The sequence below is a fragment of the Tenrec ecaudatus genome, chromosome 5 (assembly GCF_050624435.1).
Source record: "Tenrec ecaudatus isolate mTenEca1 chromosome 5, mTenEca1.hap1, whole genome shotgun sequence".
NCBI classification, from domain to species: domain Eukaryota; kingdom Metazoa; phylum Chordata; class Mammalia; order Afrosoricida; family Tenrecidae; genus Tenrec; species Tenrec ecaudatus.
Window position 1 is genome coordinate 76,669,608 of NC_134534.1, and position 487,893 is coordinate 77,157,500.

The 487,893-nt window shown below is 40.2% G+C and overlaps 1 protein-coding gene and 3 pseudogenes across 1 annotated transcript; all 4 read right to left on the bottom strand.

The window, feature by feature from the left end:
- Window positions 1–78,461: 78,461 nt before the first annotated feature.
- LOC142448798 (ADP-ribosylation factor-like protein 5A pseudogene) lies at window positions 78,462–78,932 on the bottom strand (annotated as a pseudogene).
- A 2,756-nt stretch (window positions 78,933–81,688) lies between these two features.
- Window positions 81,689–466,041, bottom strand: NKAIN3 (sodium/potassium transporting ATPase interacting 3). Its single transcript, XM_075550845.1, has 7 exons — window positions 465,976–466,041; window positions 465,056–465,193; window positions 448,142–448,222; window positions 276,935–277,132; window positions 132,182–132,242; window positions 82,887–82,957; window positions 81,689–81,751 (listed from the first exon to the last, which is right to left on the bottom strand). The coding sequence occupies exons 1-7, from the start codon at window positions 466,039–466,041 to the stop codon at window positions 81,689–81,691; spliced, it is 678 nt and encodes a 225-aa protein (XP_075406960.1).
- On the bottom strand, window positions 197,895–198,018 carry LOC142449444 (U4 spliceosomal RNA; annotated as a pseudogene).
- LOC142448799 (proteasome subunit beta type-6 pseudogene) lies at window positions 427,047–427,768 on the bottom strand (annotated as a pseudogene).
- Window positions 466,042–487,893: the final 21,852 nt, after the last annotated feature.

Sequence of the window (487,893 nt, forward strand, 5' to 3'; positions counted from 1 at the left end):
CGGACCCCTCTCAATGTACCCATCATGCATTTGACCTCCTCCCTGTGTCGTCTCCGCTTCTTTTCTAATCCTTCTGAACTTTGTCCTTTGGTAAATGCTGCCCCCTGGAATGCAAATGGCTGAGTATACCGAGGTATGCCCACATCAATAGTATCACCATTCCTCTGAATAGGCCTGTGTATTATTTGGCTAAATATTGAGTCCTGGTGAGAGCAGTTCCAGACCTGAAGGATGGCCAAAGACCAGTCTCAGACATTCTACCAATCTACCCATCACTCTGACCATCACTCTGACCTGGTCTTCGTCATGATTTTGAGGTTTGTCCCACAAGTCTTCCACATCTTATTCATGGCTTTCCAATGTGAATCCTACTGAGAAGTTGGTAGTGGTGGCTAGGCACCTCGAGTTCTTCTGGTCTCAAGGTCATGGAAACTGATATTTGCATGGACCATTGGACCATTGAACTAATGGTTATGCCTTTCCAGTTTCATCAATGCTCTATCCTCTGGACAAGTAGACACTACTAGTCTCACCTAAGATGGCTGCTCAGAAATTTTTAAAAACCCCACCCAGTCACTACTCACCTAAGTAAGATGTAGACTTTGTAGACCATGTAATGCCAGATATCCTTGGTACCCCCACCCCCGAGACAATGGTCTTAAGGCCCCAGGCCAGGAACTCATTCCCTAAAGGTACCTGCTTATAGTCAAGAAATTTGCATAATTTTACTCCATGTAAGGAGCCCTGGTGGCATAGTGGGTTACCTGTAGGGCTGCTACCCCCAAATTGAGCAATTCAATGCCACCAACAGCTCTGTGGGAGAATGTTGAGGCTTTCTACTTTCTTAAACAGTTGTAGCCTCAGACACCCACAGGGCAGCTCTACTCTGTCCTATAGGGTTGCTATGAATCAGAATTGACTCCATGGCAGTGCATGTGCTCCACCACATCCACACACAGCATTTCAGCAAGGGTAAATACTCATGCACAAGTGTCCTCTTTCAGACAACCTCTGTCAAACACGAGATGGGATCATGAACTGGCACTTCCAGCCAGCTCCCAGGTGATACTGCTGCTAATAGTCAGCGGAACATATTCTGAATCTCAAGGGTCCAGATTTCCTCAGTAGGAGAGAAGCAGAGACTAAAAGACAAAGTGTAAGTGCTGAAATATGGTGGGTATGATAATTTTTTTTATCAAGTTGGCTTGGCCAGGATTATCCGTCGCTTGGGCTAGTAATCTCTCATGATAGACCTAACATGTAAACAATCCATGATGGATGGAGTGCACCCTCTTACTCTGGTCACATCCCTGAAGGGTGGTCCACTCACTAACTACGTGGACTCTGTGGAGAGCTTATTTGCTTTTTGATGGATTTGATCCTGCAATTGGTTCATCAACCTCCAATTATTTGGACTGGAGGCAACAGCCTGCCATCTGATCTGCTGACCTTGGAGTCATTGGTCTATATACCTGACTTGTTGACCTTGGATTCATCTCCCGCTGCATTCACCAACATGTGATCTTCTTCCCTCCTGGTTCATCTTACTGCTCCCTGGTTGGTAGTCTTACTCCCTGGCTCACTGGGACCTTCATCTATGCAAGTAAGGGGAAACTCCCAGCTTAAGAATTGACACACAGACTTGAACCATACTGGACTTAGTACTTCTATAATTATGTGATCCATTTTCTTGATAAAAATAAGTCTCTCTCTCTCTCTCTGTATGCATACATACATGTATATATACATGGTATATATATGTGTATGTGGGTACATATATCATGTATATATACATATACATTCCTGGTATGTGCGTGTACATGCACGCATGCATGTGCCAGTAATGGTTCTATAAAAACAAAATCATAAGGATAAATTTTCTAAATTGGTTCTCAAGTGAGACAGTTTATTGTGCCAGCCTGCCTGGCTGATAAACAGAAGTGGGATTAATTGAAGGGCGGAGAGATAAATGACTCAGTGAGCCTCGCCTTTCTTGTCTCTCGCTTTTTCATCATACGACCAGTGTGAGGCTGCCTTGCTTGTTCTATGCCTCAATTTACAGGCTACACTACCTGTGGACTGCATCCGTGTAAGTTGAGGTCCCCTTAAGCCCACATGATTGGAATTTACATCTCTTGAGCTGGGGACTGACAGTTCGTGACCTGGCTGACAGTTAGTGACCTGCCTTGCTGTTTGCTGCCTGTACTGAGATAGCTTACCTCTCTCTACAGAGGACTGCCTGGAAGCCCTCAACTTGAAGGACTGTTAGTGTCTCACAACTCATTCACGGGAGTGAATTACACTGAGCCATTTGTACTGCTTTATAATTTAACTGTTCATTTCTTGTATTGTGTATCTATCTGTATATAAGTTAACAGTTCATTTCTTGTGTCATATATCTACCTATCTCTATCTATCTATCTATCTATCTATCTATCTATCTATCTATCTATCTATACAATTATCAGAAATCTGGTTTTACCTCTCTAGAGAACCCTGTCTAATACATCAAGTTTATTTTTCAAGGCATTGGTAACTCTGCTCCCCCTTTATCTGCAGTTGGCAGATGAGTATACCACTATTAGTAAACAGGGCACTGTTAATCCATGTCATGAAGGGTTGGTGAGAAGTGAGTCCTAGCATCTCTGGTTGATTGTGTGCTTGATATTTTTCAGAAATTTTTCAGGATGAGAAGTGTAAGGAGACTAGTCAGTTGGTACTATGTGCAATAGATCAAGTGGTAAAGGAAGGATGTGAGCTCAGAACTTTGGAAGCACAGCTCAAGCATGGCATAAAAAACTGCAACATCTTCAATGTGTCCCAACCTGCATGATCACGAGGTGCCAAAGGGATCAGTTATCAGGCATCAAAGAACAAAATCTCATATCATTATGTGCTCACCTCCCTGATATGATCACTGAAGACAAATGGGTGCATGAGCGAATGTGATGAAGAAAGTTGATGGTGAGTGGCTATCAAAAGATGTATATGGGGTCTTAAAGGCTTGAAGGTAAACAAGCAGCCATATAGCTCAAAAGCAAATTAGCCAACATGGAAGAAGCACACCAGTCTGTGTGATCATGATATGTCAAAGGGATCAGGTATCAGGCATCATCAGAACAAAAAAAATCATATCACTGTGAATGAGTAGAGAGTGGGGAGTGGAGACTCATAGCACATTTGTAGGCAAATGGATATCCCCCTACAGAAGGGTCTCGGGGAGGAGACAAGCCAGTCAGGGTGTGATATAGCAATGATGAAGCATACAACATTCCTCTAGTATCTAAATGTTTCCTCACCCCCTCAAACCCCAACTATCATGATCCCAATTCTACCTTACAAATCTGGCTAGACCAGAGGATGTACACTGGTACAGATAGGAACTGGAAACACAGGGAATCCAGGGCTTATAATTCCTTCAGGACTAGTGGTGTGAGTGGCGATACTGGGAGGGTGGAGGGAGGGTCAGTTGGAAAGGGGGAACTTGTTACAAGGACCTACATATAACATCCCCGGGGGACAGACAACAGAAAAGTGGGTGAAAGGATACATCGGACAGTGCAAGATATGGCAAAATAATAATTTATAAATTATCAAGGGTTAATGAGAGAGGGGGAGTGGGGAGGGAGGGGAAAATGAGGAGCTGATGCCAGGGGCTTAGGTGGAGAGCACATGTTTTGAGACTGATGAGGGAAATGAATGTACAGATGTGCTTTACACAATTGATGTATGTATGGGTTATGATAAGAGTTGTATGAGCCCCTAATAAAATGATTTAAAAATTTTTCAATTATGTCATGAAAGGAAGTCCATGCTCTGTAGTCACAGAGCTGTTACTGCTGTAAACCAAATCAGAGTCTTATCATAAGTGTGGTTGATTATGCCAGCTGAATGTACAGCCTCACATGGTGTTGTTGGATGTTGTGAAGGTATCGAGTGGGAAAAATTGGAACTCTGAAATTTTAGATGGTGACATATGTACAAATAATGGAGGTATAGATATCTAAATTCCATTGAATCAATTCAACCAGCAGTAACACCTCTTCTATATGAACGGTTATTTCACTTTTACCATTACTATTATTATTTCATGAGCTATGAATTTTACTTATTCATTATCAGTAAAACTATTATCTCCTGCACCCACATTTGAGGAAATTCCCCCAAATGTCCGTGGGCTATGACTCCTGGAACTGAGGCAGATACCCTGTAAGAAAGACTCTGCTAAGTTTCCCAGCTCATGGCCAAAACTAGACTTAGGTCCCAGTGACTTCCAAAAGGTAAAATGTAAGTAACACTAACCTAGGATGATGTGCACTATACTTCTACAGAACTGCTAGAAATCTCTAATATGTACAGATAGACACCTGGAAAAATGCGTGGGCATGACTATTGAGAGTGTGGGGCAATGGTGCCAGGAACACAGGTTATATCAGTGCAAGTTTGTTGCTATGGGCCCACTAAATATAATCTCTATATTCTATGTCTCACCTGAAGAGGTTAGGAGAGAATCTCATAACTTATTTTGTTGGCTCCTTGAAGCATGGGTTGTGCAATGGCTACAAAAAGTCAAGTTGAAGTACCAGGCTTACAGTCAAACACTGTAGAAAATATCCAAATAATTAAGGCCATTGGCATGTGAGAATGGTTTAACCACACACGGAGTGTCCCAGGGATGCACCTTTTACCACAAGGGTGAGGAACAAAAATATGTGATGGAAGTCCTAGCATCTCTGAAGACTACCGTAATTGCTATTTTATATATGATGGGGTTGACAGTGGAAACTGCCCTAATTGATTTAAGACAGTTAACTACAATGGGGCGGGTTGGGCCCCTTGATGGTAGAGGCCAAATGGCAGCACTTAACCAACAGAGACAAAATGGGCATGCTTACCAAATGGACAGCAGAATCAAAGCAATAATCATAATTGCCTGATTTGCATGGACATGATATTGGCTATGTAGGCTAGGGATCCCTTGGAATGAAATAGATGTGAAATTCACTAAATATTTACTTGTTATGTGCAAGCAGAAGAATTCTAGGCTTGATGAATAACAGTCCAATCAAATTGTCCATGTTAGAGAATCAGACACCTCAATTGATCTCCAAATGTGAGAAGTTTACAGACCCACAACTGTTGGAATTCAGTAGAGGCATTTGAGGAAGTATCCTAGCACACTGCTAACATTTTCTACTGTTAGCCTTCCTCAAAGCCTTGAATATTCTGCTTCTTACAAAGAGTGACAGTTCATTGGAAGAAAGGAAGTTATCAGACTTTGGAGGGAATTACTGGACATAGGCTTTGAATTGACAGTCATTCTAGGAGACTCCAAATTATTTGAGTCTCACCAGAGTAGAGACATGGAGTTCAAGTTATTAATAGAGTTTGAGCTCAGATTAATCTCACAGTGGCCCCAGCGGGTCTGCAAACCCATCCTGTAGTTATTTCACCAGTTTCAGAATGCATCGTATTCAGCAACTGGCAGAGTTTCCATATTGGAACCTTCACATGTAGAAAAAGTCTTACTGGGATAGGAAAAGCTAAGTGAATGACGTAAGAATTTCCTCAACCTAGAAAAATGTAAATAGAAATCCATATCACATTTCTGAAGGGAGTTCAGAGATGAGTGCCACCATCAAGTCTTGAAGGATGAGGGTCATGATTCCCATCACATCCTCATTTCACTTACTTATTGGGCTTGTGCAAAAACCGACCAAACGACCAACCAAACAAACAAAAACTATGGGTCTTAGAGAATTACAGTAGATTACCATAAACTTAACCAAGTAGTGATTAATTGTAGCTTTTGTTACAGATGTGGTTTCATTGAGTGAGAACATGAATACTTGTCTTGGCTGCCAATATGTAGCTTGATCTGACCAATGAGTTTTTCTCAATTCTGTTTGTCTGATTTCAAAGGATCTCCAAAAGCAGTTTGCTTTTAGTAGTCGAGAGTCAACAATATATTTCCACAGTCCTTCCTTAGAGTTATATAAATTTTTCAGCACTGTGTCATGATTTAGTCCACAGGACCTTGATTGCCTGCCTCTTCCATCTACAAAATAACACACTGGTCCATCACCTTGATGACATTCTGCTGAAAGGACCTAGTAAGGAAGAAGTATAGATAGCTCTAGAACTACCTTATAAAGGGTGGGAAATTAACAGGACAGAAATACAGGTGATTTCCACATCAGTGAAATTTCTAGGAGTCTAGTGGTGTGAGGCTTGTCAAGATATACCTATGAATGCCAAGATAATGTGTTGCATCTTCCTTCTCTTACAACTGAAAATAAGGCACAGAATCTGTTGGGTCTCTGGGTTTTGGAGGCAGCATCCACTTCATTTGGATGTGTTCCTCAAGCCTATTTATCAAGTGATATGAAAAGTGGCTACCTTTGAATGGAGCCCAGAACAAGGGGAGGTTCTGAAATATGTCCAGGCTGCCATGCAAGCCATTCTGCCATGCAAGCCATTCTGCCATTTAGACTTATAATCCAGCTGATCTAATGATGCTCCAAGTGTCAATGACAGGTAAAGATGCAGTTTGGAGTTTTTGGTAGGCCATTATTAGTGAATCACAGTGCAGCCCACTAGGATTTCGAGCCAAGTCTTCCCATCCTCTGCCAATAACTCCTCCTTTTTTTGAGAAACAGCTTTAGGCTGGCATCTATTGTTTGCAGATTAAAGTCACAATAATCTCTCTCTCTCTCTCTCTGAGGGTGTATCTTAGAGCCCAGGTAGAGTGGATGCTGTCCAAGAGAAAGGGGGAATGTCACCTGCTGTTGGTGCAAGATGGGCATTCCTCTGGTCACCAGGAGGATGTGGGGAGCAAGAGCAAATCTCACCTTTCTCATTGCAGTCACCAGTGTGTGTGTGTGCCGTCAAGATGCTTGTCTAGATGGAATGCTGCTTATAAATATCAAAAGGGCTATACCACATTAGGCCAGCAGACAATCCACCTGTCGGCGTAATCTCTCGTAGCTTTTGTTCAGTTTCTTCTAGTTGGTATTAAATTCACTTCACTGTTTGTCCCTCTGAAGTTAGGTGTTCCCGAATTACCATTCATTAGTTTTCATTTGGTCTCTTGTACTTTTGTGGCAGAGGATCTCTGTAGTGTGTCTGTCTAGTCGGCCATCCTGTTTGAAGTTTTGGAACCCACTTTTCTTTTTTCTTTTATCGTTTTTGATCATATAAATAAATATTTGTTTTGACTTCCGGGAAGATGGCGACCGAGTGACACATACCAGAGGGACTCGGCAGAATTCAGCCCAGGAGAGTTGCTTAGAGGGAAATTCAATGTGGCTGGAATGCAGGAGGAGCTTCATAAAGATAAGTAGGCACATACCCATGGGGTTTTGAGGGGCTGGGGGCTTTTGGCTTACCTCAGTGGAGGCTGGCTGAGGCTTGACATTGGCCCCACCAGTGTCTCTGCTGGAGCTGCGACTATTTGGAGTCTTTAGGGGGCTTGGTTTCAACACAGCCACAGCTTGCCACCACCTGCCTTGGGACAGGGACTGGGCCCTTGTGGCTCCATGGGCAGGGATTGGGGTTCAGCAACATTGTTACTTTTATTTCCCATCTCTTCTCTCTATCCTCCCACAGTCTTGGAGGGCTGTGTAGGGACTTTTTCTCAACACAGCCACAGTCTGCTACTGCCTTCTCCGGCGAGGAGGAGACCCTTGCAGTTTCACAGGCAGGGACCAGGGTTCAGCTACATGGTTGCTTTTGTTTCTATCTCTTCTTTCTATCCACCCAGAGGCTTGGAGGGCTGCGCAGGGCCTTTTACTTAACACAAGCACAGCTGGCCGCCACTGCTGCCACCTCAGGGTGGGGACTGGACCCTTGCAGTTCCAGTGGCAGGGATCGGGACTCAGATACATTGTTGCTTTTGTTTCCCTCTCCTCACTGTATCCCTGCACAGGCTCAACAGGCATACTTTAAAATTTTTATATTCTTCTCTTTGCCTCTTTCCTGTTCTCTCACACTCCACTGCTGACCTCCAGGCCACTCCCCTTAGGGTAGGGCATTTACGCCTGTGCCACACCCAGCTAGGTGAGCTCACCCTGTGTAGATACCCGAGGCTGGGGAAAGCCCTGTTGACCTCCACTAGGGGATACTCTGTCCAACTTCTTACAAAGGAATTCCTGCCTGTGTGCCTGGGGCCCTAAGGTAGCTTGGCCAACACTCGGCAACAGTCCAAGCTGCTGCATGAACCTCTGCCCAACCTCAGTAAAACCAAAGCAGGCAACCCACCAGCCTTCTGGGGGCACTCCCCTGAGAGGGAAGCCACAGCAGGATAAAGTGGTAGGTTAATTCCATAGTGAAATTAGCTGCAGGCAGTTCGAAGAAGCATTCCTACAAGTCTCCCAGAGAGAGCCAGTGTTCTTTGACTCCCTAGAAAATGGCACCTAGCTCCTCTAAAACAAAGCAACATCAACAGCCATCAGCCCAATTACTCCAAGGAAAAAGTAGGAGGAAAAAAAGGCAATTGAAGAAGATGTCCCAAACATAACGACATGCATAGAAGAAGCAGACACTGAGATTCCACAGAAAGAAATTTTCAGAATGCTGCTTGGAGTCATACAGGATATGAGGGAAATAATACAAAAAAAGGATGAAATGATAGAGGAGATAAAGGCCATACACACCAAAGGGAAATACAGGAGCTTCATGAGGAGATAACAAAAACCTGTAGCAGATACATGGACCTTGAGAATCGACTGGAGGAAGCATAGAATTGCATCCGTGACTCGGAGGACAGGCAAGCAGACTTTAACAAATGTGAACAAAAATTTAATATGATCATCAGAGAGGCAGAAGAAAACTTAAGAGCTATGTCTGATGCTATGAAGCAGAATAACATTAGAATTATTGGCCTACTGGAGGAAGACACAACAAATAAGTCATCTGCAACAATAGTGAGAGAATTCTTGGAGGAAAATTTCCCCAACTTAATGAATGGAAACCAGACAACCATTCAGGAGGCTGAAAGAACACCAGCTAGACTAAATCAAAAGAAGAAGTCACCAAGGCACATAATACTTAAACTATCCAAATTTGAGGCTAAGGAGAAAATCATGAGAGCAGCTAGGGAAAAACAAACAATACATATAAAGGATCCCAAATAAGAATATGCCCTGACCTATCAGCAGAAACTATGAAGAAGAGAAGAGAGTGGAGTAGCATATTCCAAAAATTGAAGGAAAACAACGCAAACCCAAGAATACCCTACCCAGCCAAATTATTGATCAAGATAAATGGAGAAGTAAGAGTCTTCCCAGACAAGGAAAATCTCAAAGAACACATTAGAAGCAACTCAACCCTACAAAAGATCCTTGCCAACCCAGTATGGGAAGAAGAACAACACTCACCAAGCATGAATAAGAGACCACCACATAGAACAACCTCATCCAGAGGGCAACAAAGAGAAAACAAACCCCAAAATAGCATTGGTTTACAGATGGAAAGAAGTCAAGAAAGATACACACACACACACACACACACACACACACACACACACACACACGCACAACACACTAATGAGAAAGGAAAGTAGGAAAACACCCAACACGAAAGGTATAAGAACATCACAGAGTCTGCAGATGGAGATAATAACCCCAAATATCAATGGCCTGAACTCAGGAATTAAAAGACTGAGACTAGAAGACTGGCTTAGAAGAAAAAAAAACCCATCAATCTGCTGCCTACCAGGAGACACATCTCAAGGCTACAGACAAAAACAGGCTGAGAATCAAAGGTTGGAGAGGGATATATCAAGCAAATAACATTCAAACAAAAAAGCAGGGGTTGCAATCCTAATCTTGGATAAAATTGACTTCAAAATGCAAACCATAAAAAGAGATAAGGAGCGATATTAATAATGCTCAAGGGAATGGTAGACAAAGAACCACTAAACATTGTAAACATATATTCCCTGAATGAGAGACACGCTGAATACATCAACCTTATACTCCAAAAGATGAAAAAAGAAATCACAGCCTCAACCTTTATAGTGGGTGACTTCAATACACCACTCTCTGAGAAAGATAGATCACTGGAAAAGAAACTCATCAAGGAGGCTAGAGATCTAAACACTACAATTAGAAAAAATTTTAAAACGTTTTATTAGACAATTTGACTCGATAGATATTTACAGAGCTTTTCATCCAATTACTATAAATTCACATTCTTCTTAAGCCCATATGGCACATATTCAAAGATGAACCACATGCTTGGGCATAAGGCGAATCTACAAAAATTTAAGCACATTGATACCATACAGAACTCTCTCTCTGATCACTGTGCCATAAAGATGGAAATCAAAAAAAGGATGATGAAGAAACCAAGAGCAAACAATTGGTGGATGAATAACTCTCTACTGCAAAAGGAGTGCATACTGGCCCAGATCAGAGATGAAATTAGGAAATTTCTAGAAACCAATGAGAATAAGCACACGATGTACCAAAACATATGGGACACAGCAAAGGCACTTAGAGGAAGTTTCATAGCAATACATGCACACCTGAGAAAGGAAGAGAGACTCGAGTGATACGGTGGCACAAAATTTACAACTAGAGCAGAGTCAGCAGGACAGTCCTACTAATAGCAAAAGAAAAGAAATTATAAAAATCAGGGCTGAGATTCAGGAGAGGGAAAATAAGAACACTATGGAAAAAATCAATGCTGCTAAAAGTTGGTTCTTTGAAAGGATAAACAGAATCGACAGACCACTGGCAAATGCAACCAAAGAAAGGAGGGAACAAATTTAAATAGCAAGAATAAGGGATGAAAGGGGGACATTACAACAGACCCTAATGAAATCAAAAGGATTATTACACAGTACTACAAAGGATTGTACGCCAATGAATTCAACAATTTGGAAGACATGGACAAATCCTTGGAAAAACAATCCCTCTCTAGACTATCTTCGATGGAGGTCAAGAATCTCAACAAACCCATAGCAATAGAAGAAATAGACAAGGCTATCAAGGGATTACCAACAAAAAATCCCCTGACCCAGATGCTTATTCTATGAAGCATTTAGGGAAGAACTAACACCAATACTACACAAACTATTCCAGAACGTAGAAAAAGACAGCAAGCTCGTGAACTCTTTCTGTGAAGTTACTGTCACTCTGATACCAAAACCGGGAAAGGATACCACAAGAATCGAGAAATACAGACCAATATCCCTAATGAACATCGGTGTAAAAATCCTTAACAAAATATTAGCCAACAGAATACAAAGGTATATAAAGCAAATAATTCACTGTGACCAAGTGGGATTCATACCAGGGATGCAGGGATGGTCCAGCATATGAAAGACCATTAGTATTATTCCTCACATTTGCATGAAAAACTTTAAGAACCACATGACAATATCTATAGATGCAGAAAAAGCATTCGACAATATCCAACACCAATTCCTGTTTAAGACACTTGAGAAGATAGAAATGGAAGGAAAATGCATCAAGACAATACAAACTATATATGAAAAATCAACAGCCAACGTTGTAGTCAATGGAGAAAAAAACTAACACAATCCCACTGAAAAAGGGGACCAGATAAGGCTGCCCATTGCCCCCACGCTTATTTAACATTGTGCTGGAAGTTTTAGCTAACAGCATAAGGCAAAGAAAGGACATCAAAAGTATTTGGGGAAGGAAGAGGTGAAACTATCATTATTTGCAGATGATATGATTTTATATATGGAAAATCCCAAAGCTCCACAAGGGGAGTATTGTAAGCAATAGAGGAGTTTGGCAGAGTGGCAGGATACAAGATCAACAAACCGAAGTCTATCGGACTGTTATACACATTGGATAAGACCACAGAAGAGGAGATCAAAAAGGTGGTACCCTTCACAATAGCCAAACACAAATTGAAATATCTAGGGATATACCTGACTAAAAAAACAAAAGATCTACATGGGTAAACTACTAAACACTATTACAAGAAACCAACAGTGACCTCAACAAATGGAAGGATATCTCATGCTTGTGGATTGGAAGACTCAACATAGTCAAGATGTCAGTTCTGCCAAAGGCACTGTACAAATTTAATGCAATCCCGATACAATTACCCTCCTTTCTTCTAGGAAATGGAAAAACTGATTACCAACTTCATATGGAGAGGGAAGAAGCCCAGAATTAGCAGAGAACTCCTCAAGAAGAAGGACACAGTGGAAAGGCTTGCTTTACCTGACTTTAGCACATACTATACAGCCACAGTTGTCAAAACCACATGGTATTGGTACAATAACAGATAGTCAGACCAATGGAAAATAACTGAAAACCCAGAAATAAAATCATCAGCATACAGACAATTGATCTTCTATAAGGGCCCAAAAAATATCCAATGGGAAGCAGATCCTCTCTTTAACAAGTGGTGCTGGAAAAAAAAAAGATATTTACCTGCAGAAAATGAAGGAAGACCCTTATCTCACTCCATGCACAAGAATAAACTCAAGGTGGATCACAGACATTGAAGTTAAACCCCAAACTATTAGGGCCATCAATGAGGGAATTGGGACCAACTTGAGATCTTTGGTACAGTGAATACATAAGCTATCAGAAATAGGGAAGGACACAGACACAGAGGAGGCACAAATTGACAAATGGGATATACTGAAGATAAAACACCTGTGTACATCGAAAGAATTCACCAAGAGAGTAATATGAGAGTCCACAGACTGGGAAAATATCGTTAGCAATGATACATCAGTCCTTATTACTAAAATCTACAATACTCTGCTAGCTTCCAAAGAGAAACAAACTAGTTGCCCATTCAGGAGGTGGGCAAATGACCTGAACAGAAGTTTTACAGGAGCAGAAATCTGAATGGTCAACAAATATATGAGAAAATGTTCCCGGTCTTTAGCCATAAGAGAAATGCAAATTAAAACAACAATGAGGTACCACCTAACACCCTTAAAGATAACTCAATTCAAAGAATCAGAAAGTAACAAGTGTTGGAGGGGCTATTGGAGACAGGAACTCTGATCCCCTGCTGGTGTACTTGTAAGTATGTACAGCCACTATGGAAATCAATCTGGCAATATCTAAAACAGATGGAGTTACCATACGACCCAGCAATCCCCCTACTGGGAATATACCCAAAAGAGGCAAAAAACAAACCAAGGCCAGACATCTGTCCTCCAATGTTCATTGCAGCACAGTTCACAATTGCAAGGAGTTGGAAACAACCTAAATTTCCTTCAAAAGTCTAGTGGATTAAAAGCTATGCCACATACATGCAAAGGAGTACTACCCATCGCTAAAAGCAGTGATAGACGTATGAAGTACATCGCTGAATGAGAAGGACTGAAGGAAATCATGCTAAGTGAAGTAAGCCAAGCCCAAAAGGACAAGTACAACACGAGTCCACTGAGGTGAGCTTTTAAAAATGCAAAATGGGAATAGAGAAAAAGCTACTCTATACAAACATTCCTGGGCTGGGGGGCAGGTAATATGGCAGGGACCAGACCAAATACAGGGTTTCACATGGTAGATATCTAAAAAAGAGGTGGGGAAAGGAAAAATAATAAATAAGAAATGGGTATCAGGGGCACAGGGCACTAACCCACCCAAGGGGAGGTTACTGTTTATATCGCCACAGGGAAAGAGGGATCAGACTACAATCCAGTGCTCCAAGATGTGGATGTAACATGCCGGCATGGAGTATGGAACCAGTGGAGAGGTCTGTGGGACTGGTCCCAATCCAAAATAGTATGTGGACACCTGCCCCACCCCCCCCACCCCGAAGAATTTATTTCAAAGGACGGCATTGAATCTGTAGCTCCAGGAGAGGGACATATCTGATCAGAGCACACGGGAGCAGATGAAGGGGGAGGAGGAGAGAGTGGAGCACATCCTGGCCCACCAGACCTTGAGGACAATGTTCCCAATTAGAGCAGCCAGTGCACACAGAGGACCACATGCCTGGCTCCACTATGAGATATGATGCCCCTCACTGACCCATAGCCCTGTAGTGGACAACACCAGGGACAGAGTGTGGGAATTGCATCCGATCTGATCCTGCCACACCGAGGCAAAACACTAAGGGGGTGCAACAGAACAGTAAGGGAATGGAGCAGCGAGGTCCCCAGGGAATGCTGAAGGTGGACTTTGGAGGCAGGGGATAGTGCCCCAACAGACTGGACAGGAAAACACTCCTAAAGGCCAACAAACAATCCTTGAACTAACTACAAGCTTTTCTTTCTTGTTATGTTTTTTTGTCATTAGTTTATTGTTGTTGTTGTTATTTTGTTGTATATTGTTGCTTGGTTTTGCTCTGTCTTGTTTTTGTGCATGTTATTATCTCCGCAGGTCTGTCTAAATAAGATAGGCTCGATGAACAATCTGGAGGAGAAAACAATAGGACTGACAGTTCTGGGGAGACATGGGAGAGGGGGAGATGGGGAGAAAGGTAGTGGTGTTAACAAATCCAGGAACAAGGGAACAATAAGTGACCCAATTCGGTGTTGTGGGAGGCCTGGTAGGGCATGATCAAGGGTAATGTAACCAATAGGAATTGCTGAAGCCCTGGTGGGGACTGAGCATGTTAGTGGGACAGGAGGAAAGTCAAAGGAAATAGAGGGAAAAGATAGGAGGCAAAGGGCATTTATAGAGGTCTAGATAAAGACATGTACACATGTAAATATATTTATATATTAGGATGGAGAAATAGATCTATGCACATATATTTATAGGTTTAGTATTAAGGTAGCACAAGGACATTGGGCCTCCACTCAAGTACTCCCTCAATGCAAGAATATTTTCTTCTATTAAATTGGTATTCTATGATGCTCACCTTCCCAACACAACTGCTGAAGACAAAGCAGGTGAATAAGCAAATGTGATAAAGAAAGGAGATGGTTTCCGGCCATCAAAAGATATAGCATCTGGTGTCTTAAAGGCTTGAAGGTAAACAAACGGCCATCTAGCTCAGAAGCAATAAAGACCACATGGAAGAAGCACACAAACCTGTGCGATCACAAGGTGTCGAAGGGATAAGGTATCGGGCATCATCAGAACAAAAATCTTATCATAGTGAATGAGGGGAGGAATGTGGAGTGGAGACCCAAATCCCATTTGTAGGTCACTGGAGATCCCCTTACAGAAATGTCTCTGGGAGGAGATGAGCCAGTCAGGGTGCAATGTAGCAACGATGAAAAATACAACTTTTCTCTAGTTCCTAAATGCTTCCTCCCCCCTGCCCAACTATCATGATCCCAATTCTACCTTGCATGTCTAGAGGAGCTGGGACTGCAGGGAGTCTGGGGCAGATCATCTCTTCAGGACCAGTGGTGTGAGTGGCGATACTGGGAGGGTGGGTTGGTAAGGGGGAACTGATTACAAGGATCTACATGTGACCTCCTCCCTGTCAGACGGAAAACAGGGAAGTGGGTGAAGGGAGAGGTCGGACAGGGTAAGGTATGATAAAATAATAATTTATAAGTTATCAAGGGTTCATAAGGGAGGGGGAGTGGGGAGGGAGTGGAAAAAATGAGGACCTGATTCCAGGGTCTTAAGTGAAGAATAAATGTTTTGAGAATGACGAGGGCAATTAATGTACAAATGTGCTTTACACAATCGATGTATGTATGGATTGTGATAAGAACTGTAGGAGGCCCTAATAAAAATGATTTTAAAAAAAGAAAACCACTCAAAAACATATTTGTTTCATGCATTTTATATCATTAAAAGCACAGTATCATAGTTTTTCAATGCTGCAATTAGAATAGGAATTTTGCTTTGCTGATAGTTAAAACTTTCATTTATCTTTCTATTGTGGAAGTGAAATTTAAGTGAGGAGGTATATTTATATAGTTTCTTATTTAGGATTGAAATTACTTGGTGATTCTTTATTTCTATCTACCTAGGGACAAAGGAATAAAAGCAAATATCATAGTCAGCAATAAACAAACAAAAAAAGCATAATGCTTTTTCGGTTTCAGTTCATAATGGACAGATTTATTCCAAATCAAATGTGTTTAAAATGTCTTTGCAACCAATGGGTGGCTGTAGACAAATTTTGTCAGTAATCCACCCATTGGGGTGCTTTCAAAAAAGGTCCAATGCAAACAGTGGCGTCTGAGGGATCTGCAGAGATAGCAAATTCAAGGCAGCGAGGTCACTAAAGGACTCACTGTGATAGATTTTTTAAAGGACACAGAATGTTCTCAAGGGTTTATTATGAAGAAGCTGATCAATGTATAAACCGCCCCCACCACCACCCCCACCTTGAGGGGGATGAACAGAAATGTGGGTGAAGGTAGACAGCAGATGGTGTAAGATATGAAAATATTAACAATTTAAAATTTATTAAGGGTTCACAGGGGCAGAAGGGCAGGGGAGGGAGGGAAAAAAAGAGGAGCTGATACAAAGGGCTCAAGTCCAAAGAAAATGTTTTGAAAATGATGCTGGCAACATGTGGATGTTGATACAATGGATGTATGGATTGTTATAAGAGCTCCTAGAGCCCTTAATAAAATGATTTATTAAAAAAGAAAATTCTAAATTGTGTTGGTGAAAAAATTTGTACCAAGTGCTTCTTCTCCATTATGACTATGCACCTGCTCATTCTTTGACGGTAACGAGGGCTGTTCTATAAAACCTTCACTGGGAAATGTTAGCCCATCTATCTTACAATCTTTTTTTTTTTAAATCACTTTATTGGGGGCTTGTACAACTCTTGTCAAAATCCACACATACATCCATTATGTCAAGCACTTTTCTACATTTGTTTCCCTCATCATCCTCAAAACATTTGCTTTCTACTTGAGCCCCTGGTATCAGCTTCTCATTTTTCCTGCTACCTTCCCTTCCTACTCCACCATCCCTCATGAGCCCATTGATAATTTATAAATTATTATTATTTTGTCATATCTTACACCATCCGACATCTCCCTTCACCCACTTCTCCACTGTCTGTCCCCCTCCAGGGAGGAGGTTATATGTAGATCTTTGTAATCTGTTCTCCCTTTCTCCCTCACCTTCCCTCCACCCTCCCAGTATGGCCACTCTCACCACTGGTCCTGAAGTGTTCATCTGTCCTGGATTCCCTGTGTGTCCAGTTCCTGTCTGCACCAGTGTCCATCCTCTGGTCCAGCCGGATTTGTAAGGTAGAATTGGGATCATCTGGCCTCTTCTGATTATTGTTGCTGTTGTCCTCAAACTCAAAAAACACTTCAAAGGAACATGTCTGAGTTCCCTGAGGTTGGTCACACTGCTGTCTTGAAGCTGTGTCTATCAAAGAGCGCAGAATTCTTTGAGGAATGTTTAGAAGACAGAAACACTACCTTCAGAGAAATTGAGAATAACGTTGGGTACTGATTCACTTGGTCTGCCTCTTATAGCTACAGTGTCTGTAACTCCTACCATGGAGATTGCTGATGGGCCTGAGTAAGAGAAGTTGGGGCAAGAGACTGCTAGGATTATATGGATCCATTTGAGTGAATGTTAATGGGGTTAACTGTGATTGTAAAAGCTTGGAACTCTGATGTGGGGATGGACCAATTTTGTCATCTCCTGGGTATAAAATGAATCATCTCAGAAACGGGAATGGTGATATTTCACTACCATCAAGAGAAAAGAGCTAAGTCCTTCGGACCCTGAGATCCTGGCACAATGAAGCTCCTGGACCCAGTAGGCAGAGTGGTGACAGCAGAGGACTGGCAGAGGAGTGGCAACAGCAGGGGTAGCAGAACCAATAGCATAAGATAGAGCAGTGGGCCAAGCTAAGTGTCTTTGGGCAGGAGGCGTGCTTGCTAATGTAGGGTGCCTTCAGGCACTTACTTATATGGGAGAGTAGTTCCAATGGAGCTAGAGCCAAGAGCCTTCAGGCTTGCTAATTGAGTAAGGTGCTTCTGGGCACTTAATGGGGCTTAGGGACCTTTGACACATTACCCAAACAAGACATAGGCCAATAGGCTGCATGGCTGGCCCAGATAGTGGCCTGCTGTCATGGCCAAGAAGAGTTTCTTCTCTCCTGACCAAACAGTTATACGCGGAGAATTTTTGAGCCTGAATTAAAACCTGCTAACTTCCCTATAATAGGAGTTTCGTGTGGCTAGCACAATGAATTATTGAACCCCACAGGGAAGTAAAGGGTTTTGTGGACGAGACCACTGGTGTCAGATTTAGTAAGACAGGTTGGAGGACGGAGGCATGGCGCATCTCAAAGGAATCAGCCTTGAGCTGATGTGGACGTTTACTCCTCCTTCCCTTTTGTGAAGCCCGACAAAGTCAGATGGGGCCTGCACACCATTCTTACATAATAACTTCACATTTTAATATGTTTGTTTAGTGAAGGTTTCTATGATTCTGTAGCAACACTTCTTGACTTATCCTTGGTTTCAATTATTTATGCATTCTAACTTTGGGGTATATAAATCTTGCGTTATTTTTAATTGAGTCATTTTCTATTCATTCTAGCAACCTTTCAATGGACTCCTATGGGATTATTAGCATTATTGATCGATATTTCTTTTTTGGGTATGTGTGCATTTTATTTTTGGTATTCTTTGTCAGAAATTAAGAATTGATTTCACGCATCAAAGTAATGAAGGTGGCATCATGTTGATATTGAAATGGGACGATTAAACTAATGTAGGCAAGGTTTACAGACTTCTGCTTTACATGAATAAAAGTGCTCCAAGAGGTGCTAAAGCAATCACAACATGCACTTTTCTGAGAGACATTATCCCAAACTAGCTATTTCCAGGGTGTGGATTGGTGCTGCTTTGCTACTACAATTATGTTCTTTTTATCTTTCTTTGTCTTCAAGCTGAACGGTCTGACAAGTGACATCATGCCTTCCTGGCCCGCTGAAACCATGCAAACGGGGCCCTTCGGAAGAATGGCCGGTGAGCTCATGAAAATGTGTCAAGAGGTAACCAGTTCTGGTCTCCTCACTTCTAATTAGGATCTCCACAATTCTATGAACCATGCCAAACCTCTGGTTTGGGTCATTTTTCACATGTTTCCACTCCAAATTCTAGCTCTGAATTTTGATGATTTCCTCCTATAATTTTAAAAATGGTACAAGGAATCCCTGTTTACTCTTCATCCCCATTCCACAAATGTTGATATTTTCCTCTTCAGCACCGTCATTTTCTCTGTCTTTGCTGTGCTGTATTTTTTGAATGCATAGACACATCTCCTCTTCACAGATAGAATTATTTTTTTCTGAGCCCCTTGGGGTTAAATTGCCAATGTGTTTCTTCTTAGCCCCTAAATAATCTCATGTATGTGCCCTAAAAATAAAAACGTTTTCTTACAAAACTAGTATATAGATATTGACATCAGCAAATTTTAATTCTTTTTAAAATGTTGCCAATTGACCCACTATTTGGAACAATTTTTTGTGTGAGAAATAAAATGTGTCTAGGGTGAGTAATCAAGTTTAGAAACACATGTCCGTTTAGCAGTTCTTTGTTGTTGTTCTTGCTAGGTGCTGTCGCATCGATGCTGATTCATAACGATCCTCTATACAACAGAAGGAAACACCACCCAGTCCCGCACCACCCTCACAATTGTTGTGATGCTTGAGCCCATTGTTGCCACCATGATGTCAATCCATCTCATTGAGGGTCTTCCTCGTCTTTGCTGCCCTTCTACTTTACCATGCACCACGGCCTGTTCTAGGAACTCGTCTCTCCTGATACAGGCCCAAAGTATATGAGATGAGGTCTGCCTGGCTTTGCTTCTATTAAGGAGCATATTGGCTGTACTTCTTCCAAGACAGATGTGTTGCTGTTCTTTTGGCAGTCTATGGTACTTTCAATATTCTTCACCAATATCAAAATTCAAAGCATCGACTCTTCTTCAGGTTCTCTTCTTCAGTGTTCAACTTTCATGGTCACATGAGGCAATTGAAAATACCATGGCTTGCATTAGGAGCACCTTGACTTGCAAAGTGACATCTTTGCTATTCAACACTTCCAAGAGATCTTGTGCAGCAAGACTGAAGCAATGTTCTGTTTGACTTCTTGACTGCTGCTTCCACGAGCATTGACTGTGCATGCAAACAAGACAAAATCCTTGACAACTTCTATATTTTCTCTGTTTATCATGATGTTACCCATTGACCCAGTTGCGAGGATTTTGATTTTCTTTACAATGAGTTGAAATCCAAATTGAAAGCTGCAATTCTTCTTCTTCATCAGCAAGAGCTTCAAGTTCTGCTTACTTTTAGCAAGCAAGTCCGTGTCATCTGCATATCACAGATCCTTAATAGGCCTTCCTCAATTCCTGATACTGCATTCTCCTCTGGTTTATATAGTCCAGCTTTTAAAGTTTTTGCTCACCATACAGATTGAATGAGTATGGTGAGAGGATACAACACTGACACACACCTTTCCTGATGTTAAACCACAAAATATTCCCTTGTTCTGTTTGCATGACTACTTTGTGATCCACATTTAGGTTCTGCAGAAGCACGATATCTCCTGTAATTGCTTCTTGGTCTTTGTTTTTTGCAAGATATCAGAATTTGTGAAGCATACAGGACATTTAATGTTTTCCAAAAAATCCTCTCAATCCCAAATCCCCATCAAATTCAGAATTTATGGTTGCTACCTTATCCCTTGCTGTCTTAATGTTTCCAAGTATAAATAATAAGTGAGGTCCGTGGGTGGCTAAAATGATTAAGGATATTTCTTAAAATAATTGAAACCTTTTTTTGTAAATTAATTTTTGTTGTTCTTTTTGAGCATACATATAGCAGGATTTACAGCAATTCAAAGTTTTCTGTGTGTTCAATTCAGTGATACTGATTGTGTCTTTCAGCTTGTACAACACTTCCAATGCTTCTTCCTGAGTTGTTTTTCCTCCATCCACATAAACTCACAACCTCTTAAAGCATCTATTCAATCTGCCAAGTCGGTGGTGTCAATTTGATCACTAATAGACAGTTGTTAAAAGAGCACAATACGCAAGATAGGAAATCTTTACTAATAAGCTCAACTATACTTTTGGTTTAAAAGTTAAGCTATCAAGATTATTTCAGGGCAATGGTTTTGGGGCTATTAAGCACCATTGGCTTCAGAAGGTCTTCATTTCATGAGAACCTGAAATCTTTTCTGTATTTCTCCCTTTTAATCGGGATTTTTATATAGGATCTTTGATAAAACATTCAGTAATTGTATGTAGGTACTATCAGTTCTTCTGGTCTCATAGCAAAAAACCAAAAAACTTATCGAGGCAAATAAAACAGGACAAAGTGCACCTACAAATACCCATAGCACGGAAGACTTTCAGACAGACCGTTATATGGTTATATGCTTTCTCATGCAGTTATTTCCTGCCTCTTTCGTAGAATGAATGTACACAGGGGTGGGGAATCTATATTGTCTGCTGATTGATGCTGGTGCCCCTTCATTAACCAAAGAATAGCTGTGTGCTCAATGTCTAAGACACTCTTGGCCTGGCTAAACTTGAATGAATTATTCACTAGGAGCACTTAACTTGAGTTATGGCTTATGCGTTTTAAAAAAGCTGCTCTGACTCGGTTTAATTTTGTTTTAGGAACTTACTTTATAATTTAGACCTCTGATATGATTGAACTATTGAGTAATATGATATGCAAATAGGGGCAATTGGATATCCAAAAGTACAACAGGGTTTCTAAACACTTTCTCTGGGTGTTTTTCCTTCTTAAAATTCCTTTGCCCTCTTCCTACCCATCTGCTCCATGCCCCCATCTCCTTTTCCCTGTGTATCTCCATAACATTTCTCACACCAGTTGAGGAAATGGGATGGGGACCTTGTCTGACCCCTCTGGCCACAGAAGGGAGGAGGAGACTCTAACTCTGCAGCAGTCAGGCTAGTTCCCAAAAGGCAGAGGTCAGTCATGCCTTGCCCGCTTCAAGCTTCTTTACACTATTCCGACACCGACCATTCCTCCCACTGCACTGTACCTCTCTGGGTTTGATAGTCCATTAGAATGGTTATCCAGAACTCACATTGATACGCATGATTATGGGAGTTTATTAGGGAAGTTAACAGATTACAAATGAAAAATCAGAAATGCTAAGGATACTATTCTTCTCTCAGCAATGCTCTTAGGGCAGTATCGCGTTAGCCTCTTAGCCATGTGATTCCTTAGCTTCCGTCCTTTTCTGGCAAGTGCTACAAAGCAACCTCAGCTCTGATAAATGCCCAAAAGGAATCCATTCTGCAAGTCAGTCCCCAGCTCCACTCTTTCTGCAGGCCCAAACTCCCCCCACTTGGCCTCACGGTCTCTGCTAACACAACTCTTCTTTTTTTAATTGTTTTTTTGTGGGCTCATACAACTCTTATCACAACCCACACATACATCCTCTGTACGTCAAGCACATTTGTACATTTGTTGGACTCATCATTCTCAGAACATTTGCTCTCCACTTGAGCCCTTGGTATCAGCTCCTCATTTTTACCCTTCCATCCCCACTTCCCACTCCCTCATGAATCCTTGATAATTTATAAATTATTATTATTTTGGGATATCTTACACTGTCTGATGTCTCCCTTCACCCACTTTTCTGTTGTCCGTCCCCCAGGGAGGAGGTTATATGTAGATCCTTGTAATCGGTTCCCCCTTTCAACCCCACCTTTCCTCCACCCTCCAGGTATCACCACTCTCACCACTGGTCCTGAAGGGATCATCTGTCCTGGAATTCCCTGCTTCCAGTTCCTATCTGTACCAGTGTACATGCTCTGGTTTAGCCAGATTTGTAAGGTAGAGTTGGGATCTTGATAGTTGGGGGAGGGAAGCATTCAAGAACTAGAAGAGAGTTGTATGTTTCATTATTGCTACAACGGCACCCTGACTGGCTTGTCTCCTCAGGGCATGCCCAATTTCCCACAGATGGACCCTGGGTCCCCACTCCGCACTCCCCTCATTTACAATGCTATGTTTTTTTGTTTTTTGTTCTTTGATGCCTGATACCTGATCCCTTCGACACCTAGTGGTCACACAGGCTGTTGTGCTTCTTCTGTGTAGGCTTTGTTGCTTCTCAGCTAGATGACTGCTTGTTTACCTTCAAGTCTTTAAGACCCCAGCCGCTATATCTTTTGATAGCTGGGCACCATCAGCTTTCTTCACCACATTTGCTTATGCACACATTTGTCTTCAGTGATCATGTCGGGAAGGTGAGCACCATGGAATGCCAGTTTAATAGAATAAAGTGTTCTTGCATTGAGGGAGTACTTGAATGGAGGCTCTTATCCACACAAGGCTCTTGAACATGCGCCACTCCTGGCTCTTCTTCTTGCTGGGCACGAGATTCTCTGTTCTTGCTTATAAAATAGCTCACTCTGCACCAAATGACTCGGTAAATGGATGAATGTTCATTAAACTCCTTGACATCTTATTTGCATATGTTCACCTAGCCATTTGGTGGAAATTACAGAGGCTATGGACAGAAGATCACACTAAGTGAGAAAATGTCCTGGAGTCCATATCTGATCTCTGCGGGCTACACCAGGGAGGAGAACCCATCTCCATGCAAATCCAAGGTCAATTGTCATAAGACAGAGGCCAGTCATGCGACCAACCTTGCTTGATTCTCCTTTCACCCACTCTGGCACCAGCCAGTCCTCCCACCACACTCTAGTTCACTTCACTGCATAGGCCAATTTAGCTTACCTTAGCTTTTGGTTCATCAGAAAAATCACTTCCGCATGCAGCACAATTCCACCTTAGTGGAGCAAATGGAGGTCCCCATTGCCCTCTCATTCAACTACTGTGTCATACTCTTTTTCATTTTATAGATTTGTTTAATTCCCCATCCATTGCCTTATAATCAACACCATTTCATTTCATAGATTTGTTTAATTCCCCATCCATTGCCTTATAATCAACACCATTTTAAGCAAGCTCCTATAGAGTATCAAGGGTAACCATTTAGGAAACCCACTTCCCCAAATTAAGCATGCAAAAGGATATGCTTATACTTAGATACTCCCATCTAATTATGGTTTATTTGTTTAATATTAAAAGACTCTCAGATATACATAAGCCATCTGCTTTTCCTCAGATTCACTGAGGCCTGATACATTAAGCATCTGCGAAGCTATTCCACTTTCTATCGTTAGGGTAGGAATGCGATAGCATAAATACCAGTTGGAATGCCTGAGTGGTTTTTCAAATTCTTCAATCATGCTTTTTGCTATATTATTATTTCAGATTAGTCTACCATAAATACAGTCCCATAGTATCATGAATAGCCTATTCTGGTATTTATGTTCCAAATGACAAATTTAATGGTCTTAGTTAGCACTCCAATGATGTAAGCTTAATTTTATGGTTCACCTAGTTTTATTGCTTACCTTCCTTAGATTTTGTCTTGTTGAAGAAATTGTGAAAAAATAGACTTCAGTGGTTCCTCAAAATAAAAACAAAACAACACAGCAAAGAGAAAAATAAAAACTAACAAAACCCCTTCCAGAATAAAATAGAACCTAAGTTTCCTACAGTAGCAATTGAAAGAGGCCCTTTTTAGAGAAATTGGAAGGGAACGTATACTTCTTAGTTCCTAAACTTCTCTCCAAATAATACTTTAGTCACACTACCTTTGAGAACATGTTTCTGCAATCACCTGTGTCTCTGCTGGATGGTGTAAGATATGAAAATAAGAATAATATAAAGGGGCTCATGAGAAGAGAAGGTTGGAGGGCGGAGGGTACAAAGAGGAGCTGATACCAACGGATCAACTAGGAAAATATGTTTTAAAAATGATGATGGCAACATATGTTCAAGCGAGCTTGATACAATTGATGTATGGATTATTATAAGAGCCCCAATCAAATGATTAAAAAGAAAAGATTAAACCCAGTTGCTATTACGTCCACACACCGTGAGTCAGAGAACAGCGATCCAGAGGATTTTCAATGTCTGATTGTTCAGAAGTAGGTCACCAGGCCATTTTCCTTAGGTGCCTCTGGGTAGACTTGAACTTTCAGCCAAATGCATCAATAGCTTAGAGCACACAGGGATTTTAGGGTTAACACTATGTTATTTTATTTGTTTACTTAATTAGCTACACTGTAAGTGGGCAACGACTATGGGAAATTTTTTCGGTCTTGAGATGAGCAATGAGGAGAAAGGGGAAAGTTGAAAGGAGTGACATTTTTGAGGGAAACTAATGTTAATGGTGACATCATTATGTTTCACTTCTCATCTGACAGTTTGTTATATTGTGGCGGCTCACCTGTTGCTATGGAGGCAGTGTCAATGATAGTTCAAACACCAGCAGGGTAATTCAAGTGGGCAGATTTTCGCAGAGCTTCCAGGTGAAGACAGGTTGGGGGGAAAATCAACTCATGATAACCCTATGGGTCCCAACAGAAAGTTGTGCAACTCACCTGCATCGGACACAGCACCAGAAAGGACCAATTGCTGAAGAGAGCATTATGCTTGATGAAATACAGGACCAATTAGGATAGGAGAGGCCATTGGTGAGATGAATTGGCATAGTAGCCACGATGATACACACAAATAAGGTGGGCATTGTGAGGATGGGACAGGACTAGGAAACGCACTGTTCTGTTGTAGAGGAAGTTGCCTTTCTAGTCAGCAATCAATATGTCAGGGACTGTATTATCTGTTTACATCACTGAGTTAGTTAATTGTGCCAACCTGGCCAATAAACACATGTGGGATTAATTGAAGGGCAAAGGGATACATGACTCAGTGAGCCTTGTCTTTCTAGTTCTCAGGTCTCTTGCTTTGTGATGGTCGCACCAGGGTGCAGCTGCCTTAGCCAGTTCCCTGCTTCAGCTGGCAAGGCTGACTTCCTGCAAAATATCCCCAAGGAAAGCTACATGGACCTACTCCGATGCAGTCCTGGGTGCTAGAGCAGCCGTGTGGAGGCCCCTGTTAGCGCTGAGATGTTTACACATTCACTGACAGTGCAGTCGACATATTTGTATCTGTTTTGTGAGATGGAGGAGGACTTTGTAGACTGGTGTTGGACATATGGGTTAATGGGTTAATGTTGGACTTGTGGGCTTGGGCAGCACTGGGTTGGGATGTTTTCTTCACGCACACTTAACCTTTATATAAAGCTCTCTCTTGTACCTGAATTTCAGTGAATTTGTTTCTCTAAAGTACCCAAACTAACACATTATGGTACCGGGAGTGTGGTACTGGAGAAACAACTCATAAGATAGAGAGTAGATGTTTATTTGACCTCTCTCTCATGGTAGTTTTTCTTGTCTAGCCAGAGGTCATATAAAACCATACTGTTTACTCAGTCACTTTCTGGGGAAAATATGGGAATTAGGAAAATAGAAATATTGCAAGCCTGCTTTCTTTCAGTCATTAAAATTTGATCTTTAGATGGGTTTAGGCCACATTTGCAAAGAAAGCTATGCAAAGAAAGACATGCCCCACCCAGTGCTTTGGAGTCCTCAGGAACCAGTAGTCTTTGTCACAGCTAGAGGCAACCTGGAACCATGAAGAAATCTCCCCTCTAGGACTGAATGCTAAAGGGAGCCTGAGAGCAAGCTAAAATGCTTGCTAGGTGACCACCTGGATCTACTTGTTGAGTGGAAGTGGGAGAATGCAGCAATAAAGAGACAGGTTGAATTTGACCATGACACCTGTGAACCTGGTTTATAGGAAAAAAAAGAGGAGAACGGGTTGACTCGTCTAAGGTTCATGACCTAGCATGAGCGGGGTAAGCCTGTTGAGTACTGGTGAGAGCCCATGGTCTAAAGGCAAGGCAACCAATGGGCACACTGTGAGGCAGCCCACATTGAGTTGACCAGAACCCGATCAGATGGAGATATTTTAGCCTGTTAATTGGTGCATATTGTTGCTGATTTCATGGATGGTCTGTCTGGATTTGACTTTGCTTATGGATGCAGACTTTATAAAGTTGCAACTGGAATGAAGTCTCTTCATGTTGAAAAATATGATTGTCTTCTCAGAGAACTGGGTTGATGTAAGTGGGCAGTATATAAATTGGGTACCCAAAATTGGGGGAGATAAAGGCATGAAGTGTTGACTTACACACTTTCATAGGTTGGGGGAAAAATTCACAGTATTAGAGGGTTAAGGTGTACATGTTACATAATTGCAATTGTGAAGCTAAAGAATTATGTACAGGTGCCAGTTTGGCAAGAGGTGGATTGAGTTAGTTTATTGTGCCAACCTGGCCAATAAACACATGTGGGATTAATTGAAGGGCAGAGGGAAAAATGGCCCCAATGAGCCTTGCCTTTCTAGTTCTCAGGTCTTGCTTTGTGATGGGCACACCAGGTTGCAGCTGCCTTAGCCAGTTCCCTTCTTCAAGTTGCAAGGTTGTCTTCCTGCAAGACATCTCCAAGGAGAAGCCACATGAACCTACCCCGATGCAGCCCTGGGTGCTGGAGCAGCTGTGTGGAGACCCTGCCAGCACTGAGATGTTACACATCAATTGACTCAGGTTTCCTCTTGCAATCGACATCATTGTGTCTGTTTTGTGAGATGAAGGAGGACTTTGTGGACTGACGTTGGGCATATGGGTTAATGGGTTAATGTTGGACTTGTGGGCTTGGGCAGCACTGGGTTGGGCTGTTTTCTTGATGTGCACTTAATGTTTACATAAAACTCTCTCTCATACCTGAATTTCAGTGGATTTGTTTCTCTAAAGTACCAAGACTAACACAATTACTTAATCTTTATTCCAATCTTTTATAATCTTTAAAACAACCCAGTGGAGAAGGTGTCATTCTCCTTTGTAGATAGGAAATTCAGGCTCTGAGAAACATCGCTTACTCAGACATATGGGGGAATGAGTCATGAAGATTCAGGGACTGAATACCATGGAGGAAGGGAACGCAAGTAGAAATGCAGACAGGTTAGAGGTTGAAGGAAGGAAATGCAGGAAAGAAAAGGAAGCGAATTGTGTTGGGGTATGGTACCACCATAACTGGCATCTCTTTCTAGCTACTTACTCTGATTTCTTCTAAAGATATTGGCTCTCTTACTGTGTTTGTCTGGGACAAATAGAGAAACAAACTCATAGACTCTCATTGGTGTATAGGAAAGAGCTTTATATCAAAGAGTAATTGTATATTAAGAAAACATCCCAGCCCAGTCCAGATCAAGCCCATAAGTCTGATATTAGCCAATATATCCAATACCAATCTATAAATTCTTCAGACACAAAACATGCAATGACGCTGAATGCAGGAAGGTCACAGGTCAGTAGGTGGAAAGTCCTATGGATCCAGTGGTGGTGAAAGTGTCTCAGCACTGGCATGTGTCTCCATGCGAGTCCTCCAGCTCCAGGGCCCTGGCTCTGTCAGCGTAGCTCTATATGGATTGTCAACAGGAATATCTCACAGGGAGAGTATGTCCTGCCTCCAAGGAGGAACACAGGAGTTCCCAGAATCGTCAGGAGCATGCCATGCCCACACCGAGACCTCATTGGCTATGATCTGATTGACAGGCAAGACCACCCCTTCCCTCAAGTTGACAGTAGATTATGCAACTGCCACATACACCAAAGAAGTTGTTTTCATCTAATTTATTCCCTGGAACATTTTGTCCCTTGAGAAATGGTTCAGTTAATGCTCTGTCAGGATTGCATTAACTGAATGCTTCCATGCTTCTTTTATTTCTAATCACTGAAGTGACAAAGACGGGCACCTCAGTGCCCTTGTTTCAATCTCTAGAGGTCTTCATTAGAGTTCTTCAATACAAGCACATAGGGTGACATCAGCTTTGGGGGAATTACTTTTAGAAAGGAAATGCAATGAAGTTATTTCTACGTAATCTGGAAGCAGAAGTGTCATTTAAGATAGGATTTCCATTTCCAACATATTGGCTAATGTCAGGGATTACACTGTGTCATGGTGAGCTAAACAATCACATAGCTTGCTCTGTGTTGGTATAGTATTGTCAAAGGACTGAGATGGCAAAGGCAGGGAGGGATAAAATTGAGATGAATTTCTGCTTAAGTAAGAGGAATAGTGCACTACCTTCATTGTCAACAATTTAGAATTTTATTTTATTATTTATTTAAAATCATTTTTGGGGGGCTCAATCCATACACCCATCCATTGTGTCAAGCACATTTGTACATATGTTGCCATCATCATTCTCAAAACATTTGTTTTTTCTTCTTGAGCCCTTGGTATCAGCTGCTCATTTTCCCCTTCTTCCCCTCTCCCCTCCTCTATGAACCCTTGACAATTTATAAATTATTATTATTTTGTCATATCTTGCACCATCTGACCTCTCCCTTTATCCACTTCTTTGCTGTCCATCCCCTAGGGAGGAGGTTATATGTAGATCCTTGTAATCTGTTCCCCCTTTCTCCCTCACCTTCCCTCCACCCTCCAGGTATCATCACTCTCATCACTGGTCCTGAGGGGTTCATCTGTCCTGGATTCCCTGTGTTTCCAGTTCCTATCTGTACTAGTGTACATCCTCCAGTCCAGCAGGATTTGTAAGGTAGAATTGGGATCATGATAGTTGGGGGGTGGGAGGGGGTGGAAGCATTCAAGAACTAGAGGAAAATTGTGTGTTTCATCATTGCTACACTGTACCCTGACTGGCTCATCTCCTCCCAGCAGCCCTTCTGCAAGGGAATGCCCAATTGTCCGCAGATGGACCCTGGGTCCCCACTCTGCACTCCCCCACATTCACAAAGCTATGATTTTTTTTTTTTTGATGCCTGATACCTGATCCCTTCGATGCCTTGTGATCTCACAGGCTTGTGTGCTTCTTCCATGCGGGCTTTGTTGTTTCTCAGTTAGATGGCCCTTTTTTTATCTTCCAGCCTATAGGACCCCAGATTCTATATCTTTTGATAGCCAGGCACCATCAGCTTTTTTCACTGCATTTTTTTATGCACCTGCTTTGTCTTCAGTGATCGTGTTGGGGTAGGCTGGTGTGTTTCTTCCATGTGGGCTTTGTTTCTTAGCTAGATGGTCACCTGTTTATCTTCAAGCCTTTAAGACCCCAGACACTATATCTTTTGATAGCTGGGCACCATTGGCTTTCTTCACCATTTTTGCTTGTGCACCAATTTTCTTCAGCAATTGTGCCAGGAAGGTGAGCATCTCAGACTGCCAATTTTTAGACAAAGTGTTCTTGTGTTGAAGGGAGTACGTGAGCAGGGGCCCACTGTCCATCTGTTTCCTTAATACTAAACCTATAAATATATGTACATAGATCTATTTTCCCCTCATCATATATAAATATAATTACATCTATGTACACCTGTAGTTAGATATCTATGAATACCCTCTGCCTTGTACTTCTTTCCTCTATTTCTTTGTACTTTCCTTGTGTCACACTATCATGTTCAGCTTTCATTTGGGTTTCAGTAATTGCCCTTGATCCAGCCATGCCAGACTTCTTACTCCTTCCTTGCCACTGATTTTGGATCACTTGTTCCCTTGCCCCTGGGTTTGTTAACACCCACTTCCTTTCCCCCACTTCCCCTTCTCCCATGTCCCCCTGGAACTTTCATCCCATTATTCTCTCTTCCAGCTTGTTTATCCAGCCTATCCCTTCCAGGTAGACATGCTATCTACCATCACAAGACTGAGTACAACGAAGCAACAATAGAAAGTAAAACAATAGCTACAACAACAACACACACAAAAAACCCTATAAATAGTTCAGGGTTTATTTGTTGTCCTTCAAAAGTACTTTTCAGTCGAGTCTGGTGGGGTACAATGTCCTGGCCCCACATCTATCCCGGGGGACTTCATTGCTCTGCTCCCCCTGCTGCTCAGCATAGTGAGCTCAAGGCAGGCACAATTCCTGCCGTGTGTCTCTAGTGTTGTCCCCAGTGGTGCTATGGGTCAGTGAGGAGCACCGTGTCCCGTGGTGAGGCCGGCCCTATGGTTGTCTTTGTGCATTGCTGCTCTGAGCAGGAACATTGTCCTCAGGGCTTGGTGAGCCACGATGTGCTTCACTCTCCGCCCCCCTCCCCCCGCCCTTCCCCCCCCTCGTTGGCTCCTGTGTGCTATGATCAGACAATTCCCTCTTCTGGAGCAGTAGCTTCAGTGCTGTCCTTTGAAGTGAATTCTTCGTTGGGGTTGGTGGTGGTTTTGTCCACTTAGTTGGTAATGGGGCCAGCCCCTCAGGCCTCTCTATAGGTCCCCTGTTTCATGTCAGTGTGTTGTGTTCTTGTCTTGGAGCTCCGGGTTGAAGTCTGGTCCCTCTTTCCTTGTGGAGACACAATCAACACCCTCTCCCTGTGTGGGTTAGTGCCCCGATCCCCTGGCTGTCCATAGTTCCCCTCCTCCTTTTTAGTGGGCTACCATATGTATCCCATATGTATCCATGAGTTTAGTCTGGTCCCTGCCATATTACCTGGACCTCACCCCAGGGATGTATATGTACAGCATCTTCTTCCCTATGCCCGTTTTAATATTTTTTTCACCTTACCTCAGTGGACTCATGTAGTACTTGTCCTTTTGTGCTTGCCTTACTTCACTTAGCATAATTTCCTCCAGTTCTTCCCATGCAGTGATGTGCTTCATGTGTTCACCACTGCACTTTAGGGATGTGTAATACTCCATTGTATATGTACCAGAGATTTTTAATCCATTCATCTGTTGATGGAAATTTGGGCTGTTTCCAACTCCTTGCAATTATGAACTGTGCCACGATGAACATTGGAGCACAGTTGTCTGGCCGTGGTTTGTTTTTTGTCTCTTGCTGGATCATATGGTAGCTCAATTTCCAATTGTTTTAGATATCACCAAATCGATTTCTATACTGGCTGTACATACCTACAGGTCTACCAGCAGTGGACAAGAGTTCCTATCTCTCCGCATCCCCTCCTACACTTGTTACTTTCTGATTTCTTGAATTGGGTTATCTTTGAGGGTGTTAGGTGGTATCTTACAGTTGTTTTAATTTGCATTTCTCTTATGACTAGAGATCTGGAACATTTTCTCATATATTTATTGGTCATTTGGATTTCTGCCCTTGAGAAACTCCTGCTCAGATTCTTTGCCTACCTACCGAGTGGACAATTGTTTTTTTCCTTCTTGTAGGTTAGCAGAGTAATGTAGGCCTTTGTCTGATGTTTCACTGCTAAAATGTTTCCCCACACTGTAGTCTCTCTTATTACTCTCTTGGCAAATTCTTTCAATGTTCATAAGTGTTTTATCTTTAGTATATCCCATTGGTCAATTTGTGCCTCCTCTGTGTTTGTATCCTTTCTGATGTCTGATAGCCTATGTAATCCCTGTGCCAAGGTTCTAAGGTTTGTCCCAATTCTCTCAGTAATGGCCCTAATATTTTTGGGTTTTACCTCAAGGTCTGTGATCCAACTTGAGTTTATTCTTGGATATGGAGTGAAGCTTCATTTATGTGCAGCTACATATCCATTTTTTTCCAGCACCATGAATTGAAGAGGGCCTCTGCTTCCCATTTGATATTTTGGTGCCCTTATCAAAGATCAGTTGTCTGTATGCTGATGATTTTATTTCTGGGTCTTCAATCCTTTTCCATTGCTCTGAATATCTCTCATTATACCAATACCATGCTCTTTTGACCACTGTGGCTGTGTAGATGTTAAAGTCGGCTAAAGCAAGCTCTCCATTTTTGTCCTTCTTCTTGAGGAGTTATCTGCTAATTCTCAGTTTCTTCCCTTTCCATGTGAAGCTGGTAATCTGTTTTTACAACTCTTTTAACAAAGATGCTGGAATTTGGATCGGGATAGCATTAAACTTATATAGTGCCTTGGGTAGAATTGACATCATTACAATATTGAGTCTACCTATCATGAGCATGGGATCTCCTTCCATTTGTTGAGGTCACCCTTGGCTTCTTTTAATAGTGTTTTTGTAGTTTTCCTCATACAGATCTTTTGTTTTTTTGAGTCAGGTATATCCCTAGATATTTCAATTTGTGTTTGGCTGTTGTGAAGGGTATCCCCTTTTTGATCCCTTCTTCTGTGTCCTTGTCCTATGTGTACAGTAGAGCGATAGACTTCTGTTTGTTGATCTTGTAACCTGCTACTCTGCCACATCCCTCTATTGCTTCCAGTACTCCTCCCGTGGAACTTTTAGGATTTTCCACATATAATACCATATCATCTGCGAATAATGATAGTTTCACTTCTCCCTTCCCCAGACGAATACCTTTGATGTCCTTTCTTTGCCTTATATTGTTAGCTAGAACCTCCAGTACGATGTCAAATAGGAGTGGGGACAAAGGACATGCTTGTCTAGTCGTCTTTTTCATAAGAATTTATCTTGTCCTTTCTCCTTTGACTACCACATTGGCTGTTGGTTTTTCTTACATAGCTTGTATTATATTTTAGAATTTTCCTTCCATTCCTATCTTCTTGAGTGTTTTAAACATGAATTAGTGTTGGATGTTGTTGAATGCATTTTCTGCATCTATTGATAGTATCATGTGGTTCTTAGCCTTTTACTGTCAATGTGACGAATAAAACTAATGGTCTTTCGTATGTTGAACCATCCCTGCATCCCTGGTATGAATCCCACTTGGTCATGGTGAATTATTTGTTTTATAAACTTTTGTATTCTGTTTGCTAGTATTTTGTTTAGGATTTTTGCATTGATATTTATTAAGGAAATTGGTCTGTAGTTCTCAATTCTTGTGGGATCTTTTCCTGGTTTAGGTATGAGAGTTGTATTAGCTTCATAGAAGGAATTTGGGAGTATGCCATCTTTTTCTATGTTCTGGAAGAGTTTGTGTAGGATTGGTGGCAGTTCTTCCCTGTTTGATAGAATTCTCCTGTGAAGCCATCTGGTCCAGGTGTTTTTTTGTTGGTAATCCCTTGATAACCTTGTCTATTTCTTCTATTGTAATGGGTCTGTTGAGGTTCTTGATGGCCATTAGGGATAATCTAGGTAGGGATTATTTTTCCAATAACTTGTCTATGTCTTCTAAGTTTTCGAATTCATTGGAGTAGAGTCCTTAATAGTACTGTGTAATTATCCTTTTGATTTCACTATGGTCCGTTGTCACATCTCCTCTTTCATCCCTCATCCTTGCTATTGAAATCTGTTCCTTCCTTTCTTTGGTCAAATTTGTGAGAGATTTATCGATTTGATTTATCCATTCAAAGAACCAACTTTTATCGGCACGAATTTTCCCCATAGTTTTCTTATTTTCTCTCTCCTGAATCTCATATCTAATTTTATTTTTCCTTTTCTTTTGCTGTTAGTTGGATTGTCTTGCTGACTCCCCTCTAGTTGCTATAAATGTTGTGCCAGTGTATCAACCATAAGCCTCTCCTCCTTCTCTGTGTGTGCATGTATAGCTATGACAATTCCTCTGATGACTGCCTTTGCTGTGTCCCAAAAGTTTTGGTATATCGTGTTTTCATTCTCGTTGGTTTCTAGACATTTCCTAATTTCTTCTCTGATTTGAGCCAGTATGCACTCCTTTTGAAATAGAGAGCTATTCATTATTCAGTTGTTTGTCCTTGATTTCTTTATGTTCCTTTTGTTGATTTCCAATCTTATGTCACAGTGGTCAGAGAGAGAGGTCTGTATGATATCAATGTGCTTGAATTTATGTAGGTTTGACTTATGCCCCCGCATGTGGTCTATTTTCCTATATGTGCCACGTGGGCTTGAAAAGAATGTGAATTGTTTTGTGTTTGGGTGGAGAGCTCTGTAGATATTTATCAGGTCAAATTGTCTAATTGTAGTGTTTAGATATTTAGCCTCCTGTTGAGCTTCTTTCCAAGTGATCTATCTTTCTCAGAGAGTGATGTATTAAAGTCACCTATTATAATTGTTGAGGCTGTGATTTCTTTTTTATCTTTTGGAGTGTTTGCTTGACATAATCCGCTGGACACTTTTCAGAGAGTAAATGTTTATATTGCTTAGTGGTTCTTTATGTAATGTTCCCTTCATCATTATATAGTGTCCATCCTTATCTCTTTTTATGGTTTGCACTTTGAGGTCAATTTCATCTGGGATTAGGATTGCAACCCCTGTTTGTTTGTTTTTTAATTGCTGCTTTCTTGGTATGTTTTTCTCCAGCCTTTGATTCTCAGCCTATTTTTGTCTGTAATGTTGAGACGTGCCTCGTGTAGGGAGCAGATCGAGGGGTGGTGTTTTCCAAGCCAGTCTATTAGTCTCTGTCTCTTAAAGCCTGAGTTCAAACCATTACTATTCAGGGTTATTACATCTATCTGTGGATCCTGTGATGTCATTTTCTCCCTCTTGTGTTGGGTGTTTTCCTAGCTCCATTTCTTTTCCGTGGTTTATGCATATGTGTATTTGTTGTTCACTTTTGCCTTCTTTCCATTGTTGAATCCATGTTATCTTGGGAGCTATTTTCCCTTTGGTGGTCTCTGGGTTGAGTTGTTCTGTGTGGCAGTCTCTTGTATGTGCTTGGTGAGTGTTGTTCTGACCATACTTGGTCAGCGAGGATCTTCTGTAATGCTGGGTTCCTTTTAGAATATTCTTTGAGACTTTCCTTGTCTGGGAAGACTCTCAGTTGTCCATTAATTTTGATAGATAATTTGGCTGGATAGAGTATTCTTGGGTTTGCATTATTTTTCCTGCAATTTTCAGAACATGCTGCTCCACTGTCTGCTCTTCTTCATAGTGTCTGCTGACAGGTCTGAGCATATTCTTATCTGCTTGCCTTTATAGGTAGTTGCCAGATTTTCCATAGTTATTTTCATAATTTTCTTTTTCCTCATAGTTGGATAGTTTCACAGCTATATGTCTTGGTGACTTCTTGGGATTCGGTCTAGCTGGCATTCTTTCGGCCTCATGAATAGTTGCCTGGTTTTTGTTCATTAAGTTGGGGAAGTTTTCCCAAGCATTCCATCACTATTTTGGATGATGGTTTCCTTGATGTGCATTCCTCCGGCAGGCCAATAATTCTGATGTTGTTCCTTCTCATAGTGTCAGACATAGCTCTGAGGTTTTCTTCAGCTTCTCTGATGGACTTGTTAGACTTTTGCTCACGTTTATTAATTTCTGCTTGTGAATCTAGGTCATTGGTGTAGTTCTCTGCCTCCTCCATTCTCTGGGCGCAGTCCATGAGTTTGCTATTCGTTTTCGCTATCTCGCCCCTTAACTCCTGTATTTCCCTTTGGTGCATGGTCTTTACTTCCTCTATCACTTCATCCTTTTTCTGTAATGCTTCCCTCATGTTCTGTATGGCTCCAAGCAGCATTCCGAAGGTTTCTTTCTGTGGGAGGTCAACCTCTACCTTTTCTATGACTGCTGTTAGGTCCAGGTGGTCCTCTGACATTATATTTAGTTTCTCTTTTGTTGAAACTGTGGAAGCAGTATGCTGTTTTTTTGTCTATTTATTGGAAGTAAGTGCCATTTTCCCGGGTACCTCAGAGTCCTGGGCTCTCTCTTTGGGAGGTTGGTGTTGGCATTTCTGCAGGCTGCTTTTAGCCAACTGATTTGAGGGGTTATGTCTCACCTTTGTCCTGCTGGGGTTTCCCTCTCACCTTGGCCTATGGTTTGTGCTCCAGCCACCTTCAGGTCTCCTTAGGGGCTGTTCGCAGCTGTGGTCTGATAGAAAGTGTTGACCCTAGTGCAGGGGAGCATATTTAGGGGATGGGTTGGGGACTGGGTGATCTGTTTCTGGCTAGGGGCACTTGGAGCACAAAGGGTGAGGAGTGAGCAGGGAGAAGGGAGAATGGAGTAGGCAAGCCCCCAAAGGCTTGGTTCCTATGCCACAGCGGCAGAAACTTCTGCCAGACTTGTGTCTGCTGCCTGGCAGGCCTGAAGCAATGTGGTAGGATAGGGACCTGCGCGCGCGCGCGCGCGCGCGCGTGTGTGTGTGTGTGTGTGTGTGTGTGTATGGCAGGGTGGGGAGGTTCAGGGAGGGGACTGGCTGCCGGATCTGCGAGGAGTTCAGAGATGGGGCAGGAACCTCTTGGCTGAGACCCCTGAGTGTGGGGGAAGATCTGGTTGGCAGTTTGCAAGAGCACAAAGGCAGGGCTGCAGCCTCTCCCATCTTCTTGGTTGTGCTGTGGTGCCAGGCACGTCTCCCAGGAGAAGGAGGGCTGGCTGGTCCACAAGGTGCACCCAGATGGGGCACAAATATGCCGGGGGGGGGCCGGGTATGCTGGCAGGAGCACCCACACGGACCCTGGTTACCCTGAGGCAGGGTGGGGTGTACTGGCTGGCGATTCCACGTGGGCCACCGAGGCAGGGCATAGCCTCCACCATAAACCTGGCTGCCCTGTGGCGCTGGTCCAGGTAGAGCCAGAGCCCTGAGCACTACACAAGAGATGTTGGGCGTCTGCAGGGAGCGCTGGGAATGGGGTGGGTGTCCGCTTCTGATTCAGAGAAGTGCTCTGAGTGGTCTTGGCATCGACAGACAGACTTGATACCACTACTAGGTCCTCAGTTTTCCCCACTCACTGTTCTCCTCAGAGTTACGGGTGTGAGCTACCTATCTGGAAGCCATCTCCCCCCGACTCTTCTGATTTTGATTTTTAAACCTAATCCTTCTCTGTCAACAATTTTGATTTTTAAAGATGAATACAATTCTTGGTATTAGTTGATATTTTCTACCTGTGGAAGTAGATGCAATTGATGTACTTGTGGCCAATCTGGGCCTAATATCCTGTAAATGTTTCTCATTAAATGAAGATCTCAATTCCTTGTTCAGCTCCCCCAAACTTTGAATGATCTGGCTCTTACCTTCTACCTCTCATATCTCTTCTCATGACTACTTTCCCCTGAACTCACTATACAACAATCACAGAGGGCTATGATGTACTCCTTACACATGACCACCTACTTCCCATCTTACCACTTGTGGTAGTTAAATAATCTGTTGTCAACTTGAGATTTAGAGTGAACTCGTGGAATTTAGTCTGTCAATCGGGTCTTAGCTTGATGACCTCATTTGGAGACACTAAGGAAATAAATAGCTCACTGGAGGCGAGACACACACTCATTCCCTGCGAGACATGACTGAGATGAGCCTGCTAGAGCTACACAGATACAGCCAGAGCTCTGGAGCACAAGGAGCCATGTGGAGACCCCTGCCAGCGCTGAGATGCTTCCATTGCCACGGGATACACAAGCTTTCCACCTACCGGCCTGTGATCTTCCTGCATTTGGTGTCATTGCATGTGTTGCATGAGTCTGAAGACGAATTTATAGATTGGTATCAGACATTTGGGCTACTATTGATCAGATTTATGGATTTGATCTGGACTTGGCTGGGATGTGTTCTCAATATTCAGGTACTCTTGCATATAAAACTTTCTTATACGCATATGAGTGTCTATGAATTTGTTTCTCTAGTCCACCCAGACTAACACACCACTTTTAACTTGCTCTTCTCACAGTTTGTAAGGTATTTCCTAAGGTTCTTTGAATCATTCCACATGCTCCTGGTCTTTTCTCAGAGGCTGCTCCTCTGAAGACGCAGTGGCCTTCTGGACACTCTGTCTATGGTAGGTAACCATCTCATTTCCATTTCCTTTTTATTTTCTTCATTTAAAATTTTCATTGTGGTAAAATATGTGTAACTAATATTGGCTATTTTAATAATTTTAAATATACACTTGAGTGACTTAATTATATTTGTGTTATAAAATCATCACCACTATTCCTAAATATTTTTATCACCTTAAACAGAAATTCAATATGCCTTAAGGAAAACTTCTTTTTCTCCTTTTCTTAGTCCCTGCTAACTGCTAATAAGTCTTCTTTCTATGCATTTCACTATTCTACATATTTCATATAAGTGGGATCATACAATTTTAATCCTTCCTTATATGACCTATTTCACTTCACATACTGTTTTCAAGGTTTATCCATTTTGTACCATGTATCAGAACTTCATTTCTCTGTATGGCTGAGTAATAGTTGTGTGGCTATTGAATAGATATACTGTATTTTACCCCATTGTCTGTTAACAGGCAGTTGGTTGTTCTTGCCTTTTGGTTATTGTGAATTATGGTACAATGAACATTGATGTATATATACCTGCTTCAGTCCCCACTGTAGTTCCAATTATTCATTTTAATAGATTTGTTCAATTAATTTTTGATAGCATTTATTATGATTTGAACTTTTAAAATTACTTATTTGTACCAGAATATATAGTCTAGCCAGAACTGAAAGGCAGGAATGGAGTCATGACGGTGAGGGTTGGGTTGGGACCTTAATGCTTAACATATATGTATATGTACATAGACTATTGCCCTATCATTATATATAAATATATTTAACATATGTACATGATTGTATTTAGACCTCTATAAATGTTCTTTGCCTCCTAGTTCTTTCCTCTGTTTCCTTTCACCTTCCTCTTGTCCAACTATCATGTTTGACCTTCATTTGGGTTTCTGTAATTCCTCCTGGCTACATTGCCCTTGATCAATCCCCACCAGGCATCCTCTGCCTTCCTCATCAATTTTGGATCACTTGTTTCCTTTTCCTTGGATTTGTTGACAACTCCCCTTTCTTTCCCCTGCCTCCCCCTATCCGGTGTCCCCACAGAACCATCGGTCCCATTGTTTTTTCCTCTAGATTGTCTATCCCTACACCCTTAGTTCTTGATCATTTTTAGCTCTTGGAATGTTTGAACATTGATCAATTCTTTTAGTACAGTGACTCTGTATTCCTTCCATCTTCTTCTGGGTGGGGTTTCCACATTGTGCTAAATGTTGTTCAGAGTAGTTCAATATTGTAATTTAAGGCTTGAATATTTTCAATTACTTCAGCTTGAGAAATGTAGAGTGTGCTCTTTCTTTGGTTTTCTACTTCCAGGTCTTTGCACATTTTATAATCACATTTATATAAAAGAGATAAAATTAAGTGCATGTAAGTTGGATTCATTAAGAACTTCACATGGAGACATTGGGTGCCATGATCAATTACCTAGTGTAATGTTTTACAAAATGGAATTTAAATGTCCCAAGAAGTGATCAAGCTTATTCATTCAAATTCAAGAGGAAAATAACAGAGCTTTAAGTGTTCTTACTCTTAAATTCTTCATTTTATAATACGTATTTTGTGTTTTATTGTATATGTTGTAAGGTAGGTTCCATCCAGTTGGTTCTGACTCATAACAACCCTATCTATAACAAAACAAAACACTGCAACACCCTCACAATTTTTCTCATGCAACCATGAGGGCCACGGTCTATGAAGTCATCTACTGAAAACATAATGTGGTTTAACGTCTATAGTTGAAGTGGGCCAAAATGTTTTGAATTTGTAGAAATAGAAACTTTGTAACTTTGAAAGGAAAAAGAAAACCTATTTCCAAGTTCTGACACAAAGCTTCTACAAAGAGGAGGCAGCAAATCCCATCTCCAGAAGGTCACTTCTCTACCTAGACCAAACGGAGCGCCAAGGCAAGAGTGGACAGAGGGGCCAAGGATGGGAGGACCGAGGAACAGAATCTGATGGCCATGCTAGAGCCTGTTCTTTCCTTTCTGTGTGGTCTCCTGCCAAGCTCACGTTGCCTCAGTGTGAGATTATCCTTCTGTTCCTTGAGGTGCCCATTGTCGTAGCTCATTGTTGTGTCAATCCATCTTGTCAGGGCCTTCTTTTTTGCTGCTTCTCTACTTAAACCAACATGAAGAACTATTCCAGGGACTAGTCTCACCTGATAACATTGTCCAAACTATAGGAGATGAAGGTTCACAGGAAGAGCACTCTGACTATACTTCTTACAAGATGGATTGTTCACTTCTTTTGAAAGTCCGTGGTACTTTAAATATTCTTCACCAGCATTGTAATTCAATTATTCTTAGGTCTTCCTTATTCAACATCCAACTGTCACATGCATATGAAGCAAGGGAAAATAGTATGGCTTGGGTCAGTTGCACCTTAAGTCTCAAAGTAACATCTTTGCTTTTCAACATTTCAAAGAGGTCTTATGCAGCAGAGTCACCCAGTACAACATGTCTTTAGATCTCTTGATTGCTGCTTCCCTGAGCATTCATTGTGGATCAACTTTAATCTTTCTTTTTTATTTTCCTTCCCCTTTATCCTTGTAAGGATTTTTGTCTTCTTTTTATTGCGTTGTAACACATAATGAAGGCTGCGATCCTTGATCTTCATCAGCAAGGGCTTCAAGTCCTCCTCACTTTCAGCAAGCAAGGTTGTGTCAGCTGCATATGGTAGGTTGTTAATAAGCCTTCCTCCAGTGCTGATGCTGCTTTCTTCTTCATATAATACAGCTTCTCTAATTATTTGTTCAGCATACAGATTGAATAGTGTATACTAAAAAAATAATGTATATTAGCTCAAAAGCAATTTCATCCACCCCATTCCTTCCTTTATTTATTATATAAAGATTGGAAAGAAACTGAAAAGTTCATCTCCCCAACATCGTCTGATGCAGTTGTACTGTGCTGTGGACTATTGGTGGGATTCAGTCAGTTCACAAGGCTGCAGCCCAACCAATACCTGCTTTTGTTGAGTGGGCAAACTGGTTATTCAAAGGGTACTTATAATCAAGGTGCTCTCTAAGGTGGGTGACTGCGAAGCCACCCAATGTAGAAATCACATATTTATGTTCCTTACTGTTTTTTAAAGTTTATCTGTGCAACAGCGTATTCTAAGCACCCACAGTAATGTTTATTCTGTTCATAACTATAAAAACCTAGATGAAGTTATGCTTGTAACATTTATTCCTTTGACAAAACACAGTATACTTTTGAGGAAATACTACATTTTTTATTCACCTGTATTTGTTGCTTCTGTAAACAAACATAGATCATAAAGAGAAAATGTGCCAACTGACCTGAGTGTGACACATTGTAATTTATTTTAGCTTTGTTTTACTTTACAAATTCCCACAAAATATTATGAGTGGATTATGGAATTCCTGAAGGTGCTCAAAGAGCTAAAACTCATGTCATAAATATGGCTGTAAGTTCAGCAGAAGTGGAAAGGGGTTAGTTTTTTAAGCTTCCGGTGATTTCTCTCCATAATAGAGGACGGGAAGAGAGTGGTTAGTGAAGAGTGTGCACTGGAGAGATGACTACTGAAGATCAAAGGGAGAAACCTGACTGGAACAGTTAAAACCCTGTCAGTTGATCCCTGCTTTGATGCATGTTAGGCCTTATCTGGTTTTCAACAGTTTCTGTATTTAAAAACAAATCATGTTGGGGTCTATCTCAGATATCTTATGTCATTGGGGGTCACCCTCTTAGATTTCTGTTACACGTTTTTCTGTTTTTCAGTATAAGAAACCCAGCATTGATGAGCCTCCAGGGACAGCAAGTAGAATAAGGGTTTCTGGGGGTGGGGGAGGGTACAGTACTGGTGGTGAGGGGAATAAAAGGAAGCAGATGTCAAGGAGTTCAAGAAGGAAGAGAACATTTAAAAAATATGCTAGTAATAATTAATAGCAACAATAGTAATAATTGAAACTTAGAGTTTGGGTTAAACATGTATGGAACAAAAGATTCATGCACCCAACAAAGAATAGTTAGAATCTACGTGTTAAACTGAAATTTATTTTAAATTTAATCAGGTATTCCATATTTTTAATAATCTGAGTTATTTATTAAGATATTGTTTTTAATTTTATTTATGGTATTTAAAAGTAAAAGAACTATGATACCATGCAAAATACAGTGTTAATGAAAGTATGTAAATGTGTGTTCATCAATATATGCTTTTTTAAATTTGAAACTATATTTACTATATTGGCAGACAATGTCAACCTTGATCCTCAAAGCTTACCTACAGATATTTAAGTCATGTGACACAGGGGTAACATGGAAGAAAAACAATATTTAACAACATAACCCTTGACCAAAGAAAGAATATATAAGGGCAAGTAAAAATGTGTTGCCGGGGGTGGTGAGGGAGGGGGAAAATGAGGAGCCGATATTAAGGGCTCAAGCAGAGGGCAAATGTTTTGAGAATGATGATGGTAACAAGTGTACAAATGTGCCTGACACAATGGATATATGTATGGATTGTGATAAGAATTGGATGAGCTCCTAATAAAATGATTTTAAAAAATATATATTGCCATAAGAAACAAAGCTCATTGCCACCAAGTTGATGCGGACTCACAGGGGCTCCATAATAGGACAATGCAGAACTGTCCCTGTGAATTTCCACGAGTGTAACCCGTGGTTGTTTACAGGAGTAGAAAACCCTGTCAAAATGTGAAGCTACTGTCTCTCAACATATCCTCCATCTAGGTCTCTACTCCTCAGAAGGTGGTATTTCAATCACGCCAACACTTCCCTGAAGTATTCTATGCTCTTTGATTGATACCATGTCCAGAAAACAGTTTGGACATTCTCAGAGGACTCCAATCATGTTCCTTTTGAATGATCTTTGAGTTTGGGGAGAATAAAGGAACCTGACGGGGTAAGATCAGACTTATAGATTAGACGGGGTAAGGTTTCAAAAAAAAAATCCTCCTAGGTCAGTTCTTGCTATCCTTGAGGAATAAGCTGGTGCATTATCATGATGGGAAACTTTCCTTGGCCCAACTTTCTTTTATTTTTATGGTCCGACTTTCATGACCTTTTACTAACCATTGTAATTTTCAATTTTCTTAAAACTTGTTGATATGCTTCCTGTTATTGCTTTAAATGATAAAGAGAAAATCTATCAAGAGTATCCATTTGGGGTCAGATATCAAGCATCATCAGAACAAATAATCTTATCATAGCGAATGTGGGTGTGGAGTGCAGAGTGGAGACCCAAAGCCCATTTGGAGGTCACTGGACATCCCCTTACAGAAGGGTCTCGGGAGGAGATGAGCCAATCAGGGTACAATGTAGCAATGATGAAACATACAACCTTCCTCTAGTTCCTAAATGCTTCCTCCCTCCCCCCATCCACCCCCACAATCATGATCCCAATTCTACCTTGCAAGTCTGGCTAGACCAGAGGATGTACACTGGTACAGATAGGAACCAGAAACATAGGGAATCCAGGGTGGATGATCCCTTCAGGATCAGTGGTGTGAGTGGTGATACTGGGAGGGTGGAGGGAGGGTGGGTTGGAAAGGGGAACTGATAACAAGGATCTACATGCGACCTCCTCCCTGGGGGACGGACAATAGAAAAGTGGGTGAAAGGAGACGTCAGACAGGGAAAGATATGACAAAATAATTTATAAATTATCAAGGGTTCATGAGGGAGGAGAGAGCGGGGAGGGAGGGGAAAATGAGCTGATGCCAGGGGCTTAAGTGGAGAGTGGATGTTTTGAGAATGATGAGGGCAATGAATGTACAAATGTGTTTGACACAATGGATGGATGGATGGATTGTGATAAGAGTTGAATGAGCCCCTAATAAAATGATTTAAAAAAGAAAAAAAAAGAATATCCCTTTGGGATTCCCCCCAAATTGTCAGCTTAGTCTTCTGATCGGACTGAAACGCTCTGCCTTGCATTTCATGGGCCAGCCGAGTGTCACAGAAACACTGTTTTGATAGAACCTTTATTTTATTTTTATGACAAGTGTATTATCAAGAGAACTTGTCTGAAGCCATACATGTATAGAGGAAGCATGTTCAAAGACATTTTGTGTAAAATAAATCCACGTATATATGAGTTAACTGGAACTCTAGGAGTGCTACTTTTAAAATGTACCCTCATGTATTAGTTCATTTGGATTTAATTTCTAATTGTTCAGTGAAACCTAAGAATTCTATTGCCTACCTGAGGGAGAGGGTCATTCATATTATGTTTGTCTTTATTTTGCTTGGAAGGAGATGGGTGCATGAAGATTAGACTATACTTGGCTCCTTGATAATTGGAAATCACTACATATAATTCATAAGTTTTTTATTTGCTGTTATGTTTCCAAGGTTTCTCTTTAGAATATGGTACTGCAAAGCATATCCGGCCTCTTTATTTGAATAAACTTTTAATTTTGTAACACTGTGAGATGTAGAGAACCCTTGAAAGCTTAGTAGGGAGAGTTCCCATTTAACTCTGTCTTCCTTCCTGCCCCCACGTGTGTGGGATGAGTCCCGATTGAAGCATTAGTCAAGGTTCAAGAGGCGTAATCCATCAATGTTGTTGGAGCAGAGTTTCTTGGTGGTGCCAATGGCTAAGACACGAGGCTGCTCACTGAAATGTCGGGGCTTCAAGTTCCTTGCGCGGCCCTTTGAAAGATAGATCTGATAATCGATGTCTGGAACATCAGCCATCGAAAATGTTCTGGAGCACAGTTCTACTCTGACACACATGATGTAACCATGTGCAGGAATCAGCTTGACGGCACCTAGTTATTCCGGAGGCAGCTGGGTCTGGGGTTGGATTCCGGTGCTGGTGCTCAGGTCAAGGGAGTGAGCCTGTTAAATGACACAACTAGAACACTATTCCCTCAAGTGATCTCAATGGGGTTACATTTGACATGAAAGGAATTTTGCATCCTGGGTAGCATAATGTTCTGGACCAAGAAGCAATGAAGAAACCCAAAGTGCCCACCTCTGCCAGCATAGAGTAGCAGCAACGCCTTCTTTGAAAAGAACTGATTCTTTGATAGGATTTCAAAAAAAGTGAAAATGTTCTGATTAGTGAAGCAAGTCCAAGTAATTCTGCACTTCACTTCTTTATTGTATGTTCTGCTTTTGGGACTCCTAAAATTCCCTTTTTCTGGAAGGCAACTACCTATGTGCCATCAAACTTTGGTAGAAGTTAATTAGTTATGAAAATTTAATTTAGTTTTGTTGAGAAATGAAAGAATGGCATGGGGCAGTGTCTGACCTTCTTTGACTTCATAAGAGGAAAGAAGAGCCAACATCAGTTCAAGGCCAATTCCTAGGAGGCTGAGATCAGATACACCTCCCACCCCCAAACTTCTTTACGAAATCTGACCCCAACTGTACCTCCCAGAGCACCCTCTACTCCTCTGCTAGCTTCAACAATTCATCACAATAGTCACACAGAACTCTGGAAATCCTCATGTTTATAGGGCTTATTAGGGATTTGAATATGTTACAAGATTTGAGATTAGAAATGCTGAAGGCACTGGTCAGCTTCTTTCCAGGAATGCCCCTTGGCCTATGTCCAGTTCAGGCAAGGTTACAAAGATGTTTTAGCATTGCCCATAAATGCCCAAAGGTCATTCATTCCACCAAAGGCCTCATCCAGACCGTGCTTAACTCTTGCTCTCCAGATGAAGCACCTATAGGCGCTCCACTCCACAAGCAGGGCTCCACATAGGCACCGTTTTTGCCTTCTGATCTGACAATTGCTTCTGCTGTTGCCACTCCTTTGCCTCTCAATTGTGTCACAGCATTTTAATTCCCTCTTCTGAGGAAGTTCAGTGTGCAGGGATCTTGGCAGACCAAGGGCACACATCACTCTTGGCTCTTCTTTCTTGATGGTCGCAAGATTCCCCCTTTTCTGATTCTGAGGTGGTTCATTTTATACCCAGTGGGACAGAAAAATGGATCAAGCTCTACGTTAGAGTTCCAAGTTTTTACAATCACACTTAACCCTGATACCAACATCTCACAATTGAATCACATAATTCCATCAATATCTTCTCCTACCTTCTCTTACTCAGATCCACCAGGAAAATACACTCAATCGGAATGATCCCACCCAGCCATTTAATGGGCGTTACAGCGACCCTGGCTAGAATAGCCATACCACACAGGTCACTGTTCCACAAGGAATACAAGGGATTCTGAGTTCATGCTTTGAGAAGAGACAGTGAGAAGTCACAGTGGCAAGAAAGCCGAGAATCATTGGCAGAGTAGCCGAGCCGCTGTCTGCAGTGACTAAGGACAACCTGTGTGCATCTGCAGAACAGCTTCACTCTCCCTGCGGATGCCCAGACATTCTGGGGGAAGGGGATGCTCTCCTTAGAGTCGCATCACATTACTGGAGGTGTAACCTTCATGTGCATATGGAATAGTGAGGGGATCTAAAGTCTGAAGAGTGTGGGACCATTACTGTTACATGTACTTTACAAGTTTACTGTAACAAATACATAGTACAATGGAGAAACTCAGTAACAACAGTAGTCATCATCAACTTCAATGTACATTTTTTATCCGTAATTAAAAAGAACAGTCCATTACTGCTAGCTGAATGTAAATTTACCCAGAATCAGAGGTTCCATACAGACATTAAAAAATGCATGTGACTTCTATTACATAACACATGTAGGTCATTTTAGAATGTGAGTATAATATACAGGTATTATACACACAAAATTATTAATAGCAAGTGTGCAAACAAGTCTGATTACTATTTTACATAACAAAAAATTACAACTGTCATATAGGATAGTTCCTAATTGGATCCAAGCTTTTCAAGTAATGGATATCTGGTAGTTCTATAATTGATAGAAAAAGGAATTTATTAATATACACTGAAGTCGCCACAGAATGTTATGGACAAATAGAAATTCATACTGGTAGAAAATATCATCAAAATTTTTACACTGAGCTCCAATGCCAAGGTGAGACATACTTTGATTGTTAAGCAAAAAGAGAGTTGCTCAAGAGTCAAAGAGTTTTTATTTAATGACTCTGTGGGCAAAAACATTCCAGGTAAGAGCATGTAGAAACAGTCAAGCAGTACAATGATTTCTATGCTCTCAGCAACATACACATGCCTTTGAGACACAATGAAACTCCATAGGTACTTCTAACAGTTTCCATAAGATGGCATCGTTGGTGTTCCAAATGTGAGCACACACTGTCTTTCCCTTGGTTACAGGAACAAAAGAAGTTGAGAGTCATTCTCACCATGTAAACGGTGCTGTCATGCTTTTGAGAATAAGAATAATATCAATACCCAGCTTGTCAGATGCCACACTAAACAATTATATGTTGATTGGTCTCTGTAATGATATCAGAATGCATGGGGACTGCACTGAGCAGGGCTTTGAGCCCCGTTACTTTTATTTGTCTGTTGTGTGTTTTATTTGGACATTGAGTGATCAAACTAGGCTACCCAGAGCTCTTTGAAGATATATCAAGACCATGTTTATTGGTATCACTGAAACAAGTACTGGCCACGATTGCCTTTAATCTTTAAAAGCTGTAGCTTTGTTATCTTTAATACAGACTCAGAGGATCTTTGAACTTGCTTTGGTTTACTTGGCATAAACCAAAACACCAAAAACACAACTGACTCACTGGCACGGAGTCAATTTGGATTCTTAATGACGCTCTAAAATAGAGTAGAACTGTCTCTGTTGGTTTCTGAAACTGCACCTCTTGGCAAGAGTAGAAGTCTTTCTCCCCTGGATCAGCTGGTGGTTCAAGCTGCTAACTTTCCGGTTAGGACCCCGACGCATAACCCACTACACCACCAGAGCTCCTTTGATTGACATATGTGACAGCAGTTCTGGGATCTGAGAATCATGTCCTGAGTGGCCCATACAAACTTACAACAACAAAGTGACACACCACTGTCCAGGGGAACAGGGCCGTGTAGGGCCTTGTGAGACCTTACTAGGTGGCCTTGCCAGAGCAGAACGAGAAAAGTAGCTCCTGGGACATTTTGAAAGCTTCTAGGATTTCTCCTGTAAACTGTCCCAAGAAAAAATATGTGTGTGGGCAAGATACGACCAAATAATAATTTATAAATTATCAAGAGTTCATGAGGGAGGGGAGAGTGGAGAGGGAGGGGAAAAATGAGGAGCTGATGCCAGGGGCTTAGGTGGAGAGCAAATGCTTTGAAAATGATGAGGGCAATGAATGTACAAGGGTGCTTTACACAATGGATATATGTATGTATGGATTGTGATAAGAGTTATAGGAGGCCCTAATAAAATGATAGAAAAAATGAAGAAAAAAGATGTGTGTACTTGATGTTTTTATCATCCTCCCCCCTTCCCCTCAGCTCCATGGGCACTCCCTAGTTATAGGGCGACAGACAGAGGGTGTGGAAGGGAGCTTTCATCCTGGTTTTGCTGAAGCACAGACTGTGGAGGAAGGAAGCTCTGGCTGTGCTCCTCAGGTCCCGAAATCCACAGAGCACTAGCAGGCACTTATTCAGGGGCGTACAGTTAATGCACCCACTCATGGCTGGATGGCCAGCACCTGCGGCCAGACATTCCCTTATAATTTCACTTTGTGTCTCAGTGCTTGCACAACATGCGACTCACAGTAGTGGTTCAGGCGGGGTGGGTTTTTGCTTTTTTAAGATGCAGTAGCACGACTTGTGATCAGTGGATATTAGCACATGGTGTGGCCTGAACAGGTCATCCAATCCTGATTCCTTCATGAAGCTGCTTACCACATACAAAGACGCTAAGTGCCGGCAGTGAACTTCCTGACAAGTAGCATTTTCAGAGTGTTATGTATTTTACACAGTAAAGGGCACCTTATCCTCCTTCATGAATGAGGAAGGAACAACATGATCCAGTCTGAAACAAGCTGCTCCCACTGACACACCCGCCTGCCAGTCTGTTGTACTGTGCTAGCTTACTCGTTGCTATGATACAAGGCGCTGCATCCCCAGCTGAGTCACCCAGGATGAAGAAATTTCAGCAGAGTTTGTGGACAAAGACATTTTAGGAAGAAAGAACTGGCTATTTATTTTGAGCCAATGAGACCCCTACAAATCCCAACAAAATTATGCCCAGTATGTTACTGGAAGACGAGGCCCAGAATCCCCCAACATGGGCCCGAACATACCAACAACAGTGGAAATGGTGTAAGGCAAGGCAGTGCTTTTATTGGATTATACTTGCGGCCACATGCGTCAGAACCAACTTGGGAGCAACTAACAACAATAATGGCCATCAACGTGGAATGACTTTCTTTTTCAGGGGGCTGCCAGGTGAAGAATATAGTTACAAGAATCATTTTTTGGCCAGATAACAGTTTAAAAAATCAAACCAGTGTCATCGCGCCAGTTTGTCTCATAGAGGCACTGTGTAGTGTTTCCGAGGCTGTACGTCTTTAGACTGAGTACTGGCTCGTGAGTTTGAGTCACTGACTTCGTGGTTTGTAGTCTGACATCCAACATGCCATAAGGGCTTCATATGACAGTGGAGGATCTTATTTTAATAAGCATAAAGAATTATAAAATTTCCAGGATAAATGAAAGAAAAGACCCTTGAGTAAGAATACCTGTTCCTAACTCATAGAAATAAACTTAAAAAATAATAATATGGATTGGTCATAACATCAAGCAGTATAATGTCACCTGTAGGCTCTGTTAAGCAATTTCTTTCTGATCTTAAGTGGTCCACATGATTGTGGTTAAGAATTTTGTATTTGTTTTCCATCTCTGTGCTTTTAGACATAAGACAAAGATATTTCAAAAAGTATCTTTTAATTCCATTTTTGAAACCTCCTCATATGTTTATTTACTTCCAATATTTCTGCTAATTTAAATCCTGTCCCACTTTCTAATTTTCTTTTTTTCATTTGGTGGGCAGGACCCCTGGTGCCGCAGCTTGCTAGGCACTGGCCTGTTACCTGGAAAATCAGTAGTTCAATGCCCCGGCAGCTTTGTGGGAAATATTTGAGGCCTTCTGCTTCCATATAGATTGACAACCTCTGGCGAGCAGTTCTGCTCTCTCCTACAGGGTTGCTGTGTGTCGGAACTGACTCAGTAACAGTGGAGTTTTGCTTTCGTGTGTAGTCTGATAGGTGCTGGAAAATGATTTCATTATGCTACTTAAGCATAGGAAAACATTAACTGTAAATGGAATTGAAATAAAGAGATTTTTTTAAGAATAAAGCTCAGAAATTTCATTCATGGATTCCATAAAATCTACTGGGCTGTCAGAGACATATTTTTGTTGGATTTTTGGTTCTTAACTCCTTTGTTGCTTGATAAGGTTGCCTGCTAACAGAGTTCTTGTCCTCTATAGGAAACCTCAGAAACGGAAAAGTAAGCACAGCTAAGCAGATTATTTTTCCTTTTTGTTTTTTTAACCTAAAATGGAAGAAATTCCTTAATATTTTCAGATGGGAAGATCTCAGAGGGAGTTTTCACCTCTCCATTTCTACCCCAGGATGAGAATAGCTTTCTTATTTTGTCAAACATTTCACTTCAGGAACTGATGTAGATATTAATACTTTCCCATTAAGATTTTTCCCCGAGGACTTAAAAAGTATTTTGAAGTATTAACATCCAATGGAGTTGCTGTGTCTTTGAGAGGACAGGAGACCATTCTTATTATAATGATCACAGATGCTAGTAATACACTGGGCTGCTGGCATCTAGTCCGTGATATCTCAGATTTGCAGGAAAGCTTAATGAAAACTCATCAGTTTCTTAAGAGGTTGTGATTATTACGTGGTCCCTTATTTATAGATACAAATATGGGGTGCTCAGGAAGAATAGCATCAACGAAGGTTGATGGACACATATCCTGAAGCAATTGAGGAAAAAATAAGGTAGGACCAGCAGTTCATCTTTGCACATGTTACCTGAAGTTAGTACCTAAATCCCCCTCTTGGCAAATATTAAAGAGACTGAAGTGACTGAGCTCAGAACCTGTGGAGCAAAGCCTCTACAGCGCATTCAAGACGAAGGACCAGTTTACAGAGGGTCTAAATGGCGGGCCAATCAGTATGATTTTACATGTACACATATGAGTGTCCATGAATGGTTCTCTAGTCTACCCGGACTCACACAATGACCATTTATTATGGTGATAACCCCGGACAGTGTGAAGAGAATTCTGCCCAACACAAAGCAAGCACTGCTCAAGAAAACAGAAAGCTAATTAACACTGACCCACATCATATGAATTTGTATTATTATCAAAATGTCTCTGAATAGTTACAAGGATTAGGTTATTGGTTTCATAACAGATAAGCAATTCTAGTAAACTAGTCTAAAATATTGCATTTCATAGCACTTCGTTGGAGTCATGAAGAAAGAGAGGAAGTGGGATACCCCCTTTGGAAAAAGAGGTTTGGAAGAAATGAAACTAGATGTGGTGGTTAAAAATTGACTTTCAACAAAGCCCACATGGAAACAGCACACCAACATGTGTGATCATGAAGGGCCTAGGGGACCAGGTTTCAAGCAACAAAGGCAAGGAGGGGGGGATCATATCATCGTGAATGAGGGGAGTACGTGATGGGGAACCAATGCCCATCTGTGGACAGCTGGACATCCCTTGCAGAGGGGTAGTGGAAAGGAGATGAGTCACTCAGGGTTCATTGTAGCAACAATAAAACTCACAACCTTCCTCTAGTTCTTGAACGCTTCCTCCCCTCCCAATTATCATGATCCCAATTCTACTTTGCGGACCTGGTTAGACCAGAGGATGCACCGCAGTGCAGTTGGGATCTGGAAACACAGGTAATCTAGGATGGATGAACCCCTCAGGACCAGAGGTGAGAGTGGCGACACCAGGAGGGAAGGGCGTGTAGAAAGGGGGAACCGATCTTGGGGATCTACATGTAACCTCCTCTCTGTGGGATGGGCAACAGGAAAGTGGGTGAGGGGAGATGCTGGGCAGTGTAAGATAGGATAGAGTAATAATTTATAAGTTATTAAGAGTTCATGAGAGAGGGGGGAACGGGGAGGGAGGGAAAAGAGGAAAATGAGCTGATTCCAGGAATCCAAGCGGAAGGCGAATTTTGAGAATGATGCGGGCAACGAATGTATAAGGGTGCTTTACTCAATTGATGTTTGTATGGATCATGTTAAGAGTTGTATGAGGCCCAATAAAATGATTTATAAAAAATTGGCTTTCAAATGAAGAACTGATATTAAGGACTCAGGTAGAAAGCAAATGTTTTAAGAATGATGATGGCAACAAATATACAAATGTTATTGACAAAATGGAAGTATGTATGGATTGTGATAAGAATTGTACGAGCAAACCAAACAGCAATAAAATGATTTTTAAAAATGGTTTTCAGTAGTTATTTACATCACTTTCAGTAGTCATTTACAACATCACTTCCTCAGGAACCCAAATGATAAGTGGTCATAAAGTCAATTCCTGCTCAGCATGAGCCTAGATAGAGTTTCTGAAGGCATGAATCTTTGCTGGAGCAGTTAACCTCATCTTTCTCCCAAGGAGAAGCTGGTAGTTTTGAACCACTGACCTTGTGATTAGCACTCCAACACTTACCCAAGAGCACCACCAGGGCACCTTCTGCAAGAACTCAGAACAGTTCAGAGAAACTAACAACCACAAGTTTAAAGGAACTATCTCCATGTTGGTTAGGGAAAACCCACCAGGTATTAACCAGGAGTAACGAAAAAAAGTAGCGAGGATTGAACCCATCAATCTTTGTTTTAGAAGAACAGTTTTATGAAGCCTGAAATTTCTTATTTGCCTTGAGAAGACAAAATGGTGAGGAGAAAGCCCAAAGGAAGAGAAACCAAGCAGCAGTGTCTCCCTGGCACTGCGGCCAGTCTCGATGACAATTGTTGAAATGGTCCAGGCGACAAAGGACTGCAAGCAATAAGCAAAGGTCTGCTTCAGTGGGGTCTAGCAGCAGCTGACAGCCACCCAATGTAAAGGAAAGAAAGATGGACAAGACAGCCCTAATGGGACAGAGAGCAAGACCCCACAACCGCCCGCCTCAGTCTTCTCATTTTTAACCTGAGCAAATGGATTGTGGAGGTTATTTTCAGAGCTAATATTTTGGCTTGCAGTGGTGAAAAGACAGCGTCCTAGCCTTCTCATTTCTTTTACCCTCCGTCCCTAAAATAATCATATGTGCTATATAGTACATCTTAACCATGTGATTATTTAGAAAAGGGTGCGCTCAAGTATAGTAGTACATAGAGGTGTTTGTATAACATGCGTATGTCAATCAAGCTTATTAAACACACCAACGACAGCTGTCAGGTTTGCAGGTACAAAATGTAAGAACAAAGCCAATATTTTTCAGTGAAAGAAATAACTTTATGGGTTATTGTTTAATAAATAGCAAAGTCAGAGGAGTGTAATCGTTCTCTTTTTTATACACATAACACACTTCAGTGTCTACATAACACACACACACTCAACAAACCTAGCTGGAATGGAAACAATAAAATCTAATTTTATTGTTTTCTTCTGCTGTATTTTTCCTAAAAGAAACAGAGTATTAAGTAATTTAAAACACTCATTCCACTCAGGCCAGTGTTCTAGAAGAAAAATAGTAGAACACACTTTTATTGATTGTGAACTTTTACTGAGAAGAAATAACAGAAAAAAGGACTATCTTATATTCACTTATATATTCTGCCCCATTTTCCTAAGCATTGATGTCCATTGTGTTTCCGCTGAGTTGAATAGCAATGCCACAACAAATCAGTTTAAGAAGTTTCTGTCAAGATAAGACGGTGAAAGTGTTATGATCATAGACTAATTAATCATTTTTTGTAACAAGATAGTGAGGACCAAAAATTTGGCTCTTGTATGTTATACTCAAGGGAAAGAGCTGGAAAATATTTTGCAGAATCATGAAAAATGCAGAAGGACCTGGCACCATAGTCTCTTTGTGCCTCCGTCCCCACCCCCTATAACCACAAAGACTGGATAAGGAACAAGGCTGGCATTCTTGTTTCACAGAATCGATGCCCAACGTTCTCACAGTACTGAAGAAGATAGGCGTTTTTTCTATAATTTATTATAATGAAAATAAATAAGAACATTCTAGGATATCCTGCCAATAGTTAGAACTAGGTTCCAACTGAACGAGCATTACCCCCTGCTTGTTCAGAAGCAAAGCCCTTCGTTTTCCGATGGGTTGGAAACCACCCAGAATAAAGAGAACAATTCCTACATTTCTTTTTTAGCCATGTTTGGGAGAGCCCAAGTTTTCACCGATGGGATGTAAGAGGGGCAGAAATGAAAGGGAGGGGAACTTCAAAAAATTCCTGAAAAAATCCCATTATCCTTCAATTTTATTATTCCAGGTACTGTTTGAAGTTCCGGCATTGTGTGTGAAATTTCTGGGACAAGTGCCGAAAAGAATAAGTACCCTTCTTGGCCACCTTATCCTCCTTCACGGCTAAAACACAAAAGCAATGGCTAGAATTTAGGCCACCCTCTTAAGTCATGTCATGGTCTTAAGCATGGCAGTCACAAAAAAGAAAAAACAATTTAGAATGAACTCAAGTCTCTGTCCCTGGTGAACCCAAGTCTGGCTCTTGACTGACAGTCTCGGAGTCCTCAAACATAAGCAGAATAAAACCTCTCTTTTAGTAAACCTCTGTCACTTTTCTTTTCTTTTTTAAAAAAAATTGTCATTTTCAATAAACCTAATTCTCACTAATAAGGATTAAGAAGGTGGCTTATTAAAGTAAGCTGTATGAGAAGAGCTATTGGGGAATTATGAAACCAATTATGAAAAGATTATATTAAGAGAATAATCTGAAGATTATTGGTTGTAGCAAATTATTTTGAAAATCGTAGCATCTCAGATGAGAAAGGAAAAGTGTGATAAATGGAAAACTTTTTCCATATTTTCATTCAATAAATTAAAAAAACTAAAAATCTGAGAAGAAAATCTCTAAGGATTGGCTGTCCAAATTCAAATTAAGTAAACTTTCAATTTTGGATTATTTCTTATTTCTTTTAGTCCTCCATTTTGTTTCTTTTTCCCCTCTAACCCAGCTTAATTTCTCTCCCTCTTTCCTCTCTACTGCCTCTCTTCTTTTCTTATTCCATTCCTTGTTACATCCACATGAAAACTGTATCATATTCTTAGAATATCTAATACAAAACACACAATTCTTGCTTTTTATGTACATTCAAGTTTAAAGAAACAATTGCTTTTTGCTTGATACCAAATTATTCTACAAATATCAGGATCTGACATTTCTATACTGTCCAAAAGTGCTATATCAAATATTCATTTAGTTATTAGTTAAGAAATTCAGCCTAATAGGAGGACAGAAGAGACACTACCCACAAATGCTGACTCTTTGAAGGAGTCTATTTTTAGATAATTGTGTATCAATAAAGACATTATGCTCATAATTTAAATATTTCCCTCTTCTTTACATTGCATACCATAAACTTACACAAACAGGACTTTTCTTGGTAAGTTCTCCTTTTGGATTTGTCATCCTTAAATTGTGGGTCAACTTATCACAGATCTTTGAAAAGATTTCTTAAATATGTCAATAGACCTATCAAGTGTAAAAAGTACAAAACTATCATTACTGTGTAGTCGATGACAAGCCCTAGAGACCGCGTAGAGTGGGTAGAACTACGTACCCACGTGCGTTTCTGAGACTGCTCACTCTTTAGGGAGGACACGCACTGTGTTTGTCGTGCCGACAACTGGTGGTTTCAGATTGCTCACCACGCGGCCAGCAGCCCAACATGTAACCACGATGCCACCAGGACTCTGCTAAAAGGTATCGGCGACTCTCAGATAAGAAGGAAACAAGAGAAACAAAAGTTCAGGTTCTCTTCATTTAAAAAAGTGATCAAGTGTTTGCCTCCTTCCTACTTAGTTCCCTACCACTTGAATGAAGATATTGATTTGGGTTAAAATATCAACTTAGAACATTTGAATTCTGACGAACTAAAACACTTCTCTTAGTTACACACTAAAAGAACTTAGAAACGACAGGAGAGCATTTCTTTTAAACAATAATAAGCCAGAATGTTCACTCTGTCTTGTGTCCATGTTTCTAGGGCACTGTATTTTTAAATTAAGCCTAAAATGAAGATCTGTTTGTTCTTGGCAAGATTCATTTCTAATTTGCAAAGATTGAGAAGAGCAATTGTGTTTTTTATTTCCTTCTCAATTTAAACAAAGAACCATGATGGTTTTCCTCAGCTCTGCAACTGGGTTGTAGTTGGTTCTAACGAAGACAAATTCCTCTCAGTCAAAAGTGGCCCATCCAGGGAGTGAGACAGATGGCAGTCTTGCCATATTATTGTAGGTCTAGCTTCTGAAACTGGATTTCTCCCTCATTTAGATCCATAGGAAACACTAAGGCCCATTTTTTTCCCCTGATGCTAAAAACAAAGAACTCAATATTTTTTGAGGTAAGGGTCTTTTTTTTCTCCCCTCCTCAAAACAAATGAGACGGCTGCTTCCTAGACTGTGAGCAGAATGGGCCTGTGCTTCAGCTTCATGACTTTTCTAGTTGCTGTCAACTTGATTCAAACTCACAGTGACCTCGTATATGCCTGAATTCCACAGAATTTTCAATGACAGAAGAAGAGTCCGTCTGCCCTTTTAACTGAGGTGCCGCAAACATCCAAGCTTTCAGTTGATAGCTTAGTGTGAACCTTACGTTAGATGGCAGCTGGAAGGCAAAGATACTGGAGATAGTACTAATTTAGAATTTTTCTTTAAAAGATAATAAGCAAAATCTGAGCTGCTTTCAGATATATATATTTGGATGTAGATCTTCCAAATCCTATGAAAATATAAGTCCCTTGGTCATTTGCTACTCTTTCCTGTCACTTTTCGGATCATTGCTGCCTTTAATTTTTATGGTCTTGAAATATGACTGGAAGTGGAAATAAATAAAAGGTAAACTCAAAAGCATCCTGGTGTTTTATGGCTCCAAACAGTAGCAATGCAAATCATTTCAAAAGGGATGAATCCTTGCGGTGAGTAGAAGGCATGGCCTGGGGATGGACGGGAGAATGTTTACAAGCCCCATTTGGTCGCAGAACACAAAGCAGCAGCCCTGCAGATTCACGTTCACCTCTTCCAGTCCACTTCCAGTTCAGTAGGAGAGGCTAATGTGGTATAGTCTAGGGGCTCTCTCTCCAGCTTTCCAGGACCACTTGGACGAGGGAACTTAACTTTGGAGCTACAATATCTCAGGGGTGCAAATGAGCACCAGTTCAGAGATGTGTTTACTTTCCCTTCCTCTGACCAGACACAGAGTTGAACATTGGAAAACCAAGTTCATATTCGGAGAGTGAACATATCTTTATAGAAAACAATGCTAGATGAAACACAGGGCAGACTAGAGTCCCGAAAACCAAGAACTCAAGACAACAACCAAACTCACTGCCATCAAGTTGAAGCAAACTCAGAGCAAACCTGTAGGACAGAATAGAACCACCGCTGTGAGTTTCTGACACTATAACTCTTTGAGGGCATTGAAAGCCCTGTGGTTTCGAACTGCTGACCTTGCTGTTAATGCTAGGCAGTTCACTTTAGGTACTGAGGTGTCTATTACGCATGCGCAGAGGTCCCAGATACTGGCCATGAAGGAATGGTACACTGCGCATGCTCAGAAGTTCAGGTTTCCGACCAGGAAGGGGAGGTACACCTGGGTGGGTGCTGTACCTGAATTGGCCCACTCAGGCCAGGCAAATTCAATTCAGCCAATGGGGTCAACCAGGTTCATCCACCACGCCTCCCATGGAATAATTGAAAAAGGCAGAAGCCCAGAGTCGCCCTAGTGACGTTCTGAGTAGCTTCTAGGGAGGGTGCACAGGGTGAAGGACGATGCAGGTGCCTGTGTAAACCTGAAACTTCTAACTCATAAAACTCACTTGGACCACAAACCAGGCTTCAGTGTGAATTCTTCCTCGTATGGAGCCAAGGACTGAGGTATATCCCTCCCCTGAGAGATCTAACATTAGCAGCCCAATTCATAACCACTATGCCACCAGGGCTCCACTGACTCCCCAAAATAAGAGGCAAAAGCTACAGAAAGGATAAATGCTTGCTCCTGAAGACATTGTTTTGTTGGAATGATCTAGATTAGTGGCTAACTGCGGAGTGCTATGGCCCAACAACACTTCATTGGAACTCTTGGGTTTCAGTCCAGAGTCTCTGAAGAGAAGTTGCAGGGGAAAGGGGGGAGGGGGATAGAATCAAGAAAGAGGTGATTCTCCAACTTATTCTTACTGACTGGTGAATTTTTCAGAATTTCACAACAACTATGATGGATTACTGAGATTGAGGATTAAAACAGTTGTAACGCCATTATTTTTAATTTTTAAAAGGTTTTAAAAGCTTTTGCTCAAGCTGCTAGCTAAATTCTTAGCGATGGGTATAATTTATGAAGCTTCTTAACCAATCAACCTATCCTAAAAAAAGTCTATGTCTTGAAATAACTCCATTATTTAATAGCAATTAAAAACAAAACACACACTCCATATGAAGTAGCTGTCTATGTTGAATCTTCACAGAAACATCACTAGAGTAAGGATTTTCCACTCAAATTTTTCTACAGCAAGAAAAGATCTAAGACTGTCATGCATGTTAGAGGAAGTACAAATTCACACGGAGAGGAAATAGTACAGCTGTCTTTTCTATAACATTAACCTTTATTTCCTTCACAAAGTGATGATAGTTTGCAATGTCTGTTTTATTCTTTTGTCTTCGTATTTTCTATATTTTTAATGTTTTATTAGATTTTTACATAAGAATATGTATTTACTTTAAAGTCTGAGGTTAAACTTATTTTTTAACAGAAAAGAATCATTTATTTCATCTGATTATATGAAATCTTTAAAATTGAGAAGCTTTCTGCAAACTGCTTTTCAGAAGATGGAAGACTTATTGCTCCCATCATCTTGTCCCAGCACTGAGTGTGCATCAAGCACTTCAGGCAAGGCATTCCTGCTGCTCTGAAAGCACCCAAGAAGCCCTGCCTCTAACTGTGAAGATGGCTTCACAGTTTACAGCAGTTTCATTTTTTACTCAATCCTCACCTCCCCCGTGAGGTAGATATTGTAATTCCACTTTATAGGTGAGGAAAATTTGCAGTGCTGGAATGTGAACTACTGTTCAAGGCCACAGTTAAGGAGGCCAAGTTTGTAGGTTCTTTGTACAAAGGCCGGACACTTAGACATGTTTACTATGTTGCTTAGGCTTGGTCTACCCACACCTGTGGAATGGGCAGCTTAGATTTGATGATCTCTATGGTCCTTGCCAGCTCCTTTTCATTTTGAAATTGGGTCTATTCAGTAGGACAAAAATGATATGTACCTTGTGGGGATGCAAGCTCACCCAAGGAGCATTAGGAATAAAAAACAAACAAAGCAAAAGGAAACAAAAAATTAAAAAGCCAGTTGCTATGGAGTTGACTCCAAGTCATGGCACACGATGAGTGGCAGAATAGAAATGTGCTTCCCAGGGTTTTCAGTGGCTGATTCTGAGAAGTAAACTGCCAGATATTTCTCTCAAAAACTCTCCGGGTGGTTGCAAGGAGCCGAGTTTTGGGTTAGTAACCTAGTGGGTAAGAAATTGCACCACTTAGAGATGCTCGTGAGTAAAAGAGGCTGCCTGTAACACCAGAAGAGATGATCTGGGAGCTAACAGGACCAATTTCATTACATTAATCTCCTTACCAGAGATTGATGAAATCTCTGAACTAAATAAAGAACACAGAACTCTACAAGCATACATATATTTTTTGCCTATCAATTTAGGTGCTTGATGACTGTCTACTTAGAGATCCATGGGCTAACTATGGGCCTCTGTACTAAGGCAGAAGCATGTGCACAATTTGAAGGTCTGTGGGAGGCTTCGCTGTAGTTGCTATCCAAAGTGAGCAAAACTTAATTTCATGAGGAAATCGTTTTGGAGATGCAGGATCTTGGGGATGGTTGGGGGACTGCCACAAAACTATGCCATATTTTCTACACAGGTTTTTTTCCACAGAGAATTATTTCCCCTATCATTTTCTTAGTTGCTGGGAAGCAGTAGGGAAAAGAAAAGTTAATGTGACACAATTATAAGTATCTTCTTTAGAAGTACTTATAGAGAGTTTCACATTATTTCAATGCCCTGTGTGAGTATCAAGAGGAACGCTTCTGACCGCAGAGTTCTGGTGGTGACTCCTGCCCCTCAAGCCCACACACTGTATGTTTTGCTTTGGCACGGGGGCCAGGAGTGGGATTAAGAACAGAAATATGAACCCAGCAGCCATTCATATTCCAGCCAAAGGGGGAAAGGCGTTCTACTAATCATTGCCTCTCCCTTATGCCCATTATATATATATATATATATATATATATATTCTGAACATGGGAAGAAAAAGATACCATGCATAAATCTGAAGGTTGGGATTGTCATAATATTATTCTGGGTTCCAGAGAATCAAGAACAAAGGAGAATTTCCTGTTTTGTCTTGTGACATTGAAAACAAAATGACCCACATTCAGTCTGACAGCCCAATCCATTTCTACTGCATGTATCCCTGGTTACATATCTGCCTTCATATCTAGTATCACAGGTCATATCTGCTCACACAAACACCATTAGGTCAACTTCCCAACAACACATACTAACATTTCTCTTAGATTTGTCTATAGAAGGGGGCCACGTGTTTCTTTTTGAAAATTTGCATGCCTTGTGTTAAATAGTTAAAAAAATTAGTAACCATTTTGAAAATTTTTACAATTTACAAGTATTCATTTAAGAAGAAAATGATTTAAAAAAACCCACCCAAGCACCTACAACTCATCTAGTGACAATGCTAATAACACGTAAGTTGTGACCGGACAGCTCCGTGATCCGTGGACACGCGGGAGGAACGGTCCTTCCTCTGGACAGAGAGTGAGATGCGTCAGATCCGCTGCGGGCCTGATGCTGCTGCCTTGTTCCTAACTCAAGTTCAGCAGCCGCAGTTCACAGTCAATAGCTTTACTTATTTCGACCTAAAACAGAAAATATGAATTACTTTAAATAACTGTAAAGTTAACAAGAAGTCAATTGCCTTTCTAGTCATCCAGGCTCTTCAATATGCAAAACAGCCCTGGGCTGGGTCTAGGGAAGCCTGTGTTTATAATGGTCACAGTAATCTTCCTGATTTCTGATTGGAGCTCTGACAATCAGGTACACTGTCACATTTCTGTCAGTTTGTCAGTACTCGGGGTAGTTTCTGTGTTGCTGTAAAGCTGGAAGCTATGTCACTGGTATTTCACGTGGTCAGGTTTTAGTGGAACCTCTGGTCTAAGGGAGACAAGAGAGAAGGGCTTGGTGAACTAAACCTCCAAATCAGCCAGCGAAAACTGAATAGGTTGGAAAGCATCCATGTCAGCGATCATGCGGATGGAATGGGACTGAGCAGTGCTTCATTCTGTTATAAGTGGGGTTGCCATGAATCAGGTCATACTTGCTAGCAACTAACAACAACAACAACAACAACAACAACCAGGTATAAGCATTGTAGTTTGGAACAGATGTCCTTGGAGAGATATTACCACCCAGCAGTTGAAGCGTGATCTAATCTTTAGTATTATTGGCTGCGATGGGCATATGGCTCCTAGCATAGTACTGTGTGTGCCACCCAAATCCCGAGCCATGCCTCTGGTCTAATCATGATAAGGAGTTCTGTTGGTTCCTTGAGAGCTGTCAAGGTTTATCTTTGTGTTCCAGTAGTTAAAGGCCTCGTCTCCAAGCCAAAAGTTTAGTGGCTTCAACTCACCAGCATCTCCTTGGGAGAAAGATGTGGCAGTATGCTTCCATAAAGATTGATGGCCTTGCAAACCCTAGGGGGCAGTTCCGCATTCTCCTACAGGGTTGCTATGACGGAGAATTTTATTTTAAAACATTGACTTTTGTGTTTTGCTCACATTGCACTCACTCTTGTATCCAAATGTTTGATGAAAAAAAGAAAGAACAACCACACACATTCATGACTCTATAGTGAGCAGTAAGTCTTTGAAAAGGTGAGGCTCCGGCTAATGCATTTTTGCATAATCAACTCCCACACAGATCTTGCTCCATAACCAATCATTTCAAAGTCACTTCTAACTCATGGTGACACCACAGTGGGACTGTACTTCAGAGGGGTTTCAAGGACTGGTTTTTCAGTAGTAGATTGGCAGGCCTTTCTTCTGAGGGGCCTCTGGATGGATCTGAACTAACAACGTTGGGTTAGCAGCCAAATATACTCCCCACTCTCTTCCTGTCACATTCTCTGTCTTCTCTTTCTATTTCTTTGAGTTCTGCAAGCATTTGGACGACCCTTTGCACATTTCCATTTTAACAGAGATTTAATCTGAATGAGAAAAATGAGTTATGAATGGTGGAGTTTTAAAGTTTTACACAGTCTTCTGGTTGCCAGGTGGCTTCAATGTTGTAAATGTCAGCCATGCACCTAGCACTCTTCTAGATACGCGTCTGGAATGGGGACGAGGCAAGAAGGAAACATACTTTGTTTGGTGGTGGTGGTGGGGGGGGGGTGTATGGGGCAACATCCTGGTGTCAAGCACATTTATCTTTGATGTCAGTTTTACTGATAGAGCTTTGGAGACGCGGATCAGTGAACGAGGCTCGGTCAGGTAGGATTTCTGGTGTGTTACTTCAGGCTTGATTGGGAACTAGCTCTTCGAGGTGTGAGGCTATTCCAATTATGGTCTCTTTGCAAGCAGTAGGGAGATAGACAAGTGGTATTTTTCCACAGTGAAGCTTCCTGTGTGGTGGGTTACTAACCAAAAGATCAACGGTTCAAACCCACCCCGAGGTGCCTGAGAAGAAGGCTTTGCAGATCTGCCTTTGAGCGCTAACAATGGCCAAGGAAATGCTTGGAACAGTTCTACTCTCACACACAAGGGGTTGTGATGGGTAAGAATCAACTCCAGGGGAAACTACTGTATACACTCGAATATAAGCCGACCCGAGTATAAGCCGAGGTACCTAATTATTACCTGGGAAACCAGAAAAACTGATTGACTCGAGTATAAGCCTAGAGTGGAAAATGCAGAAGCTACTGGTGAGTTTCAATAATCAAAACAAATGAAAATAAAATTACTAAAAATTGAGACATCAGTGGGGTAATGTATTTAAATATTTATTTTAGATAAAAACATAAATAAAAGGACAAGTCATTTAACATTAGTAAACCAGCACAGTAAGTGGAAAATAGGTTCAACAAAACCAATAAGGTATCAACAATGATACCTTAAGAGTACTATTCCCTGAGCTCAATCAGAAACCAAGCTAAAATATAAAGAGTTAAAATCCTTCAAAACTGGATTCCTCATCATCATCCATATCCCAATGCAGAGCTTCAGCTGTCCTCACTGAGATCGCCGTCATCACCATCACTGCTGTCATTTTCATACAAAGCGCAGTCTTCACTGCCATCCATAGCATTACTAATACTACATTTCTGGAAGGCACGTCGCACCATGTCTTCTGGAATGTCTTTTCATGCATCTCGAACCCACTTTGCTATTAACTCTATGTCAGGCTTCATGAGACATTCTCCTTTTGTTAGTCGGGCTTGACCAGATGACATCCATTCATGCCACATCCTTTAAAAGTCTTATTCAAAGATACACATCATAGGACAACTCTGATTGGTTAGATGTGAGTAAACAAACATCCAAAGCCCTGCAGTGTCAGTGGGGCTTTGAATGAAGAGTGGAGAAATGGCAATCACTGTGAGATAATGGGTGCTCGTCCCATTACCTGGGGGGGGGGCAGTGAGATATTACACCTCACTGGGGTACCACTGACCCGTTTATAAGCCAAACCCCAGTTTTTCAGCTGAAAAACTCGACTTATACACGAGTATATAGGGTAGTTTGGGTTTTTCTACTCGGTAGAGTGTTTGACCTGATTCCTTTTGGATTGCCCTACTATTGGCAAAGAAGAAACTAAACCAACTTTGAGAGAGCCATTGAGAAGAAAACTTGCTGGCAACATTTCTTTAGGCTTTACCAACAGGCTGGTTTTAAAAAAATAAAGCATGCACAAAAGTAGAGAATATAGTATTATGAACCCCCACCACACAGTTTTAATTATAATACAAAGTATGCAGATCAAATTTCATCTACCCAACTTCTTTTTTTAGCTGGCTAGAATATGTTTAATCAAATCTTCTATCATTCATTCATTCATCCACATGTCTTTCTGAATCTCTAATGGAGTGATTCTCAACCAAAGAATATTTGGCATCTCATTTAGTCACACTGTCTGGTTGGCCCCGACAGACCAGTGGATTGAGTTGGGGATATTTGCAATGATATCATTTCTCTTGCAGATGTTTGTAGATACATGAATGAGAGCCTAGTTTCAAGTCATAAGATAATGGTGCTATTTTATTTTATTTTTTTATTTTTAAACGTTTTATTTGGGGCTCATACAACTCTTATCACAGTCCATACATATACATACATCAATTGTATAAAGCACATCTGTACATTCTTTGCCCTAATCATTTTCTTTTCTTTCTTTTTTTTTCTTTTCTTTTTTTACATTTTATTAGGGACTCATACAACTCTTATCACAATCCATGCATATATGTACATCAATTGTATAAAGCACATCCATACATTCCCCGCCCCAATCATTCTCAAAGCATTTGCTCTCCACTTAAGCCCTTTGCATCAGGTCCTCTTTTTTTCCCCCTTCCTCCCCTTTCCCCCCTCCCTCATGTGCACTTTGTAATTTATACATCGTTATTTTGTCATATCTTGCTCTATCCGGAGTCTCCCTTCCCCCCCCCCTTCTCTGCCGTCCCTCTCCCAGGGAGGAGGTCACATGTGGATCCCTGTAATCAGTTCCCCCTTTCCAACCCACTCACCCTACACTCTCCCAGCATCGCCCCTCACACCCTTGGTCCTGAAGGTATCATCCACCCTGGATTCCCTGTGCCTCCAGCCCTCATATGTACCAGTGCACAAACTCTGCCCTATCCAGCCCTGCAAGGTAGAATTCGGATCATGGTAGTTGGGGGGAGGAAGCATCCAGGATCTGGGGGAAAGCTGTGCTCTTCATTGGTACTACCTCGCACCCTGACTGACCCATCTCCTCTCCTAAACCCCTCTATGAGGGGATCTCCAGTGGCCGACACTTGGGCCTTGGGTCTCCACTCTGCACTTCCCCCTTCATTCAATATGGTATATATACATACACATATTCTTTTTTTTTTTTTTTTGCATGATGCCTTATACCTGGTCCCGTGGGCACCTCGTGATCGCACTGGCTGGTGTGCTTCTTCCATGTGGGCTTTTTTGCTTCTGAGCTAGATGGCCGCTTGTTTATCTTCAAGCCTTTAAGACCCCAGACACTATCTCTTTTGGTAGCCGGGCACCACCAGCTTTCTTCGCCACATTTGCTTATGCAATGGTGCTATTTTAAAGTGTATCTTCCAATAGGTCTGGAACTGTTTCTCCCCCTCATGTTGAATATCCACACAGAACAGACACAATACAGATGTTTACATGGAATTACAACCCCCTAGATAAATATGTAAGTGTGTAAATAATCAAATACAATAAAAATCATGAAAAAGATACAATGATAATTCTATGTCTGTATCATTTTTGGTCTGTGTGTGTGTGTTTACCTTCCTCTGTGGATTGCGTGCTTTTCAATATCTTCTTACCAGATTGTGTTATAGCAAGGGGGTTATAACTGTTTTGGGATGCAAATATGCAAAATGAAAACTGTGGTTGGCCTAAAATGTGATTTATGCTCTTTGCCTTCAAGTTTATAATATAAGAGGATACTTACTAGCTCTAGGGAAAAAAAGAGCCCAATGTATTCATTTTTACTTATGTTGCTTTTGATTAATTCTTTTTAAGCACGATGCATTGTATTACCACACCACCGCATAAGTGTATTTTCTTGCCATTGACATCAATGACAGGTGTTGAGAAAAGCCCTGGGAATTCTGGGAAAGATATGATGGACAGCTTCCTTGGAAGGGACCATTAAGACACAGTTGGCATGGTCTCCTGCGTTTCAGGAGACAGCATAATAACTTGACTCCACCAGGCTGTGGGGGCAGTGAGACGGTAAGCTAGAAGAAAGGGTCTGCATGTCCCCAGAGAGGCAGAAGGCAGACGTCTGATGATCGGTCACTGCAGACAAGCTTGCGTGTGGCCAGCTGTCCTGTTGGTTCTAGCAAGGACAATGGTACATGAACTCACTAGTATAGTAATAATTCTGAATCACATGAGCTATAGCAACATAACCCTTTCGTGGCGACATCGTCAAACGGCTACACATTAGGCTGTGCTCTTACTGTAGTCCCTGACATGGTGTGACACTGTCTTATGAATGGGTCCTACAGTTGTTAATGGCAGTGACAAAGGGAAAGAGCTGCACAGCAAGGGAAAGAGATGTATCCTAAGTGCTGACAGCATTGTGCTAAGTATGTCGGAAATAGAGGGAAGGAAGCACATCTCTCCTTGGAGACAAGTAAGAAGCCACCGAATGCATTACAGCTCCACACTGCACTCTTGAGACACTCCGAGAGCTAATGCCGCTGTAAGTGCCTGCCATTTCCAGGGACTGATGGAGGCCCCGGGGGATGAAACCCCGTGCTCAGTAATGAAAACGGTGTACCCATCACTACCAAGAGCAGATTAAAGTTACCTTCCTGGGTGCCCATAGGAGACAGACAAAATGCAGAACTTTACAAAGCATGGCACTCTCTCTCTATGGATGCGTGAAGGCCAATCAAAGACAAATGAAACTCGGATAAAGACAGAGTTTGTTTTTATTTTATTAGTCATTAGGTGCTTGGTCAAGAAAATGTGATGGGATGGGGTAAATGAAGTTTGTGGCCTCCGGGCTACTCCCGCAGCTTCAGTTAACTAATGCATTGCTAGTGGGTGACTGTGGGTGTTTGTCAGGGCTTGAAAATGTTTTACTTTCTCCTGTCTCCCTTGCACAGCATGTAGACTTTTGTTTAAATGCACACACGCACATACACAACTAATATGTTCTTTTGTCTGGTGTTTTATTCTAGCCCTATAAATGTAAACTGGCCTGTCACCGCTTCATAGACTACATATGAGGACAGCTGGTCTCAGGAGAGTGCAAGTGGACTCTCCCATCTCAGCCTCTAGCCTCTGAGAGTGACCTCAGAGGTCTGAGAAAGAGGGAGCCAGCAAACAGGAGAGAGAGAGCTGCCTGCAGCGACAGGAGGGAACCAGTTGGCAACTGGGCTCATCTTTGTCTTTGAGTTCTTTGTTGCAATCTCAGCTTTCTTCAACAGTGTCCACAAACCAAGCAGCCCTTTTTGACAGAAAAAGAAGAGAAATCTCCAGCAAAGGCAATCAGGTAAATCAAGATACCAGACAAGAGTCAAGTTCTCATTTCACAATCGTGAAAATGCTTGGCTAAAAATGAGGAGCCAAGTTCAGCTGAGTGTTGTCCACAAAATCTCACAGCGTTGCCGCCGTGCAGGGTCTTCACCAAGGACTTTTCTAACAGAATCAGCTTTCTTTACCTTTGTTGAAAATCTTGGTTCTGGAATTTTGCTGCTGTCTTTCTTTGATGAATGGCCTTGGTCTAATTATTTGTAGCTGAAGAATTTGAGCTTCTTGGAGCTTAAGTGTCCCATTGACCCATTGCTAGCTGTTTTCATGGAAATACATCACTCATGGCTTTGACAAACCTTAAAAAATTGGAAGTGTTCATTACGATGTCTTCTGAAATTCCTCATCTCTGTCGTAGCTGCATGGGATTGTGCCAAGCTACTTTTCTTCCTGAAGGGTAAATCTGATCTCTTAAAATACATCATTTATTTTACTTTTTGCTGTAGAAAATACACACAGCAGCACTTACACGAAGTCAACAATTTTTACTTGTGCAATTCAGTGCTGTTGACCACATTCTTCAAGTGTTGTAACCATTCTGACCCTTTCCCAAACTGTTCCTCCACCATTAAGATCAGCTCACTGTCCCCCAAGTTTCTCAGCTAAGCCTCCCAGTTGCTGCTTTCAGTTGGAGCCCACATCGGTGTTGAAAGAGCACCGTGCTCACGGCAGGTATTCTGTGCTACTGAAGCTAAACTGTTGTTTGGTTCTCAGCACACTCTAGGGGCTATTTCTGGTTTAAAATCGAAAGTGTATCTCAGGGCAGTAGTTTCAGGAGTTCATCCAGCCTCTAAAGGCCTAGAGAGCCTGGAATCCTTGAGAATTAGAAATCGTGTTCTGGATTTGCCCCCTTTTGATCAGAAGTCTTCTATAGACTCTTTATTCAACATGCTCAGTAATGGTAGTCAAGCACCGCTCAGTTCTGATCTCAAGACAAAGAAAGCAGTTGTTCATGGAAGCAATTAACCACACGCCCCATATCCTCCTCCTATTCCTATTCTATTCTGCCTCTGATTCTCCAGACAAGTAGAGACCAATTGCGGTGTCCTGCATGGCTGCTTGCAAGCTTTGAGAGCCCAGGTACCACACAGCAAACTAACAGAAACACTAAAGGCTAAACTCAGTGTCTATAAGCAATTGTCCTCCTCCCCACCCCTCTCTTTTAAAAAATCATTTTATTAGGGGTTCATACAACTCTTATCACAATCCATACATACCTCAATTGTATAAAGCACATTTGTGCATTCATTACCCTCGTCATTCTCAAAACATTTGCTCTCTATGTAAGCCCCTGACATCAGCTCCTCATTTCCCTCTCCCTCTCTGCTCTCCCTCCCTCATGAACCCTTGATAATTCATAAATTATTATTTTGTCATATCTTACACTGTCCGACATCTCCCTTCACTCACTTTTCTGTTGTCTGTCCCCCAGGGAGGAGGTTATATGTAGATCCTTGTAATCAGTTCTCCCTCTCTACCCCACCCTCCGTCCACCCACCCAGTATCGCCACTCTCACCACTGGATCATCCATCCTGGATTCCCTGTGTTTCCAGTTCCTATCTGTACCGGTGTACATCTCCCTTCCCTCTCTTTACCACTCCTGGTAACCATTAATAAACTTTGGTTTCTATACACTTGCTTATACTTGCCTTTTGATATTGTATATTTTATATACAATATCTGTCCTTTTGTGATTGTCTTATTTCCCTCAGAATGATGTCTTCAAACTCAGTCCATGTTGGAGCATGTATCAAAATTTCATTTCCTCTTCTGAATGCATCCTAGTCCATGCTTTGTTTACTCATTCATCTGTTGGTGGGCATTTAGCTTGTTTCTATTTTGGGGGTATTATGAATGGCTGTACAGTGAACCTTAGGGTATATGGATCTCTTTGCATCATTTGTTTCAAGTCCCTTTCAATTCCAGCAGTGGAATTGCCTGGTCGTGTGGCAGTTCTAATTGTAGTAATTTGAGGGACTACCATACCATCTTTCACAATGGCAATGCCATTTTTCATCCCCACAAGCAATAGACAAGGGTTCGAATTTACTCACAATTTGATCAACGTTTGATATTTTTTATTTTTAAAATGTTAACTATTCTAGTGGGAATGAAATGGTATCTCATTTTGCTTTTGATTTACATCTTTCTGATAGCTATTGATGTTTAATATCTTTCCATGTGTTTATTGACCATGTAAATGTCATATTTTGGTGATATGCCCATTCAATTCTGTGGCCCAGTTTTTGATTGGGATTCTGTCTTGTAGTTGATAAACTGTCAAATTTAAAATATATATTTTGGTTATTAGAGTCCTATCAAATACAGTTTCTGAATGTATTGTTCAAGTTGGCATTTTGTATTTTCACTTTCTAGGTAAAGTCTTTCCATTTTAAAAAAAATTGTCAAGGTCTTTTGAGACTCAACAGTTTTTAATATTTAAAACATCCATTTACATATCTTGAATTTTCCTATTTGTGATTTTCTTATTTTATTAGATAATTTATTTAGAAAACCAGGTCAGTCGTGGCCTTGCTTTTTCTTCTTAGAATTTCTGGCTTTAATTGTTCAGATTTTGATCCTACTCCATGAATTAACACACCATACAATTCAGTGGTTGAAATATATTAAAAGACTTATGCACTCATCGCCACAGTCAATTGCAGAAACTTTTCATATACTCATTATTATTAGCTCCTCATGATCCTGAAGCCTCCCCTGCCACAACCCTAAGGAACGTTTAATCTAGCTACTGTCTATATGGATTCTCTACCCTGGATTTCATGTAAAGAAAAGCATACGATAATATGTTAAATTGTAACCTAAAAATATTGCAGTAATACATTTTCCTATGCCCTCTGTCTGATGGCAAGACTATATCCCTACACAATGTTCTGAGGGGTTCAATGTTGACTTAATCTGCATGTGTATGCTGCATGTGTGTGCTGAAGACTTTGGGTCTTCACTATCATCCATAGCCACGTGCTCAGAATTTAAGCTCTAACACAATTCCCTTCTGTGATCTTGGATTTTTATTATTTACAGTCCTTGGATCACATAGGTTGTTGTGCTCCTTTCATGTGGACTTAGCTGATACCTTACTTCTATAACAACTAGTTTTTAGGCAATCCTTGAGGATACCCAGGCACTATCCTTTCTAGCAGGGCACCATCTGATTTCTTCAGCTCACTTTGGTGTAGCACCAATATCTTTAGTGATCTATTCATGAAGGCAAGGTCACATAGTAAGAACTTATTACCTCTGAGTTCAAACTCCATTTGTATATGGAATGTCTATATAGATCCCTGGCTTACTTTAGAGGCAATATTATCAGTTTTTTGAGAAATAATTTAAATAACCTCCAGGAGACATTTGATAATTCTAATAATAGCATCATTAATATACCCAATGGTATAGATTAAAGTACCATTGAGAAAAGGAAATATTATGCCTAGATAAGCTTTTAAAACTAAAATTCATGTTTACTTAAAAATCATTTTATTGGGGGAATCATACAACTCTTATCACAATCCATATATACATCCATTGTGTCAAGCATATTTGTATATTTGTTTCCCTCATCATTTGCTTTCTACTTGAGCCCTTAGTGTCAGCTCCTCATTTTTCCCCTCCCTCCCCACTCACCCCTCTCTCATCAACCCTTGATAATTTATAAATTATTATAAGTTTGTCATATCTTACACTGCCCAATGTCTCCCTTTACCCACTTTTCTGTTGTCCATCTCCCAGGGAGGAGGTTATATGTAGATCCTTCTAATTGGTTCCCCCTTTCTAACCCACCTTTCCTCCATTCTTCCAGTATCACCGCTCTCACTACTGCTCCTGAAGGGATCATCTGTCCTTGATTCCCTGTGTTTCCTGTCTGTACCAGTGTCCATCCTCTGGTCTAGCTGGATTTGTAAGGTAGAATTGGGACCATAATAGTGGGGAGGGAGGAAGCATTTAAGAACTAGAGGAAAGTTATATGTTTCATCATTGCTTCACTGCACCCTGACTGGCTCATCTCCTCCCCTCAACCCTTCTGTAAGGGGATGTCCAGTTGCCTACAGATGGGTCCCCACTCTGCACTCCCTCTCATACACAATGATATGATTTTTTTTGTTCTTTGATGTCTGATATCTGATTCCTTCAACACCTTGTGATCACACAGGCTGGTGTGCTTCTTCCATGTGGGCTTTGTTGCTTTGGGGCTAGATGGTCACTTGTTTATCTTCAAGCCTTTAAGACCCCAGATGCACATTCACTTTTACAGGTGAAAATTTAATTAACTGAATACTATTTAAGAAAGCAATGGGGCTTTGATTCAAGGCAAAAATTTCAACCACTCATTCACTAAAGCTACATTATGCCTGTAGGACTAAGATGTCACAGAAAGCAAGAAAGCGTGAAAAGGGTGAGTATATGGTAGTCTTGAATTGCTAGTCATTGGGAAGCCCCAGAAGCAACAGATTTGAACCAAAGTTCATTGACTTCCAAATCGGAGACCTTGGGATAGCTATCTTTCAATTATTCTCACATGAAGGTGTTTCACCTTTAAGTCCAAAGTACCACTTCGATTCCTTTAATCTACAACTTGCGTGTTTAAGATAGTCTGGTTCCCTTGGTGGGGGTTACAAATATTATAATTCTGATGTGGTTTATGAAGAATACTATACACCTCAAAAATACAAAATCTAGAATCCATGCACTCTACATGTGTCTTATTTTTAGTAGATCCCAATAATCTGTTTGTCTTCAATATGTCTTTACTTTGTTATATTTGATAGTGTGTGTATGCCTCACAATAGGACCCTTAAGTTTATCCTAATTTCCTCATTGATGACGTTTGCAGCTCTGGGGTTTACATTCTGGTATTCAATCCATTGTGAGTCCATTTTTGCACAAGGGGTGAGCTGTGAGTCCGGTTTCATTCTTCTGCAGATAGAGATCCAATTTTGCCAGAACCATTTGCCGAAGACCCTGTCTCTTTCTCAGCTAATGTTTCTTGGCCCTCTGTTGAAGATTAGTTTGCTGTAGGTGGAAGCTTTATTTCTATTCTGTTCCATTCATTGATGCGCCTATTCTTGTAGTAGTACCAGGCCGTTTTGACTACTGTGGTCCTGGAATAATTTTGAGAGCAGGTAATATGAGGCCTCCTTATTGGTTTTTTCTTTTGAAGGAGGTCTTTGCTTTTCCTGGTCTCTTCCATTGTTTAAAGGAATGAAGTTGGAATTTGGATTGGAAATGTGTTGTATTTATAGATTGATTTGGGTAGCACTGACATTATCACAGTATTATGTCTGGTTGCACAGTTTTACATGATGGGCTGCTAACTGCAAGGTCAGCAGTTCAAAACCATCAGCTGATTCATGGGAGAAAGACAGGGCTTTCTTTCTACAGTCTACCATGTCCTATAAGGTTGCTAGGAATAGATGGCAGTGAGGTTTTGTTTGTTTGTTTGTTTGTTTTTGTATTCATGAGCATGGGGTATTTTTCCACTTGTGTAGATCTCTTTGGGTTTCTGTAATAGTGTTCTGTGGTTTTCTTTGTCAAGGTCTTTTGTTCCTTTGGTTAGTTTTACTCCTAAGTGTTTTATGTTTTATGGGGCAATTGGAAATGTTATTGTTTTGTTGATGTCTTTTTCAGAGCTCTCTTACTATACTGGAATCAGATTGATTTCTGCTTGTTAATCTCATATCCTGCCATATTGGAAAATCTTTTAATTATTTCAAACAACCTTTTTGTCAGTTCTTTGGAGATTTCTACATATTAAATTATATCATCTGCAAATTGTGTGGTTTCACTTCTTTTTCATCCATTTCTTTTTTGTTGTATAATATTTCTGGCTATTACCAGAATAACAGTGACTATAGGGGACATCTTTGTCTGATTATCGCTCACAGGGGAATGCTTTCAGGTTTTCCCTGTTGAGTGAGATATTGACCATTGTTTTATCATATATGATATTTATTATGTTGAGAAATGGCCCTTCTATATATGTTTTGTTGAATATTTTAATCAGGAATATGATTTTATGTGATTAATAATGTTTTATTAGGGTGTTGGATATCATCAAATGTCTATTCTGTGTCAATTGATATGATCACAAGGTTCTTATTTTTGTTTATGTGGTGAAGTACATCAATTGTTTTTCTATTGTTGAAACATCCTTGCATACCTGGTATGACCCTACTTGCTCACAGGGCATTATTTTTCTGATAACTTGCTCAATTCTATTGGACAGGGCTTCATGGAGAATTTTTTCCAGCTACGTTCCTATTGGTCTGCAGTTTTCTATCCTTGTGGTGTCTTTACCTTGTTTTGGTATCAGGGTTATGCTGGAGCCATACAATGAATTCAGGAGTTTTCTTTCCCTTTCTAATCTCTAGAATTTTCTGGGTAGAAATGGTGAGAACTCTTCTCTGAATCCTTGGTAGAATTCCCCTTCTGAAACCATCTGATCCTGGATTTTTCTTGGTTGAAAGTTTTCATGACTTGCTCTATTTCTTATTTTATTAGAGGACTGCTGAAGTTTTCTAAAGTAGTCTGCATTGATTTAGATGGGGTGTCTCTAGAAATGTGTTCATGTCTTCTAGGTTTTCAAACTCGTTTGAGTACAGTTATTTTCCTAACGCCGTGTTATTATTCTTCTTATTTAATTGGTTCTGTTCTGATGTCACTTTTATTGATAATTCTAGATATTTGCATTTCCTCTTTCTTTTCCTTTGTTAAGTTTGCCAATTTGTTAACTCTTTCCAAGAACCTACTTGTTTTCTTTATTTGTTTCCATGGCTACCAGTACACTTCTTTCTGCTCTAACCTTTATGATGTTTTCCTATTGGCTGTGGGCTTATTTTGTTGCTTAAACTCTAGTTGAAGATGGTGAGTTAAGACATTGACTTTGATGTTCTTATCTTTTATCACACATGCACTGATTGCTGTAAACTGCCCTCTGGAAACTGCTTTTACTGTGTCTCAAAGCTCTTACCATGTTGCATTCTCATTATCATTTGGTTTAAGGATTTTTTTCTTTTACTCATTAATACACCTATTAACCAGTTGTTTTTCAGTAGTATGTTGTTCAGTTTCCACACCATTGGTTCCCCCTCTTGTTCTATTGTTGATTTCTGGTTTTATAGGGTTATTGTCTGAGAAAGTGAGTTGTGGAATCTCAATGTTTTAAAAGTTATTAAAGCTTCTTTGTGACATAACCTATGGTCTGCTTTGGAAAATAAACTACATACACTGGAGAAGGATGTATATTGTACTGTTGATGGGGGTAGTTATCTGTATCTGTCTAGGAGATTGAGTTGGTTGACAATGTTATTTAGTTCTTTTGTTCATTTATTTTTGTTTTCATTATTGATTTTTATTTTTCAATAATTTTATTGGCATATAATTTACATATAAAACAATTCAATAAGTCAGTCACATCAAGAAGAGTTGTACAATCATCACTACAATCTGTTTTAGAACATTTTCTTCATTCTTGGGCTCACTGTTATCAGATCCTCATTTCCCCCTAACCTCTCCTGCTATAACCCCAAGGAACCATCAGTCCAGGTAGTCACTGTCTCCATACATTTACCTATCCTGGATTTCATATACAGGAAAACAGGTCAGAACAAAGTAACAAAAATAGCAAAGCAAAACAGAGAAAAACTTCAACAGAAACGAAAGCAGAAAGTATTAAAAACTAGAACAAATGTAAATGGATCATAAGGGAGATCGAATGATGGAGTGCTGAATATTACCCTAATTGCATCTGCAACCATCCCCTTGACAATGCATTCTGCATGTTAGCACGGCTCTTCCCATGCCTGGTCCATGGTCAAAAGGGACTCATCGGGGGCTTTATCCACATGTATTTCCCCTTCATTTTTTCTTTTTAAACCCAAAGAGCTTTAGGAGGGATCAGAATGAGATCGATGATAAATAAGTTATTGCATTTTGACTTAACGACATCTGCCCTCATCAGTTTTACAGTGAACTCTGTCCAATAACAGGTCTGTTCACATCCCTCAAATATGACTGGAGGGCATTCACCAGAGGCTTAATCCGTGACGGACCCTGCCAATGGAGTTTGAGCTACCACTGCCATCCATGACACAAGGAGTTCCCAATTTAAGCGCTTATGCCATTCCCTTCTTGATATTTGGATTATAGTATTTACAATCCTTGGATCACACAGGCTGGTGTGCTTCTTCCATGCAGACTTAGTTGATGCCTCTTTTAGATGCTTTATATTTCTGTATCCTGAAACACAATTGTATCCTCCTTTTTTTGGTCATTTGAATCTACTCTAAGCAGCCTCTCTCCTCTTGGTGTTACTGCTGCCTCCAGTATAAGCCATTATGTATGTGTCCTCTTCAAAGCCACTGTAGAACACTTGCTCTATAGTCTAATGATAGGGATAACCCTTGACCATACCCTCTCAGGAATGATAGTATCAATATATAGTGGCATCAGAGACAGAGAATACCCAGTAAGGATTCCACCTAGAGGAAGGTGAGGGGCTCTGATGAGGTGCTAGTTGGGAGTCACCTGTATCTTACTTTCAGCCATGGCCAGATGATGGACCCCAGCAAAGCTGTCACTTTCCTGTGGGTAACATATCTTCAGATCCAGAGGACAGTCACTGGAGTCACTTCCACAGCTTTTAGTGTAACTTACTACCATTGAGTCAATGTCAACTTATAGGGACCCTATAGGATAGGGTAGAACTACCGCTGTGGGTGTCAAGCCTGACTCTTCTAAGGAGTAGAAAGCTCGGTATTTCTCTTGAGGAGTAGTTGGTGGTTTTGAACTGCTGATCAGCAGCCTAATGTGTAACCACTATACCAGCAGGGCTCCTCTTTAGTGTAAAGATGATGCTACTCAGAACACAGAGCAATGACTACTGAGAATTTCTCATCATCCCCATCAGGAACTGACAAGACTCAGCTCCGTTTGAAATTTGTTTCCTTATAGGTTTGCTTACTTTTGGCAAACAGTATGGTAAACATAAGATTGGATGGTCATACATTCCAACTGTGTTCTCAGTAAAATGATCAAGCAAAGGAACCTCCTTACCAGGGATCTCAGTAATATGCTTTTGACGAGCGCTACGTCCTCTCTCCAAAGGAAACTCAGACACCACCTCCCCACTGCAGCTTTACATCCACAGGTGACAGCACTCCTTCTATGAAGATTGCTTTGGGAACATTGCTCTGTGTCTTCTTATCAATCTATAAGGAAGCCTGGTGGCAAAGTGGGTTATGTGTTGGGCTGCCAAGTGCAGGTTTTAGAAGTTTGAAACCATGAGCTGTTCTGTGGGAGAAAGATGAGGCTTTCTGTTCCTGTAAAGATTTATAGTCTTGGAAATCTACAGGGGCAGTTTTATTCTGATCTATATAGTGACCTAGGTGACTATGAGTTGCAGTGAGTGAGTATTTACATAGGTCTCTCCTTCTAGTCCATTAAGTCATGAAGGTTGAAGTTCACGAACACTGTTGCCAGTACTCAACAGAGAGCCTGGGACACACCTTGTAGGCAATTGATATATGGTTGTCAATTGAACTAAACCAATTTATTTAATCACTCGGCTCTGCTACTTTGATATTTTACTTTAAAAAGGAAAAGGAAAACAAGGACGATTAAAAGCAAAGGTGGCCTGGCTCATGCGCATCGTGACAGCATTGCTGGTGTGCGCACTTGCACACTTGACTGTGGACACACGAAAGCTATGTTTCCTGGTTCCAAGAAGTAACACAATCAAAACAAGGCTTTTTGTACCTTTCTGCAGAGTCCCTGGTGGTACACCTGGTTAATCTGATAAGTTGCTATAACATGGTGATGTAGTCCCTGAACCCCGTGATTGAAAACCTACGGAGCACAGTTCCACTTTGACACATTGGAGACACCAGGAGTCAGCACTGCCTCTTGATTGGTCATTTTCTTTTTTTTAAATCATCTGATTGGGGACTCATACAGCTCTTATCGTAATACACAGATGCCTCCATTGTGTCAAGCACATTTGTACATTTGTTGCCCTCATCATTTTCTTTTTTTTTCAACACTCATGTTATTATGGTTATAATTAAAGATGTTATCATTTTGTGTGTTATTCACAAAATTTATTTAGAACATAAGTCAATGCTATTAACTTGAACTTGGGGTATATACACAAAACATACACAACCTTATGTAAAATACTTTTCAATAGCAACTTCACATTTTAAAATAGCGGAAACAGTATCTGTGCTGATTTTTACTTTAACTTCATGGAATAAGAAGGGAACAGCATTCACCTAGGGAAGGTGATATTGAAAACAACATTCTCAATTTTAACAACATCTTCCTCTGCCTTTGTACTTACTAGAGGCTACCCAAGGTCCTGTGAGGATTGATTTGAAGGGGAAGAAAAAAGCCAACCACAGCTTTAAGACCTTACTTTGGAAGAATGAATGAAAAATCAAATTTGAAAGGTGAGACTTTCTTCTTTTCTCCTCCTCCTCCTTCTTCTTTCTTCCCCAAATAAGTGGTCTTAGTTTTTCTTCTTATAGAAAAACTTTGAATCCATTTATTATAAATATATCTAAACCATTAATTTTTGCAGCTTGCAGGTAAAGTCCAGCACTTCGTTTCTACACAGTCTATGGAATGAGGTCCGTAGAGATCATCTAATCTTAAATCGTGACATCATCCATTCAAGTCTTGGCACAATCCCTCACCAGTAAGAGCACAGCACGCCTGGATATGCCCCTGGTGAGCTTTCATAGAAGTGAGCCTCAAAAACTGGGAGATTTCTGCTACAATTATGCATTTGTTAACATCTTATTTATTAGCAAAAATTAGTAAGCCAGCTTTCCTGAGGTCCTCATGTGCTACCATTTTATAGAGTTCTCTCCTTACAGAAATCCTTTCTGTGTTTGTACTGTCCATGACAACTATTACAAACTCAGGGTTAGTAAGGGTTCCAGGAAGAACGAAGAGATTCTTGGCCACCGATATTCCCCATTAGGAAATACGTATTATTAACCACTATCTCTTCAACATTACTTCCTATTGTAGGAGATGCACGCATAACTTCATTCATAGAAAGTTGAGAGAAAACCGTTTCACCTGCATGATTTAGCTCAACAATGATAACTTGGCGCCCATCCTCTGGAAGCAGATCCCACTCTAGCCCTCTCTCACCCCTCCCCTCCCCGAGGGAGGCCCAAGCCCAGGCCTCCCGGGCCACAGTCCACCCCCAACTTCTCTTGGGTGGTCAACATCCTCATTCTCAAGACATTTTCTTTCTACTTGAGCCCTTGGTGTCAGCTCCTTATTTTGTCCCCTCCCTCCCTCACCCCTGATAATTTATATGTCATTATTTTGTCATGTCTTATACTGACTGATGTCTCCCTTCACCCACGTTTCTGTTGTCAGTCCCCCAGGGAGGGGGTTATAGGTAGATCATTGCAATTGCCTTTCCCTCCCTGCCCTGCCCCACCCCAACTTCCCCTGGTATTGCTACTCTCAATATTGGTGCTGATGGATTAACCTATCCTGGATTTCATGCTCTTCTAGCAGTGTACATGCTCTGGTGCAGCCAGATTTGTAAAGTAGAATTGGGGGCAGGCTAGTTGGGTGAGCATTAAAGAACTAGAGGAAAGTTGTATGTTTTATAGGTGCTATACTGCACCCTAACTGGCTGGTCTCTTCCTGTGACCCTTCTCTAAGGGGATGTCCAATTGTCTACAGTTGGGCTTAGGTTTTGGGTCTCCACTCTGCACTCCCCCTCATTCACATTGACATGCTTTTTTGTTCTGGGTCTTAGATGCCTGATACCTAATCCCATGGACACCTCATGATCAAACAGGGTGGTGTGCTTCTTCCATATGGGCTTTGTTGCTTCTCAGCTTCTCAAGCCTTTAAGACCCCAGGATTGGTCATTTCTTTCTGGTATGGTTTAGCAAGGAGCCCGGGTGGCACTGTGGATTATGCAGTGGGTTGCTCACTTCCAAGTCAGATTTGAACCCACCAGCTCTTCCTCAGGAGAAACCCGAGCCATTTAACGCCCATAAAGATTTACAGCCTGAGAAACTCAAAAGGGGAAGTTCGGCTCTATAGAGTCTCTTTGTGGTCAAATTGACTTGACAGTAAGTTTGGTTTTGATGTGAGTTTATACTTTCTTCTCTTTTTAAAATGAGACTGTCTACTTCTAAAGAGTAGATAACTACCTCCCTGTACACATACGTTTGAGATTATGCCAAGGATTCTCCAGACGTTATTAACATTGCTTCCTCATAAAATCTGGCTTTGCACACCAGGAAGGTTAAAGAGACTTAATGCAAGTTAAAAACAAGCATTCATTCCCTTCTCTAATGATGCACACACGGTTGGCTTTTTCTCTTAGCTGTTGCTGGGTGGTGCTATGATATCATCGAGGAGGAAAAGATGAAATCCAATACAAAGACCTTTTTAAAGAAATTTAGTAGAAGGGCTAATGCCTACTATGCAGATGATAGTGATTTACATACCATTGGGAGCCCAGACACTGCCCTTTTGGATTGCTTTATATACCCTAATTTTAATTCATGTTTAGTTCGATATTTTAGATTCTTGCTTCCTTTGTGTTTGAAAGGCATTCCACAGCCATCTATAACATGTATACTGTGTCCAAACAGAAACTTGCTCTATTTCTTCCTGCAGCTTGTCGTTTATGCTACATTTAGCAAATTTTGTGTTGTGAAAATTCAATAGAAAACAGGGTTGTTGAATAAACCTTTGAGAAGACAGCAAAGTGGATCAAAGCTTTTTAGGCTCTCAAGTGGATCTTTCATGTATCCTTGATTCACAGATCTGAAAGGATCTGCAGAGAACATAAATTGAAGTCACTTGCCTCTAGCCCGTGCCACAAAGGACTTGCTGAAATACAAAGGGAGGCATATGTCTATTCTTTCAAGTCATTTAAAGAATTGTTTTCTATCATTAACATTCATTAATTGCTGCTTTCAACAACCTTTCCTAACAGAAAGCTCTATCTTGAATCTGACCTATGCTTTTCAATTGTCTTTTCTTCTAAGTTATTTGCTCCCCCACAGGGGAGATGACAAAAGACCATTCTCATCCTATTATCACATAACACATACATGAAGTCTCTTCATGTCTCCACTTTCAATGCTCGGATCATCTGTGCCACTGTCACAAGTATTCCCAAGTTTCCCAAATCCATCTCCCCTGTGGGGGCACATTATTTCCCAAGCGCCGAAGCATGAGTAACGAGGTGATGTTGGGTCCCGGAGTGTGAGAGAGGGTGGACGTTCCTCCAAATAGGATTTGCTTTGAGAAACCAGAGTTTATTTAACCACATGTCACATGACAGGCAGAGTGCTGATGAGCTGTGCTTCCTGTAGGTCATTCTGCCAGAGTAAACTTAATCCAACGTTTCTCCAATTAATATGTATTTTTTTCTCCTAGTACATGTTCCCAATGAATTTCACTCATTTTGTCTTTTCCTCCAGAGGTAAAAGAGCTTGCGTGTCTCCGTATACACCCAGCTTCCCTCATACACAGTGTTTTCCTTCTGGAAAAGGCAGATGAGCTAGTGTGGGCTTTTTAAGGTTTCCTGCCCTGGTGGCATAGTGGTCAGATGGCTTCCTGGGCTGCTCACCACAAGGTCAGCAGTCCAAACCACCTACCACTCCGCCGGAGCCAGAATAGGCTTTCTCCTGCCCTAAAGAGTTACAGTGGAGAACCACAGTGGAGAGTCTACCCTGCCACACAGGTCACTCTGAGCTGCCAGCAGTGAGTGGATGTCCCTAAAGATAGGCTGGGGGCAGATCCAGACTTGGGCAGGGTCCGTCATGGCAGAGGCAGCAAAGGGTGTCTTTGGTAAATGTTTACTACATCAGTCACTTAAATAAATGGGTTGGGGCTGTGTATGAAATAGTTATCACCATGGAATTTCAGAATATTGCGCTAAAAGAATGGGGATACTTATGAAGAATTTCACAATATCAGGCGAGGTGGTAATTTATCATCAAGGGAAGATCCCATGACCACTACTTACCAAGAGTGGGATTCTGGGACAGTTGCTGAAAACTTGATGAGTCACACATCACTTATTTATAAGGTAAGGTGAGTAATTATAAATTTAAAATACTTTATGTGAATTAAGTGGGGGAAAATATGTAAAGTGCTCAGCACATGATAGCCAAAAATACACCCCCACGGAGGCAAATCCTACTAAACGATCGCACACAGGGTTTCCAAGGTAATACGTTTTTATAGCAGCAGATGGTCTCACCTTTCTCTCCAGGAGTGGCTGGTGGGTCTGAGGGCTCAACTTACCGTGAACACTCCCAGACTCCCCTCACAGCTCTCCCAGGGCTCCTGTAGCCACCGTTAATTTATACAGGAATCTAGTTCCTTCTTAGTTTTCTAGTAATAGCGTCAGTGTATCTGTTTTCTTATACTTTTCCCATCAGATGATCAAGATTTTTTCCTGATACTCAGTTAAAACCTGTCCAGTTTTATATGTATTTTTTGTTGTTGGCTTTTTCTATGTTCTTGAACTTGCTACTTAAATATGTGAATATAACACCACCAAGTAGCTGGCATTCAGCCTTTTCCAGGCACAGTAAAAGGCCACTTGGTTTATACTAAACGTACATTCTTCCCACTCCCACACGCAGGGAACTGTTTTATTTGTGATGGAGCCATGTCTTAGGAAGACACCTGGGACCACACGTGAAAAGTGCACATTCTAACATAGGTTCTCACAGCTTTCAGGCCCATCCGCTACTCTCAAGGCACACGTTTAGTCTCCTATTCCAGAGACTAAACAATTCTTTTTTTTCCTCTAATTTGTGAATTAACTACTGACAAGAGAAACACCATAGCAATATCATTTTATAAATATAACTCATGCTACTTACTTCAAATCCTTTTGGAATAAATATTAACGATGATGTTACATGTGCCAAGCGTGTTTAAAATGAGTGGGGTATTAAATCATTGATTAGTAGTAGCAGGTTCAAATTATTTGATGATGGGTTAGTGTTGGCCAAGTTAGAAGGATTAATATTTGCCACATTGTCACACCTTTACTTACAGGTTTAACAGGCCTTAAGTCAACATGATCCTGGTAGTAGGAGTGTGTATCAAGTCCACCTATAAAATCAACTGAAAATATAACATAGCCCAATATAAATCAACGTGTGAGTGAAAAATACAGAAAAGACCATGTTTAAATCGACTCCATAAAATAAAAGTAACAGAAGATATGTTTGTTCTAAAAAATGAGAAAAAGTATGTTCATTGTAAACACCAATAGCAAACGTCATCTGCTGTCAGAATGCTCTGGAGAAGAACCACTCCACAGGGCTTTCTTGGCTCAATAATAATTTCGGGGCAGATCACCAGACTTCCCATCCTGCCTCTGGGTGGGTTTCAACCGCCAAACATTAGGAAAGCAACTGATCACGAATTGCTTGCTTTCTTTGGGGACATTTTAGTCTACATAACAGACTACTGAAAATATTGCTAATGACTAAATATAAAAAAAATTTCAAGAAACCTGCAAAAATAGTGAGATCTTAAGAAGTAAACAAATAAAACCTCCAAGCCTACTGCTGAGTTAATTTTGATTCATATGACAGATCCATTTTAGGGACTGAAAAATCAGAGTTGTTATTGGTTTCCGTGAGAAAGGAAGTAACATTAAATAACATTAGACTTTAAGTTATGTGTTTGCCTTTAGGCATGTAGACATATTCTTTCTGTATATATCTTCTTGCTATATTTTTCTTCTTATTGCCAGAATCTTTCTCCCCCTTTAAAACATTTATTGCTTCCTTAGAAAGGACTTTCAGAAGCCACATAATCTATCTCGACACCTGCTGTCTTCAAATCCTTTCTTGAGAAATAGGTGTCTGCCTTTTGCAACGAAGGCTTGACCTCCTCTCTGGTAGAATGGGCAAGGTGCACAGTGACTATAAACTCACTATCATTTGCAATACTGTTCCCAATTTCTTTCTATTTAATAAAAATATCTTTCTTTTTTATATTCCTAATGTCCATGGCTAATCTCACTTTGCCTTATTTGATTTTTGTATTATGGCATATTGAAAATGTTCTGTACTTCAAACCAAGTCCTGGTTGTGTTATAGAAGAATAGACACACAGGAACACTGCACCTTGAGAAGTGCATGCACAAGCGTATGTGTGTATGTGGACTCAGGTAAACTGTATGAAAAACTGATTGTACCTTATTCTCAAATAAGGAATGGTAAGGAATGATTTTAGTAAGCTGATGCAGAGGTATGGTGTAGTGGTCATACTCCTATGTTGGACTGCTAACTGCAAGATCAAGAGTTTGAAACCACCAACTGCTCCTTGGGTAGAAGATGGGGCTCTCTACTTCAGTAAAAAGTTACAGTCTCAGAAACCGAGGAAAGATCTACCCTGTCTTAGTGGGTCACTATGATTTGGAATTGCCTCGATGGGAGTGATTGTTGTTGTTGTTTGCATTTTGTAGAGAGAGATGAGTGAGTCAGACATTCTATTGAGGCCTTGACCAACTCTAGCTTTAGCCAAACTCATCAATCCCCCATCCGCTCCATTGTTTCCAATTCTTTGGAGGAGCTGAGGTAAGGCTGGGTAAGTCAAAGTCTCACCTATTCATCCGATGCACATCTGAGCTTTGGAATTAAATTGAGTGTCCAGCTGCAGTAGCAAGAGATTCTAGGAGAGCCTGGAGACCATTTCCCCACCCTTAATACGCCACCTAAGTTATCTGCACACACACCTGTCACCTTAAGGACCAAATCAGTGGAAGGGGAGCCAATTTGAGACACAGAAAATATTTCCCCAGAGAAAGTAAGCACTGTCTAAAACGGAATCAAAATTGTCAGATGGGAATGTTTGTATCAGGTTTTCTATTTAGTAAAAATTAGACTCTTCTGCTCTGTTAACCAATGGGTGTGATGTAGAAGGATGGTCAGATTAATTAAAAAATGAACCATCACATAATTCATGGGGCACCTTTGGAAGTTAAAGAGAATTTCTAAAACAAATTTTAAAAATTCTAAATATATACTAATATATATGTATAAATGAATAAAATGGTTCAATTCAAAATAATTTCTAAAAATAATGATAGTATGTGTATATTTTCCTATATATTTTAAAGCAAAATAGAATTCCTTTATATTAATCAGCTTAACATTAATATATAACATTTAAAGAATCATTATTTTTGGTATGTATGTACTTGAATCTGCTTCATAGTCCACTCTGTGTCTAATATACTGAATCACTGTTTTTTTTTAAAACACCGTATGTATGAACAAACATATATATACATACATTCTTCTAAAAATTCCCTCTAAATTATATGACGGTTCAGTTTTTAATCAACATGATCTAGCTACTAAAGTGTCTCACCTACTGAGTAACAGGGTAGGAGAGAAGATGCTTGATTAAATAGCTAATTGGATAAAAACTTAGTCCAGCCTGAACATTTAAGTTACTCTTTTAAACACTGCTCACACTGTCTCTTACTCTCATATTGAAAAAATATATGTATGTATATATATAAAATATATTTTAAAATTTAAATTTTACATTTTCTCATAAATTCACCTGTGATCTCTCAAAGCTTTATTTTATGATTATAGTTATTGACAACAACGGACTCTTCTCTGTAAATCATAGTATTTTTAACTTAAGAAATACTTTTTCTATAGGTACTGGTAAACAACAAGCAATTTTGCTAAATGAAATATATATGTAATATACTTTAACCCAGGATTAAATATACTTTTTCCTCAGGAACTGTTAGTTTGTTCCATTCAGAGTCTTTTTTTTAACAAAAATCTTATATATATAAAAAAAACATAAATTGATTTTCACCAGTTTTTTCCTGTTCTTTAGTTGCTATCCAGTTGATTTTGACTCATGCTGACTTCATGAGGGTCAGAGTTGAAATGGATTCCATAGGGTTGTCAATGGACTTGAACCTACAGCCTTCTGATGAGCAGCCAAGAATGCTAACAGTTTGCATCCCCACGGACTCTTTGCCAAATATGAAACAAACAAAAAAAACAAACAAACCCAACTTCACACCATCAAGTCAGTGCTGACTCAATAGCAACCCCTTGTGTCTGTGCTTTCGGATTTTTCTGCAGATCCTGAAATTTTCCTTACTTTGTTTAAGATCCCTAATATTCATTTGAATTCTTAGCCAGTTAGTCCCAATGCCAGTTCTCAGGAAGATGTTCTAACCCTTGTATTTCGGTTGCTTATTGGAGCCACTCTGTCTTCTTTCTTCACGAAATGGCAATTGTTGTCTCTGAGATATTGGGTGGTGTTTTATTTCTATCTAATTGATGCTATGTTTTGCACATTAAAGTTTTTTTAAATTCCGTTTTGGGATATCTGAATAAGCAGGGCAGATGTGCTATTGCGCTCACGAGGCTGGCAGGATTTAGAGACTCACCACTGGTCTCCTGTTGGTTGTTACAGCAGATGGGAGTTATGTGCACTTCTCTGTGTGCCGTCATGCAGAGCAGCTTGGACCAGTGGGTGAGGACTCAAATGGTGGTGAGGTGGCTGGGCAGTGTGGGCATGATTGCTGTCTTCTTTTTTACTACAAGCTACCAGTGTGTGCATTTGGCAGTTCAGTGTGAGCAGTGCCAAATATCAGGTGGCTGTCCTGATAGGAAGACTTCTTGTAAAAGTTCAAAATAGCCATGCTTTACTAGGCCAGCTGGCAATGAATTGTTCTATTTGCCTTCTTGTTACTGCTTTTGTTTAGCTTCTCCTCCCAGTTGGCATTAAACCCAGTCCTCTATCCTTTCCTCTGACGATCAGGGTGCAGGATTATCATCTGTATTGAATTCATTTGGTGCCTTGTGCTGAGTGTTTCAAGAGTCTGAGTAACCCATTTGCCCAATCTCCTATCTTGCCATAGTCCAAAACAAATATAAACACATATAGTATCATATATTAGACAATATATGTTAGGTATATGTATTAGACCAAACTCTGTGTTCAATGGACACCCTGTCTTCATCAGTAATACTCTTGTCTTCATCTCGTTAGGGTTCCTTCAAAATAGGTCCTAGCAAACCAGATCGTTCTGAGGAATCTGCAGGCTAATTACATTCATGACAAAAGGGTCAGCTCAGAAGGTTCCAGTGACTGCATATTATTATCCAGAGGGATAATCTTCAGATATTTTCTCAAAGGACAATCACGGAGACTTATAATGAAGAAGTTTGGAGGAAATTAAAAATGATTGTTTCGTAAAAAGGCTGAGAAAAAAAATTTCCCTCATAACAATGCACCTGCTCATTAGGAGGTTATCCAGGCGGTCTCATTAGACCTTCACTTTGAAAACTCACCCTAACGAGCCTACATCCATTTTTTGTCTCTTGACACTTCTTTTTGTTCCTTGAAACTCAGAGAATATTTAAAAGGAACACAATTCGATTTGTTGAAAATGCCCAAATGGCTGCTCTGACGTGTCTGGAGAGACGGAAACATCTTTTACAAAAGTGTATCAACCTAAATGGAGAACATGTGGAAAACCAGTAACTTCTCATTTAGATATTTTGTTTAATGAAGGTTTCTAATAAAATTTAAATACAAGTTAATAATGAATTTCCCCCAAAAAACCTACCAAAAAACAACAAAGCTCCAGGAATTGATAGAATACCAATGGAAATGTGTTCATAAACGGATGCAACTCTGTATCATATTGGCTATTCAAAGGCATTCAGCTGTGAGGATCTTTTAAAACAAACAAACAAAACCCAAAGGCTATAGACAACATTGACACGAATGGGTATTCCAGACCACTTCATTGTGCTCATATAGAACCTGTGCATTGACCAAGAGGAAGTCTTTCTAAGACAACAAGAGAAAACTGCGTGGTCTAAAATCAGGGAAGATATGTGTCACAGTGTATCCTTTCAGGGAGAAGAGAAGAACACAGCCTGAGGACTGGAGGCAGGCTGATTAATCTCTATCCAAACACAGGTAACACAACCTGGCTGGCTGCCTGGAGGTACTTGCAGATGAAGATCAAAAACCACAGCCTCCAGTATGTATTACAGCTCAATGTAAAGAAAACAAAAGTTTCACAGCTGGACCAACAGACACATCAGGAAAAATGGAAACTAGCTTGTATTTGTCAAGGATTTTTTTTAACTTGGATCTAAAATCAATGCTCATGAAAGGAGCAGTCAAGAAATCAAACTATTTATTGCCTTGGGCACATGTGCTACAAAAGACCCCTTGGATGCGTCCAAGGGTAAAGATTTCACTTTGTAGACTAAGGTGCGTCTGTCCCAGGTCATGGACCTTTTCATCCTCTTCTATGCATGTGAAAGCTGGACAGAGGGAGTGATGCATTTGGATGATAGTGCAGTGGTGGTATACTGAAAGAACCAGGCTCTTCCAGAAGAATAAGCAAAATGATCTCGGAGGAAGTACAGTTAGAATGCTCCCTAGAATCAAGGATGAAAAGTCTGTCCCGCGCCCTTTGTATGTGTTGTCGGGAGAGAAAAAACAAAACAAATCAACACCAAACCAAGTGGAGTCCGACTCATGGCAACATGGTAGGAGGGCATAGCACTGTCCCTTTGGGTTTCTGGGGCTGTGCGTCATTACAGGAGCGGAAAGCCTCATCTGTCTCCTGAGGCGTGGCTGATGGGTGCAATCTGCTGACATGGGGTTAACCATCCAATGGGTCATTCATTACACAACTAGTGACCCATCAGAAGAGACCAGTCCCGGGAAGGCCATCGTGCCTGGTAAAGTAGCAGGTCAGAAAAAGAGGAGGACCTTCGGATATGGATTGACCCAAAGGCTGCAACACAATGGGCTCTGACATAACAGCAAGAGCGAGGATGGTACAATACCGGGCAGTGTTTGGTTCTATGATTTTACATGAAGTCACCATGAATCAACTGACTCAATGGCATCTAACAATAACTTTCTGACTCACCTCATATTTTAGAACAAAAAATTAATACAATTAAAACTTAGTGTCAACCAGGAGCATCTTTGTTATACACAGCATCACTTTCTTCTTCCATTCTCAGAAACTGAATGTCATTCTACCAGGTCCCATAGGGAGAGCCCACAGCCTAAGAATCATTAACCGGCAGTTGTTTTGAACCTAGTCCCAGTGCCAACTTCTAGTAGTGCAGCCAGGCAACTTCTTGGAAGAAATAATGTTACTTATAACAGAAAACTTTGTGGTTACTTGCTCTCATGATGAGAATTTCCTGACAAAGATTCTCACTGAAATGAAGAGACTAAATAAAGAACTACTCTGGCTGTAGAGCAGCAGCACATAATACAAAAACAGATTTTTCCCCTTATAAATGCTTCCGAGTCAATGTCAATTTTCAATTTGATTACAAGATATTTTAGCTAATAATAAAACTTATTTCAGATAATTCAGTGCTACTAAATCAAGCGTCCCCTCTGTCATTGGCTTTAAATGAGCTGTTGAATTGTTTCTGACTCAGGGTGACTTAATACAGGACTCATAGGATTTTCAAGAACTTAATTTTCAAAAGCATATCATCAGGCCTTTCTTCTAAGGCATGTCTGGGTGGATTTTAACCATCAATGTTTTATTTAGCAGTATAATCAACATAAAAAGAAAACAATGCAAGACTCTTGAGTAGATTCCAGTTCATAGAGACCCGATATATACAAATGAGAATTTATGGCCCTGAGCCTCCCCACTCCCACTGCTGCTCTTCAGATAGAACAGGCAGTTGCTAACCTGGTACCTTCATATGAGAAGTAATTCATCACATGACATGTGAAGTAAAAGATTCCAAACCTTTCCACACTCCAAAGAAGCAAGAGAACGAACATGAACAGACGAATGTTCCCCCATGTGCATACCCAGTGCACTTCACAACAGCAAAACACTGGAAACAACCCAAACTCCCACCAGTTGAAGAATGGATGGAGAAACTATGGTACATAGCGCAATGGGATACAATGTACCCCTCAATAAGGCGCTGAAAACAAGAAGTCCCTCATAAGATGGAGGGGCCTGGAAGCCATTATGTTAAGTGCAGTTAGCCAATCACAAAAGGACAAATATTGTATTAATTCACTGCTATTAAGGATAAAACCAAGACAAAGTTAGCTCCAGTTTCTAGGCCGCATAGGCTTCTAATTTGGTCTCCTAACTAATAAGGCAGCATGCACATCTAGCTTCCATAAAATATTTATGACTCCTTTATTAGAACATCTCAAAAGCCAACATAAGAGAGACAGCACCACTACAGACAGGTCAATGTCTCATGGGGGGGGGAGGAGAGGAGGAGAAGACCAGTTAATGCCCACCACATAAACAGTGTTCTACGGGCACCCCAAATTAATAGGTAACCCCATGAGCAATCAGTGAACTTTAGTTGGAGATTGGATAAAAAGGAGGGTGTGTTAGTCCGGGTTGACTAGAAAAATCAATTCATAGGTACTCATATGTGCGTAAGAAAGAGTTTTATATACAAGAGTAATTGAATATTGAGAAAACGTCCCAGCCCAGTCCAGATCAAGTCCATAAATTTGATATTAGCCCATATGTCTGATACCAATCTATAAATTCCTCTTCAGACTCATGAGACACATACAAGATGTCAAGTACAGGAAGATCACAGGCCAGTGAGTGGAAAGTCTTGTGAAACCTGTGGTGGTGTAGGCATCTCAGCACTGCCGTGGGTCATTACAAGGCTTCTCCAGGTCCTGGGCTCTTGCTGCCATCAACATAGTTTCATGTGACTTGTCAGTAGAGAATATCTTAGGCAGTTAGCCTGCATCCCGCTTCTAGTGAACTATTTATCTCCTTAGTGCCTCCAAATGAGGTCATCAAGCTGTGACCTGATTGGCAGGATAAATTCCACCCCTTCACTCGTAAGTCTCAAATTGACAACAGATTATGTAACTACCACAGAGTGGGGGTCTCATGTCTACATACCACAGAGTGGGGGTCTCATGTCTACATAGGAAGGAGCAATTGCATTTCAGATGTTGGGTAGGCTGAGTAGGGCACTCAGACATTGGGAAAGATGCTTAACACTGCTTATAGTGACCCCAAAGGGAAAAACAAACAAACAAACAAACCACCTACTACTTTGTTCCCAACCAGGCTCTTAGGATCTTGTTCTTAACCAACTCGGTGATCCAGATAATGTGCTATAGACAACTTGGACATTAGACTCTGTACTTCTGAGATTCGCCATATCCTTCATAGGCCACAGCAGAAGCATTCAAATTGGAAACCTGACTAAGCAAACTGGACTTTGCCTTCAACCCACTTAGAACAGAGCCAAGTAATGGAAATACCCCATTTTTACTTTAAATTGAAATGACCTAATGCAAGATGAAGTAGACAGTCACTACTCCAAGGTGAAAGAACGAGTGGTCATTGGACTATGGGTAGGTTCAGACCTATTGGTCTGAGGGAAATCAATGAATAGTGGCCAGGAAGCAACGTATATTTGCTTTCTTCATGCTTTCTCTGCCTTTATGCAACAAGTGTTAGTGTACCAGACAGGGCTCTGTCCTCACAACTGAGGGTTACTGAAAGGGCTGCCATGTTGCCAACATTTGCTACATGTGTAACTAGTATCCTGTCACCACATCTTGGAGATATGCAAGCTAACTATTCATGTAATCGGGTCTGATAAATTCCACATGTGCCATAACAAAGTGTATGAAATTCTCTTTTCAACAATGCTATACCATTGACTAAAATGATTTTACTATCATTAGAATTGTTTTAAAATTCATTGGAATGATTTATAACATACTGTGATAAAATGACAATGATTTCCCTGAAATTGAACCAGAGACTTATAGAAACAACAGTTATAAGATTGGATTTTGAGTTCTTACTTGGTCGTAGTCCTAATAAAGGAGCAATTAATTTTTACAACAAGATCACTGAAGATATGGGTGCCATAGCAAAGTGTGGTGAAGAAACCAGATGGTGTTCAGCTATCAAGAATAATCATGTCTGGAGTCTTATAGGCCTGTCTCAAAATACGTAGCCACCTACATGAGGAGTCAGCCAAGTCCACAAGGAAGAAGCACACCAGCCTTTGTGATCCAAAGACAGCTTTGTGATCTTGTAATCCAAACCTGGAGAAGGGAATGGGATCAGTTTCTAAATCCTAAAATCCATTTTGGTAGCCTCAAATCTGTTTTCAGACTCCCTATTTAGGATATGATGCAGGTGATTTCCCAATGCAAATAGGCTAGGAATATCAACAACCCAAATGCTACAGAGCACTGTAAAGTGAACTTTAGCAACTGTACTTAGATTTGGAATGTAACATTTTATAATTTACTCCCCTTATGGACTTATGTGAAATTATTCTCAATTTTTAATAGTCTCTGCTTTCTCTTACATGGAGGTTCCTATGGATTTTATATAGTTACTGTTGATGGATCCTTGTCTGCCTTTGACTTGCATATTTATTTGCATAGGAAAACTGGGATCAGTGGAATTATGAGGACAGTAAAAGAATTCATGATTACCCGGGGACACAGAGGGGAGGGTGGAGGAAATGAGGGATTGTTTCTTATACATTGTGGTGGTATCAAATTTATGTTTAATTGATAATTATATGTTGGTGTATTCTTAAGCACTCAGTACCTTCTTTGGGTGGATGTGATAGAAAATGTGAGTGTGTGCACAGGAGCAAATGAAGGGAGAGGAAGAGGGAGTGAAACACATCCTAGCTCAGAAAGCCCGGAGGACGATATTCCGATGTTCCTGCTTAGAGCAGTCAAAGCACAGAGAAGACCATAGGGCCGGCCCCACTACGAGACACAACATCCCTCCCTGATTCATAACACTATGGAGACAACACTGGAGACACAGTACAGGAATTGTGCCTGATCTGACCTCACCACCCTGAGGCAAAACAGTAAAGCCATGCAACTGAAAAGCAAGGGGAACATAGCAATGAAGTCCCAAGGGAATACCAAACATAGATTTTAGGGCCAGGGTGTAGGACCCCATCAGACTCAACCAGGAAACACTCCTAAAGGTCAACAAACAGACCTTGAACTATTTATAGGCTTTTCTTTTTTTTGTCATCTGCTTTGGTGTTGCTATTTTGTTTTCTTCTCTTTTGCTGCTTTGTTTTCCTCTGTCTTGTTTTTTGTGCATATTAGTATATCTGCAGGTCTATTTAGATAAGATGGGCAGAATAAACGATCTGGAGGAGAAAATAACTGACCGATGGTTTGGGGGGAGGGGAGTGGACATGGGAGAAGGGGAGGTGGGGGTGGGGCAGGGTGTGGTGAAGGAGATGGAGTTAACAGACTCTGAGAAGGGAACAACAAGCGATCCAAAATCGATGGTGAGGAGGAAGTAGAAGGCCTGGTAGGGCTTGATCAAGGGTAATGTAACTGAGAGGAATTACTGAAACCCAAATGAAGGCTGAACATGATAGTGGGACACAGGGAAAGTAAAAGGAAACAGAGGAAAGAAGTAGGAGGCAAAGAGCAGTTATAGAGGTCTAAATACAGGAATGTACATATGTAAATATATTTAAATATGGCTATGGGAAAATACCTTTCTGTGCATATATTTATAGGTCTAGTATTAAGGTAGCAAATGGACATTGGCCACCCTCTCAAGTACTCCCTTAATGCAAGAACACTTTGTTCTGTTAAACTGGTATCCCATGATGCTCACCTTCCTGACACAATCGCTGAAGACAAGTGGGTGCATAAGCAAATGTGAAGAAAGCTGATGGTGTCTCACTAACAAAAGATATAGGATCTGGGATCTTAAGGCTTGAAGATAAACAAGCAGCCATCTAGCTGAGAAGCAACAAAGTCCACATCGAAGAAGCACACCAGCCTGTGTGATCATGAGGTGTCAATGGGATCAGGTACCAGGGATAAAAATGAAAAAAAAAAAGCATCAATATATCATTGATAATGACAGAGTGGGACCCAAAGCACATCTGTATCTAATTGGACATCCCCTTACAGAAGGGTCAGTGGGAGGAGACGAGCCAGTTAGGGTACAGTATAGCAACGATCAAACCTACAATTTTCCTCTAATTCTCTAATGCTTTCTGCCCGCCCCTCCCCACTATCATGATCCCAATTCTACCTTACAAATCTGGCTAGAGCAGAGGATGCATACTGGCAGAGATAAGAGCTAGAAACTTAGGAAATATAGGACAGATAAACCCCTCAGGACCAAAAATGAGAGTAGCAGTACCAGGAGGGGAAGGGGAAGGTGAGAAAGGGAGCACTGATACTAATGATCTACCTATAACCCCCTCCCTGGGGTACAGATAACAGAAAAGTAGGTGAAGGGACACATTGGACAGTGTAAGCTATGAAAAAATAATAATAATTTATAAATTATAAAGGATTCATGAGGGAGCGGGTAGGAGGGAGGGAGGGAAAATGAGGAGTTGATACCAATGGCACAAGTAGAAAGTAAATATTTTGAGAATGATTATGGCAACAAATGTACAAATGTTCTTGACACAATTGATGTATGTATGGATTGTGATAAGAGTTGTATGAGCCCCCAATAAAATGACTATAGAGAAAAAGAATGTGAGTGTATATAGAGTTTTCTGTTCATGTTTCACAGTAGGAAGGTGAGTTTGGCTGGTGTTGACTACGGTCTATCAATGCGGTACAGGCGGTACAGGAGTTTGTATAGGCCTTTACACTATAAGTAGGACTACAGGAGATACAGAGTTGGATGGACTGTGTGACAGTGGTTGCTGTCTCCTATTGGGTGGGATAAAAAAGAAAAAGAGGTGGAAAAAAAATCCAAACACAAACAACAGAATAAAAAGGAAAACAAACAGGGGAAATAAAGCAAATGCCAGCAAGAAAATAATTTTATAATGAAAATAATGCAAGGAAAAATAACACTGGAAGCCAAGTTGGAAAAAAAAGAAAATATTACAATAAGCAAAAAAAAAAAGGAAAGGGAAAAAGGAAAGAGAAAGGAACAAGGAAAACAAAGAAAAATTAGGAGGAAGAAAAAATGAGAACAGAAGGCAACCACGGAAAAAAGAAAGAAAAGAAACTGTAAGGAGATACAGAAAAGATACAAGGTGGAAGGAGAAGGAACGGGAAATAAACGGACCAACCAAATAAACAAACACAGGAGAAAACTCTGGGGGCAGGCCCTTGCTGCGGCGGGTGGGCACCCTCTGTCAGCCAAGGAGCCTAGGGGGTGAAGAACTTATGGAGAGGGTCAGTGGGGTGAGATAGCTGGTTCTGAATGGAGTTCTGTTGGCCTGATTGTTCTCTAGGTTCGGGGCACCTGAGCCGGCAGTAGCTCGGAGAGTGGTTGAGCTCAGGGTGCTTGTTCCCCAAAGCAGCTCTTTCCGATCCAGAAAGCAACTGAAAGCAGGGCAGTTGGTGATGGAAGTAGTTACTGCCCATCCAGAGGGAATCGGGGCTGTACTGGGTGTGGAGGGCACGCAGAGGCTGTGGGGGTGGGGTGGGGGCTGGCCGTGTCCTGGCCACGGGGAGGCTGTGGGGGACAAGGGAGGATCCCACGTCTCTTGTGGAATGCTACTTGCAAACGTTGAAGATGGCCGTGCTGTGTCAAGCTGGCTGACGATCCACCTGTCTCCTCTCTAGCGGCTTTTCTTTAGCTTCTTCTCCAAATTGGTGTTCAGTCCACTCTCTAGCCGTGCCCGTCAAGCTCAGGGCTCCGGAATTATCATCTGTACCAGCTTCATTTGGTCTTTTGCGTTTTTCTTGTTAAGGGTCTGTGTAATACTTCAGACCCTTAACAATCTGTTTGCCAGACCTGTTTATCTGAGAGCAGATCTTTTTTTTAGCTTTACGGACCTCTTTTATAATTGTATACAACTTATGGAACCATTTTATCAGAAAGTACACATTTCAACACTTATTAATATTCACACAGCATATCTTGGTGTTCACAGTCTCCTGCATTCATGGACCACAAAGTAAGACTCCCAGGTGTAGAGTTTTGCCCTTCATTTCAGTACCTCGAAAAAGTAAACATGCCATTTTCAGTGATCCCTTCAGGAGCTACTATGCTCTAGGCTTAACATTTTCACCAAACAATGAGCCTGCATGTGACCTCGTGGTTGCTGGTGGCAGCTATGTTGTGTCCTGCCGTTTCACCGAGTGAAAAGCACCAAGGTACCGAACGCTGTACTTAGCTCAGGAAAAGGAAAAGGATCCAGGACGAGAGGACTAATTAATATACTTGTTCTGAAATGGCTTTCTGATCTGCCAGGGTTTCCACTTTCTCGGTTTCAGACTGCTATAACGAACATTATATTTATCCACTGCCAAGTCTCGCAGTAAAGCATTACTCAGGCCTTGAGGAGCACATATATCAGGGCCAGTACATTGTGATTTACTTTTTCTGTATGACGAATCCATATGAAAAAACTCAGGGGTAGAGGCTCAACATGCACCGAGTTCATGCGGAGTGGCCCTTCCTGGACTCCAGAGAGGGTCTGGCAATGCCTACAGGTGAAGGCCGGCTTTGAGGAGAAACAAGCTATTTCAGAGGGCGTTGGTAACCAGGTTCTGTCTGTTACCAGGGAACAAGCTATTCTGCTGTGTCATTGATCGGTGTCCTGAGAATCCAGCTTTCAGAATGTGCGACCTATTGACTGCAAACTGCAGGGTGGAGGAGGTCTGAGATGCTTCCAGCAGACTCAGTGGCCTCATGAATGTCAGCATTGGGCACAATAGACTTGGCACTGCAGTCAAACGTTGCTGATGCCCAGGATTCGTTGGGGGTGCGACTGCTACCTGCTCACACTTTAAGAATTATTCAGGGGAGCAAGTGCAAGATTTATGACTACTCATTTTAATACTCCTTGTTCAGACTCTTAAAAAATTCTCTTCTACCTTTCTAGAAGCAGGTAAACCTGAAGAGGGGAAGCACAAGGGACTAGTGGTATGCTGAGATGCCCAAGAACAGTCCGTTCAGTCAGAAGAATGGAGAGAAACATGCCAGATGTTAGTTACATCAGAACTCTCTGAAATTTTTACTTCTTCCTGTTTGATAACAGCCATGCTAAATGGATTTCTCTCACATCTGCCTTGACTTCTGAATGGCAATCTTGGCAAGCACTGAGAATGATCACTTGGACCCTCTAGAGCAGTTGTTCTCAACCTTCTAATGCCATGACCCTTTAATACAGTTCCTCATGTTGTGATGACCCCTCAACCATAACATTATTTTTGTTGCTACTTCATAACTGTCCTTTGTTAGTTATGAATTGTAATGTCAATATCTGATATGTAGGGTGTGTTTTCATTGTTACAAATTGAACATAATTAAAGCATAGTGATTAATCACAAAACAATATGCAATTATATATTGTGAAATATTTATTTCTAATGGCATTTTTGCGACAGTATGGGTTAAAAGCCAATGTCAGTGCAATGGGTGAGATAGGTTCTTTCTCAGCAGATCAGAAATTCTCGGGCAGTCTTTGCAAGAGTACAACAAAGATTATCTTCCACAACAAGTCTACTTCTGTATTTAGGTTTGATAACCAACAAATTGGAAAACCCTGTTTCACCAAGATATGTTATCAGAAATGGAAGAAGAAGGTACAGTACAGTCTCAGACAGAACAGGATATGACTGCACACACTTGATCCAGAATTTTGTAACTGGCATTGTAGAGAAGTCAGTTCTCGCTGCATCGCTGTAAATAAGTTCAATGAATTCCTCTTGTGCTGGCTCAGGAACATCTTCAACTTAGACTGTGAGTGGGCTTCTGGTGTCAGGTAGATTTGGAAAGTACGATGAAATTTCGTCTGCACGCATGTGCAAGCGTTCTTTCACAGAAAGTATCATCGTAATCCTTTTGTCTGGTTCAATGTCATGTTCCTCAAAGAAAGCAGACAAGGCAAGCAACATGTAAATTTTATTTTCATCCTTTTTTTTGGTGCCAAACCTGAAGTTTTATTTGGAGTGATTGGATCTTTTCAGACAAATCAAGGCATGTTGCATTTGGTCCTTGCAGTGATCAATTTAACTCATTCAAGATGGCAAAGATGTCAACCAAGTAAGCTATTTTCTGCGGTTCACTTTTATTGCTGAAAAGTGCTTCAAACAGTGGTCTTGTTTTCTGATTAAAAAACGTTTTGAATTCATCACAAAGCTCAAAAACATGTTTTAAAACTTTTCTCTCAACAGCCTTCTCACCTTGTTCGGCACAAACAGCTTGTTACACAGTTGTGAAAACAGTCGACTGTTAAAAGTGCTTGATTTTACAAAATTGACAGAACTTATGATGCTGTTCATTACTTCCTGTAACTCTTGTGGCAGCGTCCTTGTTGCTAATATTTGCCAATGAATCATACAGTGAGTTCCGATGACTTTTGGTGACTCATTCAGGACCAAACGTTGAAATCCAGATCGACATCCTAGCAGAGCTGTAGCACCATCTGTGCAAACATCACAAACCTTTTCCCAAGAGATCTGATGCTCTTTCAGAAATGAACCAACTGTGTCAAATACTTCACGGGCAGTAGTTGTCATTTCAAGAGGTTTGTAAAAAAGAAACTCATCTTTAAAGTCACCATCATTAATATACCTCATGTAAACCAGTAACTGTGAACAGTTTGCAACATCTGTAGATTCACCAAGCTGGATGCTAAATATTGGAAGTGGAGCAGATTTAATTTCCTGGATTACCTGATCACGGATATCAGCAGACATGTCATCTATTCTTTTGAGGACAGTATTGTGAGATAAGGAAATTGCACTCAATTTCGTAACAAATTCATCTCCGATAATAACTCAAACAATGTCTTTGGCTGCTGGCAACAGTAAATCCTCAGCAATGGTGTGAGGTTTCGTAGCTCTGGCGATTCTGAGTGCCACCAAATATGAAGCTTCAACAGCTGCTACGTTTTGTTCGTGGTACTTATTTGCCACCAGTGTCAAGTCTGCCTTTCTTGAGTCCAATAGCTTAGGTATCTGCTGGCAAAGCTTGGATAATTGCTATCAAAATGGCATGTTAATTTGTTTGGTTTCATAGATTCGGCTGATAGAACAACAAATAACACATTGCGGTTTCTCAATTCCTGCTGTAAGTATTGAGGTAAAACCATACAGTAAAAAATCCTAATTATATTCTCTTTTCTTAATGTTATTCTCTACACGATCCATTTTCATGGGATGGTTTCCTAATGAAAACAATATATCACAATAGCTTTAATAATACAAAAGATGATCCATGGAATAGTTCAGTCAATACAGTTCATTAAAGTTCTCTATGGTTTACTGTTCCGTGTTGTTGTTTTTTTTAAATACATGTTACTATCACAAGGGGGCATTATTCATATCAACCACAGCTGAATATAAAAAGACTGATCAGCATAGATGGTTCCCATGGTGTGTGTGTGTGTGCGTGTGCCTGTGTGTGCTCACACGCGCGCGTGTGTATTTGCAGTAGTTGATGATTTTACAGTACGGAATTTTACATGTACTCAGCAATTATAATTCATGAAGTATTGTTTTACCACCAATACTGCTGCTTTCAACACAACAGCTGCTTTCTGCACAGTAGCTGCTCTCATGGGTGACTGGTCCACATAAGTACATTATGGCACCAACCCTGTCACATACAGCTGTATTTGTATGGGGTGTATGTGATGGGGTTGGTGTGACGATGTCATCATACTGGGTATGTCTATGTGGGCATATATGCATGTGGGTAGATCCTCCTGGAGATGGATAGAGGAGCAGTGTCTCAGTTCCTAAAACCATCGGAAATATGTGTTTTCTGATGGTTTTAGGCAACCCCTGTGAAAAGGTCCTTGGATTCCCCAAAGGGGTCGCGACCCACAGGTTGAGAACCTCTAATCTAGAGGGCCTAGAAGAAATCCCAATTTGGAACCTCAGGGTCAAAAGGGAGAACTATCAGTCAATAGTCTTCAAATTAGTAGATTTGTGCCCTCCCTCGGGGTATATGGTGACTTCCTAAAAGGGTGGGTCGGCTTGCACAGTTTAAGGAGGTCAATTAAGAAATCCTTCATTTCCAAAGTAAAGGAGCTGAGGTTAACATTCAGTTGCTCATCAAGGTTTCAAACTCACCAGTCCCTGATCGGGAGAAGAGTAGAGGAGTCAGCCTCTATCAAGATTATCATCTTGGAAACACTATGGGGGCAGTTCTGTTCCATCCTATAGAGCTGCTGTGAGTCAGAATCAGTTTGACAGCAATGGGTTTGATTGGGGTTTGGGATTCCAAATTGTGGGCGCCAGAGACAGTTTCAACACCCATTCAGATCATGGTTCTTTCACCCTCTTTCACAATTGCTGTCTGACCTGTTTGCAAAGAAGGCATGCTCTCGGCCATCTGCACTCTTTCCCCAGTGTCCTGTCCTCAGGTGCACAGGGCTCCAGAGTGCCCAGTAGAAGGACGGTTCTGATAACCAAGCAGGAGCTTTTCTTTTTTCCTCACTCTCAGAAACAAAAATTGAAGGTAACCCCAAGTGATTTATTTGATGATGTCATTATGAAATAACCTCTGAAGCTTGATCATGTGGTATTTGGGGTTTGTAGTTGAGCCATTCTATTTACAATTTCCTTCTGTCCCACGTCCACTCTCCTTCTCTGCTTTATTTCTTGTCACTAATTACAATGTTATACTCCATATTTTACTTTAAAATGTTATTTATTGCCTGGCTTTCTCATTACACTGGACATTTATGAGAGCAATATTTTGTCTTATATATTTTGTTCACTGCTGTATCCTCTGTACCTTAAACAGTTAAAAAAAAAACCCTTAAAATTGCCAAACCCATGGCCATTGAGCTGATTCCACTTGTTAGCAGCCTGGCGTATGGTTTCTGAGGCTCTAAGTCTTAATGGGAGCAGACAGCTTCATCTTTTTCCCTGGGAGCAGCTGGTGAGTCAGATCAGCTGATCTTGCAGTTAGCAGACTGATGTCTTACCAACAGCAGGGCCAAGGTTCTTAGTGATACTAGACACTTAAAAAATATTTGGGAAGACAGGAATTTTAATAATGAAGTGACATCATGTTAACAATGTCTTCCTCACTCATTTTACGAAGCTCTATGGGGTGGTGGATTATTCACTGAGCTGTTCCATGACAGAAAGATGGGGCTGTCTGCTCCTGTAAATATTTAAAATCTCAGAAACCCCAAGCAGCAGTCCAACACTGTCCTATGGGGTCCCTGTGAATGGGAATTGACTGGATGGCAGGTGGTTTAATGGGATTCTCGTTTTTCTTTCTGTGAATAAAAAAATTTTATAACTCTAACATTACCAGAACACATTGAAAGTTCCTAAGGTAGCCTATCTCATTCTAGAAATAAAAATTGTTCATCTGTAAATATATAAAATTGTTCTATTCATCTTGCAATCAGGTGCTCTTCCAAGAACTATTTAACTTTATGTTTAGGACTCATTCATCAAAATTTATAATGCATTGATGCATGCTCCAGTATGGTGACAGCCAATAATTAAAATGGTCTCACTATCAAAAGAAACACTTTAACTCTTAGACTCTTCTGATCAAAGGAAAAATTAAGTGTTAAATCACCGGAATAAATTTAAAAGATTAACAAGTTCTGTACACTAAATACAGTAAAGATAATTGAATAAAATGAGATAAATGTTAAATAATGGAAGTACAACATGTAGGTACAATGTAATCTCAATAAAAATTTCTATCATTGATTTTAATTAAAAAGCAAATTCTAAAAAATATATATGTAGTTACATAATCTGATATCAACTTGAGACTATTAAGAGTGAAGGGGTGGAGTATAGCCTGTCAATCAGGTCATACTTTGATGACCTCATTTGGAGATGCTACAGAGATAAATCACTTTCTGGAGGCCAGACCTACTCTCTCTGTGAGACATTCCTTTGACAAGACACATGGAACTACACTGATAGAGCTAGAGCCCTGGAGCTGGAGGAGTCACGTGGAGACCGTTGCCAGAGCTGAGATGCTTCTAGTGTCACTGGATCCACAAGACTTTCGGCCCACTGGCCTGTGATCTTCCTGCATTTGGCATCATTATGTGTGTGGTGTGAGTCTGAAGAGGAATTTATAGACTGGTATCAGACATATGGGCTAATATTGGACTTATGGAATTGGTCTGGGCAGGGCTGGGGTGCTTTCTCAATATACAATTGTTCTCTTATATAAAACTCTTTCTTATACGCATATGAGTATCTATGAATTTGTATCTTTAGTCAACTCCGACTAACATGATGTAAAAATGCAAAAATCCTAGCTTAACTAAGATGATTGAAGATTAAAGTTGGAGAGTTTTTTTATCTGTAAGAAGATATACTGTATAATGATAGTCATTAGGCGATAATACTATTGGCACAAGGAGAAACCAGTAAATTACTGAAACGTAATAGAGTTAAAAAGTATACCCATATAGTTGTCATCAATCTGGAAAAACCAGTCTTTTAATTAAGTGATTTTAGGTCAATTAGATATATCCAGAGAAAACAGAATGAATGTTGACCTGGATTTTTTTAGGTGCCATTGAGCCGATTCTGAATAAAGCAGTGTCCTGTCCTACGTAAGTTTCATTCCTATGCTTGAGTCTGATGTTGCAGCCACAACATCAGTCTATCCTGAAGGACCTTTATCTTTTTCAATGACCCTCTACCAGGTATGAAGTTCTTCTCCAGGGGCTAGTCCTTATACTCACGTATCCAAAGTATGTGAAACCAAGTCTTCCCATCTTTTCTTCTAAGGAGCATTATCGTGGTACTTCGTAAAGAAAACCAGTGCCATCTTTTTGCAGATCATGATATATTTACTATTTTTCATTCAATATTCATAATTTACACTCAGTGACAATGTACACCAGAAGGAAACACCACCTCACAATTATTCTTACGCTTGAGTCCATGGTTGTAGTCAAGATGTCGATTCATTTTGTTGAAGCCTTCCTCTTTTTCACCACCCCTCTACTTTATCAAGCACGATGTCCTTTTCCAGGGTCTGGCCTCTCCTGACAGGATGTCCAAAGTACTTGAGACCAAGTCTTGCCATCCTTGCTACCAGGGAAACTTCTGGCTATATTTCTTCCAAGACCGATTTACTTGTTCTTTTGTCAGTCCATGATCCTTTCAATATTCTTCATCAGAACCATGATTCAAATGCATTGGTTTTTCTTCCATTTTGCTAATTCATTGTTAACCTTTTACATGGATATGAGGAGAGAGAAAATAACACAGGTTGAGTCACACACACCTTTATCTTCAGCGTGACACCTGTGCATTTTAGCATTTTGAACAGAGAGTTCACAGCAGGTATTTCCAGTGCAACAGATCATTTGATTTCCTGACTGCAACTTGGTGCCTTCATATATGATGTCTTCCATGCCATCTCACAACTCATCTGGTCTTCAGTTATAAGTGCTCAATATCTGTTCCTGTGGGAATCTCTAAAGTCAGGTAAGATGGACTCAAGATAGGATTTTGGCTCTTGTAGATTTGTTTTAATTTTATTTAGCTCCAATTTGAAATTAGACATGAGCAATCTATTCTTCAATTGTCCTCTAACCTTGTTCTGTATTATTGTATTGAGCTCTTACATGATCTTTCTCCACCGATGTAGTCAAGTTGATTTCTGTCTACTCTGGTGCATTCCATGTGTATAGTTGCCATTAATATTTTTGATAAAAAAAATTCACAGCGAATTTAGTCTTTGATCATTGGTCTTGCAAAATTCTATCAAGTGATCTCCAGCATTGTTTCTATCGATGCTATAGTTTCCAATTATCAGCCCATTGTTTTGATTCAAGATCAGTTATTATCAATACTTCCAATTCAGTTATTAGAAATGCTCCTTGATTACATGTTTGGTCAATTTCAGACTTCAGATGTTTCTAATACCTTCATGTTCTTCATTTTTGGCATGAGTGTTTGGTGTATGAATGTGATAAATCTTCATTCCTTGTATGCATAAGGGCATTGACATATCATTCACAGCATTGTATTCCAGAATAGGTTCCAATATTTTCTTTTTAACAGTGAATACAAATCACCTCTTTTCAATTTCTCATTCCAAGCATAATATACTGTCTGATTATCAACTAAAATGACCAATACCAGTACATTTCAACTTCTAATGCCTATGATATGGATATTTATGCATTCCATTCCACTTTTTATGACTTTTGATTTTCCTATGTTCATGCTTCATAATTTCACTTTCTGATGATTAATGGATGTATGCATCTGTTTCTCCTCACTTCTCCACATCAGCAAATGAAGGTCCAGAAAACTTTGCCATAACCATGCCATTAAAGTTCCCTCCATTTTGAGCAGGTAACTCCTGCCAACACTGTATCAGACGATGTTCCGTTGTTATCCATGAGGTTTTTAGTCACAAATTTTTCAGTAGTGGACTGCCTCTTCTTTCTTGTAGGTGTTAGTCTGGAACCTCCAATGACTCTTGTTCACCATGGGTGATCATGTTGGTATTCAAATTTCCAATAGAATAGTGTCTAGCAACATATCAACACAAAAGCTACAGTATGACAAACTGATGGATAGGTGGTGGTATTGATTCTTATGTCAAATACCTATATATTGATATTTTGCATCTGAATAGTATCTTTTTGTGAATAAAGTCATTACTTCATATATTCCAGCTATCAATCTTAAAGTTTAAATTATGAAAATTTATGGCTATAAATTTTGCATTTCATTTAAGAAATCTTTGTTGTTGCCTTTGTAAGTCCCTAAAGATATAAGTGTATCTTTCCTTTATTTAGTATCTCACATTTTGATTTTTATATACGATGTGAGGTAAGGGTGTTGACGTTTACTTCAATCATATGCAAACACTAATAGAACAACATGCTGTGGCCCTTAGGTTCCACTCATTCACTCACTGTCATTGAGTCAATTCTGACTCATACCGACTCTATAGGGAAGGGTAGAACTGAACCTGTGAATTTCTGAGGCTGAAATTTTTTACAGGATTAGAAAGCTCCATCTTTCAATGATGGAGCTGGCTGGTGGTTTAGAACTGCTGACCTTGCAGGTATAAGCCTAACTTATAAGCACTATGTTACCAGGTACTCCTTTAGTTTCTCTTAAATATATTCAAAAGATTACTGTTTTAGTTTTATTGTTAAAATGTGTAATGTTTTGTTCTATGCCAGTCAATTAATCTAATCTGGAATTACATTGTCCAGAATTGCTTCTCCTGCATGGTTCCAAATCAGGACGTGTCACAACAGGCACACAAGTGAGATTTGGAAGAGAGAAGTGGAATTTCAATTGTCACGCTCAGAATTTGGGACAGGGTCACTGACTCCACTGCAGCTCACATATGAACCACTTCGGCCAAGAGCATCTTTTGCTTGACAACAAAGTCCTTGGTGGGCCCATTACAAACTCGGTGGATACTTTTAACGAAAAACCGGAAAAGAAGTGAAGGCCTCAAAGGCTGCAGCGCCAAAATGACAATGACCTAGAGTCACCGCTAGGAGGCGGACCGGGCTCCACATCTCCATAGTGTGGCTAAATAATCGAAAACATGATCATGTTTTCCTAGAAATATTAAGGCCACGGTTTCTATTATGGGGAGAAACTGCCAAATTTGCCTTTTTAAAAATTTAATTTTTTTTTCAAATTTGTCTTGTGAAGATAAAGGGGATTATATTTTTGCTTTTCAAAATCATATCCACATAATTTGCCTTATATAATATTCTCTTACATTTTATTGAGCCAAGCTTAATAATGAATGGATTCTTCTAATTTCATTGTATATTTACACAGAGTTGCCATGGCATGTGGTAAAGCACATAGTCTTTGACATCAGAAGGTATCCAAAATAGTCCCACCTTTTTTAAGCTATGTGGCTTCGGGAAACCACAGTTTACTGACCTGTGAAATGAGGACAACGCTTGCCAGGCAGGGTGTGAGTGCACTAAATGAGAAAGCCCCCATGGAGTGTTAGATGACAGAGAGTGTGCAGCAAACAGCAAGTGTTTATTGATATTATTTGGACACTTATTTATTTCGATAACACTTTCCCATCAACTATTGATTGCTCAAATTACTAAAAGCTTTGCTTAGCTTTGGGAAATATAATGATTTGTGAGAATGCCCACATTCCCTCCCTTCTCTTTTCCTATAAAGCATTCCGTCTTTGTGGGCTTGTCCTTAATTTATGTTTACTTTGATTGTCTCATATCAGGAAAGAGTAGCTCATACGGAGCAGGGGAAATTGATTAATTCTTCACATTTTGAAGCCTCGAGGTTTTATCTTCTGTAAGTGATTTTATTTTGGAAAATTCAGCTTCCTGATTCAAAGATGTTGTACCAGAAAGAAAATAAAGCCCAGAGGAGACAGAAGGAGTGGAAATAGTGTCCATTGGACCACTGACTGTCTGTGTCTTTGCCCATGGGCTGGTTGCGGGGCAGCAGCAGCTAGGACGCATGACCCATGTGTGTGCACACATCACAACCTTGGCCTCCACTTGCACATCTTTTAAAATTGAATTCTCATTATTTTTAACTGTTGTGAACCATTATCAATATCTGTTGTCAAATTTCCATCAAACAAAAACCAAAGCTTCCTAGTGGAGGGACAGCGGAAAAGAGGAAAGTCCACAAAAGATGGATTGACACCGTGACTGCAAAAATGGACTCAAAATAACACTAATTGTGAGGATGGCGCAGGGTCAGGAGGGGTTTTGTTCTGTTGTACTTAGGGTCGCTATAATTCAGAAATGACTTGACAGCACTTAAGAACACCACCACCACTACCACCACCTCCACCACCTCCACTGCCACCTCCACCTCCACCTCCACCACCTCCATCACTACCTCCACCTCCACTACCTCTACTGCCACCTCCACCTCCACCATCTCCATCTCTACCACCACCTCCACCTTCATCTCCACCTCCACCACTCCATCACCACCTCCACCACCACCTCCACCACCTCCACCACCTCCACCACCTCCACCGCCACCTCCACCTCCACCACCTCCATCACTACCTCCACTTCCACCGCCACCACCACTACCACCACCTCCACCACCTCCATCACCACCTCCACCACCTCCACCGCCACCTCCACCTCTACCACCTCCATCACCACCTCCACCTCCACCGCCACCACCACTTCCACCACCACCGCCACCACCACCACCACCACAATCATTTAGCTTTTGAGTAGCAAGGCATTCGTTTCTCCTTCTCCTCCACAGTAGCATAAGCACTGCGGGACAGTCCTGTCTCTTTCTCAGCCCTTCAAATCACGTCCTGAGATCCTTTGTAAACAACAGAGCCATAGCGTGCCACTTGAAAACAATGCCTTTTTTTACCCCCAACAGTTTTATTTGCACATCATTTATATATTACACAAATCAGCAGTTCAATCGTTCAATCAGATAAAGAATTGTACAATTATCACCACATCAATTTGAGAACATTCCCTCTCCCTCCCATGATTAAATCCCCGTTCAAATGAGTTGTGTCATCACAATCAGCTCTATTTCTCCCCTCCCCTCCTGCCTTTTTTGTTTACTCTCTGAATCCTCTTTTCCTTCTATCCTCTCTCACCCACCCCGACACCCTGTATAAATTTTTCTATTAGTTATCACTACGCATCCACTCCTCCTGGGCTTCACAAACTGGGAAATCCAACAGAAACAATAAAGAACAAAATCACAATAAGGTGGGAAGGAGAAAATAATAATATAAAGAATAACAAAATACCAATAACCAGTAACAAAGAAAAGACCCTCATTCACATTAAAAAACCCAGGGAAGAAATTTCTGCCATGGGACAAGTAGTAGATTCTTGCATTCAGAACAGACTCACGTTGGGTACACAGAGGTCAACTGGTCAGGTATTGTGTGCAAAACAGCATAGTCAAGATTATAATGGTCTCTGCCTAATAGTAAGGCTGTTTGAGACTCTTGCCTGTGGCTGGAGTGGATCTGCCAGTGGCTCACTCTGACTAGATATTCTGAAGATGGGCTATCCTCCATATCCTTCTACAAGTTGAGTGTTCATAATTTTAGCTCTGATACTTTGTCTTTTTGCCATATTCAAAATTTTTAATTGTGATCTTTGGATCACACAAGTTAGTGTGCTTCTTATATGTGGATTTAGTTGATTCCTTGCTTAGGTGGCTGCTCGTTTGAATATAAGTCTTTAAGATCCCAAGCACTATTTAATCTGATAGTTGGGCCACATCTACTTTCTGTAGCACCCTTATTTTCAGTGACCATTTCATGAAGGTGAGTATTGAGAAGAGTCATATTATCAGAACTAATACTGCCTCCTCACCCTGGCTTTTTAGTTTTGCTTTTCTTGTGTTTGGAAATAGGAGATATTTTCCCCTTTAATTTAGTCTCCCTCTTTAACAGTCTAATTTTTATTCTCATTAAAACTCAGATTTTTAAAGTCTATAAATTGGGCTCTATTTTGTTAAAGCATGTATAGCCTCAACCTTACTGTTAATCTCCACCACTAGCTCAGCAACTTTAAGGACTTACAGTTTGAGCCACTTTCAATTTTTGGTAAGTTTCCAATTCCTATCTGCTCAAACTCACTGAAGAGTAAAGGTATTTATGTTGGTATTGCTAGGTTCAGTTGGAGGAACATTACGCTATGCAGAAAAAAATATTTAAAATAAACGAAGTTGTCTTCTTTGGTGTGTGTGTAGCTATTCTATATATTTTGTTGGCTGCACTCCTAGCATTTATTATTTTGATGGGTCCATAACTGACATCAAATGTCTCCTATAATCTGAAAAGAAAATTTTTCACATTAAAATTTGTAATATATTGTGGTTCTATTTCATTGAGTTGGTTCTGACTTACAGCGACCACATGTACAACAGCATCACAGCTTACTGTCATGTTTCATTCTGTTGTGAACAGGCTTGTTATGGACCAGAGCTGACTGTGCCATCCTCAAAATTGTTGCTATGTTCGAGCCTATTGTTTCAGCCACCACGTCAACCCATCTTGCCGAGGGGCTTCCTCTTTCTCAGTGCCCATCTTCTACACCAAGCATGATGTCCTTCTCCAGGGACTTGTCTCTCTGGATAAGAATTACATGGGAGAAAGTCTTGTAATCCTAACTTTTAAGGAGCATACTGGCTATCGTTCTTCCAAGACAGATTTGTTTGCGTATTTGGCAGTCTACAGAGCTTTCAATATTCTTCTCCAGCACTAAAGTTTGAATGCATGAATTCTCCTTTGGCCTTCCTTATTCAATGTCCAACTTTCACATGCATATGAGGTGATTGAAAATGCCATGGCTTGAGTCAGGTACACCTAATTTCTCATTGCAACGCTTTTGCTTTTCAGCACTTGAAAAAGGTCTTGTGAAGAGGATTTACTCAAAGCAAGGCACCATTTGATTGATATAAATAATGGAATGTAGACATATACAGTTTCTTTGGGGTCAATAAGACAATAAAGTGAATAAGAAGAAAGATACACCTCCAAATTTCCCCTTCATAATTCAGTTTATTCCAGGTATGAGAATGGCTGAGGACCAGACAGTGAATGGGAGTCAACTCAATGGCACCTAACAACAACAACATTAAGATTGTGGCTCATGTGTTCTCAAGACAATCTCTATCTAAAAAACCAGATCCTCAATGATATCTATTTGAAAAATTGTTTTTTCTATGAATTGTTCAAAGAAAATAGAATCTAATCATATAATTCCCAAGAACAAATCTTTTCACAGATTCCTCATGACCCAGCAGGATATCACAACTAATAGGATATTAGTGACTAATGGGTAGAAATATGAGAAAATAGTTATACCTTCTTTCTATGTATGCGTGTTCATGTGCACATGTGTACATGTGTGCATGGTGAGAAAAGCTTGGGATATCTAACTCTCTGGGTTAGTCATTTCTGGGTAGAAGAAGAGTAACTTATTTACCGATGTTATCATTCTCAGTGAATGCCAAGATATGAAATATGTGGGCAATTCTTTAAGTTAGAATTCAAGGTTCCTCAAAAATGGACCTAACACTGTTTTAGTGAGCTGAACATGCTCAACTATTCATGATTTCCTGAATAAGCCAGGTTTTGTTCTATGCTTTCCCGTGTATATAATTTCCCCAAGCTTTTGTGACTTAGGAAATATTTCCCCTATAATTAAGATGTATTTCCTTTGTTCTCTTTCTGATGATCTCCCTTCCTATAGTCTTCCTATAAGTCCATTTTACAAGCTCTAACCAGCTTGTCCTCCATGCCCCTACATATAGTCAATCTCTGCTTATTTTTCTGTGTAGTTGAATCACTTTATACAATCCATTTTCTTCCTTTCATTCTTCTGTAATTACTCACTAACCCACATCACTTATTAGAATGTAATATTTCTCTTGGGAAAAAACCTCAAGTCTCACTAATCTCCATACTTTTAGTCCACCACACAAAAGGCTTCCAGTTACTGTGTGTGTGTTTGTGTGTGCGTGTGCACGCGTGTGTGTGTTTAAATGATGAAGCCAATACCAATGAAACATGTCTACTGCTGTAAAGGGAAATAACAAATAATATACTGGATTGAGATAGGTTAATGGCCTTGGTAAAGGAATTAATGAGAAAAAATCCAAATCCATTCAATTATTTACATATCTATATGAGTTGACAACCTATTAAGCCTATTATAATGTTGAAAGATATAGAATTTCATCAGATTATATGGTTGAAAGAAACAAATGCAATGTCAACAGAGTTTCTCAAACCACATAGAAAGACACTGAAATAGTAAAACGATGTTAAGAAACATCTTTTTTCTACTCAAGTCTGCTGCTACCCAAGTTCAGGTGCTGTGAATTTCCAGATGAATCATAGTTGAAGGGCATTGAATGAGAGGAGCCCTGCAGATGCAGTGGTTAAAGAACTCAGCTACTAAGTAACGTGCCAATGGTTGGAAGCTGCCAGCTGCTTCACAGGAGAAATACATGGCAGTCTGCTTCTCAAACGTTCATAGCCTTAGAAGCCCTGTGGGGCAGTTGTATTCCGGCCTCTGGGGTCAGTATGAATTGGAATTGACTTGATGGCAGGGGATTTGACTTGGTTTTGATTTAGGGAATGACATTTTTTCTTGTTATAACTATAAAAAAAAAAGAGCCTGTTATTGAGAGTAGTATTTCCCAGCTAAAAAATCCCTGGATATTTTGTAACTTCAGGTTGTTTGTCTAACTGTGTGAATATGGAGAAATGGGCATATATGATCAATCATGTCATCAATGTCTACTTGGGACATACATGTATGTATTCCACATAATTTCATTACAATTAATATTACCTAAACAAATTCATTTTCCTTGATTTATGTATGCCTCCCATTATTGGAAAAACATAATATCAACAAAGAATCCAAAGAGGAGACTAATTTGGTCATGAAAACATTCATTTCTCTATGCATTTCTAACAGAAGGAAATGATTGGAAAGACAAGGAGGTTAACCAAACCTGTAGTGTTAATAATTTTTTGCTAAAGTAAATTTTAGGTTTTGTAACCATTGGGTTAATCTGAGTCTAGTTGTTATGTGATATCTTGGTAATTCTTAATTTCACCAAATAGATGATATTTAATCTTCCAGATTGACCTAGTAAATCGAATTCAAATTTAAATTGGGTACTTGATTTTATACTTTGGGTTTTAGGTTGAAACAAATGAGCATATTTTACTAAATTTGCAAGCTATATTTCATTGCTTAAGAAAATGTGAGATCTGATTCTTTCATGACTCATGGGACATATATCACCTAGCAACATTTCATGATTTTCAGGTTTTTTGGGAAGCAGAGATCCCCATTGTAGTACATACTACCATCTGTTGGAAACTTGTCTAATAGTGTGAATCTGAAGAAATGAGCCTCACCTGACCATTCCTGCCATCTGTTTCTATCTGGGACCTACACATATGTGTCACACATAAATGCATCAAAATTCAAATTATTTAAAATATTTTATTTCCCATTGATTTCAGGATGGCTCCATTATTGGAAACACATGGTACCAACAAAAATCCAAAGTAGAAAATAAGCTGGTCATAAAAAGATTCATTTATGTCTAAGGTTACTTTACTAGATTTATTAGATTTGTTAAGTAGTTTAAAAACTAGGGAACTTTTTTTACAGTTGATATTGAAAGGACTTTTAAAGAATAACAATGATTATGAATTCAGGTTCAAATATGCTGAAGATCATTCAACAACAGTTGCAGCAGTACATCAATAGGGAGCTGCCAGAAGTTCAAGTTAGATTCAGAAGAGGATGTAAGGTAAGAGATATCTGCTGACATCAGATCGATCTGGGCTAAAAGCAGAAAATCCAGGAAGATGTTTACTTTAGCTCTATTAACTATGCAAAAGATTTCAACTGTGTAGATCATAATAAACTATGGATAATATTGAGAGGAATGGGAATTCCAGGATATTTCATTATGATTATATGGAAGCTATGTACAGATGAAGCGGTAGTCATTCAAATAGAATGAAGAAATATTGCTTGATTTAAAATCAGGAAAACCACTTTACTTCCGGGAAGATGGTGACAGAGTAATACATAGTAGAGGGACTCCATAGAATTCCAGGAGAGTTGTTTAGAGGGAAATTCAACATTGCTGGACCACAGGAGAAGCATCATAAAGATAAACAGACACAGGCCAATGGGGTTTTGAGGGGTTGGGGGCTTTTGGCTTACCTCAGTGGAGGTCGACTGGGGTTGACCCTGCCACTGTCTTTGCTGTAGCTGGGACCATTTGGAGCCCATAGGGTGGCTTGGTGGCTTGGTCTCAACACAACCAGTTTGCTACCACCTGCCTTTGGGCAGGGACTGGACCCTTGCAGCTCCATGGGCAGGGATTGGGGTTAAGCTACATTGTTGCTCTTGTTTCCATCTCTTCTCTCTGTCCTCCCCCGCCCCCTTGGTATTGGAGGGCTGTGCAACGGATTTTTCTTAACACAGCCACAATTTGCTGCTGCCGCCTTGGGGCAGGGAGTAAACCCTTGCAGCTCCACTGGTGGGGATATGGACTCAGCTACATTGTTGTGTTTGTTTACATCTCTACACTAGATCCACCCCCTGCCCCCCACAGGTTCAGCGGGCTTGCTTTCTAAGTTTGTTTTCCTGTTCTTTGTCTCTTCCTTGGTCTCTCACACACTACTGCTAACCTCCATACCAATCCCCTTAGTTTAGGGAATTTACGCCTGTCCCACACCCAGCTAGGTGAGCTCCACCCTGTTTAGCTAGCCTGAGGCTTGAAAAGCCCTGCCGACCTCCACCAGGTAATACTCGGCTCAACTTCTTACAGGGGAATTCCTGCCTGTGTGCCTGGGGTCCTAAGGTAGCTCGGCCAACACTCCTCAATGTCCCAAGGTGCTGCAGGAACCTCTGCCCAACTTCCACAACACCAAATCAGGCAACCCACCAGCCTTCTGGGGCACTCCCCTGAGAGGGAAGCAACGGAAGGATAAAGTGGTAGGTTAATTCCATAGTGAAACAAGCTGTAGCAGTTCGAAGAAGCATTCATACAAGTCTCCCAGAGAGAGCCAGTGTTCTTTGACTCCCTGAAAAATGGCACCTGGATCCTCTAAAACGATGCAATGCAAACAGCCATCAGCCACAATGACCTCAACGAAAAAACGGGAGAAACTAAAGGCAATGGCAGAAGATGTCCTGAACATAATAACATGCATAGAAGAAGCAGACATTGAGCTGCCACAGAAAGAAAATTTGAGAATGCTACTTGGAGTCATACAGGATATGAGGGAAACAATACAGAAAAAGGAAAAAAATGATAAAGGAGATAAAAGTCATAAATCCAAAGTGAAATGTAGGAGCATAGGGAGGAGATAACAAAAACCAGTAGGAGAAATATGGACCCCGAGAATCCACTGGAGGAAGCAGAGAACCTCATCAGTGACATGGAGGACAGCCAAGCAGACTTTAACAAGCGCGAACAAAAATCTAATAAGATCATCCGAGAAACTGAAGAAAACTTAAGAGCTGTCTGATGCTATGAAGCAGAACAACATTAGAATTATTGGCTTACCAGAGAAAGACACAACAAAGAAGTCATCTGCAACAATAGTGAGAACATCCTTGGAGGAAAACTTCCCCAGTTTAATGAATGAAAACCAGGCAACCATTCAGGAGGCTGAAAGAACACCAGCTAGACTAAATCCCAAGAAGAAGTCACCAAGGCACATAATAGTTAAATTATTCGATTTTGAGGAAAAGGAGAAAATCATTAGAGCAGCTAGGGAAAAACAAGCAATCACACATAAAGGTTCCCAAATAAGAATATGCTCAGACTTATCAGCAGAAACTATGAAGAAGAAGAGAGAGTGGAGTAACATATTCCAAAAATTGAAGAACAATGAAAACCCAAGAATATTCTATTCAGCCAAATTATCGATCAAGATAGATGGAAAAGTAAGAGTCTTCTCAGATGAGAAAAAACTCAAAGGATACGTTAGAAGAAACCCAGCCCTACAAAATATCCTTGCTGACCCAGTAAGGGCAGAGAACAACACTCACCAAGCATAAATCGGAGACCACCACATAGAACAACGTCACCCAGAGGACAAAAAAAGAGAAAATAGACCTCAATATAGCATTGGCTTGAGGCTGGAAAGAATTTAAAGTCTGCTGAGGTAAGCTTTTATATATATATATATATATATGCAAAAGGTGCCTAGGGAAAAAGCTACAGTATACAAACATTCTTGGGGTGAGGACAAGGTAATATGGTAGAGATCATACCAAATGCAGGGATAAACATGGTAGACAAATGAAAGGGAGGTGGGGAAATGAAAAAATAATAATAATAAAGAAATGGGTAGCGGGGCACAGGGCACTAACCCACCCAAGGGGAGGGTAGTATTGATATCTCCACAGGGAAAGAGGGACCAGACTTCAATCCAGTGCTATAATATATGAATGCAACATGTTGGCGTGGAGTAGGGAATCAGTGGAGAGGTCTGGGGGGCCGGCCTCTACCCCAACTACTAAGTGGACACCTGCCCCTCCCTTCAGAAGAATTTATTTCAAAGGACGGCACTGAATCGACAGCTCCGGGAGATGGACATACCTGATTGGAGCAATGGTAGCAGATGAAGGGGAGGAGGAGAGAGTGGAGCACATTCTGGCCCACCAGGCCATGAGGACAATGTTCCCAATTAGAGCAGTCAGTCCACAGAGAGGACCACATGGCTGGCCCCACTATGAGACATGACGCCCCTCACTGACCCATAGCCCTATAGGGGACAACACCAGAGACACAGTGTGGAAATTTCACCTGATCTGATCCCACCACACCGAGGCAAAATATTAAGGGGGTGCAACAGAATCACAAGGGAATGGAGCGGCGAGGTCCCCAGGGAATGCTGAAGGTGGACTTTAGGGCCACGGCGTGGTACCCCAACAGACTGGACTGGAAAACATTCCTAAAAGCCAACAAACAATCCTTGAATTAACTACAAGCTTCTCTTTCTTGTGTTTTGTTTTGTCATTGGTTTGTTGTTGTTTTGTTGTATACTGTTGCTTGGGTTAGCTCTGTCTTGTTTTTGTGCATGTTATTATTTCCACAGGTCTGTCTAAATATGATAGGCTGGATGAACAATCTGGAGAAGAAAACAATGGGACCATGAGTTCCACGGGGACATGGGCGATGGGGAGGTGGGGAAAAAGGTATTGGTGTTAACAAACCCAGGGACAAGGGAACAGCAAGTTATCCAAATAGGTGGTGAGGAGGGTGTGGGAAGCCTGATTGGGCATGATCAAGGGTAATGTAACCAAGAGGAATTGCTGAAATCCTGGTGGGGACTGAGCATGATAGTGGGATAGGAGGAAAGTCAAAGGAAATAGAGGAAAGAGCTAGGAGTCAAAGGGCATTTATAGAGGTCTAGATAAAGACATGTACATATGCAAATATATTTATATATCAGTATTGGGAAATAGTTCTATGTACATATATTTATAGGTTTAGTATTAAGGTAGCAGAAGGACATTGGGCCTCCACTCAAGTACTCCCTCAATGCAAGAATACTTTCTTCTATTAAATTGGCATTCTATGAAGCTCACCTTCCCGACACAAACACTGAAGACATAGAGGGTGAACAACCAAATGTGGTAAAGAAAGCTGATGGTGCCCAGCTATCCAAAGATATAGTGTCTGCGGTCTTAAAGGCTTGAAGGCAAACAAATGGTCATCTGGAACTAAAGTGACAAACCCCACATGGAAGAAGCACACCAGCCTATATAATCATGAGGTGCCGAAGGGTTCAGTTATCAGGCATCAAAGAACAACAACAACAACAACAACAACAACAACAAAAACTGTATCATTGTGTGCTCACCTCCCTGATATGACCACTGAAGACAAATGGGCACATAAGCAAATGTGGCAAACAAAGCTGATGGTGCCTGGCTTTCAAAAGGGATAATGTCTGGGGTCGTAAAGGCGTGAAAGTAAAAAGCGGCCATCTAGATCAGAAGCAACAAAATTCACATGGAATAAGCACAACAGCCTGTGCAATCACAGGGTGTCAAAGGGATCAGGTGTCAGGCATCATCAGAACAAAAAATCTTACCATAGTGAATGAGGGGGGAGTGTGGAGTGGAGACCCAAAGCCCATTTGTAGGTAACTGGACATCTCCTTACAAAAGGGTCTTGGGGAGGACACCAGCCAGTCAGGTGTGATGTAGCAATGATGAACAATACATCTTTCCTCCAGTCCCTAAATGCTTCTTCACCCTCTTCCACCCCTTACCCTACTATCATGATCCAAATCCTACCTTGCAAGTCTGGCTAGACCACAGGATGTACACTGGCACAGATGGGACCTGGAAACACAGGGAAATCAGGGTGGATGATCCCCTCAGGATCTGTGGGGTTAGTGGCGATACTGGGAGGGTAGAGGGAGTGTGGGCTCGAAAGGAAGAATCGATTTCAAGTATGTACAGGTGACCTCCTCTCTGGGGGACGGACAACAGAAAAGTGGGTGAAGGGAGATGTCAGAGCAAGATATGACAGAATAATAATTTATAAATTATGAAGGGTTCATGATGGAGGAGGAAGTGGGGGGGGAGGGGAAAAATGAGGACCTGATGTCAGGGGCTTAGCTGGAAAGCAAATGTTTTGAGAATGATGAGGTCAATGAATCTACAAATGTGTTTTACACAATTGATGTATGTATGGATATATGTATGAATTGTGATATGAGCCCCTAATAAAATGACTTAAAAATGAAATAAAATCAGGAAAAGTATGCATTGGGATTATATCATTCACCATGCTCGTTCCATATATTCGCTGAGTCAATAATCAGAGGAGCTGGATTATATGAAGTAGAATACAGTAACTGGATTGGAGGAAGTTTTATATGCAAATGACACAACCTTGCTTGCTGAAATTAAGGAGGAACTGAAGACTTAGTAATGACAATCAAGAACTGCAGTCTTCAGTAGAGATTAAAATTCAATGTAAAGAAACCAAATTCTTCACAACTGAACTAAGCATCATGATAAATGGAGGAAGGATTGAAATTAACCAGGATTTCACCTTGCTTGGATCTCCAATCAATATTCACGTAAGAAGCAGTCAAGAAATCAAATGATACTTTTATTGCATTGGGTAAATCTGCTGCATAAGACCTTTTTTTCTTCTTCCCCAAAAGCATTTTATTGGGAATCAATACAGATATTGTTTCATTCTATAGTTCAATCACATCAAGCAAAATTGTTCTATTGCTACCACAATCAGTTTCAAAACAGTCTCTTCCTTCTTGAACTCCTTGACATCAGCTCCCTATGACACCTCCCCACCCCTGCAACTGTACTCCCCAGAAACCCTTATTCTAGTTGCTGTCTTTATAGCTTCGTCAATCCTGGGTTCCATATACTAAAGGCAGAAAAACATATAACAAAAATTGAATAGGATCTCCCTTAATGACAAAATACATCTGAGATAAACCCCAATATGAACAAACAAAAAACAAAACAAAACAAAAACCCACAGAAAATGTTGAGAACCAGATCAGGTCCAACATGCATAAGAGGTAGGATCAACTAACATGGTTTTTCCTGTTCAAGTCAGATTTAACATTTGTACCTCCTATAGTCATCTCCCCAGTGCATTCTATTTGGTAACCAGTTTCTTCCCATCCCTCTATTATGGATAAAGGGAAATAATCAGAGGCTTATTTCCTATGTATTATGTAGAGCTCACACTTCCTGCTTAGACCTCACAGATGCCTCTTGGGTTCCCACTGTCATCCATAGCCCTCTGCAAACCAGATTCTCACAATGTAGGCTCTGATACTGTTACCTCCTTCAAGTTCAGATTTACCGTCCTTTGGTCACTGACATTGGTGTGCTTCTTCCATGGGGACTTACTTGACATCACAGTTAGATGGTTGCTTGTTTGAAAATAAGCCATTAAGACTCCAGACATTATGTTATCTGACATCCAGGTATCATCTAATTTCATCACTGTGCTTTGCTAAAGCACCCATATCTTCTGTGTTCCTTTCCTAAGGATGAGTATTGAGCAAGGTCAGGATGTAAGAATTAATTGTTCTTAAATTGGAGCCAGGATTTAAGCACAAGATTTCTTGAAAGCATCAAAGAGTAAGAATGTCATTTTGAGGAGTAAAGTGTCACCTCATATGCATGTGAATGCTGGACGAAGAATAAGAAAGACTTCATAAGAAGTGATGTATTTCAATTAAGGTGCTGGTGAAGAATATTGAAAGTACCATGAACTGGCTTGGACGAAGTATAGCCAGAAAGTTCCTTAGAAGTGGGTATTGTAAGACTTTGTGTTTTATACTTTGGACATATTATTAAGAGAGATCAGTCCCTATAAAAAGGACATCAGACTTGTAGATAACCAACACAAAGGAATATCCTTAACACGATGATGTGACACAGTGATTGCAACACTGGGCTCATCCATGGCAATAATTGTCAGAATGACACAGGACTCGGTAGTGTTTCCTTCGGTTGTACAGAGGGCCACTATGAGTTGTAACCAACTCGAAGGCACCTTTAACAGCAAAACAACATTCATTGTCTTAGATTTGGTAGTTCATTCTTAGGTATGGTATCAAAAGCATGAGCAAGGGAAGGAAAAACTAGATGGGCATTTAGATTTAAACATTTTGTACATTAAAGGACATTATCAAAGCAGAAGCACAGCATCAGATAGAATGTAATGAAGCATTTCTATGTCATATATAAGGAGTCTTCAAAACATTTGTGAAAAATGGAATTTAAAAGTGATAGAATTTTCTACAAACGTTCCCCAGTCCCCTTGTATGTGTTAAGGGTCTATTATCCAGAATATATAAAGAATAATTACAATTAAAAACTGCTACAGCAGAATAGCTGAACAAAAGACAAAGGACTTGAATGGCCATTTTCGCAAAGACTATAAGCAAATCACCAACGGGCACATAAAAAATGTTCAACAACATTAGTCACTAGGGAAATATAATTAAAAACTATAGTGACATGCCTCTTCACACCCACTAGCAATAATAATTTAAAATGACAGAAAAAAATGTTGGTAGAATATAGAGGAACTGGACCCTCATATATTGATGATGGGGATGCAAAATGGTATAGCCATTGTAGAATATAGTTTAGAGATTTCCCAAAAGGCTAAATGTAAAATTGCTATATGGACAACTAATTCCACTCCTAGCTATATTTCCAAGAGTAATAAGAGCATATTCACATGCAGAATTGTGCATAGATGTTACTATGACTTATAATAGCCACAAAGTGGGAAACAATGCCAAATCTATCAACTGATGAATGGATAAACAAAATGTGGTACATAAATAAATGGAATAGTACTTAGCTGTAAAAAGGAATGAAGTAATGATATGTGCTAGAATGTTGTTGAACCTTGAGAATATGATAAGGAAAAGGACATAGTCACAAAAGCCACATACAGGATGCTTTCATTTACATGAAACATTAACAATTGGTACATCCATAGAGACAGAAAGCAGAATGGTAGTTGCTAGGGTCTAGTGGGGGAGAGAAAGAAGTGACTGCTTAATGAGCATAAGGGATCTTTTAAAGTAAGGAAAGGCTTTAATCCCGATAGAGGTGTTGGTTGCACACCACTGAATTTTCCACTTTAAAAGAGTTCATTTATATTATGTGTTTCATCTCAAAAAAGAAAGAAGAACAGAGGGGAAGGAGGGAAGGAGGGAAGGAGGGAAGGAGGGAAGGAGGAAAGGAGGGAAGGAGAGAAGGAAGGAAGGAAGGAAGGAAGGAAGGAAGGAAGGAAGGAAGGAAGGAAGGAAGGAATTTCTATGGGAGAAAACAAAACAGACTGGCTTGACTTCTCTGAATAAACACTAGGTGGGTTAACAGGAAAAGATTCAAAACTAGAACGAATGAAAAGAAAACAAAGATGAAGTTTAAATTCTACATTATTTTTCTCACAACAAGTGTTCATAGATCTATGGCAAAATATGTGGAGGTGGTATTAAATCAAGAAGGGGTGAGAAACATTACTTTAGAAGCTTTTGGTTGATTAAACTGTGGCCAAGACAGCTTCCTTGAGATACACCATTAACTAATCTAGTCTTCTGTTCTTACAATAATGAGAGAGGGTGAAAGTGAGAAAGCGAATATCAAAGCCTTTCTAATTTCCTTAGCAAGGGCATGCAACTAAGCATAAAAACTGAAAGCCTGGGGAAAATTGCTGTTTATTTCTTGCAGAAAAAAAAGTGGACAGAATGGAAGGCCAGCTAAGTTGTAAATTAGAATTTACTTTGTACCTGATACCACTTAGAAGGAGAGATAGATGCTTTAGCAGTGTCCTACTTTATTGTTTCGTTGGCATTCGAGGCATGTGAATACTACCACGATTCACCCTTAGACTTCAGTTGCTAAGACTACTTTCAGAGAACACTAAATTATTTCCCTCTTTGTCAGTAAAATACTTAGAAGCATATGAAAATGAATTCACCATAAACGGCTTTCATTCTTGGTTACTTTTGTATGACATTCTTCAATGCAATGCTAATTTCAGACAGTTCAAGGTGTCTTCTAAAGTGTTTGACTCAGAGAAATAACTTTTAAGAAGACTGTATTACCTTGGTATAGAAAAGGGATATAGATTTTTGTATATTGCACTTGTAGAATACTTTTGTTGTATCAAAGTGTGAAAATTTTACATATGTGTGTGTGTGTGTGTGTGTGTGAGAGAGAGAGAGAGAGAGAGAGAGAGAGAGAGAGAGAGAGAGAGAGAGAGAGAGAGAGAGAGAGAGAGAGAGAGACTGGGTGATTTTCAGAATAAGACCACCAGGTGTTCTTCCTAGTCTGTCTTGGTCAGGAAGCTCCACTGAAACCCATTTGGCATTAAAGCAACACACAAATCACCACTATCAGGTGGTTGGTGATTGCACATGAGGAGTATTGGCTGTGAATTGAACTCACATAGAAGGCAATCATTCTACCACTGAACCACCAATGTTCCCCCTCTATCTACTAGGGAAGGCTAGCCAACATTTTCAGTGGTTAGGATACTCAGACACTTGGCTTCATGGAGTGATCGCTGAAGATGTGCGTGCTACAGCAAAGTGTGTTGAAGAGAGCAGAGGATGCTTGGCTATCAATTGGAATAGGGTATGAGGTCTTAAAGGCTTGTATTCAAACAAGCAGTCACCTAAGTGAGGCGTCAACTAAGTCCACATAAAAGAAGCACACCAGCCTGTGTGATCCAAAGATGACAAAAACAAAATCCAAATAAAATGCAGAGAAAGGTATAAGAGCTTAAATTGTGAACACTGAATTTGGAGAAGGCTGTGGAGGACAGTGGGAGCCCAAAATCCTTCTGGAGAGCATCTGGTCAGATTAAGCCTCTGGCAGATCCCTTCGAGCCACAGGCAAAGGATTAGAACAGCTTTATTATCAGACAGAGATTATTGTAAACTTGATTATGGTGGATGGAACTACAGTATAATATAATACCTGGTCAGCAGCCCTCCCTCATGACCAATCCTGAATTTGCTTTAGGTTTAAATATTTCTTATTTGTTTTGTTCCATGACAAAAATGTTCTCTATGGCTATTTAAAATATTGCTGGTGGTCTTTTCTTTCTTCCTCTTTATTTTTATTAATCATCTTTGTTTTGTTTTCTATTGTTTCTGTTACATTTCCCAGTTTATGAAGCACAAGAGTGTATATGCAGAGACAATAACTGATGCAACGTATTATCAGGGATGAGGGGGGAGATTGCGGGGAATTGGGGAGCATATAATGAATGTAGGAGTGGGGAGGGTGCATTAGAACACATTGTGATAATGTATAAATATATATATATATATATCTTTTTAAAAGTGACTTAACTGTGGAAGTGTATGATATGTGAATTTTATATCAGTTAAACCATTGTGGAAGAAATATTTTAGGGGCTTAATGAGAAATTATTACTCCAATAGTAGCTTGAACAAGTGCTTAAAAATGTATTAACTTTACCTACAATAGAAATTTACTTAATTTGCATAAGGAATATCAGAAATAACTTTTTATTGGTAAAATAATTGGTATTCAAGAAATACAATTGCCTGGAAAGCTGGAATATAGAATGTTCAAAGAGTGAGTCGTCAACAGTGATCAAAGCCATCAATTACGTCAAGACTCGGTAGGATCTAAGTGGATATGATATTAAACAGATCACTGCTGACCTCTTGGAAAGTCTTTTCTACAATGGCATAGAGCAGTGGGCCTTGCAGTCATTCACAACTGAGAAAATGGGAGGTAAGAAATTGAACATGGTGAGCCTCCAATCCTTATAAAAAGGTTTTCACATAAAGGGGAGATATTTTGAGTGCTAGGAGGTAAAATGCTCACCAAGATGGGTGTCAAAGATAAATTTTCTCTCTCTCTCTTCGGTGACTTTGCTTATATATTAAGGAAAAGGAGCCATTGGGAGGAAGAAACTGTGAGGAAGATGAAAAAGATGAGGTGTGTGTGTGTGTGTGTGTGTGTGTGTGTGAGAGAGAGAGAGAGAGAGAGAGAGAGAGAGAGAGAGAGAGAGAGAGAGAGAGAGAGAGAGAGAGAGCACAGAAGTGAGATGAAAGTAGAGATAAAGAAAAAAGAGGGAAATCAAAGAGATGTGTGTGAGAGAGGAGAGGGAGAGTGGAGAGAGAACACAGAGAGGAGAGAGATGTGAGGGGAACTAAGAGAAGGAGACAGGGTTGGGGGAGAGATAAGGGGAAGAAGAGAGAAGTGGAGAGTGATGATAGAGAAAGGCACAGAGACAAAATACGTTGTACACTCTTTTGCTAGTTTTCCTTAATTTATCATAATGCACAGTGTAAGTACAGAGTTTTATAAAGTGTACTTCCAACAAAATAGAACTTAATTTTCAAACAGCACAGTTCTAAACAACAAAAAACCCTTGATTTCTTCCCCGTGACATGTCTCCCCATTTCAATATAATTTTCAAGATCTAATTATTATCAACAGTCCAGAGTGCACCCTTCAGGACACCACTTATATAGATACAAGTATACTGTCTCTTTCTTTGGCTTGAATGCATACAGAAGGAGACAATACCATGGGTACTACTGTAGAATACATTGTGTCCAAAGAATATGTGTTGTAAATTCCAAAGTCTATGCTTTGGTCAATACTATTTTTGAAAGAGTTTTTGTTCTGTTAGTGAGACAGGATTCGACTGAGGTATGTATTAAATCAATCTCTTTTGAAGTATTTTGTTTCTGTTAGGTGCTGTTGAGTTGGTTCCAAATCACAGCAATTCTATGTTCAGCAGAAGGAAAAACTTCCTAGTCTTATGCTATCCTCAGACATCGATATTTAAACTCACATTTGCAACCACCGTGCCAATAAATTTTCTTGAGTGTTTTCCTCTTTTCTGTTGATTCTCTACCAAGCATGATGCTCTTCTCCAGGACTGGTGTCTCCTGACTACATGTCCAAAGCATGCGAGAGCCTCCCTTCTAAGGAGTCTTCTGACTGTACTTCTTCCAAGACAGATTTGCTCATTCTTTCTGTAACCCATGGGATAGTTACTATTCTTTGCCAACAGCATAGCTTAATCTTTGCCAACAGCATAGCTTAAAGACCTCAAGTCTTCTGTTGTTCTTATTGATTGGCTGTCCAACTTTCATGTGCACATGGTAGTGGGATAGCCCTTTCCTGAAGAACTCTGCCCTCGTTGATTGGCACTACATGAAAACGGTGATTTTAGCATCCTTGAGGGACTCAAAATGTGTTCTTTTAAAATGATCTTTGAATTTTGAGAACAAAAAGAAGTGTGAAGGGACAAGATTAGAGCTGTAAAGTAGATGTTCCCCAGTAAAGCTCTTGTGGGATAGTCTTTGTTTACTACTCTTGAAGGAGCAGGTGCACTATCCTGAGGAAAAAAAACCAACACAGGACTCCTCAGTGCCATGTTCCTGCTTTTTTTCTCACCAATGTTGTTTTCAATTTCCTTAACACTCCTTTATAACAATTCCCCATAATTTTTGGTATCCTTTGAGAAAACCTATCAATGTTATCCTTGGGTCATCCTCCAAACCTGTCACCCTAACCTTCCACACTCAGCTCTCTGCCTTGAATTAACTGGCCCAGCAAATCAGAAACCACTGTTATGATCGTACTTTTTATTTAGGGCACGCTAATAAGACTAATCCAAGTGCATTACAGAAAAATACTTTTTTGGGTAGTTATCCACTGATTTCAGAAGCATGTTTAAACAAATTTTCTTTGCAATAAACTCATGCCTATATTGACTGGAACTTATTAGCAATACTGTTTTACTTACTCTTATATGTAATAAGATTTTTTTCCTAATGTGCAGAAAGTAGACATATACATTTTGATAAGAAATAAGAAAAAAGATATGAGAAACTAGGGAAAGCCAAGGTTTCATAAGATACATTTTGTAAATTCATTCATGTTTCATATGCTGAGCCACACCCTTCCTTGTATTCTGTGGTGGTAGAATAGAAATTTTTGTAAAAAGATAAACTAAATAGCTTGTGGTTATTTGCTTGAGACTCATATTAGCAAATTGGAGGAAATGTGTTAAATTCTACAAATAAATTTTAGTGACCCTAATGGAGAAATCAATATTCAGTGAGCATTAGTAGGTGCCATCTAGACTGCTCCATCTCATAGTGACATTATGATAATAACCTAGTCCTGTGTCATCATCACAATTATTGTTACATTTGAGCCCTTTGCTGCAGAATAACTTCATGCAACTAATCTGATGTTGTTATGTGCCATTAAGTCAATTCTGACTCAGCAATTCTACAGGATAGAGCAGAACTGCCCTATACAGTTTCTTAGGCTGAACTCCTCAAGGAACAGATAACCAGGTCTTTTCTTATGCTTAGTGAGTGGATGGTAGGTTCAAACTGCTAACTTTTTGGTTAACAGGGTGTGCTTAGCCATTGTGCTACCAGAGCTGCTTAATTTGTTTATCAATCACCTAGAACAGTGGTTCTCAACCTTCCTAATGCCATGACCCTTTAATACAGTTCTTCATGTTGAGGTGACCCCCAACCATAAAATTATTTTCATTGCTACTTCATAAATTTAATTTTGCTAGGATGTATTTTCATTGTTACAAATTGAGCATAATTAAAGCATAGTCATTAATCACAAAAACAATATGTTATTATAATTTGTGAAGTGTCATTTTACCTCCAATACTGCTGCTTTCAACACAGTAGCTGCTTTTAACAGAGTAGCTGCTTTCAACACAGCAGCTGATTTCTACATGGTAACTGCTCTCTATACATGTTTGACTGGTCCACATAAGTACTTTATGGCATCAACCCTGTCACATACACTTGTATTTGCACGGGTGTATGTGATGGAGTTGGCACGATGATGTCATCATGATGGGTACTCGTATGTGGAACATATCTGCTTGTGGGCAGACCCGCCTGGAGATGGATAGAGGAGCAGTCTCTCAGTTCCTAAGACCATCGGAAATATGTATTTTTTGGTGGTCTTAGGCAACCCCTGTGATAGGGCCATTGGACCGCCAAAGGGGTCATGAACCACAGGTTGAGAACCACTGACCTAGAAGAATGGACGCTTTCTGGACTCCAGTAGATACTGAATGGTTTATGGTTGTTGGTTGCTGTGGAGTCAATAAGACTTAGGTGATTCCTACTGTGCAGCATAAAACTGTGAACTATGATCTTTTTTCAAATGTTCTGACCTTCCCAAGCACATCGCCAGGCCCGTGTTTGGATGGGTTAGAATCGCCCACTTCACAGCTACTAGTTAAGTGCTTAAGTGTTTGTGTTACTAGGAATTCTTGAACGTCTCATTGGACAAATTCTGTGACTCTCTGAAATGTTAGCTTTGACTTCCCGCGTCTGTCAGGAGACAATGTACCATTTTCTGTCTGAGGATCATTCTGGCCTCAGCTGCTTTCTCTCCTTTCCCTCTGCCTGAAGTTATCACTCTACTTCTCCATATATAGTGAAGAGAGGGAATTAGGAATTAAGATGGGAACTAGTCAATGTCTCTCTTATTAGCTCTTTTGAGAAGGGATGTTGTTAGGTGCCATGCCATGAACTGACCCATGGTAACCCCAGACACAACAGAAGGAATGGTGGTCTGCTTCTACACGATCCTCATGATCTGGTGTGCATCCAACCATCATACTCCATGGGGTTTCTTTCTCTTTAAAAATTATTTTATTGGTATATAAATCACATATCATGCAAGTTAATCGCTCAATAATATTAAGAAAAGTTGTGCAATCATCACCACAATCACTTTCAGAACATTTTCTTCTTTTCAAACTCATTATTAAGTGCCCCAACCTCCCCTGCCATGCCCTTATGCAATTATTAATGCAGTTACTGTCTCTGTAGATTTCTACCTATCATGATTTAATATAAAGCAAATCATATAAAACAAAAACAAGAAATGAGCAACAATGGCAAAGCAAAACAGAGAAGAACTTTAATCGAAAAGAAAGGAGAAAATATTAAAAATGGAAAACAACTTTAAAACAGGTCACAAAGAAATGATGATGGCAACATATGTACAAATGTACTTGATAACAATTGATGTATGGATTGTTGTAAGAGCTGTAAGAGAGCCCAACAAAATGATTTATTAAAATAAATAAATACAAAAAAAAACAGGTCACAAAGGAAATTGAATAATACGTTGCTTCATTTTGATCCAACTGCAACTGCCATGATCAACCTGAGGGTTCTCTCTGTCTGATAGGAAGACTAGTCACAATCCTGGACTATTGTCAGCGGGACTCACCGGAAGTCTAATGTCTATGGAAACACTGCAAATGGATTTTGGATGTCCATCGTCATCCACAGTCTTCTGAAAACTGATGGTTCAGAATTTAAGTTCTGATAATGTTTCCTTCTTAGGCTTTGATTTTATTTACAATCCCATAGGACTTTCATTAGTTGGTGTTTTAGAAGTAGACCATTAAACCTTTACTCCTAATCAACATCTGGAAAACTGCTCAGTATCATCGTAACGCATAAGCCTCCATGAGACTAAGCAAATTGGGACTATCTTTGTTTTAAAATCACATAATGCTTATGGTAGTATCAGCTTTTGCTATTAAAAGGCACTCACAGGCAGAGAGCTAGACAAAAAAATGAGTGATAAATAGCAATAAACAAGGGCATCAGAGATATGAGCAGGATATGTTTCCAAGAATCTGCCTTTTTCCAGTGAAAAGTTTCCAAAGAGTATACTACCCAGGGACAAATGATTGCATAGTGAGTCATTTTGAGCTTTTAAATATAAAATAACAACATCGACAGAGTTCATTCCTCTTTGACACTTATTGTTAAAGGATTTCTTTTTTGCTTGATCATTTTATTGGGGGCTCTTAAAAATCTTATGACGATTCATCAATTGCATTAAGCACATTTGTACCTATGCTGCAATCAACATTTCTAAAACATTTTCTTTATACTTGAGCCCTTGGTATCAACTCCTCTTTTTTTCCCTTCCACCCTAATGAATCCTTGATCAACTATACATTATTTTTGTTATTTTGTGTTCTACACTGTTGGTTGTCTGCCTATCTGTTTCCCTGGGTGGTGGGTGGGCTAGATACTTGACCTTGTGATGGGGTCCCCCTTTCTTCCCCCTCCCATCCCTCATTGCTAGGCCCTACCTTCATGATATTGCTACCCCCACTACTGTTCCTGAGAGGTTTATCTGTCCTGAATTCCATGTGTTGAGAGCTCTTGTCTGTACCAATGAGTGTACTCCAATATAGCCAGATTTGTAAGTCATGGTAGTAGGGGTGATGGTGGAGGAAGCATTAAAGAACTAGAGTAATGATGTACACCCTTGTTGAATTGTCCCTTCCTGTAATCCTTTTGGGGGGTGATGTCTAATTGTCTATTAATGGGCTTCATGTCTCCACTCCAACCCCCCTCATTCTCCAGCCCCCCTCATTCATATGGATATAATTGTTTGTTTGGAATCTTTTGATACCTGATACTTGATCCTGTCGACACCTCACGATCACATCGGCTGATGTGCTTCTTCCATGTGGGCTTATTTGCTTCCCTTCTATATGACTGCTTCTTTAACTTCCTTTAAGCCTTTAAGACCCCAGATGCTATATCTTTTGATAGCCAGGTGCCATCCACTTTCTTCATCACATTTGCTTATTCACCCATTTTGACTTTTGTGTTCATGCCGGGAAGGTGTGTTCTTGTGTTTAGGGAGGCCTTGAGTAGAGGCCCAAAGTCCACCTGCTATTTTAATACTCAACTTATAAAATATATGTGCATTGGTCTCGATCCCTTTCATTATAAATTAACATATTTACATATATGCATACTTATCGCTATACTTCTATAAATAGCTTTTGCTTCCTACTTTTTCCCTCTATTTCCTTTCACCTTCTTCCTGCCCCACGATTATGCTCAACCTCCACTCAGCTCTCAGTAATTCCTCTTGAATACCTTGCACTTGATCAACCCCTACCAGGCCTCCTCATCTTCATTTTTAGACCTCTTGTTTTTCCTTATCCCTGAGATTATTGGCCCCCCACTCCCCCTCCCTGCCCTGTCCTCTCCAATATTCTCCCTGGTACCACTGGTCTTGTTTTCTCCTCAGGATTTTTTGCCCTGCTCTTCCTATATACACAGATATAGGGTGAAAGAAAAATGTTTTCCATGGTACTTTTCTTCCATTATTCCAAGTGCAAAACTGACTGTTTTGTGAGCCTAAATAGACATCATATTTGAAATCTGCAACCTAACATCCTCAGAAGTGATAGCAACAGTTCATTTGACAATATTTACAGAAGTTAATAATATTTTCAGCATATTTTGCCTCAAGCCTACTGTTTCCCAAACAGAAAACCTTTTTTTAATTATGTCTGACAAGATTGTAATAAGTCCCGAAGCTCATTTTCCACAGCAGAAAACTCACAAATGAGATAAGGGAGGACAGGTGCTTATGATCACAGATTCCAAATACCATAGTCTCATCAAAGGGCCATAGAGATCAATAGCTATGAATGGAAGAGGCAGACATAGTTTTGAGGATTTTTTTTCATTAGAACAAATGGTATAATGTGCTGTCCTATTTTCATCATCTTTGACTTGTAATCCAAGTCTTTGTAAGAAATAGTTAGCCAAAGAGCTGAGAGATAACTAAGAATATGAGTAGCCACATGCAAATATTTCACCCAGCAATATTACTCTTCAGAAGTGCCCATCATCTGAAACATGGGTCCCCTAGATCCACTTAAGCAGGGCAGTGGAGGAGAGTGAGTAGCTATTATTAATTTTTAAGACTGGCTGGCAGATTTTAGAGCAGGGATTAACTCTGCATTTTGACTCATGTAGATCTCATTAGTAAGAATGGGAATACAATTGATAAATGATATATTGTCTGCCACAAGTCTATGGCATTGCATTAGATTTGCTCGTTACCTTTCAGAATAAACCATTGCAGGGTTGGAATGCTATCAGTATCGTTTCATTATGTTATGTTTAAATGTTAGAAAAACAATCCAAAACACACATCTTTCTGACCTTGGGCTAACAATGTCATATCCAAAGGGCAATTCATTATTGCACCTGAAAGCTACGTGCTGGATGAAGTGTGCCAGCCTATGAGCTCATTGCAACTGGGTGCAGATATTTATTCTTGCTCCTCTCTGCCAGCTGAAGATTCTAGGACAATGTAATTACAACTGCACTTTTGATTTCCACTTCTTTCAATTAAAAAATTGTAAAGTCACTTTGCTCAAGAACCATCAGCCTAAAAGGTTTTCTGAGTGCTTTACACTGTCATCTCGCTTCCAGATGATCATCATATTCTGTTGGTCGTGGGCATAGTTACTTAGTTTGAGTGCCTAATGCTCTTTCCAACAGTAAATATTATTTGGATTGATGGGTACACAATCACTATATTCAGACGTCTCTCACTAACTTAACGTATAGCTCTAATCACAAGCACAACAATCAAACCAATATGGAATATAGGTTGCTAGCCGCTGCTTCGGTACCAGTATAGCGGCCATGTATAAAGCGGAGTCAGGCATTTCTAAAGAGAAAGTTAATTATACACACCAAAGTCAATGGAACTAAAATATCTGCCAGGAGCAATATAATCCACATACACTGACAGTATTACTCTAAAAGAGTGCTGATGGGAAATCTAAAGATGCTTACCTAATTTGATGAATGCTTTTATTTTTTGTGCCATTTTGCATTGACCAGATGTATAAAATTGCATAAAACCAGAAGCATCACAGAAAAGTCTTTCATTTATTCTATTAGATAAGCGATTGGCTACTGATTAATCAGCTTTTCTCACACAATAAGGTAGTAATAAATACTGCCATCTATTGAGAGCCTCCCATCTGTTGAATGAGGAGGAAGAGGATAAAATGGTCCCCTGGAGGATATTCTTCCAAAGAACAGTATAAGGCATTCCACTAGGCTTTATCAATACACCAATTTTCACAGTATTTATTTAGACCAATAACCAATGGTTTGTGTTTGGTCCCAATTCCAGTGAAAATGGTTCACTCTCAGCCAACTGTCTTTTGGGTTCAGCCTATTTTAGCTCTGAGTAGAAAGCTTGCTGCTGGCTCTGTTAGACGGTGGAGCTACTAATAGGACCCCCATACATATATTTTTAAAGTTGCCCCTGTAATGGAAATTGTTGTAATTATAGCCATCACTTTGGGAGTGTGGGGCGCTCTCTAATGTATCTAACATTAAAAACAAACCCCCTAGATAAGCACCACGCGTTCCATGCAGCCGGTTTGAAGGGTTTGCGCTCTCAGTCTCATATTTCTTACATTTAATCAAATAATTCAAGATGAGTTCCTTTGTGAGCTCGATTCCAGTCGCAACACTGGGTGCTACGTTTTTCTGGTGTGAAGTATTCATCAGGCCCCTTTGGAGATGTGCTCTCAAAAGCAGTTATCACGGTAGCTAGCCACTGGTCCTTATTTTGTTAGAAGCTAAACACATCCTTGTACAACTTAGGAGGCAACTCCAACAATAGAGCTGACTTTCCTGCTTGCTTGGACGTGTGGGTGTGTCGCACATGTTTATCTGAGTGCACTCTTGTTGCTTCATGAACTCCCTATAGAGTTGTTTTGAGCCAGACTCTTACACGTTAGCAAATCCTCAAAAAATAACAGTTGTTAAACAATGTTGCTCACTCTCTGGCAACTTAATGTTAGGTTACCTGTCTTTACTTTCTGTGTACTGATTAAATGCAATTTAATTTCTTACTATGCCATTGATTCTTTCTCCACATCTTTTGTCTTTAAAAATGTTTATATTCTACCTTGTAAATTGTCATCTTTTTTGTATCATTTTACATAGTTTCTATATAAATATCTTATTATACTATATTGTTATATTAATATTATAGCCATACTTCGGGATTCAAAATTCTGTAACTAGCATATTTATAATAAAACGATTGTACATTTTGTGGCTAGCATATTGACAATAAATCTAGTGTATTTACAATAAAACTATTGAATAGAACAACTACCCTTAATTTTCCAACAAGTATCAAGTTTAGGTTTTTGCTGATAAGTACGAAGACATATTGTGACTGCAATCAGAAGCTCCTGTGCCTCTGCATCCTCTCACGCCACCTGGGTGCAAGTTATCCTCCTTGCTCCCCTCTGATTTGCAGGCACTTTAATTTGTCAACTGGCTATCAGAACTTTGCTATACTGACTTCAGTCATTTAAAATCCTCAACTTGAAAGCCTTGGTAGCCCTCCAAAAACTAGTTTTTAGAAGTTAAATGACATGCAAAATAAATCCACAGGTAGAAATAACAATACTTACAAGTGTCCTCTTCTTCCATGAAAATACTGATCACATAACAAGCATACACAAAACCAACCAACTGTAAAAGAAGAGAAAAATCAATATTTAAGATCTATACCAAATGTCAACAATTATGAAGTCTAGCTAATCCAATAGATTAAGATAACCAATGCATAATAGTAATTTCTGTGAATTTGTAATAAAAAACCTTGTATATAGGTAATAATTATATTAAAAAGCTTTTCATTTCTCTTACCTTTATTATATTTTTAAAAGTACACAGGGAGGGAAGAAAATGTCCCTTAAGTTCCTAGATAAGAATGAATTTTAAAAATTCCCTTAAATTCATAGATAAGAATGAATTTCAAAAATCCAGATATTTCACTTAGATTCTGATTGGTACCTATAGTTCTTATGCATTTAAATCAACAAAAATTATTCAGAACATATTTGTCTTAAGTTTAACTATTTATACAGTGAACTGTATAAAAATTCATTATTACTACAACCATAGTGTTCAATAGCTACAAAATGAAAAAAATTTTACCTATAAATTAAATACCATTTGCCCCTCAATTGTTTAAAATGCTTTTGAAATTTAATTTTTATTTAAACACTAGATTAAAAAAATTATGTCATAAGAAACTACATTAACTTTCAAGTCATTATGTAATCAAACAGAAGTAATTATTTTACATGTTATAGTGTAGTGGTCAAAAGAATAAGAGCAGGTGACATCTGGCTGTGTGTGTGTGTTTTCACTTACAATGCTGAGAAGATTATTTCAATTCCATAGGAGCAGAGACACTTCACATCTTCGATATAAAATTGTCAGTGGATCTAGTCTAGCTTAAAATTACTCTGATAAGCACTTTGGTAGGCAAGAAAAATAGATGCCTCAATAGCTTTTAAAGTCTGTTTTCTTGCTTTGGCCTCCACTATTAAAGTCTGTTTCATCCTCACACCCTCAAGGTAAAATAACACTTGGAGAAAATAATTTTCAGACAGTCCCCATGTCAGAGACTGAAGTTCCCAGTGCAGAGATGAATATGTTTGGCATTTCTGAGAACTCTCACAAAAAAAGGTCCTGCGTTTGCAGGCTGTCTGAACAAAATCCAAGAATTCCGAGAGGCTAAGAGGTTAGGGAGTGAGGAGAGTGTCCGATAGAGAGAGAGAGAGAGAGAGAGAGAGTTCCTAGACTGCTGAATGGCTCTCCCTTGTCATTTGAAGCTACACAAGTGGGTACTTCAGAGAATCACTGGGAGGCCTGACATGTTTCTTGTGATTTCGGAGACATAAGGACCTCACACCTGATTCACACTTGAGTAACTAAAAAAATGAGGGGCTGACTAGAGAGCAAGATGGCATTATAAACAACGGCACACAACTAATCTCATACAAAAGTAACAACAATCACAAAACCCAAACAGAAATTGGCATAATCATTAGTATTAGAACTCTGCTTTCCAAACACACATGCTGAACTATGCTAATAAGGAAACAAGGGGAAAAGTGACATATAAACTTCGGAAAATCTTTCATTTTCTACTCACCACCCCAAACATTCTCTGGAGAGGTGTTTGTGATCATATTAAAGCCTGATCTCCCAGATGTAGCCCTGCAGACCAGAACCCCGAATCACTATGGTTTATACTCCGAAGCTGCCTAAAGAACTGACGGAATTTACACAATGAAATTTTGGATATGTTCAGTTATTTACACAACCTATGGCTTGATGTTCCATTCGCTCAGCTCTATACCTCATGGGCTGACGTATTTGAAGCCCATTTGAACCTGACGTATTTGCGAAAACATTAAGACAGCAGATGCAAAATTTCAGGAAGGGCTTTAACTGCTGCTGAACCCCTGGGAAGGCTACAGCCCCAGCACCTACATTCCGAGCTCAAGCAGCCTGACCCATTCTGTTGACACTTGAGAAAGAAGAGGAGGAAGCGAGTTGTGGATCTTCTGCACCACCAGGAAGTTCTCTGGATGATTAGAAAGCCAAGGGGAAAAGACAGCAAGAGCTCCCCCTATCCATCGCGTAGGGGATGCTCTAAGATAAACTCTTCATATTTGTAAATGGGCACTCTGCTGGGGCTCGACTTTTCAACTAGGTGTGCACTGAGCCTAGGAAACCATCCCAGGGTAAAAGCATGGAGTCTAGTCAGGTAATTTCTGAGCATTTGGAATGTCCTGGGTGCATGTGACTTTCTCAATTCCCCTATAAACACAGTGCTTTTTCAAACTGATTCCAACAGAAACTCTCCTTGCCGTTTGCAGGGGCCTCCACTTTGAGCCGGAGGTGTCTGTCAGTGGTCACAGCCCTAGGCTGCCTTCCCTAGGTTCCTCAGGCTGCAGAAAGCCTGAGACGTGAAATATTGAGATGAATGACGAGCTTCAGGTCATCATTGCCAGCTTGCATTCCTGACTCAAGGCCACTGACTGTCTTCTCTTTTCTTCTGCAACCAACCCTGAGAGGTGCCAAGAGACCAGAGAGTGCTTTCCAAGAAAAGCTTACACCCAACTCTCACACAAACTAGGCACATGGAGCCTTCATGTCTAGCTGCTGGCTTTCAAATTTTCTGTTTTTCTTTAAAAACCACAGAAAATAGTTAAAAGAGAGAGGGAGAGTGCATGCCTTAAAAACAACACAAACAAACCCTCTCTGGGTTCTTTACCATATCTAAACACTGGTCTGAGGGGCTATAAAAAGAGGAAAAGTAAATTTACCAAAATCTTTATCTTTAGCTATTGCTCTATCTACAATGGAAATGAATATACAAGCAATCGAAAATTCACGCGAGGCTTCAGTTGACCAAAAAAGGAATTGGTGAACTGGAATATAAAGACAATTGAAATTATCCAGTATGAGGAGTAAAAGGAAAAAGAATGAGAAAATGGACAAATTTGTGGCACACCATGAAAGGGACTAATGTAGACATTACAAGTCACAGTGTCACAGAAGCTGACAATAGAAAGGGGTGGAAGGAAGATCTGGAGAGATGATGGCATAAAACCTCCCAAAGTTGATGATGATGATGTTGACTGTGTGTCTAGAAGTCTCAAGATGATGATGTTGACTGTGTATACAAGTTCAAATAGACTGAAGCAACAAACATCCACTTTGAGACACGTTATAATCAATCTCTCAACTATAAAAGAGAGAACATGAAAACAATGGGGGACCATAGATTAAACACTAATTTGTCCGTAGAAACCATGACGGTCAGAAGACAATGGAATATTATTTAAAGTGCTTGGAAGAAGGAAGTATTAGCCATTCATTCTATATCTGGTAAAACTGTCCTTCACGTGAGGGGGACATTAAGGTAAAGCATTTCTGATTTTTGTTTTGGTATTCTTGTGGGGAGACAGGAGTATGGAGCTGCTCACAGCACCATTTCAAAAGTTTAATTATGAATACTTATATAGATCATATAACTTAAATATACCACACTATATTGAAACATTCTGCTATGATTAAAATTTGGTTAAAAATTTTCTTATTATAAATAATACTGGGTTAAACACGTACGACATAATGCATTTTCTGATTCTCAGCATTTGAATTGTCATAGCGGAGGTGGAAGAGAATTTTTATCATTTTGTAATACATTGCTAACTGTTTTACAAAAGTTGTGTCTCTTATTTTACTACAGCAGGGAATAGCAATGCTTGCTTTGCCAAACCTTTAGTAGTATTAAATATTTTCTTTTAAGAAATACATGCCAATAGGCAAAATGTCATCTCTTCATTTATTTAAATTGCAATGGTTTTAGTTTGCCTAAAATATTACTATATTTCACTAGTCTTTTAACATGTTCTATAGAAGTCCTTTGACCATTTATTAGTATACTTTTCATTTATTAATTTGCATGTAGCCTTATAGGATAAATATACTAAGCCCTTGCTATATTTGCTGGAATTTCCCCACCCCCACCCCACCCCCACTATGTCAGCAAGTATTCATGGTGACTTCATAGTAATGGATCATTTTCTTAGTAACTATATGTTGGAAAGCACCTATCAACAAACAACCCAACTAGTTGCTCTGCTGGCTCTCTGGGGGAGTGGATGGTAGTGGTATGTGTGTGTAAATGATGGACTCTCTTCTACTCATTTCCTTTTGTTAGGCTAACAAATTACCACACATGTACTCACTTAAAATAACAAATGCCTTCTTTTAAGCATTTGCTTTTCTGTGGAGATCAAGTGCTTAAAGGAAATGTGTTGTGTTAAAGGTGACAGCTGAGCTGCCTCTCTTCAGAGAGCTCTGGGGAAAGTCTCTCCTTGCCTCTTTCAGCTTTGAGAGGATGGTCACATGCATTGGCTTGTGGCTCCATCCCTCCTTTATCAAGTCAGCAATGGTGAGCACATTCCTGCCATCTCTCTGGTTTCTCATTTTAGCCCCTCTTCTTTTAATGTAATAGTTCTATTGACCCCAACTGGAAAATCCAAAGTAATCTTTAGATATTAAAGTCACCCGATTATCCACCTTAATGTGATCTGTAACTCTGCCAGGTTGTTCACATGTTTCCGGCATTAGGATATGGGCATCTGTGGGGACCACTGTTCTGCCCACCACATCAGAAAACTCATGTTTTACATTTTCACTAGGATTTCTGCACTATTTCCCCATAAAAAAAAACCTCACTACTATTGAGTCAATTCCTTCTCAGAGGGACCTTAAAGGGCAGGGGGAACTAACTGCCTCTCTGGGCTTCCAAACTTGCAACTTTGCAGGTGTAGAACATCTCACCTTTCTACTGATGTACAATTTAGGCCACAGTAAAGATGGAGAAGTAATATTGAAAATATTACTTAAGATTTAATGTATGAAGCACAATTACAAAATCCTGATTAGAGAAAAAAATTTTTTAAAAAGACTTGCAAGGAGATTTTGAGAAGTTACATTACACATCAACCCATCAGGCCATGCCATCTTTCGACTTTGGGCAGGAAACTACTGTCACCAACCCAGTATGTGCATATCTAACCTGAATCTTATACTTTAACATAGCTACTTATTCATAAAACTATCTTAAACAGCACTTGTTCCAGAGAATTTTCCTGATCATTCAAATTTCGGTTATATTGCATTTTCAGTCTAATTATATCACTGTATGGTCAAAAGTGTGCTTTTTTAAAAGACAAAATCAAGTAAACTTATTTGGATAAACATTTACAGAACTATATTTTGACTTAGTTTCATGTATCACACACCTTTCCCCTACAGTTTGAATGCTCTAGACTATGAAAATATATTTTAGTAACTTTGTTTTCTGAAAAATTCTTTGACACAGAAGGATATTAATTTACTTTCCTTTTCCTAATAAAATTTTTCGATTAAAAGAAAATTAAGGCCAGATTCTTAGTCACAGTTATAACCTTCTATTTCACCCCATTCTGTGAAATATTTCCTCATGGTGAAATGTGAGAATACCTAGTTTTAAAAGAACGGACAATGTATAACCGCAGAAAATCAGGCAGATCTAATTGTTCACTAATGGACTGTAATGTAATGTTTTGATAGATGGTATGAAAGGAATTTTGGCCAGGTAATTGAAATACACATCACCATTAGCCAAAAAATTAAGATGAAGACATGCCATGTGAGCAATATTAGATCATTCTCTAGTCTAGGCCCTCAGACAGACTTATTGTTAGCCCTAGTCTCAATATTATTGTAATGAATTAATTAAAATATTTCCTTTTACTTTTGCTTTATTGATGGGCACACTAATAAAATATTCATGCCCCAAATTATTTTTGCTATCATGATTAACCAATATGCTATTTAATTAATAATGCTAGGTCCATGAGAACCTGTCTAGACATCATGTTAATCACCAATCTGTAGATGGCTGACTGCAGTGTAATTCTTGGTTTCCCAGTATATGAGTTCAAATAGTCCCTGTGGGCTTTCTGCTTGATTCCAACAAATGAAATAAAATGTTTTCTCATTAATAACAAGAACCCAAAAGGTAAATAAAATGGGCCAATTTTCTTGGCTGTCTCTTTTTAAAATAAAGTTTTGTAAGATTCATTCATTTTGAACACACCTTTTCCTCCTCCCATTGAAATAATAATTTCTATATTCTCTCCCATTGCCACCAAGGTAATTCTGTTGATAGATAAGATGTTTTTGAGGCTAGAAACCTTTACAAGAGCACATAACCTTATATTTTTCCCTTGGAATAGCTGGTGGTTAACAGTCCAAAGGTTACTCACTTACCAAACCTGATATCCTTCTCCAGGGCTGGTCTCTCCAGATAATATGTGGTAAGTATGTAACACAAAATCGTGCCATCTTTGCCTTTAATGAACACTGTCTATACTTCATCCAAGACAGAGCAGTTGGTCCTTTCAGCAGTCCATAGCACTTTCAATATTTTTCACCAGCACCATAATGCAAATGCATCAATTGTTCTTCAGTCTTATTCAATGTCTGACTTTCACAGGCATTACAAGACACTGGAAAATACCATGGTTTGGTTCAGGTGTAGCTCAGTCTTCAAAGTAACCTCCTTGCTTTTCAATCTGGTCTGAACCTCTGACAGTTCCCTGCCAAGGTAACCCTGGGGATGATCTTCAGCGAAATCTTACTTGCATGCAATATTAATGATATTCTAGAATTTGAGCATTCTGTTTGGTCACTTTTCTTTGGAATGGGTATAAATATGGATCTCCACCAGTCCTTTAGCCAAATAATAGTCTTCAAAATTTCCTGGCACAGACAAGTAAGTTTTTCCAATGCTGCATCAGCTTGTTGGTGCATTTTAATTGGTTATCCATGAATTCCTAGAGCCTTATTTTTGACTAATGCTTTCTGTGTAGCCTGAATGTCTTTCTGCAGTATTACTAGTTTTGGCTCATAGGCTACCTCCTGAAGTAACGGAATGCCAGCTAGTTGTATTTTTAGTCCCATGACTCTGTGCGCTCTTCCCATATTCTTCGGATGCTTCCTAACATCATTCGATGTCTCGCCTTGAGAATCTTTCAATATTGCAGCTCAAGCTTCATTTTTCCTTTATATTTTCAGTTTAAGATATGCTGAATGTGTTCTTCACTTTTGGTTTTCTAACTCTAGGTTTTTGCATATTTCATTATAATGCTTTACTTTGTCTTCACGAGCTTCCCTTTGAAAAAGTCTGTTCAGATCTTTGAATTCATTATTTCTTTTACTTGCTTTCATTACTCTATGATTAATAGAAAGTTTTTTTTTTTAGGAAAACAACAATTTAAATATCTTTAAATGCTTACATTTTAACTGGAAAAAAAGAAGTTCTAGGAATAATTTTGAAAACACATTAGGTTCATCAAAATGTGGCGAAGCAGCCATTATAGAAGGTGACTTGCTGAGTGCAACACCCCCACGGCTGGCAAATTAATAGAAAGTTTTACAGACTTTTCTGATATCCACTCTCATCTTTCTTTCCAGAATTTTTAATGACCTGTTGTTGGTTTCCTGAATGATGTTCTTGATGTCATCCCATAGCTTATCAGGTCTTCTGTCAGGAGTGTTCAAGGTACCAAATCTGGTCTTGAGATGTTCTTGAAACTCAGGTAAAACAGACTCAACATCATATTTTGGTTCTCATGGACTTGATTTCATGTTCTTTACCTTCACCCTGAATATAGGTGTGAGCGACTGATGGCCTATTCCACAGTCAGACACTGGACTATTTTTAGTGTCATTATTGACCTTGTCCATCACCTTTTCCCACTAATTTAGCCAATTTGATTTATGTGTATTCCATATGTAGGTGTTATTGGAAATGTTTTTTGCTATAAACAAGTAGTTGGTCTTGCATAATTCTATCCTGCATTCTCAAGCTTCATTTTTATTACCAAGACCATGTTTTCCAACTCTTTTCTTGCCTGTTTCCAAATTTTGCTTTCCAATCTCCAGTAATCATCACTGCACCATGAGTGCATCTTGATGAAAGTCAAAGTGGAGCTGTTGCTAGTATTCTTTCATTTCTTTATCACTAGTTTTAGTGGCTTATGCATACATACATTTGAATAAATGTTGTGTCGTTGGCATGTCCTTGAGGGCATATGGATATAATCCTCTCACAGACACCATCATATTTCCAGATATCTTGAAATGTCTTTTGATAATGAATACGTGCCATTCCTCTTGATTGTGTCATCCTTAAATAGTGAACCATATGATTTTCTGATTCACAATAGCCAACACCAGTCTATTTCAGTACACTCAAGCCTAGGACATCAATCTTTCGACACCCATTTAATTTTTGATGACTTCCAATGTTCTTTTTCATACATTGCAAGCTCTAATTATTTGAAAATCTTTGCAGCTGTTTCTTTTGATTTTTTTTGATGCTCCATCAGCAAATGAAGTTCCCAAAGGCTCTACTCCCACAGGCTGTACTTCATCCACATCATTATGGTCAATGTTCTGTCCTAGTTATATAATTGACAATTTAAAGATTAAGAGTGTAGGGATGGAGTCTGGCTTGTCAATCAGATCATAGCCAATGAGGCCTCGGTGTGGGCATGACCTTCTCTTGAGAATTCTGGGAAATCTGGCATTCCTCCTTAGAGGCAGGAGACACTGTCTCTCTCTGCTGAAACCCTGGGAGACATTGCAGCTGACAAGACACATGGAACTACCTTAGTGTCCTCAGCCGGACAAGCCACATGGATGCAGCCAGACCTCTGAAGCCAGAGAAGCCACAGAGGGACCTAAGGGACCTATACCAGGGCTGAGATGCTTACAACACCAGTGGACCAAAGACTTTCTACCCACTGGCTTGTGATTGTCCTGCATTTGGCTTCTCTGCATGTGTTTTGTGAGTCTGAAGAGGGCTTTATAGATTGGTATCAGACATATGGGCTAATATCAGACTTATGGTCTTGGACTGGTCTGGGTTGGGATGTTTTCTTAATGCGCAATTGCTCTTGTATATAAACCACTTTCTTTTACACATATGTGTGTCCATGGATTTGTTTCTCTAGTCTACCCAGACGGTCACAGTCACTTTGAGAAGGTAGCTCTGCCTCTGTCATGGTTTGAGTCTTCGCATCAGAAGGGCTCGTATTCTCTTTCTCTGAAACAATCTCTGACAATGTGGTGCTTCCACTCATTTGGTCTTCCTTATCTGAAAATGTTTCAATATTATCTATTCTGTTTTAGTGGCTCATTATTCTAAAGCACACTGCCTATTCTTTCTTATAGTCTACTGATAGTCTGGTGACCTCTTCACATGGGTGACTCTGCTAGTATTTGATATGCCAGTGATATATTGCAACACACAAGCATCACACTGCATCATTGCAACACATAAGCCACAATAGGACAGCAAAGTGACAGGCAAGTGGTGGAAGTTTAATGTTTAATAGTAGACACATTTAAAAAGCAGTTGCTTTTGAGTCAACTCCAAGTCACGGTAACCATGATGGTCTGCTGTGAACCGAGGCTCTGAATGTGGAACACACACTCCCTTCCCTTCTTGGTGACTTGATCACTCATCTCACAGCCCTCTCACCTCCCACTGCACAAACCTTCTCATCCTTGGAGCCCTGTTGTAAATGTCACTTTCTTTAATTTCTTCAGTTGATCCACCTCTGGTCTGAACTCTCAGCATTTTATTCTTCTACCTCTAAAGGCAGTTCCCTGCTTCTAGTTTGTAATACAGCTATTTGTGTAATTTTAGTCTCTCCAGTGGGTCCCCAGGGGCAGGTCTACCCTCAGGGAAAGCTAGTGTCCAAGCCGGCTCCATCGAGAACTCCGTTCTGCATCCCTCAGGAAAAGGATGTGTTCCTGCTCTGTTTTACTCTAGTGTTAAACTTCTGGATCAGAGCATCTGCCAGAGTGCCATATCTTTCTGTTTGCATGTCTGGGTACTTTAGAGTAACAAATCCACAGAAACTCATGTATAAGAGAGAGCTTTATATATATAAAGGTTAAGTGCACATCAAGAAAACTTCCCACCCAGTGCTGCTCAAGTCCACAAGTTCAACATTAACCCATATGTCCGACACCAATCCACAAAGTCCTCCTCCATCACGCAAAACAGACACATGATGCAGACTGCAGGAGGAAAGCCAAGTCAGTGATTGTGTAAGCATCTCAACGCTGACAGGGGTCTCCACACAGCTTTTCCAGCACCCAGGGCTGTATCAGGATAGGTCCATGCAGCTTCTCCTTGGGGATGTCTTATAGGAAGTGGACCTTGCCAGCAAAAGCAGGACTGGCTAAGGCAGTTGTACCTGGTCCAACCATCACAAAGCAAGAGACCCAGGAACTAGAAAGGCAAGGCTCACTGAGCCATTTATCCATCTGCCCTTCAATTAACCCCACATGTGTTTATCAGCCAGGTTGGCACAATAAGCTACCTCACCTATCATGGTGAGAACTTCTCAATTCAACTTCATGTGTCTGACACTTGACATTTTGTCTGGCACAAAGAAGCATGATCAAATGTTTCTCTTTTTTAATGAATGTATGACAAGAAACATTGTATTTTGAAGCGAGGGTGGAATGGAAATGAGTAAGCCAGACAAAAAGTCGGTAACGTTCTGATTCCAGCATATTACAACCCACTAGCACTGACTCTGTGCCCATATAGAGTGACCTCATATAGGATTTTTACACGAAAGTCTCTACAGTAACAGCCAGCCTCATCTTTCTTCCATGGAGAGCTGGTGGATTTGAATCCCAGACTTTGCAGTTGGTATCCTGATGCCTCACTCACAGTGCCAGCAGAGCTCTTTCAAAATCAGCCTCACTGCTATCCAGTTGATTCCGACTTGGCATGACCCTATAGGACAAAGTAGAACTGCCCCTGTGGGTTTCTGCGACTGTAACTCCTTATGGTAATAGAAAGTCTTACCTTTCTTCCGCAGAGTGGCTGGTGGTTTTGACTGCCGACCCCGTGGTTAGCAGCCCCGCTTGTAATCACTATACCACCCGTGCTCTTTAGAAACCCTGAAATCCCACGTGGGACGATATATCCGACAGTCATCCCTTCATTAGGGAGCGAAGAGGTGATATAATGGAGTAAGGATTTTTTGATTACTTTGTTGAATGGTTATGGTGGTTTGGTAAGGAATAAGAGTATTTGGACTGCCACTGGATGCCTCAATGCAGCATGATTTATTGCAATAAATCAAGATAGTGGGCAACAGAATATGCACATACTTAACATTGATTGCTCACTTGGAATTTCTGGTTTCCTTTTTGATGAAGGGTAGGGAGGTTTGCTTTGTGCAATAGCTCACCCTCCATTTTGGGCTTCACAGTAGGCTCATTCTCATTCCCATGGAGTTTATTTAAAAGCAACACCAAACAAAAAACCCAGACTGAAGCACAGGCAGCAGGTGGACAGTTCTGTCTTGCAGGACTTTGTGGACACATTTCTGTTGCTAGGGCTCCCAGGAGGGCCTTTTGGTGATACTCTCACCCATGCCCATCTGTTTCCTTCTGCATGCCAGCAGAAAGAAGCTGGGGCTCTTAGGATCCCCACGGAGGAAATCCTAGCAGTGACTCGCTTCTGTTTTATTTGTATCTCTCCTGGGAGAGTGTGAAGCTGAGTAATAGCTAACCTGTTTGTTTTTAATCAATCTGTTCATACTTTTCCTTCAGGAATCCAGAATTAGAGTTATGTCTGTTTACGAAAGTGTCTTATGCCAAGCGAAGCCTGAAATTATTTGAAGGCATTTGGTTCACTCTCCTACGAGTCCCCCTGGCACCCTGGACTCCTAATGCATCGATGAATATGGAAATAAGTTGCTTTCTCCTCGAAGACCATAAAACGGCACAACAGCAACAACATCCCATTTATTTGGGCTCCAGGGATTTATTGCCCTTATGTGTATAGGAAGCACTTGTGGAGACGGGTTCTGATGGAAAACAAATGACTTGCTGGCTTGTACGGAGTGAGATAAGACACTTAATGACATCCTTTTGTGATGCAGACACTGCATAAACCAGCTCAGCAATATCATCAAGGTCAGGAAACAGGAAGAGCTGTATTTCCAAATACAGTAGTGCACTTTTGGGAGCAAGTCATTGAGGAAAAGCCTCATGGTCCTCTAAAAAGTGCCTATCAAACAGATCATTTTACCTAGGATTTTTCCATGTGCACATTGCCAAACCAATGGCAATAGCTTGGTAGGGTCACTGTACCTGAGTGTTATGAAAGGAAGTGCTTCTATCACAAAAAATACATCTCATTTTTATCATTTTAAAAAATCCAAAATATGAGCTAGAATCACAATTTGAATGTGTGAGCCAATATAAATAGCTTTGGAAATAGGGATTGCCTTTGTGATGTCATCAGAATATAATGGGAAGTCTTGGGTGTGTGTGCCTGTCATCGCGGCTACGAGGACTTGTAAATCATTCAGGTTATATTGAACTCGGCCACCTCTTTGCCCAATCACTTAAATCCTGGGTTCCTAAGCTGATTCAGCCTAATGTGTCCCATTGGCCATAAAAAATCTTTGGTAATACAGCCCACAATCCAGTAGAAAATGTAGGTGTAGGTATCTGTTTTTGCAGCCCCCTGGGTTGCTCCCATGTCCCTAAGGGGCAATATTGCCCATTTGGGGAAACACCATATAAACTAATGCAATGAAGCACCCCCAGTCCAGTGCCATCCTCATGATCATTCCTAGGTTCAAGTCCATTGTTCCAACCACTGTATCCATCCATCTCCTGGAGGGCCTTCTTTTTCACTGTCCCTCTATGTTGCCAAGCTGAATGTCCTTTTTCAGGGACTGGTCTCTCTTGATAACATGTCCAAATTATGTGAGACAAGTCTAGCCATCCTCATATCCAAAGAGAAACCTGATTGTACTTCTTCCAAAAGGGAAGAGCATTCTCAGCATATCTTAAAGTGTAAGAATTGAAGAAACAGATTAAGCCTTGTGTTGTGATATTGAAAGATTCTGTGAGAAAAATATTAAACCATCCATGAAACATTAAAAATGATGGAAAGAATATATAGAATCACTGTACCAAAAAGAAATAATTGACATTCAACCATTTCAAGAGGTAGCATATGATCAACAACCAATGGTCCTGAAGGAAGAAGTCCAAGCTGCACTGAAGGAATTTGCTAAAAACAAGGCTTCAGAAACTGATAGAATGCCAACTGAGATGTTTCTTTTCTTTTATCTTTTTAATTTTTTATTTAATCATTTTATTTGGGGCTCGTACAACTCTTATCACAATCCATCCATCCATCCATCCATTGTGTCAAGCACATTTGTACATTTGTTGCCATCATCATTCTCAAAACATTTTCTTTCTACTTGAGTCCTTGGTATCAGCTTTTTCCCCTCCTTCCCTGCTCCCCCTTCCTCATAAACCTTTGATAATTTATAAATTATTATTATTTTGTCATACTTGCACTGTCTGACATATCCCTTCACCCACTTCTCTGTTGTGCATCCCCCAGGGAGAAGGGTATATCTAGAGCCTTATAATCCATTCCCCTGGTCTACCCTCACCTTCCCTCTAGCCCCCCAGTATCGCTACTCTCAGCACTGGTCCTGAAGGGGTCATCTGTCCTGGATTCCTGTGCTTCTAGATCCTATCTGTACCAGTGTACATCTTCTGCTCTAGCCAGATCCAACTGAAATGTTTCAACAAGCTGATAAAGCGCTGGAAGCACTCATTCTTCTATGTCAGGAAATTTGGAAGACAGCTGCCTGGCTAACTAACTGGGAGAGATTTGTATTTATATCCATTCCAAAGAAAGGTGCTCTAACAGAATTCTTCTTATGGAAGAATATCATTGATACCACAAGCCAGAATGGGAAGGAGTTGGTTTTAGTTTTATTGTATTATTATGTGTATGAGATAATATCGAACACATAAATATATCACACACGCATACATGATACACACAGACACACACACATGGTTTCATTGTGGTACAAGTGAGATAAACATTATCTGCTCCAGGCTAGAGAAGAATCTATAAAACTCAAATGCAGCAGGTCTCCTGGGTTACTTAGAAAATTCCCTTACATAAGAAAACAAAACAAAACTATGTCATCTTGAACTTTAAGGACCTTTCCAAAGAGGGGTTATCTCTAACCCCTCTTGCCATCTTTATCCAGAATGACCATTTCTCAATCTGATGCCAACTTATCTGGAATACATGACCAAGGTACCTCACTGGACTGGGCAGTCAATGCCATAAGGAACTGAACAAGACAAGCATTGCCACTGATTTTACTTGGACTCACAGTGATCCTAAGACTGTCATTTTAAAGAAGCCGACTGTCACGTAGGCCTCCTGAGGCATGGCTGGTAGATCCCAGCACTTTATATCTCATCTGTTCTTTTCAGATTTATCTTACCTAAAAATGGTTTTTTGCACATTTTTATCACACCTATTTACTAAAAACCAAAACTGTCAGGAGTTTTCTTTGTGCAGGTTCTATTGTGCTTACAAATATTACCTTTAAACAATAGTTCATTTGCTTTCTATGGCTGTTGTAACAAAACACCACAGGCTTGGTAGCTTAAAGCTACACAAATGTACTGTTTTATCGTATTCAAGGTCACAAGTTGTGGTAGCTATATAATTGTCAATGTGAGAAGAATAAGAGTGTAGGGGTGGAGTCTAGCCTGTCAATTGGAATATAGCCAATGAGGTCTTTATGTAGGAATGGACTTCTAAGGATTGTGGAAACTCCTGTATTTCCTCCTAGGAGATGGGAGACACTCTGTCTCTACTGATCACTTCCTGTGAGACATCCCTGTGAAGAAGACACGTGGAAAGAGGCTGATGGAGCCAGACTTCTGGACCCAGAGAATCCATGTGGAGACCCGTCAGTGCTGAGATGCTTCTACTGCCACTGGATCCACAAGACTTCCCACCCACTGGCCTGTGATAGTCCTGCATTCGGCGTCATTGCATGTGTTTCATGAGTCTGAAGAGGACTTTATAGGTTGGTATCAGACTTATGGGCTAATATTGGACTTATGGACTTGATATGGACTGGGCTGGGGTGTTTTCTCAATATTCAGCTGCTCTTGTATATAAAGCTCTTTTTAAAATCATTTTATTTGGGGCTTGTATAACTCTTATCACAATCCATCATCCATCCATTGTGTCAAGCACATTTGTATGTTTGTTATCATCATCATTTTCAAAACATTTTCTTCCTGCTTGGGCCCTTGGTATCAAATTCTCATTTTTCTACCTCCCTCCCCCACTCTCCTTCCCTTATAAACCCTTGATAATTTATAAATTATTATATTTTTCATGTCTTATACAGACCGATGTCTCCCTTTACCCACTTTTCTGTTGTCCATCTCCCTGGGAGGGAGTTATAGGTAGATCATTGTGATTGGTTCCTTCTAACTCCCCCCTCCTCCCCTTGCCCTCCTGGTATGGCTACTCTCAATATTGTCCTGTGTTCCCTGTGCTTAGAGCTTTTATCTGTACCAGTGTACATGCTGTGGTCTAGCCAGATCTATAAGGTAAGTTGGGGTCAGGATAGTTGACGGGGAGGGACAAGGGAGAAGCATTACAGAATGAGAGGAAAGATGTATGTTTCATCGGTGCTATACTGCACCCTGACTGGCTCGTCTCCTCCCTGAGACCCTACTGCATAGGGATGTCCAGTTGCCTACAGATGGGCTTTGGGTCTCCACTCCGCACTCCCCCTTATTCACAATGATTTGATTTTTTTGTTCTGGGTCTTTGATGCCTGATATCTGATCCTGTCAACACCTCACGATCACACAGGCTGGTTCTTCTATGTGGACTTTGTTGCTTTTCAGCTAGATGGTCGCTTGGTTATCTTCAAGCCTTTAAGACCCCAGATGTGATATTTTTTGATAGGCAGGCATCATCAGTTTTCTTCACAACATTTGCTTTTGCACCCACTTTGTCTTCAGCTTTTCTTCTTGTCCCACTATCTGACTATCATGTTCGGCCTTCATTTGGGTTTCAGTAAATCCTCTGAGTTACATTGCCCTTGATCACCCCTAGCAGGCCTCTTACATTCTCCTCACATCGATTTTAGATCACTTGTTGTTCACTTGTTCATAGGTTTGTTAACACCCACTTCCTTTCCCTGCCTCCTCCTCTCCCATATTCCTCTGGAACTGTTGGTCCCATTGTTTTCTCTTCCAGATTGTTGATCTCACCTATCTCATTTAGATAGCCATGGAGAGATAATAATATGCACAAAAAATAAGACAGAGCAAAACAAAGTAACAAAAGAAAACTAAACAACAGCAACAACAAAAACCAATGGAAGAAAAAAGAAAGAAAGAAAGACAAGCCTATAGTCCAAGGTTTGTTTGTTGAACTTCTGGAATGTTTTCTGGTCTAATCTGATGGGGTACCATACCCTGGCTCCAAAGTCTATTATTGGTATTCCTTGGGGACTTCGTTGCTGTGCTCCCCTTGCTGCTCTGTTGCACGCCTTTAGTGTTTCACTATGGTGTGGTGGGGTCAAAATTGGCACAACTCCTGCATTACACACACATGAGTTTCACTGGATTTTTTCCTCTAGTGTACCCAGACTAACGCACAAGTCCATATTTGTTTCTTCATCTAAAACTAACATATTAGCAGGATTATGTTCCTTTCTGAACATGCTAGGGGAGATAATTTTTTTAATTACTAGCATGTGAAATTACTGATATTATTCAGTAATTTCTATATTCTGTTGGTTCAGCTTTCTTTGTCATGGTCACAAAGGTATATTTCTTCCAGTCTGTTGCCCAGTCACTGTCTTCCAGATATCTTGGCATAGATAAATGCATACCTGCAGCACTGAATCCATTTGTTGAAACATTTTAAATTGTATTCTGTTAATTTAGGGAGCCTTGCTTTTCATTAGCGCCTTCCATGCAGCTTGAACTTCTTTTCCTTCAGGACCATAGAGTTTGGGTCACACGCTACCTTCCAAAATGGTTGGACACTGACTAATACTTTTTGTATAGTGACTCTGTATGTATGCCTTTCATCTTTATAGGATACTTCCTGCATCATTCAATATTTTGCCCATGAACTCCCTTTTCTTTCAGCTTGAAGCTTGATTTTTTTCCTTCTGTCCTTTCAGCTGGAGAAACGCTCAGTGTGTTCTAACTCTAGGTCTTTGCACATTTCTGGTAATATTTTAGTTTGTCTTCTCGAGCTGCCCTGTGAAATCTTCTGTTTAGCTCATTTGCTTTTTTTTTTTAACAATTTATTGGGGCTCATACAATTCTTATCACAGTTCATACATATACATACATCAATTGTATAAAGCACATCTGTACAGTCTTTGCCCTAATCATTTTTTCTCCTCTTTTCTTTTTTTTTACATTTTATTAGGGCCTCATACAACTCTTATCACCATCCATACATATACATACATCAATTGTATAAAGCACATCCATACATTCCCTGCCCCAATCATTCTCAAGGCATTTGCTCTCCACTTAAGCCCCTTGCATCAGGTCCTCTTTTTTTTTGCCCCTCTCTCCCCTTTCCTCCCTCCCTCATGTGCCCTTGGTAATTTATACATCGTTATTTTGTCATATCTTGCCCTATCCGGAGTCTCCCTTCCCCCCTTCTCTGCTGTCCCTCTCCCAGGGAAGAGGTCACATGTGGATCCTTGTAATCAGTTCCCCCTTTCCAACCCACTCACCCTCCACTCTCCCAGCATCGTCCCTCACACCCTTGGTCCTGAAGGTATCATCCACCCTGGATTCCCTGTACCTCCAGCCCTCATATGTACCAGTGTACAGCTCTGTCCTATCCAGCCCTGCAAGGTAGAATTTGGATCATGGTAGTTGGGGGGAGGAAGCATCCAGGATCTGGGGGAAAGCTGTGTTCTTCATTGGTACTACCTCACACCCTAATTAACCCATCTCCTCTCCTAAACCCCTTTATGAGGGGATCTCCATTGGCCGACACTTGGGCCTTGGGTCTTCACTCTGCACTTCCCCCTTCATTTAATATGGTATATATATACATATATACATATACATATACACACATATACACATATACACATGCATACACACACTTATATCTTTTTTTTTTGCATGATGCCTTATACCTGGTCCCTTGGCACCTCGTGATTGCACTGGCCGGTGTGCTTCATCCATGTGGGCTTTTTTGCTTCTGAGCTAGATGGCCGCTTGTTCACCTTCAAGCCTTTAAGACCCCAGACACTATCTCTTTTGATAGCCGGGCACCATCAGCTTTCTTCACCACATTTGCTTATGCACCCATTTGTCTTCAGCGGATCCTATCATGGAGGTGTGCAGTCAATGATATGATTTTTTGTTCTTTGATGCCTGGTAACTGATCCCTTTGGGACCACTCGATCACACAGGCTGGTGTGTTCTTCCATGTGGACTTTGTTGCTTCTGAGCTAGATGGCTGCTTGTTTATCTTCAAGCCTTTAAGACCCCAGTCACTATCTCTTTTGATAGCCGGGCACCATCAGCTTTCTTCACCACATTTACTTGTTCACCCACTTTGGCTCCAGCCATTGTGTCGGGAGAGTGAGCATCATAGAGTTCCAATTTAATAAGAGAAGGTATTCATGCATTGAGGGAGTATTTGAGTAGAGGCCCAAGGTTCTTCCGCCACCTTAATACTTGACCTATAAATATAGACACATAGATCTATTTCCCCATCCTCCTATATATATTTGCATGTACATGTCTTTGTCTAGACCTCCATGAATGCCCTTTGACTCCTAGCTCTTTCCTCCATCTCCCTTGACTTTCCTACTACCATGCTTCGTCGCCACCTGGGCTAGAGTATACCTCTTCTCTAAGCAACCTTACCTTGATCATTTCCCACCAGGCCTGCCACTCCCCCTTCTCTACCATTTGGGGTCCCATGTAGCTCATTTGCTTTGAATTTCTTCCTTTTGCTCAGCAGTTTGAAACCACCAGTCTCACCAGGGGACAAACATGAAGATTTCTACTCGCATAAAGAGTCATGTGATCTTAGAAGCCCACAGGACAGTTCTACCCTGACCTATAGGGATGCTATGGGTTTGAATCAACTTGACGATAGTGAGTTTGGTTTCCTACATTTCAGAGTCTCTGTAGATGTCTATTTTCATCTTTCCTGTCGTCCTTACTTGTCTGTGAATTTTTAAAAATATTTTGGTGACTTGTGTGTTGCTGTGATGCCACTTATATTTCAAATACCAGCAAGGGAATCCATGATGGACTGGATTTTGTAATGCTCCTAAAGTAAGAAGACTAGGGAGAAGGACATGACGATTCACTTCTGAAAAAAATTGGCTACTGAAAAACTTATGAAGAACAGGAAAACATCAATATGCATCAATAACTAAAGACAAAAATGAGGGAATTTAAGATTTTTACAAACTTTGACTCTGAAACCAATCAATCATGCAATAAAGATGCATTGATAATTATTGGCAATTGGAATATGAAAGTTGGAAACAATAAGCAGGGACCAGCACATGGAGCATATGGCCCTGGCCTTAGAAATGAATCTGGAGACTGCATGATAGATCTTCCAAGACAAATTACTTCTTCATTACAAACACTTTTCCCCAGAAATATAGAGTATGCATGTGGACCTACCAGATGGAATTCACAGGAATCAAATAGGTTAACATCAAACTCAACTGCTATGGAATCAATTCCAACTCATAGTGACACTATAGGCCAGAGAATGATTTCCCTTTTGGGTTTTCAAGACTTGACATCTTTACAAGAGCAGATAGCTCTGTTTTTCTCCTTTGGTGTGACTGGTGGATTAGAACTGCTGACCTTGTCACTAGAAATTCAATATATAGCACACTACTCCGCAATATCTGTGGACAGAGATGCTCTATATCATCAGTCAGAAAAAGAAAGGCCAACGACTGACTGCAGCAGGCCATCAACTGCTTATATGCAAGTTCAAGCTCAGGAAAATTAAAACAGGTCCCCAGGAGGAAAATACAACCTTGAGTATATGTCACTTGAATATACAGATCATTTCAAGAATAGATTGTATGCATTAAACTAATGAGTGAAGACAACATAGCCTGTGGAATGGCATCAAGGTCACCAGTGAAGGAAGGAATCAAGGGGGACAGGAAGACAGACTTTCATATCAAAGGGGCTAGGTTTTGGGGTTGCCAAGTGGGGTTGGGGGAAGTAGAGCAATGGAAGGAAGATGAAGCAAAAGGCAAGAGGGATAACAAGCACTAACTTGGGTGAAGGGAAAGAGAGTAGACCACAAGAGGAAAACGAGTGATCTGCGGGGAGCAAGGAGGAAGGGTATGCTATTGAGTTTGATCAGTACTTTACAATATTGAACACAAAATTGAAATCTGAAATGTAACCTACACACACACACACATGTTGTTTAAAAATTAATCTAAAAACCTTTTCTAACTATTTTTCCCTAGATTAAAGTACTATCCTAGTTTAGGAACTAAATATTTTACATTTTTGTTATAAATATTATATTTTGTGGGCTTGTGAGAGAACATAAATGATCCTTATTCTCTTTTGAGTGTTTAAAAAGGAAAATCATTGACAGGAAGTCTAAATATTGAAAACATGATTTTCCTGAATTTCTGAATCAATCTTTCCATTATATGCTTTTTTTAAAAAGTTAACAGACTGAAACAGTTGGCATGACATGGGCCAACCTTGTAGGAAGGCATTAGGATTGTCTCAATAATCATTAGATTTTTTCTCCCTGTTCTGCCCAGAAAGGTAGAAACAGTATGGGTAGACGCCTTAGAGCCTAGAAAACTCAGTGGGAGAAAATGGTGTTCAAGGAGCCTTAAAGTCATGATGTGCTAAAGTGGTAAGAGCACTCACCCATGGAAGTCATCAGGCAGTGGAGAGCAACAGAAAGCACACAGTCACTACCAACTCGAATGGTTTTCGACAGCGTAGGAGCAGATCTGGGTGAGATATCTTACTCCTTATGAGAATTATAGAAAATAGCTTAATGAGCATACATGGCTGTGCCATTTATATCATCATAATCTGCTACTTCCAGTTCCTTGCATTGTATGATGCATGTTTTCATTCCATTAGAAAAAGCGACTTATGTAATTATTCGTCATTACATTTTGGAGCACTTGCCTCGGGGTGATACTTAGTGTTAAGCCCTTGCTAGTGTAATGATCAGATCATACTTGTAAGGTGAGTATTGTTATCCCTCTTTTGTGGATGAGGAAACCAAGAATCAATAACTTGTTTCAGGCCATGTAGTTACTTAATAGTGACAACTGGATTCAGATCAGTCTTTAGTCTACAAGCTTTTAACCACCATTCAAACTGCCTCCACATGCATCAGGCACTATCTAAGAAGATGAAGACATGTGTTGTATCAGAAGCCACTTGTGTAGCTAAGACATTGTAGACTTTACCTACTTATAGATCTAGAATCATTACAATTATCAGGTGGGTAATATTATCTTCATCTTACAAGATTGGGCAAACAAATAAAAACACCACGGCCTTCACCTTTTACTCATTCTTGCGCGGTGACCACTCCAAGTCCTGACCCGGTATCTTGCTCAGTGACCACTCCAAGTTCTGACCGGGTATCAAACCTAGTCTTATTTTGAGTCACAAAGATACAACAGCACCAAAATTGCTCGGACCCTACCCCTGTGTACAATGTGATTTTAATTTCTTCAGTTTTGACTTGGCCAGTCATTTCCATATTTAATGTGATTCTTGACACCAATCTCAGCCTTTACTTCACGTTCCATTCTGTCTTCATCCCTTACTTGTGATTGAGAGAGGTCTTCCAGATAGTATCAAAGGCTCATAGTCACTAAACTCTTTGTCTTTTTTTGCAAACAGTTTTATTGACACATAGTTTACATATCACACAATCCAATAGTTCAATAGTTCAATCATATCAACAAGAATTGTCCAATCACCACTACATCAATCTTAGAGCAAGCCTCCCCCCCTCCATTTAAATCCATCTCAGCAAATCAGGTTATTGTGTTCAATGATAGTTTCACAATTCTTCAAAGGAAGAGAATATGCTATTTGATTGTTTTCATACACTTTCCCTACAATAAAGTGATTTGACTCTATGAAAATCCCAGATCTATCTCAGTACAGACATTTTTGCCTATTATTTTGTTGAGTGTAAGACCATTAAAGTGAACCAATTAATAAATCATCCACAGACACACTGCACCGTATTTTGTTTCTATATTTAGCCCTTCATTCTCTCTTCCTGTCTCTGCTGATGTGTCACTCCTCTTTAAAGAGGATTTCTCTTTCTCATTTCTTTTTTTAATTCTAAAAGATCTTCATTTTGATCTATTGAGTCTGTCTCCACGATCTTATTTTCAGATTCTTTTCCCTTCTGCCTTCAAATTTTGTTAGTTCTGTCTTATCTTAACAACATGTCACTTGAGTCTGGTACATCTTATAACTTCTTCCTTCTTCCCATAAATGTCTGAAATGAATGTTGTTATCAGCTACCTACTGTGCTCTGCTTTTCATGCCTTCCTTCCTTCACTACAATTCAGCTTCTGGCTCTACTTCTCTATTGAGATTGCTCTCTTAAAGGTTAACCACCTACATTTGGGGAAATCTAATGGCCTTTTTATTCATCCAAACTCATGGTGACCTGAATTTTTATTATTGCATTGGTATTGGTCCCAAACTAGACTATGAGTATCTGACTCTGCAAGGTGAATATTTGATTCTCTCCATACGGGTCAATTAGCCTACCTCTGTTGTTCTAAGTGCTGATCAGAGCACTTAGACCTAATTCTTACTGAGGTCACGGTAGACCCAAAGAACTCTAAACAAATGATGATACTCAGCAAAAAGTCACTTTTGCTACTAGACCATTTATTGAGATTAGCTACCTCCAGTGGCTGTTGATGCCTCTGGGTGGTGCAAAGATTACAGTATTCAACTACTAATTGAAAGGTTTTAAGTTCAAATCCACACAGAGATGCCAGAGAATAGCCACTGAAAACCTTATGGAAGCACAGGTCTAGTCTGACATGCATGTGGTTGTAATGATGTGACAGAAACTGCTACTGTTGATAGAGATGCTTTTCTTTGATTTCTTCTTGGGTAAAAGAGAACAAGCCAGACCACCCAGGCTTGACACAAACTTCAGGGAGAAGAAAGTGCCTGGCATCTGAGGAGCAAGGCGATAACTTCAGAACACACTTTAGGAAGGTCCAGAGTCAGTTCTGAATCTAATTGTGATCACCACGCACAGCTGTTTAGACCCAGAGAAGTCTGGAAAGTAAGGATCCAGATTTCTGGATGGCTATGGAGTCTCAGCAATTGTTTTAAGGATAAAAAAAAATCCAGTTGAGTAAAAGAAAAAAAGCCAAACAAACCAAAACCCAAAAAACCAGTGAGGTCTACTTAAAAGGAGCCAAGAAAATCAGAAGCAAGGACAGCTCTCCAAAATAAAGGGGATATAGAAACCAGGGGAGAGAGGCAGCTTAAATTGGATGCTACATTCTTTCCAATTTGGGAGAAAGCAGGTAGTGGTTGGAGGAAGAAGACTAGTCCTAGAAACAAGGGCAAAAGAACAGAGTAAGTTAGTCAATGCACATCTTGATGCTCGCTCTGCTCCCCTCTTACTGTAGGGTTTGCACAGATACCCAGCTTAAGACAGACACTTAGGTAGAGTCTTCAAAACGTTGTTGAAAAATGGAAGTAAAGGAGTAAATTTTTTCCCATGAACTTTTGGGTGCACCTTGGTATTTTCAAACCCTAGCAGCTACTTGGAAGAGGGCTGTTAATATATTACTCTACAACACTGAGCATTTTCATTCTTTCAGTCCAAGGTGGGGCTTGAGATTCTGCATTTATAGCAAGTTTCAGGCAATGTTGATGTTGCTCATTTCAGAAAACCTTGAGTAGCAAGAGATAATTTTCATTATGAGCCACTGTGGTAGGACAGAGTCTCATTCTAGAAGGAATTAGCTCTAGGTTTTGCCGCTTTGCTTTGTTTTGCTGAAATCTAATGAATATAGAGGATAAAGTAAAAATCAATGTGTCAACATATAGTATTTCACCAGTTGGTGAAGGTGTGGTGGAACGGCAGGCATACAGATGCACATATGGTTGTATATTGTGGTAAATTGTTACTTGCTAATTCCATATCCATTGTTCCATCATTTACCCCAAATCAAAACTCAAACCAAATCTACTGCCATTGAGCCAATTCCAACTCATAATGACCCTAATGGTAAGGTGTGGGTAGTGTAGCAGCAATGAAACACACAACTTTCCTCTAGTTCTTAAATGCTTCCTACACCACCCCCCTCCCCCGCCTCCCACACACACACACACACACTATCATGATCCCAATGCTACCTTACAAATCCGGCTAGACCAGAGGATGTACAGTGGTGCAGACAGTAACTGGAAACACAGGGAATCCAGGATAGATGATCCCTTCAGAACCAGTGGTGAGAGTGGTCATACCGGGAGAGTAGGGTGGAAAGGAGGAACTGATTACAGGGATCTGCATATAACCTCCTCTCTGGGGGATGGACAGCAGAAAAGTGGGTGAAGGGAAATGTCAGGCAGTGTAAGATATGATAAAATAATAATTTATAAATTATCAAGGGCTCATGAGGGAGTGGGGAGGGAGGGGAAGCAATGAGGTGCTGATACCAAGGGCTCAAGTGGAAAGTAAATGTCTTGATAATGATGATGGCAACAAATGTACAAATGTGCTTGACACAATGGACGCATATATGGATTGCGATAAGAGTTGTATGAGCTCCCAGTAAAATGATTTTTAAAAGGTGTACAGTCAAATGGGTGCATAAGCAAATGTGGCAAAGAAAGCTGATGGTGCCCGGCTATCAAAAGAGATAGTGTCTGGGGTCTTAAAGGCTTGAAGGTGAACAAGCGGCCATCTAGCTCAGAAGCAACAAAGCCCACATGGAAGAAGCACATCAGCCTGTACAATCATGAAGTGTTGAAGGGATCAGGTATAAGGCATCATCATCAAAAAAAAAATCTTACCATAGTGAATGAAGGGGGAAGTACAGAGTGGAGACCCAAAGCCTATTCGTCGGCCACTGGAGATCCCCTCATAGAGGGGTCTAGAGGAGGAGATGAGTCAGTCAGGGTGCGATGTAGCACTGATGAAGAATACAGCTTTCCTCCAGTTCCTAACTGCTTCCTCCCCCTTCCCACCCCCCACCACCATGATCCGAATTCTACCGTGCAAGCCTGGATAGAGCAGAGGTTGTACACTGGTGAAGATAGGAGCTGGAGGCACAGGGAATCCAGGGTGGATGATACCTTCAGAACCAGGGGTGTGAGGGGCGATACTGGGAGGGTAGAGAGTGAGTGGGTTGGAAAGAGGGAACCAATTACAAGGATCTACATGTGACCTCCTCCCTGGGGGACGGACAACAGAAAAGGGGGTGAAGGGAGATGCCGGATAAGGCAAGATATGACAAATTAATAATCTATAAATTATCAAGGGCTCATGAGGGAGGGGGGAACGGGGAGGGTGGGGGAAAAGAGGACTTGATGCAAAGGGCTTAAGTGGAGAGCAAATGCTTTGAAAATGATGAGGGCAAAGAATGTACAGATGTGCTTTATACAATTGATGTATGTATATGTATGGATTGTGATAAGAGTTGTATGAGTCCCTAATAAAATGTTAAAAAAAATTTTAAGAAGGTGTCCAGCTTAAAATGTACTCATTCAGTCAATGAGATGCGGTATGAATTTTTTAAGAAAGCTCTTTGAGGACAGTTGACTGCAGGAAGACATCAAGTGACATTTTTTTCTTCTTCTTCCTACTTCATACCTGGAAAGCTGTGATGGCTCTAGAGGCATTACTGTGATAACGAGATGTCTTTCAGGGTGAACACTATGTTCTAAGAATGACAAAGACAGATCAAAAGAGTCTGCCACGTTGGTGATCAAGGAGCCACCAGTACAGTGCTGATATATCTGCCGCCTGCCCTCTCTCAGGAGAGAAAACCAAATTTCTACCTCCTTCACAACTATCACTGGGCCTTTCTTGTACATGTAGCTAAATCCAGTTATTAGATGACCCTACATGCACATAATAGTTCTTGATTAACTGGAGTCCCTGATGAATGCATTAACATGGTCATCAGCTAAGCAAAAAGTGAGTGGTTGAACAGTACCTTGGAAAAAAGATCTGGCACCCGACTGGAAGAATCAGTCATTGAAAACTTAGGGAACAGAGTATATGCATACACGGGGCCTCCATGTGTTGACAGTAACTTGTCATCAAGTGTTACTTGTACTCGTACTAGTATCCCAAAACGTCAACTGTTACTATGGGAAGGGGAATTGATAAGCCTTGATAACAAAGGAGGGTAGAGTGAAATTTAAATATTCTTTTCTTGCAAAATACTCTTTTTAAAGCTATTTTGACCACAGGATTTATTACCTTTGTTAGCAACAACAAAACACACACAGCAAGCAGGTGTAATGAAACAAATGCAATATGAGACACTATAGAGTTCCTGTCAATGCTCAAGGAAAATATACTCTGAATTTTGAATTCCTATTTTTATGTCCTTTGGGTAATTTTTTTTTCATTAAAGATGGAAAGTGAAATCAGCTGCATTATATCAATTTAATCAAATATTTGTGCATGAATGATCATTAATATGCATAACACATTCAACACAACTGATTTTTATATCATACTTTCTGGAATTTTTTACTCCTGGAATGATATCCAAATAATTAAAACTTCAACATTTTGAATTCATATCTATCTATAATTGATAATGAGGGCATGGATGAGAAAAACATTTTGAAAATGCGTGTTATTGTTTGATAGAATTTCGTTGGACTGTGTAGTGAGTAGTTAGCCTTTCTCACTAATTATTTTTATGGCAAAGATCCTGGGTGGCACAAATCTTTAGATACATTTAAAGACAATTAGTCAAGATATTTCAAGAATATTTTGCTTTTACAAACATCTCCACTGGGCTTTCAAGGTTCTGTTGTTTCCTACGAAGTCCATTACTTTCTTCCAGCTAGGAAAAAGCTCTTCATTTTTGCCCAAATGCTCCATTCTCTCTTATCATTCCAAATGTTTGAAAAGGCATTTGTTTCTTTCTTTCAACTCTAAATTGTTTTACCTTAAATGATATTTAAAGGTGTGGTCTCTTCTCATAAATATAATTAAACTTGTGTAACAATGAACAATTAAAACATGATTCATCCCTCAGGAGCCCTGGTAGCAGTGAGAGAAGCGTTGAGCTGCCAACCTCAAGGTCGGTGGTTCAAACCCACTGGCTTCTCCTGTGTGAGATCCACCTGCAGCTGATTGTGCCAGTAGATTTATAGCTTCAGAAGCTCTAAGGAGAAGTTATACTCTTTCCTCTAAGGCCTCTGTGAGTCAAAGTCAACTCAATGGCTTTCAGAAATTCATGGATAGGTCTTCAACCCTTTTAGACTCTTTTGGGGTTGTGTTCCACAACTGATGTTTGTTGTGTAGAGAGGGAAGGAAGAAGGATGGCCAGAAAGCAAAGAGGAAGACAAACTAGTAGATGAAGGAGGAGGAGGACGAAGAGGAGGAGGAAAGGGGGGATAATCAGAAAAAGGCAGCTGAGCTGGTGAAGACTTTGCCTTTGTAAGGTTGAACCGAATCAGCAGGCTTACTCCTTAGAGACAGCAGAGGCACTGTGTGACTTGACGGGGAAATAATTGTCTTTGTTTGAAAGCCTAAATAGGAATAGCATTTCCATAGCTGAGTAAAGTCACTCTACATTTTCATCCAATCCTGGGACTCTCCTCTGCCCATGGGCATCATGAGGAACCTGCCTCCTTGTTCCCTTTTCACGTCGTAGTCTCAGCGATCCCATTGTGGTGTTGGGCGCTGTTGAGTCAGTTTCGACTCACGGTGATCCTACGCATGACAGAAGGAAACATTGCCCGGTCCTGCACCATCCTCACAGTTGTTTGTGTGTTTGAGCCCATCGTTGCAGCCCCTATGTGGGTTCATTTTGTCAAGGGCCCTTCCTCTTCCTTCACTTACCCTCTACTTCACCAGGCATGATGTCTTTTTTCTACAGACTAGTCTCTCCTGATGACATGTCCCAAGTATGTGAGAGGAGTCTCACTATCCTTACTTCTAAGGAGCTTGTCTTAGAATTTATTTGAAATTAGTATTAGTTTTAATATTTAAATCACTACCATATGAGCGTTTTAATATTTCAGAAATTTAACGTCTCACAGTTCGGTAGGTCTTAAGTCAGAATGAGGGCATTAGCTGGGCGATGCTCTCTCTAAAGGTTCTAAAGGATGACTCTCTCTCTCTCTCTTTTTTTTTTAGAATGAAGCCGCCTGATTGATAAGAGCAGTAGTTCTCAACCTCCTAATGCTGTGACCCTTTAATACAGCTCCTCATGTTATGGTGACCCTCAAACATAAAATTATTTTCATTGCTACTTCATCACTGTCATTTTGCTACTGTTATGAAAGGGGTTTCTTGTGAGAACCCGTGGATAAGAGGAAGGGTGTGAGGGATAGAGGAATCAAAGCTAATTCTCTTTTTTCTCTTTTTTTAAAAAAAGATCATTTTATTGGGGGCTCTTACAGCTCTTATAACAATCCATCTATCAATTGTATCAAGCGTATTTATACATATGTTGCCATCATTATTTTCTAAACATTTACATTCTGTTTGAGCCCTTGGTATCAGCTCCTCTTTTTACTTTCCCTCCTTCCCACCCTCACACCCTCATTACCCCTTTATAAATTATAAATTACTATTAATTTCATATCTTACACTTACCACTATCTCTGCTCCCCTGTGGCTTCTTCCCCACTTCTCTCCCTACCTTCCCCTACCCTCCTGGTATGGCTACTCCCATTTCTTTTTCTGAGGGGTTTATCTGACCTGGAATCTGTTTGTGGTGAATGCTCATCTGTACCTGTGTACATGCTCTGGTCTAGGCCACAGTGAAAGGCAGGATTGGGTTCATGATAGTGGGGGATGAGGAAGCCTCAAGGAACAGAGGAATATTGTGTGTTTATTCAGTGCTATACTGCACTCTGGTTGACTCATCCCTTCCTTTAAACCTTCTGTGAAAGGATGACCCATTGTCTACAGATGGGTTTTGGCTCTCTGTTCTGACTCCACTCATTCTCAAAAATAGGTTTGTTTGTTTGTTTTGGGTCTCCTGATGCCTGTTACCTAATACTATCAACATCTCATAATCGCATAGGCTAGTGTGCTTCTTACATGTGGGCTTGTTGCTTCTCTGCTAGATGGCCGCTTGTCTAACTTCAAGCCCTTAAGACCCAGGTGCTGTCTCTTTTGATATCTGGGCACAGTGAACTTTCTTTGCTGCATTTGCTTGTGCACCAATTTTGTCTTCAGTGATCATGTCAGGAGGGTGAGCATCACAGAATGGCAGGTTGTTAGAAAAAAGGTGTTCCTTCTTGGTTTGCTTCCATATGGGTGTGGCAGCCTGGCCCCTCTCCCCAACCTGTAGGCTTAATGTTGTCCTCTGCAGCACATGCTTCCAGGGAGGGGGTCATTTTGGCACCCCAATCAGAGACTCTGGTCTATCAGTTTGTTGTATGAGCACTTGTGTTAGCTGTGCTGCTGGAAGCTCTGTGTCCAGTGCTTTAAATCCCAGCAGGGTCACCCATGGTGAACAGATTTCAGGGGAGCTTCCAGACTGAGAACAATCTAGGAAGAAGGAAGACTTAGTGCTCTTCAAAAGATTAGCCACTAAAAACTTCATGAATATCAGCAGAACATTGTTTGATACAGTGCCAGAAGATAATCCCCTTAGTTGTACACAGTGGCTGTAAGAAGAGCTCAAACATAACAACAATTCTGAGTTTGGAACTGGATTGGGCAGTGTATTGTTCTGTTTTACTCAGAGTTGGCTTGGGATTCCTAACAACAACAGGTATATAGAATTAGGGACCATCCGACTGTACTACAAACTCAGGAGAGCTTTATATCTGTGATTTTTTTTATTTCCAAACAAGGACACATTTACAGGTACGGTGGTTAGACATGTAACATATCTTTCCAGGGACATGATTGCGCCTATAACTGAAAGAAAACCATCTAATATTCCTAAAGAGATAATATCTGGGACATGATGCTCACCCTCATGAATTGTGAAGGTTTAGAAGGAGACCTGGTGGGACAAGGCTTCAGCACTCAACTCTTAAGTGAATGGATGGTGGTTGGAATCCCTTCAGCTGCTCCGTAGGAGAAATATCTGGCAGTCTGCTTCCATGAAGATTAAACCCAAACCCAAACAGGATCCATGGAGGAGAATCCAACTCACACTGACTTCACAGGGCAGAGTCGAACTGCCCCATAGGGTTCCCAGGCTGTAGTATTTATGGAAACCGATTGGCTTTTCTTTCAGCCTTGGAGTAGGCAGTGAACTGAGCTGCCAACCTTTCAGTTTGAAGCAGAGGACTTACCCACAGCCCCAGCAGGACTCCTCCAATAAAGATTACAGTCTAGAAAACCCCAGGGGAAAATTTTATGGTGTCACATGGGGTCACTATGAGTTGGAAACTAACTCAACTGCATTTGACAATAGTGAGAGAGTTCATGGGTGCTGAGGTGGTATCACTTCCCTCTGACTTGCCTTATGGCGTGGTGTCACTTCCCTCTGACTTGCCCTATGGCGGGCACCACTTTGCTGTGGAGAGTGTGCACATGCAGACTCTCCTGAACACCATTCTAGAAAGAATGTAAGATGAGGCTCAACTAACATGGGGGAAGTGGTAATATTTTACATCTGAGACACGTTTCATACTTAAGTACTCCTTTGTATAAGAAGCATGGAAGGAAATTAAGCACTTTAAGTGTAGGAAGAGGCATTACCTTCCAATAAATTAGAAAACAACTGCATGGATAAAAGTAATTTGAAAGGCATCTCTGGTATGAATAGATAGTTTTCATTCAAGTAAGCATGAATGAAGCAGTATTGATATGATTTCGCCTGGTGTCCCTTTCATAATATACGGGAATTAAAAACAAAGGGAGAATTATCAATGCTTATTAACTGAAAAATATTTGGTTCATAGTCTACTTATTTTCCATCATAGCATTAAAATATTTTTAAGATAGTCTTTTAAAGGCAGCATTTTAAAAGGTTGGCCTGCTGCCTTTCCAAGGGGACTTATGACAACATTTTAATCTTATTTCAGATCAACAGATTCCAGAAAGTCAACATGAGATCCCAACTGCTAGAATGCTCAGCTAATTCCACTGAAGGTGATACTTAAAATAAATGATTCCTATAGCCCTTTCTGCACACTAAACTTCAATTGTGGAGGTGAATAAATGAGTGCATATTGTTATCTATTTCCTTTGTCTTAAAATGAACCAAAATCTTATGGAAAGAAATAGAACTATTTTAGTTTTCCATTTTGCTGCTCCATTGTGATTTCTCAACATGGCATCAGAAATATTTTTTCCATGCACTTTCTGACTTTTCAAATGTGATCCTAACTAAAAGTCACACCACACACATTTCAGCCCTAGAATCTGCTCACGCACTTCTTCTGAATCCCGTTGCTCAAAGTTTATGAAGGTCCTTACTCATGAAGGTCCCTCAGGTCATTTCGGTCATCTCAGAAATCCCATATGCTGCCTATTCTGCTTCTCTAAATTATCACTCTATTTGGTTCTCTTCATTGAAAAGAATCAGAACAAATTTCTTCTCCTTCATGGATATTTGTGATCATAAAAAAAGACATTTATACAAATCGGAACACTTGTCCATTACTGGTGGCGTTGGAAAAGATTACAGCCATTGTGAAAATAATCTGGTGACTCCTCAAAAAGGTAACCATCGAATTACCATGTTGTCGTTGTTAGGTGCCATCGAGTCAGTTCTGACACACAGTGACCATGTGGAAAACAGCTAAACTCTGCCACGTGCTGTGCCATCCTCACACTTGTTCTCCAGTTTGAGCCATGGCTGCAGCCCTTTTTCTACCCATCTCATTGAAGGTCTTTCTCTTTTTTGCTGCCCCTCCACTTTACTAAGCATGACTGGTCTCTCCTAAAAGTATGTCCAAAGTCTGTAACACTAAGTCTTGCCATCCTTGTCTCTAGGGAGCACCCTGGCTGTACTTCTTCCAAAACAGATCAGTCTGTCCTTTTAGCAGTTGTTCATGGTACTTTCACTCTCCTTCTCTAGCACCACAACCCACATGCACGGATCCTTCTTTGGTCTTCCTTATTCAATGTCTAACTTTCACGTGTCTATGAGGTAATAGAAGATCCCATGGCTTGGGTCAGTCAGCCTCCTTGCTTTTCAATATGCTAACGAGGTCTGTGCAGCAGATTTACCAAATTCAAGAAGTCTTTTGATCTCTTGACTGCTGCTTCCACAAGCCGTGAGTGTGGATCCGAGAAAGAGAAAATCCTTGACAACTTTAAACTTTTCTCTATTTATCATGCGATTAGCTATAGGCTTAGCTGTAAGGATTTTAGTCTTCTTTACATTGAGTGGTGATCATACTGAAGTCTGCAATCCTTGATACTCACCAGCAAGTGCCTAAAGTCTTCCTCATTTTCAGCAAGTGAGGTTGTGTCATCTGCTTAGAGCAGCTGGTTGCTAAGCCTCCCTCCAATCCCAAGGCTGCATTCTTCATATAACTCGGCTTCTATGGTTATTTGCTCAGCTAACAGAGTGAACAAGTATGGTGCGAGGCGACAACTGTCACGCACCTTTCCTGACTTTGAACCATGGTCATATCTCCTTGTTCCATTTTCACAACTCTTTCTAGATGCAGGTATAAGGTCTGCTTGAGCACAGTGGTTTGAAATTGCCATTCTTCTCAGGCTTATCCATAGTTCATTATGGCCCACATAGTCGAATGTCTTTGCATATTCTCTGCTTTGCGCCAAGATCCATCTGACATCAGCAATGATATTCCTTGTTCTACATTCTCTTTTGAACATTCCTGAACTTCTGGCAGTACCTTATCAATGTACTTCTGCAACTATTATTGGATGATCTTCAGGAAACTTGGTTGATCTTCAGAAAATCAGTGATATTTTCTATAATTTCAGAGTTTTGGGGGTCACCTGTCTTTGGAATAGGCACAAATATGGATCTCTTCCAGTCAACTGGCTAAGCATCGGTCTTCCCTATTTCCTGGCACAGAAGAGTGAGTGCTTCACCACTTCTCACTTGGTTTGTTGCACTGTAGTAGTTTGTGTGTTGCTGTGATGCTGGAAGTTAGGTCACTGGTGTTTTCAAGGCAAGCAGGGTCTCCCAAAGTGAACAGACAATAAGCTTCCAGACTAAGAACAGACAATGAAGAAGAGGGCTCCCCACTTGGGAGGAAGCAGCCCCTGAAAACTCTCTATATAGCTTTGAAATATTGTCAGGATTACCATATGACCCAGCAATTTCACTCTTAACTATATATCCAAAAGATTTAAAAGCAGAGATACCAAAACCCAAAGCAGTACTTATCAATAGCTTCATGGGTAAACACAATGTGTACATATATTATTCTGCTGTAAAGGGAAATGAAGTTCTAACCCATGATATGACACAGATTGAACCATGAAAACATTTGAGCCATCAGAAAATTATGCTGAATTAAGTAAGTCAGACACAAAAGGACAGATTTGAGAGGGTTACAAAAAAGTTCCTGCCTGGAAAAATTCCATTATCTTTTAAATACATTATTCCACGAACATTTTAATGTCCCCTAGTATTGTCTAATTCAACATATCTATATCTAGAATTGGCAGATATATATACACAAATGTGTATTAGAGGTCACCTGCGATTGTGGAGAAGGATAGGGAAAATAATATATATTTTCTGCTTGGGGTGATTAAAGAAATTTTGGAAATAAATCATGATAAAGTTTGTACAACTGAGGGGGGGTGTCTAGTTTTTATTTACAGATTAAGGTACAAAAAGAAGACATTTTGTAAAAGACTCAAACCAATGATGATTAGATATTATCAGCAGGAAGTGAGGCCTCCTTCCTTGGAAAAATTTCAGACCTTATTATTTGTTTTAAAATTTTACCACCAGTCATATATTGCATTATCTTGGTAGTTCTCTGCTGTTATTCAACCTCACTTTAAAGTTTTATTGTGCCGTCACTTGATTTTCTTTTTCTTTCCCACTTTACCCACGTCTATTCCAATGCTTAATCATAGGGTTGCTGAATCATTGGATGCGGTCCAATTCTGAACCCCACTGGGTAAGTGCAGCAGAATGAAAAAGAGGCGTAGGAAGAACTGGCACGTTGAAAACAGAACAAAAGGATCCCATGATGTATTGGTGGCTGTGCTAGGGGTGAGGAAGACTGATGAGTACTGGGAAGCAGGTTCACGTCATTGAAAATGTTAAATAAACTGATTAATAAAGATCATTTAAAAATGTTGCATTCATGTTTTATTATCTATATTTTTACAATAATTTTGTTTAGCAAGGTTTGCAAATGACGTCAATGCAAAATTACAAAAGATAGTTACTAAAGATGCCTTAATATAACATTATCGTTTGCTTTCCTCATTTAACAAAGGTGGTGTATCCAAATTAAATGTTAAGCTAAAGACAGAAATCATTTTCAATGTGAAGATACAATGGATTTGGACTGAAGAGACTCTGAACTCCACCACCCATCCTTGGCAGCATGCCTGGATTTGCAGTAACCATAGCCTCTGAACTCTCCACTGACAAGAGCAGCAAGGAAGGCAGAGCAGGGATACCCTGGCAGAAGGCCTCATGAGGAGGGTCCCCACACCAGACACATTCTGTTGGCTTCATCATAAATTGAAGGGACATGGCATTGGGGCACAAAACCCCATGGAAATGATTTTTCAATTCCTGTTTTGTTAGGAAATACACCAACCTCAGTTAGCAATTGCTGAGGTTGTCTTTGTACACTTGACCGTCATCCTCTACTGCTGGCCATTCCAAACTCTATTGTAAGCGGTGATAGTCAGTTCTTTACCGCATGCTACATTCTCGTGCCTGGTTTCAGACCAGGTAGGTGGAAAGAGTACTTTTGTTTTAAAAAAATAAAACACTTCATTGTTTGTGAGGCTTTGTGTTAGGGAGAGAGTCATGTGTCAGACTTCACAAAATGTGGCCCTGCTTCTTCACTTAGCAAGGTGATCAGCAAGGCACTGAAGTCCACAGGAAGTCCCTGGTTGTTGCAGACAGGTATCCCACTCTGACACTATCTGAAAAGTTGGAGGTTTGAATCCACACAGAGGTGCCTAAGAAGAAAGGCCTGGCAATCTACTTCAGAAAACTCATTCATTGGAAAACCCTATGGAAACCAGTTCCAATCTATGCTCACGGGGTTGCCCTCAATCAGAGTTGCCTTAGCAACAACTGACTCAATGATTTGTAGTGAGGGTTGTTCTATTGATTGTGGTATGTTTGAAAGCATCTACTGGCTAAAGTCCAAAAGCTGTGTGGGATCATATCTAAGCTTTGGCAATTATTAGATCTGTGATCTGGAGTGAGGTTCTCCATCTCTTCCCTTGTGTCTCTTTCCTCCGTTGAAAGTGAACATAATAAGAATGGCAGACTCACAGATGGAATTTCTGTTTGGATTAGCTACATAATCATAAATGACTATACCACTGTTTGGCATATAGTATGTATTACATATGCATTTCTTTTTTATCATTTTTTGTGCAGGTAATCGTAATGTAGAAAGTTTAGTCTGTGAGGAGGCTCTAGATGCAGTGGTTCTCAACCTTCCTAATGCCATGACCCTTCCATACAGTTCCTCATGTTGTGGTGACCCCCAACCATTAAATTATTTTCATTGGTACTTCATAACTGTAATTTTATTACTGTTATGAACTGGGCGATCCATGTGAAAGGGTCATTCGACCTGCAAAGGGGTTGAGACCCACAGGTTGAGAACTGCTGCTCTAGAGGCTCTGAAGCACATGTGACCTTTATTTAGAGAAGTAATTACAATTCCCTGGGTCAGATGGACTTGACCTGACACTCAATTGCATTCACTACTCTTGAGAACAGTCCCTCTTATAAGTGGGAGTGTGGTCTAAGGAGCCAGGATGGTGAGTGGGATGGGGCTGGAACAGGGGTGTGTGGACACTAGGCTACCTTCATCTCTTGTTCATTAAGAACTACAAAAAAAGAACTACAATAACACCACCAACAAAGGAAAAGCTCTCATGCACAGTCGAAGTGTGAATGGAGGGGGAGGTAGACGCATGACTTTAGCCACTGCTCACCAATGGAATCTTCATGTTAAAGCAGCAAAATTAAATCTCTCAGTTTTGCTTTTTATGAAGAAGTACATCACTTGATAAGAAAATGAATATTGAATTAATCAAGCTATTATCTTCATTGTGATTTGTCTCTGAAGGTCGAATTCTTTCAAACAATGTAAAGACCAACCAAGCAATAGAGTCTTCTCTCTTCAAGCATCTAATCCATTCATTACCTCATTAAAAATCCTCCCAGCATTCTAATACATAAGACAAGAGTATGAAGGTTGATATAAAGAAAAGTAGTGCCTGGGGTCTTAAAGGCTTGAAGATAAACAAGTGGCCATCTAGCTAAGAAGCAACAAAGCCCACATGGAAAAACACACCAGCCTGTGTGATCATGTGGTCCTGAAGCGATCAGTTATCAGGCATCAAAGAACAAAAAATCATATCATTGGCTACACACCTCCATGATACGATTGCCGAGGACAAACGGGTGCATAAGAAAATGTGGTGAAGAAAGCTGATGGTGCCCGGCTATCAAAAGAGATAGTGTCTGGGGTCTTAAAGGCTTGAAGGTGAACAAGCAGCCATCTAGCTCAGAAGCAACAAAGCCCACATGGAAGAAACACACCAGCCTGTGCGATCACGAGGTGTCAAAGGGATCAGGTATAAGGCATCATCAAAAAAAAAAATCTTACCATAGTGAATGAAGGGGGAAGTGCAGAGTGAAGACCCAAAGCCCACTTGTCAGCCACTGGAGATCCCCTCACAGAGGGGTCTAGAGGAGGAGATAAGTCAGTCAGGGTGTGATGTAGCACCGATGAAGAATACAGCTTTCCCCCAGTTCCTAAATGCTTCCTCCTCCCGAACTACCATGATCCGAATTTGACCTTGCAAATCTGGATAGAGTAGAGGTTTTACACTGGTGCATATAGGAGCTGGAGGCATAGGAAATCCAGGGTGGAAGATACCTTCAGGACCAGGGGTGTGAGGGGCGATACTGGGAGAGTAGAGGGTGCGTGGGTTGGAAAGAGGGAACCGATTACAAGGATCTACATGTGACCGCCTCCCTGGGGGACGAACAACAGAGAAGGGGGTGAAGGGAGATGCCGGATAGGGCAAGATATGACAAAATAATAATTTATAAATTATCAAGGGTTCATGAGGGAGTGGGGAGCAGAGAGGGAGGGGAAAAAAGAGGACCTTATGCAAAGGGCCTAAGTGGAGAGCAAATGCTTTGAAAATGATTAGGACAAAGAATGTACAGATGGATGGGATGGGATGGGATGGGAACATATGGATGATGATCCAGAAGAAGAGGATATAGAACCCTCAGAAATTATTGATCCACCCCAGTCAATAGATCCAGCTGAAGGTATTAATCCACTATCAATAAAACAACCCACACCTGAGAAGATTAACCAAACTGTTCAAGCCAGGTGGGGCTGTATCGGTAGCATTGCCTGAGGGAGCTGCCTTACCAGATATTGCTGAGAGCACCAGGGAACACCTTCCCACCCATTATTTACTTTAGACCTATCACTAACATTAAGACTCAGATAGCTCCTAAAGGTGAGGTTGAGATGATTATCCAAGAAGAAGCGTGCTATACTCACCAAGATCTGCTTGAGTTTTCTAATACATACTAGCAGAAACCTGGGGACTATCCCTGGCAATGGTTATAAGGGTGTGGGATCCTGGTGCATGGAATGTAATATTAGACCAGTCTGAGTTTCTGGATAGGGAACCCCTAAGCACAGACTCTTCTTTCAATGTCTCTACGAGAGGGGCTAAGAGAGGGTCTAATTCTTTATTTGGTTGGTTCGCTAAAGCATGGACTGCCACATGGCCTAGATTAGACCAACTTAAAGTACCTGACCTACCTTGGTACACTGCAGAAGAAGGCATCCAAAAGCTTAGGGAAATTGATATGTTGGAAAGGATCTATCAGGATATTCCCATAGACTCAAAAAGGACATACCCTTCACCACAACCATAAGGAACAAGCTTCTCAGAAGACTCCTGTAATAGCTATTTTATGTGCACCAGGATTAAGAGTGGGCACTGCCCTAAGTGAACTCCAACATTTGACTACAATGGGGCTGATTGGACCCCATGGTGGTAGAGGGCAGGTGTCCAGCACTGAATCAACAGAGACAGGGTGGGCATGGTTATAATAGACAGCAAGGTTTCTGTCGTCATCAAAGCAACCTGTCTGATGTGGAATTATGGCATTGGCTACTTAGTCATGGTGCCACTAGGAGTGAAATAGATGGGAAACTTACTAAATATTTATGTGATCTATACAGGCGGAAGAATGGTAGATCAGGTGAACAGCAGAATAGACAGTCATGATCGCTCAATCAGTTCCCAGACCTGAGACAGTTTACCGACCCACAACCTCTTGAATGAGGGGAAGGCCAGGTCCATTTGAAGGAGGACCCTGTTACATCACTGAAGGCTTATACTGTTAGTCTTTCTTCTAGCCTTCCCCAAAGGAACCTGGGTCTTTCACAAGAGTGACTGTTCATTGGGGGAAAGGAAATAATCAAACTTTTCGGGGATTACTAAACACCGGCTCAGAACTGACACTAATTCCAGGAGACCCAAAATATTTCGAAGGCCCACCAATCAGAGTGAGGGCTTATGCAGGTCAAGTTATCAATGGAGTTTTAGCTCAGGTACGCCTCACTGTGGGTCCAGTGGGCCCCCGGACCCATCCTGTGGTTATTTCCCCAGTTCCAGAATGCATCATTGGAATAGACATACTTAGTAACTGGCAGAACTCCCATATCGGATCCCTAAAATGTGGAATAAGGGCTATCATGGTAGGAAAGGCCAAGTGGACACCATTAGAACTGCCATTGCTTAGGAAAATAGTAAACCAAAAGCAGCACCACATATCTGGAGGGATTGCAGAGATCAGTGCCACCATCAAAGACTTGAAAGATGCAGGGGTGGTGATTCCTACTACATCCCATTTAACTCACCTATTTGGCCTTTAAAAAGACAGATGGATACTGGAGAAGGACAGTGGAGTATCATAAACTTAGCCAGGTGGTGACTCCAATTGCAGCTGCCATTCCAGATGTGATTTCATTGTTTGAGCGAATTAATACTTCTCCTGGTATTTGGTAGGCAGCTATTGATCTGGCCAATGCTTTCTTCTCAATGCCAGCCTTGAAGGACCACCAGAAACAGTATGCCTTCAGATGGCAGGGGCAACAATACACTTTCACAACTCTCTCCCACGGGTACATCAATTCTTTTGCCCTGTGCAATAATTTAGTCTGAAGGGACCTTGTTAACCTGCCTATGCCACAAAATGTCACACTAGTCCATTATATTGATGACATTATGCTGATTGGACCCACTAAGGAGGATGTATCAAAGACTCTAGATTTATTGGTACAACATCTGTGTACAAGTGGTTAGGAAATTAACCCAACACAGATTCAGGCTCCTTCCACCTCAGTAAAATTACTAGGGGTCCAATAGTATGGAGTATGTGAATACATTCCTACTAAAGTGAAGAATAAGCTATTAGATCTGCCCTGCCACCCTACCAACAGCTAAATAGGAGGCACAATGCCTAGTGGGCCTCTTTGGATTTTGGAGGCAACATATCCCTCTCTTGGGTGTTCTACTTCGACCTATTTATCAAGTGACAAGAAAGGCCTTCAATTTTGAGTGGGCCCAGAACAAGAAAAGGCTCTGCCACAGGTTCAGGCTGCCATGAAAGCTGCTTTGCCACCGGAACCATATGATCCAGCTGACCCGATGGTGCTAGAGGTGTCAATTGTAGATAAAGATGCAGTTTGGACCCCTATTGGTGAATCAATCTAGATCTTTGGGATTTTGGAGTAAAGTCCTGTCATTCTCTGCAGACAACTACTCCCCTTTGAAAAACAGCTGTTAGTCTGTTACTGGGTGGAGACTGAATGCCTCACCAGGGGCCAGCAAGTCACCATGAGGACTGAGCTGCTCATCATGAACTGGGTATTTTCTGACCCACAGAGTCATAAAGTTGGACACACACAGAACACTCCATCGTTAAATGGAAGTGGTATATACGAGATCAGGCCAAAGCAGGACCTGGAGGTACAAGTAAGCTGTATAAGAAGTGGCCCAAATCTTGTCACATTACCTTCTTCCTCCCAGTCTGCACCTGTGGCCTCCTGGGGAGTTCCTTACCATACTTTAACTGAAGACCAAAAAAGTCATGTTTGGTTTACAGATGGCTCTGCACGATATGCAGGTGCCACTTGCAAGTGGACAGCAGCAGCACTACAGCCCCTTCCTGTGATTTCCCTAAACGAAAGTGGTGAAGGGAAATCCTCCCAATGGGCAGAACTTTGAGCAGTGCACCTGGCTGTTCAGTTTGCCTGTAAGGAGAAATCAGCAGATGTGAGACTGCATACTGCGGCTAATGGCTTGACTGGATGGTCAGGGAACTGGAAGGAACATGATTGGAAAATTGGGGACAAGGAGGTGTGGGGAAGAGGTATGTGGATAGACCTCGCTGGATGGGCCAAGAAAGTAAAGATATGCATGTCTCATGTGAACGCTCACCAAAGGTTTACCTCTGAAGAGGAGAACTTTAATAATCAAGTGGATAAGATGACACGTGCTGTGGAGACTGGTCCTCCTCTTTCCTCTGCCACTCCTGTCATTGCCCAATGGGCACATGAACAAAGTGGACATGGTGGCAGGATTGAGGTTATGCATGTGTGCAGCAACATGGATTTCTGCTCACAAAAGCTGACTTGCCCACTGCCACTGCTGAGTGCCCCATCTGTCAACAGCAGAAGCTAACATTAAGTCCAAGATATGGGACCTTTCCTCAGGGCAATCAACCAGCAACTTGGTGGCAGGTTGATTACATAGGACCACTTCCATCATGGAGGGGACAGCATTTTGTTCTTACTGGAATAGACACCTACTCTGGATATGGATTTGCCTTCCCTGCATGCAATGCTTCTGTCAAAACTACCATTTGTGTACTTACAGAATGCCTTATCCACCGGCATGGCATCTCACATAGCATTGCTTCAGATCAAGGAACTCACTTCACAGCAAATGCAGTGTGGCAATGGGCCCATTCCCATGGAATCCACTGGTCGTATCATGTTCCTCATCATCCTGAAACTGCTGGCTTGATAGAATGATGGAATGGGCTCCTAAAGACACAATTACAGCACCAAGTAGGTGGTAACAACTTGTGGGGCTGCGGCCGTGTTTTCCAGGAGGCTTTGTACGTGCTAAACCAGCGGCCAATATATGGTGCTGTGTCTCCAATAGCCAGAATTCATGGGTCCAGAAACCAAGGGGTGGAAGCTGGCACGGCACCACTCACTATTATTCCTGGTGATCCACTTGCAGCATTTTTGCTTCCTGTCCCGGCAACCCTGTGTTCCTCAGGCCTGGAGGTCCCGGTCCCCAAAGATTCCACTGAACTGGCAGCTGAGAATGGCCCCTGGCCACTTTGGGCTTCTCATGCCTTTGAATCAACAGGTCAGGAAGGGTGTCACTGTACTGAGTGGTGTTCGTAATCCTGATTACCAAGGAGAAATTGGACTGGTGTTACATAATGGAGGTAAAGAAGAATGTTCCTGGAATCCAGGAGATCCCATAGGCCGACTCTTAGTGCTACCATGCCCTGTGATTAAAGTAAATGGTAAATTACAACATCCCAATCCTGACAGGACTTATAAATACCCAGACCCCTCAGGAATGAAGGTCTGGGTCACCCCACCAGGCAAAAAACCACAGCCAGCTGAGGTGCTTGCTGAGGGCAAAGGTAACACAGAATGGGTAGTAGAGGAAGGTAGTTCTACCTATCAGTTACAACCACGTTATCAATTGCAATAAAAAGGTTTGTGTTTGCCAGTTTATTTTCTTTATATGTGCTTATTGAATGTCTTTCCTTTGTTCATGTATGATGTATCTGATACAATTGGACGCTGTGTTTCATTTATATGTATGGTAGATGTTTGATGTTAAGTATAAGTGTGATTCCATTAATGTCTGTAAATTATATATGGCGAAAGAATTGTATACAGGTGCCAAGTTGGCAAGGGATAGATTGTGATAGGTAGGTTTATTGTGCCAACATGGCCAATAAACACATGTGGGATTAATTAAAGGGTGGAGAGATAAATGGCTTGGCAAGCCTCTCCTTTCTTCTCTCTTGTTATTTGATCATCAGACCAGTGTATGTCTGCCTTAGCTTTTTTCTGTGCCTCAACTTGAAAGTTACACTACCTGTGGGACGCTAACCCATGGACTGTGTCACTGTAGTTTGAGGTTCCTTCAATACCTGCTTTGCCGAGCTACTGGAGAATATACATCGCTTGAGCTGAGGACTGTCAGACTGTTGGTGACCTGCCTTGCTGTTTGCTGCCTGTGGCTGAGGATCCTCAATTGCTTTACAGAGGATTTCCCATTGGCCCTCAAGACTTGAAGGGCTGCCAGTGTATTTAGCTGTCTCAAGCAAGTGAGTCACACAGAGCCATTTGCACTGCTTCATAGATTGATTGTTTATTTTTTATGTTATATCTCAATATAATTTTCTAGTCTTCCTTTATTCTTTTTTATTCAAATAATTTTGTTTTATTTCAGTTCTGTAGGTAGATTTATTAATTTAACTGAAGCTTAGAAAGCATTGATTTTCCTTCCAAATTAATTTGCCTATTGAAAATTTTGACCATAAAAATTGTTTTTTCCAGTATATATCAACTTAAACTTCTTTTTATAAACATTAAAAATGTCTTTTCTGTGGCATTTCTGTCTCTTTTCCAAAACATTCTTATCCAAGGTTATTTCAGAGGGCACACACAAAGGTCCAGCACTCTCCCATTCTTCCAGTCTTTTATCAAGTGGATACTTCTCTTGTTCTCATTCATCTATTTCACATACTCAATTGCCATCAACAAACTCCATTCTTAGGAGAAAGATACAACAGCAAGGGGAAAAGATCTAAGACTTCAGTTCTTTGCTATTCTCTCCCATCTCCATTGTGAGTAACAGTGGGAGAGGCCTTCCAGATGCTAGTGCAGGAGGCAGCTTTGTCCAGTGGTAGGTGCATCGCTGGAAGTCTATCTGCAGTCAGGGAAACACGACCCTTGATGTGACCGTAAGGTGGGGCATCCCTTGACAGCCCTCCTACTCGATAAATACTGAATGCCTGCAATTCCCCATTGCTAGGTGTATCAGAATATGAGAGTTGAGAAATGATAGTCAAAAGATCTCATTGCACTGGTAGGTTTCACTAACCACAGGAATCAAAACACCCTGAATGCCTGAAACCACAACGGGTCTGAGGTGAATTCAAGCAAAAAGGATCCTTGGTCTAAACCATCTTGCTGCTCCAGGTAGAAATTGCGTCTGTGTGAAGTATTGAGAGGAATGCCTCCTTCGCCCGTCTCCTTGTGCTGGTACAGTCCTAGCTTATAATAGAAGCATATGGCAGAGCATGGGGGAGAGGAGGAGGGAGGCAACTGCAATTAAGAACCAAGAATGAATGAAAAGGAAACACGTAAAATATATGATCAGTAAAATAATTTTTGCTTTCAACAAAATGTAAAGTCCCTACATTCTACCATAGAGGGTGATTTAAAACTATTGGAAGGTTCAAGTTTTCATCCTTGGGCTTTTAAATCTGGTGAAAGCATATGTTTCAATTTTATGAGTCATACTTTGCCTTCTTTTTGCTTAAGATATTTTCCAGACAGTGAACACTCTGGTCTCCTAACGTATCCACTCAGACCTGGTATATTCTTTTCAGAATGACGGGAATTGTGCGCATGGCTTCCTGTCTGTTTAATGATTTAGTTGGTGACTACCTGATATCCTTTAAACCCATTGTACTTTTGCATAGCTAGATTTCCTACCTATTCCTTTGCATGCACATCAATCTATCCAGAACATACATAGTAGTATCCATGCATGATTTTATATATAATTTCTTCCCCTGGGTGGTACAAACAGTCAATTGATGGACTGTTTGTTAACTGAAAGATGGATGGTTTACATCTGAAAGGTTGAATGTCCTCGAAAATTGCTTCTGAAAAATTAGTCTTTCAAACTCTATAGAGCACAACCCTGTTCTGACACTCACGAGGATCGCCATGGAGTGAAAGTACACACACACACACACACACACACACACACACACACATTTCAATGATGCAAAGAAATATGAGGAAACTTAAAAACAGTTCATGGAAAAATTGGTTATCTTTTAATTCCATGCTTCCACTGACTTTTTGGAGCTTCCTCATATATCTCGTTGAGAAGAACAAAATCTGAATTGCCATAAGGTTTACTTAAAAATCCACTAGGTTTAGAGGCTCTGCATGTAATGAACTGATCTATTTCTTTTTAGGAGACAGCTCAGTCGAAGAAGTTTTTATTTTATACTCTTTGCTTAGGAAGCATATTATGCAAAATACACAATGTGCTTCTTTTTCACTGGACTATTGGAGTCTCTGTTATCAACTAATATTTCTTGCTACTTCAGTGCATATTACCATGGAATTTATTATGGAAATTAGCTGTTCCTGTTCTCTAGGAGCTTTTTTTTTTTAAATCCTAAGTTGCCAGTATGGTCGTGGGTATACTCAGAAAATTGCAGTCATAGATTTAAGGCTTAGGTTTGTAGATTCCCTTTGTCTGAGTCTTTTAAGGTGGGACAGAACCTGTCCAGTCAATTCTTTTCAGTTCCCGCCTCTCACCTCTAATTTTATTCCTGATACCTCTTAGTTTGGCTTCTCTCAACAATGTCTGGAATACTTAACAGCACACATACTGATTATAGCAATATTTCATTGTTCTTGGTGTTATGTTAAGGGATTTATCATTTTCCTATTGAAGGAGCTCTGGTAATGTAGTAGTTATGCATGGGCTGCTAATGGCAAGCTGTGCCGTTTGAATCCACCAGCCACTCGGTGGGAGAAAGGTTGGGCTTTACAGTCTTGGAAACTCGCAGTGTCAGAGCTTCCTTGTCCTATTTAAGGGTTGCTGTGAGTCTGCGTCAACTCGATCACAGTGAATGAGTAGTTAATTTTTAAAATAATCCCACAAAGAAACTATTCTCTTAATCATTTTGTAAATAAGAAAATGAAATAAATGATTATTTGAACATGTGCACAAATGTACTTGATACAATTGATGTATGGATTGTTATAAGAGCTGTAAGAGCCCCCAATAAAATGATTTATGCAAAAAAGAAAAAAATTAAATATTGGGGAGACTCATTAGTTTGTCCAATGTGGCATGACGTATAATGGGACATCAGAATTTACACACAGGTATGTATTACTGCATCCAAACCCAAATAATTCAGTACCATTGAGTTGATACTAACTCATCGCTACCTGGGATGACAAAACAGAACTGCCGGTATAGATTTCTCCGACTGTAAATCTTTATAGGAGTGGAAAACCTCCTTTTTCCTCCCTGAGAGTAACTGATAGTTTTGAACTACTGACCCTGTAGTTAGCAGCGCAACACAAAAAACATTACAACAGCAGGGCCCCTCGTATGATTGCATACATCATATATTTAGCCTTTAGCCTATTCTGACTCCTCCTGAAGAGAAAACATTAGCCTTAGTGGCAGTTACTTAATCTCCTGTCATCTGGAGGAAGGGGTGTGGTCTAGCCTATCAACCAGACCGCAGCTTGATGACCTCATTTGGAAGACACAATGGAGATAAATAGCTCACTGGAGACCAGACACACTCGCTGATTCATCTCCCCATGAGACATTCCTGCTGACAAGCCACGTGGAGTTACACTGATGGAGCCAGAGCCCTGGAGCTGGAGGAGCCACATGGAGACCCACACCAGCACTGAGATGCTTCCACCGCTACATAATCCACAAGACTTTCCACCCACTGGCCTGTGATCTTCCTGCATTCAGCATCATTGCATGTGTTTCATGAGTCAGAAGAGGAATTCACAGACTGGTACCAGACATAGGTCTGATATCAGACTTAGGAACTTGATCTAGACTGGGCTAGGATGTTTTCTCAATATACAATTGCTCTTTGATATAAAGCTTTTTATTATACACCTATGAGTATCTGTGAATTTGTTTCTCTAATCCACCCGGACTGACACAGCCTTGAAGTCACTTTTCTTGAGTTTGTAACTTCCTTAAATCATAGACCTCTGATACAGAGGATTGTGGTGTTCAGAGCCTTCAGTGTGTCTATACATGTACACATGCACACACATACTCAGGCATAAATATACAGGTGCACATGTGGATATACATTTGCCTACACACATATACACATCCATAAACACATATGCCCACACATATACTTCTACATACGAAGGGGGTACCACTCAAAAATCATAACTTTTTTTTCAAAGCTATATATTTAATTTAATTTTTACAAAACAACCTCATCACCTTCAAAGTACTCTCCATTAGACTTAATACGTTTTTCAAATCTGCAATTCTCCTCTTGGAAACATTTTTCAAACTCATCTGTTTGGATGGCTGACAGCACCTCCCTCATTTTTCTCTTCACCTCTTCTAGGTCATCAAATGGCTCTCTGTGCATGTCCTTCTCCATTCATGGACATACAAAGAAGCCGCATGGAGTGAGATCAGGTGAGTAAGGAGCATGGGGCAAGAGAGGCATGTTGTTTTTTACCAAAACCTGGTTTACTGAGAGGGCTACATGAGCAGGCGCATTGTCATGGTGGCAAAACCAGTCCTTCCCCCCACCGCTGCCACAAATCAGGCCATTTTGGTTGCACATTGTTATTCAATCTTTTCAGAACCTTTAAATAATAGAAAGTTTGCTTAACAGTATGATCTGGTGGAGTGAACTCCAAATGCAGTAGGTGTTGATATTTTTTGTCCATTCGGGAAGTTGATGGACGTCCCGAATGAGGTGTGTCATCAGTCAGCGTTTCACCTCTTTTGAAACGAGAAACCACGCCTCCATGAGCTTTTCCCATAGGACTGTTATTGTAAGCTGTGTTCAACATCACAACAGTTTCTGTTGCATTTTCCCAAGAAGGAAAGAATACTTCACAATTGCACACCGTTTTCTTAAATCGGCCATCACAAAAAACGAGCTTTGAGCAAACCTGCTTTTACAAAAACATTCACTGAGACCAGAGGGAAGCTTCCCAGGCAACGTCACTGGTGCACTGACTCAGAGTGAGTTGCTATATGCTCACCTAACAGGAAAAATGTATATTACAAAAGATCTGCCCAGTGGAACTTTTCTCATACATATATATACAGACACTTCAACCTGGTATTTATAATAGCTGTACTGTAGAATAGACAAAACAGAAATAATTTTGATTTTATTTTATAGTTTCTAAAATAATATGTCCTACCTACATTTCCTTTTAATTTGAGCCTGGCAAACTGTCCTTAAATAATCTAGCTTTTCTGTAGAATATTCTTTTCCATCTCTGGACTACTTCGGGAGTCTTTATTTTTTTGATTTTGTCAAGTCATTGATTTACATCCGATCTTTCCTAAAATCTATAAATCACTCAAAATTATTTTTTCCAATTCTTAGATGACTTTTAATGACCTTTCAAAACCTTTAAATAAATCTTATCTAGAACTATGATTTTTTCATAACTCTAAAAAAACTTGCATGATGGAAGGGAAATTCAGATCTTATGATAAATACTAAATAGGTATTTTCTTTTGTTCTGGAAAATATTTCAAATTATTTTTTAATCACACCATTTATTTTAGATTTTAATTATGTTACCATCTTTACAATAAACCATTTTCTTTTATTTTATATATTAAACAATTTTAATACTTAGTCTTAGAGAGAATCATGAATTTTTATAAGACCTTGTTATGATTTCATTCATTGATTCCATATAGGGTTTTATTTTTCCTTCAAGTTACTTAATACCTTGTTTGTGAAACTTAAACTGGTTTGCACACTATGTCCTACCTGGAATCCAGAAGCTATCCTGCTTCCATGCAACTATGATTTAAATGGTGCCCTGCACATGTCATCTATATGGTAAGTCAGATGGTATTTTTTTACTTCCTTAGCATATAGAGTAGCAGCCGTCTAGTTTTATTAATGTTCTTATAATTGGATTCCTGGTGGTACATTCAGTTTTGGGCATAACCATCAATAGCCAAAATAAACTGCAAATCTATAAGATTGCAGTAAATAGAATATGGAAAATGTAGAAATTCAGTTAGGACGAACATGGTTTATAATAAAAGGAACCACTCAAAGGCACGCCAGAAGCCTACTCAAAGGGTAGATTTCTTTCACAAAGGACACCAGCACCTAAATGAGGGCACTTCCAGACTAGATCCTGCATATCACATTAGAAGGAGGTCAGTCTTTGTCCTTTGTTCATTTCAATTTAGATTATGTTAAAAAGACTGTTGATTCAAATCATTGTTTAATTCTAAAAACATCACAATATCAAACACTAATCAAATGTCAAATTACTAAAGTACTAATAAAAATAGCAATATAGTTCATTTACTACAAGCACATTGAATGCCCTAATACAAACAAATTTCAAAGTAGCATTAATATAACGCTATTTATTTAGAAAGAGAGAATATATCTTCTTTTACAAGGCTGTCACTAAATTTCCTCCACTCAATATTTTCACATTTTGAAAATGATGTACAATGTTGCACCATAAGGTGATCTAATCACCTATGGACTCCTTGTGCAATCATAACTATTGAAAATGCTCTTTTTGTGATTTTGCTATTGGATTTCCTTAACAAAATTAATAATAATTTTATTTATTATTTTACAATAATAACTCTAACAGATTCAGTTGTTATTGAACCACTCGACTTGTAGTGAGTCCTGTGTGTCTGAATAGAACTGAGCTCCACAACATTTTCAAGGGGTAAGTTTACAGCAGTAGACTATCAGGCCAAAGCACCTCTTCCAAAGCACCTCTATGTGGATGTGAACTTCCAGCTTTCAGTAAGCAGTCAAGCACCTTGAACATTTGTATGACCTCTAGACTTGCTAGGGAAAGGTTATTGGGAGTGAGGTAGCAGGGCAAGGAATTTGAGTCAATAAAAAGGCAGTGAAACTAGAACCCCAACAGATTAGTAGTGAAATGGAGATTTGACAAAGTCAATAAGCTGTAGGATGTGAGAAGGTCACATCCTGGTTCATGGCCAGGCTAACAAGAAAGGTCTATTATACACTGCCAGGGGCCACAACCTAGTATTAATGTCCATCAAGGACTGTAGAACATTACCTTTGTGCTTTATTAGAAGACCAAGGTACGAGAGAGCTGACGCATGGGGTGAGTCCTTAAATAGCTTTGAGGAAGAAAGAAAGTTGCTCAGAACAGAATCTGAAGATAGCGTCTCTTTGGAGGCAGCCACAAGATGGACACCACAACCTTTTCCTCACTATCGTTAGTTGCCATCATGTAGGTTCCAACGCGTGGTGACCTAAACAGAACTCAGTGATACCTGGTCTCGTGCCATTTTCATGGTTATTGATGTTTTAGTCCATCGCTATGTCGTCTGTGCTAGTCTTCTCATTGGCTGAGGGTTTCCAGCATGTTCGTTGGCTCTCTACTACATATACCATTCTTTTCCAATCATTTGTTTCTCCCGAGGACTACACAACTCTGGTGGTGATGCCAGGCTGAAACACACCAGCTGCCTGGCAGGAAAAGCTGAGGCTACCTGCTCCGGTGAAGAGTCAGGGTCAACTCAGGGGCAGTGCCTCTGGTTTATGTGGTTTGGATGACATGAGCACGCGAATTTAAGTTTCATTGTCCCTGCTCCTAAGGAACATTCTTGTATTTATTGACAACATGCAATAAAATTCTACCTGAATTTCAAACTAATGATATTGTTCAATCACTTGGGCATTCTGCTGACTCCTCTTTCTTTGGAATAGGTATAAATGTGGATCTTCCAGTCAATTAACAATCTTCCCAATTTCCCGGCACAGGCATGTGAGTGCATACAATGCTTCAGCAGCTTGGGGAAACATTTCAGTCGGTGTTCCATCAATTCCTGAAGCCTTGTTTTTGGCTAATGCTGTCAGTGTAGCTTGAACTTCTTTCAGTACCATTGGTCTTGATCATATGCTACCTCTTGGAATGGTGGAATTAGATTAGTTTTTTGAGTATAATGTCTATGTCTTCTTTCCATTTTCTTTTGAAGCTTCTTGCATCATTCAATATTTTTCCAGAAAGTATTTCAGTATTACAACTTGTGGATTGATTTTTTTCTTTGTTTCTCTCAGTTTAAGACATCTGTTTTAATTTCCTAGCTCTAGGTTAGCAGATCTTACCTGACGATCTGCTAAAGTTGAGTGAGTACCACATCAGGGTCATGCTCTTAATTATTTTTGGAGACCTTTGTGTCTGGATTGGATTATGTCTGAACAGGTTTGGGGTTCTATTGAGCTACTAACCTCAGATTAGCAGTTCAAATCCACCATCAACTCTCTGAGAGAAAGACGGGGCTCTCTACTCCTGTAAAGAGTTACAGTTGCAGAAACCTACAGGGAAAGTTCTGCCTTGGCCTATAGAGTTGCTATGAGTTGGGCTCAATTTATTGGCAAGTGAGTTTGCTTTGCTTTATGGGAGAAAAAAGAGTCACTTTCGATATTATGACCATCTCTTCTATTTTTAGAGCCCAATATAACCTGCTTTCAATGTCATATGGATTAAAATGTTGAATAGATGCATCAGTGCCTATTATTGGAAACCCTGAGGTGACTGAACCATAAATTTCCTGGGAGTTGATTTTGTGACAAAGGAGAGAGAAAATTTGAAATAAAAAAAGTTTGATGAAATTGTTCCCCTTTGTGGCCAAATATACAAACAGACAACTCAATCTAGTTGCCATCCTCAAGGGCTTTCCCTAATTTGCATCACCCAGATGGGTTTGTACCTGGATCTTAGCTGCCGAGAATAGTGTAGAAGCACAGAGCGGTTGATGATGAAAAACAACAAGAACGTGGCCAGTGATTAATATGGAAGAACATTCTGAGGTAAGGAATATAATTTCCTGCAGGAGTCCTGATTGTCTGTTACAGATGGTGTTAATATGGAAGGTGTGGTTCCAAGATAGTTCGTCCCACGATAATGTTTGTATGGAAAATGTGAATTTGCCACAACGTGATTGATCTATGGGGGAACACTGTGGGCACAAGGAGATGTCCATGTACTGTGCGCAGTGTGGTCCGTGAGATACACTCAGTGAGTGCGATCGCTGAACCGGGCTGCACAGAGTGCAGCTAATGCACACAGGCACATCCCAAACACCGAGCAGCTATCTCACTTGACTGAAATCTCCGCCAGACTTTAGATACTCTCCCTCCTCTTCTTCACACACACATTCTAGCAATTGCAACTCCTCCGACGAACACTTGTACAATCAGATTTCAGAACTTTTTCATGGCAAAATGTCAGATTTATTATAGTATTTAGAAATCATTTACAATGTATAAAGCGGTGTCACAATTTTCATTAGATTTTATCTTTTCAGACCTATTACCTGTTAGTCTGTCAGACCGTTGTGGCTTGCTGATTGCTATGGTGATTGAAGCTATGCCATGAGTATTTCACTACCAGCTGGATCCTGCATGGGGGACAAGATTCATCCGAGCTTCTGAACTATAGCAGATGATAAAGGCTGGTGATTTATTTCTGAAAATTAGCTAATGAAAATCTTCTGCATAGTAACAGAACATTGTCTGCATTGCTTGATGTGAGTATGTCATTAGGCAGAAGCTGGAGGATGATGACATGTTTGGTGACGTAGAGAACTAGTGAGAACAACGGAGATGGATCTGAGCAACATGAGAATAATGGACTTTTAAAATGGTAGTGATAATGAGATGACTTCCAAGACTGGACAACATTTATTTATATTTTAAGAAATATTGAATTTGGAGTTTACTCAACGCCATCTATTAAATCTATCTACTATCTATCTTCTATCATCTATCAGCTGTTACTATCTCTAAAAATATACATTACAAAGTTTTTAGTGTTGTCCTCTAGCCCCATTTTTCTCATAATCCTATTTTGTTTTTCTCAATATTAAATTATATATAGACACATATGAAGAAGCTTCAAAACTTTGTGGGGAAATTGCACTGATTTTTAAGAAGCGTTCTGAAGGTCCCTCCACATGCAAACCCTGTGCATATTATTGCCCACATCTTTGAGAAGCATATGTCCCATTAGGGAGAAATGGTGGTGCCTTCAGTTTCTCCAGGTGTAAGATTTGGACCGATGGCAAAGGTTGGTTCGAAGTGTCCTGTCAAGTCATTGTTCTTCTCCATGGCATGGCTATAGGTGTCTCAGTAGTCCAAAAATGAGGACTAATTTTCTCAGACTAAAGCTTTCCAAAATTTTCCAGACTATCATAAAGAATTCAATAGAAATGAATGTGCTGAGGGGGCAATGCACACAGGTGTGATGTATGGTGTTGACTTGAGGTGCAGGCGTCCAGGGACATTGAGTGCTCTTGGGGGGTTAGCAGATACTCTTACCATATTTTTGATGCTTCCAGATGAACAATCCACAGATTGTCCACAGCTATCCCATAGGAAACTTCTGTGAGCACAATGACATTCGATCTTTAGAGATTAAAATGCAAGGTGTATTGAGTTGGATTTTGGCTGTGGATATTGGATGTGGCTGCCAAATTGAAGGTAAAAGGAGCCTGAAGAGCAATCTGCTCCTTGATGCCATTGTGCATGTCACTGCGGTTCTGCTGGTCAGTGCTGAGCATTGGCTAAATGGGGCATTTGGCTTCTATCATGAAGTGCCACCAGCATTTTGTGGGTTGATGGTGTAGTGTCTCCCAGGTGATGTCCTTTAGCTGCACAGAGGACGTATTCAGGCAGATCTAATTATGCCACACCTGCCCTGTGAGCTTGCACAACCTCTCATTGAGTCGTCACTGGCGTTTGCCTCAACAATGGAAACAAATGACCCGTCTGGGTTGTTTTGAGACGCAGACTTAGATAAGTGGGTATTCATAAAGTTTAACGCTTCCTAGACCTCTGACAACTGATGAAATATCTGGTGGTCACATAGGAGTGTGATTCTTACAACTCTAGTTAGTGTAGCTCAGGAGGAAGTTCAAGGGGAAAGGCAAATGACAGAGAGGAGAAGGAAGGCATCAAGTAGAGGCTCTTGGCCTCTTTCCCCACTTCAAGGTGGCAGCTTTACCATTAGGTCTCCTTACTGGGATTCTAGGTATAGTTTCGTTGGAAAGACAGTAGCAGCAGAGTTCTGCTTTAAAAACATTTGAAAATGATTGTGAGAGAGAGAGAGAGAGAGAGAGAGAGAGAGAGAGAGAGAGAGAGAGAGAGAGAGAGAGAGACTGACTATGTGGAGAACATTAGGATTGAGTTCTCTAGAAACCAGCAAAGGTCCTTGTTGGTTGAAGGTGTCACCCACATTTCAAAGAACATTTTAAAGGATTCTCATTTCAAAGGACACACAAATTCTCTAGCTCAAGAATTTACCAAAACAAAGTCAAATGCACGCTTCCTGACATGGTTGCTTTCATAATGGGCTGCAGGGGCAGTGGATGATTTAATGTGTCACTCCTACCTAATATGTCTAATTCCCACCAAAATATCTCTTCTTGGGTGGGACTGATAAATAGGTGGTGGCAGGTCCTGATAGGATTCACCTGTGACTAGCTGTGAACAAGATTCCCTAGAATGAAATCTTGCTGTGTATAAAATGAACCTTCTGAGAAGCAGGAGGGGAGGGTGTTTCACCAGAGAGAAACAGGAGTGAGGCTCCTACTCTTGACTCAAAACCCCTATGCACTGACCCCCACTGGATTCAGAAGACTGCTATAACTTTAGAGGAGCAGTAGCAGAACCAGCAGTCCGACCATGGAATGGAGTGTGGACTTCCCACCTCACAGAGCAATGAGGCTGAGTGTTTTTGTGCATGAGTCTGGTTTGTGGAGTGGGGTGTCTCTGGGCACTTAATTGGGGACCCTGCATTTGATGACCTTTGGAAGGTGAGGTGAATGCCTTTGGGCTGAGGCTTATTGAAGTGGGGTACCTTTTGGCATTTAATTCAGGGTGCTGACGGCGGTGATCTATGATGTTTAAATGGCATACCATTGGGTTGAGGGTTCCAGCAGAATGCTGTGCCCCTTTGAGCATTTCTTAGCTGACATGAAAGAATTTTGAAACATATTCTGACAAACAGCTATTCTGAGCGTTTTCAGTGGCATTCCAACTGGCTCACTTTCTTAATAAACCCTCCAATCATGAGTTTCGTCTGTGGGTTCTGTGTAGCCACTGTCATAGACATTAGATACTAGAGTGGCAAAGTAGAAAACATGAATTGAGACTACATGTGATCTAGTACCAAGTAGTTTTGGATGAGTTAAGAAAATAGAAATAAAAATGGTACCCAATCATCAGATGAAACACAAGCCCAATGGGACCATGATCCCAAAAGAATGAGTGATTTTAATTGAGCCTTGAAATGGCCATTATGCGTTCAAAATATTCATGCGCATAAATCTGCCAGTCATGCTTTCTGGAGGATTCATACTTGATGGGAGCTGGACAGCACCTGTGCTAAGTCACTGAGAGGCCAATAAGAAGGGATGATTTGGGGGATGACTTCATTTAATGCCGGTTGCTCAGCCAACAGATGTGCATCTTTTTCTCTGCTTGACAACATGGACATGAGAAGATGGGGCTGTTGTGTAGACTTCCTTTACTGAACATCCTAAAAAATGCCATCTCTTGTTGGTCACATGAATACATGTACCTGGCGGAAGATCAAGAGCCCAGGCAGCAATGGGAAGAGAAGGCAGGCACGTGCTTGGCTTAAAAAGTCTAAACACATTTCCAAATTCTGGTATTTGGTGTCAGGAACACTACATTTTGTTTCCTTTTGCACTTCGATGTGCCTGCGTGAGGACGTCTGCTGGCAGCGATAGTAAGAGATGCAGAAGCCAGCATTGGATTTCCATGCTTTTCGGTGGTGCCAGACAAGGCCCCTTTCCTTGAAATCATGAGGTGGTGAGGGTTAGATAGAGTCCATATTATTGGTAGGCCTTGCACCTCTTTCAGGATTGACCAGACACTGTTGTTTTCTTTAGATAATTGGGCTCATAGTGTTTTCATCCAACTCAAAGAGTTGCTCAATCATTACATAAGACTCTGTGCACATGCATGAAAAAAACTGTTGAACAGCTGCTGCTGCCAAAGAAAAAGAGGCCTGGGGGCTGAGCTGATCTCCTCTGGCTACCCAAGGGAGAAGAAGACTCTTTCCAAGTCGCCTGCAGGATGCTTGCCACAAGACTGAGGTCAGACACGCCTCCACCCTGCAGCTTTCTTTTTTTTTTTGCCTTCTTTTTTAATTTATTTTCTTTTAATTGGGTTGTCCTTTTATTGTTTGGGAAATCTTTTTTTTTTAACAATTTATTGGGGCTCATACAATTCTTATCACAGTTCATACATATACATACATCAATTGTGTAAAGCACATCTGTACAGTCTTTGCCATAATCATTTTTTTCTCCTCTTTTCTTTTTTTACATTTTATTAGGGACTCATACAACTCTTACCACAATCCATACATATACATACATCAATTGTATAAAGCACATCCATACATTCCCAGCCCCAATCATTCTCAAGGCATTTGCTCTCCACTTAAGCCCCTTGCATCAGGTCCTCTTTTTTTTCCCCTCCCTCCCCTTTCCCCCCTCCCTCGTGTGCCCTTGGTAATTTATACATCGTTATTTTGTCATATCTTGCCCTATCTGGAGTCTCCCTTCCCCCCTTCTCTGCTGTCCCTCTCCCAGGGAAGAGGTCACATGTGGATCCTTGTAATCAGTTCCCTCTTTCCAACCCACTCACCCTCCACTCTCCCAGCATCGTCCCTCACACCCTTGGTCCTGAAGGTATCATCCACCCTGGATTCCCTGTACCTCCAGCCCTCATATGTACCAGTGTACAGCCTCTGCCCTACCCAGCCCTGCAAGGTAGAATTCGGATCATGGTAGTTGGTGGGAGGAAGCATCCACGATCTGGGGGAAAGCTGTGTTCTTCATCGGTACTACCTCACATCCTAATTAACTTCTTTACCTATTCCGATACCTGCCATTCCTCCCATGATACTGCATTTTGATGGGTTCGATACTTTGTGGCATTGGTTGCAACAGCCACATAGAATTCCCAGGTGAGATTCGAAATTATGGGGGTTTGCTAGGGAACTTAACTGGTTACCCCAAGGCAGGATCAATAAATAGTCAGGATATAGTTACTGGTCTTCAACAGAACCTCTCCTCAGTCACTGGCCAAGTGTCTCTTTTTGGTCTGTAGCCTCTTAGCCTCTGGCTTCTGCCTGTGTGGCCCAGGAAGCCCATTGCTCTGATTCCTTTGTTCTGTCCCATGGTCTTTGGGCCTCAGCCTCTTGTACCTCTGGCCTTGGCCTCTGTCTTATCAACCAGGGGTTTCAAATGTTCTCCACCAGTGCCTCTTCCTCCTTGAGGGTCCCAGGCATTCTCTCTGTTCCTGCTTCTGAGATAGCTCATCTTCCTAGCCAGGGGAGTGGTTATGAAATACTGAACAATACCCTCTATTAGTGTTACACATGACTTATTTGCATAGTCCCAACCAATCATAAAGATCAAGGAGTCCAGCATTCAAGATGGATTGCAAAGTAACGTAAAGAAAACAAAAATCCTCACAACTGATCAATAGGTAACAACATGATAAATGGAGAAGTGATTGAAGTTGTCAAGGTTCATGGAAGCAGAAGTAAGGAGATCAGCATGCACATCATTGGGTAAGAATGCAGCACAAGACCTCTTCAAAGTGCTGCAAAGCAGGAGGTTACTTGAAGGTCTAGTGTACACACGGCCCGACCCATGGTGTTTTCTATTGCCTCTCATGCATCTGAAAGTTGCACATTGAACAGGAAGTCCAACGAAGAATCAATGCACTTGAACTATGTTGGCAAAGAATATTAAAAGGACAAAGGACTGCCAAAAAACAAATTGGAAAAAGTACGGCCAGAATTCTGCGTAGAGGCAAGGATCGAGAGAATTGATCTCAAATACTTTGGACACGTCATCAAGAGAGATCAGTTCCTGGAGAAGGACACCATGTTTGGTAACGTCAACAGGCAGTGAAAACCAGGCAGCCCTTGACCAGATGGACTGACACAGTGGCTGCAACAATGAGCTCAAACATAAAATCAGTTTTGATGAGGGTGCAGGACTGGGGAATGTTTCTGTCCATTTTAAATAGGGTGCGACGAGTCAGAGCTGATTCGATAACAACTAACAACAACAACACCACCCGATCCTTTCGTGGGAGTTACAGAGATCTAGACAGAAGAGTCATAGTAAGACATTTCACAGTTCCCTATGACCTTAGTGAATTAAGGAAGGACATAGATGATTCCAGGGGAATGAGATCTGAAACTCTGCTACATTTGCACCTGGCAGCCTCTTTAGCACTTATGGAATAGATTATTATTATTACTATTATATTTGCAGATCAAAGCAACATTCCCACTGCATCAGAGAGATCTTTGAATGCTTTTAAACATAGCTATCTATGAAATCCTACCAATATATTTCTTGTCATACCAGATAAAACCGATTTGCTTGTGTAACTTGGGCCATGGTTAGGCATTTAGCATAAAGTGCATGGTCTCTCCAGAAACAAAACTGTCCCAGTTCCAAGAAGACTGCAGTATCTCCAGAGGGGAATGGTTAGTCTGAGTGGAAATATCTAGATTCATGTCTAGGTCCTCGGGCCTGTGGACTGCGTAAACTTTTGATTGGGAGTCACGTGCAAGGTCCTGGGTCCTCACGGACGACTCCTCCCACGTCCAACTTGCAACCTTAGATCCAACAATTGGGTTTGATCTCTGAAAAGCACCAACACATTTATTTGACAAAATTTCCTTGTGGACCACTGCCCTCAAATCTACAAATAAACACAGACAAGCACCGAGGATTATCTTCAAACCTCTCCAGGGTTTGACTACAACTTGTTTAACAGGACAAGTGGGAGTGGATCCAATATAGTGAATTAGAGATATCATTCTAGATATCTTAGCTCCGTGCAGATGAGCCAGGTCTCAATCAGGGGACATCTGGTCTAGGTCTTAATCATCTGTTAGTGTAAATTATTTGCAGTCCTTAAATGCAACACAAGGAAGGGAAGGAAATAGGAAACAGGATATTAGAGCACAGCACTGTGCACGCTACTCATTAATCTTCTGAACAGTCGTAGGAGTGGGGTGGCCTGGTTTTATTATACAGATAAGGAAAGTGAAGCTACGAGGGCTATGGACCCCGCCTGAGGCCACAGGTAGGAGGAAGCAGAGGTGAGATGACATCCAGATGTGCCGAGCCAGAGAGTGTACCCTCAGTCCATATAGCATCCTTCTTGTACTATGCCACAGGGCTGGGCTGAGAGAGAACCCACCTAGTTCAGATAACAGAATTTGCCTCTCAAAGTTTAAATAACTCCTTGCTAGCATTTCTGCTCCCTACCCACAGTCACTATTTTAAGCAGATTGGTACAGCGTGATCACTTGTTTCAGGCTATACTTTGGAATCATTTTGACATTTCTGAGGTCAATCCTTCCTCCTTCCGCCCCCACACAGGCACAGTCTGGCTCCAATTCACCAGGAAAAAACAAAATGGCAACAAATGTCAAGTGCAACAGTAATTCCTTCAGACACAGCACCCAGAGAGCAAAGCTATTAAAATGTTTACTCTCCTTTGCCCTCCCATTAACTTGGCTGCATCCTCTTTGCTCTACAGTGACCAGCACCAGTAGCATATACTAGCAGTGCCCAGGACACACAAGCTGTCTCTGCAATTGTGAGACTCCCTGGGGTGAGGCTCACAGTAGTTTGTTTAGTGTTGGAATGAGGGGAGAAAGACCTAGAAAATCCTTTTAAAGTGATTTATCAAGGGAGGCAAAAAATAGGCCAATGAGAGCCCTCATTTATCTTTAAAGCAATTTCAAAATTCAATTTATACACATATTCTTCACTTAATGATGTTTGGTATTAAAAAACAAGCAAAACTATTTTGTACATCAATGGCATATGTCTGGCATTAGCAGACGCTGAAGTACATGGCAAGAGTAATGCTGATCGTGACTATTAAGATTATGAATGAACTTGACTAAGCCATGATTCTCAGTGGTTTGGCAGTTATTTGGGATATAATTTGGAAGTTATGTAACGAGGTAAGTGTTACCTTCTAAAAACTGATGTTGTCATCCTCCATTTTCTCATTATGACTTGTTCTTTGGAACCTAACCATGTCACTAAGTGGGAAGTGGGTATAGTGGATGGTGTAATTGGACTGTTATCCATAAGGTCAACTGTTTAAAACTACCAGCCTCTCTGAGGGAGAAAGATGTAGGGTTCTACTCCTATAGAGAGTTATAGTCTTGAAACACCCACAGGGGCAGTTCTACTGTGTTGTATAGGGTCACTGTGAGTTGGAATCAATTCAATGGCACTGAATTTGTTTTTGGAGGACTTCAGTATCAATGAGCTCTTGTTAACCTAACTGACATCTTTCAAGATGTGATTTTCAAACCATATTTACAAGTCAATGGGTTAGGGCTACAATTCAATTGTAGGACACAATTGAATACATAACATAAACTAATCTTTCTTATAATTTTGAAAAGCAAAAAATCATACTTTTAAAACATGCTTCAGATATTTATATACATTTTTATGCATCATTGGTATTATTATTTCATAAGCTACCCATATTAAGACATGATAAATTATACCATCAATACTGAAATACAATAGCTCAAGAAAGATAAATAAAACAAACCCACTGCTATCAAGTCAATTCCAATTCATAGCAACCCTGTAGGCCAGAGTGAGACAGCTCCCCAGTCCTTACAAGGCTGAATATCTTTATGGAAGCAGTTGGCCTCCTTTTTACTCTGTGGAGTTACTGGTGTGTTCAAACCACGAACCTTTCAGTTAGTGGCTCAAAGCTTAACCCATGGCGCTATAAAGATTCCTTTGTATGAAATATACTATTTCAAAAATTCTTAATTTAAGTAGGTGAACTTAATGAACTCTTTTCTTAAAATTAGAAAAGCTGAGCCACTTGACACATTTCGAAGGCTTTTGATTAATCTTGCCCTGCTTCTCTCAGCATCGATTTCTAAGAACATGCATTTATCAAAGCTTTTTCTGTTCATGTCTTTCAGACAGACATTCATCATTTACTTGACTGGAAACACACCACTTTTGCCTCTTGCCCTTTGCCACTTCAGACTTTTTGAGCTTTGTCTTTCCTCTACGTAGTTTTTAAAAAATCCTAAGTACTGAGTGGATTTTGTGTGTGTGTGTTTTTGGTTATCTCAATCTTTGGATTGGGTTATGGTCAGAATCGACTCTTGTATATTGAAAAAAGATGGGACGACCTGGTTAATTGTATGTAGTTAGAAATCATGAAGAATGTGTATCATTGATTAAATTAAAAAATAGAGAAAGTGGGATGAATTGTTTTATTTAGTAAAGAGACATTGAATCTGATGCCATGTCAGGTGTGCAGTAAACAACATTTGTGTTTTCCTTTGTTTTCCCTCCCTCCCCCGCCACCCAAATACTGTCTACTCTGTAATCGTTCCAGTTTCCTCGCTCGCCCTCCCTCTGGCCTCACTAGCTAGCTGACTAACCTGGTCAGTAGTCTGCATGTCTTTGGCCCCCTTAGGTGACCATGTTTAATTTTATTTTATGTCTCCTGAGGTAAGTGTCACAAGCAAAGCCAACATATCTAACTGTTTCATCATGTATTTAAAGTATTCTCAATCCTGACCTGATCCACTTGCCACATCGGTGTGGGCGCCTGTATTCACACGGTCCCTGCTTCTACCCAGGATGCCCATTCAGGTCCCCTTCGTGCCAGGACAACCCACTCACGGAGCCCAAACTCTTGTCGTTGACTTTCGTGTTTGCAGAAGGAGGGGTGGAGGGTGTGGGTGGGTCAAGAAACGGGACAAGAAATCAACTCTGTTAGGCATAGCGTTGTTTGATCAATTAGCCGATACAATAGATGATTTAAGATTTAAAAAACACATCACTGAGGTAAGAACACGCTGACCCATGCAACGCGCAAGGCCTCCACACTTCAGTCTTTATATTAACAAAGAAGACAACCATTTCTAATCATTCACTAATGCGCTCTTGTTGCTGTTGGTGGTGGTGGCATTCTCAAGGCAGCTCCGGCGCATAGTGAAACACTGGCGGATCCGGCACCGGCCTCATAATTGGTGCTGTATTTGAGCCCATTGCTGCAGCCAATGTATCAGTCCATCTCATTGAGGGTCTTTTCCTTGCTCACCTTTATTAAGCATGATGTTGTTTTCCAGGAACTAATCCCTAAGTTCTAGGGGGGGTGGTGTGTGTGTGTGTGTGTGTGTGTGTGTGTGTGTGTGTGTGTGTGTGAGGGCTCTCTAGAGAAACAAGACCAGGACACTTATGATTTTAGATAGATAGATATATAGAGCAAGATAGAATATAAGATCTAATCATTTCAACCCACTTCTGTGGAACAGCTAATATACAGGAAGTCCTTCAACTCACATGGGCTGCTGGGTCCAAGGTCAAGGATGCCAATAGCAGCATCCTCCCTGCAGCAAGGCAATCAGAATCTGCTCACAGGCAACAAGCAGCAGGTAGGTCACCAACAGTGTAGATTGAGAACTCAGGGAAGCAGACCCAGATGGGATGTCAAACGCAAGCAATGCAAGGAAACAGACATCACCAGCTTCAAGCTCAAGCGATGTTAAGATGTACCCAGCAGCTGCATGGCAAAGGAGGTCTTGAAGGAGCCTCAAGCTCTAGCTTCACAATCCACAGGCTGACCTGGCCCACAGGTGGTATAGCTCACAGGTTGAGGCAGAGAACTTAGTTACAGCAGCAGCATGAACGCTCCAGCATACTCTGATGACCAGAGAGCAGGAGAGAGTGGGGCAGGCCTTGCAGAGCCATTTATCGTTTGCCTTCCAATCAAACTGTGACTTGATTAATCCCACTTGATTAATGTTCCTATTGGCCAGGTTAGCACAATAAACCTAACTATCACAGTGTGAACAACTGATCTTGGATGCCTGATGGTTATAAGCTATGTATTTGGTAGGTAAAACTGGTAAGTAATCCTGAAAGACTTGGATCTTGTGATTCTTGTCACATCTTGCACAGTGTGATTTAGGGACTGTGAGGAATTCTGTACTCATCCACTGTCCAGACTTGATACTTTGTTCTTTGGCTGAACTGGTCATGGCCAAATGGAGACAGCCCCAAGAATAAAACCGTGTTCTTCTTTGCCTACTAACTCATTTTTAATTTTTATCCATTTGCTTCAATATTCATTTTTTGGACTTTAAGGAAAATCTGTTCAATTCTAATCCATTAGTATTCAATATTGATAAACCAATATTAAACTAAAAAATAGGGCGAGGGGGAAGCAGTCTAGTAATACCCTGATAAATATCCAATAATGTTGAAGTCAAGGGGAATTAAATATTGTATCTGGCAAGGACAACAAAACGAGGACATTCTCCTTAAGGACAGAGATTCTTGGATTCAAATAGAAATTTTCTTTCACTCTGATTTTCCACTTTTCTGTGAGTGTTTTCCTGAACACCTACAGCTTGTTGTTAGCTTTAGCCAAATCAGGCCCTGACTCACTGCAGGTCCATGAACAAGAGAAGGGCACAGCCAGAACCTGCGCCAGCCTTATGATCAGGTGCTGATTGGACCAATGTGATCTGTAGAATTTTCACTGACTACTTTTTGGAAGCATGTCCCCAGCCCTTTCTTCCTGATCCGTCTTGGTTTGGGAACACTGCTGAAACAGGTTTAGCAGCAGAGAAATGTGGCTGAAGATGGGTAAGGCTGTGCATGAGGTGCTTGGCTGAGAACTGAATCTGGGTCGGATTCTTCTGCTGAACCACCACTTCCTCTTAACTCTATTGTAAGATCACACATATGAGCAGTTTTTCTGAAGTTTTGTTTTTGTTTTTAAACAAATAGAGAAACTCTACCATTTCTGGAAACTAAGCGTATTTTCTGGCCTTGTATATTAGTCTGGGTTCTCTAGAGAAGCCAAATCAGTATACTTATGAATATATCTATGTAGAGAAGTTTATATTGTGAAAAGGAATTGAAACAGGAGAGCAGCCTCTACAGTTATGGAGAGAGAGTTCAATCCAATTCACTTTCGTCTGTCAGTTAATGTGCTAAAGGTTTCTACAACTCATAAGACTACCAGGCCCAGGCGCCAGAGAAGCAGGAGGTTAGAGGATGGGGCATGGTAAAGCAAAGCAGAGGCTGGTAGTGTGATGTGGTAAAGCAAGTCACAGTAGGACCTCATGGCAATGGGAAGTGGCAATGGGAAGTGGCCGGTGGTTGATGAGGCAAAGCAGCCAGTCCAAGCAGTGCAGTGTTGAAATGGGAGGCAAATATATCAGGCAGCACACTAATTCAAGCAAGAAAGGAAGCCAAAACAAAGTGGCCAGTGTTTTCTAATGTCTAGGCTATACCTCCAATGGAGGTCACCAGATGGCAACGTGATTGATTATCTAGATTTTGTCCTATCTTCTATGATAGGTAGGTTTATTGTGCCAACCTGGCCAATAGGAACCTGTGAGATTAATAAGGTCACAGTTTGATTGGAGGATAAAGAAATAAATGTCTCGGCAAGCCCCCCCCCCTTGCTTTATGGTGATCAGACCAGCGTGAGGTTGCTTTAGCTAGTTCTTTGCCTCAATTTGTGAGCTACACTACCTATGGGACTGTCAACCCATGGATCATTTTACTAGACCTTGAGTTTCCTTCGAGACCTGTGTCACCACACAGCTGGTGTATACATCACTTGAGCTTGGGACTGTCAGATCCTGTCATCTTGCGGACTGTTGGTGCCCCGCCCTGCTGTTTGCTGCCTGTTTGCTGCCTTACTGAAGACTCAGCTGTCTGCTTCCTTGACCTTAAATCCAGCAGCCCTCATGAATTACAGGACTTCCAGTGTATTAACTATTCCTTGGAAGTGAGCTGAACTGAGCCCTCTGTATTACTATGTGGACTAATTAGCTGTTCTATTCCTTTGTGCTGTATATATTGATCTATCTATCTAAAATCATAACTGTCCTGGTTTTGTTTCTCTAGAAAACCCTAAAACAATTGGTACCTTGGGAGTGGAGTACTAGAGAAACAAATCATAAAGAGGGCGAGTGGATGTCTACTTGACTTCTGCCTCATGGTAGTGTTTCTTCTTCGGCTAGCCAGAGGTCAGATATATCCATGCAGCTTAAAGGGTTGTTTTCTGGAAAGAATATGGAAAGGTATTGTTTTGAATTTTTTTTTTTGGTTGTAGTCTTTGGTTATTCCCATTTGAAATGTGAAAATGAATGTGATTGATGTATTTTTTGAGCCCGGGTATACATTGTGGTAGAAATTGCCATTTAAATTTCTCAGAAACCATACTGCTTAAGGAAATTAGTTGACAGAATGTCAAAATGGCTGACAGAAAGCCTGGGTTCTGTTTGGATGCTCTCATAGGCCTAGTCCCATATTTTGTATCAACAGAATAGTTTACATTAGGATTTAGATAAGCTAAATAAGGATTGAACATAACTGCTTTTAAGAATTGTTTAGTAGGTGATTCCACTTTGCTTATACCAATTTCTTCTGCATATTATTGTGGATATAAGTGTTTATAGAAGTGATTTTGGGAAAATGGAGAGCTTGTAAACCCACTTGCCTTGAGCCACCAATTTGATCTTTAGATGGGCTTAGGACACACCTGCCAAGACTGCTCTGAAATGATAAGCCCCACCTAGTGCTTTGGAGTACTCAGGATATTTGCATTCCAAGATATCTGCCAAAGGACTATTGACAGATAGAAGAAAAAAAAGGAACTCTTTGGATATTTGAACTTTGAACTAGCAGTTGTCAGAAGCTGGAAAAAAATCTGGATCCCTGAAGAAACTCTCTGCTCTTGGACTGAATATTAAAGGAAGTCTGTGGGCAGGCTGAAATGCTTGCTAGGTGACCACCTAGATCCACTTGTTGAGTGGAAGTGGGAGAAATGCAGCAATAAAGAGGCAGGTTGAGTCTGACTACTGACACCCATCGACCTGGTTTACAGGAACTAGAGAAGGTGAGAGGTAGGTTGAGGAGTCTGAAGTTCATGACCTAGTCCAAGGGGGCTAGGCTTAATGAGAATTTGTGACAAACCATGGTCATGGTCTAAAGACATGGCAACCAATGGACACCCTGGTGAGGCTGAGTGAGGGAACCCACATTGAGCTGACCAGAACCCGACCAGATGAAGAGATCTTTTGAGCCTGTGAACTGGTGCATATTGCTGCAGACTTTATGGATAGCCTGCCTTGATTTGACTTTGCTTATGGATGCGGACTTCACAAGGTTCCAACTGTAATAAAGTTTCTTCACATCAAAGAATATGATCGTCTTTTCAGAGCATTGGGTTGATGTAAGTGGGCAGAATAGAAATTGGGTATCCAAAATTGGGGGATAAAGACATAAAGTGGTTGACTACAAACTTTCTTTTTTTTTTTCAATTAGCAATAATCGCGCCTTGGGTAAACCTCATTGGCTACGATATTGCCACTGAGCAAAGCTTGACTACAAACTTTCAAAAGTGGGTAAATATATTCATAGGATTATAGGATTAAGGTGTAGATGTTACTGAATTATAATTGTTAAGCATAGAATAATTTTGTTTTGTTCATTTATTGAATGTTATGCTTTAATGAGGGTGGCACATTTTTGAATTTCATGCATTCTAGTTTTATCCTATTAGGTACAGACATGATTTTATCATTATTTGTTTGAAATTCTATATGACTAAAGAGCTATGTGAAAGTGACAAATTGACAAGGGGTGGTCTGTGGTAGTTACATAATCTGGTGTCAATTTAGGACTTGAGAGGATTAAGAGTAAAGGGGTAGAGTCTAGTCTGTCAATCAGGTCATAGGCAATGACCCTTCTGTGTGGGCAGAATCTCCTGAGGATTCTGGGAACTCCTGTATTTCCTCCTTAGAGGTGGGAGACACACTCTCTCTGCTCGTTCCCTGAGAGATGCTCTACTGACAATACTCATGGCACTACATAGATAGACCCCATTCCCTGGGAATTGGAGGAGCCACGTGGTGTCTCCTGCCAGCACTGAGATGCTTCTACTGCCACTGGAACCACAGACTGCACCCACTGGCCTGTGATCTTCCTTCATTTGGCCTCAATGCATGTGTCCTGTGAGTCTGAAGAGGACTTTATAGAGTGGTATCGAACATATGTGCTAATACCAGCCTTATGGACTTGATCTGGACTGGGCCAAAATGTTTTCTCAATATTCAAACTACTCTTGAATATAAAGCTTTCTTATACATATATATTTGAGTCCCTCTGAATTTGTTTCTCTAGTCTACCCTGACTAATACGTCTTCTTACAGGTACCATGTTGGCAGCACAAAAAACCTGCTACTGCATGAGTACTGTTTCTATGAACTATTTTGTTCTGTAGATATACTCATGTCCTACCCAGTTTTACATTTAATGTTTTTGTGTTGGTAAGTGCTGTTGAGTCAGTTCTGATTCATAGTTGATTCTACCCCTCTGACAGCAGAATGAACTTCTAGTAGCCTAGTCTTGTGCCATCCTCACACTCAGTGTTATGCTTGAGCTCTGCAATGCTAATAGCTCATTGAGAGTCTTCATTTTTGCCGACCTTTTAGTTTCCCAAACATGATGTTCTTCTCTGGAGAATGGTCTCTCCTGAGAACCTAAGTCTTGGCATCCTTGTCTCTAAAAAGTATTCTGGTTCTACTTCTTCCAAGAGGATTTCTCACACACACACCCCCTTTTGGGGAAATGTTTTATTTGGGAATATTACAGACATTATTATGATCCATATTTTCATTAGATTAAGTATAATTGTACAATTGTTGCCTCATAACTTTCAATATACGTTCTTTCTTCTTGAACTCCTTGATTTCAGCTCCCCTTTAACCCCTCCTGCCCCCATCCTACAATTCCCATTGACCGTTAATATATATTATTATTTCCATATCTTACACTGTCCAATGTATCCATTCACCTATGATTGCATTGTTCATTCCCCTCGAGTAAGGTAATACTTTCATCAAGGCTATCAGTTCCCCCTTCCCCCTTTTCTCTTCCTGAACCTTCAGGGAATTGCTACTCTTTTATTGTTTCTGAGGGGGTTGTTGATCTTGGAGTCTGTGCATCAAAAGATCTTGATTGTGCAAGTGTACAGCTGAACATCTAGCATGATTAGTGAGGGAAAACTAAGGCCGTAAGAGTACGGGGTAGAAATATTAAAGAACTAGAGGGCAGAATGTGTTTCATCAGTGCTGTGCTGCACCCTGGATATATGATCCCTTCCATATGGCTCTACTGTGAGGGACTCTCCAATTATTTTACAGGGTAGTTTGGGGTCTCCACTTTGTCCAAGCTTTGTCACATCAATTTGATTGTTTGTTTTGAGCTTTTGATACCTCTTCCTGTCGACTTCATGATCACACAGGCTGGTGTACTTCTTCCATGTGGGCTTTGTTGTTTCCCTACTAAATGTCCAATTGTTTAACTTTAAGTCTTTAAGTCCCCAGATGCTATTTCTTTTGATAGCTGAGCACCATCAGCCTTTGTCTTCAGCAATGCTGTTGGGAAGATCAATATCATACACCGACAATTATTAGAACAAATCGTTCTTGTAGTGAGGTAAGATTTAAATAGAGGCCCAAAGTCCATCTGCTTCCTTATTTTATATATATATATATATTCTGACAAATGCACTCATCTTTATATATTTGTATGTGTAGGTATATACATATCTATATTTATACTTAGATAAATAAAATTTCTACTTCCAAGTTCTATCCTTTATTTCTACCCCCCTGTCTCTCCCCCCCACCACCCGCCACACTATCATGCTCACCCATTGTTTGCCTCTTTGAAATTCCTTGAGGATACATTACAATTGGTTAATCACCAGCAGGAACTCTACCCCCTTCTTGCCATGGATTTTAGGTCCCTTGCTCTTCCCCTGCCCATAATGTTATTGGCTCAGCGCTGCTCCCCTCCAACTCTCCTCTTCTACCATGACCCCCTCCCCACCCCAACCATCAGTCTTGTTGCTGCCTCCTTTGGATTGTTTATCCTCCCAATCTTATATAGCTAGACATCGAAAAGAAATAAAAACAAATAATCAAGCCCATGCACATAGTTCCAGATCTAACTGCTGATCTTTGTGAATATTCCCCAACCAGTTCAGATGAGGTACCTAGTGCTTCCCCCCATGTAAGAAGTCTGCTTTCAGGATTCTGCAGGAACTTTGAGCCTTTGCTTCCATTGGTGATCTGCTGTACTTTTCTCTTATTTTGCCCACCTGTGGGGAGGTCAAGCTGGCTGCACTCCCCACATTGTCTGTTCCGTGCTGTCCTCTGTTGTGCTCTGATCTAAGGAGTAGACATCTTCATTTTCACTTGGCAGTTCACTTCAATATACTTTACCAACACCACAATTCAAATGCATCGATTATTCTTCAGTCTTATTTGTTCGCTGTTCAGCTTTCCCATGCATATGAGGTAATTAAAAAGACCTGACACAATGTCATACTCAAAGTGACATCTTTCCTTTAAAATACTTAAAGATGGCTCTTGCAGTAGATTTTCCCAGTGCAATATGCTGTTGATGTCCGGACTGCTGCCTCTATGGATGTTGATTGTAGACCTAAGTACACTGAAATCCTGGACAACTTAACTATTTTGTCTGTTTATCATCATGCTGCCTCTGAGGCCAGTTGTGGGGTTTTCTTTACATGGGTTTTGTTTCTTTATGTTGAGGCATAATATTTAGTAGCCCTGGAAAAATCACTCAATATGCCTTCTATACACAAGGATGTCTTTTCTTACAAAAGCTCAAGGAAGAAATGTAAATACATTGAATCAGAGCAACGGTGGAGGCCAAGGATGCCCTGCTATGTCAGCCAGGCCAATGCTTTGAACATTTGAGACATTTGACTTTGTGTTTCAGTTTTTGCCTTGGCAGTGACAGCATTAATTTGGCATAGAAATAATCCTGTTTTGTGAATTCATAAAGTGCTTTAAATAAATTCTTAATTATAAGTGTGAGGACCTTTCTCATAAAGTTTTGGATCTCTAATGACTAATAAGATAGTCTACCATCTCTCTTCCTTTGTGCAGGACCTTCCATTTGCATAGGGCAGTAGCTTGTGTATTCGTGTCCACACTAGCTGGGAAGGCAGGAGGTAGCAGTGTAGCCTGTGCTCCAGGGATCCCACTTGCTACAACAGGTTAAAGTGTATACAGTTGCTCCCTCTTCCAGAGCAGTGTGTGTGTGTGTAGAAATGTTCCTTCTTCCCTAAGTTCTGTGTGTGTGGACGCGTGCTTCCTTTTTGGCAGAAGTGTGTACAAGTGTTCACACTTACAGCAATGGTATAGAGGAAGTATACACGTTCCTTCTTACAGCAGTAGTTCGGTTTAGGAGACCCGGGATGCTTTCATCTTAGAAGCCAGGAAACACACACACACACACACACACACACACATACACACACACTCACACTCACACACCACTCTCCTATTTTTATTGCTGCTGAAACAAATTGCCGTAGTAGCTTGCAACAACATAAATTCATTATCCTATAGTTCTGGGGGACAGGAATTCAGCACACATTTCACTGGGGGGGATACATCTTTTTCTGGGGTTCTGTTGTTGATGTTAGTTATGGCCAGGTTAATTCCAACTCATGAAAGCCCATTCTTGTAATTATATTGTGATTATACTGGGTTTATTTAGAAAATCCTGACTAATCTTGGCTAGCTCAAGGTTCTTAATACTAATCACATCTGCAAAGTCCCTTCTGCTCTGTAAAGCAACACATCTATAAATTCCAGGGATTAGGACATGCATATCATTAGGGGCCATTACTTTACCCACCACAAGCACCTTGCTGTAGTAGATGGGTGCACTTTCTTTCTTTTTCAAAAATAACCCATTTTATCGGGGGCTCTTACAGCTCTTGTAACAATCCATACGTTCATTGTATCAAGCATATTTGTATATATGTTGCCATCATTATTCTCAAAACATTTTCTTTCTACTTGAGCCTTTGGTATCAGCTCCTCATTTTTCCCCTCCCTTCCCCACCCTCCCACCCTTGTAACCCCTGGATAAATTATTATTATTATTATATCTTATGCAATCTGCTGTCTCCCTTCCCTCATGTTTCTGTCGTTTGTCCCCCTGGAGGGGGAGGGTTAGAGGGGTGTTATAGTTTATCTCTTTGGTGTGAAAGTTTCAGGAAGAAATAGAAATGCATATATAAGTAAATATATGCATAGCTACCCCTGAGCTACATAATGAACTAGTCATATCTGTGAGATGATTCTCTTTCTCAAATAGCCTCACTAATGCATATATAATGTGTATATATGTATACATATATATTCACATATATACAAACATATATATATATATATATTCCTTCCTTTCCTTTGCTGTTTGTATTTTTCCTCAACGTGGGTTGAGTTGCCAACTTTTAGACATAAAATCTGAGGACAGAAATGGCATAAAATACCGTTAAAGTGGTTGGAGAACTCTCTCAGTAGGATTTGCCTTGCTTAGCATTATAAACTTTATTTGTGTGACTTCTTTCATCCTGGGACTGTAAAGCTACTACCCATCTGGTTCTCTCCAGCAATCTGGATCTCTGGAGGACTCTTCAAAGGAACATATTTTTTTTAATGCTAAGGGTATGCAATACTGAATGGAGAGAACAGAGCAAAAGGACTCGAGCTGAAAGGAGGAAAAATCTTCCTTTTGCTTTGATTTTTTTTTCTGACCCTTAAAATTTAAATATACCAAGAACTCGAGAAAAAGTCAAACCAGGACTTATGAGACAACATTTTAATATGCTGAGAAACATATTAAAAGTATTAAAGGATATGCCTATGAAGACATATGAGAATATTATGCCAAACAGTAGTATATGCATTGTAAACCCTAAGCCATTAAATAAGCACGCGCATTAGAGATCTATATTTTTCATGTCGAACTAGTGATTTCAGGATAATGTAGAGCCAGGGAATATATATGTCATAAATGATTTTCTATTTATTTTTTTCTTCTAAATGATAGTCATAAGCTTAAGCTTTATTTATAAAAAATCATTAATTTAATAATATTGATTGACGGTCTTTTATGAGTAATTTGAGGGAGGGATGAACTGAAACTATCAAGCCTTTTGCCATTGAGTCCACTCTGGTAACCTCCCAGGTAGCAGAGTAGAGGGGCTTCTTAGGGTTTTCTTGGATTGAAGCTCTGGTAGTATAGTGTTCAAAGGTTGGGAGTTCAAAACCACCAGGGGCTCCGTAAGAGAAAGACAGGCCTTTTTCTACTCCAGTAAAAGTCACAGGAAGGTTCTAGCCTGTCCAACAGAGTCACTGCAAGTCAGTGTTGAGTCCGTGGCAGGGAGTTTGGTTTTGGTCATCTTTACAGAAGCAGATCACTATCCTTTCATGGTGTCACTGGTAGGTTCAAACTACCAACCTTTAGGTTAGTGGTTGAGTGTAAACAATTTTTATTACCTAAGGGCTGGGTGGTGGTGGTGGTGGAGTACAGAGAAAGATGGGGCTTTCTGCTTCCATAAACAGTTATAGTCTCAGAAACACACAGGGACCAGCCCTACCAGCCCTGTAGGGTTGCTATGAATCAGCGTCGACTTGCGATCAGTGTATTTGATTTTGGGCTTTGGAGGGACTTGGGGGTGATCGTGGGACATGAAACCAAACTGACTGCCTTAGAGTCCAGTCTGGGTTCCAAGACACAGACTCTTTGCAGGTGTAGAAAGCCCCAACTTTCTCCCACAGAGCTGTGGGTGGTTAGTTGCCCTAAGCAGAACCACTACTGCCCTGGGGCTCCTCCAGGTGGTGCACAGGGAAATGCATATGTGAACATGGAAATAAATCTCCTCTGTCTTCACTTTCTGCGCAGCTTAGAAAATTTCACTTACTGCACCACGTGTATGACCCCTGGGGGCAGTGAAGACAATTTGCACCATTTGACCTACACCATGACACCCACTTCTAATTTCATTTACAGGGTCCTCACAAAATAGTCAGAATGAGATCTCTATACATGATTTGCTTCTTTTTATTTACAATTAAAAAATTAAGAACAACTGCTTCAGAAATGATATTTCTCTTTTATTACTAGTTGGTAAGAGACTTTAAAAAATGTAGCCAATCTATTTTTTAAACCATGTTATTAACACTTTTATGATATAATTCTATAGTTCAATTATATCAAGCAGTATTTGACAACTGCTAACACAATCGGTTTTAAGAAGCCTAAATCCATTAGCAACACAGGATTATATCCATTCCTTTGTGATGGTGGGCTGGCTTTTTGATGCGTGCTGTCTGGTGTCCTTCAGCAAGTTTGGCGCATTCCAACCTCATGCAACCAACCAAAAGGAATGGCCCTGGAGGAACAACGGGTATGTATCTACTAACTGAAAGGTTGGTGCTTCAAACGTGCAGTAGCTTCATGGGAGAAAGATTAGGAAATCTAGGAAAACCTATGGGATAGCTCTACTCTGAATAAAGATCTTTTTAACATCGGACATTCTGCCCCACAACAAAACCAAACAGCTAAACGATTTGAATAGAGCAGTGCATTATATGGCTGTTGTCAGGGGCTGGGCGGTTGAGTTGTGCTGAGCGCAGCAGCACTGTGTACCACAGAATGGACCCCTGCCTGGGTCGGAGCCATCTCACGATTATTCTTACATTAGAGCCCATGCTTGCAGCCCCTGTGTCAATCCAGTTTGTTGAGGGCCTTCCTTTTTATCTTTTTCACTGCCCTTCTACTTTACCAAGCATAATATCCTTCTCCAAGGATTGATCTCTCCTGGCAGCAGGTTAGCATCCAGGCAACAAAAAAATAACCAAACTCAGTATTATCCAGTCAATTCAGACGCAAATCCACCAGGGGTGAGATGGGTTTGAACCACCAACCTTCTGGCACCATCTGTTGGGCTGGACGCAAAGAGAAATTTGAGAGTGTGCATAAGTAGGGAAATAAACTTAGTGATATAAAAGTTCTGATTATTAAACCTTGAGGAAGAGGCCAGAAACACTCACAGACTACATACTTTACAGAAATTGTATTGCTGGGAGATTCCAGCCTGCTAGAAAAATGAGAGTCAATACTGGTTAGAAGGGGATAAAAGTATGTCTTAAATGCCCCCATTCTTTAATGCTCTGGCCTGGAGCCAAAGCCCTTGACCCTGCTTCTCAGAAGCATGACTGGAGAAGTCCCTGGCGGATGCTGAAATCTCTTCCTAGTTTCTAAAGCTAAGAATGCCAATAAAGTCACTCATTTTCTTTCCATTAAAAGAGTCTAGGCAATCCTGGTGTCCTCAAGAACAAAAAATATTATTGCCTGGCTCTGCCTGCAGGGCTTAGATGTCTGTTTACATTTTTATCTGATGACTAAAACCCACCTTCTCAAGGGCTCAAGAAATTATTTCCTTGGCTTTAATTTTCAGCATTTTTGCATAAATTAAAATAGAAAATAAAATGTGACGGTACTTCTATTTTTACACCTAAACATTGTCACCTTGTAAATGGGGAGACATATATGTATGCAGTTAATAATCCTTCCCCCTTTCCCTGTCATTAATCAATATTCCAATGCTAGATCTAAGTGACAGGTTGTCTCCAGTTAAAACACCTGTGGACCATACCTGAGGGGAAAATAACATTCACACATTCCAAAAGATCATTATGGAAGAATTTGAGGGTTATCTCAGCTACACCACAGCTGCTCTGTAAGAGGAAGATGAGGCATTCTGCTCCCCCTCTTGCTTTACAGTCTTGAAATCCCACAGGGTCCGTTCTCAATCCTGCAGGGTCATTATGAATCAGAATAAATGTGAGGGAAGTGAGTGAAAAATCACTAATTCCTTCCTCATTACTCAGACATATCCTCTGGAGTTGAGAGAAACAATCAAAATGCAGCCTTCCCCTTCTCTCTGAAAACTTTATATACCACTCCATGCCCCAAAGTAAATCTTCATGCCCATATAGTCTACCATTCCTGACAAGTGTTTAGGTGTCAAGAGGGCTTATCCTCGGTTTTATCATCCCATTAGCCCTGGGGCTGAACCTTGCTCACTGTAGCCACCTGACGAAAATATGCAAATGATAACAATAAATCTAAAGTCTAAATTTGAAGTCACAGAGCCCTGGTGCACGGTGGGTCACGCATTGGGTTGCTCACCACAAGAACAGTGGTCCAAACCCACCATGCCCTCCCCAGGAGCAAGAGGAGACTTTCTGTTCCTGTAAAGATTTACAGCCCCAGAAACCCAAAGGGACAGTTCTACTCGATTCCTACAGTCACTGTGGGTCAGAATTGATGTGACTACAGTGAGTTTGGTTTGGAAGCTTGAAGTGTCTCATAGTAAGAATCCCTCAAGCTTCCTGCAGGTCTATATGTCTACATGACTGAGTCTCTTTGGGGGTCATTGAGTAGATCATGTTCCTATTAAGACAAACAATTTCAAATGATTGTTTGGCTCAGAAGTCAAAGTTCAGAAACTTTGGTTAGCCTTAAAGGTTTACTGAATTTTGATAAATAGCGTGAATTTGAGAGTGCATCTAATTTGATCACATCGGCCAGCTAAGGAAGAAGTTGTTCAATTACAAATAAACACACAGATGGAAAACGTGAGGAATGTTGTGCAATACAGTTGAAACTGGGTTTCTATAGAGGGCAGGTGTGGGATGCGGTGGAGACATAAACAGTTCTTGATGACTAAGCTAAAAATTCGTGTTTTAAACCCACCCAGAGGTACCACAGAAGGAAAGTTGTGGCAGTCTGCTTCTGTTAAGATGCATCCAAGAAAGTCCTAAAAGGCCACCCTGCTCTAATCTGAAGGGTGTGATGAGTCAGGGAAGCCTGGGCAGCCGCTAGCAACAACTGGGTTGCAATGAAATTACCAGTCACTGGTCACTAAGCATGAGGCTGTGTCGTGGGATCACAGCGCAATGCCAGACACGCCATGCTTACCTTTACAATAAATAATTCCCACGGAACAGTTAACAGGCATTTTAAGAAAGCGCAAATCTTACTAGGATTCTCAGCCTCTACAGTATGAGTATCTACTGCCCATTTTAGTATTTGTGATCACGATTACATCGTTAATTACTGATTTTAAAAATCCTGAGATAGCCTTGAATGGAGATAATATTCTTGTCTCTATTTTGTTCTTTCTAAAAGAAATCATTTTACTGGGGCTCATACAGCTTTTATCACAATTCATACGTGCATTTATTGTGTCAAGTACATTTATACATATGTTGCCATCATCATTTTCAAAACATTTTCTTTTTACTTGAGCCCTTGGTACCAGCTCATACATATGCTCCCCCCACCTCCCCTCTCTCCCTCCCTCATGAACCCTTGATAATTTATAAATTATTATTATGTCATGTCTTACACTGACTGCTGTCTCCATCACCCACTTTTCTGTTGTCCATCCCTCTAAGAGGGGGTTATATGTAGATCATTGTGATCAGTTCTCCCTTACTCCCCCCACCTACCCCTTCCCCTCCTGGTATCACCACTCTCATTGTTAATCCTGAGGGGTTTATCTGTCCTGGATTCCCTGTATTGAAAGCTCTTGTCTGTACCAGTGTATGTGCTCTGGTCTAGTCAGATTTGTAAGGTAGAATTGGGGTCATGATAGTGGGGGTGGATAGTGGGAAGCATTAAAGAACTAGAGGGAGGTTGTATGTTTCATCTGTGCTATACTGCGTCCTGACTGGTCGACATCTTCCGTGTGACCATTGGCTTTGGTCTCCACTCTGCACTCCCCCTCATCCACATTGATAAGATTTTATTGTTCTGGGTCTTTTATGCCTGATACCTGACTCCATTGACACCTCATGATCAGACAGGCTGGCATTCTTCTTCCATGTTGGCTTTGTTTTTTCTCAGCTAGATGGCCATTTGTTTATCTTCTGGCCTTTAAGACCCCAGACACTGTATCTTTTGATAGCCAGTCACCATCAGCTTTCCTCACCATATTTGCTTATGCACCCATTTTGTCTTCAGTGATTGTGTCAGGAAGGTGAGCATCACAGAATGTTGGGTTCTTAGAACAAAGTGCTCCTGTGTTGAGGGAGTACTTGAGTAGAGGCTCCATGTCTGCTACCTTGATACATAACATATAAATAAATGTACATAGGTCTATTTTCCTATCATTAATTATAAATATATTTACATAAGTTCATGCCAGTAGTTAGACCTCTATGAATCCCCTTTGCATCCTAGTTTTCCCCCTCTATTTCTTTTTACTTTCCTCTTGTCTCACTATCATGTTTGGCCCTCATTCAGATTTCAGTAATTCCTCGTGGGTACACTTGCCCTTGATCAAGCCCCACCAGGCATTCCAAGCCCTCTTTGCCATCGATTTTAGGTCACTTATTGTTCCCTTGTCCCTGGACCCCGTGTCACCCAGTAACCATTGGTTCTGTTGTTTTCTCCTCTGGATTGTTTATTCTGCCTGTCTTATCTAGACAGACATGCAGAGGCAATAATAAGCACAAAATCAAAACAAAACAAGAGAAGAAAACAGCAACAACAAAAAAACACATTTCATGCAGAAGCAGAGTATTTCCTGCAAACACCTTAAATGAATTTTCAAGTTTGTGAAGATGGAAGGAGGAAAACACTCATGAAAAATAAATGACAGCTCATTATACACAATGTCATTTACAAGGTCCTAACACTTGGGGATCCAGCAATTCTTTGCTCATGCTTTCTTAGAAAACAAATAGTGAAAATCTTGGAGGAATACCACCAAATAGAGAGAGGTCTGAGAATCAAGTGAGACTGTGAGTGAGTTTAGGAGCTGCATTTCTTTCCTATTAATGATCATGATCTCTAGGTGACAGAAAAGTTTGCCTGGCTGGTTAACCTAAAAGTTAGTGGTCTAAACCCCACCACGGGAACTACAGTAGAGAGGTGTGGCATTCTGTTGTTTTACAATCACAGCATCTGGAGCAGTGATATACTGTGAGACCTACGGTTGCCAGGAGTGACAACAAGTAACACCACCCAAAACAACAAATGTGCCTGTCACACTTCACCTTTCTTGGCTGAAAAATTTAGGCTGTACTCTCCGTTTGACTTTTGTCTTAAGTCTTTATTAGCTCTTTCAATAGGCAAATGCTACTGAAGTTCAGGTCCTGGCTCATGAACCCTGTTTCCTAACTATCTCAAGATATTAGTTCATGATAGAGCCATCACCAACATGGACTTCACCTGGTGATCTTGAAGCAAGCTGGAGCCAAACCATTTACAATATAAGCCGGAGAAGTGGCTGTCAGCTCTGGTAGTGTATCTGTGACCTGGTCCCTGAACCTGCTTCCTGTTGGTAGTTGCTGTGGAATTGACTCATAATGGTTATGCATCGGCTGAGTAAGGTGAACAGTTTAAAACTACCAGGTGCTCTGAGGGAGAAAGACAGGGCTTTGTACCTGTGTTAGATAGGGTTCTCTAGAGAAACAAAACCAGGACACTTATGGTTTTATATATATAACATAAGAAATAAACAGCTAATCAGTCCACAGAGCAGTACAAATGGCCCAGTTCAACTTATTTCTGTGAGACACTTAATACACTGGCAGTCCTTCAACTCTGAGGGCTGCTGGGCACATGTCTATGAAGCAGACAGCTGAGCCTTCTGTAGAGCAATACAGGCAGTCCGGCCACAGGCAGCAAACAGCAGGGCAGGTCACGAATAGTCAGCCAGGTGACAGGGACCGACAGTCCCCAGCTCAAGTGATGTATACACCAGCAGTCCGGTGAAGCAGGTCTCGAAGGAACCTCAAACTATAGTGACCCAGTCCATGGGTTGGGAGTCCCATAGGTAGTGTAGCTTTCAAGTTGAGGCAGAGAACTTGCTAAGGTAACCACACACTGGTCTGATCATCAGAGAGCAAGAGACGGAAAGGCGAGGCTTTCCAAGCCATTTATCTCTTTGCCCTTCAATTAATCTTCAAACTTATTAACCCCACTTGTGTTATTGGCCAGGTTGGCATAATAATCCTACCTATCACACTACCCCAGTAAAGAGTTGCAATCTCGGAAACTCATAGGAGCAGTTCTACCCTGTTCTATAAGCTGGCATTGACTTCATGGTAGTGAGTTTGTATTTTGGGTTTTGTATTGTGACCTCATGTACAAGACAAAATGTGGCCTAATCCTGCTCCATCATCATGATCCTTGGTTTGAGCCCATTGTTACATTTGCTATGTCAATTCCTCTCATTGAGGAAGGGCTGATCCATGACTTCACTTGTTCTCTGCTCTTATTAGTGCCAAGGGAACCATGCAATTCTAGATACCCGACATGAACACCTGCTGTTGTGTCTTTTGATTTAACTGAAAGAGAATCTTGAAGATGGTCAGAGAGGACCAGAAGCCTTTAGATAATGCAAAGGCCTAAACCTTGCAAATGAAAGGTAGGATTGCACTAATAAATGTGTGACATTTTTCTTAAATTTTACTGTTACAGGACACCAATTAAGTGTTCTACTAAAAACCCCACACCAATAAATGTATGAAAATATTTATTTTAGCATGGGAGTTGCATGAAATGTAAATGTAAAATGTGAAGCCTTGCTTTCTACCCCAAGGTTTTCAGCACCACACCTTCTATAGTTGCATAGAGCTGACCTTTGGAAAACATGGGTTTGTCAGCACATTTCAATAAAAATGTCACATGATGCTTATCTCCTGTGTGAGTAATTAATCTCTCAAATAAATTGCAAATCATAGAAAAAGTGTTTGGCTCTCATGTGTTTTTCATTATGCTTAGTTAATACCATAAACTTTGATTAATATCAGGGACCCCACAGGAAGTGCCACTAAGGATGCTGGATGTGCTCCCCACAAGCAGAGAAAAACCTTGACACTGCAAGGAAAAACTGACAGGCTTGCTATGCCCCACCTTTTGAGGTCTCTGAGCTCTCTCCTTAGGGTTGCCTGCCATTTCAAGAGGCCAGGAGCCATCAAAGGAACTACTGTGAAAAAATAACAGGGAATTCACCATGGCTGCAGTTACGACAGTGGGTAAAACAGCCTTGCTCATTTAAAAAAATACCTTTGAAAGATCTTGTTTTTCAAATGTATTTTTATGTGGGTCCAGTATATAATAAAACATACGATGTATAAAATGTGTGTTCAATGTTTGTGTTATCGGCCAGTAAAGTTTGGGGGAGTCAAGAGTTAGTATGTGTATTTTTTTCAGGGGTGGGGAAAGTCCAGTCCATGGGCCATTTAGTCTCAAGAAATCATCAAAACCAGCCGGCATCACACATCTCACCAAAGACAAGCAATTCCAGCCACTGCGTTAAGGGTGAGTTCAATGTTTGACCAAATATAGCAGACTGCTTATTAAGCTAATAATTTTTTATGGTCTGTGAATGATGTTTTAACTACCCAAATGGCACTTGGCAGTAAAAAGGTTCCCACACTTGGATTAAGGACCATTTTCAATAGTTGCATCCATTTATCATGGATGAGCATAACTTTTAAAAAATGATTAAAATTGATAATAGAGATTCTAAGACACAAAAGGAAGTGATTTATCTTTAAACCCCACACTTGACCCAGTGCTATGGAGTTGTTCCTGACTCACACTGACACTGTAGGCAGAGAAGAGCTGCATCACAGGGTTTCCAAGCCTGCATTTCTTTAGAGAAGTCAACTGCCCCATCTTTTTACCGTGGTGGGTTCGAACTGCTGACCTTTCAATTATCAACCAAGTGATTAATGCCTGTAACACCAGGCTCTGATTTAGATTAAAAGAACCAAAACAAAATTAATCCACTGCCATTTAGTCAATTTTGGCTCTGTGGGTTTTCAAGGGTACAGATCTTTGTGGGAGTAGAAAGGCTCATGTTTCTCCCAAAGAGTAACCCCTGGTTTTAAGCTGCTGACCGTGTGGCTGGTCACCCAACACAAACTCTACTATGGCACCAGGTTTCATAGTAGCTTAACTTTAGAAGGATTAGTAGTTTCCTAGTTTGCTTTAGAAGGATTTAAAGTGTATTAATTAGATCCTTGTATGTGTCAGGATCTATATTGAGTATGTTCATATTAGTGATTTAATAAACAGATCTATTATTTAATGTTATTTACTATCTACATAGTCCCTTGCTTAATATACATATTCAGATTTATTCCTAACACATACCACTTTACTGAATACAGAGGGAAAATCAGGATCCATTTATTTCTTAGTGGGAAAAATTAGTAATAACTAAATATTAATTTTAGATACTAAGAAGTACACATGAAATGGTCAATCACTATAAGAATCATTGCCCCGGGAACTTATAACCATGATTAAAAAAATCCTGAACATGTATCTAATAATGTTCTATTAGCTACTTCTTCTTCTTTTTTTAAATAATTTTATTGGGGCTCATACAATTCTTATCACAATCCATACATATATCCACTGTGTCAAGCACATTTGTACATTTGTTGCCATCATCATTCTCAAAACATTTGATTTCTACTTGAGCTCCTGATATTAGCTCCTCACTTTTCCCCTCCTTCCCTGTTCTCCCCTCACTAATGAACCTTCGATAATTTATAAATTATTATTATTTGTCATATTTTACACTGTCCGATATCTCCCTTTACCCAATTTTTTGTTGTCCTTCACCAAGGGAGGAGGTTATATGTAGATCCTTGTAATCAGTTCCCCCTTTCTACCCCACCTTCCCTCCACCCTCCAGGTATCACCACTCTTAACACTGGTCCTGAATGGATCATCTGTCCTGGATTCCCTGTGTTTCCAGTTCCTATCTGTACCAGTGTACATCCTCTGGTCTAGCCAGATTTGTAAGGTAGAATTGGGATTGTGATAGTTGGGGAAGGAAGCATTTAAGAACTAGAGGAAAGTTGTATGTTTCATCATTGCTACCCTGCACCCTGACTGACTCGTTTCTTCCTCACGACCCTTCTGTAAGGGGGTGTCCTGTTGCCTACAGATGGGCTTTGTATCTCCACTCTGCACTCACCCTCATTTACAATGATACAGGCATGTACATATGTAAATATATTTATATAGGATGGTGGGGAAATATATCTAAGTGCATATATTTATAGGTTTAGTATTAAGGCCTCAGATGGACATTGGATATCCATTCAAGTACTTACTCAATACAAGAACACTTTGTTCTTTTAAATTGACATTCCATGATGCACAACTTCCTGACACAATCACTGAATACAAATGTGTTCATAAGAAAATGTGGTGAAGAAAGCTGATGGTGCCTGGCTATCAAAAGATATGCCATCTGGGGTCTTAAAGGCTTGAAGATAAACAAGCAGCCATCTGGCTGAGAAGCAACAAAGCCCACATGGAAGACGCACACCATCCTGTGTGAGCATGAGGTGTGGAAGGGATCAACTATTAGCTTCTTTTTATAGGATGAATAATAAGTATTAAGAAAATTTAAAATTAAATTGGTGAGAACTTATGCTGAGGAATTATTTCTTTCCATTAGGATGACAATGGACCTGCTCTTTCTTTAATGGTAGCCAGAGCTGTCCTACAAGAATTTCACTGGGAAATCTTATCCCATGCTCCCCACAGGCATTATCTTGCTTCTTCTGGCTACTTTTAATTTTGAAACTAATATATATGTATATTAAAAAGAAACATAAAACTGCTGTTTTGACATGGTATAAATTGAAGAACACAGGCTTCTTTAGGGAGGGATAGAAAGATGGAAACACATTCTTCGAAGTATATAGATCTAAATGAAGAATTTGTTAAAAACTATCTTCACATTTTGATATTTTTGTTTAACAATGATTTCTATGATTATATAGTGATACTCTTAAGCTTATCTCCATATATGCATTCATATATTGTATAACTATGTAATTATGATAATTACATATAACAAAAAAAATACAACCGAACTGACAGACAAGATCATTGTAAACAAAGAAAACTTGGAAACTGTCAAGGATTTCATTTTGTGTGACTCCATAACCAGTGCTCATGGAAACAGCCATCAAGGAATCAAAGGACCTATTGCATTAGGAAAGTTCGCTGCCTAAGAAGTCTGTAAAGTGTTGAAGAATTTATCATTTGGAGGATCAAGGTGCACTTTACCCTAGCCATGGTATTTTCAATTGTTGCACATACATGTGAAAGTTGGACAATGTATAAGGGAGGCTAGAGAGCAGATGCACTTGAATTATGTTGACAAAGAATATTGAAAGCACCACAGATTGTCAGAAGAACAAACAAATCCTTTTTGGAAGAAGTACAGCCAGAATGTTTCTTAGAAATGGGGTAAAGTAGAGGATCAATGAAAAAGAGGGAAATCTTCCAGGACACAGGTTGACGCAGTGAAAGTGACAGCAATAATGAGCTCAAACATAGCAATCGTGAGAATGGTGCAGGATGGGTAATGTTTTGTTCTGTTTCATACAGGCTTGCTATATCTATATAACTAATTGAATTTTGAGTGATATCAAATGAAGGCAGGAAAGTTGAATAATACTCACCATCTATGAGTCAACTTAGAAATGACAGTTTTCTCTTTTTAGAGATCCAATTTTCTGGGTGGCCTAAATATGCATACTCAAATGTCATCAATAAACTGAGAACAATGAAAAGAAACAACAAAATTAGCCTTGTTAATTTGACTCCTCATTAGGCCCTTCTTATTTAATTTATCAAGCTCTCACAAAATCTTAAGGCGTAAAGGTTTAATGTGCTGTGGCAATTTCATAACTGTCACAGTGGTTCTACCCATTCTTTGCAGGATACCAGACCAAACCAGCTGCCAATGAGTTGATTATGACTCTGAGGGAGCCTGTGTAAGCCTGGCTTTAATATCCCTTGTTCCTAACATCCATTTAGAATTTACCCTCTGCTGAGCTCTACTGGCATTTGTAGGACAAGTTTACTTCAGGGGTTCTCTATCTCCTTGGCTTGTTACAGAGGTTCTTTGCAGTTTCGGTAATTTGGGACATTACCTCTTAGTCCAGATGTTTGCAATTCATCTTTTCAGTTTGGATGAAATGTTGGATGTTTGGATGAAATGCTGGATGTATAAGAATCATATGGGAAGTGTGTTAAGAAGGGATAGGCGGGATAAATAAGCTGGAAGAGAGAACAACCGGATGACAGTTCTGGGGGGACATGGGACAAGGGGAGTTGGGGGAAAGGAAGTGGGTGTTAACAAACCTAGGGACAAAGGAACAACAAGTGATCCAAAATCAGTGGCAAGGAGGGTGTAAGAAGTCTGACAGGACTGGATCAAAGGCAATGTAACTGAGAGGAATTCCTAAAACCCAAATGAAGGCTGAACATGATAGTGGGACACAGGAAAGTACAAAGAAATAGAGGAAATAACTAGGAGGTAAAGAGTAGTTATAGAAATCTAAATACAGGTATATAGATGTAAATATATTTATATACGATGAGGGGGAAATAGATCGATGTGTATATATATATATATATATATACACATTTATTTATTTATAAGTTTAGAATTAAGGAAACAGATGGACAGTGGGTCCATGCTCAAGTACTCTCTAAACACAAGAACACTTTGTTCTAATAATTTGGCATTCTGAGATGCTCACCTTCCTGGCACGATCACTGAAGACAATGGGTGCACAAGCAAATGTGGTGAAGAAAGCTGATGGTGCCTGGCTATCAAAAGATATAGCATCTGGGGTCTTAAAGACTTGAAGATAAACAGGTGATCATCTAGCTCAGAAACAACAAAGCCCACATGGAACAAGCACACCAGCCTACCCCAACAGGATCACTGAAGACAAAGCAGATGCATAAGCAAATGTGATGAAGAAAGCTGATGGTGCCTGGCTGTCAAAAAAATATGGAATCTGGGGTCCTATAGGCTTGAAGATAAACAAGGGGTCATCTAACTGAGAAACAACAAAGTCCACATGGAAGAAGCAGACCAGCCTGTGAAATCCCAAGGCGTTGAAGGGACCAGGTATCAGGCATCAAAGACCAAAAAAAAGAAAAATCATAGCATTGTGAATGAGGGGAAGAGTGGAGTGGGGACCCAGGTCTCATCTGTGGGAAATTGGACATCCCCTTACAGAACGGCTGCTGGGAGGAGACGAGCTATTCAGGGTTCAGTGTAGCAATGATGAAACATATAATTTTCCTCTAGGTTTTGAATGCTTCCTCCATCCACTATCATGATCCCAATTCTACCTTACAAATCCGGCTGAACTGGAGAATGTACACTGGTACAGATAGGAACTGGAAACCCAGGGAATCCAGGACAGATGAACCGGTAAGGACCAGTGGTGAGAATGGTGATACCGGGAGGGTAGAGGGACGGTGAATGACAAAGGGGGAAGCGATTACAGGGATCTACGTATAACCTCCTCCCTGGGGGATGGACAGTGGAGAACTGGGTGAAGGGAAACATCAGATGGTCTAAGATATGACAAAATAGTAATAATTTATAAATTATCAAGGATTCATGGGGGAGGGGAGAGCAGGGAGGGAGGGACAAAAATAAGGAGCTGATACCAAGGGCTCAAATAGAAATCGAATGTTTTGAGAATGATGATGGCAACATATGTACAAATATGCTTGACACATGGATGGAAGTATGGATTGTGATGAGTTGTATGAGTCCCCAATAAAATGATTTTAAAAAATATGGATTCCTGAGGCTCACCCTCAAAAGATTGATGTGAGGTAGGAATTCCATATTTCATAACTACTCAGTCTATCTTGATGCACTTTGCTGAGGGCCTCTCACTGTCACTGAACTGATTCTGACTCTTAGTGACCCTATAAGACAGATTGACAAACTTTCCCCATTGGTTTCCTTTTAGGAGTAGAAACCCTCATCTTTCTCCCAGCGAGAAACAGCTGGTTTTGAACTGTTCACCTTGAGGTTTGCAACCGAACACGTAGTCCACTAGGACTCCTTTCCTGAAGACATCCATAATAAGAAACTCTACATTAAGACTCGGTGACCTACCTTTTAGTGAGTAACTGTTGTACCTATTATTACTGTATAATAAACTTCCCTAAAACTTACTCAAAACACCCACGGTAGTTTATTTGCACATGAACCTGTAACAGGACAGGGCTTGCCAGAAATGTCTGGTTTCTGACTGTGGTTTCTGCTTGGGTGACTTGACTAGACCTGGAGTCACCATTTCCAAGATAGCTCCCTCCACTAGCTGGAGAATGGTGCTGGCTGTCCACCTGGGACCTTCGTTTCTTGCCACGTGGATTCTCCATGGCATTACTTAGGCTTTTCTTCAAAGCATGGTTATTAGTTCCAGGAGTGAATGTTTCTTAGACAGGAAATAGAAGCTTCTAGTCTCTTCAGGTCTGCCCGCAGACACTGACGAAGAATCATTCCTTTGTCTTAGTTGTCATGACAGCCGTATAGCCCATCCAGATTCAAGAGGAGGGGCATAGACTCCACTTCTTAATGGGCGAAGTGTCAAAGATTGTTTGACGACTTTTAATCTATCATAAACACCTGGTTATTTCACAAATAATAGTTTCTATAAAAGTTAGAGGTCATCTAAATGAATCACTTTCAAATTAGAGTGAGTGATGCTGAGACATCATATTAAAACTTCACTATACATTTTTCATTACCTTAATTTGAATACCTTAACATACAATAGTGCTTTTCATATTTTTGCCATACAGTTCTATGGACTTTTAGCACATATAGTTATGTATAGCTATTCTGCAACCAGAATTTATGACTTTTTTTAACTGCCTCCAAACTTCCCTTTATATTACAGCCTTACTTCAACCATACCCAAACCAAAACAGAGTCATTGCCTGCCAGTCAACTGTGAATCATGGCACTCTCATGTGTTACTATGGAGAGCAGATTGTCCCTAGATAATTTGTTCTTGACTATAATCTTTACAGAAACAGATTGCCAATCCTTTCTTCTGTGGCGCCACTGGCTACTTGTGAACAGTCTTTTGATTAAGAGTCAATCTCAAACCATTTGCTCACCAAGGGACTTCTTCCATGCCCTAGGGCAAAGGATGATCAAATTTACAGGAGCATAGTTTGTATATGTGTGGGTATGCTTTTGATAATGATAATTAAATGGAAAGAGTGGCTATATCACCCTTTGGGCTAGACTTCTTTGACTTTTTAATATTCGCCTATGCTGTATCAATGAATTATTTGTTTGTGTTTATTACTGAATGCCAGAAAATTCACTGCTATCAAGTTGATTCCAATTCAACAGACCTCTCTTATTCAAATACATAAAAGTTTATTATATCACTATTGAATGACACTTGGCTTCTTTTCAGTTTTTGGCTATCAGAAATAAAGTTGCTATGATCATCCATTATATTTTATCTCATTTAAAAAATTTATACTTTTGAGGTTTTTCTTAAAGATTGCATAGTAACTAAATCTTAGCTCCAATTAAAGAAAAATTAGTTCTTATATCATGGCCCTGTTTGATATTCGCCCTTAGGAAGGGGACCCAGAAGATATGGGTGCTATAGCAAAATGTAGTGAAGAAATTGGATGGTGACACACTCCTTAAACTTCAGATTATATAATTTACAATTCTTCATTAACTGGTGTTGGTGTGCTTCTTCCATGTGGACTTAATTGACATGACATTTAGATGGCTGAAGTTTAAGGAGTGTGTCAATCTGGGTAGACTGGAGAAACAAATTCATAGACAATCATAGGTATATCAGAAAGAACTTTATATAAAGACTAATTGTACATTAAGAAAGCATCCCAGCCCAGTTCAGATCAAGTCCATAAGTCCAATATTAGCCCATATGTCTGATACCAATGTATAATGTCCTCTTCAGATTCATAAAACATGTGCAATGACACCAAATGCAGGAAGATCACAGGTCATTGGGTGGGAAGTCTTGTGGATCTAGTGGCCTTATAAGCATCTCTGTGCTGGCAGGGGTTTCTACATGGCTTCTCTGGCTCCAGAGGTCTGGCTCCATCAGCTTCTCTCCATGTTTTCTGCACAGGGATGTCTTCCAGGGAGTGAGCAAGTGCCCCACCTCTAGTGGCTATTTATCTCCTTAGTACCTCCAAATGAGGTCATCAAGTTACTACTTAATTGACAGGCTACACTCCACTCCTTCACTCTGCATCCTCAAATTGACACCAGTTTACGTAACTACCACAAGGAGGGAATAGTATCAGAGCCTAAATTGTGAGAATCTGGTTTGTAGACGGCTATGGATGACAGTGGGAGCCTGAGATAAAATTTTGGGATTTACATAGGAAATAAGCCTCCGGTGATCTGTCTCCACCCATAATAGAGGGACGGAGGCAAGTGGTTAGCAAACAGTGCATTGGAGAGATGGCCATAGAAGATCAAAACGATAAACTTGACTTGAACGGCTAAAGCATTGTCAGTTGATCATCCCTCTGATGCACGTTAAGCCTGAGCAGGTTTTCACTGTTTTCCATATTTGTTTGTTTGCTCATATTGAGGTTTATCTCAGATGTGTTAGGTCAATAGGGGATCACCTATAACACCCTTTGTGTTATATATTTCTCTGGTTTTCAGTATATGAAACCCAGGATTGGTGAACCTTTAGGGACAGCAAGTAGAATAAGGGTTTCTGGGAGGTACAGTGTTGGGGAGGGGGTGGCGGGGTAAAAGGAGATGATGTCAAGGATTTCAGGAAGGAAAAGAATGTTTTCTAACTGATTGTGGCAACAACTGTATGATTCTGTTTGATGTGATTGACCAATGGAATGATATGATGTCCGTGCTAACTCCCAATAAAATGATTTGGGGGTGGGAGGAAAGATTCTGGATGTTAAATGTAAGTCACTGGAGAGATGAAATGCTCACAAGGAGATGATTAGTGCCACGTGGAATTTAAGGCAATCAGCATGTTATCATGCAGAAAGCATTGGAGAGTGGGTGACAAGCTGCAGCTAGGTTAAAATTTAGCACTTCAACATGTGCTCCCCTTCAGGATCTATTTTAAATTTATTCTAGCTTTTAATACTTCCTGCTTTATTTTAATTGAGGGTTTTATCTGTTTTACCTTGTGACTGTTGTAAGTTAATGTATTTTTGCATGTTTTTCTGTACATGAAATCCAGGAGAGGTAAATATATAAAGACAGTGACTGGATTAAGGGTTTCTTGGGGGTATGGCAGGGGAGGTTGGGGGAAGATGGGGGAGCTAACAATGATGAGTTTACGAATGAAGAAAATGCTCTAAAACTAATTGTGTGATGATTATACAAATTTTCTTGATGCAATTGGATTGTATGACAGGTAAATTATATGCCATTAAAAAGAGAAAAAGATTACATAATATATGGGTGTAACAATACATGTTTTTTATGTACTGTTTTTTAACTGTTTTATTGGCATATAATTCACATACCATATACCTCAATGGTTCTTCCAGGGTGAGAAAAAAATTTTTCTTCTAACAACTATTTGAATATTGATACTATCACTCATAAATCATACTGGCCAAACATTTAATAAATTCACATGAATGTGATGGCTGACACTGCTTCTTTTTGATGAGATGGGTGATGTCAGGTGGTAGTGATGATTTCGTGGGCTACATAGGGCCCATGGGCTGGACATTCCCCACCTTTGGTTTTAAATACATTAAAAAAGATTTGTGTAATTTTCATCATAATGAATAAAAGAATATTTTCTTTATTATTTTACCCATTGTTAATAGCTTTCTATTACCCTTAACCTTCCTATAATTTACTTTTAAGTTGTATCCAATTATTACATAATTTTATTGATAGAGTTACATGATAAAAACTTTGAAGATTGTAAATGGTGAGCACTAGGTGACAGATCCATGGGCCCTCCTTATACTGTGCTTCGTATTCTTTTATTCATTGGAAAATGGGCTTTGCATAATTTTAAAGGTTGTGGATCCCCCTCTGGTTCACACTGGTCATCTATGAGGGTAGAGCTGAGACTTGTTATTAACATGCTTGCAAGCAGAGGTCAGAACCACATCCAGATCTTCTGCCTCTTCCCAGTGAGCCATGCTGGTGGCCAGACATCTTAGATGAAATAATCAATTGCCTAAGAAGGTTAAGTTAACAATACATATTCCAGCATTTGATAACAACATCTGTAGAATTGATGGATATATATATATATATTTTTAATCACAGTTTGAGAGCGATGCTGGGTCAGAGACATTGCTCAAATTTGAGCTTTGTTGTTTTCTTTTGTTTTTTTTCTCTCTTCTTCAGAGCACATTAGATCTTGGCACTGCAGAGAGAGCAAAATAGTCGGCCAGTGGGAACTGAAAGTCCTCCTTCTCTTTGTTTGTGTGAAGAGATCCTATAGTTCCTTAGCCTTTTGTTACTGATGTCAGCAAACACCAGAGAAGCAGAGGAGAAAGATCTGAAATGGACAATTCTACAATAGCGATGCAGAGAAATTTAGTCTGTCAGAAATCAGTGCCTTGGTTCGAGTTGGGCAAACGTTTACTTACTATTTACTGCTATTTATTGCATTTCTCTCTAATGGAAAAATTAAATCACCCAGCGCAGCTGAACTTAATGAAAACCTGTCAGATGATGAAGTCATTTCCCGTACTCACGCATAGGCTTCCATGCTCATTCTGATAACGGGTGCTGAGGTGGGGGCTGTGGCATATAACATTATGTTCAATGCAGCCCAGGATCTCAAACTTAAAACAAATGGAGGGGCCATTAGAATTCATCATGCTTGAGCTATTGAAGTTCTCACTTCCTCAGTTTTCCTTATTATAGTACAAGGAGAACACTATGCTCACAATAAATAATGTATAATTAATTAGCATTTCCAAAAAGCATAATACCCTTCACTTATAATGATCCTCTCACTACCGAAACAGCAGGTACTAATGAGATTAGGTCTTTGTCTTGAAGCAATCAGTGCCGGCTATTTGGCAATTATACAGTGCTTAGGGAATGGAACTGAGATGCTAAGGGTTCATCCATTTAAAATCAATCTTGCTACTTTGGAATGGAGAGAATTCTTCTACATGAGGAAATCTAATTTAACAAAGTTAGAGACAAGGGATTCTTGCCCTAAGGATATTTTAATATGTACCATTTTAGAGAACTTAATAATTCTTAATTAAATAGAATATAGAAGATACTAGAGATGCTGACACAGTTTTTAAAACTTTTTTTTTTACTGGGAATTGAGTGAAGGTTTAGAGCTAATCAGTGTTCCATTCAACAATTCATGCGCATTTGTTTTATGTCACTGATGGAAATCCTTACAATGTAATTAACATTCTTCATTCACATTCCATTTCCTCCCTGTGTTTCCTGTTTCTACCTTAACCATTCTGAACTTTGTCCCTGGGGAAATTCTGCCCATTTGATAGCACATTGTGGATTATTCTAAGGACTTTGTGTCTCCCTGGTGCTACAGTCCCCCTTATAGACCTGGTATTTGACTGAAAAATTGAGCTACCTGGGTGAGCTCAGTTCCTGACCTGAAGAGTAGCTACCAGCATAATCTTGGCGATCCCACCAGCATCTATTTGACTAGTAAGACTGGTCTTTCTGAGTTTTGTTCCACACCTTTTCTAACCTTGTATTCAGATCTTTTAGTGTGATTCCTTTCATAGAGGTCAATAGTGGTAGCTGGGCACCATCTAGTTGTTCTGGTCTCAGTATTATTGGGACTGAGATTTGCATAATATCATAGATTTTACATAAATTAATTATATACATATATAATTATATACTGCACAAAATATCTAAATGGAGGGTTTTAGGGAACTAGGTAATATGTATATAAAGGAGCTTCAAAATATTCATAGAAATATGAAATTTAAAAGATAAATTTTTTGCACGAATGCTTTAAAACCCCCAATATACATCTGAATATAAATTAATTATTATTTTTTAATTGGAATTTAATTGTAAATTATCACACAATCAATTATAGAACATTTTATTCTTCCTTATACTCATTGTTATTCATGTAATTATTATTTTTAATTGTGGCAAAACTATGCACAACAGAACATTAACAATTCAACAACTTCCACATGTATAATTCAATGCCATTGATTATATTCTTTGTGTGTGCAACCATTATTGATATCTTTTTTCAAATTATTCCACCACCATTAACATGAAATCAATGTCCTCTAAGCAAAACCCTTATTCCTTCACCATGGTAACCATTGGTCATGTTTGGTTTCTTCTTTTTTTTTAAGTAATTGTCTTGATATAATATTCACATATTATACATTTCCATAGTTAATATATACATCCTCACAATCAGTTCTAATGCTCCCTCTCACCTCCTGCATTCATTGTTTTCTCCCTGAATCTCCTCCCCTTTCCCTTGCCCTCCCCTCCCCATTCCCACCCCCAATAATTCATTGCATCCATTGTTGTCCCTATGCATTCACTCCTGTGTTTCACAGACTAGGAAACTCAATAGAAATGATAAAAAACAAAACAGCAAGATGATAATAATAATGTACAGATAAAAATAAAGAGTAAGAAAGAAAAAACCACCATCAACATTTTAAAAAGTCAGAGAAGAAATTTCTGTCATGGCACAAGTGAGAACTATTTGAACCCAAACAAATTCTGACTGGGCCAAGATGGAGGTCAACTGACTAAGTATCATATTATACCATGGTTCAATCCATGATAATCAAGTTTACCATAATCTCTGTCTGATAGGAAAGCTTTTTTGAGTCCCTTGCTTGTGGCTAGAGGGGATCTCCATTGGCTTATTTTGACTATAGACTCTGAAGCTAGATATTTTGTTCCTACTGTCTTCCACAGCCTTTTAAAGATTGGATGATCACAATTTAAGCTCCAACTTTTCCCTTCATCATATTACAATTTTGTTATTGTCACCTTTGGATCACACAGGATGGTGTGCTTCATGGATGTACACTTAGTTGATGGCTCACTTAGATGCCTGCTTTTTAAAATACAAGCCTTTTGGCCTCCAGACACTATTCCAATTGATAGCCAAGGACCATCTGCTTTCTTTACCACACTTTGCTGTAGCACCCTTGAATGCTAGGTAATTCTAAACCTGAACATAAAATTAAGGCAGTTAGTTTACTCTGAATGAGAAGTAGTATATTTGCAGTTGAAAGTATGCCTCCTAATGAAAGGTGCTCCTTACCAACTCTCCATTGGGAAAAAAAGTTATCTTATATTGATTTAGTCATGCTACCTTTTAAATACTTTTATTAACCTAGGGATGACATTGGTTGATTTCTGGATTAAAGTTTAAAAGTAATAATCAAAGAAAGCTCAAAAGTAGTTACAGTTTAGGGATCTAAGCTAGGATTCATGTTAAAGTTGAATGCAAGTATTCACACAGGGCTATCAGACATTATTCTTTGTTTTAATTGGAGAAAATTAGTGTGGTGTGCCCAGCTTTTCACAGTTCTGTCCATATCATAATCAGCTGCACTATTCTTTTCATTTTAAAATATTCTAATCAAATAATCTCAAGTCGACAATAATATCCAAGGGGAAATGTTTAATTTTCAATGTCCGGCCTTTACAAGCAGTGCATTTACTTCCGGAGAGCACCCTTATACTGTCTGTGCCAAGAGCTTCACGTCCTGGAGGTTCAGAATAGCTGCCATACTAGTTCCCCAACAAGCAGGTGCATTGCTTCTACGCTGTTCTTTTCATCCAGTGTGACATGGTAATACACTCCTGCAGTAAGTGTTATCCTGTGTCCTTTCTCCGTGAAAATCCGGATCCCTGGTCCTCTTTATGCCTTACATCAAAATAGCCGCTCGCATTTAAGATGCATACAATTTCATCACTCAAATGTAAATGCACCTCGTAGAACATTTTAATATTTTCTCATCATTTATTAGGCTATCTTTGCATATTGTTATCATGTTCATGCAGGAATAGTTTCTCTCTTTTTGGATCTCTTATAATGCTGGATCCTTCTCATAGTTGCCAGCCTCATATTTCTAGTAAAACACACCAAGCAGGTGCAGTTGTTCCATATTTATGGGGTGTCTGGGCTCCAGGCACTGGGAATTCCTCTGATCATCTTGGGATTCACCCATATATATCAGGCTCCCTCCACCTTCCCACTTGGGTGCTGCCCAAAGTCCAGAGCTGCTGGAGGGCAAGCTTGTAGCTGCAGAAGTCGAGAGCTTCAGTGCATTTCCCCACTGATCATATTTTTGAGACAGACTTTATCTGCTGCTGTTAATAAATATCTAGCCTTACTCTACTTTAGATAAAGACAAGTTTGTTCATTTCACTTTGGAGATGAAGCTTTTAAGTTCACACACACACACACACACACACACACACACACACACTTCTTGCAGACAAACAAACTCACTTGTAAATACCTGTTTTATTTATAACCCTAAAGGTTTAAGGCCTTTCCAATTAGCTAGTGTTCTTTTAAGCTAGGAAATGAGGCTAAGGTAATACTGGTAATTGAAGTGCAATTTCTATTTAAGCAGAACTCTGGTGGTGTCGTGGTTAGGCATTGGGCTGCGAGTCGCATGGTTGGAACCACCAGCAGCTCTGCCTTTCCCATAAACAGTCTCAGAAACTTAGAGCAGTGGTGCAGCGGTTCTCAACCTGTGGGTTGCGACCCCTGGGTGGGGCGGTGTCGAATGACCCTTTCACAGTGGTTGCCTAAGACCATTGGAAAACACATATTTCCGATGATTTTAGGAACCGAGACACTGCTGCTCTATTCCTCTCCAGGTGGATTTGCCCACATGCAGATACGCCCGCAAAAGAGTATCTGGTGTGAAGACTGTTACCCATGCTACATCATTGTTCAAGACAAAATTTCATTTATTTGTAATTAGAAATAAATATTTCAAAATATATAATTGCATATTGTTTTTGTGATCGATCACTATGATTTAATGATGTTCATTTGTAACAATGAAAATACATCCTGAATATCAGACATTTACTTTACAATTCATAACAGTAGCAAAATTGCTTATGAAGTAGGTATTAAAATAATTTTGTGGTTGGGGAGGTCACCACAACATGAGGAAATGTATTGAAGGGTCGTGGCATGAGGAAGGTTGGGAACCATTGTCTTAGAGGGTCACTATGAGTCAGCATTGACTTAACATCAGTGAGATTTTTGGGTGTTTTTTTTTCTATTTGGGAGTTTGGGGGTATGAAGATGAGAGATGAAGAAGAGAGCAGGAGGTTAGAGTTGGCGACAAGAGGAGGTTTAGACAGGGGAACCACGCATTTTGTGACTAGACTGAGATTCACTTCTAAAGATGTCCTTGAGGTATTTTGCTGTTGTTAGGTGCAATCAAGTCAGCTGGGATTTCTAGTGACTTTACAGACAGCAGAACAAAGCATGGTCCAGTCTCCTGCTGGAGCCCATTTGCAGCCACTGTTTCGATCCATCTTGTTCAGCATCTTCCTCTTTTCCCCTGACCTTTTACTTGACCAAGAACTAGACTTTTTTCTAGGGACTGCTCTCTCCTGATAACATACCCAAAGTACATGAGACAAACTCCTGCCATCCTGGCTTATAAGGGGTTTTCTGGTTGTACATCTTCCAAGACAAATCTGTAAGTTATTCGGGCAGTTCTTGGTTCTTTCAATATTTTTGTCAACATCATAATTCAACTGCAACAACTCTTCTCAGGTCTTCCCTAGGCATCATCCTGGTTCCGCATGCATATAAGTGAGTTAAACGTCATGGTTTGGCTTAGGCACACCTGAGTCCTCGAAGTGCAGCCTTTGCCCTTTAACATGTCAAAGAGGTCTCGAGCAGCATTTTGCCCAAATGCAGCACAATATTTGATTTCTTGATTGCCACTTCCATAAATGTTGATTGTGAATTCAAGCAATATCAAATCCTTGAGAGCTTCAATCTTTTCTCCATGCATCATAATGTTGTCTATTGGTGCAGTTGGGAGGGTTTTTTACACGGAATTGTAATTCATACTGAAGGCTGCTGTTTTGGATGACAAGCACCTCAATTCCTCTTACTTTCAGCAAGCAAGGCTGTGTTATGTGAATACGACAGGCTGTTAATGGGCTTCCTGTCATCCTGATGCAGCGTGTGCTAGTTACACAGTTAATTTCATGTCAACTTAAAGATATATAGAAGTGTAGGGATGGTATTCAACCTGTCAATCAGGTCACAGCTTGATGATGCCTCCTACCGGGCATGGCCTTCTCATAAGGAGAGCTCTGAAAACCTCTCCCTCTCTCTCTGCCTTCCCATTCTTGCTAGAAGACCCTGGTTTCTGTCAGAGCCACCGCCATTGAATTCACATGACTTTGCACCCACCAGCCTGTGATATTCCTGCACTCTGCATCTTTGCATGGGGTTGTGTGAGTCTGAAGAGGAACTTATGACTAGAATGACACTGATGGACTTGAGTTGGACTGGGCTGGGATGTTTTATTGACATATAATTAGTTTTCGATATAAAGTTCTCTCTTACACATGTATGACTGTCTCTGGATTTTTTTTTCTCCAGTCAACACAGCTCAACATACAGTAGTCTAATTCTTTTCAGACTACTTGCTCAATATAAAAATTGACAGAAGAATACAACCCTGAATATACCTTCCCTGGTTTTAAACATTATAGTATCCCCTTCTCTTCAAATGGCCCCCTCTTGATCAATGCACAAACTTTGCATGAGGCTTGTTGACTGTTTTATAATTTACGTCTTTGAAATGCTAGCTATAGTTTGTAATAATCCACACAGTCAGATGCCTTTGCATAGTCAATAGAACATAAGTAAACATCTTCTGGCATTCTCTGCTTTCTGCTGAGATCTACCAAAAGCAATGATAACCTTCCTTCCACATCCTCTTCTGAACCTAGCTTGAATTTCTGGTAGCCCCTGTTGGTAAACTACTACAATCATCATAAAAGTATCTTCAGCAAACTTTTACTCACATGTGATAGTATTTGTATAAAGCCGGGTTGACTAGAGAAAAAATCCAGAGACACTCATATGTGTAAAAGAGAGCTTCATATCACAGAGCAATTGAACATTGAAAAAGCATCCCCACCCTCTCCAGTTCAAGTTAATAATTCCAATATTAGCCCATATGACCAATACTAGTCCATAAATTCCTAGCTAGCTCATGGAGCGCATGCAATGATTTCAAATGCAGGAAGATCACAGGCTGGTGGGCACAAAGTCTTGTGTTCCCAATGCTGGTGGATGCATCTCAGTGTGAGCACAGGTCTCCACCGGACTCCTAAACTGGAAGGTGAAGCAGAGAGAGAGAGCATCCCACCTCCAGGAAGAGAAGAAAGTTTCCAGAATCCTCATGAGAAGGCCTCTCCCACAAGGCGGGATCATCAGGCTGTGACCTGATTGACAGGCTGGACTCCACCCCTTCATTATTTCATCAAGTTGACATGAAATAGTGTAAGTAATACAGTATTGATATTGTTAGATAATTAACACTTTGTGGTAGTACTTTTCTTTGGTATGGGTAGAAATATGAATCTCTTTGAGTCAATCGATGAGGTAGTTCTCTCCCAAATATCTTGACACAGACTAGCGTGTACTTCCCTTATTGTATCCATTTGTTGAAATGTTTCCATAGGTATTCCATCAATTCTTGATGAAGCCCTGTTTGTTTGTGTTTTACTTTTTGGTGTTTTTTCTTGTTGTTGCTGATGTTTTCAATGCAGGTTGGACTTCTTCCTTAAAGATTAGAGATTATATAGCTTGTTTAATAAGTGGAGTTTGGGTCGTTGTTTTTCCAGGAATGACTGAAGCTGCGGTCTGTGTTATTCACTTTGTTGTCCCGATCCTCCCTGTGATGAAGGCTGCCTGAAATTTTCTTCAGTCAGGGCCACCTATCAAACAGCACTATAAGGATAGTAAGTAGAACCCACCATCTACTTCATGGGAGAAAGATGAGCCAGACCACTTTATAAAGAGCGACAGCCTAGGACATCTGATGGAATAGTTATACTCTGTTCTCCAGGGTTTCTATGGGTTGGAATCAACTCGGTATCAGTAGGCCTACCAGTACCTTCATAACAGTACGGTGTTCAAGCTCAGCTGCTCAGGAGGAGCTTTTTCCACATAGCTTTCTGGACTTCATTTCATATGTTGTCAATTACAATAGTCAGAGAATAGAGCTCACGAACCGTTGTTTTTTAAAAAAATTCTTAGGCAGTTCTCATCAATTGTTTAAGGACCACAGTCTATTTGTTGAACAAGTTTAAAAATAGTTGTCTATAAACATAACACAAACGCATGCACACAAATTGCAATGACCAAACAAACCATTTTTTCTATTTGATCTGGTGGGTTTTACTAATGGCGACAATATTTTGAGGCAGACTACAGAGACTAGCTAGATAACAAAAATATTCCTCATTTTCCATAATCACTAAATTTAAAACAAAAAACTTAGTGCCACTGAGATGATTCTGACTCAAGTGGCTCTGTGCAGGGTTTCTGATGATGTAAAGCCTTATGAGAACAGCCTGGCTCATCTTTCTCCTGAGGAGGAGCAGATGGGCTTGAACTGCCAACCGTGCAGGTGGCAACTACACACCTAACCCACAATATCGCTGGGTCATCTTACTAGCTAATTTGAATATACATATCCAGTAAAGAATTTCTCCAGTCTTTTATAGTTATGATCTTAATCTATATCTAGTAAAAATAATGGAAATGAACTGTAAATAAGCTTGATAAATGTTGTCAATTATTTTGGGGAAATCTACTTCATAACATGTACTTCAAAGTTTAAAAAATTGTTATAATTGAGCCTTGATGATGGTTTCACTCATTAGTCCAAAGATAACTAGAATCTTAAATATTTGGCTTGTCAGGTGAGAGCCTCAAGAATATCACATTCTCTTCTTTTGACTGTTTCCCCCCTTCTTTTGGGATGCTTAGTTAAGATGATCTCTACAGGATCTACGGCTATACCTTCTTTGATTATGATGCTCATGTATTAAGCATCCAGCACTGTGGTGAAGAATACTGAAAGTCCTGTGGACTGCAAGAGCAAACAAATCTGTTTTGGAAGAGATGCAGACAGAATGCTTATTAGAAGCAAGTTTGGTGAGGCTTCCTCTCAGACGCTCGGTAAGGTTGAAGGTCAGTAACAAAGAAGGTCATTAAGGAGATGGATTGACACAGTGGCTGAAACTGTGGGCTCAAACGTAACAATCATGATCAATAGCTGAGGGCAGGGCAATGGTTTGTTTTTTCCTTTTATAGATAGATCTCTGTGGTTTAGAACTGTCTCAATGACACCCAACAACAATAACACTGTTATGTCACATTATGTTGCCCAGCTGTTTACTATTTACACGGGACAAGTTGAAGCCTCCATGAAATTATAGTTGACTGGCAGCAAGTGTGGCATGCAGGGCACAAGTGTCTAATAAAAAACCGAAACAAAAACCTCACTACTATCGAGTTGATGCTGACTCATAGCAACCCTGTAGGACAGGGTAGAACTGCCCCTGCGTGTTCCTAACACTGTAACTTTTCACAGGTGAAGAATGTCCTTTCTACTGTGAAGTCTCTAATGAGAGGGTTTATATGGAGAAAAAAGAGTGGAAAGGGCATTTCAGGCCAAATAGAAGAACAGAAGTTTAAATATACAGGCATTGAAGTTCAGCTTTCAATTTACCATGAAGACAGGCCAAATCTCCCCAAGAAGTAGAACAGTCTCGACTGCACTCTCAAAGTGCTCTGCAGCTGCCATTATTACGCGTATTTTACGAAATGCCACTATCATTCTATTAATTTTATCTTACCAAACCTTAGCAGATAATGTTGTATCTAGTAGGTTATGTACCTAATAAATGCCAATTGCATTAATTGGGGGGGGGGCAAGTGAAGACACGGGAGAAAGTAAGGCTGGTGTAGCTTGCACAGTGTCGCGTCACTCAGATGCCCCCTTTGTGACTGAGCCCTGATTCCCTCAGGTGTCCAGAGTGCTTATGTCTGGGTTTTCAACTCAGTCACTTTCTGGCAACTACTCTTATTTGAACAAAGGAATCTCACACAAAGCTCCTTCCCGAGAACTAGTTCAAATCCAATGGCTGGAAATTGCCAGGGTATAAAATCTCAGCCTCGTTGTCTCAGACTGAACAAATCTAAAGGGACATGGCAATTGCTCTCTGTAGGACTGGCTGATGCCTTTCTGAGATTACACTGTGGTCCAGTTCTCCATTCTGCTTAGCCTACACCCTGTGCTTTCCCATTGCTGTTCACCCCAAGCCCCCTGGAATAGCTTTCCAGCCCCAAATTTCCTCCCCAGAGTTTGTTTATTGGGAAATCCAATGTAAGATTGCTAGGATGGGAATTTAATTTTGAATTCTATGGAGTATGAAATTGGAACAACCTTTCTTGAGCCCATACAACAATTCTCTAACAATGAGAAGCGTCCCTTTACTCATCTGTCAGAACACCATTGCCCTCAATATATAGACACGCAACCGAGTTACTGTGTGTTTGGTTCCTGATCATCGCCACAAAGTGTCACAAAAAAGTGAGTCCCATGATACTTGTTTGTTTGTTTGTTTCCCAGGACATCTAAAAGTTCTGTTTCCACTATGAGGAGTCCCGGTGCTCACGGGTGACAAGCTAGGCCGCTACCCGCAGGGTCGGCAGTTCAAAACCACCAGAGGCACCATGGAAGAAAAATGGTGTTTTCTACTCCTGTAAAGAGTTATAGTCTCAGAAACTCACAGGCGAAGTTGGACCCTGTCCTACGATGTCCTTTGATGGCAGTGAGTTTGTGTTCTCTTCTTGGTTTGGGGCAGTCTATTGAATATGCAATAGCATTTCTGAAGAATTGGAAATTTTGTGATGAATAACAAAGTGTCTCACAGACACACAAAGTAAGCTATTGGCAAAGTAAGCTGATAAACTTGCTACAGCCAAGGTTGCCCAGCTTATTCCTTTCTGCTAAATGCCCTTTCTGTGAACTAAATTACAGTGAGCCACCACACAGTGAGGTGTGCCCGCATACACCTAGTGTGATTGTAGAGGTGGATGACTCCCGAAGGTGAGCAATGCCTCCTCAGTTGAGCTGCGCCCCCATGAAAACAGCAGTTTTGGTGGGGGGAGGGAGGGGCAAGGTGGGTAAGACCATTGCGATCCGCTCTGTAGATTCAACCATGCACCATCGGCTCTTTTGGGGAATTTCCTGGGGCTTTGGTATGATGCTTGGCTCAAAACAAAATTTAAATGAAGATTGTTTTCTTAAGTGCTCTATGGCCATTTCCTAAAACTCTAAACTTGAAATTACAAATAAACCCAATGCTGTGGTGTCAATTCATGGGACTCTTCCTGTTCCATGTTACAGGCAATTTATTTTATTTAGTGTTATAGTGCCAAGGGGAGATGATCTATGTTTTCTCTTTTTTTCCCCATCTATTTGTTTTGTTCTTTACTGGGACACATCTCTATAGAAGGACATTCCTGGAAGAATGCCCCCAGTATTTCTTAGGTCGCCTATTAAACTGGGGTGAGCACTCTGTCTGAAACGACAAGTACAATGGAGCGCCAATGCCCTCCCCCCTCTGCGCAGAAAAACAGGGGTGACAATGATTTCGGAAATCTGATTTAATTGTAGTTTTTTCTTATGTAGGTTCTTATAAATTAGTTAATTTAGGTAAGTCGGTACCCTCTGACATTTTCCTCATCACATGTCCAACTGTATTACCTGAACAAACCAGTTAGCTAAAATGATGGAAAAGTTGATTCGCATACAAGTCACCTCATATGAATGCTTTGATTACAATGTTCTTATCATACCAATGGATCTTTTCACCTGCTCGCCATTTTTCTCAGCAGAATTATCCTTTTGATGCCTTCCACTCAGAATCTTTCAGATATTCTTTCCAGTCCCGGGGAAAGGAAATAAATTATGCCCTGCCATCAAGCAGATCGCAGCAGCCATAGAACAACCATTGTTGCTGAGTCGCTGCTTTTCCTTTTGACAATATGCTTCACTTTGATAACAGAAGAGTCTGGCCATCTTCCTCAAGCCAATTTAAACTTCCCACACCGTCTAAACGAGCCACAAGAGACCGGCTTGCCACAGCTGCATCCCGGAGGGAATTTATTTCCCCAGCTCTAACCTGTAGCTTGGTCATCTGCCTTCCTGTAATGGTTTTTTAAATAGCAAGATTATAGTGACATTGTATTAAAAATACTGCTTATGTGGGTTTTCTTTTCTAATATGCAGAAAGGAAGACATTGATTATTTTCCTGCTTCCTTCAACAACGAGGCAGAATTAGTAAGTTAGACTCATGCTCAGGGGCATGAGGAGGCAGGGACCTTGCATGGTGGGTGGCTCACAAAGCCTCGACCTGTCACATCCTTCAACTAGAAGCTCAGAAAAGACATTTTTAGCAAGTGTCTATTGTTTTATTTACTCAAATAATAGCCTACTGTAAATGTGGATCGTGGCTTATGACGTTTTTCCTTCAATTTAGTATTTGATTTAGCAATTCATGACCACTTTAAAAAAAGTGACACATTTCAAAAGGGGTTAGGAAACAGTGTATCTTTCTGATGTTGCTTGCTGCTCAAAAAGCCTTCCTCTGTGAGATGACCCGAGTGAAGCCCACTTGGACAAGGCAATGGAGTCAAGGCAGAGACTTGGGCAGAGCACGTGCCGCGTCCATGACAAGATCTTGTGACATTTCCTACAGCTGCTGGCCAACCTTCCCCTGCCACACCTCTCCCGCCCCAGATGTTCCCAGCTGGTGGAAATTTCCAATAACTTGTACTTGGGAAGTGTTAAAAATACTGACTATGCTTGTGGGAATTAAGAAATACAAAGGTCGGCCTGCAGGCAGGTAAAGAGTTCTATCCCAAAGTGTTTATTAATAAAATTCTTTTGCCATGCCCTGTGTCTTCAACAAGGAGTTTTTTCTCTTGTTAAAACAGGGATTCTGGTAACGCTACCATCCAGAAAAAAGCTATTCTTTATCTTTTAAAGCTCACAATTTTTCTGGACAGAAACTTTTCCTGGTGATGGAAAAAGGACACTAATGTTTTTGGGAATTACAGCTGGACTTTGACATAGAGCTCAGACCTCAATATTGATAAGGTGAAGAAAGAAGAAGAAAGTCAAAGCCACCATTGCACTGTCTCGGATTGTGCAGGGAAATAGCTGGCTACAGATAATCCCATTTGGAATTTGGATACATGTTTGTTATTTGACAAGTACAAATAAAAAGAAACATTTACTATCCATAAAGAGGGAGAAAACATTCTACTAGGGAATGCTATATATCATTCCAACCTCAAATATCACCTTAGTGAAACCCAAAGCCCACACTCGGTAGCCATGGTGACAAGGGTAATTCAGGGTTTGCATTGTGCAGGTATCAAAAGGTATCATGCCATCAGCAGTCCATGCTATACTCCAACGCATAGTCATGCCCAGGATAGGTGCTGAGCAATGTAAACTACCATGAAAGAAATATGCAAAGATAATTAAGCAAAAAGACTCTGCAGACTTGAGATTGCTTTACATTATTTAGCTGAATGTGCACACTGATGTTTATCTCTATTAGAGTTTCATCTTCACAGACGATTACAGCTTCCGAACATGGCATTTCCTCCAAGCTCCCCTGCTCAGTGAAGCTTTTCTGATCCCATCAAACAACATTTTGCTCTTCTCATCTTTTGCCCGTTTATTTGTCATTACTCCCTTCTTCCCTATTCACAGGAACCTTGGTGGTTCAGCGGTTCTGCATTGGACTATGAACCAACAGGTAAGCAGTTTGAACCCACCAGCCACTCCATGGCAGAAAGATGGCCTTTTTCGACTCCCACAGAGTTAAGAGTCTTGGTAATCCACAGAGGTAGTTCTACTCTGTCCTCTAGTCATGATGAATCAGATTCGACTTTGAGGCCATGAGTCTTCTCTATTCACACATTGTCTATGGTTTCACAGATATGATGTTCTATGTTCCCCCCAAATATGTGTTGGCATCCTAGTATAATGAAACCCTAATATATGGATACAATCCTATTTGGAAATGGAGGTTCCCTTGTTATGTTACTGAGACTTTAACAGTGTGTCCTAAACGGAATCAATTCTCAGTTATAAGTAGCAACACAGATCTGCACAGGTGAGATTCAACATGAAGGTCCATCACCAAGAAACGGATGAATTTTAGACAATCTTCCCCCAGAGCTGACAGAAAGAGAGTCTTCTCTAGCCAGCACCTTGAAATTGAGTGTCCAGCCTTCTCAACTATTAGAAAGTAAATTCCTTAATTTTTAATTTCACCTTTGTAATATTTTATTGCATCTGCACTAGGAAATCTGTGCTGGTTTCCTTGTCTTCTTATTCTGCATATTAGCCCTGAGTAGTGCTATTTATTTCAACAATCTTAAGCTCTGCTTGGATATCCTAGAGACTTTCAAAGTTTACGCATTTAATACCTTTCTCAGTATGACCTCCCTCCTCAAACTCATTCAAGTTCTGTATGCTCCATGTTAGTTAAGTATGTAATTATTGCCCGAGTCTCCTAATCATAATCAAGTCTGGCTCACAAAAGCATTTGCCTCCATTTCCAGTTTCCCTGCTGAAATTCAGGCCCCCGTGGTCTCCCTTCAGAAAGCATGCTCTGTTCCTGTTGCCATATCGCTTTTCTATTCCCCACCTGAGATCTCTCAAAAACAAATCGAATTCTGTTATGTTCAATTTCAAGCTATTTTCTTTTGTCTAGAAGATTAAATGCAAATGAGTTAGGAGGAACCCCAGTAGCTCAAACAAATAATTGATGGGCAAAACGTTGACTGTTCAAACCCACTCAGCACTTCTGTGTGAGGCAGGTGATCTATTTGTTAGGATTGCAGGCGAGGATAGCTGATGTCACATGGATCACTGTGCATGTAAAATGACTCAAGAGCAGCCAGCGATAACATGCTCGGTTAGAAAGTGCTCTCATGGTTTTGCAGCTATGCATCTCTTCCCGATTGATTACCTGGTTCCCAATGAGCCTCAGGCTCCTCCCAATACTTCCCCTAATCTCGCTTTCTTTTTTCTTGGTTGTTGTTGTTATGTTTTAAAGACAACAGAGTATCCCCTGCATGGAATAATTTTCCTTTTTAATCTCCCTCTAGTAACCCCACCCACCAACCTTTAATATGTGACTTATTTTTAGATAAAATTTGCTTGTCAAGACTGGTTGAAGTTAACAAAAAAATGTTCAAGCTAAAAATCCTGTCAGCTTATTGTCAGCATCAAATATATAGACTCACAGTTTCAGAGCTGGAAAAATTGCTCATAAATCTAATAATAATGGAGGCAAAGTGATTTTCCTCCTAGTTATTTCTCTGAAGAAAATTTAATCTCCATTCAGTACACAGAAGAAATACAAATACCTCTAATAGGTTCTCTTTATCCGTGATGCATGGTTGGTACCCAAATGGAATACAAAAGACTATTACCTAGAAGAAGAAAATATTACCCAGTGACTGCAAACCTAATCAATGCCCTCTTTGAATCAAAATAAAATTCAAGTAAAGATTAGGTATTAAATAATCTGAAAGTAAATTGTTGATGATTGAGGGCATCTTTTACTTCTTACTATAAAGATTTCTAACAAAAGAATCAACAGAGAGAATAACCTTAATGGATTTCCATTTTGTCCTCACCCAACTTTTAACATTTTTGACAATTGCATGTCATCTGTCTGCTACAACTATATTTTTCTGTGGTATTTCAAAGTAAATCCTAGTCATTGGGACATTTAAGTTGTGAATATTTCAATATATAATTCCAATATAAGGAATTTATTTTTTAAGTAAAATACCATAACTGTACTTAACAATATTTACAATAATTGTAAAACTATGCCTTTAAATCAAATCAAACCAAACTCACGGCCATTGAAATGATTCTGAGTGATGATGACCCCAGAGGACACAGAACAGCTTCTTAAATTTTCTGAGAGTGTAAACCTTTATAGGAACAGACAGCATCAACTTTCTCCAACAACGGGATAGCTGGGAAGTTTGAACTGGTGACCTACATTTTTATCTATATAAAAATATTCTAAAATCACTAATAATAATTCTTTCCTATCATATTTGATCGTTAACAAATACACCTGATTAGCACTTATCTTATTACCTCTGATTTAGTTAATTTAGGATCCAAATAAAGTCTATAGGCTACCTTTGGTTGACATACATGTATTTCTCAAGTGTCTTAATCTATATCAATTCATCAATATCCCTTTTTGTTAATGTCATATTTTTGTAGATATTAGGGCATTTATCCCATTGAGTCTCTCACATTACAAACTCCTCTAGCTGTTCCTTTAGACCTGGATCTGATACAGACCGCCATGACTGTGCAGCAGCTAATCCCAAAAGACTGGTTTCCCTCTCCCACTTTTTCTGCATTTCTGCAGCACTTTGTTCATCAAATTATGGTTATTTTGTAGTTTTTAACATATATTTCTTTTCCAATAAATTGTAAGATCTTTGAAGATAAGAACACTGCTATTCATCGGTAGGCAACTGGCCACCTCTTGACTGAAGCGTCGCAGGGAGGAGATGAGTCAGTCAGGGTGCAGGGCAGCAATGATGAAACATATAACTTTCCTCTACTTAAATGCTTCCTCCCCCCACTATCATGATCTAAATTTGACCTTACAAATCTTACTAGACCAGAGGATGTACATTGGTACAGATAGCAACTGGAAACACAGGGAATCCAGGACAGATAACTACTTCAGGACCAGTGGTGAGAGTGGCGATACTTGGAGGGTGGAGGGAATGTGGGGTAGAAAGGGGGAACCGACTACAAGACTCTACGTATAGCCTCCTCCCTGGGGGATGGACAGCAGAGAAGAGGGAGGGGAGGAGACGCCAGACAGTGTAACATGAAAAAATAATAATTTATGAATTATGAAGGGTTCGTGAGAGGGGGGAGTGGGGAGGTAGAGGGGAAATTGAGCAGCGGATATTAAGGGCTCAAGTAGAAGACAAATGTTTTGAGAATGATGATGGCAACAAATGTACAAATGTGCTTGACACAATGGATGTATATATGTATTGTTATAAGAATTGTACTAGCCCCCAATAAAATGATTTAAGATCAAAAACAAAAAAATAACACTGCTATTACACATTTGTATTTATAAGATTTAATGAAGTGCTTGTTACATAGTAGGATTCCATTTTCTTTCTTTTTTATTTTTACTGTGAATGAATACATGAATAAGTAAAGTAGGAAGAAGATAATACTTGGAAAGTGAAGTTGGCATCACCCTATTGCTCTCAAGTCAATTCTGACTCACAGTGACTTTTCAGGCTGTAATCTCTATGGAAACATGCTACAACATCTTTCTCCTGCAGAGCAGCTTATACATCCTGACCGCTAGTTAGCAGCTGAGCACTTAACCTCTGCACCACCAGCAGGGCTCTTGTGTGTCCAGAATATGAAAAATTATGAATGCTTTTCGTTCCATTTTACACAGAGTTGAAAACATTTATAAGGCCTATCATTTTTATTTCCTAGCTACCTGACCGCATTGCTCCATCGTTTTATGGAACATCAACTTTCCATGATTTTTTTAATCCTGCTATTTGTATGAGCCATAATGCTTTTTTTTCATTTTTATTTTGAAAAATTATAGACACAAAGAAATGACAACTTGGTAGTGGCTTGTTTGAGCTTGTTTGTGCCCTTGGTATCAGCTCCTCTATTTTACCTCCCTTCTCCCTCCTACCCTCATGACCTCTTTATAAATTATGATTATTCTTATGTCTTACACTGATCACTGTCTCCCTTCACCCACATTTCTGGTGTTCATCCCCCTGGAGGGGGCGTGTTCTGCGTCCATTCTTGCCATCACTACTTCCATTTCTGTTCCTGAGGGGTTTATTTGAATAGGATTCATGTGCCATGAGCTATTATCTGGACCAGTGCACATGCTCCAGTCTAGCCAGAGCAGTCTAAAAGGCAAGACTGGGGTCATGATAGTGGGGGATGATGAAACCTCAAAGAACCAGAGGAATATTGGGTGCTTCATCTGTGCTATACTGTAGCCATCTGGTGATCACAGAGACGTGTTTTATTGTATGTTTCTTGAAGTAAATTTGCCCATGTGGAAACTGGAGCCTAAGTAACAATGCTTTGTAACTTATTCTTGGATTGGACCTACTATTATCTGCAATCATCAAGAAACAGATACAAATGATTTGTGATAAAGATGCAAAGGCAATTCTGGGGCAGAAGGATAGCCTTTTCCAAAAAAAGGCACTGGAGCAATTGATAGCCAGAGCCTAAAAGAAAATCTTGGCCTGAATGGATGTAATCATATATGTTCCTCAAAAATTAACTCAGTATGGAAGATCGCCTTACATATCCATTTGTAAAAGTTTTTGAAGTAAAAATAGGAGCCGTCTTGAGGACATATTACAAAGCTCTCTCAGCTCAGCTCAGCTCAGCTCATCAGTGCACAGCCTCCTTTCAATTTACCAGTAAGCCTCAGTCCAAAGGTGCTTACTTTTAGCTGCAGGGGGCAGCAAAGTAACTCTGCTGAGGATCTGGAGGCACCCCATTCTGCCAGTAAGCCTCCTGCCCGAGGGTGCTCCCCCTTCTGGCTCCAGGAGGCCAGATCATCAAGGGACCATCTCCTGTAGGTCTCCTGGTTTTCCCACTGTACTTGCCCTGCCTCTGTTTTTCACTCTTTCTATCATCTCAACAAGGCCTCGTTACTCCTTTTCTGTTCCTTGGTCAAAGAGATTCAGTTCAGGAAGTTTGATTGCAATTGCTCTTCTTCCTTGCTGGTCCTGAGATACCCTTTCTGCCTCTGGGATGGATTATGTAAAGGCTAACAGAATGTCAAAACTGAAGAATCTTCATGGTAGGATCCCATCCACTTTATATGCATGGTTCTAGGTACCATACACCTCATTTACAGTGTTAGCAAGCTATCCAGTCACTTTGATGGGCCACAAGGACCTCTCCTTTGGTAGTCTTACCCAGTCATCTGGTGGACGTTACAAACACTAGGGCCAGCAGAGCTACACTAAGTAATTCACAGCTTCCCAGGGAGATTGCAGATTAAAACCATAATGGAATATCACGATACACATACCAGAGTGCCTAAAACCCAGCAATACCCTTCTCAACCATTTACCACAGATAATGTAAATCTTATGTTCAGGCAACAATCTGTACACAAGGTACAGTTTAATTCATAAGAGCCCAGACTTCCTAGCAACCCAGGTATCCTGCTAGAGGTAACTGGTCAAACAGAGGGTGTGACATCCGTATCACGGAATGTTACTCAGGGGGAACAAAAAGAAACAACTTGGATGAATCAATCTCTGTAATATTCTTTGGGATGTCAAAATTATGGAAATGGTGAGAAGATTAGTGGTTGCTGGAATGCATGGGTTTCCGGGAGGCAGGGGTAAGGAAAGTGGGTGTAGTTATTAAATAAACAATAGGAGCGATCCTTTCACTGATGGGACTATTCGCTGTCTTGACTGCAGCCATGTCAGTATTGTGATTGTGCTATTGTACAATGGCAAGTGCTGCCAGATGTTACCATTGGGGAACACTAATGAAAGTTATGCACAGGATTTTTCTTTATTATTCCCTACAACTGTATGTGAATGTACACTTACCTCAAAATAAAAAAAAAGTTAATTTTAAAAGAAGTTTAAAAAGAAGCCATAAAACTAAAAGTTTAACAGAAGGCAAGGAAAGAGAAAAAAATCACAGTAACGATAACTATAAACATACTATGATAAATAAATACAAAATCAAAACATCAATGTTTTCCCAGTAAATAGACATGTGGTCAGCTTACCTGTAAAGACTCAGCTATCTAGTTCATAATGTACATTTTTAAAAGGCAAACCCTGAAGCTCTTAGAGTTTAAGTGATTTGTGGGTGCTCGGAGGCACGGTCCAGGTTGAAACTTGCTCTCTCATGCTTGCATGCTTTCAACAAGAAAAGTATTTTACCCCAGAACTGATCCATTCTGCCAAACATATCCTATTAGAGTGGCTGGCATTCCTTGAGATGCTGCCAAGCCATGAAATAAGTGAAATTTGCCTGAACACAGAATTACATTTTTCTCCAGAGTAAAGGCTTTCCTGTACTTCAAAGGGCATTTATTTCACAATTTTGCCATTTTTCAATTTCTCCATATGTGACTGAGAGAACCTACGATGAATCTAAAATTTGTGAACATGATTACTTAGGTAAGTGGCTCAGCTCCTCACTCTCAGCCTTCTAAAGCAGAGCTGCTGGCCCAGCCCTCAGGAGACTGTTGAAGTTTCTGATCTTCAAGCTCAAGGGAGATGACTTCCAATGTGGACCCCCTGAGTAAGACTATATCTAAACTATGTGGTCATTAAATGAGACTGATCAAGGCTCTCTTTCTGAAACATTATGTTCCCAGTTCTTTTTATTGTCCTGAAAAAAAGTGAAGAGACGCAAGTGAGTGTAACTCTCTTGAAAGGCACATATCCCGGGGAAAGGTCTGGCTGACGATTCCCGTGGGGGAGCCAGTCAGTGAGCACTGTGGGGGCACACTCCTTCTCTGAGACACATGGGCCCCAGGAGTCAGAGCCGACCCAAGGGCACCTGTGTACTGTTTCTACTGGAAATGAAAAGGCTCGGATTTGAGACATGTGAATGCTAACTGATGGGGGCCGGAGTAAATTATTTGAGCACGATGAGCTTTCACTTTTCATGTGAAAATGTGGAAGTCTTAAAACAATTTTCTAGAGTTGTGAGGGATCAGACAAATCTGTGAAGGCCCCTGACCAAAAATAGACATTCAATATATATTTTTTAAATTGATTTGAGTTATCTTGCAAAGAAAAGAGAGAAAGCGTAGTAATCCTAGAACCCGATGACTTTGCGGGTGTTACATGGGCTGCACCATTATAATGTGAAACCTTCAGCCCTCAGCAGGAGGAAGATGAGGCCCTCTGCTCTACGATTCGCACTCTGGGAAACCCACAGAGGGAAGCTCTACTGTGTCCCTAATGGGTCACTATGAGTTGGAAATCAACTCAATGCCAGTGAGTTTGGCTTTGGTTTTTGAGTCCTAGAGCCAATTAATTAGCTGTAAAACAGTTTTCCTATTAACATTTCATGTCAACTTTTTTCTTCCCACATACATATTCCTGGGCATATTAACCAAACACAGAATCTTAATAACACCTGATAGTTTCAATATATGCCAGGAGATGGTGCGTTGATGAAAATAGCTGTGGATCTGGTAGAAACTGTGAGTCAATCTCCTATAATGACATGAGGCTGAACTGAAAGTCCGGAGACCAAGTAAGAACCGAGCTGCTTCCCATGAATCCTTGGTGCAGGAGCTGCTAACACTGGTGTGACATGCACAGCAAATGGAATGGTATGTGGGTAGGGACATGGTGATCACAGCGATCAATGAGCATGTGAAAAACTTAATTAAGCAGCTCTGTGAAAAATATTAGGTACCAAGTTATGGTCAGAATATATAGAACTAATATGGAACGTGAGAGGAGTAGGTGCAATGGAGGTGTCGTAAAATATTTGTCATGTTAAAAATACTTATTAAATAAACTAAGTTCCAACTTTTAAAATCAAAGTACACATATAAAATTATAAGGTCGACACTATAGAAAGCAAGAAGAGCGAAGAAGGAAATAAAACCGACAAATAAACAAGAAAAAATTCAATAAAAAGTGAACACAAAATACATTTTAAAAATCTAGTCTCCATTTGATTTGAGTAACTATAAATCAAGAAAGATAAGTGAGAAAGACATACACCATCCAGGGCAGCAGTTACCCCTGAGAAGGGTTAAAATAATGGATGCAAGGGTGCTGGAATAATATGTAAAAAATTTTACTGAAAAAAAAAATCCAAAACACAATGGCCAAATGCTAATGTATTAAATGAGGGCATATGGATATCTGTTGTATTCCTCTCAGTTCAAGTGAAACAGCTGTTACCAAATACTGTATACATTATATTCATTCACCAGTATGTATATATATGTGTATATTTGCCAAAGAAAATCTATACTTTGTAATTTTAAAGGTGTAGTAAGTGAAATATAATGTTTCTGCAAGAGTACCACAATGATAGTGTGTTTAGGGAATGCTCCAGTTGTGATTTGGGATAAACAATGTACCATTTTACTTGTCACCCATCCTCCATTTCAAACCATTTCCTCAATCCTTCCTTGTATAACATTCGCCCCCATTGCAGATCCTGTTTGATCTAAAGAATTGTTGTGAGGAACATTTTGACTCCTCGTGATCACGGATGACAAGAGTAGACCTGTCCTCTGGGCATTTTCTCAGTTTGAATCTGTATGCCAACCGATTGCTGCTGGGTGGGTTTGAACCACTGACATTTCTGTTAACCTCGGAGAACTTAATTATGGCACCACAAGGCATTTTTGCCCTAGACGATTGGAAACAAGCAAGAAATGTGGCTGGAGATTTTTGTTAAAATGATAGCACACGACTACTGAAATTTTCCCTTGAGGGAAAGAGTCCTTAAAGGGCCAGTGCTGGAGAGCTCATGATTTACACAGTGGTCTAGTCGTACTTCCAAACAGGTACAAAGCTTTTCAGAAAGTGTCACTATGAACAAGGGTCACATAGCGACTGCAGCACAACCAAATCTGTTGCCTTTGGTATTTTGACTCAAGTAGGAAACAAACAAATCTGTCTGCTCAGAGAGAGGAGGCAGCAAAGCCCCCTGGAATGTGTGCTCTTCCCCAGATCCCTGCCAAGAAGCCCACCTCCAAGGTCAGGGTCAGGAAAGCCTCAGGACGAAGGACTGCGGTGGGCTTCTGGAGAGCAACATTGTTAGGCTTTTCCACGTTCATATCCACTCTGATCCTCAGAGCAAATTTGCTGTCTTCCCTGCGTGATTTAGAATGGAGTTAGGTACCCTTTGTAGAACACTGGAAGCGCCACGACTGCTCAAAGGCCAAACCAATCTGTGTTGGAAGAAGGACGGCTAGACCGCTCCTTAGAAGGATGGGAAAACTACGTCTTGCATACTTTGGCCATATTGTCAGAAGAGAGTAGTCCCTGGAGAAGGACATCATGCTTGGTAAAGTGGAAGGGCAGAGAACAACAGGAAGACCCTTGACGAGATGGATGGACAGAGTGGCTACGTCACTGGGACCAGGCAAGAGACTGAGGGTGAGGGGAGGCGCAGGACTGGGCCGTGTTTCTTTCTGCTGTGCACAGGGTGACTATGGGTCAGATCCGACTCAGAGGCACCTAACAACACCAAAAACAGCCATCCCCGAGGTCTCCAGGGATACCCCGGCCATCCGTTGTGCCCTCGACTACTGAGGCCCATGGGGACCAAGATGGACCTTCATGCCTCGTCCCTGTTAGTCTGCCGGCTCCTCAGCAGCAGGCAATGGTGGGCACAGGGGCTGCACATCTGCTGCCTTCTCTGAGAATCAAATCCTGGATTCACACAGGGAAGGCAAGAATTCTACCACTGAGCGACCACTGCTGTCATAAAGGATGCTTCATCCACTCTCATTCCATTTGGGGGGATCCTCTGCTAGCCTGGCCCTTATGTGACACGGATCGCCAACCTCCCTTGGGGGCCACCTCTGTCTCACTCATCAGTTTCTGTCTCGTCTTCTGTTTCCTTTATGATAAGGAAATCTGTAGGAAAAAAATAGTGTAGAGCTTGCTGAGGATGAATTCTTGCGTGAAATCTTTTGCCTTTTCCAGGGATTAAAGAGTCAAGTGAAAAATACAGTGGAGACAATAGGCAGATCCACCAGGGAGGTTTTGAGTCTCTATGTAAGTCACTGACCTTTGAGGCGAAGTCTTCCTTTTCTGAGCAGACCACCGTGTCACTCAGTGTTCTGCGGAAAGTGCCTCTAGAGAGCTTTCACCATGAGTGCCCCTCCAGAAAAGGCCTTCACGTTCTGATTAGGTTTAATGCATGAGTGTGTGCGTGTGTGTAATAAAAAGGCATTTTCTCTCACACACCAAATTATGCTTCCCTCTGACTAAATGAAATTACACGATGCCCAATAAGCTTGATAGAGTTGTTCCTTTGCAAAGTACCAGACTGGGGCTGGGGCCCTTGACACACCTGGTTTTTGAGGTTTCCGTGTCAGGGGAAAATATTCTCTGCAAACCTTGGCCTCTGGATGCACTTTGCCATGAACTGGTCTCTGTGTGAGAATCCCACTGGACTGTCCGCAATGAGTGCAGGGCTCAGTGTAATCACCATGGCAAAGCAGGGAGCAGCTCTTTCCACACTGCAGAGGCTGGAGGCTGTACCTGTTTCCCAGACTGACTTCAAAACTCACCATGATCTAACGTGGTGACTTTCAGGCTAAAGTTCTAGAATTCAAGTGTGTTCTTTGGTTAGCTACGAAGTCTTGGTAGCGCAGTGGATCTCATTGGGCTGCTAACTGCAAGGTCAGCATTCAAACTTATTAGCTCCACTGTGGGAAAAAGATGAGGCTTTTTACTTCTATAAAGATTGACACTCTTGAACTCCCAACAGGGCAGGTCCATTCTGGCCTCTAGGGTCGCTGTGAGTCAGCATCTGCCTAGTGACAGTCAGTTATATTTGAGTTGACTTTGTTGGCTAAATCAACACAATTCTTTGAAATAGTCAATGGAAGTGCCTGAGGCATGGTTGAGGTCTGCATATTGTATAGATTTATAAGACACCCTGTGAGATCCTTAAAGTTTATTGTGCCAACCTAGCCGATAAAGACATGTGGGGTTAATTGAAGGGTGGAGGGATAAATGGCTTGGTGAGCCACGCCTTTGTTGTCTCTGATCTCTTACTTTCTGATGGTTGGACTAGGAGGCAGCTGTCTTAGCCAGTTCCCCTGCTTCAGCTGGCAAGGCTCACTTCCTGCAAGACATCCCTGAGGAGAATCCACATTGACCTACCCCGGTGCAGCCCTGGGTGCTGGAGCAGCCGTGTGGAGACCCCTGATAGCATTGAAACTCTTACACATCCACTGATTCGGCTTTCCTCCTGCAGGCGACGTCCTAGTGTGTGTTTTGTGACATGGAGGAGGACATATGGATTGGTGTAAGACATATGGGTTAATGTTGGACTTGTGGGCTTGGGAGCCCTGGGTTGGGATGTTTTCTTGATGTGCACTTACCCTTTATATAAAACTCTCTCTTACACATATGAGTTCTGTGGATTTGTTTCTCTAAAGTACCCAGACTAACACACCATGCATTTTAGGATGAGGATCGCGTGTCCACCACTTAGTGCTGCTAAACAGACCCAGCACAAGGCTTCAACAAACAGACATGTTGGAGCTGTCCAGTCAGTTCTGACTCATAGCCACCCAGCATACAGCAGGACCAAACCCTGTCCGGTTCCATTCCAGTCTCATGGTTGTTCTTAGGTGTGAGCCCATCAATGCAGCCACTGGGTCCATCCATCTTCTCGAAGGCCCTCCTCTTTTTCACTGCCCCATTACTTGACCAAGCTTCATGTCCTTAACCAGGGACTGATCTCGCTCGATAACTTGTCCTGAGTACATGAGATGAGACCTCGCAATCCTTGCCTCGAAGGAGTCTTCTGGCTGTACTTCTTCTAAGACAGGTTTGCTCTTTGGAAGTCCATAGTACCTTCAATATTCTCAAAATTTAGGAAGCCAGAAATCAGATTTTCAAAAGGCTGCTACTAGGGGAAAACATTCTCTGTCTGCTCTGGATCAAGATCCTGGTTTCTTCAATTTGTCTACTGGTTTCTTAAGGATCTCCATAAGACTGGGCATTGATCTGCTCCCATTTCTGCTTGCTCACTTGCTTGTTTAATTTCTTTAATAATTCCAAGAGATTGACTCAAGACCCATACCACACTAGTCCTCGTCTTTAACATATGAACAGTATTCAATTCCAATGGGATTAGAAAGTCACAGACATAGAGGTTAAATTAAACATGTATTTTGGGGTGATGCAGAATTCATAATATATTGTTTTATACACATATACACACACATATACACCCATGCACACAGGCAGGTGAATTTTTTCCCTCAAAAAATTTGTTGAAAACTTCCATTGTCTTTTGATTCCATTTATCGATGAACTTTTTGAAGCCCCCTATGCATGTTTATGCATGCAAATGGATAATTTGGGGCTGTTATTAATAAATAGAAGTTATAACTAAAAATAAGACTTGCTGATGTGACTAAATCAATTTATAGAAAAGTGACTTTCTGGGTTGATGAATAATTTGAGTAGCTCAAAGTAAAGTGGGATGCAGAAACCACTGTAGAGTTTGCTAAGTAGACAAATTCCTGGATATTGCTCTCCCGAAGTTTTGATGTAGTTGATGCTTTGGATAGAATTGTGTCTTACAAATATATACTGTAAATCCAAATCTTCAGACCTGATGATGTAAATCCATTTGGGATTTATTGTATTAATAAATCCATATCAGTATAGGATGTGACTTCAGTTAATTGTTTCTGAGATATAAAAGGGCAGGTGGGGCACAGAAATAAGGAAGCACCATGGTGCCACGATTGCATCCTCTTATCATACTTATTTATGCGCTGAGCAAATGCTCTGAGAAGCTGGACTATATGAAGAAGAATGCTGAGTCAGGTTTATTAACAGTTCGTAATATGCAGACGACACAACCTTGTTTCCTGATGGGAAGAGACCTGGACGCACTTGCTGATGAAGATCAAAGATGTCAGTCTTCAGGTTGAACGACGTCATGTTAAGGAAACCCTACTCCTCCCAAATGGACTAAGAGCACATCAGGAGACGGACGGCAGCTGTCTTGCGTGGAAGCAGCAGTCAAGAGATTAAACAATGCATCACAGTGGGTTAATCTGCTGCACGAGATATTTCGAAAGTCTTAAACAACAAGGATGTTACTTTGAGGACGAAAGTGCGCCTGACCCCAGCCATGGTGTATTCAGTTGCCTCACACACATGTGAAAGTTGAGCATTGATTAGGGAAGACAGAAGAAGAACTGACGCGTTTAAATTATGGTGAGTGATGAATACTGAAAATACCATGGAGTCCAAAGAATTAAATTGATCTGTCTTGGAGGAAGTACAGCCAGAATGCTCCTTAGAGGCGAGGATCACAAGATATTTTCGCAGGAATTTTGGACACATAGTCAGCAGAGAGCAGTCCCCTGAAAAGGGCATCATGCTCGTAAAGTAGAGGAACAAAAAAGAGGACGACCCATGATGAGGAGGATTGAGACAATGGCTGCCACGATGGGAATGGACTAGAGAGCACCTAACAACAACAACAACAACAACAACAACAACAATAACAACAACAGTGCTGTGTAGAAATCTCCAAGGAAAGCCCATTAGAGAACATTGGGAAAGCTGAACGAAGCATTTCACTGCAGAGCAGACTGAAACAACCTTTGTCTGGAGTTGACATCCTTAATGTGATCACTAAATTTTGAGAAAATAAGTTTCTGTTTATGAAGTCACCCACTGTGGTGTACTAGATAACTTACTTAAAACCCCAAACCCAAACTCACAATCACAGAATCAAATCCAACTCCCAGGGACTCTGTAGAGCATTTTTGAGACTATAAATCTCTATGGGAGAAAAAAGCCTCTTCTTTCTCCCATGTAACAACTCGTGGTTTTGAACCCCTGACTTTGTGGTTAGTGCTGCAGCAATGCCTACCTCAGAGTTATATCGTGAATTCTGGTCATCTGTACTGTGGCATACACACAAATGATAGAAAATAAATGCTTAGTACATGGATGGGTAAATGGATGGGTGGACAGATGAATGCATAAATAAATGAACTGGAAAGAGAAAGAAACTGTAAAAATCAAAGAAAGAACAGACCGTGAAAATCTGGCTAGTACTTTATGCTGTGCTCTCATGGACACCATCTCTCTTCCTGGGTCCTGTGTCAGGAAGCTGCTCTGCGTTTCTCCTAAATTAGAGTTCAGTGCTGAAATTACTCAATTCTTCACCTATTTCAGGCATTTAAACAACCAGCAAGAGGCCTCACGTTATGGCAACTCCCACACCACTCCCCCACCAATTCCCCAAAAATAGGTGTTAGAGATTCAGCCTGCCTGAAGAATAAATAAATGAATCTGTCTTAGAAGGAGTAAAACCAGAATCCCTTGAAGCAGGAAGATGGCTCCTTTAGACACATCTCCAGTAGAGAATCATTTCAAGAAAAGGGCATTTTGAAAGCGTCTGGACAGTGCCAACAAAGGAAACCCTCAATGAGATGGATCGCCATAGCAGTGAGCTGAAACAAAATAGTGATTGTGAAGATGTTGCAGGTCCAGGCCATATTTCATTTGCTTTTGCATAAGGTCATCATGGGGCATCGCCAAATGGATGGCAGCTTAACCAGGAGAGGAAGAAAAAAAGAACCCAACCTAGGCTGCGGGTTGACATGGAAAGACCTCCAATTCCCCTGCTCACCAGTGTCCAGTTGCTTCTCTAACTCCTCACCTCAGGGAACACTTGGCCAGATCTGAGAGCAATATTTTTAGATGGATTTGACAGGAGAAGAAGCTGTACATTTTCATGAGCGTAGCTGCAGGTTAGAAACCATCTTGCAGTGCTGTTACTGAGCTCTACTTCTGCCCGGTGATATTTTATTTATTCATAGCATTTATTAGTGACCGTTAAATGGATTTTTTCCTGGTGCTTATACGCCGCATAGGAGGTGGAAAAGGAGTTTTCTCTGACATTTGTCTCTTGCTCTCTTTGATCTTTATTGCAGCTAGACGAGAATTTACATGTGTGGAAAATAATGACCTCATTAGGAGGCCATTTATTGAGAGTCCAGCACCTTACTGCTGTACTGACTTAACAGGCTGTGCGTGTAAATGCAAATGACAGCAGGAAACAGAACGAAGCCACTTCAGTTCACTGTTAGCCTAGTCATTGGTCGCATTGCCAAAAGATTTAAAAAATATATATTAAAACACAAATATTCAAGATGGTCTAATGTGGATAGGTACAAAAAGAATGCCTGTCAACCACTGAGTGGATACTCAGAAGGATTTGTTAGTAAAACAGAGCATCTTGCTGTTGCTACTTAAGTACTTCATTAGTGATTTCACTCCCCTCAGCCCTGGGACTCAAACTCCAGTTAACAACAGGGATTATTTCACCCAGTAATGTCAACCTTGAAGAAGATGATAGACATTCCGAGGAATGACATTAAATAAACATCTCCTAAATATTCTTAGAACTGAAATTTAGACATTAGAATTAGATCCTTTTGTGTTTCAGAACTGGCCCAGTTGCTGCCAAGTGAGTCTCACTCTGGGAAAGGAGCCTGGCTAACTCTCCCTGTCACATCCCAATCTAAAGGGCTTGGCCCCACTTAGGCAGCATACCTCTAAGTCGTCTTGCTATTCCCATATTATAGGTCACCAGTGGATCCAAAGAGATACAACCAGGTGATAAACTGCCCCTTGGCTTAAATTCTCGTTCCCACAGATGAGGGACGCACTGGTGCAAGATGAGAAACAGGATGATAAGGTGCATCTGAACATCCTCAGTTGATGGGAAGCAGAGAGCAAGGGTTACGACTTCAACAAGAGCTAGGTGAATCATACCTCTAGTTAGCTGACGGCCTAAAGGAGCAGAGACTCTGAGTAAGCCAAAGAAAAGTGGAATTGATCAATCGCAGAAAAAACACAGGGGATAAGGGTTATTTCTATTCTCCATGTGGTTCAGCTGAGAATGATGTTTCTCATGGAGTCCTGGGAAAGCCTTTTTGTTTGCTTCCCTGAGGAAACCACTCATTACTTGAGAAATATTAAGTAGGTCGCTTTTTCTCAAAAACAATGATGCCAAACTTACTTAGGAATGTCAAAGTTGAGAATAGTATAAGGAGACTGAGATGAATGTTAGTAGTGAATTCTCTGAAATTGCACTATTTGACTCAAGATACCAAAATATTGCCATTTTCATGTGATTCTCCCTAAAATCACGTCCTTTGTGTGCCATCTGGCATATAGCACGGGGCTTCTATGTAATGTAACACCTGCCCACCCTTACTTTCTATACTACTTATCAATGGAATCTTAAGTTTTGCTAAGTCATTACACTTTCCTGGACATCCCACATTGTTTCCTATCGTCTTAAAATTGTTGCTGCTGCTCCAGTTAGAATAGTATTACTTAAATTTCCTGCCTCTACTGTCCTATTCATCTTTCAATACTAAATTCAAGTATCAGCTTATCTTTAAAACCTTCTCTTATGGCACTGGATTCAATAGATCACATTCTCATTTACCTTCCTTTGATACTTGATCCTCGACCTTTGTGTCGGCATATATCATATTAAGTTACTCTCATCTGGTAAAGGTAAGATCATCTCTCTTAAAGGCCCATGGAATATTGGAGATCCAAGATCATATTTTATGTTCTCTCCATCTCTGGTACAAGCCAGGACTCAGAAAATGTGTGCTTTTAAGCAATCTGAAATACCTGGAATTTTAGAAACTGATTCTAAAACGTAATCATAAATTGAAAGGCAGTTATCATATGGAAACACACATGCAAGATTTTTCACCATTTACATGCAGGATAAAGAAAATTGGAAAACTAGAAGCCCCAACATTCAGACACAACTTATATCCAGTGTTTCCAATCAGATCATTCTTGCCAATTCTGCTTGAATTGTTTCCAATAAAATAAGTGATCTGATGTTTGGCTATCGTTTCCTAGTCCCAAGATAAACACAAATGTAATACTATCAGAGTGTCCATTCACATATGCCAAGATTTATTCCAAGCACAAGGGACTTTAAGATGTCAGAGATCACTGATGGCACATCCAAGTTCTCTCAGGAACGCACTCAGCCTAGTCTCACTAAGGTGTCTTCAAAATAAGGTCCACTCAAACCAGAGGTGCTGACAGGATGCACTGGACCAGTGAAAATCGAGACAGAGGGGTCATGGTGACTGGTCTGAGGAGTCCCATGAGGTAATATTGATTGATTTTTTGTGGGGAGGGGCACAGAATGAACACACGGACTTATAATGAAGAGGTTTTAAGAAAATTAAAAGCCGTTTTGTTGATAAAACAAACCAACAAACAGGACAATGTGCTGGAATCGCCCTTCTCCCTTACCCATCATGACAAGGGACCTGCTCATGCTTTGAAGGTGGAAAGATCTATCCTTTGAGAATTTCAGTGGGAAACCCTCCCCCATCCACCCTTCATCCCTGATCTTGCCTCTTCAGACTTCAAATTCAAAGAATATTCAAAAGGAGAGCAATCTGAATCCTTTAAGGATACCAAGCTGCTAACTCAATGTGGTATCAATGAAGAGCACAGAGTTCTTGGAGGAAAGGTTTAAAACCCCAAACTCAATGCCATCAAGTCGATTGCAACTCAAAGTGACCCAACAGAACAGAGCAGAGCTGCCTTAGTGGATTTCGGAGAATGTAGCACTTTATGGGGCTAGAAAGCCTTGTCTTTCTCAGAGTGGCTGGGTGGTTTCAAACAACTGACCTTGAGGTTAGCAGCCAAATGCATAACTACTCTGCCAACAGGGCTCATTTTGAGATGGGTTGAAGCGATGAAAACACCACATTTAGAAGTCTATAGTCCTGGATGGAGAATATGTTGAGATACAGTCCCTTTACATTTTGATACTTTTATTAATAGAGGTATCTATGATTTTGTAGTAATATTTTTTTACTTCATAAATAGCATATATATCCTTTCTCTCCTATAAAGAGAATTCCTATCAAAAGCTTAAAAACAGCTTAGGTTCATCTGTGAATTCATTCTGGACTACACTGAAAATATGGTTTGGATAGGACTGCGTACATGAAGTAGAAACATTAATTTTTTTGAAGCTGGGAAATTCTTATTAAGAATTGGACTCTTAAAAGATAGTGCCTATGTGAAGAATGGCCCAAAGGAGAGTGAAAGAATAGACAGAAAGGCTGTTTCTTTTAAGGACCTGTTTAGAGTTTAAATTAATGCAGTGTCTATGGAAACTGGGAAGAGAAGACAGTAACAGCCAGGGTGTTCACCATGGAGTCACCGAAATTTCGTGTAAGAGGTCTGAGGCTATTATAATTTCATGACAGCCTACATGGTCATGCACACAATATGGGATTCAACTCAATACTCGGTGACATGTATAATTGTTTGAGATGTCTTCAGGGACACTTGCTTTCAAGGCCTTTGATAAGGATCTAAGAATACTGGTAGTGTTTCCAGTGTGTATGACAATGAACTAGAGTGGCTTTATCACAGAGAAAGTTTCACTGGTTATATGAGTAAAAGCCAAAATGATCTCCTTAAAATAAGCTAACTCACACACATCACTGCAGGTATTTAGAGATAGGTAGGTGTGTTAGGGCAGGTTGATGAGAGAAACAAATCCAATGACACTCAGATGTATAAGAAAAAGCTTGATATCAAGAAAGCATCCCAGTATAGTCCATAAGTCCAATATCAGTCTATAAGTCTCTCTTCAGACTCACATAGCCACATGCAATGATGCAGGATGCAGGAAGATCACAGACTGGTGGGCGAAGAGTCCTGTGGATCCACAGTCAGTGGAAACATGCCAGGACTCCTGCAGCTCCCGGGTGCCCAGCCAGCAGGCAGAGACAGGGTGAGAGAAAAGGAAAGGGGCCTTTGTCTCTCCCAGGGTCATCAAGGAGACAGCATCAGGCTTTGACCTTTTTGACAAATTGAACTCCACCCTTACACTTGGATACATCTTCAAGTTGACATAAAATTATCTCACAGTAGGCATACTCAAAAAATATATCCATAGATTTCCATGATCATTTTTAGGGTGTTGGAGATATATGAAGAACACTATGAATCTGTAATTATTCATTTGGAAGCATCTTTGTTGTATTTATTTACTGGAGAGTCTGAAATTCTTGTTCTACTCACAAGCACAATAACAACATAACTGGTATAAATCAGAGTCTATGTGGAATTGTTTTTAATGGACTAGCTACAAATGATTCATCTTCACCTGGTCCTTGACCTGTGTTTGTGTTTTCCAGCCTGTGAGAGTCAAAGGCAAAGCACATTAGAAGGACATTGAGGATTATGAGTCTCAAAATAGTCTGAGCTATTGATTAGTACTTAGGTGGGAAAACTCCACATAATAACAAAATGTTACAAAATGTTAAATTGTGGACTGATTCTTAACTCCTTAGGTAGTCACTTGAAAAAACTGTTCACCTCGTTTCTCTGGACAAAACCGGGTGTTGCCCTTCATCTCTCCTTTTCTTTTCCTAACCCCTTTCCATATTCAAACAAACAAAAGATCGGTATAAGAAGGTCATAATTAAGAATCATGTTTACTTATTGTAGCTATTCCTGACTAGTAGTTTTGGATCACTGTGTCTATCTTTACCTTCTTTTTATTGCTTATTTTCTTTATTTCTTTGATAGCCATTTCATCTTTTAATGTTAGTACTTTCATTACTAGCTGCCTCATATTGTTTGGGGGAGACAATAGATTACAGAAAGATCTGCCAAAAATAAGTGATAGGTTTTCGATATTGGTGTATTAAACACAGCATACAGACAGGGGAATGGAGTTTATTGCTTGAGTGAAGCCATCCCCTTCAAAGCAAGACTCAGCTGTTTCCCCCCAGGCAGCAGTGGGGGATTAACATTATAGAATGTGCACAGATACAGAAGTATCTGAGAGAAAGCGCTTTTGTCTCTTTCTCCTTCTGTTCTCCCATTTAACCTATTCCTAAGGGAGTGATCCCTATTCCCAATCACTGAAGATTAAACCTGCTAATCTGTGGACTGCACATTGTCCGACTCGGGGTGGAGTGGGGAGCAGCTGTGGGGTTAATAGCTCACCCCGAAGCATATGCTGACTGTGGCCTTTGGGAAGCAGGGCACTCTGGGCCTGTTCACTCCCGGTTACCCGCCAGGAACTTACTTCTGATGACTGCATTCCGTGCCCTCATGTGCTACACACAGAGCAGTCTTTAACATTTTAAGAAGTAGCCAAATCACTGAGCTTCATGCTTCACTGACAAGGTAGATGGTAGAGATCTTTCTCAAAGGGCCAAAGCTTATGCTGCTGCATTGGGTTTAGCAATAAATATTTATAGGATTACCAGCCCATTGTCAACGGGATGACCAGATGCATTCTAATGCAAAACTGTGTCCTGCTTATCTAGCTGATGGACAGGATACCAGTACAAGGCCAGTTCTCTGGTGTGTGCCCTTCGGCTACACTCCCTGGGTCACACGTGATAGACCCTCTGTAGGCAAGTCTATTTTTCCCAACTTTGCTTAGCAAGCAATTATGAACTACTTAAGCTATGACATCTACTTTGAAGGTACACCATATATAATATTATAGTAACATCCTAATAGGAAACTAACAGAATATTAACATCTCACTTTAAATAACATACAGCAAATTAATTATTTTGTTCTAGTAAGAGGTAGTGACTTTAATTAGCTATGGATAATAATTAAGATTTGATGACACTCGCTTTTCTCAAGACAGCACACTGACTCCTGTGACATTCTACTTTGTCATCACGCCTTCTTAGTGGCATCATTGCTATTAGCTACATTTCATTGAATGCATATTTATGTGGCAGCCAAGGTGTTTACTTTCACAGATGTGCAAGTGGGGCTTCTGAGAGTTCACCCAGGAGACGTAGGAGCTGGAATTCCAATTTCAGTGTATCTTTCCCCTTTGCTGATGAAAAACATTGAATTGCTTAACATCGACCTCTTTTTTTCTTTACGTCTTTATGTTTTTATTTCTCTAGCGAACTCACCACAGTTGGAGCTAAACCTGTCCCAGTATTAAAATATATATATATATATATATATATATATATATATATATATATATATATAATTTAAGCTATGCAGGTAAACAAATGGCCATCTAGCTCAGAAGCAACAAAGCCCACATGGAAGAAGCACACCAGCCTGAGTGATAACGAGGTGCTGAAGGGATCAGTATCAGGCATCACCAGGACAAAAAAATCTTACCATAGTGAATGAAGGGGGAAGTGCAGAGTGGGGACCCAAAGCCCATTTGTTGGCCACTGGAGACCCCCTTGCAGAGGGGTCTAGGGGAGGAGATGAGTCCATCAGGGTGTGATTTAATACCAATGAAGAATACAGCTTTCCTCTAGTTCCTAAATGCCTCCTTCCCTCCCCCCCCCCCACCACCGCCACACACTCACTATCATGATCCAAATTCTCCCTTGCAAGTCTGGATGTACACTGGTGCAGATAGGAGCTTGAGGCACAGGGAATCCAGGGCGGACGATACCTTCAGGACCAGGGGTGTGAGTCAACCTCGGACTCTTAGCAAAGATTATGCATCTTTAAGTAAGTGATGGACCATGCATCCTCATATATGAGTAAGGAAACAGGACTTGATCTGTGTATGTGTGTGTGTGTGTTCATATAGTCCACTAATTCTAGGAAGAAAGTGATAATCTCGTAGGAGTATTGAAATGGGGCAGGATTTCACTGGATCGTCCATATCACAAAAATCTCCCCTTAATATTAAAAAATATCCCTAAATCCTGCTTCCTTTCCCCTTCCCCACCACACACATAAATATCCTGGAGTCACTGGTGGGTGTATTTGCTAGCAGATGAACTGAGGAACAAGACTCTCCTTCATAGCTCAGCTCCTCCTAGACTCAATGTCCAATTAGATGCCAAACCTCTCACCTATGATCCCCGAGCAGTTGAATCATGATGTGTCCAACATGAGATGTGATAGAAATGTAAAATTCACATTAGATTTAGAAGCCTGTCTCCTCTATCAGTGGGTTTCTTGTTTCTGTGTGGAATTTCATATCTTGCAGTGTCCTGTAAACAAAGATTAAATTCCACCCTTTCAAAAAAAAAAAGAAATATAAAGTGGGTGAGAAGTTTTGAGAGAACGATTGGATGCCGAACCTTTTTAGAAGAATCACAGAAATTACTTGAATTGGCCAATAAGTCTAGCAATGATACAATTTTAGAAAGTTGGGTTTGATTACAGAAGGAGGGTTCATTGAACTTGGGAAAGAGAAGAATTATAGGATGCTGAAAGTGTTTTGTTTTTTAAGTGTTAGGAAGAAGCCAAATGACTTTTAAAAACAGAATTTAAGAAGAATTGTGCAATAGTCACCACTATCAACCTTAGATCATTTGCTTTTTCTCCTACCCATTGTTATTAACTTCCATTGCCCCACAAGCTCCCTCTAGTAACTCTAAGGATCTATCACTATAGTTACTGTCTCGATAGATTTACCTGTACTTCCTAGGTGTCATATAAAGAACTTCATTCCAAAGACCCAAACCATAACAACAAAATAAAAGACAGAAAAATCTCAATCTAAAAGAAAGCAAAAAATAATAAAAACTTGAAAAAGTTATAAATGGTTCAAAAGTAAAACAAAGGATAAGATGTTGGATTTTAACAACTATTTCAGCAGTTATCTACTTTCCAATGCATCTGTCTGAGAGGAAGACTTTTCACATCCCTGGTCAATTGTCCGATGGAGTTCAATGGAAGCTTAATGGACATGGGGACTCTAAATAGACTTTGGGAATGCACTGTCATTCATAGCCTTCTGTAAACCCGTTTAAAATCTAAACTTTAGCACAATTCCTTCCTGGATATTATTATTTATACTCCTTAGATCACACAGGCTGGTTTTCTTCTTTGTGGAATTGGCTGACATCTCACTCCCAGATACTATTCTTTTTGATAATTGGGCACTATCTGATTTCTTCATCATATTTTTCTATAGCTCCCAAGTCTTAAGTGACCACTTCATAAGTATGAATATCACATATTGCCACATCATAAGAGCTAGCTGTTCTTATAGTTACATAAAAGTCCAATACCTGTTAATATATCTAAGGTTTATATATATCTATGGTAGATATATAATCATTTGTCAATTTGAGGATGAAGATTGTAGGGGTGGAGTCTAGCTTGTCAATCAGATCATAGCCAATGAGGTCTCTGTGTGGGCATGGCCTTCTCCTGAGAATTCTGAGCAGGAGATATTATCTGTCTCTGATTAATCCCTGGGAGACATAGCAGCTGACAAGACACATGGACCCACCCTGATGCAACCCTGGTGCTGGAGAAGCCATGCAGAGACCCCTGTCAGCACTGAGATGTCTCCAATGCCACCGGATCCAAAGACTTTCTACCCACTGGCCTGTGGTCTTCTTCTACATTTGGCATCATTGCATGTGTTTCATGATTCTGAAGAGGACTTTACAGATTGGTATCAGACATATGGGCTAATATCAGACTTATGGAATTGACTGGACTGGGCTGGGATATTTTCTCAATGTTCAATTGCTCTTGTATATAAATCTCTTTCTTATATACATATGAGTGTCTCTATGAATTTGTTTCTCTGTTCTACCTAGATTAACACAATATTCCTGATCCACTATAAAGGTACCATTATATAATTTCATGTGAAATAAAGTAGGCAAACTGCAGAGGACATCTGATAATTTTGATAATACTAACATTAATCTAGGCAATGGTTCAGAATTTAAAATATTAGTGGGAATATTAAAATATACAATATAGGAAATCTGATTAGATTAAAATACTTGGAATTTGTACAGATTCAAAACTTAGGTAACTTAACAGTGCTTAAGAAAATGTGGAGGGTGTCCAATGAGACAATGCTTTGATCACCTTCATTCACTAAGGCAAAACTGCCTGCTGAGCTAAATTAAAACATGTTGCAAAAATATGAAAATACAGGTTGCCCTTAAGTTGTCAATTATTGGGCAACCTTGAAGGGAAGAGATGTGAGCCAAAGTCCAGTGATTTCAAAGGACATGACAGTGACATGGCAGTCACCTGCTTATCCCCACCCTTGGGGGCTTCACCTTTAAGCTAAGGGAAGTATTTCAACTCTCTAAATTAACCCACTGACACAGGTGTGTTTCAGGTAACGTTCAGTTCACCAGGCGGGGTTTCCCAATTAGCTCCTTCTGATGGGGCCAATGAAGACTGCTTTGCACTACAGAAAGCCCAGATCTAAAGTTCAGGTGGCACAATACCTGGGCTGCCTTGGCCAAACAAGACATTTGTTCGAGAATGCACCTTTAGTAAGATAAAATAGAGTGACTTCTCCCATTGGGGGTCTACACAAATAATCTTAAGCATTTCCCTCAGGCAGGCTGTACCTCCCTAGTTTTCCTTCGAACAGAAGCAAAATCCTCTTCTCTGAGATAAGTCCTCCCCACCCCCACTGCCTCCTCTGGTCATACATTTCCAATGAAGTTCATAGAACAAACTCGTCGGAGCGTCTATTCAATATGGGAACCCATGGGGCAATGGTATTTGACAGGAGTTATTTGAATCACTCTTTCCCCCCAGTTGAGGTGGAGGCTCTTGTGAAAATATGTTCTAAAAATGTACAAAAAAGGGAGTGATAAGTGGTTCATACGCATTAGACAGATAAGTCACTACTTGTTTGGGAGACAAGAATCAATTCTACAGGTCTTAAGAAGAGATGCGCGTCTTTTTCTCTGTGCCTATCTCTACAATAGTGGCCTCATGCAATGTTTATCCTCTGTGATTAACTAACTTCACTCACCTTCATGTTCTCCACCTCCATCCATATCATTAAGTGCTTGTGATTTCATTCCGGTTTTCAGGATTGCATAGTATCCCACTGTGTGCAGGCACACACACATTTTTTTATCCATTGTTGTACTAGTGAGATTTGGGGCTGCTTTTAACTTGCTATTGTGAACAGTGCTGCTACGAACGGAACATGGAGCGCATATGTCTGTTCTTGGTATGTCTCTTACTTCTTTAGCAGAGACCTTGTTGGATTATAAGAAATTCCTTTTCTCAGTTGTTTGAAATATCATCATTTTTATTGCCACGGTGGTTTCATGTAGTCAAATGACCTTTTAAAGGACTAATAAAGTATATTTATAAAACCTTTGTAGGTTGAGGTTGTCAGGTCAACTGTTTTGTAAAAATGAACTTGTGAATGCATTACAAAATTTGTATTTGTATTAGTCAGGGTTGACTAGAGAAACAAATCCAGAGACACTCATACCTGTGTACTAGAGAACTTTATCTCAAAGAGTAATTGTATATTAAGAAAGCACCCAAGCAGAGTCCAAAGCAAGTCCATAAGTCCAGTATTAGCCTGTATGTCCAATCTATAAATACCTCTTCTAGATCCCAGTCTATAAATTCCTCTTCACACTCACACAACACACACAATAATGATGAATGCAGGAAGATCACAGGCCAATGGGTGGGTAGTCTTGTGGCTCTAGTGGTGATGAAAGCATCTCAGCGCTGATGTGGGTCTCCACCTGGCTCCTCCAGTTCCAAAGCTCTTGCTCCATCAGCAAAGCTCCATGGCTTGTCAACAGGAATGTCTAGCTCCATGTGGCTTGTCAACAGGAATGTCAAGCAGAGAGCACTGTGCCTGGCCTCCAGTGAACTATTTATCTCCGTAGCACTTCAAAATGATGTCATCAAGCTGTAACCTCATTGACAGCTAAACTCCACCCCTTCACTCATAAAAGTCTCAAGTTGACACCAGGTTATGTAACTACCACAGTATTGAATTAATAGTTTAAGTGAATTGAATAAGTTGAATAAGTTGCTTTGGGCTTTATATAGGCAAAACTTCAAACTGTGGCTATTTATAAGAATTGAGGAGCCACATGTGACCTCTTCCCTGGGAGAGGGACAGCAGAGAAGGGGGAAAGGGAGACCCCGGATAGGGCAAGATATGACAAAATAACGAGGTATAAATTACCAAGGGCATATGAGGGAGGGGGGAAAGGGGAGGGAAGGGGAGGAAAAAAAAAAGAGGACCTGATGCAAGGGGCTTAAGTGGAGAGCAAACGCCTTGAGAATGATTGGGGCAGGGAATGTATGGATGTGCTTTATACAATTGATGTATGTATATGTATGGATTGTGGTAAGAGTTGTTTGAGTCCCTAATAAAATGTAAAAGAAGAAAAGAGAAAAAAAATGATTAGGGCAAAGACTGTACAGATGTGCTTTATACAATTGATGTATGTATATGTATGAACTGTGAAAAGAATTGTATCAGCCCCAATAAATTGTTAAAAAAAAATAATAAAAAAAAATAAAAACCAAAAAAAAAGAAAAAAGAAAAAAAAAGAATTGAAACAGGACAAATGTGGAGGGTGCGGACACATTGGAGTAACACATTAGTGTTGGTGGATATTTTGAATTATATTCATCACACAATTTACTACTCCTTATTTTGCATGTCTGAATAATAGGGACATATGGAGTCTATAAAACTGGGAGCTCTACTTAGGACTTGGAATAAATTTACTTGTGTGATCTCACATCTCTATTAGGACATTTATTGGCTTTAAGAAGTTTTATCTCAACCAGAAAAAAAATGTTGTTTGCTCACTGTACTTAAATGTGAATCTAGGGATTAACAACAAAATCTGAGATCAAAGAACTAAACATTTTAAAAGATTTAGTTTTTGACAGCTGTATCTTTGTTTTCAAGTGTACCATTTCTTGTGATGAAAGCAATTAAAATAAAAAAACTGAATTAATCATGGATGGCCAAAAGTTTACAACGAAAGTACTCTGACTATGCTTATTTACAATCTTTTTTTAAGTATCACCTCTTGTAATATTTTAATTCTCTTTGAGCTCAAAAGAAGCCATCAAGAATTTAAGATGTGACATTTTTATGGAATATTTTAATACCAATCTGCTCCATTTCACCTTAGTGGTTGAGTCTCAAATATCTTAAGTAAAATAAAATTTCTCATTATTTCATTATGGACACTATGTGGCAAAGAAGGCAAGTTTCCTTTCCTTCTTTAATGGATACTATCCTTCAGCCTTCCAGGAGTGAATTGGAGCAGGTTATTTTAAAACAGATTTATGTCGGCTAAACGTGATCTCATGAGCGCCACTCCCTTTGACAGCTTTAATCTCACCTGTGTCCATTTCCTGTGATAGAACACAGGGCAGGAAACAAAATTCTTGCAGGGTTACCTTAAGATCTGCTTCTCTCCAAGACACATCTTGTGAGGCCAAGAGAGCATTGTAAATTTCAAGCAGAGTTCTACTCTGCAGTTTACAGCAAGAAGAGGGATCAGTGTTTTGCACCTGGCACAATAAGACTAAAACAAATAATCCTGCAAAGGTTGCCAGTGCTGATACAGAATTTTGTCAACAAAGTACCTGACAAAAAGTCTGCAATGCCCTCTCTGATACGACTGAGAAATAGGTAGGACAGTGAGAGGTAGTCAATTAATATGGTCCTACCAGCCAGAATCCCTTCAGTAACGTATTATAAATTTTAGCCTCTAGGCCTGTGGTTATAATCTCATTTTGGAAGGAGTTCTCTTCTATTATAATGGACAAGATTAGGGTAGGATTAAAGCTCTATTTAAATAGAAGGTATGGCTTCAGTCACCAACGTTTGTTCCTCGGGGATCTGGTCTCCAGAAAGACAGAAAGTACGCTTCCACCAAAGCCATTTCTCTGAGTGCTCTAGCCGTCTCAGAAGCACAGAGAGCATCCCAGGCCCAGCGGGAGTGGAACACATTCAAGGTCTCTGTCTGAAGTGCTGGAGGCTGAGCCAGAGTCCTCAGAAGTTGGGACACAGAGACCATGTGACAGAGCAAACGAGCCAGGAGCAAGGCCAAGGTCAAGGGCAAGGCAAGAAGACCATGAGGCAGAGGAACAGTGGGAAGAGTAGGAGGCTGTAAGGTAAGGCAGCTCGTGGCTTCCTGACCCATGGAGCCAGACGCCAAGAACTCGCCTCGCTGAGAGACTGAGAACCAGAGAAAGACGTGGCTGGCAGCTGAGGCGAGGTGCTGCTGTGGGCCAGTGAATGTATCCCGACTGTTTACTGATCCTGGGTCCTGGTAATTCCCCTCATAAACTCCCTTGTAGTGAGTGTTGTCTTTGAGATCTGCGTGGCCATTGCAATGAATTGTTGAACCCAGAATGAAAGTAGAATGAAATGGGGGAAGAGGCGGTGTCAAAATCAGTAAAGAAAGACAGAGATGGGAGGTATGTGTGATCTTTCCTTTTGACATCAAGAACCCAGGGGGAATCAGATTTTCCCTCCCCCTCCTCTTCGTGGCTTATGCAGATGGGCTCTTTCCGTCACCTGTCAGAAGAGCAGGGTGTGAGTGAATGGTAGACAGTCTGTGATACTCAGAAGGGAGAGCCAGTGCCAACAGATAGAAATTCCCAGGTGACGGATTTCAAACCTACAGGTAAAAAAAAAATTACTTTTGATCTTAGAGTAGTCTGATAATGGATGGGGGCTGCCTAGCGAGGTAATGAGCTATGTGTTACGCACAGGCTGCACTGTCATTTGCCAGGATACCATAGAGCAGTGTTGTAGAAAGAGACCATGAGCTGCATCTGTAATTTTAGAGTGTCTTATAGTCACATTAAAATATAAAAAAGAAAGAGGGGGAACTAATTCTAATGGCATTTCTATTTAACAGTTTATGTAAAACATGTTTAAACATGATTACCATAGAAAAATTATCATTGAAATACTTTACTTTGTTTTCACACGAAACCTTCCAAATTCGGTGTGTATTTTGTATATGCAATACATAACAATTTAGATTTGTCACTTTTCAACTGTTTCACATCAACATGTGGCTGGTGGTTACTGCACTGAATAACACAGTTGTGGAAGACAAGACTAGAAGACTTCAAAGGTTTGCTGACATTTCTGAGGTTCTATGTAAGTAGAAAATTAACACTCAACATCCAGACACTTAAAATTCCTACACTCTCATTCCTCTTTAATCCTTTCTCTTAGTGGCTCCAGGATCCTGTGCTATAGAAGATGCTGCTCTTCAGATGCAAACAGCTTGCTTCCTCCCCGGGTCTCAGAATCTAAATCTAACTTGAGACTGGGCCATCTTTAATCCAGACCTATTTCTTTGATTTCATCTTGCATCGCTCTCTCCCTTGTTCTTTAAGCCTGAAGCACTGTATCCTTTTATGTTCTTTGACTAGAGTACTGTAGCTCCACTCTTGGAAAAATTTCATTAGTCAATGCCATCTTGTAAAAGAATCCTCTGTGGTCTAGTATGTTAAATATCGATGCTACCAATTTGATAATTTATGACCAGTGTGTTCTTTTTAGCCTCTAATACTGAAAGAAAGTTGGATTTTCAAATTTTCCTATCTTATAACCTGGCTTCTCACTATGAACAGTCTCAGTGTGAACTCTACTGGACGTACCAATGCTTATTTGCAAATAGAATGAAATTGGTTATAAAACCAGATGGCATTGTGGGTTACACTTTGGGCTATGTTAGGCAGGGTTCTCTAGAGAAACAAACCCAGGACACTTATGAATATATATATGTATATATATATATATGTATATATATATATATATATATATAGAGAGAGAGAGAGAGAGAGAGAGAGATTTATAAGGAATAGAATAGCTAAGTAGTCCACACAGCAGGACCGAGGACTCAGTTCAACTGACTTCCGTGGAACAGTTGATATACTGGAAGTCCTTCAACTCAAGAGCATTGCTGGGTCCAAGATCAAGGAAGCAGACAGCTGAGTTTCCTCTAGGCCAATTGAGGTAGTCTACTCACAGGCAGCAAACAGCAGGGCAGATCACCAACAGTCAGCAATTCAGGAGCTTAGCGAAACAGGCCCGGAGGGATATTGAACTCAAGCAATGCAATATGACAGGATCTGCCAGCCTCAAGCTCAAGCCATGTACACACCAGCAGTGGTGAAGTAGGTCTCAAAGGAACCTCAAGCTCTAGAGACACAATCCACGGGTTGGCTGTCTCACAGGTAGTATAGCTCACAAATTGAGGCAGAGAGCTAGCTAAAGCAGACGCATGCTGGTCTGATCGCCAGAGAGCAAGAGAGAGAGGGTGGGCCTTGAGAGTCATTTATATCTTTGTCTTCCAAGTAAACAGTGACCTTATTAATCCCACAAGTTCCTATTGGCCAGGCTGGTACAATAAACCTACCTATCACTGGGCTTCTACCACAAGATCAGCAGTTGGAAACTACCAGCCACTCCTAGGGAGAAAGATGAGGTTTTCTTCTCCTGTAAAAAGCTACAGCTTCAGAAACCCACAGGAGCAACATATCGCTCTGTCTTATAGGGGTGTATGAAGTAGAACAGACTTGATGGCAGTAAGCTTGTTTTGGGATGGGGGAAGGTAAGCTCAACATAGACTCACATTTCTGTTAGTTTTGCCAACTGAAAAATCAGCTTCTGACAATATTCGCAGATTGCAGACACAGTTGGAGTCATTCAGCGGAATCCTCAGGTATGTGGGCAGAGCACTGTGCAGAGACCAAACCATAAGGTCTTATCCTAGCGATTGTCGGCTAGTGTGTTAACTACATTCGAATGCTGTGTGTGTGAAAAGCACAGAATATTTTTGGTTAATATGAATAATTTGAGACATTCTGCTCACCAGCATTACATTTCTAATATTTAGCACGCTGAGTCCACCTGTTTGGTGTTGATGGAATATGCCACCTTTCCCATGTGGGTCTTTCGGTCCTTCAGATGTATTTCATTAGGGCACTCTAAAAATGCCACCCACACAAACCCCTCACCCACTTCCCGCAGTCCGTGTGATAACACTAGTATGCATGTATTATACATTATGTGCTGCATAGTACTTTAAAGTAAACTAAGACCATACAACATAGTTTAAGCAGCCTTCAGTATGAAATACATGTGAATGTGAGGGAAATAAAAGTCACAAACATCATCACAATGAAGAAGAAATTGAAGTAATCAATTATTTCATTCTACTTTCATCAGCAATTAAGGTTTATGAAAGCGATGCTAAGCAATCAAAAGATACTTGCAATGGGAAAATCTGCTGGAAAAGAGCTTTTTAAAATGCTCAGAAGCAAAGCCCGGATGATTAAGGTATGCCTGGCCCAAGTCAGGAGAAAACTGGGCAATGAAAAAGTAAGCTGGCAGAATGGATGGCTTTAAGTAGTAGTGTTGGCGAAGAATATTGAACAGATCATGGCCTGCCAGAAGAACAAACAAAGCAGTCTTAGAAGAAATACAACCAGAAAGCGCTTTAGAAATGAGGATGGAGAAACTTTGACTCACTTACTTTGTACATGTCATCAGGAAAAATTCAATTTCTAAAAAAGGCATATTATTTGGAAAAGTAATGTCAACAAAAATAAAAGGAAGCCTCAATGAGATGATTAACACAATAGATAGAGCAATAGACCCAAACACACCAACAATCATAAAGCTGGCACAAACCCGGACAGCATTTCCTCTGTTACACACGTGGTTCAGAGTCAACCATGAGTCGAAGCTGACTTGACACTGAATAACAAGTTAGCACTCTAGAGGAATTGTATTTCCTTCCTATAGTTTATAGCTCTAGTCAATTTCTTTTTCTTACCTATATAGAAAAATCACACAAGCCACTCATCTTGAAATACACACTGAGAATCTGTTATGTTCAAGGCATGGTAGAGACCCATTTGGGAATGAAATGTACTTATGATAATTAGGTTTTATGTCAATTTGCATGGGCCAGGATTCTCCCATGATATGATCTAACATTGTTTGGTCAACTTCATGATGGGAACCTTCGTGACCCAGTCAAGCAGTTCTGGGGAAGATAAACTCATTGACATTGAGTTGATGCTGACGCATAATAACCCCATAGGGCAGGGTGGAACTGCCCCTGTGGGTTTCCAGAACTAATTCTTCATGGGAGTAGAAAGCTCCATCTTTCTCCCACGGAGTGGCTTGTGGTTCCAAACTGTACTCATTCCTATTGCAGCCCACCTCTAATACTATGCCATCAGAGCGTTGATATTTTTCAGGCTGTATATCTTGGTGAGTGTTGAAAGCCTGTCTGTCTCCTGGGCTCAGGAACTGCCCATCTGGGGTTGTAGTCACCGCCAGTGCTTACCTCCTATGCCATCACTCCATGTGGGGAGCTTAGCTTCGTTAATGTGTTCACAACCTTGATACAGTTGAGGGCGCTTCATTCAGGGTGTGGTCTACAGTATATTTGACAGTGAGTGGAAGTCAGCACAATTAATTTGGATCCTGCGTCAGGTTCGTCACCCTCCTTTTATATATCCTACCGATCCTCGGCACCATCGGTGGACAGCTGACCTTGGATCCATTCGACTAATTCAATTCAGTCACTTCAGCACCCCCCAGCCTGTGGTATTCCTGCTTCATCTTCTTGCTCTTGTTCATTAGCCCCTGCAATTATAGGATCCAGGAGAGACCCCCACCTTATTCAACCTATGGACTTGAACCAGAATGGACTTAACCACTTCTGCAAATGTATGAGCCATTTTTAAAAAGTAGAAACCTTTTATATACATATACATACAAAAGTCATTGATTTTGCTTTTCTAAAGAAACTAGCATAGTACATTTACTACTGAGAGTGATTTTGTTTTAGAGAAACAAAAATCATGAAGATGAATTTTCTAAATTGGTTCTCAAGTCTAACTAGGATTAAAAGCACTGAGAATGTGGCCTCTATCTCTGTTATTACCAATAAGTCTGTCACTATTAATGAAGAGGGAACTGCTAATCCATGGTGTGAAGTGGCAAAGTAACCCCCTACATAGCACCACTGCTAGATGAAGTATTGGTGAGAAGGGAGTTAGGTGGTTCTGTGTTTGATACTAGTCTACAATTTTGCCAGGATGAGAAGCATAGGGAAGCTGGTTGGTTGGCACTATTTACAGTAGACAAACTGGTAAGGGAAAGAGATGAACTCAGAGATTCAAAAGCCAGGCTCAAATGCCTATAAAAGACATCAAGGTTTCAGTGTTTGCTGTCAAAGTGAAGTGTTTACTCTCTAGTAACAGCACTGATATTATTGAAAGTCACACCCAGAGTCTTATCGTACAAGCACCTGGAGGACAATGCCAGCTTAGTTCTCAGTTGAGAAAGGAGGCTGATACTGCTGTGAGGTCACTGATTGGAAAGCACCTCCTCATGCCTATGAATCAACAGGCAAAGAAGGACGTTAGTGTATTGAGGGGTGTAACATCTTGACTACCAAGGGGAAATTGGATTGGTGTTGCATGATGGACGTAAAGAAGAATTTGTCCTGAGTTTAAGGTCAATGGTAAACCACAGCAACTCAATTCTGATATGACTACTAATGGCCCATACTCTTGAGAAATAAATGTTTGGGGCAGCCTGCCCCAGTGAAAGAAACACAGCCAGCCAAGCTACTTGCTGAAGGCGACCAAAAGGTGGGTGGTTGAAACCCACCTGGCACTAGCCATGGAAGAAAGATACCAAATTAAACTCCAAACACAAGATAAATCCGTTGCTTTTAAGTCAATTCTAACTCCTGCTACTCCTGGAAAAGAACTGCACCATCAGCTTCTAACACTTGATATTTATGAGAACAGCTCGCTGCATCTTTCTCCAACCAGCAGGTGGTTGGGCTTGAATTGCCAATCTTCTGATTTGCAATCAAGTGCTTAATCACTGCACCACCAGGGTTCTTTAGCCATGAAAACCTTATGGTGCACATGGCATCCCATCAATCAGAATATACACTATAGCAACAAGTTTAGCTCTGGTAAAAATCTCCTAATAAATGTTCCTGCTTATTTGGTCAATGCCGCACCTACTTATCGGGATCCCAGGACCTGTTGTCCTTGACTTGATTCCTACTCACAGTGATCCCATAGGGCAGCGAAGAACTGCCCCTGTGGGTTTCCAGGGCTGTAGTCGTTACAAAAGCAGACTCCTTTATCTTTCTCCTACAGAGCAGCTGATGAGTTCAAACCTTTTGGTACACACCAGAGAGCTTAACTACTGTGTCACCAGGGATCCTTACCTTTCATAATAGCCTCCGGAAATTGAGTTCTGTGAGTGCCATTTCTCTTATAAACGGAGACTGGCTCTTTATTTCACACAGGATAAAGGTCCAAAGCCCTAACTTCTTCAAACCTACCCATGATGATTGTGATAGTCTGGGTACTTTAGAGAAACAAATGCACAGAAACTCATGTATAAGAGAGAGTTTTATATAAAGGTTAAATATGCATTAAGAAAACATCCCAACCCTTTGTTGCCCAATCCCACGAGTCCAACATTAACCCATATGTCCAACACCAATCCACAAAGCCCTCCTCCATCTCACAAAACAGATGCAAAAATGCCAACTGTAAGAGGAAAGCCAAACCAGTGAACGTGTAAGCATCTCAGCGTTGGCAGTGGTCTCCACACGGCTGCTCCAGCACCCAGGGCTGCATCAGGGTAGGTCCATGTGGCTTCTCCTCAGGGATGTCTTGCAGGAAGTGAGCCTTGCCAGCTGAAGCAGGAACTGGCTAGGGCAGCTGCACCCTGGTCTGACCATCAGAAAACAAGAGACCCAAGAACTAGAAAGGCGAGGCTCACTGAGCCATTTATCTCTCTTCCCTTCAATTAACTCTACACGTGTTTATTGGCCAGGTAAACTTAACTAGCTCAATGATCAATCACCTTTCTTTCCAGCTTGCTCATGCCCACATGGACTACTCACTGCTCTCCTAGCTTCATATGTTCATGTCTTGCTTTTGCTGCATCTTCAAGATGAATACCTTTCCCGGGCTATCACTCAAAATTCAGCGCTTGTTGTTATTGGGTACCATGGGATCAATTCTGATCCTTAGTGACCTTCTGCACAACAGAACTAAACACTGCCTGGCCCTTTTCCATCCTCACAATTGTCCCCATGCTTGAGCGCATTGTTGTAGCCACGGTATCCCTCCATCTCCTTGCAGGCCTTCGGCTTTTTCTCCACTTTACCCAACACAATGCCCTTCTCCAGGGACTGCTCTCTTTTGACGACATGTCCAGAGCGCGTGAGACAAACGCTCATTATCCTTGATGCTAAGGAGCTCTCTAGCTATATTTCTTCCAAGAAAGTTCGATTTGTTCTTTGAGCCACCCATGATACTTTCAATATTTCTGCAGCACTCCCATCGAACTCTGAGTGGATGCAAACGATCACACCTTCTCTGGAAGCTCTGTGCTCATTCTGAGAATTTCAAAGTGGTGGAAAGGAAGAGGATGTTCTCTTTTGAGAAGTTGTACAGCTCAGTATAGTGGCGAAGAGTCGGGGCTTTGGAGACGGACTGTCCGCATTTGAGGTGTATGACCTCAGATAAATTACTTAACTGGGTGTCTTAATTTACAAATCTGTAAGATGAGGATAAGGCTAACTTCTCCAATTGTTTCAATGGCTAAATGAGTTAATAGTTGCCAAGTATTTAAAGCAGCTCCACGTGCTTAGAGTTTGTGAAATAAATGCAAATGCTAGCACAGAAAATATTTTTAAAATATATTATTTATGGTTTTTAAGAAATACAACTGATAGCAATTGGAATTTATTTCAAGACTTTAAAATTCAATTATTTTTTAACTTACATTCTCACACAATATGTGCATGTTACTGACTTCACAATAATACTGGCCCTTCCTGTTGTGTAATTTATTCTACTCAAGTAAAGCCTTTGAGAATAGATTCCATAGAATACCTTGTGATCTACTATTACCCTTTGCCCCTTTCTACTGGGTGTGGATTTATCTCTAAGGTGAATGTGTGTCTGACATGAAGGGCAGAGAACAGACATGGGCGCCCTGTGACTATACAGATGCAATACAAAACACACGGGGATGACGTCAGACAAAGGCTCACAGCTCCTTGTTCAGACCCAGGCGGCAGCCTCCAAAGGCCTTAAAAACAAAATTTGTTACCTATCAGACACAAGAGAGGATGCCCTGAGAGTGACACCCAATACAACATTCGTGCAAAATTATTTCTAAAGGGAGATAAATAGAGTGCCCAAGATAGCGTATAGGTTTAGAGAATATTTTTCTTTTTGTTGTTCTAGACACTGTCAAGTCATTTTTAACCCACAGTGACTCTATATGAAACAAGAGAACTGCCTTACAGAGCTTTCTGTCTGCAATCTTTACATACACAGATTGTAAACTCTTTCTCCAATGGAGTCACTTGGTGGGCTTGAATCACCAAACTTACACTTAGTAGCTTCATGCTTTGTGTTACTAGGACGCCTTAGTATATGTTTACTAGTTATAAAAAAAGAATCAATTTTTATTGTTATTACTAATAGGTATATTTTGTGTAATCATGAACATGAATATATGAATCTGATTACCAGAAGATAACTGATACTAAAAATTAGAAAATTGCTCTTCAAATCTAAATTGCTTATTTGTTATCCATGCCCTATGGACTTCAGATCTAAGCAGTTCATTAAAGTAGAATAAATAAGAACAACCAAGATGAAGCCGATGGGAAGTACAGTAGCTTAAACACTGTACATCTACACAGTAGTTTGAACTCCCTGACATGCCATGGGAGAAAGATAAGTTAGCATTTCTAAAGATTTACAGCGTCTGATTTACTCTGTTCTATAGTGCTGCTGGAAAAGATCCCTTACTCTTTGGGCTTCCAACCACAAGGCAGCAGTTTAAAACCACCAGTCTTCATGAGGGTGAAAGTCTTTATAATCCTGTAAAGATTTACAATTTCAGAAACCCACAGGGACAGTTCTACTCTGTTCCATACAGTCAATATGAGTCAGAGCCACATCAATATCAGAGTTCGGTTTGGGTTTATGGTGTTGCTCTGAGTTAGAATTGACTCTGCAGGGACAGTGAAAACTCCCAACACACAACCTTGTCCTGCATGGTTTGGTAAGAAGGCAGGAGAAGGTACTGATAGTATTCAGCTGTGAGTAATTGTGAACATGATTCCCTGGAGTACCAACCTGCTGCGTGTAAATAAGCTCTCTCAAAAGCAGGGGGAGGATCTCATTACCATCAAGATCCAGGAGCGGGGTGTGTCCTCCCATCCCAAGATTCCTACCCAGTGAATCTCCTGGAGTCAGGAGAGAACTATACCATCAGAGGGAGCAGTGGTAGAACCAGGAGCCAGAACATGGAATAGAATGATAGACTTCCCAACCCATGGAAAAAGCAAATGTGAGTGCTTTTGTGCAGGAGACTGGATTGAAAAGTAGGGTGACTTTGGGCACCTAATTGGAGAAGCTGGTTGCTAACCCATGGAAGCAGAGCTAAGAGTCTTTGGGCTGAGGCTTACTAGAGTTGGGGGCGGGGGGGGGCACTAGCCACTTAATTCAGGGAGCTGGGCTTACCCACAGAGAGCTGAATGCCTTCAAGTTAAAGTCTCCAGAAGAGTGGTATGCCCTTGGGGCATTTAGTAGCTGACCTGAAAGAACTTAGTAACATACCCTGATAACTATCCTGAGGATTTCTCACTGGCCTTATAAATTGTTAACATCCTTATAAACCCTTTAATCATGAATTTCCTCTGTGAGTTTTGAGTAGCCATTGCAGTGGATGTTAGAACCCAGAGGCCAGAAGAGTAAAACAAAGGACAGAGTTTGTTGACAAAACAGACTCAACAGCAGTAGGTTTAAGATTAAGATCATCTCCAAATGATGAAATAGCATCATGAGATTTCAGAATGTCTAAACATCTAAAAAAGTAGAAGAAGAAGAAGGAAACATCTCTTTTACTCATTTTAAAAATAATTTGCTGGATTAGAATATATTATTTAAAATGCAGCATAGCATTTTAAATCATTTTCATGAAAGCACACCCATAAATTCTGCATCATTTTAATACCTTGCTTTTCACCCCAGACTACAAAAATACCTTTCATGCTTCATATGTAACCTTGAAATGAGCACAATGACCACCATCTATCGTTAAACCATGTCGATGGACTCTAAATTATTATGCAGTTTCTTTAAAAGCATATGTTTAGGCATAACCAGCTTTTTGTTATTATAAATAACACTGATATGAACATCTTCTTGGATGAATTGTTTTCTTTTGAGAAATTTTACTGAGAGGGTCACAAGGCCAAAGTATATTTTCCTGACCCTACTTTTTGAAGAATGTCTCTACTAATGTTATATTTTATTATTTTTAAAGTTGATGATTAGTGAAATTTAGTTGGCACATATCAAGTTACTCTTAGGAATCATCTTATCTCATAACTTACCATTTGGATTTTTTCTTATGTGAATCAATTGATTAATAATCTTCATGAGTTTATGAGCTTATGAGTAATTGTTAAGTGCTGATGTTTTTACTATTAGTATAAATGGTAGCCGTATGTATTGTGGATAATGTTTCTTGTCATCAACATGATGCAAATATTTCTAGTCTTCTATTTATTCTTTTATTAATTTTTAAGATATCAATGTCCAGATATTTGGAGAATAAATGAATAAGGTTGATTGAAAATAGAGATGGAGGATCTTTCAAGCAGAAAGATTTTATCTACATTATCTAGTAGAAAAAATACTATGTTTTGAGTTGTACTCTTTAGTTTGTTTCCCCTCTTTATTTTGTAGGGAAAAGAACACTGAAAGGACCGTGGGTAGCCAAGAAAACAAGCAAATCAGTCTTGGAAGAAGTACACCTGGAACACTCCTTAGCCTCTAAGGAGCACTGGCTGTCTCGTGTACTTTGGATGTATTATCAGGACAGATAAGTTACTGGAGGACATCGTGCTTGACAAAGAGGAGGGCAGAGGAGCAGAGGAAGGCCCTCAACAAGATGGATTGACAGAGATGCAACAATGGGCTCAAACATGAGAGCAATTGTGAGGATGGTGCAGGACCAAGCAGGGCCACATTCTGTCCTTGATTATGTGGTTGGGGGGGGGGGGCGGTGAGAGCATAAGCTGTCTCAGAGCCCCATGGAACAATCCAAGGTGATGAGAATCCAGTGCCTCACTTGGTACCACTAAATTAGCTGTCCCAAATGATTCATGCTGTAGGAAAGTCTGTCATTCCCCTCACAGAAGGGTCACAAAGAAGAGACAAACCAGTCAGGGTGCAGTGTAGCACAGATGAAACATACAACTGTCCTCTAGTTCTCCCCCACCCCATCATGACCCCAATTCTACCTTACAAATTCGGATAGACCAGAGCACGTACACTGGTAGAAATAATAGCTAGCAACATAGGGAACCCAGGACAGGTAAACCTCTCAAGACCAATAATGAGGTGTGTGATACCAGGAGGATAAAGGGAAGGTAGGGTAGGAAGAAAGGGGGAAACAATTATAAGGATCTGCATATAACCCCCTCCCAGGGTTACAAACAAAAGAAAGGTGGATGAAGGGAGACAGCAGTCAGTGTAAGACATGAAAAAAAATGATAAATTATCAAGGGTTCATGATGGTTGGAGGGTGGGGCGGTGGTGGTGTAAATGAGTTGATACCAAGGACTCAAGTAGAAAGAAAATGTTTTGAAAATGATAATTGCAACATATGTACACATGTTCTTGACAATGGATATATGTATGGATTGTGATAAGAGCTGTAAGAGCCCCCAATAAATTTATTTTAAATAAATAATTATAAAGAAAGAAAGTCTGTCACATTTACCGAATAAAGAGAATCCCTATACAATTAAGCATACAACTTGGGTCTTCCTGGATGTACAACCTATAGAATGCCCAGTTTAATGATTCATTTACATGACGCTAGACAACCTCCTATGGAAGAGAGCTACACAGTTGATCCCTGCCCAAATGCCTACCCCAAAGAAGGCTACACAATACAAATACACCGCATGTAAGAGTGAGTTGTTACATAGCAGTAGACAGTCTTCAACTTAGAGCTATGTTCAGGATATGATGAAAAACACAACAATTGTCACCCTTTTTGGGGTACACCTTATGTTAATAATATGTACCACATCCAAAATTGCAGCACACAGTTGGTTGATGTTACCATTCTCAGATGTTTACTTGCACAGGTTTGATTGTATGCTTTGCTGCCACCTGCTCAGGGATTGTCCTGGTGGGTGACGATCCACTCTGGCAGCATGTGATGACTGAGCTGTGCACACACCCATAACTACTAGCACCCCAGTTTTCCTCCCACAACACTTAGCTCATCATTGCAGGCCGGGTCTCTATCACAATTTTATTTTACAAGGAAAGGATTTAGTTGTAGTTTTTTCTCATTTGCTTGGTACTTGAAGACATGCACCAAAAACTCTGCTAAAGTTTCTGGACAGATTTAGGAAACAGTGAGATGTTTCTGTGAAATACATGAAAAAAAGAAAGAAAAGGACCATGCAGACTCAGCTCTCACTAATGTTTTGAGTAGAAATACCGCCCCCATTCTCCATTAGAATCCAGGTAATTCAGAACCTTTCACAAGCAGAGAAATGCTAATGTCCACCTTATGAGGAAATTTGTATCAATTGTGTAGTTTTTTTTTAGGTATTTGTGTATTTTTAGTATTGAAATATTTTAAGGTATTTTAAGATATGTATTGTAATATATCTGTGAGTTTATATATGGTGTATCCCATCCCTAAAGGCAAATAAAGACCAGATTTATAAAGACTCATATAAACAAAGTATTCAACTTACATTAATTAGTACTGACTTATAACAGAGGGAGACCAGAATCACACTGTACATCAGGGATTACCTGTACAGTAAGTGATAGTAAGAATTTCTTAAAGATTTTCTAGAAATATTCCAAGGTCCCTGATTCACGGACACAGCCCTTTTATGTTTTTGTCATCTGTTTGTTTGGTTGGCTATCACTGAACCTGCCCCAATTTACTTTGACCCCAATTCTAGTCAGTTGGGCAGATGACCTAGTTGGTTTATGTGAAAAAGTATGGTTGAGTGCGGCTTCAACAAAATGCCAACCTTTTGCTGGTTTCTGAAGGAATGCTATCCTTCACGAGAGCATCTATCTCGAATGAACGGCATTCCAAAATGCAGTCCAACTGTGGGTGAGACAGTCTGTTGGAAAGATTAACTTCAAGAAGCTGCTGGAATACAAACCTTCTGTATACAGATTCAGCCATATTTCCCATCTCTATGCTAAAATCAGTGTTTTACATATTAAAAAGGCTAAGACATTCTGGACGGATTTGTTTTTAAGGGAATAAATATTTTGTTTTAGATTAAGCAAGTTATTGAGTGAACAAGGCATTGGGTGTGATTTTTCCCTCCTTCTGTCTTTGGAATTAATATGGAAAATAATGGGATTAATATGCAAAACAATGCACTAGCAGAAGAAGTGCATTTATAGTCAAGCCTGAGGTAGCTCATGAATAATGTACCATTTCTGGGAAAGAGCAAGAATATTCTATTAAATGAAGTGATATCTCCAAAGTCGCCTGCTTCTGAAAACAAAATCTCTAGGTGCTATAAGAAAAAATATTGTAAACCACGATTAATCTTAAAGACAACACTATAATTACTGCTAGTTGTATCACTGGAAGGGGTTCTATGCATGCTTACATGCTGCATTATGTAGAACTTAAATGTAGGGAAAAGACTTAGGTACAAAATATTGAGTGTGGGGCGACAAGAATGATACTTACGGAGAGTAGTATTTGGACGGCACTGTGGATGACCTCTAGGTACTGGAAGTCGACCATGCAGCCTGTAACTGAGATGTAAGTGTAGTCATCCATCATCCCATGGGCAGATGGGGGCAGCACTCTTCGGACACAGCCAGGCCCATGTTCCCTCCACCACGATCGATGGACAGAGATGTTGAATGTCATTAAATCTGTATCCTAGGTGGGCAGGAACAGAGTAAATAGAGATTGTTACATAGAATTTTCACTTTGATAATAGGAAGAGTTAAAGATAAATGAAATTGTTGAAATACTTTGAATTTCAAATGAAAAGGAATGAAAAATAAATTCAAATTGCTATTTGAATCATCTGCCTAAACCATTATGTTAAAAGTATCTAACTTGGTGGTAGGAAACTTTAAATAATATTGATAATTCAAAGATATCATACATGAAATTTTCAGAGATGAGACACATGTTTGTTTTAAATGAATCTTGTCCACTTTGAAACCTATTTTCTGAATTTTCTTATTGCTGTATCATTTTGTACATCACTGTCATGAGTGGTATATGCGTGCTAGACATGGTTCTAAGTGACTTTTATATATTACACCCACTCTTTACTTATCAACTATCTTATTATCAAGCATTTTACATTTATGGCAATAGTGAAAAATCTACTATTTGAATGTATTATACATTTTCAACACATATCTTGCAGTAAAAAATGCCTAGGTTCAAGGGGAGAATGACACTGGTAGTAATGGTTAAGGTTATGGGTAAACTTGGCTTGACACATATACATATCCCTATACAATTGTATAGGGATATAGCCATAGGGCCTGGTGTTTGGAACCTAACTATCTTGGTAGGTGAGCAGGGTGTGTGTGTCAGGGGCAGGGGAGGGATTGGGGTATGTGTGTGTGTGTGTGTGTGTGTGTGTGTGTGTGTGTAAAACCGTTGAATATTCATATGGTGCTATCAACCTCCTTTCACAGGGGATACCTGAGAATAACTAATGGTCCCCCAAACACTCATACTCTAGTAACTGGGCCCTGCAAATTATATTAAAATAAATATTTCAAGCTCTATCTTGAAGAACAATGCTGTTAGTGAAAGAATAATATCCATACACATAAAAGGAAAACTAGTTAATATAAAAATTATTCCATTATAGACACCAACCACTAAAGTCATTATTGAAGAATTCTACTAACTTCTGAAGTCTTGAAATGATCAACATGAAATGTACTGATATTTCTGTCGATTGGAATGGGAAAATCAGAAACAAGAAGAAGGATTGGTAGTTATAAAATAAAGTCTTGGTGATAGAAATGATGCCAGAGATCACATGATAAAATTTTGCAAGACCAATGACTTATTTGTCACAAAGATCCTTCAACAGCATAGATGGAATACACAGAAATCAAATCAACAACATCTTTTCAACTGTGGAAATAGATTCTGGCGAGCTGCAATAGAACTAGCCAAAACAGTAGGGGCGACTGCCTAGGGAACAACCCATCAATTTCTCATACGCAAGGTCAGAACAAAGAAGAATCAAATTACATAAGTCCACAAGAGTCAAATACAATTTCGAGTACAACCCACTTAAACTTAGATACCTCTTCAAGGATAAATTTAACACTGTAAACCCCAATGAACAAAGAACAGATGAGTTCTGGGATGGCATCAAGAACGTAACACACGAAGAGAGCAAAAGACTCACACAGCTGCCCTACGGAGCAGAATCGAACTATCCCTGTGGGTTTGGGCGTCTGCAAATCTTTATGAGAATTGAGACTCAACTTTCTCCCACGGGGTAGTTGGTGGTTTCCAATTGCTCCCCTGTGGTTATCAGCCCAACATGTCACTGACTACAGCACCACCGCCCCTTGGAGAAAGCACACCGATCACTGCCATTGCTTGATGTCAACTCATAGCGACCCTACAGGCCTGCATAGAACAGCCCAGTGAGTTTCCAAGACGCTTTCTATGGAAGTAGAAAGTCCTGTCTTTCCCCACAGAGGAGCTGGTGATGTCCAACTGCTGCCCGTACGGTAAGCAGCCTAAAGAGCAACCACTCTGCCACCAGAGCTCTTTGAAGAAAGCAAAAGGTCAGTAAAAATACAAAACAGAGAGAAATGAAAATGGATGTTGGAAGACATTCTGAAGTTTAGCCTTGAAAATAGAAAAGTTAAAGTAATTGGAAGGAATGGTGACATAAAATAGTTAAATGGAAAGTTTAACATCAAAGCTCAAGATGTCCAAATATTTTACGGTAATGTGCAAAGACCTGGAGTTAGAGGGCAGAGATTAGAGTGATGTGATCACAGGAAGAGTCAACGGAGTATTCCTTCGCAGAGCTTCGGCAGGGAGCACAGGACCTCCAGCTCCTTTATTTAAACCCAGTAAAAGAAATATTGAACTCCTGTAAGAGCATACATTTCTGTTGAGTGACTAAGTTTTCAGTACTGTGTTACAGCAGTCTTGGGAAGTGAATACGTATGAAGAAAGTGAGCCACAGAGTTTTCCCTTACCTCAGGTAACATCCTATTGACCTAGTGGATTTTATGTTGGGCTGCTAACTGCGAGGACAGCAGTTCAAACCCACTAACTGCTCTGTGGAGGAAAGATGAGGCAATGATTTACAGGGTCGTCAACTCTAGGGAGTAGTTCTACTTTAGTCAAAGAGAGTCACATTTCCCTTGAAGTAGTTCTCACGTTAGTGTCCCAGGCCATTTTTTAGAACCTGAAAGTTTGGGGGAAGTTGGTGTGAGATGAATATCCTCTGGACTGAAAATAAGTAGAGTAAGACCTCAATGATCAAGGACAATGGTTAAATACTCCCTTCCTTTTTAAAAAAAGTAATTTTACTGGGGGCTTGTACAATTCTTATCACAATCTATATATCCATCCATTGTGTCAAGCACATTTGTATATTTGTTGCCATCATCATTCTCAAAACATTTGCATTCTACTTGAACCCTAAGTATCAACTCGTTATTTTCCCCCCTCATGAACACTTCAAAGTTCATAAATTATTATTTTGTCATATCTTACACTATCCAACGTTTTCTCTCACCCCCTTCTCTGTTGTCCATCCCCCAAGGAGGAGGTTATACGTAGATTCTTGTAATCAGTTCCCCCTTTCCACCCCACATTCCCTCCACCCTCTAGGCATTGCCACTCTCACCACTGGTCCTGAAGGAGTCATCTGTCCTGGATTTCCTGTGTTTCTATTTGCAATCTGTACCAATGTACATTCTGTGGTCTAGCCAGATTTGTATGGTAGAATTGGAATCATGATAGTGGGGGGTAGGAAGCATTTAAGAACTAGAGTAAAGTTATATGTTTCTTTGTTACTACCTTGAACACTGACTGGCTCATCTCCTTCCCACAACCCTTCAGTAAGGGGTGTCCAGTTGCCTACTGATGGGCTTTGAGTCTCCACTCTGCACTCACCCTCTTTTACAGTGATATGATTTTTTTGTTCTTTGATGCCTGAAACCTGATCCCTTCAATACCTTGTGGTCACACAGGCTGGTGTGCTTCTTCCATGTGGGATTTGTTGCTTCTGAGCTAGACGGCTGCTTTTTACCTTCAAGCCTTTAAGACCCCAGATGCTATATCCTTTGACAGCCAGGCACCATCACTTTTCTTCACCACATTTACTTGTGCACATGTTTATCTTCAGTGATCATATCAGAAAACTGGGCACTCACTGAGATGATGAATTTTTGTTCTTGGCAGCTGTGCATGATAAATGCATCACGTCATTCAAAACAGCCCCAGCTCACTTAGATAGGAGGTGGAAAACATATTTTTCTATTATCTTTTACTCTATTAAGGAATTCTTTTTATTTTTGATAAAACATATTATTTTAGAATGTTTAAAGATCATTTTATTGGGACTCTTACAGATCTCATAAAAATCCATACATCAATTGTATCAACCATATTTGTATATATGTTGTAATCATAATTTTCTAAATATGTTCTATTTGAGCCCTTGGTATCAGCTCCACTTTTATCTCTCCCTTCCCCCCTCACTCTCATGACCCCCCTTGCTAATTTATAATTATTTTCATATCTTACATCGACTGCTGTCTCCCTCCACCCACATTTCTTTTGTTCCTCTTGCTAGTTGGGATGCTATGTGTTGATCATTGCGATTGGTTCCCCCTTCCTCCCCTCCTGCCCCACCAGTCCACTCTACTTTCACAGTATTGCTACTCCTGTTTCTGTTCCTAAGGGGTTTATATGACCTGGATTCTGTGGGTCATGAGCTCTTATTAGTAGCAGTGTACATGCTCTGGTCTAGCCAGAGAAGTCTAAATGTCAGGACTGGGGTCATGATAGTGGGGAGCAAGGAAACCTAAAAGAACCAGAGGAATATTGTGTGTTTCATTGGTGCTTTACTGCACCCTGCTTGACTCATCCTTTCATTGTGACCGTCCTGTGAGGGAATGTCCTATAGCCTAGAGATGGATTTTGGGTCTCTGCTCCGACCCCTCTCATTCTCAACAATATGTTTTTTTGTTTTGGTTCTTCTGATGACTGTTACCTGATTCCATCGACACCTCATGATCACACAGGTTTGTGTGCTTTTCCAAATGAACTTGTTGCCTCTCTGCTAGATGGCTGCTTGTTTAACTTTAAGCCTTTAAGACCACAGATGCTATGTCTTTTGCTAGCTGGGCATCATCAGCTTTCTTCACATTTGCTTTTGCACTCATTTTTTTCTTTAGTGATCATGTCAGGAGGGTGAGCATCACAGACTGCCAGCTTGTTAGAACAAAGTGTTCTTGCATTGAGGGAGGGCTTCAGTAGAGGCCCAAAGTTTGTCCACTACCTCAGTGTATTGCCACATAAACAAACAAACAAACAAACAAATAAACAAATAAATAAATGAAAGCTGATACCTCTATTTCATGATTAATATATTTACACATGTACACACCTATATTTACACTGCTATCCATAGTTTTGCTTCCTAGATCTTTCTTCTGTTTTCTTTTACAAGGAAGGAATTCTTAGGACAATTATAAAACGTGTCTTTAATTATATTGATGATAATACATTTCACTTTTTGTTATTGTTGATTTGCTACATACTATTACTCGGTAACCTTCACAGTTACAGCACTTTATTGATAATAAAATATTTTTTCCTTTTGCGGGGCATGGGTTATTGGGTTGCTATATGTATCATTTGTGGTTACTGTCTGTAGAAAAAATATTATAGAAAAATAATTGCTTTAGCTAGCAAATTCAGTTTAACACAAGATAATTTAGCTGCAGGCAAACTTCAGAATGGAACAAAAATTCCTCCTTTTCCTGGTCATTGGATTTAATCTATGATAGTCTTGAACACATCAAAAAAGTTATTATTTCCCATCTTACCAGAACTTACCAGAATGATGCCAAAATTCAAAGCAAATTTCTATTATTTACATATTTTTGCCATAGAGTAAGACAAAGTATAGCATAAAGTGCCCTTTCCACTATAGGAATATAAGTTTCTTCCACTATGGCTTTGCCTCAATTATATATTATACAGTTAAACAAAAGTGAATTTATGAACTAAGGATATATGTTACACTCATAAAATTTCTCAATGATGTTATTGCTTAATGTGTTAGCACTAGAAAATATTTATAACTTTAGCATTCTTTAATAACCATCTTAGCCTTTAAATGAAACATCAATAGCATTAAACTACGCTGAATTCCAAATTTCCTATTTAAATTTGCAATAAAGTTTTATCAAAAAAATTGTGTTTGGTTTCTATCTTCCTCAATAGCTAGATTTCAAACACTTTTAAAAACAAAATGCATCTTCATTCTCTACAACTGGCACATTACAGGAAATGCAACACAGATTCAATAATTTCTCCCCTGAAGCAGCTGCCGGGTTTGAACTGCTTACCTTGTGATTAGCAGCCCAACACTTATGCAATAGAGCCATCAGGGAGCCAATCACAGACCCATAGAATAATCTCAACTTATATTTTTGACGTGTCTTTAGAAGGTCAAAGAGGCAAACAATGACATTTGGATTTATGCAACTGTACAAGGTTTCCAACAGAGAGTTTGTAGAGCAAGGAAAAATGATTCAGGAGAGAGGAGAAATTGGAAGCTGAAGTCACGTTCGGAGGGTTTGAGAAGTGAAACAGCCTGGAGAGAGCTCCAAGGCCAACAGAAGAAATGCTTTCAAGGAAGTTTGTAATGACATATAGTCTGCGTTGCCTAATAAAAGATGATTGAATTAATTGATTTGTAGGAAATGGGAGCCTTACAAAATAAAGTTCCAGAAGATGAATTAAAAGGAAAAGTTGGATTACATAGAATTGAGAAGACTAATAAAAAAACAACCTTTGGTGACTACACTGTTTTTGTGCGAATGTTTGGAGTCAAGGTCGTGAGGGACATATAGCAATGGCTTGAGACAGGTAGACAAAGAGTATGAAATTCAACACACGCATTCTCTGATTTTAGATTTATCCCCTCACTCTCAGAGCTGTGAATTCAAAGAAAGTTATTCCTGAATATTTGTGTTTATCTAATATTTATTCATAAAATTATTAATTACTTAAATGCTCTCTCCTTTCATTAAGGATTCCAAATCTGTTTCCAATTTTTCAAGCATATTTTAAAACCAAAAGAATTTCCATACTTGTTTCAAATGGTGTTGTTCGTTTAGGGATGCATATTGACATTCTGTTTACACTAATTGTAGCTATATTATTGGAATCAGCTTACTCCTTAAAATAGTCAATATCTATTTTTTCACATTATATTATTGTGATTTCTCATGAATCGAGGAGCTATTCTTTCTTATTCTCTCTCTTTAATGATCTGTCTGATACATGTTTCATTTAACCTTAGCTAATCCTCTCGATTTCCAAGGCTTGAATCCCAGCTGCTCATAAAGGAGCAACTTAAAAAATGCTCCTTAGTTGTGACATAAAGGTTACTGAATCCTTTTTCATGTCTATTTCCTTTGTCATGGTGTTGTGGTGGGTTATAAATCAGGCTGCTATACTCAGTGTCAGCAGTTCAAAACCACCTGTCAGTCTTGTGGATAAAAGATGAAGCTTTCTACCATTGTAAAGAATTATAGTCTCAGAAACACACAAGGGGCAGTTCCTATCTATCCTCTAAGGTAGCAATGGATAAGAATTGACTTGATGGAATCATCTGGTCTTGCCTCTCTCTTGAAGGAAGAGGAGGATGATGAAGAAGAGGAAGAGGAGGAGGAGGAGAACGAAGAGGAGGAGGAGGAAGAAGAGGAGGAGGAAGAGGAGGAGGAGGAGAGAGATACAAGAAAATGCTTCAGGCTGCGATAAAAACTAGTAAGTCCCAGGCCATGTCAGTCATCAGACTGGATTGTTTTTCTATAGGAATTGACAACTCAAGGGTCTCATGTAATCTGGTAGACCACTGGTTCAAGTCCAGAGAACAGGAAGCCAGATGATGATAAGCCAGATGCATGATCCTGATTTAGCCGGGAAAAAAGTCAAAGATATTTTCCATAAGGTTCATATCTATTGTTAACACACCACATCCCCGAGGAAATTCCCTTTCTATTGACTGACTGCTCATAGTATAGTTTGTCATGGAAGTGATTGTATTGTACACATTTCCTCAAGGGAGATATCATATTTGCATGACCACTGAATATAATGGCTCCACCAAGTCGACACACAACTTAGCCATCATACTAGTCCACATGTGCTTCAGAAATTATATTTGCTCAGTTTTAGAGAGGTTTGGATTTATACATATTTAGTGTAATAAACTCAATTTCAGCTTCAATGTCTTTTCAAATTCTTCTTTATCTCAAAATGCGAATTTTAAAAGTTAACACGTCTTCTTAAAATACTGGTTATTTTCTCTTCAGCCAGACACTAAATATTACAGAGAGTATTTTGTGATGTAGTCAATAGAGAATAGACTATTTGCTTAGAATTGCATGTTTAAATGTGTTGGGCTTAAAATGGAAAGACTTAGCAGCAGGTCAAATACATCAGCTCTTACATGTCATTTTCTTACTTTAAAAGCACCTCTTACACACAGACTTAAAATGCATTCAAGTTTCCATTATGAAATGTCTGTCATTTGCCATCACTATCTCAAAGAATTCTAACTATAAACCATAAGCAAATCGTAGTCATTTAAGCCCTTGTCATTAGTGTTAAGTATGAAGATCTTTTTGACGTCTGAAAGGAAGAGATTGACATTTGTCATTGTGATTTCATGTTTCTTGGATTTATAGCTAGCTAGGTATTTCTGGAGATGTTCAATCCTCTATCATTGATCATCAATCAGAGACAAAGATAAAAATGATTCTCCAGATTAGATTACTTTAGGAAGCATTGATGTCTTATCCAGTCATTCGTCCATCCCTCCATCCCTCCATCCATTCAGCCATTTAGCCATTCATCCAACAGGTATTCGTGAAGCTTATAGTATTAGCTAAGCATTTGGCTTCAAGAGTACACATAAGATAACTCCGTCTTTATGGCATATACATTTAAGTGAAAACTGTAGAAGAACTGGAAAGGACAAAATCCAGTGGTGCGGCATATTTTAGAGGCAGTGTCACATTTAGAAGGGGTCCTGATAGTGCAATAGTTACACAGCAAACTCAATACTGGTTTGAATCCACCTGTCCTTCAGTGGGAGACAGATGTGGTGGTCTGCTGCTGTACCAATTACAGTCTTGGAAATCCTAGGGTGCAAATCTGTTTTGTTCTACAGGGTCACTATCAGTGACAATTGACTGGACAGCACAAAACAATAGCAATAAACTATGTGAAGATGAGAGGGGAAAATAATTAAAAGCTGACTCTTAAGTTATGATTCAGCAAATGGGGAAGGGTCCAGCTGTGACCTAATCGATAGGTTGGACTCCATCCCTATGGTTTTACACAGGTTCAACTTGGCATAAAATCTAACTGCTACACACCGAATATAAATGAGATATTTCTTATAAATGGACATGAATTTTATTAGTTTCCTATTGCCATGGTAACAACTTATGGTAAATTTAGTCCTTTAAACCAACACAAATGAATTACTTTACTGTTCTGGAGATCAAATTTCCTAAAATCAAAGCAAGGCTATGTTCCCTTCGGTTCTTAGAGCTCATCAATATTCTTTGACTCCTGTTCCCATATTCCATACTTTAATCAAGCAGAGTCTTTGAGTCTTTCTCTTTCTCTCTGCGCCCTCTGAGTCCATTATCACATCAGTTTCTCTGCCTCTGGGCCTCCTGACTCCATCTCAAGACCCCCTAATTAAATTGGGGATATGTAATCCAGGATGGTCTCATTTCAAATCATTAATTTACTCAATTATACAATGTTCTTTTCACTGTATAATATGTTTACAAGTTTAGGGATTAAAAATCATTTTGTTGGGGGATCAGACAACTTATCACAATCCATACATACATACATCCATTGTGGCAAGCACATTTGTACATTTGTTGCCCTCATCTTTCTCAAAACATTTGCTTTCTATTTGAGCCCTTGGTATCAGCTCCTCATTTTCCCCCTCCCTCCCCTCTTCCCACTCCCTCATGAACACTTGATGATTTATAAATTATTGTTAGTCATATTTTTCACTGTCCGCCATCTCCCTTCACCCACTTTTCTGTTGTTCGCCCCCAAGGGTGGAGGTTATATGTAGATCTTTGTAATCGGTTCCCTCTTCCCACCCACCCTCCCTCCACCTTCCCGGTATTACCACTCTCACCTCTGGTACTGAAGGGATCATCCATCCTGGATTCCCTGTTTCCATTTCCTATCTGTACCAGTGTATTTCCTCTGGTCTAGCCAGAGTTGTAAGGTAGAATTGGGATCATGATAGTGGGAGGGTGGGGAGGAAGCATTTAGGAACTAGAGGAAGGTTGAATGTTTCATCGTTGCTACACTGCACCCTGACTGGCTCTTCTCTTCTCCGCGACCCTTAACCTGGCCATTTTAGGAGGTCGTTACCTACCATATAGATATAAAATGTAAACATTTTCTGAAGTCTTTGAAAAGTACTAAAACCTGCCCATCTTCACAAAGTGCTGTAAAATCTACCAACAACTTAAAAAAATAAATATAGTAATTTAAACCTTATAAAGTGTGATTTTAATACATTGACTCGTAGCAAAACAATCTGCCCCATAGATATTCTGGGTAAATTCACAAATACCGACATATCTGACTCGGATTTCTTGGCACTCATCTTTCATGACCTCTCATCAGTTTAAATCCCATTGGTCCCTCAGTCCTCAAATTAATATCGCTTATTTTACATGAATGCATCTTCTCCCCGCTCTCCTTATTCCTTCTGGGTATTCTATTCTCATGAAGATGGCAAGAAAAGGCAGTGTTTCCTGAGAGAAAACTACAAGGAGGGATTATGAATGGGTTCTAGTACTCCCAGAATAATTTGTGGAAGACACCATTTCCTTTGAGTTAATTTATCTTAAAACTAGGTTCTGTAGAGTTCTAAAGATTAAAATCAAACAAATATTATTTCATAATTATAATTTTGCCATACCCATGATGAAAGAAATCTCTTTAAAAGTCAAGGAAAACAGAGAAATTCCTAACAATAAATTTGATAACAAGTTCAGATTTTAGAATTATCAAGCATAGAATGTATACATATTAAACTTTAAAAGATTTTAAAAACTTAAAACTAGGCTAGAAAATCCCTAAAAATAGAATGATATAAACATATTTAACAAAGAACCAGAGAAAATATCTAGATATTAAAAACTTACTTAATGAAATAAGAATTTGATAAGTTAAAAAGTAAATTATATACAATTTAAGAAATTATTGGAGAGCTGAGAGATATATTTAAGAAAGTACCCAGAATTTAACACAAAGAGATAGCTATATGTAACACACAAAGGTTAAGAGCTAGCAGTATGAAATGAAAAATTCTCATATACGTCTGATTAGATTTTGGAAGAAATAATAAAGAGGATGTGGAAGAGGATATTCAAAGATAAAATTCTTGAGAACGATTGAAATTAAATGGATGATAATGATCTTCAGCTTTGGGAATGCTATAAAATCTTAGGTAAGATTTTTAAAATGCTACATCTGGGAACCTCATAATAAATCTAGAGTCCAGCAGATTAGGAGATCTTAAATGCCAACAGAGAGAAAGGCTTTCTTATGAAAGACTGTAATATTATTCCTAGAGTTCTTAACAGCAACAATGAGATCAAATGCCTACTGTTGCTGATTCAACTTAGAATGATAAGAATAGCATGGGGCAGTGTCTATTTTATTTATTTAAAAACCCTTTATTTTTTTTATTTTTTAATCTTTTTTTGGGGCTCATAAGGCTCTTATCACAATCTGTACATACATCACATGAGCAAAGCACCCTTATACATTCGTTGCACTCGTCACTCTCATAATTCACCTTCCACTTGGGTTCCTGGAATCAGCTCATTTTCCCTTTTTTTCCCCCCATCCCCCTCCCTCCCCGATCCCACCCCTGGTCCCTTGATAGTTTATAAATAATTATTATATCTTATCTTACACTCCCCGGCGTCTCCCCTCACCCACCTCCCCCTTGACAATCTCCCAGAGAGGAGTTTACACATAGATCTCCGAGATCGGTTCTCCCTTTCTTCATGCTCTTCCCTCCTGGTGTCGCCACTCCCACCGCTGGTATTGAAAAAACCCTTTATTTTTAAGCAGTTTTATTGGCACATAATTCACATATCATACAATCCAGTTAGTTCAATTATATCAAGAAGAGTTGTACAATCATTACCACAACCAGTTTTAGAACATTTTTTCTCTCTTGTTCTCATTATTATTGGGTCCACATTTCTCCCACCCTCCACTGCCAAACCCCCAAGAAACCATTGATCCTGTTGCTGTTTCTATAGATTTATACATTCTGGATCTCATATACAAGAAAACATACCAAAAAATGATTGAAACTATAAAATGAAAATAAAATGGAGCAAAAACCTCAACTGAAAAAGAAAGCAGAAAAGATTAAAAGCTAGGGCAAATGTTAAGTGGGAGAGCAAATGATAAGGTGCTAACTTTTAACCTGACTGCATCTGCAGCAATTCACTTTCCAGTGCGCTCTGTGTGACAGCAAAGTTGTTTACATCTCAGGCCTATGGCCTAAGCAAACAAACAAACAAAAAGCAGGAGGCCTAATTCAGCTGTATTTCCCTTTCACTCATAAAAACAAACAAAACAAACATTTGAGGCTTTATGAGAAGCATCAACTTTGGGTGGAGAGAGGAGTTTTATCTTTTTACTGGAGTGAGATGTGTGAATGTCTTATGACCCAGTGGTCCTACTCTTGGGTGTATGGTCAAGAGGTGTAAGTGTGTATGTCTGCCCAAAGACCTATCTGTACAAGAATGTTCTTAGTAATTTTTAAGCCCAAACCTGGAAGTTTCCCACATGGCCATCTATAGTAGAATGAGTGAATGAATAAGGCACCGTGATGGAGAAGAATGAACTGCCATTCAGTCACGGGCAGGGCTGAATGCACAGCATCCAGTGAGGGAGGTCAGACCTCACAGTGGCATTATCGGACTCCATTTCTACGGAGGGCTTTGGTTGATCAGAGGCTGGTGTGCCTATAAAGGCCGAAAGAAGTTGAGTAGCATTATTGAGGCAGCGATAATTTTTTTTCTAATTTTGAAAGGTGGTGAGCAGGTTTTCTTTTCCACATTTCTACTTCTTTTTCTCAGTCATTTAGCAGGTGGCCTAGGTCTTATGAAATGCATTTCTAAAGCTAGAGGGAGATAGAATTCACAATCTTTTGCTCCTGGAATGGAAAGAACTGAGACAGTGCAAACTTGGAAGAAACGAACCCTGAGAAGATGTGAACTCCTCCCATTAACTAGTTAGTGCGTACCATTTCATACGATTGGAAAGGACCAGACAAAAACAATCCGTTTCTTAATATTAATGTGAAGAAATCATTCCCCTTAGAAGGTAACGATGTAAATGAAGCTCACCTGTACTGCATACAGTCAGACGCTAGAGTCTACAGTATGCAAGATAACTCTTGCATTTTAAAAAAAATGACTCTCCTCGTGTTTATAATTAATTTTTAGTTGTCGATTCACTAGCCATCTCTTCCTTTATACTGTGTGTGTTCTTTAAAATGGATATGGTCCACAGACATAGTCAGGCATGTCCCTGTGAAAACAACCTCCCAAAGGCTTCCACGGACCTGAGCAAGGAAAACATTTCTTGCTAGTCATGACTCAAATATTATTTGTGAAATTGTAGGAATGATTTTCAACTACTTGAATTATTGATGCATTACTCCTGCACATGAATACACTAAAATTTGGCTACAGAAAAACATTTAAGGCATATATTTCATTTATAGTTTATACAATTTGAACACTTAAAATCTGTTTAGTTAATTAGCAAGCCCATTTAACACATCTGGTGTTTCTTTGTGTTAATCAATAATTACTTAATTACCATATTATACCTTTTATGGTAATTAGGGTGTTGAGACCAAGAAATTGTACAACCTTTTTGCTTCCTGCTGGCACTAATGTGCAACATTCATAGTCCTGTGTATACATAATTCATGCATGCATATGTATGTCCACACACATTTTGCCTAATTTGTACCACAGACATAAATATATATATTGTTGTTTACCACCTAAAATAATAATCCTGGTTTGATAAAGAAAAAGGATGTTTATTGTCATATGGTAGGATAGATTTTTAAAAGGAAGCAAAGAAAAGCAGTAAAGTCCTTTGTTCCCTTTTCTGAAAAGCAGCTCAATAAACAGAAAAACATGTCGGTATTTCTGACCTATGAATGCTGCTGGTGTGTTTTAAAGTCCTCTTTGAAAGAGACTGTCTTCCTTAATTGCTTCCTTTGCTGAAATAATTGCCAAGGCTAAACGGAGGGCTGATTAATTGGAACACTGGATGTGGTAAAAACCTCAGTGACAGGTGCTTACCAATCAGCATCAATTTCAAATAATAGATGGATGGTCCTTAGGAAGCAGCCCCTGGGGATCTTCTCTGAATCGATGACTCACACACACCACTCTGGGTGGGAGGGAAGTGTGTTACCTTGTTTCTAATTCCTAACTCCTCATTGGGTTCTTTTAGAATTCCATGTGGGGGGTTCTATTCATCTCTCTCTTTGTTTGTGTGCCTTGTATGTGTCTGTGATGCATTCAGAATAAAACCTCACTTCTGCCTCCTTGATATATTGTTAATTTTCAGATTTCTCTCTCTCTTTCCCACCATCCATTAGTCTATTGTACTACAGTGGCTTCTGTGCTACTACGATGCCAGAAGACACCTTACTTGCTGGAAATGAGAGGGAATGAAGCACTAGATGATGCAGATCAAGTAGGATAGCCTGCAATATGACTTCCAACTCAATGTAAGGGAGACCAAAATCCTCGCAGCTGGGCCAATGGCTAACATCTCGATAAATGGAAGAAAGGAAGTTGTCAAGGATTTTGTCTTACTTGGAGTTGTAAGCATTGGTCATTGAAGCAGCAGTCAAGAAATCCAAAGACGTATTGCATTAGGTAAATCTTCTGCACAAGACCTCTTTAGAGTATTGGAGAACAAGAAGGTTACTTTGAGCACTAAGGTGTGTCTGATCCAAGCCATGGTGTTCGCCATTACATCATAAGCATTTGAGAGTTGGACATTGGGTAAGGAAGACCATGAAAGAATGGGTACATTTAAATTGAGGTGCGGAATAAGAATACTGAAAGTACTATGGACTGCTAAAAGGACAAGCCGATCTGTACTGAAAGAAGTCAGGTCAGAGTACTCCTTGAAGGCAAGGATGGCTAGATATCATATTATCTACTTTGGACAAATTGTCAAGAGAGACCAGTCCTTGGAGAAAGACATCATGCTTGGTAAATTGGAGGGGTGGTGAAAAAGAGGAAGGCCCTTAACTAGTATATTATTTTCAATTACAGATCATGTACAGCCCATTTCTTCCTGAAGCAATCAGTCAGTTCTGATTGCTCTCCATACAGATAGCAGGTACTGAACACAAAACAAAACATATAACTTTTCTAAAAGCATACTTAACTAAGATTTCCAAAATCACCTCGATGAATACATATACCATTACCCAATGTAGAAAAACTCTTCCTTTTGACAGATATGGCTTCACCGCGGGCTACCTTAATTCCCCGAAGAGGTTCATCAGGTGGAGTTCTCAAGGGATGCTCACTGAATTGCTGTGGCTACGTCTTTCAGTGTCGGGAGCAAAAGCAGTATGAGGTCACCAATGTCTGCCAACACTCTTCTCTATTTGTCCTTCATCTAAACATAGAAGCTTCAAAACAATGCAGCTTTTCTCCCAATCAACATTGTAATCTCACTATACACACAAATCATTAAAACTTTTAACATCTTATTAGGTCATAAGAACTTGTTTGAGAATAAGTGCACAAGGTTTTCCTGACCCATTTCTTTAAAATAAAGATTGTTTATAGTAATCATTCCCTAGTCATCACAATGCAAAATATTGCTTATTTCCTTAATTAGTATTTTATAACCAAAAAATACACAGTTCCTATCAATTAACATAGGTGCCCCAGGGATTCGTGGTTAATATGGACTTCCGATCAGAAGGTCAATAGTTCAAAATGACCTGCCTCTGTGGGGAAAACGATGAGGCGCCCTGCTCTTGTTAAAGGTTCTATTTTTGGAAACCCACAGAGGCAGTTCTACTCTGTCCAAGAGGATAGCTATGGACCAGAGTCAACTCAATGGCATTAGGTTGTTAAAAAATTTTTTTTTAAATGTGCATTTATTGGTTGTAGTGGAGTGAAATTTCTTACTCTAGCTCTTCTGCTAAGTGTCTGTAATGTCCACTAAATTCTTAGTGGTGGTGGTCAGGCGCTCTCACGTCAGTTCTGACCCATATGCATATCTGGACAAAACACTGACCAGCCCTGCGCCATCCTTACCACTGTTCCTAAGCTTGAGCCCTTAGTGGCAGTCACGGTATCAGTCCCTCTTGTTGAGGACCTTCCTCTTTTTCACGGACTCCCACTTTACCCAGCATGATGTCCAGGGACTGATCCCTCCACACAACATGTCCGCAGTATGTAAGGTGAGTCCTCGTCAGCCTTGCTACTAAGAAGCACTCTGGCCTTGCTTCTTCCAAGGCAGAGTTTTGGTTCTTTTGACAATCATGGTACTGTCACTACTCTTTGCCAGGACAACAATTCAAATGCACTGATTCTCTTTGGTCTTCCTTATTCAGATTCAAACGTCCTCATTCTTATGAGGCCATTGTAAACACCACGGCTTCGAGCAAATACACCTGAGTCCTCAAAGTAATAACCTCTGCCTGAAGTGGTGAAGGCTGAGACAAAAGATAGCAGAGATTTTGTCATAGAAACTATGGAACAAAGCAAGAGGAGCAGCACTGAGAGTGTGGGACAGGCCAACTGGTTTCCTGGCTCATGGAAGTGAAGACCAAGGGGCCATGTGGCTCAGGGTCTGAGGACCAGAAAGAGACTTGGCTGCTGACTGGGGAGACCAATGACTGTATGCTTCCTGTTGGCTGATCCTGACTTGTGGTAACCTATTATTTTCTCCAATAAACTCCCCTAATTGTGAGTATTGATCATGAATTCTTTGTGGCAACTGCAATGAACCATCAAACCCAGCATAGAAGTTGAGTGGGGAGGGAGGAATGGTTAGCGTCAGGCTAGGATACAGAAAGATGACCCCTGCCTCATGGAAAGAAGGAAGCAAACAGGAAGCAAAATAGAGATCTGTTCTGTCTGTCCACATATTGCTTACTGCACTGGTGAATTCAGAATATAGGGATTCAAGGTTAACTTAACTCAGAGCCATGTGTAGAGAAAATGTCTTTTATAGGCTGGTATTGCCTTCCCCCATGAAGGATGCCTTGTGCATCTTGTCCAATAATAATAAAGACTGGTGGATCTTAATTGTTATTTTAAAACAAGACTGCGCATTGTATACCTGTCAGCTTTTTGTACCATTGTAGTGTTTATGTTACTATGGTGCTGGAAACTCTGCCTCTGAGATTTTAAACACCAGCAGTTTCACCCATGGCACACAGGGCTCAACAGAACTTCCAGAGTAAGACAAACTGGGAAGAGTGCCCTGGTTACCTAATTACAGAATCAGCCAGGGAAACTTTATGAACTGCACCAGAGGACTGTCTGACTCACTTATTTTGGACATGTCATCGCAATAGCTCCGTCCCTGGAGGCCATCATCTTTGGCAATCTAGAGGGCCAACAAGGACAAGATTGACCTTTGTTGAAATGAATTAGCACAGTGATTTTGAGTATGATGTAGGACGGGGTCATGTTTTATAGTCTTCTGTATGTGCCTGCAATGTGTCAGAATGAATCAGATGGCAACTAAGAAGAACTACGTTTTCCATTACGCCCTTATCACACACTGAAAGGCAGGTTGTTACAACTAATGCTAGGGGAAATGGTTAGGTATCTGTTGGCAATCCTGTAGCCCATGAGTCTGGGAAAGCTCTCTCATCATCAGCTCTTTCTTATTGAGCCTGAAAAGAAGAGAAAGTATTTTACCTGGAGAAGAGTTCTTCCTTTAACTGTTGAAGGGCCATGTTTCTAGGGCTACTGTGTGCTGAGGAAGGTGGGATCATACTCCTTAGAGGGAATGTTGGCACCCCAGTCCTATGACTGCGGCTCAAAATACACAGTTTGCCTGGAATTCTAATCACAGACCTGCTTTTAAAGTGGGGGTGGTGTGTGGGGGGCTGGGGATCTTGATTTGGGTGGAAGATGACTGGCTGAATATTCCCCTAAAGTTAGAAAATAAAAAAGAGTTGTTAAGGAGGGCTCGATCAACATTTTCTGATGAAAACCAAATGATTAGATTATTATTATTCTTAACTTGCCTGGGAGTCTTTGCTCAGCGATATAGTCCTCTTCTTCATAATCTCATATTATCTGACTATTAATTGTTAGAAGCCATAAAAATTAAGAAGTAATTTTTCACTATGCTCAAGCCAAGATGTGACAGCAATGTCTTCCAAGCAAGGGAATCTTGAGACATTGTCTTTTGTATAATGCGGGTCCAAGAAATATTTCTTCATGAAAAGGATGTAATAATTAGAATTCTTTGAATATATCAGAGAGTAGCCTTATCTAAATTTTCCAAGGCAAATTAAAAGGATTTTGTTGACAATCTGTTTGGGTAAAGTTAGATCTTAGTGCCTAGTTAGATTTTCACAAATCCCGGAGACGTCTGGTGAAAGCTTTTGAAACATCATGTTTCAAAATGCCACCCAAGGAATGTGTGTCTACAACTGAACACCTCTGTAATTAGTCTGGAAACCAATCATTACCACCCTCTATACCCAGGTATTCAATGGAAGTTCATTACCCAGCCCTCACACCTTATTCTTCTGACCTCAACCCAAGCTTAACTAACCAAGCTAACCAAAGAACAACCAATTAAGTGAAAATATTATAATCTCTTTGCTTCCTGTACTCTATCTGCTCTGGTTAGAAGTTTTGAATTTTCACTATGAGGACTGTTGATGTTCTGCCTTGGCACATACATTTTTTTCTTTGTCAGACTGATCTTAATCTCATTTTAAGGACTGAGTATTTCCTCTCTCCATACAACAGTGAAGACAGGGCACTTGTACTCTTCACTCTCCTGGAGAGATTTAATTTTCATTTACCTAATTGAAATGCTGTAATTTCAGGCTACGTGCCAAATAGAAATGTATTTGGGGCAAGGGTAAATGCATTTTTTATAATTAAAAATATACAGACTAGTTCAGATAGGATGAGTGCTGGTGGCACAGGGGTTACAACACCTGAATACTGACTGAGAGGGTGATGGGAGAAAGATGCGGCAGTCCACTTCCATGAAACCCTCTGGAGCAGTTTTACTGTATGTCTTTGATTTTGGTTTTGATCCAAGTATTCTACTTATTAAAAAAATAGCCTACTGCAAACATCTGATAACTGAAACATCTGCTTCTATTTGGAGAAAGTCATATATATATATTTCCAGATAAGACAGTTATAAAGAATCTATGAGGCATGAACAAATGAGGTACCAGAGTTAGCGAAGATAGGGAACAAAATTCATATAAGTGCTGCTATTTCAGAATTACCTTTTCCAACTCTTTCCCACTATCCTAGGCACCACCTCCTTTCATTGCATGTCTCCAGTAGAGATTCCTAAGAAAGGGAAGATGCTGCTCTCCTGATAAGGAGTGAAACATAAGGACACCAGGAAGTTCGGGAAGCAGAGTTAAGAGTAAACACAAAAGCCACCATTTTCAGGGGAAAGGCAACTTTAGGAAGAATAATTCCCTTCCCCTTCTCAACCCCACCCCTTGTCCATGATCTAAATGATTTCCTTGAGTCATCCAACCACAGGAGAGGCTAGGAAACCCAAGGGCTCAGGCAATCATTGGCTTCGCAGAGCTGGACATGAAGGGATTAGTGCCCCTTAGTCAGAGGAAGGTTTACTGCCCGGGTTCAGGAAAAGATCAAACAGCTTCACAAAGACTCTCTGGAATCTAAGGATTAACCTAATGCATGAAATATAACCAACCAGAGATAAAATTTTAATTACATGACAATAATTTTATTGGACATTTTTACAATTACCTTTATGATCATGCTGGTTTATTATTTTACCAGTGGCCATGAATTACTGTGCTTACATTCAGATAGCTTGTTATAGAATGCACCACACATGCAGCATGTTTATTTATTAATATTTATAAATTAAACGTGTTCCTATAATTTAATATAAATGCATAAATGTGCCAAGGACATTATCTGATCATAAAATACAAGGAACTGTTATGGAAAACATCCTGTATCACTTATATAATGATTCTCAATAATAAAAAATAGGTTTACAATTGGAAATGATTCCCTTCTAGTTTCTTGGTTTGATAATGACTCTCTATGGTCATAGTTACACACAAGTAGAGAGCTTTGGTTCAGCATCTGTCCTCTGATTTGAGATGATTTTGCTAGACAAATTTTGCATCTTCTATAAATATATACAAAGGGACAAGGGAACAACAAGTGATCCAAATTGGTGGTGAGGAGGGTGTAGGAGGTCTGGTAGGGCATGACTAAGGGTAATTTAACCGATGATAGCGGGACAAGAGGAAAATAAAAGGAAATAGAGGAAAGAGTTAAGAGGCAAAGGGCATTTATAGAGGTCTAAATTTAGGCATGTACATATGTAAATAGATATATATGAGGTTGTGGAAATAGATCCATGTAGACATATTTATAGGTTTAGTATTAAGGTAGCAGATGGGCATTGGGCCTCCACTCAAGTACTCCCTCAGTGCAATAATACTTTGTTCTATTTAACTGGCATTCCACGATGCTCACCTTCCTGACACAATCGCTGAAGACAAAGTGGGTGCATAAGCAAATGTGGCAAAGAAAGCTGATGGTGCCCGGCTATCAAAAAATATAGCATCTGGGGTCTTAAATGCTTGAAGGTAAACAAGCGTCCATCTAGCTCAGAAGCAACTAAGTGCACATGGAAGAAGCACACCAGCCTGTGCGATCACGAGGTGTCAAAGGGATCAGGTATCAGGCATCATCAGAACAAAACACAGCATCATTGTGAAAGAGTGGGAGAATGTGGGATGGAGACCCAAAGCCCATCTGTGGGTAACTGTACATCCCTTACGGAAGGGTCATGGGGAGGAGATGAGCCAGTCAGGGTGCAGTGTAGCAATAATGAAACATAAAACTTTCCTTTAGTTCCTAAATGCTTCCTCCCCCCACACCACCCCACCCCCATTATCATGATCCCAATTCTACGTAACAAATCTGGCTAGACCAGAGGATGTACACTGGTACAAATAGGAACTAGAAATACAGGGAATCCAGGGCAGATGATCACTTCAGGATCAGTGGTGAGAGTAACAATATCAGGAGGGTGGAGGGAGAGTGGGGTGGAAAGGGGTAACCCAACCCATTACAATGATCTACATATAACTTCCTCCCTGGGGGACAGACATTAGAAAAGTAGGTTAAAGAAGACGTCGGACCATCCAAGATATGACAAAATAATAATTTATAAATTATCAAGGGTTGAGGAGGGAGTGAGGTGTGAGGAAGGAGGGAAAAATGAGGAACTGATGCCAGGGGTTTAAGTAGAAAGCAAATGCTTTGAAAATGATGAGGGCAATGAATGTACAAATGTGCTTTACACAATTGATGTATGTATGGATTGTGATAAGTATTGTATGTAATAAAATGATTTAAAAAAAGAAATATATACAAAGATTAGAGAGAATGTTAAGCAGCTCACAATATTAGTGTCAGTGATGGTTGCAACTTATCTGTCAGGCAAAGTGTAAAGCATATGGCTTATTAGTTGACATTTGTTGTGAATTCTTTCAGAACACTACTAGATACTTAAAACTGGAAAACCAAACAAGGGTTCAGCTGATTTCAGGACAATATTTTGGTTAGAACTAGTCACTATAGACGGTTGCAAAGTTTCTCATATTGTCGACTAAAGTCTCAAATACTAGCTCCCAATATAATCTAATCAATGTGTCGTGTTTCCAATGACCAGAATTAAAAGAAACAAATGAACAAAAACTTTAGCAGAAGATTAGGGACAGTTTTTTTGTTTTTTTAACTAATTACTCCTGATAAGCTTTAGCTTGGTAATGAAGGGATGGCAGATCTCCTGACCATTCTTCCTCGACCAGCTTCCAGTCTGTGTCCAATCCCACAATTACTTCTTGCCTCATGACTAGGAAAAGCAGAGTTATGGGGAGGAAACTGTAGAAAGGTCAGCTTACATAGGAATGAGAATAGAAAGAAAGATCCTAAGCAAATCTTCTTGATTTAAGTTTCTATGTCTCACAACAAGGTCAAAAGTTAGTCACAGCATTGCAAAAATCAGGAGGACCATTCTATGTCTACTGTTTACCTACATACCAGTCCTGATACTCTGCTCTGTGTGGGTTCATGAGACAGGCATGCCTGCAGCTCCACAGTCAACATCACTCTTGCATGATTCTGAGACTGTGGACTGCCTGCTTTCTAAAGAGGGCGCGCTAAGAGCTCAAGAGCCTAACTATCAAAAAGCAGAACCTCGTCAACAGGGAAGTGACCATATGTGATGTAGCTAGGGGCCTCCTCCTTGTTTCTTTATACTTTCCACAATGCAGTGTCCTTTACCCTTCATCACTGACCTTGCCCACTGACTTTAAGGTTTTCAAGAGCTGGCATGAATTCATCTTTGTTAGCACAGTGCCAAGCCCAAAGGCAGACATGTAGTCAGCACGTAATAAATGTGTATTTGATGAATGATTGGTTTGTTAATATAATGCATAACCTATACACTTTAAAATAAAAATCCATATAAGATAAAGGTTAAACTTAAAAAATAAAAATTACAAAAGGATTAGAGAATAATACTTATTTTAGAATGAGGAAAATTTCATGAACAAAAAAATCAAAAGAGAAAGTGATAGGGACGATGATTGAGAATAAACAGATTAGCTGGAGATGGTATTAATAATAAGCAGAATTGGCCTTGAAATCTAGTGTTGATGGCCTCAAATCTGTGCGATGCCAAATGATTATGAAAATGGTTTTGCCCTGATCAAATATTTTCAACCACATGTTAAAAGGAACAGTATTCATCTAAGTAACACTGTGTTTACATAGATAACTTGGTTTAATGCATTAAGAAAAATGCCACATGAATTAAACATGAGGCATTATTATGCCTTGCAAAATTCACCAACAAATAATTGGTTTAATTGTATTTTTCAGAGTTTAGTCGATTAATATAGTGCTGCTTAGACGTGATCCTAGGATTAAAGTACTAGGGAATAATTACTGTTAATATAAGCACAGATTTACAACCCCACAAGAAGGTACCAAGGAATCAGCCTTCTATTTGCCACTGTCTTTTCCTGTGAACTCATTTTACAAGTAGCAGACCACACTAACCAAGACAATTCAGGATCTTAAGTTGAAGAGCCTACGTGTAAAATTTTAAAGTCAAGTTCTCAAGCAGGTCATCACAACCATCTACGTATTGCTGTTGTTTGCTGTTGAGTTGACTTTGACCCATGGTGACCCACGTGGGTCGGTTAGACTGATGCTCAGGGTTTTCTACATTGTGCCACGTTGAGGCTTGCCAGGACTGTTTCTTGGAGTCCTTTGAGGAGGTTCCAACAGGTAAATAAATACCTCTTTGGTGTCACAGGTTTATTTGTTTTTGGCAACCAGGAAACCCCATAAATATTTTTGGGACAAGGAGTTATTGTTTGCTAGAATACATATCAGACGATCACAGAGGTTTGACATTTCACTTAAAAGGTCTGTTTCCTATACTTACAGAGAAACACATACCTCCCAGGCTTCTCTTAGTCTCCCGAAGAGGCCTTTAAAATCACAAGATCAAGTAAAATAGTGCCTTTGGGGGCGATGTGCTGGGCTAGTTACATGAAAGGGGTCAGCTCAGAAGGCTAGGGTAACTGTCTTTTGGGATTCCACAGAGGTCATCTTTATAAATTCTCTCAAGGACACAGGATGACTATAGGGACATATTATGAAGAAGTCTTAAGAATATCGAAATTGCTTTGGTGAAAAAAAATCAGAAAAACTCTACCAAGGATTTTTTTTTCCAACAAAAGAATGTACCTGCTCATTCCTTAAGGATAGCAAGAACTGTCTTATGAGAACGTTGTTCGTAAACCTTCCCCACCCACTCTCCAGCCCTGATCTTCCCTTTCAGACTTTGATCTTGATGTTCCCAAAACTAAAAGGAAGAACTGTGAAAATGAACATGAACCTTGAAGATGTTCACAGTACTGTTTTGACCTGGTGTCAATTGAAGGGTGAAGAATTATTCGGGGAAAGGTAAAAGTGACAGGAAGGCCATTTTCAAACATATGTAGCTCTAGATGGAGGCTATATTGAGAAAAAATAGCTTCACATTTTGATGTTTTTGTTTAATACAGATTTCTATGCTTTTGTAGCAATACTTTTTAATGCATCCTCAGGTTATATACAGCAAAATATTTGCCATTTCGACATTCTTCACAAGCACAGTTTGGTAGCATTAATTGTGTTCACTCTGTGTGTTACCATCATAATCCATTTCCACAATTTCCCATCACTCTGAACAGAAGCTCAATGTCCCTGACACAATGAATTCCTTCTGTCTGCTTCTCTCGCTTTTGCTTCGGCTACCCACTAATGAACTTTGCTCTTATCCAGCCTAATAGCTCATATTAACTGCAATTATAGAACATGTGTTCTTTGTGAAGGCTTATTTCACTCAGTTTGATAGTTTACAGACTCAGCAATGTTGTACCATGCATCAGAACTCCACTCTCCTTTTACATTGAAATATTATACCCTTTGTTCTATTGAAAGCTGTGTGTGTGTGTGTGTGTGTGTGTGTGTGTGTGTGCATGTTTCAATGTCAGTGCGATTTAGGCAGAAATTACTAATTGAAAGTAAAGAGTAAGGCATCGATATGAATGAAAATATACATAATTTGAAACCATATTGAAACAAATTTCAAATGGGAAATACCCTTTCTATAAACAATCGTGGCCATTTCAAAACATGAGTTATTTGATGCCTGGTTGGAGTTCGGTCTCTTCACATTTCAAGATATTTTCAAGGGTAGTAAAACACCAACTTATGGTAAAATTCAGTGCTATCTGCAGATCAAATGGCTTTCCCCCACAGTAATTTTTTAAAATAATTTTATTGGGGCCTCATACAACTCTTATCACAATCCATACATATATCAATTGTGTAAAGCACATTTTACATTCGTTGCTCTCATCATTCTGAAAACATTTGCTCTCCACTTAAGCCCAAAATCAGCCCATTTCACCCCCTCCCTCCCTGCTCCCCCTTCCCTTGTAAACCCTTGACAATTTATAAATTATTGTTCTGTAATATCTTACATTGTCCGACATCTCCCTTCACCCACCTTTCTGTTGTCCATCCCCCAGGGAGGAGGTCACATGTAGATCCTTGTATTTGGTTCACCCTACAGTAATGTTCAAAGTGCCTTTAAACCATGCTGATTTATGTGTGATGACACTTCTTTGTTCTGTTAGCATACGAGACATGCCTTCAATTGCCCTTACATGACCGCAAGTCAGTTCAGACTCATAGCAACTCTGTGCCCCGCTGAAGGAAACACTGACGGATCCTGGGCCATCCCCACAATTATGGTTTTATTTGATTCCATTGCAGCTGCCACTTCTGCAGCAGGTTTTCAGTTTTAGGTACATTTTGGTTGTTCTTGAGATGAATCTTAACAACTGCTATTATTCTTTCAGGTTTTTTTCTCTCAGAATTTCCTTTTCCGGGCCAACGAAGAAATTCTCATGTCTATTCATTTTATAATGTCAGTTCTTTAGAACGATATTAATCTCTATGCCATAGACATTTTTAAAAAAAAATCTACTTCAAGAACAAGAGGATATAATGGCCCATTAGGAAACATTAAATTCTGATCATTTCGTTAATGTTCTCACTATTATGCATTCTATCAAGTTACTCACGTTTGTAACTAAGATGCTAGTGTCATGGGTTAATGATCCATATAGCTTCTAATGTTGTACATCTGCCATTAATCCATTAGGAAGAAAGGAATCATCTATTGCCTTAGCAAATGAGTCAAGAGTCCTGTGCGGGAAAATTAGATTCCATCCTTTATTGCTGCACAATGTCTTATAGATTGGAAGAATATTTTCATGTACTCTATCATATCTGATTCATGAAACCACTTGCAGGAGTATTTCTAGGACCTAGCAGGAAAGTACACTCATCTTAAGTGTCCTTGACCACAAAGAACTGCAAAGGCTCTCTCCTTTTTTAGGGCATTGACAAACTATGCAAATTTAGGTGGGCCATATTCCGGCAGTGAGGAAGGAAGAGGGTACACTGAGTTTAAAAGGATCTAGGGTGATTCTGGGTACCAAGATAACTGAGCTACAAATTGGAGGTGGCCCAGTTTGGGGATGAATCAGTGTTTCAACCGAATAGAGGTTGTGTGGCAGAGGTGGGAGCCAACGGCAGGCCTCCAGCTTGCTCCTGGCTTCTTGCATTGTGTCCTCCCTGCTGAACTTCTTTGGGTTCTCTTTACTAAGAGCTTTCACCTCATGTTCATAAGAGATAAAACACAGATGGTGCTGCAGACCTGTTGCTTTGAAACCCGGCCCTTCATGTCCCTGTTGGTTTAAAGAAAAATCCCAGTCTTAGCAGGAGATGGTTTCAGGAAAACATTCAAAACCTAACTCCTTCCAAGAGGAAGAAGAAATAATCTGTTGTGGGGATTGCTAAAACGTTTATTTCTATATTTACTACTATTGAGTCAATTTGGGTGCAGAGTGCCTCTATAGGCCAAGGCTCCTGTGGTGGTCCAAGGCTGTAAATCTTTATAAGAGCAGAAAGCTTCATCTTTCTCCCACGTAGTTGATGGTGGTTTGGAATTGATGACCTTCTGGTTAGCAGGCCAACACATGACTCACTGAGACACTGGGGCACCTTCATTTCTATAAAGAACCTTTGTTTCTCCTTGAGGACAATATCACATCGACATAACAAACACAGCAACAATAATAACTGGCAGATATAGCACTTAAGCTCAGCATCATGCTAAGTCCTTCACTGAATGGACTGAGCCCTCACTCAGGAGCCCTGGTGATTTAGTGGCCTTCAGGGTGGGCTGACAATCGCAAGGCCAGCAGGAAGAAATCACCAGCCCCTATGCCGGGGGAAGAGAAGGCTTTCTTTCTACTCTCCTGAAGAGTTAGTTTCTGAAAACCACAGGGGCAGTTCTACCCTGTCTTACAGGGTTGTTATAAGTTAAAATTGGTTCAAGTTCTTTCCTCTATTTCCTTTTACTTTCCCCATGACCCACTATCATGCTCAGCCTTCATTTGGGTTTCAGTAATTTCTCTCGGTTACGTTGGCCTTGTTGAATCCCTACCAGGCCTCTCACGCCCTCCTTGCCACTAATTTTGGATCACTTGTTGCTCTCTTGTCCCTGGTTGGTCAAGTAAAAGGAAGTAGAGGAAAGAACAAGGAGACAAAGGGTATTTATAGAGGTCTAAATACTGGCACGTAGGATGGTGGGGAAATACATCTACATGCATATATTTATAGGTTTAATACTAAGGCAACAGATGGACACTGGACCTTCACTCTAGTACTTACTCAATGCAAGAACACGTTGTTCTGTTAAATTGGCATTCCATGATGCACACCTTTCGGACACTCACAATCGCTGAAGACAAAACAGGTGCATAAGCAAATATGGTGAAGAAAGCTGATGGTGCCAGGCTATCAAAAGATATCCCATCTGGGGTCTTAAAGGCTTGAAGACAAACAAGCAGCCATCTCGCCCAGAAGCAAGAAAGCCCACGTGGAAGAAGCACACCAGCCTGTGTGACCATGAAGTGTAGATAGAAGGGACCAAGTATTAGGCACCGAAGAACAAAAAGTCATAGCATTGTAAATAAGGGTGAGTGCAGGGTGGAGACGCAAAGCCCATGTGTAGGCAACTGGACACCCCCTTACTGGAGCATCGCAGGGAGGAAATGAGCCAGTCAGGTTGCAGGTAGCAACAATGAAACATATAACTTTCCTCTAGTTCTTAAATGCTTCCTTCCCCCACTATCATGATCCCAATTCTACCTTACAAATATGGCTATCACAGAATGCACATAGGTACAGACAGCAAATATAAACACAGGGAATCAAGTACAGATGAGCCCTTCAGGACCAGTGGTGAGAGTGGGGATACCTGGAGGGTGGAGGGAGGGTGAGGTAGAAAGAGGGAACCTATTAAAAGGATCTACGTGTAACCTCCTCCCTGAGGGATGGACGACAGAAAAGTGGGTGAAGGGAGATGTCAGACAGTGTAAGATATGGCAAAATAATAATAAATCATAAATTATCAAGGGTTCATGAGGGAGGAAGAAACGGGGAGGGAGGGAGGGGGAAAATGAGGAGCTGATGCCAAGGGCTCAAGTAGAAAACAAATATTTTGAGAATGATGATGGCAACAAATGGACAAATGTGCTTTACACAATTGATATATGTATGGATTGTGATAAGAATTGTACAAGCCCCCAATAAAATGTTTAAAAAATAGGTCGATGGGAGTAAGTTTTTTGGGAGGGTTTATTCTATGAATGAAATAGTCATTACTGAAATAGTCCAAATCTTTAAGAATTCACAGTGGAATATGAGATTGTGCCCCTCCCCCAGAGGCTGACAGATTGGGGGTGAGGGGTGGATTTCTCTCTAGGGAGTTCCTGGGTGGTGCAAACTATTTACTGTTTGTGATAATTAAGGTTTGTGTCAATTTAGCTGGGTCAGGCCCCACAGTGGTCTGACCAGTGAGACCAGGAATCCTTCCTGAGGTCTCCGTAAGGGTGTGACCTACTGTAAATACAAACAGACACCATGGAAAGCTAGCCTTGTTTTTGCTGGGTCTAGATTCTGCATCTAGCTCATTGAGCACCCTTCTTTGAACTTGAATCAAGGGTCGGTTGTACTTAGTGCCAATCCAGAAGTGGTCAGTGGTCTGCCATCTCAACTATCAACCTTACCTCCATTCACCTCTGCAGCCATAAGACTGGCATGCCAACTATGTGTGACGATGTAGTCACCCATCATACATCTTACTGCCAATGTTATCATTCATCCTCATACTGGCACAACTCAGGACAAACCTCCAGCCTAATATCTGAACCATGAACTTGGAACTTGTCCAGACTTGTACCTTGCCTATTTCTACAACAATGTTATTTTGTTGATATAAACATGTATGTATGTATGTATCTATCCATCCATCCATTCATCCACACACATGCACCATAAATTAGAAGGCCATTGAAAAAAGAGAAATGCCCTCCAGCAGATGGACTAACACAGTAGCTGCAACAATGCACTCAGGGATAACAACAATTGGGAGAACTGTGCAGGAAGGGATAGTGTTTCCTTCTGATGTACTCAAGGTCGCTATGATTGGACCACTTGGCAGCACGTAACCACAGCATATCAATGTAAGCTTCCCTGAATAGTGCGGCCTCAGTCAGCACCCTCCTGCCAGCTAAATGGATGGCAATTTGGACAAAACCAGAGGCTCCATGTAAGAAAGGCCAGGGCCAAGAGTATTCTATGGAGCAGTTAGTTATCTTCTACACGCATGGGTTTGTCCAGTGTCAGAATCAACTTGACAGCAACATCCCCCCTCCCAGCCCCCAAACCCTTACAAGAGCCCAGTGAGTGGGTGACAATGTCCCGCCAACCCTATAGAAAAAAAAAAACAAAACAGCAAAGACTGAGATGAGAAGCCTGGAAGAGCTACAATTAAATCAAACATCAATGAAAGTTAAAGATGATACTTTGAGCTCAACCAGTGAGAAAGAGACCTGGTTTTGGAAGCCATGCTCTTTATGGCAAAACAGACTTGGAAAGAATTTGTTCTTTGAGAACTAATCAACCAACTCTGACGTCAGCATGACCTCTGGGACTTGGGCTATGATATACTTCATGTCCTGAAGGTGGGAGGCAAGTTTCTGTTACTTGTCACACAGTTTCCAAAGTGACCTAAGTGCCATATTTTTAGTACAAACTATAAATGCAGCTACTTGACTTTAAATGTTGGCCATGTGTCCACAGGTCAGGAACTGTATCCCTCTAAGCTTCCCTTCCTCACTGTAAACTGGGAATGATTATGGTACTTACTTCAAATTTGTGGTGAGGATCACTGATAGATCCTTAACATAGTTCATGTTCATTATGCATTTGTATGTAGGAATGTTAATTACTGTTTTGTTGTATTTTTATTAAGCCTTGTTTTTTCTCCTAATCTACAACATGTGAATAATGATAAATTTATCACACGGGACAGTTGTGAGGAATAAATAAAATAGCCCTTATGAAGTGTTCAGCAGAATATCTAACTAATGGAAAATGTTCAATGATATTAGCTATTTTGTTTCTAATTGTTATTTTTAAAGTATTTTAGTAATAGACATATGATATAAGAGATAAAATAAAGGCTTAGTTTTCTTAAGTAGTTATTTTATATAAATTAAAAATTTAAGTTATCCTGGCATGTTATTTTAAAGTATATTTTATACAGTAAATATATTTATTAGAGTAATATATCTTATAAGCTCTATTGTTACACAATAAAACACTGTCATCTTATATGTAATGATTTATTCCTCTAGTAAACATCTTGAATATAAACTTAATACTTTTTCTTTATAAGTGAAAACCAATTACAGCCTATGTAACCTGTACTATAAGAAATGCCATATTCTTGTGCAAGCAATTGGTCTATTCCTAAAATGAAAAATGGAAATATGTTGGGCAAATTATATTGCTTGCTGATCCATAAACATGTATAGATCAAATACCCAGGCACAAAAATTAAATATCCAAAACCATGACTCAAAAATATTATGCTCTCTGGATAAACTGAAACCTTCTGATCTATCAAAATCTGGTGATTTAAGTATAATTTTATTGGAAAAACACACTAATAATTGCAACCTGATTCTAAACAAATTTCAGATATTACAGCTAGATTTCTAGCTCTCTCAGAGACCTGCCAAAACTTCATATATAAGCAATAAACCGACATTTTGCTTGCATTATTAAATTTAATAATATGAAGAGGAATTCTATATATCACATTTATATTTAATATCATTAATATAAAACATGGCAGATTTATTTCAATCTGTTCTTGATTGGAGAGCTAACAAATCTTAACCTATAAAAATTAATTAATGAAGCATTCCTACTAATTGATGGTATCCAATTTATGCTAGAGGTGCTATATAAAGACACAAACATTAATCTTTGTGATTATGAGTGATAGTGTGGCCGCTCAGTTAATATTTGTTGAATAGATAGGAAGATCGGGTAGAAAAATATCCGATCAAGGAACACTAACCTTTTCTACTTTTTTCATGGCACTATGTGGTCAGGAACTGTGGTGGTGGGACCGTTAAGCATTCAGCGGTTAACAACAACCGAGTCAGTGGTCAGGTGCCACCAGCCGCTCCAATGGAGAATGTACTTGGCAATCTGCCTCATCAAAGTCATTGACCCTAGGAAACCCTATGAAGTCGCACTCTGCTGTGATACACAACAATAACCACACATCTATAGGTTGCAGGATGAAAGAGTGGGATATTTACAAATTTGTAATATAATTTTACAAATTATACATACACTAATTTTACTAATTTGTAATATACATAAAGCTGCAGTATGTGATAAAGTTATAGTGATTTGCTTTGGATGGATTTACATTGTACATCTATTAATTGCACAGTTACTCATTTAGAATCTACTAGGTATAGGATATCATTATAGGTTCTAAGAGAATTAGAAATTTAAAAAACTGCCTTCTTGATTTTTAATTAAGAAGGGCTATTGAAAATGCTATCACTAATACACCATAGTCCACAACCCATCTAGTAGCCCCGGTGGTGTAGTGACTGCTAACTGCCCGATCTGGTGTGTGAATCTCCACCCTCTCCACGGGAGAAATGAGAGGCTTGCTGCTCCGGAGAAGACGGACAGCTTTGGAATACCTGAGGGCAATTTTACTGTGACATGAAGGTGCCTGTAAAAGGAAAATAACTCGAGGGAAATGAATTTGGTTTGCTTTTGTTTTACAACCCATTGCTCAGGGTGTTGTGTTCTGGTGGTTCTTGTGTAATAAGACCTTGGAAGCCAAGCCCCTGGGATTTCAAATGCCAGCAGGTCACCTATGATGGGCAGCTTTCAGCTGAGCTGCCAGGTCAAGAAAGACTAGAATAGACAAAGAAACGTATATTTAAACATTTTCTTGCTAAAAACCCAAACTAGAAAATATAATTGCAAAAATGAAAAGGAGAACTTGCTTCAGATAAAGTATTTACTGAAAGGTGACTGAAATGGTGCATATTATGTGATTTCACAATTACATTACTTAGTTAACTGCGGTTTTAAATAATCTATTTAAATAATTTTAAAGTAATGAGTGCATGGACTACTTGCAAAGAAGAGAGTCAGGTTTAGTAGGTCTGTCCTGGAACCCCCCTTCCCCGCCCACAACGAGTTCCTTTGGAAGATATTACCACAATGGCGCTTCTTCTCGTGATGCTACGGAAGGAAAGGAGTGCAATGTTGGTGCGCATAGAGGCAATTATTAATGCTGACAATCTGATTCCACACCGCAAGATTCCCTGTGGCTTTTATTTTTAATCCTTCTGTCATCATGTGGCTTTATTAAAGTTTACATTGACATGCTGTTGGGGTTTAATGTTGCTATAGGAGCAATCTTACATTTAATTTGGGAAGCAAATGAAGCAACTAAAATTTCCCAGAACAAGGTTCTGGAAACTGAATCTTAAATGTTGTTAAGTAGGTTCTCCACTTAAGGGATAAACTTAAAGTAGAAATCACAATGTTTCTAAAAGGGACTGTGAAGAATAAAATAATTCTATTGTAAGAGTAAAAATATAGTGCTGCTTACATAGTATTTTTCCTTTTGTTATTGACTTGGAAAAAAGTTTTTATACTATTTTCTTACAGCAATTATCTATATATATATCTCTATCTCTATCTAATCTATCTATTTATCTATATATATTGTTGGTCCATAACTGCTAAATGGAAGAAGGAAAACATCTAGAAAGTGGTGTGTTTTTTATCTTTGGTCAAAATATATATATTTTAATCCTATCTTTTATCCAAGGTAATACAACTTATTATTTTATAACAGAACTAATTTTGCATACTATCTGCATTAAGAATCTAACTTTCAAGTTCAAAATAACCAAATTTTTGCTTGTGAAATATCCATACATACCATATTAAAGTATTTTCCCAATGCATTTGATCCCTCGTAGTGGAGTGGGTTAAGCATGGGGCTGGCTGCAAACCAAACCACCAGCAGCGCCAAACCACCAGTTGCTCTCCTGGACAAAGACAAGGCTTTCTCATCACTTGAAGAGCGGAGAGTTTCTGAGACCTGCAGGGGCAAGTCCACGCCATCTTATAGGATCCTTATGAGTCAGAATTGACTGAATGGCAGGGAGCTTTTCTCTCTCTCTCTCTCTCTCTCTCTTTTTTTGTTATTTTTATGTTATGTCAAATATAGTAGTTGATATATTCATATTCTCTGGATAAACTGACATGTCCATAGAACTGAGAATTGCATAGTTTTAGATTATATTCTACATTCACAGCATTTTTAACATTCTTTGGTTGCAAGCATTCAAGTGTTTAGAGACATTTACCTAGATTAATGAGCTATGGGCACTGACCTGAAGATACTTATAATCTACACATGAAGGCAGGGTGGAAACACATTACCTTTTAATTCTATTTTTTGTGACCTTCTGAAGTCTCTCCTATATTTAACACAATAAAATACAGCACTGGTTGTGCCACCTTCACACACAAAGAAAGAAGAATGGGGAAAGTTCTATAGCACACACACAAACATATATGGCCACGGTTAGCCTAAAGTGTGCCTTATTTTTTACCAAACACGATGTCCTTGGTAACGCAGAATACCAGTGAAAAAGAAGGCGGCACTCAAAGAGAGAAATTGGCACAGCAACTTCAACAATGGGCTCGAACATAAGAACAATTTAGAAGATGCAGCAGACCACGCAGTGTTTCCTTCTGCTGTTCAGAGAGCCACTCTGAGTCCGAACTGACTCCCAGGCACCTAACAACAACAACGACACAAATAGGATATTTTTTATGTCAATATCATAGGAGCACAGGAGTGATAATAAATCCATGGACAGCGAGGAGTCGCTTTGAACCGGTCTTTAAATGCCTGCCAAGGTGTCAGCTGCCTGTCCATTTTAAGAAACCTCTGTGCATCTACAACCCATAACATTTGTAATCACTACACTTGAGATTTTTCTAATTGAGAGTTAGAAAGTGTGACTAAAGCATACAGAGCCTCTGTAAGCTGTCAGATATGGATTTTGAAGTTTAACAAATGACTTTTTGTGCTCAGTGAGGAGGTGAACATCAGATCCTACACCAAACTACCGTATATACTCGAATATAAACTGACCCGAGTACAAGCCGGGGTACCTAATTATTACCTAGGAAACCAGAAAAAACTGATTGACTTGAGTATAAGCCAAGGGTGGAAAATGCAGAAGCTATTGGTGAGTTTCAACAATCAAAACAAATGAAAATAAAATTACTAAAAATTGAGACATCAGTGGGGTAATGTATTTAAATATTTATTTTAAATAATAAACATAATTAAAAGGACAAGTCATTTAACATTAGTAAACCAGCACAGTAAGTGGAAAATAGGTTCAACAAAAACAAGAAGGTATCAACAATCATACCTTGAGAGTACTATTCCCTGAGCTCAATCAGCAGCCAAGCTAAAATGTAAAGAGTTAAAAATCCTTCAAAACTGTGTTCCTCATCATCATCCGTATCCCAATGCAGAGCTTCAGCTGGTGTGAGGTCATCATAAATGCTGTCCTCACTGAGATCGCCGTCATCACCATCACTGCTGTCATTTTCACACAAAGCGCAGTCTTCACTGCCATCCATAGCATTACTAATACTACATTTCTGGAAGGCACGTCATGCCATGTCTTCTGGAATGTCTTCCCATGCATCTCAAACCCACTTTGTTATTAACTCTATGTCAGGCTTCATGAGATTTCCTCCTTTTGTTAGTCGGGCTTGACCACATGACATCCATTCATGCCACATCCTTCGCACATGGTCTTTAAAAGGCTTGTTCAAAGATACATCCAGAGGCTGCAGTACAGATGTAAGCCCACCTTGAATAATGGCTAAAGTAACTTTACTAGATTTTGCCGATTTTTTTTTTTTATGTCATCCGATAGGTGGGCTCTGAGCATATCCCAAACAAGTAACGATGGCTTTTTCTTTAAGGCTGCTCCTGGTCATCAGTTCCAAATTTCTTCCAGCATTTTTTTTGTTCTATCTTAATCCAGCCAGCCTTTAACATGTGCATACATGGGAAATTGATCTTTAGGCAAGGTCTTTCTTTTAAAAACCATGACAAGATGCAGCTCAGTTCCATTTGCAAAACTTGATAGAACAACTATAAAGTTTTATTTCGTTTCCTGTGCTTTTGAGAAAAATGTTTTTTTCTCCTAAACTTGCCACAGTTCTGATACTTGGAAGATCAAAAGTCATGGCAGTTTCATCCATATTCCCAATGTCTGCCAGGTCATAATTATAAATCCTTCTTTGTTTTATAATAAATGACTGGAATGACATAATTTTTTCTTCCAGGTCTTGTGGCAATTTCTGGGAAATCTTTGGTCTTTGTCTCAAACATAGTAGGCCAAACCTATTCATGAAGGGGGTACACCATCCTGCTGATGCAGCAAATTTTTCAATGCCTGGTGCTTTATATTTGTCATCCTTAGCCATTTATAGAGCACAGATGCAGATTCCCATGTGCGTTCTGCAGTAACCATTTTGACGACACTCTATAACCCATTTATGCAATTTATTCTCTAGAGCCCCGTAAAAAGACATTAAACCACGAAGAGCTTTTTTAGCTTTTGGAATCTGTTCCAAGTCAACCTTCATTTTCCGCCACTCCCTCCCTTGCTTTTCTTCAACACAGAATCCCCTACTTGCAATACTGTTACTGCTCCCTTCTGCTCTTGACACAACCTTCATTTTGAAACCAGCCTCATATGACCGGTGTTTTTGTTTTGGTTCAAGAGTATCCATTTCTAACAGGATAAAAAAACAAGACTTTGAAAAAGTACTTTCATGGTAATGCCTTCCGCCCCCCCCCCCCACCCCGGACATGTTAGCTGGGAGGAGGGGGGGTAGTCCATGCGGGCGGGGGATGCAGGATGTGAATTAACACAGAGACCAGAAGGGAGAGATGGAGCGCAGCCACAGACACATCCTTACCAGTTCAGCTGCCAGCATAAGTGAATCACTACAGATGCTTCTGCGAATTGGAGCCATCCATGTTCTAGGACAGCTCTGATTGGTTAGATGTTATTAAAAAACATTCAAAGCCCTGCAGTGTCAGTGGGGCTTTGAATCAACAGCGGAGAAATGGCAATCACCTGTGAGATAATGGGTGCTTGTCCCGTTACCTCTGGGGGTACCACTGACTCGTGTATAAGCCGTTATACACGAGTATATACGGTAAGTCCTCACTAGTCAGATGTCATAGACTAAAATGCCCTGATGGCCAAATCCTCACATCTATGACACTATAGCTGTATTAGGAATCAAATTTAGATAAAAGCTACTGGGGCCAAAAAGTGGGTATACACATAATTCATAAGCTTACAACCTAAACCACATACAATTAAGCCAAATCTGATTGAACTTAATGTAGATTTAAAACAAAATAATTTACTTTACAGCAATCACAAATGGAATACATGACAAAAGACTGGCTATGTGTGATTTTATTGAGAAATCATTTGTTGCTATCTGAGAACATAGTGTAGCTGTCAGAGTCTATTGATAAATGGAAAGCAAAGAATGAAACAAAAATATGTATTTTTTGTTTTGAAAATATTATCTGATGATTTATTTTATTTTCCCACAAAAGAGAAAATATAACATCTTCAAAAGATGTTTGTTGAAGTATCAATAAACCATTGGAGAAGACAAAATAGCTGATTGATTATTGCTTAACGTTGGGCTTCATAAGTAAATTTCTTGTTTTACCAAATAAATACATGTGCTTCATGCCATGCATTAGAACTTTTAATACAAGCGTTGTTATCTTTGCATCCCCATTGTGTTAACCCAAGGTTATGTTGACTAGGGGTTTAGGTTTTGAATAATACATGTCTACCAATTTGGCCATCCGCATTGAATTAGGGGATGGAAGGGAAGAGAGATTACATTTCAGGGAGTCTGCACAGTATTCTATAGTTCATAAAACACTTCTACATCTGAGTGAAATTATCCTAAGGCAACTCTGGAAAATAATGCAATCTCCATTTTTCAGCTAAGGAAACTGCAATGCAGAGCGTTTTAATGCAAGCTGACCCACAGTGCCAGCTTTTCAGCGGCAGAGCTGGTGTTGGCTTGGTCTTTAGATTCCTGGTCTAATGTTCTTTCTTTTATCCTTTGCAGCTCCTCTGAAATAAATGCAAACAACAGCAAGGAAAATTGCTTGACAGATTTATATAGATTTATTGCCCCCAGTCCCTCATGCTTTTTTGTACTAGATATATATACATAGCCTGACCTACCTAAAGCCATTACAATTTCAAAATCACCACCCAGCAATTGAATGAGCATACTTTTACGATAATGGTGTTTATAGGTTAAACTTGATAGAACTATAACAGGGTTCTAAGTAATCACTCAGGGACTCAAATATGTCAATAATCAGGAAGATGACTCAGGACAGGACGACAGTTGTTTCTATTATATGTAGGTTGCCATAAGTTGGAGTTATGTAAATAGCAGTTAACAATAAGTAATTCTATATATGTGGGTTATCTATATACGACCACCATATATAAGATCTATATATGTACACATGATCTACAATGTATTATATATCAATATGTGTCTCTATATCATATGTCTACATATATTATTACTTGCTTACTTGCATGTATATATGCATACATATTTGTATGAGTACTTGTTGTTGGCTGTTGCCAGTAATCTGAAATCACCAGCCACTTTGATTCTTAGTTCCTTAAAGAGTTATAGTTTAGGAGGCCTACTCTGTCCTATAGGTCACCAAGATTCAAAATCAACTAGATGACAGTGAAATTTTTATATATATACCAACTCACTGCAATTTAAGACTGTAACTCATTATGAGAGTGCAAAGCAACCCTTTTTCTCCCACGGGGCTGTTGATGGTTTCAAATTACTGACCTTGCTGATTGTAGTCTAACATGTAACCAGGGCTCATACATATATATAGTTAGATTCCATAGAGTTAGTTCTGACTCATAGTGCTGCTATGCACAACAGAACAAAACATTGTCTGGTCCTGTACTGTCTTTACTATATGACTGAGCCCATTGTTGCAGGTATGTGTCAATCCATTTGCATTCCAACCTTTAATAATTATTAAGGCATACTTATTGCACAGTTGATCAATACCCAACTGGAGACCTTGGTAGAATTCTTCCATTAATTCATCACTAGCCCTTCTGGCTTGTGCATAAACTTGAATATTAATGCTGGTTGGATTGCGCTGAAGGCAGACACTTAGAACCCTATCACACACATCATTGTGCTGCTCTAAGACTGATTTTGCAATGGTCTTTTAGGCAATGAATGGGGCACCATTCTTCCTGATTTCATCATTCCCAGCATAGTAAACAATACATTTTCTGATTCAAAATGGAGAATCCCAGTCTATTTCAGCTCCGTAATGCCTAGCACACGGATCTTTATGGATCCCATTTCATTTCTGAGAACTTCCAATTTTATTAGATTCATACTTCATACATTCCCAGTTCTGAACATTGGCAGGTTTTTGCAGCTATTTATCCTTACCTTAAGTCATCCCCATCAGCAAATGAATACCACGAGGGCTCCATCCGCGAGCTTCACCCCATTCACATCCCATGGCTGACTTCACTCCAAGAGAGCCCCTCCTTCTCAGTCACATGTCCAGGGCCCTCAGACCCAAGGGGCGCAGACCCAAGGGGCCCTCAGACCCAAGGGGCCCAGCTTCTAGCAATAAGATATATATATAGATATATATCTCAAATATGCTTCAAAGATAACAGCTAACAACAATCATATATAGATGTATGTATGTATGTATACACACAATATATAGAGTTGTGCATGTGTATATGATCACTTATATTTATATACATAATATATAGCTATATACACACAACTATATATAGACATATCTCTATATATGATCAGTTATATATATATATACATAAAGATATGTCTATATAGTTATATGTGTTATAGGTATATACATATAAATGATCACAAATAGGTGTGCATGCACACATATATCTCTTCATTTAAACAGCAGCTGCCTTCGGGTTGGTCTGGCGCATGGTAACCTATATGTATCGGAGTAGAACTGTGCTACATGGGGTTTTCAATGGCTGGCCTTTGGAGAGGACACCTCCAAGCGTTCCTTTCAAAGTGTCTCTGGATGTTCTGAAAGGGCCAGCCTTTCAGTTAGAATGAGTTAGTCGTGGGTACCACCCAGGGACTGTAATCACTTATAAATTATTTCTTTTCTTACTTTTCATTGCAGATAGATTTGAGTGGCAGAAGACATTGCATTTACATTTTTATAGTATTCTACTTCAAAGGCCATAGCTCATTATTAACTTATCGTGGCTTCAGGAACAATATTAACAACAATGGGGGCTTAGAATTCTCCCTTTAATAACATCAAATATTCAAAAAACACGAATATGCTATGGGAAAAGAGAGGCTAGGTTTGCAAAGATTATAAGTTCAACTAATAGATTCCTTCTTCTCTCTGAGGTAGAAGATGTGCAGGTATTTAGAAGCTACAATACGCACAATTTCCCAATTAGCTTCAGGTGCAATAATTTAATCAGAAATCTACAATATCAAAAGCAGTTTATTTCATCAGTCCTAATTCCATTTTGAAGTGCAATGCCATTTAAGGATGTTTTAATTGGCCATCATTCATGGTTTAATATAGATTCTCAATTAAACTGATTTAGAATTAAAATATAATTACAGGGAAACCTAGCAATGTGCTTTAAAACAGTAGTGCACCTCATATTAATTTTCTTGAGCTTGTTTGACCTTTTAAAAATGGTTTTTGTGCAGCTCTCTCAAAAAACATTTTGAATTTTCATAAAGTAAGAAGAAAACTTATGCAAGCTCTGGAAAGATATTGTAGAATAAATCACTTTAAAATGATATTTAAAAATCTAGAAGCTGGTTCTAAGGAGGCTATGTGTCTAATGATAAAAACACACCAAGATCTATTTCCATGCTAGAGATAGCACTTGAAGCATGCAAAGAAACAGTCTTCCAAGATTAACATTAGCTAAACCTTGCCCAATTATTCTTACCAGTAATGGAAAAATATGAAATATCCCAAGAAGATAAGCGGCTTAATAACTACTTATATCATATTATCTCAATAGTGCTTATTAATGGACTGTCACTTACAAGGAGTGTGTTTAGTGGAATTGCGCGGGGCTCCATCTTTGGAGCTCTCCTTTGTAACCTTTCTGATTTGTGAGGTAGTGGTGACACCGCTTTCGGCGGCTGTAAACTGCAGGGTCAGCAGTTCAAACCCACCAGCTGCCCTGTGGGAGAACAATGAGGCTTTTTCTCTCATGAACATATACAATCTTGGAAACCCACAGGGGCAGTTTTATTCTGTCAACAGGGGTCATAATCCACAGCATGACAATGAGGTTTGTTTTGTTTTTGGTTTCACTCAAAATTCATTGCCATCAGGTCAATTTTGGCTTATAGGAACTCTATCGGACAAAGTAGAACTGCTCCTGTGCGTTTTTGAACTGTAACTCTTTACTGGAGTAGAAAGCCTCAACTTTCTCCCATGGAGTGGCTGATGGTTTCAAACTGCTGATGTTGCTGTTAGCAGGCTCATGTGTCAATCCATTACACCATCAATTTCCTCTTTAAAAATAAAAGTATGCTCACTCAAATTTTCAGTTGAAATTCATGTTATGATGAACAAATATGCTGAATCAAAAATCTTTACATGATGTAAGAAATGGGTATTTATTTGGAAAAATATAAGAGCTTACAGTTTGTTGTATACACACACACACACACACAACCTGTTTCTGTGGCATGGACTTCAACATATCAGAATAGACTTGTGCTCCACAGCATTTTCAATGACTGGTTTTGTGGAAGCAGATAACCAGACCCCTCTGTCCAAGTGTCTCTGGATGGAATCAAGGCTCCAATCTTTTGGTTAGCAGCCAGTGTGATTCTCTGTCTGCTGATACAATGACCCCTTCCTGGCTGTGCAGACTCGGAATTAGGAAGTTTAAATTTTGCCTACGTATTTTATTTTACAGGAATGTAATATGAATTATTGTTCTTACCACCAACTCACAGCCATGAGGCAATGCTGACCCACAGTTACCCCATAGGCCAGGGTAGAAATGCCCGTGATACTGTAAACCTTTATGGGAGTAGAAAGCCTCATCTTTCTTCTGCAGAGCAGCGGGTGTTTAAACTGCCCACGTTGCTGATCCCAGCCCAACACATAACCACCAAGCCACCAGGGTTGAGAAATGAGGGGATGAGCATGCTCTAGGCACTACAGGTGGAGTCTGGTCACATCTGGGTGTCCCCAGACAAGGAACAATAGACAAGAGGACTTGGGTGATAAAGGAACTTGAACAAGTGTCACATGTAACATAGTTCCCTGTTTACTCTGATTCAGAATAGACTAAGTTCTCGGATGATCATGAAACTTTCACCAAAATGTGACATTATGCGCGGTCACTTAGAAGTGGGACTTCAAACAAGTTCTCAAACCTCTGCTTTCCTTTAACAGGCACCACCGATTCATCTAAAACAAGGCATAGTCTCTGATTCCATGGATGAGAACTGAAAACCTTATTAGGGCTTTATCTTTGTCCTTTTAATCCCTTTCTATTTGCAATGAGTAGATCTGTTGTTTTAGATCCAATTTATGATCAAATTATGGTCAGTACATTATGAAATATCTTTCAATAATTATATTGGATGTGAGTAACATTTTAACAATGTTAATAAAATTATTAAGGTTTAATTCTCTATTTTATTGGTTTTGACATCCAGGCTTAGTTCTTCTTATTCCTTACCTTTCCATTTTATTTTGATTCATCGCTCATCTTGATAAGAGTGTGTCTTTAAGTAAATTTTTAGGAATGATAAGCCCTTGTCATTTTATTTATTTAAAAAAGCATTTTATTGGGGTCCATACAACTCTTATCACAATCCATACACACATACACTATGTCAATCACATCTGTACATTTGTTGCTATCATCATTCTCAAAATATTTTCTTTCTAGAAAACAATGGGAACAATGGGTCCAGGGTGACATGGGAGAGGGGAAAGCTGTTCAAAGGAAGTGGGTGTCAACAAACCCAGGGACAAGGCAACAACAAGTGTTCCAAAATCGGTGGCAAAAAGGATATAGGGGGCTTGGTAGGGCGTGATCAAGGACAATGTAGCTGAGAGGAATTACTAAAACCCAAAAGAAGGCTGAACATGATAGTGGTACAAGAGGAAAGTAAAAGGAAATAGAGGAAAGAATTAGGAGGAAAAGGGCATTTATAGAGGTGTAAAGACAAGCATGTATATATGTAAATAGATTTATATGCATACAATTATAGGTTTGGTATTAAGGTAGCAGATGGACATTGGACCTCCACTCAAGTACACCCTCAATGCAAGAACACTTTGTTCTGTTAAACTGGCATTCCATGGTGCTCACTTTCCTGACATGATGGCTGAAGACAAAGCAGGTAGATAAAAAAATGTGTTGAAGAATGCTGATGGTGACCGACAGCAAAATATATAGGATCTGGAGTCTTAAAGGCTTGAAGATAATCTAGCGGCCATTTAGCTGAGGAGCAACAAGCTCACGTGGAAGAAGCACACCAGCCTGTGTGATCATGAGGTGTTAATAAAAGCAGGTATCAGGCATCAAAGAACAAAAAATCATATCGGCATGAATGAGGGGGAGTGTAGAGTGGAGACCCAAAGGCCATCTGTACGCAACTGGACACACCCTTACAGAAAGGTCTTGGGGAGGAGACGAGCCAATCAGGGTACAGTATAGCAATGATGAAACATACAACTTTCCTCTTATTCTTTAATGTTCCCCCCCTCCCCCACTATCATGATCTCAATTCTACTTTAAAAATCTGGCTAGACCAGAGCATGTACACTGGTACAGATAAGAAGAAACAAAGGCAATTCAGGACTGATAAACCCCTCAGGACCAATAATAAGAGTAGCGATACCAGGAGGGGAAGGGAAAGGTGGGGGGGAAGGGAAAGGTGGGGGAGAAGCGGGGAAGGATATACATATAACCCCCTCCCTGAGGAATATACAAGAGAAAAGTGGGTGAAGGGAGGGAGGGGGAAAACGAGCTGATACCAAAGCCTCATGCTTGTCTTTTTATAGGGGATGTACTTACATAGAAATTATATCTTTGGTGGAAGTAAAAGAACCTTTAGTTATTACCCCTGTGGGTTAGTGAGTATCAATTCACTTGTTCATCACATTTTACTGAGTACTTAATGCATGCCAGGAAATATTTTGAGTATTTGAATGAGTGTTTGTAACAAAATAGACAAAGATCTCTATCCTTAAGGAGCATATATCTTAGCATAGGCTGGGAGGACAGGAGGGGAAAAAAAGTAAAAACTAAACACAATCAAGAGACCAATAATGTAGCAACAGTACCCCTGGGGTCTCACAGGTTTGGTTCCAGACTACCACAATAAAGCTAACATCACCACAAAGGAAATGGCATAAGTGTTCTGACTTCCCAGTGCACAGAGTAAAATAGTATGTTAAGTGTAAACTACTGTGAGAATTACCAAAACTGTACTATTGATACACAAAGGGAGCATATGCTATGGCAAAAATGGCGCTGATAGCCTTGTTCCACACAGGCTACGAGGAACCTTCAATTTGTAAATACCTATCTTCTGCAACCTACAAGTTATGAGAAAGGCCTGTATACAACCTGGTCACCATGTCTACGTACAGTGGTCACTTTCTACTTACAGCGAGCCAATGGGTATTAAAGTAGAACTGTGCCTCATAGGACTTTCAGTGGCTGATTTTATGGAAGTCGATTACCAGACCTTTCTTCAATGGTATCTCTGATTCTCATTGAGTCTTCAGACTTTGGCTTACAGCATGCTAGGGACTCCAGGTTGTATATAAGAAAGTGGCAGATACAATTAAAACCAAGAAAGCCAAAAAAAAAAAAAAAAGTGTTCTGTTCAGTGGCAGTCGGGAAAGTGTGTGCATTTAAACTGAGTAATGAAGGTCTCTCTCCTAAGGAAAACATTAGCTGAGACAGCCTGCAAAGCGGGAGCCAGGGAGCTACACGAATAAGTTAGGGAAGAACTCTCCATGCCCAGAAACCAGCACTAACAAAAGCTCTGACACAGGCTTGTTAATGGCAGAGGGTCCCAGATAGGCCAGTGTGGTGGTCGTAGGGTGGGTCAAAAACAGGACAGAGAATGCGGACAGATGAGTGTAGAAGACTGGAATGTAGATCATGCTACGTTCTGCGTGGTGTTACAATGGTTACATGGAATGGGAACCCAAGGCTGAGTTCTTACAGCAGGTGCGATGGAAACCCAGGCAGAGGGTTAAGCAGAGGGCTGCCCTGTACTGACCCATGTTTAATATATCGAGAGGGCTAAGCATGCAAAGATTCCATCCAAGTCTCTTCCATTTGTTTCCTAGTAAATAGGACAAATGTAAGCATCATTTTCCATTTATTATATAGTTTTTTGAATTTTACTAGGAAAAAAAATGTAACAGATCATAACACAGGGAAATCATTGAATTATATGACTGGAAGGAACTTTGAGAAATAATCTATTCCACCATGCTTCAATCAGATAGTAACCCAATAAAGTATTCCGACATATGTGACCCTACTTTATTTTAAAATACTTCTACTAAAAGAAATTTCATAGTTTTTTATGATCCACATGCCAAAGCTTCCCAAATATCTTTCAGAAATGTCTTCTTTATGTCAAATTGGAATTCTTTGGTTTATGCTTTATAATATTTTCCTCTGTGTTTTAAAAATGTGGGCATTTAAAGCAAAATATCATTAAATATAGGTGCAAAATACAGATTGCTCACCACAAATCTCCCTGTGGCATACAGCATGACCTTTGTCAAATAACCTTGTCATTATGTATAAATGGAGTAACAGATGTATACTTTCCTTTAGCTCCTATGAATGAGGGAGTTTCCTAAATCCAAGGTATAATTAGAATCATTGTTGGTGTTATTCTCTTCCCATTAGATTGAGGAATTAATCCAGTCGCCTCACTGGATTTTAAAGCAGCAAGATGGTGTATGCTGCCTGTAGATATGAAATCTTCTGGGACCATTGTCTTTAATTCTGAGTCAAGAGGGAAAACAAACCTCTTTGAATTCACCAAGAGCTTCTAATTCTATTCCAGTGGGTGACCTTTAAGCTAAAAAGAAAAAAAAAATCTGAGAGTAATTTAAAAGAATTTGAACAGAACAGAACACAGATTCCCTAAAAAACATATGTACCTAAGGGTTCAATCCCAATTTGGTATTTGAGTGAAAATTTACCAGGCAATAATTTTAAAAATCCATAGCTCAGGTTCTCAACTTAAACATTAACTCTATATCAGCATGGGCATCGATGCACATTCTTTGCCCTCCTTCTAAACTCCTTCATTTGAAACTATACATATTAGGGTGCGGAGGGAAAAAAAAGCATTCCATTTTTTAAATGTAAATACTGCGTGATCTCCAGTGTCTCGAGAAGCACAGTGGCAGCGGCTGCAGCACATGTTCTTGGGCAGTGTTAAGTCAGTCACTAGTCTCTGGGCCGCACTGTTTCCAAAGTGGCCTCAAACTTGGAGGGACCAAAACACACACCAACAACCGGGAGCATTTTTGCGTGGCAGAGAGAACAGGATTTTCTTCTCTGAAACATCTTCTTCAGCTTCCCCCCTGCTTTCCTCATGTTTGTTACTAAACTCATTCCTTTTCTGGTTTCAGGCTGAATTCCGGATCCACTGGTGATTACTCATCCTCCCTCGTCCAGCCATCTGAATACTGCGGGTTTATTGTCAGAGAAGGCCACTGTTTTTGTTTCATCTCCATATGTTCCTATCCGGCTCTTTACCATTGTCTCCTCTTCACTATTGAGGGTGATGGCAATATGATTTTAATTGGTATCCTGCTGTTCCTGGACTCACTTTGCTAAATCTTTGCTCCAATTATTTACTCCTACTCCCTGAGCCGTTTGCCAGATGCCAAGTGTTGTGTTAGATATTAGTGATCTGAAGGTAAATAAGACATTTGGTTTTATTGGTGGAATTTACAATTAAGTTAAGGAATGATATATGCAGTTAAATAATGATAAGGCACTTTGATTAGCAAATCATTCTGCACATGCACAACACATAGTATCGCAAATAGGAGAAATGAATCAAAACCGTCCAAGCTGAGGGGGAATGGGAAAGTCTTTCTGAAAGGAGAAGCTGACGTGAGGGATTGAAAGACTTGCACCAGGCAGACATTGCGGTTAGCTGCTGTCTAGTTGACACAGACAAGTGGTTGTCATATAACTGCACAAAGCATTGCTGGATCCTCTGGTATCTTCATGATTACTGGTATGTGTGAAGCCATTGTTGCCGGTAATGCCTTCCCATCTATATCCGATAAAAGACTTTTGTAACCAATAAGGTTTTCATTGGTTAATTTTCAGTAGGAAAGCATCAGGCCTTTCTATTCCTAGACTCTCTTAGTCTGGAAGTCCAACAGGAACTTGTCTGGGAGGTTGCCCTGCTGGTATTTGACAGACCAGGTGCACAGGTTCCAACAAAAGAGCAATCATCACACAGTACCACAGTAAGACAAACAGATGGAGGAAGACACGAGGCAAAGGCTGATGCTAGAAAGAGAGTACACTTTAACAAGGACAGAGGGACATGGGATTCAGCAAATTTTAAGAGGATCACTAACATTGTCAACACTGATTGAGAATGGGATATGAGTTATAGAAGACATGGGAATCTACCAAGAAGTTGGGCAGGAACTTCTTTATAGTAGGTTTTATGGGGCTGGCTATTCAATTGAGACTTTGTTCTGCATTTCTTATGTAGGGAAAGCCATAAGTGCAAGTGATGGGAGGCATTTGAATTGAGGAAAATGACTCTGGCTACTTCTTTATAAGATAAATCAGAATAAAAGCTAATCTATTGCAGGAGTCCCCATAGGGCAGTCCGGGTGTGGGTGGCAATGGAGTAGGCTCCATGTTACAACTGAAAACATGATATAAGTTTTCATTGGGATTAGATAAGCTATGTTGAGAATTCCTTCTTCTGGTCAGGATTCTGAATCCAATCTCTAGTAAAGAATGTAATAGTTTCCTTTTTTTATTTCAAGAATTGGACAAATACAGCCTAGTCATTGTGCCTACCTTTACAACTTAGATTTGCTCATTTTTCTTGGTCCAGATTGGCCCTTATTTCTCCTAGGCTCACAGTTTTTAACCTGGATTCCTAAGTCTTAAAATCCACCAGTGACGCCCCAGGCCTCGTGAGGCATGCTTCGAAAGGATAGGTTCTTAACCCACAGTGTAACAGTTATTTTTATTTGCTTGGTGAGCTTCTTTTCCCCACAGTGTAACAGTTATTTTTATTTGCTTGGTGAGTGGGGTTCCATGAAACATTTAGTTTGAGAAGACAGCAAAAACCAAGTTTGTTCAAGTATCTATGTAGGACCTGTGCAATTTCAGTGTTCGTTGCTATACTGATGTCACACTTGGAGGAAGAACTCAATCCTAGCTGAAGAAAGAGAGAGAAAGTTCTGGGTCGTGCCTCTGTAGCAATGCTGCAGAAATGCCATGGGCTCTCTGACTGCAAGTCACATGAAAGTGAAGGTCCACAGGTAAATGCCCACAGACAGTCAGGATTGCTCTTTAAAATCTTTCCTAATAACATGCCTGCCTCTTATAATTAGGCACAACTTCTTAGGTTGAAAGCAAATTATGAAGGGTATTAAAGAGAGATAAGCATCTTTACTTAAATATGAGTTGGCCATGATATTAAATGACATTAATAAAATTATCTCCTCAATGAAGACTAGTGAAAATATACTGCTCTGTCCTTCCCACACAACTTTGAGAACCTAAGGAACAAAAGTGTGCTGGTATGTATAATATATTAAGGAGCATAATTGAGAGTACTTAAAGACTAAATATGAGACGTGAGGGAGCGAGACGATGTTCAGGCAGCTCACCTGAAGCTGAGCACAAATAATTTCATTTAGATTAGAGACCCAGTGAATGACCTTTAGAATCATGAGCTATACAAGAGTACTTTAATAAGGCTTGTTAGGCAGCAATGTAGAAGTCACAACAAGGCCCAACACAGGTGTTCTCAGTTCTGCTCAGTTCTGAAAGCTCTGCCTACAGAACTCCTGCTTGGAAGACAAAAGTAATAAAAAAAAAAGAAAAGAAAATTCTTTGCTTTTATATAAGTGAGTGGTCTTAGATAAGAGACTAGGAGAAGTTGTAGCTCAGAACTTAGTGGATATTTGAAAATTTGAAAATCAATGTTCTTGTGTCTATCAAATGTCTGTTTTCACATGGATATTTAGGAAAGGCTAAAAATAATTATTTTTATATTTATCAGTTTTAGAATAAATGCAGCCAGAATAATACTTAGAAGCAAGAATAGTGAGACTTGGGTTCACTTACTTTGAGCACAAGATCTCTACAGAAGAATATCATGATTGCTAAATGTGTTAGACAGGGTTCTCTAGAGAAACAATATCAGGACAATTATGATTATATCAAAATAGATTATATATAGATACAGCACAAATAATATAACAGCTAATTTGCCCACACAGCAGTACAGAAGGCTCAGTTCAACTCACTTTCATGGAACAGTTAATGTACTGGATGTCCTTCAACTCATGAGGGCTGCCGGGTCCAAGATCAAGAAAGCAGAAGACACCTGAGTCTTCAGTAGCACAATGCAGGCAGTCCGGCTATACGCAGCAATTAGGGTGGATCACTAACAGTCAGCAAGATGACAAGGTCCGAGAGACCCAAGCTCAAGTGTTGTATACACCAGCAGCGTGGCAAAGCAGCTCTCGAAGGAACCTCAAGCTCTACCAGCACGCACATGTTGGCAATCCCACAGGTAGACTAGCTCATGATTTGATGCAGAGAACTAGCAGCTGCATGCTGCTCTAATCACGCGAGAGCGAGAGCGAGAGCGAGAGCGAGAGCGAGAGCGAGAGCGAGAGCGAGAGCGAGAGCGAGAGCGAGAGCGAGAGCGAGAGCGAGAGCGAGAGCGAGAGCGAGAGCGAGAGCGAGAGCGAGAGCGAGAGCGAGAGCGAGAGCGAGAGCGAGAGCGAGAGCGAGAGCGAGAGCGAGAGCGGGGCTCACCGAGCCATTTAGCTCTTTGCCCTCCATTTAAACTGCAACTTTATTAATCCCACATGTTTTTATTGACCAGGTTGTCACAATAAACCTACCTATCACACGAAAGTATAGGGTCATCCAAGACAAGCGGAACTCTCTTGGAAATCAACTGACACTCTAGTCAAAACCATGAACCTAAACACCCAGTGATCCTGCAGGTGGCACAGGACCAAGCAATACTTCGTTCTACTCTATGTAAGGATGGAAACTAACTCAATGACAATGATAAAATAATGGTGTTTAAAGTTTTAAAGTTCTGAAATCCTGGGACAATGGCACATCTACCTGACTACATTCCAGAGCCCTCCACACATCTCTCTAAATCAGAAGAATAGCGAGAGCAGTCCATCTTTATACTCCATCCCAGCCTCCTCTGCTCTCCTTGTTAGCAAAGCAATGCATTTGGAGCAGCTGCATGAGGATGGGACACAGTGGAGGTGCATGTCCCATCCTTATTCTGGATTCCCTTCCAGAGTGGAGACACTTCAGCTACTCCTGGCTGTATTTCAGCCAGCCCCTCCACAATGACGCAAGTGGCTATACTGAAAGCACTTCTAGAGGATGAGGTGATGGGGAACGCCAGGTAGAGAAGCCTAGGTTTCTACTCAGCTTTGAGCACTTCTTATGAAACATCAAATGCTTTAGGAGCATTGAATTTTGTACATGAAACTTGGACAATTGTAACGGATGTGGAAAATTATAAGGCATCTGCAAGTTAGACCATCGGATCTCAATTTGAAGATGACAAGGGCTTTGAGCTTGATACTCTTCTGTCAAATAGTTAAGCATTGGACTACTATCCCAAAGGTGGGCAGTTCAAACCCACCAGGGTACCTTGGAACACAGGCTTGGCCATGTGCTTCCGAAAGGTTATAGCTTTGAAAAACCCTGTGGACTAGTTCCACTCAGCACATGTGATATTGCCGTGAGTCAGGAACGACTTCATCACAACAACAACAAGGCCCCTGTGTGAGACAAGGAGAGCAAATTTTCATTTTGTAATGACTCTCGGGACTTCTATTCCAGAGTGAAAGTAACACGATAGAACACAAGAGAAATGGGCGAAACAGTTCACAAACCAGGCGTCTCTAACCACCTGTGCCGGAAACAATAACAGTAGCAGTTACACTCCCACGATGCCCTTGTAGATGCTGTGTTATGAAGGTCGTGATGTTACAGCTTCCCCAGCCGGTAGCTTATTCAGAGAAATTCAAGCTGCTGCTTCATCAGTGAAGCATCTCAATCATGTGGAACGTGTTCAGCTGTCCGGAGAAAACTCGTTGGTTCTGTACAGCGAGGCAATGTCTGGGAAAGCCTCCTTCAATTTTTTTCCCCTGTTTCCCACCTACCCCAGTCTCTGGACTACAGTCTCCAACTTTAGTGCTGCCAGGAAAGCAGGGAAGACAGAAACTTCCATGAAGGCAGTGAGCTGAATACCTCGTGCTTTTCAATGATGCCTTTGGAAGACATCCCAGATTTTACATCTGCCTTGGCATAGAAGAGCATGTTTTAGAGAATGTGGCTTTCAAGGGAGACAGTGAGAACAACTACGTCTATTCACAGAGGGAGGGTGACATGTCTTCCTTCTTTCAGGGACAAGTGTCAGCCTCGTTACTCTCTGCTCCTGACATTGTAGCTGCTGGCAAATGTGAGAAGTCAGGAAGTGTCCACTTGGCATCCAGAGCCCCTGGAGGAGTCTCTGTGACGGGCCTCACAACACAGTCAGCTTATTCAAAGGATAAGGATGGCTGGGTGGATGTGAGCATGGAGGGAGAAAAAGTGATACAGTTGATTTCTGCTACTTGTCATTGTTATATTTTACAAGCTTGCCGTGAATGCTGAATTAGTGAACACTGAACCATTGTATCTAGTGAAAATACCAGGTTAGTTTCCTGAAATCCTCTGGTCTCAACATTTTCATCAACTGATTTATACATAACCTACCTTCTGTGTGCTTCTATTTATAGACACCTTACTTACTTTACATTGCTGATTCAGTCACATTGAATTCACAGTGAATGGCACTATAGCTCATGCCTGAATGAAGCTTATCCACAATATGTAGTTTTTGCATAAGGCACAGCACTGCCTTGCCCAGCTTAGCAACACTAGCGAGCTCTTCAGTATTATGCTACAGGATGATTTCAAACAGTGACATAATCAACAACACCTCCTGCAGAAATTCAGAAACCAAACCCCCAAACACAAACCTGCTGCACTAAATAGACATGGGAGGACACTGGTTACAGTATGAGAGCCAAAACAGGAAGGAAGAGTGTGGCCGTGTTTGACCTCAGTTCGGGACCTGTGTATCTGCTGACTCAAATTTCTTGCTGCTTTGTCTATGTCTGTAGATAGTCCCCACAGCACCTTGAGTATTGACTTGGAGGATACTAGTATATTTTTGCAGGTAGGTGAATTTACAAATGTAGAATCCATAAACAATAAGGAATAATGAGGTTCGACAGCGTACACAGCAAGGCCAAGGACCCTCTGGCTTGCTCTGAGCTCTCCTTCTCATCTTGTGATATCTGTTTTCATTCACTGTTTTTGTTTCTCAATGTGACAGCCATGTAGACCAATACCAGTGAGCTGCTTTGGTATGACCTGAGCAAATTATGATTTCGGTAACTTTCCATAGGGAATGGATAGGTCCAACTGGTACTTAGTAAATATACTAGGGTAGTCATCTGACCCAGTGATTAAATCACACACCTTTTTAAACAATCATTTTATTGGGGCTCATACAACTCTTATCACAATCCATATTCCAGCCATTGTGTCAAGCACATTTTTACATTTGTTGCCATCATCATTCTCAAAACATTTGGTTCCTACTTGAGCCCTTGGTATCAGCTCCTCATTTTACCCTTCCCTCCCCGCATCCCCTTCCTCATGGACCCTTGATAATTAAATAAATTATTATTATTTGTCATGTGTTACACTGCTTGATGTCTTCTGTCACCCACTTTTCTATTGTCCATCCCCCAGGGAGAGGGTTATGTGTAGGTCCTTATAATTGGTTTCCCCTTTCTTCCCCACCCTCCCTCAACCCTCCCAGTTTCACCACTCTTACCAGTGGTCCTGAAGGGATCATCTGTCCTGGATTCCCTGTGTTTCCAGTTCCTATCTGTACCAGTACATCCTCTGGTCTAGCCAGATTTGTAAGGTAGAATTGGGATCATGATAGTGGGGGTCAGGAAGCATTTAAGAACTAGAGGAAAGTTGTATGTTTCATCATTGCTTCACTGCATCCTTTGGCTGTCTCCTCCCCTCAACCCTTCTGTAAGGGGATGTCCAGTTGAATACAGATTGGCTTTGGCTCCCCAATATGCACTCCCCCTCATTCACAATGGTATGATTTTTTTGGTATTTGATGCCTGATACCTGATCCCATTGACCTCTTGTCATCACACAGGCTGGTGTGCTTCTTCCATGTGGGCTTTGTTGCTTCTCAGCTAGATGGCTGCTTGTGGGTGGGGGAAAAGTGAGGAACTGATGCCAGGGGCTTAAGTAGAGAGCAAATGTTTTGAGAATTATGAGGGCAATGAATGTACAAATGTGCTTTACACAATTGATGTATGTGTGGATTGTGATAAGAGTTGTATGAGCCCCTAAAATGATTTAAAAAAACAAACAAAAATAGATGGCCGCTTGTTTATCTTTAAGCCTTTAAGACCCTAGATCGGGCGTCCTCAAACTACGACCTGCGGGCCACATACGGCCCACCGAAGACATTTATCTGGCCTGCCAGGTATTTTTTCCCTGTTTGTTTTTTTACTTCAAAATAAGATATGTGCAGTGTGCATAGAAATTTGTTCAGTTTTTAAAAACTATAGTACAGCCCTCCTATGGGTCTGAGGGACAATAAACTGATCCCCTGTTTAAAAAGTTTGAGGACCCCTGCTCCTAGATGCTATATCTTTTGATAGCCAGGCACCATCAGCTTTCTTCACCACCTTTGCTTATTCACCCGCTTTGTCTTCAGCAATTGTGTTGGGAAGGTGAGCATCATGATATGCCAGTTTAATAGACCAAAGTCTTCTTGCAGAGAGGGAGTACTTGAGTAGGGGCCCAATGTCTGTCTGCTACTTTAATACTAAACCTATAAACATATGCACATAGATCTATGTATCTATCATCATATATAAATATATTTAAATATGCACATGCTTTTATTTAGGCCTCTATAAATTCCCTTTGCCTCCTAGTTATTTCCTCTATTTCCTTTTACTTTCCTCTTGTCCCACTATCATGCTCAGCCTTCATTTGGGTTTCAGTAAGTCCTCTTGGTTACATTGCTCTTCATCAAGCCCTACCAACCCTCTTAAGCTCTACCAGGCCTTTGACACCCTCCTCACCACCGATTTTGGGACGCTTGTTGTTCCCTTGTCCCTGGGCTTGTTAACACCCACTTCCTTTTCCCCACCTCCCCATCTCCCATGTCTACCTAGAACTGTCAGTCTGTTGTTTTTTCCTACAGATTGTTTATCCCACCTAGCTTATCTAGATAGACCTGCAGAGATAATAATATGCACAAAAACAAGACAGAGCAAAACAAAGCAACAAAAGAAAACAAAACAACAACAAAAAATGACCCCCCAAAAAAGGAATGCCTGTAATTCAAGGTCTGTTTGTTGCCCTTTAGGAGTGTTTTCTGGTTGACTCTGATGGGGTACCATGCCCTGACTCCAAAGTCTATTTTTGGTATTTCCTCTGGACTTCCTTGCTCTGCTCCCCTTGCTGTTCTGTTGCACACCCTTAGTGTTTTGCCTCGGTCTGGTGGGGTCAGATTGGGTTCAATTCTCACACTATGTCTCCAGTGTGGTCCCCTGTTGGACTATGGGTCAGTGAGGGAAAACCACACATTTATATTCAAATTTACAGAATTCTAGTCAGAGAAGCAAAGGTGCATATGATAAAAAAAACATTTTATAGGAACATAGGGATTCTGGGTGTGTGGGTAGAGTTAGCAAGGAAATATAAACTTTCCTTAGGATAAAGGCATTGTGAGCTCAAATGAAATCTATTCTACTAAAAAAGAGAAAATATATATTTAGGAACAAGCTAATGTTTTAAAACCAAATGTAACAGGTTGACTGTACATTAGTTGATAAAGACTTTAAAGTCATTATCTGGAAAATCTATATATCCATGACTGCCCACAATACAAAATTCATTTTCATGGTGCACAATAAAAAATTTTCCTCAAAGTCGAAAGAGTCGGAATGTTACAAGATGAAACCAGATTGATGACTAAAATGTCAAGAGTGGAGAGGCAGAGAGAGAAAATTATATGGTTTCTTGAAGGCTATATTCCATTATCAGGAACCAATAGCCAGCTAGACTGATTCTGTGTGAGAGTATGGTTGTAGTCCTTCACCTTGAGTCAACTTAACTCCTGGCAATCCGTGTTTTACAGAACTGCTCCACAGGGTTTTCTTGAGTGTAATGTTTATAGACTACCACTTTTCTATCAGTTTCTTGGACTGTGGTGGCTTGTATGTTGCTAGAACATATATCACCAGCATTTCAAATACCGGTGTTGTCCCCTCTGTGAACAGGTTTTTGGAGAACTTCCAGACTAAGGACACACCGTGAAGGATTAATAGGTTGTCCACGTTTGAGGGATTAGTCACTGAGAAGCCTTACAAATGGCATCAAAGATTGTCAGATAGAGTGCCGATGTGCCCCTCAGGTTGAAAGGTATTCAAAATTCTACTGAGGAAAAAGTACCTTCTCAAAGTAGAGTTTATCATAATGATGTGGATGAAGCAAAGCTTTTTGAGATCTGTATTTGATAATGGGGCATGACACAAAATAAGAAGAAATCTTTGCAAACATCTATCACTAATTAGAATGTGAAGGCACCAAGAATGAATCTAGGAAAATTGGAAGCTGTCAAAAATGAAAGGGAATACATAAAGAACGATGTTCTAGGCATTGGTGAACTGAAATGGGATCGTATTGACCATTTTGAGTCAGACAGTCATATGGATTACTATGCTGGGAATGACAAGTACCGAAGGAATAGCATCTTGTTCAACATCAAAGTGAACATAAAAGTATAAAGAATTGCACAGCTACCTGTGATAGGGTAACATCTATACATCTACACAAATGTCTAGTGTATAAAATTATTATTCAACCTTCTGCATCAACCATTAAAACTAGTGATAAAGAGATTAACAAATTCTACCAATGTCTTCCATCTGAAATTGAAAACTCATGCAGTCAAGATGCATTGATAATTATTGGCAATTGGAGTGAAAAAGTTGGAAACAGGAAGGGACAGTAGTTTTGGGGGGAAGCTATGATGATAAAAATGAAAGTAGAGATCGAATGATAGAATTTTGCAAGACCAACAACTTCTTAAAAGCAAATACCTGTTTTCAGCAACATAAATGGTGACTATACATAGGAGCCACATCAGAAGGAATAACAGGAATCAGATTGACTATATCTCTAGGAATACATGATGCTGAAGCTCAGTATTAGCAGCCAAAAATGAGGCCAAGGCCTGTCTGTGGAACCGACTCTCGGTTGCTCATGTGTAAGTTCAGGTTTAAGTTGAAGAAAATTAAAACAAGAAACCCAGAGAATGTCTTCATGGCAAGAAATCCCTGACAGACCCTGAAAGAACAGCAGCTGCACTGATGTCTATGAAGCAGATTCTCTTCTGAAAACATATCTGCCTGCGCGACATAACATGATGATGGCATCTAAAATCACATTTATTGATTTTCTTCGTGTAATTAATTCCCCCAATTTTATGGGTACTGTTATGGAGTGGGCTCATTAGAAGACTATAAATAGTAAGAGCTGAGCCAGGGATGTGGTTATTAATGTGGTGAAGCAGTAATTGGCCAAAATGATATGGCAATCATTTGAAAACACTTTACTCAAAATACTTCACAGTCACCATAACTGAGTCATGTTCACTCACTCCTTGAAATAGAGAAATTTAATTTTTCATCAACAGCTTTGCAGACATCTTTTAGATATTTATAGTCCCTTGACACCCCGCCTCCCCATCAACCTGGTGGAGATTTGATGTCACTGTGACCATAACGACCAGTGAAACTCAGAAGCAAAAAAAAAGATCCTCTCGACTAAAAGGATAATCAAAGAAAAATTAATGTTTTTGAACTTGCTTTGATAGAATGAAAGAATAAGAGAAGTCTTGATGATTTATTTTGAAAGGCTGTAATTGATTATTCAAATGGGAATGATTAAATATGGAATAATAGCTTATGAAATTCAATTTCCTCAATTGTAAAAACTGGAAAGTTAACAAAATGGAAATGGAGATTTAAAGAAATAAGCAAATGACTGAAACCAAGGACTGAATATTTTTAATATGTTTGTTTTTGTTTTACAAACTAAATGGTTCAATAATAAAGAGTAATGTGCAGAGTTTACCTGTGCACCAACCTTCATGAGTCTAATGTACTCTATTGAGTTTTGATGACTTTAAGTTATATATTCCTAAGACAGAGAGGATATTACAAGTCTTTCCTTTCTTACCTGAGATCTTCAATAAATCTAATTGCAGAGCTAGGAATACTTGGCTGTAAAAATAATCATAGAAGTAACCATTTATATAACTTTCCAGCACAGTTTTTATAATATATTTAAACTTGCTGATTTTTAGTGCAGAGAAAAGGGTACCAAGAAGGCCTATGTTTTTCTCTGAAGGAACTGTCCGTTGTGTGGTTAGCTACCTCCCATCCGATGACAGGGGCAAGTTGGCTCAATAGTGTTATATTACTTTTCTTCTCCCTCTATGTCCAGTCTCTGCTCCCCACCAATTCAAAGTAATGAGGGGGCCTGGAGAGAGAAGAGGCACTCCCTTTTACAGGAGAGTAGAGTTTGCAATAGGTGGACATTGAAGATCTTATTCCCCAAACTGAACAAAATAAAGTTCCAAAAGCCTCACTCACTGGAGTTGTGCGCGCTTCCTCCTCAAAGAGGAACTGGTCATTCTTCCCTCGCAGGACATCCCCTTTGCTATCAAGACTGATGTACTCGTAAAGCTGAGGAGAACCCTGAGGAGATACGTCATGCTGGGTTCTTTTAGGTAGAGGTGACTCCCAGCCCACCCTCCTCTTTCCCCTGGACCACCGTTAGTTCTCAAGTATTGGAAGGGAAGATGGATTTTGAACCTAACAGGACCTCAAGATGATAGTGGATGATGGATGAGATGAAAGTTACCTCTAGCTATCAGATGAAAGGGAGAGTTCATCAGATGTGGCCAAATCTAGGAACCACTAATGTCTAGAGGAATGCTAAGATCTAAGCCCCTCATCAGTGTGAACACTGGGTAACCCACCATCCATCTTCATTAACTGATGTCTAATGAGCCAACTTATCAGTGTGACCCTTCCAGAAGAGGTCTGTTACCTCATCCATAGCAGTCTACTGAGAAGCCCTCTCTACTCCATCTGTTCTCCCTCTACCCACCCCTGAGGGATCTATAGGGGAGAGAAGCAAAGGAGAGCAGATAACAATCTTATTCATTCTGTGTTCGGCAGGACAGTGCTGAATGAAGAAAATGACTGTGAGATGTTTCTAAGATTCTGAGAATTGTAAATGACTCTTTTAATACCTTCATGAAGTGGAAATTTAAGAATTCTAACTCTGATTCTATTATTGGAGATCATCCATCAAGTAGAAAAGAGGAAGTTCAACAGAGCATATTTGAAAGACTTACCAATAAGAACACCTTCAATTTTATGTGCCTGAGAGTGTAAAGGTTAAGTGCTAGGTTACTCACTGAAAGGTTCAGTTAGAATCCCCTTAGAAACACCATGGAAGAAAGGCCTGCCTATCTACTTCTGGATGCTCACCGCCCTGAAAACCCTAAGGCTGACGTAAATTGGAACCAACTTGATGGAACTGTTTTCTCTTTCATTTTCACAGCACAACACATTATGATTGCTCTGTAAACTCCTTGATTTCAAGAGTGATAATATCTCTCTTCTGACTCATCAGAACTTATCCTTTGCTTGCTATGAGTTAGTTGGAATCAACTCAAGGGCTGTGAGAGTTGAGCTGCCCTGGTACCTTGATAAGGATGACATGTGCCAGAAACATTCTGACCCAACAGTTCTATGAATGAACATTATCAATACCACGGAGAAGTCTTCATTGAGGGCATACTTGAGTATATTTCCCAAATGGGAATTTTAGAAGCTATATTTGAGGAGGTGTTGTAAGAAATATCATTTCCCCTGGACTATGAAGTTTTTGTTTTGCTTTTTAAACAAAAACAGAAAACACATTCCCTGATGACTGGTCAATTCCAAATCACAGTGATCCCGTAAGACAGATTAGACCTGCTTCTTTGGTCTCCTTTCTAAGACTGGAGGAGACAGTCTCACAGAGCTACAACTGCAGATAGGTGGGTTTGAACTGTGAGTGGTTAGCGGCTCCAAGTTAGCCCACTATGCCACAGGACTCTCACTTTTAGACTCACAAAATTCCTGTACTCATCCTAGACTTGAAGTACTGCTCTATTTGAAAGAATTTCCATGGGAGAATAGCTACGCCCAAGTCCTGACTCTCTCCTATCTCCTTCTGGAGACTAGTGCCAAGTGTGGACTATGGCAGTGGGCTGTGAGTCTGAATATTTAGATCGATCTGAGATGACCACCTTAGATTGTTCATGTGCGTAACTCTTTAGGAAACTGACAAAGATCCCTGCAGCTATGACGGAGTGACTGGGGGAATATTTGTAAGCACCTCCATCCATGTCTCAGCATCATCCGTGAAGAAGAACATCCACAGGCTAGCAATCCCCCATTTTACACATCGAATGGAGTCAATCCACATGTTTTGCCCCATGAGCCTGCAGGAGATCCCAACACCATCTTCAAGTTGATTCCTAACCATCCTGCTTTCTTTTGGCCATTTCTACTACAAATGGTTAGCATTTATTGGGAGTGTATTACATTCTAGATCTTTTGATAAGCATGTACCTAATAAGATCTCTTTTCATTGAAAACACACACACACACACACACACACACACACACACACCCCAAAAAAGCAAACAGTGAAGTAGGGAGTATGAGTCAAATTGATGATCCTCATTTTAGAGAACAGAATGCATTTAAACAATTCCTCAAGACCATACTAAGTGGCATAGCCTATATTATAGTTTTTTTAGGCAGGGTATAATTTAAAATCATACGCTAATGTTCTTTCTAGAACACCCTGGAGAGGATATCAAGGACTTCAAAGCAAAATCTTCTTTTCAAAATTGATTTTTTTTTCGTTAGGTAGGGAGGGGAAACATGGACATTTATTAGGTATACTTTCTTTTTAATTAACCCCAAAGTTATTTCTAAAGAACAACCTTTCTAACCACCAGGATTACAAATATAATTTTTAAAGTATCAAAATTTTATCCACTTTTCAAATGGGTGCTTACAACAAGTATTACTTATTAGAAAGGGTATATCAATTATCTTGATGATTATTCTAGCTGTTACCAAGTAAGGAGGTATGCAACGGTGGTTTGACATGTTTCCAGGAACTAAATAAACACCAAAAAAGCTTCTCGACTGAGATCATTGTTATTTCTAACTTTATATTTAATCACTTTAGGATAGGTTATGATTTAATTCATCACAAACATACATTTGTTTTACTAATTTTCCTCTAAAATCCCCAAACAAGTAAAATTAACTATAATTAAAAAGAAAGTGGCAATTCAAGTATCTGTAATTAAATGGATACTTCTTTTCTAGAATAATTTGATATAAAATATAGTGGAGTATTTTTTAAAAGAGACCTAAAACGTTTTATCTCAAAAAGAAAGTGAGACATAAAAACATTATCTCAAATCACACATTATATTTTATTTTACTAAGTGTAAGGGTTCAAGAAATGACCTTTTCTACCCTAAAATTAAAAGCCCAATTGCTTAGGCAAAGAGCCCAAGAGTGCTATGGTTACATTGCCAACAAATGGCACCGTGAACTCACCAGTTGCCCTGTAGGAGAGAGACGGGGCAGGCTGCTTCCATAAGGGTTACAGCTTGGGAAATCCAACGACGCAGTAGCATCCTGTGCTACCTGCTCGATAGTATGTGTGTTGTGATCGACTCAACAGGAATGACCGGCCAGATAGCTTATGCACAGTAAAATATGAAAAGGCACTTTTGCCCTTTTGATTTGCTGAATTCTGCAGTATATTGCAAGTCTAACCAACTTGTGGACCAAATAGGAGAGAAATGTAAAATAAAGGGCAATTCTCAAAATGCTTTCTAAGTCACGCAAGTCTCTGAATAGTTATAAGTGTCTTGTGATGGTTAAGGAACCGTGGTGGCATAGTGAAGTTATATAGAAAGCTGGCAAACAAATTAAGTAGAGCATTCAGTCAGAATGGGAATTTGTGGAAACAAGCATTTAAAAAAATAATTTTATTGTGGACTCTTATATCTCTTATAACAATCCATACCTCAATTGTATCAAACACATATGTACATATGTTTCTATAATCCTTTTCTTTCTATTTGAACCATTGTTACCAGTTCCTCTTTTTTGTCCCTCCCTCATCCACCCTACCGCCCTCATGAACCCTTGATAAATTATTATTATTTTCATAGCTTACATCATCCACTGTCTCTCTTTACCCAACTTTCTGTTGTTCATCCTCTTTGCAGGGGGACATTATACGTTTATCATTGCAAATCTTTCCCCCTTTTCCTCCTCCCGCCATCTTCCCCCTAGACTCACGATATTGTTACTTCCATTACTGTTTCAGGGGGATTATATGTCCTGGTTTCATGTGTTAAAAGCTCTTATCTGTACCAGTATACATGCTCCCATTGAGACAGATATGTAAGGTAGAGTTGGGGTCATGACATTGGGAGAGAGGAAACCTTAAGGAACCAGAGGAATATTGTATGTTTCGTTGGTGCTATACTGCCCCCTGGCTGACTTGTTCCTTCCTTGTGACTCTTCTGTGAGAGGATTTCCAATTGTCTACAGAGAGGCTTTGGGTCTCTACTCTGACCTCCTTCGCTCTCAACAATATGATGATTTGTTTTGGGTCTTCTGATACCTGTTAACTGATCCCATCAACATCTCATGATCACACAGGCTGGCACGCTTCTTCCATGTCGGCTTGTTGCTTCCCTGCTAGATAGCTGTTTGTCTAACTTCAAGCTTCTAAGACCCCAGATGCTATATCTTTTAATAGCTGGGCACCATCAGCTTTTTCACCACATTTGCTTGTGCACCCATTGTCTTCAGAGTTTATGTCATGAGGGTGAGGATCACAAAATGTCAGGTTAATAGAACAAAGTGTTCTTATGTTGAGGGAGGGCTCGAGTAGAAGCTCAAAGTCAGTCTACTGCCTCAATATATTCCCCTATAAATATATGTACATAGGCCCATACCTGTATTTTTATGAATTAATATATTTACATATATATACAACTATGTTTCTACCTCTATCAGTGGTTTTGCTTCCTACATCTTTCCTCTGTTTCCCTTCACCTTCCTCCTGCCCCACTCTCATGTCACCCTTCACTTGCCTCTCAGCAATTACTCTCAGCTAGATGGCTGTTACTCTGCCTCCACCAGGGTCCCTACACACCTCTCGCTGTTTATTTTGATTCCCTAGGTGTTCCCCTGTCCTTGGCATTGTTTGCTCACTGCTCCCTTACCCCCATCGGTCCCATTGCTTTCTCCTCTGTCTTGCTTCTCATGCCTGTCCTATTGAGGCAGACACACACCAAAAGTGAAGATAAAACAAAAATAAACCCAAAGATTGAAGGGGAGAAATAAAAAAAAAAGAAAGAGGGAAAAATTCCATACATAATTCCAGGTCCATCGAGTGACCTTTATGACTACTGAAACAGTTTCAACAAGAAGCACAGTATGCTTCATACATGTGGAGAAAGATGGACTTTCCACTCTCATAGAGACTGCAGCCTTGGGAACCCACAGGGACAGTACCACACTGTCCTGTAGGCTGGCTATGCATCGGCATCTATTTGATGGCAGTGAGTGAGTTTTAGGTGGCACAGTGAGTTATGAGCTAGAATACGAACCACAGGTCACAGGTTTGAAACCACCATTCCTTCTGAGAGAGAAAAGATGAAGCTTTCTGCTCTCATAAAGATTAAGAGCTCCAGAAACTCAGGGAGGCAGTGCAACACCCCACCCCTAACCCGCCTCCCTCCCCCCCCCCATAGGGCTCACTAGGAGTCAGAATCAACTCAGTGGCTTGATTTTGGTTTGTGATGTGTAGATTAGTTTATGTTGCTGCTGTAGCAAATCACCATAAACTTGGCTTAAAAGAACACAGAGGTGTTATTTCAAAGTCCAGAGGTAGTAATTCCAGATGGTCCACACTGGGCACTCCGCCGGGCTTGTCACAAGGCTCAAACCATGCTGTCAGCAGGTCTGCTTGTTGAATTGGTGAGCAGAATCCAGAATTCAGGCTGTAAGCACATTGAGTTCTATGTTGCTGGAGAGCTGTTTCCCAGCTAATTGTTATCCAGGTAGTTTCTCAGCTTCTAGAGGGCTCCCCGTTCATGATTTCATTTCCACTTTATCATCAAAGCTGGCAACAGCAGGGAAAGCCCCCCTTTGAATCTGCCCTCCTCCTCTTCAACCTGTTCCCCTCTCTCAACTGAAGAGATTGCTCTCTAATGAGGACAGATGCAATTCGATGTGGCTCATTTATAAAACAGAGAATAATATCCCTGAATCAGTTATATGTTCTTTCTCTTTGCAAAGTCTGATTATTATTACCATGTCAGGTAACCTACCCACACGTGCCAGGGACTGCGGTGTGGATAACTTCTGCATGCCATTGTGCCTACCACGTTGTCTATGGCAAGTGCCTACTGCTAGGAGATGGCTATTTCTGGCCTAGTCTCTCTTAGTCTGGCCAGATGTGTAGTCCTACCCTCTGTGGATTTCAGTTGTGTCCCCTAGGCTTTGTTTACTTCTGTACAAGGGAGGCATACAGTGCTTCTTGGCAAAACGGCTTCAGTTTCCAGATTCCCATTCTGACTGCGTCCCCAACTTCACTTTGTTTGCCAGCCTTCTATATAACCTCATCAGAATAGAGGCTCTCTGCTGAGATGATGGCCCGGATGTTGAAATGTCTGCTTTTCTCTGTCCTCTACTCAGACATGGACTGTCAGTGGGGTTTCCCAAATTCCTAGCCCAAGAACTGAAGTCTATGGAAAAACAAACCACAAGTGTTTTCATCATCCTCTGGTCTGACTGGACTGATGAGCATTCTACAAGGCATGTTTTGCCTTCATTTCTTTAGTTATCAGCAGCTAGCACTTGCTATGGAATACTAGAAAAAATATCCTCTTCCCGTTCCAAGAAGTTTCCATCAGACGAGCACCCACTTAAGAACTTTGGTCCAAACTAGTGTTATCTGATGAATCATAAAACCAATTCAAACTTGATTCTTTAATTTTTCCCCCCACTGCTGTGGAGTTGGTGCTACCCAGAGCAAGTCTATAGGACAGGATAGGCTGTCGCTGTGAGTTTTGGAAGCTAACTATAAAGGGAGTGGACAGTCGTTCTTCTCTCATGGAGCAGCTAGTGCTTTGAACTGCTGGTCTTCCCAATTGAAGCCCAATGTGTAGGCACTATGCCACCAGGGCTTCCTAAAAGGCCCTCTTCATTTACTAATTGAGCACAAGTTTGCACAGCCTCCACCAGCTATTTGCTGAGTCCCTTTGATATGATTTAGGACTATGATGCAGTTAGCATGGGGATTTTGGTCAATAGGCCTGTGACAAGTTCAGCTTGGTATTTTGGGTACTTTACGAAAGGAACTGCATTAACGTTTAAGTGATCGTACAGGCTAGTTGGTCATTAGTTATTATACAACTAAGGGGAAAAAAGAAAGGGAACATAGCAGATTTGGGTCGTATGTGCAGAGATCCACAGCCACTCTCAAGTAGCTGACTTGGTAATTTCAAATATGTGACTTAGTAAGTGGCAATTAAGAAATCATTTTATGTTCTACTGAGTAAAATGTATGGCAATACAAATGAGGCTTAGACATGGGCTCTACCCTCAGACACTTGCCTGTCAGAAGAGATAACGTGGAGCTCAAGAACCAATATTCAGGCAGTTTAGTGAAGTGGGGGAAATGCAAACGAAGCCTCAGAGCCAGTCCAAGCTTTCATGCTGCAGCTTTTATCTGTATGACTTAGATCCTTGTCAACTCGGCTGTTCTTGTTTACATTTTTCTCATCCTCTCTCTACTACCTCCACTTAGCCACCCTCCCTCCCAGTCCACATCCACATCCACACTTAAGTTTATCCTCTGGAGCAGAGAGCAAACTGTTGGCCATTTTTCTTCTCCCCATTCCTGCTACCATCCTAGATAAGTATTCTATCCCTTTTGCCTAAAGTATTGTAACAAACTCCAAAATAATGTCCTTTTTTTTTAGTGTTTTACCTCTGTATTCCTCTTGACTGTTGTGAAATGTCTCATTCCACTTGTCTGAGCCTGTCATTCACTAGAACAAAAATAGTATTTCTGGGATAACATCTGATCCTCACCCTTGCTCTCAAGGGCTTAGTGATCTGAATAGACAATAATCCTCCAACACTTCCCCTTCGTTCTTCACACAGTCTCTCTTCTCCAGCCTAAGAAGACTACTCACTATTCATTGCTTTCCTGCACTGATCAAAGTTTTTCTATTTTTAAAAGCTGTTCTTGTTCCCATTTCCTTTCACTATTTACATGTGGATCTAAAAAAAAAAAGAAACAAACAAAAACCCATTATTTGTTGAATCTATCTAACTCATGGTTACACCATACGCTACAGAATAGAACTGGTCAATGAGGTTTCTGGTTGTAATTTTTATGAGAGCAGACCACCCGGCCTTTCTTCTATGATGTCAATGACTGAATTTGAATCACTAACCTTTAGTACAATTAGTTACCTTTAGGTTAGTACACACACACCCACACACTACTACTAAGTTGATTCTGACTCATAGCAAGCAACCCTATAGAGCTACTCCTGTGAGTTATGAAGACGGTAACACTTTATGGGACTAGAAAGCCTGATCTTTCCCCCTCTGAGTAGCTGGTAGTTTCAACTGCTGACCTTACAGTTAGCAGACAAACGCATAAGCACCAGCTATCAGGGTTCCTGTTTGGAGTAGAATTCATGTGCAGACTATTTCTGCCACTCATGACTTTTGTGTGATCTTACCCATCCTTAACGTTTCATTATTTTACTCCTCTGAAACTTTTCTCCTTACCTTGTGTCTTTATGTATTCACATTTTACTTTTTATTTTTATTATATCAAATTTAATATCATTCACAGTATTATTTTTATACACTTAAAATTAACTTTCAAGTTCTTAGGGGGAAGAATGCCTGATATGTTGATTTAATGTCCTCTTGATGGTTACTAACAAATGGTCAGTATTGGTTTGGTAAATGTATTGTTATCCACTGATCCTTCCCTGATTTGCTTCCCTATGAAACCATTTGTTTTATTACTCAATACTTTCTAGTTGGTTGCTGCGTTGAATACTTGTCACATAACGTGAAAAAGTAGATTCAATTTGAGCTTAGGACTTCTCAAGGCCTTTTATATCAATTACTATTGTAACCCTGTTACCTAGAAAACAGTGTCCAGGAAATCCTATATACTCAGTGTTGGCTAAATGAATAAGTAAAACTGAAAATCTATGAAGTAATGTTGCTATTTTTATATTTAAAAGAAAAAAGCTAAATTGACTTGGTGGTTAAAAATCACCTGCGGATTTCTGAGAAGATGAAGACAGAGTGAGACATACCAGGGGACTCCGCAGAAATTAGCCCACGAGAGTTACTAAGAGGGAAATTCAACACTGCTGGCTCACAGGAGGAGCATCATAAAGATAAGTAGGCACAGATCCACTAGGTTTTCAGGGACTGGGGGCTTTTGGCTTACCACAGTGGAGGCTGGCTAGGGCTTGACCTTAGTCCCGCCAATGTCTCAGCCAGAGCTAGAACCATTTGGAGCCAGGGCAGGGGCTTTATCTCAACACAACCACAGCTTGCGGCCACCTCACTTTGGGGCATGGTTTAAAAACCTCCAGTCCCATGGTCAGGGATCTGGCTGGGGATACGACTCAGCTATATTGTTATCTTTGTTTCTCTCTTTTCTCTCTCACCACCACAATCTCAGCCATCTCGGGGCAGGGCTTAAACCTCTCCAACCCCAAGGTCAGGGATCTGGGCTTACCTATATTGTTCCTTTTGTTTCCCTCTCTTCTCTCTATCCCCCTATAGTCTCAGTGGGCTTAGTTGTTGTTTTTTTTCCTCTTCCTGTTTATTTACCATGGCTTACCTCCAGACTGCTCCCCTTAACCTGGGGCATTTATAGCTTCCCTCCACCCAGTTGGGAGAGCTCCACATTCTGCAGCGTAACCCCAGGTTGGGAAAAGTCAACCCACCCACCACCAGTGGATATCCTGCCCAACTTCTCCCAGGGGGAAATCCCGCACACCTTCTTCCCGGGGAAATTTCACCCGCTTGCCCTCTGTGGTGCTTAACACATGATGGGGAAATCCAGCCCACCTTCTGCAGAGACAAATCCTGCCTTCGTGGCTGGGGGAGCTCCTACCCATCTTCTGTGGCTCTACATAGTTGAGTGAAGTTTTCCTGCCTGCCATAGTGACTTACATGGACTAAAGCAACTTGGCTAATACTTACCAAAGTTTCACACTGCTATGGGAACATCCGCCTAACCTCCCCAGTGATCTATCTGGCCAGGACAATTCCACCCACCATTTTCTATGCTCTACACCAAAGTGGGAAACCCACCAGCCTTCTGTGGCACTCCCGTTGCAATAGGCACCCCTACTCACCCTCTGTGGTACCCAAAGCTGCCGTGGACCACATAATCACATTTCTTGTGAGATTACCCAGTACAGCACCATACTCTTGGGTCCACAACAGCCCAACTAGTGCTTGCTGAGAGGATCATCCAACTTGCTCTCCAAACAACAGAATACCAGTTGACTAGGGAAACAGTGAAGACACAGGAGGATAAAATGGTAGGCAAATATGCAGGACTGTACTTCAATTAATTCAACATCTTGGATAACATGGACAAATTCTTGGAAAAATAATCCCTCCCTAGAATATCCCTGATGGATGTCAAGAATCTCAACAGATCCATAGCAATGGAAGAAATAGAACAGGTTATCAAAAGATAACTAACAAAAAATCCCCTGGATGAGATGGCTTCACTGGAGAACCCTACCAACTCTTCAGGGAAGAACTGAGAGCAATCCTACACAAACCCTTCCAGACATAGAAAAAGAACAGCAAACTCCCAAACCCCTTCTATGAAGCCAGTATTACTTTGATACCGAAACTGGGCAGGAATCCTACAAGAATCGAGAACTGCAGACCAATATCCCTAATGAAACATTGGTGCAAAAATCTTTAACAAAATACTGGCCAATAGAATACAAAAGTATATAAAACAAATAATTCACCATGACCAAGTGGGATTCATACCAGGGATGCAGGGATGGTTCAACATACGAAAGACCATTAGTATCATTCACCACATTGACACGAAAGACTATAAGAACCACATGATAATATTGATAGATGCGGAAAAAGCATTCGGCAACATCTAACACCAATTCCTGATAAGACACTCAAGAAGATAGGAATGGAAGGAAAATTCCCCAAGATAATACAAGCTTTTCATGAAAAACCAACAGCCAACGTGGTAGTCAATGGAGAAAAGACTAACACAATCCCACTGAGAAAGGGGACAAGACAAGGATTCCCCTTGTCCCCACTCTTATTTAACATCATACTGGAGATCTTAGCTAACAGCATGAGACTAAGAAAATACCTCAAAGGTATTCACCTGGAGAAGGAAGAGATGAAACTCTCATTATTCACAGATGATATGATTTTATACCTGGAAAATCCCAAAAGCTCCACAAGGGAAGCAATAGAGGAATATGGCAGAGTTGCAGGATACAAGAGCAACAAACAGAAGTCTATCAGACTGCTATATACATCGGATATGACCACAGAAGAGGATATCAAAGGTGGTTCCCTTCACAATAGCCATGCACAAATGAACATATCTAGGGATAAACCTGACTAAAAGAACAAACAATTTTTGTGAAGAAACCATAGAACATTATTACAAGCAACCAACACTATTACAAGAAACCTCACTAAATGGAAGAATTCCCATGCTCGTGGATTGGAATCCTCAATATAGTAAAGATTTTAGTTATGCCCAAAGCATTATATAATTTTAATGCAATTCCGATACAATTATCCTCATCTTTCTTCAAAGAAATGGAAAAATTGATTGCCAATTTTATATGGAGAGGGAAGAAGCCCCGAGTTAGCAGGGAACTCCTCAAGAAGAAGGACAGAGTGGGAGGGCTTGCTTTACCTGACTTTAACACATATTATACAGCCACAGTGGTCAAAACCACATGGTATTGGTATAATGACAGATACTCAGACCAATGGAAAAGAACTGAAAACCCAGAATTAAGATCAGCACCATACAGACAGTTGATTTTTGATAATGATCCAAAAAAATATCAAATGGGAAGCAGATACTCTCTTCAACAAGTGGTTCTGGAAAAAAATTGATATCTACCTGCAGAAAAATGGAGCAAGATCCTTATCTCACTCCATGCACAAGAATAAACTCAAGGTGGATGACAGACCTTGAAATAAAACGCCAAACTATTAGGGCCATCAATGAGGGAATTGGGGCAAACTTGAAAACTTTGGCACAGGGAATACATAACCTATCAGAAATAGTGAAAGACAGAAATACAGAGGAGTCACAAATTGACATGTGGGATATACTGAAGATAAAACACCTGTGTATATCAAAAAATTCACTAAGAGAGTAATAAGAGAGCCCACTGACTGGGAAAACATCTTTGGCCTTGATCCATCAGACAAAGGCCTTATTACTAAAATCTACAATACTCTGATAGCTTCCAAAAAGGGGGGAAAAAACACAACAACTAACTGCCCACTGAGGAGGTGGGCAAAGTATCTGAACAGAAGCTTCACAAGGGTAGAAATCTAAATGGCCAATAAACATATGAGAAAATGTTCCTGATCAGTAGCCATAAGAGAAATGCAAATTAAAACAACAATGAGATACCACCTAATATCCTCAAAGATAGCCCAATCCAAAAAATTAGAAAGCAACAAGTATTGGAGGGGCTTTGGTGAGATAGGAACCCTCAACCACTGCTGGTTGGCTACTATAGAAATCGATTTGGCAATACCTAAAACAGATGTAAATTGGGCTACCTTAGGACCCAGCAATCCTTCACTGGACATATACCCAGAAGAGTCAAAAAAGAAACCATGGCCAGACATCTGTGCTCCAATGTTCATCACGGCAGAGTTTATAATTGCAAGGAATTGGAAATAACCCAAATTTCCATAAACAGATGAATGGATAAAAAACAGTGGTATGTACATACAATGGAGTACTATGCATCCCTAAAAAGCAGTGATGAATACCTGAAGCACATCGCCCCATAGGAAGAACTGGAGGAAATCATGCTAAGTGAAGTAAGCCAAGCACAAAAGGGCAAGTACAACATGAGTCCACCGAGGTAAGCTTAAAAAATGCAAAAAGGGCATAGGGGAAATGCTACTGTATACAAATATTCCTGGGGTGGGGTCCAAGTAGCATGGCAGGGGCCAGACCAAATCCAGGGATGCATATGGTAGCCAACTAAAAAGGAAGGGGTGGAAAAGACATGGGTAATGGGGGAACAGGGAACTAACCCACCTAAGAAGAAGATATTGTTTATATGTCCACAGGGAAAGAGGGACCAGACTTCAATCGGAGCTCCAAGATGTGAATGCAACATACCGGCATGAAGCAGGTAACCAATAGAGGACTGAGGGGCCAGCCCCAATCCAAACCATGTAGACAGCCCATCCTCCCCCTCACCATAGAAAAATTTATTTCAGAGGATAACATTGAAGTTACAGCTCAGGGAGAAGGACATGTCTGATCAGAGCACACAGGAGCAAATGTAGGGGGAGGAAGAGAGAGTGGAGCACATTCTAGCCCACCAAGCCTTGAGGATGATATCCCTGCTCAGAGCAGCCAATGCACAGAGAGAGGACCATATGGCCAGACCTACTACTAGATATGACGTCCCTCAATGACCTATAGCCCTACAGGGGACAACACTGGAGGCATATTGTGGAAATTTTACCTGAACCCATCACACAGTGGCTAAACACTAAGTGTGTGCAACAGAACAGCAAGGGAAGCAGAACAAGGAAGTCCTAAGGGAATACCAAAAATAGCCTTTGGGGCCAGGGCGTGGCACCCCATCAGACTCAACCAGAAAACACTCCTAGAGGTCAACAAACAGATCTTGAACTATCAGCAGGCTTTTCTTTTCGTTTTTTGTCATTAATTTTTTTGTTGTTGTTCTATTTTCTTTTGTTGCTTTGTCTTACTGTTTTGTTTTTTATGCATATTATTATCTCTGCAGGTCTATCTAGATAAGATAGGTGAGATAAACAATCTGAAGGAGAGAACAATGGGACTGATGGTTCTGGGGAGACATAGGAGAGGGTGAGGCATGGATAAGGAAGTGGGTGTTAACAAATCAGGGACAAGGGCACAACAAGTGATCTAAAATTACTGACAAGGGGGGTGTAGGAAGCCTGGTAGGGCTTGATAAAGGGCAATGTAATCTAGAGGAATTACTGAAACCCAAATGAAGGTTGAGCATAATAGCGGGACAAGAAGAAAGTAAATGGAAATAGAGCAAGAACTAGGAGGCAAAGGACATTTATAGAGGTCTAAACATAGGCATGGACATATTTAAATGTATTTCTATATGATGATCGGGAAATAGATCTATGTGCATATATTTATAGGTTTAGTATTAAGGGAGCAGATGAATATTGGGCCTCTACTCAAGCACTCCCTCAATGCAAGAACACTTTGTTCTATTAACCTGGCATTACATGACCAACATGATTGTTGAAGACAAAGCGAGTGCATAAGCAAATGTGTTGAAGAAAGCTGATAGTGCCTGGCTATCAAAAGATATAGCATCTGGGGTCTTAAAGGCTTGAGGGTAAATAAGTGGCCATCTAGCTGAAAAGCAACAAAGCCACATGGAAGAAGCAAACCAGTATGTGATCATGAGGTGTCGATGGGATCAGGTATCAAGCATCAAAAAACAAAAAATTATATCATTGTAAATGAGGCGGGATGCAGAGTGGAGACCCAAAGCCCATCTGTAGATATCTGGACATCCCTTTACAGAAGGATCTCAGGGAGGGGACGAGCCAGTCAGGGTGCAGTGTAGCAATGATGAAACATAAAACTTTCCTCTTGTTCTTTATTGTTCCTCCCCCCTCCCCCCACTATCATGATCCCAATTCTACCTTACAAATCCGGCTAGACCAGAGGAGGGTTCATTGGTACAAACAAGAACTGGAAACACAGGGAATGCAGAACAGATAAACCCCTCAGGACCAACAATGAGAGTAGCAATACCAGGAGGATATGGGGGAATTGGGGCATAAAGGGGGAACCGATCACAAGGATCTACATATAACCCCCTTCTGGGAGATGGACAACAGAAAAGTCGGTAAAGGGAGACATTGGACAGTGTAAGACGTGAAATAATAATAATAATTTATAAATTATCAAGGGTTCATGAGGAAGGGGTAGTGGGGAGGGGAGCGGGTAAAATATAGAGCTAATACCAAGGGCTAAAGTAGAAATAAAATGTTTTGAGTACGATGATGGCAACAAATGTATAGATGTGCTTGACACAATGGATGTATGCACGGTTTGTGAAAAGAGTTGTATGAGCCCCAATAAAATGATTTTAAAAAGGAATTAAAAAATCACGTTTACACACCGGAAAAAAAAACTTTCAAGGGATTGTGACTGCTAGATATAGTCATTAGCTTTTCAAATGTACTTACTAATTATATGTAGGAAGGCATAGCATCCTTCACGATTAATTATCATGAAAAATGTGCATTTTAAAGGTTTCTTGTTTGGTGCTGAAGAGTGGGAGATACAAGAGCTAGGTAGTAAATATTTTCTGCCAATAATTGATAATTCCTGAAAAAGTCTAATGTGATATTTGCTAACACTGTCCTTTGTCATATTTAACAATAAGATATTCTGTGTATGTGTATTTGTACCATCTACATATATCTATAACATATATTTTATTAAAATACATATACTAGCAATAGGTGATATTTAATGACCACTTCTTGTACTTGATGGTTTATTAGCAATTACATGGTCATCTAATTTCATTTTTGGTGCAGCTAAGAAATTAAAGTTTGAAAAGCTTGTGTCTCTAAAATCACACAGATAGCAATTGGTAGAGGCAATATTTAAACGCAGGCTGTCTGAACCGAAAGCTGATGTGAACAACACTAACTTTATTATAGAGTCTTCAGTCCCACTCCTAAGATCAGTAGAATTATGCAAAATGTACAAGGAAATGAATTCAGTGGAGAACTAGGCCACGGATGTAGCACTGTTTGTGTATTAGCTTTATATGGATGCTATAACAAATTACCATAAATATGGAGCTTTGCACAGCCTGGCCCACCAGGCCGTGATGATGATGTTCCTGAGTAGAGCAGCCAGTCCACAGAGAGAACAACATGGCTGGCCCCACTATGAGACATGATGCCCCTCAGTGACTAAGGGCGATACAGGGGACAGCACCGGAGACACAGTGTGGGAATTGCACCTGACCTGATCCCACCACACTGAGGCAAATCACTGGGGGAGTGCAGCGGAACAGCAAGGGAATGGAGTGGCAAGGTCCCCAGGGAATGCTGAAAGTGGACTTTGGGGCCAGGGCGTGGTGCCCCAACAGACTGGACTGAAAAACGCTCCTAAGGGCCAGCAAACGATCCCTGAATTAACTACAAGCTTTTCTCTTGTGAACTGTTTTGTTCTGTTCTTTGTCAGTGGTTTGTTTTTGTTGTTTTGTTGTCTGGTTGTACACTGTTGCTTTGTTTTCCTCTGTCTTGTTTTCGTGCATGTTAGTGACTCCACAGGTCTGTCTGAATAGGACAGGCTGGATGAACTATCTGGAGGAAAAACAACGGGACCGACAGTTCTGGGGGGACTTGGGGTGGGGGGTATGGGGGGTACGGAAGTGGTGTTAACAAATCCAGGGACAAGGGAAAAACATGGGACCCCAAATGGTAGAGAAGGGGGAGTGGCAGGCCTGGTGGGAAATGATCAAGGGTAAGGTTGCTTAGAGAAGAGGTATACTCTAGCCCAGGTGGCGATGAAGCATGGTAGTAGGGCAGGAGGAAAGTCAAGGGAGATGGAGGAAAGAGCTAGGAGTCAAAGGGCATTCATGGAGGTCTAGACAAAGATATGTACATGCAAATATATATAGGAGGATGGAGAAATAGATCTATGTGTCTATATTTATAGGTCAAGTATTAAGGTGGCGGAAGGACCTTGGGCCTCTACTCAAACACTCCCTCAATGCATGAATACCTTCTTTTATTAAATTGGAACTCTATGATGCTCACTCTCCCGACACAACGGCTGGAGCCAAAGTGGGTGAACAAGTAAATGTGGTGAAGAAAGCTGATGGTGCCCGGCTATCAAAAGAGATAGTGACTGGGGTCTTAAAGGCTTGAAGATAAACAAGCGGCCATCTAGCTCAGAAGCAACAAAGTCCACATGGAAGAACACACCAGCCTGTGTGATCGAGTGGTCCCAAAGGGATCAGTTACCAGGCATCAAAGAACAAAAAATCATATCATTGACTGCACACCTCCATGATAGGATCGCTGAAGACAAGTGGGTGCATAAGCAAATGTGGTGAAGAAAGCTGATGGTGCCCGGCTATTAAAAGAGATAGTGTCTGGGGTCTTAAAGGCTTGAAGGTGAACAAGCGGCCATCTAGCTCAGAAGCAAATAAGCCCACATGGAAGAAGCACACCGGCCAGTGCGATCACGAGGTGCCCAAGGGACCAGGTATAAGGCATCATGCAAAAAAAAAAGATATAAGTGTGTGTATGTATGTGTATATATGTGTATATGTATATATATGTATGTGTATATATGTATATATATATCATATTAAATGAAGGGGGAAGTGCAGAGTGGAGACCCAAGGCCCAAGTGTCGGCCAATGGAGATCCCCTCATAGAGGGGTTTAGGAGAGGAGATGGGTTAATTAGGGTGTGAGGTAGTATCGATGAAGAACACAGCTTTCCCCCAGATCCTGGATGCTTCCTCCCCCCAACTACCATGATCCGAATTCTACCTTGCAGGGCTGGATAGGACAGAGGATGTACACTGGTGCATATGAGGGTTGGAGGTACAGGGAATCCAGGGTGGATGATACCTTCAGGACCAAGGGTGTGAGGGACGATGCTGGGAGAGTGGAGGGTGAGTGCTTTGGAAAGGGGGAACTGATTACAAGGATCCACATGTGACCTCTTCCCTGGGAGAGGGACAGCAGAGAAGGGGGGAAGGGAGACTCCGGATAGGGCAAGATATGACAAAATAACGATGTATAAATTACCAAGGGCATATGAGGGAGGGGGGATGGTGAGGGAGGGGGAAAAAAAAGAGGACCTGATGCAAGGGGCTTTAAGTGGAGAGCAAATGCCTTGAGAATGATTGGGGCAGGGAATGTATGGATGTGCTTTATACAATTGATGTATGTATATGTATGGATTGTGGTAAGAGTTGTTGGAGTCCCTAATAAAATGTAAAAGAAGAAAAGAGAAAAAAATGATTAGGGCAAAGACTGTACAGATGTGCTTTATACAATTGATATATGTATATGTATGAACTGTGAAAAGAATTGTATGAGCCCCAATAAATTGTTAAAAAAAAATATGGAGCTTTGATTGTGCTGTGGATTTGGCATTGGACTGCTAACTACAGGTCAGCAGTTCAATTCCATCAGCCACAGAGGAGGAGAAAGATGAAGAGATCTACACCCATAAATGTTTACTATCTCAGAAACCTTTGATAGGGCAAGAGGAGTCAGAATTGACTTGATGGCAGGGGTTTGATTTGGTTTCTGCAGATGACTTAAAGCAATGGGAATGAATTGTCTCACAGTTCTAGAGACTAATCTATTTTCAAGTGGATTCCAACTCAAAATGATCCTATAGTACAGAATAGAATTTCTCTATCAGGTGTCTCAAACTATAATCTTTACAGAAGCATACTGTGACAACTTTCTCCTACTGAGCAGTTGGCGAGTCAAAAATGCCAACATTTCAGCTGAGAGCTGAGCGCTTGACCACTGTACCACCAGTGCTCCCGTTCTGGACACCACAAGTCTCAACTCAAAGTATTAGCAGGGCACTCTTGAAGTACAATCTATTCTTTGTCTTTCTACCTCTACTGGCATTTCTTGGACTATGGCAAGTGGTGGATTACCCAAGAGGCAAGAAATAAACCACAGCTAGTTGGCTGCATTTCAATGTTTATTGTGGAACAATTCACATTTGAAAAGAAATTGAAACAACCTAAATTTCCATCGATAGATGATTGGATTCGAAAACTCTCACACATACACACAATGGAGTACTAAGCATCCCTAAAAAGCATGGAACATCACAAAACACACCATCTCATGGGAAGAGTTGGAGGAAATCATGCTAAGTGAAGTTAGCCAATCACAAAATGACAAGTACCACAGGAGACCACTGAGATCAGTATAATCAGCACAGTAGGTATAGAAGAAAAGCCACCTAACTCACATTATATGGGTTGACGTACAGGTAATCAAGTGAGGGACAGACCAAACCCAAGGATGTACATATCACAAGTCATCCCAACACAAAGATGGGAAATGGGGGGGGGGGGGGACGGTGGAGAAAAGGCGGAAAAAGAAGGCAATGATGGCATTGGGCGAGCAGGGCACTAATCCACCCAGGGGAGAGTATTGTTTATGTCTGCACGGAAATGGGAGTGTGCATGCAGACCTCACCACTGCTCATCAAACCTTGAGGGTCATGTCCCACACGGAGCTACTCATGAACGGAGTGGTCACTGGGCTGGCCCCAATTAGAGTCCAACTGACTCTCTCCCGAGAAGTCTGTGCTACAGAGGACAACACTAAACCTACAGCTTGGGGAGGGGGGGCCTGTCATGTTGCGCTCACACAGAAGCAAACCAAGTGAGAGCAAGAACCTAGACCCCATACCGGCACACCGAGCTCTAAGGAAGACATCCCTGCTCAGATGTGCTAAGGCACAGAGAGGACTGTAGGGATGACAAAGCTGAAGACACGATGTCCCTTGCTGAAGTATACCACGACAGAGGACAATACTGGGGACACACAGTGGGAAGTGAGTTCAGTCTGACACCCCCTCCCTCCCCCACAGTGGAGCAAACCAAGAAGGGTCCATAACAGATACGTAACGGGAGCACCCAAATAGACTTCAGGCTGGGAAGGGCAGTTCCCAGAACCCCTAGGACCAATGGCAAGATAGTCATAAAGGTCAGCAGGAAGACCTGGAATTATGTACAGATTTTCATTCTTTTATTTTGCTGCTTTTTATTTGACCCTATGTTTTCTTTTTGTTTTGTCTTCATCATCGTTGTTTTGTCTACCCATATAAGGTAGGCATGGGAAACAAGCCAGAGGAAAGAGCAACCGGACTAACCATTCTGGAGGGACTTGGGGTGGGGGGCGGGGAAGAGAGTAATGAACAAACAACTCCATCGACAGGGGAACAATGAGGGAATTAAAATCAACAACAAAGAGGATGGAGAGATCCTGAGGGTGTTGGAGCAGCAGCAATCTAGCTGAGAGGAATTACAAAGAGGCAGAAGAGTGATGGTTGGGCAGGAAGAAGGTAAAAGGGAATAGATGAATGATTTAGGAAGCAAAGCATGGATAGAGGTATAAGCATAGGTGGGTACATATGTAAGTACATTAATTCATAAAAATAGAGGTATTGACCTATGTACATATATTTATATGGCAATACACTGAGGAAGTGAATGGACTTTGGGTCTCTGTTCACGCCCTCCCTCAACACAAGAACACTTTTTTCAAACAACCTGGAGTTCTGCGAGCTCACCCTCCTTACATAATCGCTGAAGACATTGGGTACATAACCAAATGTGCTGAAGAAAGCTGATGGTGCCCGACTATTAATAGATATAACATCTGGAGTCTTAAAGGCTTGAAGTTAAACAAGCAGCCATCTAGCAGAGAAGCAACAAGCCTACATGGAAGAAACACAGTAGCCTATATGATCATGAGGTGTCAATGGAATCAGATAAGAGGCATCAGAAGAATCAAAACAACAACAAAACATTTTGTTGAGAACGATTAGGGTAGGAGCAGAGACCCAAAACCTATCTGTAGACAGTAGAACATCCTCTCACAAAAAAGTCACAAGGAAGGGATGAGTCAACTAGGGTGCACTATATCACTGATGAAACTCACAATATTCCTCTGGCTTTTGGAGACTTCCTTACTCTCCCCCCCCCAATGATCATGACCCCATTCCTGCCATTCAGTTCTTGCTGGACTGGAGCATGTACACTGGGACAGATAAGAGCTGACAGCACATGGAATACAGGTCAGACAAACCCCTCAGGTACAGAAATAGGAGTATCAATACCAGGACCATAGGCGGAAGATGGGAGAAGTGGAGAGGAAGGGGAACCAATCACAATACTCGACCCATAACCACCATAACCAGCACCCTGCTCTGAGGAGGATGAATAACAGAAACATGAGTGAAACAGCAGTCAGTATAAAATATAAAAATTATAATAATTTATCAAGGGTTCACTAGGGTTGGATGGTAGGAGGAGGAGGGAAAAAGAGGAGCTGATATTAATGGCTCAAATAGTAAATGTTTGGAAAATGATGATGCCAACATATGTACCAATATGCTTGATATAATTGATGTATGTATTGTTAAAAGAGCTGTAAGAGCCCCCAATAAAATTATCTTTAAGAAATTGTGGTGAAAACATGTGAAATGGTTAATAACAGGTTAGTAAATAATGACAGGCTCAAGCTTACCTTACTCACTGAATACTCCAGCTCTAATTGGAATTGTAAATTCAAAAAGATCCTGTGTAGGGAAAGGGCTGTGGTGTTGGGAGAGGGACAGATGTGGTTTAACAAATGTGAAATTGCTCATGAAATATTCGTAAGCAGACACAAATATGCTTATGTGTATCCGTGCTTACTGATAATCCATCCCTGCTTGTGGCTACTCCGCTCAATAATAGTACCTTCAAATTTCTCTTTCCTTCCTCTCCACGTTGCCTTATCACCTGTATGTTTCTAATCTTCCCTCTGCATATTTCTTATAAGGATCCTCATTATAATATAGGGTGCACACCTGAATAGTGCAGAATAATCTTGTTGTTTCAGAGTCTTCGATTTAATAATACCAGCATATACACTATTTAAGAGTCCATGTAGTATTCAAAGGTCCCAAAGTCAAGTATCTGAAATTTCCTGGGGAAACAATTCAGCCTATTACAATGGGGAGTGAGAAATTATATTTCATTGAGTCCATGAATTCATTGATTGTGACATACCATTTTTTCTTAAATCATTTTATTGGTGGCTCGTACAACTCTTATCACAATCCATACATGCATTCATTGTGTCCAGCACATTTGTACATTGTTACCATCATCATTCTCAAAACAATTTCTTTCTACTTGAGTCCTTGGTATCAGCTCCTCAATTTTCCCCATCCTTCCCCAAGCTTCCCTCTCTCCCTCACCATTGATAATTTATAAATTATTATTATTTCATGTCTTACACTGTCCAATGCTTCCCTTCACCCACTTTTCTGACATTCCATTTTTTATGTATCAAAGTGAAAAATACCCAACATGGGCAGTCTTCTAAGGTACCTCACACATAAAACAGGAGAAAAAATCTTCACTGTGGACACATCACACAGAAATAAATCTACTACAAGAAATTAGAAGTTTTCTTGTATATTGAACAATACAGTCGGAAGAGGAAGAAAAACAATTTTTTTGTGATTTTCTGCACAGGGAATCCCCTGGAGGGTCTAATGTCTCCTGCTTAGGCTCAATATGGGTGATGAATCTTTCAGAATTCTTGGTAATGAGGGTCCAGGTCGCACAGCCAGGCAAGAGCAGAAGGGCCAGCTGAGAGTGAGAGGCATGCATATATTTAAACAATCATGCATTCATGTAAATTTATTATTGTATGTAGCGTCTGTTGTGGCTTCAAGACTGGTACAGCCATGAGAACTGCAGCTCTTTCCACCAACTTTTCTTGTTAAAGTTTTCTCAGGAAAACTACTATTTAAAATCCTTGGGGAGCTGATCCCACACTGCGTGAACCTGCAGTGTGAACCAAAGGAACCTGAAGGACACAAAAGGGGACTGGAGAGAACACCGAGCTGTGTTTTCCCCATCTCCTTAGTGGCCGAGACATGCTTGTCTGCTGGCAAGGCAGTACTCTTCTCAGTCTTTCCCAAGAACTCGGTTCTGTGCAAGGAAGAAGTGCTACCTGAGGCAATCTTCTCCCCTGTCACCAGTGTTCCATGCAGGGGCACAAAGGCCCACTTCCTTACCACCATGAGCTGCTCTATAGGTCACCCTAGGAAGATGCGAGGCCTCTGTATCACCTTTCTAGTTGCCTATTATTCTGCTTCCTTCACTTCCTTACAGGAGCTCCAGGACCCTCTTGTACAGAATGCCCATCCCTTTCTGGAGGACCCTAAGCTACTGAATATCCAAAATAATGCAAACACACACAAATAGAAAAAAGGCCCAGTATTTTCCTATTTGTGTATTGCATTTAATGACAATACAATATGAAATTGTCCCATTATTGTGTTACAATATAGAAGCCTTCAACAATTCAACATAAAGTTAAAGCTCTTGCTAGATTTAAAATCTCTTGGTAATTTAATTTGACCCTTATGATGATGTACTTTTCAGTATCTATTTCAGGCATTTTCTCTGTAGTTAGGCCTGGGTCTAAACAGTTGTTATATTAATCTTACACTTATCATTTAGTGTCACTGAACTTCTATGAGTATTGGTGTTCCTTTTACAAGATTGCTATGATTGCTAAGTTCAACATCCCAACATGTGAAAAATTCAGTACTGGATATGTTAACTATTAAGGTAGTAGACAGACATTGGGCCTCTTAAAGGCAAGAGGATTTTGTTCTAATAACCTGTCATTCCATGATGCTCAGCTTCCTGACATGATCACGGAAGACAAAACGGGTGCATAAGCAAATGTGGTGAAGAAAGCTGATGGTGCCTGCCTATCAAACGATATAGAGTCCAGGGTCTTAAAGGCTGGAAGATAAACAAGCGGCCATCTAGCTGAGAAGCAACAAAGTCCACATGGAAGAAGCACAACAGTCTGTGTGATCACAAGGTATCAATGGGATTAGGTATTAGGCATCAAAGACTCAGAATAAAAAAATTCATATCAATGGGAATGAGGGGGAGTATGGAGTGCCCATTTATAGACAATAGACATCTGTTTACAGAAGGGTCACAAGGAAGAGATGAGCCAGTCAGGGTGTAGTAGCACCAATGAAACATACAACTTTCCTCTAATTCTTTAATGCTTCCCTCCCTGACACCCCTACTAGCATGGCTTCAATTCTACCTTATAATTGCAGCTAGACTAGAGCATGTACATGGGTACAGATAAGAGCTGGGAACACAGGGAATCCAGGACAGATAATGAAAGTAGCAATACCAGGAGGGGAAGAGGAAGATGTAGGGACAAAGGGGAAACCAATCACAATGATCTACATATAACCCCCTCCCAGAGGGAAGGACAACAGATGCATGCTTTTATCGTTAAAAATATTTACGACTTTTAAAAGTTTATTAAAATATGTTAATTTATTTAAATCTTTAATTAAATAAGAAAATGATATCATATTTCAATATTCCACAGTTAGTGGGCACACAGCTTTTCTAGATTCCTATGAGTTGCACCAGTGTAGATTAGTGTTACCAGGTCTAACAGTTCTAGGGCACTCATAAAAATGTCAACAGTCTGAGATATGCAGGTCTATGCCACATTGACCAGTACCTCCCTCCCCCAGATTATGAAACACTTCTGTGTTGCTTCAAACCCAAATCTTTTGGTCAAAGTGAGGAATGGCTCTTTCTTGGTCTTCCTTTCTTCCTCTTCCTAAAAGCATCAAATATCCTTTCAGAGGTCTATGTAATGTTGCAGATTCTGATCCAATCATTGCTTCAAGAATGGAACACACATAGCTTAGGTAAACATATCAGCACATCCCTATAGTGATTTGCTTGAGTTGAGTATGTGATCTTAAGCAGTTGAATCCAAGTGAATGCCCCATCTCCTTGCAATCGTCAGATGGAGTGTGCTGCCTCGCTTTAGATAATGTAGGGTAGTACAGTCAGGCCTGGGGATGATGCACCCCTTTTTATTTTGAACCATAAAAAGAATTTATGAAAATATGAACAGAGAAGAGAAAGTTAAGAAATATAAGATGTAGAGACAAAGTTCCATTCATATCGTAAACTTAAGAATCAAACTGTTCCTGATAGGAGCCACCTCTGATATCTAGACTATATAAGCAAGTGCATTCTTTTTTAAAAAAAATCATTTTATTGGGGATTCATACAGTTCTTATTATTATTCATACATACATCCACTGTGTCAAGCGCATATATACATTTGTTGCCAACATCATTCTCAAAACACTTGCTTTCCACTTGAGCCCTTAATATCAGCTGCTCATTTTCCCCCTCCCTCCCCACTCCCCCTACCTCATGAACCCTTCATAATTAATAAATTATTATTTTGTCATATGTTACACTGTCTGACGTCTCCCCCTGCCCTCTTCTCTGCTGTCCATCCCCCAGGGAGGAGGCTATACATAGATTCTTGTAATCAGTTCCCCCTCTCTATCCCATGTTCCCTCCACCCTCTCTAGGCATCATCACTCTCACCACTGGTCCTGGAGGAGTCATCTGTCCTGGATTCCCTGTGTTTCCAGTTGCTATCTGTACCAATGTACATCCTCTGGTCTAGCCAGATTTGTAAGGTAGAATTGGGATCATGATATTGGGGGGAAGAAGTATTTAAGAACTAGAGGAAAGTTATGTTTCTTCGTTGCTACCCTGCACCCTGATTGGCTCATCTCCTCCCCACAACCCTTCAGTAAGGGGTGTCCTGTTGGCTGCCAATGGGCTGTGAGTCTCCACTCTGCACTCACACATTTACAACGATATAATTTTTTGTTCCTTAATGCTTTATACCTGGTCCCTTCGACAGCTCGTGGTCACACAGGCTGATGTGTTTCTTCCATGTGGGCTTTGTTGCTTCTGAACTAGATGGTGTCTTCTTTATCTTTGAGTATCCAAGACCCCAGATGTACCTATATCTTTTGAGAGCCAGGAACCATCAGCTTCCTTCACCACCTTTGCTTATGCACACGTTTGTCTTCAGTGATCGTTTCAGGAAGGTGGGCACCCACGCTAGTGAAGTCTTCCATGTCATTTACATCAGCTGTGTGGAAGTCTCTATTGCTTGTGAACTAAATGTCCTAACTGACAGTAAAGTACACTAGCATCATTAGGGATAGCTCTTGTTCTCTCCACTTTTCTTTAATAAAAGCCCTTAAATAAAGAAATAGAATGATAAACCAAAATAATTTTAGAGTGTTACATTTTCACAGAAAAATTTATATATTTTCTTATTTAAAATGAATTTTACTGAACTTTAAATAACCTCCTGATGTCGTAGGAAAGGGATGTTGTTTATGGTGCTTACTTATCTGTATCCTCAAGTCAATAAAATTTAGGCAGTAAATTTTCAGTTTTGAGCAGCTAAATCTTAAATTACTTTCCAGAGCACCTGAAGGGTGTGACAGACTGTCCCTGTGCATGAATAGAGTTTTGAAAGGTAGAGCGTTGTCAGCCAGGCTCTCAAAAGTCTCAACACATCAGAAGTAGAATGAAAAGTAGACTGTTCTCATTCTGACTTATCCTGAGTTACCCATCTCCACGTAGACACAATAGTTTCAATTGGGTGAGAATGAAGGCAGCATGCTAAATACGAAAGAAAAAAAAATCAAATCCTGAAACATCTCAAAAGAGATGAGAGTCTAAAAGAACTAGTTTAAGCTTATTTAAGCTGCTTTCTTTTCTTTTTTACTAAAACACATATCATAAAACTCTTTATCCACACAAGTAATTGTGAGTGTCCAACTCTTTAGGACATGGCCAAGTATGGAATATATATACCTCACTGGGGTTATGCTGATCTAGTTTCTCTTTTTGCCCCTTCTTTAATTTTCAAAAATATTGAAAATCATAGCATCAGTGTAATTAGGGTTTGGGGTCACAAATGAGAGACAACAACTCTTGCTGCTTGAATAGAACGATCTATTTGGATCTAGATAAGCGTGTATACTAACATGAACATATGTGGGCCCTCACAGAAATGGTGAAGAACTCAAGAGCCAACCTTGGAAAGAGGTGAAATCAATGATCCTAAAGAGAGAAAAAAATTTCAGGGGACAAAAACCACAGTGTTTGGGTTTTAATCTGGCCTGTAGACTATCATTGAAAATAATACGAAGTTAAAAAAAAATCTACAATAAACCCCACAGGTACCCAAAGTAAGAATTTCCAGTAGAATAGTCCTGGATTGAGCAAAACGACCCAAAGTTAGTATGCTGAACATACTGACTGACTGGGGACTGCTTGGAGTGAATGAGGCTTTTAATCTAAAGATGAGGCAAATCTTGCAGGATGCTCTGTTAACAGTACTCCTTGAAGGTGAAAAGGGTGCTTTCTGTAAGGGAAGTTTAAGTGGTGCCCTTTTATGGCTATCATAGACATGGAAATGGTTGCTTATAATTTGATGCAGGAATTTTTACAGTGATTGAGGTTAATGAATAAAAGTTATTAACTTATTCTCTCATTTTATGATTTCTGTCCTACATTTGTGACAAATTAGGCAAAGTATTTATAATTATTCATAATAATTATTCTACTAAAGGTATTTGTGGATTTACTATAATGAAGGTTTAAAAGTTATAGATCTACTTAACATCAAATAATTAAAAATTATGTAAAATTAAATGTTTGGAAAATGATGACAACAAATGCACACATGAGCTTGCCACAATGGATGGATGGATGGATTATGATAAGAGTTGTGTGAACCCCCAATAAAACAATTAAAATTTTAAAATAATTGCATTTCACTTTTTAAAAATTATATAAAGTTATAAACTAGCAGTTCTTCTTCTCATCTTATTTTTAACTAATTTATTTAATTATATCATAAATAGCCCTTGTGGCCTGGTATTAAGTAATGAATCTAATTTTGTTCCAGAGGTCTTACTACAAATTAAGCTACAGGGTGGAATCTTGAAGAAATACACTGTTAGCCGACCTATTATTCCTGAAGACAGCATGCCAGGTGTAACTGAACTACAAAGAGAAAGAAGTAAGGAGACTTCAACTAATTTCTCCCCTTATGCTGTTGATGCTCATTGCTATGGAGTTGGCTCTAACTTATGCGGGTGGCTTCTGTGGCTCTAACACATGTGTGACAGATCCCTATGCCGTTTCCATGCACCATAGGATGGTTAAGTCCATTGTGGCCATTGTAGCAATCCATCTCATTGAGGGTGTACTTTATGGCACTATAGCCTTTCCTAGGCACCCTGGTGGTGTGGTGATTATACTTTGGGCTGCTAACCATGAGGTCAGCAGTTCAAAAGAACCAGGCAGCTCCATAGTAGATAGTTGAAGCTTTTTACCCCCATACAGAGTTACAGTCTCAAAAACCCAAAGGACAGTTCTACCCTGACCTATAGGGTGGCTTTGTAGCAATTAGTCTTTCCTGATGATGTGCCAAATTAAGCAAAGTTCTATCACTCTCGTGTCTATATTCCTTCAAAGACCAATAGGTGATATCTAAATTATAAGTTTAAAACACATATAACAGTTTCATTTAACCAAATGGGCTTGACTTTTGTTTCTCCGTATTATACTATTCACTATCGACAGTTGTAAAACATTTGAAAGACTACCTTCCCCTTTACTCAACATATATGTACTGAGTGCAGGACCCAGGTCAGGCATAATTCTGGGCACTGACAGTAGAGAAGCCATTCTCTCATGGAGTCTATATTCTAATGGAAGAGAGAAGCAATGAGCACGGCAACATTTCTTCAGAGCACGTATATCTATGACAACAATACCTTTTGTGACAGACTGAAGTTCTCTGAGGAAACTTGAAGCCACCAATGGCATAGTGACTGCCCAGAGATGGGTCTGTTTGTGAGGGAGCGGTGGCTTGGATTTGTGATAGGGTGCTTAGTTAAAGTCTCTGTGAGGAGATGTTGGAAGTCATTAGGTGACAGAGAGACATGAAGTTAGAAGTAGTGGTGTGGTAGATATATAATCATTTGTCAATTTGAGGATTAAGACTGAAGGGGTGGGGTCTAGTTTGTCAATCAGATCATAGCCAATAAGGCCTCTGTGGGGATAGCCTGAATTCTTTTCCTGAGAATTCTGGAAAATCCAGTACTACCTCCTTGGAGGCAGGAGACACTGTCTCTCTCTGCTCACTCTCTGGGAGACATTGCAGCTGACAAGACACATGGAACTACACTAGTGCCCTAAGTTGGAGAAGCCACATGGACCTACCCTGGTGAAACCAGACCTCTGAAGCCGGAGAAGCCGTGTAGAGACCCCTGCCAGCACTGAGATGCTTACAATTCCACTGGACCCAAGGACTGTCTACCCAATGGCATATGATCATTCTGCATTTGGCTTCATTGCATGTGTTTCATGAGTCTGAAGAGGGCTTTATAGATTGGTATTGGACATATGGGCTAATATCAGACTTATGGACTTGATCTGGAGTGGGCTGGTATGTTTTCTCAATGTTCAATTGCTCTTGTATATCCATATCTTTCTTATACAGATGTGTGACCATGGCTTTGTTTCTCTAGTCTACCCAGACTAACACAAGTGGTAAGGGTAAAACCCTGTATCAAAAATGAACCGAGCTTCTTGGAGGAGTCCTTTGAAGGTATGTGCAGCTCCCATTGTGGAAGAGGCTGGCTGGAGAGGCAGACAGGAAGAAATCAGCAAATCATGTAATCCTGGATCGCAAAGGCCAAGTACAGTCATTCCAAGTATGGAGTAAACACTCTCAAGTGATTTTCAACAGTGGTTTTTCGACACTTTTGTGGAAAGGTGGCTGTGGGTGCTGTGGGGGTAGCAACTGTAGGGTAGTGATGATGGAAGTGGGCAGCGGACCCCATGCACAGCCCAGTGCCCAGAGGGAGAGGGCTGGAGAAGGTGGAGGTGCTAGTGCACTGCTTTACATTTCAAAGGTAGAATTGATTTGCATTGCTGACAGATCCGGATGACAGAGGGAGCAAGAAGAACTCCTACTTTAAACTACTGTTTACCTGGTGGCACATACATTTCTTATCAGGAATTTGCCAAGAATCTGGTGCGTTTGTCTTACATTTTGGTTCTCTGATACATTCTATTCGATGAAATAATGGAAATGTGATTTTTCAGAGTAAACCGTGGAGAGGTGTGACAGGACTGCCTAGCAGTTAGCTACAACATCCAGGCCTGCGTGTATATCCCCTGAAACTCAAAGAACTAAGAACCTTCTCTTCAAGGTTAAAAACCAAACAAACATCAAACTCACTGCCATCAAGTCAATGCTGACTTATGAATAAATAATTACAAATAAACTAAAATGAGCAACTAGAAAAAAAGATCCCTACCCACCCGCCCGCACAAGTAAAAATAACACAACAAAACTCTACCCTTTTTAAGCTGGCAAAATAGCACATACACGCAATATCACACTGACAAATTAATCACTTCTTGTATTGGACAGGGTTCTCTAGAGAGACAAAACCAGATTGATAGTAATTATATAAAAATATATTTATAAAGATAGATATATAACACAAGAAATGAACCGTTAAATTATATACAGATAGATAATACAAGAAATTAACAGTTAAATTATAAAGCAGTGAGACACTAGCAGTCTTTTAAGACTTGAGAGCTGCCAGTTGCCAGTCCCCTTCTGTAGAGAGAGCTGGGCTATATATACCCAGGCAGCAAACAGCAAGGCAGGTCACCAACTGTCACCAACTGTCGGTCCCCAGCTCCATAGACGAACATTCCAATCATGTGGGCTTAAAGGGACCTTAACCTACAGCGACACAGTCCACAGAGTAGGTATCCCACAGGTAGTGTACCCCTTTAAATTGAGGCACAGAACAAGCAAGGCAGCCGCACGCAGGTCCGATGATTAAAGAACGAGAGACAAGCAAGGCGAGGCTCACCCGAGCTATTTATCCCTCCGCCCTTCAATTAATCCTACTTGTGTTTATCGGCCAGGCTGGCACAATAACTATCACACTTCTGAATGCTTTTTTGTTTGTTTTGTTTTTTTGACTGTGCTGGCTTTGATCACCTTAACGCAAAACAAAATAACAAGTGTATTTTTAATAGAGAGGACAGAAAGAAATTTCTGGTTTCCCTATAGCATGGTTAATAATTTTTTTTAATATTGATAGTCGAGATACGTAAAACGTGTGACTTTTCCCAGAATTAATCACCTTTCTGAGCACTGTGCTTTGTAAATAACTGCCATCCCCTTGCATTGCTTCAGTCCATTCATTCAGTAGAGAGATACTCGCTGAGGATTAACTGGGGTCAAGCAATATTGGGTCTTGCTCTCTTCCCACGCTGGTGGTCTTAAGCTTCCCTTTTGATTGTTGTTAGTTGTCATAGTTGCCAGAGGTACTCACAGTGACCTCACGTATAATGGAATGAAACTCTTCCCAAGCCTGCACCATCCCTGCAGGTAGTTGTGAATCAGGTCACCGTGATCCATAGAGCTTTCATTGATTAACTGTTGGAAGTCAGCTGCCAGATCTTTCTTTATAGTCTATCTTAGTCTGGGAATTCCACTGAAACTAATTCAGCATCATATAAGTCTCTAATGATCTTGGGGTAGTGGAGTATGAGGTGCACTGAGTGAGAATTGAACCTGAGTCTCTAATGCGGAAGGCAAGGACAGTTCTCTCAGCTTAACCTTTACCATTGTCTTTTGTATACCTCCAGATAGTATGTATTGCTCTTTCTATTTCACCTCCCCCAGAGGTTAGCCTGCAGAATCATTAGAGTGCACACTTAGTTATGTCTGGATAGTAGGTATGAGCTGTTCCATGTTTGTTTCCCAGACTTGATTATAAAGTCTTCGAAGAGAGGCACACTTGCTTAATACTGCCTAGTCTCCTAAATACATTATACACTCTATTTCAGGGGTGTTTGCAAAATATGTATTCAATGAATTTTGCATGAATGCATCAAACAATGAATCTATTGATTAATTAATAAAAATGACATAAAAAACTTTGGACCATCACAAGATTGTATTATGAGAACAGAATCTTATATTAACAGTTTACCTCCAGCACAAAGAACAAAACCCAGTAGATATTTATTGAATAAAGAATTCGAAAGATTCCAAGGACCAATGTGTATCTGACCAGATCTAAGGAGGAGAAAGATAGAGATGACTGTTGTGAGAAAAGTCATATAAAACTAATAATCTCCCAATGAAAGAAAAGAGACAAAAGCGAATTTTGAGCTAGTTGCAGATAGATTAGAAATGGCTGGGTGTCCAGAGAAGCAAGTATGGAGAGACATTGAGAACGATGTTGTGAACACCACCACTAACTGGGGAGAGGACCTTGAAGGCAAACGATGAAGGAAAGCTGAGTCATGTTTTGTCTACTCGTTGAGAACTCTGGAGAGTAAAATGGGAAACGTCTGCATCTGGAGAGAGAGGGCATCTGGGTGCGTACTCAAGTCAGCTTTGGCAACTTTGCAGCACAGAAAGGGCAAACATCAGCTTCCTTTCTGGAAAGGGCCATTATGAGAGTTGGCAAGCTTGGGGAAGCACAGGCAGAGTGAAGCCAAGGGCTGATGGATCAACTTACCAGGATTTACACCTAAGACTAGATGATATGGACCAGTGAGCACTGATGAAGGGGAGGTGCTGGTAACCTGGCCAGGAAAAGCCCTCACGAGTTACACCATCCAGAACGAGATGAGCAAATGCAGATGGGGCTCCACATGGATGCTTACATCAGTAGAACCCCACAGAAACTGGCAGAGAACAAGCACCAGAGAAGGGAAGACCAATCTCACATCTCCCGTGAGACTAGCATCCCTCAGGAGGATGGGGAAGAGGAACTGCCCCAACAGCCAGAAACTCTTATCCAGGGAGGGAATACAGGGATTGGATAGGGGGAATAGGTCTGTCAAGAATGAAATTTAGATGGATCCAGAATACATGATCCAAACTGATCTAAATGGAGAGATCTTCGATCATTGCCACCTCCCCTACCACCAGACCCCAATACAGTGGAGAGGGGTATGGGAGAGAAAATGAAAATGTGGCATTTCTTTTCTTTTTCATGAATTGAGTGTGTTAAAATTTGTGATCGGTCATTTCGGAGTATAAGTGGATCCAAGAAGAGCAGCTTCAGTTGAAAAGCAACAGCTAGCCTGTGGTTCAGTCAGAAAGGAACGTGACCACCGTCCATCCCACCGTTACTATCAGTTTGTCCGGCCGTGCTGGCTTGTAAGTGGTTGTGAGGCTGGAAGGTGTGCCATCAGTATTTCAGATACCAGCAGGGTCACCAGGGTGAACTGGTTTCAGCAGAAGTTCCAGACTTAGAGGAGTAAGCGGGCTTGATCTAAACCATGGCATTTTCAATAACCTCATATGTGTATGAAAGCTGGACAATGAGGGAGGAAGACTACAAAAGAATCAATGCAGGTAAAGCATAGTGTTGGAAAAGCTATTGACAGCACCATGGATGGGCAGAAGGACAAAACCAGTAGTCTTGGAAGAAGCATAGCCAGAATGTTCTTCAGATGCAAGCACCGCAAGACCTTATCTCATGGACTTTGGGCATGCTCCCAGGAGAGGCCAAACCAAAAACCAAGCTCACTGCACTGAATCAATGCCAACTCATAGTTGCTTACAGGACAGGGTAAACTGCCCCTGTACGTTGGGACTGCCCTCACGACACTGCCAGTCTCTTTGTGCCCATGGAGGCCATATATGGAGAGTGCTTCTTAGAGGTTCTGAACTTATTATTTTCCGTAGAGTGGACACTGGGTTAAGGGCCCAAACTTCTCCATCCTTCCAACCGTTCAACTGTTTAATTGGGGATCTGAATGCATTTAGATTGAAGCGAGGTCATGACATTTGCATGCTTCTAGATCATCATCTCTATTAGTCTGGCCACATACGTGCACCTCGTTTTTCTTTGCAAGATTCTTTAAAAGAACAAAGCCTCACTTTTAAATGTATAATTGAGTGGCTGCCTCCCATCCACCTTTGTGCCTAATGCCAGGTGGAAGATGAGTTCCATGCTCTGCGGTGCTCCCCTCTGGGGCAGTGCCAAGTGTTCCCTATTAATCCTCACTCTATCTCTGTGAGGCGTGTCATCACATTGATTATTCTCATTTGACGGAAAGAAGAGGGTGGTGGTCCGATCAAGGCCGCCTTCCCCAGAGTGCTGGGAAAAGGCATAAATCTGAGGTCTACGAGTTCCAGTTCCTCTGTTTTGCTAGGAAATCCCGTCGCTGTTCCATTAGAATGCCACCGAGGACTGGGGTGCCAACAAACGCACCCACCTTCCCAATAGTTCAGCTTGTCAGAGGAAGGTGTGGCCCACCACATGACCAAATCTATCCCCAACATGAGACTGAAACCAACACCATAAAAAAGTGACATCTCAGATCGCAGCAATCTCAATCTACACAACGGTCCATGCTGGAGAACTGCAGTTTTATCAACTGGTTGTCATAGCAACAGTGGCAGCAGGGTACCGATGCTCCAGTTCGCGGCATTAATCTCATTGGGCGTTTAACAGATGTCAGACCTTAGGGCTTTCTCCTGGGTCATCTCATTTAATCCTACAGAAACACTGTAATGTACATACAATTATTATATCACATCATTACAAAGTGCCAGAGAGAAGATTTGAACTCAGGTCTGCCTAACGTCAGCCTCTCATCAAAAGAGGCAGCAGGAAGGCAGGTCCTGACTGGGCAGTCTGCGCTCTTCATGTGGCTGAGAGCATCAAACATGGGTAAACCTCTCTTAGAATCTGGCCAAGCAGAGCGTGGGAAATGAATTGGAGTGTGCCTCTTTTATTTCCTCTTGATTGTGGCCAAATATTCCACAGTTGGGCCCAGGGTCTAAGAGGTTCTATAAAATGATGCCCGGAATCATTTCTGACGGAGGGGCTGGCAAAAACTATGGAAAATGATGTGCTTGCACATTGCGGCAGCCTACACGGACCTGCCTCTCAAGCAGGTTGGAGTGTTTACATTTTATCCTTTCTTTCACTTCCTCCCTGATCCATTCGGAGACTCTGGAATAACCCCTGCGTTCCAAATACACACTCCAGTGAAAATATGCAGAACCCTCTGACACGTAAAACTATGCCTGTAGACATAAGGGAGAGATGCGAGTAGGTGATACTTCACTTCCTGAAGTTATAAGGAACAGTTTACCAGGCAGTTGCTGCAGAGGGAGGAGACCATTACTAGCCAGATCAAGAAACACATAGACTGGAGAACACATCAATTATTTTGACACCATTTTTCATCAATGATAAACGACTGAGTAGAAGGGTGACTATGAACAGTATACTTATTTCAAAGACTCAATATAGGACTTAATATCTTCATGGAGCTGATATATGCATTCATTCCAAAGAGGACCATCAACATATATGAATGGGTAAAACTCATTTACATAAAATATGCCAAACCGTGATAAATTAGAACCATAAACATCTATACCGCAGTCCCCCAATGATAAACTTAACTAATTTCTTCTTAGAAAGCAAACAACTTAAAAATATATTAAGAACATTTACTTGAGAGTCTTGTACTCCACCCTCATCATCCAGTTACTTTTACTCAAGTTGTGTTTGTGGGCTGTGTCATGTTTATGATGACCACCTCACCACTGTCACGTGGCAGGGTAGGTGAGAGGTTACTTTCTTAAAAAAAAAACAAAAAAACATTTCATTGCGAATTCTAACAGCTCTTATCACAATCCATATATCCATCCATTATATCAAGCACATTTGTACATATGTTGCCATCATAATTTTCAAAGCAGTTTCTTTCTGCCTGAGCCCTTGATATCAGTTCATTTCCCCCCTCCCCAACTCTCCCTTCCTCATGCACTCTTGATAATTTATAAATTATTATTTTTCTTATGTCTTACACTGATGGCTGTCTCCCTTCACTCGCTTTCCTGTTGTCCATCTCCCAGGGAGGGGGTTATGTAGATCGTTGTGCTCGGTTCCCCCTTTCTCCCCCCACCTAACCCTTCCCTTCCTGGTATTACTACTCTCATTGGCCCTGAGGGAATTATCTGTCCTGGATTCCTTCTGTTTTGAGCTCTTATCTGTACCAAGGTGCATGCTCTCGTCCAGCCAGATTTGTACCGTAGAATGGGGATCATGATAGTGGGAGGAGGAAGCATTAAAGAACTAGATGAAAGTTATATGTTTCATCGGTGCTATCCTGCACCCTGACTGGCTCATCTCTTCCTTGTGACCCTTCTGTAAGCATATGCTCAACTGTAGACTGATGAATTTAGGGTCTCCACTCCACACTCCCCATCATTTACATTGGTATGATTTTTTTCTGTTCTGGGTCTTCGATGCCTGATATCTAATCCCATCGACACTTCATGGTCATACATGCTGGTGTGCTTCTTCCATGTGGGCTTTGTTGCTTCTCAACTTGATGGCCATTTGTTTATCTTCCAGCCTTTAAGACCCCAGACACTTTATCTTTTGATAACCTGGCACCATCAGCTTTCTTCACCACACTTGCCATTTTGTCTTCAGCCATTGTGTAGGGAAGGTGAGCATCATAGAATGCTGTGTTATTAGAACAAAGTGGTCTTGCATTGAGGCAGTACTTGAGTAGATGCCCAATGTCTGCTACCTTAATGCTTACCATATAAATATATGTACATAGATCTCTTCCCCTGTCATTCTATAGAAATATATATGTACTTGCCTCTGTTTAGAACTCTATAAATGTCCTTTGCCTCCTTGTTCTTTCCTCTGTTTCCTTTTACTTCGAGAGGCTACTTTCAATGTATGAGATCAAGAAATATGTTGACCCTTCAACCAGTGTCCTAGAACCAGCTCTTTGCAGTATCATTTCATTGTTTTGCTAGAATACAGTCTCAGGATGTTACACCGAACACATTTAAATTTAATTCCAAAGCCAATATGAATGCTTGGGATTATTCACGCATCTGCTGCCCTTCATTTATGCAAATCATTTGGGGCTCACTATAAACACAGAGGCACATGGGCTGCTGAGATAAACCAAGAGATCCCGGTCCTCTTTGGTCATTCTGCCTTCCTTTTGTCCTTTTGATTACTTGGATGCTTTATAGAGAGCTCTCATTTATTTTCCATTGAATGCCTGCTTAGAGTCTTTCTAATCCCATAAAGAGCTACTGTTGCAGAAACACACAGAGCAGTTCTACCATCCCCACAGGGTCGCTATGAGTCAGAATCAGCTCAACTACAGTGAGTTTGGTTTTGGTGTAAGGGGAAAGGGAAGGAGCCGTGGTAATATAGTGGGTTAAGCATTTGGCTGCTAATCACAAAGTCAGTGATTTAAGCCTATCAAGCACCCCTCTGAATCTGTCTGCTCCTGAAAATATCTACAGTCTCTGCAGCCCCCAGGGTCAGCTCTACTGTCTTAGGATGACGCCATGAGTTGGAATTCACTCAGTGACAGTGGACTTGGTTTTAGGAACAGGGCAGGTAGTGTTACCTCAAAACGAGGAATTTCAGCCTTTGAGATTCAGGTTTGCCCAACGGTTTCTAGGAAGGAGTGGAAACTGGAATAAGTCTCAAGCTCCCTTTTCCTAGCTTGGGCTCCTTGGTACCATCTCACAGTGTTCTTCAGAATGCACTGCTAGTTGGCACCATGCATCTATCCACCCAGCGATCCACCAGTTATCTCTGAATGCTCGTTACACGCAGATACTAGTTCTAAGGCTTGGGGTACTGTAGAAGCAGGAGGAACATAAAGGCACTGCCTTCAGGATACTGGTTTTGAGAGAGAGGTGACAGAGAACACGTCGACAGACAGGGCCGGAGGGCTCTTGCAAACAGGAGGCACGGAGAGAGCGACAGCATGTCCATGGGGGGGGGGGGCATTTTGACAGCCTAGGGGAATTTTAAACCTTTTGTCGGTGGGCCCGGGGCCCCTGGGGTAAATTTAAGCTCCAAAAACAGTAAACCCCTAACTCTTTTTCCTGACTCTGTTGCTTGCTTACTTTTTGGCCCATGTTCATGCAAAATCTTAATGTGGCCAGAGAAGCACCAGGTCCCTGATAGGGCCTGAGAAACATGACCAGACTGCAGATTGGTCTGTTTCTAGCTTGGAGACCCAGGTAGGCCAGATACCCCACATCAAGATAAAAACCCTTAGAAAAAGTCCATTCACCAGCAACTCAGTAGCGCCCCAGGCTTTCCATGCCATTCTAAGTAAACTTGTACTTTTGGTTACCATTTGTGGTCCATGAGTCTATTCTTCACTTCTCAAGACCAAGGACTCCTGGGCCCATCGGATCTCTTGCAACAAGACCAAGAGACTGATAATGTAATCTGCAGCCCACAACGAGTTTTCTTTCTGTTAAAAAAATCTTTTCATCTTTCTACCATCACCACCACCAACAAAAACAAGTAATAGTAATTAGGGGATGGATTTGAACAGTGGAGGATTACCCAGCGAGCGAGGTAAAAAGTGGGGAAAGCCGTGTGGTGCAGTTCACTGCAGATTGCAATGCTAAGCCTCTGCATACTTGGCTCATGGGGTACTCTGTCCCTGCCAGGGTTTGTAAATCTGAAAACAAATGGATTCTGTAGGGAAACGCTGTAGGATTGGAAGAGAGGCAGATGCCAACCATACCTAGAAGCAGAAAAGTGTAAAATTGCTCCCTACAGCTATTAAGTGAGCACAAGGAAGCCTATGCTTACCTAGTTTATGTGACACGGAGGCACTGGTGCCAGGGGCTTAACTGGAGAGCAAATGTTTTGAGAATGATGAGGGCATGAATGTAAAAATGTGCTCTACACAACTGATGTATGTATGGGTTGTGATGAGTTGTATAAGCCCCCAATAAAGTGATTAAAATAAGTAAATAAAATATGGCAAAAAGAGGATTATGTGTTTATTGGTGTCCCCTGAGTGGTAAAAACGGCTAATGTAATCAGCAGCTGCCTGAAAGTTTAGAAGTTCGAGTCCACACAGAGGCACCTCGGGAGGAATGCCTGGTGATCTACTTTGGAAAACTCAGTCCCTGAAACCCTGCGAAGCTCAGTTCTACTCTGACACACAGAAGGTTACCGTCAGTCCAACAGCGACTAGTGGTTGATTTTACTCCTGAGGGTCCTCGGTTTCAGTTAGGAGGCCTGGTGGCTTAAAGGGCTAGGGGGGAAAGCTGAAGCTTACTGCTCCCATAAAGTGACAGTCTTAGAATCCTAACAGGGCAGCTCTCTGTCCTACGAGTCTGAAACGATTCAAGGCAATGAGTTTTTGGAGTAGTTTTCAGTTACTGAAACCTGACTATGGGCACGCAAAAGGGCCTGGCTTTCTTTTTAAACAGTGCATATGTAACGTGGATGCACATAAGTTTAATTAAATGTAGAATGTTGACCGACCAATCTATTAGAGTGAACTTTAATAAACAAATGTGATGCTATATTATTTCATTTTCTAAGATGGATTCTGACATCTTAAGAGGTTTTGTTGGGTATCTATGAAATATTTATAAAACTGGTTTGAGCCGCTGATGGAGAACACATTTCAGACATGCTTAGATAGCTATTTTGAAAGGCAGAAGGCCATATGTAGGCAGACACTACAAGCAGCCTAAAATTTGAAATACTTTAGATACTATTTCTAGCCTGAACAAAATAGCCAGAGTAATAAAATGTATATCAGAATAAACTATAATCCAGCCTCTTGGAAATTGGAAATAGACCTTTTCCTGCTTGTGCGTGGGTACCCAAAAGAATATCCCTTTATTTTAAAACTGATTTGCTTCACACATACCAGTTTTAAATAAAATCCTCAACTATTTGGGAGCATCTTCATTGTTAGTAACTTCCATTTCTTTCCTTGTTGATAGATTTCTTTATCTACCCAGACATTTTTAGCCCCAGGCAGCTTCTGAGCTACAAAACACTGTTTGTTACAAGGTTCTCTTTCACACAAGAGTAAACTGGTGGAGCCCCTTGTTACAGAGGAACTGGGAGGAAGACTGAAAACTAAGTGTATTTAGTTTGCAGGGCTGAGGGGAGACTGGACAGCCATTTTTGGATAGTCATTAGAACCCCTCTTTTCCCAACTCACAAATTCAAGGCCTAAAATGCACACCTACAGTTTACAATGGGCAGCTTTAATTTGAAAGATGGATGGGCATAAGCCACAGACCACTTCCAATTTTAGGATTTTATAATGATATGCACTACCTCGCTTATTTTTGTTTTTGTGGTGTGTTGAATATTTTATGACACCTGAAGTAACGGCTTCTGCAATGCTACAAGCCACTCAGGTCATCCCGAGTTTAAAAATCCATGGTCTGATTTCATGGCCAAGGGCAGAACCTGGTGCTGAATCAGATTATGGACCTAACTTGGAAAACAGGTGCTATTCCGGGACAGCAGTGGTCCAGTGGGTCCATTCTTGCCTTCCATATGGGAAACCCAAGTTCAATTCCTAGCCAATACACTTTGCACACAGCCATCATCTGCTTCTCATTTGGAGCCTTGCACATTGCTAAAATGCTGAACTGGTTTCATTGGATTTTACAGACTAGGAAGAAAGGTCTGGCAATCTACTTCCCAAATCAGTCAATGAAAATTCTAATGGTCAGATCTACAATTGATAAGAGGTTGGCATAGAATTCGGCAGCATTTTGCTTCTCTGTATGTCCCATTCTGGAGTCATACCTCTGTGTCCCCAAGAGATACGGCAATTTGGTTTGGGCCAGAACAGATTATTATTATTATTAATGCTTTACATTTTCAAATTTCATGTACATGATTTAAAAGAATGATGTTTAGTTTACCTCATTTCTAACAAAATTTCCAAAATAGCAATGCTTGCAGTGTTCCTAACTTTTTATGCACATCTCTACTCATGAGCCATCATCGATGTCCCTTATTATTTAGAATACCAGATCTGTATTTCCATCTCTGCCTTGAGCTCCAAACCTACTGGACACTCCCACCTGGTTGTCCTTGCAAAACTTGTCCCAAATGGAAATCCTCATCGACTTTACCCTTCTGTTTGTATGATGAATTTTTTGTTTTGGTTAAAAGACTACCAGCTGTCTAAGCCAGTAATTTGAGAGCCCCATACTCTCTCTCAACTTCCAGAGACAGTGAATTACTTAATGTTGCTCTTCTAGCTGAAATCTCTAACTCCCACCAAATGACTTTTTCCTGTATGACTAGGGTCAGAAGGTGAAGGGAAGATACTGATCGAATTCACCTGTGTGTAATTGTGAACATGACTCTTAGAATGCTACTCTGCTGTGTATAAAATAATCCTCTAAGAAGCAAGAGGAGGGGTTTCATAACCAGCGAGAGCCAAAAGTGGAGTGCATCCTCTGGACCCAAAGATACCTATACAGTGAACCTCCTGGATCCAGAAGACAGCTATAACATCAGAGGAGCATCCGAACCAGAAGCTAGCTCATGGAATAGAGTGATGGACTTATCAACCAAGAGAGCAAGTCAAGCTGAGAGCTTTGGTCCCGGAGGCTGGCTTATGGAGCTGGGTGCCTCTTGGCACTTCATTGGAGAAGCCGGCTTTGCTGACCCACAGAGCTTGAGCAGAATGCCTTTGAGTTGAAGTTTACAGCATTTAGTAGCGGATTTGAAAGACCTTTGTGACATGACAGATAAACAACTCAACCCCAAGCATTTCTCATTGGTATTAAAACGTGTTGTTTCCCTTAATAAACCCTTGATATAGTTAAAGTTTATTGTGCCAACCTAGCCAATAAACACATGTAGGGTTAATTGAAGGGTGGAGAGATAAATGGCTCATTAAGCCCCGCCTTTCTAGTTCTTGGGTCTCTTCCTTTGTGGTGATCGGGCCAGGATGCAGCTGCCTTATTCAGTTCCCTGCTTCAGCTGGCAAGGCTCATTTCCTGCAAGACATCCCTTAGGAGAAGCCGCATGGATCTACCCCGAGGCAGCCTTGGGTGCTAGAGCAGCCATATAGAGCCCCCTGCCTGTGCTGAAATGCTTACACGTTCACTGATTGGGCTTTCCTCCTGCAGTCGGCATCATAATGTGTGTTTTGTGAGATGGAGGAGGACTTTGTAGATTGGTGTTGGACATATGGGCTAATGTTGGGGTTGTGGGCTTGGGCAGCACTGGGCTGGGATGTTTTCTTGATGTGCATTTAACCTTTATATAAAACTCTCTTATACATATGAGTTTCTATGGATTTGTTTCTCTGAAGTACCCAGACTAACACAGCCTTTAAATCATGAATTTTGTCTATGATTTCTGTGTGAGTATTGAGATAGATATTAGAATTAGAGAAGTAAGATAGAGAACATTAATAAAAAAAACTTCTTAACAAGTTGTATAATTATTCTACCTATTTTTAAATGCAATATAATACATCCCTTTCTCTTTATCACTATTGTCACTATTTGGGGGGGACTCATAATATCTTGCCTATGCTTCTACAGTCTCCAAAATGGTTTCTTTTCTCTAATTTACTTCTTGTTTTTCAAACCATTTTATTGGCATATAATTCACACATCACACAAGTCAAACATTCAAGCATATCAAAAAGAGTTGTACGCTCATCACCACAATCCGTTTTAGAATATTTTCTTCAATATTGTGCTCATAATTATTAGCTCCCATGTCCCCCCAATCTCACCTGCCATACCCCCAAGGAATCATTAATCCAGTTATTATCTGTATAGATTTACCTACCCTGCATTTCATATTGAGAAAAACATTTAAAAACAAACAACAAGAAACAAGAAAAAATAAAACAGATAAAAACCTCAATGGAAAAGAGAGCAGAAAATATTAAGCATAGAACAAATTTAAATGAAGATCAAATTTCATCTGTCCCCACCACCTAAGGGGCCCTGATGACACTTGTTAGGTATTGGATGACTAATTGCAAAGTCAGTGGTTCAAATCCCCCAGCCACTTCATGGGAGAGAGATGAAGCTGTCTGCTCTGGCAAAGGTTTGTCAGGAGTCAAAATTGTCGTGATGGCAGTGGATCTCTGGACTTTTGGTTTTAATCTATCTTCAAGGTAACATGGTATCATAGCGAGATACGCACTGGGCTGAGGACCACAAGGAGAACTGTTCAAACACACCCATTGTTCCCTGGGAGAAAAATGAGGTCCTCTCGTTCCTTTAGCATTTACAGTCTTAGAAACCCTAAGGAGCATCTTGATTCTGTTAAAAAGTCAATAGGAAGCGGAGTCAACTTGAGAGCAGTGGGTTTGATTTTGGTTTTGATAATCTATCGCCAACCAGTTGCCCCAAGAAAGAAAAGACCATATGATGTATCCTTATAGAGATCTCTGTCACACTGTCACTCTAAATCCAAAGCTATACAATAATAATAACAATCTATTCTCCACAATCCCCAGGTGGTACAAGTGGTTTGCTAGCCTACAGTTTGGCAGTTAGTGCCCACCAGATGCTCCATGGAGTAAAGCCCTACTGAACTGCCAAATCAATCCTATGCCTCCGCTCTCTTCTACAATGCACGGCTTGCTAGCAGTTGGAATTGACAAGCAGGGATTTGATCTGGTTTAATCTGTCACTCTGAGGCTAAATTGATATTGCTAAAACTCAAATCTGAATATACTCCTTTCCTGTCTAGAAGTACTTCTGTGTTTTCCTACAATACAGAGTACTGATTTCCAATATGTTTGCCAACAAAGTTTTTAAAATATAAATATTCAAAATATGTCAAAAAGGCAGAAATAAACTTGTTCTGGTTGAGGTGGAGAAAATAAATTCCTAAATTCTCTTTAGTAGAGACATCTGATGCCATCCTATCTACACCTCTGACTTTTAAAGAGCTGATTTCCAGTATGACCTTGTCAAGTGCTCGGTTTACCTCTTCATCCTCATCTTTGTCATCTCTTCCCACTCCTGGCAGTTGCACTTCCCAGTTGCCTGAGCTTTGGAGAAGAGTGACTTTGAACATGCAGTCCTGCTCTGTCGTGGGCCAACGTTTAAATCTTTGGATCTCCCTTCTCCACAACTCTGGGGCTTCATCTCTCTTCTATTTGAAATCTCCCACGTCCTGTTTCTCATGAGTTCCATTGTTTGCTGCTCTTGTAGTTCATTCCATTGTTTGTTGCAGGAAAATCTTTCATTTCATGAGAAAGAGCATGTGTGATGCTTTTTTTTTATTTTAGATCTATACAGTATGTCACCATCCTCACTATCTCTAGCCATAGCTCGATCCCCTAAACTTCCCCTCTGTGTTTTAGAGTTACTGTTGTCAGTCTAGGAGCCCTAGTGGTGCAGTACTAAAGTGCTCGGATATTAACAGAAAGTAGTCGATTCAAACCTACAAACAATTCATTGGGAGATTGATGTGTCAAGTTTGTTCATGTAAATATTTGAAAATCCTCTGGGGGATCTCTACTTTGTCTTATACTAACCAGTACCTATAGGTTCACTATGAATTAAAGTTGCATTGCTGAAGGCTATTGAGGTTAATGACAGACTTTAGGGAGCATCTTAATGACAGAATTTAGGGGACAATTTTTGTTTAAGGATTAATGTGAGTAATCTTATTCTTAGGGCGACAGATTTGTATGTTCTTTCCATCTTAATGGGCTCAGTAAGTCTGGTTTTTATCAGAATTCTGTTCCACATTAATATATCTTATTGTGGATCTATTTAGCACACTGAAATGTTTCAATCTGACAACTCATATCCTATGAAATTTTCTGAAATAACTACTGAATTTCTCCCTGGCCCCCAACACCCCCCCACACACACTATTTATTTTCGTGAACTCCTAGTATTTAGATGCTGTACATTTGAAAGTATTCATTTAACTTTTTCTTCTATCTTCCTTTTTAAACAATCCTCTGTTTGGAAGGAAAAATTCATGAACTCTCGAAGATTTTAAAATTTATTTTTACTGTAATGTTTTCAATCCTCAAGAACTCTTTTATTTTCTGCATTTTAAAAAGCACCATGTCATGGTTGAAAAATATTTTCTTCCATTTACTAGGAAGTTAATGATAAGATTTTTATACCTTTGTTTTCTTTTGTTGCAGTCTCTGTTTCTTCCAAATTAGGTTTATTTCTTCTTCGTTTTAGTCATGGTCCTTTATTTCAAAGGCCTTCCGTGGATCTCTATCTGTTCCGGGTTAAGAGGGGGACATTCAAAAACCTGATTTCAATTCTTAAATACATGCCAGGGCTCATGCATAGTGAGCCTCCTAGTGGGTGACTCGCTTTGCTTGTTCCCTGGAGAATTTTAGCATTTAGTACTGTTAAGTGTTCCCAGGTTGTTGTTCCTTTCTTTTGGTTTGGTCATATTACCAGAAAAAGGTCTTCGGCTGTTTTTATTGGTGGTTACAAGGCAGTTGCACAACACTCTGGGAGACAATTTGCAGAAAAGGTTTTGAGGGTGCAAGAATTAAAAAATTTAAAATTAGGTTCTTGCGGTCACTTAGTCCTGCTAGTTCCATGACAGTGCTTCCCTTCTCAGTTAGTGGAACCCTTCAGTTCTGGACGTCTGCTGAACCTTCTCTAGAGGAAAATGCTGCCAACTGTTGATGAAGTAGAAGAGAGGAGTTTGTACTTTATTCACTTCTTTATTTTCTTAAATTGGTTTTATATTTAATACTTTCACCGATATACACTTAATTCTCACATCAGACAGTTCACTAGTTCAATCACCTCTATAGCAATTGTGCACCCATCACCACTATCAGTTCCAGGATGGTTCTTCTTTCTTGTACTTGATGGTGTCAGCTCTCTGTTTTCCACCCACTCCCCCTGCCACAGTCCTTTGAAACTATTAATCCAGTTGTTGTGTCTATAGGGTTACCTATCCTGATTTTCATATACATTTATTTATTCACTTCTTTATCAGAATTTACCCAATCAGACTGATTTTAGTTGCTACCCTCTTTACCCTGGTTCCAGGGATTGCTGGTGTTTTCAGTTCTCAGATAACTTGAATAGTATGTACTTTTCTTCCCTTTATGTCCAAATCCTGGGATAAGATTCAGAGTTTGGATTTCTTATAGCTCTATTATCACTTGCCCATTTAATTTTTAATGCTCACAATTTATTGAGATCTTATTCCAGTTCTGCTATTACTATGTTCATAGTGATTTTAAGTAGCCCCTTCCTCTGATTTTAATGAGGTTTGAAAGCAAATTATTATAGATTTTTGTTCTTCATAAAGAACAGCACAAGCTTTCTTTTCTCAGAGTATAATCATGACATAGGTTTTGAACTAAACTCTCTGGAAGCAAGTCAAGCTCTACCCTAACCGAGTAGAAGGGTAGGGTTGGTAGAGTCTTTTGCACTACTGACCAACCACTCTAAAATAAGGGCAAGTTCAAAGTCATTTCCTCTATAAAGCTTCCTTTATTGCCTTCCTGACTCAGCCCTATGCAAAATTAACTGCACCCTCCCTGATGCATATTCCTCTATTTTAGAACCTACCATGTTGTATTAACTTCTGTTTGTATTCCCAAACTCTCTTTTTCCCATAAAGGAAGGGTAGTGGGCTCTCAAGTAAGCCTTGGACTGCTGATCACAAGGTTGGCAATTCAATCCCACAACCTTCCTCTCAAGAGAAACACGAGCCTGCTCCCATAAAGATTTACAGCCCAGGAAACCAGAAACACCATCATTATAAGTTAGAATCAACCCAGTGGCAGTGGTGAGTTACACATCAATTACAAGGTCTTTTGAATGTTTTAAACCTCCATACTTGGATGAATGCCTAACACACAAAAAATAATCTCACAGCAATCTTGGGTAATTCAAGGTGAGATTATTGCCCTAGACATAATTAACAATGGGGGGTTTTGTTCAACTAGACAAAAGGGGGGGGTGTCACATTTCTAAATCCTGGGTTTTGCTCTTTTCAGTCCTTCTGTAAATACACTGTATTGAAGAAGAAAACCTGAGTTTGAGCTGGCTTGGGCAGTAAGACAAGCTCCAGTGATATAGTAGTTAAGCACAGGCCTGCTAGCTGAAAGTTCATCAGTTCAAATCCACTAGCCGCTCTGAGGGAAAGTGACGTGGCAGTCTGCTTCCATAAAAAACAAGAGCCTCGGAGACCCTATAGGGCAATTCTCCTCTGTCCTGAAAGATTACTGAATCTGACTACACAAGGACCAGCAAGTGGCACATAGCAAAACCTTTCCGGCTACTATGAGTCATCTCTCTCTTTAAAATCTTCTCAGATACATTTCATCTAATTGTCTGACTGAATGGGAGACACTATAGTTTTCATGGTTTGTTGTTTCACTGGCAGAGAATGAGAAACTTTCTTTTTATTCTTCTGAAAAATGTTATTCTTCTTTTGAGAACAAATGATTAGCTCCACTCATATGTCCTCTTGGTGCTTCCGCTAAGCCTGAGGTGGCTAGTGTGATGGCATCTTTAGGTCGCATGTTAACTGGTCTAACTTTCAACTTTTATTGAGAGAAAGTTTGGTGATTAACGTTTACGGCCAAGGATGCAACCCCACAAGTATATTTATAAAGTATTAAATGACATCACTGAGATTTCATAGAAATGGACTATTTCCCCCCAAACCTCCCACAAGTAAAACAGTTGTCTGAACTGAGCATCAGTGACTGTGACTACCACCGATTTTTAGAAACTGAGTCAGTGTGAGATTTAAAAATTGTTGTTTCTCCTTACTTCCTGAGTTTCTCTTTTCCTCAATTCTTACCATACAAGGGGGCTTCAAAAGGATGTGACACATTTTTGAACACTTGAAAATATGAATATAAAATGTGACAGAGTGAAATAATTCATAAGTTGAAGAAAAACAAGTGTCAGTTAATTCTTGGGGTGTGGGGAGGATGATTTTCCCAGAGGGATGTAATCTTTCAAATAATTTATTTTTTCTTTAAAAAATATGTTTGTTTTTTTCAAGTATTGCTGAGAAATCAGAATAACATTCAAATGAAGATTCATTTAAAAGTATACTTGTATAAAGATTCTCTGAATCTTTAAAAGAATTTGAAAGGTTTAATTGAGATCCTAATATGACAAAACTAAAATTTTCTGATCAGAAATTATTCTTGTCATGAAGATGGTAGGGAATATATTTCATTTAAGGAAAATATGGTTTGGTCCATATGCAATCACAAAGCTTGATTTATCTGTAATACCTTCTATGGTGCTCATAATAATCTTATAATTTCTGTATATATGACTCATATTGCTAAGCATTTTTTTAAAATATGGCAAGAGTACTGGCATTGATTTATTTGTGTTTAATTAAGTATGGGCGATATATTTCCATTTAATTTGCATTGTACATGTGAGGGCAACTGGAAGCATCCCCCAAACTCAAACATATAAATGGAAAGTCATGTCTTCCTTAACTGACACTGGTACATTCAATTAATTCTGAGGATTATTTTTCTGGCAGGAGGCTGTATAGATGGATTAGAGCGAGCAGTCACTAGAAGTGGGCACAGTCAGTAGGCTGCTGTTACTCTATGCTAAGCCAGAAATACTAGGCATGTGAATCCTTTTAATAGTAAAGGAGGACAGCTATGAGAAAGACAGAAAGACCAAGGTGTCAGATTTATTATAAGTCCACATCAAGGCCAAGGTTGGGGTGGAGACAATATTTCATAAAATTGGTTTTAACATTTCTACATCCATAGTCACTTGAAAGATTAGAAATGTAATCAAAATGTGTGTGTGTGTGTGTGTTTTCCCAGTCATCAGAAGCATTCTGTTTCTGGAAGAGTTCTAGATTGAACAATTCCATCGGACTGCTCTTTACTCCACATAAATCAGATGCCTGAAATGAGCCCATAATATTTTCAAAAATAAACCATGTACCCGAGAGGTAGTTAAATATTTGAGAGAAATAGAAAATAGACTTTGCCTTCTTTTCAGATGGATAGGTTCTGTTTGGGCTCTGGCCATATTGGGGAGATAGATCTATATGGAGCAGGACATCTGTCTTCAGTACCGTCTGGAGTCATAGAGTTCTAGATGCAGTGTCATTTCTTCAGGCTCCCATGGATGACCGAAAGATTGGCTTCGATGTTCTCATTGTGTTTGTAACTCAATATAACTATATTGTAATCAGAGAGGAAGAGAGTGGGAAAACGCTGATGTTGCCACCACTGCTCCACTTAAACTGATGATCCAATCAAGGCCACTAATAACCTTGGTCATTAAATCTATCAGATACATTTCTGCTTCTGCAGTAGTCAGGGGTCTGTTGATCACAAATGACTAAAAACCAACCAAAACTGACTTCAGAGAAAAGCATTTCTTGGTTCATACATTTAAAAGTCACAAATTTCAAGCTCCTTATGAAGTTGGAGAAAAAATCCTGGCATAAAATCCCCCTGGTCTGGTTAGGCAACATGCTATCCCTGGGGGAGGGAAATTACCCACTGATTGCTGAAATCTGGGGCACTTACAATCACAGGAGCCATTGAGTGCGCACAACCCAAACCCAATGGCCCGAGAGCAGGGAAGCGTGTTTCCCTATGGAAAACGAATGTGCTTGCAGAAACACAGGAATCCACATATAACCACTTCAGGTCTTATATGCCTCACTTGATTGAACACTTGACACTCATGACCCAGTCTCAAAATGCAACCTTTTCTTGTGATCCGCCCCCCATCTTTTGTTTTCTTTAATCTCTCTTACATTCTATCACCATTTTTTTTTTCAGGCTACTGACGGCTTGCTCTGATTTTTGCTCTGAAGAGAACCCACTGAGGCTCTCGGTATACCGCCACTTCCAAAATTCCAGCATCCACTCTCAGTGCTACACATGTGAGCACCACGCACATCTCAGTCTCTCTGGGGAGTACTGATTGATCTGTAGCAAAACCTCTACCACATCCATGTCTGAGAAAGCATGAGAACGTCTAGAACCCAGGCTCAACCAGACTGGACCTTTGGGACTCTGGCTTCTTCAAACACTTTCTAGAAGGAATGTGAACATTAAAATTAGCAACATATAGTCAACAAAGCAAGAAACAGGAAGAAGGGAGAACATAAATGGCACCAAGTTTGCCAGCATGCCAAATGTTTATCAAAGGTCTTTCCATATGGTCTCTGCACACGTGCTGTATGACCAAGCACCAGGCTGTCTTTCTTGTGAAACTGTGGCTACCACGGTAATAGACCACTGAATATATGTGTCTCATTTATTCCTTATTTCTCTTAACCACCTCACTACAGCATCTCTTACCCCTAATAAAAAGCATAGGTTTTGTTTCTTAAGGAGAATTTAATCTGGAGAAGATTTAGGAAGATCGTTCTCTGAGCATTATAAAATGATGGTAATCAGACACGTATGACTTTGATCTCTTTTTGCTCTTGTTAGATACTGTTGGGTCAGCTTTGACTGACAGCAACTCCAATCAATGGAACAAAGCCCTCTGTCCAGTACCGCACCATGATGGCAATTGTTGTTATAGTTGAACCTATTGATGCAGCCTCCATGTCAATCCATCCCTTTCAGTGTCATCTACGGTATTTTTTACTGACCCTCTGTTTTACCAAGCACAGTGTCCTTCCCTCTCCTGATTGCACATCCAAAGTCCATGAGACAAAGACCTGCCTTCTTTACTCCTAGTAATTCTGAGAGGAATATTTGTCCGCAGTACTTCCACTCTTCTTAGCCAATGTCCTGATCCCAGTTAATCTGCACTTTAGTCTTATGTATCCACCGTTCAGCTTTCATACGCATATGAGTGACTGAAAATATCGTGGCTTGGGTCGGCACACCTTAGTCCTCAAAGTGATATCTTTGCTCCTTAAAACTCTTTCCAAAGGGCTGGTACAGCAGATCTGCTCAGTGCAATCTGTTGTATTTTATTACTTGACTGCTACATCCATGAACATTAGTTGTGGATCAGAGCAAAATTAAATCTTTGACAATTTCAATCTTTTCTCAATTTATCGTGATGTTGCCTTTGGTTCCAATTATGAGGATTTGGGTTTTCATTACATGGATTTGCAATCTTTCATCAGGAATTGCTTCAAATACGCCTCAATTTCAGCAAGCAAGGCTGTGTCATCTTCATATTACAGGTTGTTAATAAGCCTTCCTCCAATCTTGTTGCCAGGTTTGGCTTCATATCATCTAACTTCTCAGGCTATTTGCTCAGCATACGTGTTCAGTAAGTATGGTGAAAGGATACCATCCTGATACACACATTCCTAATTTTAAACCTCGCTGGAGTCTCTTGTTCTGTTCAAATAACTATCTCTTGGGTCATACACAGGTTCTCCATGACTGCGATCGAATGTTCTGGAATTTTCATTCTTCTAAATGTTAGTCATAGTTTGTTTATGCCTTTGTAAAGTCAGTTAAACACATGTAAACATCTTTCTGGTTTTCTCTGCTTCCAACCAAGATCTGTCTTACATAAGCACTGATATCCCTCTTCTGAGTCAGGCTTCAATTTCTGGCATCTCCCTGTAAAGGTACTGCTAGAACCATTGATATATTATCTTCAGCAAATGTTTATTTGGATATGGTATTCAGGATGTAGTCAATAATTTCCTCATTCTATCGGTTTATTTTTATGTGCAATGGGCAAAACTATGGATCCCGTTCCATTGGTAGCTGTCCTCCAAATTTTTTGACATTGATTAGTGAGTGCTTTCAGTTCTTCCTCCAATTGTTGCAACATTCAACTTTTCCTATGCGAAAGTGCTCCTGGACCCTACAGGCCAGTGATTTAGTGCTGTGTTACCATATTCTTGTTGTAACTGTTGACTCACAGTTACAATAGGGAAATTAGTCATCAAAGCAACTAGAAAGTTATAAGCTCATGCATTAAAGAATGTATTGTTCTATAGATATTACCTTTAAGAAAATGAATATTGTCCAAAGCCGGCAGAGGGAAATCATGCCCTAGGATGTACACCATGTGACTCAGTGAAAGTTAGATTGTACTCTTGGTTGTGAGAGTCATAAACTTGGAGAAGGAAATGTAACCAAATAAATGTACTGGCACTTAGAGAAGGTACAAATACCTCAACCATATGTGAGAAAGCAAGGCAGGCTTGGAAAGATCCCACTGTTCTAGCTCTATCAATCAAACTCACGCTGACTCTCACCTCATGTACCAGATTGGCTACAGCATCTCCATTTCTGAAAACTAACCAGTGCAAATCCATGGCTCACAACAGAACATTGCTGAACCTGCTTGCTCTGTAATCTGAAAGGATCAATTGCTAGGAGAAGACATCCTGTTTATTAAAGTCGAGGGCCAGTGAGACTGAAGGATGGCCTCAGAGAGATAGTCACAATCGTCAGGACAGTGGACTCTAACACCCCAGGTATTGTAAGGATGAGGCAGGGCGGGGCAATGCTTATTTATGCTGTTGGTGAGATCACCATTAGTTGAAGTGGACTCTGTGGCAGGGACCTGTGGGTCTGTATGCATTTTTAACACATTTTTAAGTATGTTTGCCACCGGGCCTTATGCTTGTATCAGGTCCCAGAAGGTCAGTGATTATTCTTCAGACTTTCATCAACTCTTGTGTTCAGTCTTCCTTTTGCAGGCTCATTGTACAGGTCCCTCAAGGAGTCCCCAGAGATGGAATTATAATGCCTCTTGAGACACTGAGCTCTCAGGTTGAACATATCATTGACGAGTTAAAAAAATCACATAGATGTAAATGTGATTGCTATCATATATTTCAAGTTTGCTGGCTCTCTATCTTACATTCTCTATTTGGTGAGAGAGGCAGTTAAAAGTCATAGTCTTTAAGAATTGATTTCACAGCAAGTGAGTCAATTAAGCACTCCTTGGAATGGCTTACTAGGAATTGTGTCCAGGGAGTTGAGAATACAAGTTACACGTCACACATTGCTAACTCTCTAAACTGACATTCGTTGCTGTTCCTGCCTGCAGTCCATCGTGTATTTAAGAAGAAAATGATTTTGTGATTGTCCTGAGCAATTGCACCTTTGAAATTGCTTTTGATTATCATAGCCTTGATTGTGTGAGAGAGATACGATTTGATCTGACACGATTTGACCAGACACTGCTTCCATTTCACTTGTTACTTTGTCCCCACAGTTCATTATCTATTGATAGAAATTGCTGATGGCACATTGTGGGCTTATACAATGTAATGTGGGTTCATAGCACCAGTGAGATCGATAAAGGTTCATAGTATCAGTGGGCATTTTCTAAATGGAAAAGGGTTTTAAAAGAAATCAGTTTTAGATGAAAGCTAAGGTTGCTCAATGTGGATAAACACAATGGGCTATTATAAACTCTAGAAACATATAAATTAATGTTTGCACTTGAACTTTATGTTCAGAACGAACTATTTTAGACTCAATGGGGACACTTTAATGTCTGAGCATATTGTCTTCTACAAGAATCTCCTTATTGTATTTTAAATGACTCATTCTGAGTGTGTGAGTAAATGGAAAGGCTCTACAAGAATGAGTTTTCTGTAGTGTTTTTGAAATTATGAATGTAATTGGATATTTTAATATATATACATATACAAAAACATATACACATACATATACACACACATATATACATATGGCTAGGGATTGTGTCAACCTCAGTAAGAGGAGGAGTGGAGCCCAACCTATTGACTGGGTCAAAGCCCCATGACCCCTCCTTGGTGTAATAGTCTTTTTGTATAAGAGAGAGAGACTGAGTAGAGTCGATTCCTCTTTGACCCTTTGCCTTTTGACAGAGATGGATCTTGTGTCTGGTTCCTCAACTTTCCGTTATTTTGCCCACTAATCACAGGAGCCAGCAGGGACTACCGTTGGTGGATTCATATAGCCAACATTATTAGACCACCACACCATCATGTGCTACCCTGGTGTCTCTGCTCCGCCATCCTCCTACCTGCTCGTTAGCTTCTAAAATCAAGAGAAGCCTGACTTGAACTGAACTGGACTTATGTATATCTATATCCGTGTAAGCCATTTATTGATACAAATCTCTTTCTAACTATAACACAGGTAAGCATCACTGGTTTTGCTTCTATAGAGAACCCAATCTAATACATACATTTTGCACGATGAGATACTGAAAAGCTATCTTACCCCTGAGATTATAAATCTATGCAGGCTAAAGCATAAATTACCTTTAGCAATGTTGTAAACTAATTTTAAAGGTGGTTAGGTCCCAGGATCCACTGAATCCAGAATGACTGGTTTCATTATTAGTGAACTTTCACTTATACCTTATTCTTCCAAAAATATTGAAAACTAATAAGCACATCATGTGTTCAATATTAGTAAACATATCCTGTTTTCAAAACTAGTTAACATAGCCTGTTTCAAGATTGATAATTATATGGTATTCTCAAAACTTTAGAGTTCTTCTAACTAAGACACACCAGTCTTGTGATTGCCCTGCAACTATTCAATAACATTATGCAATTGTCAATTAAGCAGAAATCTTATTTACTAGTTAAATGACATGTTGCCCAAATGCAAACTTTGTACTAATCCTGCATAGATATCTATGAATACTGTTCTGAGTTACTTATTTTTAACACATAAGAAAATTGTGAATATTAGAACAGCATCAAGTCTTCAAAAATCATCTTCTCAATGCTATTTCATTTAAACATATATTTGGCGGTAGATGAGTTGAGTGATATAGCTGTCAAAGAGATACAAAGGCCAAGGCCCCGGGCAGTCAAGATTCCTACATCGACTTTCCAAGTGAGATGAGACCAAAATGCCCTGGATGGTTAGGGCATCACAACTATTCCTAAAAAGAAGAAGAAGAAGAAGAAGAAGAAGAAGAAGAAGAAGAAGAAGAAGAAGAAGAAGAAGAAGAAGAAGAAGAAGAAGAAGAAGAAGAAACACAAAACCAAATCAAAAAGGATCTGATCATTCGTTTCAACAGCTTTCTTAGGTATCTCAAAAAAATGTTTCACAATTTAGTAATAAAACAGAGAACAATAATATCAGGAACTTTCAAAAGTTCATGAAAAAATTCCACACTTATTGGTTCCAAGAACTTTTTGAAGCCCCTTCATATGTCTGTGAAGTGGAATATGATTACTTTCATGTAAATGGATCCTTTGATTTACTAAGACATATATTGGAAAATTGTTTTTGGAACCTAAATGGTTTAGAAATTGAGTTTCAGATCATCTGCATTTCAAAAGTAGGCTAATGACCAGAACTCTATCTCAAAGTGGATGAGACAGAATGTTCTAATTGTCTAAGGAAAACGGTGTTACAGCAGTAATGAGGCCCTTTCCATAAGTCGCAGGACAATGTTACTGCTGAAACCCAGGTCTTTGAGTTTCCGGATATTCTTTTTTCATTTTTATCCACCTCATGTAAAAATGGAGTCAGATTAAAGTTATTCCAGTTGTGTGTTTTCTTGCTGTGTGTAGACAATGCTTTTACCTCTTGTTTCCAATGAGTGTTTTTTGTGAATTGTATTTAATCAGCTCAACTCCTGTACATCCTGCACAACAGAATGAAACGCTGTCCCATCTTTATCATTGCTGGTGAACTCTACTCCACTGTTGTGGCCACTGTATATTTTGGGTGTCATCCCACTTGGGGGTCATATTTCAGCAATATACTGGGGGGGGGAGAACCTTTTGCTTTTATACATAGCGTTTTTACTGGCTAGTTTTCAGACATAGATCACGAGATCTTTTTTCCTTGTTTGCCTTATTCTGAAGCTCCAATAATGTCTGTCCATCGTGAGTGACCCTGCTACCATTTCAAATGCTCGTGGTATAGCGTCCAGCATCAGAGCAAGTCACAAATCAGCACACTATTGGCTAGGTATAGTTGTCTTCATTCATATTTAAACAAAACCAAGTACTCTTGCCTCCTTACCATTTTCCAAACCAGCTTGCCGTTATTGTATTTGGCATAAAAGAAAAATAAGCATGTCCATCTACATTACCTTGTAGAAATTTCTCTCCAGCAAAGGTTTAGAGAAATAGTTTGGTTCAATGGAGGAGTTTCAGTTGATTTGTCCAGAGTATGAATAACATGTTCAAAGAACTGCAGATTCAGGCATACTTCAGAAATACCTTTGTTTTGTTGTTTTTGGTTTTTTTTTACAAAAACAAAACCCTCATAACTAAACCAAGTAACATGATAACTGGAGAAAATATTGAAGTTGTTAATAATTTCACTTTATTGAAAAATACAAAAATGAGGAATATGCACAGCATATCTTAAACTGAAAGAACTAAAGAAAAAGTTCAAGCCTTGAGTTTCAAAAGCGAGTCTATGAGCAAAATGGGCTGAAGATGCAGGAAGCATCAGAGTAAGATGGGGAGTCGGTCTACTGAACGAACCAGCCACTAGTCAACCATTTCCAGAGGTAGCCTATGAGCAAGAAGCACTGGGATTGATGGGAGAAGACTCCACTGCACTGAGGGACTTCGCTGGGGGGATGGGCTCCAGGAATTGAGAGAATATTAATTGTCTCAAAAATGAATAAAGCACTGGATGCACTCGCTCTTCCATGCCAAGAAAGTTGGAAGGCAGCTACTCGGCTAACTGACAGGAAGAACCCATATTTGTACCCATTCCAGAAAATGGTGACCAGAGTGCTCAAATTATAGCACAATATCAGTAATATCACGTATAGATAAAATTTTGCTGAAGATCATCCAACAATGGAGCTGGATTCGAAAGAGAATGTGAAATAAGACAAGGGGTAACATTGCGGATGTAAGATGGATCTTGGCTGAAAACACAAAATACTAGAAAGATGTCTACTTGTGTTTTATTGACTATGCTAAGGCATTTGACTGGATCACAACAAACTATGGATAGACTTGAACAGAATGGGAATTCCAGAACACTTCATTGTACCATGTGGAGCTTGTACATAAATCAAGAGGCAGTTGTGTGACCAAAACAAGGGACTGAAAGGTGTGTATCAGGGTTGTATCCTCTCACTATATTTATTCAATCTGTCTTCTGAGTTAATAATCAGAAGCTGGATTATATGAAGACAAATCTGGCATCAGGACTGCAGGAAGGCTTATAAACAACCTGCAATATGCAGATGACACAACCTTGCTTGATGAAAGTGAGGAGGACTTGAAGCCCTTGCTGATGAAGTTCAAGGATTACAGCCTTTACGATGGATTACAACTTCAGGTAAGAATACCCAAATCCTCATAAATGAACCAACAGGAAACATCAAAGTAAGTGGAGCACAGTTTGAAAATGTCAAGGATTTTGTCTAGCTTGGATCCACAATCAATGTTCATGGAAATAGCAGTTACGAAATCGAATGACCCATTGCACTGGAGAAATGTGCTACACGAGACCTATGAAAAGTGTTTAAAGTCAAGAAGTTTACTTTGAGGACTAGGGTGTGCCTGGCACAAGCCCCATTGTTTTTAATTATCTCATATACATGTGAAAGTGGACATTGAATAAGGAAGCCTGAAGACGATTTGGTGCACTTGAATCATGGTGCTGGTGATGAATATTGAGAGTACTATGATTGCCAAAAGGACACACAAATCAGTCACGGAAGAAGTACAGCCAGAATGCTCTTTAGAAGCCAGCATTGTGAGAATTTGCCTCAAGTACTTTGTACATGTTGTCAGGAGAGACCAGCCTCTTGAGATGGGCATCCTGCTTGGTACAGTAGTGTCTGGGCTTTGGAAAAGAGGAAGGTCCTCAAGATGGTTTGGCACCGTGGCTCCAACAATAGGCTGAAACAAGTCTGAGGATGGCTCAGGACAGGTTGGGGTTTCCTTCCGTGGTACCTAGGTGACTGTGAGTCAGAACCACTTCAGGGGTACTTGACAACAGTCAATGTACCTGTAAGCAGCAGGCACAATATCAAATACTGCATTGCATTGGACAACTGTACTTGTTTTAAGGCTGAGTTTTAATGCTGAGAGTGGAGACTTGGTACAAGAGAGTCAGGAGTCCTGCCAGGATGAAACAAAGGTGGTAGCCTGGGAGCAAGCTTATGCATCATTAGCAACAGAACAAGGAGTAGATTTAGGAATTCCAGGATGTTACCTGGTTAGGACAGGGGCGAATGTTCACCCCCATTCCATTCAAAACTATAAAAGATTTAAAATCTGATTGTTCTCAATATGGTCCTGTGGTTCCTTTTACTGTGGAGCTACTAGAAGCCGCCATAGGAGAGATTGTGCTTTGTCCAGGAGACTAGAAACAGCTGGCTCAAACGTGTTTGTCAGGAGGAGACTACTTGTAGAAATCGGATTTTCATGAGAGTTGTCAAAATACAGCAAATGTAAACTGTTTGTGTAAATAAATTGTGTGTGTGCATGTGTGAGCGTGAAAGTATTATACACTCTTTCACTTGTATGTACAGAGAGGTTTTCTGAATATTTATTTTAAGGATGAAATCACTTTTGCTTGCTTGTGTTTATTACTGCTCGAGGTTGAGCCTTTTTTTTTGAGTATTTTTAAAAATAATTATACCAACAAAACTACTCTCCCAAGGAAAATATTGCCATCATTTGTAGACTGTGTAACCTTCAAATATGTGCTGTTTTTTTCCCTTTGTCTAATTCAAATAAGGAATTGTATTAAAAAAAATTAAACAATTGGCTTTTAAAAATGCAAATACTGCCTGCCAGGCAGTGCTGAGAACGTTTAGGAAAAAAAGGGCAACCTGTCTGATACATTGAACCTTTCTTTACTCAGGAGCTTGCTATAGCAGCTGCTTTCAAGGACAAACAGTAAAGGAGGATTAAGAGCCCTGTAGCCTGGGTTCCCTTCCCCCTCTGCTATTCCAGCCAATACATATAAGATCATTTTAGACTTAAAAGACTGTTTTTACACCATCCCCTTGGATCCAAATGATTGTAAAAAATTTGCATTTAGTGTTCCTTCCACCAACTTTAAAGAGCCTATGAAGAGGTATCATTGGCTTGTTTTGCTTCATGGCATGGCCCCGATTAATATGGGGAAGAGGGCATGTTTATGTTTTTCCCACAGATGCTGATGGAGCACTATGACTCTTGGAAAGGTTGGTGCAATTTTCAAACTATGCACATGGTAATTTGCCTCAGAATGCTTCTGGGGACATCGCTCTGTGAGCAGTACTAGGCTTATATTCCTGATCCACCCCTCTTACATCCTGCTGTCTGGGAAGGTCTGGAAATCTTGGTGTGGGTTAATGACTCACGTCTTCCCTGTACAAGGTGAAGGAAATGTAATCTCATCCACTCCTCAGTCTTTTTCTTCTTGTGGACTAGAGACTTGAAAAAATAATAAAACAATATTGTGGAGATCGTGTCTCAAGGACAAGCCCATCCGGTATAACATCACAAAAGAAAGATATATCATCGATTGGTCCGGCAACCAGGACAATACTCAAAAACAGAAATACTACTAAAGTGGAAAATAGAGGCTACTTTGGGGGATGTAAAGTTTATGGGCCTTTTCTTAAAACCGCAAGGAAATGTTACTGGCTGCATACCATTTCCTGATGTACTTTTGGCAGGGAGTATTACTATAGATCATGATGATTGTAAGTTTAACATGTCTTGTAATAATTGTAATTTGTCTAATTGTATTACCTGAACCCCTGAAGGTATTGCCATTGCCATTTTGTATCAACCTTCTTTTATTATGCTGCCAGTGAATTACAAACTGACCACTTTGTTAATTAATTATCAAAAAATTTGACCAATGTGTAGGGTACTTAAGAAAATATAGACAGAAAGTTAGAACAAAAAGTTAATGCTCTTTATGACATGATCACAGCAGAAGTATGTGTATTGTTGATCTTATGCATACTTCCTATGATACTGTGCAAGGTTATGGTTGAATTATTGGCTTTAGGAACGAAGCTTCATGAAGTGCACCTGTGCACTTTGCCCCCTCCCAAACAGGGTGTAAGGTACAGTCTGGTTAGTCAGAGATGGGTAAGATCGAGTCTGAGACTCTCAACCTAAGACAGGTCATAGTCGCCTGGAGGACTGTGACTGAAGACAGGTAAGGGAGATTTCAGGACTGGACAACCTAAGACAGCACAGTCATCTGCCAACGGTTTGAGTACAAACGTCTTCAGTAAATAAAAAAAGGGGGAAAGATGTTGAAGGTCATTAAAACTCAGCCTTAAAACAGCTGGAAATTCTCATGACCTGTGTCAGTGTTTGATGATTTCTTCTGTGATTCTATGTTTTGAACAGACTATCAAGATCAAGAAAGTAAGCAAGGTCTGGGAAAAACAGGTGGTTTAATTTTCTCAAGGATGTCTGGTTTGGCTAAAGATAGAGTTGCTATGTGTATCAAATGTGCTTGCTTAACAATGAGATAGTTAATCCTGTGTTGTTTCTGCATGAATATAAGGAATATGTTATTATTATTAATTTTGGGGAAAATTTTGCATTATATTACCTTGTTATCTGCAATGTCTTCAAACCATGCTGGCATGAATTATGGTACAAGTTCATCTGAACAGACTTGAGTTGAATGGAGTTCGTGGAGTTACCCCCCTCTGCAAAGTCTGAAGGACTGGCAGTCAATGCAAGGTAAGAGGATTGAGTTCAGATGCTTCAACCTAAGGCAGGGAACTGTTTTTAAATAACAGTAGACCCAATGATGGGTAAAATCATTAGAACCTATCCCAACCTAAGATAGACCCAGTCCCACTTTGCTCATTTTTAGTAAATAAAAAAAGGGGGAGATGTAGGAGGCCATAGGCTGGTCCAAGTGTTTATTGATGGGTGACCAATTAGTCCCCTGTGCCTCTCTGTCTTTGCAGACAAAAGCATTGCAGAATAACTCAGTTATATATGACCTTTCAGCTAAAAACATTGTGAGATAACTCAGTTATTTATGACCTCTTTAAGATTCTTTTGAATCTTGCATATCCGTGTGCTTGTCTTAGAACATAGTGCTTTTATTATTCAAATGTTAAGAAAGTGTGACTAGTTAAGTAACAGTTGCATAGGTAAGAGTTTAGGAATGTTTTTTAAGTTCTTTGATGTTTGTTTTGTAATCATTCCCTTGTATGAAGAGTATAAAAACCAAGCTTTGAGTATACTCAGTAAGGTACTTCAGTTCATCAGACTGTTGTCCTCCCAATCCCATGCTTTGTATATGTCTCTTTATTTTCCTTTCATCTGCACGCCTAATTTCAGATGCAGCTTGATGTGGGATACCTGGTGTAATCACCCGCATATACCGCACAAGACTTCCTGAAAGTGCTAAAAAGAGAAGGAATAACTTTGAAGACTAAGGTGTATGTTACTCAAGGCAGGTGATTTTGAATTGCCTGATATGCTTGGAAAGTTAAACAATGTATGAGGAAGACTAAAGAAAAATGAATGCCTTTGAATTATAGGGTTAATCAAGAATATTAAATATATATCATGAATTTCCAGAACATTGAATAAATTGGTCTCAGAATATATACAGCCAAAATGTTCTTTAGAAGGTGGAATGGTGAGACTTCCATATCAGAAGGGACCCATCCCTGGTAAAGGACCTCATGATTTATAAAGCGGAGAATCAGTGACAGAGAAGATCTTAACAAAATGAATGGACGTAGTGGTTGTAATAATGGGCTCAAACACTATAGTATTTGTCAGGGTGGTAGAGGACCAGGAAGTACTTCCTTAGGCTGTGTAGAGTGCTGTTGTATCCTAATTGGCTAGTGAACTGGACCTAACAACAAGGTATAACCCTCTAATTCTAAAACTCAAAATGTTGTGGGAAATCACCCAGACTCTATTCTTGCACCCCTTGTCTTCCCTTGCCCAGGTGTCCCTTAATCAGCCTTGGAATCTGATCATCACAACATTGCTGTGGCTTGACTTAACGGAGTGCTAACCGAATCAAACGTGGTTAAACACTTTGCCTACAAGTCAAATTGCCACCCACCCCACACCTCTCCCCCGCTGCGTGTTACTTTCCTCTATCTAATGAGAAAAGTCCACAAGGCTTCCTTGTTTTTGTAGATAATATAGTAATGGATGCCCTTCCTGCATACAAAACTAGAGAGCAGAAGGTTGGCAACTGCATGGACAATTAATTATGTAAACAAATTAATCAGCAACCTGTTATTTATGATCTGTTCAGGGCTTAACGCTATGCAATCTGCAGCGCATGATGGAGAATACAAAAATCTTCCAAATGGAATTACTATTAAAACCTCAAAAAGAAAATGCCCAAATCAAATTTTATATTTAAGATACAGCCATTATTTAGCTCTTTCACAATAAATATAACTGATTTCATTCTAGGAATATCTGATTCACTTAATCTTAAAATGACCCCTAAAACTCCTAATTTTGAATCTCTAGAAACTTTGTGATATAGATGGGGGACAGATAAGTAAAAGGTAGACAGATACATTGAATTTATTCTTCTGATCATTTATAAAATTTCGTTGTTGTAAGCTTTTACCAACACAACAAAATATTTAAAGAATAAATGTGATTGTACACTGGGTCTCTACTTAAGTACTCCCTCAACTCCAGAACACTTTGTTCTAATAACCCAGCATTCTGTGATACTCACCATCTCAACACAATTGCTGAAGACAACATGGGTATATAAGCAAATGTGGAAGAAAGCTGATGGTATCCAGCCATCAAAAGATATAGCATCTGGGGTCCTAAAGACTTGAAGATAAACAAGCAGCCATCTAGCTGAGAAGCAACAAAGCCCACATGGAAGAAGCACACCAGCTTGTGTGATCATGATGTATTGATATTAGCCCATAGATCTGATACCAGTATGTAAATTCCTCTTCAGACTCCTGCAAAACATTCAATGACACTGATTGTGGGAAAATGACAGGCCAGTGGGTGGAAAATCTTGTGGATCCAGTGACAGTGCGAGCATCTTAGTGCTGGCGTGGGACTCCACATGGCTTCTTCTGCTCCAAGTTTCTGGCTCCCATCAGTGATGCTCCACATGGCTTGTCAGAAGGAATGCCTCGCAGGGAGACAAAACAGAGAGAGAATGTGTCCTGTTGCCAGGGAGTTCCAGAAGATAGGAGGTCCAGAATCCTCCGAAGATGGTTTTACTCACACAGAGGCCCCATTGACTATGACTTGATTGACAGGCTAGACTCCACCTCTTCACAAGTTCACAGGAGATTATGTAACTGCCACAGGAGAATTGTGACCTACAGTCCATGCCTTTGGCAGCCTGGGAGTCTCACAAGAGACTAAGAGTATATTTGTCTCTCCCAAAATTTGAAAAAAACAGTCAGAATTCTTAGGACAAGAGAATTCTATACTATAGTCCATGCCAATGTTGTCTGGGCATTTCTTGGAAGGAGAGTGTGTTAAAGGAAGTTGAAATATCAAATATCTGGCATTATATTTTGTACCACCATACTCCCTTCCTGGGATACTAAGAAATTTAACTTCTTTAGTATGAAGATAAGAATAAAGTTTTCTCAACAGTTAGAAAGCTAAGCTTAGTCCTATTCAGAATCCAAAGAGATCATTACATAGGTGGATGTTAGCAGCAAAGGTAAATAACCTAACAGCACCCGAGTGGCCTTCTGAATGTTCTGGCTTTTGAGGAGCAGTTGGGTAGCATTTTTGTTCACTGCATTGTGGGTTGGCCATAGGTGTTCATGTTGATGTTGTTAAGTACCATTAAGTCAGCTCTGGCTCAAATCAATAGAAACACTGTCTGATTCTGTGCCATTCTCACCATTGTTGAGACAATTTTATTAAACCTTCTCAGTGAGGCTACTCTGATTCTTCTTCTATTCTTTTACCAAGAATGATGTCCTCTTCCAAGGATTGGTTCCTTCCAATAACTTATTCAAAATGCATGCAAAATAATATTGCCATCCTTACCTCTAGGGTGGATCTTCTATAGTTCTTGCAAGATTGAGTTATTTGTTCTGGACGTCCATATGCCAAACCAAACTCACTGCCATCAAGTCAATTCTGATTCATAAGAGTAGAATTACCCACATTGGATTCCAAGATTATAAATCTTTATAGCAGTAGAAAACCTCATTATTCTCCACCAAGCCAGTGGTCGTTTGGAACGACTGACCTTTATGTTAGCACCCCAATACTTAACCCACCAGGGCTTATTTCTGTAACTCCAGCGTACTTTCAATATTATTCATCAGCACCATAATCCAAATGTAGCAATTATTCTCTGCTCTTCCTTGTTCATTATCCAGTTTTCAGATGCATATGAGGCAATTGAAAATATCATGGCTTGGAACATTGTGCTAGGGGGTTCTCCAATGAAGGAAAACCAGTGGCACAGTTATGAATGTCATATAGCTAGCTAGGTAGCTAGCTAGCTAGATAGATAGATTGATTGATTTATATAGTGAAATGACTCACACAGTTTAGAATTAGGTAAGTCCAGTTTGGTTCAAGTTCATGGGTCTGAATCTTAATGTTTCTCTTGAGTTGTATAGTTGCAGGGGCTGAAGAACTAGAAAGCAAGACCATGAAGCAGGAAGAACACAGCCTGGTGGGTGAACTTGAATGAATCCAAGGTCAGTAGTCCATTGATGACTCCTGGGGTTGGTATACAATATGACAGGAGGTTGATGAACCATACACAGCATCTAGATCCAGCAGATGAAGTGAACTAGCCTGCCCACAATGCCAGTCAATATTAAGAGTAGGTCAAACCCATAGTGAAACTTCTCCTTGGCTGTAACAAAGCTGTGATTAGATTAGGGAGGTGATTATTCTTCCCACAAATCCTTGGCTGCTTCACAGAAAAATCCTTTTGTTGAGTTGACCACGGTAGGTTAGATGACATTAAAAGAGAATCCTAACCCAGCCAAGTTGACAGGTACCTACCATATACACTAGAATATAAGCTGACCCAAGTATAAGCCAAGGTACCTAATTATTACCTGAGAAACTAGAAAAACTGATTGACTCAAGTATAAGCCTAAGGTGAAAAATGCAGAAGCTACTGATGAATTTCAATAATTAAAACAAATGAAAATAAAATTACTAAAAATTGAAACATCAGTAGAGTAATGCATTTAAATATTTATTTTAAATAAAAACATAAATAAAAGGACAAGTCATTTAACATTAGTAAACTAGCACAGTAAGTGGAAAATAGGTTCAACAGAAACAATAAGGTATCAACAATGATATCTTGAGTACTATTCCCTGAGCTCAATCAGCAATCAAGCTAAAATGTAAAGAGTTAAAATCCTTCAAAAGTGGATTCCTCATCATCATCTGTATCCCAATGCAGAGCTTCAGCTGGTGTGAGGTCATCTTAGAAGCTGTCCTCACTGAGACCGCCGTCATCACCATTACTGCTGTCATTTTCATACAAAGCGCAGTCTTCACTGCCATCCATAGCATTACTAATACTACATTTCTGGAAGGCACGTTGCACCATGTCTTCTGGAATGTCTTCCCATGCATCTCGAACCCACTTTGCTATTAACTCTACGTTAGGCTTCATGTGATTTCCTCCTTTCGTTAGTCGGGCTTGACCAGATGACATCCATTCATGCCACATCCTTCACACATGTTCTTTAAAGGGCTTATTCAAAGATACATCCAGAGGCTGCAGTACAGATATAAGCCCACCTGAAATAATGGCTAAAGCAACTTTACTAGATTTTGCCAATTTTTTATGTCATCCGATAGGTGGGCTCTGCACATATCCCAAACAAGCAACGATAGTTTTTTCTGTAAGGCTGCTCCTGGTCGTTGGTTCCAAATTTCTTCCAGCCATTGTGTTGTTCCATCTTTATCCATCCAGCCTTTAACATGTACACACACAGTTATTCTTGGTGGGAAAATGATTTTTTTAGGCAAGGTCTTTTTTGAAAACTAATGAGAGGACACAGCTTAGTTCCATTAGCCAAACATGATAGAACAACTGTAAGGTGTTTTTTTCCATTTCCTGTGGTTTTGAGAAAAGTGGTCTTTTCTCCTAAACTTGCCACAGTTCTGATGCTTGGAAGATCAAACGTCATGGCCGTTTCATCCGTATTCCCAATATCTGCCAGCTCACAATTATAAATCCTTCTTTGCTTTATAATAAATGACTGGAATGACAATTTTTTCTTCAAGGTCTTTTGGCAATTTCTGGGAAGTCTTTGTTCTTTGTCTCAAACATAGTAGGCCAAACCTATTCATGAAGGGGGGTACACCATCCTGTTGACACAGCAAAATTTTCAATCCCTGATATCCCTGATATTTGTCATCCTTAGCCATTTGTAGAGCACGTATGCAGATTCCCATCACCCATTTATGCAATACACTCTCTAGAACCCCATAAAAAGACGTTAAACCACGACGAGCTTTTTTAACTTTTGGAATCTGTTCCTAGTCAGCCTTCATTTTCCGCCACTCCCTCACTTGCTTTTCGTCAACACAGAATTCCCTACTTGCAATACTGTTACTGCTCTCTGCTCTTGACACAACCTTCATTTTGAAACCAGCCTCATATGACTGGCATTTTTATTTTGGTTCAAGATATCCATTTCTAATAGGATAAAAAAAACAAGACTTTGAAAAAGAACTTTCAGGGTAATGTCCCCCCATGACATGTTAGCCGGGAGGAGTGGGGGAGTGCGTGTGGGTAGGGGGATGCAGGATGTGAATTAACACAGAGACCAGAGGGGAGAAACGGAGCGCAGCCACAGACACATCCTTACCAGTTCAACTGCTGGCGTAAGTGAATCACTATGGGTGCTTCTGCAAACTGGAGCCGTCCACGTCAAAGGACGGTTCTGATTGGTTAAATGTGAGTAAACAAACATTCAAAGCCCTGCAGTGTCAGAGGGGCTTTGAATGAGCAGCAGAGAAATGGCAATCACCAGTGAGATACAGGGCGCTCCACCTGCTACTTGGGGGCGTGGGCGGGGAGCGAGATGTTACACCTTGCTGGGGTACCACTGACCCGTGTATAAGCCAAACCCCAGTTTTTCGGCACAGTTTTGTATATACGGTAACTATGACTGTCAGGAATACCTGAATCCTCGAAAGGACATCTTTATTCTCTAACACTTTCAAGAGGTCTTGTGCTCAGATTTGCCTAATGCAATATGTCGTTTGATTTCCTGGCTGCTGCTCCCATGAATTCTCTTTGTGGATTCAAATAAAACCAAACCCTTGGGACCTTCTGTTTTTCTCTTTGCATTGCAGTATCATCCATTTGTCCAGTTGTCATGATTTTGGTTTTCTGATTGAAGATTCAATACTGAAGACTACACTGTTTTATTTTCATCAGCAATTGTCTCAAATTTTCCCAGCAAACACAGTTGTGTCATCTGCATACTGAATAATAACTCTTTCTTTAATCCTGATGCGTATTTTTCACCATATTGTCCAGCTTCACAATTGTGTTGCTCAGCAGACTGGCTAAATAAGTTTGGCAAAAGGATACTATCCTTATGCACACCTTTAGTGGTTTTTAACCATGTATGTGCCCATGTTCTGTTTGAATACTTGTTTCTTGAATACATGCTCCACTTGCATATAATTAAGCACATTCACATAGAGGACCACAGGTTGAGGAACAATGGTTTGTTTTTTCCCTTGCATGGTCTGAGGTCGGGTCAGATCTGGAATATTGTACCTCATATAACTGAGTGGCTATTTGTTCCAAATAGATTTACATGTGTTTATTGTCTTCCAAGTTTTCTTGAAATTCTCAAGCAAGCCAATACCTCTTCTGGGAATCAGCGGTAGGAATATATTTTGGAAAAGTGAATTTATCTCTTGGGTAATTTTTTTAATGCATCTTAGATTATCATCTACTTTTACTGCTCTTTCAAACTTTTAAAACAGCAACCACATTTTGTGGGCTCGTGTTGAATGTACAAGAAGTCAAAAAAAAGCTTAATGTACCCTTAAATCTGATTCTGAATACACTCAGTGTAGTTGCTTAATCTTTCTGAATATAAGTTACATTTTAAAATAATAATAACAATAATTATAGGGCTGGCTACGACATTCTCAAGGTATCTGAGGTCCCTGGTGGAAATGCTGCGGGAAAAGACCTGGTGATCCACTTTCACGAAGACCACAGTCAATAGAACCAGAGAGAGCAGGTCTCTTCTGTCACACAGCATCCCTGTGAGGCAGAAATCGGTGCCTTTCAAGAACAACTGGAAGATTATTTGGTGATTTCTCTTGAAATTGTGAAAAAGTTTGACACAAACTTCTCAGGTAATTCTCTCTATGCTTAATAATGTCTACATTTCAGATAGTATCAGAAGAACTTTTATTATGCCTTGTTACTATAGAAAATACCTTTTTCTTTATGTTTTCCCATTTCTTTGTAAACGTGTAGGTCCCTGGGCAGCATGTACAGTTTGATTTTGGTCAATAATAGAAAATTTGGCAATTTGAACCCACCCAGTGACACTCGATAACCTGCTTTCATAAATGTCACAGCCAAGATAATTCTGTATTTAGTTTTACTCTATAACATACGGTTTTGCCATGGATTGGAACTGAATCAATGGCAAATGCTTTGGTTTAGTTTTGTGGTGTATAAATACTTATGTTTGTAATACGTTTCCATAGTAATGAATTGAGAAAAACAGTGATCTAAACATCTTTATCAACTTTTCATGGAAGTAGATAAAACAGCAGGGAAGGGTGTGCCTATGTTAAGCTCATTCTCATTCACATTTGATGGTGTTTGTATTCATTGTGTACTTTTTCCACAGAAAAAGAAAAATGAAAACCACTAAAGAAATGAGATTTACACATTTTTACAGATAATTATTAAGGTGTGAATTCAGGAGGAGAGATTGCTGTGGAAAAGCACATACTCCAAAAAAGGAAGGTACATATTCTGACATTTCAATGACGGCCTCACTCTAGCATGTAGTTAGCCAAACGCATGTTGGAATATCAAGTTTACCAGTAGCAGCTTGGTTTCTATTGCAATGAAAAATTTTAAATGGTCCTTTAAGAATGAAGGGGCTTATGGCTAATTTTCTATGTTCTCTAACTTTTCTGACTCTCAATTCTGAACATGTGTCACCTTTATTTGGAAACCTATTCCTTCCTCCAGAGTACAGTGTAGATTATGCTTGGATTGTGTGTGTGTGTGTGTGTGTGTGTGTGTGTGTGTGTGTCTGTGCACATATCTTTCTTCTCCGGGCTCACCCTCACAGTCCAATCATCTGACTGCTGACCTTACCCCTTCTCTGACTGACCAATCACATCAGGGCCTCCTGGCTGCTGCTATTCATTTCTGTATGGGATTAGAATATAGGTCGAATTCCTTAAATTTATCTTAATTAACTGCACTGCTGTATTCAGTGGGGAATAAATCTTCAGAGAGAAAGTTTTGAAAGAATTTATAACATTTGTAACCAGGAAAAAAGCTCTAGCTAAATTTTTTTCTTTGTTAATCCTCAAGCATAAATTCTTTTGTAGAACTCTGTGATTTACATATCTAAACAGGGGTTATTCAGATAAATAACCCCTTCTTGGATTTTCATCTTACTCTCTCAATGAAGTATTTAACTTGCTAGGTAGTATTTTACAAGCCCAAATATATTTCCTTGTATTTAGGAATTTCTAACCTGATTAGGATTCGCCTTTCCAACCACACTGATAGTTTCCTGAATGCCAGCTGTCCTCCAAACCGCTTATCACAGCCAACAAAGAGCGAATGTGCTACAAACCCTTAATGGATTGCTGAAAGCATTTTTGTTATTGTGATTAGGTTTTTCATGCTAATCTCCTAGTTGCAATTCACGGAGGCAGCAGCCTCTATTAACCAGAGTTCAGCTTTCCTGACAATTGCTGAAAAATCTTTTTTCTTCGCTAGGTCTGTATTAATCCACCATAAGTAAAGCAACACAGTGTACCTTTATTTATGGACAGAAACCAAAACAATTATCAAAGTATTCAGAGGGGTTTTGAAAAAGGATTTTGTAAACACAAAGGTTTTTGTAAGCATCGCTTTGTTTGGGAGTTTCTCCTCTCATTTACAAGCATGCTTATAAAACTGTGATTGATGCTTATTTCCTTAAATTAGGGGGAAAAGTTCATAATTTCATTGCATAGGTCTGGGTGTTTCCAAAGGGTCTTTTCAAAAAGCTCCCGGCTGCTGATTTGAGAGCCACACTTTGAGAATCAAGGGTCACACAAATGAGGCTCTTATTTTACTTGGTGATTTAGGGCATAGTTTATGTCTTTTGCTACCTCATGTTGAGGGTTAGAACTTACTGAGGTTCCAGAATTTGACACACCAAGATGTGGCATAGATTGGCCCTGGAAACAGACATCCCCCTCAGGCTTTCTTTGGGCTTCGTAGTGGATTTCATAAACAGAGAACATATTTATCAGGCTGTGGACTTGAACCCGCTGCAGAGGTCCTCTAAGGGGTCCCGTTCCATTCCTTTGGGATAAGAAGACTCAGCCAGGCTGCGTGTGGTCAGAGGAGAGACCACAGTGATTTAGGTGAATGAGCATCCATGGTAAAGGTGCCGTGGGTTAGTCACCGGGCTGGGCTGCAAAGTAGGCAGCTCACACCACCTTTCGCTCCAATGGCAAACAATCATGCTGTCAGTTGTCATAAAAGTTTACAGACTGGGGATTAAGGGGCGCTCACTGTGAGTTAGGGTCAACTTGATGGCAGTGGCTTTGTTTTTTTTTTGGTTTACATGTTGTCACAGGTTTGGGTCACACTGCTGATCTAAAAATCAGTGGTTCCACCCCACTCAGAGATCCTGCTAAAGAACCTTGTTACTAACTAAACCCAACCTCTACCTTACACTTGAGTGTACCCAAGGGTCTTGATGGTACAATTTCCCCTCCTGCAAGATCAATTTCTTCTTAACTTAAATTATTACCACTGTCCTATAAATATGGCTTAGAATTCCCTGTTTAAAACAAAAGCCCATGATACAATGGCATCTTGTAGCTACAGCACCATTATAAAGCTGACCTTCAGGACAATCTTTCAAAACAAATGTTACACCTTTTGTAATTTCTCCTTTTCTACACACTCTGTGGGGGTGGTTCTTCTCCTCCACACCTCGTAAAAGAAAGTTATTCCCTCTCTGTCCATCAAAATGGCATTGATTTGCAAAAAAAAGTGGCCAATTTTCTGTAATTGTCTCTGGAAGTATTTAGCATGATTGGTTCCCTCACTCCTGGAAGTGCCCTCTCTCGGTGTCTAAGTCTTGGAGCTCCCAAAAGTTTTACGTGATGCAGCTTCAAAATTTTAAAGTTTCCTGCACTAAAACCCTGACTTATTTTTCTTCACTATATGCCCTCTACATGGAGCTTCACTGAGCTCGATAACATTGGTGCGGTGATGCGTGCCTTTGAGTCGTTCCAACACAGAGTGGACCAGCATGATGGAACAGGATTGCCCCATAGAATTTCCTGGAATATGATCTTGCTAAGAGAAGCTCATCCAGTCTTATCTTTCGGAGAGTGGCTAGTACTTTTGAACAACCAATCTCTCATTTATCACTGAGTTGCACATGATGATATGCAAAATCGACTACAATTAAAATACTGTGAGGGCAATATTAGAGATCAGGTTAATTCAATATAAACCTTTCCACACCATTATTATTTTAAAATTAGTTCCTCAGGAGGATGCTATTGTTCATATAGATTATTAGTGTATACGTAGATGTTATTAGTGTAGGTCAATCATTCTTTTTCTTTGTGTAGCATCTTTGAACAAGAACAATAAATCCTATTTGCACTCATATTTGAAAGAAGACATATCCCCATGTTTCTATATTTTTGTAAAACAGAACATGGTATTGCAATATCGCTAGTCACCGTACAGCTTCACAATATTTATGCAAGCCCCAGAGTTAGGTGATGCATTTGTGATTCCCTTGAGACCAAATTAAAACTACCATAAGTACATTTCCACCAATGGCTTCATTCCAGGATGGCACTGAAAATATCACTTGCTGAGGATGGGGGTGATGGTGATGGTGGTGGTCAACATAATGTTGTCACCATATTTCACCTCCTGGAAGTCTTCCCGTAACCCCATGTTTTTGTTTCCCCTTCCTGTTTGTTAATCTTCACTAGCTTGTGAAGACCCCTGTTGCTCCCTCTGCCCCTAGATGGGTGTCAGGGTTGCATCCTCTCACTCTATTTATTCAATATGTGTATGAAGCAAATCATCCAAAAAGTTGGATCGTGTGAAGAAGAATGCAACATCAGAATTGGAGGCAGGCTTATTAACAACCTGTGATAAGCAGATGACACAACCATCCTTGCTGAAAGTGGGGAGGACTTGAAGCACTTGCTGATGAAGATCCAGAATTGCAGCTTTCAGTGTAGACTACAACTCAATGTAAAGAAAACCAAAATCCTCACAATCGAACCAATGGGTTCAGTTATAAATGGACGAACATTTGAAGCTGTCAAAGATTTCATCTTTATTGGATCTAAAATTAAGGATCATGGAAGCAGCAGTCAAGAGATCCCATGACATTTTGCATTGGGTAAATCTACTGCAGAACAGCTCTTCAGAGTGTTGAAAAGTAGAGAAGTGACTTTGAAAGATGGTCCTGGGGAAGGATATTGAAAGGGCAATGGATTGAAACACACAACACTATCTTGTATGAGGTACAGCCAGAATGTTCCTTAAAGGCAAAGATAGTGAAACTTTGTCTCACATACTTTGGACATGTTGTCAGGAGAGATCAGTCACTAAAGAAGGACATTATGTCTGGTAAGTGGAGAGGCAGTGGAAAAAAAACAGGGCCTCAGACAGGATGGATTGACAGAGTGACTGCAGCAATGGGTTCAAGTCAAGTCTAGGAAGGATTGTGAAGATGGCATAGGATCAGGAAGTGTTTCACTCTGTTCTGCATATGACATATGGTCACAATGGATTGCAACCCACTCAATGACACCTGACAACAATAACAATAACAACAATGGTTCCAAAGAGCAGAGGAGTCCTCCTCTTGGGACAAGGAAACAGATAAGAACTTCCCTGGGGAACCTGGGCTAATTGCTTAATTTTATTATTATTATTTTATATAAACAAAAATCCAGGCTGAAAATGCTTCCTATTGCTCCAAGGTGATCCTCCTGGGCTTTCCTCACTGAGCTCGGTGCCAGTGGGAAGAAAATGACAGAAATCATTTCCTTCAGGGTTTGCGGATATGGGAAGCTCCTTTGCATGTGATCCTTGCAGCACAGGAGCCCTGGAATTTCCATGAGCTGCTTCTGTGTAACAGAGGCAATTGTCTCTAGGATCCCTAAGCAGCCTCAGGGATGTCTTCAAAGATTCCAGACCAGAAAACAAAGGGGAAATATCTTTTGATTATTTACTGAATATTATCAATTAGAGGAAAACATTCATTTCATACCTGTTTGTCATTGGCATTTGCTCTTAAAAACAAATTTATTAAAATGATGTTGTCATTGTGATAATAGCTTGAAACCTACTTCTGGAAAAAAATACTAAATTAAGAATTTAGGAGGAATCAGATAATGAAAAATATACTAAATTAAAAACTTGGGGAGTTATCAGATAAAGGTTAATAGATACATAAATGAAAATTTTAATATTTTTTAATATTGCATGGAGAAATCAATTCATTACCAAGAAGCAGAGCATGCTCTTAAAAAAAAAACAGAGAGTAGAATTTGGAATTAAAATTAAACTGGCTAATTATTTTGTATTTTCAAATATCATGAATTATGATTACTAATTGCTACCGTTATGCAGTATGACCGTGGAACTAATTGAGGTCTCTGAGTTCTCTAATGAGGGACTTTGTAATAAAATATATACCAGTGACACAATTTCCTTTTATTTAGGATGCCAGTATAATTCATTTAGTTCTCTAGAACATGACCGTTATGCTTTTATAATGCCATTTATATATGAGGATGAACTTGAATAGAGATAGATGTTTCAATCAGTGGTAAAACAAAACCACATCCATTGCCATAGAGTTGATTCTGACTCAGGGAGATCCTCTGGGACAGAGCAGAATTGCTTCTTTGGGTTTCTGAGACTGACTTTTATAGGGCAGACAACCTCATCTTTCTACTGGGGGGTACCCCTGGCAGACTCAAACCACTGGCCAATGATTGGCCACATGACAGATAATCTACGAAGCCACCATGACACATTTCAGTGGATGGCTGTTATCATTAGGTGACTTAGGTCAACTCTGACTCATAGTGGTCCTGCGTACAACACACGGAACTGTGTCCAGGCCTGCACCATCCTCATGATTGTTGCTATGCTGAGCCCACTATTGCAGTCACCGTGCCAAGTCATCTCATTAAAGGTCTTGCACTTTTTCTCTGACCTTCTACTTTATCGGCATGTGCTTTTCTAGGGACTAGTCTCTCCTGACAACATGTCCAAGTATGTGAGATGGCACCGTTCCATTCTTGCTTTTAGGAAGTATTCTGGCTACAGTTCTTCTATGACAGATTGGTGTAACCCACGAAATGTTGTCTTATTATTAGACATAATGTCCAATTAATCTCCAAGCAGAGAACTTCAGATTCAGAATGAAAACTGACGTAGACATGTTTCTATGATTAAACTTAGATTCATCTGTTTAAATGAAAGAGCCAACATCGACAGCGAGCTGAAGAGGTACGAAAGGAAGGGAAATAGGTGTCAGGTGGAAGTGTATCTCTTCCTCTGAGTTCGAGAAAGGGGTCTCTTAGAGGCAGAGTGCATCTGGTGAGCACATTCACATTGGGTTGCCTTGAAACACTCTATGGAACGTGGGGGTGATGAAGGCAGGGCAAGAGACAACTGAAGACTGAAAGATGTTCTGGATGCACCGCATTGCAAATCTGATGCAACATTAATTTGTGAGTTGCTAAATATGCTTGCAAAAACCTAGCAATCCATTATTTACTTATGCTTGCAGTCAGATCTCCCATTAGCTTTTAAGAACAAGTTTTCATTATTACTTGATTATGAAGTGCCACTTTTAATGAAGTGACTCTGTTCTCTAACACTAATGAGGATAAATCCCATTTTAATTTTCTCTGTGATGCTCTACATCTCATTTTACTATCGAATATCGTTTGTCATCAATTGGAAGAAAAAGTTCCAACCTAAAATATTCTTCTAAAGTTTGAACTCTACCTTTGTTTCAATAATATTATGATATAGCTACATTAGAATTATTAGGATGTGCACCTTTTAAATGCAACATTTTAAATTTGTGCATATCGATACACATATCAATTTAATAAAACCTTATGCACAATAAGAGAGATCTATTTGTATTTTTTAGCCTTACAAAATTATGTTTCCCCAAATCCCTTGATTTATCACAGAGTAACACTTAAAATTTATTTACTGGGTAATTATGAACCTATGTTTCCCTCAATTCCCTCAGAATCAACAGGAAACAACTCATTGCTTAGTTTATAAATGTCTTTGTATGATAATAAGATCTAGCATTTTTTGACTGATCATTATGTGCCAGTTTGTCTTAAGTGATTTTATTAGTGCCATCTCCGTTACTCCTCTTCAGGGGAAACTCTGATAGCAGAGTGGTTTAAGTTAACCTGAAGGTCAGTAGTCTGAAACCACCAGCTGGTCCTTGCGAGAAAAAGGTAGCTTTCTACTCCCATAAAGAGTTATGATCTTAGAAGGAAACAGGGGCAGTTCTACCCGGGCCTCTAGGGTATCTGTGAGTGAGAATTGACTCATTAGCAATGCATTTGGTTGGGTTTTGGCTTATGGGCAACCTTATGCGGTATGTATTATTATTGATTCAAGATCATGAGGACAAGGGCAGTTTTTGATTATATATTCATTTCTGTCAACAGTATCTGTTACATGGTAACCAAGAAAAACATCAATTTAATAAGCAAATAGAACTCTACCAGACACGTGTGGAAATAGCCACAGGGATGCTAAGCAGCATGCCATCTTCCTTAGAAATGCTGTGCAGGTTGCATGAGTAAATACGTGAAGGGACTGGGAACAGGCTAGTGGGGAGATGGCACGGGCTCCTATACGTGAAGTGCTACAATAAGGGGTGGCACGATTTCTCTTCAACACTACACTGCCCGGGGGATTTGGCAACGTAACTAGAATGAGATATTCAGCTGTGTGTCTTCTGCTCACAGCCGCCCAGGCCTGATTTACTGTCTCCACTGTAGCCGCTTGGAAGAGTGTCTTACATGGATTAGGTAGCACCTGTTTTGCGATTGAGAAAATGGTTTCCAATACATATTTTTGAGCATGAGGAATTCTTTAATTAGGTTGAAGTAAGACCGATTTAAACCATGTACTCCATATTCAGCCAATAAATATATTTCAAAGGCTGCTCTACTCTATGTATTCTCTTAGGGTGTTTGCAATAAAATACTGAATAAAGAAAAAAAAATGACTCTTCCTGCCCTCTTAAAGGTTACCATCTGGGAATGGACAGAGACACCGACGACGTATGTCTTCCTTGTCTAGTCACGAACCAGAAGTTGTTGACATTCTGACCTGCGCCTGAGAAACCTGCACGAGCATCTTGATCAAGTGCAGCACAAATTGGAATGAGCGCGCTGATTCAAGGCACGGCTGATGCAAAGACAGGGAGACATGAAATGTGTGTAGATTGGAGATAAATTAGACTGAGAGGAAAGGATAACAACTTATTAATATTTTCAAGGGAACGCCAAAAACAGCTTTTGTTTTGTTAGACAAATTGCGAAAATGATTTACCATCGCATAAAAAGAATCAACGTTCTACAATCCAAAAATGAAATATTTTGATTAGAGCTGGGGAAAAAACTGATAATGATAAAATTGCAAAGGTAATGGGATAATTTGTCAAGATACATCCTATTTTCAAATGCAGGTAATGATAAAATGGACAAAATTTGCTCTGCAAGCCACACCTAATCCCAGCATGAACGCATTAGCACATCAGTAATGTATTTAGTTGTGAAACAACAGACAAGCACTAAAATGAGATAATGACATTTTTAGCATCTTCCTGACATAAGCACCCCAGGATGAATGTAGGTCCCCTCTCTCCTCCCCTTGATTTGGGAGATTGCTTTACATTTGTGATCTAGCCCTTTAACCTTCCAGGGCTCAAAGCCCCCATCTGTGACACGGGGTAATGACCCAACTCAGAGCGGAGGGCAAGATAAGAGCCTTTATAGATCTCCCACAATGCGCTCCGACAGAGTGTGAGAGGCTTTTGCCGATGCGTATGGTGAAGATAATTACTGACCTCACATACTCAGCGCGCTGTGGAACGCAGATTGCTGCAGGGTCTTATTTCATCTGTATCACAGGTTGGGAAGGGGGCATTGGTTCTCTTAAGGATGAGGTAACCCTGTCTCTGTAGGGCTCAGCAAGTACACATAGCTAGTCAGAGGCACAATTGTCTCTGCTGCCTATTTTCTGTGCCCAAGCTGTGTGCGGTCACTCCTGACATGAGTCTTGCCTGCCTACCACCATAAGACTAGCAATCCGAGGGGGTAAACGAACAACATTTCCAAGTCAGCTATTTTATCACCGAGTTTTGAATTTTTCATGAGAGAAGGAACTTTTAAAATCATAGGAATAATTATAAAAAGGTAAGTAGGAATTACTGCAATTGCCCTCCGCCCCCTCCTCCTGCTGAGGATGTATAAAGGCCTGCGTCAGCTACTTTTCCAAGTGTGTGAAACTGAGCGTGTTCTGCCATCTATCTCTTTGTATGTCATCAGCCTTAGCGTCCGAGTCCTCTACGCTCCAAGAATGATTCTTCACTCTTCCTTTACCACTGAACCAAGACGCTATGCTGTTTGCCATGGCGCTCAGTCCCGCGTGTGTCACCTCCTGTGTTAGAGGAGACCCTTTGTGATTCTTGGTCATCATCTTTATGGAACTCGGTTTGCAGGCCTTTCCTCTGCACTCCACTCGTGTGGTTTCCGAGCACCAACCTTCAGGTTAGTAGAAGAGAACAAATTGCCGAAGACCTCAGTTTTTCCTACACCCCTAAGCCAAGTATTGTATAAAAGGAAAACAGGCCAATTTCCCTAAGGGAAGAAATTTTCAAGAGCTTCTAGACTATCTGAAGTCTACTTTGGCATAAATATTTTATGGAGAGTTTAAATCACTGAATCAATGGAGTGATATTAGCTTGCATTTTCATAGGGTGCTATTGATTTCCAAGCTATTTAAAGCATATTCAATTCTGTGGGGGTCTGGTATCCATATTGCTCAAAGGGAGAAACTAAATTTTAGACAAAGTAATTGACAGGGAGGTTTTTGCTGCTCAGCACCAGGCCAGAACTTGTATGCACTTCCCACTCGTGATCACATATTCTTCCTATTGTATAAAAAGTAAGAAAGTATTGCTATACATCCCAGAAACATTTATTAAATAAAATACAGCTATTGTAAAATCAAAGAAGCTCTTGTTCCTAAGTATATCTTCCATAGAGGTATATATGTGTCTGAAGACAATGTTTCCGCCTCTGTATTCCTTCCCTGAAGAATTGTGTACTCTTCAATTTATACCACATCACAATGACTTCCTTACATTTGGGGGATACATGGAAATCTGTAGGTGTAAGATCAGGGCTCTAGGGTGAAATTCTCATAGGATAGTCCTTGCTGTGATCCAAAAATAATGAGCAGGCCAATTGTCAAGACAAAAAAGGAAGTTCTTCCCACAGCTTTCCTGGACTTCTCATAAATGCGATTCTGTTTGTTTTCTTCAACGTTTTTTCATAATAAGTACCCATGATCATCCTGTGTCCTTCAAGAGAATTGATCACCCCTTGGGAATCCCAAGAAAGAGTCACAATAAGCTTTTGAGTGGCCCTCTTTGTTTTCAAGTTAGCTGTCCCTGAAGATTCCCCTGGAAGTCACCATTTTTCTTCTTTCTTTTTAAAATTTTAAAATATTTTATTATGCATGGCAAGAATAATTACAGAACAGATCAGTTTTCCATTCAGCAGTTCCAACATCTTTTGTTTCACGTCACTGATTATAATTCCCACAAGGAATCGCTAATCCCACCCTCTCCCTGCAGTTCCTGATTCTATTCCCTCTTCTCGCCTACACCTGTGACTTTGCCCCAGAATAAATGCTGCACTTCTAATCTCAAAAGGTTCATTGTCCTCAGAGGTGCGCATCTCGCTAGTGTTGTTCCCCTTACCTGTCTATTGCTGGGCTGGACATTGAACCGCCGGGGATGAGTTCATTTCCAGACCTGAAGCGTGACTGCGGGACACAGACTTTGGGTTCCACCATTCTTTTCCCTTTCTCTAGAAGCCCTTCCAGTTCTTCGGCTTTTAGCATCATGCGGAATGATGCTCCCTTGGTGCATTAGTGCATTGGACTCCTTACTTTCCTGTTTTAGATGTTCATGACTCTTTGTCTCCAAATAAGGACAGATCAGTAGTTGCACCTTAGATGGCTGTTCGCCAGCTCTCGAGAAACCAGTGTCTATTCCCCAAAGTAGGAGGTAGAGTCATGTCTTTGCAGATTATGTTATGCCAGTTGCGTTAGTTGTCTCCTGGTACTATGGCCCTGAGCCTCCAGGCCCAGTGATTCATTCCCTTCAGAAGTTTGGCTGTGCCTAAGAAGTTTTCATCATTTTGCCTTGTGTGTTTTACTGCATTCATAGACATATTTACAGCAAAGATAAATGCACATATGAATAATCTCTGTCATATTTACATATACTTATAGATGGGTATACACCCACTATCCCTCCCCCACATGGTCAGCTTGTATTACTACTAGCCACGCATTTACTCACAGGTCAATATTATTGTAGGATTGTGAATAGGACCTGCAGCTCCGGGAGAGGGACATATGTGATCGGAGCACACTGGAGCAGGTGGGGGGGGGGGGGAGGAGGAGAGAGTGGAGCACATCCTGGAGGACAATAACCCCAATTAGAGTTGCCAGTCCACAGAGAGGACCACATGGCCGGCCCCACTATGAGACATGACAACCCTCACTGACCCATGGCCCTGGGGGGACAGCATCAGAGACACAGTATGGGAATTGCACCTGACCTGATCACGCCATACTGAGGCAAAGCACTGGGGGAGTGCAGCAGGACAGCAGGGAATGGAGTGGCAAGGTCCCCAGGGAATGCTGAAGGTGGAATTTGGGGCCAGGGCATGGTACCCCAACAGACTGGACTGGAAAACACTCCTAAAGGCCAACAAATGATCCTTAAACTAATTACAAGCTTTTCTTTCTTGTGTTTTGTTCTTTGTCAGTGGTGGTTGTTGTTGTTCTGTTGTATACTGTTGCTTGGTTTGCTCGGTCTTGTTTTGTGCACGTTATTATCTCTGCAAGTTTGTTTAAATAAGATAGGCTGGATGAACAATCTGGAGGAGAAAACAACGGAACCAACAGTTCAGGGGGACATGGGAAAAGGGGAGTGGGGGAAAAGGAAGTGGTGTTAACAAACACAGGGACAAAGGAACAACAAGTTATCCAAATTGGTGGTGAGGTGGGTGTGGACGGCCTGGTAGGGTATGATCAAGGGTAATGTAAAAAAGAGGTATTGCTGAAACCCAGGTGGGGATTCAGCATGATAGTGGGACAGGAGGAAAGTCAAAGGAAATAGAGGAAAATGCTGGGAGGCAAAGGGCATTTATAGAAGTCTAAAGACAAGTGCATATGCAAATATATTTATATATGAGGATGGGGAAATAGATCTATGTGTTTATATTAATAGGTTTATTATTAAGGTAGCAGAAGGACATTGGACCTACACTCCAGTACTCCTCGAATGCAAGAATATTTACTTCTATTAAATTGACATTCTATGATGCTCACCTTCCAGACACAACCGTTGAAGACAAAGTGGGTGAATAAGCAAATGTGGTAAAGAAAGTTGATGGTGCCCGGCTATCAAAAGATATAGCATCTGGGGTCTTAAAAGCTTGAGGGTAAAAAAGCGGCCATCTAGCTCAAAAGCAACAAAGCCCACATGGAAGAACACACCAGCCTGTGTGATCATGAGGTGCCGAAGGGATCAGTTATCAGGCATCAAAGAACAAAAAAATCATATCATTGGGTGCACACCTCCAATGATACAATCGCTGAAGACAAATGGGTATATAAGCAAATGTGGTGAAGATAGCTGATGTTGCCCGGCTATCAAAAAGTATAGTGTCTGAGGTCTTAAAGGCTTGAAGGTAAACAAGAGACCATCTAACTAAGAAGCAACAAAACCCACATGGAAGAAGAACACCAGCCTGTGCGATCAAGAAGTGTCAAAGCAATCAGGTATAAGGCATCATCAGAACAATTCAATCTCACCATAGTGGATGAGGTTGGGCGTGCAGAGTAGAGACCTAATGCCTATTTGTAGGCCACTGGACATCCCTTTACAGAGGAGAGGAGACGACCCAGTCAAGGTGCGATGTGCAACAATGAAAAATACTCCCCTCCCCCCAACTATCATGAACTGAATTCTACCTTACAAGTCTGGCTAGACCTGAGGATGTACACTGGTACAGATAGGAACTCGAAACACAGGGAATCCAGGACGGATGATACATTTAGGACTATTGGTGTGAGTGGCAATACTGGGAGGGTAGAGGGAGAGTGGATTGGAAAGAGGGAACCGATTTCAAGGATCTACATGTGACCTCCTTCCTGGGGGACAGACAACAGAAAAGTGGGTGAAGGGAGATGTCGGACAGGGCAAGATATGGCAAAATAATAAGTTATAAATTATCAAGGGCTCATGAGAGATGGGGGAGTGGGGAGGGGGGGAGAAATGAGGACCTGATGCCAAGGGCTTAAGTGGAGAGCAAATGTTTTGAGAATGATGAGGGCAGTGAATGTACAAATGTGCTTTACACAGTTGATGTATGTATGGATTGTGATAAGAGTTGTATGAGCCCCTAATAAAATGATTTAAAAAAAGATGTTTCCTTTAACTACTGTACATCTCCCAGTGTTTTCCCCTGCTCCCATCATTCTTGGCTGACCTTCATCATTGTATCAATATATCTTGTTGAAGTTCTTCATCTTTTTATCTGGCTCTTTCCCTGATCAAGCAGAATGTCTTTCTCCATGGATCGCCTCACAGGATTTCTGGGGCAAAGCTATGTTCTTTATGGAGGAAAATATTTCTCCAACAGAGGGAACAGTGAACCCAAGCTGCCAACCTTTCACTTAGCAGGTAACCACTGTGTCACCCTTGATCCATATAAACTTTATTAATGTCTATATAAATTAATTAACATTTCTAGATACTAAACATCTGTACAAATGTACAGATTATTTAACAATCACAATATCTAGCTGCACTTATCTTGTATTATCTAGAAACAATTATTATGTCATTGATAATCAGTCATTTCAACTGTATAACATTTTTATGGCCATTGTTTTTCAAATTAACATCCTTGTCATGTGTCATCTGCTGATGATTCATATTTATTTATTCATTTTAATCATATATATTTAGAGTGACTCCAGATTTTTTTTTCTGGCATCCTCGATCTCACAGGAGAATAGTCACACCTGAGACCATATGCCATACCTGTGATATCATCCATGAGGAGTAGATGACCTGGCTTCTTGCTGCTGGGTCTAAGGGACTTCATGATATCATCTAATGCAGGGGTGCAGAACATCTGGTTGACAGGCCCTATGAGGGCCCCACAATCATCAAAACCAGCTAACATCAAACTCTTGAACAAAGAAATAGTTTCATGCACCCCATTAGGGGGTGAGTTAATTATATACTTAGACAGATAGAGGAGGCTATTTTTTAAGTTGAAAATTTTATATGGCCCTCCAATGATGTTATGCATATTCAAATGACTCTTGCTTAGAAAAAGTTTCCCTATTCTACTCCTAAGAATGGGCGGCAGATTTTTTTTCTTCCTTTAAAGGTAATCACCTCAGATCCTAGATTTTTCTGTTTGTTTGTTTTTTGTTTTTATCTGCCTCTTAAGGGAGGTTCTACTTTCAACTCACCTCTTTTTTGCTTATATCTTGCCTGGAGCCTTTTGGCCTCTTGGTGGTCTGCAATCAACGGTTCGCTTTCCCTACTTTCATCATTGTGCTGATTTTTCCATTAGTCCAAACACATTGGTAGTTTCCATTACGAAGTAGACAAGAAGAGAAAGTTTGGGGTTTTAAAAAAATAGTTTATATATCCTATGGACTCAGATCTCAGATGTTTTTCCCATTCCATTTCTCCTGTGCCTACTCTTAGCAGTGCTGGTGGCTTAGTGGACTATGAATTACATTGTTACACACAAGATCGGTGGTCCAAACCTATCAGTTTCTTCAAAGAGATAGACGAAGCTCTCTACTTTCATAAGATTTTAAGGTCTCAGAAACCCAAAGAGGAGTTCTACCCTGATTGACAGCATTGCCATGAGTCAGAATCAACTCAACGTCCGTGAGTTTTTGTTGTGTTTATGAGAAGGTGTTCTCTGTCTAATGTATTTTTTCTTGAGTGCTTTTGTTTTTGGTCATAGTTTGCTTACCTAAATAGCATCCATAAAGGTTATTGTATGCTTACTATTTTATTTGTGTTAGAAGTGTATGGATTATAAATAAATATATGCACAATGGCTTATTTAAGGTTATTTGGTCATTTCTTTAAAGGAAAATATAGCCATACTGGCTATAAAACCCAAACTAAACTGGCCATCATTTTTACTTTGATTCTTAGTGAGGCTATAGGGCAGGTTAGAACTGATACTGTAGGATTCCAAGACTGATTCTTTAGAGGAGGGGAAAGCATCACCTTTCTTTGGAGGAGGAGCGGGTGTTTTCAAACTGCTGGCCTTGTGGTTAGCATCCCAACTTGTAACCTGCTAGGACAATCTAAATTTCCAGGTGGAGAATGTCCTGGTCTTATTGGTCCATATGAGCACTAGGTTGGTATTCCTTCATCGCTTGAAAGAGAAATAAGAAGGAGAAAGAAGAAAAGACACTGGGTTTGGTGGTCTCTCTAGCCCAAGAGGAATACAGAAGGAAGAGAGAGGTGGGGACTAAGTGTTGTGGCTTGCCCAGCCCCATGGGAGATTGGTTGTTAGGTGCCATCGTGTTGGCTTTGACGCGTAGTGACCTTACGTACAACAGAGCGAAGCACTGCATGATCCTGCTCCATCCTCACAAAGGCTCCTATGCCTGAGCCCATTGATGCAGCCACATGCCAAACATGACGTCATTCTCCAGGGATTCGCCTCTCTGACAACATGTCCAAAGCATGTAAGACAAAGGTTTTGCCATCCTTGCTTCTAAGGAGCCCCCTGGCCTTACTTCTTCCAATACAGATCAGTTTGTCCTTTTAGCAGTCCATGATATTTTCAATATTCTTCTCCAGCGCCACAATTCAAATGCATCACTTCTTATACAGTCTTCCTTGTTTGGTTCTTATTCAGTCTTCCTTATTCAATGCTCAACTTTCATAATCACATGATGTAATGGAGAAGACCATGGCTTGGGTCAGATGCACCTTAGCCCTCAGTAACATCCTTGCTCTTCAATACTCTAAAGAGGTCCTGTACAGCAGATTTACCTAATGCAATCTGTCTTTTGATCTCCTGACAGCTGCTTCCATGAGCAGTGGTGGTGGATCCAAGTAAGAAAAAGTCTTTCACAACTGCAACCATTCCTCCATTAGTCATGACGTCGCCTATTGGTCTAGTCATGAGTATTGAAGTCTTCCTTGCATGGAGCTGTAATCCAGACCAATGGCTTCATTGCTTGATCTTCATCAGCAAGGGCTCCAAGTCCTCCTCACTGTCAGCAAGCAAGGTTATGTCATCTGCTTATCACACATTGTTAATAAGCCTTCCTCCAATCCTGATGTCACACTCTTCATTATATAATCCTGCTTCTTTGATGAATTGTGCAGCATATAGATTGAACCAGTCAGAGAATACAACCCTGACATACACCTTTCCTGCTTTTCAGCAATGCACTATTCCCTTGTTCTGTTCACACAACTGCCTCTTGATCCACGTGCATTTCCCCAGGAGCACAATGAAGGGTTCCAGATTTCCCATCGTTCTCATGGTTATCCACAGTCCTTACAGTCCACACAGTCAAACGTGTTTGCACAGCCAATGAAACAAGTAAACCTCTTTCTGGTATTCTCTCCTTCAATTCAAGATAGATCTGCCACGATGTCCTGTGTTCCACATTATTTTTTGAAACCTTAATATCAGCGTAAAGGAACTCACTGCTATCAAACTTTTTGCCAGGACATATTGACCCTATCAGACAGCATTGACCTGCCCCTGTAGTTTTTAAGACTTTAGAGAGCCTCTTTTTTCTTCCAAGGTTTGGCTGGTGGTTTTGAACCACAAACCTTGCAGATCACAGCCCAATGCATGATGCAAAATACAAGGAAATGACAAAAAAACCTGATACATTGCATGCCATCAACATTAAAAACATGTGTGTGAAAGACTATATTAAGAGGATAAAAAGGACAAATCACAGACGGAGAGAAAATATCTTCAAATACTGTGTCTAACAAAATACCATTATCTAGAATTCTTAAAGATGTCTTTATACTTAACAATAAAACTTCCCAATTATAAAATAGTTAAGACATGTCGCACAAATGGCAAGTGAGGACCTAAAAAGATATCAGCATACTTAGACACTAGGTTACACCAATTAAGCTATACCGAGTGTTCGCGCTAAGTGCATTAGGATAGATAAAATAAAGCAAATAGGTAAGAAACAAGTACTGGTAAACAGACAACAAAACAGGATCCCTCATGCATGACTCATGGGAATATAGGATGGTACACTCCTGTTGAAAACAGTTCACTAACACCCATAACTATTGCTCAATTAAAAACAACAACAACAACAAATGCTGGGGAGGATGTGGTGAGACTGAACCCTTACCCACTGCTGGTGGGCTTGTGAAACATACAGCCACTGTGGACGGGGAGATGGCCATTCCTAAAATAAATGGCAATTGAAATCCCACATGACCCAGCAGTGACATTGCTGGGCACATACCCCAAAGCAATAAGAAACAGATCACGAACAGATGTATGATCCCCATGTTCATTGCTGCCCAGTTCACAATAGCAAGATGTTGGAAACAGCTTAAATTCCTTTCGGTAGAGGCTTGGATAAACAAACAAATGATGGTATATACACACAGTGGAATACTACACATCCCGAAATAACAGTGATGAAACACCTCAAGACATGGGGGGATCTGGAAGACATTATGATCAATGAAATTAGTCAATCACAAAAAGATAAATAGTATGTGAGTCCACTGCTGTAGGGACAAGCAGCAGAACGGGCACTAGCTCAGGCTTGTGGGCACCCAGTCAGCTGGCCGGGGACCAGACAGCCCGGTAGAGAGCCTGACTGGTGCCAATGAACCATACACCAGTGGCTTTAGGTAAGTATTTTGAAGGTCACTTTGCTGGAGGGTTCCTCAGGTCAACTGGGATCAAATGGTCCAGGTAAGGGAATGGGGTGCTCTTTACTGAGTGGCTGCCATGTAAATCTATAATGAAGTGCCCCCGGACACGCAGACAGCCTTCTCAGAGGGACGAGGGATGCTGAAGGAGAGGGAAAAGGGAGCAAACATGTCAGAGGGAACAAAATGCATGTCTGTTGGTAGGAAAAGAGGGAGGACTGACCTTCATTTGGGGGTAAGAATGATTGAAAATGCTTTGAGGGATCCTAGGGTGGGATTGTGGTATGCACAGTGATGATTATTGTAAATTTCCCTGAAATAACCCCCCTTGTTTGTGTAAATAGTGTCCAGCCACATAAGGATGGATTCTGTATAAGTGAATAATTCTGGTACTGGGATATGGAGTTAGCCTACATTGGCCTAATATCCATTTCTCAATAATGGCTTTAATAAATTAGTACCAGGAGCTAATCAAAGACAATATTAAGGGAAGATCATATGCCCCAGGGGGATGATTGATAAGACTCTCTATCATAAATTAACAAAGAGATTATGAAAGGGGAGCCAAAGACAGATCAAAAACAAACAAAACAACAACAAAAACCAAAGACCCAGGAAGGGGTTTGGGGTTCATACTGCATCCTAACACCAATTTAAGAACAATTAGTTCTTACATCATGACCCTACTCCTTACTCACCCTCAGAAAGGGAGCACAGAAGATAGGGGTGCTGTAGCAAAATGTGGCAAAGAACTTAGATGGTGCCTGGCTATCAGAAAAAATACCACAGCATCTAGGGCAGTGCCTCTCAACCTTCCTAATGCTTCGACACTTTGTTACAGGTGATGACCCCCAACCATAAAATTTTTTTTTCATAAAATTATTTTCATTACTACTTCATAACTGTAATTTTGCTACTGTTATGAATCAGGCGACACCTGTAAAGGGGTCACTTGACCCCCCAAAGGGGTAATGACCACATGTTGAGAACTATTGGTCTACGGTCTTAAAAGCTTGTCTCCAAACAAGCAGCTATCTAAGTGAGATGCCAACTAAGTCCACGTGGTAGAAGCACACTATCATCAGCCACAGAAAGATTATAAATCATATCTCCAGAGTCAAAGCAGGGATTAGCATCAGAGCCTAAATTGTGAGAATCTGGTTTGCAGAAGACTATGGATGACAATGGGAACCCCAGATTCATTTGTGGGAACTACCTAGGAAATAAGCCTTTGGTGATCTCTCTCTATCCATAATTGAGGATGGGTGGAAAGCGGTTATTAAACAAGTGCACTGGAGAGATAAGTACAGAATATCAAAGGGATAAACTTGACTTGCACCATTAAAGCCTTGTCAGAAGATCACCCCTCTGCTGTATGTTGGACTTGATCTGGTTTTCATCATTTTCTGTAATTTGGGTTTTTGGGGGGTTCATATTAGGGTTTATCTTGGAGGTATTATGTCATTGGCATCACCCCCTTGAAGTTGTGGTATATGTTTTTCATTATATGAAACCCAGGATTGATGAACCTATAGGGACATCAGGTAGAATAAGGGTTTTTTAGTGTGGTGGTATAGCAGTGGGGAGGGGGGTGGTAAAAGCAAGATGATGTCAATGAGTCCAGGAAGAAAAATAATGTTTGGAAACTGATTGTGGTAGCAATTGTACAATTCTGCTTGATGTGATGATATATGTATTAATTCCAAATTAATAATAATTTTTTTAAAAACTGGGAAAAAAGAAAACAGTTTAGAAAGTTCACATAAAATGAAATGTGCAGCCCCTAAAGGCAGTGCAGAGACAGTTAATTATTTAATGTGACTTTTCTAGCCAAAGTCAGTCTCTCTCTCTCTCTCTCTCTCTCTCTCTCTCTCTCTCTCTCTCTCACACACACACACACACACACACACACAAACACCAAATGATCTTTTTGTGCATGTGCATGAGTCTGATAGAAGGTGGGGTGGGGTGGGGAGGGGGAGATACTGGTAGAATTCACCTGTGAACAATTCTCATTACCAGCAAGAGCTACGAGTTGACCCTGACTTCTGCATCCTAGATTCCTGTTCAGTGAACCCCTTGGATCCAGAAGACAGCTGCAATTTCAGAGGAGCAGCCTCAACAAAGGAGTCACAGCACAGAGCAGAGTGGCGGACTTCCCCATGCCCTGAGCAAGTTAAGCTGAGTGTCTGTGCACAGGGCTGGCTTGTGGAGTGGGACCCTCTTGGCACTGAATAGGGGAAGTTGGGCTCCTGACGTGGGCCAGTGGAGCTGATTGCCTCCGGGCTGAGGCTGGCTGGCATGGAGAGTCTGGGGAATTTAATTCAGGGAACTCAATGGTTGGGTCTCTGGAGCTTGAGTCCAATGTTCCAGCAGAGTGGCAGCCCCATTGGGCATGAATTAGCAGCCTTGAAAGAACTCTGCAGCATATCCTGATCCACAAGTATCTCGAGCGTTCTCATTGGCCTCACAGCTTTATCCCTTAATAATCATGGATTTGTCTGTGAATTCTGTGTGCCCCTTGCAATGGCATTAGAAAACGAGCGGTAAAAGAGAGAACACATATAAAAAGAGAACACATATAAAAACCACACAGACAGCAGTTCTCCTTTTCAACATCTGTCACAGTGAAATGATACTTTGTGTTCACAGAAGAACCTATTCAAGAATGTTCCTAGTAGCTTTACTAATCATAGGTTGGTATTTGAATCAATTCTAAAATCCTTCAATGGGTGAGTACTACACTGTGGCACATCACACGTTGAGATTTCCTTAATAATAATAATAATAAAACTTTAAAAAAGATCTATTGATACATGCAAAAGCTCAGATAAATTGCTAGAGAATTGTGCTGAATTATAAGCATAATGCCCAAGACTTGCAGACATAAAATATGACATGCTTGAAATGAGAAACAAAATTGAAATAAATGATTCATGGTTAGAGTTAAGGATGAGAGGGGGTATTGTGTGTGATTGATGAGATTGGCAGTAAATTGTCCATATCTATGTAAATATCTTGGTTATGTACTGTAGTTTTAAAACTACATAAAGAATGCATGGATTCTCTTTGTATTATTTCTTTCAGCTGCATATCGAATGGCTTCTACAACTGTAGGATTGTCCTAAAAGACAAAGTTTAACTACACATGTTTTGCAAAAGTTAATATGGGTAAATTAAAAAGAGCAATTGGTATCTATGTAATGGGGAATTGTTTTAATTCTAGAAATCACCTTTCTGGGTCTATGGACTTAGGATCCACCCAAGATATTTATTCTTAGGTATATTTTGAACCTTGAGCCTCTAAGAAATTGTCTCTTAAAGTCATCTTCATATTAAATAATGCATGGTCAACAGCTTAGCCAAAATGATCTTACCTGAGTTGTTGGGCTCTTTTGGAAAATCAGAGTGACTTCCAGGAGACTCCCCTGCTCCAACCACTTACAACTGGTTTTCCCAGTTCATCTTTAGAGCGTCTTCCTGAAACCCTTTGGTCACTAGCCCTTGTTGCTTCCAGTTCAGTATTTGACTTTGCTCTCGACCTTTCAATTATCTAACTCTTCCATTTCGCACATCCTGATGATCAGGATTCCACCTCAAGGTGCCTTATAAAGAATAAACCTAGGCTCCTTCCAGCCTGCACCAAGTCCCAGCACCCATAGTCTGTGCATCGGTATCCTCCAACTGACCCTGGGTCTAGGAGCTCCCAGAAAGAATGCATTAACTGACTTACCCGGCTTCCATTTCCTAAGTGAAAGGAACATCTGGAGCCCATAACTCAAGAACCTAACCCCCATTTCCATGAGCCCACCTTGTTGTGATCATGAGACGCAAGCTGCTCTTTGTCTGAATGGAAAATAAAATCCTTTTCTGTTTTGCTTGTGTCCAGTGTGTACTTTTATTTCAATTAGCTCATAAAGCTAGATGACATTCTGAACCCTCAGGTTGCTGCTGCCTGATTTGATTCTCTGTGCACAATCAGCATATTCTGTCACACTAATTTCTGATATTTCTCTGTGCGTTTACATCTCTGACCCCCAAAATTTTTTAAATGTATTAAATTGTTAGATTTAACTTTGGGCACTAGAAAGAGGGAAATATTTTTTCTTTGGTACCATTTTATACTTTTTTCTAGTTTTTAGAACCAAATAAACAGCTTAGACCATGAGCACTAATTCAATTCATACTTCAAAATTCCAGAATCTTCCTAGTAAGGTATGAGCAGATATGTTAATTTATAGAAATCCCGATCTCTTATTAACTATCTTTTTCTACTCCTCAAACTGATGACTTTTATAATTAATGGGCTAATTTAACTGCTAATCTTCAAGTCAGTAATATTAATTAAAAAGAAATCATGTAAATGACCTTCTGAAAAGGACTTATCTCTTAATTTGCCCACAAACGAGCACGTGTGAGCACTTCATGATCAATACCAGGAAGCTTACTAGAATTAATGCCTGTCCTCTTACTTTCAACCACTTTTACGAGCACTCAGGATCACCACACTCAAATTAGTCAAGGCCAGTCCTTTATTTTCCCCTCATTTACCTGACCTTTCAGGCTACAAGTGAATTTAAGGCTTTTATAGGCCTAGCCTGAATAACTGGCAACTTTCATTACTTTAATCATTGACCAAAAGCTTTGGAAAATGTCAGCCTTTCCAGGGCTATTGTTTAATATGCTAATAAGACCATTAACATCTTTTGCTTCTGAAAATGGCACCTGATAAGTAAAGTAAATGGTTGGCAGCTGGTCGGAGATAGAAGAGGATGAAGAAAACCTTATTTTTCCTGCTAGAAGAAAGCAAATTTCCTTCCCCACTTCTTTTGTGTTGCATGAGATACAGCATCAGTCACTGGTGGCTAGCAGGTGTCTAAGGAGTGGACTATGCATAGGACTTTAACCACCAGGTTAGCAATTCAAAACCCCCAGCTGTTCTTGGAAGAAAGCCAGGCTTTTAATTCCTGCAGGTAGCTAACTTCTCTGAAACCCTTCAGAGTCACTGTGAGTAGGCATCAACTCCAGAGTAGTGAGTTTGGTTTCGAAGCAGGTTTCTAAGAATTGACATCTATAAGCAAATACAGTTGCCTCTTTTAGAAAAACCGAGTTCTACTGTCCCTAAATTCCATCCCCTGCCATTGAGTTGCTTCTGACTCCTAATGATCCTATATATGATTTCTGAGACCCTATATCGGATTGTCTTTACAAGAGCAAATAGTCTAATCGTTCTTGTTCAGAGTAACTGGTGGATAGGAACTGTGGACTTCGTAGGTAGCAATGCAGCGTTTACCTGAAAGTGTCACCAGGGCTTCTGTCAGTGAGCAGATAGGGCGTGTCAAAAGGAAGATAACAGAAATCCCACTTGGGTTTTAATGTTTCTTTTACCCATGAAAAAAATATTAATCATAAAAATTCCTGGCAAAAATCACCCAAAGTTACTCATCTTCTCTAGTTGAGCTTATTTCATTTAAGGTTCGAAAGACAGCATGATCATCTTATGACTGGATGGATGTCAGTTGGTCTCAGGACAATGGGGAAGACAGGTTTCAAGTCATTAATGTTAAGATTAGTCAATGTTTGATCTTCTGTTATTGTCTCTCCTCTTCTCTTTATAAGTCTCATTGTAATCAGTCTATTTTTTAGCCATTTTACTTTGATGGAATCAACATGATTTTCCTACTCGCATATAGAATAAATGCTCAGGATAAGCTGTAAGCTTGAGTTTTGATTATTTTTTAAAAGGTGAAAACTAGATCTAGTGTATTCAAAATTATCCTGGAGGTCCCATAAGTTGCTTTTATATAATACATTACTAATACATATATATATTTTTGTTTGCATCCCTGACACTTTTCCTTTCAATTCTAGCCCCAATGAACTCATTCCTCCCACCCCCACCCCCATGTTGCTGAATGTTTTCTCAGATATTTAGAAGCATTTGATCTTTGATGCTTCAATTCTCAGGATCACGATGCAAAGTCTCCTGATCATTCTGCCAGCAGCCCGGGCAATATTGTTTTATCAGAAATCCTCCAGTGGCTCAGGCTTTCTGACTGTTCATACTGGAGGGATGTTCCTTACTGGTGGGTGAGGGGAAACGGCATGCAAACTATAATAGATTGTCCTGATTGATCATCATTATTACCCTTATCATTCTTATTTTGTTTTTCTCTTCCAGATCAGAGGCAAGTATCAATAATTGGCACTAGCTACGAAGAAAATAAGATCAAAAGTAGGAAATAATTATATATATATAGTTATAGTTACCATATGTATATATATATAGTTACCCTATATATATCAGGGTAAATTATTTCATTTGTATGAGCTTCCCTATTCCCCTCTGTGAAATGAGTACAGCCATTTTTTCTAGGAGAGTAATTTTAACATTTGGGAGAAAAATGAAACTTTCTGCTCTCCTAAAGACTTACAGACTCAAACACCCAAAGATACAGTTCTACTCTGTCGTACAGGGTCACTCTGAATTGGGATCAACTCAATGACAATGAGAATATGTTAAAACTGACTGAGCTCCTACGTGAACCTGCCTAGCTTTCAGTAGACTTCAAACCTCTTGGTTTTGTTTGTTGTTGTTGTTTGTTTGTTTAATCTGTCAAGACTATAAATTTAACTATAAGCTCTGTGTACTCAGAGAAAATTGTCTTATTCTTTCTGGTTGAATATCAGCACATAGTGTCAGAAACTGTCCAAAAGATTTTTTTCATGATTCAACTCAACTTGCTGTCAGTCATTAAGCAGTCACAATGCAGAGTGGCCCCATGGGCTGCATTTGAAAGCAACCAGCTACCACGGAGGGTTCCAACTCCCATAAAGATGTAACCTCTGAAACCTGTAGAGGTCTTTCCACTGGTTCCTACAGGGTCATTATGCATTTTCATGATTAGTAATCCCCTAGAGACCAAAACATGTAGTGAAATTAGAAGCATTTCAAGGTAAGCATAATCAGCGTGATAAAGTACAACCTGTAAGAGCTAAACAAAATGGGACTACCTTTTCCATGGGTCTTGCTATTTTCCGTCTGACAGGGTACCCTCTTACCACTTTTTTTTTCTTTTTGTCAAACTTTACTGAATTCCACGTCGTTGGGGGGGGGGGTGCGGGTCTCTTATATTCCATAATTGCAGACTTCAGGGGGGTGGTAAGGTGGCAATGGTGAACTTGGGGATCTGGTCTCCCAAGAGATCCTGTCGCTCTACCCCCGATTCTGCAATGGCTGCCAGGAGGATCACCCCTCCACTGGAGCCGTCCCGCTCCATGGCCAGAGCGAGAACATTGGCAGTGAATTGTAGGCATTCCTCTTTGGTTATGCCTTCCTTGTAGGTGGCATCGACATAGCCATAGATATAGGAGCTCCTGGAGCCTCCGATGGCAAAGGACTGCCGCACCATCATACCCCCCATGAGCACTGAGTACACCTGCCCTCCTTCTTGGGGGTCCCAGCCCGCGACGATGATTCCTGCGATCAGGTCTTCCCGGTATCGGTAACACATCTCCTTAAAGAGGCTGGCTGCCGTGTGTACCAGTGGAGGCTCATTGAGCTTGATGCTGTGGAAGCCTAGCTGATAAGTGACGGCATCAGCTACAGCCTGGGTATCAGCAGCTGAACCTGAACGGCAGCAGAATATTCGATCATGAATCAGGGTCAGCTTGTCAGTCACTCGATTGGTGATGTAGGACCCAGTGGTCGTTCTGGAGTCAGCGCCCAGAACCACGCCCCCGTTGAACTGCAAAGCCATGATAGTGGTCCCTGTGGAGACTTCTCGGTTTCCCCAATCGTGGGTGAGGGCCTGTGGCCCCCAGGCCGGGGCAAGCCCCAATTCTGGAGCAGCTACCACGGATGCCGCCATCTTTCTCCATCTTACCACTTTTCTATTGTTCTCTATCAGTGAGAAATATGTGAGCTTTCCTTCTTCGACAAGTTTTCACCTTCCACAGATTCCAGCTTCTTCAGGTTCCACTATGAAGTCAAGTGTACGTTTGTTGACTTTCAATCATCTCTTCCTTTGTTTCTTCCATTGCTAAAGGCTATTTTTAGTTGAGAACCAAAACTCACTGCAATTGTCAATTCTGTCTCATAAGATAGTGACCCTATAAGATAGTGTAGAACTCCCCCTGGTCTTTCTGAGACTATAAATCTTTATAGGAGCAGAATGTCTCCTCTTTCGTCCATGTTGCAGCTGAGCTGGCTACTTCACAATGCTGACCATGTGGTTCGCAGTCCATTGCATACTCCACTGGGACTCCTTCTGTTTGAGGAGAAACTAAATGTCCTCCATGTCCCCGTCCCCTCTCTGAAGCTTAGCAGGATCTGTCTGAAGCACTTAATCTACAAAGCAAACTATCTTTATAATGCCATCCTACAAAGTGCATTTATCAGGAAGTGTACCAAGAAATCCACTTGACTGGAAAGTGCAGGGATGGGCAATGTTTCATTCATAAAGTCCCATGACTCACAGCCAATTCATGGTGACAAATAACAACAAGAACAAGAAGGCTTAAGCTTCAGGGTCTTTTTGTTTTCAAAGATAGAACCACATTTTTCGCATCTTGTAATAAGAAACTCAGGGCAACATAAAACATAACACAAAAACAAAGGTAAACATAAAAACAAAGGCAAAGTAGAAATCAGAAGGGGAAGAAAAGTTAGGAGTATAAAATTAAAGACACTAGAAAGGAAAAAAACTAGAAGGGACACGGAAGGGATTATGTATTTTAAAGGACCATAAGAGACCCATGAGGTTTAGAAAGTTCATGGAAATTTCCTTTTGCACCAAAATAAACTTGTATCAACTTGTTATAGCATGTCTGAACCCTTATTTGAGAACTTCTTTGAGGCACTGGAGAAGGATGAAGCATCAGTTTGCAAAGTGTCCCTATTGATCAACATGAATTCTGCTAAAATTGGAGCAAGGACAAACAAAAAAATTATGGTGAAGCCTTGGTGGAAGAATGGTGAAGTTCCTGATAGTTCACAAAAAGATTTTGAAGGTCATGCCCCAAAGAAATTAGCAGTGTAAAAGTAGATAATTCATTTTAAGAAGGGACTAGATGATGTTGAAAATGAGGCCTAAAATGGCAGGACAGCCGTTTCAATTTTGCCCGCGCCCCAACTTAAGAGTACTGGCAATTAGCAGAACAATAGGCAGCACCTTAAACATTTCAGTTTACATGATTCTGACTGAAAAAATTAAGTTGAACAAACTTTCTACTCATTGGGTGCTAACACTGTTGTTCCTAGATTTACTGCAGACAAGAGTAGGCTTTCAATGAAAAATATAAACAAGTGGGATCAAGATCTTGAGGCATTTCCTCAAAGAATTGTAACAGGAGATAAAACATGATTTGTCCAGTAAAATTCTGAAGACAAAGCACTATCTAAGCAATGATGACCAAGAGGTGGAAGTGGAAAGCAAACTATGACCTCTCCAGAGAAAAGGCTAGGACAATGGATTTTCGGTATTCCCAAGGTTTTTGCTTGTTGACTGTCTCGAAGGTCAAGAAATGATCACGTCTGCTTATAATGAGAGTATTTTTAGAAAGCCAGCCAAAACTTTCACAGAAACAAGTGCCCAGGAAAGCTTCACAAGGGTGTTCCTTCTTCCAGAACAATGTTTCTACTCGTTCCTCTCATCAAACAAGGGAAAATGTTTGCAAAAGTTGATTAGAGGCATGCCCCTTCCACTCCTGATTTGGTTCCTTTTGAGTTCTTTTCATTTCCTAATAATAAAAAAATCTTGGGGTCACCATTTTCTGTATTTAATAATGTAAAAAAGATTGCCTTCACATGGTTACATTTCCAGGATCCTCAATTCTTTAGGGATGGACTGAATGGTTAATAGCATTGCTTACAAAAGGGCCTTGACTGTGAAGTAGCTTATATTGAGAAATAAAAATTTGTATTTAAAACAGCTTAGTCTTCTAATTCTTTTTTTCCATAAACATCTTGAAATCCCTTCATCTATTTTAGGTGTACAAAAGTGTTTCATGTTTCCTGCTGTACCCTGGTGTCATTATTGCTCTTTTACTGGTGAGAAAGCAGTGATTTTGAATCATGGCATCTGGCTGAGACAGGATATAAAGTTCTCTTAAATCCCACATTTAATCCACTATCAAATTCTGTTAGTCCCACATTCAAACTATATTTTAAACCTGATTATTTCAACTCACATTTATTTCTTACCTAGGCTGCTACTATCGTCTTCCTGTGGGTCTCCATTTTCACTCTTGTGCTCTACACAGGTTGTTTACAAAGGTGTTTGTCCCAGGCTGTCATTTTCCTAAACTTGGCCATCCAGTGGATCTAGGTTATACTTCAGCCCAAATCCAAATCTTTACCATAGCTTATGATGTCCTGGGATCTATTCGCCGCCCTGATTCTGGACTCATGGCCTGCTCTCTTCCCCTTGTTCAGGGCAAGCTTGGGACACTGACTTGTGCCAGACAGGCATGTCTCTATCCTTGGTTCTAGGCCCTACCCTATATCTTTGCATGACGTGCCCCTTCTACCATACAGGTCCATTAATTCTTCTCCTCAATATGAGTTCATTCATTCTCAATAGATTTACAAACTACCCAGCTGTCTTAGAGAGAATTCTAATACAAGGCGGTCCCATATGTGTCAGAAAAGAACTGAGTTTGATAAGGATCCTAAGATTGTGACCTTGGTTGGTAACTGAGCACTTAATACTTCATACCAAGGGGCCCTGGTGGTCTAGTGGGTTGCTCACTGGGCTGTTAACCACACAAGGTCAGCAGTTCGAAACCACCAGCTGCTCAGTGAGTGAAAGACAAGGCTTTCTACTCCTATAAAAATACTTCATACCATCCAGGGAGTCCAAAGGCCTTACTCTGCCCCCCCCCACCCCCCTTAATAGCACTCAACACAACCTCATAGTACAACATCGGATCACATTTATTATCTTCTCCCCACGACAATAAAATCTCACGACAAGAAGGTCTTCCCCCATCTCAGTTACCGGTATGTTCTCCGCACCTAGAGCAACACCTGATATATAATAGATGCTCGCTATATATTTGTTGAACAAATTGTCTGATGACAAAGTTGAGGAAAGAAAATGTTTAAGAAAAAGGATAGAGCGAAAATAAACATTTTCCACTAAGGACTATACCTTTGGCATGTTTATAACAACATTATTTATCACCTTACACACCCGACAAAGAAATGTTTCGATGTCATGTTTTGTAAGGCACCTGGAGCTGCTTGAAGAAGAAATTCAATATAAATGCAAACTATAATAAACCACCTCTGTATTTGGTACTAATAATAAAGTACATGAAGTGTTTGATGGTTTAATAAAAAATAAAACAGGGAGTTTCAAAGGGTTGAGAAATAGATCACGTTAAAATCACTATAGCCTGATCTAAGCAAAAAATGGCATAGAGTGTACACATATCAAAATTTAGGCCTTAGAGATTCTTTTGCTGATATTTTCAATAAAGCTGAATGCTTCCTACCTTTAAGGCATTCTGCTAGGTTGCCACCAGTTTTATATCTCAACCGAACTTTTAATAAAAAAGATAAAAGTCCATTTATGTTATCTAAAATAGCACCATCTCTAAATAAGCCGACATCTCCCCTCTCTGGAAGTGTATTTGCTATATTCGGGAAGCTCCAGATAGAGGCTGAATAGGACGATGTTACGGAGTCCTGGTGACAGAGCGGTTATATGTTGGGTTACTGATGGTGAGGTCCTCAGTGCGAGACCCTCGGCTGCTCCCTGCAGGAGAGGAGACTGTCTGCTCCCACACAGAAGCAGAGCCATAGAAACCCACAAGGCAAGTCTAACCCAACTGGCTCGAAGTCAGTGATTAAAAATAATGTTAAAAAATATTAAACGAATTAGAAGCTAAGTTTACATGCTTTAATTATAGATACATATTATAGCATAAAGGTAGCTACTTTGAAAAGGATAAACATGACTGCCTATTGCCACTCCAAAATTAGGCTTGATTTATCAGGTAATATAATTCATATATTTTAGCCAAGAATGCTATTCTAACGCTTTATGTGGCAAAACAATGAAGGCCAGTGAGCAACTGAGTGTCGGTTTCCAGAGCAGCATTTGAAAACTGGACTTTCGTGTTATTGATTATCTATGTAGCTATATAGCTGAAGTAATATGTAAAGCCGGAATTATAGTTGCATACACATCTCTAATTGTAACTATGATTTTTGACATTTATGATCAAATTCTAGCATTTTAAAATTTGTAACAGCCAAAATGGAAGATGAAAATGAATTTATCAAACCCATAGCCAAAAAGTTGATTTCAACTCATATTGATCCTATTGCTTACAAGTGGCCATAAATTTTCTTATTTAGATAAGAAAAATTCTGGGAAAAGAGAGATAGAAATTAAACATTACGGTTAGATATTAACTTATAAAAGAGACTATAGACCAGATAAATGAGAAAGTAGATAAAATAAGTGGAAAGATGAGAATAAATGGCTCATTTTCATAATGATTTTAATGCTAATAAGGGCACTAAGTCTTCATTTCTCATCTAGAAAAATAAACTCTCTTAAAAATACAGTGATATGCATATGTGATTTCAGAATGGGAGTTACCATTAATGTTTTATGTGCATATTTTACACTTGCCAAAAAGCCATTGGGAAGCTGATAAATCAATATACACTTGGAGAATAAACTTCCGAATATATCAAAAGTTTACTTTTTGATAAAGATTAAAAAGGATTAGACACGTATACTTTATTGTGTTTAAAATGTGCGACGTCACATTTCATTGATATTCTTCCAATTGCCACCATCCTTTACGATACCGTAAGAGTTGCAAACTCCACTAGGGAATAAGACTATTGGCATTAGGCTTTTTCAGAATTTCATGCAAGGAAGAAAATATTGTTACTGACTTAAAACCATAAGATACAAGATGTCAGAAGAAATCCATTAATAAAAAAGGGATTTTCCTTTAATAATTTTCTTATGAAAGCAAAATAAACTCGGTGCAGAATGAAAGATGGCACAGGATTAGAGAGGTGTGTGAGCAATGAGTCTGTTTCCAAGAAACAAACACATCATTAGCACGCTTGCTCATGGATGCTGAGTGCATCAGACACCAGAGTGCTAAGGTGCTGAAGGTCTGAGAGGAGGTGCCTTTGCACCTCCACATGCACTGATTTGCATATACATCTTTTTTCCACAGCAAGAGATAGCCATTCGGTGCTCACCCAGAGCAAAAGCAGAGACTTTCCCAGTAAAAGCGGTCTTCAGTAAACTTTATAACCTCATTCCAAGACCCGGTTGTCAGTGAACAGCTTTCCAGGATGACATCTTAAATCAAGGAAATGTCACACGTGTACAGTAACTGGGCCTAATCTTTTCTGTAAATTGCTGCCTGTGGTTTTCAAAAAACATAGTAAATTGCTGGCAATTGACAATACGTCTCCCTGCAAGGCTAACTTCACTTCTGCACAGTTAACAAAGCTGTCTTAAATTATTCATGCAGATCACCCAGTGTCTAGGCTCTTCTGACAGTCATTGATTTCAGGAACCAATAGCCCGTCTTTTATACTGAACCAACATTTATTCCATGCTCTCAGAATGTAAATTAATGGTGGACAGGAAATCATAACTCCACCTTTGTTTCAGTCTCTCCATTACTGGTGGGCACATATCTTAAACAATCAGGGGTTCTGCTGGGTTGTGCTCTGTGAACCAGGAAAATGCTAAAAATAGAACTGGTATGCCTAGTAGGTAAAATACAAAGATGCAGTGCTTTTAAAATCTGTCCTGTAATGAAGAATGAAACGATGGATTGCTTGTACAAACGAAAACATCAGGCAGCCCATTTAAAAATGGTGCTAGGGTTGCATCCCACTGCATCCTGTTCCGAAAACAGGATCAAATCAACTTCCCAGACGCTCAACCAAACGGAATTCTATTCCCTAAGCAACTGTGGGGATATGGTACATGTTCTGAGGAGGTTAACTCAATGCCATTTTTCTTTGAGTAGTATCCTTTCCTGGGATTTTGAAGGAAACACATTTACCTGCCCTGAAAAGAAACTTTTCAATCAGTGCTGGTTCTACTTAAATAGTAAAGCCGTGCAGCAACACAGCTTTATATTTGGGAAAGATATTTATCCGCAGGAAAATCAACTTCAGATCACCTCAAAAGGTTCATTGGCAGGCTGGCATTTTCCCTAACTATCAGGATAATGTTTCCAGGCAACTCGTAACCATAGTCTTCAAATCAATAGCTCAGGTTTCTGTAACCTGCCTTGCCAAGACCACCTTCCAAGGGTGGTAAACTTAGCTCTGACCTACATGGAGTTATTTCTCCAGTGAATACTAAAGAGAATTATTTTAAAAAGCAGAGGAAAAGAGGTGTATGGATTGGCGCAAACTCATTAGATGGAACTTAAACAAGGTTAAAAACTCAAAGTATGTGTCTCCTTAGTCAAAAGCAACCATCCAAACCAAACATCGTTTACCATCTATTGACCCCATTGTGTCAGAGTAGAACTGTGCTCCAAGAGGTAGATTTTGCACATCGATTATGAAGCCTTTCTTCCAAGATACCTTTGGAAGGAGTTGAACCTCCAACCTCTTGGTTGTCATCGAAGTGTTACTGTTTGTACCACCCAGGTACACCTGGGGTGTGAGTAACAGCATCTTAAGCTTGAGAATTTCAGCGCTATTTGTTGAACAAATGAGTGACCAAAGTTCACAGACTGTGCTGCCGTTCTTCACTGAGTCTATTCAGTTTTACTGTCTGTCCCCTGCCTCTTGCTAAGGGAGGCCTCACCCATCCGAGTAAGGGCTGTGTACTCTGCTCTACGGGATCAGAGTTCTTTCTTGTTCATGATCACAACACTCACTATAACTTGCTGTTATCGCTCCTGTAATGTCTGCCTTTGTTTCGTTTTCCCCTATAGTACAGAACATCTCAAAGTCGCCACTTGTCAGTGTGTCACACTTTGGTGTTTTGTGAAATTCAGTGTTACTGGAAGTGATACCACCAGTATTTCAAATGCCTGTAGGGTCGTCCGTGGTAGACAGATTTCAGGGGAAGTTCCAGACTAAGAGAGATCAGCAAAGAAGACGAAGCACTCTTAGACAGTATTGACCAGTGAAAACCTAGGGACAGCGGTGGGACATTAGCAGAGAGAGTGCGACATCTGAGTCCCTTGACTTGGGAGGCACTCAAAAGGTGACTGGGCAGGAGCTGCTTCCCCAAAGGAAAGTCTCCCACAAGGAGCTTAATGATATGGTTGGAGTAAAGTTTAAGACCGCCATCACATGACTCTAAACTCACAATAACGGTTACCACCCATTAATGGTTGGAAGTTAGATGCACAAGCTATGAATCTAGAAAAATTGGAAGTCATCAAAACATCCAGCAGAAATCTTCACAACTAGACCAGAAAGCAACATTGGGACACAGGGAGAAATGATTGAAGTTGTCGAAGATTTTTATTTTACTTGGATCAATAGTTCACATCCAGAGAAGCAGCAGTCAACAAATAAAATAATGCACCACATTCAACAAAAGATCTATTTAAAGTGTTAAAAAGCAAAGATGTAACTTTAAGGGCTAATATGCACTTGATCCCAGTCATGATATTTTCCATCCCCTCTAAAGCATGGGAACGCAGAACAATGAATACGGAAGACAGAAACCTAGATGCATCTGAATTATGGTGTCGGCAAAGAATATCGAACAAAGCATGAATTACCAGAAGAAGGAACAAATCTATCTTGGGGGATAGACAGACGGAATTTTTCTTAGAAGCTAGGATGGTGAGACTTCTCTGAACATGTTATCAAGGGGGACTGGTCCCTGTGTAGAAGGACACCATGCTTCGAAAGACAAAGGGCAGAATAAAGAGAAAGGACCTCCACGCAGGTGGCTACAACAACAGATCCAAGCACAGCAGCAAGAGGCGCGTGCCGGGAGCGGCGGGGCTTTGGCTGGCTGTCTATGGGGCTGCCACGTGCCTGCACTGAGTGGATGGCGTCCAGCAGCAACATTGCAGCCTCTCCAGCTACAGATGCCAGCGTCACGGGAACACATGTCAGAATACAACATAAACTCCATCACGGGCAGCTCAGAGCTGGTGTCTTCACCTCTCAGAGTCATTGTTTTACCAGAATTCTTTCTTTCTAAACTTCTAATAGAAAACAGAGTTGACATGGTCCAAATGGCAGCCAGTGGGAGAGTATGCAGAATCCTGTCCCATAAAGACATTCTCATGTCCCAATTTTAGGAAACCAAGGATATGTGATTTTTCATGGCAAATGGGGACTTTTTTGATGTGGTGAAGTGCAAAGATCCATTGCTATTGAATGGATTCTGACTCAGAGTGAATCAAATAGTATCTCCAAAACTACAACGTATACACTCGAGTATTAGCTGACCAGAATATCAGCCCAGGCACCTAATTTTACCACAAAACCTGCATTAAACATGTGCTAAATAAAACCCTCAGCTTATACACGAGTGTATCCGGTACATCTTTAAGTGAGCAGATAACCTCAGCTTTCTTTCAATTGGTGGGTTTGAGCCACCTATATTTTGGTTAGAAGTTCAATGATTTTATTTTTAATAGCACCTTGAACTTTGTGATGGTGGTTGGGTGGGGGGTATTTTGGATTACCTGAGTGGGTCCAGTGTAATCAGGTGATGTCTTAGAAAAACACACCGGGACCCTTTCTCAGCTGCACAGAGGCAACTATTTAGCCATGTTACAATGAAGCAATCAGTGATGGCTCCCTTTGGATAGAGGACAGGAGGGCTTGTGCCAGGAACGCAGACAGCTCTTAGAAGCTAGAAAAGGCCAGAGGAGGGATTGTCCCTTCGAGTCTTCAGAAGGGAATGCAGTTCTATCAACACTTCCGTTTCAGCTCACTGAGATGCACATGGAATTTCGTTTCTACAGAACTGTAAGGTCTTATAATTTAAGTCACTACTTTGTGAAAATTTGTTATTAAAGCAATGAAAATCTAATACAATGGCTCTCAAATTACATTTCCCATTTGTTTACATTTTATGCAGCAAGAAAAAACAATGGAAAGAAAAGGATTCCGCTTCTAAACTATGTAAGCTCTGAAGCAGCTTTTGCAGAAGTCACTTAGAATGCTCTTATATTTTATACTTAAATGTCTAGAACTTAGGTGATCACACCTGCTCAATGAATGAAATTCAAGAAAATATAGTATGCTAGCATCGTCACCTCAAATAAGTCAGTGTCTTGATCAGAAAGGGGAAACTAGATCACTGAAAGTTCAAGACGTCCTTTCTGCCATCACTTGTTGAATGAAAGAATGACTGTACGGATGTGGTTGAACATATCATAGGGTAGGAAAGTGATATGATATTAAAGATAGCTACATTTCCCGCTTAGAAATTAACATGGTAGATGGTACATTTTTCTTTTCTCAAAAACAGCAGTGTCCATACCTACATCCATCCATACTCACTCACTCACTTACTCACTCACTCACTCATTCACTCACTGCCAGAGAGTCAATTCTGACTCACAGTGATGCTCTAGGACAGAAGAGAAGAGTCTCTGGGGGCTTCTGAGGCTGTAACTGTTTACAGGACTAGAACATGTCATCTTTCCCCCACATGCCTTGTTTTAGCAGTCCAAAATGTAACCAGTACACTAACAGCTCCCATTTTTATTATTTAATAAGCTAAATTTCATCCAAGCTCCCTATCTAATTTTACTTTGGGAAATTATGCCTTAAAATCTGAATTTTTTGAGGAACTAAGTAACTAGCGATATCTGAGTCCTATAAATAAGTTCTTAGAGACCTTGAATCAAAGCAGCTTCTCCAGGAATGGAGTGCAATTATTTTCTTTCAAAGACCTCACTTGCTTTCTCAGCTTTATGTATTACTGGATTCTGCGATATTGTCTGATTTCTTTGGTAGACTAGAAGTTTGCAGATAAAAGCTACCCTTTCAAGGAGTTCAGCCATTGTAATGTGCTGATTTAACCTAAAAGTGCACTGCCACGTAAATAAAACTGGGTCTGGATCATTCCACAATTATCCTGATATTTCAGAGCGGGGAAGCAGGCAAAGGGGGGCAACCTAAAGGCAACCTAAAGAGTGTACTCTTCCCTCAGAACTGGCTCAGCTAAGTGTTTGCGTCCTCTCCTTCTAGTCCTCTCACACGGTTGTTGCCCTTTCAGCAGCCCGTTCTGTAACTTGCTATTCCTGCTGTATAGTCGTGGAGAATTCCAAGTACTTTTCCTCTGTTTTCTGTCAGGCTTCAGCTAGGTCACATCGGGCCGCCTTCTCTCGGGTCCCCGAGTCTTCTATAGACAAGTTTGCGTCATAAACGTCTGAACCCTTGTAACGTCACCTGAAATGCCTCTTCAGGACCCGGAACAAACTTGCTTACTTTTATGTCAAATCACAAGGATTTCTGAATGCCCTAGCACCTCCCTACCTCAAGAGAAGAAGCAAAAAACGACCTCCTTGTCCTTTTCCTTATCGATCCTTCTATGTTTGGTATGATGCCCTAACCATCTAGCCCACGCGACATTTATCCTTTCCGAGACGTGGATCTAGAAGTCTTATTCGAAGGCTGCTTGCGTTGTACCTCCAGTCATGCAGCCTGGCGTCTATTCGCGTCCATCATACACTGGGGATGCACCGGTACTTTGTCACCATATGGACTCACACTCAGCTGATTGGAGGGTGGAGTCCACCCAGAGACACCTCGGAAGAAAAACTTGGTGCTCCACTTCTAATAAAGAAGCCCTTGATTGTGCGGTGGAGCAGGGTTCTCCTGTGGCTCCCATGGTGTTGCCAGCAGTCCGAATCCATCCCGTGGCAAAGGATTGAAGTAGTTGCGGTCAGCTAGGAGATCTTGAATCTGCCATCGCTCATGCCAGCATAGCATGGTGGCTTTTAGAAACTTTGTGCTGAGATATGTTCGTGCATGATTATTGTTATTCTTAATTCTTTTCAACAAACTACATAGGAAAATTTGAAAGAAAGTATTATCGACTCAATAATTTATCCAAGGCTATTGAATGATTGTTATGATAGGCTCCTCTGCTCCTATAAGACCTTTCAGCTCAAGGGTCATCAATTATAATTTGACTGTGGGATGCCATTTTCTGTTAGAAGGCTGCCAACAGGTATACACACTGGTATTCCGCTTCTTTAAAGTTCAGCACAGGCAACTAAATATACTTATCAGGCTTCCTTTCATAAACGTGTGAGTCATTGCAAATGCCACCTGAAATTCTTCTTCCTGGGGGTTGTGCTCTAAATTGAGGCTTTACAACAAAGAGACACTGTCTTCCAAAACACAAATTAATACCACACAAGAAAACTAAAACATTTAATGATATTTACTCATGTTCTACTTTGTCTGCATAATGTGTTTCTTTAAAAAGAGCTCATACTCAACCGACTTAATCAACAATTATGCAGTAGCATCTCTAAATTGCTTTAAATAACACAAGAAATCATCTGGAGAGAAGCTAAAAAGCTGTAGTTTCTCTTGACAGCAATGCTCACAAGAAGATTTAGCCAATGATGAGATAGTTAGGTTTTATGTCTCCTTGGCTGGGTCAGGAACTTCAGAAATTTGGGAGCAAGGCCTCCATTATAAGGTGACCTAACATAATGTAGCCAGTAGCTTTGGGAAGATTAGGGTAGAGAGCAGCCGTTTACTCAGGTCACAAGCTGATGATGTCTCCTTGGGGCTGTGGCCTACTTGATAGGGAGACTCCTCTTTTCCCTTAGTCCTGCTGTTATAGAGGCTTTGGACTTGAACTGGCAGTATGACTTGCTGCTTCCTGACCCTGGGAGTTGTTGGCAGCCTACCATCTTGCCTGCTGACCTCAGATTCATTCAACTCAGCCCACCAGTCTGCTTCTGTGTTACCTTAATGAATACTTTCTAATTGACCTCTCTAGTTTCTAATATCTATTGAATGACTACATAGAAACTTACAGACAAAATTCATAATTAAAGGGTTTAATAATGAAGTTAACAAATTGTAAAGCCAGTAAGAAATGCTCAGGGTAGTGGTTTACCAGGACACGTTACAAAGTTGCATATCTGCTAATAATGCGCCAAAGGGGCATACTACTCTGCTATAAGTCTTAGCTCCAAAACATTCACCTCAAGCTTTGAGGGTTAGCAAAACTAGATCCCTGAATTAAGTGCCCAGAGACATCCACCCCCTTCCTGTGTAGTATCAGTAAGAACCAAGAGCGGAGCTCATCCACTGGCCCTGAGATCCGTGAGCAGTGCACCTCCTGGAACCAGATGCCAGCTGTAACATCAGAGGAGAACTAGGAGCCAGAACATAGAACAGAGCTATGGACTTCCCGACCCATGGAACATGTTAAGATGACTGCATTTGTGCTGGCGGGTGACCTGGGAAGTTCGGTGACTCTGGCACTTAATTGGGGAAGTTGAACTTGTGACCCACAGAAATGGAGCTGAGTGCCTTTGGGCTGAGGCTTACTGGAGTGGGGTACCTCTTGGTGCTTAATTCAGGAAGTTGGTCTTGCTGACCCACAGAGCTTGAGGTGAATGTCTTTGGGTTGAGGCGTACAGCAAAGTGGTATGCTCCTTTGGCATTTGTTAGCCGCACTGAAACTTTGTAATATGTCTTGTTAAACCTGCCCTGAGTCTTTCTCACTAGTACTACAATTTGTTCCTTATTAGCCCCGTTAATCATGAATTTTGATGGTAAGTTCTGTTTAGTCATTTCAATACATATTAGAGGCCAAGGCAAATTCTAGAACATTAATTAAGTCTGTATAGCAGCTTCCTGATGCCAGGGTTTGTTGGATCTGGCAGCTGCATGAGATGGGAAGGGCCCAGCATCGGACCCACAGATCTGAGCCAGACTGGGTTTGCCCTCTTCTGACACTGTGTGGGTCAAGCACTCTCTCTCCCTCTCTCTCTCTCTATATATATATAGACATATATACTATATATGTATACACACAGACACACATATTCATATACATATATCTATAAATATATGTAAATGTAAAAGATAGCATTTAATATAAATATATACTTATATGTAAATTTATATACAAATTATAAATTAATATATAAATAAATTTATATAAAATATATGACACAGCTATAAGTATATCACTGGTTTTGCTTCTCTACAGAACCCACACAGAATAAACCAGCTTGAAGTCAGAATCCCTTTCAACCTCCATCATGAATTTAGGGTCTCCTATTTAAGAAGACCATAATTTCTTTTCTCTTCTCCCAGAAAAACTAAGACTAGATGTATAAAACCTTTGAAATATAGTTCGGTCTGCTTTGGTATGAGAAAGAACAGATTTGAAACACATATGAGGGTAATTTTTTAAAGCCAAAATTACAAAATCTGTTAATAATGTATTAAAAAATGGGAGAAGACATGTTATTCAAGGAAATAAAATATCAGTATAGCAACAATGAAACTCAAAACCTTCCTCTAGTTCTTAAACGCTACCGGCCCCCAATTACCATAATCTCAATTCTACCTTGCAAACCTGGTTAGACCAGAGGATGCACAGTGGTACAGTTAGGATCTGGAAACACAGAGAATCTAGGACAGATGTATCCCTCGGGATGAACGGTGAGAGTGGTGACACCTGGAGGGAAGGGGGGTGTAGAAAGGAGGAACAGATCTCAGGGATCTACATATAACCTCCTCTCTGGGGGATGGGCAACAGGAAAGTGGGTGAAGGGAGACGCTGGGCAGTGTAAGATATGATAAAATAATAATTTATAAATTATTCAGGGTTCATGAGGGAGGGGGAAGCAGGGAGGGAGGAGGAGGGAAAAAAAGAAAATGAGCTGATTCCAGAACCCAAGTGGAGGGTGAATTTTGAGAATGATGAGGGCAATGAATGTATATGGGTGCTTTGCTCAATTGATGTATGTATGGATTGTGATAAGAGTTGTATGAGCCCCAATAAAATGATTTACAAAAAAATAAAATAAGGAATTAAAATAATTTCATGATTATACTATATTTACTTGACACAACTAAACAAGTGCAATGTTTTTCTTTTTTAACATGGCCTGAATAATATTTATATTATACGACTTATAAAATACAAATGATGGCAATGTACAAAAGTACAGCCATTTAATGATATCATTGCATAGTCTTTGTTCAATTCATAAAATGTAAGCATTGAGAAAAAGAAAAATACAGCTACAAATGTTAGATTGCTTATCTTCTCTTTCAAAAACAAGTAGTTGAAGCCCAAAAAAGGGGAGTAAGAGTATCAAACTCATTACTAATTAAAAACTCCTCACACCACGTAGCTCAGAGTGATGACTTAGTAGTTGTATTGAAGTGAAACTGTTTGGTGTAGCTCTAACATCCATCGACCTTGCAGTCCCTATGGAGAGCTCTACCTCAGGGCTTGGTCAAGTCTGCCATTCCTCTGGGGATAAGAAAGCCATGTCAGCAGCAGCGACTGAGAAAAATCCCATGATCATCAAGAAAGATGAGCCAGTAGTGGAGCGTGTGCGAGGTCCCTGCCTGAAGTGGCAGAGGCACCACAGGGCTCAGGGGCTGTGTTCCGCAGAGACTACAAGAAAGAGCAGAGAGGCCCTGCTGAGTTCCTGAGGCTGAGGAGAGGAATGGTTAGGAAGCAGAGCAGGAGGTGGCATTCCTGGCCCACAGAGAGATTGGCCAAGGGACCAGAAAGAGATGCTTGCCAGCATGGCTTGCTAAGAAGCGAATACAACTGCATGTCTGACCTCTGTCTCCGTGTAGTCAGTCTTGGGCTGGTTGTTGATCTGGGTTCTCATTCTTTTTGGGGTACCCAAAGAAGGCCACACATAGCCCCATGCCATTTCTTCAGTAGTTGAGATGGATTTTTATAAATGCTATTAGTCTACAATGTAGAAGCAAGTGCGTTTTTGTAGTAGTGAAGATTTCACAAATATTTCTATTTGATGAAAAACTACTACAAACTCTATTGGGATATTGTTGACTTTACTTCTCAAAAGTTATGTTTATTTATGCCCATGCCAAAGAAAAAGATTTAAATTACTTGGAATAAGGAACACATCGTTATATGTAGGCGATCTTGTTATTTCTTTTTTAAAGAATATAATAACATTGCTTTTGAAAATGATTGTATAAGAAAAAGCACAAAAATAAACATTATTTGAGTGAACTGAAGAAGCTTATGAATTTTACAAAGTATCTCACTGACACAGAAACTTCATAATATTATGATAATAAATAGAGTATCATTCTTGTCTTTCCAAAGGTGACTATATTATAGGTGATTTTCTTTGATGGTAGTTCTGCTTAGTCTTTAGTAAATATGTGGATATTTACTAGAGAATATATATATTCTACCCTATCTTTAGCCTTTCAGAAGCATCATGTTTGAAGATGTCTTGAAGAATACCTGGGTAGGAAGAGAATGTTTAATAGAGAATGTTTAAAACTAATTACTAGTATCAGCAGGTTGTATATATTTAAATACAAATAAATAGCAAAGCATTAAATAACAAAGCATAATCGATCAGTCTGAAACAGCCATCAGGAAAAAAATTATAGGATACAAAAATATTTATATTCTTTGTTAAAAATAATGGCTAGATCATAAGCAGCTGCAGGGAACCGAGAGTTCTATTCCTAAGCGATTGTTTCTTATACCAAATTCTTTAAGGACTGTCTACAATTTCGCTACTTGAAAATGCTTTGCCCAAAGCCAGAGTTGATGGACGATTCCAACTTTGAAGGAAATTGAATCTTGAGCAAGAAAGAATTTTCCCAGTAAGTGCAGGGGAACAACTTTGGCTAGGTAATAAGAATAAACCCTGAGAAAGGAAAATTTTTCATTGATCCTGCTGGGATTTTCAGGTGAAATATTCAACTGAAGACTTTCATGAGCAAACTCAAATGTCGTGAACAATGGTGTAAATTTAGGTCCAAAGACAAAGACAGTGTGCTATTTCTACCATTTGGGAAATGGTCAAAATTCCTAAATATATATATATGGCAAATCAGGCCACAATGGGAAATGTATAGTCATTAAAACACAATAGGAAAAAATCTGCAAAAATCCCCAAACAGCTATAACAACAAAAAATACTGATGAAGGTAAATTTTCCTTTGGTAAGAGTAAAGTCAAGGGAATCAGCAAGATGTGATATCTCTAGTTACAATTTGTATGCTTTAAGCAAATAAGCCTCTCTTAATTGGAATTCCCACACATAAAACAAAGATCACAACACCCATCTCAGAGATAAGGATAAAATAATAGTAATAATAAATCAGTGGAAACTTTATGTACTGAGCCAAACATCTACTATCTCCCCCCCTCCTATGTTTTTCAGAAGAACCTGACCAAAGCTAATGATTAACACAATAAAATTCTTCTGGGAAAATTTTCATATTCATTTCCTATCTAAATTATATTCTTGCATGGTCATGTATACTGTGAACGTTATGAAAATATAACTCAATGAAAACTCGAATTCATCAATGATGTTTAAATTCTACAGGTCTCTCAGGAAAAGTCTGTGAAAGAGACTAGCAGCCTAACGTTTCTAGAACTTGTAGTACTAAAATAAGATGCCATTTAAAGCTCAGCCTAATTCCTCTGTGATGGAAAAAAACTACAACTTGAATTGTGAACCTTACTTATGTTTCAGCATTTCAAAATGTGTCAATGAGATGAGTGTTCATATTTACATCCCACGTGGATTCTTAGGAAGGAAAAAATATTTCAAATCTTGTGATTGTCAAAAAAGCAACAATAATTTATTAATTATGCCTTTGTCGATCTTAAAATTTGGCATAAGAAATAGTCTGGGATACTTCTAAAATGCATTCAGTATTCCTAGGGGGACTAGAAGAGCCAGCAGCAGAGGGTGGCTGCATATTTCAAAAGGCCATTTCCACGTCGAAGGCAAGGGTCTAATTAATCGTGCTACAGCTGTGCGGTTAACATGCAGATCGGAGGTCGTGTCACAAGGGAACATGATGGTTTTGTAAAGCCACTCAATTCTGTACGGTTTTCCTGTCACAAGTCATGCATAGTAATGAAGCTAGGCCCCAAAGAGTTCCAAGATAAAGATATTAATTTCTATTAATTTCTCCAATACAGGCAGTCCCTGGATTTAAACATATAATTTGCACACAGACTCCCATTATGAATCAACTCCTGGAAAGTCAATTATCTAACACTTCCGGGTTCAGACAGTGGTTCATAACAACAGATGGGTAATACTCTTCAACGTTTGCCCAAACATTCCTAATACCATGATTATTATTTTAAATCATTTTATGGAGGTCCTTACAGCTCTTCTAAACAACCCACACGCCCCCCACTGTGTCCAGCACTTTCGCTGCCCATGCGCAGAAAGGCCCCATGAGCTAAAGTCAACTGGACTGCATCTAACACGCTCCATGATCATTACTCTATAAGGAATCCATGTTTTGAAGAAAAATATTAGTTATTAATTTTATCTATGGCTTTCATCTTCATTCTCCTACCAGCAATTGATTATACTCTAAAATTTTGTTCCTGAATTCTGCACTACAGGTTCTTCAACTTTAAGTAATTTAAAGATTAGCTATAACAAAGCAAAATTATAAACTGATACACACATTAATGCACATAGCATTGTTGTTAGGATTCACTGGGTCAGTTCCAACTGATAGCAGCACTATGCAGGGCAGAACACAATGTTGCTCAGCCCCATCTCAAAACCACTGCTATGTTTGAGCCCAGTGTTGCAGTTACTGTGTTAATCCATCTCATTGAAAGTCCCTTTTTTATGATGATATAAGCAAATATGATGCTTTTCTCCAAGCAGTGGTCCCTTTGGTAACAAACATGGAAGCAAAGATTGATTGAATTACACATATTAGCTCAACTCAACTCTGCCCTGAGTTCATTGATGCATAGCGACCCAGTAGGACAGGGTAGACTTGCCCCTGAGAGTTTCTGAGACGAACTCTTTACTGGAGTAGAAAGCCGTTTTTCTCTCTCTGAGCCACTGACCTTGCGGCTCCTACCCCTGTGTGGAACCACTATGCCACCAGGGTGCCGTGAAATATCTATATAGAAGCATGTCTAATAAATATATCTATAGTCTGCAACAATATTGTTTTAATTATATTATTTTGCATATATTTCTATTTGGAATGTCAGGGTGTGCAAAAGGTGAACTGACCCAAAGCAACTGTATATTGGTGGGTCAAACCCGCCCGGAGGAGCCTTGAAGGAGAAAACTGGTGATACTTTCAAGGTCAAAGTCTGGAAAAACCGATGGAGAAGATCTGCTTGCAAATGTGGGTTTCAAAAGAGCTGGAATCTATTAGATGACAACGAAACACAGTAGATTTTTATTTCTAATAGATGAACGTACCTATCCGTGTTACGAGGAGGCTTGGTGGCCCTCTCTGGTAATTGTGGAACTGCTACCCATAAGGTAAAATGCTCAAACTGAGCAGTTGCTCCTCAGGAGAAAAACGAAGTGATTTGTTTCTGTAAAGATTTACAACCTCAGAAATCCTACATAGCAGTAGTTCTCAACCTATGGGTTGCGACCCCTTTCAAGGTCAAATGACTTTCACAGGGGTTGCCTGATTCATAACAGTAGCAGCATAACAATTATGAAGTAGCAAGGAAATAATTTTACGGTGGGGTCACCACAACATAAGTTACTGTAATAAAGGGTCATGGCATTAGGAAGGTTGAGAACCACTGCTATATAGGATCACTATGATTAGGTATTGATTCAATGGCAGTAAGTATCTGCATTACAATCTTCCCCACTTTCTATTATTTACTCTAATATTTTTTCTGCCGATACCATTAAGAATAATTCTTTAAAAGTTAAAGATGGGTCTATATGTGTATATATACACAAATGTGTATTAATCTGGGTGGACTAGAGAAACAAATTCATAGACACTCATGTGTATAAGAAAGAGCTTTATATTAAAGAGCTGTTGTGTGTTAAGAAAACATCCCAGCCCAGATCAAGATCCTAACTCTGATATTAGTCCATATGTCTGATGCCAATGTATAAATCTATAAATGAAACACATGTAATGATTCCAAATGTAGGAGGATCACAGGCCAGTGGGTCGAAAGTCTTGTGGATCCATTTGCAGTATAAGCATCTCAGTGCTGGCAGGGGTCTCCACGTGGCTTCTTCAGCTCCAGGGTTCTGGCTACATCAGTGTAGCTCCATTAGGCCCATTAGGCTCATAGTCAGTAATGTCTTGCAGGGAGTGAGTGTCTGTCCTGCCTCCAGTGAGCTAATTATCTCAGTAGCGCCACCAAATGAAGTCACCAAGCCTGTGACCTCATTGAAAGGCTAATCTCCACCCCTTCGCTCTTAAGTCTCAAATTGACAACAGATTATATAACTACCACCGAACATATGTATACAAAGAATTCTCAAAACTCAACAATGAGAAAAAAAATCTTACCCCCCCTAAAAAGCAGGTAAATATCTGAAAGATTACCTCCCTGAGGAAACATAAAGATAAATAAGTATATAAGAATTTGCTCATTATATATCATATGAAAATTAAAATAATGATATATTACTATTTTAATAGAATTGCTAAAATCCAAAACATGAAAACACCAAACCCTGGCAAGCGTGTAGAGCAACAGGAATTCTCGTTCATTGCGAGCAGAAATGCAGCTCGGCGGTTCATCACATCAAGAAGAGATTAAACAAAGGAGCACAGATGAGAGAGGAGTCTCATTAAACCTAGGACGATGGGCTGCTAGCAGATTGTGTCCTCTTAACCCAGGTCCCTGCTACTAGACACAGGGGAAGATGGTTGTCAGAACCCATGGTGATCTCCAAGGGATATTGACAGAAACTAGAAAGTCCCCCTAGAGCTGACCCAGAGAGAAAGTCTGTGCCCAATTCAGTCATTTAACCTCCTCAACAAGAAGAGAACACATTTATGTTCACTAAGTCCATCCACTTGTGGTACTTCTGTTATAACAGTACTACATAACTATGACAGAATTCAATTTCAATATAACAAACTAAACCATAAGCCATTGCTTTGAACTTCCATGATATTAAGAGTCTCCCAAAGTCGGTCTTTTCTGAAGAACATACCACATCTCTTTATATAGAGTAAATCCACTTGTAATATTATGTATATCAGTATATTTATATAGATGCTATACAGTTAAAACAGGTTGCTTGAAAAGCATGATTAACTCACCTTAGATAGTCCACCCACTTCCAGATAAAAGCAGATAATGAACACATTCCAGGTGACCCACAGGGCTGTCCATACTGTATACTGTATATAAACAGGAAGAGGAAAAGAGGAGAGAAGAATATGCAGATGAAAGATATGTATGCATGTGTGAAATAAATCAATAATAACATGTCAATAAGAACAACTCTTCTGGGAAGAAACAGACCAGGAGCTCTCTAAAAGGTGCTCCTTATAAGGTCCCCTAAGACCTCTAGAAATTAGACATCCCATAGTTTCCACTGTTTTCAGTAGATTTATTTTTAAATATTTTGCTGGCTTGTAGATGTAAGTTAAATACAAGTGATTGCTCGACTTATATTTATCATCATAAACATTTTCTGTAGCTTTCTATTTATCTATCATCTAAGCAATGATACTAAACTCAAATTTTAAGAATTGTACTTTCATATTCCTATTTTTAAAATGTTTAAAATTAGATGTACAGAGTAAAATGAACAAATTTTTATTTACCTTTCTGTTTTCTCAAGAGTATGTGCCCTTAAAAATCATATAATATAAAATATACTCTAGAAGTATAATTGTTGATAAATAGAATTATGATTTTTTAAAAATCAACTACAAATATCCATAATGCAAGATACTTTCTAATTACATCCAAAGGACTCTAAGTAGTCTGTCTTACAGATTAATTCACTTTATTAATGTATTATAAATTAGGAAATGCCTTCATCAATGCTCTTCATAAAGAACATTGTTAAAAAGAACTATCAAACCCATTGCCATAGAGGATATTCCAACTAATCACAATCCGGTAGAACTAAGTCGAATTTCCCCATATTGTTCCCAAGTTGTCATCTTTATTGACGTGAACTGCCACATCTTTCTTCTTCAGAAATGCTGACGGGTTCAAACTACTAACTGAGTGCTTTGACCACGGAGACCCCAGGGATCCATGTGCAAGCGAATAATTCAGCCTTGAAAGGAGTCACTAGGAATTGCATTAGGACAGCCAACAAAGAATCTATGCATGTGAAGAATGATGCTGGCAAAGAATGATGAATGTACCAGAGACTGGCAGAGAAGCAACACATCTAGCATGGAAACTATAAAGCCAGACTACTCTTTAGATGGTGAGACTTCATCTTAGGATGGTGCGTTGGTCTCATTATGAGAAGAGAGTATTCCTTGGAAAGGGGGCATCCTGCTTTGTAAAGGAGAAGGGCAGAAAAAAAAGAGGAAGATCCTTCTTGAGATGGGTTGATACAGTAGCTACAATAATGAACTCAAGCATTGCAAGTGTGAGGACAGCCCAGGACAGGGTAGCATTTCATTCTGTCGAGCACAGGCTCACTATGAATCAGAACCAACTTGATGGGACCTGATTGTTAAAAGAGTCTTTGTGGCACAGTGGGTTGAGCACTGGACTGCTGAGTAAAAGGTCAGTGGCTCATAGGGCTTTAAATGTGGATCATGACCTGTGGTAGTCACATGATCTGGTGTCAACTTGATACTATTAAGAGTCAAGGGGTGGAGTTTATCCTGTCAATCAGTTCACAGCTTGATGACCTCATTTGTAGGCTCAATTGAGACAAATAGCTGATTGGATGCCAGATACACACAGACACTCTCTGCTTCCATCTTCCTGGTGACAAGACTCATGGAGCTACATTAGAGCCCTGAGCTACCCTGGAGCCCTGGAGCTGGAGGAGCCACATGGAGACCCCTGCCAGCACTAAAATTCTTACACTGCCACTGGATCCATAGACTTTCCTCCCACGGGCCTGTGATCTTCCTGAATTCTAAAACATCACATGTGTTAACATGAGTCTGAAGAGGAATTTATAGATTGGCACTGGACATATAGACTAATATTAGACTCATGGACTTGATCTGGACTGAGCTGGGATGTTTTCTAAATATACAATTATTTTGATATAAAGAGCTTTGATACAAAGCTCTTTCTAATACACTTATGAGTCTCCCTGGCTTTGTTTCTCTAGTCTATCTGAACTTACACATGACCCCAAATGGGGTCGAATAACTAAATATGTGGGTTATAAAAATTTGGGAGAAGTAAAAGGTTTCTAAGTGTGGAAGAACCAAAAGTTAAGAGCCATTAGACAACAATAACATATCAATGGAGTTCAAATAGCCAACGAAGAAGTGAAAACCTCACTACTTGCACATGATATAATTTATACATTTTAAACCTCAAAGATTCAACAAAAAAGTTGAAACAATGGAAAAATTTGGCAATGTGGTAGCATGAGATTAACAAAAAATGTCAGTCTACGTCCTATATATTAACAAATGGAACTCAGAAAAAGAAATCAAGAGAAAAATACCATTAACAAAATTGATCAGTAAATTTATAGGGAGAAAGAAGAGACACACAGTATAAACAAAGAAATTCTTAAGAACAAAACCTCAAAACCTATTACAAAGCCGAAGTAGTCCAAACAGTCTGGTATCGGTACAATGATAGACACACACACCAATGGCACAACACAGATAACTCAGAAATACATTCATCTACATGCAGAAAATCACCTTCCAAAAGGGCCAAAAATGTTATATGGGAAAGAAGTAGTGTTCTGTCTCAAACAATATTCTTTAACTTTTTTTTAATCTAGATTCCATAATCCAGTGGCCACACAGGACTTACAAACAAAATCCATAGTTACAGGGTCGATTAAGGAATTTAAAAGTTGTGATGCAAACTGGACATACATTGTTCTTCACAACTTATTTCAAAGTTAGTTCAGGGCTATTACTAAATGCCCAGCGGTACCCCATCCCAGTGATCCACAGTCCAATGACCCTCTGCTCTACTTCCACAGGTCAGTAAGCGAAGCTCCTCCAACTAAGTCCCCCAGAATGTCAGCCTCTTGGCATAAAGCACTCAGCTTTACTCATTCCTGGGTCTGGAGAGGCCACTGATCTCTTTCCCTCTCTGCCAGGTTCCATCGCTGCTCCTCTTATGTCTCAGCTATCTTCTGGATCAAGGAAGTTCACTCTACAGGAATCTCAGAACCCAGAGGATACTCATCTCTCTTGCTGGTAATGAGATCTCTTCTCTTGCTTTGTAGAGAGTTCATTTTATACACAGAGAGATGGTATATCAATGCATCTTTTTCACAGCTACCCATACTCATAATAACCCAGAGAGAACCCCCGTGGATTTTTGAGACCATAACTCTTTTCAGGAGTAGGAAATCCAGTCTTTCTCCTGCGAAGTGGCTGGTGGTTTCAAACTGTCAACCATGTGGATCACAGTCCAATGTATATCCACTAAACCACCAGATGAATCGAATCTGTACCTTTTCCCACTCTCTTACCCAGATCCATGTGAGTAAAGGTTGCTTGGTAGGAGTTAGAGAGTTTGGATAGAAGAACTATATTAAATAATTCACTGCCCCTGTAAATAGTTTTTTTCAACAAATGGTGTTGGCAAAATTGAATGTCTATTTGCAGAAGAATGAAACAGGGCCCATACCTGACCCCATATTACAAAACAAACTCAAGATAGATGAAAAAACCCTGAATTTCAATCCTAGAACTATAAAGATCATCAATGAAAAATTAAGGATAAACTGAAAATCTATCTGCTACATTGCACAGAGATACTGCTAAATATAGGATAAAGGTAATACACATAGAAAGCAAAGTGGATGTCTGATCCCCAGTAAAAAGAAAGTACGCATGTACATCAAAAGACTTCATCAAAAGAATAAAGAGGGAATCAATGCTCTGGGTGGGGTGGGGGGGTGGGATTTCATAATGACAAAATGGACAAGGGTCTAATCTACATAAGCTATAGAAAATCTGTAGAAAAGTAGACTACCTCAATAAGAAAAAGACCAATAGCCCAATTCAAAAACAAGCAAAGGACACGGACCGATAGCTCTCCTAAGATGACATTCAAATGGGTAACAGACATGCAACAAGGCTCATGATTATTAGCCATCTGGAAGGTGCAAACCAAAGTGATGATAAGATACCACCTCACACCTTACACCATCAAGCCTTAAAATAAATATTCAAACCAGTTCCTTAACGTTTGTAAATTATGAAGCCTTTGCCCTCTAGCTGACCCTGACTCGCAGCGAGCCCACGTGCCACAGAGCAGAAGGGCCCCATAAGGGCTTCTAGGGTATCATGCCATCGTTACAGAAGCAGATCGCCGGGCGTTTCTTTGGTAGTGCACACAGGTGGTACTCAAGCCAGCAACCAGGAGGGTACTAACTGAGGGCAAATTATTTGACCTTCCCTGCATGGATTCCATGTCAAAATATGAATTTTAGGCATTGTATGAAACAGCCCAATTCCTATTAGAGTTTTATCAGAACTATTAACTATAAAACACAATAGAGATATGGTATCTTTCTTGTCATTTATCATTTTTAAGGGCTTTCAAAATAACACATGTAGTTGGGTCATCTTAACTTCTGTTCCCCCAAAAAAACAAACAAACAAAAACCCAACACTCCCACTGAGTTGGTTCCAACAAAGACTGATGCTACAGCACAGGGTAGAACTGGCCCCTGGGCTTCTGAGACGAACCTTCTGGAGAAGCTGGTGATTTTGAACTGCTGACCCTATGCCGCTATGACTCCTTAACCTTGATTACAGTCGATGTCACATCACAAATGTTTCTTCAAAAAAATTCTTAGAGGAGGTTTTGTGATTTTTGAAAGAAAAATGAGTCTTTCTACTCACGTTAAGAGTTACAGTCTTGAAAGTCCATCAGGGAAGTCCTACCCTGTCCCATAGAACTGCTCTGAGTTGGACCCACTCAATGATAATGAGCTTGGTTTTGATTCATAATTAATTACGGATCTTAAATCTATGTAAATTAAGAAAAATGTTAAGATATGTTAAAGTTTTATATGGTAAACATGTAATGAAGCCCGTAGCATATTCAGATATTGTCTCTGCTACTGCTGTCTTCCATTATGAAAACTCTAGGATGAGTGAACTTAGAGTGTATAATGTTCTATAGGTATTGAAATACTTTTCTGAATCAAAATAATTTCCTATGAGAATTAACATGTATTTTGAATATGTATTTTTATAAACAACATATAATTTTACAAACTTACTGATGATCAAGTTATAATAAAATTTGAAGCTATCGATCATACAGAGAGGTAGTTAGTTTATTGTGCCAACCTGGCTGATAAACACATGTGGTGTTAATTGAAGGGCAGAGGGATAAATGTCTCAGTGATCCTAGCCTTTCGAGTTCTCAGGACTCTTGCTTTGTGATGGTTGGACCAGGGTGCAGCTGTCTTAGCCAGTTCCCTGCTTTAGCTGGCAAGACTCACATCCTTTAAGACATTCCTGAGGAGAAGCCACATGGACCTACTCTGATACAGCCCTTGGTGCTGGAGCAGCCGTGTGGAGACCCCTGCCAGCGCTGAGATGCTTCCACACTCACTGACTTGGCTTTCCTCCTGCAGTCAGCATCATTGAGTGTGATTTGTGAGATGGAAGAGGACTTTGTGGATTGGTGTCGGACATATGGGTTAATGTTTTACTTGTGGGGTTGGGCAGCACTGGGTTGGGATGTTTTCTTGATGTGCACTTAATGTTTATATAAAACTCTCTTTTGTACATCTGTGGATTTGTTTCTCTAAAGTATCCAGACTGGAACATACAATGAAATGTGGAGTCTGATTTTTTCCATTCTAAGTAAATCTAACTACAAGAATGTTGGGATTGTGAAGACAGTATAGACCATTACCGTAAGTTTCCAGTAAAAAGTTGTGTCAAAAGGTAAGGATGTAAAATAAAAGTAAGAATGATGTAAGCAATAATTAAATGATTTGCAGATTTATATGATTCTTAATTATTAAGATTACAAACCTAAACCCACATATAGCAACTGTATAGTGAAAATATATGTTTAAACAATCATAGAACAAAATTCATTATTGAGCAGATTCAAAATGCCTCATAAGTTGTACTATTGATGTCAGTTTTGAAATTGCCAAGATCAATTTAGCATGCTCTGTTAGACTGCAATGGTCAACATCTAACTTCTGAACAATAACATTAGCTAACATTATCTTGGTGCGTTCTATGCTTCTGGACCACCACTTGTCTGCCATTTTGTCAAATTGTGCTGGCTTCCACATTGCTGAGACGCTGGAATGAATGTCATTGGTATTTCAATCCCTCCAGGGTCACCCAAGTGAGCAGGATTCAGCAGTGCCTCCCTAGTACGAACAGACAATGGAGAAGAAATGGGCGGTTCCCTGCTGAGGATCAATCACTGAAAACGTTGTAACTGCACAGCTCTTTTATTGTCTGAAATATTATGGGATGTCTGTCTTCCAAATAATTAGTTTAATAAAGATAAACAATATTAGTATTGCTTATTTTGTGATTGGTTTCAAATCTGAATTATGTACTTGAATCTGAACTTGTGGTAAAGATCTGTTCATAAAGCTAGAGAGGCATTCCTAGTGTGATCTATAAGAATTTGCCTAAGCAAAATGTATTAGCTACTGTTTAATGCATAAATAAAACTGTTTGTCCATCCTACCTTCTTTCTGAAGTGGTTTATTTTATTTAATAAAAATAATGATAAAAAAGAAATAAAACTGTGGATTTTAAAAAAATCACTTTTGTTTATCTTGGCGCACACCTGAATCCCCCTACAAACATATAAATGTAAGTATATAAGACTTAACTTTGTAATGTAAAAACAAAACAAAAATTACTATGTATATGATCTATCGCCCGACTTACCTACCCACCTATGTCCTTCCAACTTTGTGTTCACTGTACATATTTTAGGTCCTAATTTAAATAACTAAGCAATGTGCCTTGAACAATTGAAAAAAATTAACATACATTATATGCTTCCTGGCTATTTTCAAGTTTTATAAGGATATTTTCGCATTCTAAATTGAAGTGAACTTCAGATGTCTTCCAGTCTGTTTTACCCTATTCAGGAATCAGTCTATCATATTTAATATTTTTGCTTTCCAAACTTTCTTTCATCCAGCCTCACCTCCCCAGCCCCACTCAGTTACCATAAAGGTTATTAATTTATGTATTCATACACTATGCTGTTGTGCAGAATATGCTAGACTTAGTAAAAGTAAAAAAGTAGGTGATTTGCTCACTCGTTGTTCCTAACTTTTTCTGGAGTGTGTATCCATAAAAAGTTTAAGAGCAGTCTACTGTAAGTCTACATTTTAACTGTAAGGAGAGGAAGGTGAAGGAAATAGGAGACATTTAAGCATTCAGTCACATATCAGGCATTCACTCCTTGTGCAACTATGTCAAGGAAATGATATATTGTTATTGTTGTTAAGTGCCCACAAGTTGCTTCCACTCATAGAAACCCAATGCACCATTTAACCAAACATTGCCTGGTCTTGTGCCATCTTCACAATTGTTCTTATGTTTGAGCTCATAGTTACAGCCCATTGTTACAGTGTTCCTCTCGTTCACTGCCTCTCTACTTTACCGCGCAGGATATCCTCCTCCGGGGCCTGGTGCCATCTGACAACATGTCTGAAGTACATGAAGTACATGAGACAGAGCCTCTCAGGACCATTCTGGCTGTACTTCTTCAAAGACAAATTTGTTTGTTTCTTTGGCAGTCCATGGTACTTTCAATATTCTTTGCTATCACCATAATTCAAATAGATTGATTCTTCTTCCATTTTCCTTATTCTATGTCCAACTCTCACATGTACATGAGCCAATGGAAAATATCATATAATGGGTCAGGTCCACTTAGTCCTTGAAGCAACCTTCTTGTTTTTCAACACATTAAAGAGGTCTTGGCAGCAGATTAACCCAATGCAATATGTCATTTGCTCTCTTGACTGCTGCTCTCATGAGCACTGATTGTGGGTCCAAGCAAGACTTTTCTATTTCTCACAAGCACAGACTGTGGCCGTCAATGTGGATCACAACTCAAAGTATAGCGAACCCAAATCCTCACACTGGGTGAATAGGTAACATCATGAGAAATGGAGAACAAATGGAAGTAGATCACATGTGTTATATTACATAGTTCCAAAAAGTGGTCCCTAAATCAAGTTGATCTTACTGTGGAATAAAAAAGGCAAAGAATTGTCCAAAGTTTTCAAAGCCAATAATTATTAATGCAGATGGTATTTAAATCTGAAACCAACTGAATGGAAGTCTAATGCTCTTGATGGTGATTTTGTGAAGTTGTTTAGGAAGGAAAATTTTGCTATGTTGTAATTAGTATTAAACAAACTGTTCTTCATATACTAACTTGTAATTCCAAAGTTAATCTTTGTTTTCAACATGTTAAATGAATTAACTAGTGTTTCTTCATTTAAATTCATTTAAATCTTCTTGAGTAAAATTTGCCTCTCACCCACTAACTAAGAAAGATTTAAATAATTCTGGGGCAGAATATAATTTCTGAATTTAAAAGTAAGCTTTGGAAAATATTCAGCCATGTATCTACATACAGGAAACAGATACTTTATGATTTCTAAATATTATATCATAGCCCATACTCTGATTCATACAGTCTATAGCTAAAGAAACACATAAAATACATTAAAAACACAAAAAGTGAACCTTCTATCTCCTAACATACACAGGCACACGTATGCATGTACATGTATACATACATGAAATTTAGTAAAAGCTTATTGCTACTAGGTTCATACGCACATGGGTTTATTACTGTCAGAATGTGTTTAATAGTCTCTATAATTGATGATTGGCAATAGATGAGTTTTCTCAGCAACACACCTGTCTTAATCTCCTTAAGATGGCTTCAGAAAAAGGTCCAATGGAAAGAGTGGCTTTTTAGGGAATCTGCTGGCTGGTTAAACTGAAGGCAGAGACTTCCATTCAGAAAGTTATAGTGACTGTCTTTTGGGATTCCAGGGTACTAATTTTGACATATTTTCTTGGAGAGCACGAGATCTCCTGGGGGCTCACTATGAAGAAGTTTCTGGTATTTTATTATTTGAAGCAGCATTGGTGAGCGAGAACATCAAAGTAGAATCCAGGAGTGTTTCCTGTCATGAATACGCACCTGCTCATTCTTTCTGGGCAGCAAGGGCCTTTTGACAAGAATTCTGTTGGCAGACATTACTCCATCCAATCAGAGACAGGGTCTTTGAATGTGTACCCCACATTCAAAGACCATAGAAAAGGGACATGGCCATGGTAAACTGAAGATGATAGAATGATTCCCAGAATGGTTAGAGTTTGAAAACCACCTTCAGAAGTGTATAGATCTAGCTGGAGGATATCTTGTGAAATAATAGAGTCACCTCTTGATGCTTTCAAAAACAAAGTTTACTTAAATTGTCTTAAAAAACATTGTTTTACTTACCCTAAAGGGCTGTCATATGACAAAATTGTTTATATAGTTTAAAGAAAATACAGAAACCATAAGTTGAACCGTCTCAATGATGATGTATCAGGAGAGGAATTCTTGCTTTTCCAGTTTGTGCTTCTGGTGAGTTTTCTCAACGCAGGATTTCCTCAGTGAGAGTGACTGCAGTCTGCAACCCGAGCATTACATTTCTTAGAAAAAGCTAAGACTTGAGGCATAAGTAGGGCAGCCCAGACTATTTTGTCATGGAAATCCTCAATGTGTTCAGATGGAGATCATGAAGGCTTTCCCAGCCCCTCCTTGCAAATGCAGTCCGACCAATTCCTCATGCTGAGCAGTTGTTGGTAAATTCAGAACTAAGAAATTACTGTCTAGTTTATGCTCTAAAATGGCTTCTTCCAATTACCTGTGATTCACTTATCATTTGTTCAATAACATTAAGCACTTCTAAAGATGTATAAATGCATCCACGAAAAGGTACATTCTTTCTTTTCAAGAATGGACTTTTTGTGAAATGGGGGGTGGGATTGGATAGCAGATGGCAACCTAGATGGGTGCACTGGGAGAAAGAGTGACGGGCATAAATGGGAGCAGAGAGGAGAGCTACTTCTTCGTGAATGGGGTGGTCAAGAATAGCCCGCTAGAGGTGACAATCTAGTTCAGGGATTATTAAGAGTTTTCCAAGTGTTACGGAGAAAAGACATTTCCAGTGTGTGAAAACTGAGAAGGCAAGCAGTCTCTGAAAACAGAAATCATTCAGCAAGGTCGGTAGGTGGTAGTGAGTTGCAGTGCGGCAGGAGGGGCTAGAGAAATGAGTGAAGATTCCATTCTTCTACTCATGGATTTCCATGGTGAGCAGTATAAACTGCAGCCCCTGAAAGACTCGTTCAGGCATTTTATCTTATTCTATTTTGGTAATGGTTACTATTTCTTGAAATTTAATGGTGATAAACCCTGTTTGATGTCAGAAACAATAGTGAAGGATCATCTGTATCTTGCAAAACTTAATCAGAAATGTCATTACATTTTGGAAGAATAGACCCTATATCTTATTAATCTCTGAGTGAGTCTTTTGTACACTCTTGGCATCTTAAAGTGTGAGAGTGGAATGTATTCAATTCAATTGATATAAATTAGTGGTTTTTTAAGCCAAAAGGGGAGGTAACTAAGGACGCTGTGTTTCTGTGAAAGCTAATGGAAACAATTTGGGAATAGTGCTGGTGGGTGGATGGACAGCGTGATGCTCATAACGAGCGTCACTGAATTGTACAGGTGACGACAAATTAAATGGGAATGTTTTGTTTATTATAATATTTATCATACACACACCAATAAAAGTGGTTCTTAAAGAAAATCTCCTGTCATCAAAATGCTCCCTCCCTGCTCTGTGAAAAATCAATATGGATTTGTAATATAGGTCTTTATCTCATCTCTCTTGAAAAATTCATATCTCTGGAGGAACACTTTGATTAGTGGGACATATACTATATCAATTTTTGGTCTTTTTAAATAACAATTCCAGGGCATAGTGTAGTTCAAACTGTAGCATTTGCAAGACAGCTGAAGGAAGTTGCCCACGGTGTCATAAAAGCAACAAAGCATAACCACTTTCCTAAAGAACAACGTGCTCTTTTTATATAATACCCTTTTTTTGTGCACAGATTTTCCGCAGATGTGGCTTGCCAGACAGTCCTCCTCTTAAACAAATGATTTGTAGCCACATTTGAATGACAATGGTCTGGAACTCCACTCTCATTCAACTCACTGCAATTGAGTCGATTCTGACCCACGGACATCCTACAGGACAGGGTAGAACTAGAACTGACCTTTCGGGTTTCTGAGACTACATTTTTACAACTTCATATTTCGATTGTGGAGCCACCAGTGGGTTTGAGTAGCCGACCTTGTGATCAGAAGTTCAGTGTGTAACCTACTGTTCCCACGGATCCCCCTGGAAGCCCACGTTGGCAAAGCTCTTTTACGATCAGTAGAGAATGGAGGGGAGATTCTTTTCCAATATCTAAAGTGACACTGACCATGGCACCATTGTTGGGAGTGTGGTGATGGACGTGAACACAGAGCATAAAAAGGTAGTGTTGACTAACAATCACAGAAGTGGGCATATTTATAGTCATTTCTGCCACTGTCTAACTATGAACTTTGGGCAAATCACATAATGCTTACAATCTTTTTCTTTTGGTCTGAAGAAAGAAGGTCGACATCGGATATTTGTGAAGTATCACACAGATTACTGGTTTGGTTTGGACCAGCACCTGGTCTCCAGTCCTTTGCTTGCTTTCCACTCTCCAGGAGAGGGTCTTGAATAAGATATCGAGTAAAGAGATAGAGATTTCAGGGGTACAGCACATTAAAATTGATGATCACGGTAAGCAGAAAACATGGCGTATTTGTCTTATAGATATTTTCTCTGATGATTTTGAATGATCTGAGGCCACCTCCAGCTGAACTGAGGAAGGAGGCCAGTGACGGGCAGTGAGGAAGAAGAAAGATCAGGTTCATTGGACTGGCAGCCGCCGGCGTGGCACGGGAGGTCGTCAGTCCCCTCGGCTCGTGGCCGCCTCCTGTACTTTATGCATATTTAACATTAATTTCAGCCATAGACTAGTCTGTGATAACATTGCTATAAATTGCTTAAGTGTAGTATTTCTTAGGTTATATGAATATTAACAGCAAACCTGTTTTGTAAAATCTTTCTATGCTGACTTACGGCATTATCAATGACATTAATAGTTGCTGAGCTGAAACCTTTTGAGATTTTTCTGTTCTTTCCCTTGAGCAACTACTTCCTTCTCAAAAGAAAGTTATTGACATAGGCTCACAAATACTAATTACTACAATATTGTAGCTAAGACATTAGAAAACTTGGCAGAATTAGGGACGGTGGAACAAAGCAGCAGCCCGTGTTTTATGGCACCTATAGAGGACGCCACATAACTCAGAGCCACTTTGTAATGAGGCTGAAGTGAACGCAAAGATTCACAAAGTCGGTGTGCAGAGGGGTTGGGGCTTAGAGATACATCGATAGAAGCGAATGGCTAGAGCTAGCCGAGAGACACGTGACAGCTCCACTCTATTTGGTGTGTATGCTGTGAACTGATAGGTGACTGATGGGAAAAGAAAGCACTGTTTTGCACTGTGCTAAATGTCAGTAAGGATCCCTGGGGTCATGGTGAGGTGAGCAATAGGCTGCTAACCACAAAGGCAGCCATGGAAAGCCACCAGTCATTCCATAGGAGAGACATGAGTTTTGTCTGCTCTTGTGAAGATTTATTCTCTGAAACTCACAGGGTTGATAGCAACGCAATGGCAGATTTTGTGTGTGTGTGTGTGTGTGCGTGCATGTGAGTTTTCATATTATTGTTATCTTTGTGGTAAGTGGAATTTACCTATATATCTTCTAAATTTGCCATAAAATAAACAAGTAATTTAAAAATCAAGCAAACAAACTCACTGCCATTGAGTGGATCCCGTATCTTAGTGACTCTATAGATAGAGTAGAGGCTGTCAAGCTTTGTGAGCGCAGAGCATAGTCTCAACTTTCTCAAGAGGAGCCATAGATGGGTTCGAACTCCTGTCCTTGTGGCTACTTATGTGTTAAGTACCCAGCACAGAGAAGCTCAGTACACTTGAAGCAGTATGCCATCTGCCATGTTCGAATGAGGGGCACCATCTCTGATTAGGGTAACTGCTGCAGACTGTGCTCAGGAGCCGAGGGCAAGAGATTGGTTACTGCGTAACACATATTTGACCTCTCTTTATTACACGGAGATGAAGTTTCTAGCATGGTGTCAACCAGGGATTTTTCCTAATCCAGCTATCTTTCCAGTTTGCCAGAATTTTCAAATACAGGTTTATTGTGGTGATGTTTCTCTAGCCTTGACTGCACCAGACAGGACAAATAGAAGTCCTGACTGACATAGTCTTCTTAAAAAATTCATATTTATTGGGCACCTATTATGCTCTGTGTTATCAATGAACTTGTTGGCTAGTAGAGAAGATATAAATGTGAGCAAATTAAAAATTATTATGATATCTCTAATCACAAAACATGCTTGTGACACAGAGGTAAAGGAGCAGGAAGTGACTATGAAACTGAGTGGAAGGCAGTGCTCCTAAAGGAGAGGAGAGATAGCTAGGGTCCGGGTACAGATGCCAGGCAGTCAGAAGAGCAAAGAGCAGGTGGAGCGACTGGCAGGGGCTGAGAGAATAAGATGCTACAGTGTCAAACCTTCCTCATCTCTTCCCCAACCCTAGGCTTCATGGCCATTCTTCCACTGTCCTTCTCATCACTGCAAGAGTCTTGACTCTGTGTTTCATTCCTCCCAATAAGTTCCTGGAGAGCAGGGACTCTGAAATTAGCATTCTATTTATCAGGCATTACCACATTGTAATAGATCCTTAAGAAATAATTCCTGAGTCAATTGTTACTAACTTATATTGATCTCCTTCTGAGTACCCTGTACAGCCAGAACCTCTCATTTTCTTCACAAACTCCCATTCCCTTGCAGGTCTCAACTCTGCAGTCCCTTCCACAGGATGCCTTCCCTGACTGCCCTGCCAAGGCCACATTCGATCATTGTATGCTTCGTGGCACAGTGTTCTCCTTTGTCATGCTTCTCATTTTACCTGAATCCACAATTAACGCACATGGAAACAGCCGTCAAGAAATAGAGGCTGTACTGTATTAGACAAGTGTGCTGTAAAGGACCTCTTTAATGTGTTTGCGAGTAAAGAGGTCCTTTCAGGATTAAGGTGTACATACCGCAGGCATGGTGTTTGCAATTGCCTCATACACTTGAAAAAGCTGGAAATAAATAAAGAAGACTGGAGAAGAATCGATGCATTTGAATAATGGTGTTGGCAAGGAATATTAAATATATCATTCTATAACTAGAATGCTTCCCAGATTGAGCATGGCAAGACTATTTTGGACATATTATCCAGAGGCAAGCAGGCCCTAGAAAAGGGCACTATACTGGGTATAGGAGAGTGTTAGTGACAGAGAAGAGGACTCTCAACATGATGGACTGACACCTTGGCTAGATGAACGGGCTTGACCATAACCATTGTGAGGATGGAGCAGGACGAGGCATGGCTCTGTGGTCCACAGGCTTGCTATGAGCTACACTGACTGGAAGGCACTCATCATCAACAACGACATCAGAGTTGTGATTCTATATTGCTGTGGATGAGTATTTGCTAAGGCCCAGCTGCCCTCACTAGACTGGGAGGTCATTCCATAGTGCAGACAATGTGTCCCTTCAATGTACCCTACATATTGTAGAAACTCCATAAACACATTTTGAACAAATAGAGAAGTGGGGGAAAAGTAACCAAGGAATGTTTTAAAGAGAAGGGGGAAGGTGAGAGAATGAGTAGAGGAAGGAGAGAAGAAAAGAGAGCTGTGAGACACGAGTTTGGGCCAAGCAGAAACAGTCTTAGATTTAACCTGTTGTGCACGAAGGGGCGTGGGAAGAACTTTAAGAGGGGAAATTACCTCATCTGGTAAAGGATGCATTGGAAGGGAGAGAGGCTGACGGTAAGTGGGCAGTCAGTGAGTTAAAAAGGAGATTCCTTCCTAACTCTGCATTTAAGACTTTGTCATGCTTCTACTGGTTCTGTCTGGGTCAGTCAGGCTATAGAAGCATCGCCACAACAAACCTATATCTTAAAGTTATGGCAAAGTGTAACGACAGCCTGAATAGGAAAAAGAAAACCTAAAACAACGATCACTGCTTATGCCATGCCAGAAATGGAATGTCTCGTTACAGCAGAAAGGTCAAATATGTTTTGCATAGCAGCCAGAAATCTTGCCCTCACCCTCCGAGGCCCAGTCTGAAGAAGTGCCGCCATGTTCAGAGATGGTGGCACCCCGTTCAAATACGGCAGAAGACTGCGGGTCCCCATCTCACAGTCCTGTCAATAACCCCACGGTACTAGCAGACGTCTGAAAAGGCTCACTACAGCTCTTCTGACTCTCCAAAGTTACAAAGCTTTAACCTGTACTTTTCCCCCTTGCAAAAATTACGGGGATCTAGAAAATTATTCAACTTTGGCTCTGTACTGTTTCTCTTCTTCAACCAGGACAGAACTGCTTTAAAGGACAAGTAGGGGTTTTCCTTAAATTGAACATTCTTGGTTGGGAACAGCCTGTCCAGGAGAGTCCACATATAGAAAAGCAAGAGCAAGTTCACATATTAAAACAAGAAGGCAAGAGCCTGAGCCAAGGCCGTAGACGGGCAAACAGTATGGAACAAAGAGGTTGTAAGGCTCATATGGAGAAGGCAAAATCAACGGGGCTAGATAGATACCAACAGCCTCCTTTCATAGAAGACATTGATTTCATGGCCATCTGGCATTTTGCAATTGAGCAGGATGCCAATATAATAAAATATTATAAAGCAATATAATAAAACTTTATAAAGTAAAAAGCCTGTGGTTTATAAAAATGCTTTATGTTTATAGATAGAGCACATTAAGGTGTTCAAAATCTAAACAGAACACATTTATAATCCAACCATAGTTTGACATGGTGCATGTAATTCAAGCATCTTATGCAGAAGTACAACTCCGTAAAACAGTCATCAGTAGATCAGAGTGGCTTAGCGATAGGCTCCCTTTCAGCGGAGGGAAACAAAGCAGACGTCCCTAGCAGTCTCCGCAAGCTCAATGACAGTAAGCACTCCTGAACCCCGTGTGCTGCCAGCGTGAGCACTTCCTTCTAAGGGCCTGTTGGATCTACTCTTTGGCAGAAGCCCGCCCTTGTACCAAGCACCTACTCCTTTCAAGCGCCTTCACAATATAACCACTTCCACATGCTTCTTATTCCCCACGAAGTCTAATGCACACACCATTAAATACTGCAATCTTTTTATACATAAGAAAAGATTGTAGATCATAGCATATTCTTTATTACACTCTCCCACATTGGAATATATCTTGATGATATTTGGCAGCATAGGTTGAGATATGAATTTACGCTTCAAATTTAACGATGGGAGAAATAAATAGTATGAAATATAATATGGCATAGACTGAATAACTTCCAGCACAGGGACTCCAGATTTCCTAAATTAATTAAAATTAAATTATATTTTTGTTGTCAGTCATTAAACAGTTATGCCTGCTTAGGGTTTGCTTTTTAGGGTTCCTGACACATGTTGTCATTAAAATTATAGTTAATATATGTCTAAGCATAAAATTATGATCACAACCAGATCACCAGTTCTTTCTCCCAACTCCATTACAGGCCTTCATGAAATTTGAATTCAGTTACGCTGTGAGTCATAGTGTGCCATTTCACACGGCATGTCATGGTACTTCACTATCACTGTAAAACAAGGTGTTGTCTTTTCCACAGATAATCATGTGTTAACAAAATTTTCTTAATAAAATTCTCTTAGCAGAATTTAATATTGGGGCATGATGACATCATATTAAAAGGAATAACTTGTATGAGTTTACCCATGCTCTAAATGTGCACTAGTGTCTCTTCTTTGTAGTCTTTATATGAAAAGGCACAATAAAAAATAACAACTTACCACAACAATGTATCGAGGTCTATACTGAATGGTTCCAAATAAACCCAATATGACGACTATTATATGTAGAAAATTCCCAAGAATAGGAGCCCACTGGAATCCAAGGAAGTCAAAGATCTGCCTCTCTAGCGCTGAGAGCTAAAATCAAGCAAAAGAAGAGTGTATTAGCATCTATTCCAGGAGTAATCATACCATTCAATATATCTTTCATTGTTGAAAACTGCATATTCAATTTCAATCCCACTTGGAAACAATACTTTCACTGGAATTTCAATATCTAATACACGTACTGCTTCATGAAACGTCTCTCCAACTATTATACTAGGATGCCTTTGAGTATCATGACTACAAGTGTGAAATGGCCTTTAAAGTCATCTGGAGAGATATAATATCTAAATGTATATCATTTTCCATAATAGCAAAGTCCAGCCAGATAACTTGGGACATACATTCATTATTATTTTTATAATATAATTGAAATAATCTTTATACATTAACATTTTTATAAGTTCAAGAAAGTATAGGCTTACGATGACAGAACAAAAACTCTAGGCTTGTAATGCTAGAACTAGTACCTTTAAAAAATCATTTTCTTGGGAGCCCTTAAAGGTACCATTTATTCATAGTTCATTTACATCAAGCAGGATTGTACACTTGTTACCAGGTTTCAAAAGATTCTCCTTCTTCTTGACCTTCCTGATATTTGCTCCCGTTTATCCCCTCCCACTCTCCATAAACACTCCAAAACATATATATGTATATATATGCTGTACCTTACATTATCTAATATATCAATTCAACTACAATTCTGTTATTCGTTCCCCTTGAGTGGGGTTATAGAGTCATCTTGGTATCAACTCCCCCTTCGCCACCTTCCCTCCTCTCTTCCCACAGCCTCAGGAAACCATTAATTCCTTTACTTTTTCTGGGGGGTTACTTCTGATGGCTTTCATGCATTGAATGATCTTAATTTTACCAACGACCATATGCAAGTATAACAATGTTAACAAGGTAGAACTGAGCCCATAATAGTGGGAGGAGGGAATATTAAAGAACTAGAGGATCGTTATGTGTTTCCCCAGTGCTATACTGTACCCTAAAATGCCATCCCTTTCTTTTGAACCTTCTGTGAGGGACTTTCCAATTATCTGACAGGTGGGTTTTGGGTCTCCACTGCATCTACACTCCTTCACAACAATTTGGTTGTTTATGTTTGACCTTCTGATACCTATTTCCATTGACACCTCATGATCACAAAGGCTGGCGTGCTTTTTCTATGTGGGCTTTGTTGCTTCCTTGCTAGATGGCAGCTTGTTTAACTACAAGCCTTTAAGACCCCAGATGCTCTATCTTTTAATAGCCAGGCACCATCAGCTTTCTTCACCACATTTGCTTGTGCACCATTTCGTGTTGAAAGGATGAGTATTCTACAGTGTTCTACTGCTAGAACAGACTTTACTTGTGAACTAGGACCATTTTCTTAAGAGAAAAACACTCACTTATCCTTCCCTTCCTATGGACAAATATTTATTTAAAAATTGTGTCTTGTTCCTTTCCTTCTAATTAGACTCTCGATGATGATAATGACTGACCACTGTTTCAAAAGCAAACTGATTTACTGATTTTTAACTTGAGCTAAAAATCTCCTTAAGTTACATTTTATGGAATTGAACCACCTACATGAAAATGAATTAGAGATTATGTAAAATCTTTTTTGAAGACCCAAATAAGAATTATGGAGCTATTGTAATATGGCAGTTTATTACATTTCCATTACATACAAATGTATTGTAAACAACTCTAAAATGCATTAAAATATACTTTAAAATTTTTATTATGAAGTAGATAAATTTAATATAGCACAATGAATCCTAAGAATGTTCTTCTCAGGTACAAATGGCACTTATTATATTCATAGCTAAAATTTTTACAATCCCATCTGCTCTATTTGATTAGTTAGCTTTACTTTGGTAAAACAGTAATTCTAATAAAAATGATTCAAACAATTAGCCAAATTGATAACTCTAGAAGCTGCAGGTTGGAAATGAAAATAGCTCCCTAGTTATTTGTCTAGCTATGTAGCAGGTATTTGCCCAAATAGCTTTAATGTCCTTGGATATGCAGGAATGTCCTCCATCCAATAAACTTGAGTCTAGCCTAAGTCAGATTCACTTTCATTCAGCAGAATGGAAGAACAGAGAATCGACCAAATGCTTGAAGACAATCCCACCATAACCACCTTTCCTTTGTGGATAGCTCATAACTTGTCACTATCTCTAGCATTCATAAATGGAAAGAGGTATAGAAATAGCTAAAGCACAGAATAATCAGATCATAGAACAGAGATGCACCATGTTTTTTTACATCCTCTGCTGGTGACTCTAATAAGAAGGCCATGTTTGTTCTGAGCATATGGTAGCAAATTAAAGGGGAGGAAGAGAGAGTAGAGCACATCCTGGCCTACCAAGCCTTGAGGACAATATTCCCCCTCAGAGCAGCCAATCTACAGAGAAGAACATATGGCCAGCCCCACTATGAGACACGACAGACCTCACTGACCATAGCCCTACTAGGGACAATACTGGAGACACAGTGTGGAAATTTGACCAGATATGATTCCAGCACACCAAAGGAAAACACTAAGTGCATGCAATGGAACAGCAAGGGGAACAGAGCAACAAAGTCCCCAGGGAATACCAAAAATAGACTTTGGGATCAGGGCATGGCACCTTATCAGATTAGACCCAAAAACATTCCTAAAGTTCAACAAACAGTCCTTGAACTAACTACAGGCTTTTCTTTTGGTGTTGTTGTTTTGTTATTGACTTTTTGTTGTTGTTTTGTTTTCTTTGGTTGCTTTGTTTTGCTCTGTCTTGTTTTTGTACATGTTATTATCTCCGCAGGTCTGTCTAAATAAAATAAGCTGCATGAACAATCTGGAGGGGAAAACAATGGGACCAATGGTTCCGGGAAGGGACATTAGAGAAGGGGAGGTGGGGGAAAGGAAGTGGTGTTTACAATCCCAGGGACAAGGGAACACAAATGATCCAAATCGGTGGTGAGGAGGGTGTAGGACGCCTGGTAGGGCATGATCAAGGGTAATGTAACCAAGAGGAATTACTGAAACCCAAATGAAGGCTGAGCATGATAGTGGGACAAGAGGAAAGTAAAAGGAAATGGAGGAATGAGTTAGGAGGCAAAGGGCACTTACAGAGGTCTAAAGACAGGCATGTGCATATATTTATATAAGATGATGCGGAAATAGATCTATGTGCATATGTTTATAGTTTTAGTATTAAGTAGCAGATGGACATTGGGCCTCCACTCAAGTACTCCCTGAATGCAAGAATACTTTGTTCTATTAAACTGGTATTCCATGATGCTCACTTTCCTGACACAATTGCTGAAGACAAGTAGGTCCATAAAGCAAATGTGGTGAAGAAAGCTGATGGTGCCTGGCTATCAAAGGATATAGAGTATGGGGTCTTAAAAGCTTGAAGGTAAACAAGCGGCCATCTAGCTCAGAAGCAACAAAGCCCACATGGAAGAAACACACCAACCTGTGTGATCATGAGTTATCGAAGGGATAAGGTATCAGGCATCAAAGAACAAGCAAATTGTTGTGAATGAGGGCGAGTGCAGATTGGGGACCCAAGAATCATCTGTGGCCAACTGAATATTCCCTTACAGAAGAGTCACAGGGGAAAAAGTCAGTCATGGTAAAGTGCAGCAACGATGAAACATACAACTTTCCTCTAGTTCCTAAATGCTTCCTCCCCCCACCCCCCCCCGCCACCATGATACCAATTCTACCTTACAAATATGACTAGACCAGAGGATATACACTGGTTCATATAGGAACTGGAAACACAGGGAACCCAAGACAGATGATCCCTTCAGGACCAGTGGTGATAGTGGCGATACTGGGAGGGTGGAGGAAGGTTGGGGTGGAAAGGATCTACAGATAACCTCCTCCCTGGGGGATGGACCACAGAAAAGTGGGTGAAGGGATATGTAGGACAGTGTAAGACATGACAAAATAATAATTGATAAATTATCAAGGGTTCATAAGGGAGGGGGGAAATGAGGAGCTGATACCAAGTACTCAACTAGAAAGAAAATGTTTTGACGATGATGATGGCGATAAATGTACAAATGTGCTTGACACAATGGATGTATATATGGCTTGTGATAAGCGTTGTAAGCGGCCCCAATAAAATGATTTTAAAAAATAAATAAATATGTGCTTCCTTTTCCTTTGATATCCAACAAGAATCGATATCCTGGGGGAGGGACAAGAACCCCCAAAGAGCAGCTGCAGGCAGTTCATTTTGAAAAGGAATCCTATTTTAAACCTGTAGCACATCACAAAAAAACTTTAGAGTGAACTTTTCAAGCACATAAAAACCCATTTTGTTCTTTGTCAAAAAATGCATGGATAGCATTCTCTTCTATTATATCAGAAAATACAATGAAAAATAAGCCAAGTTAATGTCACTTATTAGAAAATCTGTATTCTTCATTGAAGACCATCTGTCTCTCTGTTTACTGATATTTACTCTCTGAGAACTTCAAAATGGATGTGGGGTGGCTGGGAATAAAAAGCAGAAATGAAATGCCTCCAAGGAACAAGCAGACACTCCTCTCAAAATCACGCTACGGGCAGCCATGACCACTCTGCAAATTATGAGATGTAGATTTCAGCCTTACATTGATAAAGCCACAGAAGGAAAATACTAACTTTAAATATAAACAAGATGTGATTTCATTTTTTAAGATTTAATCATTTTTTAGGCACTTTAGCTGCATAGCTCAACTGCAAACATCTCCTCTCCAAGTATCATGACCTCTGGAGACACCCCCCTTTTTTTTTATGCTTTAAAGCGTGATGTGATTAATAGTAAACCAGAATCAGTGAAGAAACTTTATTTAGGTCCAAGCCAATTTGCTAATTCTGAAAAAAAAGTATGACTTCTAAGATTATCTTAGTGAAAAAGAACATATCCTCAGTGACGTGTTGCTCCTGTACTTCTCAAACTCAGAACATGCTCACTGCCGCCAAATCCACTGGATTCTGACTCTCAGTGACCCTGGACAAGAGAGCAGAATGGCCCCTTTGGCTGTCTGAGCCTATCAATCTCTATGGCAACAGAAAGTCTCATCTTCCTCCTTCCGAGAGGCCAGTGGGTTCAGTGGCTGACCTTGTGGCTAGCTGTCCAATTTGTAACCCATGATGCCACCAGGGTTTCTCTTCCTCCTAAGGTCATTGCTGATGCTGTTACATGTCACCTGGCTGCTTTTAACCCATAGTGACCTGATGCACAACAGAATGAAACCATGTCTGGTCCTGTGCCAACCTCACGATGGTCCCTGTGCTTGAGCCTGTTGTTTCGGCCACCGTGGCGAAATCCTGGTTAATGATCTCAAGTCAATAATTTGACATTGCTCATGATGCGATATTGGCAACTAAGGAATCAGAAAACACCCACCACCAGGACTTTTGGTGGAGCTAGGAGAGCCAGCTGTTAAACATATGCCAGCCCAGCATTGGCTGTGCTCTCTAAAATTATAAAGCTGAATAAATAAAAAGCAAACCAAAAATGAAAGTAAAACGAGTGTGGAAAAACAGAAGACTATTTGCAGATGCCATAAAAATAAGAGAGTGAGTAAAACATTTGAAAAATGTGAGGATTAAATACCACTACACAACACGTGACGGTCAACATATATGTCCGTGTGGAACTGTTCCCTCTGGGTTTGAATGGCTGACTGAGGAAGTGGATCAAGGGTCTTGCGGTGAGCAGCTGAGTGGGCACCTAAACCTGGATGGGACTCCAAAATTAAGGAAAAAAATAAAAGCAGCAAGACAACCCATCAAACAATTCTAAATAGAATAGGAATCAGGGGTCTTAAAGACTATAGAATCATTTCTAAGCGAAAAGTAAAATAGAGAAGAATCTGGAAGCTATAAAGAAAGTAATTTTAAAAGCTTGTTTTTCCTAACAAGTTAAAAAGTAATCACTATCAGTATTTTTTTTTTAGTATTTTTGTAATCATTTCATTCGGGGCCCATATGACTCTTATCACAGTTCATACATACATCAATTGTGTAAAGCACATTTGTACATTCGTTGCCCTCATCATTCTCAAAACATTTGCTCTCCATCTAAGCCCCTGGCATGAGCTCCTCATTCTTAAAAGGAGGGAGGATGGAGCAGGAACGAAAAGAAAACCAACCCATCTAGGCAAAGACAGCATGGCTCCGAAACACCAGGAAACAAAAGTGGTGCATGATTTTTAATAGTTTGTTTTCTTTTGTCCCTGTTACTTCTGTTGTTGCTGTCATTGTTTATATGTTTCTTCAGTTATTGTTTTTTGGGGGGGTTGTTTGTTTAAATTTTTTTATCATTTTATCAGGGGCTTGTACAACTCTTTTCATAATCCACACATATGTTCCTTTAGTGTATGAACTCCAGGATAGGTCAATTCATAGAATCAGTAATTATATTAATAATTAACTAGGGGCTTGACCTGAGTGTTTGGGGCCAAATGGGAGACTAACGAGTATGAGGAAGAAGAAAATTGATTCTAAACTTGATTGTAGTGATGATTAAATAACCCTTGTTAATATGATTGAACTATTGAATTGTTTGATATGTGAATTACATGCCAATAAAATTAATTAATTAAAATGGGGCTTGATTTCAAATGTAAAAATGAAAGAGCCAGTGCAACTCTAAAAATGGCAAAGGCAGGAATGTTGGAACTCCAGAAAGGACAGGTCCCTTTGGCCCCGAGTGTTAAACACAATTCTATACTGAGTACATGTAAATGATGATTAGTGAACTGGAACTTTCAGAATGAAGCTGCGAAAAGCCTGAATGTCTTTAGGGAAAAGAGAATAAGTGTAATGTGGCCACATCAAGTACATGTAACAGAAGTTGGAAGAGGGGAACCATATATTTTAAAATAATTCTCTAAGAATATGGCATTGCCTTACCAGAAAGGAAAGTGAAAATGATATTCATTACAAATCTAGAAATCATGGCCTCCTCCCCTGGGGCACCCATACTCCCAATAGCTCAGGAATTGTTTCTGCTTTCTTATTTTATATCCATGCAAACCACGTAGAGACTAAAAAGAGCTGTAATATACAGTGTATTCCTCTGGGCCCATCTATAGATTGTCTTCAATTTTGCATAGTATTTTTCATAATTGGATATAATAATTGTTAAGATTATTGTTAAATTATTTTATTCTTAATGAGACTCAGAAACTGCAGGTGACCACACGTTTCCGGACATTTATCTAGGCTGGATTGATAGGATAATTTGCACCCGAATCATGTAGGAATACTTTTAGAGAGTCAGTTTCACAGGAAGGAGGGTGAGCTGGCTTTATTTTCCCCCTCCTTGAAGTGAAACAGGGTTGCCCTGCTCACTAAAGGCCAAGAAGTTGTGCTGTAGCTGCCTTCAAGGACAGCAATTCAAACCACCTGCTGTTCCATAGGAGAGAGATTGGGTAGTCTAGTTCCAGAAAGATTTACAGCCTTGAAAACCCCGAGACTATCCCATTCTCTCCTATAGTGTCACTCTGAATCTCAACTGACTGCATGTCAGCAGAGCAAGAAAAATGAAAAAAATGATCAAAACAGGGTTACCAGCATTGGAAGACTCACAATCACTTGATCAAACCATAATTTCATTAAATATTGCAGCATTTAAACTTTTATATGACCGATTCCCAATTCTGCATAACTTCGAGGCTGGGAGTTCATGTGCATAGTATTTCATAACCATGCGAGGAAATGGCATGGAAGTCATGTCTGACCTCCTCCAGCTACATAAGGGAGAAGGGGAATCCAAGTCCACAGCAGACAAAGGCAGGGGTCAAACATGCCTCCCTTTCCCCTCCTGCCAACTGACGCCAACTGTCCCTCCCATGGTGCTCTACTTCTCTGCTGGTTCAATAATCCATCAAAATGGCAATACAGAACTCACAGACAGTACTCATGATTATGGGGCATCATAGGGGAGTTTACACGTTTCAATATGCAGGACCAGAAAATATTAAGCATGTAGTTCTGTCTCTGCTCAGTCATGCTGCCTGACTTGACTCTTTCTCGTCATCTGCCTCTTAGCCAAGGGTTCATGAGGTAGGGGGAGTGGGGAGGGAGTGGGAAAATGAGGAGCCAATATTAAGAGCTCAAGTAGAAGGCAAATGTTTTGAGAATGATGATGACAACAAATGTACATTTGTGCTTGACACAATGGATACATGTATGTATTGTGATAAGAATTGTATGAGCCCCCAATAAAATGATTTTAAAAAATTAAAAAGCAACAACAATAAAAAAAAAAACTCTCTTATACACACGAGTTTCTATGGATTTGTTTCTCTACTCTACCTGGACTAAAGTAGTCTACTTTCTTGATGATACTAGGACGGATACTTTGTTCCCCTAGAAACAACTCACTTCATAACCAGTGGAAGGGCAACATTTCCCAATTCCTTCTACTAGGGTTTCACACATCCCATTTGCACATTCCCACTCTGGTGTCACAGTGGGTCAGATATTATGTTGCTAACTGTACGGTCAGTAGTTTAAACCCACTAGCTGATCTGTGAGAGAAAGATGAGGCGTTTTGCTCACATAAAGACTTAGTTTCACAAAGGCACTTCTACTCTGTTCTACAGGTTCTTGATGAGTCAGAATTAACTAGATGAAAATGATTATTTTTTTTCCTTTTGGTTATAAAACTGTGCCTAGAGGAGAAACACCAAGTAATTGTACTCCCTTGCACCTTGACACTCTGAAGGATCAAATAGTCCCTTGCTATAGTGATTTAAAAGTGGTCATTAGCATTCCAATTAGCTAGACTGAGATGTCTCAGGCTATTTCAAGAACCTTTGAATCACTGAAAGTCAGTGTTTCTATGCCTACAGCCCAGGCCACTCTCTGATTACCGCCATCATTCTCTTGGCTGCCTTCATTACAGAGTCTCTATGGCTACGCAGCCCGCCAGGGACTTCCATGGTTCAGGTTGATGATGCCCAACTTTGGGGGATGTAGACGAGCTCTAGGCTACAATATGGTTTTATATCTTAAGCTCAAATTTCAGAATACTTTCCGTAACTATGGAAGAAAAAACAAGCCACAGAATCTGAATCATGACCACTTCCGGCAGACATCCCACACACTATCCTCGTGACTAGGACCTTTACCACCGCGCCCCGGCAGCAGCTGTTCTGGTGAAGCCTCCAAGTGCTCATTGTCAGGTAAACACACCTTAGCACGTACCCAGGTTGCTGCTTGGACCCAGGAATCCTATATTTGAACTTCTTACTGTTTGGTTTATCCAGTAAAGCAATTAATAGTGATAAGAACTCCACAATTTATGTATTTCCCTCTGTTGGAGTTGGATAGCCCAAGCTGTCTGTGAAATCAGAAGTCAATTATTTAATGAAATGAATAAAGTCAAATGAAGTTCAAAATTGCTTAATGTAACACCTTTTTTTAATAGGTTGCTTGATTTTTAGTCCTAGCTACTGAAGGAGCCTTAGTTGTTAGGTAGCTCAGTGAGCTGAAACCATGAATGCTCCCAGGAAGAGCATTTCCTCTGATGTTGAGTGTCAATTACTGGCCCCCTTGAACTACCTTTATTCAGTGTAACAACGTCTCCAGAACATTTAAGTCTGATTTTCATCCATTTGAATCCCCATATCTCAGGAAGTTAAATAAGTTTTCCCCATTCTCAGCATTCAATAATAAATATGTAAAATACTTGAACAAATAAACAGTGGTTTTTGGAATTTACACAAAGTTGTTGTGAAGTCACTAAGGAGAAACCAATCAAGACTTTATTTGTAAGGAAGAGTGTTTAATAAGGAGTAGCTCTTTGGTCAGAGGTTTGGCAGTGTTATGGTCTTATTTAGTATTGGTAGGAAGCAGACAATGGAGGTAAGGAAGAAGCTGGGTCTGAAAGGAGTGGATGTTTCTCTTGTGGATTGTACACTTGATGCTGCCTTAAAACAAGTTGTTTTAAACTTTTCTAACCAGCTCAAAAATGAATTCGGTCTCCTCTTCCCTGTCAATATGGGCAAATAATTTTAAACTTAGCTTAAGCCAAATATAATAATTCAAACACGAAACAAAGTTGAGATATACAAGATTGTAAAAGGAAAATTAAAGCCAAATAAAAATCGACTCTGAATAATTCACCCTTAGGGATTATTTTAATCATGACTCTACTCATATCTACCCAATTCACTTACCTAAGGATTCAGTTCTAATTGTAAGGTTTATGTTGAGGAATGAGAAGTCCACAATAGAGTAAATTTTCAAATATTCCCCAGGTGGCACACAGTGTTAAATGTTAACTTAAAATTTCCAATGAGTTCTTCTCAGATATGTGCTTTGGATAACTATATCCTAGCCGCACTGCCGGTGCTGATACGGATGCAAATAAATCTATGATGTAAATAAAGTAACGGGCAGATGTTGTCCTTTCTTCCTGCATACAAATTCAATAATACTCTGGGTGTTTCACAAAATAGGGGGGGGGGCGGGAAGGGAGTACTCTGTGAATATTTGCTCAAGGATACCCCTTGATCTGTAAATAGGGGATTTCATCATCTGAGTCAACTTCTAAGTCTCCTGCTCTGACAGAATTTATTACATAATCTGACTCCTTCAATTGTCTCGAGCAGAAGCAGACCTTACAAAGATGCAGTTACCGACCATGAATAGCTCAGGGCAACTATTTTAGCAAAAGCCCAGAGTGCCAATTTGTTCCAGAACAGTGATTGAAGATTGAATTTCAACCCTCTAGTGGAGCCAGAACGGATCCAAGAACACTAAAGTTGAGCCCTTTGGCTAGGGTACCAGTACGATTCCACAAACAGCCGGAGTGAGCATGACTAGGGCAACACTGAAGACTCCCCTGGTGGCGTCGCTTAAATGACAGCCAGCATTAGAAGGCAGGAGAGAGGTTTAGAGGCTAAACAGCTAAGGGTTTTCTCTCATTTTTATTTGTCACAGAAACCACCTGCAAGAACTCCTAGCAAGGACTAGACTTTCTATTTGAGAATAAAATTAAATACTTCCCTTTTATCGAGTATGCCTTAGAAGCAGCACAATTGCAGGTGGCTTAGTGTTTATAAATTAATTTTTAAAAAGAAACTTGAGCCTATCAATGTATTTCTGCTGTAGAAAATCATTCTCGTGTGAAATTTAGAATGCAAAATTAACCAGAAGTCACAAGGACTCGGAATTCAAGCAGATTAGCAACGTTGACTGCTTTTCTTCTGATGGTTCCTTTTGCCTTTCTCTTCTCACCCTACTTATATCCAGTATGTCGCAACTGCTCCAGTGTGCGGCTGCTCTCCACAGGATGGGAAGAGGCTTTGCCTTCAGCAGTCTTGACAAGAGGACGAGCGAGGTGATTTGGACTAGCCTGATATCATTTTCAGACCTATCATGGACTGCTATGGGTTGAAACATATTTCCCAAAATATATGTTGTTCATCCTAATTCTTATGATGGTAAGAATTTCTCTCTCATATTTTGAGCATGTTTTCAGGAAGGACTGATCTCTAGAGTAAATCTTGTTTGGTAAAGTGAATGTTCTTCAAAAAAGACCTTCAACCAACTAGACTGTCACAATGACAGCAAAATGGGCTCAAACGCAGTAGTTGGGAGGCTGGTGCAGACCCAGGTGGTGTTCTGTTCTGTGGCACATGAGGTCATGCTGAGTCAGAAGTGACTCCCTCACCAAAGCAGCAACAAGCAGCACAAGGGCACATCGTGGTTGCATTCTTATTGGGAGATGACTTTCCTTTGTTATGTGAACCGCACAGGATTGCTGTACACTGTGTTTTCAGTCAATCCCATTGGAGAGACCAAAGATGCAGATTAAAAAGCAAAGAGGCAGAAGCAGAAATGGGGAAAGACGGATGCCAAGTCACGCGAGCATCCCCCAGAAGTGTAACCTCATGGGAAACAGGACCATTCTCCAAATTTAGCACAGAAAGAAAGCCTTCCCCAGAGCTGGCACCCTTTATCCAGACTTCTAGCTTCTTACATTGTGAGAAGGTAGGCTTTGGGCTCATAGATCCACCCATTTGGGCTATTTCTGTGATACGAGGGTAAGTAAATGATATTGCTGCTAGTGTTCCAGTATGTGTATGTATGTATGTATATATATTTAACAAAACACACATATTTTTATTAGTGAATGCCTACAGATAAGTGTTCTCAGTAATACACTTATCTTAGTGTCATTATGATGCTTTCAAAAATGGATTGTCTATTTATTCCAAGAAGGGAAACATCGTTTGGAGGTCCGGGAGACAACATATGTTGAGCAGTACTCATTGAAGCTTTGCAACAAGTTTATGGGGCTTCTTCTCCACAACAAACAATCATTTTTTGATGGGCCAAGCATTTTAAGGAAGATCAGTCAAACCACAAAGATGAATTCAATGTCGATGCAAACAGCGCAGGTGGTAGTTTTCTTGGGGATTCCATTGGTGTCATCTTTGTAGATTTTCTCAAAGGACACAGTGCCATCATGGGGAATAATTATGAAGAAGTTTGAAAAAAAAGCTGAAAACTGCATTGATGAGATAAAATAAGAGGAAAGCTGTGCTGAAATTTTTGTTTCTTTTTCTTTTACCAACCAGACCAGGTACTTGCTCATTACTCAAGGGGGGCTAGCTGTCCTATATGAATTTCTTTGGGAAACCTTACCCGTGTACCCTAGTGCCCTGGTCACGCCTCCTCAGATTTCCTTTTGTGTCTAAAATCCAAAGAACACTGAAGAGGAACATGATTTGTGCTCCTTGAGGATGCTCACACTGTAGCTTTGACACTAGGAGAGTGGAAGGCCAGTCTGCAGGATTCTTTGGGAAAAGAAGGGTCAGAGGGATGGATACGCCATCTTCAGAAGTGGATAGGCCTAGCTGGAGGATATGTCAAGAAACAATCATTTTACATTTTAATACTCGTGTTTAATAAAACTGTCTGCAGCTTACAGCATATTTTTACTTACTCCTGAAGCAATTGACACATAGATCACTAAGAGACTAACTTATAGTTACGATCGAACTTGGTAAAACTGTCTTCATGAATTTGCTAGGGTTGCCTTGCAGAGTCTCAAGGGACAAGCTGAAGGAACCAGTTTTAATAGTGCTCATATTTGTGGGGAGTCCTGGAGGGGTATCAAGGATTGACATCATCCAGAAGCACCTCGGGGGGTGGGGGAGCAGGGGGCTAATGGTGTACTTTCAAAAACTGCTCCATAGAAAAGTCTCTGGAGTGCCACCATACTCTGACACGCATGGGGTGGAAATTAACTGGAGAGCAACTGCTTCTTTTGTTTGTTGGCTGGTTTGCTTTTTGGTAGTACTTTGTAGACATTGACAAAAGAATAAGCGGATCTTGTTAAGCCAGGTTCCAGTGATTTAAATTGTGAATATAGAAACAGACTAAATAAAACAAAACCTATCATATGATCCGGTTTCTGGGCTACATAGCTGAAAATAAGGATGCACGCTGTGAATTCCAACTCAGGTGCTTTCATCATCTGGGAGGTGCACTGCTGACTCTGTGCACCTCAGCAGCAGGTTCACCCACATCATTGGTTTTCATGAGGATTTGTGTTTGTAAAACCCTTTTTACTCAAAAAAGGAGCCCTGATTTCTGCATACTCTCTATAGAAGCCCTGATGAGGTAGTAGTTAGAAACCACAAGCCACTTGCGTTAGTCTGGGTACATTAGAGAAACAAATCCACAGAAACTCATATGCATAGTAGAGAGTTTCATATAAAGCATAAGCGCACATCAAGAAAACATCCCGTCCCAGTGCTGCCCAAGCCCACAAGTCCAACATTAACCCATTTGTCTGATACCAATCCAGAAAGCCCTCCTCCATCTCACAAAACACATGCAATGATGCCAACTGTGGGAGGAAAGCCGAATCAGTGAATGTGTAAGCATCTCAGCGCTGGCAGTGGTCTCCACCCAGCTGCTCTAGCACCCAGGGCTGCATTGGGGTAGGTCCATGCAGCTTCTCCTTGGGGATGTCTTGCAGGATTTGAGCCTTGCCAGCTGAAGCAGGGAATTGCTAAGGCAGTTGCACCATGGTGTGACCATCAGAAAGCAAGAGACCCTAGAACTCGAAAGGCGAGGCTCACCAAGCCACTTATATCTCCACCCTTCAATTAACCCCAGGTTAGCACAATAAACTTTCACTATCTCACCACTTCTGGAGAAAGCTGAGGCATTCTACTCCTGTGAAGTCTCAGAAAACCACAGACACAGTTCTACCCTGCCCTATAGGGCTGCAGTGAGTCAGAATGGCCTTGTTGGCAGTGAGATGATAAGATCATATTCAAACACCCGGAGTCAGTTCTATTCAATGCAACCCTCTAAGACTGAGTACAACTGTCCTGTAGGCATTTTTAGGAAAGCAGATGGTCACCTCTTTTGTCCATGGAACAGGCATGCTTTTGGTTAATAGTCAAGTAAGTGCTTTAACCATTGTGCCACCAAGGTTTGTAGAACTTTTATAGGGATACTTATTTTACATTATTGGTTCTTATTTTACACAATTATAATTATTTCCCACAATTTTATGTGCAATAGTGTAATAGTGTACTGCAGCCTAAAACAATATTAAAATTTTTGGAAGAACTTATTTTTACACAAATAAGGGCATGCATGTTAAACTCTTTTTTTTCTTTTGGCAAATGATGCTATCCCTTCTCCTGTTATCTCCTTACAAATTCTATGTGTGCAATGTGTGTATAATACTTATGAGCACCTGGTATATGTAAAAAAAACATGATGCTGTGCTGTGACCTATGGTCACAATAATCTTATATTGTAAAAGAAGATGAATGTTACTATGAATCAAATTTTATTTCTGATAAAGTTAGAGGAAGAAAATGAAGAAATTAATATTTGCAAATCCTCTTCCAGCTTCTCATCAAATATAATTTTAGAAAGAAACTTCCAATGGAAAAACAATGTATATATTTTAGATATTTCTGTATGGGAAGCACATATAAAATCACTGGACAACAAAAAGGTGACTATACACATGGACTTCTCCAGAGGAAATACTTAAAAGTCACTCATTGCCATTGAGTCAATGCTAACGTAAACAGCCCTGTAGGACAGGGCAGAACTACATCTGCAGGTATCTGAGACGGCAACTCTTTTCAGGAGTAGAAAGCCCCGTCGTTCTACTGTGAACGTACTGGTGGTATTGAACTGCTGAATTTAAGGTCAGTAGCCCAGCATGTTTCCATTATGTCACCGGAGCTCATAGACATGATAAACAGAAATCAAGTTGACTACATCTGTGGGACGTGATCATGAAAAAGCGCAGGACTATCAGCAGCTAAACCAGGTGGGAGCTGACTGTGCAACAGTTGCTCTAGGTAAGAGCCATCAATTGGTCACATGTAAGTTCAGAAGAAAGCTGAAGAAAACGAAAACAAGTCCACGAGAGCCAACATACTATTTTGAGTCAATCTCCCTGGAATCTTGAGAACATCTCAAGTACAGATTTGATGCCTTGATCACTATAGACAGAAGACCGGATGAGGCTATAGGGAGGACATGAAAAATATAACTCATGAAGAAAAGAAAAGATCATTAAAAAGACAAGAAAGAAATAAAAGATAAAGTGGATATCACAAAACACGATGCGACCTGCTTCAAATTGTGGAGTAGCTAAAGCAAAAGAAGAAATGCTGAAGGTCAAGGTCTGAATACAAAGTTGAAAAAGGCAACCCAAGAAAGAAAGATCGAGTACTATAAGGAAATGTGAAAATACGTTAGCGTTAGAAAATCAAAAAGGAAAAACATGCTCAGCATATCTTACACGAAGAGAACTAAAGAAACATCCAAGCCTTGAGTTGCAATGTTTCGAGTTTCTATGGGTAAAATACTGAGTGATGCAGGCAGCATCAAAGGAAGATAGAAAGAATACATAGACTCACTGCACCAAAAAGAACTAGTCAACATTCCACCATTTCAGGAGGTCGCATCTGAGCAAAAACCAATGCTATGGAAGGAAGAAGTCCAAGCTGTACTGAGGGCATTAGCCAAAAACAAGGCCTGAGGAACTGATGGACCATCAATGGAAATGTTTCAACAGCTGATGAAGCACTGGAAGTCCCTATTCCCCTATGCCAGGAAATTGAGTAGACGGCTATGGGACAACTGACTAAGAGAGACCCATATTTGTACGCATCTCAAAGAAAAGTGACCCAACAGAATTCTCCCGTTATGAAACAATATGATTGACATCACTTGCTAGTTAAATTTTGCTAAAGGTCATCCGACAGTGGTTGCAGCAGTACTCTGACAGGGGCTGGTGGAAATTGAGGCTGGGTTCAGAAGAGGAGGCAGAACAAGGGGTATCATTGCTGATATCAGATAGATCTTTGCCTAAAGAAGAAAATACCAGAAAGATGTTTACTGATGTTTTATTGATTATGGAAATACATTCGACTGTGTGGATATTATAAACTATAAGTAGCCTTGTGAAGAATGGTAATTTCAGAAGAGTTCATTGTGCTCATGTAGAACTTGTACATGGATCAAGGTGGATTATGTAAATGGGACAAGGGAATATTATATGGGGTTATAGTCTCTCACCATAGTTATTCAATCTGTATGCTGAGTGAATCACCAGAGAAGGTAGATAATATGAAATGTGCAGCTTTTCCAGGATTGGAGGAAGGCTATGAGTAACCTGCGATATGAAGATGACAGAACCTTGCTTGCTGCAAATGAGGAGGACTTGAAGGACTTGCTGTTGAAGATCAAGCATTGCAGCCTTCCGCAAAGATTACACAGGGTAAAAAAGACCAAAATCCTCACACCTTTTCTCCATGATAAACGGAGAAAAGATTGAAGCTGTCAAGAATTTTGTCTTGCTTGGATTCACAATCAATTCTCTTAGAACCGAAAGTCAAGATCAAAGTACAAGTTGCATCAGGCAAATCTACTGCACAAGAGGTCTTTAGAGTGTGGAAAAGCAAGGATGTTGCTCTGAGGACTAAGGTGCACCTGACCCAAGCCACGGCATATTCAGTGGTCTCATATGCCTGTAGAAGTTGGACAAGGAAGACTGGAGAAGAAGAAATGCATTTGAATTGTGGTGGTGGAGAAGACTGTGGAAGGAGCATGGATTTCCACAAGAATAAACCAACCTCTCTTGGAAGAAGTATGGCCAGAATGCCCCTTAGAGTGCAGGATGGCTTGACTTTTTCTTACAAGGTTTCGATGTGTTGTCAAGACAGGCACGTGCCTGGAGAAGGAGAACAGGTTTGGTAAAGGAGAGGGTCAGCAAAGAAGAGGAGTATCCTTAAGGAGGAGGATTGGCATAGTGGCCGCAACAATGGCCTCAGGCATAGAAACAATTGCGAGGTTGGTGCAAGACAGGGCAGTGTTTCTTCTGTAGTGGGTTACAACTGACCTGATGGCACCGAACAACAACAACCAATTGTAACATCTGGTAAGAAGAGTTCTATCCCAATTTTTAATGCTCTGGTTGTTTGCACTCTTGACATGCCATATAAAACTAAAATAAAAATGTCAAGTTCCAGGAAAATCTCCCAATGATAATTTTATTAAACTAATACTACCTTGATAAAATTAAAATCTAGAAAATTGACAGCACCACATTTAGTATTCTAAGTCAAGGATGAGGTATATTATTCTACTTCAAGGATGAGGTATAATATTTCACTTAATATCTTTGAACAGTCTTCTAAGTTATGCTGCATATCTTTTGCTAGAGTTATTTCTTAATTAGCTTGTATTTGCATTGCTGGTATAATGCTATCATTTTAAATATATATATATTTATATTTGTCACTTCTTGTGCTGCATAAAAGGTAAATGAGTTTTATATATAACAAATTAATAAAATTATTCTAATATCTCTGTAAACTATTTATAAAATAATCCTTAGATCTGAAGTTGAATTAAAATGTTGTGCTGGCACTTTTGCTTTGCTACTTATCCTAAAATAGCTGCTTTTGACTCCCTTACACGAAATGTTTTCTGACTGCATTGTATGAGAGGGAATAAAATAGTCCCATAAAAATGGGATTACAAGATAATGGGAATTTTCCAGGAACATTTTGAAGTTCTCTTGTACATAGCAGGTTGAGGAAGTCTTCTTCTATTCTTAACTTGTAAAGAACCCTTTTAGATCTGAGGAATGAGTAATGAAATTTACCAAAATATTTTCTTTCTATTCAGATGACCATACATATTCAAATATATTAGTAAGAGTACATAATAAAATTATCTTATTGATATCTGTATTCTCTAGACTTACTCCAAGTTCCCTCTTTAATATGGAATTTTATGTGTTCCATATCTCTCTTACTATCTGCTTTCCTTTAACTCTTCTCTTGATTAGCCTTGTCAGGAAGATGTCTATTTTATTGACCATATCAAAGATTCCATTTTTGGCTTTATACATCTAGTTTTTACTTCCTTTTATAATTTTATTTGAAACTATTCTGCTCTCTTCTCCAAACTCCATCTAGTCTTAATTTTTATATCCATGAGAATATAGGCAATTTTCCTTAAATAACACTTAAACTATATCTCATATTTTATATTGTTACTATAATAATCTAATATTTTCTAACATATAATAAAATAATCTAAATGTTGTAGCACACATTCTTCCTTGATATTCAGTTATTTTGAAGCCTTTTTCTACTTTTCATATGCTTATCTTTAAAAAATCTTTCCAGGTATAGCTTGTTACCATTTATTAGCAATTTCAATGTGGTGAAAGAAAAAATTTTGTATGGTACCAGCCATCATACATTTCTTGACTCTCTTTATGACTCACATTCTAGGTCACTTTCATAATTGTTCTATATGCCACTGAAAAGAATGTTTATTCTACACTTGCTCTGTGCAACACACACACACATATATATACTTACTATTATGCATATATGTAATATATACACAATAGAGATAAATTTCCTGTCTCTTTCCAGAGAGGACTTCTGGCAACATCATGGTTAAAAGATGTTAATTGTAAGGTCATTGGTTCCAACCCACTAGTATTATTCTTCTATGATGATTTACAGCATATAAAGTATATAGCTGCATTCGTTAACTGTTTTTAAATCTTTATTTGCTCTTTGTTTCTTTTAATTGATTATTTTGGTAATATTCATCTTTCCTGAATCTAATAAGTGGATGGTTTCACCAGGTCTAGAAAATTGCCAGCCATCCTCTTCAAACACTGACCCTTGTCCAATTTTGTCTTTCTTGTTTTCCTTTTGGAATTCCATTCTGACAGTAGAATTTCTCACTCTAACAGTATGGCCCTTTTTTATTAAATACTTTTTTTGAGGGCTCTTACATCTCTTAACACAATCCATACATTCCTCCAGTGTGTCAAGCACATTTGCACATATGCTGCCATCATCATTTTGAAAGCATTCTCTTCCCACTTGAGCCCCTGATATCAGCTCACTATTTTTAACCCTTGCTCCCCTGCCTGCCCTCTCACAAACCCTTGATAAGTTATAGATTATTATTATTATTTTTTTTCTCTTTTCTTCTTTTACATTTTATTAGGGACTCAAACAACTCTTACCACAATCCATACATATACATACATCAATTGTATAAAGCACATCCATACATTCCCTGCCCCAATCATTCTCAAGGCATTTGCTCTCCACTTAAGCCCCTTGCATCAGGTCCTCTTTTTTTTCCCCCTCTCCCTCCCCTTTCCCCCTCCCTCATATGCCCTTGGTAATTTATACCTCGTTATTTTGTCATATCTTGCCCTATCCGGGGTCTCCCTTCCCCCCTTCTCTGCCATCCCTCTCCCAGGGAAGAGGTCACATGTGGATCCTTGTAATCAGTTCCCCCTTTCCAACCCACTCATCCTCCACTCTCCCAGCATCGTCCCTCACGCCCTTGGTCCTGAAGGTATCATCCACCCTGGATTCCCTGTACCTCCAACCCTCATATGTACCAGTGTACAGCCTCTGTCCTATCCAGCCCTGCAAGGTAGAATTCGGATCATGGTAGTTGGGGGGAGGAAGCATCCAGGATCTGGGGGAAAGCTGTGTTCTTCATCGATACTACCTCACACCCTAATTAACCCATCTCCTCTCCTAAGCCCCTCTATGAGGGGCCGCTGTCTCCCCTCACCCACTTTTCCATTCTTCATCCCTCTGAGAGGGGGTTTTAGGTTGATCCTTGTGATAAATTGCCTCTTTATCCACCCCCACCCCTTCCTAATCCTCTTGGTATCTCTATTCTCATTGTTGGCCCTGGTGGGGGCGGTAATTTATCCAGGATTCGCTAGGTTGCAGGCTCTTGTCTGCAGTAGTGTACATGTTCTGGTCTAATCTGATTTGTAATGTAGAATTGAGGTTTTGATAGTGGGAGGAAGCACCAAAGAACTAGAGGGAAGTTGTGTGTTTCATAGGTGCTATACTGCACCCTGACTGGCTCATTCCTTTCCTGTGATCACTCTGTAAGGGGATTTCCAACTGTCTAACAGATGGGCATTGGGTCTCCACTCCATTGCCCCCACCCCCAATTCACCATGGTTCACTTATTGATCCCTTGTCCCTGGTTTCGTGCCCACCTCCCTTCTTTTCTCCCACCTCCCCGTCTCCCATATCCCTCCAGAACCATCTCGAAATTATTTATTCTATCTTATCTAGATAGGCATGCAATATATTAATAAGGGTTTTATTTTTTAAATCTTATTTCTTTGTAGAAATAAATAAAAATACATTCCATTTTGGTGTTTTTTTTCTTTAACTCTTTTGAATCTGCTAAACACATTCACTGAGTTATAATATATAGATTTCAAAAAGTTCATGTATTTTAATTATATTTTCTATGAACTTTTAAATGATGGATATGTATATATGTGTGTGTATATATCTTCTGTCTTTCCTATATGAAGAGTCATTTTGCTCTGACCTTCCACATCGTGAAATTTTATATTTCTTTGATCATAGTAATTAATTTGTTATTCTATGTCTGATATGTTTACAAATTTAATTCTAATACCAATATATTCTATTCCTTTGCATTTATTATACATTGCTTCCTTATGTGTCCTGAGTTATTCATAGTGAATCTAGTAACTAGACCACTTCTATGGCATTTTATCTTTGGGAAATATTTTTTTTAATGTTGATAATCTTAGAAAGAATTTTCATTTACTTTTGGATTTCCTTTTCTGAGATGCCTGGAGATAATAATTGCTTAAGACCACTTTTAGTGGTGTGAATTTAGTTTATAAACCCATGTAAAGACTGAATTATGGTTTTGAATATTCAATAGAGATTTTTATTTTTACTTCTAGCATCAAAATTGTAGGCAGGAAATTGTACTTTTTTTCTGGGAATGTTTTTATGTCTAGTTGAATTTTTTTTAAAGAATTTACACCTTTAAATTTTGAGCCTCATAAAATGATTCTTCTATTATTCTTACAGTTGGGTATTCCTATGGGCTTTGTTATCACCTCTAGAGAGAGAGAGAGAGAGAGAGAGAGAGAGAGAGTGTGTGTGTGTGTGTGTGTGTGTGTGTGTGTGTGTGTGTGTGTAGAATGAAGCTCAAGCTTCTTTTTAACTCAATGGGTAGTGGGCAGCAGGGCACTAACCCATCAAAGGGGAGGGTTATGTTTGTTCAAAGCACACGAGAGCAAATGAAGGGGGATGAAGAGAGAGTGCAGCACATCCTGGCCCACCAAACCTTGAGGACAATATTTCTGCTCATACCAGCCAATGCATAGAGAGGACCATAGGGCCATCCCCATTATGAGACACAACATCTCTCACTGACCCATAGCCCTACAGGGGACAATACTGGAGACAGCATGGGAATTGCACCTGATCTGACCCTGCCACACCGAGGCAAAACACTGAGGGCATGCAACCGAACAGCAAAGGGAGAAGAGCAACGAAGTCCCCAGGGAATACAAAAAAAATAGACTTTGGGACATCAGACTGGACAGAAAAGCACTCCAAAAGGTCAACAAACAGACCTTGAACTATTTACAGGCTTTTCTTTTACTTGTAATTGGTTTATTGCTATTGTTTTGTTTTCCGTTGTTGCTTTGTTTGCTCTGTCTTTTTTGTGTGCATTTTATTCTCTATGCAGGTTTTTCTAGATAAGATAGACTGGATAAACAATCTGGAGGATAAAACAACAGAATCAGCGGTTCTAGTGGGACATGGGAGAAGAGGAGGAGGGGAAAGGAAGTGGTGTTAACAAACCCAGGGACAAAGGAACAACAAGTGATCCAAATCGATGGTGAGGAGGGTGTAGGAGGCCTGCTAGGGCTTGGTCAAGGGCAAAAAAACCTGAGAGGAATTGCTGAAATCCAAATGAAGGCTGAGCATGATAGTGGGACAAGCGGAAAGTAAAATGAAATAGAGGAAAGAAAGAGGAGGCAAAGGGTATTTATAAAGGTCTAAATGCAGGCATGTAAATATACTTATATATGAGGATGGGGAAATAGATCTATTTGCATTTATTTATAGGTTTAGTATTAAGGTAGCAGATGGACAATGGACCTCCACTGAAGGGCTCCCTCAATGCAAGAACAGTTTGTTCTATTAAACTGGCATTCCATGATGCTCACCTTTCTGGCACAATCACTGAGGACAAAATGGGTGCATAAGCAAATGTGGTGAAGAAAGCTGATGGCGCCCAACTATCAAAAGATATAATGTCTGGAGTCTTACAGGCTTGAAGAGAAATAGGCGGCCATCTAGCTGAGAAGCAATGAAGCCCACATAGAAGA

Excerpts from the sequence above, each read along its gene's own strand:
- NKAIN3 (XM_075550845.1), bottom strand. The coding sequence starts at position 466,041 with ATGGTCGTTGGTAAAATTAAGATCATTCAATGCATGAAAGCCATCAGA. Across the intron at positions 465,194-465,975 it reads GAAGTAACCCCCCAGAAAAA|CTCTCAGCGCTAGAGAGGCA; the intron begins GTAAAGGAATTA and ends GCTTGATTTTAG. Across the intron at positions 132,243-276,934 it reads CCGTCCAAATACTACTCTCC|TTGGTTGGTTTTGTGTATGC; the intron begins GTAAGTATCATT and ends CTTCTTTTACAG.